This window comes from Camelina sativa, chromosome 8 (genome assembly GCF_030686135.1).
Source record: "Camelina sativa cultivar CO46 ecotype springtype chromosome 8, ASM3068613v1".
NCBI lineage: Eukaryota > Viridiplantae > Streptophyta > Magnoliopsida > Brassicales > Brassicaceae > Camelina > Camelina sativa.
The window spans coordinates 1,745,122-2,265,336 of NC_141887.1; the positions used below are offsets into that span (position 1 = coordinate 1,745,122).

Here is a 520,215-nt window from a genome sequence, read left to right on the forward strand (position 1 = left end):
TAGAGTCGCTGTACTGAAATCGAAGGGTTAGGAGAGTAGATCTGAAAATCGCCGCTCAATCGCCTCTTGTACGGAAACCCTAAAAATCGCCTCCATTCCTTTTCTTCTTTGCACTACGGATTCAAGGAGACCACGCCAGACGACCTCTTCTTAGCTCGTCGTATCTGATCACTCGAGATTACACCACTCGATTTCAGTAACAAAGGCGACCATGAGAGACTTCACTAAACAAATTCTGAGTCTTTTTGTTTTGTTTTGTTTTTTTCCTATTTTAAAAAACCTTGAAGGCTTAGAAATTTTTTGATGAAGAGAAATGAAACGCTCCTAGAGACTGTTAATGGATTTAATCTTAAAAATGTTGTTTATATGGCAATGACTTTAACTTTAGAAAATATAATCTAGTTAAAATTTTTGGCATTACATATATCATAAATATTTAAAAAGCGTGAGAAAAGGACCTTACATTTGCTTTCACCCACTGACCCACACGAGCTTTTTGATACCTACCATTTTCTCAAGTCTGCCAAAAGACAATTGGAGAACTGATATATCCGCTCCATACCTCTAAGAGGCATATCAAGACAAGCTTTGATTATAATCCGTCTTTGATGGTCCCATAGTACAAATTTAGATTCCCATATAGAAGGAAAACGTTAGAACGACATGCAGAAAACAACAAGGAATGGATTCTCTTGAGAGACGATTCATTGAGAGTAAGACATTGCAAATTCCGTAGCGAGGCTAGCAAGGCAGTTCAGGTCCATTTGACATGCCGAGTCAGAAGTTTCAAAAAGGACACAGTTTTAATTACGTTTGGTTTTTTATTTGTTCCATGTAAACATGCAACACAGTCAACAGGCAGTTACCATAAAATTACCATACAGATTAGCGAATGAACTTTGGAGTTACGCGGCAAAAGAAAAAAGGTACGAGAAAAAACATTTCAGTGTATGTGGTGGACATGCGTGTGATGATCATATTATTCGAGTCGCTGGACTACTTACTACTGCAGCTCTTTCTCGAGTTCATCAAATTCCCATCCATCAACCTCATCTGCAGAGTAATCACGTGCCACCTTACCAAATTCAGATTCAAGCTCCGCTAGTTCAGCTTCAGGGTTAAATTCCTGACTGGAACCGGCAGTAGTTTTTGGTGCCTCAGGCGGTTTGCTCAACTCTGACGTTTGGGACAGAGTAGATTCAGTTGGAGCATCCATGCCACTGCTGGGCTTGGGGGATTTGGGTGATGAAGCACTGCTTTTAGGTGATGGAATCTCTATCTCTAACATTGGCCTCGCTATGGATTCAAATTGCTGCCTCATTTTCTCCATGTCATCAAATAGCTCTTTCACACGCCGGTCCTCCTTTCTGGAATCATGTAGGATTTCAAAAGGGTTTCAAAACTTAGGATTGCTAAAAGATCGAAGAGTTATGTTTCCACTCACTTTTCCAGTTTGCTCTGGAGAACCTGGAATTGCTCTTTCATGTTGTCGACAATGCTGAAGGTGGTAATGATCTGATAAAACCAAATCAGTGACAAGGAAGAGCAACCGAACAAAGAGAAAAATATAGCACAACCATGCAGAGTCGAATTTGGTCCCAGTCATTGGGTCTGAATGTAAAACGACCTACTAAGCAGCAATTCTTACCTTGGTCTCATAGTCTATATACTCCTGCTCCAGAATTTTCCTCGGGTTTGAAACCTGATTGTCCCCCTGATCGGCATTTGGCGGTTTCTCCGACCTGTCACCACCACCACATGCGAAACTGTCACCACTACCGCTAGGTACAGTCACACTCCAACTAGTGTTATTAATCAGACATCAAGCAATGTAATGGAGCAATTCAATTCAACAAGAGGAAATTACCCAGGACCCAAATTCTTCAGATTTTCCACATAATTTTCTATACGACTGATTAAAGGTGCCACCTCCTTCTGCACAATATGAATTTTTTTTTGTGTTAGTTCTTTCATATATCAATTAACTAGATCAAAGTACAGAGGTTACCTTGTACACAGAAAGTGTATTAAAGGCAACATCTGAGAAATAATCCTCATGCTTCTCCAATTCGTCCCTAAGACATGCATTCAATAGATTAATTATTGTGGTCGTGCAGCAAAGCAAGATGTATTGAGAGAAGCAGCTGAGAGTAGATAGAATACAAAGTCTGTTTATCCTTCGTTTCGGTATATGAGCATTGAAGAAGCCATGTATCCTCAAGAAAATTAATCCACGTCTTAATAACTTCTGCTTCTTTCTTACAAGCTACAACTGATTTAGACAGGTCATCGTCCTACATGCAGAATCAACATACGCAAATGATTTCACGTTGATATTGTTAAGCATAAGAGCTACTCATCTATAAGAATATGCGACCTTTGTTTTCAGGTGAGCGATTATCTGATTGTTGGCTTCACCAAATTGATCCCTCTCCTCTGTTGCATTACGAAACCGCGCTTGAGCAGCAGCTAATGATATATTTACCTACATGGAGAATATTCATTGATATACCTTCCCTACCACAATAATCATACCTAAATACATAGAATCAAATAAAATATTTATATTTCAATTCAACAGCATGATGAGCTTACATTCATACAATTAAGTCCAGTGGAAAAGAAAAAAACTTCGTCTGTTTTAAGCGTGTGTTTGTAAACCTCCAGAATAAAACAAGAAACCAATTTAATAGAGAAGATTCAGTTACCCTCTTCAGTTCGGCTTCCAGCTCATCTCTTTGTTTCTCAAGTTGTTCAATTTCTGCACCCAATTCCTGTACATAATAAATCATAGCAAAGAACCTTAATACTGGGAGCTGATGAACATGCCAAAGAATGCTGCAACTATTAGTGTTTGTTTTGCAGTCAATAATCAAAAGAAGAAATTAAAAAGCGGGAGACAAAGACCTTTTCCTTTTCACCGGTTTCATTTGCTTTCACCACACGAGCTTTTAGTGCCTCCTCTTTCTGAAGTCTGCGAAAAGAGAAAATGGACAATTGGTATCCATATATGGTATTTTTACTTCCACAGACTAATCATTCGCTCAATAGCACTAAGTGGTAACAAGACAAGCTTTGATGAGGCTCAGCATTGTTGATATATAGTTAATCAGAAAATAAATGAGGAATAAATTGCACTTTGTCTCCGCTGTATTTGCTGAACATGCATATAGTAAACAAAGAGTACGAGACTTAAAACCTATTCTTCTGGTCTGGTGAATTTACCATGTCAGATCAAAATTAAACCACAAAAAAAGTCTTAATGGCAGGAAAAAAAACTAACTGGAGTCGATAAGAAGTCTTACCTGTTCTCTGATATTCGCTTTTCGGCTTTGGAAGTTGAATTTGCTAAAGATTCTAATAACACCTTGAGCTTGTCGACCTGGTTCCAAGAAAAAAATATCTTTATTTTCGATAATAAACATTCTCCTTCAGAAGTCAAGAAATGATATGCTCTCATTGAATACATTTAACATTCCCTATCAGCACAAACAAGTAGAAGAAGATGATAACTACGATACCAATCAACTTATATAATTTGAGACTAATAAAATTTACAGACTTACTTTCTGAGCATGTATATCTAGAGAATCACCGTTGCTTAGTTGTCTCTTTCTAACTAGAAGACCTTCTAGGCTGGAGCAAAGACGAATCTTCGCAAGTGTTTCTTTAAAAGCCTGCAAAATGAGAAGTCTATATAATGGAACTACCTAAATGAGCTAAGGGAGAAAAAAAGGGTTTGGAAATAATGCTGTACTCTCACCTCTATTGTTAAAGGTGCCTCTTTAAGTTCCTTATCTTCATTCTGCTCTGGAATTTGAGAGGCATTTATCTTTTCGAGTTTTTTTCTCAGATCAGAAGCTTCAGCATCAATTCTGAAAACATGAATTCAATTAAAATTGATGCAAGATGAACAAATGCCCTATGAATCATTCATTCATTCATGAAGAGAAACGAGAGCAAAAAAGCACATCAATATCTTCATTTCTCACCTCAGCATTTCAGCATTAATCTTCAAACCTGTGATGGCATTTTGGGCAAACTGAAGCAATTCGTCCTGCTTAACCTGTCCAAGAGCAGCCCAAGCAACATAGAAGAAAACACAAGTTAGGAGGAATCCAAACACCCATAAATTAAATAATGCTTAATGATCAAGCGGTTACCAACACTTCATCCTTGTAACTCGAAAATACTGTAGCAAGATCCTGCATACTGCTAACTATAGCATCATGAACTTCCTTTCCGCCATTCAGACAAAGCCTGAAAACAATGTTAAGATCTATGAATAATCGCATTAGGTATGAAATAGCAATAAACTGTGTCGGTTTTTCCAAGAAAAAGTCTAAGACTCCTTTTGGAAGCCAAATTTTGGCAATGCAATTTGGAATACCAGCCGACTCACCCAAACATATCCAGGAGTAGAGTAATCTCTTCGTCATGTGGTGGTTCAATAATCTGTAATAGAACAGTCAAACCTTTAACCCCCATAGACGGTACATATTTTCACATATACAATAATATAAGTATAGTACTATGTGCAAAACATTCCGAGAAAGAAGATAAATGACAGGTTCTCAGAACATACAAGAGACTACTTAAGCTGGTTTTTGTTCCTTACTTTCTTTTTGCCAAGCTATACACTTTCTTTACATTTCATTATCTCGAATTAAAACTGTGAAATCTAATCAATGATGCTGCATCTCTCAGGTTCCTACAAGTCCACCCTTACGTATATAAACGAATGGAAATTTTAGAGAAAGGGTGGGTACTGATTGTTATTACTTAACAGATAGCCACCAAAAGATAACGTTTAAGCTGCGAAAGATTACCATGGACAGAACGATGCCCTCCAGAGCTTGACTTTGCAGAAAAACATCACGGAAATTTAGTGGCTCACCACCTATATCTGGGTCGTAATACAAAACCTACACATGGAAAGGGATCTTCTGAATTGGCAAAAGGGTGATAAATACAACATATGAAATTAAAAGAAGAATAGTAATTAGTAACTCACTGATAATCAAACCTTTTTAACAGAAAAAGTTACCCTATATTACTAAGGATAGCAAATATATCTACTATTCTACTTAAAGCAATATTCTTGAAATTCTAAAATGCAGGATGATATGATGACATCTTCATAAACGGCATCCTCTTTTCTCTTTTACAAAAAACAGGTCAGGAACATGTAAGATTCTTAACCCAGCACCACTAAAGATCATAACCATCTCTACTTAACTAGTATCCTTAATATTTAGGAAGCGGGAGAACTGTGGACTTCTTTGCAAACATCTTCCTATCGTCTGAAAGGAATACAAAAAAAACTACCCATTCACGTCTCTTTGCTTCATCAGAAGCAAGTGGTTCCTCTGAGCTCATCTGTTTATCCTTTACAGAACTTTGAGTAGCTCTATCAATCTCCTTGAGCACATTTAACCATCTAGTAATCAGCAACGCCCTTTCATGACCTCTATATGAGACTGCAGCTTCTTCCAATCTCTGAATCGTCTGACTAACACTCTTGAAGGCCCCAACACCCTGTAAAAGTTTGCAATCAGAAATATTCATACTAGTCTTTAAGTAATGCAACTGTAACAACTGCACTATAATAAGTTCATAAATAGGGTGAAAATGACAAAATCAAAACTAGAATCTAGAGGTATTAGACCTAAATACCAATTAGAAGGGGGAATAAGCAAAAGGGAATGAGAAATTTACAATGCGATCTTGGAAGAGTTTGGCTCCTTCAGCGACGGCTTGGCCAGCCTGCTGGACGACGGAGTCGGCATAGTTCTTGACGGTTCGGGTGATGTTTTTGCGGTTTCCGACCTCCACCGCCTTATTGACGGCCGTTCGCAGCCACGACATGTTCTATTGTTCGATCTTCTCTGGTGGGTGGGTGTATACTACGGCGAATAAATCCTCCTCCAGGAACGAATAGTACCAACAATTTTTGTGAATTACTGAAAATGAGACAACTCTCTCTCTCTCTCTCGGCCACGGTCAAAGTTTTTACTCGGTGAGAACTTTTGACGTTTTTGCACTTGCAGGCGATTTAAAATATTATTACTTCTCTGGAAAATGTGAATTAATTGGGGAAATTAGATGATTGGAAATTTATGTATTTTATTAAAATTAAATGCGAAATTTTATCTAAGTAAATAACTTCTTACAAATAATTAGTTCAATTTCTAAGCAACTAAGTAATTGTTAGAAATAATTTGTTCAACTTCAAAGCAAATAAGTTTACCTAGATAAAATTTCGCAAAAAAAAAAAAAAAAAATCATAATATATAGTTGTTAAAATTGAACATAGATGATTGAATTTTTTATATTTTGTTAAAATTAAATGTGAAATTTCATCAAGATAGGAATAAAAAAAAGGTTAATACAATTAATTTCCTTGCATTTACAAGAACACTGAACTTTTCGATTTCTTTGAAGACAAATGAATTTTTAAGGAAAAAATTAGATAATTAGAAATATATGTATTTTATTAAAATTAAATGTGAAATTTTATTTTGGTATATTTTGGTAAAAAGTAAAAAAAAAAATAGTTTGTTCAATTTCAAAGCAAATACGTAATTGTTTTCTTTGGCAAAAAATCAAATTAAAAAAAATTGAACATAGATGATTGAATTTATGTATTTATGATTTTTTTAAGAAAAAAATGACAATAAAAATAATAAAAATGCGACCCAATTGGAAACATGGGTCGGATCTCGGATATATTTTGATCCACCACCCTTGTTAGAGTAATAGACACACGGCAGCAGCGCACTTTACTTCCATCAGCTATAATAAAGGGCCGAAGAGGGGCCCACCTTTTCAAGATACACACAATCATCAATCGTCGCTCTCTCAGATTCTCTTCTCCGGAGCGATCAGATTCACCGACGAGACCATCCACCACCTCCTCCGATTCAAACCAAAAGCTTATATACCTACCTACCCCCTACAGTATATATATATATAGATATAGAGAGAGATAGAGATAGAGAGAGCTCCTCCTCTCATCCAGTATTAGGGTTTTAATAAAGGCACGAAGAATTCACTCACCACTAGAAGACGGAAAAAAAAAAAAAAAAATGTCGGGTCTCCATCGATCATCAAGTTCATCGAAGAACATCGGTAATTGCCTCCCTTCCAAGGAACTTCTCGATGATCTTTGCAGGTAATCTTATCAAATCAATCTAGTGTTTCTTTTTTTTCCTTCTCTTTTCAATTGTTTGGGCTCGGAATTGAATTGGGTAACTGTGATGCTTTGTGAATGAAATTTTTTTTGGTTTTCAGTCGATTCGTTTTGAACGTCCCTGAAGAAGATCAACAGTCTTTCGAGAGGATTTTGTTTCTGGTGGAGTATGCTTATTGGTACTATGAAGATAATGCTGTAGAGAATGATCCTAAGCTCAAGTCCTTGTCTTTGAAAGAGTTTACTTCTCTCTGTATCCTTTCTGGAAATTTCGTTTGCCTTTCTCCTCTCACTGTTACATTTCTTATCCTCTCACTGTTAGTACAATGCTCGTTTATGATCTCATTTGCCTAATCAGATGCTGCCACATAGCCTTGACTTCTTTCTGTATTATCTATTGTTCTCTTCTGGATCTTTTTTTTTCCCTTGACTTGGCTTAGTATTCAACAGCTGTGATGTGTTGAGACCTTATGTTACTCATATTGATGACATTTTCAAAGACTTTACTTCTTACAAGTGTCGAGTTCCCGTCACTGGAGCTATTATCCTCGATGAGACATATGAACGGGTTAGACCCCTTTGGGGTGATACTTATGTTTCCAGATACTTTTTTCTAATTACATTTTTTTTGGTATGCTTACCTTTTTCTTTTCTTTTCTTTTTGGTATCTTTTTTTACCTGCAGTGCTTGTTGGTTAAAGGATGGAAAGGATCGAGCTGGAGCTTTCCCCGCGGGAAGAAGAGCAAGGATGAAGAAGACCATGCTTGTGCCATTCGTGAGGTTAGTATCCATTCTGTTGTATTCCTGTCTCTTGTTTGGTTCATTTATTCTGCACTTTTGTAGCAATACTGATAGCTCCAACAACCGCCACTCATTGATCATAAGTGTATATTAATAAAAAAAGAAAATACTACTATGTAATTTAAGGAAGACCGCTTATGGGGTAAGATTGACCTCTTTTAGTGGATGCATTGGTTATATTTTATTGGTTGTTGACATATGAGATGTGTCAACGTAGTGTGTCAGAGTGCATGAATTTTTTAATTGTAGATGACAGAGGTGAAATAATAGCAAAGATAACCTCTCTTATATCTTCTGCTCTGGACAACTGGGTATCTTATTCTCATGCTAGTTTAAAAGTTTCGTTATAGCACATACTCCCTAGGTACTGGAAATAGATTTTCCTACGTGAGCTATAATTGAGGAAAGAATTATTCTTAGTTCACCAGTAGACAGGATATATTGCAAACGAGAATAGTGCTGCAGTCAATGTCAACTATATAGGCTTTGTGTATCTTTTTACTATCTCATTGGTATAGAAATGATCAAAGCTCAAATGGTTTACTTGTATTTCTATAGTGCTATCCTCCCGGTGCAGTTAGCATTTCACATGCTGTATGTTTGCTGCTGATTCTTTGTATAGACCTGGATCATGGGTTAATAGTGAATAATTGAATATTTTGTCAAACTTGTTTTGGCTGTCTGTCTTATGTACTGTTCTTCCATATCACAGGTCTTAGAGGAAACTGGATTTGATGTCTCAAAGCTACTCAAGAAAGAAGAATATATAGAGTTTGTATTCAGGCAGCAAAGAGTACGACTATACATAGTTGCTGGGGTGACAGAGGATACACTTTTTGCACCACAAACAAAGAAGGAAATCAGTGTGTGTATCTAACAATTGACCTTGTGAGTGTGATCTTGTCTGCGTCTGTATGAGTCTCTGATGTTTATTTGTTGTGGAATTCTTGTAGGAAATTGCATGGCACCGGCTTGATCATCTACAGCCAGCAAGTAATGAGGTGATAACTCATGGAGTTTCTGGTCTCAAACTGTACATGGTGGCACCTTTTCTTTCGTGAGTAGTGGCTCTCTATTTATCCACATAGATTTCTGGGTGGTCTTCGTTATTGGTGCATAACAATAGATACAAACTTGTGCAGGTCGTTGAAGTCGTGGATAATAAAACATCCGTCACCTGTAGCACGAAGACCTAACAAGCCCCTTAAAGGTTTGATGTCTTTTTCACCAAGCATTCATTAAAAGAGAGGAATTTTTGGCAGAGATCTGACTTCATATGCTTTTACAGCACTCTGCGTGTGGAATGCAAGGACTAGTGTTGGAGGGAACGGGACAGCAACAGTGGAAAGCCACAATAGGAAACCTGAAGTCAAGACAACAACAATAGAAAGCCACAGTAGAAAAGCTGAACTCAAGACAACAACAACAATGGAAAGCCACAATACAAAGCCTGAATTCAGGACAGCCTCAATGGAAAGCCACAATACAAAGCCTGAAGTCGACCATCCTCAGGACATAGTACCTGAAAGCAGTTTCAGAAGCTTCAAGTTCGACATGTCAGCTATCAGACAGGCGATGGAATCTGATTTTTCAGCTTGACTGGTCAGTCAGTCTCATATATGGGTTGGATTGGTATTGGGAGTTATGATGCGGTTGGACTGGTATTGTGGTTTATGATGCGGTTGGATTGGTGGGTTTGTCTATAGCAAAACCGTTGGATATGTTCATACGCTTGTGCCTTTTTCTATTTCTTCGGTATTTGGTTTTATGTCATTTGTTTCTTCTAGAATGAAAGGGTTGTTGTAAATGATGGATAGTTGGAGAGTTGTTAATCCTCTGGATCATGGCTTTAGATGACTATGGTTGCGACCAGCTATAAATGTTAAAGAAGTTTCTTACCCGAGTAATTGATGATCTTCTTAATAGTGACAATAACTGTTTCATCGAAGCAGCAAGTGTTCTAGTCTTGGACAAAGCTAAGAAAGATGGCGTTATTGTTTTTTTTGGCTTACCTATAAAACTAAAAAAAGTCACACCTAATTAGTAAGTTTATATATAAGATTATCTTACGAGATATGTCTTGAAACTGTTTCAACTTTTACACATTGTAACTTGATTTTGTTGAGTATAAAGGTGGGTGGGGGAACGGTGGCCTAAATTTGGCAAGCGTGGCCTAAAAAAATATATTTGAAGGCTATACGAAAACATTTTAAAGAAACAGAAACGGACATGTGGCCTTTTTTTTGGTATGTTTTACACTTTTTACTTGCTTGTGTTTAGGTTTGGAGGTTCATCTACATTAAGCATCAGCATTTGTGACTTTGACTCTTCTCATACTTTTTGTTTTTTTCATCAAATTAGTCCTAAAAAAATAAGCAAAGACATGTTAACACAGCCCAACCACGTTGAGAAATTTATCTATAAATAGAAATAGAAATTAAAACGTTGGTTATAACTCATGTTTCCTCTTCCCTTCTCCTTCTAAGCTAACAACGGTAGTTTTAACGCCGTTAGATATTTTCCCGCTTCATCACAATCACAAGAAACCCAAAAAGAATGTCTCGTGTGGTCGCAGCATACGACAACATGACGTCACCGTTCTTCTCGCCGGAGTATAACGGTGTCTCAGGCGGCGCGTCGTCTTCTCCAACGTTCGCACAGCTCTTGCAAAACGTCGGCGACACGACTCGTCGTGGTGGTCATCATGACCAGCACCACGTCGATGTGGATCTCACCTCGCCGGACCAATCCGTACCGTTCGTTCTCTCGTTCACCGATCTCACTTACAGCGTCAAAGTTCGCCGGAAGTTAACGTGGAGACGCACTTCCGATCCCGGAGCTCCTTCGTCGGAGGGTCTCTTCTCTTCCAAGACGAAGACGCTCCTCAACGGAATCTCCGGTGAAGCTAGAGACGGAGAGATAGTAGCTGTGATGGGAGCAAGTGGCTCAGGCAAATCAACACTGATCGATGCGTTAGCTAACCGTATCGCTAAAGGAAGCTTAAAAGGAAACGTTACTCTAAACGGAGAAGTCCTCAACTCGAAAATGCAAAAAGCTATCTCTGCTTACGTGATGCAAGACGATCTTCTCTTCCCCATGCTTACAGTTGAAGAAACCTTAATGTTCGCAGCCGAGTTTCGTCTCCCTCGAAGCCTTTCGAAATCCAAGAAGAGTCTCCGCGTTCAAGCTTTGATCGATCAGTTAGGACTCAGGAACGCTGCTAATACAGTGATCGGAGATGAAGGTCACCGTGGGATCTCTGGTGGAGAGAGACGGAGAGTTTCAATCGGGATTGATATCATCCATGATCCGATTCTGCTTTTTCTAGATGAACCGACCTCTGGTTTGGACTCTACAAGTGCTCTTAGTGTGATCAAGGTTCTCAAAAGAATCGCTCAGAGTGGAAGCATGGTGATCATGACTCTTCATCAACCTAGTTACCGTCTTCTTCGATTGCTTGATCGTCTTCTTTTCTTGTCCCGTGGTCAAACCGTGTTCAGCGGTTCGCCTGCGATGCTACCTCGGTTTTTCGCTGAGTTTGGCCACCCAATTCCCGAACATGAGAACCGCACTGAGTTCGCTTTGGATTTGATCCGTGAGCTGGAAGGATCAGCTGGTGGAACAAGAAGTTTAGTTGAGTTCAACAAAGTTTTTAGACAGAGGAAAGCAGAGCCACGAACTCAGACTGGCCTGTCCTTGAAAGAAGCCATCAGTGCAAGCATCTCCAAAGGGAAGCTCGTCTCTGGAGCGAACACAACCACCCCTGGCTCTGGCTCTAACCCTGTTTCCACCATTCCAACATTCGCAAACCCGTTTTGGGTCGAACTCGTGGTTCTAGCAAAACGTTCCATGACTAACTCTCGGAGACAGCCTGAACTATTCGGGATACGCCTAGGAGCTGTTCTAGTCACTGGTTTCATCTTAGCTACCATGTTTTGGCAGCTTGATAGCTCTCCTAAAGGAGTCCAAGAACGTCTTGGATGCTTTGCCTTTGCAATGTCCACAACATTCTACACCTGCGCGGATGCTCTTCCAGTTTTCCTTCAAGAACGTTTCATTTTCATGAGAGAAACCGCTTACAACGCTTACCGAAGATCCTCCTATGTGCTTTCTCACTCTCTTGTTGCCCTCCCTTCCTTGATCATCCTTTCGCTTGCTTTCGCAGCAATCACTTTCTGGGGCGTGGGGCTAGATGGAGGTCTCATGGGTTTCCTCTTCTACTTCCTTGTCATCTTAGCCTCTTTCTGGGCAGGAAGCTCATTCGTCACCTTCTTGTCAGGCGTTGTTCCACATGTAATGCTCGGTTACACTATTGTGGTAGCTATCTTGGCCTATTTCTTGCTATTCAGTGGGTTCTTCATCAACCGAGATAGAATCCCTGACTACTGGATCTGGTTCCATTACATCTCATTAGTCAAGTACCCTTATGAAGCTGTGCTCCTAAACGAATTTGGTGACCCTACAAAGTGTTTCGTTAGAGGAGTTCAGATATTCGACAACACACCTCTCGTCGCTGTGCCTCGGGGGATGAAAGTTAGGCTTCTAGCAACAATGAGCAAATCACTTGGGATGAGGATCACAAGCTCCACTTGCTTGACCACAGGATATGACATTTTGCAGCAGCAAGGCGTTACCGATCTCACCAAATGGAATTGCTTGTGGGTTACGGTCGCTTGGGGCTTCTTCTTTCGAATCTTGTTTTACTTTTCTCTGCTTTTGGGAAGCAAGAACAAGAGGAGGTAAGAACAAAACTCAGTTTGATCTCTGGTTATAAAGTTTGGTTAACCTTTGTTTGTATTCTGTATCTTTCTTTTAATTCTTTGTTGTATACTTATATTTATGTGGTTGATAAATTGTTGAATGAGCTCAACTACTTATATTTGTTTGAATTAGTAATTGGAAATTTCTAAAAAGACTATGATTGATTGATAATCTGCAAAATAACATACATGTAGCTGCAAATTGCATTTTTTTGTTGCTACCATGTATTGAGTACACTTGAAATTTATTACCTTGCGGATGAGGCGTGTACAGAATATTTGGCATGTTTGGTTTGATGAGCACAAAAATTTCACAACTAAATAAATGCAGCTCTTTTGTATTCACAACTAGGTGGTAGCCCAGACGTTGCGTGGGTTATTACATAATCATTATCCTATTTTGAAAAATAACATAAACTAACATATTACTATTATTTTGGGTTTTTTGTGTACATCAAAATATTTTACTTATGTTTTACACAGATTTTGCTTATTTTTTTGTTAATTTAATTTTTCATATTAAAAATATATGTAAGAATGTGAACTTGTAATATTGGGCCATGAGCGTATGTATTTGTCAAACCGTCTTAGATTTGTTACTATTTTAGCAATAAATTTAATATATTGCATTGGTAATGATATTGTGCATTTTAAATGTTTGACTTTTCTGATTCTTATTATGGTTTAAAATATAAGTAAAACAATATATGGATTTAAATTACAACGTTTTACAATATATGAATTTTAAATTATTTTAGTTTGATCTTTAAAATAAACTGCTGGAATAATATCACTCATATATATTTTTAATATAAATCTATAAAAGATGAGTAATAGTGTATCTGATGTTAAAATGAGGAGTCTCTATGTGTCAACTTTTTAGAGCATGAGTTTAGAGAAAACCTTACTTTATCAATAAATCTAATATATTGCATTGATAATGATATCGTGCATTTTAAATGTTTGACTTTTCAGGTTTTTATTATGTTTTAAAATATAAGTAGAACAATATATGGATTTAAATTACAATGTTTTACAATATATGATCTTGAAAATAAAATACTATAAAAGATGAGTAATAGTGTATATGAGTTTGATTTTTTATTATAGTTAAAATTAAAAATAAATAATTATAAAATTTAATATTAAAAATAACAAATGTTAAAAGGAAGAGTGTCTATGTGTCAACATGTGAAATGTGGAATGAATCCCCAGGATCTGTTAAGAGTGTCTCTTTGAACAATATATAGATTTAAATTACAATGTTTTACAATATATGAACTTTAAATTATTTTAGTTTGATCTTGAAAATAAAATACTATAAAAGATGAGTAATAGTGTATATGAGTTTGATTTTTTTATTATAGTTAAAATTAACAAAAATAAATAATTATAAAATTTAATATTAAAAATAATAAATGTTAAAAGGAAGAGTGTCTATGTGTCAAAAGAAAACCTACTTTATTATATAAGATACTCAGCACAAAGGCACCTTTTACACTTTCTGTAAAACATCATATGACTTGTATGTTGATGGTCTGATTACGGAATATAGCCTCATCACTCTTACAACATCAGTCCCTATAAAACTTAGATTCATGAACTAAAGTTAACACCCACACACATTCCCCAATCAAAAATTATGGATTCCTCTTTCCAGTTCCAAACACCTCAACCCCTCATTAGCAACATCTACTGATTAAACCTGGTGAAACTCCGTGCCATGAATCTTTCACATGCCTATACTGGAAAAGCAACAAGATCAATCACAGGCTCCCTTCCCTGGATTTATCCAAATGGATGTTGAGATGCAACTTCGAAATCCAAACTCACTTGGAATGAGGAAAAAGATAAAGGAACCATCAAACAGACCATTGGGTCCTTTTTTTTTTTTACAGACCATTGGGTTCAAATAGGTTGTTTACCTTTGGCCGGTTCCAGTTTGCTCTTTTCCATGGCTAGTAATCCAGTTCTACCAACTGTACATGCTTCAACTTGATAGGTGAGAAATATCATTATTGCGTGAAACAATATTATTGAACTTACTAGCCCATATATCTCACATTCCTTTTGTCTATATCAAAAGATAAGTGGCTGTTCAGCACTTCAAGCAAGCTTGGTGTATTCTTAATCATCTTGGGCAATAAAGGCAGATTGATGACATCATGTTGTAGGAATCCATCATCTGGTTCTTCGCATATGAAAGTGAATGTTCTAAACCAATAACAGTTAAAGCTCAACCATATACAGTATTGGGGTTGTTATGGTTCTAGCAAGTCCAACTTCGAGTAGAAACACTCTACTGCTACGGCGAAGAGTCTGCAGGTCTCTCCTGCCTGAATATTTGTACGGGTGAAAAGTCTGGAGTCCTGTATAACAAAGGGAAAGTGTCTCTTCTAACATCCTAGTCATTCCTCCGCTCATATGTGTTGGACCAGTACGTTCTACCTAAGTCGGCTAAGGACTACTGAGTGTGGAGAAGCCTGAAAAATTCCCATGTGTATTTACACCATCTTGCTTAGGCTGTATACCCATTCCAACTTCAACATGGACAGTAATAAAGTGCAGAAGAGAGGCCGAAATCTGAATCACAGGAAGAAAGGCAACGAAATCTAAGATCATACCACAACAGAAGTACTATATATACACAGCCAAGCAATGGCCAATTTCGAAACTTGTAAGGACGATAGAGCAGAGTGGCCGTTATTGGAATCTCAACAATAATCAGCCACTAACTGGTCACGGCAGTGGCAACATCACAAAACTTCCGTTTGATACCTGAGTCACTATCACTTATATCTTCCTGGTCTTAGAAGGTTCAAGTAAACTGAATACTAACCTTTATTCTAAAAACCATCACTACCGAGCTCATCCCGTTGCCAAATTTTACTCTGCTTTGTAGTTTCCTCCTCTTCTATATTCTTAATTCTTTCAGATGCATTCTCAGCTGAGTTCTTATTTTCACCATCAGTTTCCATCAAACTCCCTTGTTCTTCACTTTTAATACGAGGGTCCTGTCCGAACCTCACAGCATCAAGGTCATTCTCTACATTACTAGGTGCACAACCATCATTGTTAAAAGATGGTCTAAAAGAGCTGGTACTATCATGTCTATAACCAAATCGTCTTCTCTCAGCATTAACATCAACACCAAATCGTTCAGAATGAATCTGACCTTCAAAGAAATCATCACTGTAGTCGACCCTTTCTCGAGGATCCAAGTTATTCAAGTTTCCATGGTTTCTATATGCAACACGATCAGATGGTTTCCTAAATGAGTTGCCATCTCTTCCATAACCTCGACCCCTTACATAACCTCGGCCCCTTGCATAACCCCGGCCCCTTCCAGCATTTGATGGTCTATGTGAGAAAGGTGGAGAATTGTGTCTTCTGACAACCCTATCCCTTGAATAACCAGAATGGTCAGGCGAGCTCATCCTCTCCATTTTATAACCTGAGGGTGATCTCCTATGAGAAAAGTCTGTATTATGCCCACTGAACTCTTCCTGTGACCTGTTTCTGAAAGACGAGGATGGACCATCTGATCGTTCTCTTGATCTAACTGGAGACCGTGAGCGAAAGCCAGGAAAATCTCGTTTGGGGTTATGTGAAAAATTTGTTTGTCCTCGAGGAAAACAACCATTCCGACCTTGATACGGACGTAAGGGATTCATAAACATTGGTTCTGTGTTGTTGTTGCATTGTAATCCCCTTGTAAATTTTTCACCATCTCTACTAAATCCGTGAAATGCAGATGCATCCTCTTTATTTGTTGGTCCTCTATTATATGAAAAGTTAGGGGTTCTTCTAGGAAAGGAGTGAGAATAAGGTCCTACTTCATCATTCGCAGACCGTCTTCCTCTCTGAAAACTACCCCTAAAGCCACCACCCTGACGAGTGTTTCCATGATTATCAAACTCAAAATCTGCATTCACAAGATGAGAGTCATATTTATTTCTAGAAACAATAAGCTTTGTTCTTCTATAGAAAAACTTAGACATGACTTTTACTTTTTGTGTCCTGGTCATGCAGATTGCTTTCTGTGTTATCAGGTAATCTCCTTCTGTCAGGTATGAAATTTAACCTTGGGCTTCTCATAAATTTGCCATGGTACCTCTCACGCGAGAATTTGTAGGATTCATCACTAGCAAAGTAAACAATAATGGTAAATTTTAGTACACAAAGATCTCAATAGGGAATGAGACAAAAGAAAGGATGTAGATTAAAAAAAGGTCTCAGAAATATCACCTTCCTCTCATAAGATATTTCCGCGGTTCATGTGGGAAATTAGGAAATCTGTCTCTTTCCATTCGGAGTGGCACAAAGCTGTCTGAAGCATCTAGTGCCTTATTTGGAGATTTATTAGAAACTTGAGCTAAGTTTATAATCCGACTCTGGCTACCATCACTGCACTCTGCAGGAGGATCATTGTCAACAGTAGATATTTCTGCCTTGTATGAAACTGGACTGCTGTTATCTACTATTTCAGGGTTGTCAATCCCGCCTGACACTGTAGAGACACCGGACATTCCTTCACCATCCTGAACTACACGACCTTCGTTTTCACCTGATCCATCAAATACTCTACTTTGAAGTTCTGGAATATGTCTCTTAGTATGAACTTCAGTGCTTGCCATTTCAACTAATTTCAAACATGACTCATCAACAGCATATTTCTTAAATTTATTTATAGATGATGAGGTAGAGCATTCTTTAATATGTTTGTTACCTGTATTACCAAGAACTGCAGATTGACTCCCTTTTTCTTCCACATGGCTAGAATTTTGAAAGTCGCCATGGTATGGAACATTAATATTCCTTTGTTCAGTTTCAGAACCACCACACTCGGCATGTGCAACCTCATTACCTTCCCTGAAAAAGGCAGCTGGTCCTTGGACCTCCCTGTCATCGTACAAATTCCTTTTCCCAGCTTGCTTCTCTACTACTCTAGATAGATCATGACCACAATCTGATTCAAACCCATAACTGTATAACTGTTTCTCTAGCTTTTTACCAGATGAAATAATCTTTTCTTCATCACTTATAGAAAGCTCATCAGTTCCACGAGAATTACGAGGGAGTTCTTTCGATATACAGGTCTTGCAATCATCTAGAAATTTCTCTTCAGTCAAGGATGTAACATTTACACCTGAAGCATTGAGGTTATCATCTCCATGACCAGAACTTGAACTGGTCGTGTGAACTACACCATGTCTCAGCACTTCGCATAACTTACCACTAGCTGCACTGCTGTTCTGGCCTGAATTTTCTTTTAATGTACAGACAGGATAACTCTGAACGCATGGAATTATTGCCATTCCATTCAAGGACATTGGTGCATTGTTGATACCATTAGAACAAGGTATATATTTATCCTTCTGATATGGCGTAGAACTTGTAGGTAAATCAGGGACCTCACATGATTGCATTATTGGTATATAGGGATAATTTAACGTTCCATCTTTCCTATTGAAAACTTCCGATTGGGTGAAGGTTTTTGGCTCAGCCTTTACTGATATAGGAACCACTGGCTTCAAAATGACAGATGAGGGACTATTTCCTTTACCGAGTCTACCAACAATCTCCTGTTTCACTCCTTTATTAGATAACCCGATTGGGCAAACTTGAGCGCTCTTAGTGTCCTGCCTAAATTCTGACTTCACGGTCCTAAGGTTTACCGAGTTCACATTTCCAGCAGTCATTGTTGGTCTGACTAAACTTGTACAAGCAGCCCTTGCCTCTGATGTGGTAGCTAATACAGAAGGTAATTTTTCAAGAGGAGGGTATGAACTGAGGCCTAGACTAAGTGAACATGTGGGATTAACCTGATGATCAAACTTCATTAAAGTCTTCACAGGAGTTCTAAACCCTACAATTTCCTTCTGTTTATCAGAAACCGGCTTTGCAATAACAGTCGTATCACGACAACTTGATGTCTCTATGTCATGAAGGCTTCTGTTACTGTTTAAGAATGCAGCAGTTGTCTTAACCCTATTCGAGCGATCTAGAGGATCTTCCCAAGCATCCATGGTAGTGTTCAAATCCCAGTTTGATCTGCTCACACCACTTTGATTGCCAGACTTGGTGGTACAAATAGAAATAGAATCTGTGTTATGAGGAGGGGCACAAACTCCCTTGCTTAACGACAAATTCAGTGCTGTAGGCTCTTCATTCTCACAATACGGAGAAGTGTTTCTAGTATTACAACCTAGCCGTAAGGAAACAGTATTAGCACCAGAAGATGATTCTGTTTGACACTCTCCTCTGAGAGTTTCCTTGTCACCTGTCTCTCTGACAATGTCATGAGTCTTAAGAAGAGTTTTTCCTACTTTAATCCCAGTTTGATCTGAGGTAACAACAACAGCACCAACAGGAAGCGTTCCCAGAGAACAATGGAGCGAACTGCCAAGTATGTTAGAACTTTTGGAAGGGATATCAAAGCCTGCCAAAGGACTGGAACGAATTGGAGAATTTGACTTCTCAACTTTCACTCTACTTTGGTCAAAAATTATGTTGCCAATGCTCTTCTCTTTACCAGTAGTAATTCCAACAGAAACAGATTGTTGTAACGAAGGTGCTGGTTCTCCAATATTTGTCTTGGATGAACCACCAATCATTATCTGATTTTGATCAGCAAGAGATGAATCCAAAGCACCACTAGTAGTAGTGGTATCAGCAGCTTCTTCCATTGCCGGCTGCACTAAGTACTTCCTCTTCTTGATTGGAATATCACTGCAACTCCAGGTAGGTGGTCTGATCCGAGGCTGGAATGAAACAGAGGAAAAAACATCAATCAATATAAGAGTTTCTGATAATGTCGGAGAAAGCATTAGTAGTACTAGTATTGAAGTTGGAATAAAAACCTACCTCTCGGTTTCCAGACATAGCTCGGGGTAATAAATATCCAAAACTTCTTCACTTGTACTACCTTCTTCAAGCTAACTTCACCTAACACACCAACAAAGATCAAATGTCAACATTAAGGTTCATTCATCTAAAAAAAAAAAAAAAAGTAGAACTCAGATCAAAAATCTCACAAAATATCTCTAAATAAACCCTAAATAAACGCAACAAAGAAAGTGAATCCAGACGCAACTCAAGTCCCTCCCTAGAATGGACAATACAACAACCAACAAAACTGTATGAGAAAGAAAAAAATGAAGTCAACGGTTAGAACTATAAAACTAAATCATTTAGTGGAGACAAATCTTTGATAAAAAAAACCATCCAAAAAAAATATTGAATCCAAGTACGCAAAAACAAAAATCGATGCAATAATATTCCGATGGAAACAATGACCTAAAAAAATCAAACTGACCAGAGGAAAAGAGTAAATCAAGTAAGCAAATCCACCGACAGTTTATATAAATTGCAAGTTTAAAGACAGAAGAATTACACAGATTTAAGGAAGAGAGAGAAGAGTTTCGATGGGGGAGGAGACGGAGAGAGAGAAGAATCTATCAAAAGACGGAAGAGTGATGAAGTGAGAGAAGTCTGATGACGATGATGCAAGTTTCCAGTCAAGAAAAAGATAAAATGTACAGTTACTAGCTACGAAAAATACAAGGATGAGAGAAGCAATAAGAGAGAGAGAGAGAGAGAGATGCGAAACTTGACAAGGGCCACGCAAAGACACAACCCTCTCTGCAGCAGCTACTTTGCCTTTATATAATAAGATACACTTTGACTCATCCGCGTTTTGCACTCAACCCTTTTTTTTTACTACACACAAATATGAATGTTGATTTTATACAAAAAAAAACAAAAAAACATTTAAAAACGCTTAAAATATGTATAATATAAGTGTATTTTTATATAAAAATAGATTTTCATGTTAATTACCATAGGTCAATGATAATTGTATTCGTTTTGCTTGCGATGGGTCTCTATTATATAATGGGCCTTACGAGTTATTTACTTATTTTACGTAATGGGCAGCTTTTGACTAGCTTACACACACACATTCAAAGAGAGCAACTATATTGACCAGACCAGTCAAATATCTTCTGCATTTATTACTGTGGAATATTGAAACATTGATGAATTTACCAAACGGAGCCCAGATTTTTTACCAGAAATATTTAAGTTACAGAGAGGAATGAATGAATGAGAGAGTCAGAAGAGGAGGGCGTTACAGAACTTATAGGGAAAACAAAAGCTGCAACATTTTAGTGTAAAGTTGTAACAGCCTAACAACAACTGGTTACAAGCTTCGTCTGTATCTATCTCTCCTTCAGACTCGGTCCCTTCCTCGTTCCTCCTACTTCTCCGAGATATTACAAAAAAAACCAAATTAATTAAAAAAAAAGTTTCCATCATCAAATATGTTATTGAGGTTTCCATGATTTATATAACCAACCATTCTGCAACACTGCGGAAATACCAAAGACTGAACTGAAGAAAGAAGATGGCTTCCTTGAAACTGGGTTCTAAATCTGAAGTCTTTCATCTAAGTGGCCACACATGGTTAGTCCTCTTCTTCTTCGATGGTTTTAAATTCTCATTCAGTACCAAATACTAAATGTCTCATTTCTGTTTTATTTTGTAATCTGATCAGGCTTTGCTCGACTGGTCTTAAACCCGATGTAATGATCCAAGTCGAGGAACAAAGCTTCCATCTCCATAAGGTATCTTAAATATGTGAACACTGTATATTTTCTTTAGAATTTCTCATTCATATGATCACACTTGCCATGTGTTTTTTTATCATCAGTTTCCGTTGTTGTCAAGAAGTGGATATCTAGAAGCTCTGTTCGGCAAAGCATCTGAGACAACCTCTGTTGCTCAGCTTCATGACATTCCCGGTGGACCAGATACGTTCTTGCTTGTGGCCAAGTTCTGTTACGGTGTCAGAATTGAGGTCACACCTGAAAACGTTGTCAGCCTCAGATGTGCAGCAGAGTATCTCCAAATGAGTGAAAACTATGGAGATGCTAATCTCATCTATCTCACCGAGAGTTTCCTCAACGATCACGTTTTCGTAAACTGGGAAGATTCTATCAAAGCCTTGGAGAAATCATGTGAACAACCTAAAGTGTTACCTCTTGCTGAAGAACTTCACATTGTCTCTAGGTGCATTGGTTCTTTAGCCATGAAGGCTTGTGCAGAGGACAACACTAGTTTTTTCAACTGGCCAATCTCGCTACCAGAAGGAACCACTAGTACTACTACTACTACCTTCTGGAACGGAATACAAACAAAGGCCACGAGCGAGAACTGGTGGATCAACGATGTTTCATCATTCCTCGATCTCCCAATGTACAAGAGGTTCATCAAAACAGTTGAGTCCAGAGGCGTAAAAGCTGATACTATAGCAGCATCTGTCACGCATTACGCCAAACGGAATCTCCCTTTACTTGGTTGTTCTAGGAAGTCTGGTTCTTCTTCAGAGGAAGGTACTAATTATGGAGATGACATGTACTACTCACATGAAGATCAAAGAAGTCTCCTTGAGGAAATCGTGGAACTACTCCCTAACGAGAAATGCGTTACATCCACCAAATTCTTGCTCAGGCTTCTTAGGACATCCATGGTTCTGCACGCGAGTCAGGTCACTCAGGAAATTCTGGAGAAGAAAATTGGGGAGCAGTTAGACAAAGCTGCTCTAGAGGATCTGCTAATACCAAACATGGGATACTCTGCTGAAACACTCTATGATATCGACTCTGTCCAGCGGATTCTTGATCACTTTATGTTGATGTTGGATTCGAGTATCGTCGAGGAGAAGCAGGTTATGGGAGAATCTTATCCTCTTAAGTCCATCACAAAGGTTGCAAGTCTGATAGACGGCTACTTAGCAGAGGTCGCGTCAGATGAGAACTTGAAGCTATCCAAATTTCAAGCACTTGGTGCTTTAGTCCCGGAAGATGTGAGGCCAATGGATGACGGTATCTACCGCGCAATCGATATATACATTAAGGTAACATAAACAACCTATAGTTTTGTTATGTTTTGAGTTCCAAAGTTATTAACTATGAGTTGCTTCCCAATTGTATTAAAGTAATCTTTAAAATTATGCATGTATCTAACTACGGAGCTATACAGGCTCATCCATGGCTGACAGAGTCAGAGAGAGAGCAACTATGTCTGCTGATGAACTGCCAGAAACTGTCACTGGAGGCATGCACACACGCAACACAAAACGAGCGTCTACCATTGCGTGTCATAGTACAAGTATTGTTCTTTGAACAGATGCGGCTTCGGACATCTATAGCAGGATGGCTCTTCGGCTCCGAAGACAACAATGACTCATCAAGCGGGGCGTTAGAAGGAAACAAGAACGAGAACACAAATATGGTGATCCACGGGATGAGAGAGCGCGTTTACAAGCTTGAAAAAGAGTGCATGAACATGAAGCAAGATCTTGACAAGCTCAACAAGACAAAAGAAGGACGCAACTTCTTCTCAAAGATATTCGGATTGAGGTCTAAGACTAAGACTTCACCATGCGACAAAGGAGGTGACGATCTAATGGTTCCTGAAACCAAGAACTGATTAGAGAAGTAAGAGCAATAACTAATAACAATATTACATGATCTTTACTCTTTAGGCATTTTGGTTATTTTTGTTCTTAAATTTACATGTTTGGACTCTTTCAAAGTCGTAGGACTATTTGGAGACACTCTTAAACCATGGGATCTTTATCAGAATCACTTATTTAATTAAGGGTTTGAATAATTGCATATTAGAATCACTTACTAGGGTTTGAATATTTGAATAATGCATATTAATTCCATTGAAAATTGAAAACATTATTAGAGTGGGTATTCAACTTAGATTTAAAAAGATTTGGTAGGATTTTAATATTTTAGGATTTTGGAAGATTTAGTTAAGATTTCAGGGGATTTCATTGTGTTTTAGAGTTTTTATATTTCTTAAAAGGAAATGAAATGTTATTCTATGAGATTTGATTGTAAAACTTTAGGTGATTTTAACATATTTTACATCTCAAATATATTTTTTGTGGTCTTAAAAATATAAGAACATTTGCATCTTTTAAGAACGTAACAACATATATATATATATATATATATATATATATATATATTCATATGTAGTCATCTGTACTGATTCCCTGATAGAGAAAATTTGATTCGGTTAAATCGCATAACTAATGGAAGAAAGTTTTGGCATGTCTTTGAGCATTGAACTGGTTTCTTCGGAGTCAACATAGTACCAGCACAAAAATCCCAGTTGACCATTGCATAATTAGCTGCAATTTACACCAAACTTGTTAAGAACTCACTCTTTGTTTCATTAACCAAAGGAAGAATTATTCACAATATTTCACGACATAGATTTTTTCAGGAAGTCGTGAAAGATCAACGCAGTCTTACCAAAAAGAGAGCACCATAAGGCTAAAGAATTTTTGGTGATTCCGCTAGCAAATACAAATTTTTAGCTACTACAAAAGTCCATAAGCAAACAAAGATAAGGAGGCAGAGTCCGATGGAGATTCAAATTAAGAGGGAGAAGAGAGAGAGCTTACCTAACAGAAATGGTGGTGATCTGATTCACAGGAAGACACAAAGCTTTAGGTTCATTGGTTGAGAAGGAGGCTGGTGATCCTCTGAGAATTTTTGGCTTTAGAGGTGTCGTAAACTTTCATAATTTTTTTTTAAGTCTTTTAAAATTCTACTTCAAAAGGTATGATTTTGAGATCGTATTTTTTAACTAGAAACAAAGAAAAGTCTTATACAATCATTCAAAATCTCAATTTTTTAAAAGCTGTGATATTTTGAATTAACAATATATTTCAACTAAGTTTTTTAAATAACTGATTGAATAACAAGAGATTTTAGATTATTTTAAATGATTTAACATAAATCCAAGTTGAATAACAAAAGATTCTAATAATTTTTTTAAAATCATCAATTGAATAACAAATGATTTTAAGAATACTCTAGAATCTTCTAAAATATCAGTTGAATACCACTTCTAAATTTTCTTAGTACAAGTGCACACCTAAAAAAATGATTTTGCTCCAATACATGTGCCAAATATACTATAGACTTAAAGGCCCAAAACTAGGTTACCAGAAAATTCTCAATTGCCGTTTTTCTTTTAAGCTTGCTGTTGTTTGCCTCTATAACACAACACGTTATAAGTGCATAAAATAAGAAAACCCATGCATTTACCCCAATACTCAAAACAAGTACAAATTCTACAATTCTTTTCCAGTCGACGCCGGCTTGTTCATCTACTTCGCCGTCTTACACGGTGTAAAGCAAAATGATGCGTTCAATTGACGTCTACGTCAAAACCATAGCCTTAAATTATAAAGGTCGGTTATTTATGGCTGCCCACATATTCCAGCCAGTAAAGTCTGCTTCTTGAAAAGCAACCTGAAATTTTTCGGATTCCATGTCACTCTGATTCAGTTTCTAAAGCATGAATGTGATAGAATTGTGGATTGTTTCTAGTTTTTTTCTTTTTCTCTCACCTGAGCTGTTGTAGGAAGAAGCTTTCCATTCGAGTCTCTAATCACCTAATGCAAAGATCCGTGGATGTCCTTTAACACGGAGTGTCTCCGCTTGTTCTCTAGCATTCAGAGGAAGGACATGAAAGTGCAACAGAGCTCTGAAGGTAACAGGAAGCTGTTAAGTATTTTAGAGGTCTGATATGCTGATGTGACATGACGTGTTGATGTGGAGAAAGAGTGTAGAACGCGGTGTCAAGATGCGTGAGAAGGGAGGAAGAAGAGATCAAGATATACTCGAAGATATTGAGAGTATATTTGATAAGAAGAGATAAGGAGGGATATTTTCTTTGAGATAAGGAATATTTCCTTTTAGTTAGGATACACAAAGATCTAGGTTAGAGATCATTTGTGGGGTTATAAGTAGACTAGGGCTAGCCGCAAAAAGAGCCAGCACTCGTGGGATAAAAGTTGTGAGATTTGTATACCTTCAAGCAAACACATAAAGCTTTGAAGGTGAGTGTGTTTTAACTCTTTTAGATCTACACAGGGTGTTGTATTAGATAGATAGGAGAGTGAGCTTAGTTTCAAGTCTTGTAAGAAACAGAAGTTTTTATAAGATTGATTAAAGCGTTTGCTTGATGCGTTTCAAGTGTTTTATTTTGTGTGTTGTGTTCTTTATACCTTAACAATTGGTATCAGAGCAAACACCTGATAAGAAGTTCTGGTATCTTTTTCAACAGGTGAGATCTTTCGACTAGGGTATGGAGAAATCACTGGAGGTTGTTGCGTTACAAGGACCATTGAAACTGGATCCGGAATGCTTTGGTTACTGAAAATTCTCAATCAAGCAAGTCATCTCAAGCATTGACATGGAAGCTTGGTTTGCAGTGGAGGATGGTTGGTCTCATCCAACTGAGAAGAATGAAAAAGGCGAACTAGTGCAGAAACATAGAAAGAAATGGACAGCTGAAGAAAAGGCTGAGTCCAAACACAACTCGCAGGCGCTGTCGTAAGACATCTCTTCAAATCTCTGCCAAAAGACATCTTTAACCAAGTTCAAGGTTGTGAGTCAGCTAAGGAGGTTGGGCTTGGTCCAATGGCACATGGCAAATAGATTTGGCACATGGCAAATAGATTTGGGTCCAGTTGGGCTTGGTCGTTATCATTTTGGCCGGATCCTAACGTTGTACCCTCCTCGACTAAAAGGAGGGAAAAAAAATAATAATAATAATAATTAGCACAACGGGCAACGGCTATATTACTGCCACGCGTACGGCCGTAGTTAAAAGGGACGAGTGGAAAGAGATATTTTCAAATTTTGGTTTTACGCTCCGATTCTCTCAGTTTTCTCAAAAAAAAAAAGGAAAAAGAAAATAATAAAATCTCTCGCCCGTTGCAGAAGAAAAAAAAAAAAAATGCTTTTATTTTTAATTATCGCAACGGCTATGTTGCTGCCACGCGTACGGCCAAAAGGGACGAATACAAAAACAAAATGTTTTTGATAAGCGATGTATAGGTAACTAAATCCGGCACAACACGACGCCGATACATAATCTTGTACAAATAAAACGCTTCTTTCAACACCTTCCTCTTCTACAGTAACTACTCACTAACGTGATATAAGTAAACAAATCAGGCTCAAAACCTTCTCTTTTTTTTTCTTTTTCTTTTTTTTTCATCATCTTCCTTAGATGTCAAATCAATCATATTCACAGAGAGACTGCATAGCTAAAGGAAACTTCTTAGAGGAAGCAAGAATTTGAAGCAACAAACAGTAGTTACCAACAAAAAACACACACACACACACAAAAATTGCCTCTCTAATATCAAATGCAGCAATTGTCAAACCTCTTCCATAAGAAAACATTCCCACACTTGTAATGAAAATTGTGGACTAACCTGTTCTAGGGCCACGACCAGCGAAAACGATTGGCTCCATCAAGCTCAGGGAGGGCTACCTGCAGTGCCACCTGGACGGGATGCAGACCAAGTGTGCTGTTTAGCCCCATTCCTCCGTCGTCTGAAACACCAGTGGCACTGGCACAAGGTAAGGAACATCGAGCTTCTTCAGGGCTTCGAAAGAGACAATACCCGAGACACAAGCAACCAGCGAGAAACTAAAAGCCAGTTTCAATCAGCCTAAGATTCTCTCAGTTCTTTCATTATATAGCAAAGCTTAGTGTTTCTCTGATCCACCTACAGTACTATTATCCTGGTAGTTATATCGATTAAGCTCTGTAGTCTACTCAGTGTTGATTCATCGGAAACTGCTGCTACTAGTGTTTATGTAACGATGCATGCTACCTCTTCTCTTGGTGGGTGGGAACTCTTTATACCACGGATAAGTGGAGAAAGAAAAAGACTATGGTAGTTAACTACAAGAGTAAAACAAAAATATTAAAAAGCTTTCTGACTGAATTGCTGCTATAAATTATATAAATCACTAAACAAAAAAAAATATATTAAATAGTTAAGGATTGAGAAAACATTCAGACATAATGAGAAACAGCATATAACAAGTTAAGGGGGACAGTAGATGATGGTGAGTCTGAGGAGAGGACAGCACCGGACCACTTAATGTTGGCGAAAAGCTCCCATAAATTATTCTCCTTATTCTTTGATTTCGTAATGAAAAACTCGGCATACCAAAGCTCCAAATTCTGATCAGGACATTGAGGCCGGGCTTCCCAGAAGATGGCCATCCTCTCATGATCGTAGAAGCAGAATTTGATGATATCAAAACCAGAGTGTCGCTGCTGCAGCTCTTCCAAACCCTTGACTTCCTGCCAATCCGACTGAAATGGAAAACGCCACAGTATTCTCCCGCCGGTACCACGGCAGAACAATGCTTGATGATCAGCTTTAAGCCAATCGTTTCTGTTTTCTGGGTTAGACTCCGTTCTTCCGTCCTCTGCCTCAAACTTGCATTCAGTGCTTGAGAAATTAAAGATTTGACCATCCTCATCCACCGCGTAAACATGCTTCATGTCGTCCATCACCACACTTTGTTGGATTTTGAGGGGCATCTTGGGCGTAACCACAGACACGAACTCCCAAGTTTCGGTTTCGAGATCATACACCTCTGCCCACTTGGAGGAATCAGCAGCGTCCAAGCACCCTCCAAACACGTATATCTTCTTCTTGTCTATCAAGCTTGCCGATGCTCCGCTTCGAGCCATCTTCATGGGCTTTGCTCGGCACACTGTGTGATCGGTACAATCAAAAAACGTGACTTCCGATGTGGGTTTGCCGTCGATGAGTCCACCGATTATATAGATCCCCCATTCATCCTGCACGAAACAGGACCCTGCTACCGGGGCCGGATACGAGTAGTCCACATTGAGCCGTTTCAGCCGACGTTGCACGGGGTGGAGGACGAACCACCGTGGGCTTGGATCTGGATACATGTGCATATATACGTACATATTTGGGTGAATGCAACCCCTCCTAGACCTCAAGATCCTGAGACCATGCGACTTTGCGGCACCCCGGTACCTCTTGGAGACCATCGCTAAGGCCACGAGGTCCAATCTCGACAACTGAGACAGGCAGTCCACAAACACATCATGTGGCACCGACCATAACCCACACACCTCCGTCTCATTCTTCCTCTTCGTCTTCAATTCCAATTGACTGCATCCCCGAATCGCACTTCTTCCCTTCATTGATTGATTACGTTACCGGATGGATCTAATCCGCCGTTAGGGCTTTCTGCGAGAGAGAGAGAGAGAGAGAGAGAGAGAGAGAGAGAGAGAGAGAGAGAGAGAGAGAGAGGATAAAAGAAAAAAAAAAAAAAAAAAAATTTGGTCTCAGACACAACCTAATTAAGATCGTGTCTTAATTCTTCAATATATACAGAGTTGTCGTCTAGTACTCTAGTTAAAAGGACAGACATCGAATCATTCGACGAACCAAGCGGTTTAGGACGGTTCAATTACAAATCCTAATTTCAATACCAAAATTCTAATGGTTCCTGAAACCAAAAACAATTACAATCGCACAATTACAAACTTACAATTCACTATAAAATAGATAATTAAAATTACTTTATCTAACCATATCACACAAACTTAAATCCTAAAATTAAAAAAATGATAATAGTTTTTAATGTTACTAATTAGCTAGTTTTACCATCAATTTTTCAGTTAAGATATATGTATATTATACAAAAAAAATTTCAATTTACTTTAAAAAAAAAAATTAAACTGGAAATAGTAACATTAAATAAAACTAAAAACATTTGATTTTGTTAAAGAAAATATAATTAAATAGAATCAAGAAAATGTAACTTTTTGAGAAGAGGTTAGGACTCAACCGGAGTATACCGAGATTTGAAGATAATGTTTGTTGGTCTGTATAGGGGTCTTGACCAGCTCGGTTATGCAAAAATTTCGGTTTTGTTTGGCCACTCTCTTATTATTAGAAAGTTAACTTATTTCATCATATCAATAATGATATTAATTAATAAATGATACGTTATATTGAGTTCAACATACTAGTTGTTGTTTTAACTTCTCTTCAGCATATTAAAACACTTTCTAAAAAAAAAAAACTAAAAGAGTGAAATAATTTTGAAAAACAGTAAAAATTAAGTTATAAAAAAATATATATATAATACAGAAGACTAATAACTAAGAATATAGTTACTACTTTTATTTAGTATAACCAAGCGGTTTAGGACGGTTCAATTACAAATTCTAATTTCAAAACCAAAATTCTTCAAATCGATGTTGGCACGTTACATCATAAGCAAATAATACGGCTCTGTACTCGGATGAGCAGATTAAAATTCACAAGACGGCGATCACTAAAAGCACCGTGCCGGTGATAACAATGGCCTGGAGTCGAAGAAAAAAGAGATCTTTCCAACCTATTCGCCCTAATGCCTCCGTCGGATTGTCTCACCACGCTTTAGATCTCGCCGGATCTGTTAATTCCACGGCCGCTAGGGTTTGGGATGCTTCTGATCCTAAACCGGTTTCAACTTCTGCCGCAAGAGTAAATATTTTCTGAAACTCTCTCATATCTCCCCCCCTGTCTTTTATGATTAGCGATCCGTCTCCTTTGTTCGTGTCTCTGTTAGTTTTTATCACGATTACGGTATCTTGCTTATTAGAACCGGTTCTAAGGTTTAGAAGAATCATTTGACTGTGTTGTGTTAATGGGATATATATGCTAGTTCTCTGGTTCCCAAACTCCGCTCTGTGTTTTCTTCACTGTGCTTAAACTTTGCCTGACTTGATCTGTTCTTAGTTCATCGTGCCGAGACTAGTTGTGTAAGCGTCATTTACATTTTACATATGTGTCGTTTGATTCACTATAAGGTTTTGTAGAAGACAACCTGATTTTTTTTAGGTACTATATATGGTCTACAGCTATTGATTACTTTTATGTATCATTATTTGGTCAGGTGCTTAAATCTTGCTTGTTTACTTTTGTGTACTCTTATTGCCTGCTTGCATGGTTAGGATAATGATAATTATCACACTTTAGCCTTACTTGCTGCATCTGGTTCGTTTTTGCAAAGTTATGGTTCTATGGCACGCCCACTACCACAAGTATTACCAATGGCTTCAGCCATCAGTAGCGGTGGAAGTGGCGGTCGATGATGTAAACGACAAAGTGCTTAGCATGGGGTTCCCAAGGGACCAAGTGAGATATCTTTCAATGTATGATAATCGGATCCTTGGCTACTTTAAAGGGCATAAAGACAGGTCTGATATCACCTCTGCAATTGGGAATTGGATATATGTTTGTTTACCTACCTACTTACACTAGTAATGTGAACATCGATCGAAATTGTTCTTCTGTTTCAGGGTTGTATGTCTCCTCATGTCTGCTTCTCTCGACCGAAGTGTCATACTCTGGGATCTTCGTGTTAGTGCCTGCCAGGTTAGTTTTCCAGTTTTACATAGTCTGAGAAAGTCATATGGGATACGTCTCAATATTGCTAGATTTTTTTGCAGAAAACTGCCTTTGGGTTTTTTTTTTTTTTTTTGCCCTCGGAATTTCTCCGTGAAAATTAGAACAAGGTTTCTCGATTTAGCCTCTCTTCCTTAATTGTCTCTCTGTGAATGTATATGGTTTCATGATTTAGGCTTACCCTTTTAGTCAATAGGAAATTCTACATCTTCGTGGTAGGCCTGCAGTTGCGTATGACCACCAACAAGGCCTGGTGTTTGCTATCGCAATGGAATTTCTCCGTGAAAATTAGAACAAGGTTTCTCGATTTAGCCTCTCTTCCTTAATTGTCTCTCTGTGAATGTATATGGTTTCATGATTTAGGCTTACCCTTTTAGTCAATAGGGAATTCTACATCTTCGTGGTAGGCCTGCAGTTGCGTATGACCTCCTAATCCCTGTTCGTTCCTTTTCATCAGTTTAGTATGAATAAATTAATTTGAGTTTCCTAACCTAAACTGATGTTTGGACGTATGATGACTAATACTGTGTTTACCTAATGATGCAGACTCGCTTTACCATTCTCTGAATGTGAAATATCCGCCAATCCTTGATTCTCGGTCGGAGGCTTTGGCTGCGGGTAAGCTGTCCTCCTCCAAGTAGCGATGATATTCCTTAAATGATATCTTTCATATGCGAGTTCATATGTAACTATTAGAATGGGGCACCTGTTACTCTGACTAATATTTGTGCATGTCTTCAGTGTTGCAGATCTCTATGCACTGTCAAGATACATGGCATAGCGGTGGAACCTAAAGTTGATCCTTCATCTAGCTCACAGTCAAATGACCGTGAAGAATCTGAAGTGAGACTTGCAATATTTTTGTTTTCTCTTCTTGTATTAAAAGTAGGCTTTTTCTTGTTGTTTTCACACACATTATCTCGGATTTGAGTTTGGTTTCATGCCCCGGTTATATATATAGAAATAAGGATTTGTTGTCATTGTTGATTGAGAACTAGAGACCGGTTTATGCGTGGAATTGTTGGTTTTAATCATCAGTCATTGGTGTTTGTATCTTTTTCGAGGGCCGGTTTGTGAAAAGAGACAGATTTTTAAAACCACTAAAACACTTGGTGGTTGTGGACATACACTAGTCTACTGAGATAACCCAATTTTGCAACTTTTTGAGAAGAGGTTAGGGTTCAACCAGAGTGTACTGAGATTTGAAGATAATGTTGGTCTGTATAGGGGTCTTGACCAGCTCGATTCTGCAAAAATTTCGGTTTTGTTTGGCCACTTTATTAGGTCTCTTATTATGATTAGAAAGTTAACTAAATTTCATCAGAAGAATCATGATAATAAAGTAATATTGAGTTCAACATCACTAGTTTTTCCATAACTATCGGATCAAAACCACGTCAGATAGTCATACCATGAACCTGAAGCCCCGTCTCACGCATCCCTATTAACCCCGTGTACGCCTGAACCAAGAAGTTGACAGTGTAATTATCTGGCTTACTATCGTTTCCCGAATGAAGTATCCTCCTATAGTAATCAAAGCTTTTATCTGGAACAGGGCTTTTGCAATGCAATGTGCTCTAATCATAGAATTGAGGGCAAACAATGTAAGGTTATCGGACCTGTCAAGAATCCGATTCGCATAATCTAAGTACTTTTGGTCACTCAAAGCCACCGCCTTGCCTTTACAAACTGACCCACGAGATGGTTATCGTTGAGTGTCCCATCAACTAAGAGCTTGGGCATGGATTTGCCGGAACTTCCTTAAACGTAGTGCCGGAATCCAAAAGAGCAATAACTGGATGTTTCAGAATTCTACTCATGACTATAACATCCTAAAAGAGCTCAGTTGGACATTTTAGCAAGCACATGGTGTGCAACCTTAAATGTGTTAGAGATACGATACGATACACTGTTCAATAGCTCAATATTCTCGTATCATATCATTTATGGAACATTCGGTTTATAGTTGTAACCTAGGGTATTCGTTGTACAAGTATATATAGCTGTGTAAGATCTTTGTATAATAATAAGAACCATCTTCTACATGGTATCAGAGCAGTAAAGATCTAAAAATTTTCTTTACGCCGCCTCTCTTTCTATCTCTTTCCCTTTCTCTGCATTTTTCTTTCCCCTCTGTTTCTTCTCTTCCTCAGCCATGGCTAATCCTGCTGAAGTTATCGACACCGCCCAGCAGTTTCTCAACATCAATATGAGCAACGTTATTAAGCTCACCTCTCTCAACTACATCACCTGGAGTCTTCAAGTCCACTCTCTTCTTGATGGTTATGATTTAGCCGGTTATATTGATGGCTCCATCCCTCCTCCGGCTACGACGGTGGTCTCTGCCGGCGTCACCTCTCCCAATCCTGATTACGCCAAATGGCGCCATCATGATAAGCTGATCTACAGCGGTCTTCTCGGCACCCTCTCTCCCTCTGTTCAGCCTCTGGTCACTACCACCAAATCTGCTGCGGAGATGTGGCGTACTGTTGCGGACATCTTCGCCAAACCAAGCAAAGGCCAAATCATACTGGTTCACTATCCCTACCCTCTCCTTCTCGTCACCTTAACCTTAATCATGTTCTATGTGTTCCTAATATTCACAAAAACCTAATATCTGTTTATCGGCTTTGCAATGATAACAAGGTGTCTGTTGAATTTGCTCCTGTTGTCTTTCAGGTGAAGGAACTAAGCTCGGGTGTCCAGTTACTCCAAAGCCGACCTAGAGACGAGGTATATGAGTGGCCGACATCAACTGTATCTGCCTTCTTTGCTTCATCCTCATCTCCACCAACCTTCGTGAACTGGCATCATCGCTTAGGCCACCCTACCTCTACTATTATTAAAACTATACTTTCAAAATTTTCTCTTCCCTATTCTCAAACTTTATTTTGTTCCTATTGCTCTATTAATAAAAGCCATAAACTTTCTTTTTCACAAACATCCATTACTTCCAACCGACCTCTTGAATATATTTTTACCGATGTTTGGACATCACCACTTCTATCTGTTGACAACTACAAATACTACTTGGTTTTAGTTGATCACTACTCTCGTTACACTTGGTTATATCCACTAAAAGCTAAATCTCACGTTCGTGCCACCTTTGTTGCCTTCAAAAACCTTGTGGAAAACAAGTTCAACACTCGCATTGGCACCTTGTACTCGGATAATGGAGGAGAATTCATTGCTCTTAGGTCCTATCTCTCCACGGCTGGTATCTCTCCTCTCACATCACCGCCACACACGCCGGAGCATAACGGTATCTCCCAAAGAAAACACAGACACATTGTTGAAACCGGCTTGTCGCTTCTCACCAAAGGCGGTCTTCCTACAACATACTGGACATATGCCTTTGCAACCGAGGTCTATCTCATCAATCAGTTACCAACACCGGTCATTGCCATGGAGTCTCCCTTCGTGAAGCTCTTTGGTACTCACCCCAACTACTCTAAACTTCGGGTCTTTGGTTGTCTTTGCTTCCACTGGCTACGTCCTTATGCGGCTCACAAGCTTGAACAACAATCGACTCATTGTGTCTTCTTAGGCTACTCCCTCACTAAAAGTGCATACCTCTGCCTTCAGCCAAGTATAGTCCGCATCTACATATCCCGACATGTTAAGTTTGAAGAAACCACGTTCCCTTTTTCCTCTCTTCGTTCTGTCTCCTCCGACCCTCCTTTGTCATCCTCGTCGTCTTCCTCTACGCCAGTTACCGTTATTCCCCTACCACCACTCGTCTCGCCGTCGCCTTTATCACCGGATCACCCGCGCTCAGATTCTCACCCGACTGCGTCGCTGGAGACTCATTCGCAACCACCGGTACGTGATTCTTCTCCGAATCGTAACATTGCCGAGTTAACCTCAGATACGTCTTCTATCTCTTCTCCTCGATCTACCAGCCCAATTGCACCAAACCCACCTTCACCATCATAAGCCCAAACAACTCTCCGGCCCATAATGATCAAAGCCCATTACTTAACCTGTCTCCATCGGCCCAAACACCTTCGCCACACACTTCTCCCTCATCCTCCGATAATTCTTCTTCCACCTCCTCTCCTTCACACGACTCTGCTCCAACTCCACCTATGCCTCCACCTCCAATTGCAAATGTCCACCCCATGCAAACTCGTCGCAAGAACAATATTATAAAACCCAACCGCAAACTAAACCTATCCGCTACCTTATCTACGACCATCCCAACCGAACCCTTAACCGTGAACCAGGCTATGAAGGATATAGTTTGGAGAGCTGCGATGTCCGGTGAAATTGACGCATTTGCCCGCAACCAAACAATGGACCTTGTGCCTCGTCCACCAAATCACAATATTGTTGGCTGTAAGTGGGTATACAAAAACAAATTTTTACCAAATGGAACTCTTGGCAGGTGCAAGGCGAGACTTGTTGCCAAAGGTTACAATCAGGAGTATGGACGTGACTACACAGAGACTTTTAGTCCGGTGATCAAAGTAACCACACTTCGCTTGGTTCTTGATGTCGCGGTGAGTCGCTCTTGGCCGATTCTACAATTGGATGTTAATAATGCGTTCCTTCAAGGAACACTCAATGAGGAGGTGTATATGGAGCAACCACCAGGATTTGTTGATTCTGATCACCCGTCGTATGTCTGCCGTCTCCGCAAAGCCATCTACGGTTTGAAACAGGCTCCCCGTGCCTGGTACACTGAATTAAAAACATATCTCATTAGTATTGGGTTTACCAACTCTCTCGCGGATACCTCTTTGTTCTTCTTGCGCAATGGTAGCACTTACATTTATCTACTAGTGTATGTTGATGATATCCTTGTTACAGAAAACGATGAGTCCAACATTAGTCACATTCTTCAGCTTCTTGCTGACCGTATCTCCGTCAAGGATCCGGAAGTCCTTAATTACTTCTTGGGGATCGAAGCTCATCGCACGGCCTCAGGTCTTCATCTCTCGCAACGCAAATACATCCTTGACATCCTCCATCGTCACAACATGCTTCACGCCAAACCAGTTGCTACGCCTATGGCCTCCTCTCCTAAGCTCACTCTTCAATCCGGCACTGCTCTACCTGATGGAAAGGAGTATCGCCAACTTGTCGGCAGTCTCCAATACCTTAGTTTCACTCGCCCTAATATCAGCTTTGCGGTGAACCGTCTGTCTCAGTTCATGCATCGGCCTACACAGGAACATTGGAAAGCTGCCAAACGAGTCTTGCGTTACCTCGCCGGGACAACCACTCATGGCATATTCTTCTCTACCAAAAACGCATTGACTCTATAAGCCTATTCTGATGCTGATTGGGCAGGTGATATTCATGACTTCATCTCCACAAATGCGTACATTGTTTATATGGTTGCACACCCAGTTTCATGGAATGCAAAGAAGCAAAAAAGTGTTGCTCGCTCTTCCACAGAAGCTGAATATCGTACTGTCGCCAACACCTCTCATGAACTTCGCTGGATTTGTTACTTATTAACGGAGCTCGGGATCCCTCTTCGGGTTGTGCCAGTCATTACTGCGATAATGTTGGCGCCACGTTCCTTTGTGCGAACCCAATTTTTCACTCCAGAATGAAGCACATTGCTCTTGACTATCACTTTGTAAGGGGACAGATTCAGAAAGGTCTTCTTCGTGTTTCTCATGTGCATACTAAAGATCACCTAGCTGATGCACTGACAAAACCGCTCGCTCGAACACACTTTCTTCATCTGCGCAACAAGATTGGAGTGTCTGCAGCCCCTCCATCTTGAGGGGGTGTGTTAGAGATACGATATGATACGATACACTATTCAATAGCTCAATATTCATTGTATCATATCATTTATGGAACATTCTTTTTATAGTTGTAACCTAGGGTATTCGTTGTACAAGTATATATAGCTGTGTAAGATCTTTGTATAATAATAAGAACCATCTTCTACAAAATGATCGCTATAAGTGAGATTTTTGTAACCTGATTTGTGTTTATAAATGAGAATTAGAGTTTAGATTTTGTAATTAAAACAAAATTATATGTCTGTTTGAGTTTACAAATGAAGTGGTTAGGGTTTAGATTTTACAATTATAACAAAATTATATGTCGGTTTGGGTTTACAAATAAGATGGTGAGGGTTTAGATTTTACAATAAGAACAAAATTATATGTCGATTTGGATTTACAAATGAGGTGGTTAGGGTTTAGATTTTACAATTAGAACGAAATTATATATCGGTTTGGGTTTACAAATTAGGTGGTTAGGGTTTAGATTTTTCAATTAGAAAAAAAATATATGTCGGTTTAGGTTTACAAATTAGGTGGTTAGGGTTTAGATTTTTCAATTAGAATGAAACTATATATCGGTTTAGTTTATTAAAGAGCGGTTTGTACTCTTTTTTATTTTACAATGATGCATACAAATTTTGTTTTTTTTTAAGGGAGTGGATAAAGAGGTTCACCCCTTAATTTATTTGTCAATGTAACATTTTTTGTTTGGAGCTATGTAAATATAGTTTTGGTTAAATACCGATCCTACCCTCTTTTGGTAAGTTGCCTTGACTAAATCTCATGGATGGAGTCAAACTCAAATATAACATTTGAAACTTAAATGTATCAAAAGACTAATTACCAAAAATTCCAACACAAGTAAACAACTAACGCATTTTCAATTATTAATGCATTATCCATTGCAATTATTCAAATTTCAAAACTTAAATGATTCTGATAAAGAGTCTATTGTTTATGAGTGTTTCCCAATTGTCCTACAACATAAAAATTCAAGAACAAAAAGGAACCAAACTGCCTAAAGAGTAAAGATCATGTAATATCGTTCTTAGTTATTGCTCTTTCTTCTCTAATCATCAGTTCTTGGGATCAGAAACCATTAGATCGTCACCTCCTTTGCCGCATGGTAATGAAGAAATTTAAGGTTTTCACTTTATCCATTGCAATTATTCAAACATCCTATGGTTTAAGAGTGTCTCCGAATAGTCCTACGACTTTGAAAGAGTCTAAGATAAAATTCAAGAACAAAAGGAACCAAAGTGCCTAAAGATTAAAGATCATGTAATATCTTTATAAGTTATTGCTCTTTCTTTTCTAATCAGTTATTGGTTTCAGGAACCATTAGATCGTCACCTCCTTTGCCGCATGGTGAAGTCTTAGTTTTAGATCTCAATCCAAATATCTTTGAGAAGAAGTTGCGTCCTTCTTTTGTCTTACCGAGCTTGTCAAGATCCTTCTTCATGCACTCATTTTCAAGCTCGTAAACGCGCTCTCTCATCCCATGGATCACCATATTTGTGTTCCCGTTCTTGAGTCATTGTTGTCTTCCGAGCCGAAGAGTCATCATGCTATAGATGTCCGAAGCCGCATCTGTTCAAAGAACAATACATGTACTATGACACGCAATGGTAGACGCTCGTTTTGTGCTGCGTGTGTGGATGCCTCCAATGACAGTTTCTGGCAATTCATCAGTAGACATAGGCCTGTAGCTCCAATTTTAAAGATTTGTTTGATACTTTATATTATACTTGTGAAGTAACTCATAGTTAATAACTCTGGAACTCAAAACATAATAAAACTATAGGTTGTTTACTTTACCTTTGATGTATATATTGATTGCGCGTTAGATACCGTCATCCATTGGCCTCACATCTTCCGGGACTAGAGCGCCAAGTGCTTGAAATTCCGGGGCTGAGTATTATATGTATTCTGATTGTCTGTTTTACTCTATTATCTAATGTTGGTCTATTAGCTTGAGCTTTGAAACTGCGTTTAGAACGATGTCGTGGTTTACCTTTATTAGTTTGGGCTGTTATTGGAGATTTGATTTCTAAATCCATATTGAATTGTAAATAATGGAAATCAAAACATATGGATTTTGAAATAATATCTTTTATCATTGGATTTGAATCCTTCTATTTTTTACACTTTCAAATCCATTTAAAACATAATGTGAATTGAAATCCAAAATAAATCATTAAATGAATAATATGAGATTTTAACAAGTATTTATAAATCATATAACCAATAACACATAAGTTTGATAAGTATTTTAAAATTATTGATTGAATAACATATAATTTTTATTTGGATTTCCAAATCCATTAAAATCATAAAACTAATAATCTCTGCTTAATTTCTTCAGTACAACAAGTGCACAACTAAAAGATGATTTTCTCCGGTATGGGCCAACCTAAGGCCCAAAACCGGAAAACTGCTTGCCGTTTTTCTCAAGCTTGCTGTCGTTTGTGTTTCATTTGTTAGTACATAAAATACGCAAACGGCACCCATTTACCTCTGTACTAAAAAAAAAAAAAAAAAAAAGGTACAAATTCTGCATTTCCAGTCGACGCCGGCTTGTTCATCAATCAATTCATCTACTTCGCCGTCTTACACGGTGTAAATCAAAAATGATGCGTTCCATTGACGTCTACGTCAAAACCATAGCCCCTCCCATCCGTTCAATTCTCTTCTCGATCTTTACCTCTAAGCAGAAACCGCCGTCGCTTTCGCTTCCGTTACACTTCGCTTTGCGGTCGTTTTCCGATACTCCCTCTCGAAGTTTCTCCAATGTCCTACCGATCTCTAATTCTCCGGTTTACGGGATTGGAGCAAATCGAAACCTCGGTTATCACTTCACTGCGAGGGCTATCTCTTCGTCTTCGTCGACGACTGCCTCCGTCGCTTTGGTTCAGCCGCAGCAGCAGACTGAGAATCCAACGGTGGTTGATGATGAGAATCGTGGAGGCTTAGAGGTGCAACATTCTATTCCTGTACGAGCTTATTTCTTCTCCACTAGGTATTACTTTTTCCCCCAAAATGTTGTTTCATGTGTGAAGGTGATGCGTTTATGTCATAGCGGGAATCATGATCGGATTAGGAATGTGATTATCTAATCCTCCATTGATTAGTGATGGGTGGATTTCATAGTTGAACCCTTTGTATATGTTGGTTCACGATCGAAGCTTAGAGAAGTGGATGTATTTGCCAATGCGTGTGTTTATAAATGTTATGAAGTGATGATTGGAACAAGCCTCTTTATATCTTCGTGGATGTAATTTTTTGCAGCGTTGATTTGAGAAGCTTAATTGAGCATAACAAACAGAACTTCATCCCACCTACCTCGCGTATGACTAACTATGCTGTTCTTAAGTTCTGCAATCATTCTGATCCCACTGTAAGTTGGAGCTTTAACTCTTTATTCAGTTTTATTGTGAAATGTTGATTGTTCTATGGATTGATATCTGATTTTTCAGGGCACTAATGCTGGATGTATAAGTGGGAGTGAGTGTATTTACATGGTAGTGTATCAGTATGGATCGATTGTGTTATTTAATGTACGGGAACACGAGGTTGATGAGTATCTTAAAGTGGTGGAGAGGCATGCTTATGGTTTGCTTCCTGAAATGAGAAAAGATGGTCAGTTTGCGCTTTTTTTTTTTTTTTTTGCTGTGTGCTGTTGGAAACTTCCGCTGTGGTGCTTAATTTCATATATTTGGTTCTGTAAAACTGCAGAGTATGAAGTAAGAGAGGATCCAAATCTGAACAAATGGATGGAGGGAGGACTGGATGTTATCATGTTGCAGTTCTTGAATATTGATGGGATCAGAACCATAGGCAGTGTTCTGGGGCTTAGTATTGCTCTCGATTACTACGAAGGGCAGGTAACCATGTCAAATCCATACAGATATTTTGGATTGTGAAGAATTAAAAAGAAATAACCGTGGGTGAGCGCAATCTGTTTTTGTTAGGTTGATGGTATAGTAGCAGAATTCACTGACATAAACCGTCGGTTGGAGAAAACAGGAACGTTTACAATGACTAGGAAAAAGCTGTTCCAGTTAGTTGGAAGGGCTAATTCTAATCTGGCTGATGTGATTCTGAAGCTTGGTCTGTTTGAGAGGTAAAGAAGTCGAGAATGGATGCCTGTCTTGACTAGTTTTGTGGATAGTTGTGACTCACTTTAGTTTTGGGAAAATTTCAGGTCAGATATAGCTTGGAAGGATGCGAAATATGGTCAGATATGGGAGTATCTCAGAGATGAATTTGAACTGACACAGAGATTTGGAAACCTTGATTATAAGCTGAAGTTTGTAGAGGTATTATTATCATCTTACACTATCTCTTTCTCATGATCGATCTTAGTCATTTTGTGTCGAAAATAGTACTTATTGGTGATTTGGTTTATGCGAAATTTGCAGCACAACATTCGTTTCCTTCAAGAAATACTTCAGAACAGGAAATCAACTTTCCTGGAGTGGCTAATCATTATACTGATTAGTGCAGAGATCGCGATTTCTATGTATAACTTGGCTCACACATCCTTGTGATTGTCTTCTGCCATGTCTTAAGCATATTCATATTCTTTATTATGGTTAGAAGTTACAACTCTTCTTCACGATGTAAAGTGATAACATATCTCATAAACAATAAATGAGTTTAGGAGTTAGGATTAAGTTTGTTACAGACTCCACCGATCTCCCTCTGCGTTTATGCGCCTGCTTCTTTATTGCTTCTCGCCAGTCCAACCAGACTTTTTTTTTTCTTGTCTCCAGTCCAACCAGACTGACTTCTTTATGCATAGAAAATCATTTTTGTCACAGTTGCAAGTCTTCTCTCACTTTAGTTTCAGTTTTGTTGTTATATCAATTAAAGTATTAATCTAAAAACTACTAGTAAGTAAAGTGTCTGTGCATAAGACAAAGTTAACAAAAAATTTATCTTCATTTGTTCTGAACATATTAAAAAAAAAATCTTTGAAATAAAAACAAAAGATATAGAGAAATGTTTTTTTAAAGTAAAATAACGAGTTATTGCAAAAACAAAAAGAAGAAAAATGTAGAGAAAATGAAAGATATAATCAAAGGTGACGACGAAATAAAGAGACCATGCAAAATAGTTTCGACTTGTGAGAAGTCACCGATACAACATAAATATCGAATACGAAATAAAGTTCCAAGGAAATGATAAAGGTACACACACGACTGGTCCTCAAGATCAAACAAGAAGCATGCATTATGATATAAGAAAAAACTAGAGAGACACGCCATTGGATGGGGCACCATTATTAATGGTCATCATGGAGGATCTAGGGATGTATTTTCGAGCCCAAACATGTTTTCCATTAATGATGTATTTGGTCCTGGTTACCTCATCGCTTACAATCTCCGGTATCATGGCGGCAGAATGTAACACCATCTTTGCATACAGCGCCTGCTCATTCCCTTCTCCTGGTGGCATGATTATCGCTTCTATTATCTCCCCAAATCTCCTTCAACACACCAAACACATACACACTATACCATTTAAGCACTATCAACTATATATCTATATAAATGCATAGCTCAAATAAATGGATTCAGTATACCTGGTGAAGTAGGCATGCACTTCTGCTTCAGTGATTGGGTATCCTCTAGAAAATGTGAGGAAGACAGTCCTTTCGTCTTCCCTTGATTGCTCATCCTCAGAGAATATTGCACCAACATTTCTTGTTCTTGTTGTTTCTTGTTGTTCACTGAAGAACTGGCTGCTTGATTCAGGCCTACGAACAGCTCTGTTAATACTCAACAGCTTCATCATCTCTATCGCCTTCTCTGCAATCTCCTTGTTATTCATCTCAGCGCGCACGCATATATCCTCAAAAGCTGGGTAACAGATGCTGTTTAAATGCTTCTTCATAGCAAGGAGAATGTTTTCGCGGTTCTGGTGGATGACTTCGAGAGTAAAGTACCCTCCAGACATTCGCGTGATCAAAGGTATGGTAGAGGAGTTGATGTTCATCCCGGTGCTGGCGACAAACGATGAGAAAGTGTTGTAGGGCAAGCAACTCAGACACATCATGACTTCGTCAGCCACGGAGTTGGTGAAATAGTCCGGTAAAGAGACAAGATTCACGATTAGGTGCATGAGGATCCGGAGACCACTTTTCTCGAGATAGAGGAGAAAGCTCATGACCTGAAGAGACTGGCTAATGTCTCGCCTTAGATGGACGACGAGACGGGTGAAAAGTGCTCTGTCAGACTTGTGGAAAGCATTGAACTCCTCTCGCGTCACGGACACTGAGGGTGAGGATGAGGATGAGGAAGCCATTGATAGTATTCTTGGCTATGCTGAAATGAGTTTATTGGGTTGATAAGTGTGATGACTGATGAATTGATATATAGAGGAGATTAAAAGAGAGTGTTTGATAAAAGGAATCTACTGAAATATGGAGAAATATATTTCTGGTCACACATTTTATTCTTTATAATTTTATTGAGACATGAACCAACTGTATATTCCCTAATTTTTCTTTATATGTAATCTTTATACCTTTTTTACTATTGTTGGGATAAACACCAACGTCACACATCGCAAGATTAGAAAAGAAGTTTCTAATATATAAGTCAAGTACGACTCTAATTAGTACGAGGCCTAGGACGGAACCCAATACAAATATTCGTGCAGGCTTGACCACTTGGACCCAAAACAGACAATATCATAATAATAAGAGAGTTGGTTTGGACTTAAAAAATTCAACAATTGGTATCAGAGCCTAAGTTGAAATAAGTGTACTTAGAAAGTGGGTATGAGCTAATGGTAGGTGTGAGAGAAGCCCTTCAATGTGGCACAATAAGAATGATACCTCAAGAATATCTCGCGAATAAGGGATACCGAGTCAATGGTGACAAGATTTCGCTGAGGGGGAGACATAATGTTCGTGGTGCTTGGTTTGAGGGGGAGTATTGTTGGTTTATATCCCAAATATCCCAACGTCGTACATTGGAAGTTTAGAAAAAAAGTTTCTAATATATAAGTCAAGTTCAACCTTACTACTAGTATGATGCATTTTGGGAAAGAACTTAATAACAAATAAGTGTGGGCTTTACCACATCTTCGTCCCAAAATGGACAATATCAGACTAATAAACCTAACATTTACTGCATGTCAGGTTTAGTAATTTCATTTTTCCATCTTATTTTGTTTTCTGTCTACTCGTTAATCTTGTATTATTGTTTTCAATTCATTAATAGTTTATATATATGGTTTACATACATGGCCCTCCTATCAAACAATTTCTTTTCTCATGTCATTGTGACTGTACATGTGTGATCTCCATCCCCATACTCATGGCTACTATTAATTTCTTGCGAGTAAAGCAAGGACTAGGAACTTATTATTGTCTCTTGTTACTAATTTGGTACCACTGTCGATGCAGTCAGTGACCTCCTCCCCTTCTTCTTTGATTAGTAAAATCCATTGCGCATAATTTTTTTTAACCTTCCAATTTAATTAAGGAAGATCGAGAGTAATGTTCACAAAATGTAATGAGCCTATATGATACTCAAGAAGATTTTCATATAAGGGGAAATATATGAAGAAAAGTGCGATTTGTTCCATATAATATGAGAAAGGAGATGAAAGAAGGAACTCCACAACATTCATATATAGTCAGAAAATGTCAGCCAAAACAAAACATTCTCTTATTCACAGAGAGATGATGTCGTTGGTGTAGAAAATAATACACAGAAAAAAAAGATATAAAAGTTTTGAGTTCATTTACAAGAAGATGGGCTTCCCATTATTTTATCTATCGATCCCTTCAATCTTGTCTTCCACCTGCGAGTACAAGTCCTTGAGCTTCTCAATGTTTTCTTCTGAAGTATCCCAGTAGCCACGACCATTGGCCTCCAAGAAAGTCTGAAGCATTTTCCTAAAGGAATTGGGATTAGTGTTCATGAGACGGTTAAGCATCTCCTCGTCTTTGATGAAAGTTGTGTTGGCCTCCTCGTAGACCCAGTTGTCTACTTGACCGGACGTTGCACTCCATCCGACGGTGTTGGTCAGTCTCTTCTCTATCTCCCGAACTCCTTCGTATCCACTTGACATCATTCCTTCGTACCACTTTGGATTCAGCAGCTTTGTTCTTGCGTCCAGCCTCACTGTCTCAGACAGTGTCCTCACCTGCCATATTCAAAATGTACGTAAGGAATGTGTTCAATATCCAACCAAACTATAGTCCATAGACAGTAAATGTATGAAGACTACAGAGAAAACTTCACTCACCTGTGCGTTTGCAGTTGTAGTGTCAGCAATGTAGGCGCTTGGTTTCTTCTTATCCTTCCGCAAACTCTGAACCAGGTTTGTTGGGTCAGAGTCGAAGTAGTGGCTCACATCAGTCAAGGAAATCTCGGAAGAATCCAGGTTCTGGAACGTGACTTCTGCGGTACTAAGAGCCATCTCAAAGACCTGTTTCTTCTCAGCCATTCCTGCTCCAGGAGCATCACTATCAAACGCAAACGATTTACGGCTCAGATACATGTCCTGAAGCTGTTTCTCATCGTTCCATGAAGAGTTCTCAACAGCAAGATTGATGTTGGATGAGTAAGACCCTGAAGCGTTTGAGAAAACTCGTGTAGCTGCCTCTCTAATATCAATGCCAAGCGTCTCTGCTTGTTCCAACGCGTGCTTCCTCACAAAGTTTTGTTCTACTGGCTCATCTAGCTCAGCCACCATCTTGATAGCACGGTCAAGAAGGTTCATCTGTTGAAACCATTCAAGAAAGAAGCACCATGAGAGACTAACCAACAAGAAGCTAAATGAAAGAAGAGTGAATGCTTTGATCTATTTTACCTGGTTGATAAAGAGATCACGGAAGACACCAGAGCAGTTAACAACAACATCGATCCTAGGCCTTCCTAGCTCTTCTAAGCTCACAGGCTCGACACGGTTGACCCTGCCGAAGGTATCAGCAATTGGTCTCACACCAACCATCCAGAGAACCTGCCCGAGAGACTCCCCATATGTCTTGATGTTGTCAGTTCCCCAGAGAACAAGCGCGATTGTCTCGGGATACTTCCCGTCGTTTTCGAGCTTCTGTCTCTCTACCAACCTGTCTACCACAATCTTGGCACTTGCCATTGCTGCAGTTGTAGGAATAGCCTGAGGATCTAAGGCATGGATGTTTTTACCGGTTGGTAAGACCTTAGGGTTTCTAATAGGATCACCTCCAGGGCCTGGCTCGACGTACTTCCCTTCCAAAGCTTGCATTAGACTCCCGAGTTCGTTGTCCATGACCACCAACTTCAGGCACTCTCCAAGGAAAGCAAACACTCCTCTGAGCTTGTCTCTATTCGCCCGGTAAAACTTTGTGTTGGACAAATACTCAACCCATGGTTCATTGATTCCAAACCCAAGAATAGAGGTTAGCTTGTCAGACACATCCACCACCTGTCCTTTGCTGTTTGTCGTTTTTTCCACAAAGGCTGAAACTGCACCACGCGAGGCATCAGTGATCTGCTTGAGAAGCTCTACATCGCTCAAGATACCCTTGTCACTTCCTCTGTAAACATCCTCTATTTCCCTTCCAACACACTCAGCTAATATAGAAGGAAGAGATGAAATATCATCTTCCGGGCGATCTAGAGCAGCAATGTTGACCAATGTGGCCACAGCTTCCATGGCAGATGGAGGCTCTCCAATGACGTGAAGCCCGCAAGGCAAAAGCCTTGATTCAATCTCCATAATCTTGGAATACACTTTCCCAACCACAGAGTCTCTCTCTTTAGTTGACAACTCCGCCATTTCATCTGGAAGATCCACATCCTTGTCAAGATTGCATTGCTTAGCAGTGCTGATGATGGAACTGACAATCTGTGGACCTCTCCCTGTGTCCTTCAGAGACTGGTAAGATGATATCAGCTCGCTCAACTGCTTCAGCCCTTTGTATAGACCAGCATTCTCAGCTGGAGGAGTCAAATAACTGATGGTGTTGGCGTAACTTCTCCTCTTTGCGATGGTAGCTTCAGAGGGATTGTTGGCTGCATAGTAGTACACATTGGGAATGTTACCGATAAGACTGTCTGGAAAACAAGCATCGCTCATTCCCACTTGCTTCCCGGGCATAAACTCAAGTGATCCATGTGTTCCAAAATGAAGTACTGCATCAGCTTTGAAGATCTTCTCTACATAAGAGTAGTAAGCAGCAAAACCATGATGAGGACTGGCTGATTTGGAGAAAAGCAGCCTCATGGGATCACCTTCATATCCAAACGTCGGTTGGACGCCAATGAAAACGTTACCGTACTCTTTGCCAAACACCAGAAGATTCTCTCCGTCTGAGTTCAGGTTCCCTGGAGGTTTCCCCCAGTTTTCTTCCAAGGCATTGGCATAAGGAGTGAGCTCTTGGTACTCGCGGACTCCCATTTTGTAAGCTACATTCAGATTAGGACTGCTAAATTGAGCCTCCTTGTCATGAATGATGTCTTCGATAAGGGTTTCTGCATTCTCAGGAAGTCCCTCAACATTGTAGCCATCTCTCTTGAGGTCTTTCAAGACTGAGTAGATGGAAGCAAAGACGTTGAGGTAAGCTGCAGTCCCTACATTTCCTTTATCAGGTGGGAAACTGAAAACAGTGATTGCCAGCTTCTTCTCAGTCTGCAATGAAGCCAGAGTTGATTCATGAGAACATACATTACAACATTGTTGAGAAAGTCATCAAGTAGTGTGATTAGGGCGAGTAGTAATACAATACCTTAGTTTTTCTTTTGAGCTCACCCCATCGAATCGCCCTGATGCAGAGCTGCTCCACTCTTTTGTGGAGAGCATGTGATTTCCCTGTAGCAATTGTAAAACCTCTTCCATAAGAAAACATTCCCACAATAGTAATGTAATGACAATTCTGAAATATGCAATATGTTCATAAGTGGGACTAACCTGTTCTAGGGTCACGACCAGCGAAAACGATTGGCTCCATGGCTCCATCAAGCTCAGGGAGGGCAACCTGCAGTGCCACCTGGATAGGATGCAGACCAAGTGTGCTGTTTAGCCATTCCTCAGTTGTCTGAAACACCAGTGGTACTGCCACAAGGTAAGGAACATCAAGCTTCTTTAGGGCTTCGATAGCCCTGGGATGATCCTGCCTTGCAGGTCCACCAACTAGAGCAAAGCCGGTCAACGAGACAGCAGAGTTTATAATGGGCAGTTTTGTCACCGGATCTACGAAATATTTCTCAACGGGGCCAGAGAAATCCAACCCTCCTGCGAAAATAGGAACAACCTTAGCACCTCTGGCCTCAAGCTCCATGATAACAGCCACATAGTGACTATCATCACCGGTCACAATGTGACTTCTCTGCAAGACCAAACCCACAACTGTTGCATCTTTCTTCTTGAGTGAGTCGTTGGTGTCCCTTCGAGTGTCATACCAGTTCCAGTATTCCTTCACATCGTCGTACATGGTTGGTGCAAGAGGATGCCAGATTCCAGTGCCCAAGAACAAAACTGGATCAGAATACTCGATCTTGACACCTTTCAAAGCCGGGACATAAGATCCAGAAATCATCTTAACAAAATTCTGAAGATTATCAGGAGACCCTCCAAGCCAGAACTGTAAACTCAAGATGTAGAGACGAGCATCTTGAGCCTTGTCACTAGGCAAGTACTTCAAAACCTTAGGCAATGTCCTAACAAGCTTCAACATACTATCGGCAAAACCAGCAGAGCCTTGTTTCTTTCTCTTGAAGAGTTGGAAAAAGGGAGACTTTGACTGACCTAATTGAGACATACTGAAAGATCCGAGTTTGTTCAGTCTCATTACCTCAGGCATGGAAGGGAAGACAAGAACTGCGTCCATCCTGTCTCTCTCCTTCTCGACAGCATCTTTAACCTTAAGCGCCAATTCCTCGACGAAGATCAGAGAACCGATGAAGATGTTGGCGTCTTTAAGATCTTCGCAGAAGCTGTTGTAAGTGTTCTTGTCTCGAAGCTCCTCAACCAAGTACCCAACGACTTCGTAGGATGCGAATCTCGAAGTCTTGTTGAGGGTTTGGACTGCCTCAGTGAGAGATGACTGGTACTGAGCCTCGAGGACTACGTAGACGATTTTCACCGTAGGAACGTTGTCTCTCTTGATCGGAACAATACGGCGGACCTCTTGGTTCGTCTGTGTGAAGAGGCCGTTTCCAGAAACCGCGGATTTCACCTTGAAGAAGGACTTGGCTGGTTTGGTTGATCTGTTTTTCTTGCGGAGGAAAGAATGTTTGGTACTGTTGGAGAGCGAAGAGAGATGCTCTGCTTTAGAAGTGGATAGAGTGAATGGAGAATACACAAGCGAAGCCATTTTGTTATGGCTGCCGGATTCTCCAACAGTTGTAATCAAAGAGACGAGGATAAGAGAGGAGATTGAGAATTGAGGGAAGAGATCTCTCTATCTCTTCTGGTTTAGTCTGGTTTGTGTCTTACACACTTGAGTTCTTCTGCTACAAAAGCAACGCTTCGGAAGAAGGAACTAAAAAAGCAGCGATGGTTTTGAAGGTAAGTGGTGGGAGGGAAGGACACGTGGACACACGAGGGGGACTCTACTTGTGAGGTCGAGTTTGGTTGGATGTATATCCGCTTAGGACACAATGAGATGGACTTTGCTGCCTTCTGATTGGCTCATTGAGATTTCTATTCATATTTCATGGTTTTTAGGAGTGTAGTAGAGATATTGGAGTGATTTATTATCTTTGTTTTTTAGTGGATAAGTTTATGTTGCTGTCTCGAGATGATCGTGCTTGCGGTTTCAGCCATGTAAAAGATTTTTTTCCTATGACGACACTATTTTGGGGTAGCCGGTCCAATCCGGCCCGCACAAAATATGTATAGTTTTTTGGTTTAGTTTGGTCCAGTCTAATATTTGTCCACTAGTAATTTTTTTTTGGTTGTATTCACGAAAAACACATATCAAGACCAAATAATAAATGCAGAAAAACAAATAATAACTATAAGACTCATAAGAAATAAATCTTAAAAATCAAAATTTTAGTTGTAAACGTCTAGAAATGCATTGATGCAATTAAATTTCATCATCATCATCCAAGTTTGTTTATAAAAGATGGAAGTGAAATCTTATCAATTTCACCATATAGTATTTTTTAAGATTATAAGTAAATGTAGATGGGCATGTAGTATTGCAGTTTGTACTACATAGTCGTCACATCACATTTGAACATCCTTCTGTTACTTACAACTTGTAATGAAACTTAAGTCTAAGGTTTCAATCTCACATTATAATATATTTAAGTTGACTAGTAGCTACGGTTAGGATTAAACGAATGACAAATCTCTTTGATTCACGATTTCATATGATGATAATGAAATATGATTTTTTCCCTCCAAGGTCGAGTTTCTCCTTTAAGGTTTCAATTTTTCTCCCTGCCTTTCTTTTCCTTCTAATATTATAAAGGGTAGAAAGGTTTAGTTGATTTAGGCTCTTGTAGTAGGCTCATCAACCTAATTTAACCCAAGGTAGGATAGCAAAAATGCTTCTTGCAAGTTGCAATTCGAACCAACACCAATTTGGTGATAAATGATGTTTGGCTGCAATAGGCTTTTGGTGCAGTCTGTAGTATTTAACTATTTAGTGTGTCCAACCTAGTCTGGTTCGAATAAGCCACCCATCGTACATCCCACAGGTGACGTTAGCACACACAAAAAAAGGGTCAACCTTGGGAGTGTGGGCTAACGTCATGGGCGTGTGGACTTGTGTCATGTGTTCTAAACATAATTAAGGTCCAAATACTTAAAACTGATTATTATAGTTGTAAAAAATACAAGCGGCGTGTTAAACTAGGTGATTAAAAAATTGTTACGGACTAAAAAACTAAACAATGAAATCAACGAAACGGATCGGTCGGGTCTAAGGTTGACCCTTGAACCGCAACCAGAACCAAGTGGTCACGTTTTTGCCCATACGGATACGGTCCGAGTCCCTTGGAAATTGGAATTATCAGAACGAAAAAAAAAAAAAAAACAGAAAAGTCGAACAAAAAAACAAATAGAAACAAAATTTGATTTTTGATTGGTATCAGAAATTCGCAGCGAAGCAGAGCTCTCTTTGTCTCTCTCGATTGATCTAAACAAAATATCCCCTAATCTTGGGTTCTTCCAAGAGATTGACAAAGTCCATAGCTTCGTCTAAGTGGACAAGGGGATGCCTCTTATTCATCGTCTGATGAGGATTCCCAGAAGAAACCACCTCATGAATCTTCTTCTTCTTCTTCGAAAACCCATAAGAAATCGAACGGAGGAGGCAAGTGGTCGTGTGTCGATTCATGTTGTTGGTTCATTGGCTGTGTGTGTGTCACATGGTGGTTTCTCCTCTTTCTTTACAACGCAATGCCCGCCAGCTTTCCTCAGTATGTAACGGAGCGAATCACGGGTCCTTTACCCGACCCGCCTGGTGTGAAGCTTAAGAAAGAAGGTCTTAAGGCCCAGCATCCCGTTGTGTTCATCCCTGGGATTGTTACTGGTGGGCTTGAGCTTTGGGAAGGTAAACAGTGTGCTGATGGTTTGTTTAGAAAACGTTTGTGGGGAGGTACTTTTGGTGAAGTCTATAAAAGGTGAGCTCAAATTCTCACTCTTTTATCTTATATATATTGGGATTTGGGTTGGATCTGATGAGCTCACGCATTTGCTGCTTGCTTCTTACTCTTTATAAGACGCTTTTTAGATGTGAAAGGCTATCTTCTTTTAAGAATGGTGTTTTTGTTGTATTTTGTGTTTGCGTGTATGGGAACGTAATTACCAAATTTGGGTTTGAAGCTAAGTCACCAAGGGAATGAATACATTTACTTTTGTTAAATTTTAGATCTTAATATTGCACCTGCCTTGTGAATTTCAAGTCATTTTATTACCAAATCGGTTGCTAGACAAGCTGTAGATTCCGTTGATAACAAGTTGTTCCCTTACTGTCAAGTTGAGTGTTGCGTATAGGGAAGTAGTGTTTTATGTTTCTGTTAGGAATAGAGAAGTTCCGAATACATCTGTGAAAAGTGTGCTTAATTTAAGCTGTGATAGAGGACTGTTGCTTTATTAGTCAACTACGCACATGTACAATTAAAGCTAGTTTCTTTTGTGTCTTTCATTAGCTCAACGTGCTTTTCTCAAATTATTTCTGATAACTGAATATGTGATTTTCAAAGTTTTCAACATCTGAGTCTAGTTATATATGTCTCGAATTTCTTTCATCTTTTTTCTGTTATCAATCTATGAACTCCTCTCTAACCTGCTATAGATTACTTTTTATAAACTATCTTGTGGGCTACATCTGTTTTATTTGTTACGATCTGCATCTTTCTTCTTTTTTCTTTGCTATGTTAGAGATGGGACAGTGTTAGTATCTTAACTAACTGATGATCTCTTTGATTTAGGCCTCTATGTTGGGTGGAACACATGTCACTTGACAATGAAACTGGGTTGGATCCTGATGGTATTAGAGTGAGAGCTGTATCAGGACTCGTTGCTGCTGACTACTTTGCTCCTGGCTACTTTGTATGGGCTGTGCTGATTGCTAACCTTGCACATATTGGATATGAAGAAAAAAACATGTATATGGCTGCATATGACTGGAGGCTTTCGTTTCAGAACACTGAGGTTCTTTTCTCATAATTCTTTCTATTGTTCTGGTTGATGCCACGTTTCTTTCTTCATCACTTACGGTTTAAATTTGTTTCTTGTTGAACTAATAGGTGCGTGACCAGACTCTCAGCCGTATGAAAAGTAATATAGAGTTGATGGTTTCTACCAATGGTGGAAAAAAAGCAGTTATTGTTCCGCATTCCATGGGGGTCCTGTATTTTCTACATTTTATGAAATGGGTTGAGGAGCCAGCTCCAATGGGTGGTGGGGGTGGGCCAAATTGGTGTGCCAAATATATAAAGGCTGTAATGAATATTGGTGGACCGTTTCTTGGTGTTCCAAAAGCTGTTTCTGGGCTTTTCTCTGCTGAAGCAAAGGATGTCGCAGTTGCCAGGTATTGAATATCTGCTTGTGCTTAAGATGATAAGAACCTCTCGAACTCAAATTTATGCTACTACTAGTACTAGATATCAATTCTAAGAACAGTGCTTTATTATAGCTGCTATAATATTGACGTTGGTTGATTATTTTTGCTGCCTGTGAAGTTGGAACTCTCTTGAGAATTTGATAGTGATAGTTAAGAATTAAGATAGTCGAGTGATAGAGTGAACTAGGATACTTTCAGTTTCATGTAAATAAATGTCGAGTTGGTATGTATGTACTATATTATTTATATGATTTTACTGTTTTCAATGCTGTACTCATCTTCTTTTTGAGCAATAATTGCCTAACTTAATACTAATAACTTTCTTTGCAAGTGCGACAAAGAAATGCCTGATTATTTTTAGGCAAATTAAGTATAGAACTACTTGAAGAAATATTGAAAGTCAGCGTCTTATCAGTTTCTTAGCGTTGACGAAAACACTCATCATACTGTCATGGAGGGCACTGAATTTTGCTCTGGAAAGTGCTTGAGCTTCCATGCTTACATTCTTTACCAATTAATGTTACTTTATGTGTCTTTAAATCTTCCTGTATGTTCAGCTATGGTCTTTAATTTCTGCTTAACTACAGAATCGTTGGATTAGTTAGACTTTTAGTCGCTTGGTTGCTTAATAGAACTTTACTGTCTTTGAAATTGCAGAGCGATTGCTCCAGGGTTCTTAGACACCGATATTTTTAGACTTCAGACCTTGCAGCATATAATGAGAATGACACGCACATGGGACTCAACAATGTCTATGTTACCGAAGGGAGGTGACACAATATGGGGCGGTCTTGATTGGTCGCCTGAGAAAGGCCACACCTGCTGTGGGAATAAGCAAAAGAGAAACGAGACTTGTGGTGAAGCAGGTGAAAATGGAGTTTCCAAGATAAAGCCTGTGAACTATGGAAGGATGATATCTTTCGGGAAAGAAATAGCAGAGGCTGCATCCTCTGAGATTAATAATATTGATTTTCGAGTAAGCACATTTAAATTGTATAAACCATGTACCGTTTGTGATGAGGTGATGAATAATCTATACATTTTACTTGGTGAAGGGTGCGGTCAAAGGTCAGAGTTTCCCAAATCACACCTGTCGTGACGTGTGGACAGAGTACCATGATATGGGAATTGCAGGGATCAAAGCTATTGCTGAGTATAAGGTCTACACTGCTGATGCAGTTATAGATCTACTACATTATGTTGCTCCTAAGATGATGGCGCGTGGTTCCGCTCATTTCTCTTATGGAATTGCTGATGATTTGGATGACCCCAAGTATAAAGATCCCAAATATTGGTCAAATCCGTTGGAGACAAAGTAAGTGGTTATTTTGATATAACTCTATGCTTGACGCATTATGAGTCATTTATTTTCCGTCAACTTAGATATGGTTTTAGGCTCCAAATCTAATAAAGCTATCTGAGTCTTAACTTGAAAAGGCTTGGTCAGTTATATTGAGGTTCCAAAGTTGATAAAGGTGACACTTGCTTATAGAAGCAGCTGAAAGGTGGCTTTGACATGGCAAATATATTAATTGGCTGAAAACCCCAGCCTTATTACCACCTTCTAGTTTAAAAGGAGTGTAGTAGACTCTCTTTCACTTTCTGGGTTTTACCAGCAATAACCTGGAACTAGCCGGAGCATCTTATATGTATTTGTTGCTCAGTTAATCATCCTGAGACCTGAAATATAATTGTTCTCTATCCCATTAGGATCATCATTTATCCTCTGGCTAATTTATTAAAATAAATACTCAGTTTGGTTTGTTCTCCTGTTTCAGATTACCCAATGCTCCTGAAATGGAAATCTTCTCATTGTACGGAGTTGGGATACCAACAGAACGAGCATACGTATACAAGCTTAACCAGTCTCCTGACAGTTGCATCCCGTTTCAGATCTTCACTTCTGCTCACGAGGAGGACGAAGATAGCTGTCTGAAAGCAGGGGTTTACAATGTGGATGGGGATGAAACAGTACCGGTCCTAAGTGCCGGGTACATGTGTGCCAAAGCATGGCGTGGCAAGACAAGATTCAACCCTTCAGGAATCAAGACTTACATTAGAGAATACAATCACTCTCCGCCTGCGAACCTGCTGGAAGGGCGAGGGACCCAGAGTGGAGCTCATGTCGATATAATGGGAAACTTTGCGTTGATAGAGGATATCATGAGGGTCGCCGCAGGAGGTAACGGGTCTGATATAGGACATGACCAGGTCTACTCTGGCATATATGAATGGTCCGACCGAATAGACCTGAAGCTGTGAATATCCTGATATCTTAAAAAGCAGTCAGCATTTGTGAATCCAATACTTGCAAGAGAGATCATCATCATCAACAACACCATGATGCTCAAGTCAGAAGAAGACTGAGAATGATAATTTGGTGATGAAGTATCCTCAATACCCCTTCATTATATTCTTATTGATGTAAATTATACAATCCTCCTATTTGATGTTTGGTCCCTCAGAAAACGATAATACGAAACTTGCTTCGCCATGTTATTTTATCATGTCGAAAGCATCACTTTATGGGTTACACACGAAGTGTAGAGAATGTGATTCAAACTAGTAGAAGTGTAGAATTTGTTTGGAATTTGATGATTAAAGTTAATTCTGAAATGCAACCAGCCAATGAACCATTCAACTACGTCACTTAAGGAAAAAGCTCGTTACCACTTACTTACCCATGCCCGGAGTAGTCAAGTTGGGGAATGCGATAAGTTGAAGAGTGGAGACGTGGCTTAACCTGGTCCCTCTACTGCGCAGTCTTCTTCTTAATTCAATCCTCGGAATAAAACAATCAGCTATTCATTCAGCTTCTCCTCTCCAACCAAATATATCCTCTAAGCTCTCTCTCTCTCTCTCTCTCTCTCTCTCTCTATCTCTATTCTCCCAATCTCCTCAAAATTCGCGGCGGAGAGAATTATAATGGAGCTTAGCTTGAGCACTTCCTCCGCTTCTCCAGCGGTTTTGAGGAGACAAGCTTCTCCTCTGCTTCACAAGCAACAAGTGCTCGGCGTTAGCTTCGCTTCCGCGCTTAAACCTGGGGGACGAGCTCTCCGATTCCCTTCCCGCCGTCCGCTTCCTCGTCCCATCACTTGCTCCGCCTCAACCGCCGAACCAGCCTCCGGTCATTTTTTCTTCTTTTTCTCTTCAGATAGTTTTACTGCTGAAAATTGATTTCGGTTTGGGTTCAAGCAAACGAACGAGTTTTTGAAATAAAAATAAGAAACCTGTCAATCAAAGTTCTGAGAATTACACTTAGGTTAAGTTCACTCTGTATCTTTTTTTGGTTGATTTGGTTCTCTAAACAAAATCGCTTTGCTATGTTTATGCCAATAGAGGTGAAGAAGAAGCAGTTGGATAGGAGGAATGACGTGAGGAATATAGCAATCGTAGCTCATGTTGATCATGGCAAAACTACTTTGGTTGATTCTATGCTTAGGCAAGCTAAGGTAACAGTTGCAAAAATGCAAATAATGGCATTGGGTTTGTTCTTTATCCAACATGAGAAACTTTAATTTTCGTTTTCTTATAAACCCTTAACATTATTTTTGCAGGTTTTCCGAGATAACCAAGTCATGCAAGAGAGGATCATGGACTCAAATGACCTTGAGCGTGAAAGAGGAATCACTATTCTTAGCAAAAATACCTCCATCACTTACAAAAATACTAAAGTAAATATTATAGATACTCCTGGCCATTCTGACTTTGGGGGTGAAGTGGAGCGTGTTCTGAACATGGTTGATGGAGTTCTTCTTGTGGTAAAATATGTTGCTTCTCTCAATGCTTTATAAGAAACTTTTTTTTGTTCTGTATTTCTCATTTTCCTCTCCTCAATTTCTTAGGTTGACTCTGTTGAGGGACCTATGCCCCAGACAAGGTTTGTTTTAAAGAAGGCTCTTGAGTTTGGACATGCTGTTGTCGTGGTCGTTAACAAGATTGACAGGCCTTCTGCTCGTCCTGAATTTGTTGTCAATTCCACATTTGAACTTTTTATTGAACTGAATGCTACAGATGAACAGGTATTGTTGATTTGGGTTTGTCTATTCCTTGTGTAGTATATTTTCGTGAGACTAATCTTAATGATATTTTTGTGTGGAGTGTAGTGTGATTTCCAAGCGATATATGCTAGTGGGATTAAAGGAAAGGCGGGACTTTCTCCAGATGACCTTGCAGAGGACCTGGGACCCCTGTTCGAAGCTATAATCAGATGTGTACCTGGGCCAAATATTGAAAAAGATGGTGCACTGCAGATGCTTGTGAGTTATTGTGATTATCTTACCTTCGTTTCATGTTTTATGTGTTTTCCAGTTAGTGCCAAAAAGCTATCTTGCATATATAGTCTCTCACCAACTAAAAGCAGTCACTTGCTACAAGCTTTTAAATCCAAGAAACTAATGGCACTCTGAAATAACGAAAACAATTTGTGGCTTGAGTCTGGGTTCATACCCGGTCAAATTGATGAACTTATCATATTATAAGTAATAAGCCTTCTGGTTTACTGCACTGGGATATTCCTCAAACCAAAATGTTAAAGAAATTTCAGTGAACCAAACAATCTAGTTGAATAGATTATTCACTTGTATGCAACTAACATGTTTTTTTTTGTTCAGGCCACAAATATTGAGTATGATGAGCATAAAGGACGCATTGCCATTGGAAGACTACACGCAGGGGTACTCCGCAAAGGAATGGATGTCAGGGTAACACTTTTATCAATCTTGAACTTATTCCTATGTTATGGGACATAAATGATGTGGGCTCAAATAAAAACTATCCCCTTAAGTTTCTAAATTCGTTAGATCTTGTGATGAAATACGTTGAAGACGTAACTGATTGGGGGATGACCGCAAAACCTTACGAATCAGCAAGAATCCAATACGAACTCACCAACTTCTTGCAGAATTGATATGGTTTATAGTAGACTTATTGCGATATAACTTTACAGGTGTGCACTTCTGAAGATTCCTGTAGATTTGCAAAAGTTAGTGAGCTTTTTGTATATGAGAAATTCTACAGAGTACCTACTGATTCAGTGGCAGCTGGAGATATTTGCGCTGTATGTGGCATAGACAACATTCAGGTACACGTATAAGCATGGATAGTTTCAGCCACTTGTCATTTTTCCTTTTTATTGCTAATTGAGTTGTAACGTATTGGTTTCCTTGCATACCCTTAATTTACAGATAGGGGAGACTATTGCTGATAAAGTACATGGGAAGCCTCTACCTACAATCAAAGTAGAAGAGCCAACTGTGAAAATGTCCTTCTCTGTAAACACCTCTCCATTTTCTGGTCGTGAGGTATGTCGAGTCATGGCTGATGATACTGTCATGAGTCTATCTCCATCTTACTCTATTTTCCATGAACGCATAGCTACAAAATATTAAGAGGGAAGTCATAAACATGGATGAATTATCTTTCCTTTTGTGTAGGGGAAGTATGTAACGAGCAGGAACTTACGAGATCGTTTAAACCGTGAACTTGAAAGAAATCTAGCTATGAAAGTGGACGATGGTGAGACAGCAGACACATTCATTGTAAGTGGACGTGGTACACTACACATTACCATCCTGATAGAAAACATGTAAGTACTTCACTGGCCATCATTCCTTTCATATTTCGAATTGATAGTAGCTGAACGGTAATATGTTCCAGGCGAAGAGAGGGATATGAATTTATGGTAGGGCCCCCGAAAGTTATCAACAAAAAGGTTAATGATAAAGTGCTGGAGCCATATGAGGTAAGTTTTGGACTGACCTACTAGTTTTCTAGCAAAGATATTAGCAGCAACTTATAAGACCATGATTTCAATTTGATTTGAATATCCTTGCTTTCATTGTCTGCTCACTGAAAAGAACTTTTGCTTCGTGAATTGTTTCCCAAACGCCCTATCTAACTTCAAAATCCACTAATTCAGATAGCAACTGTTGAAGTACCAGAGGCTCACATGGGGCCTGTTGTTGAACTTCTTGGCAAAAGGCGTGGACAGATGTTTGATATGCAGGGTGTAGGGTATGTATTGTTTCTCTTGCCATCTCTTTATTTTATATGCAAGTTTCTGAGTGCGCATAGTTTCTCCTGCCTCTTGATAATGATTTTGTGTCAAGACTGCTCGTTTTAATGGTAAGGAACATTTTAATCGTGGTGGGAACAAACTGATTAAGACATGTTTTGGTAATGTCCTTTGGTTGCTTATAACAGCAGTTTGGTCATATTAGCTGACTGTAATCACCATATGAACATGAGCAAGACTTGTTACTGCTTTTAAAACCTTTTGGTCAAACAGCGTCATGAAAATGCTTTCCTACAGCTGAACTGCATTTATACGAGAACAAAACTACCTGATGTCATGTTAATTTCTCATTCAGTAGTGATTTTTGTGTGTATGTTTTTGAGGCGCTTGAGTGTTGTTTTTCCAAGTAAGCTGCTTGGTATATCTACACTTTGCAGCTTTTAAGATTAATCTAACTATGCATGTGAATCCTGAATGACAGATCCGAAGGAACAACCTTTCTGCGGTACAAAATCCCAACACGTGGACTTCTTGGATTGAGGAACGCAATCTTAACAGCTTCTCGAGGGACAGCTATCCTTAACACTATATTTGACAGTTATGGACCTTGGGCTGGTGATATTAGCACCCGTGATCTGGGTTCGCTGGTAAGTTGGAAAGTTGAGTTAGGTTTCAGGAATTAGCAAAATCCTTATAATTAGATTGTTCGAAAATGGCCACAAAATATGAGAAGTAAACTTTTGATGAAGCATATACCATTTTGGTAGTTTATTTGTGGTTTCTGAATAGGAAAGTGGGTCTTTCAGGTTGCCTTTGAAGATGGAACATCAACATCGTATGCTCTGGCGAGTGCGCAAGAGAGAGGGCAAATGTTTGTAAGTGCAGGAGTGGATGTATACAAAGGTCAGATAGTTGGTATCCATCAGAGACCTGGTGACTTGGGCCTAAATATCTGCAAGAAGAAGGCAGCAACAAACATACGGTCCAACAAAGATGTAACAGGTATTTCATATATATTTATATATCTTATTAACTTGTGAAAGTTTCAGTTTCATATGCTCACAAATCTCCCTTTCTCAATTACAGTGGTACTTGACACTCCCTTAACTTATAGTCTGGACGACTGCATCGAATACATTGAAGAGGATGAACTGGTGGAGGTAACACCTCAGAGTATTAGGATGTGCAAGAATCCTAAAATGGCAAAGAAAGGCAGGCAGTAAAAAACCCATTTTTGCAGCTGGGTTTGATAGAAAATTGAAACGTTTTCTGGAAGAAAAAGTGAAAGCTAGTTTCTAGTGTTATTTATAGGCTTTGTTTTGATGATTATACTACATAGTCTTATTCTTTATAGCAAAGGGTGAGTCCTCGTGTAATCCAATTAATGTTTTTTTTGGAAAAACACCATGCCCTTTGATCATTGGAAACATAAGTTGTAAAACCTCTAAACTTACCCGTCGCAAATATGGTTGCGTAAAATGGGTGAAGCCTTAGTTGAGATGCATTCAAGCATGCCTTTGTCTAACTAACTGGTATCGTGTTAAAGTAAGTGTAGGCTAGCTTTGCAATAAAATAGGGCCACATTACAAGGGTCAAGAGGCAACATACTCACACAAATCGTATAATACAAGAAAAAATCAGGAAAAATTCAAACGATAAACTATGAGGTGCTTGACCCTTTTTTTTTTTTAATTTTTAATTTAATAAATTATTTCTTTTGTATGGGAATTGTTTACTATACTTATTTTTTTAATCGTCTATGTTATTTAATTATTTTAAGTCGTTGCACCAAATGATTTTTTATGAATCAGTTAATCCGCCGGATTCTTAAAAAATAAAAAATCAGCCAAAATTCAACTGTTATTACACCACCAAACCGAGGGCCTGAACTGAAATCTGATTACTTTAATTGTAAGTATTTTTGTTGTATCAGTCACCCACAATTTTTTTTTAATTTGATCTTCAAAAACTTTTTGCAGTTACTCTTTTTAAAGTTACGAGTCTTCTTGATGATCTCTTCCTTCATCACTCTGCTCTCAACCTCAAACTCTCTCTTCTCTCGAATTGTGTGACTTAAATTCTTCATTTTTAACCCTAAAAATCTCAATCTCCTAACTTGGATTCTTGCTTTTCACTTCGCGAACAGCTCTGCCATCTCAGTCCCAAGGGATGCAATTTGCAAGGTAAGAAACCCAGGATTCGTGATTTTTAGGGTTCCACTGTTCCCCATTCTTCCTTTACCTAATTTTGTAAGAACACAAAGTTTTTTTTTTTTTTTTTATCATCCTTTAAGAATGTTTTGGTTTTTTTGTAATCTGCACTAAGTCTTCTTCATCTTCTCACAGTTTTGGGAGTGTAGTTGTTTAAACAATATCTCTGGGCTGGTTGTGACAGAAGATGACAAAGGATTTTGGCAGAGAGGAGATTCCATATTCTGGGTCTTCGAGAGTGGAACTAAAGCGGAGTCATCAGTGGTTGACAGAACCGTCTGGCTCACAACGACTCGGTAATAAGAGACAATTTGTAGAGATTGGTGCAGCACATATGAATCTTTCTGCATGGGACAGTTCTCTTGTCCCCTCCCAGTTAACTAATTGCTTATTCGATCCTGCCATTGCGCATACATCACATCTCCTTGGTCAACAACATATTGAGGCCGAGCAATGCAGTGATGTTGTTTCGTCAATTGGTTTGCCATCGGTCCATGGTAGCACATTGAATCTTGACACCATCAGAAAAGTTAAAGTCAATCAAGTCTCTGAAACTGGCAACATTCCCGAATTCATGGTTCAGCTTTACGGGGGATCATCTGAAACAGGTCCTTCGTATCATAGCAGTCAAGATAGCACTCTATCCTTTGGCCAAACCTTCAGTCATATTGACAAGAGCTTCATCTTGCCAGGGCAATTCGCTAGTAACTTCAGCAACAAAGGTGTTGGTGTCACACCAATGGGTGACAACTTTGTATTGATGGGCCAGTCTCTTCAAAAGGCTGATTGTAATATCTTCTCAATGAGTTCCTCCTACACCAAAGGACAAGAGAACTTTATGTCTCTACTCTCTCGTGACAGAGTACCTGAAAATGTTTTCATGACGAGACCAAACTGTTTCAAAGAAAATACCAATGTGTTGTCAGGAGGGCAGTCCTTATATACGCAAGGTGGTGACATGGCATCTATGGATTCTTGCCAAGGAAGAGCAGACGAAACCAATGATCAAATTTGTCACGAAGAGAGAAGCCAGACCATATCTTTTGGAGATTATTATCAGAAAGAAACCACATTGGGTTCATCAGTTCGTGTTATTAACAGTTTTGAGAACATCAGCCATGACCCTGCAACTGCAAAAGTTCCTCTTCATGTGGAAGCAGAGGAAAACATGTCTTATGAATTTGGGAATCCCTTGTATGCTAGTCCTAGAGTTGATACCTTACTCGTGCCCAAAAGTAATGTTTCAAAGACAGCTAAGAAGGGTTCTACAAACACATTTCCTTCAAATGTGAAGTCCTTGTTGTCAACAGGAATGTTTGATGGGGTTACTGTGAAGTACTATTCGTGGTCACGTGAGGTCAGTTTCTTCTTTTATCTGTGTTGTGAAGGAACCTTTCCCATTTTTATCTTCTATGTTCTGAAACATGATTTGGCAGCAAAATCTCAAAGGAATCATAAAGGGGACTGGGTATCTATGTGGTTGCAGCAATTGTAACTTTAATAAAGTAAGAACCGTGGTTCAAATGGTTTCAGTAATATTCACTGGTAGGTCTGTTTGATACAAATCTATGTCATCTGCTTATTTTACAACTGAACTTTGCAACAGGTTCTTAATGCTTATGAGTTCGAGCAGCATGCTAATTGCAAGACAAAGCACCCAAATAACCACATATACTTTGAGAATGGAAAGACCATTTATGGCGTTGTTCAAGAGCTGAAGAATTCACCTCAGGAGAAGTTGTTCGATGCTATACAAAATGTCACAGGATCTGATATCAACCATAAGAATTTCAACATCTGGAAAGGTAGTAATGCAACATAGACATTTTAATAGGATATTGCTGCTTAGAGCATGACAACAAGATACAAAAGCCAATCATTGTTCTACTTATGTCTCTTTTCAGCTTCATATCAAGTTGCCAGCCTTGAGCTTAAGCGTATCTATGGGAAGGATGCAGTTACTTTGGCCTCTTGAGAAGAGAAGTTATCAACTGGAAGGTTTTTGTCAAGGGAAATCCATTCTTAATCTCTCTGTAACTATAGCTTCTGATATAATAAATCAGAACCGTGTACTGCTATGATGAAGTCTAGTTCTTTTACTGAAGTACATAAACTACTGCAAGGACAGCCAAATTCTAAGCTTTTATGAGACTTCTGTAGCCCAATGCTTGCTATTATTTTGGCAAACCGTCATATCAATACTATCAAAAATGTTATGCGGTATATATAGAGAGATCATGGAACAAAATCGGCATCTCAGACTGACTCGTGAGATCGAGCTGCTGCCTTTGTTGGGATCATTATCTGGTCACTGGTGGGTACAACTCGGTTATTATCAGGCGTTGGAATCTTCTGTTCGTCAATCTTTACCACAGTCTCTGCACACCCAGCGTTTGGTTGAAGCTTCCCTCCTTTGTCCTTGCTTTTACCCCACAGTACCAAATATATCCCAATGACAATGACAACTGACCCAACAACCCTACAAATTTAGAAGCCATAATCAATACTCTCAGCTGCTTTTAGATCTATCACAATAGTAGTCTTAGATCAAGGCTATTGTTACCTTCCTAGGTACATATTTTCCAAGAAAATAAAGGTGCTCAGAATAGCAACTAGAACCATACTTAGCGGGTTGAATGCGCTCACAAAAACAGGCCCTCTCTCCTTTGACGCCCATCCAATAACATAGTATGCTAACCCTGAGACAAGTCCCTGTGAGACAATCAACAATACTTCTTTCTTCAGCAAACATACACACACACAAAAGGGTTTTACAGATATAAGAATTGCTGTACCCCATATATTGAAGCTAAAAGCGTCACGTCTGGTTGGATTTTCCAGACTGACATGTTTTTCCTTTCCCATATCAATCCCAGAACAGTAGCCTCCAACATCCCCATAATGCACATTAGAGCAGTTAGCGAGAGCTCAGCTTGATATTGAGCCAGAATCTTTGCCTGAAAAAAACATAAATTCCTCTGTAACTCTCTGTGATTTCACTGTTTGTTCACTAAAGGTATTATCAGTGCCGGCTTAACTACAAGGGCAAGCAAGGGGGCGGTAGCCCCATATTAAGGGAAAAAACAAAATTGTATGTATAAAAGGGATGAAATTTTTATTTATATGAACAAAACGGGTCCAAAGAGAATATTTTTATATATAAAAGGGGTCCAAATCTTTTATTTATGTACAAAAGGAATCCAAAAAAATATATATAAAAGGGGTCCAATTTTTTTATGAATAAAAGGGTCAAAATCAAAATTTATATGAATATAAGGATCTATTTTAAAAATTTGCCCAGGGGCCAAACAAATGTTTGAGTTTGTTAAAGTTAAAGTTTGTTTTTTAAGGTAAGATACCAAGATTCAGAGGAACGGATGTGGTTCCTACCTGTAAAATAATGTAACATGACCAACTGAAGCAGCTTGCTACAAGCATAATTGATCCTCTTGCTATATCGTCCTGTTTTGGAATCCTCATAGCATGTGAATGTACATTAAGACCCTTTGAGTTCTTTGTCCAAGGCAGCTCAATGACATTCCCTTTCACGAATGTCATGAGCATTGCACCTCCAACAGCCACCATGGTTCCCACCAGCTTTGCCTGGCTGTGACGCTTTTTGATTGTTACCTTCTCAAGCCTTACAAGAAAACAGAAACCAAGTAAAATCATTTCAGTGATGTTTGCATGGGAAATAATATTGGTTTAGAGTGAGATAGAGAGATAGAGTTAATTACTTGAAAAGGCAGGCCATTATGAATGTCATTGCAGGAAGTGCATTGCACAAAGCCGATGTGAAAGTGGCAGTGGTAAGTTTCATCCCTGAGTAGTACAGGTTTTGTTCCACCACAGGCCTACATTTGTTCATTAAAAACAGAGTTACTTACATTTACATACACGGATACATAGCACAAGTCAATACCCTATCATTATGAATCAGAAATGGTGTAAACGACAAAGTCTTCTTCTTACTCAAATAAACTAAGGATAGCTATTTGAAGCAAGATTTTGAAGGTCATCCGTGGTCTTGTGTTCCTGCGTTTCCATAACAAGAAACCATTATTTTTTTTAAGTTCGTAGTGTAGGTTTGAACCGGAAGAAGAAGAAAAACAAACCTTTCAAGGACGAGGGCGAAAGGAGTAATGAGAACTGACGCAACTGCCATCCGGTAAGCAACTAAAACGTGAGGGCTCATTCCAGCGTTCAAAGCTAATTTTGCTACTATAGACATCAATGCGTACAAACACTGTATGAAGACAATAGCTATGAATGGCCTTGCTCTCTTAAGCTTCATTATGCTGCATAAAACTTTGTTCATGTGAATGGTTAGAAAAGAGTTGTTTTGGTTTTGTTACATGGAAAAGAAAGAAAACAAAAGTTATATCTATAAAAATCGTATGCGTGTGTATTTATACATAAAATTCTGTTTGAAGCCTCACCATAACGTTTTCATGTGAGCATTTTTTTTTTTTTAAAAAAAACATAATTAGTGAAGTGCAAGGAAATTAATACATTTGCCTAAAAAAGAGGAAATATTGTGAGCACTAAACTCGTGTTTTAAGGGGTAAAAATTGCTTGATTGGTTTGGTGCTGATTCTCATGGACCACTTAAAATTTTTGTCAACATACCCACCTTTAATTAATTTGGCAGTTTCAAGTACTAATCTCAGTCGCTTTCGCTGATTATTTTATATGACCATTGTTTTCGTTTTTTAATTTTATTCGTCACATAATTTTGTAACCGTCTAAACCGATCTATATGAGTCCAATCACATTATCAACGGCTTCTGATGGATTTTTCTCTATAATAATAACATTACTATTCTGGTGGGATATGGGGACCTAACATGCATGCATGTAGAGAAACTAGAGTCCTATATTGTGTCATTATGAGACCGTTTTATACGCCACAAAGCAAAACAAGAAAGTGACACAAACTCATATGAAGTGGATTTACCAATATGATTTTGCAACACACAACATAACTCGTCAAACAAAAAGTATGGTTTACTTGAAAATGCATATGGTTCTCTTCTTCTCTCCTCGAGTTCATAGGAACATCATTAAGTGGACAGGAAACACTCTAAGTGCACTATAAAGTCATAATTAGTTATTTAGTTATAGAATTGCTCTAAGAAAATAATGTTTATTTATTTATTTGAAGTATTATGTATTTTAGTTAGTTTTTTTTTTCGATTTTTATTATACGGATAACAATATGATATATATGATGAGACGAGGAGCTATTTATAGAGTTAACGTATGACGTACGTAGGTTTTCTTCAGGAAAAAAAACAAAACAGGAAGAAGAAGAAGAAGAAATTAATGTGATGCTAAAAAAGAAAGTTACATCTATAGAATTTGAAAATAGAAAATTATGAGAGAAAACAACGCCTCTTAACACATCACGTGACGTACGTTGTTGGACAGCAAATAAGAACACACACATACACACATCATTTTGCGTGCGTATTAGCAATGACATCATGTATCCAAAACTACGAATTGGTTATATGTCTTTTATTATGTTCAATGGAACGCGGTTCTGTGAGAAAGTCATTTTAGTCCGCCCAGCCCCTCACTCACGCGGCGGACCTTAAGATGTGTTACGATGTGACTTCAAAAAAAGTTTTTGTGAATCATGGAGTCAAAGTCAACCATATATGGTCCATGTGCGGAGACTGATGTATTTGAGAAAAGATGTGGCGACAAGTAAAAGAAAAGACAAAGACATCAACTTTTTTTTCTGTCGATTTCATTATAGATTGCTGTTTCAGTTCGTTCAGGCTGGTGGTGGTGGGCATGATGATGAATTGTCTATGGCGTAAATAGCCAAACCTTTCACTAGCTAGTGTTTGCTCAGTTTTAATTTTAAAGCACTAAAGCTAGTGAAACTTAATATTATTATATCATTCATTTTAGTAAAGTAAACGAACAGTTTGGATTTTCATTTTATAATCTCAGATGGAGCATTGTTCAATTTCCAACAAGCCTATCTTGTTCAAACTCACGAACCTAAGCCGCGAACAAAAATGGAGCCGATGCACCTTAATCTCTTAAGTGTGTGTCAAACAGTAAATAGGAAAGAACCAAAAAGGTAGATGATGTTTGAAAAGCACAAGGTTGTTGTTGATATAGCTTATTAAGTCATAAACCCGATCTAGAGAACTTCATGGGCTAACGAAGACCTTAAGCATCCAGCTAAAAGTATCAGAATCTCGTGCTGTGGATCTCGTCTTCTGAGCGTAACGTTCAAAGCTATAAACTTCTTCATCTACGCTCTCGCTGGACATTGTATCGTTTGCTAGCTCTACAGCTGCTACTTGCGAGACCTGAAAATTCTCTGCAGTCTGTTGCAACTTCTGTGCAGACTCCGTTTCACCAAGTGTTACCAGACATATCAACAACGACTTCAGCTCTCTCTTTCCTCCATCGGTCATCCGCATACCCTTCAAATGATCAACAAGAGCCATCTCCTCACCCGCACTGCATTTTTACCCCAAATTTATTCATTTACATTTTTGCTCATCATTGCTACCGATTAATACTTTACATAAGAGATGTATATATATATACCTGCCAGCCCGAATTTTCCCACTCTTTCTCTGGCGCCTCAAATCTCTTGCTCTGCTAGTAGCCGTGCTTGAGCTGACCGAAGCAGCAGAACCTCTCCTTGTCCTGGACCAATAGCATTGATAACAAGAACTTTTAGGTTAGATCCAAACTAGTTAACTGTTTCCCTATCTAATCCACAAAACAACTACATTACAGAGACTTTGATTCCCCAGCAAAATGTTAATTCTCTACCCAATGCCCGAGAACTTTTAACCTGTCAACAAATGCTTAACCAAAACCTAGAATATGCCCAACCTCCTTTTCAATTGTCAGCTCTCAGCTAGTAGGCTCAACAATCATGCACTAAACCCCCCACCCGAAAGTTTACCACTTTACCAATACAAAAAAATATATATGTTGGAATCTTTAGGCATATAATTAGATGCTGGTTAATCGAGTACACAACCAGAAAACATGATGAAGTCATCAGAAAAACCAAATCTGAGCTCCTGTTTCTAAAAACGATCAATACCTAATTCAGAGAATAAGACAAATGCAAGGATGTACCCCAAAGTATAGGCGCTCATTCCACTCAGGTTGCTACTTGCTTCTGAAGCTGTGTCCTCGTCAAGATCAACTACAGACCGCTCCTCGGATTTGAGCTTTGCTGCAAGCAATAATCGTCTCTGCCGAACAGCTAAATAGCGAGTCAAATATTTTCCTACCTTTTCTATTGATTCTCTGAATTCACTTAGTAAACCACTAGCACACTCCAGAGCAGAACTCTTCACTGAGGTTATACCATCTGCTGTATGCAAAAATGCAACCCTTAATGCCTCTTCCCATTCCCTCGCATTAATAAGCAAACTAATTCCACCACTTATGTCTTTGCAATATTCAAGAGCTATTTTTGCTGCTTCCGCTGGTTTCCCAAGAGCGTTGACCTCTTCACAGAGTTCGTATGCCAATTTCAAGATCTCATCTTTACTTAATTTCATCAGCGCCCCAACTCTGAGTACCCCACTCCAATCACCACATTCACGATATGCCTTAGAAGCCTTTTCCAGTTTACTGCAACATAGGTACGTAGTGGCAGCATCTTCAAAACGTTTTTCATCAATGAGATGATCTGCCCAAGCCTCTAGAACAGCTTGTTTCTTTTCAGGATCAGTAATTAGCTGGAGGCCCAGAGGGAAAAGTTGAGGGTTTTTCTTTATTAAGTTCATGCAATCAGAAAAGTAGCCATCCCCTGCTGATACAATGCTCCTAAGAGCACTATCAAAACGTTTCAATTTAATGTCAATGTTGAAATGCATCAGGGATTCGGGCATTTTTTCCAGCTCCTGAAGATAAGGTAGAAATTCTTTTGGATCACGCTGGGAATTGAGTGCCACAATAGCTGCAAGGTTCAGATCATAGAGACCTAAGGCAGCTTCAAAGACAGCCTCAGAATCTAATAACCACAGAAGATGTTTCAAGGCTTCTTCTGCAGATGGACAAGACTTTTTCCTTATAGCATCAGAAGAGTTTAGCAACTCCATTTCACGAACAGATTTGATCCTCAAAAGAGATTCTTCAATAGCTGGTGGATCACTTCGGGCAAGAGTAGTCAAAATACAGAGTTCTCTTGATGGACTCTCTGGTATACGTTCTTCAAGAGCCTTCCTAATTGCTTGTAGAACTGATGATACTTTGTTACTGGAACCATCTTTCACTTGAAAAATCTTGTCTCCCTTTTTGGAAAAGGAAAAGTTTTTGTACAGTGTTTCTGTAACATTTCGTTCTTCATCGCACAAACAAATTCTGTAACATGGCTCAAATTGTTTACTTGTTCAACAAATTCTACAGCTGACTGTAGAAATGCCTGCCACCCATATAGATCCACGATAACATTAAAATCGATTCTGTGACGCCTTACCAAGTTTAATGCATCTTTGAACCGTTGTTGAGCTAACACATTCGTAATGGATGAGAGGACCAGCTTTCTGGGATATATGCATTCGAGATTTCCCCGCATAGTCTGTAGCACTACAGCAGCTTCATCTCCATTGAGGACTCCTACTACTTTTGCACCTCTTTCCCAAATATTAACATAGCTCATATTTTCCTCGTCTCGCCTTCTACCATCAATAACAAAGTACACGTTTCCAAGTGCCAGATCTCCCTGCAGTACATCCTTGGTATCGACAATAAAGAGAAAATCCTGTTTGGTCAAAATGATCAAATGGGTAACCACTTCATTGGCCAACTCTGAATAAAGTGAAAAACTGCTACAGTTATTACATAGGCTCTTCCCGTTGATGTACAGTCTACCCATATCATCAAGCCCACATATCAAGGGTTTATGCACTCCACCAGCATCAACCTGCGCCACCCTCACCCAAGGACATGTCGATGAAAAACATACACTATCATCACTAGTACGAGTTTCCATAATTCCTGACCTTGACGCATATCCAAGCACTTTCCCACCCTCAAACTCCAAAAAGGCTGAATCACGCTTACTAGGATTCCAGGCAAGAGCCATGACTGGTGATTCGAGAAGTGTCTGGAAAGTAACGCGAGCCTTGAAGCCAGAGCAAGTCACTTGATCAGGAACATGGTCCTCATAACAGACTACTTCAAGTTCTTGTAAGTAGAAACCATGAAGCTCTGTCTCAAATGCTCCCGAAGAGAGACACTTGTTGTGGCTAGAACCATAAGCAGAGACACACAGAAGTGAGTGGACATCCAACCATAGAAGATGTACAAAAGAGCCCAGTGCTGTTTTACAGTCTGAAATTTCCACATTGAAGACTTTGCCTTCGAGATCTTCCCAAGTATTAGGTGCAGGAAACTCAACAAAAGACAGGTTTCCATCTGACAAGAACACAGCCAAACAATTCTTAGAATTCCTTGAGTAATATGCCATATCTCTGACAGCAGAAGAAAAACTAAGGCTGAACAAATACATAGGAGGTGGCATCAAGGACAAAGATAGTGGTGTCACCAGTATCTTAGAGTTATCTATGACAAAGGCTGTTGAGTCTTCCATAACCGCTGTTAGCCACATAAAGTTGCGAACAGTCACCTGCCCTGATAGAGTCCAACATATTAACTGCAGTGGCTTTGTTGGATCCCAAATGAACGTTACCCCATCTTCCCTTGGATACCTAATCTCCTGTTTCAGGTACCAGTGGTTGTTGCTAAAGAACCACACCCTAATGGCATCATATGTTTCGCAACTAACAACCCCTGCAAGAAGATCTGATGCAGAATTCCATTTCAGAGTTTTACATGATACCATAGCATCTCCTGCTGGTTCACCAATTTTAAACGAGCTCCTCTCAAGTCCATTCCTCTCGAAGAAAGCAATTGATGGACTGCCATCATCTGATTTCCTCTTATAAACAGCTGCGATTTTTGCCCCACTCGGCATCCATTCAAGAATCCCCTGCGTGAAATCTTTTGTTTCTGAAGAAGACTGCAAAGCACCGGAATCACTTTCCCATATCTTAATCTTCTTGGACATACAACCGGATTCATAAACCTCACCCATAGTCGCAAAATATTTTCCATCACCTCTCCAGGAAATGGAAATACCCCCACAATTTACAGACAAATCATCTGCTTCACCTAAAACAGTATTTAATTCACATGGTTAGCAGATGGACAGAAGATGCTCAAGATAATATACAAATAAAACCATAACTTTAACTATAATGCAGTCAATTTGACAAGAAGGTATGGGGGTCCTTACGTACGTAACCACCTTCAGGAACCTCTCCAAGGGTCCTCTCGTACATCAAAACCCAATCATAAGTCATTACAAGCAACTGTCCAAGACCAGTAATCAATCCAAGTAGATCTCCAGTAGGACTAGGCGAGATACACTTGACACCTCCTTCAATATTTCCAACTAGCTCAGTCACATCGCTCTCCACATTATGAACCAGAAGAAGCCCATGAGAAGTCCCAATTAACAGAGACTCCTTCTCAGCGAGATAATCAAAGGCCGTGATGAAATCCTCAGGCTCTATATCGCTACTGCAGACCTCCACAGGTAAAGCGGTTTTTGCTCCAGCTCTCCCATTCTGCCACATTATGATGGACTAAAGAAATCAATACAAGAGAACGAAACACCATAACATAGGAAAAAAACTTTCGATTCCAACAGACCCTACTCCCTAAGTTCACTAGCAAGTTCATCAACAAGAGACTTAAAAATCAAAGGGAAATTAAAAAACCAATCTTTAAACCAAAAGAGGAAACGAATTCACAGGCTTACTTGAAAGGAAGAGAGCTGAAGGGTGTAAACTAAATTAGCAGAAGATGCGAAAAATAAGCGACTTTGGTCGATGTCATAGGCTGCGAACTGTACAACTTCTTCGGTTGAATGGAATTGGATGTTCTGAGGAACCTCAGAGAAAAGCTTCAAATTTTTCATAACGGAGAAAAGTACGAATCGCTACAAACTTTGGAGCTACAGATCCAGGAAGCAGATTTAAAACCCCAGAAGAAGAAACTCAAGTAGCACTCATATTATTAGGGTTTAACTCAGCACAAGATACAACACACAGTCACAGGCTATAAAGCGTCCTCTTCTCTGTTTCCTTTAATTTCCAATAAAATTGAAAACAGATCCGGTTAGCTTGGTTTATTTTGGTTTACTCCGGTTTATTGTGTATGAGAAAAAGACAGAAACAAAAAAAAAAACTGATGAAATATGAAATAAAAAATAATAATCCGGCCATTGTTACTTGAGAGATCACTTGCTGGTGCTATCATAAGCCTTTTTCCTGGCTAGTGACGAAGAGTATCAACATGCGTTCCATGATCAAATTGGTGTTGTTTGTGTTGTTGGTTCTTGCTCGTCACTCTCAATCTTTGTCAAAGCAACATCCTACTATCGATAGTCTGCTTGACCGTTTAGATTCTCTACGACCAATTCGGTCTGTACAAGAATCAGCAGCTAAGGGTCTATTGCAAAGACTGCTTTCCAACCATTTTCATAGCTTTGATTTCAGAATTATCTCAAAGGTTCTTCCTTTTTTGCCTTTAACCCTGTTATGTTAGAGTTAGATTTTACAGTTACTGATTGTTTTTTTGGTTTCAATAGGATGTTTGTGGTGGCAGTAGCTGCTTTCTAATTGAGAACTATGATGGCCCGGGACGAATTGGACCTGATATTGTGTAAGTATATTTCTTGATGAGGGTTTACCTGATATTATTCTCTTCCAAGTTTTGTTCATTTCTAACTTGTATTTCAGGATTAAAGGCACAACTGGAGTTGAGATTGCTTCTGGGCTCCATTGGTATTTGAAGTATAAATGTAATGCTCATGTTTCTTGGGACAAGACTGGTGGCATTCAGATTGCCTCTGTTCCACAGCCTGGACATCTACCTCGTCTAGATTCTAAGGGCATCTTGATTAGGCGTCCTGTCCCTTGGAACTATTACCAAAATGTTGTTACATCTAGCTGTAAGACATATACACGTCTTGGAATCAAAATTTTCTCTTTTGTCAATGGTCATGTAATGATACACTCACATCACATTTTCTGCTCCTGGTTCTGCTTTCTTGTTTACTTCTAGATTCATATGTTTGGTGGGAATGGGAGAGATGGGAGAGAGAGATTGACTGGATGGCATTGCAAGGAATTAACTTGCCTCTAGCATTCACTGGTCAAGAAGCTATTTGGCAAAAGGTTTTCAAGGTAACTCTTGGATTCCTATTCTCGGCAGATTGCAATCAGGGAATGAAATACTTTTAAACAGTCCGTGATAGTAATTGTTCGCTTTGAAGTTATCGGCTATTGCATTCTTTATATTGGATATAAGTTTAGATATACTAACCAAGTTCTATATCATTCTTTTTTAGAGGTTCAATATCAGCAAAGTAGACCTTGATGACTATTTTGGTGGACCAGCGTTTCTAGCTTGGGCTCGTATGGGAAATCTGCACGCGTAAGTTACCTGATCTCTGATAATTTCAGGCTCCTATAGCCAATGCTCCCTCTGAGCTAGATATATCGTTCGTTTTTGGAACTCACATAATCTATATCTTTCTACTTCACAGGTGGGGTGGTCCATTATCGAAAAACTGGTTAGGTGACCAGTTGCTTTTGCAGAAACGGATACTTTCTCGAATGATGGAGCTTGGCATGACTCCAGGTCCAATGAACAATCACTTTATTCTGTTTGAAAATACTTTATAGATTGTTCTCATAGCATCTTATATTCGGTGCTTCCTCCTTTCGTAGTACTTCCATCATTCTCTGGCAACGTTCCATCAGCTTTGAAAAAGATATATCCCGGGGCAAATATAACTCGACTTGATAATTGGTAGGTTTTCCCATCGTAAATCATGCCCTCAAAAGTTTTGAACACCATGGATCAAACTTTTTTAGCTGTGTGATGAGAAAGCATATATATACTAGCATTTTACTGTTTTACCTTGTGTTTCCTTTCTTCTCAGGAACACGGTGGATGGTGATCCTCGCTGGTGCTGCACATACCTTCTGAATCCTTCTGATCCTCTCTTCATCGACATTTGAGAGGCTTTTATCAAGCAACAAATTGAAGGTACCCTGAAGCTATTTATGTTTTCACAATCTTGGAAATTATCTAATCCATTGAAAGCCATTTTCTCAAATTAAACACATAGTAATAAAGATCCCACCTGATCACAGTCTGTTTTATATAATTAGACGTATATATATGTCTTTAATTTTACCTTGTTAATGTCTCAGAATATGGAGAGATTACAAACATTTATAACTGGTAATTATCTTCAGTTTGGACCTAGAGGTAAATTATTTGTTGCAACTTTTTCTAGTTATTTTGGACCCAGGTGAGTATTGGTCAATATGCATGACTCAAAAACCCAACTCTCTTCGTATGGGATAATGATGATACTAATCTCACTTGTGTTAATGCAGTGATACATTCAATGAGAATACTCCTCCCACAAGTGAACCTGAATATATATCTTCACTAGGAGCTGCAGTGTACAAAGCAATGTCAAAAGGAAACAAGAACGCTGTATGGTTAATGCAAGTATGTATTCTTTTCCGTTTTGTTCTCAGTGGCATACGTTTTTTAGGATGCTATATTAAAAATTGTAAACACACAGTTTTAATATTGAAGTAACAGCAATCTAGAATGATGGGGCAGGGAAATCTACATTTCTGAATGCCTTCTTACTTGAGACCCACCTTTGTGCAGGGTTGGCTTTTTAGTTCTGACTCAAAATTCTGGAAGCCGCCTCAGATGAAAGTAAACATCCAATCTAGTATATATGACTATTGCTGATAGATTCAATATCACAGCCTCGCTTGCTTTCTGCAGGCGCTCTTACATTCAGTTCCCTTTGGCAAAATGATAGTTCTTGATCTGTATGCTGAAGTTAAACCGATATGGAACACGTCCTCCCAATTTTATGGAACTCCTTATATATGGTATATTGTTGTGTCGGTTTCCTTCTTATACCTGAGTCAGAGTTATATTTTACGTGTTATTGTTAATACCAGCTGAATTCCAGGTGCATGCTTCACAATTTTGGAGGCAACATTGAAATGTATGGTGCTCTTGATTCAATTTCTTCAGGACCAGTTGATGCTCGTGTGAGCAAAAATTCAACCATGGTATTTTGATGACTACATTCTCAATATATTTCACATTTTTAGTCGAACGTATACTTTGGTGAGGCCATTTTCACCGCTTAGAAACGGTATCTTTTTATTTGTGTTTCACATAGGTCGGTGTAGGAATGTGTATGGAAGGAATAGAGCAGAACCCTGTGGTTTACGAGCTAACTTCCGAAATGGCATTTCGGGATGAGAAAGTTGATGTACAGGTAATGCATACATAGTGTAAACGCTTCATGACACTTGAAAGTGTTTGCACTTTGCACAATCAGTTTCATACATTTAAAATATTTGTGCTTATAGAAATGGTTGAAGAGCTATGCACGCAGAAGATACATGAAAGAAAATCATCAAATCGAGGCCGCTTGGGATATTCTGTATCACACTGTCTACAATTGCACTGATGGAATTGCGGTACGTTTGTTTCGGTCACTACTGCATCAACTCTCCGGAGATCTGCTCTATAAATTCTAAGAAGCTTGCTTATATAATCGTTTGCTTTAGGATCATAACACAGATTTCATAGTCAAGCTTCCGGACTGGGATCCATCTAGTTCTATACAAGACAAATCGAAACAAACAGATTCATATATGATCTCCACTGGCTCATATGAAACAAAAAGAAGATTCTTGTTTCAAGATAAGAGCTCTGGTTTGCCTAAGGCTCATTTATGGTATTCTACAAAGGAGGTGATCAAAGCTCTCAAGCTTTTCCTGGAAGCTGGGGATGATCTGTCCAGGAGCTTCACATATAGGTAGATGCAAGCAGAAAGATAGAGTATCGAGTTTCTATCATATTAATGGTTACAGATTCCATGGGTTTTGCTTTCAGGTATGACATGGTTGATTTGACGCGTCAAGTTTTATCAAAGCTAGCAAACCAGGTGTATATAGAAGCAGTGACCGCTTTTGTAAAGCAAGATGTCGGAAGCTTAAGACGATTGAGTGAGAAGTTTCTTGAGATTATAAAGGACATGGACGTTTTGCTTGCTTCGGATGATAATTTCCTTCTGGGAACATGGCTTGAGAGTGCAAAGAAGCTGGCCAGAAACAATGATGAAAGGAAACAGGTGTAACATCAATTTTGTTTTACCTGCAGGTAGAAGATTACTTTCTTATAGCTGAGTTTTTGTGTGAACAGTATGAGTGGAATGCGAGAACGCAAGTGACGATGTGGTATGACTCCAAAGATGTGAACCAGAGCAAGCTTCATGATTATGGTAAGAATTTAAAGTTACAAAGATTTTCAGTAGATAAGGCTTTATAGAAAACCGTTGTAATTTGTGCATCATCATCAGCAAACAAGTTCTGGAGTGGGTTACTTCAAGACTACTACCTACCCCGAGCGACGTTGTATTTCAATGAAATGCTGAAAAGCTTACAAGATAAGAAGAAATTTAAGGTAGAAAAATGGCGAAGAGAGTGGATAATGATGTCACACAAATGGCAACAAAGTTCATCAGAGATTTATCCGGTAAAGGCAAAAGGAGATGCCTTAGCTATCTCAAGGCATCTATTGTGTAAATACTTCCCATGAGTTGTTTGCTCAGGAGTTAGCTTAAAAGAATGAAATAAAATGAATAAGGGGCTGGGTTTCTAACTTCTGCCTGAGATAAAATTGACATTTGGGTATATTTGAGAGTTAGGAGTCTGTTGTGTTAGCGTTAGAGACTCGGTGAAGGCCAGTAAAGGTTGTAACAACAAACTCTGCTTCATCTCTTCCAACAAAGATTTACTTGTCTCCATACCTGCAAGGTATCCTCCATGTACATACCCACTGAACTTTTCACTTGTGCGTTCTCCTGTGAAAAATATTCGTCCAACTGGGGCCTGCAACACCAAAACTTAGTCTTAAATGCAGTAGCGTGTGTCTATGTGTGTGTGTGAGTCTTAATAGAAACAAAAAGTGTGTTGTTACCTTGATATTTTGCAGGAGCTTGTTATCAGATATCATAGGGTAATTACTGTAGCTACCGCGTTGAAACCGGTTGTTCCACCACCTGGGGACAAGAATATCGGTTGCGTAAGGAATGGTAGACCCAAACATGTCCCTGAGAACACTCATTGCCTCTTTCAGTGTCTCCTGGTCTGATTGAGCTTCTACGCGCTTAGACTGTTCATTAGTCAACGTCACCACCAGAATATTAGAACCCGGGTACGCATTTTCCATGTGCTGACAACAAATAACAAAGTAGCTATTAGATAAAGTCATAAAACATATAAGCAAGCTGGAGAGGAGAGAGAGCAAAGCAAGTTGTATGTATTAAGTAATACAAATGAAAAGCTAGAAGGTATGCAACTATGCATACACATTATAATATTTGTTTGTGTACTCTTGATCTCATGGACCATGCAGCTGGTTAGAGACAGTACTCAAGATAACTAAAAGCAATGATAGTTTAAATCAAAGGGACCCCAGGTGTTGTTTAATTTTAAGATTGGAGAGTGCATGTGCCACGTTTCGCCCGTAAGTGGAACGACCAAAAAGATGCATCGAGATCGACAAACAAAACTATTTCACAATTATTAAGGAAATCAACCTGCCAAAAGGTGAAGTAGCCGCGTAGTTCGTGCGCATAGATGAAAAACTCTTGACCAGGACCACAAGGCCAGAAACAATGAGGGAATTTGAGGAAGATCTTCGTGTACACCATCACGTCACATTTTTGTATAGCTTCTGTTTTCCATCTCTGATAACAACAACAACAACAACAACAACAAAAAAAAAACAGAACAATTTTGGATAGTAAGATCACACGTATATAAATTGAATTCAGACTGTTACTCTTGAGTTATGTGGGTCAGGTCAACCATGCATAGCTAACCCACTGTATTGTGCATGGTTTTGATTAAAAATATAGAACACCTATTGGTTTATAATTCCTAGATTCATGCACATTGAATGATTAAAAATCTCCACCTTGTATCTTTTAAAATGTTAAAGTAAGCATAAAAGATAAGACCAATGAGTAGTTAATCACATAAACTATGAAAGTAATAAAGAGAAGGAGAAAGTAAACTAACGGGTAAAGGAGGCTGGAAGGAGAGAAGATTGGATTGAAGAACACCTATACTCGCAGACACGATCACATAATTAGCTTCATATACGGAACCATCCTCTGTCTTCACCACTACCCCATTCCTAGACTGTTGCACCTCCCTAACCACCTGCATGCCATTAATTCCAACAGCTTCATTCATCACACTATAAAATATATATAGCTCCGATATAGACTACTATACTAAATAATATAACACACAGCTTTCAAAGTTAAGCCAGCTGGTTTACGAGAGGCAATAAATAAAACACGCTCATTCATGCACACAAACAGACCCCACGATAATGCTTTCCTAAAAAAATATCAACTGAAGACCACCAATACAAAAAGAAAATATAGCTACAAGGACCTGAGGTGTAATCAATTCCACTAGAAACCAAAGGCTGAGAGAACCTTAGCAGCAAAAAGAAAAAGAAAGATAATGCAAATCAAATCAACCGAATAGAGTACGTAATAACAACAACTAAAAAGCAAAAGTAGCTTTCATAGAGAAAACGTCAAAACATACTCTTTTAACTCAACCTGATGACCAATGATTTTCACAGTGAAAGCTTAATTAACAAGAAGAAGAAGAAGAAGAAGAAGAAGAAGAAGAAGAAGAAGAAGAAGAAGAAGAAAGAGCTATATAATTATGAACCTGGTTTAATTTGAGGCGGTTGTCCAAGATGTTTCCATGCGAGGTAAAGAGAAACTCCTCGGCCATCTTATAGAGTAAACATTCATAGCCTCTTTCATCAGCAACCAAGAACTCTCTTTCACCAAAGTCTACATAAGTTGATATTGGCTCAACCTCTGAAACATACAAGAGTTCAATATCAATCAGAAATAATAGTAAATTATATATATATGGTGTGAAGTAATCATGTATTGTTATAGCTAGGCTCACCTGCCATCTCGAAGTCATGCAGGATAAAGTCAATGGCGAGTTCTATTGGCGTCTTCGGTGGCCTAAACACCAAATTAACAACACATTACTAGAACCGAAAAAGAAAAGAAAAAAAGTAAGGTAAAAACAGAGAGGTTAATTAAATTAAGACGCACGAAGGAACTTCTTCAGCTAATTGACCAGCACATTCATGAGCTTCAAGACTCTTTAGCTTGGAAATGGCAGAGTCAACAGCTTTCTTATACGAATCAGCTGCGATACCAGTCGGGAAGATTTCACCACTGCAAAATTAATTTAAAGAAACATATAAAACATCTTTGCTTTGATTCCTGAGGTGAGTGATGATCAGTAAATAGTATTAAAGAATCGTAGTAGAGGAGAGGACCTTCGATCGTAAATGTTAAAACGAGCATTGGTGTAATCGGAAAAGCAAGTACGGAGGTTAGAACGCGAGGCGAGCTCCCAAACAGGGTTGGACTCTTTACCACCGACACCTGCTATCCAACCGGCGCCTAGCTCAACCGGCACGTCACCGAAGTTTTGCTTCTGTATTCTTCCACCGATCCGATCCGTAGCCTCTAGTATCAACACGTCTTCTACTCCGTTCTCGACGAGCACCTTCGCCGCAGATATACCTGATTTTACATATAATCAGATTAAAAAAAAAAAAAAATCCCCGTTAGTTATTATTTATATATCATAAAGGCACGACGATATATATATAGTTACAACGAGACAAGTATGAGAATGGGATGGTTGATATATACGAACCGGAGATTCCGGCGCCGATGATGATGACGGAGGCGGTCGTCGACATATAAATGGTTTTGATTGTTTGTTGGGCGAGAGTCGAGAGTCGAGAGAGTCGAGAGAGGAGAGGTTGTTACGATTTTGTTTCACTTGGTTTTATATATAGAGAGGGAGGGATAAGAATTAAAGAGAGGAGGATTGTAATACTTTACTACTATGGAACGCGTGTGGTAGACGCGCTTACGTACACGGCTTTCTCTCTGCTGTCAGTATTAGTTACCAATTATTATTCTATGGCATGGCCATGATTTGCCAAATTAAAAGGTTTTTTTTTCTTTTACAAGTGTATCAACGCAACTGCTAGGCCAGGCCTGAATAATCTTAAGCCCTAACCATATAAACATTGCTTAAGCCCAATAATGAGGGGTGGAAAAATGTGATTTTTATATGGTTGAAACTTGAAAGTTGTTGAAACGCGAATTTGAGAAAGTTTTGTGATTTTTAGGGATTGGTCCAAGTCTTTTTTTTCTTTCTGCTCTTGGTTCAAAAAGAAAGGATACCAAACAATGTTAAAGTCCATAACCGGCCCATAGATGTCTAAGTCCATAAAGCCCATCAACTACTTTACTTATTTCTAGTCGGTTTTGTACTAAGGGTTTATCTATCCCTATATATATGTACTTTCTAATGAATGATTAATAAGAATAACAAAAGAGAATACATCCTTCGAGTATCTCTACTTTCACAACACGTTATCAGCACGACTTGTTCTAAATCTCCAACTGAAAAAATCCCTAAAACCCTAAACCGCCACCACACATCATCTCCTGTTCGTTCGAAGCTCGACGATTGTTCAAATACGTGACCAGTTCGTGATCGTTGCTTGTTTGTGACCAGTCCGAGGTTCGCTGCTAGTTTGTGATCAAGCTCGAAGTTACATCCGAGGTCTTTAGCTCCCGGATCAATTCCAGTCAACCCCAAAAGGTGTTAAGGTAAACAATCAAACCTTATAAGAACATATGAATCGAATCTGGTCCTTAAATCCTATAAGAACCCTAAAATCTACAATTAAACAATCAACAAACAATACCCTAAGCTTTGAAATCCTAAAACCCTAAAACCCTAAAACTTTAAAATCTGATTGCTTGAGGTTTAGGATTGCTTAGATTGTTTGCAATTAAACTGATTATGATATGTTTAAAATCTGGTTGATAGTGATTGCTTGCTTGTTTAAATCGATTGATGAAAACCTTAGAACTTAAAAACCTAAAATCGAAAAGAGAAAAATATTAAGCTGCTTGTTCTAAGTTTTAAATCTGATTGTTCTTGGTTGTTTGTCTAAAATCAAAATCCTAAAATTAAATCTTCAAATCGGAATTCTAGAGAATTTTTATCTCCCTAAAACTTTGTCATTATCCTATTTAAAGAAAAAAGGAAAATTTCTAAAAACTTGAAATTATGTGAATATTTTCCTGTTCATACTAGAATTTATCTAGGATTGTTTTTCATGCATATCAACCACGAAAATTATTGATAAAAACATGACATGTTTCGGTCTCAAATATCGCATGACCTAGTTTAAATTGATGGCATGTTTCGGTCTCAAATACCGCATGACCTAGTTTAAATTGATGGCATGGTTCGGTCTCAAATACCGCATGGCCTAAGACTAAAATAAAGGCATGGTTTGGTCTCAAATACCGCATGGCCTAAGACTAAAAATAAATGCATGGTTCGGTCTTAAATACTGCATGTTAATGATCAGATGCATGCTTTGTATTGTGTAGATGGCAAAGCTCAACAATCTCCAATATGTTGCCCTTAATGTCTCTGGAGACAACTACTTACAATGGGTATTGGACACTAAGATCAACCTGAAATCAAAAGACCTATGCGAATGCATTGAGGATGACAATGATTGCACTGAAAAGAATAACTACAAGGCGATCTTACATATACGCCATCATCTTGCTGAGAGTCTCAAGAACCAGTACCTTACCATAGAGGATCCTCTTGACCTTTGGACAGAGTTGAAAAACAGATATGGACACCAAAAGACGGTGCTCCTACCAAAGGCTCAATTCGATTGGAAAAACCTAAGGATCCACGATTTTAAATCCGTGGATGAGTGTAATTCAGAGCTATTTAAGATAGTCTCGATATTGAAATTATGTGGTAAGGAGGTTACTGAGGAGGACGTGCTAGAGAAGACATTCTCAACCTTTCACAATAATAACATACTGCTTCAGCAACAGTATCGTGAAAAGGGTTTTAAGACATATGCAAGCCTCATTTATTGTTTGCTACTTGCTGAGCAAAACAATGAGCTATTGTTGATGAACAGTGCAGTGAGGCCTTTTGGATCTACCCCCTTACCAGAAGCTCACAAGGTTGACATTACCAAGAAAGAGCCTAAAGAGCCTAAGGAAACTAAAGAGTCCAACTACGTCCATAGAGACAAGTATCACGGCCGTGGCCGTGGTGGTTGTGGCCATTACCAAGGAAACCAATATGATGGTTATAGTCGTGGGACCCGATCCGACTTCGGTCGTGGTCGTGGTAGAGGCCGCACAATTTTCAAACCGCAACACAAGACTAAATCGGTTTGTCATCGATGTGGTATGGCAAATCATTGGGCTAAGACATGCAGGACATCTAAGCATCTTATTGATCTCTATCAAGAGAGTTTGAAAAAGAATCCAGAAGCTAACCTGGTTCATCTCGATGGTGAGGGAGATTTCGACCATGAGAATGATGACCAATTGGATTATGAAACTTCTGATTGGCTAAGAGAGGATAATTAAATTTTACATTGGTTGTATTGATTTATTTTAATTATCTATGTGTTTATGACTTTGAATTTTATTGGATTATGATTTTGGTTTAAATTCAATTATTTTATTTCCTTCAATATATATTTGTTTGTTTTATTCTTTTATGTCTAAAACATAATTCTTGTCCATATTGAGAAATGGATGAGGACAAGAATATAATTGTGGTGGATAGTGGATTAAGCCACACAATTTTAAATGATAAGAGATATTTTGCAAAATCTCATTTTGAAAAATACCAATATTAGTACAATAGCGGGTATAGCAAGTTTATTTGAAGGCTACGGCCAGGCCCATATACTTTTACCTAATGGCACACATCTTGAAATAAGTGATGCCTTATATTCATCCAGCTCAAAGAGGAGCTTATTAAGTTTTAAAGACATTCGTTTGAATGGTTTCCATGTTGAAACTAAGGGTGAAGGAAACCAAGAGTTCCTATATATTACTGAAATCACCCAAGACCATAAGAAAGTCCTAGAGACTATACCCGCATTATCCACTGGTCTTTACCATGCTAAGATTAATATAATAGAGGCTAATATGGCAATGAACAAGATGTTCAATGAACAAATCACTTTATGGCATGACCGGCTTGGCCATCCGGGTTCGAACATGATGCGTAAGCTAATTATGAATTCAAATGGGCACACTCTAAAAGAGAGAAGAGTTATCCCTAAAAATCTCACATGTGTAGCATGTACACAAGGGAAACTCATTATAAGGCCATCACTAGTCAAAGTAACTAAAGAGATTTTCCACTTAAGACTATACGTCTAGATAATGTTGGTGAATTTACATCCCAAGCGTTTAATGATTATTGTATGTCCATGGGGGTAAGTGTGGAACATCCCGTGGCACATGTACATACACAAAATGGATAAGCTGAATCATTTATTAAACGTATTCAATTAATTGCTCGACCATTACTCATGAGGTCGAAGCTTCCTGTGTTGGCTTGGGGACACGCAGACATGCAGCAGAGCTTATACGCATCAGGCCATCTAGTGAGCATAAATATTCGTCATCCCAATTACTAACAGGTCATGAGCCACATATATCCCATCTAAAGACATTCGGGTATGCCGTTTATATACCGATTGCACCATCACAGAGAACAAAGATGGGACCTCAAAGGAGGATGGGAATATATGTTGGATATGATTCTCCCACCATTATTAAGTATCTATAGCCAACTACGAGTGATTTATTTAAGGTCAGATACGCGGATTGTCAGTTTGCTAAATCCGAATTTCCTATGTTGGGTGGAGAGACAAACAAGCTGGTCAAAGAATTATCATGGAATCAAACATCCTTGAATTGGCAAGATCCTCGGACTCTAGCATATGAGGCAGAGGTCCAAAAGATTATACATTTACAAAAGCTAGCTAATCAATTGCCAGATTCCTTTGCTGACCCAAAGAGAGTTATGAAATCGTACATATCAGCTTGTAATGCACCAGTACGTATTGATGTTCAAAAGGAACACAATCAAGTTGCTACAGAGTCTAAGGCACATTTGAAACGTGGTAGACCAATAGGTTCCAAAGATAAGAACCTTCGGAAATCTAAGAAAGGTGCAAATCAAACCGAGGTTAAGGAAAATATAGACATGGCCGCGGCAAATCCTAAGGTACCAAATGAGGTTTGGGACGCTGAACCTCAAGGTCCTGAAGGTATTGATAATAATGAGATCTCAATAAATTATATCATGTCTAGAATTAAATGGAACCAAAAAGATGTCGATATTGATGAAATATTTGCATACAAGGTAGCACTTGAAATAAATGAGGATCATGAACCCACATCTATATTAGAGTGCACTCAAAGTTCAGAATGGTTAAAATGGAAAGAAGCCATTGACGTGGAGTTGAATTCATTAAAGAAAAGGAATGTGTTTGGTCCGATCTCAAGGACACCATTCGATATAAAGCCAGTTGGACACAAATGGGTCTTTGTAAGAAAGAGAAATGAGAATAATGAAATCGTGAGATATAAGACACAGCTTGTAGCACAAGGATTCTCTCAAAGACCAGGAATAGATTATGAGGAGACATACTCCCATGTGATGGATGCAACGACTTTTAGATTTTTAATAAGTCTGGCTATAAGAGAAAAACTTGATTTGCGGCTAATGGATGTAGTGACTTCATATTTATATGGTCCACTGGATAATGAAATTTATATGAGATTACCAGAGGGTATTGAGCTCAAAGATAAGAATGGTTCTCGAGAACAATACTGCATAAAGCTAAACAAATCCCTTTATGGACTGAAACAAAGTGGGCGTATGTGGTATAATAGATTGAGTGAGTACCTAGCCAAAGAGGGCTATAAGAATGATCCCATCAGTCCATGTATTTTTATAAAGAAGTTTGCAAACAAAGGGTTTGTAATCATAGCAGTATATGTGGATGATTTGAATATCATAGGAACCTCTGGAAAAATCGCCTAAACAGTTGAATATCTCAAGAAAGAGTTTGAAATGAAAGACCTAGGTAATACTAAGTTTTGTTTGGGATTGCAACTTGAGAACATAAATGATGGAATCCTTGTGCATCAAATGGCATATACTAAAAAGGTACTCAAGAGATTTAATATGGACCAGGCTCACCCATTGCCTAGCCCAATGGTTGTGAGAAGCCTAAATTTAGACAGTGATCCATTCGGTCCAAAGAAGGACTGACGTTACTATATTTTACCATATTTAAGGCCTTTTTTAGTTTATGTTTTGCATCATATAAAAATAATTCCTTAGCTTTTATAGCCATTTATGTCCAAATATGCACTTAGGATGTTTAGAAACATGCATTGCATACATTTGAACATTTGGAGTATTATTAGGTGTTATGGAGCTCTAAAAGGGTAAGGAAGGACTTGGTGTTATTTCTGGAGCTAAACAAGAGGACTGAAAGTATCAGGAAGTGGATTCGCAAGGCAACTCGACCACAACACTCGAGCAGGCACACGGTCGAGTACTCGGTCGGATTCATAACGAGCTCCTCAAAGATCGATCCAAATGAAGGTCTTCCGTTGCGATTCAGCTTCCGCATCCTTCATGAGAGTTGTAGGAAATTGAGTTAAATTTCTAATGCCGGTGGTTTCAAGGCAATCAGAGGTGTAGTACAAGAGTTATCCCGATTTTACTTAACGGATATCATCCTAGATCGAAGACTCGAGTTACGTGACAGACCAACCACTCGACTGAGCACATAGTCGAGCACTTCCAGCCGAATCTCTGTTTTGTCCTCTAGCTAACTAGGGCTTCTCTCTCTTTACTATATATATGTGCTGGCACTTGTGGCTGAAAGTGGAGACCCTGGAGACCATGTAGACACCTCATAACCTAGTTTTTGCCATTTTTAGCTTCTTTTATTTTTTTGCATCATCTCTTATCTTTTCTCTAGATTTTCATAGATTTGTAACCTTCATAACTTTGAATCTATTGAGTATTTGCTTTCACTTCTTTGTATTAAATTGTTCATCTCATCATTATCTATCCATCCATATCCATATCATCATTTTCTAGGTTTGTGTTCTTCATGATGGTTTTTAGATCTTATTAGTGGCTTAGGATCTTGAGGATGGATTAGGTTGGATAAGGGTTATGGTTGTTTAGATTGATCAAGCTTTATTGTTATTCATCTCTTCTAGATTAGATATGCTCTATGCTATTTTTATACTGAGAGGGTAAGGATAGATCTTAAGCTTCTTAGCATCACACCAATGTCTAAGTTGTTAGATAAGGCTAATGCTAGAGATTATCATGAAGCATGCTAAGAGATTAGATGCTTAAAGTGATTTTTGACATTGATGATCTGGTTGTTTAATGCCTACTTTTATATGTAATAACTAGTGAGAACTAGGTCTAAGAGTACCTAAGCTTGATTGTTATTGCCATGAGAATGGATTAACAAGTATTAGAAGATCATTGTCTAGAGATAGCTCATTGTTGATTGAGGTTTGTTGATCAATTTAGATAACCATAGCTTAAGTCCAGCCCATGAATCCATCCTTAGGATCTTTCTTTGTTTATTGATTTCCCTGTTTAAGTATTGTTAATTGCTTGCTGTTTGCTATGTTTTCATTATTTGCTCTCTTTCTGTTCATTCGCTTGTCAACTCGACCGCCCACTCGACCGAGTGCTAGGTCGGGCTCCATTTTACTTTCTTGCTTATGCATTGTTCTGTTCCTGTTTTCTTCTGCTTATTAATTAATTCTGCTTAGTCTTGTTTATTGCACTCTTTCTACAGTTTAATTCAGCATTAGTATTGTCTTAAGTTGCCTTAGTTCAATGCATTTCATTATTGTCATTAGGTTGTTAGAAACAAATCATAATTATATTTGGCTTAACTTGAATGCATTGATCACATCTTGACTGCTTACATATCACACTCTTTATGGATTGACATCCTTTATGTTACAACATCATAAGGGTATTGAAACACCTTGCATTACATTCTGATCATCCATACTTATGTTTGTTTGTTTGTTTGATTGCATCATTCATTCATGCATAAGTAGAAACCTTGATAAAAGTCCAAGTTTCAAGGACGATGAAGAGATTCTCGGTCCGGAAGTGCCATACCTCAGTGCTATAGGAGCTTTAATGTTCTTGGCTAGCCACACTAGACCAGACATTTGTTTTGCCGTGAACCTCCTAGCAAGATTTAGTTATTGTCCGACACAAAGGCACTGGAACGGTATCAAATACATATTGCGTTACCTACAAGGAACGTTGGATTTGGGTTTATTTTATACTAACTATAACAAAGAAGGTTTAGTTGGTTTTGCTGATGCAGGTTATCTATCGGATCCACATAATGCAAGGTCTCAAACCGGCTATGTGTTTACGCACGGTGGTACATCAATTTCATGGCGTTCAATGAAGCAAACCATTGTGGCCACTTCATCTAATCATGCAGAGATTTTGGCTATGCATGAAGCCAGTCGTGAGTGTGTTTGGTTGAGGTCGATGACTCAACATATCCGATCAGATTGTGGCATGGCCGATGACAAAGAAGTGACTATCATATATGAGGACAATACCGCTTGCATCGCATAGCTCAAGGAAAGGTACATTAAGGGAGATCGGACGAAGCACATTTTACCTAAGTTCTTCTTCACACATGAACTACAAAAGGCCGGAGAAGTTCAAGTGGTGCAAGCTCCATCATGCGATAATTCAGCCGATCTCTTCACCAAATCATTACCGACATCGACATTCAAGAAGCTCACGCACCAGATTGGGATGCGGAGACTTAAGGACTTCTAGTGATGCTTGGAACAGGGGGAGTAATACGTGTTGTACTCTTTTTCCTTCACCATGGTTTTGTCTCAATGGATTTTCCTGGTAAGGTTTTTAATAAAGCAGTGTTCCCAAGCGTATTACGGTGATCTCTTAGCATTTGCACGGTTATGTCATCCAAGAGGGAGTGTTGTAAATCACTTAGGATGAATTTTCATAACCGGCCCATACATGTTCTGAGTCCATAAAGCCCATCGACCACTTTATTTATTTCTAGTCGGTTTTGTACTAAAGATTTATCTATCCCAATATATATATTTACTTTCTATTGAATGATTTAATAAGAATAACAAGAGAAAATACATCCTTCCACTATCTCTACTTTCACATATCTCTACTTTCACAACAATTAGATCAATAGAGGCAGAGGGTGGTTTAACGATGCTCAGGAATCAGGATTTATAGAAAAAGAAAAAGATTCCTATGTCCTAATCCGATTTCGTGACCCCTCCTTTGAATCATGACAGAATACGACAAAAACACAAAAAACAAAAAAAAAAAGGAAGAGAAAGATAAAAATTCCAAGATATATCTTGCGCATGTGCACATGAACGAGAGAACACGTGAGAGTGCAAGACATGTTTACCAACATCCAAAGTACCAACTGTGAAATTATCAAAGGAGATGCAACAAAGTTTTCTTTTATAATCTAAAGAGACACAAAAACACTGCAACAAATTGAGAAGTACGGAGAACCATAACAAAGCAAATTCAGAAAAATTTGTCTCTTCACTCCACCTACGATGAGACCATTCCTCTCTTACTCTGGCTTCCGGGCCAAGAAGAAATACATTGGCGTGAATATCTCTCTCCTGTGATAACACATTAATATATCCAAGAACAAGTTTAGAATTTAACCCCCAAGAATAATTTGAATCTTGACATAACTATATATAAGTTGGGATCCTCTCTCACCTTCCACCGTCTACTAATCCTTCTGCGGCCTGCTCCAGGAAATTTGAGACCCTCTGGCTTCCTTGAGGTGCTAGTCTCATGTATTCAAGGACCTTCACCTACACCCACAGATAACAATGACAAGTTCGAATTTATGACAACCAATAGTTGATGAGATTTGGAAGATGAGTCAGAGCAAGTGTTTTACCATGTTTTTGGTAATGAATCGTCCAACAGCTGTTAGGCGGAAGCTACTGAGCGAGAAATGATTTTTGTCCAGAGGTAGGTACCATGGGACAGGCGAGTCCTTGGCTAGATCCTTTTCCCATATTACCTATATCCAACGCAGACACGAAGATCGTACTTAGATGTTGATGTGTTTGTAAGGATACCGTATGTAATCAGACACTTACATCAAAACCGGCCTGCTTCAGAGCTTCGAGGCATTTTGTAGTCAGTCTAATGTCAGGCAGACCATCTCCAATCTCTATCTCTCCCTGCAAAGTGGTGCCTTTGTTTTATATTCATGTTGCTAATAGAAGCAGAGATAAATAATAAGTACAGATGCAAGGAACAAAGTAAACCTTTATTTTCTGATGTTCCGCGTTATCAGGGTCAAATGCATCAGTCATGCACCACTCATAGGCAGCAAAACATTGACCGGGCTTCAGCACTCTGTAGATCTCTTTGTAGCACCCATACTGTAGTTGAGATCATAGTGATGAATCATAACGCACATTAAACGTAGGTAAAAAACACAAATAGCTATTTAGAATTTCACTTACCGCATCAGGAGCGTGGCAGGTTGCTTCAATCGCATAAACTGCATCAAAACTGTTTTCAGGGAATGGCATCTTCATGAAGTCAGCCTGCAAGATTAACAAATGACAACCTTCATCAAGTTTCCCCATGCAAAGTGTTTCCTCATCAACACCATGATTTGCAACTTATGTAGTAAATACAAGAAATTATAAATTCAACTAACCTTGACAAAGTTACATGTCTTGTCGACACCTGCAAGTCGGTTTAGTTCCTGTAAAGAAAAGAAAAGGATGCCAATATGAATCGTAAAAGACATCAAGGAAGAAGACAAGAAACCATGACAGGAAATGCATCATCTTTCACAATTATAGATACGTTACCTTGCCTCTGGTGATCTGGTACTCGTTATTGTTGATCCCGGTAACAGATGAATTGCTGCAGCAGAGCAAACACAAACACACTTCATAATTGAAACAACTTCCTAAATCCTAACCAGAAAATCTATTTCAAAACTGACGTATGGTAGTGTGTAAAGAGTGTGGTTTTGGTATATGAAGTCATTTTACCTGAATCGTGCAATTTCCCTCAGCGGTCCACCAATTCCACATCCTACATCCAGTACCTACTCAAAAACATAAAGAAATGAGCATACGATGGAGAAGGGTTCAGTTTTTGGACCACAATTAAAGTTATCAGAGACCTTATGTCCTGGTTTTATGCCAAGCTGAAGAGCAAGAAAGTGCTCATGACGTTTAATACTCTCTCGGAGTGATTCCCCGTTCCATCTACAAACCCAATAAAAGTCATGCTAATCAATATATACAACAAGCATATCAGCAGCATCTAATGGCTGCAAGAAAGAAACAGAGTACTTGTAGTTGTAGAGAAGTGGAAAGTAAAGAATTATACCTGTGAGCAAAATGGAAGGATTCTCCCCATCCATACTCATAAAAGCTAGTAGCAAGGTCATAGTACTTATTGACCTGAAAAAACATATATATTAGGAATATTCGTTCCAACATGCAATGAGATATTATAATTACTTGAACACTAATGATGAGCACATTCAAAGGTGAGAAACGCATATATGCTTTGAATTGTATTCATCTCACATGTTATCAAAGCCAAGAGAGATATAACTATTAAAAGGTGGTGAAAATTTGACAAAAATGTAAAAAAAAAAAAAACGTATATGATGAATTTAACCATGTCAGTGTAATTAGCTTTCCGCTCTTCCTCGTTTCCTCCATGGAAGACATGGTATTGCTCATACCTGAATCACCGAATCACTAAGAAATTAATACAAACACCAAATAGGCTAGACAGGAAACTTTCAGATGATGCATCTTAGATAGAGTGGTGATCATAAAAGGAGTAAATAATTAAAAAAAAAAAAAAAAAAAGGTAAGTCAATGACAAAAAGATAGGTCAGGGCCCTCGAGAACGTGACAGACATATAAGTGAAATTACACGTCAAAAAGAGCTTTTAAAGAGCCAAAAAAAAAAAAAAACTAGGGACCATATCTCTCTCATCAGTCATATATTGGACTTCTGTATTGAAAACTCAGTTCCGTGACAAAAAAAAAAATTAAACAGAGGCGAAATCCAATGCCATCACGGATTCGTGGAATTGGTCCCAAAAGAAACGTATGGAAAACAGCTAAACGTTGTTTCCAAAAAAATGGAGAAAAAAAAAACAACGAAATATGCCAATCGAATAAGAGATCATATTATTATGCATGAGAAAGAAAAAAAAAACGACAATTGTAAAGTGAATCGGATAACGAAATTAACGAGAGAAACCAAAAAACAAATGGGGGAAGGGAAGGGGAGGATAATATACTTTTCGACGGCGGTGAGAACATCGGATTTATCGATCTTGCCACCAAGATTCGACGCGAGATCCATATCAACAGCCTTGGGGATTTTATGCAACTGGCAACAACGGACGAGATCTGCAAAAAGAAAAAGCGAGATGGAATCAGAATACGGATCAAGTAGAAAAGAAGAATTTGAATCGCAAAAAAAAAAAAAAAAAAAAACATTGTTACTTACGAGGAGAGCGAGAGAGAGATGATGATGATGAATGAATGAATTAGAGAAGGCACCTGACTGTGCTGGCTGGCTGGCTTAAGTTTATATTAGTAGTAGAGGAGGAGAGAGTGGTGGGAGAGAGGTCACACAAGTCACAAAACACAAGCCGTCAATCAATACCAGCGTGGCACAGTGTGTACAGCTTAATTTACCATAATGTCCTCTCCAGTTGCCTAATTAAAAATAGTCAATAGATCCATTTAGTCTAAACTCTATACTGTATAACAGGCTAAAGCAGTATATCCATCACAAGTGTTATTATGTTCCACTAACTCAAATCTTAATCATCCGAACTTCAGTATTAATTTATTCTATAAAACCTTAGACTATTTAAATCTCACCAACCACGAACCGGCGTGACAATCGGAGTGGTTTTAATATTTTTAAACGGATCTAGATCAACGATTGAATCTACCTACTACTAATACAATTTTTCACTGATACTTAGTTTTATTTTTGCCACCGTAAATTTCTAACTTGTTCACTCCTAAATATTTTAAGTTCAGATGATAACACATCAATGATTCTAGAATCTAGATTCATCTTAAATGTAAACATAGGAGAAAAACAGTTAAAAAAAATAAGGTAGGTTTTATAGGAACGTGTAATTAAAAACGAAGTACTACTAGTCCGACGTTATATAATACATGAATTGACCGTTTTGGTTTTTAATTAATAAAGGCAAGAAGAAGAAGAAAAAAAACAACTTCATCCACACACCACATATTTCTCTCCCGCCTAATCCTCCGCGTTCCTCACCCGCCGACGCACCGATCTTTTCTTCTACAGTTCTACTTGTGCCTCCGCCGCCTTGTTTAGACCAATTACTTTCTCTAATGGCTCTCTCCTCGTTGATCTACGCCACTCCGCTCTCTGTTTCCGTCCCAAGATATCTAGTAGTGAAATTACCTACGCGCCGCCGTTTCCACTTGCCGTTAGCAACTCTTGGCTCATCATCGTCTCCGGAGTCATCGGCATCGACCCCTACCTCGATCCCCGTCAACGGTACCACGTTGACCAGTTCTTACGGAACAAAAACTCCCAAGGACAACAGCCCATTTGCTCAGTTCTTTCGTTCCACCGAAGCCAACGTTGAGAGGGTAAACTCATTGATTCAAACCCTTCTATATTTAGAGACTTTGGAGTGTTTCGTTTTTTTATGTATCTGTGTGGATGGAGCAGATTATATTTGATTTCCGGTTCTTGGCGCTTTTGGCAGTAGGAGGTTCGTTGGCTGGTTCGCTACTCTGCTTCCTCAATGTAAACATCTTCGTGGTTTAGTTTTAGTCTGTAATGTTTTTGCTACACATAGACACCATTATAGTACTAATATGTAATGACTCCTCATATGTAGGGGTGTGTCTACATCGTGGAGGCATATAAAGTCTACTGGACTAACTGTGCCAAAGGCATCCACACAGGCCAAATGGTTTTACGCCTGGTCGAAGCTATTGGTAAAACTGATTGCTAATATATGATATAAGCCCGGTTTGTTTTGCTATAACACTCATATATATATATATATATACCTTTTGTGAAATTTGATTGCAGATGTTTATCTTGCTGGAACAGTTATGCTGATATTTAGTATGGGTTTGTATGGACTCTTCATCAGTCACTCGCCTCATGATGTCGCTCCGGAATCCGATCGTGCACTTCAAAACTCTTCTCTCTTTGGAATGTTTGCCATGAAGGAGAGACCGAAGTGGATGAAGATCAGCTCATTGGATGAGCTGAAAACCAAAGTTGGACACGTTATCGTTATGATTCTTCTAGTGAAGATGTTCGAGAGAAGCAAGATGGTTACCATCGCCACCGGTCTCGATTTGCTCAGTTATTCCGTTTGCATCTTCTTGTCCTCTGCTTCACTTTATATTCTCCATAATCTCCATAAAGGAGAGCAGTAATAAAACCTTTTGTAATACGTTTTCTCCATTTGTACAGTAAATATGTCCCAAATCCAATATGTGTTTTTAGTTGTAATCGCTATATATATATATTAATATTTTTGAACAACCAAGTATTTGCTTCATTCACTAGAGGAATAGTATATTTTCAAATCATTCACATTATGTACATTTCGTAGCTTCTTCAAAGCAATGCCATTGATTTGCCTCACCCTCTCTCTTGAAAGCTTCAACGACTTACCAATCTCTTCAAAGGACATTGGAGTCTCTCCGTTGAGGCCAAAGTAGAGTCCCAATACTCGAGATTCTCTTGCGGTAAGACTTTCCAAAAGCTGCTCAATCTCATGCTTGATGTGTTCTCTTTTCACCATCTCCTGTGGCCTTGTTTCATCCGGTCCACGTACAATCTCCTGAACATGAGAAATAATAAGTCCACAGTCTCTCTCTCTCTCTCTCTACTTTGCATTTTTCATGGAAATTTTTGAAGTACCTGCAATGTCATGCGGCCATTTTGAGACGCGACTCTGTCCAAAGAAACAGGGGATCTGCTCCGCTCCACGGCAAGTCTAACCGCGGATACATGGATGTTGAGGTGCTCAGAAATCTCATCACAGCTAGGTTGCCGCCTTAGTTTTCTGGTCAAAACATTACTAGCTTCTGCAACTTTTGCTGTTATCTCCCACATGCTTCCCTACACACAACAAACTAAAACGATGTATTCACTAATTACTTCACTTTCCAGAACAAAGAGCATCCTATTGGAGTTTACTTTTCTCTGTCTAGAAATAGTACTATAATTGATGCATATATCTAACAACATATTCATCTCTTAATCCAATCAAAATGTGAGAGATTTGGGGACTCACCGGCAATTTAACAAGTCTAGACTTGTGTGCAATAGCCCTTAGGATGGCTTGTTTGATCCACCAGTAGACATAAGTTGATAGTTTGTAGCCACGGTCAGGATCAAATCTCTCAGCTCCTCGAAGCAGCCCTATGCTTCCTTCTTGGATCAGGTCTTGCAGATTCAACCCTTTCCCTTGGTACCCTGTTGCAATAGAGACTACAAGCCTACGGTAACACCGTGTAATCTTTTCTCTAGCTTCTTTTCTTCTGCATAATATTTCATTTGCACTACGCTTCTTCTTCCCTTTGCCACTTGACAACAAAACTGATACCATTTGGTTCTCTTCAATACTTGTTCCCAAATTTTCAAGTTTTGCTCCTTCCTGCAGAAAATGTACAGTTACCAAAACGGCTAAAGAAAGTTTAAAATCTTTCCATTTGGTAATAAAAGATATACTACCTTGAGGTACAAGCAAAGCTGAACCTCCTCTGAACGACTCAAAAAACCAGATCGTGAAGCTCCAACGAGAGGAACACTCATTGTCTCTGTTTCAGCTTCTTCGGTGCCAGCATTTTCCTCTTCTTCCATCTCCAAACGCTCGAAACCTCCTCTTCTTCTCCTCCTTCTCTTCCTCCTTTTCTCTGATTGGATACTCCATTTCTCAGGTTTGACCATCACGGAGCTATCAGCCGTCGCTCTATCTAGCGTGGCCTCACCGCAAAACAGAGGAGTAGTAAGCTTTATGGAAAAAGGAGATGATGATAAAGAAGGTGATGGTTGGCATTGGTGAGTAGTTCTGAGTAAGGGAGAAATAGTAGGGAGAGGAGGAGAGGGACACATAGTAGCGGTGGCAGTGGTGGGTATCGTCGCCATGGATGAGCTGAAGAGCTTCACACACCTTAGATTTTTTCTATTTTTATCTATCTTCTTTTTGGTCCAATGGATGTAAGCAGAGGATAATTCTTTCTTGGGTTACTACTTATCATCATAGAGCCTCTGTATGTCATATCAGTTATCCGCAATTAAAATTTGGGTGGAGTTGGTTTCTTTTTTCTTTTTTCCTCTTTTATTTTTTTTTTTCCTTTTGACAAAATTTGGAATACAACTATTAATTTTGAAGAGAACAAAAAATGAAAATCATATGTACTATTTCCTGAAGTCTACGATGATGTTTTATATTCAAACCCAAAATGCTATTGTTTACGGACCCATAAGAAAAGGCCCAATATAATTGGGATCATAGTTAGTTGTGTCTTGCGAATGGGTGATGATGTCACATGTACCAAGCAAGTGTCACTGTCTGTGATGACCCCACGTGCAGGAGGGTGGGAGCAGCGCGCTGTAGTGAAGCTTGTCTGTGGTGAAGTGTGTGGGCAACACGCGTTCCTCTCTCAGTCCTCGTGATTTTTTATGGTGGGTTCCTCCTAATACCGCTGACGTGGAACTGTCCACACGCACAGTCACATAGTACTTTGGCCTCTTTCTGCGGCAGCACAAAGTACACAAACACAAAGGGAGTCAATTATGACCACCACTAAAACTATAAAAATTAGCGATTAACAAAACAAAAATATAATAAAAATTAGATATGGAATTGGTAGTATTAAGAAAAGCAGCATATTCGTATGAGTCTCAAAGCACTCAGGACATCACACATTGGACGTCATATTCTGCATTTATTAAAAAATCAGTAATACTTTTTTTCAAAACAGTCTTGTCTGTACGGCCATTTCAATGGCATTTAGACGTCAACTTCGACATTTATACTTAATCATAAAGAATATCATGGTTGGGTTATCCATTCACCAAAACAAATGTGTTACAATTTTGATTCCAAATCTTTGGAATCAATACAACCGACGAAGTTATTCTTTATCTACCTTTTGCTTAAATGATTTACACTTTTTAATACTACTATTGTTTATGATTCTCAACAATAAAGTTGTTTTTCCCCCGAGTATAAAGTAGTACTAAAGAATCTGGTGCTTTAATTTTGATGATGTCTTTTTTTTCCCTAACAAGACAAGTTAAAAAAAATTATCGAAATAACATTATAGTATAATATACACACGTGAAGGAATTGGATTTGGTAAAAATGAGATAAAACCATACCAAAGCCGGAAAAGATAGATCGGTCGACAACATTGTTTAGTCTTATTTGATTTGCGTCGCTCCACTTTCAATTTGTCTGTTTCTTCCTGTCGGCATTATCACATGTGACCTCAAAAAAAACATTCCTCCTACCCGATTTAAATCAGACTATAAATAAAATATCTACAATTAAAATTCTTAAATACACAAAGATTACTTTTAAATAAAATAACTTTTTCAAAATTTGAAATTAAATTAAATTGAGATGAGAGAAAGAAACTGATGATGGGGTGAAAAAACAAAAATGTTGGTTAGGTCTCCCGTGAACATGTGACGATGGGATTAGGATGACACTTGTGACCACCTTTTTTTTTTTTTTTTTTTGGCCCTTTACCTCCTCCACTCCAATTTATATATAAACATCGCTTTGTAGAGAGACGTACACTGTATAATAATACTAGTATTACGTGACTCTTGGTCTCTTTTGATTTAACTCCCACACGTCCTGCTCCAGCAATTGCAATTGATAGAGAGGACGAGACGATTCTGTGTTTGTGTGTGTGTGTGTGGTACTCAATTGTTCTTCCTTTCCTATTTTGATTTATATGTTCCGTTACGATTTTTATTAACTGATTCTAATAACCCTTTTTTTTTTTTTTCTTTTCTAGGTTCTGAATTATTCGGACGTGATTGATTGATTCGAAGTTGAATCGGGAAAAAGGGGGAAATGGCGGAGGAGTACAAGGAGGCGTTGTTGGAGAATCACAAATATCACGACGGATGCCCCGGGTGTAAAGTGGAGCAGATGAAACAGCTCCGGCGTGGTTATCCATACCTGGAGCTTTCTTTCGTTTGGATCATCGTCCTCTCCACTTGTAACCACCTTTTTCCTTCGCCTTTCTCTAATTCTCTTATTTATTAAAATGGATTATTTTGGTTTATGAAATGGTATATTGAACTAGTTTAGAGAGGATTACAGAATATGATTTTGCTGCTAATGTTTTTTGTTTTAAGTCAAAAAAATTGGTTAATTAGTGTGAGAAACCTTTTTCTTGTGTTGAAAGTAATGATTTGTTTACGCCTTCTCTCATTTGTTTGCAGCTCTGCCTATTTCTTCACTCTATCCTTTCCTCTATTATATGGTGAGTATTTGATTACAGAGTTTTAAGATGAGGCTATCATCATCATATATCATTGATTCCCGTTCATTAATTTAATAGTATGTCTCCTTCATTTGTTTTCATAGATTGATGATTTTGGTGTTGCAAAGACTGAGAAAGATATCGGGTTTTATGCTGGATTTGTCGGTGAGAGAAGACACCTTTTTTTATAGTTCTGCACTGAATCTTCATATGTGTGTATCTACCTGTTTGTTCTAATTGATTTCTTACTACTACTTTGAAGGGTGCTCATTTATGCTTGGAAGAGCATTGACGTCGGTGTTCTGGGGCATTGTGGCTGATCGTTATGGAAGAAAACCGATTATACTCTTGGGAACTATCTCAATGTTTGTCTCCTTAAAAACACACATAATATTTTGATTAATGTCTCCCCCTCTGTTAGTCTTTAGATGACTGATTTGGTTGTTTGTTTGCAGTGCCATTTTCAACGCTCTTTTTGGCTTGAGTGTTAACTTTTGGATGGCTATTGGCACTAGGTTTCTTCTTGGCAGTTTTAACTGTTTGCTTGGAACCATGAAGGTGACGTCTTTGTTCCCCCACTATTTTTGGTCTGTGCACCAGATTATCAGGTTGCATTTTCTCATTTACAATTGTCAATTTCAAAATGTTTCAGGCATATGCGTCAGAGATATTTCGTGATGAATATCAAGCTACAGCAATGTCAGCTGTAAGCTTCTCTCCATCACATGTTTTTTATATGTTTTTAACTGTTGGTGTCATGACGTTTGTAACTTTACTTATTTCAGGTTAGTACTGCTTGGGGAATTGGACTGATCATTGGCCCTGCTCTAGGCGGGTTTTTGGCACAGGTAAAGTGATCACATCCAAGTTTTTATTTTTCCGTAGCTTTCCAAACCTTTCCATTTGTTTTGTTCTAAATGCTTGAAGCTTATCTTGTGTCCATCTCTTTCGCCTACGTATTGATTCATATTTAGTCTTTCTAACATTCTAATTATTATTTTTCAATCTTCTCCAAAATTAGCCGGCAGACAAATATCCAAATGTGTTCTCCCAAGAATCCATTTTTGGCAGGTGTACCTTCTTTCTTACTCCTCTGTTAAGAGTTCAAGTAGAATTGATATAATGGAATCTCATGAAATAAATATGCGAATTGCAAATTGCAGATTCCGGTATGCGTTGCCTTGCTTTACAATATCAGCTTTTGCATTGCTTGTGACAGTATTGTGCTGCTTCATTCCGGTATTCTATTTTCTTCAAACTCCTACTTAGAACCTTGTATTTATTGGTGACTCTTCTTTATTAATATAGTTCGCACAGAGTTCAACCACTATAACCTCCTTCTCTTTCTCTGGTAGGAAACATTGCACAATCATAAGCAGGACAGCACATCACATGATGAATCCTACGAAATACTTGAAGCTGGATCTCATGAATCCACTGCTTCTACCGGGAAGGCAGGCAAAAACGATAGAAAAGCTTCTCAGTCTCTTTTGAAGAATTGGCCTCTAATGTCATCTATCTTTGTGTATTGTGTTCTGTGTCTGCATGATACTGCATACTCTGAGGTAAGTAGTTGAGCTAGAGTTGTCATCTGGCTCAGGCAAGAATTAGTTTTCTACTGCTGAACATTCAAATTCTGTCATTTACTTTCTTGATGATATTGAAGATCTAGATTTTGGTGTTAGACGCTATACATGTGTTTATCTGGAAGAATAAAAGTGAAGTGGACTACCTGTTTTTATTTTGTTTTTCTCTAGTGCGGTCTGTTGTATCTAGCCTTTGCTTAGCAAACTGTAGCTGTTTGGCAATTATGGTCCCAGCTGAGAGCAGTGGATTGAATAGGGACTGATCAGAATGTGGGGTGCATTTTGGAAATTTCTAGGTTTAAGCTGGGTCCTTATCCCTTGGTTCTAGATTTTGTACGTTGATTCCATTAAAGAATCAGACAAGTTTCTTACCAGATTAAAATTGATGGAACAGTATTAAGACTCCATGTTTGTGAAATTAGAGCCTTTGCCACTTCACTGGACTGTTCTCTTTATCTGAACAAAGAAACTCATAACTTGTAATCTGACTATGCAGATATTTGCACTATGGGCTAACAGTCCAAGGAAATATGGAGGTCTGAGCTACTCAACCAATGATGTCGGTACAGTTCTTGCTATCTCAGGTATGCATAACATCCTTGCTCTTGATGTCTTGCGTTTTAGTGATACAGAACTTGTGAAAATGATCATTAAAGTCTGGTTATATATAAATCAGCATGAGAGTTAAGCAATCATATATAAGCAGAATTCTTACTAATGAAAGTGAGACTAATTATTACTCCTCAAAATTTCTGCTTTAGGTCTCGGCCTATTCTTTTTTCAGGTTTTTGTTTATCCTTTCGCTGAGAAACTGCTAGGACCAGTACTGGTCACCCGATTTGCTGGGGTCAGTTGATATTCCCTTTATTGTTTCTCTGCATATTATAGTGAACTTGAATACAACAAGATAGAGATCGTTGTTCTGACAAGTTCTTTCGTTTCAGGCACTGATGATACCAATACAAATGAGTTATCCATTTATAGCAGATATGTCAGGTCTCAGTCTAAGCCTGATGTTAAATTGTGCATCAATCCTTATTAATGTGCTAAGTGTAAGTTCAAAAGCAAATTCTAGTTCTGTTCTTTCTTTGTGTGTGTATTTAGGCTAAATATACAGAAAACGAGGTCATGTTAATATACTTCTCGTATATATCTACAGCTGAAATGATTTGTCTTTGTATATATATAGGTGTCTGCGATAACCGGGTTGTTGATCCTGCAAAATAGAGCTGTGGTAAACAGATGTTCTTTCATCTTTTGTAAACTGTGGACAAGTTTTAGTTGCGCTCTTCTAACTTTATATTTGTATGAACCAACAAAAACAACAGGATCAGAGCCAAAGAGGGGCGGCTAATGGAATTGCTATGACTGCGATGTCTCTTTTTAAGACCGTTGGACCAGCTGGTGCTGGCATCTTGTAAGTGACACTTTTGGAATTTAACGAGAAAGTGTATTCAAAGAAGCAGTAATGACTAAACAAACAAATCTCTATTGCTGGCAGGTTTTCTTGGAGCGAGAGGCGACTAAACGCCGCATTTCTACCAGGTATCTCATTACTTCCCAATTTAGCCTCTCTTTAGGATGTTCATAATACTTATGCTTAACACTAATAGTTTGAAAACGTATGCAGGATCGCATATGGTGTTCTTTGTCCTGAATGTGATAGTTGTGGTCGGTGTAGCACTCACCTTCAAGCCATTTCTAACAACAACGGCTCGAAGATGAAAATTCATTTTGAATTGGTAAAGATAGGGAATGTATTGGACTCGTTGATTCTTTTAAATTCAGACTCGAAAGAAACCGTAATAAAATTTCACTAACCTTAGGATTTATCAGCTTCTTTTTTTTTTTTTTTTCGGTCCTTTTGTTTTGCTTTGTCTTCTGATATTTCTACCAAGATACATACACCAAAAACATCACCGCTTTCAGATTCATGTATGTCATCCTGAAGTGATATATTAATCGGTTAACAAACCAATCTGTCCAAAAAGTATTTTCATAGACGGCTGTAAGGTGAGACTGAGCCGTTAATTTACTTATTTTAATACAAAACACACGTCGCAAGCTGAATAAAGTATTACTTGATGAATAATATTTATCCCAGTAAACAATTTTTTTTGGTTAATTTTACAAAAAAAAAGTATCTCAAACTTGTAGTGCCGACCTCTCTTCTTAGCCTATCAGCAATGGGACCCTTACTTTGCAAAAACAATATATTGTACGATTTGACTGATTAATCTTTCTCTGGTCCGCTTTGGCTATGATTATAGTGTTCGGGCTTCGCAGCCTCTCCTAGTCAAACTTACTGTTTCGGCGCTGCCGGATGGTCAAAATAGTTCAACCTTTATGCTTTTTTTAGGCATGATTAATTTCCATATTTTTTAATGACAAGATTCAATTTTTTAAGATTTTGGAGATGTTCTTTATATAATTTGACAATATTGTTTTGAGGATTTTAATTAGTAAATAACTCATTAATGTACTATTGGATTGAGATGATTTTAGCATCAAATTGTTTACTTTTTTTACTAGTAAAAAACTAAAAACTAAAAACAATTGAATAGTAAATTAACAACTCAACAACGTGGTCATGATAATAAAACTTTACATTAAGAAACAAAAAAAGTATAACTTTAACAAGGTAAAGTACAGAAATTAAAATTATTGAAAATTTTGAATGGTCCACCACAAAAAGACCACCGAAATTAAAAAGCTAAAGTTTTTTATTTTAATGAAATCGATTTCTGAACATGGGCGTCGAACCAAACTCTTTAAAAGTCAGGTAACACAGATGTAACCACTCACTACTCCAACCTAATAAATGTCAGCTAACTTCTAGTACTATGCGAAAGACATATCCCATGGACGTTGTTGTTTTTTGTGCAAACCATTGTATACCTTCCCCAGAACTGTGCACGAGGCTTTACTACAAACTACCAACGAAAAAGTTGAAAACAAGTTTGGGAATTTTGTCCTATTATTAGGTCACCCATTACATCATAATATTGGACACATTCGAAATTTACAACAATCTTATCATATAAATATAAATATAAATATAGTAGTGGTCTATATTGTCTACGATGACTCAATCAAATCAACAAGCACAACGTAATCGGGTTTGTACAGATGAAAATTTTCACGTAACTCAAAAAGATTTTTTACGACAGACGAGTATGTATATATAATAGATAAACAAGATTCACGAGTTAAGACCTCGCAACCAAGATCTCAATAATTTTCGACAGATTTTGCATATCAACTCTGCCCGAAAAATGACATTTCAATTTTAACATCATTTTATTCCGTAGGACTGAATAGTATAAAAATGACAAGTGACAACTGAAGAGGCCTGAATTTATTATTATTTTTACATATATATATATATAAAAAGACAACAGTAAAATGAAAATATTTATGATTAAGAGAGTTGACATGTCATAGCGATTGGTAAAGGCAAAGGACAAAGTTGTTTTCTCCTTCTCTCTCTTTCTTTTTTTCTCTATGTTATATAATTAATTTGTTTTCCCGTCATATGTGTAAGAAGAGAGACTAGTACGTGAAAAAAAACATATTTGCATCAAGACCATATCGCCACCTTCCTCCTCCTCCTCCTCGTTAAAAAAAAAAAACCACATCTCCCCAAGTTATTAGGATTATTAGGATTGATTGGTGTGAGAATGGCGGAACAAGAGTATACGGAGTGTTTGCTAGGGAATAAGTACCATGACGGTTGTCCTGGATGCAAAGTTGACCAGATGAAGAGGCTTCGCCGTGGCTTTCCTTTCTGGGAACTTTTCTCCGTTTGGATCATCGTCCTCTGCACTGGTAACCTAAAACCTCTCTCTCTCTCTCTGCTCTTCTTATGTTTCATTCGAGAGAAGATGATGGTGATGTTTTCTTATCTCAACAATAATGATTTTTTTTTGCATCGTTTCAGCTCTACCAATATCTTCTCTATTCCCTTTCCTTTACTTTCTGGTGAGTGAGTAGTGACCACATAATGCTTTACAGTAGAGATTACTTTACTCACCCGAATATATGTTTGTTTTTGTTACGTAGTGTTTTGGGTTTTAGTGACTATTTAAAACGTGTGACATATTTGGTGTAGATCGATGATTTTGGCATAGCAAATAAGGAAGAAGACATTGGTTTCTACGCTGGGTTTGTTGGTGCGTTTGTACTTACCTTCTCTTGGACCATCATTTCAGCTTATAATATAATTAATCTGTTTCAAACTCACATTGTGTGTGTGTGTTACCTTTTTGGAGGTTGCTCGTTTATGCTGGGACGAGCGTTGACATCTGTGATCTGGGGACTTGTTGCTGATCGTTATGGTAGAAAACCTGTAATCCTTATTGGAACTGCTTCAGTGTTAGTAATTTTTTTGCATTTCTTTCTTCAAGCTCTCATAAGAAGCCTTTCGTTATATTTCTCAAAAAAAAAGACTAATGCTTTGGATCTGTTACAGGGTCGTTTTCAATACTCTGTTTGGTCTAAGTTTGAATTTCTGGATGGCCATTATTACAAGGTTTTGCCTCGGTAGTTTCAACGGTTTACTTGGTCCTATAAAGGTCTCTTCTCCTCTCCTCTTCTTAAACATTATTCAATACTTGTTCCATTGAATATTCTTGAATCTCATTTATATGAATCCAGGCATACGCAATGGAAATTTTCCGTGATGAGTATCAAGGTTTAGCACTCTCTGCAGTAAGCTCCTTGTTCCAAAGTTTACCTCTTTTGTTTTTTTCAAGTTCAATAGAGCAATTTAGAATCTTAACATATCTCTGTAGGTTAGTACAGCATGGGGAATTGGACTCATCATTGGCCCTGCTATAGGAGGTTTTCTTGCTCAGGTCTTCTTCATTTAACATAATCATTTCAATCTTGGTTTTTTCTCCACTCTAGCTTTCTTACCCTTCTTGATTCTTGTTTAAACTCCCTATCTTGTAGCCTGCAAAGCAATATCCAAGTTTATTCTCACAGGACTCGATTTTTGGCAAGTAAGTGTTATTTTCTTATCTTATCTCCTCTTCACTTTCATTCAACTCATAGATATATAGTCTCATTGGTCTATACATTATAATGCAGATTCCCCTACTTTTTGCCATGCTTTGCAATATCCATTTTTGCGTTCTTGGTGACCATAATTTCGTTATGGATTCCGGTATGCTCTTTACTTTTTCCTGCTTCATGAAGTCCTTAGTTACTGTGTTCATTTAGCTTAAGCCTAGAGATGGTTGCTTCTCCTCTCCAGGAAACATTGCACAATCACAAGTTTGATGATGATCAGCCTTTTGATGCTGTCAAAGATGATCCTGAATCTAATAAAGTGGCAGAGAAAAATGAAAAAAGTTCTCTCTTGAACAACTGGCCACTAGTTTCATCTATTATCGTCTACTGCATCCTTTCACTTCATGATATGGCTTACTCAGAGGTGAGAGACTCTTCTTCCTCTTCCACATTCATCTTTTGTTTATTTTGGCCCATTGATGAGAAATCTTCAGCTTTCTTTCTTCGATAGATCTTTTCATTGTGGGCAAACAGTCCGAGGAAATATGGAGGTTTGGGATATACCACTGCAGATGTTGGTTCTGTTCTTGCAATTTCAGGTGTGTTCATACGTCTCAATGCTAACATTTGTCAATAAGAATGTTATGTTCTGACCTAGACACTACTTCTTTCTAGGATTTGGTCTCCTTATCTTTCAGCTTTCCCTCTACTCTTACGCGGAGAGGAATTTAGGCCCTATCATAGTTACACGTATATCTGGGGTAACCACTATACTCATGTTGTTCTTATTGTTAAATCTTATGTTCTTGAGTTTGAACGTTCTAATCTTGTGCTTGTTTTGGATACTCTACAGAGTCTGGCTTTAGTTGTGTTATCAACTTACCCACTAATAGCAAAGTTATCTGGTGTCGCCCTTACCCTGACAGTAAATTCTGCATCCGTAGCAAAGAATGTTTTAAGCGTAAGTCTCTGATAACCTTAAAGTAGAAGACTGTGTTAATTTGGAATTTGGTCTATATCCTCGACAGTTTTGTGTGTTTATGTGTGTAGACTTCTGCCATAACTGGATTGTTCATCCTTCAAAACAAGGCTGTAGTAAGTATTTTTACAGGATTGATTCATTTTACTATTTAGTTAGGTAAGAAACCAGCAATGATTAGAACCTCATTACAAAAATTATTTACAATAATAGAGACAAGACCAAAGAGGAGCAGCTAATGGGATTGCCATGACAGCGATGTCTTTTTTTAAAGCAGTAGGTCCAGCCGCAGCAGGAATCATGTGTGTGCAACTTCTTCTACCTCATTTTTTACCTAATTATGTTTGTTTATTCGCAATTGTCTTATTTTCGTTTCGCTTACAACTTTGTTTATGCGCAGTTTTTCTTGGAGCGAGAAACGTCAGAATGCTTATTTTCTCCCTGGTAATGTCTCAATCTTCATGTTCATATCCACATTATGTATCAACTAGCTATATAAGTTGAGAATGTAAACACTTGAACCAAGTGAGACTATATATATTAAAGATGGTGATCATAATGTGATGCAGGCACCCAAATGGTATTCTTTATACTGAATGTGGTATTGGCACTCGGAGTACTTATGACGTTCAAACCGTTTCTAGCTGAAACACAACATTAAGAAGAAGCTAAGAAGATTTCGATGGTATATTCAAATTACATGGGATTGTATTTTGAATTAATTGTAGATTTGTACTGTATTTGTCTGATTCCAAAGTTAGATCAGAGATGTATGTTTAATACTACTATATGGCACGGGGAGTTTAGAAGAAAAAAAAAACTTGTTAGGATCTTGTCATCATCCCCTATATATATATTATTGGACAAGTTGTTCACAAAATTTTGAATCTCATGTGTCAGAAGTCAGAACAATTGTAACAAGTTATTTGAAATATCTCTTTTGTAGCATATATGTATATATGTCATTGTTTCAATATATACGCGATCAGAATTTGTTCCCGGGTTAAGTTTCTAGATACTGAAAGATAACATTCGTGAATGATCCGGAATATGAAATTGCAATTGCTTTTCGTAAGTGATGATTCAACCACTAGAGATCAAAACAATAATTGATGATTGAAACTATTTGACCTTTGATTTTTTTTTTTAATCAAAGATCTAAAGAAATATTTTATTTTAGGACAACAAAATTTTATGACAAATGAAATCTGGTAAATTATGTAACAGAATCTCCATGAAACAACAAAAAAATCGCAACCGTCTATATATCTCTTATTAGTCAAAACCGTAGACGTGTCGCTTCTTTTAGTTGTTGTAGCTTACATACACATTATACGTCTATGCATCCACTAACCTATATCTAAACAAGGTTATCCTCAAGAATAAGTAGGCACCAGTTTTTGGTACCGGCATGCAAAGGTTCGAATCCTTTCACTCGAGATTATGAATGAACACCCGCTGGGATCTGTACCGAGTCCAAAACCTAGCAACTCAAGGAACTTTGTTTCTTATGCAATAATAGATTTGGAACCCTCATCTAAACCAATAAATATATGGATTTGTTGGCAAAATAGTATATTTTCAAAACTTAATTGGAATTGTAGTACATTTACTATTTATAATTGGATAAATAGATGAGTTTTACTATTTGTGTAATAGAAAATTGTGAGATAGATAAGAAAGTGGGGTATAGTATAGTAGTGTAAAATTACAAAAGGGTAGCTGCATAAAAGACATCCGTACAACATATTTAGTGTACACATTTATTACACAAATATAAATATTTTTATATCATTCATATTGAATATATTATATATCAGTTGTACGGATAAAAACATGTATATTAACATATATATAAGTACACTAAATGAACTGTACGGATTAAACTTGTGTATTATTATTCATTTGTATACTTGATATTTGTACACATTATAATGTGTACAGACACATGTACAGACACATGTACACATACATGTACACTTAATAATGTGTACGGATACAAAACTTATAAAAAATATTTAACATTATCAAATATAATCATTACACAAAATGCATATCAAATTATAAAAAAAAACATATATTTTTTTGTATTTGTAAGTATTGAATAATGTTTAAGAAGAGGAGAGGAGGAGAGGAGAAGAGACCTTTATAGTATTTTAGTTACCCCTTGAATCTAATAACTAAACATTATATATATATATTGAATAGTATTTTAGTTATTAGATTCAAGGGGTAATTTAATAAAAAAAAATATATATTTAATTTCAATGGCACATTTGTAAATAAAATGATTAGTAGAAGATTAAAAAGTAATTCAAATAGTTGTAAATAGTGAAAGTGTATGTTTTGCCAATTTTAAATAGTGAATGTACTAATTCTCCAATTAAGTTTTAAAAATGTACTAAAACTCCAATTTTCTCTAAATATATCTATTATTAATAAATAAACCGGACAAACCGAGAAATCAGTCAATAGCTAAAACCGACAACATCTTTCGTATCGATAGAGAAAGTACACCTCACTGAAAAAGGGAATCAACAAACATTTACATGATGTGAAGTAGTTTGATATGTACGTCTACGCATCAGCCACATACAGTATAAATAATATCTCAATTCGCCATTTCATCGTTAACCTCGAACTCTATTGAAATCCTATATGTATATATCCCATAAAGGACCACCGAAAAAAGTCAAATTTCATCTTCGTACGATTATAAAACCAATTTTTCTGAAAGTGAGCGTCGAACAAAAACTCTTCAAAAGTCCATAACTCAGATGTTACCACTTACCAACTTACCATTCAGTAATTTATTTTACTCAACCATTGTCAACTAATCTTTTATTATTCACAAGGAAATATCACATGGACGTAAAAGTAAGAAAAAAAAACAAAAAAGAGTCGCATGGACGATCTTATGTTTCTTTGGAGAAACAATTTTACTTTTCCTATATATTTCACAAATTTATTGAAAGGCTATGGAATTATTGAGTGTTATTAATTAAAGAGATAAAAAGTAGAATATATTGTAACCAGACAAAAATGTAAATAGTGCAAAGAGTAGTGTGAGGACTGACGACCGAGATGGCAGAATTTTCTTTTTGAAAAAATGTTAAGGAAAAAAACAAGAAATGCGAATGTGACTTGTGAGAGATTAAGAGGTGACATGTATGTACTATGTACGACCTCGATCGTTAAAACCATTCCAAATTGGTAGGATAGATAGATATTCCAAATTGGTAGGATAGATAGATATTCCAAATTGGTATAGGATAGAAAAATTGGAATAAGAGGTGTGTGAAAATGCGAACGTGATTAATATATATAAAAAAGAGACTAATTGAGAGGAGACGTGTTCCAAATCGCCAATCTTCTTCCCTCTCATTTTTAAACCACATCGCCATCTTCTTCCCTCTCATTTTAAACCACGCATCTTCCATTCCAAATTGTTAGCTAGAGAGAGGTGTGTGAAAAATGGTGGAACAAGAGTATACGGAGTGTTTGCTAGGGAATAAGTACCATGAGGTTTGTCCTGGATGCGAGGTTGATCAGATGAAGAGGCTTCGCGCGTGGCTATCCTTTCTGGGAGCTTTTCTCCGTTTGGATCATCGTCCTCTGCAGTAGTAATACTAATCTCTCTCTCTCTCTCCTTATTTCATTCTTGAGAAGATGATCATGTTTTCTTATCTCTATATATAATCTCAAATAACGATTTTGCATATTTTGTAACGTTTCAGCTCTACCAATTTCTTCTCTTTTCCCTTTCGTTTACTTTATGGTGAGTGATGAGTAGTGTGAGTTACCATGCCACACGCATAATGCTTAGATTTAAAAGTACTCAACTTTACTCACGGAAATATATTAGTTTTTGTTACGTTGTGGTTTGGATATTTTGGTAAAACGTGTGATATATACTTGGTGTAGATTGATGATTTTGACATAGCAAAGAAGGAAGAAGACATTGGTTTCTACGCTGGATTTGTTGGTGCGTTTGTACTTACCTTCTCTTGGACCATTTCAGCTTATGTTATAATTGTCAAAGTACTAGTGGATCATAAACTTGCATCAATATATAAAGTGGGCTTTAAATTTATATTGACATAACCTAGACCTCATCTCAATTATAATCTGTTTCAAACTCACATTGTGTGTGTGTGTGTTGCCTTTTGGAGGTTGCTCTTTCATGGTGGGGAGAGCGTTGACATCTGTGATATGGGGACTTGTTGCTGATCGTTATGGTAGAAAACCTGTAATCCTTATTGGAACTGCTTCAGTGTTAGTAATTTTTTTGCATATATTTCTTTCTTCAATCTCTCATAAGAAGCCTTTTGTTATATTTCTCAAAAAAGACTAATGCTTTTGATTCCGTTACAGGGTCGTTTTCAATACTCTGTTTGGCCTAAGTTTAAATTTCTGGATGGCCGTTATCACTAGGTTTTGTCTCGGTAGTTTCAACGGTTTAGTCGGTCCTATCAAGGTCTCTTCTCCTCTCCTCCTGCTTAAACATTATTCAATACTTGTTCCACTGAATCTCATTTTGATGAATCCAGGCATACGCAGTAGAAACGCTCCGTGATGAGTATCAAGGTTTAGCACTCTCTGCAGTAAGCTCCTTGTTCCGAAGTTTTCCTCTTTGTTTTTTTTTTTCAATTCAATAGAGCAATTTAGGAATCGTAACACATATCCCTGACCCTGTAGGTTAGTACAGCATGGGGAATTGGACTCATCATTGGCCCTGCTATAGGAGGTTTTCTTGCTCAGGTATTCTTCATTTAACATAACGATTTCTATATATCTTGTCCTTTCACTCTACCTTTCTTGCACTTCTTGATTCTTGTCTAATCTTCTGAACTATGTAGCCTGCAATGCAATATCCAAGTTTATTCTCACAGGATACGATTTTTGGCAAGTAAGTGTTACTTTCTTATCTCCTCTCCACTTTATTTTAGCTACTATATATATATATATACAGTCTCATTGGTCTATGAATCATAACGCAGATTCCCCTACTTTTTGCCATGCTTCGTAATATCCTTTTTTTTGCGTTCTTGGTGACCATATTTTCGTTATGGATTCCGGTAAGCTCTTTACTTTTCCTGCTGCATGAAGTCTGTAGTTACTGTGTTTCATTAGCTTTAAGCCTAGAGATGGTTGTTTCCCCTCTCCACTCCAGGAAACATTGCACAATCACAAGTTTGATGATGATCAGTCTTTTGGTGCTGTCAAAGGTGATCCTGACTCTAATAAAGTGGCAGAGAAAAATGAAAAAAGTTCTCTTTTGAAAAACTGGCCACTAATGTCATCTATCATCGTCTACTGCATCTTTTCACTTCATAATATGGCTTACTCAGAAGTGAGACTCTTCTTCTTCTTCCATATTCATCTTTTGTTTTATTTTGGCCCATGTATGAGAGAAATCTTTAGCTTTCTTTCTTGGATAGATCTTTTCGTTGTGGGCAAACAGCCCGAGGAAATTTGGAGGTTTGGCATATACCACTGCAGATGTTGGTTCTGTTCTTGCAATTTCAGGTGTGTCCATACGTCTCAATGCTAACATTTTTCAATAGAAATATAATGTTCTGACCTAGACACTATTTCTTTCTAGGCTTTGGTCTCTGTTGATGTATGAAATCGACAATATAAATAATATGTATATAAGTAGGAATATATCGGAGCAGGTCCTCTTATTAACGAAGAATTCGAGGAATGGTTTTCGGAAAATGACAATTAAAGAGTAAAGCGCAGTTAATACGAAAAATACAGCTCTTCTCTCTAATTGCCCAAAAAGTGAATCCCCTGACATGACAATGACCTCAAGTATTTATAGTGGGACCTTGACCTAGGGTTTACTCGGTCACCTGGTAAAATGACGATTTTGCCCCTGCGGCCTGTTGGGCCTGCTCCAAGACTTTTGGCCCAAAATCTTCTGAGAATCTCCTGTTTGGGCCTTATAAATGTTGGGGGGGCAAAGCCCATATCCAACAGTCTCCTTGTCTTTCAGCTTGCCATCTACTCTTACGCGGAGAGGAATTTAGGCCCGATCATAGTTACACGTATATGTGGGGTAATCACTCTGCATGCTCATGTTGTTCTTACTGTTAAACCTTATGTTTTTGAGGATGCACGTTCTAATCTTGTGCTTGTTCTCAATACTCACAGATTCTGGCTTTGGTTGTCTTATCAACTTACCCACTAATAGCAAAGCTATCTGGTGTCGCCCTTACCGTGGCAGTAAATTCTGCATCCGTAGCAAAGAATGTTTTCAGCGTAAGTCATTGATTGCATTAAAGTAGAAGAATGTGTAATGTGGAATTTAGTTTATATTCTCAAAAGTTGTGTGTGTGTTAAATGTTTATGTGTGTAGAGTTCTACTATAACTGGAACGTTCATCCTCCAAAACAGGGCTGTGGTAAGTTATTTCACAACATTGATTCATTTTACTTTTTAGCTAGGTGAGAAATCAGCAATTATTAGAACCTCACTAATTCTTTTTATATATATACAATAATAGAGACAAGACCAAAGAGGAACAGCTAATGGGATTGCCATGACAGCGATGTCTATTTGTAAAGCAATAGGTCCAGCAGCAGCAGGAATCATGTACGCAACTTATTCTACCTCATTTTGTTTTACATTATTCTGGTTCAAATTTTGTTATATATAAAACAAATAAACAATATAAATTTTCTAATTTTCGTTTCGCTTACAACTTTGTTTATCCGCAGTTTTTCTTGGAGCGAGAAACGTCAGGATGCTTCTTTTCTCCCTGGTAATGCGAAATCTTCATGTTCATAATCCACATTATTAATCTACTAATGTAGCTACATAAGTTGAGAAGTTAAACACACTTAACCAAATGAGACTATACATATTAAAGATGGTGATCATAATGTGCTGCAGGCACCCAGATGGTATTCTTTATACTGAATGTGGTATTGGCACTCGGAGTTCTTTGGACGTTCAAACCGTTTCTAGCTGAAACACAACATTGATAATGGGCAAAATGAACAGTTTGATGGTATACAAATTACGTCGGATTGTATTTTGATTGTAGAATATTGTATTTGTCTGATGCCAAAGTTGTACCAGAGATGTGTGTTTAATAGTATGGCTGGGCACGGCCGGGGAAAAAAACTTGTTAGACTACGTACGTACTGTCAAGTGTCATCATCCTCTGGGACAAGTTTTTTACAAAATCTTATCTCTGTGTAGAACAGTTGTAAGAATTAGTACAACATATGTCATTAATTTATTTTTGTTTCAAAACATGCCATTTTTTCATTATACGTGTTCGATCAGATCACACTGTGCCCGGATGTAAGTTTCTAGAGGTTGGATTTGGACGTCCAAATTCGTGGGTTCCGAAAGAACAAAAAAAAAAAAAAAATTTGGACAACCAAACATTATGACAAATCTGTTGGAAGTTGATTATTGGTTTAAATACTCAACTTAATAAGTAATCGAGAAACATGAAGTTTTGTGTTCAATGGTAATGGGTAACTACGTTCGGACCCGCACGTACGTGGAGGTTAATTTCAAAAATCAAGTTTGTTATTAGGTTTATGATATATTACGTATTGGAAAAGTATTTTTTAAGAATGTTAATAGTGATAATCCAAGACAACTGTATTAAAAGAATAATAAGAGAAATATGGTATATCTACTTCGAGACAAAAAATAGTAAGAGAAAGGTGGTATGTGGTATGTGGTATCATATTTTATTATATTCCCTCCGTTTCAAAATATAATATGTTTTAGAGAAGTTTTTTGTTTCATAATATAATATGTTTTCAAGTTTCCATGCAACTTTTAGATTAGTTTAATATTTTATATTATCCAGTATTGTTTCTGATTGGTTGAACTTGTTAAAATTAAAGACTTTTTAATATGCATGCTTTAGTTAAAACATCATATATTTTGAAACGGAGGAAGTAATAGTTTAAATAATATTATATCATTTTCTGAATTACCCGTTTTCGTATCCATTTATTTATCCTGATATTTGACATAAATAGGTCAATGAAATTTTTTGAATATATAACCAACCCGTCCTATCTTATATATATATATATATATATATATATGAAATGCTGAAATTTAGGATTTTACAAATATTTTCTTTTTAAAATAAAATTATGATAATTCCATATCTATTATTCAAATTTAATTAAATTTAGTGAAAGATATTGAAATTGAATTTAGCATGTGGCATAGGAGATGTTAAATTTTTGTAGGATAATCGATAAATTAATAAATTGTTACTTATGCATTGACTTTGCTGAATTCGATTCTAAAGACTGCATGGTGAGAGATATCAAATTGCGAGTGCCATCTTCAACTAAATTATCTGATCAAGAAAAACTTCTGAAATATAATACTATGATTGGTTTTCTTTATAATACTTTGATCGATCAGTGATAACCTAAACTTTGGTGTCTCGCATGTTTTCCTAGAAGCTTCAGTTTGTGATATGTGGACTATGTGTTGAACATGATCGACTCTTCATCCATGCGGTTGTTCTTTGGGTTATTGGGCTTGTTCTTGTATGGGCTTTGTGTCCTTTTTTTTTTTTTTGGTCCATAATTTTCATTTTGTTATCTGTGTTTCCCTTTCTTTTTTAATAAAACGAGATGAAAAAAAAAAAAGAAAAAAACTAAAACCCCTAAAATAAAGAAATTGTAAACGACATCTTCACTGTAAATAAATCTCTTGTCGGCAACATAACCTGTGTTTTGAATCTATTTTTTTGATTTGCAAAATTCAAGCGCACTTGACTCATTTTCACGGGAAGACCCACCAAACAAAGTTACAATCGAAGTTCTTTGGCGATTTTGAAATCAAAATCTCCAAATTCAGTAACGATTACAATAAACTCTCTTTTGAATTCAGTAACGAGGTAATCCTATTATGCATGTTTTAGTTCTATGTCTGAATTGTTATTTTGATTTTCGTTTATTTTCATATCTTCTGGGTTTTCAATCCTCTATGTAAATTTTGAAAGAGATGTGAATTTGGATTTTTGATTTGAGAGATAGATGATTACTCAAATTGTTTTTTGGGCATCGAATTTAACTCCGGTTTGGTTACTATGATTACATTAATTTTCATCTCTGATTACCATTTGGTATTTGATTTGGATTCTGTTTTTTTTTATTCATCTGAATTTGCAGATATCTAACCAAGGAACTATTTATAACCACTTTCGATTACGGGGGTAAGAAATATAGATCTATTTAACTTTTTGAATAAATTTTAACTTTTTAGAATTCAGGACAACGATAAAAATAATTCAGAACCCAGAAAAGATTTTATTTTTTAAAATTTTCAACTAAAAATTGTACAATATTAAGAAAATTTTCTTTTTCTTTAAGGTGGATTCTTCATGAAACTGGATGGATTGATATGAAGCAGATGGTATGTTTTATATATTCATCAAATGCCGTTTGGACCAAGAACAATAAGGTTAGTTCTCATCAAAGCTATATTTTAATACAATGACTATTCTCATGTTTCACTTAAATTGTTTAAGTAATAAGTCTTGAACTTTATGAAGACTAACCAAAAAAAGTTTATTGATTGATAATTTTCTAACATAATTAAGAAAATACAAACAATTAAAGAATGGAAAACTAAGATAAGATTTTAGATTTTCTTTTTAAAGAAGTACCATATCATTTGTCTACTTCTAAACATGCTTCCTTGTATGTCTTGTAGACAAATCTTTGTAAGTCCTTAAATCTTCACCCCATGTTGAACCTTTCGGAAAAGGAATAAGAGTTTCAAATGTGATTCTTGTTCTTTACCTTCTTTGATTGTTGTGTTGCCCTCTTTGAGTGCGTTTTTTTCTTTGATTCCATGTAAATCTGTTTTCGTTTTATTATAAAGGTTAGTAATAAGTTGTTGTAACATGCTTAATGAAATACAGATTAATACATATTCAGCTAGCAATGAGATAGTTAGATACATTGAAATAGTCCAATAAACAGGAAATACATTAGAAAAATTAAGTTGATGTTTGATTTAATATTATCATCATGGTTTTAAGAATAACTTTACCTCAATCATCTCAACGACTCTTTTGATTTTCTTTGTGGGGAACTGGAGATAGAAATCCTGCTTCTGTTTGCTTTCAAGTATTGATGAGTAATTAGAAAGCTTTACACATAATAATATTTAACCCGCGAGACATGCTCTATGATTGTACATGTAATAAGATTTGTGAGTATTTGAATATGATGTTTTATAGAGAATAATCACTCTATAGACTCACCTCACCGATGCTTGTTGGGTATGATTTTCAGGTATGCACTACAACTCACCATGTTGGATATCACACTTATGAAGGATGCATCATTGCTAGATATTGAGTGATACTATCAATGGCGGCCATCAATACTATTAAGGTGACTTTCTGGTTTGTTACTTTAGGTTTGATGTGTTTGGTTGTGTATGCCGTCTTCTTTGGTTATTATAGTAGTAATAGAGCTGATTGCGATGATAGGACTAAAATAGATCACCATTTGTGTTAGGATTAATTAGTCGAATATTCTATGTAATCAACTAAAGATTTTCAGTTAATGTTTTGTTATTTGTTTCCGTTTGATATGTTATTATAGAGGATGTTTAAGGATTTCATTAATCTATTTTTAAAAAGTTTTGAATGTTGATTATGGAGATGATAGAGTCCGATTTTGTTACTTTGGGAAAGGAGTAAGTTTCAGATTTTAATATTTTTGGTTTGGGATTTGGAGTTTAAATGTCAAAAAGATTTGATATGGTAAGTATTTAATGTCGGTAATACACAATTGTTTTATGATCAATTTGAATATTCTTTCTCCTAATTGTATTATGATTGGAAACTCTGATAATCCATCCACGATCCGAATAATGTTAGTTCGGGTCATGTAAGGTCCGCGTCTTTTTATTTGATCAGATTACCAGTTTGTCCCTAAAACTTTTTTTTCCTTGTTCTTCTGATTTTTGGACGTGGGGGCATTGTATGTTATAGATTAACTAAATATATATGTTTTTAATCTTTTGAGGCCGAGGATCTTAGAGGACTGATTAACTAATAACTATCATTGGTCGAAGATGTTTTGTCTCTGATATGGACAGCCTAATAAGTGATTGTTACGCCGAGTTCATCTTTGTTTTGGATCTTAAACTTTTAATGAATTTTTGTGGTCTACCATAAGAAAGGACCAGTGGACCACCGAAATAGTTAAATTTCATCAATTTCTCTGAGCGTGAGTGTCAAAAGTCATAACTCAGATGTAACCTCTTACCAACTTACATTCATTCACTCAACCATTGCCAACTCGCTTGGGTGATCGCCATTATGACATGGGGTTTCAGGTTTGGTTTGCCACGAGATGCTAGAAGGATTCACCCACATATTTTTTCATTTTTTATCAATTTTTAGTAAAACTAAGGATTCTTTTGATTCTTTCTCCAGATTTTTATATAAAATGCAGTTGTAAAATGTTATTTTTCTTTGAAATATAATTTAACATTTTATATAAGAAAAAAAAAACTAAAATAACATGTATGAATTATGTACCACTTCGACCGTTAAAACTAGGGCTAGGCACGTATCCTTGAATTTTTTGATACTCTTTACCCGACCTGATCTTTACAGATATTAGAAGAAAAAAATTCGTATTTGATCCGTAAATAACTGGTATTTGTAAATACGAATACCCGATAAAAAATAGTTGACTTTGCAGATACCTGATTTTTTACTTTTATCCAGAAAAATGAGTACCAAGTAAAAAAAATTCCATAACCACAATATAATTTCATATTCCAAAAATAATAAAAACGTAATTATGTTCAACATATAGTTCCAAAAATTATTAAATTTAAAATAAAAGCTTGTAATTTCATGTAGCAAAACCATTTTTACGTAAAGTAAGACGTAAGACGTGTAATTTCCTAGCTATTTACATTCTCTTTACATACATGAACATGGACCACATCACATTTTCATATTAGCATAATACAAAAGAACAATATTATAAGCAAATCACGGTCATTTCAATTAAGAATAAAGCTAAATTTAACTTGGGCTTTAATTTTCATTCTAATATATATATATATATATATATATATATATATAATAAAACTACAAAATATTAACGGGTATTTATAGATCGGATAATGGGATAAGTAATAGGACGAGTATTAAAAATTAAATTAATATTTTTATTTACGGGTAATATAATTATAATACTTTTCACTCAACTTTAAATTTGAGGATATCCTTTTTTCAAGATGAGTACAAGCCGAGTAACAAATCAAATATGGGTAATGAGTATTATTGCCCAGGTCTAGTTAAAACCATTCAAAATTTGGTAGGATATATATATATTGGAATAAGAGGTGTGTGAAAATGCGAACGTGATTAAGAGTTGTGGACTTGTTGAGAGTAAGCTTGCATGCCGCAAAGAAATATCCAAGTTAAAGAAATATAATCTTGTTAATGATCAGTATTTTACTGTCTTAGAGCCTGTAAAGAAATATCCAATTTAAACTTAATGAATTTTCATGGTCCACCATAAAGGACCACCAGAAAAGCTAAATTTCTTCTTTGTTTTAAACCCAGTTTCTCTGAACGTGAGCGTTGAATAAAACTCTTTAAAAGTCATATATAATTCAGATGTTACCACTTACGAACTTAGACCATCAACATCGTACATCTCCTAAAATGGAGGTCTTATTTAAACAAACATTCATATTTTAATATAATTACTTTATTTTAAAATGGACAAATAAAAGCTAAACACTTGTTGACAAAAAAAAAAAAAAAAAAAAAAAAAAAAAGATAAACATTTGTTGACAAGAAAGTGTCCTAACATATTTTAGAGTGTCTCTCCTAATTTTCTTATTATTATTTTTAATTAATAAGACACTCATTAACATCTCTGATGGAGATACTCTTACCGTTCATCATTGTCCACTAATGTTTTATTATTTAGAAGGAATATCACAAATCTCTATTAACTTTTTCCCTCTAAAAAAAGCTCCCAAACACGTAAATCCAGACTTGTTTACCCATTATGCCTTTCGGCGTCGGTGAGACCTCTAATGGTCAGCGTAAGAGGTGGTGATAAACCCTTTTAACCATTCTATAATCTACCTAAGCTTGGTTCTTCTCTTTTGTTCTAGCTCTAATTCCTTGCCCTCTAAAAATCCAAATGAAAATCCCCAAGAAGTCTTCTTCTCGAAAGGTTCCTTAACGACGAAAGAGTAAATCGTTGCTCTACAAGCTCTAATCTGAACCAGATCTCGGGTGAGGTCCCGCTCGTGAACCCGGCAACAAAAGCTTCACAACAGTCCAGCTGCTCTTCATCTCATACATTTGAGCAAAACTCCATCGATGTAACGCCTCGACCACCACCTTTTAGTGGGTCCCATGTCCAATCCTAGTCCATAGACCCATCTTCCATAATTGGTCTTACGTCCTCTCGCTAGGTTTGTTAGCCCATCAATATCCGACAGCCGCTACGTCCATGAGGCTTTAAAGACTTGTTTACCGTCCCTACAAATTATCACATGATCTTTCCCTATATTGTGTCCTCACTCGCACAGTTCTGACAATCACTTTCTCGAAGGTCACCCATCATGAGACTACTCCAACATAAATACGCTTAACTGTGGAGTTCTCTCAGGACCTTTGACCGAAAAGATAAATGTACTTTGGTGACATAGGTGGCCAAATCAATTCTTTTAAACCTCTCCGCAAACCGGGATTTCACAATTCAACCCCCATTAACAGATCGCAACGTCCTTGTTGCGCACCAAGACTGTCACCCCTGACGGTGTGAGCCCACTTGACTCAACACTCATCTAGATTTGGTTCGAATACCACTTGTAACACCCCAACTACCATCTCTTAGTGGATCCCATGTCCAATCCCAATCCATTGGCACACTTTCCTTAATGGGCCTCACGTCCTCTCACTACAATCACCATATGATATTTCTCTGTGTTTTGTCCTTCCTTGCACAGTCCCGACAATCACTTCTCGGTAGGTCACCCATCTTGAGACTACTCCAACATAAGCACACTTAACTGTTGAGTTCTCTCAGGACCTTTGATCGAAAAGATAAGTGCACTTTGGTGACATAGGTGGCAAAATTTATTATATTAAACCTCTACGCAAATCGGGGTGTCAAAATACATCACTTCCCACTGGATTTTGTTGATGGCAGGAGCTTCTCTTGGACCATCAGATGTGCATTTTCCAGTGGAACGTCAACGACTCACAATGAACTCAAAATCTGGCGGATGGTTTTCTAAAGTGCCTCACCATCGAATGCCATTCCGATTCTACAAAACGGCAGCGAATTCTTCTCCCATCACCCATCAGCAACAATCCAAGTGTTTGCTAGGGTGGGACTCAATTACTTCTTCGGCCCATTAATCCCATTGTGGCACATATCCAGGTCTGAACTCTGAGTTGCCCTACTTAGCTTTTCTCATAAACTTGTTTGGTTGATAATGGAGAGAAAGGTCTCCCATGTGGTCATAGGAACATTGCTTTTAGAGAAGACAAGCTTATTCAACTCTCGAAATTGTATGGATATTGCATTTTACTTGTCACCGGATGTAAGCTTAATGATGAAGTTTTGTGGAGTTGAATCTTTCTCGAACCTTATGTGTTGTGATCAGTGGCGGATCCAACCAAAATTTTGATAGGGTGCAAAAAAAACAAAAGCTTGTTATAGAGGGGAATTGAACTGTTTACCTCTTGATCTAGGTGGTGCACCCATTACCACTAGACCACTATAGTTAACAATTTTAATGCAAAATCAAACATTTTTTATATTTCATGTGGTGCAACTGCACCCTTCTCAACCAACCTAGATCCGCCCCTGGTTGTGATGCGTATCAAGCCACTGCCCTACTCTCTGATCTTGTACCGAGTATGAACCTTCCCATATCCGTTGTTGATAAGTTTCTATCAAGCTTAACCTCTTTAGTACCTATTACCTCTGCTTGGTAGAGTCGAGCATTCTTCGGTAGCAGAACATTGGTGTATTTAGAATGGCTTGATAGTTATGCTTGTCGAGGCCAGTATATTAGCTTTGGTCGGATGTTTGCAATGTGTAGTTATAAGTATGAACCTGATCCGACTATGTGCTTGAATCTGTTGCTTATACCCATTGCTCCCTTGTGAACCCCGATTGTAACTTCATCTAGAATCATGAGGTCTGTTCCTAAAAGAATGAAGAACTTTGCTCACATGCTCTTGAACCTTTTCATGTTGGCGAAAAGCACCTCAAATGTTTCCTCTGTGGAGCACTCTTTTACTAGCTCGATTGCGTTATCCGCTAGAACCGCTTATGACTAACAATTGGTTGAGGATTTTGTGAAGCCCAGCTTCAAAGAAAAATCTGCGTTGGTTCCAATAGACTTTTCAAATATTGTAAAAAAATTTCAAATTAAAAAATCCTTTGTAAAATTCATAGAACCCTTATCCTTTTGTTGTTTTGGTTATTTTAAATCATGTTATAAGAGCTTACCTTTATTGAAATTTTAGCTTAAACGAAAACTTTGGTTTGACAGAGGGAAAAAAAATATATATCACGTGGACGTACATAATAAAAAGAAAAGAAAAAAAAACGTCATATGGACCTGATCTTATGTTTTTTTTGGAGAAACCATTTTACTTTCCCATATCAGTGTCGGCTCAACTAAAATGGCTGGTAGTGCGACCTTCTGTAGCAAAGATCTGAATTAAAAAATTACATGTATAAAAGGGATCCAAATTTTTTTTTGTATGAACAAAAGAGGTAAATATATATATATATATATATGTCTAAAAGGGGTCCACATTTTTTTTTTAAAAAACAAAGAGAGTCAAAATAAAAATTAATATGAATATAAGGGTTTGTATAGAACTATTTTTTTTTTTTATCAAAATAAATAAAAATTTGTTAAAAAGTCTATTTAAAAAATTTGCCCAGGGGCTTAGAAAATGTTTGAGCCGGCATTGGCCCTAATTTCACAAATTTATTGAAAGGGAAATGGAATTATTAAGTGTTAAAAAGGAGAATGTTGTAACAAAAATGTAAAATAGTGCCAAGAGTAGTGAGGACTGGCGACCGACAAGGCAGTTTTTTTTCATTTTAAAAATGTTGAGAAAAAAAAACAATAAATGCGAATGTAATTAACATTTACACCAAAAAAAAAAATGCGAATGTGATTTGTGAGAGACTCTTTAAAAGAGCCTTAATTAAGAGGTGACAATGTTGATATAGGATAAGAGGTGTGTGAAAATTTGACGCGGTTAACTGAGAGGTGACATGTTCCCCCTCATTTAAACCACATGGCCATCTTCTTCCCTCTCATTTTAATACCACATTTTCCATTTCAAATTGTTAGGAGATAGATATTGGAATTAGCTAGAGAGTTGGGTGAAAATGGCGGAAAAAGAATATACGGAGTGTTTGCTGGAGAGTAAGTACCATGAAGGTTGTCCTGGATGCAAGGTTGATCAGATGAAGAGGCTTCGCCATGGCTTTCCTTTCTCGGAGCTTTTCTCCGTTTGGATCATCGTCCTCTGCACTAGTAATACTAACTCTCTCTCTCTCTCTCTCTCTCCTTATTTCATTCCTGAGAAGATGATCATGTTTTCTTTTATAATCTCAATAACGATTTTGCATATTTTGTATCGTTTCAGCTCTACCAATTTCTTCTCTTTTCCCTTTCCTTTACTTTATGGTGAGTGAGTAGTGTGAGTACTGGTACCCACACACATAATGCTTTAAAAGTAATCTACTTTACTCACCGGAATATCCGTGCTAGTCCAGTATTATTAGGTGCCCTACGCACAATCCCGTTTAGAAGCTTTAAAATAATTTTTTGTTTATACCCCTTATATTAAAAGAAAATTTTTTTGGACATTCTTTTTAATAGATTCACACTATAAGTTGAAATTTTTTACACAAATTCATGCTAAATCCTAATTTTTTCAAGCAAAAATCTATGTATTTCTATAAAATTGAACATTTTTCTACAGACTTACTTAAATAAAACTTCGAAAAAGGCCTTAATGACTAAAAAAAAATAAAAAAAAATTTTGGGACCCTAAGCACTGGCTTGAGTTGCTTTCCCTCTGGGCCGGCCCTGCGGAATATATTAGTTTTTGTTACATTGTGGTTTGGATTTTGGTGATTATTTAAAACGTGTGATATATTTGGTGCAGATTGATGATTTTGACATAGCAAAGAAGGAAGAAGACATTGGTTTTTACGCTGGATTTGTTGGTGAGTTTGTTTTCCCTCTGCACAAATTTTCAGCTTATGACAATTTATTACAAACGAACATGACGTAAAAATTCCACTCCATTAGCATCCTCCAACATGATAGAGTAAACTACATTCGGACAAACATCGTATGAATGAAAATCAAACTGCAACGTGGATGCATAGTTAGCTAACTGTCAACAAGACTGGTTAACCTCCCAAGATACATGAGTAACCTGAACAAACCAGTTTCTTGTAAAAGAGCCATGACACATACGTATAGGTCATCCATCGCTTATCCCTATTTTAAAAAACCCACAACCAACTCCTTAACCACCTTTTTAACCAAAAAAAAAAAAAAAAACCCTTATCCACCTCCAACTCCACCCATTCGAACCCCTTTCCCATGCAATCAAAAGACCGTAATATACCAATGTTCAGCGCAAAACCTTCCAACCAGCAACCATCTCCGTCCCGAATAACTCCTTCCATTGTAGCTGGACCCAGGTTCCCACGCGACACTCCATCTGTTGAGAGCTCAACCCACCCAACGCTCGATGGCCCGTAGCCGCCAAGAGATCATCCTCTCCACACTGCGTCCCACACATTGACCCGCTCCCACCAACGCATGACTATGCAAAACCTCCACTTCCATATCTTTAAGGAGACGAACTCTATCTCGATACTTTCCATTCTCACCAAACATATTCCCACATCTCCACTAAACTGCCATACTAAACAACGTTGGCCACTCCCCGCCCGTGAACCCGAAATCACCCCCATATTCTCAAATAGTATCACAATAAATATTATCACCCCCATATTCAAGCCGAAATTAAAATTTATCGCGGAGCAGTTGACATTTCTCTCTTCGTTGACTTTTCTCTCTCAAAACGCGATCTTCTTCCTTCACCAACCACCTTCGCCAATCTCGGCGTCGGTCGCCGTCGCCCCTCATGGGCAAGTCCAGACCTAAGAAAAAGCCCCCCCCGCGGTAACCCCTCTGGTGCCGAAACCTCTGCTTCCTCCCCGGCGAGGCAATCCCTACCTGATTCTCCAAAATCGGCTAGGGATGTCTCTGTCTCGTCCCCTGTAAAGTTGTTGCCTGAGTTAGAAGTGAGCTCAGCCAATAATGAAGTCAATCTGGCCATCCTTTGCGGTCAAGCCTCGAAGACTGGCGATTCTGAAATTGCAATCCCTAGATCCCCAAAAGTTATGGCTGCAACCGTTGTGGCGGGCACATCAAAATCAGTACCTGATAAAGAGCCGGGCGAGATTACTCCCCTACCTGCTCCAGCTACGCTAAAAAACCCCATCATCCTTCCTCCGGTGGCACCTGCTAGTAATCCCCCAGTTGAAGCCCAACCCTGAAAAGCGATGGTCAAAGACAGCTCCACGCATTTAGAGAGGAAAAAATCTCTTTTTACGTTTGAATCTGGAGAGGTATGCATAACTATCCCCAACTAAGTCATTGAGAAGAACAAAAAGGCTTGGGATAGCTTTATCCTGGGTCAGTTTTATGAGGAGCCGCCTGCTAGAGGTGTTGTCCATGCCATTGTCAATGTTATCTGGAGCCGTCAGCGAAGGGACATTACTGTCTCCAAAATGGAAGGTCACTCGTTTCTGTTTAAAGTTCCTTGCCCGAATGCTCTTAGACGTATCTTGAGTCAGCCGTTATGGCAAATTGACGGTCAGACGATGTTTGTTGCTAAGTGGTCTCCGGACGTTACCCCAAAAAAGCATGAGCTAACTATGGTCCCGGTATGGTTGGATTTCCATGGCGTGTCACTGGAGTTCTTTAATCGTGAGGGCTTGGAACACATTGCAGGCTTGGTCGGACATCCTCTATGTCTCCACCCTCACACAGAAAAGCTTCTGAACATTGAAGTCACCAGGGTCTACACAGTTATTGACCCGCGTAAGCCACTATCGGATGCTGTTAATGCAAGATTTGAATCAGGAATCATCAAGAGGATTCGAGTCTCTAGCCCCTGGCTCCCTTCATTGTGTAGTCACTGTAAACAGGTTGGGCACACTGTAACTCATTGCACTCTAGCCCCTCCTAAATGCACCTCATGTGTCTCAGTAAAGCATCCCACAGTATCATGCCCTCGAGCAAAGAAAGATAAGGCAGCAGGTAAGGCTCCCATTCAAAGTCAACTACCGATTGTTGAAGTAAAGGAGCCTTCTGGCCCCATCATTCAAAGCATGGCGCTTCTTCCTACTTCAACGCTCGCCAAGCAGACAGCTACAAGTTCAACAGCTGACCTGATTGCCCCACCAACAACAGTGGAGTTGCCAAAGCGGAACGCACCCAAACCTTATGAGAAACATTTTGATGCGGATAAGTTGTGTATTGACCTATCTACAAACATGTTCGCTCACATCTCACCAAATGGTGGTCATGATAATGCCAAGGAGTTGGATACGGATGCTAGTCTCTCGGGTGATGAGGACAACCCTGAAGCAGAGTCTGACAGGTTTCTCCAGGTCATATCTAAACGGTTACTAAAGAAGAAAGATTCTAGAGCCCAGGGTAGAGGCCCTTTATCTCTCTAACTCAATATCCTCCATATGGATATTTTTTGTCGTAATGTAAGAGGGTTTAATGACCCCATTAAACGTAGAAGTTTTCGGAAATGGCTAAAGGTATATAAACCTCTTTTTGGCGGAATTATAGAAACTCGGGTGAGCCCCTTGAAGGCTCAAAATTTTGTTTCCAGTGTAGTCCCGGGCTGGTGCTTCTCAGATAATTTTGATTTCTCTGACCTAGGTAAGATATGGGTTGTATGGCACCCTTCTGTCAAGGTCACCATTTTGTCAAAGTCTCTGCAAATGATAGTTTGCCTTGTCCAGTTGCCTTTTGTATCTGTGGAACTGGTGGTCTCCTTAGTCTATGCATCGTCCACCTCTAATATGGAAAGGAAACTACTTTGGGATGAGCTCCATCTCCTTGCTGCTTCATCTACTGTGTCGAACAAGCCTTGGGCAGTCATTGGAGATTTAATCAAATCCTCTTCCCTCACGAGCACTCCAACCCAAGCATTGTTTCTTTATCTGGTGGCTTGAGGAATTTTCAAGATTGTGTGAGCAAGTCTTATCTCACAGACCTCCCCTACTGCGGTAACACATTTACTTGGACAAACAATCATGATGTTGGTCTAATAGCAGAGAAGTTAGATCATATCCTTGTGAACAATGTCTGGTTGTCCCTTTTCCCCAACTCGATTGGTGTCTTTGGTGAACCGGGTTTCTCAGATCATAGTCTATGCTGTATTTTCTTGGATTCTGGTATGCAGAAGAGGAAATCGCCTTTCATGTTTCTTTCACACCTCAATCAACACCCGGACTTCGCTCCCCTGATTAGATTGTGGTGGAATGCCCTGTCATTTGACTGCTCGAAGATGTTGAAACTGTCCAAAAAGCTAAAGGAATTAAAGAGTGTCATTCGAACCTTTGCCAAGGACAATTACTCCAAACTTGAGAAAAGAACGAGTGAAGCGTATGAGGATTTAATGGTTTGTCAACAACAGCTGCTTCAGTCCCCATCAGATCACGAGCACCAGAAGGAAAAACAAGCCCATTTGAAATGGTCGGCATTGGCTAAAGCTGAAGAGACATATCTGAGACAAAAGTCCAGAATATATTGGTTAAGGGATGGAGACAGCAGTACACGATTCTTCCACAAGGTAATATTGTCTCGTATTGCTCAGAACCAAATCTTGTATCTGCTGGACGACTCTAATCGCATGGTAGATACGAGGCAATGGATTCAGCAAGTTGTTGTAACGTACTTTATGAACTTCCTGGGATCAGCATCCAATGCGTCACCGCCTAGTGTGGAGGAACTGGCTACCTTGCTCCCGCAGCACTGCTCTGCATCAGCAAGTCAGATGTTATCAAAGCCATTTACCTCTGAAGAGATCAAGCAGGCAGTCTTCTCCCTACCTCGTAACAAGGCCCCAGGTCCAGATGGCTACAGTGTTGAGTTTTTTACTGCTCACTAGAGTACAGTGTGACCAGATGTGATCGCTGCAGTCCTGGAATTCTACTCCTCTGGGCAAATGCTTAAACAATGGAACTCCACTTTGCTCTCTCTCATTCCGAAAAAACCAAATGCATCCAGAATGACTGAGTTTCGACCCATCGCCTGCTGTAACACCATATACAAAGTCGTGACCAAACTGCTAGCAAGTAGGCTCAAGGCTGTTCTGCCAGATCTCATCACCAATACCCAATCGGCCTTCATCCCAGGACATCTTCTAGTTGAAAATATCTTACTTGAAACGGAGTTAGTCCAAGGGTACAATCAGAAGAACATCTCTACTTGAGGTTTGCTAAAGGTTGACCTGCGCAAAGCGTTTGACTCAATTCATTGGGACTTCCTCGTCAACACAATGCGAGCCATGGACTTCCCTCCGCATTTTGTCACTCTCATCAGCCAATGCATCACCACGCCAATGTTCTCCCTCGCGATTAATGGTTAAACTTGTGGTTATTTTAAAGGCGCTAAAGGACTTAGACAAGGTGACTCCATTTCACCGTATCTGTTCACCATAGCGATGGAGGTCTTCTCTCAGTTATTGAACAGACGCTACAATAATGGTTCCATTGGGCACCATCCTTCAGCCTCCATCCTTCATGTATCCCATCTTGCTTTTGCTGACGATGTAATGCTTTTCTTTGTTGGCACAAAGGAATCTTTGCGCAACATCACCACAGTACTTGACACATTCGCTGGCATGTCTCGTCTAACCATGAACAAGGACAAGACTGAGCTGTATATTGCAGGAGTGAACCAAGCTGAAACCGTAACGATATCCTCTCTTGGTTTCAGGATTGGTTTATTCCCATTCCGATATCTTGGTCTTCCTTTGATGCACCGTAAACTCAGAATCGCTGATTACAGACCCCTTCTGGACAAAATAGCTTTGTGGTTCTCACCCTGGTCAGCTCGCGCTCTGTCATACGCTGGTAGAATGGCTCTAATCACTTCAGTCATCTACGGTACAGTAAATTTCTGGGCATCGGCATTCATCTTGCCGAAAGGTTGCATCAAGCACATAGAGTCGCTTTGCTCAAGATTTTTGTGGACAGGCGACATAAACAAAAAACCAAATGCTAAGGTTGCTTGGAGTACACTATGCCTACCGAAGAAGGAAGGGGGACTTGGATTTAGGTGTATCTCTACTTGGAACAAAGTCTTATGCCTAAAGTTAATCTGGAGGCTGTTTGTGGGTGACTCACTTTGGGCTCAATGGCTTAAGAACAATAAAATCAAAGATGGAAATTTCTGGATGCTTGATGAGAAAAAGGCAACTTCGTGGACATGGAAAGCGCTTCTCCACCTTAGACAGTATGCTCTCCGCTTCCTCTGCTGTGTTGTAGGTAACGACGAGCAAGTCAGTTTTTGGTATGATCGGTGGACCCCTTTTGGTCAACTTATCCACTTTATAGGTCCGGCGGGCCCTCTGCAAACGGGTATACCTCTGAATGCTATGGTTGCAAGAGCATGCTCTCAGTCGGGATGGCTGCTAAGGCCGTCACGATCTCCGCAAGTGGAGCAACTGCACATGCATCTGTCAACCATTCAACCACCTGATTTTTGCCCTGAACCTGACATTTTTCTCTGGAACATTGATGGGGAGGAACAAGACTACTTTAGCGCAAAGCACACATGGGAGAGTTTGAGGCAGCGTCGAGAACCGCTATCATGGACAGCACAAGTCTGGTTTAAAAGGGCCACACCCAGGCATGCATTCCTTTTTTGGCTCACTCATCTTGACCGATTACCTACTCGTTCAAGACTAGCAAGCTGGGGAATGCAAATAGATATTTCTTGCTGCATGTGTGGACGTGGTCCTGAGACTCGTGATCACCTATTACTACATTGTGTACTCACTGAGGAGATATGGTTGCAAGCAACAAAAAGACTGGGCTACCGCCCTTTCGTTTTTCACACGTGGGAGGCTCTCTCTGCTTGGTTAAACTCCTCTGATGATATCTCTCCCATCACTCTCAAGAGACTGGTGGCACAGGTAGTCATATACACCGTTTGGAGGGAAAGGAATGAACGATTGCACAACAGCACCAACACTTCCTTGCTTGCTCTGTTCAGGACTATGGATAGAGGAACCAGGGATGCTATTCTAGCAAGGAGTCACATAAAGCTCTTCAAAAACCTCCTCGGCGACTGGTTAAAGTTTTTGTAGGAGAAGTATTTCTTTGATAGCCCTTGAGTTTTTTTTTTTTGGCAAGGCCTATCTTTTGTATCAACTTATTGTAGTTACTACAATACATTTTCTTCAATGAAAATTCACAAATTTTCAAAAAAAAATAAAAAATAAATAATCAACTTAGACTAAGTATAACATAAGAAGATAACTAAAATAAATATTATCAACTTAGACTAAGTATAACCATAGTTACATATACTTCATAATACAACTATATTTTAATTCTGGATCTTTAGAAAATATTATTTTGTATAATTTGTTAATTTTCTTTGTTCTTCTTTTGTACAATAAGTATAGATTTATAGGTATCTAGCTAATTTCCTAACGTGATATGTTTATTATTCAACATATTTTAATAATTATGAGACAAAAGCTGGTTAACAAACATTTTGGTAATAGATAAGATTTAGTGTCACGTGTTGAGCAAATAATTATGTGTTGAGCAAATTTAGAAAGTAAAAACTTACAATTTTCTTACCTAAAATTAGATTTTCAAAGTAAGTTGTCAATAAAATCGTGAAATATGTAAAGTTAGTAATTTAAGATGTTGACAAATGTCAATTTATCGATTTGAGATTACAGAACATGTAAAAAAAAAATAGTTTTTTTTATTTGTATATTATATATCCATAAATGTTATACATAAAATATTGTGACATGTTTCATGATTTAATTTAAAATATTATATTAAATTATTTTATTTTTATTTTTAATTATAAATATACAATGATTTAAATTAAAAAGTGATGTTTTTAATTTGAAATTTATTTTTTAAAGAATAATATAAACAATAAATATTTGTTTATTCCTTTTTCAATATTTTTAATTTTCTTATGTTGTAATATTTTTAAAATCATATTATTTACTTCAATTTGATTTCAAATTGATAATCCATGATGATTCAAGAGAAAGTTTATTATTATTTTTTTCAGATTTTTTTTTTAATTTTATTATGTTATAGTATTTTATTTTCTATTTTGTATCTCTTAATTATCTAAGAGTCATATATCATCTTGCTTATGATTTTTTTTTTTGATTTGTCAATTTTTTTTAATTTCTCAAATTTTATTGGGTTGGTAATTAACCCATTGCAATCATGCAATTTTCTTTTCCTCAGTTTTTCTTTCAAAATATTTTGAGTAAAACAATTTAGTGGTTAAAGAAACTATGTTACAAAAAAAAATAGTAGTTAAAAGAATTATGTCAAAATGAAAGTAAAACACATAAAATTGGTTTAATTTGTACATAAAGACATTTTTAGGTGGTTTATAAATAGCATACTTTAACAAACAAAAAAAAATCTTGTGTAAAAACACATTTTGGTGGTAAAACATAGAGTAAAATGTATGTGGACGCTAATAAGATGGCGCTTTGACGTTTGCATATAAAATATTTTGTGAATAAGTTGTCGAATATTTTTAAAATTTGGTAATAATAATATTTGTATTGATAAATATTTGACAAAAGTTTTAGTAGCTGGTAATTTAGTTTAAGATTTTTGTAATAATTTTTATGATTTTAAATATAAATTAGTGTATTAAAGTATAAACAAATTTGATTTTTTCTCTTACTAAAAGTATTTATATATTTACTTCTAAAAAGTAGTTGTTACTTACACTAAAATGTTAATTTATTTTTAAAAATTTAATTTTATTAGACAACTTCCTAATCAAAGTACATAAGCAGAATAAACTTGTGTATGAACATCAATGATTTACATCTGTAGGTAACTGACGTAGGCTTTATCTTGACATAACCTAGCCCTTATCTTAATTATAATGTTACAAACTGATATATTCTTTTTTGTTTCAATTACTTATTAATCTAAATGCCTCAGTGATCTTATCGCGGAAGTATTTTAGATGTCGATCCCAAGAGGAATAAAGATTACCACACGAGAGATGCGAGAATTTAAACTAATTCAGAACAAATGATTTTTAGGATTTTGTTTTGATTAAAATGAAAGAAATGCAAGAAGTAAAATAAAGACAAAGTAGTGAACCATGAGTTTAACTATCATGGGAATGGATTAACAATCATGCAATGATGCAAAGGTTGAATAAAGCACAATCCTAGAACATGGAACTCAAAGATATGACAATCCACTTTCGTGGCAATATCATCTAATTATTAACAACTTCCGTTCGCAATTAAATGATCAATGAGCATTACAAACAACTGAACAAGTCCAACTAGTTCACTAAACACCCTAATCATCCGTTCGCTAGGTCTGTAAAGCTCATAAATGTTCGGTTCAAGCATTTCATCAAAAAAATATAGGGCGAGAAATGCTTAGACTCTAAACTCTAGATCAACCTAAATGACTAAACTAATAATAACCAACCTAAATCAATCATCACCTAACCATGAAATCATCATAATCTAGCATTACCAATGATCTAACAAAAAGACTAATTAACAACTAACCATGGTAAAAGATAAAGAAAAATTCATAAACATAAAGATATATAAGATAGAGATGAAGAATCCTTCACTAAAGTGGCATGGATCTTTGAAGATCAATCCAAAATATTTTGGATCTAAATCCAATTCTAGAGAAGAAGTTTAGAAATGTCTCACAAAAGTGATTAAATACAAAATGGGTTCGGACCGGGTCGAAGTTTTTGATCCAACTCGCGATTGAATCCTTCGGTGTACCTTTGGACGAAGAGGTTGGCCGCAGGCTGCCATCGTTCACCATCTGCCCGAAGGTGCTTCAGAAGTCTCACTCCTTGTTCACTTTTTGCTCATTCCCGCGCCAGAATGATATATGTCCATTAAAACCGTCATAACCCTTGCATCGTAGCTTGAACTCACCTCCGTTAGAAAGCTAACTTAATTAGCTATAACTTTTATGAAGCGCTCCGAAGCTAAATATCAATGCATCCGAGTCTGATCTTTGAGACGCTTTTGACTGGTTTCTGAACCTTTCTTTTCTCTTCTTTCCACTTAAATGTGTGTCATCCACAATCATCTTAACCTGAAATGGGTCAAAAGACACACAAAACACGTAAAAAATACACACAAAGACACTCGAGGACTTCTAAATGCAGAAAAGACAATGAAAATACTAATGGAACACAATGAAACAACCATGAAAGAGCAGTAAATATAGAGTATATATATCACAAACTCACAGTGTGTGTGTTGCCTTTTTGGAGGTTGCTCTTTTATGCTGGGACGAGCGTTGACATCTGTGATCTGCGGAATTCTTGCTGATCGTTATGGTAGAAAACCTGTAATCCTTATTGGAACCACTTCAGTGTAAGTAATGTTTTATTTGCATTTCTTGATTCTTCAATCTCCCTTTCATAAACCCTTTTTTGTATTTTAAAAAAATAAACCAATGCTTTTTGATTTTCTGTTACAGGGTCGTTTTCAATACTCTGTTTGGCCTAAGTTTAAATTTCTGGATGGCCATTATCACAAGGTTTTGTCTCGGTTGTTTCAACGGTTTACTCGGCGGTCCTATCAAGGTCTCTTCTCCTCTCCTCCTCTTAAACAATATAATTCATACTTGCTTGTTCCATGAATCTCATTGAGTCATTGTGATGAATCCAGGCATACGCAGTAGAAACGTTCCGTGATGAGTATCAAAGTTTAGCATTATCAGCAGTAAGCTCCTTGTTCCAAAGTTTACCTCTTGTGTTTTCCTTCCAATTCAATATTAGAGAATCTTAACATGATATCCCTGACCCTGTAGGTTAGTACCGCATGGGGAATTGGACTCATCATTGGCCCTGCAATAGGAGGTTTTCTTGCTCAGGTCTTCTTCTTTAACATTAAGCATTTCTATCTAATTCTTTCACTCTTACCTCCCTTGCCCTTAGTGATTCTTGTTTAACTTTGTAGCCTGCAAAGCAATATCCAAGTTTATTCTCACAGGATTCGATTTTTGGCAAGTAAGCGTTATCTCCTCTTCACTTTTCATTCAACTATTTAATAGATATACAGTCGTCTCATGGGTCTATAAATCATAATGCAGATTCCCCTACTGTTTGCCGTGCTTTGCAATATCCATTTTTGCATTCTTAGTGACCATAATCTCGTTATGGATTCCGGTAAGCTCTTTACTTTTCCTGCTCCATGTAGACTCTAGTTACTGTGTTTAAATTAGCTTTAAGCCTAGTGATGGCTGTTTCTCCTCTCCAGGAAACATTGCACAATCACAAGTTTGATGATCATGATCAGTCTTTTGATGCTGTCAAAGATGATCCTGAATCTAATAAAGTGGCAAAGAAAAATGAGAAAAAATCTCTCTTGAAAAACTGGCCACTAATGTCATCTATGATCGTCTACTGCATCTTTTCACTTCATAATATGGCTTACACAGAAGTGCGACTCTTCTTCTTCTTCCACTTTCATCTTTTGTTTTATTTTGGCCCATGTATGAGAAATCTTCAGCTTTCTTTCTTGGATAGATCTTTTCGTTGTGGGCAAACAGCCCGAGGAAATTTGGAGGTTTGGCATACACCACTGCAGAAGTTGGTTCTGTTCTTGCAGTTTCAGGTGTGTCCATATATATGTCTCAAAGCTAACATTTACAATAGAATTTGTAATGTTCTGACCTAGACACTACTTCTTTCTAGGCGTTGGTCTCCTTATCTTTCAGCTTTCCCTCTACTCTTATGCGGAGAGGAACTTAGGCCCAATCATAGTTACACGTATATGTGGGGTAGTCACTCTGCATGCTCATGTTGTTCTTACTGTTAAACCATATGTTTTTGAGGATGCACGTTCTAATCTTGTGCTTGTTTTCAATACTCACAGATTCTGTCTGTGGTTGTCTTATCAACTTACCCACTAATAGCAAAACTATCTGGTGTCGCCCTTACCATGGCACTATATTCTGCATCCGTAGCAAAGAACGTCTTAAGCGTAAGTTTCTGATAACCTTAAAGTAGAAGAATGTGTTGATTTGGAATTTAATTAGTCTATGTCCTCCACAGTTGTGTGTGTGTGTTAACTAAAATGTTAATGTGTGTAGACTTCTACTATAACTGGAACGTTCATCCTTCAAAACAGGGCTGTGGTAAGTAATTTCACAACATTGATTAATTTTACTATTTAGTTAGGTGAGAAACCATGCAATAATTAGAACCTCATTAATTCTTTTATATACAACAATAGGGACAAGACCAAAGAGGAGCAGCTAATGGGATTTCCATGACAGCGATGTCTATTTGTAAAGCAATAGGTCCAGGAGCAGCAGGAGTCATGTGCGCAACTTATTCTACCTCATTTTTTACATTATTATGCTTCAAATTTTGTTATATGTAACAAACAAACAATCGCAAGTCTCTTATCTTCGTTTCGCTTACAACTTTGTCTATCCGCAGTTTTTCTTGGAGCGAGAAACGCCAGGATGCTTCTTTTCTCCCTGGTAATGTGAAATCTTCATGTTCGCATATAATCCACATTATTAATCAACTATGCAGCTATACAAGTTTAGAATATAAACACTTAACCAATGTCAGAGTATATATTAAAGATGGTGAGAATGTGGTGCAGGCACCCAGATGGTATTCTTTATACTGAATGTGGTATTGGCAGTCGGGGTTCTTTGGACGTTCAAACCGTTTCTAGGTGAAAGACAACATTAAGAAGCCACATCGGATTGTATTTTGATTGTAGAATATTGTATTTGTCTGATGCCAGAGTTATACCAGAGATCATGTGTGTTTAATAATATGGCACGGGGGGAAAAAAACTTATTAGACTACGTACTGTCATCATCCTCTGTATGTTTTTTCTTTCGGTGTCAATGTGAAGTCATCCTCTGTATGTTTATTGGACAAGTTGTTCACAAAATCTTGTCTCTGTGAGAACAGTTGTAAGAAGATATTTTAAAAATAAAATTGTTTTGTAAATTAGTACAACGTATGTCATTTTTTTTTCACAACATGCCATTTTTCATTGTATCAGATACACTGTGCCCGGATTAAGTTTCTACAGGTTGGATTTAATTTGGACGTCCAAATTCGTGGGTTCCGAAAGGAAAAAAAAAATAGTAATTTTTCGGACAACAAAATTTTATGACAAATCTCGTAACTTAGGAGGGATCGAATATATCTGCATCCGTATAAGTTGCGTTTTAGACTCTAGTATTGGTCGTTATCAAATCAAATCTTGGAATAGTTAGTATTATAACAACGAGTAGATTTAATAAAGGTTTCTACGTACATGATGTTTTCGCGATAATGGCTACAAAAAACACCTCTTCAAATTGTTCAAACTCTTCTGAACGTAGACGGAACTCAATCTCTATGAACACAACAAGTACACAACAAAAAATCGCAACCGTTTATCTCTAAGTCCAAACCGCAGACGTGTCGCTTCAAATTTACTTGTTGTAGCTTACACGTCAATACACAAGATAATGATCTCTCTTTCTAAAACAATCTTCAGTTCTTCACGTGTGTGTGTGTGTGTTTTTTTTTTTTTTTAAATTCAAACATGCAGACGAAGTGGAACATATCAAAACGCAGACTTGTTGTCGATGGCGAGAGTGTGCCTCACCTCACGCGCTTGCAAGGTGAGAGATGTATGTGCACATGTCATATTCCTTTGGTGGAGTCATACTTTTGTACCATCAAACTAGTCATAGTCATACATAATAAAACGTTACTAAATGGTGTCAACAACCAAAATCAAAAAAAGTAAATCAAAAAGGTTATTGACAAAAAAGAAAACAAAAACAAAACAAAACAGTAACATCATCATCCTCACACACCAATCACACAAATAACGTAATCAAAAAATTGTTATTATCCCACTTTTAAAAGAAGAAACTTTTTGTTTTCTGCCAAACACTTCAATACAAAGAGACGACCGCCGTCGCCGGGAAGTGACGTCACCAAAAATGGGTGCCACAGAGCCCGTACGATAACATCTCAGTCCGAGTCCTGCATTTTTCCTAGCAATCACTCTCTTCTTTTGCTAAAATAGTCTTCTTTTGTTAATGATCAGTTTTTATTTTTCCTTTTGAAGGAGGTGGAGAGAGAAAGCAAAGGAGAGACGTTAAAGATAGACAAGGAAGAAACAGAGAAGAAGCAAAGAAGAGGAGGAGTAAAGGATATGGAAGAGGAGGAAGGAGAAGAGTCAAAGGATAAAGATGAAATTAGTCACCATAGATTTTTAGCGAGCTTGAACAGATTAAACCCAACTAACCCTCTTAGGATCATTGTTAATGGCGGTGGTGGTTCTAGATTCACTACGCCTACGCCTCCTCCGCCTACCAATCTCGCACAACCACTCCGATCTTCCTTAAGACAGCCACATCCGCCGCCGCCACCACGGCCTCTGACGCCTCCTACCTTCGTGCCAGAAGAGCCTCAACCTCAGACTCCTCCGCCTCCTTCTCAAAATCAAACTCGTTCCATCTTCACACCAACCCCTCAAGTAATTCCCTTTCCTTTTTGCATTTCAGTCTCAAAGTTTTCATTTTTTCAGGGAATTAAGTAGGTAATTTGGTTGGTTCTGTAGATTTGGAGGAAACTGATAAAAATTTGAACTTTATTGAGAATTTTGGTGGGTGTTGTTTGAAATTAGTTAGGATTTCTAAGTTGGGTGAGTTTAAAGTTTCCTAATTTATTTGGTTTGCAGCCAACGTTGGCATCACTGAATTCAACCAAGTACACAAACAAGTTCTTTCTGCTGCTCTTCATATTTCACAAGGTTGTTGCTATTGGGTTTGTGTGCTTCCTTGTCTTCAGAGGCGTCCAAGGTCTTATTGGATCCAATGGTCGTGTCAAAAGGAAAGAGCAAAAGATCCTCAGATTCCTACTTCCACAAGTCGAAGCTGCGTCACTCTTGAGCATCGTTCTCGCATTCCTCTGGCAAATGGCATTCCGGATTTGGCCTGAGTTCATGATTCACTTCATACTTTGGAGTACCTTTTTGATGTCTTTATCCTCAGGGATTCTCTTACTGTGTTTTCAGATGCCAGCCACTGATGCTGTTGGGGTTTGCCTCATTGCATTCTCAATTGGCAATGGTTTATATGCTTGTTGGGTCACTCGCAGAATCAAATTCTGTTCCAAGATTTTGGTCAAGTCGTTAGAACCTGTTTCCAAGTTCTCGGATTTGAATTTACCCACCTACTACATGTTAGCTGCTGGTTTCATCTGGATGTCTCTTTGGATTTTTGGTGTCATTGGTGCCTTGAACTTCTATTTCCCACCACTTGTGATTATTGGCTTGGTGTTAAGCCTGGCTTGGACGACGGAAGTGATGAGGAATGTTGTTAATCTAACTGTGAGTAGGGTCATTGCTTTGTACTATCTAAGGGGAATGCAGTCTAGTACCCGGTTTAGTTTCCAAAGGGCCTTGTCTCGTAACCTCGGGAGCGCGTGTTTAGGATCTTTGTTTGTTCCAACAATAGAAGCCTTAAGAATCTTGGCAAGAGGATTGAATTTGCTCAAGGGTGAAGATGAGTTCATGTTTTGTTGCGCTAACTGCTGTCTCAGACTCATGGACTTCATATTCGAGCATGGAAATGGCTGGGCCTTTGTACAGGTACTATCAACTTATTCTTTAAACCATGCCACTCTCATTTTTCGTATATTCGAATCATTTTTATCATTTTCAAGGGAGTAGAGTAGGTAACAACTAGTTTGTCATGATCTCTCCTAATTATTATATTGTATATATCTGCAGCAGTCATTTTGGTTTCTTTATATAAATATCTTCTTGCAAAGATTCAGTCTAGTAACAGTATTATAATCAAGTTGGTTGTGGTGAGTCTTTGTTTTTTACTCTTTTTTCGGATATGAGAATCTTGCATCATCTTGAGAAGTCGAGGCACAACCACATGCATTTCTGCATTTTTAACAATTATTTTGAATCACATAAATAGTACACTTAAGTTTTGGAATCAATAGTATTGGGTCATTTGTGCCTTAATAGTAAGTTTATTGTACAAATAATCTAACTTTTAAGTGGGTAACAGCAGACGGGGCAAAACTAGACTAGATCACTATCCATTCACCACTCACTAAGTAGTCTTGTTGTTACAGATAGCTGCTTATGGGAAGGGATTTGTGAGGGCGTCGCAAGACACGTGGAAACTGTTTGAGGATGTAGATATGGTTGAGATCATAGATGCAGACATAACAAGCTCCATCTGCTTCCTCACGGGAATCTGCAGCGGATGCGTCTGTGTGATTGTCGTGGCTGCTTGGACTCATACAGTTTACAAACCTTTTACAGCCACCATCTCCTTACTTGCCTTCTTCATTGGATACCTCATGGTAAATAACACTTATACTATTGAACTCTAAAAGGTTTTTGATTCAACTGTATTCTCATCATATATAATCATTTTGTTTTTGGTGGGAATGTGTTAACAGACAAGGATCTCAATGGCATTGCCACACGCCTGCGTAGGTTGCTACTACACTTGCTACGCGGAGAATCCAGAAAACAGATTCTTCGACAATAAACCAATAAAAGATAGGCAAGCTTTGATAAAAAATGGACGTGTTGCTGTCACCACCCCTAGAGTTCGCCGTGCTCTAGCCTAGCTTAATCATCATTTTTTTATTTCCTGCATGATTGATTGATATGGCTCTAGGTGTTAAATTTTTCAGAAATCAATAAATTTAGTTACAAATTTGTATTTAAATATGAAAAATTAATTTAATAACAGAAAGAGTGAAGAAGAGTCCAACAATATCATCAGTGGGGTAAGGAAGAATTTGTGGATAGACATAAGCTCGTGACATCAACACAATCCAACTAATGTGCCAAAAGCCAAGTTGGCTGAGCTTTTTTTTACTCTTCTTTTTTTTGCTTCTTTGTTGTTGGTGAGACCCTCCTCTCAATTACTTTCTTCTGTACATATTTTATTCTTTTGTTCCTTTCTGTAAATGAGTATATTCCATTCTCAAAATTTTAAAAGTAGCTTGTTTTTTAAACTTTTTGTAGTCCATCTTTTTAAAGCATTTTAGGGCTTTAGCTTTCTGTATATGCCTATATGGGTATATTCCTTTCTCTACTTTGCTTCACTGAGTTCAGCAACAAAAAGAAACAGTGATTTATTGCTGCCTATATAAACTTTTTAGCAGACGTCCTCTGTGTAAATCACACATTGATTCACACATGACAACCTATACCAAAAGTGTAAAGAAGTAACTTTGTTGGTGACTTGGGGGCTGTACCTTGTTGTGTATAATAAATAAAGGTCAGCCAAAAAATCAAACTGGAAAAAAGGTAAAAAATACATCATCTATTTTTAATTTGGATGTTTAATATCTGGTCTTTTTTGGTTAGAAAAATAATATCCAGATTAATAAAAACGTGTAATTTAATACCTCAAGAATTAAATATTGTCATTTTCCTACTTACGATTTCTTAACAAAAAATAAATTCTAGTTTTACTTCTATTCATTTCTATTATTTATTAATTTATAAATAACACTAAATTAATTTTATGTTTTTAAATAAACAAATATAATTGTTATAAATATTTCATTATATCACTATTTTATTTATTTTAATTCAAAAAATATTTATATTTTATTTTCTCCAAAATTTTTTAAAAAAAGTTTTAAGATTTCTCAATGTTTCGTGAATAAGAAAAACAAATCCAATAATTATCAAACCAAACCAAATCCCGATCTGATTAATGTCCAAATTCCCAAATATACATAAACCCTAAAACTGAAATTGTGTGGGAAAAGAAAAACGACGAGAGGCTATCAATCCCTTTATCTCGACCAATCTGTTTCTTTCTTTCATGTCTCTTCCCTCACTCATCTCTCTTTTTATTTTGTTGGATCCGACCAACGAGCCTTTGATTTTGCCGTTGGTCCAGCCAAAATCGCCCAAATCTGATCGAAGCAACAGTGCGGCGACGATGGGGTTATCTCCATCACCAATGCTTCACAAATCAATTCAAAAATTCATAGATTTTCCACTGGTACAGCTGCATTACAGCTTCCACCTCACGTGGCAGAGAACGCAAAACAACTTACTTTTGTTTGTATATCTCAATTCAAAATTTCTGATTTGGGTTTAAAAAAATTCAGAATTTTGCAGCTGGTTAATGCTTGGGAATTACAGTGAGATTTCGTTGAATGGACAAAACAAAGTCAATAAAAGAAGAACAAAGTCGATAACGGTTTTGAACAAACATAGTTATTCTTCTGATTAATTTATTTGAGTTTCTCTATTTAAAATGGTAATAAAATGTAATATTAAAAATAATTAAAGAAATAAAATAGAAATCTGTTTTTAATTAAAAAAAATAGTGGTAAAATGAAATATTAACAATTAAATTTTTATGCAAAAATTAAAAATTAATTTAATGTTATTTATAAATTAATAAATAATAGAAATGAATAGGAGTAAAACTGGAATTTATTTTTGTTAAGAAATCGTAAGTAGGAAAATGACAACATTTAATTCTTGAGATATTATTTGACATGTTTTTATTAATCTGGATATTATTTTTCCAATCAAAAAAGATCACGTATTAAACTATTAAACGTCTAAATAAAAAATAGATGAAGTATTTTTTAGATTTTTTTCCAAAATGAAACTGATAAAATTCAGTTCAGTTTCTATAAGTTGTTATAAACCGGGAGGCCCATCAAAGCCCAGTTACAAGAATCCTGATAAACCGATCTCTAAAGAACAATCTTATCATCACATGAAATCTAAAATACGCCACGTGATTCGTTGATGACACACGAACCCCGAATACTCAAAAAAAAATAAAAAAATTCAAACCTGTGGTCGAATTTTATCCTCGCGCTGAACTAGCATCCACAGGTGAAAGACGAAGAATAGAGAAGAGAGCTCTCTCTCTCTCTCCTCCTCAGACGCACACACACACACACACAAATGGCCATCGCGAGTGGGTCGTGGGTAGCCACCGTGAACCACCATACAAATCCCCACAGCTTCACCTCTCCGACGAAACACATTTTCTTTCTTTCACAAAAGCCTCACCATTCCCATGTCTGCTGCTCTCTCGTTCTCGAGGAAGATGAAAAGAAGTCGCCTGGTCCGAAAGAAGACAAGTGGCCACTTTTCGGACCGGGCACAGATGGTCTTAACCGGGTCTTATCCAGGTTTCTCCGAGACCCGGAAACCCGAAAACTTTCTTCTGAATTCTTCGAGAAAGCTAAGGAGAACTCAGAGTTGAGGACGACCAAGCATCTGATCAATTACTTGGTGAGTTCCAAGAACTGGGACCTGCTCCTCTCGCTCTGTGAGGATCTCAGGGAACATAAAGCATTGCCCGATGCTCATACCTGTTCCAATCTGATCCGGAGTTGCATCAGCGATAGAAGATTCCGAATTACGCATTGCTTACTTAGCCTGTTTAGATCAGACAAATCATTGGCCGCCTCTGCATCTGATGCAGCGATGAAAGGCTTTAACAAACTCCAGATGTATAGTAGCACGATCCAAGTTTTTGATAGGATGAAACAATCTGGGGCAGTTGAGCCAAGCCCGGGCTGTTATTGCAGGATCATGGAGGCTCATGAGAAGATTGGTGACAATCAAAAGGTGGTTGAGTTGTTTCAAGAGTTCAAGAACCAGAGGTTAAGTTTCTTGGCCAAGGAATCAGGCAGTATCTACACGATTTTATGTTCTTCCCTTGCAAGATCAGGACGGGCAATCGAAGCTCTAGAGGTTTTAGAGGAGATGAAAGATAAAGGAATTCCGGAAAGTAGTGAGTTGTACTCTACGCTGATCCGTGCCTTTGCAGAAGCGCTAAAGGTTGAAATAGCCGAGAAGCTGTTCAAAGAAGCCGGACAGAAGAAACTGCTGAAGGATCCAGAGATGTGTTTGAAGGTTGTATTGATGTATGTCCGAGAAGGACAAATGGAGAGAACTCTAGAGGTTGTGGCTGCGATGAGAAAGGCTGAACTAAAGGTCACTGACTGCATACTCTGCGCGATTGTGAATGGATTCTGTAAGCAAAGAGGTTTTGCGGAAGCAATAAGGGTTTATGAATGGGCCATGAAGCAAGAATGCGAGGCTGGGCAAGTGACTTACGCAATAGCCATCAATGCATACTGTCGGCTAGAGAAGTACGACAAGGCTGAAATGTTGTTTGATGAGATGGTGAAGAAGGGATTTGACAAATGTGTTGTTGCATACTCAAACATAATGGATATGTACGGAAAAACAAGGAGGCTAAGTGATGCGGTGAAACTAATGGCGAAGATGAAACAACGAGGGTGCAAACCAAACATTTGGATTTACAATTCCTTGATTGATATGCATGGAAGAGCAATGGACATAAGGCGGGTTGAAAAGATATGGAAAGAGATGAAGAGAGCAAAGGTGTTGCCAGATAAGGTGAGTTACACAAGCATGATCAGTGCATATAATAGAGCAAAAGAGTTGGAGAGGTGTATGGAGCTTTACCAGGAGTTTAGGATGAGCAGAGGAGAGATCGATAGGGCCATGGCAGGAATCATGGTTGGTGTATTCTCAAAAACCAGCAGGATCGATGAGCTAATGAGGCTGTTGCAGGACATGAAAGTTGAAGGAACCAGGCTTGATGCGAGGCTCTACACGTCAGCTTTGAATGCTCTGCGTGATGCTGGTCTCAATTCCCAGATCAGGTGGCTGCAGGAAAGCTTCGACGCTGCACAAACTAGTGCTTCAAGATATTCTAATATGAAGAACATAAAAAATTTGCAGGGTTCTGGAGTTGAAAGTAAACTGTAGAAGTCAAGATTCTTTTGTAATTAAATATACAACATTGCCACAGAGATCTTGTATCTTGCAAATAGAAGATTTCCATCTCAAGTTGTAAAGCCTTAATGAAAGCTAGGGATTTCCAAAACATGATACATAAAAAAAGAACGGCTAAGTTTCAAGTACAACAAAAGAAAGACAAAAGAGTATCACAGAGTGATTAACCAAATGTATTTTTTTTCACTCGAAATCATATGGATGGAAAATAGCGAGCAATACTAGAGCGAGCCAGCGAACCCACCTCAATATACTCATAATTATCTTGTAGCCCTGCCTTCTGAGTCTCACTTCGAAACTGCTTTAGCATCTGCGGGTTGAGTTGTCTCAACAGCTTTTGCATCACCTGAACAACATCCACCTCCATGGTGATGATGACTGTGGCCGTTGTGATGGTTTTGCTTCCCCTTAAGATGTTTCCGCATGTCATAAGCGTCCTCCCCATCCGCGTAATACTTTGCTTCTACATCATTAATCTTGTAGCCTAATGTCTCTGTGTACAGGTTGAATGCTGCTCGGTTACTTCTCCTCACATGCAGAGAAACATACTCTGCCTCATAAACCTGCCAGAAAACCACAAGAAGTTTAATAGGAAAGAAAACAACAATCAACATTGGTTCTCCTGTTTTTCATTCACAGATAATCACAAACTAATCTTCTCCGTCAGTCAGTCATCCAAAGCAATAGCACAATGAGAGACAAAACTTGAATTCTTGTACATTCTACAACAGAGCTTGAGTTGCTTCAAATTCCAATCAAGAGAAGAAGAAGAAAACACAATTCAAGATGTGAAAAAGTAGCTACCAACAAGAGTTCAGTAACAGAGATAAGATTCCAAAAATTTGATATAAAAAGCTATTTACTTATCATCATTATATCAATCTTCAACATAAACTCAAATCACACTAAGTAAGAACATGTTATCCAAATAACACAATACGAATCTATATACTGCTTCGATGATTCTGCTTGATAAATGCAAAAAATATAAAGGAGGAATAAAAAGATTTAAGTAACCTGTTCCATGGCAGCCTGAGCGGCGGTCATGAGCTTAGTGGCGAGACCGAGCTTCCTATGAGTACGAAGAACAGCGAGAGAAGTGATATGGCCGTGACACTCGTTGCTCTCTTCCTCCATCTTGGCCAACACATAGCCAACGATGCGGCCATTGTAGTCCTCGGCGACGTAGAGAAGCTGAGGCCATGAGAGGATATGGTAGAGGTAATACTTCATCTGGTAGTTCTCAGGAAGACACATGAGATTGCAGGCTTGCATCGCCAGCAAATCATCCACCGTCGCTCGCCTGATGCAAACCATGGCTGCTCAATGCTCTGCTTGATTTCTTCTCTCTCTCGCGGGGATAAAGAGGGGTTAGGGTTTTCTCGGTCTAATTAATAATCCCTTCTCGAGCTTTTATTAATCTGGGGACGAATTGTAATTAACTGAAAAATACGGGGTCCTTATTGAAACTTTCGCTGATAGTTTCGGGGAATATTGATAAAAATTCTTATAAACTTTTTAGTTGGACATTCTGGTCTAATTGGGCCTTTTTAATGAATTTTGATTGTAATGAAGTAGAAAAATTCCGACAACATTCACTTTAGGGGTGTGTTCTGGATTGCCCCAAGTTTATTTTTACAAGATCTTCTTATTTGGTAACTTGGTTAATTTGTTACTTTGATGGAAGTAAAAAAGAAACAGAGAGCTTTGTATACCAAAAATATCTTGTTTCCCAGTGTGTCTTAGAATCACAGATAATACTATAAGCTACTTCTTTGTCACTTCTTCCAATTGTATTTTGTTTACTACTTACTCGAGATAATTAATTAACCTTTGTGTCATATTAACAAATTTGAGACGAGACAGAAAAATAATCAATAGAAAAAGTACAGAGAGTTAGATTAGGAGAAAAGGCAGATGAGATCAAGTTAATCTTCTCTTGTTTTTTGCAAGTTATCTCTTCTAAACTTACTTTAAATAATGTGATACTTGCTAAAGAGGAAACATTCTCTACCTCACTAAACAGAGAGAACCTTTGGCTTTTGTTTTCAGGTGGAAATTTTTGCTAAACTAGACTGATCCTGTCTGCAGTTGCTGTGGTCGTGTTTGTTGTCACCGAATCGCTTGATGGGCTCTCTCTGTCTCCTTCATTCTTCCTTCTATCATGTGCATGTGCATCTCCCGGCAACCTTGGAGATATGACATAGTAGTAAAGAATTTATAATTCCATTAGTGTTAAGACATATGCATACTAGAGTAAGACAACTATATATCTAAAATGAGTTTCCTATATTGGAACCAATGAACAGAAAATTATAAGAGCAATACCCTAATTGCAAAGTTGTGTCTGAATTGGTTTTCTGGAGGCTGCAGTTACTGTCGTCCAAGCATCCATGGTTTAGGACAGCGTTCCTGGGATCTATGGCGAAGCATTTGATGTAGGATGGAACATAGTGAGTGAACGACGGGAGAAAGCTTCTGAGTTCCTGAACCTGTTTCAAGAGAGAAGTCAGAGAATGAACCATTCACGACTGGAGGTGACTCAACGAAAACTATAATTAAGGACCTGTCTACGTAAGGTCTCGTTTTCCAACTCTGCTCGTTGTTCCTGCAAAGTAAATTATTATATGGCTGGTCAAGAAAAGAATTATACTTTTGTACTCTGTACCTAGTTAGGAGTCTTAAGTCAAACATAATGCACACACTAGCTAGCTAGTTAGAGCATAAGCTTGTCAAAGAATATCGTAACCACTATAGAGGGAACATTGGTTTTAACAAAGGTTCAGAATCATGTGATCACATAAGCTTACTGCATTTGGTTATACACAGTTGGAAGCTAAAGAGGAAAAGCGAGTGTTGTTGTTTACCTTGAGGCGAGATTCTTCAAGTTGGATAGCCAACAACCGTTCCTGAAATCACATAACCTTTTATTAGGAAAATGCAAAGAGAACTGAATTATGAGACACAGAGTGATATTACTAGTTAACTGTCAACTACTAACCTTTCGCTCTCTCACAGATAACAAGGCATGATGTAGTTGCTGCTCAAGGTTTTGCAGCTCTTTGAAGTTCAGAATATTCAAGCCCTTACCCTGAAGTTGTCTACAAAAACACACAAAGCCAAACAACATTTTTAAGATAAAGTAGAGAAGAATAGAAAAGTAAAAGTGGGATTAAGATTCCATACAAATGTTTCTTTTGAAGCTTTGAAATTTCATCCTTTAAAAGGTCCACCTCTGCACAATCCTCCTCCTGGAGATTCTAAACGGGCAACAATCAGATTAAGATACAGAAAAGAAAACAGAACAATTTTTCAACAGATGAACACAAAAATTATCACCTCAACTTTAGAATCTGAAGAACTCTGGTAGTTGCCGTATCTCGAAAGTGTTTTCTTCATCCAAAAAAATCAAATTTAGCTCAATCAGAAAACAACTTTTAACACTCAAAATGATCAAAACAAACATGCAAAGATTCAATTTTTTTGACTAAGGGAAAGACTAAACCCCATCCCCAAATCGATTTTACATCAAATCAAGACATGCAAATACAAAATCGAATCAAAAAAAAAAAAAAAAGAGTGTGAAAAGTAGATACCCAGAACTGGAGAACTCAAAGAGCTTGCCAGACTTGGAGAAGACGATGACAGCAACCTCAGCATCACAAAGAACAGAGAGCTCATGAGCTTTCTTAAGCAAACCAGCACGCCTCTTGGAGAAAGTAACTTGCCTGCTGTTGGCATTCTCGATCCTCTTTATCTCGATTTTACCACGACCCATCTCTTCTCTTTTCTTTTTCCCCCAATTTTTTTGAATCAATATCGCACCTTAAATTAATACACAGAAGAAGAAGAAGAAAGGTTCAATCTTTCTACCTTCCTCGTCTCCAAAATGGGGGTTTTGGGGGAATCTATTAATGGGAACACCGAGTTTACTAAATTTGGATGGAATATAATTTTTTTAGAAAGAAAAAAAGAAAAAAACCACAAATGAATGTTGTGTGTTGCATGGACTCTGTTTTGCGTGCTCTCTCTCTCTCTCTCTCTTTCTTTTATTTTTGCTTTCTTTCAATTTTTGAGGGGTACAGTATTTGCATGACACCTTTTTGCCACATTTGGAGGATTTTGCCAGTTCTTCTGGGTCCTACTTTCCCTTTTCTTACTAAAATAAAGTTGTTTTTTTCCCTCTTTTTCTTCTTCTTCTTCTTCTTCTTCTTCTCTCTTTTAAATTTATACTGTATATTGTTTACTTAAAATGTATATTTCTCTTTCTTTAATGTGAGCAACAATGTACAAACAGTTTCTACTTATAAATTCCTAAGTTAAATACTATAGTATATATCATTGTTTTGGTGATTAACATAAATGGTATCAACTGTTAATAGTTGGTTTGAAACACCAAATTTTTTTAAATCTCATGTTCATGTTGGATAGCCTTGTTATAGATTTTGATTAGCAGACCAAGATTATATTCAAGATACCGACTTACTCTTGGTCTTCTTGCCTCGAAAAAGTAACCTGTGATATGTCTTTTCAAACACCCGTAACAAGTTCAAATACTAATCTTCACCTTTGGGAACCAAGAAAGTACATAACATGCATGTTCAAATACACTCACATGCCTTAGGCTTATATGAGTTCCAACTTTCTTCTTTAGGAGGAATCAGAGTGTTTTTTGAGCTCTACAACATGTCCTTTAACTTTCCATTTCCAATACCAAATTTGAAAACAACTCATTTGGCCTGCAGCTTTCAGTGTTTTTTTTTGTTTGTTAATTTGAGGGTCTATTTCCCTCCGGGGTTGGTTGTTTGTAGTTTTCGAATACCTCTTTCGAAAACCTGTCCCATCTTGAAGAATCAAAGACCATAAGGAAATATTTTTGTGTATTGCTTAGAATGACTTACAAGTATTTTATAGACTACAGAAGAGATCTTAGAGAATCTAATTACAATCACAAAGATATAAACTATCTTTGACCAAATCACATCTTGTTACGTGATCGCAGGAGCAATAACTAGGTGCGTAGATGAGGGAGCTGATTCCGTTAATACAAGTGAATAAATGGGACTCTTTCCTGCTATGGAAGTTGCCAACAACACAAATGGTTACTATCTAAACACAGTTACTGATAAGAGAAGCATTAGGAAATATATATATATATGAAATTCACCGTCTCCAGAAAATAACACAAACCAGCACGACGTCAATAAGACAATAACATTTGCAACAGAAAGAGTTCACTTGGAAGCATTTCTGAGATTTGGCACTGGCAGTCTCTATTTTACTGCACAAAGCTAGTCAATGTAAGGTTCCAGCTCTGCCTTCCTTTATTGATCTGAACCTGTGGATTGTATACAACACTCTGCGAGACAAGATTTTCTAACTACCTATCAAGTAGACATTTTCTCAACTTTTTCCCTTTTTGAACATTTATAAATTTGAATTCTACATACAATTATAGCTAGCATCTAATCATCGATTACAACTAATTTACACTAGATGATGACGGAAAACAAAAAACAAACAAATTTACACTAGACAACGACTGTTCCATGCTTCTTTTCTATGCAGACTTCCCTCCAAACACCCTTGTGAAACTGGATTTGAAAGATTCTCTAACTCCACCCCAGAACGAGTAGTTTGACCCATACATCAACAGATTCACTGCTTTCTTCCAACCATCTCTCGGGAACTCAATTTCTCTACCAATGCTGGACTCCTCCCAATTTTCTTCTGTGTCATCCAAAAGCGGGAGCGCTTCAAAACCACCAGACTCCAGGTGCTTGATCCACCCCCGCATGAGATAGTTCACCACCTACTCGTTTTCATATGTAAACCGGTTCATTACTCATATCCAAAGCCAACTGCAGAGTTTGAGGAAATTTTTCAGTTGTTCATTGTACCTCAGGGACTTCATCGTGTGGGCAGTGACCTGCTGGGCTGATCTCGTAGTATGGAGCGTTGGGGATTTCCTTCTTTATCTTCTTTCCCCACATCGGACTCACCCATGGATCTTCTCTTCCATACATGAGACATATCTGAACATTGTTTTCCTTACACCTATAGCATAGACCATCAAATAGCATTCCTCTATAAGCGATAAGACCAATCAGGCAGAGGGAGAAAACATATAAAACAAGAGAACCACACTGTGTTATACCTAGATAAAGCTTCAGAGAAAGATAGTTGTCCACCAGGAGCAAGCATGATCGAAGCAAACGACGCTGCAGCAGCCGGATGCTGCGTAATCTCCACAATACGTGAGAATACTTTATCCACATTGGTAGAATGGTCTGTGTAGACCTGTTTAAGTATCTCAGCTATGCTTTCAGGATCACTTATCTTCTGCCATCTACAATTCCATGGGGAGTATAACAAAAGTAAACATATTAGACTGATGGTAGAGCTAGAAAATGATACTTTGCAGGTCAGAAGATCTGTTCGTAAAGTCTCACTTACACCAATTCTGTGATTTTTTTCACTCTTGCCGGCAGAGGGAATGCTCCGGGCCATGGAAAGAGACGTGCTAGCTTCGGGGATCTTACTGGATTAGGGAAGAAACCCCAGAAAGGTGTTGCATTAAGCAAGGTAACACCCTTTACCAGGTGAGGATGGGTTGCTGCAAAGTAGAGAGCTACATACCCTCCAAGTGAGTTCCCTGCAATGTATACAGGCTCACCGATAACCTGTACAACAAATACAATATACTCATAAACTTATTTCAGGTGAAATCGTAATAAGTGTTCATTCCTTTATTTCTTACTGAAACTAGAACACAAGCAGAATCAAGAATGTGGATGAATTCTAATCTTCTAGTGCATCCTATACCCTCCCATGCCCAAACCAATCCCAAAAGACTCCATACACACACTACTCAGGTGTTGATCTGGTAACTAATGAAATCCATGAGTATAGGACTCATAGCGACAATATTCAATGAAAGAGCTAAAACAAAGCACCATCCTCTTCTCCTAAACTTTCCAAGACTTGAGACAGATTGAAGTTTTGAATATAAGTTGATCAAGAGCTTAATGAGTAACATAACAAATGAAGAGCATAGTTAAAGTTTCACTGATATGGTTTACCTCTTCTACAAAATACTGAACTTGATCCCTCCAGAGATCCAGCGAGAACACGAGTTGGTCAGCCCATGGTTCAGTTTTATCACCAAATCCCCAAAATGGTTTCTCATCATCTTCAGAGGCACCAGTTTCTTCAGCCACGGTAGTAGTAGGATCTTCAGTCGGGAGAGATAAACCCTGGCCGAGAAAATCAATAGCCCACACTCTATAATCCCTTCCCAAATCAGTAAGCTGCTTCTCATAATGAAAAGAACCAACACCAAAGCCAGGAAGAAACAACACCGGAGGAGCCTCGACGTTACCACAACCTGATTTCTCATAATGCACTCTGAGCTTGGGTCTCCACTCACAGTGAGAATGACTGATTCGAGCAGCAGCCTCGCCATTTGATTCATCAGGCAAACCAGGTATCAAAACCTTAGAAGTAGATGATTCTCTTCGTCTTGTGGATATAGTACCCAATTCCTCATTCTCACCAACCACATAACCATCAGAATTCCCATTCCTAATCACAAACCTGGATTTCCTGACCCCAGATAAGAAGAGACTTGATCGATTTGGGACCAATCTTTTCGTGGCTAATTCACCACTCCAAGTCACAACGGAACACTGAGGCACGAAGTTCAGTGAGATAATCTCCATAACAAAAATCCTGTAAAACGAACAAATCAAAAGACAAATCCTTTAAATAAAATCGGCCACTCAGAAGGACAAAAACACGAAAAAGTTGGAATTTTTTTTGTTTAGCTGAAACGGTTCATGAACTCGAGGTAATCTTCTGTGGAATTGAAATCAAACAACAACACCAGAATCGTCGACAGAGAAGTAATTTTAACCCAGAAGAAAAGAAAAGAGTTTGAAAGTTTATTTTTTTTTACCTTAGAGATTGCGGATGAGAGAAGCTTTCATCAAATGGGATTCTCTTCTCTTCTTAGACGGTTCGGTCCGTTAGTTATACAGAAACGAAACGTCTCTTAATTTTGACAGAGAAAGATTTTTTTTTTTAATTATAAGAGGTGAAGAAAGAATTGGCTTTGCGTGCTGGCTTTTCGGTTTAACTTCTTTAGAATCGTTCGGTTCGGTGCATAACGACAGCTAAACGTTTTTGTTGCGTGTGTTTTATTGTATTTTCAAGTTCAACTAATTGGAGTGGGGGTTTTATTTTCCTCACTATATGACACATTTCAGTAGGGTTTTTTTTCTCTCACAATATGACATTTTTCTTTTTTGGATCACATTGCTGATTTGATACCGCAGAAAAATATATATATTTTGGTTACAAGAAAAATATCAACCAATGATAATAGAACACTCTTTCTTTGACATTATCATCATCTTACCCCAAAAGGATCTCAGACTTTGAATTGTGTGACTATCAAATTTCATAGATATCCTTTTATTTCATTTAATTTTTCTAGCAGTCACTTCGAATTATTTTTCATTATTTAGAAACTCTTTTGTTAAAAAAGTCATATATAAGCTCACTCCTCTTTATGTAAAAGTAAAACGGCATGTCAATTATCTTAAACGATAAAATAATGAAAGAATTACTAGACTAGTACATAAATAAATCATGGTTTATTATTAGAGTAGGTCTTTAATCGTTTCACTTACTAGAGTAATACATATTTGTTGGAAAAAGACATATAACCACCTTTATAATCTTATTATTACATAAGTGCTATTATGAATTAATTTTTAGTTTAAAAAAAACTTAAATATATATAAAAAAAACAAATATAAACCATGATAAAAAAAAAAAAAGATTAGACCTAATTCTCTTTTCTCTCTCGAGCTCCAGCCCCCGGGGAAAAATGTAGATCCGAGGCCGGATCGCGATGGTGTGTGGTGGAAGCGCCCTCTTCTTTCTCTCCGCACAATCCCCATATGTCCTCCGACAGGTACACCCCAAACTTCTCGATTCATCCTAACTCTACCTCTTCAATTTTGTGTTTTTTCTTTTGTATTGGTGTAAAGGTCGATGCTTTTTGAAGTTGGTTTGGTTTCTGTGGAGGGTTCAATTCATTTCTTTATCCATTTTCGTTTGTGAAGTTCTTCGTCCATGGCTCGTGCTTGAAAGGGGAAAATTGTGAATTTTATCATGACTCTAAGGATCCGCCGAATAATGTAATGTAATCTCTTCTCAAGATTGTTTGTTTCTTTCTTCTTTAATGCGGGTTTTGAATTTTGAGTCTCAAAATTTTTGTTAACTTGTTTTGTTATGTAAAATTAGGTTTGCACATTCTACCAAAAAGGGATATGCTTTTACGGGAGTAGATGTAGATATGATCATGTCAGAGCTTCTTCCAATGCTCATAGACCACCTCTTACCTCTGATTCTGAGTCTCTTGATCGCTCTTTGTGTTGTGAATCTTTCCACCCAGTTCCATAATTTTGCTTATGTATTGGGAATTTGGTCATAACTTTAAAACCGTATACCTAAATCAAGATCTGTTTTTTTATGTGGCTTTATATGTCTGTTGTGAATCTTTCCACTAAGTTCCATAATTTTCTGGTTGTTTTGGTACTCTTTTTGTACTCGCCATCAAGACAGATGAATTTAGTAGCTTTATGGCTTCATTGCCTCTGTTTTAAGTAATTGGAAAGTGAAAAAGCTTCTAGTTTTGAATCCATATATGTGAATGAAGTCATAGAGACTATATGATACACTATACGGGTATCAAATTGATGATTACTTGGTTTAATGATTTTGCCTTTCCATTGGGAGTTTATTGTATACAGTTTGTCCCTTCTTGGTTCTTGTATATAGTGATAATTTAAAAGATTTCTCACTTGTTTGTTTGGCTTTTGATGATTTCTCAGGTTACAGTGCAAGTGTTTTATGTAGGTAAGTAATAAGTTACCAAAGAAGGACCCTCACAGACTAAAATATGGATTGGGATATTTAGGGTTTAATAACAACAATCACATGTTATGTTAGCTCTAGTGAATTATAGTCTTGTTGTATACCTCTATTTGTATTGTTGGATAATTAGAATATCCTCCGTTGCTATATTGTTGTTTTGAAATTTATAAAATTATTATTTTGCTCTTCATCTACCTTTTGAGTAGCTTCATACCACCATTAGAGTTATTGTGCATATATCCAATTGTCTTGATGACGTTTATAAACCGACAAGTCAATTGCCTCAAACTCCATTAGAACATGTACATACAAACCATGCAAATGACAATAACATGGTTTGTTTTTAGATCATGAAGATAAGTATTAGCTAATCCTTAGGCCATACAAAAAAATTGCAATCATAGTGATCTCCATCAACACTTTACCAACACATACATATCCAACTTAGTACAAATTCATGTATCTCTTAGCTTAGGGCAATTTTGTCTTTTCACCATTTAGGTAATCTCATTTAATCTAAAACATATTTTTCTAATGATGACTTAAATTTCTTAAATCTTTACCAATTACAAACTCTATTACCACACTAAACGCTAAGTCTATGAATTTTAACCTATTTTAGTAAGCCTTAACTCTACCACAACACAATTCAAAAATTCTATTCTCAACAATAACTCTATCATCAACAATAACTCTGCTGTCACTATTTATTAGTCTGCCATATAACTCAATTCTACCTTCTTACTCTACCACCACTACAATTAAGTCTATCGCCTATCTCTATTTCGCCCATAACTCTAAGAATCTTTTTCTTGCTTACTCTACCACCACTAAAGTTAAGTCTACGGCTGATACTTACTCTACCTCAAAACTCTACGGGTTTTACTAACTCTACCATAACTATTTATATCTTTGCCACATAACTCTACTAGTGTTTTAACTCTCTCATATAACTATATCTCTACCGCCACTCTACTTCAATCTACCACATAAATCTAAGTAAAACCATAAATTTATTCTCTAACTCTACCAATTTCTACTAACTCTACCGTCACTACAATGGTAGACTTATGGTTTGGCGGAACATTTTCTCTCCAAAAACAGCTCTCTTTTAACATTCTCTTTCCTATGTGGCTTTTAATTACGATGGTATGTAACGTAATTTTCTTTTTCCTAACACAGGCGATTTTGCCATTTAGAAGCAAACCTACTTGCTCCCCATTCTAGTAATAAACCACTATTTATGACCTAGTATAGTAATCCTCCCTAAAATAGTTAGTGCATTACATAGGTTAAGAGCTTTGGAACGGCCAGGTTAATTCTAGTTGTGTTGTGGTGTTAATCTTGGCTCATTGTTCGATTCATCAAAGTTCGTAAATTGTGTATAGGATTGTAATATGAGTTTTACATCACATTCACAAGTCATTAATTTACTTCTTCATCTCAAAACTTAAGGCAAAGAAGAAGAAGAAAGAAACACCTTATATATAAAATGGTTTCAGAATGAAAAACCAACAAATATATCTTCGGTAATTGTAAACCGGACGTGTAATCTGGTTTCTCTCCCCAAACCGCTGGAACCATTTGAATAACTTTTTTTTTCTCTTTATTAATACGACAACCAAACCAACCGCGTTTTACCAATAAAAACGACTTTTCCTCGCAATTTAACACCATTTTTAATTATTTTTGTAATTCGTTTTCCTCGAAGGAGCATATCAAATTAAAAAAATATTTCATAAAGAACCTTTAAATAAGAGTCATAATAATTAAAAAAAACGTTGAAAAAATAAGAAAAGAAAACAGAAAAATTCTTTGCTTTGCAACAAAAAAAAAAAAAAAAAAAAACAAAAAACAAACAAACAAAGGGGCTAATTCGGAGCTCTCCTCCACATCTTTCTTCTTCTTCTTCTCCGCAACCATCAACAAACCAACAAAAACAACCAAAAAATTCCCCAGAAAATCACATAATTCTTTGAGATCATCGGTGAAATAACTCATTCATCAGCTCAAAAAAAAACCGCACTACTAGTTCCGATCGTTTTACACCTCGAAAAAGCTGATTCTTTTTCCGATAAGGATCATTCCAATTCCAATTTCTTCCTTTGGGAGGTGATCGATCGGTAAGCCAATTTGTTATTTTTTTTTTTCTTTCGATTTCGATTTGTTTGAATCTGATCATCATCATCATCATCTCATCATCATAGGTTTTTTTTTTTTTTTTAATTTCTTAAATTAGGTTTTTGCCACAAAATTAGCCGTCGGAAAGGGTTTTGTTTCTTTGCGATCTGAGGGGTTCCGATGGCGGGATTGGAGAAAAACTCGGATTTCTCAGGGAAGACCAAATCGTCTCCCACGTCGACGTTCTTCAACAGGTCCCTTACAATTCACGGGAGAACAGCGGCGGATTCAAACCCTAAACCCCACAATCTCAACCCTTCCCTGAACCGTACAACCTCCATCACCAAATTCTACACCCCCGTAGAATCAGTAAGCACTTCTCTCAAAGGAAAAGTCAAAAACCTCTGTAAATTGTTCGAAAGTTCGAAACCTTCGAAGCCAGCTCCACCTGAGATTCCTCAGAAACAGAAATCAGGGAAATCGCTTTTATCCGAGTCTCGGATATCGCCTTTTTCGACGATAAACAACTCTGTGATACGTCTCCCAGGTACAGAGGATAGGATTGTGGTGTATTTCACTAGCTTGAGAGGGATTAGGAGGACTTTTGAGGATTGTTATGCTGTGAGGATGATCTTTAGAGGTTTTCGTGTTTGGATCGATGAGCGTGATGTCTCCATGGATATAGCTTACAGGAAAGAGTTGCAGATTGCAATGGGTGAAAAGAGTGTTGTGTCTTTGCCTCAGGTGTTCATCATGGGGAAGTACGTTGGTGGTGCTGATGTGGTCAAGAGTTTGTTTGAGATTGGCGAGCTTGCCAAGATTCTTAAAGAGTTTCCTATGAGACAACCGGGTTTTGTTTGCCATTGTTGCGGTGACATTAGATTTGTTCCGTGTTCCAATTGTAGTGGTAGCAAGAAACTGTTTGATGAGGATGAAGATAGACTCAAGAGATGTCCCGACTGCAATGAGAATGGTTTGATACGTTGTCCCCATTGTTCTTCTTGAGATGATCTCATCATCATCATCAACCTTTCTAAAAAAAAAAAGAAAAAAGAGGTATTTATTATTCTCTTTTGATATGTCCATTGTTGTTGTTAGTAAAACAGTGAATGATGATGCTACGAGTATCCGAAATTCTCTTTTGGATCAGCAGCATTTCACTTTTGGGGTTTTTTAAGGCTCTTGCGATCAACGGTTATTGGGAATGCTGTTTGATCGTGGATTTTAGTTTTATGTATGCTTGCTACTAAGGACTAATGTAATTTGTGTAGTCAAAATGTCTGAAACGGGTAGTAAGCATTTTGACGTTCGTGTGTCAATGTTGTGAAAGACAACTTTGTTCGTATGCTATTATATTTTGATTGTAAATACTTATTAGCGTGTTTATGGGTACTATGCTGAGTACGACTTGCTTGATCTGTCTTTTTATGACAACTCTGTGAGAAGGATTCTACCAACATAATCATCTCTTGATCGTCTCAAACCCAAATCATTGATCGAGCGTAACTATTGACAATATGCAAAACTTGCTCCCGCAGCCACCCACTATAGGATTCTATCAGTGACATATCTATAAGGGAAGCCGGCCATAATTCATTTTTACATCGATAAACCTTTCTTAGAAAGATGGTACTGGGCAACTCCGATGCAAAATTACGGTTTTAAGTGAATGAACATAAATATAACCTCTATTGTCAGCTAAACCAAAAGAAACTAACTAGTAACTACTCATTCAAATGGTCCATTAGCTTTTTGGCGGATACAACAAGGAAGGAATCAATCCAAAATACATCAGTACTTCGGTGAAATGACAGAGTCAGACGTGGTAAATGAGAGCACTTGATTAGTTGATTATAACGAGGTCGAACTCTTTTAAAAATGTCAGGGAGTCTTCTTAAGAGTATATTTTCCTATGAGGCCCACTGTCCAAAACTAATCTTTTGCAATCTGAAGCAAATTCCACTCTTGAAAAGCCCAAGTGTATTGATGATGAGGCAGCTCATCTGACAACTCAACTTTTAGAAAGCCCAATGTTCTTTTGTCATCATCATCCACATCACCACCACCATCATCATCATCACATCACCACCATCATTATGAATGTTTATGATTGTGATGGTGATAATGATGATAATATGATGATGTTGATGTGATGATGATGATGATGCTGATATGATGATGTTGGTATAAAGATGGTATGATGATGTACTGATGTACACACAAAAAAAGAAGCCAAGTGATTGTGAAAGTGCAGTTCTGCAAAAACAATTGTCAACTGATTAGTTTTATAGTTGGCCATTTTTAGACAATTCTCCCAATGTATAAATATTATAGTTGCATCCAATTAGATCTAAAGAAATATACATGAGTAAATTAATTAATAATCATTCATCGGTTTCTTTCTTTACCAACTTGATTTTAAATTTGTCTCTTTCGGCACGAGGAAGTCCTTTTTACGTTTGAGTTTGCATCTTTCCTTCTTTTATAGTTTTAGTCACAGTTGACGGTTCATAGATAGATTGTTTTTTCACGCAACGTTTTCACTTTCAATTAAAAAAAGGTGTGTGGGTTACTTGAACAGTTGAACTACTTACGGGTATCTTCTTCGCTCACGCATCCACCTCCCACCATTTAATACACACCTTATTTGATTATTTTCATTACTGGATAAATAACCGTACTAAAGCTATTTTCGTATTTTTTTATATTCTAACTTTAAGAAAAAGTTCTGCCCGATATGAAAAATTTCCATTACCATTGGACATATATTTCCACATAAAAGTATGAAATTAAGAACGGGACGGCTGTTCCCTCCTAGATCTGTTGACTGGTTTCCTGAGTTGTAAAATTAGGTTGTTCTAGTTGGTAGATGAACAAGTGGTCGACTCTAGCGTATTTTGTGTTTTCTATCGGTGGACATGGCATAGTGTTGATAGTTTTGTCATGACCACATACATAGCTTCTGCATCGTACATGTTTCATTTATCACTAGAGAGTATGCCAGGCTCGATCGATTGAACGTCGAATGTGTATTTCGGTGCGACGGTGCTAGTGATCAATTCTGCGTAATATATTTTATATATATGCTATTGACCGACGGGAGAAAGATATGATGGATTTGAAAAAAGGAAATGCACATGCATGTTTCATATATACTTTCATGGATGCGACATATGTGCTCTAGAACCATTTATATACGTCGGTTTGGTGCAAAAGCATGTCCTTTTTCTAGCTAGCTAGCGTTTTGAAAACTCGGCTATATATATGGTCCTAATTAATCGGTAAGCCAAAAACTATCTCGCTCCAACCTTCATATAAATGTATGTGTAGTTTAAACCTAATATATATTTGCACAAAAGACCTAATATTTAATTCTCGTAAGATCATATTTATAGATGATTTAAATAAAATCACAATTTAAAGAAGTATATAAAGTTCTTAATATTTTACAAGTGTTATAATGTACACTAATATTAATGAACGGTTTTCTTGTAATCAATATCTTTAAATCTACAAAGTGACTCTCTAGATTTCATATTTAATGGAAACAAAAGAATTATTATTATTTTAGATAATTGCAATGATAAACAAGCTAAATAATCAAATTCTTCATAGAAATTATTTGCTATTTTTGCAAATGCATGCAAGAATTAAGTCCAAGTTGACATGTCGAGTAAGTTTTATTTCAACCACCTCAACGAATATATACGGCCTTCAAGCATACGTAACCGTCTCAAAAAGTCAGTTTCCAAATAAAAAAGAAAACGTAAAATGTTAGGGTATTGTGTAAGTTATTGAGATTCTTCTTGTGGGCTAGCTAGCTAACGGAATATTAAATCAATTTCGAAATGTTGCCAGGATATGATGAGAACCATGTGATGATACGTGATTGCTTTTCTTCAACTTGGTGACGAGAGAAAAAACAATTAAAGGAGAAATATAAGAACAAAAGCTGTACCACCCAGACGAACTCGCAAAAATGAGAGTAAAAGATCAGATCTTATATTAGCCTCTTCCGCTGAAGCATAAATTATGCTGCATAACACATGTAATGCTAGAGTCCAACCGCATTTGCTACGCCATTTTTTTGTTTTTGGAATATTTCCGCCTCCTATACACCCGTTCTCGATACTACAAAACATTGGGATCAGACATATACATCTTCGATGAATAATATTTCGTGTTTGAATTGTTTATTTCTTTCACGTACTTCTCATGTTTTGAATACATAGACGTATTTATACTGCATAGTGCATTAGTGCGTATACACGAGCTATAACATGTTAACTCTTGTTATACATAATTGTTATTTTCACATACTAGATATAAATAACAAATAAATATATATGTTATAATGTCGTCACATAAATAAATAAATTAATCATTTGTTTGTCAACAATGTATATGATACCCATAACATTATTAAACTTAGAAGTTGATTGATACAGGAGATCTGGTATTATAAAGTTTTGAAAATGTTAAGTTGGCAATATGTGTGTGAATATATAGACTATAAACACATGCATCTACTACATGAAACACAAACACATGGTTTTCTTAATACACAACGACATGGATATAAGTCCAATATTATCGGCGTATTAAAAAATAATATGAGGGGGCCGGGGGTCATGAGTGTGACAATCAACCATGTGAAATCTTGTCTTTCTATATATATCCTTTGATTTGTTATATATATATATATATATCTTGCGATAAGCTTATGCCAACTGACTTTCAAATTAAATGGAATATTCTCGATTTGCTAGGTGGTTGGATCTCGTAAAAACAAATAATATATGCAACACAAACTTATTCTATTGCTATTCTCCTATATCCGATTTTACCGAATAATTAAACATTTCTTACAACTAGGAATATGCTCTTTTTCCGGGCAATTAAGAATATGCTTAACACTATTACAAAAAAGTAAAAAACAACCATGGTTGTTTATCCTAAAATGTACATACATACAGTATTCAGTAGTAGCTAGATCTATCATTTATATCATGCATATATATATATTTAAAGACGTGGAGATGTTTTAACTTTTAAGATTCTCTATATTTTAACGACGAGACGCCGACGTGGAGTAACTAATCTCTTCCTCATGTATATTATCATATACATTGTTGATTGTTGTAGTATTGTTCCAAGGAGGGAACTTGAATAAATAGAATTGGGTGAAATCCATTAGTTGTATTTGGCCTCTGGTCAATAACAAAACATTAAATGAATTCATAGCAAAATTAATAACTCCATTTATAAATAACGAATGAACAAACTTACCAACGTTGATATTTTGACCCACCAAAAAAAAAAAAAAAAAACAGAGAGAGAATCATAAATAGAGCTATGAACAATATATTATTTATGGGGAAGGATTCAATAGTTACGAATGATATAAATGATAAACCTTACTATAGTAGTAGTAGTAGTACCTTAAAAGAAGCCATTGGCCTGGGGGACAATGAATTAAGTTTTTTTTTTTTTTTTTTTTTGTTCAGAAAGCGAAAACAATTCCAGGTGTACAACCACGTAAGCAAGAGAAATACACGTGGACCAATGATGTAAAAACGTGGACGGAACAGTAAAAGGAAAGTATCCACGCGGTATCACAATCACATCCTCATCATAATTAATAATATTCCCCTCATTTTGGGAATAATTTTTTTTAAATCCAATCCCGAAATTAAAACTCTCTTCTTTTTTATTTATTTTAATTCTGACAATGACAAAGAAAAAATAGGTTTCGTGTAGTGAGAGGATCCTCCACGTGTCGTCTTGATAAAAAAAAAGAGAGAGTGAGATTAGAAGAAGCGTGACTGGCTAAAGCCGGTAAAACCAATATCCATTCAACTGCCTCATCCGGTTGTGTGGTTAATTTCTGCTTTGTGACATTTTTATTTTATTTTATTTTATTTTATTTATTTTCTGAAAAAGGAATAAAAATGGGGGTTTAAGGCTTTGTGAGGGGGTGGTGCTTTTTGTGTGTTTTTCAAAGGGAGGGGTTTTATGTCGTTCTTCTTCCTTATTTCTAGTTCTAGAGAATAGAGAAAGAGATTGAGAGAGAGAGAAAGTGAAGGACGATCGCATAATCTTCGATTTTTTTTCACAAACAAAGCTTCTTTTATTACAAAAAAAAAAAAAATTTGTATAGCATTTTATCGATTGCTTTCCTTTTTTTTTTTTTTTTTTTTCCTTTTTTTGAATAATCAGAGATTCGGCACTGGGTAAAGTAGCCTACATTTCTTTTTTTTTTTTCCCGGTTTCGATGATCTATAAATAATTCCGGTGATCTTAGTGCTCGTCGTTGTTTTTGTGATTCGGTGAGTTTTTTTTTTTGTTGTTGTTGTTGTTGGTCATCACAATTTCATCATCTGTTGAAATTATTGAAATCTGTTGTTTGTCTGAAGTTTGCTATGGAGATCTGATGATGATGAAGATCGTTGTGTTTGATTGATTGAGTTACTCTTGTTCTGTTTTCATCAATTTTTTTTTTTTTTTTTTTGTTATTTCCATTGATACGCTTTCATTTTTGCATGTTTATTTTTAAAAAATATATATAAATACATTTTAAATTTGATGAAGGGGTTTGGTGTTGTTCTTTGTTGATCTGATCTGTATATGGGTTTCCTCTTCTTTTTTTTTTTTTTTTTTGCATCTGATCGATCTCTGATCTGTGTTGATCATTGAGAGCTTAATTTTGTTGCTGTAGATGATGATCATGACAATTAATAATGTTTGTTTTGTTTATTGCAGGGTTTGTTTTTTGTTACGCGTAATTGAGAGATGGTGGTTAAAAGGAAGTTATGTTGTGGCTCTAATGTCTTTGATTTCCCTAGTATTCCCAAGGCTCCTCGTTCTAGCAGGGTAAAGATTCTTGTACCCTTCATTTGATTTATTTACCTTTTCTGTCTCTGTTATTTTTTATTTTTACTAAAAATTCGTCTCATGATGAAACTTGTGTGTTTTTCCTGTTTTAGAGAAAGGTATCATCAAGTAAGTTAGCTGATAATGATGATGGTGACAGTCAGATCTGTGCGATTGATTTGCTTGCTTCTCTTGCTGGGAAGTTGCTTGAAGAAAGCGAGAGTTCTTCAACCTCTACCTATGCATTTGAAGGGAAGAATCATGATGATCATCATCATTTGGGTGGTGGAGTGGTTAAGCAGGAGGAACTTGAACATGTCTATATTAATAATACGCCTTGTAAATCTGATCATGAAGCAAACGCTGATTTGCAAGTTTCGTCTGTTGAAAGTGACTGCGTTTTGGAGCAAACACCGTTTTTTTCTGATTGTAAGAAGGAGGAGGAGTGTGGTTTGAAGTCCCTCCTTGGCACTACTGAGGAGGAGACATGTGTTGTTAATGAGGAACAAGGAGAAGCAACTGGTGTTTTCGTTGCTGATGGTTTTAGCTTAAAGGATCCGACTCAGTTACGTTTGCAGTCTCCAGAATCAGTCCATCTGGATGGGGATGTTAAATTGGCACCATGCACAGTTCGTGTCTCCGATGACTCTTTTGAAGGATATGTGAATCATTCTAAGTTAGTTTGCAGAGATGATGACGAAAACTATTGTAAGTATTACAAATTTGGTGACAATTGTAACAAGTCGTATAGGCCTCCCTCTCGGGTTGGAAATCGAAGAATCAAGAAGTCGGTGATGACAAATTACGGGAGAGGAGTCTCCATGTTGAAGTGTTTTGAAGACACTAGAACAGGTTTGTATCATATTTTTCTGCTGTCTTACTTCTTTGGCGCATCCATTTTTTTGTTTGCTGCTCTGCCCTTACTTTTGCTTGCGGATATCTGTCTGTAGATGGTCATCTAAAGGCTCTGTACCGCAAGAGAAAATTTTCTTATGGTTATGGTTACAACCCATGGAAGCGTGAGACCGTTCATAGGAAGAGAAGACTGTCTGACAAAGGGTTGGTCGTAAATTATGATGGAGGACTCAGTAGTGAAAGTGTCTCTAATTCACCTCTGAAGCGAGAATCAGGTACTTATCAGTCTATATTCAGATGCTTCATTATCAGGCTGATATGGTTTTTATTTCATGATCATCTTTTTGGCTTCTTTGTTATATGCAGAAGACGGTGTTCTCTCTAGCGAAATAGGTCTTCATTTAAAGGACTCCCCTGGTACTTGGATCAGTTAATAATTCATAGAATTTGACTGAGACGTGATATGTGGATCTCATGTTATATCATTGTTTGCAGTAAAGTTCAGCATCAAGTCCCTTAGGATTCCGGAGCTTGTTATTGAAGTTCCAGAGACAGCAACTGTAGGCTTACTGAAGGTGCGTGATTAATTTGGTTCTGCTGTGTGCAATGATGAATGTTATTCCATAAAATCAGTCATGACACTTAACACTTTCGGTTGCAGAGGACGGTGAAAGAGGCTGTTACTGCTTTACTCGGTGGTGGAATACGTATTGGGGTGTTAGTCCAAGGGAAGAAGGTTAGAGATGACAGCAGCACTCTATCACAGACTGGTCTTTCGTGTAGAGAAAACAACCTTGGCTTCACCTTGGAGCCTGGTCCCGAAACACTTCCTGTACCTCTTTGCTCTGAAACTCCTGTTGTTTCTATGCCAACCGATTCCACCAATTTGTCAGAAAGGTACAAACAAACCTGTTCTTATATACATATTTGGCTTGCTGCAAAAATTTGCTTTTGTGTACGGATAAAATTTGAAGCTCTAGAGATCCTAAGGAAAACCATTCGCTCATCCCAGGTCCGCAGCTTCTCCCGCGTTAGATATTGTAACCCCTCTCCCTCCCCAAGATGAAGATCTCCTGATTAATTCAGGAAAAAGTGTGGAGAATAACCATGAGTTAGTCCCATATCAGAGTGACATACCAGCTGATGAACAACCTTCATCAGATTCAAGAGCGTTGGTTCCAGTTTCGGCCTTGGAATCCGGGGCTCTAGCAATTGTTCCACTTAATGAGAAACCTAAGCGTACAGAGCTTTCACAGCGAAGAACCAGGAGACCATTCTCTGTTACAGAGGTAGAAGCTCTAGTACAAGCAGTTGAAGAAGTTGGGACTGGAAGGTAAAAAGTCTGATTCAATTGATGATGGTTAATATAATAACGTGGTTGTGGGGGTCAGACTAATGATCAAACATTATTTTGCAGATGGCGTGATGTGAAATTGCGTTCTTTTGAGAATGCAAGTCATCGAACCTACGTGGACTTGAAGGTAAGATACATAGCAAAAACTGCTCGAGCACACTTTGAACCTTATCCACTAGGAATTGAAAGCTTAATATTTCCAATATAACCGTGTGATGGCAGGACAAATGGAAAACGTTGGTTCACACAGCAAGTATTTCACCACAGCAACGAAGAGGAGAACCAGTGCCTCAAGAACTGCTAGACAGAGTCTTAGCAGCACATAGGCATTGGTCAGAGCACCAAATGAAACAGAACGGGAAACTTCAGGTGGCTACAACAATGGTGGTGGTTCAATCAGGTTCGTCCATGTAAAGAAGGAGAAAGATAACAACAATAACTTTCACTTGACGACTAAGGAAACATCGTGGGCAACTGTACAAAAGCAAACCAACAAAAGTACAGAAGCATGCTTAATCTCTGAAAATAAGACTATATATATATTTTTTTATTTTTGTTATCGAAGCTGCCAGAAACAAGACGTTCCTTTGACTCTTTTGGTTACTTTTATGGTACATTTGTTCATTCCAAATTTCTAATTGATTTGATTTTGTAATATGATAGTTATTATTGGTTGGTAGGTCCGGGACATGTAATTTTAGACAATTCTTTTATTTTTTTGTTCATCATTCAATCTATGGCAGTTTAACTTTTGAGTATACTCTTGTTTGAGTTGGATATTTTTTTCTTTCCATAGTCGATTATATTCGATGGTCTTCATCAATGAGGTCCATGATATCTAGTTACAAACTAACGAAAACTCTTTATGAAACTAAGTTCTTGTTTACTTTTTGGGGTTAGGTTTTTTGGAAGAATCACTCATATAAAGAAAATAATGAAGTGGATTGCTGTAAAAAAAATTAAACAATTTGGTTACCTAATTTTGTTGACGATTTCTGTCGTCCATATTCTTGCCGAGTTATATCGATTCTCTTGGAACTCAAACCATTTGCATAATTATTTATTTCTGTTACGTGCACGTCAGCCTTTAATGTAGTCCTCCTATAACTAAGTTACCATTCAAGAATTTTTTTATTTTTAAAAGTTACTGCAGATGAACTGTGTGCAGTTCATACTTTTTTGTCTTTTTGTGATAATTGCAGGAGAAATACATGCAGATCTAGTCTACAACTTTTTTAATGTTGTTCACCCTTTATCTACACTTGAACAGCCAAATATTTAATTTACTTTTATTCTGCTTGATCTGTTTGAACCACTTGATCTGCTCTGCCTGATATGTTTTCTCCATTCAAGACCATAAAAGCGACTATGTATGTCGATCTCGGGTCCGTGAGACCAATAATTTGAGTGGATGTGACATTTAGATAAGAAATATAGCCAAATTTAGTCTTCTACTGCATTGATGAGAGCATCAAGTTCTAAACTCAAATATGCAGGTTTTGTTTGTATAATCCACCAAATAATAGATAGCTTTCCCAAAAATTTATATCTTCAACTCATCACGTTTTTACGAACCACACTACAAATAATGGACATTAATACACTATCGAGGGGACGAAGTCATTTTCATGTATTTTCAAAATTGAATGGATCAATGTCGTCATGGAGGCAAAGTGACCTTAGCTAATATCCTCGAGGTGCATAATTGCTAATTTAGAGTTGAGATTGAATTAAAAACACATTTACCATTATACTTAACCATGCAATAATGCAATCTAATTCGTTCGTCATTTGGTGAAAGCTTATCATGTATATAATGACCTTACAATGTGGATAAGCGAGAGCTATATATAAACTACTTGTACAAGGACAAGATTTACGAAACAGATGGTGTCTTCGAATAATATTTCCTTATGTATATGATTTTCCAGTAACATATAATTTTGTCTACTGTACTCAAAACTTCTCTCTAAAGAAAGAAAATTAATTTCTACAAAACTTGAAGAAGATAATGTTGATCATTCTGGAAAGAACGTATGCAACTCGTACGTGTCTCGTCTCCACCAACACCATAAAGAGAGAGTATGCATCTCTCTCGTCTCAACCACAACTATGTTACACAAGCACAAAAGTTACAGTTTTATTCCTCATAAGTAACCAAGGTGTCATATATAATGATCTTCAATCGAACTCGTTTCTCTCTCTGGTTCAAACATTTTGATTCCTCATAATCGGAGATGTAAGTGTTTTAAATTTATCTAATTCCTTATCTTTCTTTCTCCCAACATAGCCCAAAAAAACCCAAATTTTACAACAATATTAGCTCAACTTTTGTAAACACACCACCCAAACAAGTTGTTGAACGATGATCCTCATATTAAAATTAACAATCCAAGAAAGATAATTTCATTTCATTTATATAGTTAACAAGAAAATATATATAAAAGATAGATAGATAATTAATTTAGTCTAGGATAATTTGAATTGCTTGGCCATTTATGACCATCAATTCATCATTGCACAACTTATTAGATGGACGAAGAAGATTATTTGTCGTAGATGACAAGTGCGCGAGTCTTCTCAGTATCTGCCAACATTTGAGTCACTTGTCCCCGAGAATTGTACAATTGCCCCAGTGGGTCGTAATAGTACTGCACAGTGAAATTAGATGAATATGAAAATGTGCTTAATTATATATGGCGATAACAACTAGGTAGGACTTGATTCTTCGTCACAAAACAAGAAGAGAAGAGCACTTATATACCCGGTAGAGCCGATCGTGAGACATGATACGTTCCTCAACTATCCAACCAGGGTGAAGCCACCTGTATCGAGGACACGTATGATCGAACACAGAACATGAAGTACCTGGGATTGTGTTCAATCTTTTTCTATGATTCACAACCGTCAAAGTCTCTCTGCCTTCTCTCGACAAATTCGCAACGCTACTCTCGTAATCGATCCCCTTCGTCGCCCTCCTCTGTCGTGACCGCTTCTCTTGTTGTGGTCCAGAAGCACTTGATGATGACCCAGCATCCATATCTTATCCTACCTCTTGTTCTTTTGACGAGTTTCACGTTTTTGGTTTATAAACGAAAGTTTTATCACCATATATAAAGACTACATTAACATATAAGGTTATATCTATAATACGTTACTTTGCACCCTATATAGAAAGATATCTATTTGCCCTAAAAGATATATAGAAACATATCTTTAAGAGATTACATCGTTGTCAAAAGAATAAAGGAGACTACATATATGACCACAATTCATCAATGTATTTATTATTTTATTTTCGATATTTTTGCATTTTATATGGAAACATATCCTAAGAAATTTATACATGGTCCACAACACATTAAATGTAGTTTTTACATTTAACACTAAATATAAAATAAATATCAATTTAAAACTTTTAACTAACTTTTTTTTATTTTATGAATTTTGTTATTTTGGAAAAATTTTACCTTTACAGTACAACTTTCGAATTGGAAAGATGATTACATTGCTGTAAAATAATATTTATTTAGAAGACAAACCAACTCAATAGTTAACTGTTTAAGTTCCAACCAATTTCACCGATATAACATTAATCTATTATATGGGTTAGATGAATATCCAAATGGACCAAATATGTTACTTGTTTCTTGATGATCACTTTCATATAAGAATCTCTCTAATTATAAATTAGATTAGCTTATCCTAGTCTTGTATTTCATTGAATTTCTCTTGGCATAGAGGTTCAATGGTTATTTTAACTATGTAGAATTAAACTGCTATTTGTTTAGCTGGGTTTCGTATACATATATCTTGATGTAAATGTAACTTATTTTTTCTTTCTTTCTTGGATGTGTTAACTAGATTGAAGTATCATCGTTAATATCATCTTTTGAATATCTTTTCACATGGAGGTAATTTTATTCGAATTTTATTATTTAGGGTAAAATTGAATTATTTTCAGTATCTATTTTGTAGGTTTATGAGACATTTTCCATTCAGTGTAGAACTTTTATCAACGCGATTTCATAAATATAAATATAATCATTTGAATATTTATAAACATAAAACTTATTTTACTAAACAATATACGACACATATATTGTCGACGATAATATTTATGCAGTAAAACATTGATTTAATATATATATATATATATATATATATATAATATCACGTGATAACTAAGGTAATTTGAAACTTTTTCATAAAATTTCTGATGATATTAATCTTAGACTATCGGGTAGATAGAGAGTTTAATAAATGTTAATAACAACATCGAATCCGGAGAGAATAATTCCGGTAGTAAAACCATATGATAACATAAGAAAAAGAAAAAAAAGGAGAATTTGATATCTTATTCATACCTCATGAGCACATATCCTTAAAAAGTTTGACGTTAACAATTAATCTTTATTGTGTATATTATTGATCATTAGATTTTGATGTAAACATCACACCATTTTATATTAACTACGAGTAAATCAAGGCTTTGAATAGTTGTATGGTATGATGTAGATCGGACTATGCGTACCAATATTTTGATATGCAAAACATTGGATTGTAGTATGGACTAGTATGGAGTTTATAATGGTACGGAGCTTTTGAGTAGTGGAATGAAAAATGCAGACTAACTGTGAATTTACAATGATATTGAATTGTTTGCGTAGATACATATTAGTATGGAGATTTTTAGTATGCAATAATGCATACTAATAGGTAATGGTGAATGGTAAATTAAATGTGGAGGACTAGTCCAATTTCAGTGTTGTCGGGAGCAGAGTATACAACTATTCAAAGCCCAAGTCTTATGAACATATTCAATGTGAATCTACGTGTATCTATGTCGCTAGAACCGCTTCGACGAGCTTACTTTATCCACTGAAGCAAGTGTAACATGACATAAGAGAATTCTAGACCAAGTCATGAATGTCTCTATAATACCTCACTTACCATGATTAATATAGCCGACCCTTGAATCTAATAATATGTTCACTAATCATGTTTTTTTTTTCTTTCTAAAAATTCATTTTTTTCACTTTTGAGATCTCAAAGATTTTACTTGAGTGATGTGTATTATCTTTCCAATTTAGTAACTATTACGCCATCTTTTACGATGTACTTGTCCCCTCCTAACATCTACTATTTTTCACTTTTTATTGACTCACATTCAATATACGAGACTGTGAATTAATTTTCAAGGTATATCATAACGATTTTTTTTCCTTGTTATCATTAAGAACTTAATTACTTTTTAGTTTAGGTTAAAACTTTTTAAATTTGTATTTATTGTTCAAAGGAAAACCTATAAATTTATTTATCCTACCAAATAAACCTTTAAATGTTTTTAAAACATGATAATTGTTTATTTTTTATAATTGATTCTATAAAAATATTAGTTATAAAGATTAAATTTTATTTGTAAATATTTTTTGAAAAAATTACTAAATTAGAAAAGTCTCTTTATAAATTAACCGATAAATTAAAATCTTTATAAATTAATAAATTTTCTCAAATTATTAATTTATAGAAATTTACTGTAGGATAAAAGTTACTTTTTAAAAGATATATTTTTCCTCTTATAGCTCGAGTTTTTTTTTTTCCTTTCTATGGGATTTATTTTGACTTGTTTTAATTATTTAAAAAAAGTGGGCATTTTAGGGTTTAAATAAGGTTTCGGCCTTTCGGGCCCAAAAAAAAAAGAAAGAAAAAAGGGGAACGGAAGAAGAATACGGTTGTATTGTCGGCGCCGGAGGAGATGAGTGGGGCAGGAGCACCGGACTTTTTCTACAGGGAAGCTCAACGTCTGGGCTATGTTGCTCGCTCTGCTTTCAAGGTGAAAATTACATTCATTACCCTCCTCTGCTTCTTTATCTTCTTCTTCTTACATCGAGTCTCTTCTTCTCTCTCTCCGCAACTACAGCTTCTACAGATTCAAAAACAATACAAGCTCATCAAACCAGGCTCCTCTGTTCTTGACCTAGGCTGCGCACCTGGTGCTTGGCTTCAGGTCTTTTTTTTATATATATATATTACATCATCAATGTCAAGTTTTGAATTATGGGGAAAAAAGTTTAAACTTGAATTTGTTGCTAATGACCCGGTGTAGGTTGCCTGCCAAAGCTTAGGTCCACTTAAAAGTGGTGGAAATGTCGTTGGTATGGATATTAAGGTCAGAGGAAGCTTTCACTTAATTCTCCAAAAAAAATGTAATCTTTAACTGTACTGTGTGAATCAATGCACTTTTGTTCTTCTCAGAGCAGAAGGTGAAGGTTCCTCCACAGTGTGATTCGCGAGTCCAAACCATTTCCGCCGATGTTTTAAACTTTCCCAGACAAAAGATTAGGGAGTTGTCTCCTCAGGTGATTTTTACAAGAATTTAACCGCCCTTTCATGATTGGAACTGTCTTGGATAACATTTGCACTGAGCCATCTACTGTTTATGATTAGAGCAATGGCCGTGAATATGCCAAGTTAGGCTCTTTCCTAGTCACTCGTTTTCTTGAAATGTTTTTTTTTTTTTTGGGTTTGAGGGACTTGGTTCTTAAGCTGTTTCCTGACCTTGGTTCTAACAAGCTATGGATTGCTCTGTGGTGCAGCAAATGGGATTTTCAGTCATTCTTTCAGATATGTGTCCCTCAGTGTCTGGAATCACCACTAGAGATTCAGCTCTGTCGGCTGAATTGGGAATGCGAGCACTTGATTTGGCTGTTGGTCAAGCTGCCCTCTCTCAGTCACCTGATATTGATGATGAAAATGCGGTTTCAAGCAGTGAATTCCGTCTTGGTGTACTTAGGCGTGGGGGTCATCTTGTGATCAAGCTTCTAGAAAGCGAGGATGCTCCAGGTACGGTAAAGAACTGTAAAATAGAGTCCAACTGTATACAATTGGAATAGATGCCTCTTCTTTTTACAATAACACTGTTTCTTTTTGGTTAGATTTTGCTCGAATTTGCAAGCCCATCTTTAACAAGGCATCTTGGTTGAGGCCAAAAGCTACAAGATCATCATCTCGAGAAATTTACTTGATTTGCCAGGGATTTAGATAATGTAAAGCCTTCATATACAATGGCCAATCCAACGGTAACTCTTTTCATATAGAAGTACTTGGTATTTTCTCGGATCATGTAGTTTATTACAATGGAAAAGAACAAATTAAATAATATTGAATGCAGATTTTGCGTGTTACATTGCAACTTCTCTATCTGTCTCTGTGCAGCAGTACATTTTCTCATACACAATGAAATAACAAATTAAAGGTTGACACTGTTATTATCGGATCTGTGTTCTCCCTAATGACCAGAGTCCTGTGTCTTTCACTGGTGTCTGTAAACAGAAAAATGGCCATCAATCAACTGAACAGACAGAACTAGAAGATCTAATTCTGGTTCTGAAGGAATTTCAAATCTCGAAAAAAAGAATACAAACCTGCATTTTCACTGAAGGGAAGACGTTCCAAAACCGCAGGGTCTCATCTCCTGCTCCGGTCACTATAGTCTGACCATCAGGTGACGTAGCTAAGTAAAGTACTCTCATACTGTGCCCAGTAAGGGTTGCAACCTACACAAAACAATCATTGGTTGATGCATCAGCTATATAGTAAACGATAGAAAGATCAAGAAATGAGATCTTCAGCGTGAAAACAAAACTACCTTTGCCATGGATGGGTACTTCCAGAGCATGATTTGATTTTGAGAGTACCCGTGAGTGCTCACTATCTCGTTGACATTCTTGCTCCATGCCAGATTGCAGACTTGGCTCCCAGTGTCGATGCTGTTTAACTGATGTCCGTTTGTGGTGTTCCAGAATCTAATGCATCTGTCTGCGGTTCCACCTCCTGAAGCAAGGAGGCCGCTCTGATGAGGAGACCATGTAATTGCCTTAACCGCCGCTGTATGCTCAGTCAGCTTCAGAATAGGGTTCTGTGAATGATTGTTCCATACCAATAACTGTTTCAAAAAAGAACCCACCAATGTTTCTTAATATGATAAGAACGGCTCAACTCTAAGCTATTGGTCTATTGTATCTAGCCAAGGACTGGATTGGTCAGAAAGCAATTAGAGTCTCTCACCATTAACCAAGTCTATAGGGTCTAGCGAATTGAAACAAGAAAAGCAGTTCATAGTTTTGCTCATATCATATGGAACACATAGTAGTGGATAGCTAAAAAAAACCTGATTATCATTGCCTCCAGACGCAAGCTCTCTATCATCGTGAGACCATTTCAACCCGCAGACCTCAGATTTGTGTCCCACGAGTTTGCTGACATAATCACTCTGGACACGGAGATCATGCTGAAGGATGTTTCTGTCTCTGCTCCCTGATGATAAGATCCTAGAGTTCCATGCCAAGACACCAGTTCTCGTTTGATGACCACCCATGGTTCGGACTCTCTTGCACTGTGTTGCGTCCCAGACCTGCCAGCAAAACATTAAACCTTTTAGTAAACTTCAATTCCATCCTAACAAAAACTTCCCACAACCACAGATTGGAAAAGGTAAACAACAACAACAACACACCTGAACCTGACCATGACTTGTACCAATAGATATATACGAACCCTCCCGAGTCCACTGGACCGAGCACACACTGTCATTAGGCCCCAGGTCGCATAACTTCTTCACCTTGCTATTGGAAGCAGTCCAAAGATAGACACATGTACCAAGCCCAACCGCAAGAACATTCTGTGAGCTCCAGTCCACAACGTTCAAGTAGAAGTCATCTTGTAAAGAAGGAGCATCCAAGACCTTAAAACCCCACATCAAAAAACAAAACTAATCTTATCATTTCTGAATCACATTAAACAGATCTGATGGTAACACAACGATAATACCTTACGAGGTGTTTTAGGAACCTTGCGAGGAGGTTTAGGAGGAGGAGACGAGTCACTGGAGAAGCCATTATCATTTCCGAGAATGGAAGGAGAGAAAGGCGAATTAGGGCTTGAATTAGAACGATCCGTTTTGAACCTCAACATATTGGTACATGGACTCATCGGAGAAGAAGAAGAAGAAGCAGATCCGTGACCACCACCACCACCTGCAGGAGAAGACAAACAAGGAGAAGCAAAATCAGATCCGAAAAGCTCAGATTTCAAAAGTCTAGAGTAGGCTTCGTTCCCTCCCTCTTTAACCGGAGTAGTCGGTTCCTTGTGATCCTGCAGATCGAAAGCGTGGAGTCTCGAAGAAGATCTACACGGTATGAATCTGTCGCTGCAGGTCGATTTAGAAGGAGAGGATAGACTTGAGATCCCGCGAAATGAGCTCGAAAACGTCTCCAGGCGCAACGAATTCTGGTTCATCCCGGCCGGTAGATTCAGACCGGTTTTGGTGTTCTGTGGGGATGCCATTTCTGGTTTGGTTAGGGGGAGATTGAAGGGAGAAGAGATTGCAAAAGAAGAAGAATCAAAAGAGAGGGAGATCTTTATTATCTTCTTCTCCTTTTGCAAAAAAAAAGAGTCACAACGGTCAAATTTGGGTGGTGGGAGAGATTGTATAATACTCCCTCTGTATCAAAATACTTGATGTTTTAGTATTTTCACCAGGATTAAGAAAACAATTAATGATGAATTGTTGTTAACTCATCCTAATAAATGATGTACTCCTAGTGTGTGTTTTATTTTATTTATGCCACTTGATTTTATCCTAATTAATAGATTATGTATTGTCAAAGCAAAATCATTAAATAGTTATTTGATTTTCAAAATAAAAATGCATTAAATTCTCTCAGAAAATCATCCTTTCTGATACAAAATAAAATCTTAAAACATCAAGTATTTTGATACAGAGGGAGTATATAGGCGGAGCGGGATCTGATTAAATTACGCACATCTATGAATCATCATCGATTTGAGGGTTCATGTCCCAACGGTCAAATATGAAACACAAATGTCGTCGATATTATGACGAGGAAGCATCAAAGCCTTCTTAGCTCAGTGGTAGAGCGCGTGGCTTTTAACCACGTGGTCGTGGGTTCGATCCCCACAGACGGCGATATTTTTTGGACTTTTTTTATCTTGACCGTTCCGGTTTGTTTTGGTTCCCCAAAACTATGAGTCAATTTTTGGTTTAAGCCGGGTATAAAAAAACCAAACCCGTTTCGGTGCACTTACTTCGATACGAGTTCATCTTTCTTAAAGGGGTTTTTAGGGTTTCGTCGCTCACCGATACTTCTCTCTCTCTCTCTCTCGCTTGTAAACATGACTGCCGAACAGAAGGAGGAGCTCGCCGCCAAATTGGAAGAGCAAAAGATCGATGTAATAATAAATAATGATCTCTCTTTCTCTACCTTTTTTGTTTTGTTTTGGTTAGTTTGTTGTTATCTTAGTATTAGTCTGAAAATGAATGATTGACAGATTGAGCTTGGATTCGGATTAATTGATTTCTTTCTTACCTTAGATCTCATTGACAGATATTTTAATACTGTGACTACAGTTTCTTAGATCTGAATCTTCTTTTTGTCGAACTCCATGAAACATATTTATCGATTTTCGCATTGCTTAAGCTGATGAATTATCTTATTATTTTTCTCTTTAGTTTGTATTTCTACTCACTGTTTCTTCTGATTTCGATTTGTAGCTTGATAAGCCTGAAGTTGAAGATGATGATGACGAGGATGATTCCGATGACGATGACGAGGCCGAGGGTAACTTATCTTCTTCTTCTTCTTCTTCTTCTTTTTTTTTGCCTCTTTCAATGGTTATTCAAGAGTCCATGATGCATTCCAAGTTTCGATGTGCTTAGCTCCATTAATATTAATATATCTTAGGCAGCTTAGCTGAACTTACTTGCGAGTAGATATCTGTTTGGTTGAAATTTGAAACCTTGTTTGTAATGAGCCTATCTATGTCGAACCCATTTTATTGTAAGAATGATCACCATGGAATTGTGTGAGAAATGATTAGCTGGAGGCCTCTGTTGGATGCTGACTTTGTTTTTGTTTTATATAGAATGAGGAACATCATCTTTTGTTATAAGCTTGAGTCATTAATGAGCTATATATGATTTGTTTGTTAACACAGAACATGATGGAGAGGCAGGCTCCCGGTCAAAGCAAAGCAGAAGTGAGAAAAAGAGTCGTAAAGCGATGCTGAAGCTTGGGATGAAACCCATCACTGGTGTTAGCCGTGTCACCGTCAAAAAGAGCAAGAATGTTTGTGTGCCTTCTTAAATTTTCCAATCTTTGCTGAGTTAATCCTTACGGTTTCCTTTTGTTGACAAAATACGGATTTGAAAATGCAGATTATGTTTGTGATATCAAAGCCTGATGTGTTCAAGAGCCCAGCATCAGATACATATGTGATCTTTGGTGAGGCGAAGATTGAGGATTTAAGCTCCCAGCTTCAGAGTCAGGCCGCAGAGCAGTTCAAGACTACCAACCTCAGCAGCGTGGTTTCGCAGGGGGAAACATCTGGTGAGGCAGCAGCTGTTGCTCAGGATGATGATGATGATGAAGAAGTGGACGATGCGGGTGTGGAGCCAAAGGACATCGAGCTGGTGATGACCCAAGCAGGAGTGTCTAAGGCTAGGGCAGTAAAAGCTCTCAAGCTCGCTAATGGAGATATTGTCTCTGCCATCATGGAGCTTACCACCTAAATCCGAAACCTTTTCTAGTTTGATCTTGTTTTCCCCTTTCTTTTAAAGTGATTTTGCTTGTTGTATCATTATTATACACCAGGAGTTTGGACTCATTTTCATATTTTAGAGTTTGAGTGGGATTTTAAAGAGTGTGTACTGTTATTCGCCATATCAAGAGAAATGCAAGTGTTCCTGCTTTGTGGCATTTGTCAAGCTTTCAGGGATTGGAACTTTTGTAAAACCGTGCAGGAATAGTTTGAGTGGTTATGAGCTAAACAACTCCAAGCATTTTCTAATACATGAGGGTTTGAATGTTGGGAATTGCAGACGAGACAAACATAATTCCAAAACATGGCAAAGAGAAGGTAAGCCAAAACATGATCAGTTAAAATTCGTGTATAGAGTATTGTGTAAATGCCTATAGACTATGACACTAAGAATCGAATGTAACTAAAATTCAGTAAAAAAAAAAAAATTGTAGCTACATATGAAAGGTCTTGCCAGTGGTTTCACTTCACGAGTGCAACCTAGCTGCAATCGAAGCAACCTGAGCATCCATCTGTAACTCCCTAACTTTCTCAGCAGTGGCTCGGTGAAAGAACTGCTCCCTCGACAACAATCTCACATTCCTCAAATACTGATCAAAAGGTAACGAACCATCTTGAAACGATTTATCCATGGAATAAACAACATCTTCAATGGCTAAATCCAATGAAGTGCACTCTAACATCTGTTTAGACAATGTCCCAATGCAATCAAAGGCATCATCCACATCCTCCAAATCAACTAGCAAATTCTTAGGTTTCCCTTGATTCTCCCTAATCCAAGTATCAAGAAACTCAGTGTTCATAGCAATAACCTGTAATTGCTGCTCCAAGGTTTCTTTCTCGTTCACCATCTCATTCAAACCATTGTTGATCTCCTCTTCTCTTCTCTCAAGTCCGGATTGTAAACTTAGTAACCCTTCAGCTTCCACTTCTCTAGCACTCCTCATCAATACAAGATCACAATGAACCCTGTCCACCAGCTTGTTAATCGCGTTCTTCTTATAAACCTCCGCCGCATCATCCGTCTGATGAGGAGGAGTAAAAAGCCGTGAAGACCGTGAGTATCCAGATCCGATCGAAGGAGACGGTTGCGGTTGCGGAGGAGGAGGACGGCGCTGAGAGTAAAGCGGCGGATCACGAGAGAAGGCGGCGCTGAGATGAGCGGCGAGATCAACGAGATTGGAGCTAGGGTAAACCCAATTTTGGAGATAAGGAAGAGAGACGAGTCCAGAAGGAGAGACATTGGAGTGAGGTCGTTTGATGATCATATCACGCGTAGGGTTCACATAGACGCAAGGTGGATAGTGAGGGTACGAATCGAGGAGCCAGATGACGACGGGGATGTTGTAGCTTACGCCTTGGAAAGGCATCGGCACTGTTCCGTCGGCTTGGAGGAGGATCACGGATCGGCCATCGTTGTGTGTAAACGTCGCCGTTTTGGGATCGAGGGAAGTGTGGGAAGAGACTAGGTTAAGGAGGTGTTGTCGGATTAGCGACTTGGTGGGCTCGGCGTATGGGAGAGCGGTAGGGCCACGCTGTGTGAGTGCGGAGGAGAGGAATTGGTGGATCTCTTGCATCTTCGCCGGCGGAGGAGCCATAGCTAGTCAAGTTCCGATTACTTGAAGACGATCAGGAAGGAAGTTTAAATCTGAATAGGCGAATAGATTTGCACCAGATCACATATAGTTTAGGCAATAGTGAAATCGCAACTAGTCAAACTCTTTGAAAAAAATAATAATACTAAAATTTGTGTAATAGAATAGTCCAAGAATCTAAATTTCAAATTCCAATATTTTTACCAAAACTTTGACCAATTGTGAATTTTGTGATGAGTTTAGTGATATTATATGTGGTAAAATGCCAATTTAAGAAAACAGGTCAGACAACTACAATGGACCGGTACTGTTGTGGCCTGATCATGAGTAAATGAGTTTGAGGTTGTAAAACAAGTTGGGGGAGCTCATGAATCCATATTCTCGGTTTGACTTTAAATCACGTCAAATGCACGGTTGTAATATTTCAAGCTATTCTAGAAGATGTTTTCCTTAACTTGCAAAGAAGAATTAACATTCAAAAGTGGGAAATTTTTGCCATACATTGTAAATAATCTAAGATAAAATCTGAAGAAAAGAAGCACTAAATGTCACGGTCTCTGCGGCACTCAGGAGGAGGCACGGGAAATCGGACGCGGTCAGTACAATAGTTGTAGATGGTGTATCTCTTACGAACCCATTTGAGACGCTTGTACTGGTTAGCATCCAAGTCCTGGAACTCTTTCTGATCCCACCAACGTTTTCCCTGAGTCTCGCAGAACTTAGCATTCACTGAAGCCTCACACCCATCAACGTGGAAGCCTCTGTAGGATGCAACAAAAGGTGCTTTTGCCCAGTTGGTCTTCTCTAACCCTCCCCTTGTGGCCCAGTCGTCTGCGTTCCATAGACTCGAATATATCTTCATTGGCTGGTTAAATGGAAACTTCACCCCAATGTCTTTGCTATTCTTGAACACTCGTATCGGCACGTCATCCACAAAGAACCTGTTTTATTTGTATTACATAATACATCAATACATTTAGCTTTGAAATTTGAGTACACATAACACTTGAGGAAAGCTAACTTACACAATCTGATACATGTTCCAGAGAACTGAATACGAATGGTAGTCTTTGGAAGGGTCAAACCAGAGGTTGATCCGCTGCTCACGGTTTCCTATGCCTCCAGTGAACACGTTTGTCTGCAAAATGTAAGGCTGGCCAGTTCTGTTTCCTAGAAACTCAAAGTCTATCTCATCATGTTCTGAGTTCTGTGATGACAACTGCAGGAAAAGAAAAAGAAAAAAGCAAGATACAACTTTCAGATGACACTCAAGAATATGTTCCAAGTGATTTAGAAAATGAATTCACTTACATAGAAGGCGGTTACAGTTCCAGCAGAGTCCCCAGCAACCATCTTTATGTGCATACTGAAGTGGCCAAACAAGTATGAACCTTTGGACTGAAAGCCAGTGCCTTTGCGCAATGTACAAGAACAATCAGAAGAACGGTTTAGATAAAACTTATGCCAGAGAGAAATATACACAGCAAGACAGAGAAACTCACCAGTGTACTTGTCGAGAACGAGATGCACTTCAGAACCACCATTGAGATACTTAATGTGATCAAAAGCCCAAGTGGGGAAATAGTTCCTTCCAAAAGGAACATTAATGGACTTTTTAGGAGGTACACCAAATGCTACTGTGGCCATAACCAGGAAGGTGAAGCAAAGAGTAAATGGAAGACGACCCATCTCTCTCACTTTCATCACACAAAACAAGGACCATACTATTTATAGCCATAACAGTACTGAATATTACATTACTAATACTGAAAAATAATATTTATAATTACAATGACTGCAGATTGGGTTACTTTCAATGTTGCAGCAGCAGCAGTAACTTAGGGAAGCAACAGAATGTGATTAGCCCAAGAGGTGTTGCAGCAGAGGCACATGGACCTCATCCCCATGTTATCGTTAATTAATGCATCTTTGGATGCTTTACGTTTAAGATCCGTGTGGCAGAACCATAATAATAAAGAAACACTATTTTTTACTCTCAGATGCCATCAGATTTGCAGGGAAGCTTTTACAGTAGTGTGTCCCTGTAGAATCCAAACCGACCTGATTGATTGGATAAATCAGTTGAAGATAACTATGAGAAAGAGATTTTGGGAAACAAAAAACAAACCAAAAAAAAAAAAAAAAGTTCAAGTTTCAAGAGGGTAATACAACAGAGACATCGTCACATGACCTGAAGCATGTGCGAATTCACCATATGGACAATGTAACACAGAGAGCAATACTGTTCAAGCACATTATTGAGAACGAAAATATCAAGAAAGAGGCAAACTAACCCACTGAGCTGAGGCAAACTAACGGCGTTGTTTGAAGTATTAGTTATTATATCGGTAGATGGGCCTTAACAGGCTTTGAGATAAACTTAAAATACAAAGGCTGCAATTTGTATAGATACAAGTTGTATCATACAACCCGTGTTTAATTTAATTAACTACGAAACAATGAATATGGTCGCTGACTCGCCAAGTGCTCGGAGAGTGTGGTGCTCAAATAAATTACAGAAACAACAATAACAAGAAGAAGAAAAGTTAACTGTATTTTATTTATGAAATGAGCATGAACGATGAAGGGACTTTGTTAGATACAGGTTGATGACAAAAATAAATGAACATGTCCCCGTTTCCACATTTCACTACGTAAACAAAATCTATAAGGATCATTGCGTCCTCATTCGCCCCAAAAAAAAACAATGAGGGGCGTGCATATAATCATATGTATGTATATTATTAAGTCTGAATCGGGGAGGAAGTATCTGGAATACTTTCGAGAGACAGTTGCTTCTGCAACCACATCTGTCTGTGGAATCGGCTAATGAAAAGGTCAGCCACTTTGTCGATCTCATCTTCCAGCTTAAACTCTTCTCCCTTGTCCTCCTTGGAATGCTTCACCATCTCTATTACCGAACCCTCTGCCTCAAACAACGAGTGTCTCAAGTCTGGATACTTTCCTTCCTCCTCCTCGTCGTCTTCTTCTTCTTCATCCTCTACCTCCTCCGCGTATTGATATTCTACATGAGGAGAGACAGGAGTGCTAGACATGGCGTTAACGATATGGCTATACACCACCACCATGTTTTGATCATGATGATCCTTGTGATTATCGTGATTAATCTTTTTCGATGTTGGGTTGGTCTTGAGCTTGTTAGACAAAGAGCTCATCACCATGTGTCTGTTATGGAGCAGCGAGAATATTACTAGACGTGTCTTGAAAGCTCTTGTTTTCCTCTTTAGCTCCTTCGTCTTGTCCTTTGCTAGACCAGTCAACATGTTTATTATCTGCTTCACGAATTCTGCCGCCTTCTTCATTCTTTTCTTTATATATGTTTCTTGGCTTCTTGGCTATTGAATCCTGTGTTTTTGTATTGTTTGTGGATTGTAAACGGAGACTATATGGAGAATGGAAAATGAAAGAGATGAAGGACGCCTTACTTATATACTACACAATCACACAATGATGGTCTTGGCTAAGGAAATTCATAAAGCTGAGGAAGACATGTGGCTACGTCTGGTTGGTTAAGATGATCACAATTTCACAATCACTACGGGACCACTCCTCTTTGGCCTAAATATATATATATATATTTTATTTTTACACTATCCAAACCTTGGTCGCAAAGTTTGTTTTTTCAAAGTCTTTATTTAAAATCATTGAAATGAGTTTTTGTTGTTTAACAGTGATGATGATTACAACTTTTGAATTTGAACATAGGTAGATTAAACGTTAAGGAAACAATGTGAAGATGTAAGATGTAACAAATATTCCTCCGTTGTTATTATTTTGGTTTCGATATATTATGTTAGTCAACCAATGCAGCTCGCAAACTCTCGTCTCAAAAGTATAAAGAAGAAGAACCTCTTAAATTAAGATACGTTCCCGTTGATTGAGGCCAAATCGCTTTACGTTTCTCTTTTAATTTCTCCTTTTGTGGCCTTTTTGCTATTATGATATTCGCGTGTCTCCTTTTGTTTTCCCCATTGTATAATGTTTGAAGAAATATCTTAAATCAAGACTCTGACGTTCTTCAGACATGTCTCGATATCTTTTGGCCAAACACGAACAAAAAACAATTTGCGTTAACGTTATTATACTAAATCGTCATCATCTCTCTCTCGGTGCTTCTACTTCTAGACGTTATAAAAAGTAGATTACGTGACTTAGGGAAACATTATATTAAAGATTAGATACAAGTGTTGTACCTTTCAGCAATAAAGCGTGAAAAAATAAACATAAAAATATTCCCACCACCATAAGCTACTTTTTCTGGGGCGTTTCAAGCTCTCATTTGATTGTTTTATCCTTTTATCTCTTTTCGCAATAACTTAACCACTAAGGTTTCACTTTCACCCATTCCCCTTCCCACGCGCAGACCTCCAGATTTTCAAGCTATCAACGCATACGAACGAATCAGTGTACATGACGAATCTGGGCCTGTGCTTAGGCCCATAATAACAAGAGCCGATGATCAAGACAGCTTAATGTCATTTTGCTTCCAAATGCTCACTGTTCTGTATGTTTAGTTGAGTTAACAATGGATAACCATCTACCCAGGCAACTGAAATCATACCTCCTGTTGGCCTTTTCTGCTCTTATTCTAGACTTGTAAGGGTACCAAAGTGTCTATTCCAAGTTCTAACATATTAAACTGCAATCACAATCTGTCAACTATTTCAACATCTACATAGTTTTTTTCGTTAAACCAAACTCAAGAATGCGGTGAAAGACAAAGAAGACGATTTGAAAGAGGATGTGACAACAACACAAAGCCTTAGCTTTAAGCAATCCCATCTCAATGAAGGCAGATGGGAAACATACCTTTGGTTCCTCTCCTTTGACACGGGATTGCCAAGCTATAATGCTCATGTTGTTGTCACACAGTGCAAATCTATGAGTATCATCTTCTTCTTTCACCACAGGACGACAGGCTGAGTTTGCTTTAAACCAAAAACCAAATAAATGTCACATAATGGAAACAAAAAATTCCAAAAACCAAATGGAACATACCATCAACAACATCAGCTAAAGTGACCAACTCACAAGCAGCAAGGAATATACCATAATCATCATTTTTTACGCTATACGAGGATTGAACATTAATATTGAACAAAGACAATAGGATAAAGACTTGTCAAAGCAGCAACAAGTTCCAAAAAGAGTGTGAGCTTACAAAAAAAAACAGGCAAAGCAAGAGGATTGATAAGGTTTCAAGCCTGAGTGCCAGTCAAAGACTTCATCTGAATGTGATTAGTATCAGTAGAATTAGTGGGCAAAGCTTCATAAGAACCAGTTCTTCTAACTCCAGCAGCCATCACCACCATCGTGTAAGTAACAAAGATAAGGATAACCACCAGCACAACGTGTACAGTGAACATAAGATCCAAAACAGATACAGCCCTTAGCTTAGAGTCCTGAACATCACACTGAGTCGATCCTTCAACACCGCTTTGAACATCAAGAAGACGGTGACACCCCTCAGGGATAAACCCATCAACATGGAGAGAGAGTCCAGTCTGAAGCTGCCATAGACCTTGGAGACAGATTGCAGCAGCGAGGGCAGCGTCAGCGATGAAGAGTCTTGAACGGCAAGCGAGAAGCAAGCAGAGGAGAGAGCACAAGGCGGAGATACGAGCTGAGAGTGAGTCACAGTGAGCTTCAAGATCCGATGTTTGGATCGAAGCAGATGAAGATGCGGCGGAGTAGTGAAGGAAGAAACCTACGGAAGCGAGCGCGAAGAGGAGATCGGAAGGGAGAGGGGTTAAAGAGGTTGAATCGGAGAGGAGATAGTAAACGGCGATGATGAGGAAGAGGAAGAACACGGCGGCGGAGTTAAGAGACGAGAATCGATGAACTGGGGTGCTTCCTTTGACGAGAGGATCGGAGTAGAACGAAATTAGGGTTTCGTGAAGGAACGCTACGAAAAGGGAGAGTATGAGGATGAACAATGGTAGATTCTGGAGACGGTGGTTGTTTCCGGTGACGGAGGAGAGACGAGGGAAAGGGTAGAAGGGCTTCGCGGCGTAGGATTGAGGAGATTTGAGGAGATGGAAGAAAGTGCAGATGAGATGATACAATCCTAGGGTTAGTAACGATGCTGAAGCGAAGAGCTTGTACATCATCTCTCCCATTTTTGATTCTGATGCTTCAATTTGGCCGGGATTTGTTAAGACTCAGAAACCCTTTCTCCGATCTGATTAAAGGAGATGGATTTTAGAAGATGAACTGCTCCTTTGAGTTGACCGGTTTTAATTGCTTAAACCAGCTGAATTTTTCGGTTATCGGCGATTATAGCACCATTTAAACCGGTTTAATTATGGACTTTCCCGGTATTTTTGAACACTATGATGTTGCACGCTCTAATTAGAAATGGAATTATACTATTTAATGTGTTGATGACGGACCAATAGTCATAATTTAACTCATAGAGCATACAAACAAAGAATGAGCAGCTTTAATTAACAAGCAAACAAAACTGCTATAGTATAGAGTATAGACAATGAGAGGGAGATTCAGCTTGTTGTTTAAAGAAAATATGACAAAACGGTGGCTGCAATAGCTAATGTTGTCATCAAGTAGGACTGAGAAAATGTGTTGCCAATATTTGAGGAGCTTCGGTTTGAGTTTGTAGATCCTCGAGATCCTGCAAGAACACACAAGATTCATAAGAAAACATCTTTTGATTGAAATAAAAATAGAGAGTTTGAGTGTGTACGATTTAAGCAGGCAATAGGATTGACGTGTTCTCCACATCGAGCAGGCAACATTTGAGCATCATTGACATCGATGCCAGCTCGCTCGGCTTGAGAACTCCCTCGGTTACTAATCATCCGGCACAAGCACTCTGGATTGTTCCTTATCACTGATTTGAGAGGGTTACAACAAACTTGAGGGACTTCCTTAGTCCCATTCAGGTAATTGAGGCATGGAGCAAGCTGGTTTAGGCATGAAGCGCTTTGCCCACTTGTCTGCACCCCCAAGTTGGCTACAACTAGAACAAGTGCAGCTGCAATGACATAGAACAACTTCATCTCCATTATCACCTTAATTTAATTTACTCTTTTTGGTGTTGTTCCTGAACCACTTATGTACTTGTTCATTTTTTATATGTTTGGTGACCAGCTTTTGAGATAGGTAGACATGGCTCACCAGTCAAAACCTACTACAGTATCATCTTTTGACCATCCTAACTTGGTAAGTTACCAGAAGGCAGAAGCCATCATCAAATTATTTAAATATGGAACATTCACATTACATAAGCAAACACCAAAAAATCACAGATGCAGATCATTCCAACCTACATAATTCTAGTTCTACCAAGGAAACGTACACAGATTTTTGAAATTTAGGCTAAACAATAAATTTAGGTACATGAGTCATCCGAAACCATAGCCCATCAGACATCTTCATGAATGGGCCTCTGAGGTATAAGGCCCATTATATGTGAAGGTAACACAAGAGTAATTTTCTTGTTTACATTAATAAGGTACAAAGGGGTAATAAACTTGTTATTGAAAAACTAATGACAAACAGTCACTTTGATCATAAACAGAGAGATCAAGGACGGCTAAACATAAATATAAACCCAAAAGAAAGAAAAAGGTACAAATGAGGAAGGTATTAAATATGGGATGTGAAAGAATATTTAGGAGCCGAAGTGGTTGAAACCTTGAGGCAAAGAGTCAGAAACCGGAGGCATTCTGCTGAACATTGGACTGTGGACGTACTCAGCCGAGTAGTCATCGCCGCTCCAGGTCCACTGTGGTTGGCTGTAACAAGAGTTCGACAAGTCGCTAGGCAAAGGAGGCAGCTCGTTACTACTGTCGTTAGAATAACAATAGGAAGTAGAAGAGTGAGAACCGCCAAACATGTAACTGTCAACTTGATCACAATGAGGCTGCAGCATTGGCGAGTCCGTGGATGAATATTGGTTAAACATCATCATGTAATCGACAGGGTCGTCACTAGGAGGAGCAGGAGGCGGAGGAGGAGGAGGAGGAGGATCGTCAGGAGAAACAATGGAAGTGACGGAGGAGGAAGGAGGCATGTCTGAGTAGACGAAGTTGGTTCTGGCACGAGTGCCACGCATGGACCGAGCGGCTCTATCGTAGGCCAAAGCAGCTTCTTCGGCCGTATCGAAAGTGCCAAGCCAGTGACGTTCTTTCGTAGTTGGGTCTCTAATCTCAGCCGCGTATCTTCCCCAAGGCCTTCTTCTCACCCCAAGAAACCTTGTACCTGCCTCTTCTTGCTTCTTCTTGCTCTTTGACGATGTTGTGTTCATCCTTCTGAATGATACTATACCTTGCTTCTTCTTGCTCGTTGACGACTTTGTCTTCGAAATATATATCTTTCTTTTAGTTGAAGGAGAAAAAAAAGAATGTGTGTTGGTCTTGGAAAAGTATCCCTTCCATAACCCTTTTATATAAGAGTTTCGCCATTCCTTTTTTCATTTTCTTTTATTCTTTTATACATCTTTCTTTATTCCAATTGAGACATCATTTTAAATTTGGCACAGCGTTGAGTTAATTGTGGCCCATGATATATCAATTATCAATCAATCAAAAATATATAATTATCAAATTAATGATTAATTTACCACTTGGTAGCATGTTTCATGCATTTCTCAAGGTTGTTCTACACTAGTGGTTTCATTTTCTTACGTGCTTCTGCTGAAATAGAATGCTAATATCGGACTGGCTTTGATCATACAGCTGCTAGTATATATATCCATCATCGACTCAATCAATCTAAACAAGCTAAGAGCCTTTATATTTTTGTTAAGTGCTGATAAAAAGAAATTTAGATTACTTACTTCAACAATCTGCTAGCATAATATTATATACAAATACAATATATATATGGTATATGGTATATATAGATAGATACACATAATCATCATTACTCAACAATAATAAGCTGAAAGATAAAGGATTAGGAATGATAAGAGCCATGATAAGCATGTTACCTTAGATACCAATGTCCCGTGTCTAATAATAACATGCACCAATTGTTAAAACAAATTAAAGAGAAATAAACGTAATAGATAAACTATTCAATTGGGAGAATATATTTGGTATAACGCGTCCAAATACTGTTGCATGTGATGGTCCAAATGATATGATGGAATGTGCATGAACTGCGAATTTAACATGAAAAGAGAAGCAAACCTTGATCATATCTTATATGAAACGTAATCAATTTCCTTATCAATCATACAACACATAACAACAATGAGTTTTGTGTTTGGTTAAAGTTAATAATTGGGAAAAGAAAGGCGCAATGATGGCCGCATGATGGAAGTTAGTCCGACTTAATTATGATTTATGAAGTCATTACTTAAGCAGCTATTATACTCCATGTGTATTAATCTTTGTATAACTAATAAGTCAGAGCAGGGTCGGGTTTTGACTTTTGACCATCATAAAAATTTAAAGAGTTGAAATCTCATTAGAGAGAGATTATGATATTTGATATGAGTGAGTATCTAAGGAAGCAAGTGGTAGCCTTTCTAAGACGATCTTATTTTGTGTCAGAGGAAGACCAAAGACCATTTATGTTTGGCTAATGGCTACACGACCAACGTTAGGGACGGTGATAGTGGATCGTATATTTGTTAATTTTTTATACTACATACGCCCCATTAGTCTTCATGTACAATAATCACAATGTGTGTAGTTGTTATTATATTAATTAAGAGAATGATATAAGGGGTAGTGCATGTGCTCCCAATTGTATAGGCTGCAACTTCAATGAATAGTGCCACACCCTTTTTTCACCTCCCATTTTCTAATCCCAAGGCATCTAACTATTTCCTTATTTTTAGTCATATATGTTTTTGTCCGCTTTGCTATATTATATAGTCACTTCCAAAATTCAATTTCTCGGAATATATATTCTGACCAAAATACTCCATTCAATCTGGTTTGATCTAATAACTATTTTTTTTAAAAACAACATGCATTATTGAGAACAAAGGAATTTGGGTTGCATGTGAGCAATCTTTATATGCTTTTGAAATTTTTATCTTTAATCTTAATTTCATTGGAGTAAACAAACCCTATAATTTATGTTCCCTCTCTTTTGACCAACTCTCATTTTTCTCGTTTAGTATTATATTCTCAACTCTAATCTTTGATGCATTGAATCTTGATTACATTTACGTTACGCTTCCATACTCTATATCGCCTTCTTGATTTTATTCTCTGATGATATCCATCCTTAGGTTTCTTTACAAAAATTAATACTGCGTTCTCATGGTCTACGGTGGAATCAAGAGTACATGTAAAGATTATATAAAATGTAATCAATGGACAAAAAAATTATACGAATCCTACTTAACTAGGGGCTTAGGTCAAGAGCCCTAATCAATCCCTTTTGGTCTATATCACTCACCGCCTTTTTCACAATCGTCACTACTCCAAAGTGGCTTCGGCATTTGATAAATCATTCTCGAACGTTGATGTAGTTTCACAAAATAATGGAGATATACATAAATGAACATTTTTGGGAACTGGAAGGGTGTTGTTTATGTTATGATTCTAGACTTCTAGTCTTAAACTTCTCTTAAGTATGGACCCATTGGCGTTGCTCTTACAGACTCATATCGAAGTCTAACTATTTTTTTTATATGAGTAATTAATTTGATGATCAATTATATGTTGGTTTAGGCCTCTAATTGTGTTTATTTCGAAAGTAGAAGAAACAAAAAACAAACATGAAGAAAGAAGAGAAGGCATGTGCGCCCAACGTGGAAAGGCATTCTCTTGGACGCTTAACATAATTAAAGTTAATCCTTTTACTAATTATTGCCTACACGAATACCTTTTGTCTTATTCAACTCTAATTACTCTCTTTATCAAACGACCATGTGATGAGCGCACTATGTAGTAGATTCATAATTCTCAACCACATTAAAATTTTGCAAAACAAAGCAAGTCTACTTTTGCACATCTAAAGCTGATAGAAATATGAGGCAAGTTTTGGGCCACGAGCTTCTTTCCAGTCACGATCAAATTTTAGGCCATCTAGTCTATTATCTATACAAGTTATCCGATACCGTAGTGTAAAGTGGTGGAATTAAGGAGTTAAAATTAATGTAACAAGTGGTAGTTACCTTCCAACATTTACAATGACACCCACAAGCAATCAAGCTCAGGCTCGTCTTCTCTTGAGAGGAACAAACTCCTGTTGCTTAAAAACTTCTACTTCCTTCCCTAGTTGCTCTGCTGTCTCCTGCATCCTCTTCTGAGACTCAGCCATTTCACCAGCCACTTCCCTGCAACTTGCTCCAAACTCTAATGTCTCAGCCTCACAACAAACAATCTCCTTCTCTGTTTCAAGTAAACTTTTCCTGAGATGACTAGTTTTCTCATGAAGTAACCTCAGTCTCCTGTACGAAGCCATAAATTCACTCAACAGTTGTACATGTTTCCCAGACACACACTCCAACTGAAGCTTCTCTGAGTTGTATTGATCAATTAGGTCCTGCAAGTAAGGGAATGACCCCTCAGCTTCACCGATCCCAGGTTGCTCACGGTTTCCCCTCTCATTAATCACAGCAGAACCACTAGAGACCGTATCTTTCATCAAATCACTCATTACTTCATCCACACTTAACTTGGAAATAGTAGAATTTGTTAGCTGATCACCAAGTAGAGTCTTGTTCCATGGCTCCTCTTCAGGTTCAATCAAAACAGGATCAAACAGACGGATACCTAAGTAAATAGCATTAGTAGTGTTGGAAGAACAACCAAGAATATTTCCAGCATTATACTTTTTAAAGAATCTTGAAGTACCTTGGTCCACAGCAGCAGTGGAATGTGTATCAGAAACAGCAGCAGAATCATCCTCTACGCCATTAACAAGAGAAGCTTGACATTGGTTCACGGTTACACCAACACTAGAAGCCTTGAAGCTACTCTCAACACCACTCAAAATCTGATCAGCTTCTATCCAAAAATCAATCTCATCTACTGAACCACAACTCTGAATCATCTCAACATCTTCCCACTTAAAGAATCCACATGATCCAAAACCCTAAAACGATTCCTTAAAAACATATTTAACCCAAGAGAATTTTTCATAACTCAAAAAAAGTTAAAAACGAATTGAATCGAACCTTTTTGATGCAGCATGTAAGGTAAGCTCTACCAGAAACGTCTTTAACTCTTCGACAAGGTCCAGCACCACAGGGACAGATAGGGATGGTGAAGGCAGGACGGAATCTGATATCTTCGTCGGTTACTTTGTCACACCATTTGAAGAAATCGCAACTCTGGGTCTGCGAATTTCCAAGTTTTTTTTTTTCAGTTAGATAAAATTTCAAATTCGCTTCGAGGAATCGCAAAACAAAATCAGTGTAAAGAGAGTGAAGTAGGAGGAACCAACCGCAGGGCACTTGTGGAACTTCCTTCCGGGGTTATCTCGTGTGTTTAAGACTTTGATCTCACAGAAACCGCCGCCGCAAGGGCAGTGGATCGCCGGAGGAGTATCATCGGCTTTGGATTTGAGAGGACAAGCGCTGATCCAGTGACCAGCTTGACCGCATCGGAAGCAATTCCCGGTCTGCATTGCGTCGTCCAACATTCTCCCTTCTCAGGGATGTTAATAAACGGGCCTTGGTTTAATTTAATTTTACGCTATGGTTTTTTTTTCAAAACAAAACGAGCTGGACATCGGCTGGGCTTAATGGGCCTTTCAGGTTTTATTTTTTAAAATAACATTACTGTTCCCCGTATCATTATTTAACTATTTTTTTTGATAAAAACGAAACAGAAAATTATCTGTGTCATGTTCATGTATTATGAAAAAAAAGAAAAATTGAATAATTATACAACAAAGTGACAAAAAATAATGCAAGTAAAATAAATGTTTATAAAAATAAGATATAAATGTACTTTTCTACTATAATAACGTTAAATAGTTTGAAAATATAAGTTTACAATTTCGATCAAAAAAAAAACATCAACTTGTGCTACAACATGGGTCATATTGTCATAACATGGATATATAGAGGCATAGAGCTATGTGGAAAGGGAGGGGTCAACTGACCCTATAGATTTTTTTAAGTTCTTACATTTTATATATATATTGTAAGTGTGAAAGCAGGTGAAATGGTTATGTACTGTTGTTTATCATGACTCCTATAAAGTGTGTTCTAACTAAATACTCTATTGATCCACTTAGTTTAGTTATTTTATAACATTCACTTATGTTTATGTGATTTTGTATTTATATTTATAATCATTTAATTTTATATGCATCTTATTAAATATGAAATGTACCAAATTTAATAAGGCACTTGAAGTTTGATAACAATCATTTGGAAACTCGTCTAAATATTTATTAAGTTTTATAAAGTTCAATAATGTATTTATAAGATATTTGTAAGAATTTACACACGTATAAAAATAATTTATATGTGCTTTTATAAAATTACACACATATTTAGGTAAATCTCATTTTTGATAAGCTACGTTCTTAGGGAAAGAACATTTTTTCAAAGTAGTATCTTTAAAATCCCCCTTGGTAATTATATTAGAAAAGGATGTTAGGACTTAGGAGCACCTCAGTTCAAGTTATTCTGATAGTTAATAAAAAAGGAAAAGTATACATAAAATAAAGGGTAATATTAGCAAATACCACAATTATGGAGAGAAATGAACAAAATACCACAAAAATATATTTTTATAAGAAAATACCAATAAGTCCACGTTTATTGTGGAGTGAAAAGACAGAATTACCCACTTTTGATTTAATGTTAGATTAGAAAAAATGAATGATTCATAAGATTTTTTAAAATAACATGTAACATTTGCATATGTTATATTGAACTAAATAACGTTCAATATATAAAAATAGTGTGTAATATAAAACAATAACATGTTAAAAAGAGAAATTAACTAATATTAAATGTAATTCGAAGAAATTACACGTTTCAAAAGATAATAACATAAGTTCCAAGGTGAGTGGACATAAGAGAAGAGAGAGAGTGAGAGAGAAAGAAAGATAGGAAAAAAATAACAGATGTTTCAACGTGAGTGAGCATGAGAGAAGAGAAAAGAGAGAACGAGTAATAGAGAGAAAATTTGTTAATTATGTGAAAAAAAGAATGACATAATATTTTTAAAAATAACATGTGATATATGAAATGGGTATAAATGTAATTGTTTTTGAGGAGAGAGAATACCATCTAACAATAATAGTAGTTACTTAATTATTTTTGGTTTATGTGGTACCTAATGCATATTCTCTAAAATAAATAGGTTTTTAACTTGCATTGGAAAGGTGAAAATAAAGCATGATCAGATATCATTCACTTGGATAGGGTGGGAGACAGAAAACGAGGTGTATCTTTTTCTTAATAAAAATGAAGAATGAAAATTAGGGAATTCTCAATAATTCAAAAATAATAATAAAAAGTTTGTAACTACAAATTCTTAAGAATAATAGAGAACCCCGTAATATATCTCTCTCTCTATCTCTCTCTTAAATTATCACTATTTTTCATCAATACTAGGTATTATCCCGCGCATATGCGCGGGTTGTTGTATTAGTTATGTTAATTCATTTTTGTTTATGTAATAATCATAAAATTATAAGAATTTTGTAAGGAAGTTTTTTTTAATAAAGTTTTTTAAAATGGTATTTCTGAAACAATAAGAAGACAAAGAAGAAAGGAAGAAATACATAAAAACAAATTAAAAATTGAAAAAAATATAAGATAAATCTAACAAAATATATAATCACATTCTTACCATAAGTTTTGAACTCATGCAAGAACATAAACAAATCAAAGAAAATATTTAGAATTTGGGATATGGTGGATGATGATGTGAAAATGGTTATTTATAGGATTTCAAGTGATGAAAGTTACTTTTCTAAAATAAATTAATTAGAGGAGTTACAACTATATAATTTATAGTGTGTTTGAATGAAAATGAATGGAAAAATAGTCAATTCAGAATTTACGTAATTTCAGTTACAATTTAGTAGTAAAGTGTTGATTTAAATTATAGATTAATTTACATTATTGCATTTTTATTCAATTAAATATAAATATTAATTTTTTAGAAATTAAATGCTAAATAGACTAATAAGGAGAGGGTGAAACCTTATAAAATCATATGAAATACAATTAAAAATTCCAAATATTAATTTGATTTTTAATCTCTTTTATATTCACCTTAATTTAAGCTATATTGCTAGGTTAAATTCTAATGATGTCCTCTTTGAAGTAAAATTTTGTGAAATGGAATATCAAATTGTTTTTTTATATAGAAAATCATTAAATTATAAAATTTTGAATTAAATAGACATTATAATGATCTTTATATAATTATATTTTGGATCACAAGAACTAAATATAATGATGAGTATACAAAAAAATGTATTACAAATTTTTTGGAGGTAAAAGAGAGATAAAAAAATTTGATTGAATAATTCTATTATAATAGTTTATTTTGTTAAAACATTCCATAATTTTAAAATAAAACAAATATATATGAATGATGATGATTTATTTAGTTTGATTCCCTCATTGGGCTTTAATCGAAATTAATATTGTTGAATCTGCATCGATAATTGTTTTTTACAGTCACCAAACTTTTATTATACATATTTAATTGAATATTAAACATAAGAAGAAGACAAATAAGGAAGGAAGAAATACTTAAAAAAAAAGAAAAAAAAAATTGAACAAAATATAAGATAAATCTATCAAAATATATAATCACATGGTTATTTATAGGATTTGAAGAGATGGAAGCTACATTTATAAAATATTTTATTATACATATATAATTGAAAATTAAAATTAATAAGAAGACAAAGGAAGAAAGAAATACATAAAAACAAAGAAATAAAATTGAACAAAATATAAGATTAATCATAAAAACAAAGAAATAAAATTGAACAAAATATAAGATTAATTTAACAAAATATATAATCACACTCTTACCATGAGTTTTGATCTCATACAAGAACATAAACAAAACAAAGAAAATATTTAGAATTTGAGATATAGTGGATGATGATGCGAGAATGTTTATTTATAGGATTTCAAGGGATAGAAGTTACATTTCTAAAATAAATAAATTAAAAGAGTTACAATTATAATATATAGAAATTGCAGTTACAATTTAGTAGTAAAGTGTGGATTTAAAGTATAGATTAATATACATTATTATATTTTTATTTAATTAAAATAAATACTATTTAAAAAAAATGCTAAATGGACCAATAAGGAGAGAGTGGAACCTTACTTTTATGTATATGATTTTTAGATCGTATCAAATAAATTTAATTTCTTGATCAGTTATGCTAGTTATATATATAACAATAATAAAATCATAATCTTAATAGGAATACTTAAATAATTTAAGAGAGACAATTTATTTTTGTAATAAACCAAATTACTCATAGTTTTAAATATTAATTCAGTAGTATATATATATATATGGGTTATTATTTTTTTTAATAGAAATAGTAAAATAAATTTATCCATATATTAAGGTCCATTATGCATTAAATGAATACTACTTTTAATTGATATTACATAAGATTAATAAATAATATCTATAATTAAAAGCTTATTTGGTGGAGCATATATATATAGCAAAATTTTGGCACTTTATCAAGTGAAGACTAGAGCCAACTTAATTTAGGGATCTTTGATCATTGTTTTAGATTTTATTTTTTAACATTTTAAGTTGTATTTTATAAGTCTACACTAAGTTTTTTGATTAATGATGTTACTTAAGAAAATATATATTATTTATGATTGACTTAAATTTAAATTATTCCTATTAAGATTATGATTTTATTATTGTTATATATATAACTAGTATAACTGATCAATAAATAGAGTCTAAGACGGCGACATAAAAGGTGTAAAGATAGGTAATGGAGTACCGGCGATCACACACCTTCAATTTGCAGATGACTCACTCTTTTTTTGTCAAGCCAATGCTCAAAATTGTAAGGCAATAAAAGATGCCTTTGAGGTCTATGAATATTATTCGGGGAAAAAAATAAATACAGCCAAATCGTTAATAACTTTTGGTTCAAGAATACATGGCACAACTCAAAACCGCCTGAAACACATCTTAAATATTCCAAATCAGGGTGGAGGAGGTAAATACCTAGGTCTCCCTGAACAGTATGGTAGGAAAAAAGCAGAGATGTTTAAGTATATTGTAGACATAGTTCAACAACGAACATCAAGTTGGAGTACTAAACGATTGACATCAGCTAGAAAAGAAATAATGTTAAAGTCTGTCGCTTTAGCAATGCCAATCTACTTTATGTCCTGCTTTAAACTGCCATTGGGTGTTGTTAAGGAGATTGATTCAGTTTTGCAAAAAATTTGGTGGGAAAAAAGTAATGGGGAAACAGGAATTCCATGGATAGCCTAGCAAAGACTTCAATATTCAAAAAAGGAAGGAGGTCTTGGTTTCAAAAACCTGTCCAAATTCAATGATGCACTACTTGTTAAACAAGCATGGAGATTAATATCCAGACTCTTTGTTTGCGCGCATAATGAAAACAAGATATTATAGAGATAAAACTATTTTTGAAGCACAGGCTCGTTGCAATCAATCATATGGATGGGCTTCTATACTAGAAGGTTTAAAACTTATTAAACAAGGCACAACGACAATTATTGGAGATGGAGCTACTACACGGCTTGATTTAGATAATATCACGTTATCAAATCCACCTAGACCTATACGAAGTGCCAATTCTAATCCCTGTCTAGTTAAAGATCTCATAAACAAAGTTGGTCATCTACGTGTTTGGAATGAAGAAGAAATATCAGCACAAGTACATCCTCAAGATCAGAGCATAATACAAAACATCTACTTACCCATCCAAGAAAAACCAGATAAAGTTATATGGTACTATAACAAATCGGGTGAATATACTGTACGCTCGGGATACTGGTTAAGCATGCACAACCAAGACATGGCAATCGAACAAGGACCATTACCACACGGTTCGGTTTCTCTCAAAAACAGAATATGGAAACTGAAGATCCTTCCTAACATTAAACATTTTCTTTGGCGAATATTAGCGAAAGCTTTACCAACCATCACCCGCCTTAATACTCGAGGAAAGAATCTAGATCCCGTATGCCCCAGATGCTTTCAGAAAGATGAAACAATATAACACATTTTGTTCTATTGTAATTATGCAAGAGAAGTATGGGACCTGTCCAACATCCCTATAAATATATTTTTATCAATGCACTATGACAATGAGCAAATCCTCACAACATTTTTAGATATGGAACATATGGATGGAATGACATATTTATCTCCCTTACAACCTCTATGGACAATGTGGTATCTATGGAAATCCAGAAACAAATTTATTTTTGAAAACCATACAATTACACCTAGGAGCATTGCTTTCCGAATTAAAAGTGAGGTAAAAGAATGGTACTACAACAATCCTCAACACAATGCAGCAAACTCGACTCAAGGACAAGATTCAGCAGTGTGGATCAGACCAACACAATCAACAATAAAATATAACTATGATGCAGGTTTTGATAAATACACTAATCAAACAACAGGATGATGGATTGTTAGAGATTCAAATGGTGTTTCAAAGGGTTGGGGATCACAAAAACTAGGTTCAGCAACTTCTCCTCTCCAAGCAGAGGCAAAAGCATTATTAGCGACAATACAACAAGTTTGGATACAAGGACACACATCTATATGTTTTGAAGGAGATTGTCAATTACTTACAAAAATCCTCCATAACACACATTATGATATCTTCATTGATAGTATCATCTAAGACATAAGATGGTGGCAGTCCCGATTCCATTCTGTTCAATTTGTTTTTCCGATTCCATTCTGTTCAATTTGTTTTTACTAAGCGATGTTGTAATATAGTAGCACACATGTTAGCAAAATTTGGATGTCTTAATTGTACTTTTTATTTTGAATGTTTTAGACCACCTGTTTGGCTAATTCAACAAATGTATGTAGACTTTATTAATTCATCAATATAAATCACTTTTTGACGAAGAAAAAAAACTGATCAATAAATTAAATTTATTTGATATGATCTAAAAATATTGATGAAAAATTAACTTAGATGTATTTAAAATTAATTACCATCTTTAACAAAAAAAAAAAAGAAGAAAAATATCATTAATGAGATTTTTAATTAAAATTATATTAAATCTACTGTAATTTTGTTGGAAAGATATATGGAGGTGCTCTTAGATTAGTAGCCAGTAGGAGGTAATGATGGAGTTAAGTATGCACGTGTGGGAAGTAAAATTTTCATCTTATATCGTTGTGGAGAAACTATACAACTACCCCCTTGTAGCTACGTGTTTTTTTTTTTTGTTAAAACGTAGCTCTACGTATTAGTTTATTCTTTTCACGTATCTTAAGATATTAATATACACACATGACACATCATACGTATTGTATAGAGTATGCTCATAATAATTGTATAAATATCTTGAGATATGTTATAATACACCATATGAAATATGCACGTCGAAATTAAAAAGACTTGTTGGTGCAAATATATATAAATCAATAAAAACCCACCATTCAATCTTTGGTAAGTAACGAAAAAACAGGACGCAAGAAGAACCACAGAAAAGGGGGATAACAACTAGACACGTAGGTCTTCATCTGCCCGTCCATCAAACCTACCACACTCTCGTCTCTTTTTTCCCGTGTCAGTTTGTTATATAATCTCTTGCACTTGCTAGCTTTCTGAATACACCTACCTTGTTTAGTACACAACGACATCAAACATTAATAACTCAATTCAAATTTCGAGTTATAATGGTGATGGCTGGTGCGTCTTCGTTGAATGAGATCAGACAGGCTCAGAGAGCGGATGGACCCGCAGGCATCTTGGCGATAGGCACTGCTAACCCTGAGAACCATGTGCTTCAGGCGGAGTATCCAGACTACTACTTCCGCATCACCAACAGTGAACACATGACCGACCTCAAGGAGAAGTTCAAGCGCATGTGTACGTGTTCATAATTTCTACTTTCATTTCTTTTAGCAGATATATTCATTCACATAGTTAGTTAACAAGTACTTTATTAACAGGCGACAAATCAACGATAAGGAAACGCCACATGTATCTGACGGAGGAGTTCCTCAAGGAAAACCCTCACATGTGCGCTTACATGGCTCCTTCCCTTGACACCCGACAGGACATCGTGGTGGTGGAAGTCCCTAAGCTAGGCAAAGAAGCTGCAGTGAAAGCCATCAAAGAATGGGGTCAGCCTAAGTCCAAGATCACTCACGTCGTCTTTTGCACTACCTCCGGTGTTGACATGCCTGGTGCTGACTACCAGCTCACCAAGCTCCTTGGTCTTCGTCCTTCCGTCAAGCGTCTTATGATGTACCAGCAAGGTTGCTTCGCCGGCGGAACTGTCCTCCGTATCGCTAAGGATCTCGCCGAGAACAACCGCGGTGCTCGTGTCCTTGTTGTCTGCTCTGAGATCACTGCCGTCACTTTCCGTGGCCCCTCTGACACCCACCTCGACTCTCTCGTCGGTCAGGCTCTTTTCAGCGACGGCGCCGCCGCACTCATCGTGGGTTCGGACCCCGACACCTCTGCTGGAGAGAAACCCATCTTTGAGATGGTGTCTGCTGCACAGACCATCCTCCCAGACTCTGACGGAGCCATTGATGGACACTTGAGGGAAGTGGGTCTCACCTTCCATCTCCTCAAGGACGTTCCCGGCCTCATCTCAAAGAACATAGTGAAGAGTCTAGACGAAGCATTTAAACCGCTGGGGATAAGTGACTGGAACTCTCTCTTCTGGATAGCTCACCCTGGGGGTCCAGCGATCTTGGACCAGGTGGAGCTAAAGCTTGGTCTCAAGGAAGAGAAGATGAGGGCCACGCGCCACGTGTTGAGCGAATTTGGAAACATGTCAAGCGCATGCGTTCTCTTTATTCTAGATGAGATGAGGAGGAAGTCAGCCAAGGATGGTGTGGCCACGACAGGGGAAGGGTTGGAGTGGGGTGTCCTGTTTGGTTTCGGACCAGGTCTCACTGTTGAGACAGTCGTCTTGCACAGCGTTCCTCTCTAAAGAGAACGCTTTCCTCCTATCTACCTACCTGCTACCTCTACATAATTAAACTTTAATCCTGTCTTTTGTTATATTATATATGTTAATGCAATAATTAAGGAAGAATTTATTTGATGTGATATGTGAAATGTGATATGTGCTAGACAAGTCTATTCGAATTCGACTATTTTTGTATCTTTCTTTTTGGTGTCTTTTTACAATATATCAGATCTATATGGGTCTTAAAATTAAAGTACACTTTTCCGTGTCTTTTAAGATAGAACTTATCTGTTACATTTCATAAGTTCATATTTACATCCACAATCTATCTGTTACATCCACAAATTCTCAAACTGCTCATAATTAGATTGAAAACGTTCTTCCTTTGCGTTAAGTTCATCTTCAGGAGTCATTTGAGGCTCAGTCTCTGTTATTTCCTCGTCTTCATATTCCCCACCACTTCTTGCCTTGAGTACCATTTCTTCGGTCGTTGTCCCCATTATCTCGTTTGCTTCCTTCAAATTCACGCATCTATACTTGTCTTCTGAATCCTGACCAACCCTTTGCATTTCAAAATATTTTTACTTAAAAATGTAATATACATTCTGATAACAAGAGAGATAAATTGACTCACACGAGAGACGAGTCCAAGCTTCTCCAGCTTCGTGACAGCATCATCTACATCAAAATTGCAACTTTCATCGAATTCCTCTTTGATGAATACTTCACTTTGCATGTCAAGCTCCTCCTGTTATTGTATCTTGAGCTCAGCCTCTACATGTGTGTTGTTTTAGTATATTCATATAAGAAAAAGTTTCGGAGTACATATACCTTGCTTGTGGGACGCCCTTGCTTTATCAGCATGAAGAACGAAATTATGACCTCTTTAACCTGCAATTTATCATTGATGTAAGCAAAAGACACACAAGAATACAACATAAATACGAAAAGGGGATATACTATAGCACCTCTTGTTGAATGACTTCATCGCACAAGTGAAGCAGAGTTCCTCTTCCACTGTCTAGCTGCTTATCATACACAGATCTTGTGATAAGGCTCTGATAATCTACCAAGTTCCTCTGAAACCTACATTTGATTTAGGGGAAGAGACGGAGATATCAAGGATTTGTCAATAAAAGTGGAGGTTGGTGTCTCATTAATGAGTGAAGAATATTACGTGAAATATGTTTTAACACAGTAGGCCACAACCGTGCCAAGTATGGCTGCAATTACTCTGATGTCAGTGTTTTTGAGGCTTACTGAGCTAACCACTGTGACCTGTAAAAGCAGAGTTGATAAAGCACGTTTTTTATTGTCATAATTCTTGATTATAATGTGACAAAACTGACCAGTCCAATGGCAGCAGAGACAAGAAACTTGACCCAGTCAAGTGGTGTAAGACCTGGATTTTGCTTCTCTGGCTGTGTAAATTATGAGCGATCAGTCAACTTCTAATTAGTAAGATACATTTTAGCACAAAGTGTTTGTTTAATGGATGCTCACAAGCACAATTTCCATATCAGCCATTGGAATGGTCTTGAAGTGTTTCACATATATGTTTCTTTCTGATTCTCTCTTCCCTGAAACTCTCCTGTGTGTGTGTGAATTCAAAACCAAGATAAGAAATCAAAAACTTACAACCATCTAACTATCCCACTATTTCTCTGCTTTCGTACCTGTATACTACAATGATTCTCTCAAAGGTAGGCTCTTGGATGGTTATCTTTTTCATCAAGTTTGAGAGACTGTGACAGTGATAGAAAACACAGATGCAAACAAGTCAATGATATAATTGTAGCAGATAAGCCTAAATAAGGATTAGTTGACAAACCTGAGCCTCAGCTTCTCTATTCGGATTCTTTCTATGTATAAACTATCCTTCTCATTGTCAATGCTAATATCAATCTGCTCTGACAGCCCTATATCCTTCTTTTTCCCATATATAAGTCCTTTTAAACTGAAACAGAGAAATTCTGAGTATTAGTTTTTTTTTTTATTGCATCATACAAGAGGTATATATATATATAACACAACAAAAGAGTGCAGGTGATAGCTCACCATGTGATGGTGAGTAGAAATTTCCAAATACGGACAAGGATTGTATCTATTTTGGCTAGGAAGAAGTAAGCTTCCATATGATCTATCCCAAACCCACGTCTGAATATGACATACTTCAACGGACAAGACATACATATCAGATCATTATATATATTAGTTAGATGTAACCAATTTGTTATTATAATTAGAAAGAAGTTACTTACCTTATCAGCGAAACGAGGAAGGTCATCTCGGGGAAACTTGGAGAAGAATCTTGTTAACAACTTTGTATCAAGCTACATCAAGGATCCATACATAAACTATGAAGTTGTCATTACCAAATATCTTACTGAAGAGTGTTATTATATTATATGTACCTTAGCTTCATTAACAACAATAGGAAGATTGAGACGGTATTGAGCAGAGAGAGCTACTTGTATTTCTTCATTAGTTATCACTTTGAAGTTGCTCTTCTCCATGACCTAGGGAGATTTGTTGTTTCGCTTCATCAATTAAACATTGTATTTAGTGAAAAAAATCTGAGGTGGAAACAAAGAAAGAACCTGGAATAAATGATGAAGAAATTGATCTTCAAGAGTATCGATTTCACGAGGAGATAAATTCTGTTGATGAAGCCTGTGCGCGCCACGGATTGGCTCGAAAAGTGAATACAGTTGCTACAAATACAATTTACTTTACTAATATATTCAAAGAAAGAATTGAAGATGATCATAGATTGGTGAGATAAACATACCATAAGATCCTCAAAATGAAGGTGGTACCAAGCTCTAATGGTACATTCCACTCTCTGGCAGAATCTTAGGAACTCCTCCCTCTCAGATTTATCTTCTGGAGAATGATCAAAATGTAGAATTCGTATAAAGAGGAGAAACAGAGGAATGTAGAAACAGAGTTATAATGAAAATGTATAATTTTATAAAGAGGAGAAACAGAGGAACATGCAGAAACAGAGAAACAATGAAATGTAGAAAAAAAGAGACCAAAGTGAAGGGACAAGGCAGTAATGAGCTTGTGCTTTAGAATTGGGATCACAGCTTCTCTCTCTAATCTGATCACCTCTTTTTTCTTCTCCCCCATCTCTTAATCTTGTGTTTGAAATGGTACTTTTTTTTAGGTTACAGAAAAGTGAAAATAAATTCAAACAAAACAAGAAGAAGCTTCATTGATTTTTTTTCTGCAAAAAGCTAGCTGAATCATTCTGTAGGTTCACCACTCTTCTCGGAGGGGAGGTTGTTGCCTCTCCTCCTTTACATTATAGAGAGATCTAGAAGATCACAAGATTGATAACAATATATTCTATATTTATTATTTAGATACTTATATATTTGCAATCATCATAGTTTAGGAAACTCTTGTACTATATAATTCTATGTAACCTAAAACTTATGATTATGATTATGAGAATCAATATATTATTTCCTAAACACTAATTATGATTATAAGAGTCAATATACTATTTCCTAAACACTAAGGTGTTTTTCTCTCATCAACCTTGAAACACACATCTACTACTTAATATTTCCTCTTTATTTTATTGTTGCTTAGTTATTTCCGTTTTTTTTCTCAAAATTCGAATTTCACCTAATTTATTTTTAATTTGAGAAAATAAAAATAAGGATAAATTAGGCGTTGGTCTATCTACTGTAAGTCTATAACCTTAAGCTCTATGAAAACGTTTTTTTCTAAGCGACAATTTAAAATATAAAACGAGAAAACAGTCATGGAGTCTTACATTCAACAAGAAAAAAAAAAAAAAAAAAGAAGCATCATTAGCGTTCAATTTGAATGGTGACGTGACTGATGTTGTATTGCCTCTTGATGTAGTCGATAACCTTTTCAAGAACCATATCTGGATCATCCTCTGGCCTGATCTTCACATGACATGCCAAAAGAATTTTGCCAAGGGTGATTGCCCAAATGTGAACCTCATGAACGGCCACCACCTCTTCCATGTCGCACATTCCCTTCTCCAGACCGGTTGCGTCTATCTCTCGTGGGGTTGACTCCATTAAAACCTCTATAATGTTCCTCAACATGCCTATTGTCGCCCACAAGACAATCACTGAAAAAACAAGGGTGCATATGAGATCAATGATCTTCCACTCGGGTTTGTACCATATGATTGCGCCTCCTATCATCACCCCCACGCTCTGGATTAAATCTCCCAGCACATGCAGATAAGCCCCTTGAATGTTTAGGTTACGCTGCTTCTTCTCACTCTTACAACCTCCAGTGCCATTCTCAAGCAAGGCTTCAGATAGATGTGGATCATCATGGTGATGATCGTGTTGATGCTCATGGTGATGGCTATGGTCGTGGCCGTGACCGTGACTGTGACCAGGGTGGCCGTGGTCGTGTCCCAACAAAAAAGCCATAGCAATATTCACCAGCAGACCAACTGTAGAGACAAGGAACATGAGAGATCCCAGAACTTCGCCATTGAAGTCTAGCAATTGATTCGTAGACTAAGACGCCAGCAAGAAGCCAAATCATCTGGATGGATACAAGGGCACCAAGGATCTCGATCCTAAAGAAGCCATAGGACTGGCGTGGGTTTGCCTCCCAACCTGAAGCCCAAAGAGAGAACAAGGATATGGCAAAGGCTGCAACATCGGACAAAAGATGAGCCGCATCAGTGAGGATGGCAAGACTGTTGGCCTTGATCCCTCCAACCACTTCGACAATGATGAAGACGCCACAGAGCACAACAGCCACCAAAAGCTTCCTCATAGATGCTTCTCGTTCTGCAGCGTCTCTTGAAGTCGTCTTGGCATCAGAGAACCCACAAGAAGCTTCTCCACATGACTTCTTGGCTGCCCGCACCGAGCTTGCCTCTGCTACTGAAATCACCACATCGTGATGATGGTTAACTTCATAGTCACATTGCACCAAGCTTGCCTCTGCTATTGAACTCTGTTCTTGCTGCTCTTGACCTTCCATCTAACAAAAAAAAAAAGTGTACTGTTATACGTTGTGAAAAAACACAAGATATTTCGTAGCAACTAGTTGAATCAGACAAATCTTGTCTGTGAAATCGAAAACGCATACACAACCAGAGCGAGAGAGAGAGAGAGGCTTAATAATATCTGCAAGAAGAGGAAACGGTAGAGAGATACCTTTTATCTGAAGAGAGAAATCTTAAGTTCTTGGACCCTCGTTTCTCCTCCCTTCGTATATAAACAAAGAAGGAAATCGTAAAAAGAGTAAATTACGAACTCGTGACTCGTAAATTAAGAAAAAAGTAATATATCGGGTGAAAAAAAAGTAAATAATCCAATAGTTTTGAAAACCAAATTAAGTAAAACAGTCTTTACTTATTGTCGAAGTGGTTGGAGGGATCAAGGCCAACAGTCTTGCCATTCTCACTGATGCGGCTCATCTTTTGTCCGATGTTGCAGCCTTTGCCATATCCTTGTTCTCTCTTTGGGCTACAGGTTGGGAGGCAAACCCACGCCAGTCCTATGGCTTCTTCAGGATCGAGATTCTTGGTTCCCTTGTATCCATCCAGATGATTTGGCTTCTTGCTGGCGTCTTAGTCTACGAATCAATTGCTAGACTTAACAACGGCAGTGGTGAAGTTCAGGGATCTCTCATGTTACTCGTCTCTGCAGTTGGTCTGCTGGTGAACATTGCTATGGCTATTCTGTTGGGACACGACCACGGTTCTCACAGTCACTGTCACAGCCATGGCCGCGACCATAGCCATCACCATGAACATGAACACGACATCATCACCATGGTGATCCACATCTCTATGAAGCCTTGATTGAGAATGGCACTGGAGGTGGTAAGGGTGAGAAGAAGCAGCGTAAACTAACATTCAAGGGGCTTATCTGCATGTGCTGGGAGATTTAATCCAGAGCGTGGGGGTGATGATAGGAGGGTCTCTTCTTTTTATTATCGGATTACGTTTTCAGTTTTTTAAAAGGGAAAACAAATAAGAGTTAGCGTAGAATTAGAAAAACATAAAAAAGTTGAAGGTCTTCTTTATAAATTTTCCTCTCTTCTCTTCTCTCGAGAAAGTCGAATAATGCAGCTACGTGGCCTCAAGCCCAATATTCACTAACACGAGAACTGAAGGGCCTATGTCCTTTTCGTTTTCTATGTAACAAATGTGGCAACTCCATTATCGTGTTCTCGCAAAATAATGTTAACTTTGAATGAGAAAAGCTGAAAGGCATGTGCACACTATGTGAATTGTTTGTCTTCTACTCATTGTCTTTTTGCATACTACTTTTTTTTTGGATACTACTTGTAATACTTTTAAAATAAACCGATTAGTTAGTTAACCCTAAAAAGGTATGCGTTAACGTTAATTTGATGTGCATGTGCCAGCCTTATCTTCGTTACTTATGCTATTTGAATTTGGAATCCGCTTTAAACATGTTTTGTTTTTCTTGACCCAACATTTTGTAGATGGTGGTTGAGAAACCATTATTATTGTCTATTCCTGTGTTTTTTTTTCCCCTCTAGATAAGAAGATTCAATCCAAGATTTTTAATAAAGTTGAGAATGAAAAGCAGATAACAAACGACCGTCTCTTTGACCAAATCACTCGTTTCTTCATCCACACTCAACTCCATATTGTGGATAAGGCAAATGTGTCAATATATATGAAAGCAGAATAAGATAACTTGTAAAGTATAAAACTTGGAACTTTTGTATTACAAGCTCAAAGGTTTACAATGTTGCTAACGGCTTATTAATACAAGTTTCATAAACTCTAGTGTGTCTTAACAGATGTCAAAATCCAATTACACAATTTGCATCTAAGGCTATGAATTGGTTAGACATCTCTATCATCCGTTTGCAACTTGATCTCTTTATAGTTGTTTTTGCCGTACTGTCGAGGCATGCGGCTAAGGCCTTTACTTCTTCCGTTTTGTCCGCTGCTATTTCCTCTGCTGCTCCAATTTTGTCTTGAATACAAACTTGTCTTTTGTCTGGGAACGATGACATAACTGTTGCATAGAGTTTAGGAGTTGACCGTTGAATCGATTGAATCGAATTGAGCTTAACGGGCTTTTGCGTTTGGCCCATTTGGTTGCTCTGCAGAACGACATCGTTCTGTGCTATTGCAGATGGTGAAGAAAGCAAATACTCTGCTTTGGCTGGAGGCTTTAATCTGATGTTGCTATCAGCCCCCCTCAAACTTGGTGTGGGGGGAAGACCGACACCGAGTTTGCTTGTGAGGAAGTTAAAGGTGGCAATGGGAAGAGACTTAGTAAAGATGTCGGCAATCATCTGGTCGCCAGTGATGTGTGTAACCACCAAAGCTTTTAAAGCAACACTTTCTCGGACATAATGATAGTCCACATCAAAGTGCTTCGTACGAGCATGATATGCAGGATTGGCAGTGAGATAGACTGCAGAAAGATTGTCACAGTAGAGCTCCGGTGTCTGTGGGAGTGGAATGTTAAGCTCTCGGAGAACCGAACTGATCCATTTGATCTCTGAGGTTGTTTCAGACAAGGATCGATACTCTGCTTCAGTGGAACTTTTGGGACACGGTGGGTTGCTTTTTAGACGACCAAGAGATAAGGTTGCGTCCTAAGTAGGTACAATACCCGCCAGCAAAACGTCTTCCTTCCTTGCAATTCGCATAATCGCTGTCACTATATGCCTTGAGATCAAATGAGTTGGTTCTGCTGTAGGTGATACCCATAGTGATAGTGCCTTTGAATACCGGAGAATCCGTTTGAGCAGTTGGAAATCAGACACCGATGGCTTGTGCATCTTTTGACAGACATAATACACAGAGAACTGAATATCTGGTCTTGTTAGAGTCAGATACTGTAGCTTACCTGCTAGACTGCGAAAGTAAGTAGGATCGAATAATTCTTCTTGTTGAGCTTGCACTCAATCTAGTTGCAGGGGCAAAGGTGTTGGCATTGGGGAGCAGTGTGCCATGGCTGCAGTAACCAGAAGATCTTCAGCATAATTCTGTTGTGACATGAACAAGCCGTTGGTCAAAGTTTGGATCTGAATGCCTAAAAAATAATGAGCTTGACCAAGATCTGTCATTCTGAAGTGATTATTGAGTTCCTCCAAGAGATGTGTAAGAGTGCGAGAGGAGTTGTCAGTGATAACCATGTCATCGACATAGAGGAGTAGAAGGATGTTATCACCATTACGATCATAAACAAAGAGAGGGATCCAGTAGGCTGCAGGTGAAACCAAAATTCCAACAAGAAATTGCTGAATTTGTCAAACCAAGCTCTGGGAGACTGTTTTAAGCCATATATCGACTTGTGGAGATGGTAGACATAATCATGCTTGTCAGGATCAATGAAGCATGCAGGTTGTCGCATGTATACAGTTTCTTGGAGATCACCATGCAAAAAGGCGTTCTTTACATCCATCTGTTTGAGCTCCCAGTTGTGTGTTACATCAGCGTGAAGGACCAATCGAACAGTAGTATTTGCTTACAGCAACGTGATAGCAACATCAGATTAAAACCTCCAGCCAAAGCAGAGTATTTGCTTTCTTCACCCTCTGCAACAGCACATAACGATGTCGTTCTGCAGAGCAACCAAATGGGCCAAACGCAAAAGCCCGTTAAGCTCAATTCGATTCAATCAATTCAACGGTCAACTCCTAAACTCTCTGCAACAGTTACGTTATCGTTCCCAGACAAAAGACAAGTTTGTATTCAAGACAAAATTGGAGCAGCAGAGGAAATAGCAGCGGACAAAACGGAAGAAGTAAAGGCCTTAGCCGCATGCCTTGACAGTACGGCAAAAGCAACTATAAAGAGATCAAGTTGCAAACCGATGATAGAGATGTCTAACCAATTCACAGCCTTAGATGCAAATTGTGTAATTGGATTTTGACATATGTTAAGACACATTAGGGTTTATGAAACTTGTATAAATAAGCCGTTAGCAACATTGTAAACCTTTGAGCTTATAATACAAAAGTTCCAAGTTTCATACTTTACAAGTTATCTTATTCTGCTTTCATGGTATCAGAGCTCAGTCGGTCTGAGCCTATGGCAAATAGTCAGGTTGGAACCTACACGGTTCCCACTCTGAACATCTCCAACTGCGTTACTGTTACTCTTACTGGTCAAAACTACGTTCTATGGAAGAACCAGTTTGAGACTTTCCTCGCTGGTCAAGGTTTGCTCGGATTCGTCGATGGATCCATCTCTGTTCCTCAAGCTACTGTCATGTCACTGGAACTGACGGCACTCCATCGCAGAGGCCAAATCCAAACTACCAGAGCGAGTATCAGAACTGGATCCGAACTGATTTTGTTGTCAAGTCTTGGCTGCTAGGCTCTTTTGCTGAAGATATACTCAATATTGTTCTCAACTGTTCGACGTCTTATCAGGTATGGAATACTCTGGCAAATCACTTTAATAGAGTCTCCTCCTCTAGGCTGTTTGAGCTTCAACGAAAGTTGCAGACCATAGAGAAGAAAGATAGGACTATGGTAGTGTATCTTAGAGAACTTAAAAGCATATGAGATCAACTAGCTTCAATCGGTAGTCCTGTCACTGAGAAAATGAAGATATTCGCTGCACTACACAGGTTAGGACGTGAGTATGACCCGATCTAAACCACTATAGAGAATGCTGTCGACTCTGTTCCTGGTCCAACTCTGGACGATGTGATCCCGAAGCTTACAGGCTATGATGACAGACTTCAGTCCTATTTGGTCGAGAACTCAGTGACTCCACATCTTGCTTTCAATGTCTCTCAGCAGAATATTTCGGGATACTACCAGCCTAACAACAACATAAGAGGCAGAGGAACTGGTAGGTTTGGTCGTGGTGGAAGAAACTCATTCTCAACAAGAGGAAGAGGCTTTCACCAACAGCTCACCAGCACGTCCAACTCTCAGAGCATCACTTGTCAGATTTGCGGAAAGAATGGACATCCTGCACTGCGCTGTTGGCACAGGTTCAACAACAGCTATCAAGCCGACGACATTCCAGCAGCTTTGACTACAATGCGCATCACCGATGTCACAGACCAACATGGTCACGAATGGCTGCCAGACTCAGGGTCCTCTGTACACGTCACACCCTCTACTCAAGTTCTGCATCAATCTCAACCATACACTGGGTCAGATTCAGTGATGGTAAGTGATGGTACGTTTCTTCCCATTACCCATACAGGCTCCGCCAGTATAGCTTCTACATCAGGTAATCTACCCTTGAAGGATGTGCTTGTTTGTTCTAATATTGCTCGATCATTATTGTCTGTTTCTAAGTTAACAAAGGATTATCTATGTGCTTTTGAATTTGATGACGATGGTGTTCGTATTAATGAAAAGGCAACCAAGAAGCTACTGGTACCGGGAAGAACGCATAATGGTCTATATTCTTTGGGGGAACCGAGACATCAAGTTTTCTACTATACTAATCAACACCTTGCCAGTGATGAAGTGTGGCATAGAAGGCTTGGTCACCCTCACCTGCAAGTCCTCCAGAAGCTAGCTACAAATCAGTCTATCTCCTTCAATAAGATCACCAAGTCGGTGTGTGAAGCGTGTCAGCTCGGGAAAAGCTCACGACTTCCATTCTCTTCTTCTAGTTTTCTTGCTTCTAGACCTCTTGAGAGGGTTCACTGTGACTTATGGGCTCCCTCTCCAATAAATTCTGTTCAAGGATTCAGATTCTATGTAGTCTTTGTAGACAATTATTCCATATACAGTTGGTTTTATCCACTGAAATTAAAGTCAGATTTCTTTTCAATCTTCACAATGTTCCAGAAATTGGTTGAAAATCAATTTGATTGTAAGATCAAATCGTTTCAGTGTGATGGTGGAGGGGAGTTCATTAACACTCCTTTCTTACAACATCTGCAAAACTGTGGCATTCTACAACACCTCTCATGTCCACACATTCCACAACAAAATGGATTGGCAGAGAGGAAGCACAAACACATCACTGAATTAGGACTAGCAATATTGTTTCAAAGCAAATACTCTGCTTTGGCTGGAGGCTTTAATCTGATGTTGCTATCAATATAAACTAGAAGTGAGTTATGACAATTCGACCCATTAGATAAACGATCAATACATTAATTCAGGATGAAATTCACTTCCAAAGATTTAATGCATGGACAGCCCTAAAGCTATTTCTAACCAATAAACAGAAGCTAAATTAAATCCTAAGCCTAAGGTCAGAACTGTTTCTTTCTAATCTGAAATTAATTAATATGTACAGCGAGTTACGTTCATACATTCACTGTTCAAATGAATAATTCATCTTGGAGCCGTGGTTAGAAATGGTTTGAACGTGAGAGCTACTCCGACCACGACTATCACATTCAGCACGAAGAACACCATATGCGACCCTGCATACATTTTCAATAATTTGTGTTAGGATTAAGTATTATGAACATCTTTAAGATTAATGGTCAAAGGGAAGTAATGAGATTACCTGGTAGAAATGCAGCGTCAAGTCGCCTTTCGCTCCAAGAAAATCTGTCAGCAATAGAGATTTGTGTTTAGAAGTCATTAATTACTGCTTCTTTGAATGTACTTACGTGGTCATTCAAAAAATGTCACTTACAATATGCCAGCGCCAGCTGGTCCAACGGTCTTAAAGAGAGACATTGCAGTCATAGCAATTCCATTAGCCGCTCCTCTTTGGCTCTGATCCTGTTGTTTTTGTTGTTTCATACAATTAAAAAAAAGAAGAAGATGAAGTTAAATTGTCAAATATTGGACCGGTTTACAAAAGATTAAAGAATGTTCGTTTACCACAGCTTTATTTTGCAGAATCAACAAACCGGTTATCGCAGACACCTATATTCACAAAAACTATAACGTATAAGCAGAGCTGAGAAATACATTGATAACGTGAAATTGTTTTCTTTATATGTAAAGAAAAGGATTAGCTTTTGCTTTTGAACTTACACTAAGCAAATTGAGTAGGATTGATGCACAATTCAACATTATGCTTTGACTGAGACCTGATAGATTAGCTATGAATGGATAACTAATCTGCATTGGTATCATCACGGCCTGAAATGAAATAAATTGTTAGAAGATCTTGTTTCATTCAAGTGAGCTACATATTCAAGGGAGCATCAAAGGAAATATCAACTGACCCCAGCAAAACGGGTGACCAGTACAGGTCCTAGCAGTCTCTCGGCGAAAGGATAAACAAAAACCTGAAAGGAGAATAGGCCGATTCCTAAAAAAGAAGTGTTGATGAGTGTATTAATAAAAGTCTCAATTTCATAAGTAATAATTCTGCTTCCTCATGATTACTTAACTCGCATACAGATTCAGATCGAAGCAGTCTTTCTAATCATCATTTTCACAAAGTTCTCATCATTAAAACACAAGACATGAGGATGTTCCGCATACCTGAGATAGCAAGAACCGTACCAACATCATTGGTTGAATAGTTCAGACCTCCATACTTCCTTGGACTGTTAGCCCATAGTGCAAATATCTGCATAGCCAGATTCCAAAGTGATTAAGATTTTTTTGTTCAGATAAGAGGAGCTCAAAGATTTTTGTAGAGTTTTAACTACACTTACCTCGGAGTATGCAGTATCATGAAGACACAGAATACAATACACAATGATAGAAGACATGAGGGGCCAATTCTTCAAGAGAGACACTTGCGAAGCCTTTCTTTCGTTTCTCCCTGCATTCGTGGTAGAAGCAGAGGATTCTTCAAGTGTCTCCAATGAATCATCATGTGCTGTGCTGTCCAACTTATGATTGTGCAGCGTTTCCTACACGGAGAAAGACATAGGAGACTTGTGGGTGAACTCTGTGAGAAATATATTAAGAAAGAAGAGTCGTTTACGAAGTAAAAGGTAAAGGCATACCGGAATGAAGCAGCATCGTACTGTCACAACCAATGCAAAAGCCGATATGGTAAAGCACGGCAAGGCATAACGGAATCTGCATTCCAATTCGCATAATTATTTTATGAGATACCATTATTTCCACTAAACTATTAAACAGAGGAGTACCCAAGAATATATACACACCTGCCAAAAATGGAATTTTTGGAGAACACGTTTGGATATTTGTCTGCCGGCTAATATTGGAGAAGATTGAAAAGCATTAATGAATTAGACCGGAAGAAACTTAAAAACTAAAGTAAGGAGAGATGCACTCAGACATTTAGAACATAAAAGTAATTGCAAGGTTTGGAAAACTAAGAAAATATATGAAACTTGGATATGTGATCAACTAACCTGAGCCAAGAAACCGCCTAGAGCAGGGCCAACGATCAGTCCAATGCCCCAAGAAGTACTAACCTGAAACGAGTCGAAGTTACAAACGTCATGACACAAAGAAACAAATTAAACATACACAAAAAAATACGTCATGGAGAAGCTTACAGCTGACATTGCTGTAGCTTGGTATTCCTCACGAAATATCTCGGATGCATACGCCTGAAAGTAATCATATATGAGAAACTGCGACTGCCAGTCTGGTGTGCGGAACAAAAAAAGACAAGATAAAGGAGGTTACCTTCATTGTACCAAGCAGGCAGTTGAAACTCCCAAGCAGAAACCTCGTGCCAATTGCCATCCAAAAGTTCACGCTCAAGCCAAAAAGAGCGTTGAGAATGGCACTGCAATAACCACACGCTTAAATCAATCATCTAACAAATTAACACGGTTACAATAGTGATCAAAGGATACGAACATGGAGATAGTTCCCACGAGTATGATGGGTTTTCTTCCGTATCGATCAGCAAGCATCCCCCAGGACAATGACGTCAGTGCTCTGCCAAACATGAAAGAGCAGCCTTCGAAATAACAAGAGAATAGTTAGAACAAACGGTAGATATATAGATTCAATGTAGGTGACTGAGGCAATTTCTTCTCACCCACAAACCCAGCATAAAATCCGATATCTTTCTCGCTCTCTGCGACATCAAAATCCTCTATCTATGAAAACAAAGAAAACATATATTAGACGTACAATTCAGAGCGTTTGATAAAAAGACCGGTATTAGTATGAGATGTGGTTTACATATTCATCTGTTTTAAAACCCTAACTGTCTTACATGTCTCTCATTTTTTAACCCAAAAAAAAAAAAAAAAATCATACCATGGAGTAGAGGAATGGGTATAGCGATGATATAGGCAGAGCTGCAAACACATGAATCGTAATGAGAAGGCATGATAAATTGCATAAGAGTCAAATAGCAACAAAGACCAATCAGCCAATCATTTTCCGGAATCTGTTCAACGTATGTGTAGTTGAAAGTACCGAATAGTCAAATAAACAAAACTAGCCTTAAGATAAGAAAAACTGTTTTGAGAAGGAGGGAAAGAAGGTGGTTACAAGTGGCGAGCACGATAATCCACACGAAAGACAGCTCCAGGTACGGATATCCTCGCCGGAGCTGCTTCATCTGCTCCACTCTACACCCAGGGCATCCCTCGTGAAAATTCCTTTTCTCTAAAAGGGCTGCATTGTACTCCTCACCCATTTTTCTTGTAGCAACTTAACAAAGAACCTAAAATTCCCACAAAAAAAAAAAAAATGGTTTAACAACTGAACAAATTCGCTCGACGCTATCCGGAACTAAAGGAAAGAATAATATAGTGGAAAATTTGAATACCGTAAGGGAATATATTTCAATGTACCGTAAAGGAAAAATCAATCAGTAGCACACACCACCAGTGTCTCTCTCTCGTCTTTTCTCTTCATGGGCTTTTTGTTTTTTACTAATCACTGCTCCCAAATAAATATACAAATTTATTTTAAAATAAAATTGTATCTAGCTAGTCTGAGATAGGATGAATTAATATCACATGGGATAAGGCAGACAAACCAATTCGATCGTTGTCAAAGTGGTAGTGACTATGCATGAAGAGTTGATCCCACCAGGTTTCAAAACAAAGATATTGGTTGCCGTTATGATAGGGAAAAGGAGACCAATTTTAAAGTGGAGAGACATAAAATAGGACTAAACAATATTGGCAAGTGATCTATCTTTTGGACTTGGAATTGTTATCTTATTTAGCAAAGGCCATTCCTTCACGTGAGTAATTTATTTTTCTTTCTCTGTTGTGTTGTCATCCTTCACGTGAGTTTATTCTATTGTTTATTTTTTATTATAACAAAAAAGGTAATTCCAAACCCACATAAGCCCAGACTAATCTCTTAGGAAAGGGCAATCCATGAGTAAGCCCCCTTCCAGATATTCAAATGGGTGGAAAGCAAGGATTTATATCCATGTGGGTGTCCAAAAATTTGTGAGATAGTTCCCTCCAGCAGAGTTTGAACTCGGATTGTGTTTGCTACCAGAGCCCATTCTTACCATTAGGCCACGAAGCCCGTCCTTAAATTGTTTTTTTCCCCAAGTGAAGGAGGCATCACCGTACTTTTTAAAAGCAGTGCGTTCTTTAAGATTTGCTATATATATGTATACTCAAAATTTTCAACATTCAAAAATGTACATATCTTTCGATATATATATGTGTACCTTTACGGCTTCACGTGAATATATTATGGTATTTTTTGTTTCAGTAATTTTTCATCTGTCTAGTTGAGTAAAGAAGGACACTCAGTAAAAAGGCCTCACCAGAACCAGAAGAACTTATTATTCAAAAAAAAGAACCAGAAGAACTTAAAGCAGCACGTTCATTCAGAGATTATTATGACGTTTCCGAATGCTTGAATTAGTGACTGCCTCGAAACACCTAAACGTCACAGTCCTTTGCAGTTTGCATGACTGTTTCTTTTCCAATTAATTCCTGAGTGTTTTGAAACTGAAACTCATCGAATATACTGCTTTTCCAATTAAATATTTTTTAAAATGAATTTTAGTTAAATTCTCTGTTATAACGTTTGAATACAGTACGTGGTGCATAATTAGATGACATTTGAGAACGGATTGGGATCAACTTATTCAGCTTTTCATCACTTCCACGAAAAATAAAACTCTGTTTTTGTTCGTTCTTTTTTTTTTTGCTGCGCTTTGCCTTCCAAAGTATGGCTGAGAGTGGAACTGTAGGTGGCCTTCTACTCATCAGTAAATCACGGATGATGGATCTTCATTTTGTACTCGAGAGACCAGTGTTAATTACAATAGCCTACGTGACTACGTCTAGCTCATGGTTTGGTACAATAATTTAACATATTCTCTGTTCTGGCATGGCTCACCATCAGCCTCTCCCTCTATAGTTTGCACTGCTTAACGTCAAAAACGTTGGATTTGGTATTAAAACACATTAAAAACGTTGCATTTAATTGTAAATAAGATATTTTCTGACTCCTTGTCTTGTCTGTTGTTTGTTCAGAGCCGAGAGTAACAAGCGCGTGGACAACTCAACGTCAATGGTACTTACTAGTGGAGGCAACCAATAAATCACGAGGATTCACAGAGATTCCCTCCACATGTTGCTTTGCAGCCAGCTGGTTCTCACAAAGGGGATCTTATTAGGCACTGAAACATCTTCCTTCATATCTATCTCTTCTACATTACTTGCGTTAGAAATAAACGAGGATCCTATTTTATTGGGCCTTTTATTTGGACCCGAATACATTGAAATTTTGTGTTTCTAGTAGAAACTGCAGTTTGCTAATTTATTTATGAGTTTTTTTTATTGATTTTTTTTTTATATATTTTTTAGTAGTGACTACTTTCCAATAAAAATATGGAACATATATGCTTAGGGCTTTTAGAGAGTGTTATATGACTATTTTGAGTATTTTCCAATTATTGATAATCCGGATTTAGTATATAAGAATGGTTGGAAATTAAAGCGCATTGACTATTGAGTTTCCTAATCTACTTTAGAAAAGTTTCCTTTCATATAAACAAAACTTTCCAGTTTCACATATTTTTCCATATCGTTTTAAATGAATAGATCGATTTGTTAACAAATATAAGTAGTTGAGAAGTATAACGTACAGAAAATTGATAGGTTTGGTAATATAATTATCTTCCATTTAACTGGTAATAGACATTCATGTAGGTGTTAAAGATATAGAAATTACAAAAATGGAAATTAATCTATGCTATTAACGGAAATTCTAAGAGTATGATTTTATACGTTTATGAATAAGAAAACAAATCACCAGAAGTAATCTCAATTCTTGTCATACCATTAGTCTCAGTTCTCCTCATACGTATAATCTCGCTCTCTTTTCCTCCACACACAGACTCTAATGGACTTAGAACGGAAGAGAAGAGGACTTGGCAAGTCATGTGCCCTTCTCATAGGTAAACGAATTTTTCTCTCCTTTGTTTTGTTTCTTACAAATTAAGATTCATACTTACTTAAATTATAGACTATTTTTTTTGTGTGTGTGTGTTTATAGTGATTGTGGGGATGGAGAGATATGCATTCAAAGGAGTTGCATCAAACTTAGTGACATATCTAACAGATGTAGTGAAGATGAGTAATTCAAGAGCAGCCAAAACAGTCAATACTTGGGCTGGTTTCACTTCTATGTTGCCTCTCTTCGCTGCTCCTTTGGCTGATGCTTATTGGGATAGATTCTTCACAATCCTCGCTTCTTCTTCTGTCTACTTTGTGGTAAGAATCTCTTGGATTTCACAATATTTTATATACATATTTATTTAAGTATATATTGGAACATAATGATTTAGACGGTCTAAACTAAAACTTAGTTTTCCGGTTTAATGAAGTGATTATGTATATGCACTTAGTAGTGTTTGAAAAAAAACGGTTTATAGACTTTTAGACTATCTTAAATAGTCAAAGAAAACATATAGGGTCGCCCTTTTATAATTAGGTTGATATGGACTTTTGATTATAATGTTAATAATACATAATGCTCTTAACAAGTCTAATCGGATCTTATTGGCAAAAAGCTGGCCAAGTAGAAAATTCGATTTTTTCTTGTTATATATTAAAATTTTTTGTCTATTTTTTTTCGTAAAGGCGCTAGTGGGATTGACATGGACGGCATTTTCTGGGTCACGCTCAGCTACAAAGACAGTCTCAACATGTTTTCTGTACTCCTCACTAGGTCTTATCTCACTAGGTTTAGGCGGCTTAAACCCTTCTCTTCAAGCCTTTGGTGCAGACCAGCTAGACCGCGACCTCGAGAAGGATTCCGAGCTTCCCTCGGGTGATCAAGAGGAGTCTAAAGCTACCCTAAAGACTAAGTTTTTCCAATTGTGGTACTTTGGCGTCTGCACCGGAAGCCTGATGGGTGTCACAGTCATGGCATATATCCAAGATACTTTTGGTTGGGTCCTTGGTTTCGCTTTACCCGGAATCGCCATGTTCCTGTTGATCTTGTTGTTCTTGTCGGGTAGCGGGATCTATGTATACGGTCCTGGTGCCGGTTTGAAGACGAAAACAAATACTTCATCTTTTGCGAAGGTCCTTAACTTCATCAAAGAGAGAATAGTGAAGAAGAGAAGCAAATATACACTTGCTGATGAGGAAGATTTGGATGCTATGGAGCTAGAGTAAGTCCAAAGAACCTACCAATTTCATGCGAACTATCCTTTTTAAAATATTTTAGTGACTTAGTTACAATGACCTGATTTTGCTCTGTTTCTTTTCTTACGTAGGCTACAAGAAAGGCCTCTCTGTAAATGTGATAACACTGAGGTGGAAGACATTGAGACTGCTTCAACAACCACTAAGATATTGGATGATGAAAGCTCGAAAGCGGTTTTCTCTGGACTAGATAATGTCAAGTTAGTGCTTCGTCTTTTGCCCATATGGACGATGCTTCTCATGTTTGCTGTTATCTTCCAGCTACCAGCAACCTTTTTCACCAAACAAGGTATGACTATGCAGCGAAACATTGGTTCCAGCTTCAAAATCCCACCCGCGACCCTGCAAAGCACGATCACGTTATCGATAATCCTTCTTATGCCGTTGTACGAAAAGATCTTGATCCCTGTCACCAAAAGAATCAAGAAGAATGGTAAAGGTATCTCTGTTATGGAGAGAATGGGAGTTGGAATGTTTCTATCAATCATTGCCATTGTTATTGCTGCACTAGTGGAAAGAAAAAGGCTAGACATAAGCCAAAAGATGAAGACTTTACCTGATTATGATCCAGAAACCGTTCCGCTGAGCATCTTCTGTCTACTTCCTCAGTATATCCTCTTGGGAATCTCAGATATTTTCACAGTCGTTGGGATGCAAGAGTTCTTCTATAGCGAAGTTCCGGTTAGAATGAGAACAATGGGATTTGCTCTCTACACAAGTGTCTTTGGCGTTGGAAGCTTTGTGAGTGCTGCACTGATCACAATCGTCGAGGCCTACTCGAGCTCAACAGGTGAACGCCAAAACTGGTTCGCAGATGACATGTCGAAAGCCCGCCTTGACAAATACTACTGGCTCCTTGCTCTTACAAGTACAGTATGCTTTATGTTCTACATAGTTCTATGCAAGTATTTCAATAGTAGCAGCGATCAAGGTGGTGAAGAGAAAGAAGCCCCTAAATGAGATGACAATTTCAATTCCTTCAACGCAGTCGACTTAAACTAACCGTTTGCCACAAGACTCCACGAATGTTCTAAGTGTATTAGTAGCTTAGCTTAAGAACTAGCTAGCAGGTCATAAAAAAGAGCCAGAAAAATGTTCTCTACAAGATTTTTATCCATAAGTATTTTTCTGTAACAAATGCAAAAGATTCACCATTATTATTATTATTTTGTGCATTCGATACATATCTTCAGTCACCCCATCGACCAACAACACTTGTAAAATCGACAGAAACGAAACCAAAATAGAAAATGTCTGAAACGTTAAATTATTAGTCCTGTGAGCTGATGATTCCATTTAGACCAGCTTCCTTAACAGATAGGTGTCGAGAATCAAGAAAAAAAAAAAAAAAAAAAAAAGACAACATTGGTATTGTCCAACTTTTTTTTATGGCAAAAGGAATTAAAAATACTTGAGAGAGAGATGGTGAGAACTGAGAAGGCAAAATGTATAAGTCAAAAGGTAGCTGGAGTATCCTCATTTTCTTCCTAATCCATATCTCAAAATCTAAATATGTACAAAACCAAAGTTCCTCTGTATCTTTGTATGTACAGGCACAGAAAAGAAAACTAAGAACCCAAGTTGGGTTTTGTATATTCCAGGTGCTTCTTCTGCAACGCAAAACTTCAGAAGCATATATATAACTTACGGATTCCATGACCTTGGATACAGCTTGCCTAGTGGGTCATGGAGACCAGAGTTCTGGCGGCTCTGGTTCATCCACGCTACATCATCTGGCATCAAAGATGTTACCGGGTTGCTACCGCTCAAGTAATCAAGCGGGTTCGCAGGCTGAACCAAATTGCTGCCTACCTGAGTTGTACCTCCCCCCATCAGCATTCCGTAGTTACCAGGAGCAACCACTTGATCACTCGAACTTTCTGGCTCGAAAGCAGATCTGGAATGGCGCAATTGACTGCATTGAGAGAGAACAGAAAATAAGCTTTGATCTGAAGTACTCCCCCTATGAACTATCTGCTCCGCATTATTAACAACTCGAAGAAGGCTCGGATCTCTTTCGGTCCCGGTTTGACTGCCTTGACTTGTACATCCGACACCATTTGTGTTTGCCCACATACTCCTAAATTGCCAGTTCTGATTTAACAAAGGGCCAGTGCTCAACCGGGGCTGTGGGGTAACTCCTATCTGAGCACAATTGGGGTTCCAGTCCGGCCGCTGCATCAAGAATCCACGTCCATTGGAGTAAATGTTGTCTGACATGCTTCCTTGGCCATAGACGTCAATTTGTCTCTGCTGGTCGTGGGAAAGTGCATGTGGTGCAGGTATCTGATCATGAAACTGACCAGAAAACTGACTGCTCTCCATCAGATTGTTGCTTCCTTCCTGATGAAAACCAATTCCCATAATTTGTTTATGCTCCTCATTATGTGGGACTTTGAGAAGAGAGTGGAGCTGCTCCGTAGTGCGAGATACCACACCTTGGTCATTAAACAAAGACTGGAGTAGTTCATTTTGATCATTGCTAGGGAAGGAACCAAAACTGTTGTTTGCTTTTCGCTGCAACATCTTCCTCCTATCAACTTCTTCAGGCATATTCGATTCTAGGTCTATGAAACAGTTTTTAGCTGCTTCATCACCTTCAGGATGGTGTATGATTGACAATCCACCACTAGGGGTGTAAGCTTGGCGGCTAATGTAGGACTGTCTTATTCCTCCCACTGGCTCCCACACATCTCCACCAGAACAAAACTGCGAACCTTCTCCATGGCTTGAAGTAATACAAGGAATCCTCTGGTCTGACGAAGCATTCTCTAGGTCTGATACACAGTGCTTGCCTACAGGATTTGCATCATCGAGAATTGTCGCATGGGGCTCACTAGGAAATGAAGCCTGTGGGAGAGACTGACCTTGTATAGAGCTGGAATAATCATTTGCTTCAACCTCCGTTTGGGTAAGGCCATGACACCTGCTGGGAGAACAAGGAGAAGGAGAAGAATATTGTTTCTCTTCTCTATCCTCCAGATTGATGTTATTGCCACTATCTGGTGACAAAACCTGCGATGGGTATGTGCCAACTTGCAAGCAGCGACCTGAATCTGTGATTTGGTCACCATAAGACAAAGAATCCTTTAAAGGGGAGTGATTCTTGCCAGAAACTTGACTGAAAATGACAGAATCTTCAACGCCTGGCGTCAAATCATCACTCTGATTAGTGTTCAAACTTTCTTGATCATCGTATTGAACATCATGCTTCTGCAGAGGGTTTTCTGCAGCGTACAGTTGTTGTTTATCCTGCACCCATGAAAGCAGTTAACCAAATGGGAATGCAGATACAATCTATTATGCATGTTTACGAAGAAAACAAACCTCCATCCATGGATTGAGTTTGTCCTTCAGTTCTCTTCCCACAGAGCTGATTATATCTCGTTTCTGTAACTGTAGCTTTTGCCATATTGCATATGCTGCAGGAAGATCTTTAACCAGTTGTAGCCTGCATGAAACAACCAATTCTTTAAGAAATCAAAATTAGAGGCCTGATGAAGGAAGCCACTTGTTTGACAATAACACTGACCAGTGAGCGTTTAGTTTCTTCTCTTCTTCTTCCACAAACACTCCGTATGGTTGAACATCCAAATTATTGATGCTACCCAAGATTCGATTAAGTGCTCTTGATTGAATGCTTTTACCAGACTGCTTCATGCTTGTGACAATCTGATGCTGCTTCTTGCTTATCTAAATAAATAAATTGCAGTTAAATGCTTGATTAATAAGCACATTTGCTACATGAACAGCAACTGCAGAATCAACCCAAAAAAGCGACACAAATAACAATCGTTTGTTTTACAAACAGCTCCAAATACCATATGCATGCAGCTGTATAATGGAGAGATCAGGATATTTAATAATTTTCAAGCTGATAAACTTTGGACAGCCAGTTTTCTGCTGCTTGATGATTAACAGCATTCACTAAATATATTTAGAAATGCTGAAGAATAACTAACCTTAAGGTAGGACATGTATTTAGCCCCATCAGTTTGCTGAATGCTATGTTTCGGTAGCGTGTCCTTCTTTCTAGCTTTGACGCCTGCGTTTACAACATTATCTCGAGCAATCAAGGGACTCTGAGATTTTTCTTTCTCTACAGCAGAAATCTTGGGCCTAAAATGGATAGGACGAATTAGTATGCAGGTTTGGGATAAGGAAAAAAAAAATACTAACAGCAATTGCATATGAATGTGAAAAAGTATATGTTGCACCTTCTCTGAACCTCTCCAGTCCTGACAACCGAAGAAATCTTATTATCACTACTGTATGGTTTCTCATCTGCAGTCCCGGAACTCGACTCTGAGGTAGCAGTTAGATCCTGGCAGCTACCATTAACATGTGCACTGGCCCCTCTTGATCTCCTGAGAAATAAATGTTAGCAATGATTACGTTACACTTGAACAGTTCTTTTAGATAGAAAATTGACTGACCCGCACATCATGTTGACAACATCCTTCTCTGGATCTTTGCTGGTTTCCCACTTCTCCTTCAACGTCTGCAAATAATCTATAATTCTACCAGAAACAATGGAAAGAGGAGTTACAATCATGTAGACAAAAATTCCAAGTGCTCCTATAATCTGAATAGAAAAAACTGCACATACTCATGATGGTATTTCTCTAAATCCGAATAGTATCTCCTTTTATCAGCCCTCAGGCCTTCCTCTCTAGAAACAATTTGATCTGGATGAGCTTTGCTGGAGCAGACATCACTTCCCCTGAAACCACAACATACATTCAGATGGAGTCGTAATATCTAAGCATAAACTAGACCATCACCAAGTATACGGTTTATCAAGCTCTTATTTGGTGTAGCAAGCAATCACAGAGTTCAGTCTAGGAATCCAAAAGTTCAGGGCAACTAACCAATCAAGAAAAGGATTTCCAAAATGAAAATTGTCCCCATCGAGTAATGATTGTACAACTTGCTCCACATCAACTCCATCAGGGAGAAATTGCCGCAGATAATTTCTTTCACCATCAGATAGACTAGAGCGCCAAACCTGAGAAAAAACAAGTGGAGATTAAAATGATGAAAACTTTGATCGTTTCAAAAGGTGTAGGCAGATGCTCCATACCTCATTAGAAAGCACCTCTGACAAATTTTCCAACTGGAAAGTCTCATGGGGAACGGGGCATACTTGTGCCAAGATATTCCGACTAGGAGGAACAACATCAACAAATTCTCGAAGATGCCTAAAACTCAAGCCAACTTGTTCCTTCTTAGAGACTACTTTACTTCTGTTACGGTCCCATTCAAGACTGATGTGATCACCGGAACGCAAAGCACCATCGGGTGATGAACCAATCTTTTTCCTTTTAGCTCTATAATGCTCCCGTGAACTGAAACCAATAACATTGGCACTGTTCATCCGCTTTCTCCTCTGATCAGCTGCCATTCTAAGGAGTCCATAGAGAAGAAACCCAATGTGACATATTGTAACAAGAATTGAAATTTATGCGAAAAGGGACCAAATTTAAAATCAATGAAGTAAACAACAACATCTGATTCAGGAACCAAAGTACTTACTTTTACGGCTGATTGAGAAGATAGCGGCGAATGGTTTATTCGATGATCGATTGTGTCGGAATACCCAATTTTTTTTTTTTTTTTTTTTGTTATATCTGACACAAAACCCACGAAAGAGAGATCGAGGAAGAAAGAGGTACAATCAGGGGGGGTGAAAGCAAGAAAACACAAGTCCGAATTCAACTGAAGAAGAGATGGGTGATGATGAAATTGAGGGGTGATTGGAGAAAACCCTAAGAGCACTGAGGGTGAGTACACCTAGACAGAGAGACGACTCAACGGCCGCAGAGAAGAGAAGAGAATGGGAGATTTGTTTTGGGAGGAAGAAGGAGGAAGATAAGGGAAAAGAGGATTTTTATTTTTTTAGGGGCTCCGTTAAGTAGCCGTCAAACACCCTGCTGCTGCAGTGCTGGCTGCTTCGCTCCCCATGGACCACTGCTTCGGTTTCGTTTCTTCCTACCCTTATAACCGGGTTTGTTTTTTTCCTACCAAACCGAACCAAATCAAACCGAACCGATTATGTTATTTTAGATTTCATACTTGTGTATCCAAAAAAATAAAGAGGAGAAAAAGATAAAAGGCCGGGCCTTTGTGAAGATGGGGTTTTTGCAAATCTGTCAAACCACCTTCTCTAAATTCGTGTATGATTTGAGAAAAAGATCATGGATTAGGGCAAATTTTGTAAGTAAAAAAAAAAAAAAAAAAACAGTTTTCCTTATGAATCTCTCCGTCAATACAGCCGATCTTTCACAAAAAAGTGATACGATTTTCACAGGAAAAATCTCTGACTTGATTCCGACATGGTTCATAGTTTCTTTAAATAAATAAATTGGGCCTTAAGAAGCCCACCAAGTTAGATGCTATTCCGACGAAATTCGTTTCGGAGGGAAAACGAAAAGTTGAAAGAACCGGGAAAGAGAGAGCAGCACACTCTTAACATTTATTATTATTTCGTGTATCTACTACTTTCTTCTCCTTGGAAAGATAAATAAAAAATAAATAAAAAACAAAGAGGAACATTTTTTTTTTTTTTCTTCTGCTCTTCTTCGTCATCTTCACAGTATCATCAATCTCGCGCTGCTTAGTCTTCCCATCTCTTCTTCTCCGTTCGATTCTCCAGGTTCGTTTCTTTCCTATTTAGATTTTGTCCATCTCCTCGTTTGATTGTTCCGTTTCCGTAACTCGATTTTGAAAACCCCTTTTTTAGGATTTTTGTGATTTTGAGGGTTTTGGTTTCGCAGGTGAGTGATTCGATGGCTGGAAAAAGGAAACGAGCTAATAATTTACAAGACAAAAAGGAGCGAAGATGGAGTGCTAGGGTTCAAGAGTTGAGACAAAAAGCTTTTGATGAGAAGGAGCGCTTAATGCGCGAGAGGGTTAAACTCCTCAATGACAAAAAGAGTGAACACGAGTTACATGAGAAAGAAGAGGAAACTGTCGACGGGAGCCCCAAACAAAGCACCTCTCCGAAGACTGTCGACGGGAGCCCCAAACAAAGCAGCTCTCCGAAGAAGCTAACTGAGTTGCAGAAAGGAAAGCGGAAGAAGTTGATTGCTTCTTCTCCAAATGGCAAGGACGTGGACGAGGACACGGACGCTCACCTCAAAGTCACCAAGTGTCTTAGGTTTTTTAACAAGCATTATCTTCTTAGTGTCCAGGTTTGTAAGATTCCTGTTTCGTCTCTCTAGCTTCAATAGCAATGCCTGATATTTTCTTGTTTTTGTTGACTTGTTTTGAACCAATTTCTTTTGTAGGCTAAGTTGACCAGACCTGATTTGAAGGGAATTACTGAGGCAAGTCATGATTGTTTAACCTCTGGCCTTTAGTTTGTTTTTACTATGCAAACATTGTGTTAGTAATGTGGCTCAGTTTCATTTGCGATGTTAGCAATGTACTGTTAACTTGGCTTGGTACAAATACACATTGTTAAGCATCATGTCTCGTTATATTTTAATTTCTTGCAACTATGATGGTTTGTCTATTTGTGATCTTCAATTTATGTTGAGAATATTTTTCCAGATGATACAATCTAAGGCGATATTGTACCCAAGAAAAAGGTTTGGTCACCTTCCAGGTTAGTTGCTAGTTGTGCTTTTACAACTTTGTTTCTTTTACTAAATGTTTTGGTCTTAAAATTCTTTTACACAAATGGTATGATCACACTGGCTTGTAGGTATTGCTGTTGGACATCGGTTTTTTTCAAGAGCTGAAATGTGTGCTGTTGGCTTCCATAACCATTGGCTAAATGGCATCGATTACATGGGAGTTGAATACAAAAAAGTAATACAGCTTGTCTTTCTTTTTTGTTGTATTTTGAAATTTAGGATATTTTGTTTCATATATCTTTACTTTTTTCTTACATTTCAGGAGTATCGTGAATATGAACTTCCGCTTGCTGTTTCTATCATTATGTCGGGCCAGTACGAGGATGATCTAGACAATGCAGATACGGTGACTTACACTGGCCAGGGAGGCAATAATTTAACTGGTAATAAACGCCAGGTTAAGGATCAGCTGCTAGAACGAGGGAATTTGGCTCTAAAGGTCTGTTGTATTTCTATATGCTTATTATCGTTTAAGATTTTCTTCTAGCTCTCCCTATTTTTCTTCTTTGTGCTCGTTAAGCTAGTCTTCTAGTTCATGCGCCTCATGGTCTCTCACATGGAATTATGTATTACTTGCTTCTGTTTCAGAACTGCTGCGAATACCACGTGCCTGTCAGAGTAACTCGTGGTCACGCTTGCACAACTAGCTATTCCAAAAGAGTATACACTTATGATGGATTGTATGAGGTACTGTTTCATATATTCCTTTATTATTGGTTTTGAATGACTTTTCTCTAATATTACCTCTGATTTCCTAACGGCGAGATTCACAAGGAAAGATTGTTCCTCAGGACTACATCTAAGGCCTTTAGTCTTATCGTTCTTCCTTATTAATTGGTGTAACTCTGGTCCACTTCCATACTTTCATCGTACAGGTTGTGAAGTACTGGGCACAAAAGGGCGTTTCAGGATTTACGGTGTATAAGTACCAACTGAAACGATTGAAGGGGCAACCAGAACTAACTACTGATCAGGTCTGTATGCTCTTGTTTTATGGTTCACGAGAGCTGATATTATTAATTTATATTCCGTGTTCTAATCTTCTAATGTGGATATCTGGTGCGACATTGTTTAGATATGGTATTTCAAGAGCATATAGTTCCTCAATGATCTGAACATATAACGTAGTTCATCAAAAACGCCTTATAAATTAATTAAATTCTTCAAAACCAAGATTTTACATTTTATTTTTTTATCACATATCGTGGTAAAATATCTAAAATGTCTAAAAGCTGAAGGATAAGTAAAATTATTCCAAAGAAATCTCTGATCTATCCCATAAGATTTTTTTTTTTTTTTTTGATGCACTTCCAACATCTGCAGAATTTGTTTGGTTACCTCAAGAAACAAGGTTTCCTGCATTTCCTTTTTTCCTAGTGTAGCTGTATTCTTAGTTTGTGTACTAAACTTCTGTTATGTTTATAAAGCTTCTGTCGTTTTTAATGCTTGGTTGTTGAATTGCTTCTGTTCCTTTGCCAATATCTATTATGTTCTCTAACTTCTTACCTGGTTAAGCAAAAGCAGATGTTTTGATTACTATGGATAACTCTATTTTTATGCATAGTTTTTTGACGTTTATTTTTTGTCATTGCAGGTTAACTTCGTTTGTGGACGCATACCAAAGTCTACTTCAGAAATTGAGGGGTATCTAGTCAATTGATTTCCATGTAGTATTATACAATCAGTTGCATTTTAACATCTATTAATGCCATGTCTTTATGAAGCTTGGCATGCGAGGACATCTCTAAAGGGCTAGAATTTAAGCCCATTCCAGCCACTAATCGTGTTGATGATCAACCAGTTGCACCATCAGGTAAGTTGGAGCAGAACTAGATAGTAATTTTAGCATTATTAGTATCCACTTAATGATATTATACAAGCTGAATTATCATCTTTTTAATTATCAGGTTTCACATACATCAAATCTTTGATGATTGAACCCAATGTTAAAATTCCGAAGAGTTCAACTGGGTGTAACTGCCAAGGTAGCTGCACTGACTCAAAGAAATGTGCATGTGCTAAGCTTAATGGAGGAAACTTTCCATATGTTGCCCTTAATGATGGCAGGTATATTCCTTGTGGAGTCATTTACTCATTCATTTGCATAACCTTTGCGTATTATTTTGAACGGAAGTTTGCATCGAGAGTACACAATTAATCTACTTTACCGCAGTTGCTATTTCTTTCTTATCCTTCATTTTCCACTAAATATTTTCCACTAAATTTACTTGGTGTAATGTTGCAGTAACGGTTACAGTTGAATACTGATTGGATTGATTTTCTGTTTTTGACTTTTCAGATTAATTGAGCCTCGAGATGTTGTATTCGAATGTGGTCCACACTGTGGGTGTGGACCCGAATGTGTCAACCGAACCTCTCAAAAGCGACTAAGATTTCATCTTGAGGTAAGTAAGTTAAGACTAACAAACCAGTTGCTAAAAAAGTTGAAACTATATCGGATTATTAATAAGCAATGCAATTTTATCCTACGCAACCTTCTCATAATGACATTTGGATTTCATTGTATAGTCCCCAATCCTTTTTCTATTAATAAGTAAAATGCATAATCCAATGGATGTCAGTCTGATGTCCTTGTGTTTTGGTCTGTGGCCTCAAATAGGTTTTCTGCTCGGCAAAGAAGGGTTGGGCAGTTAGATCATGGGATTACATACCCGCTGGGTCACCTGTATGTGAGTACATAGGAGTTCTCAGGAGAACTGCTGATGTGGATACTATTTCTGACAACGACTACATATTTGAGATTGACTGCCAACAGACTATGCAAGGTCTTGATGGAAGACAGGTACCATAGAGAAGCTTAATATGCTATGTGATTGTTATTAAATCAAGCATACGGGTTTCTGAGGTGATGTATGTTGTTTGTTTTTCTCCACCAACAGAGAAGACTAAGGGATGTTGCTGTGCCAACGAATGATAAAGTCAGCCAGAGCAGTGAAGATGAGAATGTGCCAGAGTTCTGCATTGATGCTGGTTCAAAAGGGAACGTTGCTAGGTTTATAAATCACAGTTGTGAACCAAACCTATTTGTTCAGTGCGTCCTGAGTTCTCACCAGGATCTTAGTCTTGCCCGAGTGGTTCTTTTTGCAGCTGACAATATTCCCCCACTGCAGGTACTGAGAGAAAATTATCTGTGAAAGAAACCTTTATAAAAGAAATCTCACTACATTCTCTTGTCTCAATTGTAGGAGCTGACTTACGACTATGGATATACTCTTGATAGCGTTCATGGGCCGGATGGGAATGTGAAAAAGCTCACTTGCTACTGTGGAGCGCTAAATTGTAGAAAACGCCTTTACTAAGAAGGCTATTGATGATAACCTAATTTTTTGGTCACTCTATTTTGGGGAGTAGATAGATAGCAACTATCTCCCAAGTGGAAGAACCCTTATCATCTTATTTGAGGGTCTTTAGCAGCGTACAATTAGTGCTGCTTTTTGGGCATTGTTAGTGTCCTGAACCCTTTTAATGCCAGTGGCATCTTATTTATCGGGTCAACAATATTATATATCTAACTAGTTGAGTTTTACTTCATTTTCTTATATCCTTGATACCTAAAGATGTGCTGCGACTTTGGGTCAAGATAGATACAGGCGATATAATTGGTATTATTCCATAACATGTCATTATCCAAGCAAATTTGATTTCTTTATCATCCAATACCTATTAAAATGCCACATTCAAGAAATATGAAGAAAACGTAACAAATCTCAGCAAGGTAAATGTGATGACCTTCAAACCTCTGGATCTTCCTTGGCTCTGGCTCGATACTGTCGGCCAGGTCTTCTGGTGACATGTGGAGCTGTTTCTGGTTCATCTTCTTCCATAGCAGAAATGGTACAGTCTTCTATGGTATCAACAGCTATTGCTACTCTTTTCCCCTCACAATCCTTGTCTATATTTTCTACTTTATTTTCAGCCAGTGGTTTCTTCTTTGGAACAAAAGCCACTGATCTTGGAAGCTCTAACATATGTTCTACCAGAGGCTCATCTCTGCTCCTAATCATGTTGAGAAAGTCCATGTATGCCTTCCGGTTAGATTCTTCATCAACCTCCCCTGAATCAAATGTATATCGAGTGTACTTAGATGGGTTCCGCATATAATCTGGGATCCCAGTCGGGTAATCAGCCTCTACTATAGGCTCGTTAGGGGAACTTGTCTCCATCACAGAGTCTTTATCACCTTCAGTCGAGTTATCATCTTTGATATCAGAACTAAACCTAACACGCTTCTGCAACTTAGAATCAATAGCCTGGTTTTCTTTCCTCTTCAATATCGGTTTCAGCCCACTATCATCTGAAAAGCCACCATTTGTTGTCTCTACGTTATCTTCAGACACCACCAGAGCTTTCTCGTTCTCCGTCGACATGGTCTGATTATCCTGAAGTTCCTGCAAAAGAGTTCATCTTCTCTTAGCAAACACTTTTGGTTTCAAAAAACAAGCCTCTAGTAGTCTAGTGATTATAATCAAGGGGGAAAGAGTAAAAAGAAAGTACCTCAGAGACATGTAAAGAATTCAACTTGTTAACAGCTTCAGCGTCTTCTTTAAGCCTAAGCTTAGCTGCCATAAGATTTGCACGAGGGTCCTTCTCTCTTTCTTTGAAAGAAGCTGGAAGCTCCACCCACTCGTCTGCTTCAGTCTCATAGTCATTCACATCCTTCATGAAACCGTACTCTTTCTCCCCTAACGCAACTTTGTCATTGTCATCTTCCTCTTCCTGAAATTTATAAAACAATCCTAAGCTTAGCCTCAGAGATACTGAAAAAAAACAACTACTAACGCAGTTCAATCTAAAGAGATAAAATACAAAAATACATACCTCCATATCAAGAGTAGAGTCCATCCCGATAGAGTTTTTGATCTCCCACTCCTCGTCGTTGAAATCGTTCGGCTTCTGCAATCCACTAGACTGTCCTTCTTCCCCATCGATTGACAAATCCGTTGGTTCATTCTCCTGCTTCCTTCGTATATCCGGTGAGCTGCTCGAGGGTTCAGAAACTACTTCCTTTTCTCCGCTCCGTTCGTTGCTATCGATCTCGTCTTCCGCTAGACACCAGAGAGAACTCACAGGTGCTGAAGACGCGGATGATGATGATGCAAGAGATCCAAAAACCTTGTCGATCCTCACTCTGAAACTTTCATCCATTGCACGAACGAAGTTGGGGACGACGATGGCAAAAAAAAAAAAAACTTGGGGATTTTATTCGGTGGCGGGATATATATATGCTCCTTAATAAAACAGGGGGTTAAGCCCCTTTTTCCGACCAAAAAAGGATATATATGCTCCTGTAACCAAACACAACCGACCCTTTTTTAAGCATCGCCGTGTTGTGTTAATTAATGGGCTGGATTGAAGTCCAGTTAACAATATTGGGCTTATTAAAAGGTATGGCCCATTTAACTTAAAACTCACCGTACCCTCGAGCTCTTCGCTCATTATCTCCAATAAAGTTACACGCGTCAGCGTGCTTGATGATGCAATAATCAATCATAAGCAGCTGTAGCAGGAGGCTGCAGAATAATTTCGATTTTATTCATCACTTATTTTTTTGTCTGATTGTATGATTCGTATGTTGTTGGAGCGTAACGTCAGTTCTAAGGTTTGTGTGTGGATAAGGGTCACTTACTAAAGTATGCAATGGGATGAATTATTAAAGAAGGAAAGGAAGAAAAAAAAAAAAGGACAACGTTTTCGGGGATAAAGTTGAGAGTTTTGAGAGTTGAAAAAGGGCAAATCTTTCTTCTTCTTCCTCGTCACTCCCAATTGAGTTGACTAAAACACAGTTCGAGTTCGAGACAATGGATCTTTCCAAGTTTCTGTGTTGGGTTGTTTTGCTTCTTGGAATCTCACTTGTAGAATCCAAGTACATGGTCTACAATACTTCACATACCATTGTTCCTGGAAAACTTAATGTCCATGTGGTTCCTCATTCCCACGACGATGTTGGCTGGCTCAAGACTGTTGATCAGTACTATGTTGGCTCTAACAACTCTATTCAGGTCTTGCCCTTTTATTGATTTTCTTGTAGCTGTTTATTATGGATCGGATTTTTGGTTTACTTACTTAGTTTTTGTTTCTTTTTTTGTCTCCTAGGTGGCTTGTGTTCAAAATGTGCTGGATTCACTTGTTCCTGCGCTGCTCGCTGATAAGAATCGCAAATTCATTTACGTTGAACAGGTAAATTTGGTTTCTTTTTCCTAATTGGTTTGTGGAAGTTGGTAAGCTTTTTGTTGACTAGGCCTGTAAATGAAAGATTTAGTTAATAGTGCCCTCGTTGTTAGTTAGGTGTGACCAATCTTTCGAGTTGAATGACGGTTAGTTTTCTGATGAATGCAGGCGTTTTTTCAGCGATGGTGGAATGAACAAAGTGAGACAATTAAACGTATTGTGAAGGATCTAATACACTCAGGCCAACTAGAGCTCATGTATTGGTTTCTTTTTTAGTGTGTTTTATTGATATCACACTTGTCCTTGTTTCATTTTGTTAAGAAGTCATTAACCTTTTCTGCAGAAATGGTGGTATGTGCATGCATGATGAAGCAGCACCACACTATATAGACATGATTGATCAAACAACCCTCGGGCATCGTTTCATTATCAGAGAGTTCAATGTGACTCCAAGAATCGGTTGGCAGATTGATCCTTTTGGACATTCTGCAGTGCAGGCTTACTTGCTAGGCGCAGAAGTAAGCTCCTCTCTGGGGATTCATTTTTAGTTTTATGCATATTTTTTGATACAGAGGTGTGAAGATATTGATTTATGCAGGTTGGCTTCGACTCAGTCTTTTTTGGCCGGATAGATTACCAAGATAGGGAGAAGCGTAAAAAGGAGAAGAGTCTTGAAGTTATATGGCGAGGCTCTAAGAGTCTCGGTTCCTCTTCACAGGTAAAACACATAGAAAAAAAGTTTCATGGTAGTTCATATTATAATATGGATTTTCATTTTCTTTTGCTAACATTGATCTGACTTTTGATACAGATTTTTGCTGGTGCTTTCCCTAAGAACTACGAACCTCCACCTGGTGGTTTCTACTATGAAATCAACGATGATTCCCCCGTTGTTCAAGTATTTTCCTTGGCAGTTGATTACACTTTTCTGCTGTGTTTATTTTATTCCTATGTCAGTTGTGTGCCTCTTGATCCGTGAAGGATGATCCTGACCTGTTTGATTACAATGTTCAAGAACGAGTGAATGCCTTTGTATCTGCAGCTTTGGATCAGGTAAATTTGTAGAATGTTCCCTTTTTGGTGTAATTTTCTGTTACATTTTTGTGACATATTTCTTGGTATCCGCAGGCCAACATTACTCGAACAGATCACATTATGTTTACCATGGGAACAGATTTCAGGTACCAGTATGCACACACTTGGTTTCGACAAATGGACAAACTTATCCATTATGTTAACCTCGTAAGTCATCAAAGATCTGTATTAATTATTATGTTCCTCTTTAAGTCTCCAGCTATATGTCTGTGTAGATTTATAGTAAGCTAGATGATTAGAACCAAAGTATATATCTCTAATTTGTGGACTCTGAATTATTTTAGGATGGGCGTGTCAATGCTTTCTACTCTACCCCTTCCATATATACAGATGCAAAACACGCGGCAAATGAGGCCTGGCCCCTGAAAACAGAGGACTATTTCCCGTGAGTTGGGTCTTTAATTTTTTTGACTCCATCCAGTTCTTGCTTAAATATTAAACGAATCTTTACTTCAGTTATGCAGATCGTATAAATGCTTATTGGACTGGATATTTTACAAGTAGGCCAGCACTTAAGCGTTACGTCAGAGTGATGAGTGCCTACTACTTGGTATTTTCTTCTTCCGAGATTAAAATGAAACACTTGAAGTTTTGTTTTTTATTTATGTGTATAACTTGAGAGTTTAGGCAGCAAGGCAACTTGAGTTTTTCAAAGGGAGAAGTGAGAAGGGTCCGACGACAGATTCATTAGCAGATGCACTAGCAATTGCTCAACATCACGACGCTGTTTCTGGTACATCGAAACAGCATGTGGCTGATGATTATGCAAAAAGACTAGCAATAGGCTATGTGGAGGTAGAGTGCCAACTTCCCCAATATTGCTAGAGTGCCAACTAGCAATAGGCCTGTTTGCTCTATCTGAACGTCAGTAAGATCTGTTGACCTTGCAGGCTGAGAGTGTGGTTGCTACTTCTCTTGCTCATCTGACTAAAGCAGATCCCGCCCTGAATCCAACCTTCCAACAGGCAAATAATTCCTAGCTTATATGTATTTTCTCATAAGAATTGAATCAATATTGTGAAGGCTTACATGACATCCGTTTGATAAAAGTAACCCACCCTTTTCTCTTAGTAACAGTTTGACCTTCCTTTTCAGTGTTTGTTACTGAACATAAGTTACTGTCCCTCAAGCGAAATCAACTTATCTGATGGGAAAAGTTTGGTAAGCAGATATTATTATCCCTCGGGATTTTCAACCGATCTATAATAGCTGTCTGTGCTTCCTTCCTATAACTTACAGTTCTCTTTCCTCTCTGTAGATCATATTGGCTTATAACCCACTTGGATGGAAGCGAGTGGACATTGTCCGGCTTCCTGTGAGTCAATCAAGTTCTTTTTTTTTAAATCACTATTATGTATTAACAAGTACATGACGGATCTTTTATAGGTTGTGGGCGGAGACGTTGCGGTACATGACTCTGAGGGACACGAAATAGAGTCTCAACTCGTTCCATTTACTGATGAATATATGGCATTAAGGAACTATCATGTAGAGGCATACTTAGGTCAAAGCCCTACACAAGTGCCAAAGTATTGGCTTGTGTTTTCAGTTACTGTGCCTCCTCTTGGCTTCACTACTTACACTATCTCCACTGCTAAGAAAACAGGTACAATATAAACATATCTATTTGGTCTAGTGGAACAAACTTTTAAACTTGATCACTGATACTATCACTTTTTCTTTCCAAATTTAGGTGGATATGCTAGCAAATCATATGTCTCCAGATTGCAGAAAGGCGAGCAATCAAAATTTGATGTTGGTCATGGGCATCTGAAGCTTAGTTTTTCCACTGATCAAGGGACAGAAATCAATTATGTTAACAGCAGAACCTCGGTATGCCATTATTTTTTTAACACTACCTCGCAGTGATCCTTAAAAATGCTGATAAATCTTCTGGTTTCTTTTTGTGTGGTAAAGATGACAGAACCAGTCAAACAGACATATAGCTACTACTCTGCATACAATGCAACAAATGACAAAGAACCTCCTACACCTCAGGTAAAGAGGAGATGTTTTTTTCTCTTGTTTCGACACTTACCTTACAATGGCTAAGGTTCAGTACACTTATTCTAAGTTCCCCTGGTCGTCTTGTCTGGTTTGCAACCTCTAGAACTCGGGTGCGTATGTTTTCCGTCCAAATGGCACATTCCCCATCAAACCGGAAGGACAGGTTTGTACTCCCTTGTGAAAGTATTGATCTTCCATACGAATCATAGAAAAGAAATTCAATCTTAACCACTGGCTCAACTTTCAGGTTCCTGTGACTGTTATACGTGGGCCGCTGGTGGACGAGGTACATCAACAAATAAATCCATGGATATCTCAGGTACCTACGCTTTCAGTTTGTTCTCCTTGCCCACTTGATTGTTTGCATCTATAGACTCTTGGAATCTGCCTAAGTTTAAACAGTCCTGTGGCTTCTTAAACTCTATTTGAACCTGTAGAAGTGCAGATTGTAGATTCTTATACTATCTGACCTTGTAATTGTCTGCAGATCAATAGAGTTTACAAGGGCAAGGAGCACGTGGAAGTTGAATTTATTGTGAGGCTGATACCATAACTATTCCAATACCGGTTTTCATGTCTTAGATTCCATTATAAAGGCGTTAGGATTATTTGGTTATTTAGGTTGGTAATATACCGATTGACGATGGGATTGGCAAAGAAGTCGTAACTCAGATCTCAAGTTCCCTGAAAAGCAATAAAACTTTCTACACAGATTCAAGTGGACGTGATTATATCAAAAGGGTATGATGTCCATTTTATTTCTTTCATGCATGTGTTCTTAATTGTTCTTTTCTAATTGCTGTTCAATGATAAACTGAATTACTTGTTTTGCAGATCCGTGATTATAGATCAGACTGGAAACTAGAAGTCAACCAACCTGTTGCAGGAAATTATTACCCGGTATGTGAGTAATTACTGACAATGGTCGAATAGGGAAATTGGTTGGTAGTTTACAGTTCCCTGCAAATGATCGTAGATTGAGCTTGACCAAATCAGTTGGATAATAATTCCATATATATCTTGCTCAGATAAACCATGGAATTTACTTGCAAGACAGTAAGAAGGAATTCTCAGTGATGGTTGACAGAGCCTTCGGAGGGTCGAGCATAGTGGACGGACAAGTTGAGCTTATGCTTCATAGGTATTAACATTTTCAATATCATAATCTCCATGCCCCGTCTCTCTCTGCGTCTAACCTAACAATAACCTTAACTACTACAGGAGACTGCTCCTCGATGACTCTAGAGGTGTAGCAGAAAATCTAAACGAGACAGTGTGTGTTCAAGACAAGTGTACTGGACTAACTGTAAGCACGGATGATATAAACTAAGTTCAAGGGCAGATTATGCACTTCAGTAATACTCTGTTTCTACTAATCTTAGGTACTCTTAACAATTATTACAGATCCAAGGAAAATATTACTATAGAATCGATCCATATGGAGAAGGTGCAAAATGGCGACGAACATTTGGACAAGAGATCTACTCGCCACTCCTCTTGGCCTTTGCTGAACAGGTGAAAGCAAGAGCATAATGGAAAATCAGGACGCTACTCTCTAGCTGTCCCAAATTATTTATACAACGAATGTTAAAATGTTTCAGGATGATGGAAAGCCGATGAGTTTTGGTGCAGCATCATTCTCTGGAATTGATCCATCCTATAGTTTGCCTGAAAATGTGGCACTTCTGACTCTGCAGGTGCCTCTTTTGCAGACTCAAAAGTTATAGATAGTTTACATGAGCTGAGTTGATAACTTGTTGTTCACCATTGGTTTGGTTGAGATGATTTCAGGAACTGGATGATGGGAATGTGCTTCTGCGTCTAGCTCATCTTTATGAGGTATTATTATATATAACCATTCTTTGTGTGGGTTTGTTAGTAGAATGAAGCATATGAGATTGTGTAATTAGGTGGGGGAGGACAAGGAACTTTCAGGAGTGACAAGCGTGGAACTGAAGAAGCTTTTTCCTAGAAAAAAGGTAGAAGCTTTTTTAGAAAGATAGCGGTTTTGAGATGGAACATGATATAAAAATGTGTGTTGCAGATAGGGAAAGTGACAGAGATGAGCCTATCAGCAAACCAAGAAAGAAGCGCCATGGAGAAGAAGAGATTGGTGTGGAAAGTAGAAGGTGAAGGATCTTATGGAGAAGAGAAGAAGGCGAAGAGAGGGAGGGAAATCGATCCAAGAAAGCTGGAGATGGAGCTTTACCCGATGGAGATTAGGACAGTGTTGATACACTTGGAACTTCCATCTTCTCATTCTCGCATAAACAGATTCGATGCCTAAATAAGGTATAAGGAAGTTTTGAGGATAGATTCTCTTATCTCCTTCCTCTTGTGTTTTCTTTCCAGACGCTGATTAACTCAATAAAAATAAAAGGTGAGTGAGTCTTGCATCGAATTCACATAACTTACCATTATGCTATCAACAAAGATAAACTGATCTTTTATTGATAAATGCTGGAACTGATTATAATTAACATTTACACATGGCACGGAGCCACGATCCTTTGTTTGAATTCGTAGAAATATGGGTCATCCAAGTTGTGGCAATCAGACAAAAACAGTTGAAGAAGACATGGAAAAATTTGGGAATTAAGAAAAAGTGTTGTTGCAAAAGAAAGAAGAAAAAAAGAAAGAAGCTACGTTCTTCGCTTGGCGGTGGCAGTGGAAGAAGAGGAGGTGTTGCCTTCAAAGAGCTGGTCGATGAGATCCTCGATGTCCTCAGACTGATACTTGATATACTTCTCGGTCTGGCGACCAGGATCCAAGTACTGTCCAAACCTAGCCATGAAGGCTCTGTAGGCAGGTATCATGACTGCAGTTATGGAGACCCTCAGCTCGCTCTGCAGCTGCTCGTCGTTAACTACCCAAGTGGTCTGCGTCTTGTGTATCTCGTCAAAGGTTGCGTTGAAGCTCTTGAATCTCTCCTTGAGGTTGGGCTTGACTATCTTGCCGTTGTGCATGAGCCCCTCATGCCCTAAGAACCCTAGCAGCTTCCCCCACGTCTCCCTCTGGTAGTTTTTGTGATAGTTCCTTAGCTCTGACGACCTCCTCCTGCACCATGTGTCACCCATCACCTCGTGTATCTCTGCTGCTCCTTTGATCTTCTGCACTATGTATCTCCCGTTGTTCATCATGAAGATGCAGCTCAGTGGTATGTCTTTGTACTGTTTTGACTTTGTCTCCAGGTTCCCGTCTAGTAGCTCCATTATCCTCATCAGCTGGCTCGCGAAGGCCGAGTTCCCGCTCTTTACAGGTTCCTCCTCCTCTTGCTCCATCTTTGAGTGACTCTTGAAAACTTGTTCCAACGTGTCTTTGTATTCGCACGAGTACTTGAGGTAGTTCATGGTGTACCTCGTCAGTGGATGTACTGCGCCTCCTGGCACTGGGGTCTTACTTGAATCTGATTTGATGGAGTGCTCCAGATCCGAAAATATATGAATCGCAGTCTCTCCAAGGCGGGAACGAGCACTGGTCACCTCGTTCCTCAGCTCGCCCCGCAGCTCCTCTGGAAACAGCTGCTCCATGGATGGAAAACTGTCCCGCAGAGTCTCGTAGATGTCGAGGATCTTGAAAAGCTTTTCAGTGGAGCGCCTTGTCATGGCCACGGCCTCTGCGAAACCCAAGAACTGGATGGCCAAACCGTGTGTGACGATACAGAATAAGCTCCCCTCATCCCCTGAGAAGATCCTCTCTGCAAGTTTGAGCTCTCCAGGGAAGAAGAGAGAAGAGCAGTCCTTGATTGTTTTGTTCCATATAGGGATCTCTCTCTCAAGCGTGTCCCAGCTCATCTTCTGCACCTCGTCAATGCTAACTTTCTCAAACTCACAATCTTGTTTCAACGTTCGCATCAAAATGTTTCTTCTTCCAACCAAGTAAACCTCTCTGCATTCCCATCCATACCCTCCTCCTTTCATCTTCTCCGCTATTTTTCTAAGCACCACAACCACATCATCCGGGTAACCAGGGTATTCGATTTCCTGATCACCGGATTCCGGAACCAGCATTTGGTCGTTATCTTGTGAGACCACCGCATCATTTTGGTGGTCTTGCTGATCCGCAGTGCTCTTCCTCTGGCTGTTGCTGTCATCGGCAACAACCACAGACTCTTTGATTACTGATTCTTCTAAAATGATGCGGAACTCGTCTTCCAAGAAAGCCATTGCACGTTGCTGAATGGATCCCGCATGGTTGATCAAGGGCTCATGATGTTCCAGACAGGACTTGGTGTTGAGCAAAAGCCCCATTAGCTTTGAGACACGATCCACTGCCTCCAAAAGCGAAGAAACCTCTTCGGGATCTTGGTACCAGACCGTCTTAGGGTCACCAGTGTCATATTTGGAGAGTTTCTCCTCAAAAAGATCTAAGAACTTGCCAACAAACTGTGGGATCTGAAAATAACCTTCCTCTCCTTTCTCCTCGGTGCTGTCTTTATGCTCCTCCTTGTGAAGGGAAAGAGTCTGGAGAAACTGATCGAGTTCTTCAGACAAAGACTCCAAAGTTTGAAGAACCTCTGGTGGTTCTTCTCCTTGTGAAACCTTGTCGACATTGTTGTCTCCTTGATCGTGATGATCTGTCTCGGCATTACCAACATCTACATTCTCTTTACTGCTACCATCCTGATGCGTATCATCTGAGCGATGATGATCATCCGAAACACCGTCTCCTTTCTCATCTCCCTTAGATTTGTCATCATGATCAGGGTCCTTCTCGTTCTTCTCCATCGCTTCTTATTATTTAACGTAAAAGCTTTAAGAATGGTGAAGTGGGAATGAGATGCAGAGGAAGGAGAGATTCATGTGTTCTGTGTTTTTTTTTTTTCTGTGTAGACTTTAGGATTTGTGGTTTGTGTGGTTAGAGAGAGGCGATTGAGAGAGAGAGATGGTCGCAATGGCTGAATCGAAGAAGTAGGGGAGCCTTGTTTTTTTGGTGGCTGACCGTTGACTTTTTCTTTCATCCCAACACCAATACCGTGTAGTAGTAATCTATTTTTAACCTACAAAAAATAAAAAAAAGGGATAAACCTCGTAATTATTAAACTCTTTTTAATTTGTTTGTTAAAAAAACAAAGGGAAGATGAAGAATGATTTGAATAACGTGTGGGAGTATGGTGCGCACGCATATTCCTCACATAACTCTATCTTCTTATACGTGCATCAGTGCATGCATAAACCATCCTACATTTCTTCATGTTAATCATTTAAAAAACTTCTTCTGATTCTCAATCAATAATTATATGTATCTTAGCTGTTTTTGATATAAATATAAATCATTGCTATGAATTGATATGAGTCATCTAAGTCAATATTAATATTGATATGGCTGGGAATGGAATATAGAGAGAGAGACATATAAAGTAGCTAATACGCAAACAAGAGATAGGTTTTGGAGGAGAAAAGCCCGACGAATAGTTGTTGGGCCCAAATAAGCTGCAATTATGAAGTTTCCATAATCAGGTCCTGCCTATTCTTTACTTACTACTCCTAGTTTCAGTAGGAGAAAAGAGGAACAAGGAACACAAGTAGGCAGTGTTGTGTCTCCTCTCGTCACATGCACAAATAAATGCAGTACTGCGTAGAGCCGTTTACAGAAAGTAATAAATTAAAGATCAGAAAGATGAGGCTATAATAGTTAGGCGGACGTGTGCTGGCTCGCCCAATTGTCAAAGGAGGCTTTCCAACTTTTTTTTACTGTGTTTGGTTTTAAATTTTAATGGTAAGTAGTACCCCAAATTGGAATCTATCAAGTGGGAGAATGATGAAATGGTAATAAGTAAAAGGATCCAAAAGAGGACCCTTTTTGCAAATGGAGAAACCCCAAACTTGCACGTTTCTCTCTTCCTCTCATCTCTCTCTCGCTCTCTTTCATTGTTCTTAAGGGAATAATATGACATTTTCTTCTCATAATTTTTTTTTTTAATTTACTTTATAAGTCAAATGAACATCTCACAAAAGCACCTTCCTTTTTTTTCCTATTCTTTCTCATCATCTTTCTTATTATGAACTAAAATAAATCTTCAGAACAAAAGAGCCATTTCTACCATTTATAATTTTCTTTATTACACAACTACATGTTTGTGTGAGTGTGTGTGTACCCGTGGGGATATATTATATATATACATATAACATATATATTAAGAGAACCTCTACTACTGTCATTTAGCCTGCAAAACCCACAAACAAAAGGCTACACAAGTCTTCCTTCTCTCTCTCTCTCTCTCTCTCTCTCCCTATCTCCATCTGCTCTTCCTTTCTTTAGATGGAATGATGTATCAATGCTTATAAAGGTGTGAAATTTGATCCACTATTCAAGAACCAGTTTGAAGAAGAAATAAAAGAGAAAGAGAGGATATGGAGGTGGAGAAGAGGATAGTAGTGAATGGAGGCATGAGATTACCAATAGGATATAGATTCCACCCAACGGAGCAAGAGCTTATCCTTCATTACTTACTCCCAAAGGCCTTTGCTTCTCCTTTGCCTTCCTCCATCATTCCTGTCTTTGACCTCTTTTACTCTCATCCTCTTACTTTCCCAGGTCCCTCTCTCTCTCTTCCTTCTGTCAAAACCTCTGTATATATGTTTATGTCTCCTTCTTTTGCCTAACTGTTTTATTCAAATGGGTGTATCAAGGTTTACAATTGTTTTTGCTGATGTTTGGGGCTAGATCCGTGGGTGCCTTAATGCTAAAACTGAAGGGTTTTTGCTTGCTTTCAGGGGATCAAAAGGAGAAGCAGAGGTACTTCTTTTGCAAGAAGAAAGAAGTGTCAAGTAATGAGCGTAGAATCAAGATTTTATCTGGTGATGGTTACTGGAAACCTATTGGGAAAGAGAGACCAATATTTGCCTGTGGTGGAACAGTTGGGATTAGAAGAACACTTGCTTTCTATGAAATAAACAAGTCTTCTTCTGATTATAACAAAACTAAATGGAACATGACCGAGTATTGCCTTGCGGGATTTGCATCGGCTAAGGTACACAAATCAACTACTCTATTGACTATTATGAGAAAGACTTTGGAATGTGTGATAATAATGGGGTTTGATTTGGCATTAAACACAGGTGTTTGGAGAATGGGCAGTGTATAATGTGTATGAAAGGAAAGGATCAAAAGCAAGAAAACAGAGGAAATCAAGAGATATAGGTGATGAAGATTTGAGTTGCAGCATCAACTTTACGGTTGGATCCGATCATGAAACTGGTCCGCCACCACCTTCTCCTCCTACCTCAGCTGATGAGTGATTAATATCTAAGAGAACACGTTGAGATGTGACAAAGCTCCTAAACCCTAACCTACTAGGCCACTTACGTTTTTGTCAAGCTATTTAAAAAAAAAAAAATCCACGTCTCTTGATTCATTTGTTTGAGAAATAAGTAACATGGGGCTAGAGAGCTTATTTTGATCTGAAAACTGTTGTATTGTATGAGTTGAGATTGCCATGCTTTCGTTGAGCAAAACCAAATATATGTCAAACTTGTTTGTTGATTATTTTTACTTGAAGATCTTTTAGTTAACATTATCTCTGCAAGTAAAGTTATACATTTAGCTTGGCAAGACGAAGTAAAGTTGAATTAAAAAGGAGGTATCTTTCTTCCTCTAGGATGAGAACTTGATTCCCTTTCTTTTCAAACCAAATAAGAATCCATAGCCTATATGTCTATATAAGTACCATATTACAAAAACAATTATTAGTCTTGTTTTATTATATCAATGAGAATGGAAAATTAATTTCTAATATGAGATGGAGATGCATTTTGCTTTAATTAAGGTATAGCAAGTTGATATAGTTATACATTAAATATATATAAGGTAGATGGATGAGTTATACTAAAAAAATATGAATTAGTGTGTTAGAATGAACAATGAGACGAATACAAAGAGTTGAAACTGAAATTAAAATATATGGGAAAATGAAGAAGCCATCGCATGGGGTGTCGAGAAGCTAAAGTTCTTCGTGTCTAACCAATTTATTTAATCAAAACATATAGGTACATTTTGTCATTGACACGTATTCTCAATGTTAATCAGAATCCAACATCTTGAATATGATTGTTGAGATATTCTGAAAGCTGTATGTTTAAACGAAATTCATGAATAAATTAAGGGAATATGTGCCCAAAACTTTAACAACCATAACAAAAGATATATATGTATATCGACCAACTATATAGTGTAATGGTGTATATGCTAACATCGTTATCGTGTCAACATATTGCAGTTTGAATTCGATACAATTCATATCTTTGAAAAAGAAAAAAGAAAAAAAAAGTCATGTATCATGTGTGCCAACAAAATGGCTCAATGTAAGAAAGACAAAATATTGAACATAGTTTATGTAACAAGGACAGATTGGGGACATAACATGGGTGTATTTGTGATTTGCGAACAATATAATGATTGAAGATACAAAGCTTACAAAAAAAAAGAAAAAAAAAAGATACAAAGCTTACGTTAAACTTATTGTATTACATCTTATCAATTGTAAAATAAAGTAATAGAGAAAATGGTGGCGAAGGTCAAAGACAAGTCACATGTGCAATCTAAGTTTCCAATGTATAATCCACAAAAAGACAACATCGATTAAGGCAATCTAAGTTTCTCCTCTTTCCCACACAAATACACATATTACCATAAACATGTCCTTCTTTGCTTTTAATCGAAGCATTCTTTGGTTTTCAAATGTAATCAAATAAAAAAAAAAGGATGTATATAACAAAGTTACCTGGATTAAATAAAAACAAATAAGTAATGAAATGATGAAGAGTCATTAAGTGAAAAGTGAATGTGAACAAGTCTGTGTAATTGTGTGTGACAAGAGGTTTACTTGCTGCCAGTGGGCTTTTGGAATATGCTTAACAGAGAAAGCAAAATTACTTTTTCAGCACAATAAAGGTTAATTAAATGTGGTGTTGCTTCAATTTCAAGCAAGCATTTCTAATTTTGACTAACACCACTTATATATAATATCCATGCTAATTAACTATGAACTTTTGTTTTTTTTATTAGATAAACCTGCAAAAAAACAAAAAAAAATTACGACGTGCTATTTAATTAGACTGCAAACAAAATAAACAGTTCATAGTATTTTTTTAAGCGAAGAAAAGACAATATATATGATTTTTTAGGTGTTTTGTTTCAGAAAAAAATTTAAATACTATCATTGCCATAAAAGAATGAAAATAAATAAAACACCATTGATTCCAGGCATCATCATCTTATCTTCTTTTGATTATTCTGTAAAGAGATTTGTTCTAATGTCATTGTTGCAATGCAGCAGAAATCCAAATCTAATACTAGTTTACAAATTACAATGTGTGAAATGTAGACAACTCTTTTTTTAAAACGCCGCTCTACTCAATCGGTTAACAACTATTTCTAATATAAAGTAATTGTTGTACTTGTAGTAGTATACATTGACTTTAAAGTGCAAGAGCAGTATGAGAGACATGATGTGAGTATAAAAGGAAGTGAAAATTGTTAATCAAAAAAAGTGGGCCTCTTAACATAGTAGTTTGGATGCTTATTATGTTATGAATAGGTACTTGAAGTCAATATGCCTTTGTGTTTATTCCTTGTATATGGGCCTTAAAAAGACAACAAATGTTACATAGTTGGGCTACTATAGTGAAGTGAAGACATGTGTATGTATGTGTGAAGGATTTAAATACAAGAAGTAGTCATGAGCAAAAAAAAGAAGTAGGTAATAAATGAAAGGCAATGATGAGAAACAAAGAAGAAGAAGGGAGAAGAGATGGTGACAAGAAGTAAGTAAATGAGAAAAAAGGAAAGAATAAAAAGGGTTAGAGAAACATAGAAGCCTTCCTTGTTTGGCAATTTCCATCTTGGAACTTGATTCACTCTCTTGTCTTCATTGACATCACAACAACAACAAGGTACCATCCATCATCAATCAAGAAAAAGGCTTAAACTTGAATAATAGCAAAAAGAAAAGTGTTGGTTTGATCATAGGAAGATCTTCAAAAAAAATATTAATGAGTTGAAGTGTGAGAGAGATATACTCTGACTGAGATAGAGATAGTAGTAGTGTTCGTTCGTTTCGTTCACTCTCGTCTTATGTAAGTTGTACTGCACACAACTGTCTAGTCAGCACGTGTCGTTACCAGCTTCTCTCTCTCTCACCCGTCGCTGCAGGATGTGTAACAGTCCCAACACCAAAAAGCAACCAATCTCTCTTTTTCTCATGTTTTTTTTTTTTTTTTTTTTTTTTTAATTTAAAAGAGCTAATTAATAAATGTGAGAGATAGAGAGAGAGAGAAGTCATGATCCCATCAACAACAATATAAAACTCAGTTTCTCTTTCCACTCCATTCTCTGTTTTTCTCAACATTGCAAGATTTTGATCTGGGAACCGATCTTTACTTTTACTCTTTATTAATTACCTCAATCTACTCGATGACTAAACGATTTAAAAAAGGATAAAAACACATTAGCAAAGGTGCTTACGGTTAACTTATCCACTAATCCAAATGTTTATTTTTTTTTTTATTTTTTTTTGGTTAATATGTTTATTTTTTCTTTCTTTTGAGTCATAACCAAAATGATTTTTTCTGCTCCTCATCTCGATAGTATATATACTAATAAACATGTGGGATCAAAGGAAAAAAAAGTTTAATGTGCATTAGGGATTTGTATAATTAAATAGGAGCTCGTGTTGGTGAAGAGATACGAATATATAATTATCCCATGCAAATAAGAAGGATGGAGCAAAAAAAGGATTTAATTGGGATCTGTGAAATTAGTTATTAGAGCAGAGAGAGAGAGAAAGAAGACGAAGCTAATGAGGGCAAAAGAGTAATTTTAAAATAAGATATTCTCTGCAGCAGCTGCAACAAACGACGCAAACAAACAAAAAAGCAACCACACACACACACCTTAAACCCTCTCCCATAAAACCCACACACACATTCGTCTCTCTCCTTATTTTGCTTTTTACTCATCATCATCATCATCATCATCTCTCTCTCTCTCTCTTCTTTGTAAGCTTAAAAGCTCTCGAAAATGGCGGAGCCACCACCGTCTTACCATCACTTCGTGGGTCCTTCGAAACCTCGATCATCGGGCAAACGACACTCTTTCTCCTCTTCTTCTGGTACGACTTGCCACCGTCTCTTCCCTTGCCAGTACTGTCCTCGCAAGTTCTACACCTCTCAAGCTCTCGGCGGTCACCAGAACGCTCACAAACGCGAACGCGCCGCTGCTCGTCGTAACCTCGGCGTCCTTTCTCACTCTCCACCCATCCTCGACGACACCACCACCTTTCTTCGTCATCCTTTCCCTTGTTTTTACCCTAACCCGATGAACCAAGGACCTTCTTCTCCTTCTGGACTCGGACCCGGTCATGAACAGACGGCGATGATGATGACCATGGGTGGCGGTGGCGCTGGTGGTGGTGACTACGATCCGTTTCCGTATCCTTACGTGTACCCTTTTGGATTGTCTGGTAGTAACGACGGTAACGGTGTCATGATGGAAGAAGACGAGCCTCTCGATCTCGATCTCGACCTCTCTCTTCGTTTATGAGCTGTTTCTGCCTTTTTTGCTTTGGTGGGTTTTGTTTTGTTTTGTTCAGATGACTCATTTTAAGTACAAGTTTGGAGCTATCTATGTAGTCGAGTTTCTTATCTCTCTCTCTCTCTCTTTCTGTGTTCATCTCCTTACTTTTGAGAAGATGATAAACTAATTAATCAAGCTGCTTTTGCTTTTTGGGATATCTATATTTTGATGATGATCCATCGTTTAGATCTTAAATTTTTTGATCCAACAGTGTCTCATGTTGTGAAACTCGGATACTTTTATCGTTTATGGATGATGCATTTGAAATTTAACTAATTTGTACCCACAAACACAGTCACGGTTGATTTCGCTTTTTTAGCCTAAAAAATGTATCGGAATGGGTACTAAAGAGGGTCAAGTGATGAGTGAGAATCGCGTTCATGTCTTGATCGGAGAGCACCAACGCCACCGTTGGGGAACAACAAAACCCGGTCATGTCTTGATCGGAGAGCACAAGCGCCACCGTCGAAATCATCACTAACCTCCTCCACAATGTTGGTACGTGCGGAATCCAACATTTCATCACCACACATACACGTGACGTGACGTCATTATGAGTTGCTTTTTCCAAATTTAGGACGGCTAAACAAACTGCGTGCCGTTTCTAAGCGCTTGACACAACAACCACTCCATGTTGGTACGTGCGGAATCCAACATCTCATCATCACCCACACGTGACTCGCTCACGTGACGCTAAACGGTTATCCTTGTTATTTCCAAATTAGACTGCGTGCCGTTTTCTTAGTGCCTTGCACATTTGTTCTCCAAAGATAAGGCTAAAACGTCTTCTTTTACCAGCATCCTTTTCTTATTCCTTCCAAATAAATTAGTTGCTTAGATATTAAATTACTATACTCAAAGTAAAACAAGTATCAGATTTTTTTTTTTTTTTTTTGGCCTGACAAGAACTAGTGTAAAAGATGTAACTCTAAAATACAAATATAAGTCGTAAAGTACCCAAAAAGAATATATGTAGACGGTAGTAGAGATCAGTGCTTCTTGCTCAACGATCAAGGTCATAACCATCATCATCATAATCATCATCATCATGAATCTCAGAGGAGTTGTCAAGATGCTCTTTTAGCAAATGGGTTTGGTTTCCTGCTGAAGAAACATCCTCCATCTCAGGCAGTTCAAACTCGTCTGGTCTCAATGACAACTGAAAGTCTGGAAGCTCTGGCAAACATTGCATTGCCCTGTGTGGTTTACCATATAGATCATATCAGATATTTTGGTTTGGTTCTAATTAGTTTTGTTTAAAAAAGCTAACAAGACAAAAACTCTATCGCTTACTTCTCTTCTTCTTCAAGCAAAAATCCATACGTCTGAGATTTCCTAAAAGCAACTTCTGGAATCTTCTGGCTTAAATGCTTCATCACTCCCCACATAGGAGGAGGCCTGATTAAAACAATAAAAATCTCAATCCATCACAACTTATAGGTTCAATGAATGGTGGCTATATTATAAATACACAACAACACAAACCTGGTGACAGGAGGAGCCAAGGAGAAACTAAAACAGGCCTTCTTGCTTTCTCCTAGGATCTCTGCAGCTGCAAGGAAACAACACACCGCAATCACGTGGCAAGATGGCTCAGTTCCCTTGTCTGTTACCAGTCCATGGTAGTAGTATGCCGCAGCCTTTTAATGAAAAACAGAACATAACAGAGAGATTAATCAATGAGCTGTTTAATCACTTACAAGTTACAACGGTGACTTCAATAATGTTCATAAATTATACACACCTTTGCTTCCAAAAATTTCCAGTAGATAAACCGGAGTAGCTTCTTGGCACATCCGTGACTGACTGATTCACAATCAGACAAGCAGTGATATGCCTGAAATGATAATGAGATCATTTACAGCAAATTAAAAGAGAGATTACAGCAGATAAACTATGATTTTCCCAAAAAGTATGGCTCAAGTAAGAAATTGAAAATTTTTAAACTATGAGGAGGACCTGAGTGAAATAGATGACTTGCTCACATGCAAGTCTCCTCTTCACAGACAACGTTGCTTTCTGGCTATCAACTGCTAATCCAAGTTGAATCTCAGTTCCCTGCAGTAAATTTCAGCCAAACTTACAAATTAAAACCCATATACAAGATTCTGGTTAAAGAGTCACAATTTCAAAGTGTATAAACCTGGCCAAGTGCTTGGATAGATAGACTTTGCATTACACTCTCCTGCATATCATCTGGCAACTTAGTCCTGCAAATTTGCAGCTATGTAAGTAAGTATCTATGTGAAGCTTATTCAAGATTTTCTGTTTTTGGTTGTTTCATACTTTATTTCAGGAGGAAAGCGAGCGAGAATCTCTCGGACGCAGAACTCCAAGTATCCAGATGCCTTGAGAAGCAAGTCAACCGCATCTCTCCTGCAATCTGTGTGAAAGTGGCTAAGAAAACAGGTTCCTTTATAAAAACAGCAAATAGAAGTAAAAGATAAGTGTGAAGAGAGAAGAGACCAGACCAGTTGAGACCACACGGACGCCATTGCCAGATGCAGAGCAATCCTTTGGAATCATAAGAGAGTTAGCTTCAGTTAATGCCAAAGCAGCCATCATGTGGATCACTGTTAACATCTCCATCCAAAGGTTTGTGAGACATATCTCTGCCTGTATAGAGCATACACCTTCACGTTGTTAAGACTTAAAGGGTAACAGAACAAACAAAATCCAAATCCTCAGGATCGGCTTAGTATGATTGAGCAAAAACTGAACTTACTCGTCGACCATCTCCAAGGGTTTTCCATTTGAACTCCACGCAGCCCTCCATTCCATCATTCTCTGTATCGTTAAATATTCTGATATCACCATTTGCTTTTATACACAATAAACTATAAAGTTATATCAAAATATGCAAACCCGAACTTTTCTTGACAAGACCGGTTAGAAGAGACAAGTACTCCTCCAAAGCTGAACGCAGCTCAGGGATGGCAGAACCCCCTGCAAAAATTCCAACCAGAAACATTGAACATGTTTTCAAAAATACAAAACCTCTTTTCCTTAAAACGCAAGAAAAATGGAAGAAGATAGCCTCGTTTCTCTATACCTGTGTCCTCAGCTACTAGCTGAATCTGATTCCTTAGACATGTCAATCGATCGACGGTAGCCTTAGGAGCAACGCCCTTGAGTTGGCGCTGAAGATCAGACTGAACAGGAACGCGGAACTGAAGAACAAACACAACGGATTCTTGAATGATCCTCTTCTTGTTCTTCCTTCCGACAACAGCATAAGCAGATGTAGCACACCCCATACTCTCTCTCTCTCTCTGCTATGCTTTTTTTTTTCCCTCACAAAATCATCCTACATATGCGGATAGCCGGATACATTACATACACAACATTGACAGATATATCCTAAAACCAACATAGAGGTTCTGGAACAACCTGAAGCGGATATATAGATCCGGATTTTGGAAGCTTAAGAGTAATATAATAAGGAAGAGAATCTCAGAGAGAGCTGGTGGAACAGAGGAAGATAGGAGCATGTGAGGGAAGGTTAGTTTGAAGGTTCCAAAGAATGATGGGGAGAGAAGAAGATTCACTTAGGTTTCGGAGTTCGATGCAATCCACCCACATGCTCTCTAGTATTCAATGAGCAAATGGGTAGTAGATACGTGATTTAAATCAACAAAGAAAAAAAAAAGAGAAAAGATATGGCACATGCCTTCCGGTTTAATCCAAGTTTTAATTATGTTTCTTATGGAAAGCTGTGAATTCGTATCCCACTTGCCTTATTTCTATTGGCTCTCCTGTTTTAGATTAGTACTTTTTCGTTGACTTCTTTCCTTAACCTTCCCGCCCACCCTCGATTAACTGAATCAAATCAACCCCACTTCTCTCTTTTTTACCCTGTTTTGTCACTCCAACCAAATATTAATTAGAAATGAAAATGAGATTATTTATGGTAACAAAAAAATGAATGGATCGTTGGCTTGTATAACCATTATTACGTTTCAAGATTTGAAAGCTGCGTAGACTTTATTATAAAACAATGTTAAAGAAGAAACATGTTAGAATGTGGCAGGAGACAGGCTGTGTGTTACACAAGTTGAATTATCTTCGTTCTTGTACTGCAAACATACTTATCTTCCTTTATAAGCAGATCAACAGATATATATATATATATATATATATGTAGATATTTTAATTAGACACTTCTTTATTACTTGTATGGGCCTGTATTAAGTGGGCCTATTTTCAGGTAATTAGGCCCATCATTGACTTTTTTTGGTTGTTTCTGTGGGTGGTGGTGTGGTAGTGTTATACTTGTTATATCAGTCATCGGAGGTTTTTATAAGCGGAGGATAACATTCGTAGATCTGTTTTCGCATCTGCTCAACAACTGCATCGTCGAAGATCAAAAACACCATGGCCATCGCCCTAGCTAAGCTTCTGATCTCCGCCATGGCGGTGTTCATGCTTGTTTCTGCCTCGTTTGCGACATCGGAAGTCCCGTTCATGGTGGTCCACAAGAAAGCCACTCTTAACAGGCTCAAATCCGGCGCCGAACGTGTCACCGTCTCTTTCGACATCTACAACCAAGGATCCTCGTTAGTTTCTCTCTTCTCATCTAGTTTTATTAATCCGATTTCATTTTCCGATCCGTGTTGGTTTCTGGATTGTATATAAATTGCATGTATAGATTGGTTAACTGTAGAATTAGGAGATTAATACTCGAGCTATGCTTAGATCTATTTCGAATGATGTGTATCGGTGTTTAGGATTCGAAATGTCATTTGATCTGATCCCATTGTTCCTCATGGTTTTGGTGTTTGCTCTCAGGTCGGCGTATGATGTGACTCTGACAGACAATAGCTGGGTTAAAGCAAAATTTGATGTTGTTAATGGAAACACTTCTAAGTCATGGGAAAGACTTGATGCGTGAGTTTCTTCTTCTTCTTCAATCATAAAATGTTTTAGTGTCTGCTTTCAGCTTTTTCCTTTTCGTCACTAATCTGGTTCTTGGTGTGCAGAGGAGGTATCTTGTCTCACTCTTTCGAACTGGAGGCTAAGGTTAAAGGAGTCTTCTACGGTGCTCCTGCTGTTGTTACTTTCCGCATTCCCACCAAGCCAGCTCTACAGGTTTGCCATTTTTATGCCCCCCTTTTTCGTTCTAGTTCCTGGAATTGGTAGAAGCAACTAAGCTTTATAAGTTTATAATTCTCCCCAATCAAAATTACCTTATAGTGACTATTGTTTTACTAAAAATCTGGTTTTCTTGTCTGTAGGAAGCGTACTCAACGCCACTACTACCTCTAGACATCCTTGCTGACAAACCTCCAACGAACATGCTTGACGTGGTAATTTTTATTTTTAAAGTCTCCTCATTGTTTTTTTTTCGTCTTCTCATTACTGACTTTCATTGTTATGTTGTGGTGTGTCTTGGACGTTTCTCTTGATGCTGTTAAAATAATCTCAGGGCAAGGTAACTTGATTTGTAACTCTCACGCCTCTGTGAAAATCATCAAATATAACAGTACTCATCTTACCATGTTTCACTTGTTGCAGAGGATACTCGCGAAATATGGATCACTCGTCTCCGTCATCTCCATGGTTGTGTTGTTCATATACTTGGTGGCAACACCTAAGTCCAACGTATCAAAATCAAGCAGCAAGAAGAAGCGTTAAGTTAGTGAAATGAAGGTGAGAAAAGCTGCCATGGTGCTGTTTTGTGTTTAGCAGTTAAACACAGTTTCAAAGTTTGTAAGAATTAGAGAACACACTTTAATTTTGGTGTTGCAGAGGACACACACTTCAAAGAGTTATTTTGGTTTTGCGTAATGTCTTTCTGAAAGCATAGTTATGGAGGTCTCTTTTATTTTGTTTCTGCCTTCTGCTTTTCATGGTTTTATCTGCATTCGCTATTACATATTTTGGTATTATTAGCTACGTTTGCTTCTGTTTAGTTTGATTGCCTGTTTGCTTTGCTTGTTGTTGAAGTGTCGTAGTCTAGTTATTGGCTAAGTATATGATTTTGCTTATCAGTTTCGTTTGTTAAAAAATTTCATGGCTTTTAGTTGAATAGGCGGTTCTCTGTGTAAAATGGAAAGAGCTGAGTTGATGCCATTGAGATTGCATAAATTGTTATATGCTTTATTCGCGTGATTATAAATGGGTGAGCAAAGAACTATGTTTGTTATCATGGAGTAATGTGTTTAAATGGATTTTAAGTTTTTCTCTGTTAATCCATCAACGTTTACAAACAACCTATAGAGTGGAGTAGAGTAGAGCATTAGGAAACTTGTAAATAGCTTTTGTGGGAGCAATTCTTAAACACCATTAAAGTTTTTTTTTGGCTTCAGAAAGAGAGAAATAATCTTATAAATTTAATTCAAATTGTAATCTGTAAATTTGACAAATTATCTACATATCAGTGTCCAGTTGCTATTGAAAACCACTTAAATTTGTCTTGTATTACAAACAGATAAAGTGTGTCAAGGCACTCACAAAGGAACTCTGTCTGTTGGAGCTTTGCAGCTCGACTATGTTTTATCAAAGTTTCGTAGATAACTAACCTTAGTCGTTTGCTCAAAATGTCATTTTACTAAGCTTAACCATATATAACTAACCTAAAATAATCAATGGAAGTGCTGGTGCTACTGCTTCCTTTGTGAGTACCTTGGATACTTGGCATGGCAGATTAGGACACTTAAATGTGACTATGTACAATTAGGTGCTTCTTCGTCAAGATAACGGCGTTAATCAATCTAGTTGGCTCTATAGAAGCATCTAAGCCCGTCTAGCTCAGTTGGTAGAGCGCAAGGCTCTTAACCTTGTGGTCGTGGGTTCGAGCCCCACGGTGGGCGCGACATTGAAGTTTTAATTTATATTTTTGTTTTTAATCATTTGGCATCAAATAGAACGTATGACTGATTTATAAAGTATTCAGTTTCCATATTTGTGAGGCTTATATGATACTCGAAAAAGAGTAAAATGAAACACAAACCAGTAACCAAAATGAAAATTTTAACTGAAACCGGAAAAAAAAGAAAGTAGTAAGTGGGTGTGCCCACTCTCTCTATCTTCGAGTGTGTACCTCTCATCTTTTAAGATTACATAACACAAAACATAAAAGGACAAGAAACAATAGGTAGAGAGTATGCGAGCACTATCCTGAATTCAGGAACACAAATTTCAAAAAACAAAAATGATAAAAGTTCGAGTCAGGAAGAGATCGAGCTTACTCAAATCTTCCTCATTACCCGTATGGTTTCTCTTATTTTTCCAAACAAAAATCCTACCCCATCAAACTCCTAACCCTTTTTCGTCATTGTTTAGGCTTTGGCATCAGTAACTGCTGCGATGGCAGGAGCTGGAGCAACACCACCAGTGGTTGGCCTGAACCAAATTAAAAGAATTGAGAGTTTTGCGTTTTGATGGTATCAAGTTCAGGAAGTAAGTGAAGAGAGAGAGGTACTTACAGGCCAACAAAAACTTTGAAGGCATCGTATAATCCCCACTGTGCTCCAGTCAATGTCCCGATCATAACAATTCTGAGAGGAAGCCCCCTTGTGAATAGTCCCACCATACCTATCTTCTTCACCGCCTGCAACAATTCATTTACAAAAATTAAATAACATTCCTACTGCAACGGAAATATATGCTCTGGGCTATTGTATCTAGACATAGTGACTTACATCTCCAACGGTTGCTCCCTTAGCATTGTTGAGGAATGACACAAGATTGTCTGCTGGATGAGAAACGATTGCACAGAACACTCCAGCAACGTAACCTCCTGCAAAACTCACTCCGAGTTGCAGACCTTTGCTGCATTCACTCTTTGGGTTGGGGATTGCGTACTTGTAGATCATTTCAACAATGGTCTCAAAAGAAGCAAACTTCATCATAGTGTCTGTAACATTTGCAAATATTATCATTACACTTTGCTTTAAAAGAATGCTTCATGACCACAAGAAACAAAAAGAAAACGAAATTTGCAAGATAGAGGCTTACAAGGAATCTGACGTCCCCATAGTGGACCAAGACCCTTGTACAAGCTGCAAAAAATAAAATAAAATAAGAATTCAGACACGAAAGGCTAGCTGTTACAAGGAAGCGAATGTAAATGGCATTGAAAAACTCACCCTGCGAAACCTTCGGACTTGACAAACTTGGGAAATCCATCAGACATTCCCCTGGCAAATCCAGGCTGTGTCTGAACACGGACCTTGACAGCTTCAAATGGGCAAAGAGCAACATCGGCAATGACCTCAGCAGAAGCAGAACCAGCAAGGTAGATGAGGGTCTTGTACTTGGCAGTGTACTCAGGTCCAGCAAGATCAGAGTAAGTCTTCTTAAAGTACTCGTAGAATCCAAACTTGCAGGCACCCTGAGCACTGTAACCCAAAAGAGTAGGAACCCATCCACGGAAAAATCCCTTGACTCCTTGCTCTTTCAGCAAAATTCCGAAACCAGACGAGATGCTCTTGTACTTGGCTGGATCAATCTGAAACGCAAAGAAGATCATATCAGTGTTGCACCACCAACACATACCACCACGTCAAGTAAGTAAATTTCGTAAGAAGAACCACAACTCAGAACAGATCAACGTATTTTGAAATAGAAATCATTGATACATAACATGGAAATGGATGTAAGAAGATTATAAACGTATAACAGAGATCGAACAATCCATCAAATAATGGAATCCAACACAAAACCAAAGCAACACAGATAACAAAACGATAAAGCAAATGAAATGACGGATCTATCCAACAAAGACTAAAAACGCAGATCTAGCAACACAAGAACACAGATCCACGAACATGAGCTCAAAAGACATAAGAAAGATTAACGGATCTAAAGTTTCCATACCTGCATATTGCACTTGACGAGATCGAGAGGAGTCACGGTCATGTGAGTGAGACCACAGCTGAGGATTCCACCAAAGGTACAAGCGGCGTAGAAAGCAGGTGAGTACATCTCGATCCCTTTCCCTGGCTCGGTGGGAGACGCAATAAGGAAATTCTTCCGGGACAGCATCGTCGTCGGAGACGCACGCGCGGCCGCCGGAGCAGGAGATTTCTCAGCGAATGCAGCGTTGGAGTTGGAATTCAGCACCTGGTCGAGGAGGAAAGATCTCGGCGACGAGGGAGATGATGAATAGAGGAAGCTAGGGATCAGAGAATTCTTGGGAGATTCCATCGCGGCGGCGTTTGAAATGAGCAACGGTGGCGATGTCTGATAGCCCGATCTCACGCTTGCCCTCAAACCAAAAAAGGACAAATGACTATGAGAAAGAGGAGATATTAACCTCTGGGAGTCTCAGACTTTTTATTGGGCAAATGGGAATCTCATGAAACAAGGCATATACTTTTTGCGATAATTACGAAAATGACATTGTTAGATGTTTTTATTCTCTTTATTAAGTCTCTTACCAAGTCTCGTGGCCCATGGGCTTTTCCAAGAGACATATAACCGTTGACCCATTAAAGGCTGTCTTAACGATCATTTTTTATATTTTTTTTTGGTTTGGGAAAATAAACTTTGTAAAACCCTAAATCTCTCTCAAACCAGAAGAGACAGCTCTCTCGCCGACAAATTAACCGGCTACTGCTCTGCTCGTCAACGTTGTAAGTTGTTTCCTTCCTTCTTCTTCTTCGTTGTAATCAAATTTGTGCATGAATTAGGTCAAACTAGTAGCTTCGGTTGTAATCCTTCCCGAAATTAGGGCTTAATTTGCGATTGATAACGAGCTTAGGGTGCGAATCTTATAGTTGTTGGTTTATGCAGCTGTGGATATTGTGGTATTGAGAGAGATGAGCTTCTTATCTCAGAATGCTCCGGAAAGTAAGAGTAATAAAAGAGAGGAGGTGAAGAAACAGTACAGAGATGTAGAAGATGGGGAAGAGACTGGGTCCGATGATGACACTAGGGGAAAGAGAAGGAAGACGGAGAAGGAGACAGAGAAGGAGAAGGAGAAGCTACAAGAATCGGAACTGGTTCAAATGAAAAATCTTGAGAATTCGTTATTCGGGTCACTCTACTCCCCTCTTACTTTTGGTAAGGTAGAAGAAGAAGATGGTTCTGCTTTGTTTCATGTAGACCGTTCTGCTGTGAGTCAGACTCTGGATCACGAGGATGATGATGATGATGATGATGAACAGCTTTCTGATGAAGAGAGTGGTCAAGTTGTTGGAGTTAGGAAGGGAGAAGCTGCTTGGGAGGATGAAGAAGAGAAACAGATCAACATTAATATAGCTAGTGTCAACCGTTTGAGGAAGCTAAGGAAAGAGGAGAATGAGGGTTTGATCTCTGGGTCTGAGTATATTGCAAGGCTGAGGGCTCATCATGCTAATCTAAACCCTGGGACTGATTGGGCTCGGCCAGATTCCCAAATCATTGATGGTGAGTCTTCAGATGATGATACCCTGGATGGAGGAGTTGATGATATCCTCCGAACGAATGAAGATCTTGTGATGAAGACTGGTAACAAGCTTTGTGCTGGTCGTCTTGAATACTCAAAGCTCGTGGATGCCAATGCAGCAGATCCTTCAAGTGGCCCAATAAACTCTGTCCACTTCCATCAAAACGCTCAGCTGCTGCTCACTGCTGGATTGGATCGACGGTTAAGGTTTTTCCAGATTGATGGAAAGAGGAACACTAAGATCCAGAGCATTTTTCTTGAGGATTGTCCTATTCGTAAAGCAGCTTTCTTGCCCAATGGCTCTCAGGTTATTGTATCCGGAAGAAGAAAGTTCTTTTACAGCTTTGATTTGGAGAAGGCAAAGTTCGACAAGATTGGCCCTTTGGTTGGTAGAGAGGAGAAAAGCTTGGAACAGTTCGAGGTGTCACAAGACTCTAACACCATAGCTTTTGTGGGTAACGAAGGTTACATCTTACTTGTGTCAACAAAAACAAAAGAGCTGACGGGAACACTAAAGATGAATGGTTCAGTCAGGTCCTTAGCATTCAGTGATGATGGGAAGCAGTTACTGAGCTCAGGAGGCGACGGGCAAGTATACGTGTGGGATCTGAGAACAATGAAGTGCTTATACAAGGGCGTGGATGAAGGCAGCACATGTGGCACTTCTCTTTGCAGTTCGCTAAACGGAGCATTGTTTGCCTCTGGAACCGACAGAGGGATCGTAAACATTTACAAGAAATCTGAGTTTATGGGAGGCAAGAGAAAGCCGATAAAGACAGTGGACAATCTCACTTCCAACATAGATTTCATGAAGTTCAACCATGATGCTCAGATTCTAGCTATAGTCTCAACGATGAACAAAAACAGCATAAAGCTGGTCCATGTTCCGTCCCTAACCGTCTTCTCAAACTGGCCACCACCAAACAGCACAATGCATTACCCTCGCTGCCTAGACTTCAGCCCCGGAAGTGGTTTCATGGCTATGGGAAACGCTGCCGGAAAAGTTTTGCTGTACAAACTGCATCATTACCAGAATGCTTGAAGTTTTGGTCTTACCAAGGACAGTTTTGGAATTTGTTGTGTCTTTACTTTTGTCGCAGTGCTACTCTTTTTATGTTATCAATTTTCCTATCCAATTTACGATCAATGAAGATTTTGTCTTTCTGATTCTTGGAATCGAGTGGGCCAAAGTCTTTCTTTTCTCACGTTTTTGTCAACATCAAAAAACACTTGTGGTTTGTTACCATCTCAAATAAAAATGCAGGAGAAAAAGAAAGATGTCGACATTGTTTCACTTCTAGTGGCTTACCCAAAGCTGAAAGGGTATCTCGATTAAGAGATTGAATCTGGACCGTATATTATATTCTGTGACAAGGGCAAACAAAGCAGTTTCTCACGTCCTCTAAAGTCTAATTATGTCTTAAGCCGCAGTTTCACTTCTTAAACCCACCCCAAAAAAAAGCACAACATTTATTTCCTTCGGAGCCTGGCCGGCGAATCGGACCGGTCGATTCAGCTGTGTCCGAAGGAATCTCGAGGAAAGCTCGAAACTTTTTTACACGCTGATCCATTTTAGGTACTAATCTCTATAATTCGACGACTTCTTTCGGTTGCTCTGGGTTTTGTTCTTGATTACGATCGTCTTTTTTTTTTTGCTATTTTCTTTTACAATTTCTCAAATGATTCATCATTTCCGTTTGAGTGATGAAAGAAGCACCGAATTACACATTTTCTGGTTTATATCCTACACATTCTTCTTTGTTAAACTGAAATTTATAACAGATCCATTTGAATTTGATGACTCCTTCAAAAGAACTGTACAAGTGTTCCTCTTTTAGTGTTTGTTTATATGGTATGGTTGTTTGATTTTTAATTGGAAAGTAGCCATCTTTTCTCTTCCCTAGTCAACATGCATTGTATTTATTTGTTGAATAAAGTTTTTTCATAATCATTCCTCTTGAGAAAGACCTGATCCTTTTTTTTTTTTTATTTGGTGAATTTGAAAGCTGCAGGTTCCCACAGTGAACAATCACAGCTGTACCATTTGTCGAGATCACAACACTCAAGTCTCTTAGAATCAGCAAAGCTTCACTACTGAGTAATGACGGCTTCATTGCAGTTGTACGGAGTTAAAGCTCCAGGGCTTGCTTTAAGTTCAAAGAGGCTTGAGTTTGGCTCAAAGGGGATTAGTAATTCAGTTACCTTGGCCTCTAGTTGTGCAATCTTTAGAACCGTAGAGCATTCTTGTAGGAATATAGCTTTGAGAGTTAGTTGTGAAGCTGTAAGAGTTGATTTGCTTGAAAGAAAAGAGCCCGAGACATGTAATTCAACCGGAACTGGCAAAGATTTGACATGTGTAATGAAATTTGGCGGCTCATCAGTGGCGTCAGCAGAGAGGATGAAAGAAGTGGCCAATCTTATACTCAGCTTTCCAGATGAGAGGCCCGTTATTGTGCTATCAGCAATGGGAAAGACGACTAATACGCTTCTGAAGGTAATACAACAGTATTACTCTTTCCTACTTCTTTCATATGATGTTTCTTTTAGTGGTAGAGTTAATTAGTTTCTTGGCTTCTCGCTTTTATTAGGCTGGAGAGAAGGCTGTTACCTGCGGTGTCACTAACGTAGAAAGTATTGAAGAATTGAACTTTATAAAAGAACTCCATTTAAGGTTAAAGAAAATACTGTTTTCTCATGTGTATATGATTGTTTATTTAGTTTTCACAGTCCAAATTTAACCTCATTCTCATGGGAAATAAAATTCTCTATGTCCAGAACTGCTCATGAGCTTGGAGTGGAAACAGCGGTTATTGAAAGTAAGTGCCTTGGTTCTCTTTCTGGATGCTTGATTTATCAACCATTTCGCCTATTTGTAGTTTAAGAATTTTTCTTTGCTCATTCAGTTGGTTTTTTTTCGTCTCTGAATCCATTTTCTGGTTAATCCATTTGTAGAGCACTTAGAGGGACTTCACCAGCTTCTCAAAGGCATATCAATGATGAAAGAGTTAACCTTACGTACAAGGGACTACCTGGTTTCATTTGGAGAGTGCATGTCCACAAGGCTATTCTCTGCGTATCTCAATAAAATTGGCCACAAAGCACGTCAAGTATGTTGCTTTATAACACCCTGGTCCTAGCATAACCTTGACACTATATAATTGCAGTTCTCGTCAGAAAGATTATAGAAACTTGAGAATGCCAATGCTCACAGTTATGTACTCAACATAAGTTTGATTCATGACTTGATGAGTTGTTCGCTTGTTGTTGGCAGTATGATGCATTTGAGATCGGGGTTATTACAACAGACGATTTTACAAATGCTGATATACTTGAAGCAACATACCCTGCCGTGTCAAAAACACTAGTTGGCGACTGGAGCAAGGAAAATGCAGTCCCTGTTGTTACTGGCTTCCTCGGAAAGGTTTACATTTTTCTGACTGTTTTTGTTATTCCCGTGGATCGAAAAATATGTAGTACAGAACTCTGATATTCATGTATTCTATATATTGGAATGGCTTTTGCACAAAGCTGTTTTGCTTAATGTGTCCTTGAATCTCGCCTATGTATGTGTTTCTGCAGGGATGGAGGTCTTGTGCTATAACTACGTTGGGTAGGGGTGGTAGCGATTTGACGGCTACAACTATTGGGAAAGCGTTAGGACTGCGGGAAATTCAGGTAATTGATGGGTTTAGCCAATATTTCATCATGAAGATGGAAGTTTGTTAAGCAAAAATTTCTTACTTTAAGAAAATCTGGTGCAGGTTTGGAAAGATGTAGATGGAGTTTTGACTTGTGATCCGAACATATATTCTGGAGCTCAGTCTGTTCCATACTTGACGTTCGATGAGGCAGCTGAGCTTGCTTACTTTGGCGCCCAGGTAATCTCGTAGATTATCTATGCTGATGAGTTTCTCCTCCTTCTGATGGCTGAGCATATTCCTCTTCCATTGCAGGTGTTGCATCCACTGTCTATGAGGCCAGCAAGAGACGGTGACATTCCTGTGAGGGTTAAGAACTCATACAACCCCACCGCTCCAGGAACTGTCATCACCAGATCAAGAGACATGAGTAAGGTTCGTGAAACAAATGTGTTTATAAACTCGTTGAATTTAAACTTCAATGACCCCTTCTTCCTCCTTTAATTGCTTGTAGGCCGTGCTGACAAGCATTGTTCTGAAACGTAATGTGACCATGTTGGACATAGCAAGCACCCGTATGCTTGGCCAATATGGTTTCCTTGCCAGGGTAAATATAATTGGATAATGATGTCTTTGTTCGACTGTGTTTAATATCTCACTGCAAAGCATGCACACTGTCTCGTGTGCAGGTGTTTACCACATTTGAAGATTTAGGCATATCGGTCGATGTTGTAGCAACAAGTGAAGTTAGTATATCATTGACATTGGATCCTGCAAAGCTCTGGGGTAGAGAGTTAATCCAGAGGACAAATGTAAGACTCTTTTTACTTTGATACATTGTTTCTTTTGTGAGAGTCATTCGTAGTATTGGTAAAATGATTGGGTGTGAACAGGAACTGGATAATTTGGTAGAAGAGCTAGAGAAGATTGCTGTTGTGAAATTGCTTCAGCGCAGATCAATCATCTCTTTGATAGGAAATGTTCAGAAATCCTCACTCATATTAGAGAAGGTTAGTGAGAGTAACCTGTCTTGTGTTCTCTTTTGAACTCGAGGTTTTGACTTTTTGCGTTAATGGGAATGGAATGAACAACAAAACAGGTGTTCCAAGTACTTAGAAGCAATGGAGTGAATGTGCAGATGATCTCGCAGGGTGCATCTAAGGTCAAAGTCTGCTGCTACATGTGAATACATATAGTGATGAATATAAATATGGTATTGTTATATGATGAATGGAGATGTTTTGTGTGTCAGGTAAACATCTCATTGATAGTGAATGATGAAGAGGCAGAGCAATGTGTGAGGGCTCTCCACTCCGCCTTCTTTGAGACCGCTTCGTAGTGCAACACAGAAGAACAGCACCATGCCACTCCTACAACTCTACTTATGTACGTGTAGTTCAATGTTAAGAATGTGACAAGACTTGAAACAACTTTTTTCACATTCTTGTTCTCATTATTGTTGTTTGTAGTTCTTGACTTGGTTGTAATACAATAACATAATTTGAGCAAAAGCCAATAATCATAAATGGGTTAAAATCTTTTGCAATTAATGAAATAAACCTCTCAGTTTTGCAGGGTTTAAGATTTTATGGGTATAGGGTGTAGTTTTCTTAATTTTGACACACACAAAAAAAGAATCTAACTTTCATAAACTATGTTCCTCCAGTAATATTTTTTTACCTTCAAAGTACAGTACAATGATTAAAGTGTAAGTATAGCAACATACAATTAATTCAGTGTAGAGAAAAAAAAAATCAAGAAATAGGGAATGTGAAAGAGTGGGGAATTCAAAGTGCAGGCTTTGAAAGTAGTATGCAAACAATTTTTGATGATACCGAAAAGACCCTTCCTGAAAAGCATATGATCAGTTACTTGACCAGGGTTACATCCGACCGACCAGTCCCAGTCAACGACAAATACACATCTGATGATATCTGTTACGTAAGAAGGCCTTTCTTCTGTGACTGTAACGGCCTTCCAATTCTTCTTTTTTTTTCTTTTTCTTTTAAAAATAAATATAAAGTGGTCCGACAAACGCAATCCCTCGAAGATTGTTTTAGTTTATGTTTTTATTTTATTATCTTGAAGGGCAAAGGATTTAGATTTAGTTTAGACTAAATCAGCTTTAGTTTATACACCAAATCTAGAACCAAATGAAAGGACATATAACTCTTCGGACTCACTTCAATCTTAAGCCATCCTCCTTTGTTTTTTTAATACATTACTATATGAAAGACATGAAGAGTTCTATGCGCCTCTTATCTTTTATTTTTAATTCAAAAAATAAATTCAGAGAAATGTTATCAAATATATGTAAAACATAAATAATTTAGGGGATTTTCTTCATATATAATCTATGAAAAGATGAGGTGAGGTGACCTATAAATTTCATAACAAAGTTGTTTGTGCTGACAACGATAATATTTTGTTTTACCTTGTTTTTTTTTTTGGTTTTTTTTTGGGGAGGGGTTGGTCAAACATGAGAAACAAGAAGGCAAGTTTGCAGATAAGAAGAAACAAAAGGCAGAAGCATGCATGAAAGCCTAAAAAGCATGTGACCAACTTTGTGAAAATTCAACTTCTTCCTTTTTCAGCCTTTTGCTTAACTTATCTACAAACAACCCGCACTATATATGGATTTTAACAGTTTTACCTAACAGGGACTTGTAACGTTTTAATAATCCTATATAATGAAAAAAAAAGATGCTATGGCATTGGCAAGAACACATGCCAACTTGTAAAAATTTTCCTTGCATCAAGAACACTGACATATTTCTGATGGTAGCATTAACAAGTAAACGATGGTGGCAACTCTATCTCTTTTAAAAGTTCATTCCAAGAATATTTATGACTACTTTATTTTATTTTTATAAAACACTAATTAGCCAGTTTTTCTATAAATATCCATTATGGGCTAAGAATAATATGTTTACGAAAAATTCGATCTTGATTACCAACAAAAATATTCCAACTTGTATATCTACTACGCATATATATGTTTATAGATGTGAGATGCTAATTGGATTACAATCCCAAAAATATATATATATTCCACTCCTTTTATGATCATATTGATAATGATTTTATAAGTAGCTTGTTTATAGAGATCGATTAGAGGATTTTTAGCATAAAGTGAATTATGGAATATAATGGCAAACCACCGGCCATATCCAAACATTCGACCTCATCTCTGCGTTACGACTTGCTCACATAATGTTGGCAGCATCAAATTTATTATTCGGCGCGTCTCCATAGAATATACATATATATTGGACCATTTATACATTTTTTATATATGCATATTGGACCATTTATATTTTGCTTATATTGGACCAATTTTGCAGACAAACCTAGCTATAGCTAGTGTAACTGTGTAAGATATTACTACAGAAAAAAGCCGACAAGAAGGATAGATATCCATTACCAACAATTCCCTTAATATTCTACTTACCTATATATAACTGAAATTTAATTATTCTAACTTCTATATTGTTGTAAAATTTTCTAAGAATATTAAATATCTCTTTAAAAATATCATCCTATCATAATTAACAAAAGCTACAAACCATGTCTATCACATCAATACCTTTGCTATCATCATTTAAAAATATATAAAAATTACCAATTAATTTAGAACTTCACCTTGTATAAATAGTATGCATGCCTCTCACTCTCCCCCTCAACCAACTCATAAACACATTCTCTCTCTCAGTCTCACTCTCTCCTCTTCGTATTGTCCTAAGAATACAAAAAAATGCAATACAAAACAGAAACTCGAGGGGCGGTGTCCTACAACAACGGTAAGGTGAACAACATGATGAATGTGTTTCCGTCAGAGACACTGGCGAAGATAGAGTCGATGGCGGCAGAGAATGCGGTGGTTATATTCAGCATGAGCACGTGCTGCATGTGCCACGCTATCAAGCGTCTCTTCCGTGGGATGGGAGTCAGCCCCGCCGTCCACGAGCTTGACCTTCACCCTTCCGGCGCTGAGATCCACCGTGCTCTCCTTCGCCTCCTAGGCTGCTCTAGCGGTGGCGCTGCTACTCCGGGGGCACTACCGGTTGTGTTCATCGGAGGGAAGATGGTAGGATCAATGGAGAGAGTGATGGCTTCACATATCAATGGCTCACTCGTCCCTCTTCTCAAAAATGCTGGCGCTCTCTGGCTCTGACGCCATCCCATCATCCTCCGATCCAACCTTTCCTTTTTTTTTTCTTTACTTTCTTTTGGTTTTTAAACAAAAAAAAAACCCCGTAGGTTAATTCTAGTGATGAATTAGTAGTGACAGTGAGAGAGAAGAGTGGTGCGTTTGTTTTAAGCTTAAGCTCTTTGTCTATCTTAAATCACACTAATATATAAAGAGTATTGTGTTTAATTACTAAATTCTCTAATTAGCTTTGTTTCTCATCTCTAATTTCGCCAGCTGATTTGTGAAAATTAAATGGCCAAATTTTCAACAAAATATAAATTAATTTGTCAAAAATTAAGACAAGAATGAGGATCTTTTTATTTCATGACCTAAAAATCTTAACCGTTATAACTGTTAACTGTGGGGGAAAATAATCGCCTCCGGGGGGTCCCCCACTTCAGATTACGTGGACATCCACAAACAATAATCCGTGATTTTGACCCGACCGTTGCGTCAAGACGAGCCCGTACATCGCTCATCCTATAACGTCACTCACTGATGATTTTACAGCTACGATATGTATAATTTTGTTTGCTAATTTAACTTTAGCAAGTAAAAAAATAGAATATACAAAAACACAAAGTCACATACAGTTTTCTGAGACTAGAAAGGTTTAATTTAACAGTTTAATACCTCAATAGCTCGTGAAAAGAAAAGAAAAAAAGGAAGCTAAAATGGCATATACCGTTAAGAAAAATTATTCATTAGAATAAATTCTTACGTAGACAATAAACGACTTGTAACGTATAAAGAGATCTCTCGGTCACAGCCTACATGTTTTCATAGGACCTACACAGAATAAAGGGAAAATACAATTTGGTTTGGGGAATCTAATTGCTAAAAAGCCTATATAGCCTACTACTGATTGACATAATTATGTGTGTTCAATTGCTCGAATAAACGGAAGAATGGAATCAGGATCAGTTGATGAACAGAAAGACGCCAACAGGTCAGAACAAATGGTGCTAACGAGAGATGGTGACACCTCTTTGATCCATTTCATATGTCTGATTCCGATCTCAACCTCTTTCGCATCCGCCACACATTTCAGCAACACGACATGTGCTGTTGTGTGTTCCAAGTGTTCTCGAGCGCATAGCAGCTGTGATGCCTCACCAAATTGCCCTACACAAACACACACACAGAGAGACCAAAAGAATCAGCCAGAAACTTGACTTAATGTAGTAAAACAACTAGAATACATATTTGTTCTATCACCGTTGCTGCATAGTATTAAGACAAATGCGCTTAACACTCTTGTTGCAACTGTTTTATCCCTCTCCATACACTTTCTATAGACTTGCAAAGCAGCTTCAAGTTTTGTCTCTTTGCATAGGCCTTCAATGAGAGACGTATATATTGTTTCATCTGGTTCAATCCCTTTCTCAAGCATCTTCTGAAACAGCCTCAAAGACTCCTCTGCCTCGCCTTCCTCTGACAATTTCCTAATAAGTACATTATACGTCGTCAGATTCATTCTGCATCCCTCCACAAACATCTCATCCCACAGTTTCTTCGCTGGACGGATCATTTCCGCTCTACAACAAGCTTCGATGAGAGCGTTATAGAGTGACACGTCTGGTTCAAGCCCTTTCTTTTTCATTTCATGCAGAGCATTGTAACCTTCCCTGACTCTCCCAGCCTTGCACAAGAACGATATCATCAGACTGTAACTCTCAACCTCTGAGAAATAACCTTTGCTTGACAAAACCTCATAAACCTTTACAAGATGGTCGCTCTTGTCGTGCCTGCAAAGATTCTTACTCAACTTGCTCAGAGTCCGAATAGCAGGCAATTTCCCTGTACTCACCATGTAATTCAAGAAGTCAACAGCAGAATCTTGATCCACTGCAGAGACTGATCCGATCAAAGAGTCTAAGACATCATTATCAATTGGGAAACTCCCACTCACAATCACGTCAGCCACTTCCTTAGCCTCTGTTAATCGTTTAGCTGAAATCAAATCCAATATGAAAGCTCTGTAATCGCTGCTCCTAGGTGCAACTCCAAGCTTTCTCTTCTTCTTTAGCACGACCTGTCTCTCATAAAGATTCCCAGTAACTACAAATGCTTCAGCTATGATTCTATAAGCCATAAAATCAGGTTTGCAATCTCTATTCCTCAGCTCTTCCAATATATAGAAAGCATCCATCTCTCGTGACGATTTACAAAGACCATTGAGAATCAACAAAGCAACGATCGAGCCATTTATGTTCGAGTTATCAGCCTTTTTAACCTCATCAACCAATCTCAAGATCTGATCCGTTTCACAACTTCTACAAAACTTTCCTATATACACACCGAAACCAACAGTGTTCAAAGAGATACCTCTTTGACGCATTTTAACAAACAGTTTCTGAGCATAATCATAACACTCATCAGAAGTTAAAGCAGCTAAAAGACGATTACATACATCGGGATGAATCTCACGACCCGTCGAAAGAGCTTCTTCTAGAACCCAGAACGCGTTCTGAGATTTCTTACCCAACACAAGCGCATCGATGAGGGAGCGATACACGGAAGAATCGAGAACGATTTTGTGCGATTTGACTTGTTTGAAGAGAGCGTCCATGGCGGAGAACTGACGAGAAAGCGAAAGAGACTTGAAGATAGAGTGGTAAGAGAGGGAATCGTGAGCGTAACCTGGTTGCTGAGCAGCCCAATTGAAGAAACCGAGAGCGAGGGAATGGTGGTTTAGGAGAAAAGGGTCAATGACTCGAGCCACAAGCGAAGGGCTTATTGAGTTGCGAAAGCCGAGACCGTGAAGACTCTGTTCAACCGATGGACTCCATACCCGAGCTGATCGATAGCTTCCTGAAACCTTTAGAAGCTCACGGCCTATCCTCACCGCAAGCTCCGCCGCAGGTCTCATCGTCGGAGGTCTTAAAAAATAAAAACGGTTAATTAAAGTCCCGCCGAGAAGCTGACGTCATCATTTGTTAGGGTGAAGAAGAATGAGAGAACCAGTTTCATTGGTTTAGCCGAACGGGCCATTACAACTTTGCATCCGTAATTTACTATCCATTTTTGGCCCATCAAAGTATCTGCTAATATCTGACAAAACACTCACAATGTTTCTCAATTGATTAAATTATTCACATGTGATTTTCTAGAAGAAAAATTATTAGTTTTTTGTAGAAAATGACATGGGCATGGCAACCACCGCAAATATAAAAATATTATTAACCTGATTGGAACAACTTTTAAATTAGGTTTGATACAATTTTGGTTTTATTTTAAGAACCAAAAGAAAAAAATTGAGGATAAAAAAACAGATTCATATTAGTTATTTTGGCATGGTCGGTTAAGATCAGGTAAATCAGATTAATAATTGGCGACCAGAAAAGAAAATCGGATTCATAATCTCTTTCCCTAAAGTGACTAAGGGGACCATTAGATTAAGCCTGAAAGAGAAAGAAAAAATAAATAAATAATTACTTTTGATGGTTTAAGAAAAATAAAACTATTGTGTCTACTTGGGAATAATATCGACTTCAGATACAATAAGGAAAGTGAAAAAGTTGGATATGATACCTAAAGAAGAAGATATGATTGAGGAACAAGAAAGGAAGATATGTCATCGACTTATCAAGTCTCCACGTGAATTTGACATAACTCGATCACATTCTAAGAAATAGAAGATAATGGAGTGGGAACAATGGAAGTGACTCCAAATTGCAAAATTTAGCATTTGTAAGCTTGTTTAAATCAGGCACAAAAGTGTGTGTACTGGTCCCATACCCTTATTACCTACTTCTGTTTGTTCCTTTGTTTCATCCCAAGATGCTTCCCTGTAAATTGTAAATCCCATATCATCAACCCATTTGCTTTATCATCATCTTTTCATATTTGTTCAAACCATTCTAATCTGCATTGTCTATGTTGTTTCTCACAGATGACTAGGTTCATCGAATCCTTATTACCGCTAACAAGTTCCTATACTTGATTTACCAAAACAAAACTATATGTGCTTCTACTGCTATGGAAAAGGCCGGTTTAGGATAATTAATAATAGAGGTGAACAAATCCATAGCATTACGAGTTGTAATATTAAAAAAAACACTGAAGCAAACAACAGTACCTGATGTCGTGGACAGCTTCACTTGTCTGAATCAACTAGCCCCAAAGTCTTCCTTGTTTTGTCACGGAGCTCCCATATGCTTCCTGGAAAAAGTACTCTTTCTTTACTTTTCTGCAGGATGGTCATCAATCCAAATGCATTTTCTTCTTGTCGGAGACAGCAAGATCAACAATGCAGTACTCTCTATATTTGAAAATTATTACAACATAATGCCTCCTCAATCACTCCAAGTGAGCAAGAGCCAGCATACATGTTGTTTCAAATAAAATAAAATTAATCTTTATGCAAAGCAGCAACAAAGTTAACACAAGTTTTCTAACCAAATACAGAATGAGTTTGTACCAACCAGTCACGCTGGCTATGCATCCAGATTTCGACCATTTCACTGCAATTTGCAGGAAGGGATGTCTAAAAATCAAGGTCTACACAAAATAGCAATAGCAAAAGTTGATTTTGCAGCCACTATTTATGTATACTTTATTTGCAAATGACTTGTAAATTTAGTATTAATGGCTCATGAACGCCACATAAAACCACAAAACTTTCCAATATTGAAACTCAAATCACGATAAAATAGTAATACCTGAGGTGATTGATGATTGTAATTAAGGATAGCTACTCCACCAATGAATTTGCGCGTCATGTAACCACAACAGTAGGGGCTCATCTGTAATGGCCCTCCAACTTGATCTTGATGTGATCTTGATAGAGAACGGCCAACCAAAATTTTGTAGCTTTCTTGGTGTTGGTCACCACTGTCATCAAGCTAAAAGGCGTGAGATACTGTTGCAACCAATTCACTGCTACATCAAGAGCTTTCAAGCAATCATGGTTCTCTATAAAAGTCATTTTCTTCTCTAGTATTGTGTGGCAACGCAAGCACAAAAATGAAGGTACGGTCTATATCTACAAAAAAAAAAGTTAACTAACTTGTAGCTAACACTTACCAAAGCTTATTTTCTGGCAGTTTTGGGGCTGGATGCATCATAAGTTCCGGGAGAATAGCAAAGAGCCATTGAAAGATGCTACAACTGGTAATATTACTGTACTTCTCGGATGCTTCTTTTCTTGTCAAATATGTACAAATAGGAAGCGTATTTGAATCCTAGAAGAATAGCAATAGGACTTAAGCAAGCATTTCAGGACTGTACTTCTCACTACTATAACATCCATTTCTAGAAAAATAAACTGCTGACCTGATTAAAGACTAGGATCATGCACTCGTGTGCAAAGCATTGTGATTGGAGTCAGCTAGCTGAATAGAAATCCCACCTACTTAGTTTGCCTGACACCAAATTCGTATTACACGTTGATTTTGCGAGTGTTAGCAGCTAAAGTAGATCTCTCCCAAGCAATTATCATCCAGTAAATGTCATGCACCCACGTGCCTGTTGCAACAACAACACAGTTTCCCTATTTCCTGAGCAAAGCATATTTTCCATGTTCATACTTTTCTAAAAAACAAAGAATTCCATTTCAGGTAACAGCTATTCCATCCTTTCATCTCATCCATCCCTTGATAGCCAAGATATTTACCCCGCAGCATGTGCTGGCTCCAGATACAATACTGGATTCAGAAAACAAGTTAATCTGTTCCAGGAAAGCTCCTTCGCAGGACCCACGGAAAATATAGAAGAACACCTCAAGGATGAGAGAAACAGTGACTTCTTTGATGGATTTCTCGCCATTGGAACCCTTGGTGGAGAAACACTTCATGATGAACCAACAACACCGACATTTGGCATGTCATTTGAGGACCCAGCATTAGACAATGCGGATGTGACTGAGAATGATTTGAAGCTCATTAGCAATGAATTGGAGAAGTTCCTTGAGGCTGAAGCTAAAGAAGGACACCACCAACCATCAGGAAGAAACAGCGACACTAACACTATTGCATCCACCATTGAGGCCATTGAGGGGCTAGATGCTGAAGAAGATATTCAGCCAATGAAGTTTCCACTCCAAGAATATCTTTTTGGTTCTCTAAACGAATTCCCAGAAACAAAGAATGCAGGGAAGAAGGAAAGGGCATCACTTGGTGAACTGTTTCAAATAACAGAAGGGCAAGATAAACACTCAGAAAACATATATGGGAAGAAAAAGAAGCAAACCAGTTCAGCTCACAAGTCCGCAAAGCATCTTGTCAAGAAGGTACTGAAAAAGATACACCCATCCTCAAGGAGCTCTGTCAGTGGTAAAACTGAAGTGGATTCCCCAAAGAAAAAGTTCCAAAAGGTTGGCTTTTTCTGCTCTGGATTTTCAATACTTATAATCTAAAACGCCTACATGATACATCTACATCTTGAATTATACACCAAACGTTAGATGATTTATCCTTACTTTGATAGCATCTATACATGTGCAGAATTAGCTATAAATGCACCAATGAAAAGCTTAATCCTAACAAACTTGATTTCCATGTGAGGAGTGCAGATAGTACAAGTTTTCCATAAAAAAGTACATCCAGAAGACTCCATAATGGAAAGCGAAACATACAGCAGCATGGAAAATCCAAAAAACCGCAAATCAAATTCTATTGACTTAACGTCCGAGAAGGTGAACCCCTGTCATGAGGCAAGTAAAAGATGTATCCAGTATGAGCTGAGAAGTTCTCGCTCAGCTAAAAACGGAGAACACTGGATCAAAACAGACGAAGACTGTAAGTGCACCATCACATGTAGAATTGTTTGCATTATCTCATCTAACTGAAAGGAAGAATATGATTCTATGTTTCCACACACATGTAGGATAGCTATTCGAAAAACAATTTTTTGATACATTAACATTTAGGCATGCACAAGTGTTCTGGTTGTAGCCGAAGCAGCTAATATAATCCATAATTGCTTTGCAGACTTTGTGTTGGAGCTGTAGAAAAGAGATCAGAAGAAATACATAAATTAAGAAGTGTGAGTGTATTATGTCACTTCATGCATGTGTGAATTGTGTGGTATGATTAAGGAAAATGTGTTCAAACTTACTGGGAACGTTAACTACGCCCCTCTATGTAATAATAAATGTTACAGGGTGTTATAATAGTAGCACGATATCTCATATACATTGTTTGGAGTACTCAAACTAAGAGAATGCACGCATAGATTCAAATCCAATTATGTTTTAATTTCAGAAGAGAGACACGCTATCTGTCTCTCAACTGATAAGCCACAAAAGAACTTACAATCCACCATAAAGGACAAGCGGCTATCTTAAATTTTAATGCATTAATAAACCTATGCCGGGGTAAAAGCCTATATCATTTTTTTGCAACAATAACTAAAAAAAGTAGCCTTCGAGCCAAACCTGGTATAGAGCTTCCACAATAGTGACCATTGAACTAAAGTGGTGGAAGTTCTGCAAGAAGAACACCACCTGTTTCCATTCTCCATGACTGGTCGACCAAGGCTGCTAACTCTCTGCAGCAAGGTTCATACAAAAAGCGAGAGAGGAACACTAGTAGTCAATGTTAAAGGGTAACATAGGATTCATGACTGCTATGAGAGCTCAAAATGAGTTAAATTAGGACAGGCCATGATGAATACATGAAAAATGATTTTTCCGGAAAAAAAATTATACAATAAAAATTTTCATGAACAGCTATTTGCGCAGAAGAGGCACTGATTCAATTTCCATAACTTTTCATGAAGGTAAAGAAACAGTAGAAAATCACAAACGTAGAAGCGCTAAGATACAAAAAAATGAGCATACCTTAGGTCATGACTTACAACAAGTAAAGTCAGTTCCTTCTTAAGGTGCTTCAAGAGCTTTGCAACATCTGCACGTGCTTTCCAATCTGTTTGCAGACCAAAATCAATGATGAAATAGTATGAGAAACCGTCATGATTTTCATGCAAAAGAAAAGAAAATGCAGAGCATTTGCAGAGAGAACGACAAAGCAAAAAAAATCTTCTGAAAATAACGAGATGCAGAAAACCCAGAGAGACAAGGACATCAAGCACCTGCCGCTACAAGTACAACAGGATAGGAAAAAATAAATTTACACAAACCCAAGAATTAGAAGCAAGATACAAAATTATACCAAGACCAGCGAGGGGCTCATCTAGTATCAATAAATCTGGAGTTTGGACCTACAAAAGGCAAGACTATTTAGAACAGGTCACAGTTTGGAACACGTCAAAAATTCTTAGTTCTCACCAACTGAATAGCTAGTGCAAGCCGACGCTTGTAGCCTCCACTTAGTAACTGGGGATCTTTATCAAGTGGGATGCTGTCTAATCCAACCTAACGATTTTCAATAAGAAAGCAACTATGAGACGAGATCGCTGGACCACAATATAATAACCATTGTCCGAACAAGGAGTGAGATACCCAATTAAATGCTCTCTGGAGATTCGAAGTCAGATGTTCCTTCAACTGCAAACTACCTTTTTGCCTTGGCCAACCAAAAGTAATTTCATCAAGCACATTATCTGCTACAAAGAATCTGACCACAACAAACAAAAATAAACCACATCAATATTTTCTTGCCAAGTAAAACAAGCAGCATCAAACCTGATATAGTCTGATACGGTAGAACAGAAGATAATAATAATGACTAAATACCTCTCAGGAAACTGGAAAACAATGCCCACCTTTTCAGTGGGCAGCAACTCGGAATCCGCCTTTGGCTGGCCATCATCCCCATATCTTTGGATACAAATGGAGCCTGATGTTGGTTTGTTTAGTCCAGCAAGAAGCTGCAGAAGAGAAGACGATATAAACTCAGAAGTTGCTAAGACTACAACTCAAAGAACAAGCGTGAAGTCAATAACTACGTATGAGAAACCTGCAAAAGGGTAGTTTTACCGCTCCCACTCTTCCCAAAAATCAAGCCAAAGCTGCAAAAAGATAAAAAAGAATTGAAACAGCAAAATTGTTTTACTAGGCATATATAAAGTATAGACGATATCTCAAGTAAATTGTTTATACAGCGGAACTACCTTTTCTCGCGCAGAGAAAAATTAACTCCGTTCAAAATATTCAACTCTGTTCCAGGAGGACGGTAGCAGACATCCCTAACCTTAATACAAGGTAAGACATTATCACCAACCAATCAATCAATTTTATTTTTAGCATGAGTGAGTGACGAATTTTGAAAACCCACCTCGATGCAAGAATAATCGCAAGAGATTAACCGAGGCTTCTTCGTCCTCCGAATTTTCAATCTGTTGCAGAAACAAACAAAAACAACGATGTGAGGAATCAAGTAGCAGCGATGAAGAGTAGAAAGAAGAATTGAAATGATTATGGAGGTCGTGAAGAAGTGACGTACGGTTGCTTCCAGCCAATTGCGACGGAGAAGAATGATGCTGGTGGTTCAGCGATGCCGGAGATATATGCTGGGCTCGAAAACGTCGACACTGCCATTGTCAGCTCTCAGCTGTATGATCCTTCTTCGCCAATTTCTCGAATTAAGGAAGTTGAAATCTACGATTAACCAAAAAATTCGAAATCCCCGGATGATTTCTAAAAACCAAAATTGGGCCTTTAATGGGCTTTTTGAAGCTATTTTGTTTTCTTTTTCAATGATCTCTCTATTGTTTGGCCACCCGGTTCAAGAGCTGAATGTTAGTCTACAGCAGGAGAAGTAGCAGTGTGCAATATACAATTGCAAAAGAACAGTGAAAAGACAGAGATGGAGTATAATTATTGTGTTTAGCTTTCAAGAATGCTTTAAACGTTAAGAGTTGAGATCGATACAAAAACCCTTTAAAACATAAAACCCTCACCTAAAAATAGTTAAGTAGACAACAGTGTTGAAACCGAAGTCGCAAATCCGACTCTTAACAAAAGACTCTTGGTAGTAGTATTATATATAGTGGCACACTTAATCCTTCTCTTTTGGAATGTCCTTCTTCGGAATCTTTGTCCCTATTTCCTTTGGTTTTATGGCCTCAGCTGCCCTGAAATCCGCATCAAACTCATTAGTACACACACACAGAGAACTTGCTTAGTGAAGCTACAGATCTATCACTAATACCAACATTGCTCAATCACACAGCTATGCCTACCCAAACCACTGCCATCATAATCAATCTTTTTATGTTTTACTCAAGTTACAAAATCTCAGATTATCTTAGAATTTTAAACAATTGATGATCATAACAAGTATCTTTACAATATCCACAAGATCTCATTTTGTATAAAGGATTATACATGTATACAAATTCAATCAAAGAGAACCAATTTGCTTCTATTGACATCTAACGGACTAGCTCGTTACTAGTTACTAGCAGCTGCAAATGAGATCCACTAAGCTCACGGCTTAAAATCGAAAATGAGAGAGTGAACCGGTTTACGAAATTCACAAACCCCAAACCAACATAACACACCTTCGCAAAACAGAAATCATAAGGAATCAAGAGAGAGAGAGAGATAGAGAGCGAGAGGGAGGACTTACGACTTGGAGGCGGCGGAGGATTCTTCTTCGAGCCAGTGGCGGATGTGCTTGACGTTACGCCTTACGACGGTGGCAGTTTGCTTGACGTCGCCCTTCAATAACAACACCACGGCGCCTACTCCAACCACCGTCGCTATGAAATTCGTCAAACCCATTCTTCCGATTAAAGATCCGTAAACTCAGATTGCTCTGCTTCTTGTTGGAACGCTAGGGATTTTTTTTAAAGAGGGCTTTAAGGTTTTTTTACTTGGTGAAGCAAGGCTGATGATTCGTTCGTCGTGCGTGAGTTCACTGTAAACAGTTTTTTATGGGCCTTTTGTTATGCATATATGGACTCTTTTTAGGTAAATTAAAAGCCCATTTAGCTCCACAACATTTTCTTTCTTTAAACCGATCTCCATCGAGTTTCAGACATCACGATCGGTGAAAATAGTCTGTCTTAGTTAAAAGAAACTACGTATTAAACAAGATGAAGCTGTGTACTTCATTTGACGTGATGATAGCTTCGCTTGTTATGATTGAGTGCAAGTTTGAGTCGAGAGATATTAATTAATTGATTATCTTATCTCATACTAGAAGATATATATGTCAACATATATGTACATGTTGTTTTCATTAGCAACTCTATCATCAATAGTAAAGTCAATACAGAATCTCTAATTATCAATATATACTTTATCTTATGTGAATATGTGTCTTGTTAACATTGTTTGAGGGATTGTTTCACGTTTGGTGAAACTCATTTCTTCTTATTAATATATATGGGATTCATCTAAAGAGCGATTCTATATATATATAACCACAACTAGCTAATTAGTTTATGTTTTGTATGCATCCGTCAAAGTTTTAAGACCATAAAATACATACATGTGTCAATAATTGATATTCTTACATTACAGTTTTAGAAATAGGAATATCCCAATATCGTCTACGGATGCATGCTTCTTTAACAATGACGGTTCATATATAATAAATGATATAATTAATTATTAAAAAAAAAAAAAAGTAAAACCACAATCAATAAAAAGGATTCATTGTAATTCCAGTACAATTACTTAAAATGAAAATCATAAATCAAAGCTTATCAAAAACACAGTAACAAAAAGACAAGGAAAAGATTAATGACGATGCAGCTGGCGAGAGGGACAAGACGATGCCTTAATGTTATGTCAAATTAATTAGGCAGCGTAGATGTGGATATGAAGAGCGATAAGGGAGACAGTGATGCAGGCAAAGAAGATGAGAGTGTGAATGACAATGGCTCCACCGCTTGTCTGAAAACCGCCAAACTCAACCACTTTGGTCTTCCCCGGAAATTGAAACAATACTCCGGGCGTCAATACGATGAACAGAATCACCGACATTAAGACTGGTCCCCAATTCAACGCCATATCAATGTAAAGAATCAATCAGCTAGTTGATATAAGTATACAATCTACGAGTTTAGTATAGGATCTAGGTATAGTTGTACGTTTTGATGCACAGATGTATGTATCTTAATTTATAGAATGCTTGGATTAACATGGAAGATCTTAATGAAACAGTGGCTTGAAACGGAGGAAACTACGAAGTTTGCATGGTGAAGGAAAGAACTATTCTCTGCAGCTACTCGATTGTGTCATAATTATTTATTATAATAACGACATACTATGTATTGATTGTTGGGTATGCTAAGAATCTGATTCTTGTCTCACAAACATGTGGTCTGTCTCTTGTTTTTTTTGTTATTAGAGACACTTGCCTTTTATTTTATTTTTCATTTGGCTAGAAGAGACAATGGCCTTTGCGAGTATGTCTTTATTTTGAGTGCATAGTAGTAAGTAATTCAATAAATGCCGCCTAGTAACTTTATATTTGTAAGAAACACTTACTCCTGACTTATTTGAAGACAACATCAAATGGATAAGTTTATATTAGCTGATCGAATAATTAGGAGGCGACGTTATGTGCCAAAAACAAAGGTGATAAAATCAATTGTTGTCCATATGATTCTTAGAACTTATCCATATCCGAGTCAAGCCGCTCACATCTTCATTATTTATTTTATTTTAAATAAAGATCACATCTTTATTTATTATATAATTAAAACGCATGAGTTATATTTCTTTTTATTTATTGAGGCGATTTTTTTCTTTTGGTAAGAAGGCGATTTTTTTTTTTAAATAGCATGTTGGTCTACTATAAAATCTTTCTATGTATTTTTCCTCATATAAAAACACAAGGGAAAACGACTCTTCACCCTATTGTTGATATCCAAACGCGATCCTTGATAAGAAAACGTATAACCGAAAATAATAGATAAAGAAAAAACATATAACTAAACAAACCAACCATATTCATCATTGGATTGAATGCCAAAAAGTAAAACAGTGTCTTATGCTCTGTTGCAAAGAATACATCAGACATGCATGCAAGTTGTGTAACTTGCGTTCATCTAATTAGAGCTACTGGCCAAAAAAAAGACATGTTTGCAAGTTGTGTGTTATTAAAAATTATAGTATTATTATTACAAACCAAGATTAAACCTATCTAATGACAGCCTGACAGGTCACGGTGCACCCATCACACATCGATTATAAAGTGCTCTGAGCCTCTGAATTAATGATAACGGAAAATAAACTTAGAACGGGTAGTTGATACTTCATGATCTTTATATTGATAATGACACCACTCACACTACCATAAAACATAGCAAATGAAAACAGTTGTATTCTTTTAATTGGATTCTCTTCTTTTAGTGGGTATATGTGTCCCTTTACAAATACAGCTAATTGTATCTTATGAAATAGTAGAAGTGACAATATATCCAGACCAGAAAATATATAGTTATATTGCTTCTAATATGAAGATAATTATTTTCATATTTTCTCACATGTATCTCGTTTCCTAACGTTCTCGAAATTCCGTCCGAAGAAATAATTAGTTGTGGTAAGATTTCATTCAATCGGTACGAACAATAACAAGATCAAGTGACGTTATTACTTTAGTTTGGGAGGCAGTCACGCATGTTAGACATTTTTGTATAATTTCGTTAGCCAACTCAACGTACGTGCATGTATATTATAGTTGGTAAAAACTAGACTATTCCACATCTACTAATAAGATTAACGTGTGTTTTAGTCGGGCTATATATATTATTCTAGTTTTCGTAATTATGCTAATCACACTTGCATTTATATATTTATATATATATTTTTTGGCGGCATATTTATATCTTCTTTAGAGAAAATAATGAAGAAAATGTATTACATTATTTGTTAACGATAATGTTGAATAGCTATGGCGGCACGGGATAATAAACCTTAATTAGAAGACTGAAGCGTGCCGGCACACGATTAAAGAGAAAAAAAATGGACGGCACGCACATAAACAGAAGTACACAGAACATTGAAGAAGAAGAGTGACCGACCAGTAGTGTGACAACAATCCTACATTTAACCACTCATTAATATTATCGATCCTTTCCTTTTTTTTTTCCACAATATTATTATTATCGATCCTTTTGTTCTTCAATTTGTACACGTCTTCCTTAATGAAATCCACTAGTAAGTTATAAGAATCGTAATTTAAACAGATTATTAAACAGTAATCACGCCTTTGTAATAATAACTTTTTACCGATTTTAGCTTCCAAAGGCCAATTTTGTCTTTTTCAATTAAAAGACCATAAAAAGGATAAAATCGTGTCAAAGACAGACAGACAGACAGACAGACGAATATTCAAAAAGAAGAAAAGAAAAAAAAAAGTTGTTTTTTTCTTTCTCTCTTTCCCAAAGACGACATATTTCGCCGATCGCCGTCGTCCTCTGATCCGAATCTTTCCCGGATTCTCCCGGTGGTGGAGATAAGAAACAAAGGAAACCCAGAAAAGCTATATTTCTCAATGGCGTCGACCACGCGAGAAAAGTTTGTGTCTTTCATAAACAACAGATGGCTCGTGTTCGTGGCTGCCATGTGGATACAGTCTTGTGCTGGCATGGGTTATTTGTTCGGAAGCATTTCTCCGGTCATCAAAAGCTCCTTAAACTATAATCAGAAGGAGCTTTCCAGACTTGGAGTCGCTAAGGATCTCGGTGATAGTGTCGGCTTCATCGCCGGTACTCTCTCTGAGATCTTGCCTCTCTGGGCCGCTCTTCTTGTTGGAGCTGTTCAGAACCTTTTCGGTTACGGTTGGGTTTGGCTTATCGTCACCGGTCGTGCCCCGGTTCTTCCTCTATGGGCTGTGAGTTATTTGATTATTTCTTCCATTCTTTGATATCTCCGTTGGTTAAAGAAACTTCATGTGGCCCCTTCAGATTCATCTGTGGGCGAAAGTTTTTGGGTACGGAGCTAAAAAAAATTGGAGACTTTCTATTTCGAATCTCTGAAACTGTTTTGCTTTTAAGGTTGTTTGGTTTACTAAACGTCGCTGTCAATTTTATTACAGATTCCTCTTCTTTTTTTTTTCTCTTCATCTCTTGTTCTGTTTTTGTTGAAAAGGTTCTGCTTCTGGGGAGTTTGTTAGCATTTCTGTTGATGATGTAGTCTATTGGCTGGTTCAACTTGATCATAGTCTTAGTATGTTCAGTTCTATGCTGATACAACCCTTTTTTGAATGATTTGATTCTCTTTGTTTTCAGATGTGTATTCTCATATTCATTGGGAACAATGGTGAAACCTACTTCAATACTGGAACATTAGTCTCTGGTGTTCAGAACTTCCCTAAGAGCCGAGGTCCAGTGGTTGGTATTCTCAAGGGGTTTGCTGGGCTAGGTGGTGCGATCATGTCTCAGATATATACAGTGATCCACTCATCTAACCCAGCTAATCTCATTCTCATGGTCGCTGTTACGCCTGCGGTTGTTGGTGTTTCCCTCATGTTCTTAATTAGATCCGTTGGTGGTCACAAGCAGATCCGTCCCACCGATGGAGCTAGCTTTACTTTCATCTACGGTGTCTGCCTTCTGCTCGCTGTCTATCTCATGGCAGTTATGCTTATTCAAGATGTGGTCGTCGTTAGTCACAACATCATCACTGTGTTCACCATTGTGTTGTTTGTCATTCTTCTTGTTCCAATCTTGGTTCCAATCATGACAAGTTTCTTCACAGAGACGAATGAGCCTAATGACACAATCGAAGAACCTCTTGTCCCAAAACGGGATGACCAAGAACCGGGACTGCAGACACCTGATCTAATCTTGAGTGAAGTGGAAGATGAGAAGCCAAAGGATGTAGATTTGCTTCCTGCCTCAGAGAGACATAAGAGAATTGCGCATTTGCAAGCACAGCTAATGCAGGCAGCTGCAGAGGGGGCAGTTAGGGTGAAGAGACGTAGAGGGCCTCACAGAGGAGAAGATTTTACTCTAACGCAGGCACTGGTGAAGGCCGACTTCTGGCTCATATTCGTCTCCCTGCTGCTCGGTTCTGGTTCGGGTTTGACAGTAATTGACAATCTTGGTCAGATGAGTCAGTCTCTTGGTTATGATAACACTCACGTGCTTGTCTCTATGATTAGCATTTGGAACTTCCTTGGACGCGTCGGCGGTGGTTACTTCTCCGAGCTTGTTGTCAGGTTTGATATCTCAGAAAGCCTATGATCTGTGGATTACATCTCTTCTTTTTGTGCTCCTGTTTTGATCTTGATTTGAATGATGTGCAGGGACTACGCGTATCCAAGGCCAGTAGCAATGGCTTTGGCCCAGCTAGTAATGTCAGTAGGACACATCTTCTTTGCGTACGGATGGCCCGGAGCCATGTACATTGGCACGTTGTTGATTGGACTCGGATACGGTGCCCACTGGGCTATTGTCCCAGCTACTGCCTCTGAGCTGTTTGGTCTGAAGAAGTTTGGAGCTTTATACAATTTCCTGACACTGGCAAACCCGGCTGGATCCCTGGTGTTCTCGGGTATGATTGCGAGTAGCATCTATGACCGGGAAGCAGAACGGCAAGCACAAGGATCCGTGTTTGATCCAAATGACGCCCTTAGATGCAATGGTTCTATCTGTTTCTACTTGACGTCACTCATAATGTCTGGATTCTGCATCATCGCTTGCATCTTGAGTATGATTCTTGTGCGTCGTACCAAGTCCGTTTACACTCACCTCTATGGCAAGACCCGCACCTAAGATCTGTTCCTTAACATATGTGATCGTGCTCAGCTTCTTATTCTTTGGTTTTTGTTTTCGATTCTCCGATGATACAGAAGTTTTCGTCACTGTGTCGATTTTTTTTGTTTGTTTTCTGTATCAATTTTGTTGTCGTTATTGTCAATTTTGTATTTGATTTGTACGTTTTTTTTTGTATTCATATCCGCGGCAACATCTACGCAAAGATCTTCCCATGTATAAAATAAAATTTCAGTTTCAAATAAATGTTTGGGATCTGATTAATCTTGAGAAATAGCTCAACCAATACAATTTAAGAAGTTCCATTGTGGATTATGGTGACATTTTAATATAGCATAAGCTTCAGAATTTATATGTTTTATGTTTTATGTTTTGAACATCGTTCAATAAAAGCTAGTTAAAAGCAGAGCAGTCCCTTCGAATCTCTCCTTGGTTTCCAACCTTAACCCCAACGCGGCCAAGGTTCCTCATAGCAGAAGTAAAAGCGGCGTAGAATTCTCCGGCGTTGTTAGCAAACCTCATCACTGTAGACTGAGACGAAAGATCGTTGAACAGAACTTGATCGGAGGTGAAAAGGCCTTTCCGAGCCACGAGATTCTGGTAGTATTGATTGTCGAAGACACGTCCGGTGGTTAGGTCAATGTCTGCGACTTGGTCTGGGTCCCAGCCAGCACGACGGCAAGTTTGCATCAGCTGTTGTGCGTAGGCCGGGTCGAGCGTAGGGTCCAGGGGCATGAAGGTAGAGAAGTTGTAGAGACGGTTGGCGAAACGGTTGCAGTGAGAGAATCCAATGGTGTGTGCCCCTGAGAGAGCAATCATGTCGGTAAGTGAAAGCCCGTTACTAGCGAAGTTCTCGACTAAACCTCTCACGTCAAGCCCTGGTTCAGGTATCTTCCCAGTCACTCTAGACGCCTTGGAGACGAGCCCGTCTCGTCTTCCTAGCTCCACATTAAACCCTGGCCCTCCAGCCTGCCAATGTAGCATAGTTTATAATGTTGACACATGGCTAATCAAATGAAAAGTCATGGCGGAGCGTGGACTTACGAGGACGACGACGTCTCTAGCAGCAAGAGCCAAAATATCGGCACATGACACAACACCTGGACATAAAGCTTCTACAGCGGTTTTCGCCTTGATCACAGTGTCGAAACCGTCTCCGGCGAGAGATTTATTGTCCGGCGCGTCCTTCTCTGCGTCTTCATTCTCAGATGCTATCAACACAGACGCATCACATCCCTACAAAAAAAACAAACCAAATTATTCACAACTTAGGGGAACCCCCCCCCCCCCCCCCCCCCCCCCCCCCCCCCCCGAACAACATAATACAACTTTGTAGATCTATTAACAAGCCTCGACGTTTTGTACATACTTCGACAAAACAGTCGTGGAAGAACATCCGTAATGTTGCCGGAGCCGTCGTGAAAGTTTGTTGGAATTTTGTAGTAACCGCCTGCTGAACGATGCGCTCCACGTTGGGGCATGTGGAGGAGTAATAATTCTCCGACAGTTGAGCACCCGACTCGGCCACCATGTAAAAGAGCAACATCCCCAAGAACCACATCATCATCACGTTTCTTTTTGCATCGTCACTGCGACTACGAGTATCCATATTGATAGGTTTTGTCCTTTGTTTCTATTAACCTCTTCTCTTGATACAGTCGTCTCTTGAATATATAGGACCTCACCAATCTTTTTCGACCCTCTGATATGCCACCGCATTTATCTATGGCCGCTGGATATAGTCTTATAGTATAAATGTGTTTTTAGTTTTTTGTCAATGAATAAACGTAACAGAAATAAAAAATAAATGTTTATTGAGTTTTTGATGATTAAAATCTCTAGTCACATTCACAGGTGAATGCCAGAAGTTTTGCAACTAGGATCTTCTCACCTTTTACTTAAGCGAGAAGGTGAATGCCAGAATTAAAATTTCTTGAGTTAGAGGGTTTTACTGACAGTGACATTCTAACAAATCTCATTAGGTCAGGTCATCTGCATGGAAACGTTTCTGATGAGAGATTTTAAAACCAAATTGTCTTGATGAAACGTATAAAGAATAGCTAACTAATACATTGTCGTTAAACAAAAAATGGATAAATTAAATTCAAAATATGAGTTTGAAAAAAAGTCTTTGTCCACCCCTAATATGACAATGATTTTGACTGATCCTTGAATTCAGCGGATCGGAATACCTGTTCTAATTTAGTTCATCAACTTTAGCTCAACGGTTCTAAACATTGAAGCCGATATTCAAAGTAAACATTTAATATATCCAAATTTGGTTTCTTCCAACACAGCTTTCTTTTGGTATATGAATATGATAATTCAATTTTTAATCTACCATATCACCGCACTAGTTCTCTTTCTTATTATAACAGAAACTTTAACAATGATTCAAATTGCTGTTTAGGTTAAAGTGTTATTTTCTACCAAAAAAAAAGAATAATGATAGCGTGGTGTAAGTCAAGATGATCTCTCTGTTATGCTCATTTCAATTTCAACCACAAATATAATAAAACTATTTTATAAGCTCATTGTAGGTGAACAATATACTGTATAAATATTATGAGCACACGTCCCCAAACTACAAGAGCATAACCAATTTTTTTTTCCCCTTTTTTGACAGCTTAACTTTGATCTATAGAATTAATGTTTTTAATTATCACTACCAGAAACTCGTTGCATTAATCTAAATTGACCTTTAGTAAAAAAATTGATTCGTAGTATATGATGAAGAATCCGTGTTTGTTTCAAGAGTCAATGAGTCATCATGACTCGTGTCGTGAGTGACATTGAGATTTTTCTTTTTTCTTTTTCCAACTCTTATTTATTTAAGAAACAAATGAATTCATGTTTCCGTACATGGGCCTAAGTTGGGCCTAATCAAAAGTGGACATGATAATATAGTCCAGGAAGGATCCAGTTAGTAAACCGGAGCGGATAAAATTATTCAGTTAGATGCTTGTTTTTATTTCATGTTTGTGAGACCAAGAAAACGAATTTTATTTGAATTTTGTTGTTCTGCTTTGTTTCATAGTTGTGGAGAGGCGATGGCTATGGGTATGACGGTAGACACGGTGGGGGAGTTAGCATTTCCGGTCTGGAATCCAATCCGACGAAGATTTCCTCCGGATTCGCCCTTCTTTGCATCTGGAAACGTCGAGCGTGAACTACTAGCTAAACAGGTACTTACTTCTTCTGGAATCTGAATCGGTCGAAATCTTTATGTAATGCTCTTCTTTTGGAATTACTCTTCACAGTTCAATTTCGATTTTATTTTCTTTTTTTTTTTTGTCCTTGCGAGCTAATTAAGATAGTGATGATATTCGTATTAGCTTTGCCCAAATCGAAGGAGGTTCTTAAGGTCGAATTGTTTCTTTCGTTGTCTCTCTAAAGGTTTTTTTTTTTTTTTTTTTTTTTGTGGAATTCATCTCCGTAGTGATGATACTTGATCCGGTTTCGATCTGTTTGGTTGTTCTGTATCAGCGGACTTCACTTGGAAGTTATGGTGTTCTAATTAGGTCTAGATTGTCAATTTGTATAAAACGATTGATTCATTCTTGTTCTGGTTTGAGATATCCATGGAATTGTATGATGTTTGTATGAGTTTAGAGTCCTAAGGAGGATTTGATTGACAGGTGGCATTGGACTTAACAGAAGATGAAATCAACCATCTGCAGATAATTGTGGAAACTGAAAGCAGGTATATGTTTTATCCTTCTTCACGGATGGGATTTTTGTTTGTTTTTCTGTTAGTAAATGTACAAGATTCAATCAACTATGGCAAATTGGCAATGGTTATAATTTGCAGATTTAGATTATTGCTTGCGAGAGTTGAATGTTTGTTTTTACATTGGTTCTTGATGTGTATACTGCAGCTAATAATCTGAACAGACTTCTTCTTTTCTTTTCTTGGTGATTCTGGTTTGGTGTCAGTTATCCTACATCTGATTGTTGGTAGTGCGTGTGACAGAATTCTAGAATATATTGTAACCAAATGGCCATGAATTGTTATGTAAGTAGTTCTCTTTCGATATCAACATTTTTATGTAGCGACCAGTAACATAGCAATGATTATATTGTGTCACTGATCAAGTTTCAATTCCAACTTTTGTCCACACTCCACAAGTCTCCGTTGATGGTCATGAGCTTCACTTTTTATGCGCAGAAGAATCTCGTGTCCCATTGCTGGCTGCCCTGAGCGCCTGAAATCTTTGGACCATTTTGAAGATCACTATAATGCACGACACACGGCGTCTTGTTCAGTATGCTCAAGGGTCTACCCTACTTCTCGCTTGCTAAGTATCCACATATCCGAAGCACACGACTCTTTTTTTCAAGCTAAAGTTGCTCGGGGTTATGACATGGTATGCACTATATACTCTTTATCTCTTTGTGCAACTATTAAGTGCCATTTTGAGGCAAAGCTCTAACTGTGATACCGCTCCTGTCATTGTTTTACATGGATATCTTTAAACTTCACCTGTGATCATACTGAATCGTCCTTATTTCTTCTCTCATGAACATATTTACGCAGTACGAGTGCCTTGTGGAAGGGTGTGGATTGAAGTTCAAGACCTACAAAGCCCGGCATCGACACTTAGTTGACAAACACAAGTTCCCAACAACATTCGAGTTCTTCAAGAGGACCCAACTCTCAAAGAAGCGAAGAGAGAAACTTCAGAGGCAACATGTATCAAAGCTGAAACACAAAGAAGACAAAGAAGAAGCTTCTTCAGATGCTATGGAAGTAGAAGACAAAGCCAGCGTTGACGGTCTTGTCTCAGCACTGTCCACGCTAACCACCGCAGACACAACTCCTTCGAATGTCAGCTTCGGTCGACGCCATGGTCGTGGGCTGACCTTTGTTCCACGGTCTGTTCATAGGGAGAAACGGACCGAATCTTCGTCTGCACCAGGGCCTACGAATTAGTCATGGTCTTATAGTTCCTAGTCTGCGTGCCACCAGGGCCAATGAATTAGTCATGATCTTATAGTCTGCGGTAAGATGTTGAAGAAAAATTTATCACATTGTTAGCTGCTGTGTGTTTTGAGAATCACTCGAGTAACACACGATCTAAAGTCTAAACCGGTCCTTTTAAGTAATTTACATAGAGCAGGACTTTGATTTGGTGCCGAATTATTCATTAAAAACATTAAAAAAAAAAAAAAAAAACTCACGTGATGTGATGTGATTAATTAGGACTGCGTCCCGTTTCCAGTTTCGTAGCTAAACGTTGCACCGTTCTAGTAACGTTAGACGGCAAGCTTTTCTGCTGGACCAAGCTTGCTGCCTCAGGCATTAAGGACACTGCCAGGGGCCCAGGATTTATAACCTTGTCGGGGAAAAAGAAAGAAGCTCCAAAAATTGAAACACACAAATTAAAAATCCAACAGCTTCTCTCATTCAGGGATTCTGCAATCTAGGGTTTCGTCTGTCTGGTAAAATTTTTAGCTTTACTAATTTTGTTAAACCCTAGTTTTCAATTCTAATTTTTTTACCTTCCTTATACAGTCTTCTTGTTTGGACTCTGTTTTTTTCATTTGGTTTTTAGATCTCAGTGCTGTGGTTTGAACTGTAGTGTTCGTTCACTTTGGTAATCTCTGAAATTTTTGGTATCATGAAATGTGTGTTTAAAGTTTCATACTTTTGGAGAAATTTTGATTTAAGAAATCGAAATGGAACTCGTGGAAGTTGTTATTATTAAAAAATCCAAATTTCTTTAGGATTGGTTGGTGAAATACTATATAGTTTATTTTATTTTTTGGTATGATAGGTGTCTCTATCAAACCAAAGCTTTTGGAGATGGAGAGCATGCGCAGCTTTTGGCAGCTAGGAGATGAGCTCCGAGGACAATCGAAAGCTTCAGAGGATCAGAAGTGGTTCATGGCTGCATCAAAACTAGCTGACCAAACTAGATCTAAGGGAGAACGTTCGAACAATCTTGATCTATCAAAGGGTCCAGTTGAGATAAGGCCAAGGGAGAAATTTGGGTTTCAAGAGGAGAACAAGTTTGAGACTTTTAACTTCAACATGATGAACTCGGAGCTCAAGTTCAATGCTGGCTATGATTTTAATGTTTTTGGCCATAAACACCTAAGTGGAGGCAAATTTAGCTACAATCAGCTCTCTAACAGAGAAGGTAACAACTTTAGCAGCACTCACGACTCCATGAATGCTGCTACAGAAAAAAGGTTCAAGACCTTACCTGCCTCGGAGTGTCTCCCAAAGAGTGAAGTGCTTGGTGGTTATATCTTTGTCTGTAACAACGACACAATGCTGGAAGATCTGAAGCGCCAGCTCTTTGGTATTCATCTCATCTTGGAGTTTGTCCATTTAAGGGTTACATCTCCTTTTTCATATGTACTTATGTCTTCTTCTGTGTCTGTCAGGTCTGCCACCGAGATACAGGGACTCTGTTAGGACGATAACACCAGGCCTGCCTCTGTTTCTCTACAACTACACAACTCATCAGCTGCATGGAATTTTCGAGGTTTGTTCTATAGCACTTTGATTTGTCAATGGTGTTCATGTCTTGCTCGATGACTCCAAGTCTCCAAGAATTGTTGCTTCTCTTTGCTTTGTACAGGCAACAACCTTTGGAGGTTCAAACATTGACCCTACTGCTTGGGAGGACAAGAAATGCAAGGGAGAATCCAGATTTCCTGCACAGGTTTCATTTTTCTTCTCTGATGTGGATTCTGTCTTTCATCTTTTTTCAATGGTTGATTTGATTCACACAACCCCAAATGGTGATTGACAACATGATAGGTGAGAATTCGTGTAAGGAAACTGTACAAAGCTTTGGAAGAGGATGCTTTCAGGCCTGTTTTGCACCACTATGATGGTCCCAAGTTTCGACTCGAGCTCACCATTCCTGAGGTATGCAAATCATTTCATACATGCTATTCTTGTTCCACTAATTTTAATTTTAGCGTTTCCTAATCAAATTGTTGATGACACAGACACTTGCCCTGCTGGATCTCTGTGAACAAGCTGGTTCTCCCTAAGCTCAAAGCCCTTGCAGATCCTATTTACATCTGGGAATTAGTGTCTGCTTATTCCAAGGCTTCAAGTGTGTATTTGTATGTGTGCTTTCTACATAAAAGTAGAAACTAAGAATGTCTCACTGGAAAATAAACCATGATTGTGAAAGATTCATGTGCCACAAATGTGTTCATATATAATCATAAAACTAGAATGATCATCACATCTCCTTGCAAAAATATATTGTTTATGAGTCTATGACCCTCTCCCAAACAGAATTCAATCAGAGAACTGCAACATACAACAAAGCAATAATAAGTAGCAGCCATGTGGGTTTTACTGAGGCTGTTCCACCAAGAGGATGTACGATCACTTCATCAATCACAGGACCACAAAGAACATCCTCTTTTGTCATTGTAACTGAGTAGCTGGTAAAACTTATCTGTGCTGCATCTTTGTCTGCTTCAAACACTAACCCAAACTTCTCACCAGAGCCAGTCCCATTGCTCCCCAGTGTGAAGTTTTGAGCTGCAGATCCAGCTTGAACACCCACCACGAAATGTCCTTTGCACGCATCGTTAGCATCTCCTAAAGTAAATGTTAGGTTGTATCGCGAACCTTCACTTGTGTCTTTTGTTGCTGTCTGTATGCCTGATGGAGCTGTGTGAGACAAAATTTCTATTGCAGCTTTGCCTTCTGGGACATGGAAGTGCTCCGAGTCTATGTATCTGACTGTTCCTATAACAGACCACTGCCTTAATGCTGACTGGATCAGGCTTGGCACCGCGTCAATCAGAACTCCGTCGGTTGAGTTGGGCAAGAAACCCGGTCCAGATTCAAATCCACCATTGACTAAGAGGTTACCTACACCAACAAAATAAGAATGTGAGTCTATGCAGCTAGATTTACAAGATATGAACTTGTATAAATCAGATCTGCTTTCATCATGTTCTGTGTTAAGCTATGAGTTACAGCCTTTGCATTCTCAGAGTTGATGACTTAACAAAGCAGAAAAAACAGAAGGGACAAGGAGAAGTAACTTACCACTGTCTTGGACCAATGTTACACCAACAGTCTTGATAAGCAATGTGTCAATGATAGGCCAACATGTGGAGTTTGTATCAGAATCAGAATCTATTGTCTGACTTTCAAGAACTAAGTTAATAGGCTCACCATTCCCCCAACTACCCAAGTTATGACTGTAGCTCTGCCATAAAACCTTACTGTAGTTTTGTTGGTAAGAAAAAACAGCATTACTGTCTGGCCCCGAGACACTGAGACCAGCAGAGGTTGAACAGTTCTGGTCTGTGCGGATCAGCGCAAATGTGAGGATGTAGTTCACATCATCACCTCTGGCAATGAATGTTTGATTGATCTTGCCATCTTCACCAAGCTGAATAGCATGTCCGGCATCAGGCAGTTCAAGTGAAGTAACATATTGCACTGTCCCTTGTAATGTCCACCCAGGGAGTGTAGTGTTCTGATCCAGCAACACAAACTGGCTAGTGCTTGCATTTGAGTTTTTTGGTGGAGATTCGAAGTCTGGATTTTCCAGAAAATCTGCATATGTAAAATGCACATTAATGTAATGACACAAATTGTTGATCTGAAGATGAATGAACAAAGTATAAATAAAGGCATACTGCTTAAGCAATTGAGATTCCAATATAACGTACCTGAAGAGGCAAGCCAAGAAACGAGGAGCAACAGGAAAATTCTTTGAAACCACATCATCGTCATTTGCTTCAGAGAAAACTTTGAATGTCAACGCTTCTTGGATCCAGTGATTATGTATGTCTTTATAAATTATTTTATTTGAAGAGAAAATGATGTTGTAACATGTTGTTAGCATACAGTTGACCATATTTTTTTAAAAGAAAGTCAAAAACCAATATGTTTTAACTTTTAAAGCAAAGCAAAAAAATTGAATGCATGTAATTTTGGATCTTTTGCATTACTAAAATATATCTTTGGCCAAAACAAAATCTTTTCATTTTTTACTAAACAATATTTTATATATTAAAAATTAAACTAGTTTAAGTGCTCAAATTTTGTTTCGCATATATTGAACGAACATGTTTATTCGTCTAGTTGGTCCTAACGTTTACAACACTCTAAAGGGAAAAATGATATTCACTCTTGTTCTTTTTAGTTATCATTCTAAGTTGTTTCACACATATTAAAAAATATATAAATAGTTAATTATACCTTTATTTGATTATTAAAATTCTAAAATATTAATATTTTATTTATTTAGTAAGGAGTAAATGAGATAATTTTCTAGTAAAAAATACTAGAAATCGAGAATGACAAGAAATCTGAAACAAAAAAAAATTATGTCTAGAATGATAAGTAAAAAAGACGGAGGAAGTATTTAACTATAATATTAAATTAAAAAGAACAAGAATGAATATCATAATAATAAGATGCTAAAACTATAATATTAAATTAATATAGTTTTAAGTTTTTTTTAATATACTCACTTTATAAACCTACAAGGTATTGCAAGTCCATGTGATTTCACAAAATAATACATGTTAAAAAAACTTAAAATATATATAGACAGTACGCACAGTAGAGAACAATTTGCATTATGGTATTAATAAATTATGAAATAGTGTAGAAAATGTACACACCAAACTACCAATATTTTAAATTTTAGTTTTCAATTTACAAAAGGGTCCTTAGAGTGAGAAATGCATCCAATTGTCGATTCCACCATAGATTTCAACCGGATTGTTTGCTGACAACGTGAGAGTGTTGATTTTAGTTTTTTTTTGTTTGAGAAAAAAGTTGATTTTGTTGGCGAACGACGGCAACAGGTTCAATGTTTATCATTTCAATGTCAACAGGTTCAAATGCATAACAAGGATATCATTTCACTTACGTTATCGGCATCTAAAATTCCAAAATCACTCTTGTGGCTCTTGAGGTTTGAATTTGAGAAAAAAATAAAGTCTAAATCAAATATGGTGAGAAATTTGATGATGTTGCCATCGGTTTTAATTTTGAGTGTGTTAGAATGATTACCATACATGTGGACTGAAGAGGTGGCCGTGTGTGGGTGTAAGATTCTCGGAAATAGAATCAACTTTGATGTAAGACTAGGTGGTTCATACAGGCATAGCCTTGTCTTTAGGTATGGAATAATCTTTGTAAATGTACACATATTTCTCATGGGTTTTACTTACTCTGGTTTTGCTCTTTTGATGTGTTTAATGCATCTCGTATTTGTAATTGATGGTCAAAAGAAAACAAGAATCATAATATATCACAAAAGATTGCATTTAATGTTGTGTAATACTTGACATTCATGATCCGAGAACTAAGAAGATGAGAGAAAGTGTTTTGATGATATCATTTGTACAAACAAAATGACTATTAGGAATCTCTTTGTAGATTAACATACGAATAACATAAGATCTCTCATGGCATGTCATAACACACCTTTTCATTCAATGTTATTTTCCTTTTTCTATACGGCAATACTTTTTTCTTTTCTTTTTTTGTCAAACTGGCAAAGACTTAATAACCATTAAAGCAAAGGCTACAAAACAAAGCTAATTATAAGTAATAATATTTCATCATACACAGGATTACAGATACACTAGTTCCCTTTCAAAGCAGACTATCTCAACAATATCTTCTTCTAAAAAATGCTCAAACTCAAACAGATGAACAGACTTGTATCGTCAAGAAACTCACCAACTCCCTGGCCCCTCGTTCCCAGCAGCTGGCCTCCGGTTCAAGTACCTAATAACTGCATCTTCGACCCTGCAAACATTTTACCCAAATTATGATTCAGACACGTATCATCAACCGATCAATCAGTGGACTTGTTTGAAGTCGCCACTTTTACAACTCTAATACATATAATCTGAGTAAATAAAGGTCAGAGTAGCGGAGACTAGATGATGAGCTTACCAAGGTTGGTTGAAGAAGTCCGATCGACGTTCTCTCTCTGCATTTCGACTGGCTTCTCCCGCTACAACCTTGAGATCCTTGCTCTGAGATTCGATCAGGGCGTTAATGAATTCAACTGGCGATTGGCTGAACCCCAAGAAAAATGCCCGCCTCCTCCTATGCTCATGAATTTTCCTAATGGCTGCACATATTGCTTCATCACAAGCCTCAATCTCTTTGTTCTTCTCTGCATTGGCTAACAAATTGTTCAGATCCCTTTGGATCGGGAAGGGTACATCCACTAACACATCGTAGCATGCTGATATGGCCGGATTATTTCCTGAAAGCTTGATTTTGTGTTCTAAGTGAATCGGTGGTGGAGGCGACAAATGATGAGATATCTTCTGAGAGACCATAGTGAATTTCAACTTTTCTTCCCCAAAAACTTTCTGAAGTGCAGGGTCACAGTTGAAGAAAGAGGGGTCATTTGGGTTCTGCAGTTTCCTCGCCTTAACGTAATGCCAAATTGCAGCGATGATTCTTGGGCGGGTTTCAACCTCAATCCCGAGAACATCCATCAATGCAGTAGAAAGCTTGAACTTTTCCGGGACGTAATTCATCTCCAACCGTATACTAGCTGCAAACTCCTGATTCCCTTTCCTCTTAATCTCAAACCCTTCCTGAGGAGCAGGTGATCGAGCATTCTCCCATATGATCAATGGGTTCTCAGGATACAGCCTCTGATCCAGGGAAACTGTAACCCTTTTGAAGAAAGACGAGAATTTGGGATGCAATGGGTTTGATTTCTGAACAAATCCTGGCTGGTCGGGATCCACCCCATCTTCCAGGATCCTACCAATGATTTTAAGAGTCCATGTTGGCGGGTCAGCGTTAGGATTCCCAGGGATTGTGTTGTTTTGGTTAGCAAAGGAGTTGAAAACGTAGATCCTAAGAGTCTTCTGTATGCAGGGAGGGTTTTTAAGGGCTTCCTGGATATCAACTTTCTTTCTCGTTAATGCAGCATCAACCCGAGACTCAAACTCCAGAAGTTGTGTGTATAAGGCAGACTCGGGCAAGATTGCTGCAACCCGTTCCTGCAATGACTTTTCTGGAAGCTTCTGTTTCTTTTTCCGAGCAGCAGGAGTTAGCTCCATTGTTCTCATGGGGGAGATAGTGTTGTTACCCGCAGAAGCACCAGGAGGACGCATGGGCGGTTTCTGCTGGAACCTTTTCATGTTTAAACTGCCAGGAGTCGTCAAAGAAGGAGAAGAAGGACCCAACCCACCACCGATCCCGGGAGAACCTCCTTGTGCTGGGTTCATCGTCATGCCTTGAGCTTGAAACTGAGCTTGGATTTGTGCTTGAACTTTAGACTGTGCTTGAGCATGAGCTAGGGCTTGAGCTTGTGAGAACTGAAACTGAGCTGGAAAGTTAGCAGTCATATGAGAAGGAGCAAAGCCTTGGTTTCCAGGAACTGATGCAGAGGGCATCCCAGGATTCCCAAAAGGCGATGGCGCAGAGCCTTGTGGCTTCTGTGGATTGTTGTTGTTACCAGACATCGCTATATATATTAACCTCCCAGCCTGAAAAATCAGACGAAATTAGAACCACTCTTTAGAACTAAACTAAACTTCCATTACACACCACCTAAGGTATCATAAGATTATCAGAAATCTAAAAAAATACGAGGCAAATTCTCACAGAAGCGATAGATCGGGTTTACCCTAGAGAAATCGAAGCCTCAAAACCCTAATTTTCTAAGATCGCTGCACAGCTCAATCCATTAGGAGTAATCCCCAGAGAAAGAACAAAAAAGACGGCGAATGCGAATGCAAACGTTATAGAACTCGATTTGAGATTTCTGAAAAACAAATACTTAATTAATGGCCATGAAAAGATCTACAATTCATAAAATCCTAAGAGATAGAAGAACCCAGAGACTATCTAAATACCAAAAATATCGAGAGGGAACTAGAGAGCTCCTTACAAAGAGGCGAAGATTAGCAGCTCCGTTATCTTCTTACTGGAATCCACCGGTGTTCCGCTACTTCTCCTCAGTTGTCGAGAGACTCGAGAGAGAGAGAGAGACAAAACAAATCCCCACCGGAGCTATCTATTTTTATTGACCGGGTTAAGACCCGACCCGTTATTTTCAAAGCCCACACTGGCCCACAAACGTTTTTTTTATATATCAATGCTACGAATTTGTAGTTCTTCAATTTCATTTATATTTTTAAAATATGTTTCCTATATCAATGCTACGAATTTATAGTTCAACAATTTCATTTATATTTTTAAAATATGTTTCCTATTTTTTGGAATAGTTATTATTTAAATAAAAACATAAACATATGCTTGTGGTATAGCCCTTTTTCCTTAAAATATTACTCTTAGATTTGTTTATAACTCAAACGGGGATAAACTAGATAATGGTTGCTTGCTACATATATTGTTTTTAGATTTCAAAAAGAAACCAAATAAATTTAGTAGTCGATTGAGTAGATATAATAATTTGCTTTATTTATGCCCATTTGTTTGGGGAAAACAAAACAATTGAAGAATTATGGGCTATATGGATACGCACATGCAAAATCACTACATAAATTAATGATATATGGTAATAAAATTAAACTTGTTGTTTGAAAAAGGTAGCAACTTGGTTGTAAACAACGTCTTTGGCAGTAACACCCATGATGAAATCGGCATGAGCATAGTCTTTCACAAACTGCACATTCATCTTGTTGATGTCGTGAAACTTAAACTGGTCAAGGAGAAACTCCACGTCTTTCACATCGGCCAGGCAGTCCAAACCGCCGTAGCTGAAGAAAAGCGGGAGATCGTGTGGGATCGCCGATATGTTGTAAGCCGGTGGTGTCGCTTGACCGTAATGTTTTATGTTACGATCACTGCTTCCGTAGTTGTACTTTCTCAACTGTTTGTCTCTTACCGCTACCATATATAAAAAGGTTTATTGAACAATTAACATAAGGTTTGTAAATATATAAAAATAACATGGGAATTTTTGTTTCGCTTACTTTGAGAAAGGTGGATCATGTTCTTGGTGGAAGTAGATTGTGGTTCGTTCGCAAGGAATAGGTCAATGGTCGATGAGTTAAGACAACAATTCTTTCCTACAATTTTTTGGGGTAAAATTACGTAAATAAGATGTATAATTAAATTATCAAATGGTAGATTAGCGAATTTTGAGTTGTAGTATTACCGGTGATAACAGAGAGTAAATCATAACAGTCGACCCCCGCTTTAAGGCATATAGCCTTTATTAAACCCCCTACTAATCCACTGCCAATGTTGTTTAAATTATTTAACATAATCAAATCAACTAAGCCAATAACAAGCATATTTTTAAGAAAATAAAAAAGGGTGAAATTTTTTACCTTTTGGGGTTAAACTCTGCCAATCCAAGAATGGCGGTGGCCTATATTTTTGAAAGACGATAAACAAGTTATTTTTTGATAAATATAGGCACACATTTTATTAGATAAAAAAATATATATGAAACTAATTAAAAGGGAGGAGCTAGGGGACCTCGGCGATGAAAGATTTGGCGGCGATGTCGCCAATGACGGTGGTCATGTGGCTGAGATAAGCAATGGGACTCAACATCGCCGCCGATCTCACTTTATCCACCAATCCTTTTTCCGAGAACGATGCAAATCCTATTAACGTCCCCTGACATATTCCAAAACATTATCATTCTTTTATTTCTGATTACTAAAGAAAAAAAGAAACAGAGAAAAATGTAAATATGTTGATAACGTTGGACCCACCAGAGAGTGTCCGAGGTAATGAATCTTTTGGCCTGTTAGGCCGTGGATATGATCAAACATAGCTGGCAGATCGTAACTCACGAGCTCGTCCCACGTCCAGTTCCAGAAAGCCTACGTCCAAAGTTCCACCGATGTTAATAATTCAGTTTATTTAGTAATGAGTACGTAATCTACTAATTACAAAAATTGGTTAAGTGAAGTGTGAACCAGACCTTTTGAGAAGGGTTAAGGTACTTGTGTCTTCTGCTGAATCTAGTCCCTCTTGTGTTCCCCATCCACACATCGAATCCTTGGTCAGCCAAAATCAACGGCAGATTTTGATCTGCCGGATTCAACAGCCATGACATCCCATCCTGCACATTTAACTCATGATTTGATTATCTAAACTTTACAATTTCTTCGATTGTACTTATACAATATTATATCGTAGGCAGAGTGAGTATGCATATATAATTTAAGCTATGTTTGAGTAATGTGAACAATATAGAAATAAAGGACAATTTTGTCAAAATCATCAGAAGAGACAGTGTAAGATATCTGCATGCGTCATTAGGTAATTTCATTTTTGTAGACTGATAAAAATCGTACTCATCTGGTGACCTCATCAAGTATGATATGCACAATTCATCAATAATTTTTTTGTAGAATTCGATGATTACTAGAATGAATCGACACGGTTATTTATATAATATCACACTTACGTACGGTACAACCATTCTCTCATACCTTTCTAGTAACGCTCAATTTATCACTTTATCTGTTGGACACACATGTTAAACACTCATGCTGTCTCTTTATAATTTATTGTTAATTTTACTCACCACTAGGATACGCACTTAAAAATCTAATCTTACTTTATATATATATATATATATATGTTCAAACTCGCAAATATAGAGACTAGCAGTACCACGATACAAATATAGAGTTAATTAACTAGACCACGATACAAATATACCGTATATACGTGTACATATGTACTTGTTGATGAGGCATATATGCACTAGAAGTATACACGTTTGGTTTTGGTCCACAGATATAAATGTTGATCATATTGAGAATAAACGTATGCACAATTGCACAACTTGTGGAAAACGGGGATAAAGTCTTCCACCTAATAATGTAATTCTCACTTTCCCTTGACGTAATGACGTTTCTTTCCACTTTTTTTTTTTGTTTTTCTTACTTTCAAAAAAATCTATATAATGGAAAACAGCATATAAAGTTTCATGATACCACAATAATTAACTGCAGATGGAAGTAGCATGCGTGTATGTACACATATTAATGGACGGCTAATGCGATGCAAAAGGGTGAAGAGAAGAGTAAAACTTACGACAAGTATTCCATGTTGTATTAGGACAGGTTGTCTATTCCCCCCAGTTCCGGTACCTGCGCCGGCGCCGGCTCGTCCTTCCGGTATCCTTTGCATATTCAATATGTACCCATCTTGGGTCACCACCTTCGTTATTTATCGATTCATATCACACCTCCATCAGTTAATGTATTTATGAATAATCATCATTACTAACTTTTTAATAAGAAAAAAAGAAAAGAGAATGTCATACATCATGTTCTTCGCATTTGTAACCATATACGTGGACAGAAGAAGCGCATATGCCATCGGAAGCAGTCCTCTGCGGTGGCTTTCCGGGAAGCCTGCCGAAGTTTCCACGAGCTTCGAGGGGTTTTATTAGGAAAGGAGCGACGAAGATTAAGACACATAAGGCTAAAAAGATCGAAACGGACGGAACCATAACCGAACCGGCCATCGAGATAGGGGGTTGACACGTTTTAGGAATTAAAGTGAAAAGGCTTTTATATAGAGAAGGGATGGCTGATAAGATAATAGAAATGGAGTTGAGTTAGCTATTTATAATAATAATAAAAACTTATGTTAATTATGGATATAAACAAAATGGTATGTTGGAATCGATTGCCTTTTATAATATTATTTTTACACCCAAACAAACTTAAAATTTTGACAAAAAAGATTTTTTTTTTTTTTGAAACAATTTATGGTGTTTTTTTTTTTTTTTTGAAACAATTTATGGTGTAAACATAAAAATCAAGATTTGAATCATGCACCAAAGAAAATAATGAATAGTTTCTAGAAGTAGTGAATCATGCACTGATCGTTGGGACTACATTTATTATAGTTGCTACAAGTGGTGAATCAGTGATCATGCCATCATTTCTATGTTATTCGAGAGAGCAAGAGGTTATGATAAAAACATTTAGAATATAACGTGTAACTGAGATAAATGAAAAAAGTAATATTAGAGAAATAAGAATTTTTCAGAAAATCTCATGCTACCAAAAGTAACTAGTATTTATAATAAAAAAACAATATATATCATATGATTGTATTGATTACAACCTAACCAAAATATATAAAATGCAAAAATTTGATAGAAAGAATTTCATATCCTACATACAGTTACTAATTTAATGAGTTGACTACGAAAAAAAGAAATGTTTAGCAATCTAATAGTTGACTACGAAATAAGCAATCTAAACAAAATAAACGAAAAGATAATAGTTGACTACGAAAAAAATGAAAAGATAATAGTAAGTAAATGTTAAAACTCTGAGATCTCTAATTAATATCATATAAATGTTTTAAATATATTTAAAAAATAAAAAATAAAAAAAAAGAGATAAGACGAAAGAAGAAACTATTAAAAGCGACTGGAGATGCTGTAGGGAGGGGTAAGTGGGACGGGACTCTATGACACCAGCTTCCGTTACTTGTTTTCTTCTGAAACTCTTATCAATTTTTTTTAATTAAAACTATACATTCTACATCGGTTTGCTTTCGTTTCACACTCTGCACTGTCACATAGTGTACGTACGTAGGGTAGTAAAAATATACAAACAAAAAAAATACCTCGAGACATGATACGTTTAGATAATATAAATTATTTGGGGGTACACAATGTTCCAAATAATTTGTAGACCAAGTCTTGCTTTTATATTTTGTGTTCACATTTCAACACTATCATCCCCTAGCTATCCCCTACGAACACAGATACGTATCACACATTTAGAAACTATCAAAATAATCGACCATAACTCTCGCGTGGTGGTGCACTGGCCCCGCCTTAAGAACATAAGGACATAAGACCAGATGTAAACTCATTATTTCTCCAGATTCGAACATAGACTATTTTGGTTAGTTAGTTAGAATTCAGTTTAGGTACTTTGATAATAAATTTTTGTGTCACTTTTTATGTTAGAAAACTGTGTTCATCCCTGTTTTGACGAAATCCAAATACATCCCGATAGTATTAATAAATCAGCCGTTCTAGTTATACCACTTTTTTTTAATAAAAACGAATCCTTCTACTTGATATATATGGGCTATATAAATAAGCGGCCCAATGTTATAACTTTAAATGGGTCAACCCAATTGTAATATGGCTCTACTTCTTCTAAAAACGCCATGGCAAGTATTAATTTAATAATCGTTAAAGAGAAAGGACCTTCTTATAAAATATTTAATATCTCAACAACTAGAGCTGGTGAGCCAGTTTATAGGTAAAAAGGATTAGTTTAAGACATTTTAATCAGCAAGAGACATTTAAATCGTTGAAGCTTAATTAATGCGAATTCAAAAACGTTTTATGCAAATTCAAAAAACGTGCACACCTATCTAAGTGCCATAAACTTTTTATGTTATAAGTAGTGTGAGATTCACTCGTCACAATTTCAAAAATTCCGAGTCTCCTCCATAAGAAAATGGCGGCGTTTTTGCAAACGAACATCCGACTAAGTTCCAACAAGATCGTCCCCGGAAAATACACTTCTCTCAATAATCAGTACCATGCACCGTCTCTAATTAGGTGCGCCGCAGCTTCACCGGGGAAAAAACGGTTTAACATCGCTCTCCTTCCCGGTGACGGCATCGGTCCAGAAGTTATATCTGTTGCTAAGAATGTGCTTCAGAAAGCTGGATCTCTTGAAGGTTCTTGTCTCTTTCTCAATGTTTTCTTGTTCTCTTCTTCGATTCTGTTTACAAAAGTTTTGTGAAAAGTCGTAATCAACGAGTGTATATTTGCTTTTGTATGACAGGACTGGAGTTTGATTTCCAAGAGATGCCTGTCGGAGGAGCAGCCTTGGATTTGGTTGGAGTTCCCATGCCAGAGGAATCTTTCACAGCTGCTAAAAATTCTGATGCTATACTTCTTGGAGCTATTGGAGGGTATGTGTGTCTTATTTCTTTCAAAGTCTGCTTCCAAGTATATTCTCTTGTTGATCAGTTTTAAATGAATCTTGATCAGGTATAAATGGGACAAGAATGAGAAACATCTGAGACCTGAGATGGCTTTGTTTTACCTACGAAGAGATCTCAAAGTCTTTGCAAATTTAAGACCTGCTACAGTTTTGCCACAGGTATATCTTCGGTTTTACATCTGCTAAGCATTTGGACTTTTGCTAGCAGTTGTAAATTAAAAAAAAAACTTTTTGCCTTTACAGTTAGCTGATGCTTCCACATTGAAGAAAGAAGTAGCAGAAGGTGTTGATATGATGATTGTAAGAGAGCTCACTGGAGGTATTTACTTTGGAGAGCCAAGAGGCATATCGATCAATGAAAATGGCGAAGAAGTCGGCATTAGTACAGAGATCTACGCTGCTCACGAGGTGCTTAATAACTCTTCACAATTTGCTCTACATGTGTATATATGTATATTAATGCATTGCTTATGTTTTTCAGATCGACAGAATTGCTCGTGTTGCGTTTGAGACTGCTAGGAAAAGGCGTGGCAAGCTTTGTTCTGTCGACAAAGCTAATGTGTTGGATGTACGTTTGATCAATTCTTGAATTGTTTCTCCACTTTTTGTGTGTTTCTTTAGTAATGCAAATTTGATGATTTTTCATATAGGCGTCAGTATTGTGGAGGAAAAGAGTAACAGCGTTAGCCTCTGAATATCCAGATGTTGAACTATCACATATGTATGTTGATAATGCTGCAATGCAGCTTATCCGTGACCCCAAACAGGTGCTCGTCGCTCATATATCAAAACTTAGCTGTTGATTAAGCTACTAACATAAAAGTGGAATTATTAGTTCTCACACGGCGTTTTATTGATCTTTTGTATAAAACATTGCAGTTTGACACAATCGTCACCAATAACATTTTTGGTGATATATTATCTGATGAAGCTTCAATGATCACTGGAAGCATTGGAATGCTTCCATCTGCTAGTCTCAGTGAATCGGTAAGCAAATTTATACAAAAATATTTCAAGGTTCCTGAGGTTTATAACCATATGAGAGAATGTTAAACTTGTGATGTAATCAGGGACCTGGACTCTTTGAACCTATACACGGTTCTGCACCAGATATAGCTGGACAAGACAAGGCAAACCCATTGGCTACTATTCTCAGCGCCGCGATGCTTCTGAAATATGGACTTGGAGAAGAAAAAGCTGCAAAGAGGATTGAAGACGCGGTCATGGATGCTCTGAGCAGAGGTTTCAGAACTGGAGACATCTACTCCCCCGGAAATGTATGTGTATGCTGATTTCTATCATTTATTGTTATAAGTTAGTAACACAGTATAACTTAAAGGTCTTGTGTTTTGAAAATGCAGAAACTGGTGGGATGCAAAGAAATGGGAGAGGAGGTGCTCAAATCAGTGGAAGCCAAAGTTCCAGCTACTGTTTAAGTGTATTCATCATTTGCCAAAAGTGTGTAGGCCTTGGTTTTACGGTTACTTATATGCTAATCCATGTATTAGAAACCGTAATATTCTATATCTTTTCAACAGTTTAATAAAGAATTATGATTGATTCTGCAATTCAAAGACAAGATTCTCCAAAAGCTTTTAGCATCCTGCCTTACTTACTTACCTTGTTCTTGGAAATGACTCCAACTACAGAACCCAATATCTTCAATCAATATTTACATAGTAATCAAATTCAAGAGAAGGAAAGAAACTATGAATTTTTTACTCTCAGGAGTCTTACATTTTTATACTGAAAAACCAAACTTGTAAGACTTTACATTTAAAAAACCGAAAAAACTATATCAATCATTAGATTAAGCTAGCCTTGTGTGATTCATGATGAAGTATCAGATTTGCGTTCAGCATCTGCGGCAGACTGCATTTGAGCTGCGTACTGTAAGTTCCATAGAACGTCTTCAAAGGAAGGTCTTGCCGACGGTTCAAGCAAAACGCATTTGTTGGCGATTGAGATGGCAATCGATAAAGACTCTTGTGAGCTTGTTGTTAGGACGGTTGGACTTACTATCTTCTGCCGACCATCTTGGCTCCCAAATGATGTCTGCATACACAAAAGTTGCAACAACATCTATTCACTAACTTTGTCTCAAGCAAATAACAATGATAAAGATTGCTTTTTTCTCTCTTTGTTACCATTTCGTTGAGAAGAAAGGCCTCTCCTTTTGTAGTGGGAACTGGTCCTATCAAAGATTCCAGAAGTATGAATCCGAAGTTGTACACATCGTCCTCTCTTTTAGCCATTTTTCTGCATAATCCCCAAGTTTGAATTAATTTCTCCTAAATGCCATGGAGTTTTGAAATAGAAGGGCAAAAGATACATACTTTGATTTGTTGGTTTCTGACTTTGTCTGCAAAATGTAGAAGCAGAGAGGAAGGCAGAGTTGAGTTAGTATCAAAGAAGAGAGTAGAAAACGGAGATAAACAAAGTCAAAGAAAGCAAACCTCGAGCTTTTCATTCTCTTCAATGATGGCAGAGACTCCATAGTCACTGAGCTTTGCAATCTTGTGTTCATCAAGCAAAATATTGTTCGTCTTCAGATGATTTTTGAATGAACCAGGCATTACACCGGTGTGAAGAAAATGAACTGCCTTTGCTATCTCAATGAGAATTGCTAGCCGATTTGGCCACGTCAAGATCTTCTCCGAGAAAGAATCTACAAAATAAACAATATTCTAACAACATTGAGTTTCCAAGTACAGAGAGTTTAATTTAACATTATGTTTACTACACATGTCAACCTGACCTGATAGATGTGTGCGGTAGCTCCCGTTGGGCATATACTCGTAGACAAGGTAGAGTATGGTCACTGCAGGATCGTGTTCTCCGCTGGTTTGAGTGCAATGACCCAAGAAGCTAAGGAGATGAGGATGGTTGAGCTTAGACATCCAATCTAAGTGACCTCTGATACTCTGGCTGGAGAATTTCCTTGATAAAACCAGACATCTGATAGCTATGGAGCTTCCGTTTTCAAGTGTTCCTCTGTATAGCTGCAAAGAAACAAAACAAGCAGAGTAAAGCAAATGACTGATGGTGAGATGATCACAAGTATTAATTTTGCGTTAGACAAACCATACCTTTCCAAGGGAGCCTTCACCTAAGAAACGTGATGAATCGAAATCATCTGTGGCTTCCTTTAACTCTTCAAAAGAAAACGACCGGCATGAGGGCACACCTTGTGCACCTAGCTTTGCTGTTTGAGAGATTAACCCTGCGAGAAGAAATCACACAAGGATATTAAATTCCTGAAAGACAATTGCTAGCAGGCAGAAAGCTACATTCTGAGTCAACATTACTCACTTGCACTAGCAAGAACTTCAGAGGAGAGACTGGTGTGTGAGTTATCTGTCACAACCTTAAGCCGAGTTTGCGGCACTGACTTTTCTCTTGAGCAACAGCAAGAGCAGCGGTTTGTGCATAAGAGAAGAAGTCCTAATACAAAAAACACAAGAACAAGAACAGCTCCACCAATTACGGCAACCAAAATCCCAATCTTTCTTCCTTGGAACTGTTTTCCCTCAGTTTCAGCTTCTTCACATAAAAATTCTTGATGCTGATCACGGTTACCAATTATGGACAAGCAGTTTCCACCGAGTTTAACAACTCTCTCGCCGGAAGCTCCTGCCAAGCAACGAGGAGGAGTCCCTATTAATCTGTTATTTGACAAATCCACAAATCCGAGTTTGCCTCCACAGGTCAGGTTAAGCGGTAGCTTCCCACTGAGCTTGTTAGATGCTAAGTCCAAGTAACTAATGTTTGGCAAAGAGAACAAGAACCGAGATGGAGTTCCAGTTAGATGGTTGAACGACAAGTCAAGATGCTGAAGCTGAGACAAACTGCCAAAACGTCTTGGAATTTCGCCAGAGAAGGAGTTCTTGCTCAGTAGAACAGTAACTAATCTCTCAGGCATCACAGGTAGTTCAGAGTCCAAATGGTTCTCTCTCAGATCCAGCATATGCAGATGACTTAACTTGCTGAGATCAGGCAACTTACCAGAAATCTCATTGTGTGATAGAGCAAGATTTGTTAGTCTTCCAATACTGCAAATTGAAGATGGGAACGGACCTTTGAACCGGTTGTTCTTTAAACTAAGAACAGTAAGATTAGTCAAGGAATCCAACGTGTCTGGAACACTTCCGTTGAAGTAATTCCCATCAAGCATCAGACTTTGAAGCAACACCAATCTTGATAAATCAGGAGGGACAGAACCAAAGAGATAATTCGAACTCAAATCCAAGTACTCTAGAGAATTCAACCGATGGATCTTCCCTGGTAACTCACCGTAGATACCTAGAGACACTAAGCTAAGAACCCTCAAGCTTGTAAGCCTTGTCAACGTGGTAACAAAAGAATCAATTAAGAAAGCTTGAGACAGAGTGTGATTTGGAAGTGAAGAAGACCCATCAAACATACCAAACGGTTTAAAAAGCTTGTCCCCCATGACTTTAAGCTCCGTGACGGAATTGCCTTGACAGGTGATGCTCATGTGAGCAGTTGCAGGGATTACACACAAGTCTCCATAGTAACTTCCCCAAGATTCAAGAGCTTTAGGGAATTCCAGATGCTTCCTGAGCTGATACAGGACTTGGGTCTGTGAGTTCTGGAGTTGATGTGTGCTTTGTAAGAACATAACCCATGAAAGAAAGAGCAAAGGTAAGAACTTTGAATGTTCCATCATTCCAGGGAGAAAAAAAAAGAAGATGAAGTAGCAGAATTGAAACAGAACCCAACAATTAGAAGTAGCAGAGTTGGATTCTGAGACCCATCTAGTCAACTCAAGTCAAAACTAAGCTCGTGATCCCAGACGCTCCCAAAAGGAAATAATGAGTGTACAATCAAATCCGTGAAAAGAGAGGTCAGGAGAAGAAGAGTGACGAGTGTGTGAGGACAAATGCAGAAATCAAGGGTTTAGGGAATGTCGGTAATTGTGTTTGTCGGATTCAATACATAGGCGAGAAAGAATCTGGGGAAGCTATAGAGAGTAGAGAAGAAGGTGATAAGAGCATTAATGACGAAAGGGTTGAGCTGAGCAGCATTAATGGCGGCTTTCTGTATTTTACCCTGAGAGGACTTGACAGAATTAGAGATTTCAAAGCATTTTTTTTTTTGCTTCTTCTTCTTCTTCTTTACGAAAAGAAACAGTAAATTCAGTAATGTGGGTCACCAGAGACAATCACAAAGCAAAAAAAGTTGCACTCAATTTGATGAAAGTTTGTTCCTTTTTATGAGCAATTGTCTTTGTAAAATACTAATAAAATTTTGAATTTAAATTTTGGTATTAGAGATAAAGTATGATTATTGATTATTTAATGTAATGCAAAATGCAATTTGTGACCTGTAGTTGACTCCATAGAAGATGCCGTTAACACATGTCTCTTCTTCTTCTTCCTCATCTTCCCCACTTTGTTTATAGTAAAAAATTTAAACATTGATTTATGTGTGTGATTAGATTCCATTTCTTTGTTAATTCACCAAACTGCCCTTCTACTGTACCAAATAGTAATATGCTAATGCTATACAAAGCGAAGCTTTTGGTCTACGAAATATTGTCCGGTAGAAGTAGCTTTCGTTGAAGGACAAATATGCCAACAAATAGTGATATCATTCACAACCATATAATAGCATATCTAGTTAGGTAACTTTATCAACCATCTAAAACACAAATCCACATGTTTTGAGACCAAAATGTCTATCAGACTGGTCTACATTGTGCTTTGTTATATGTCTATAAGGGCAAGTAGGTATTTTCGTCGCAGGCAAAGGTAGTGATTATGCTTTGTTAAAGTTTCAAGGCCCACATTGTAGGTGTCCCACAGGTCTCAGAGACCGGACCATCATCTTAATTACCTTCTTTTTTTGGTCTCACATGCGTCAATATTCTTAAAATATCAACACTGAGATGTTTCTTCACTCTTGTTTAAGAGCAACTGTTAACAACAATTTGGTATTCATAAACTGATGACTGTGACTGTATAATGTCAAACTTTGGCTTATAATACCTATACTTTCGTTAACATTTACATAGTATTTACTATTTACTGTATAATATTCGACGACCTAGTAATTTCATAAGCCGAACCTAGTCATGATGTTTTAATACAATCATAAGTACCGACAAAACTAATGTAAACATAGAAATACCCCATCATTGTGAACTTAATTTTGCTCCTATTTACTTATTCAATTAAGCACACCACAAAAAGAACAAAAGGAATAGAACAATGCAAGCTCTAATATTGATGCTGCTTTAGTATCAACAAGAGACTTACCAAGACAAAATGGGTTAAGACAGACAAGGCTTTATAGAAGAAAGATGAGACAAAACATAAGACTCCATGAAATGGGAACGGTAGAGCATGTGGGACGAACAGACATGGACATTCAGATACTAACACCTGACATTCTGATACCCTTTTCGGGACCATCTCTTGGTTGTGGCTTTGGAGAAAAAACACGCAAAACATCAACATCCCCTTCACCAGAAACCAAAACAAGTTTCTCTACAACTTGTCTAGAGAGCAGAAATGAGATCTCCAAGATAAGAAAATATCAGCAATTTTTTTTATAAGGATTCTTCAATCCTGAAATCTACACTATCATGTTTTTTTACCGAGACAGACCAGATCAGTGATTCAACAAGACTACAGACTAAACATTAGCATGGAATGTGAATCTGGGTTTTGCTGAGTTTGTTGGCTAATCCCACGGCTTGTTTCCTTTTACAAGTTTACAAATTAAGCCGTAAAAAAGGACGAACCTTGACACTGTTCATAAGCTGTCATCTGGTTTCTTATCATTTGAGCAAGACTCCAGGTATGAGATCACAAGATCAGCTGCTTTGCAACCTGATGCAATTGATTTCCCAACAGATAGCCCTCCTCGATGATTACCTGTTCATTTTGGTCCGTGCACAATAGATAAATAACTGCAATGAATCATCTCAAGACCATAGACTGACATTTATCATCATGGATCATATATTTAATGCTTTCTATCTACAAGACTGAAACTTTGATCGAAGTAACCTGCGTAGAAGAACCCGGGTAGATCTTTCTCCATCTTGTCAATTGCTTTCATGACTGAGTCATAGCTGCTGTCATACAATGGGAATGCTTTCCTCCAGTAGTAATGGCTGCAATTAACATATATTGTTGATATATAAGGGTAATCTCCTCTTTCATACACTAAACAATAAAATGAAAAAAAACTCCAAACTCCACATACTTGACAAACTCAGGTTCACCTTCAACCCCCAAAAGTCGCTGAAGGTCAGAAGTCACAACTTGTTTTAATTCATCTCTACAAAGATAGAACCGGAAAAGAGACTTAGTAAGAATCAGGTAATGTAAGGATCAGAAAAATGGTATAAATGCCTTAATAATTAGTAGCTTCCAAACGATCGTGTATCACAACTTTTTAGTGACTTGACATGGTTGAGTTTGTGTTGAAATGCTCTGAAAAATTTAAAGCAGTCAGGTTTCTTACGTGGAAGCTTTGGCTAGTTCCTGGTTCCTACTCCCACCAATAAAAGTTGTATATAGATGAATGTCATTAGGGCACCGATCTGGAAACATCATTGAGGAAAAGAGTGTACCTACATATAGAATATAAAGTGTTGATAATTATAAAAGGAGAAATATATGACTATTTGTTTTAATCATGGCCTAGGACATCAACAACTTACCAAGAGTTTTGAAACCATGTTTTTGCTCCTTAGATGGAATGAGTACCCCAAAGCCTTCGAGAGGTCTCTTTACTTTCTCCTTTGTGAATGTGGTGATTATAACCGAGAGGGGCATGTACTTGATCTGAACAATTAACAAGATCAACATCAAGATGCAATTAAGTTGGGATAAAGAGTACATATAAGAGATAACTAATCATGTGATGAAGTTCTTTGATGTCTCACATTAATATTTTCATTATCAGTTATGGAGTAGAAAAATATAAGACAGCACGAAAGGATGGACTAAATCTAGATGTAGGCCTAATACTCTCAAGCAAAAACTTCTGAAAATTAGACAAGACACAATTACCTCGGGGAGAAAGTTGAGCTGAAAGGGCTGTCCTCCTTTCATAACCTCCATCTCCTTCACATTACACAGAGGAGCCTATAATACATGAAATTTTTTCTGTTGAGAGTTTCTGCAAGTTTCATCTCACGTCCGAAAAAACACTACTAACCGTCATAATTACAGCATCATAATGGCGGTTTTGTCTCTGCGTCTCATTATGAGCAACACACCCTAGTGACCAGCCCTCCTGTCTTGATCCAGAATCGTAAGACAAAGAGAGAACCTTAGAGTCTAAATTGAGCTCATCATGTGAGAGTCCTTTGCACAACATATCAGGAAGAATCTGCAATATCCAAAGCGGAAACATACCAACAACAAAGTGGTTCAGAGCAAGAAGAACATGAGTCGTACAGCAAAAAAATTGTATGGCTAAATTTTTTGGCATACAGTATATTGAGAATGCATCACCTGCATTCCACCCTTAAAAGAGAATGACCCGCGCGAACCCTTTTCTGTGCCAGGAGAACTCCTTGATTCTCCACTTTTACCCCCTTTAGCGGCAAATTTTGTTTTGACTGCGCCTACTATAATAGAGCCAAAACTGAAAAGAAAATACAATATATTTAGCAACTAACCAGAGAACAGTTAAAGAGCTCATCGCCACAGAATCAGCATAGAGAACTAAGAGAAGTCAGAACCAGGTAGCCAAACCCAAAATACGAAATGCTATTTGCAATGCTATCTTTTTCCGTAAAACTTTTCTGCCCACCATATTACACATCACGGAACCAAAATATTTTTTTGATATTACCACGCATAAAATGACACTAGTAAAGGAATGACAAACTCAAAACATGATTGCATAAACCTATCAAAAGAGAAAAGGAATCTTGGAATATATTCAAGCAAAAATCGTTAAATACAGTATAGTTACATGAGAGATTACCTTTTCTCTACATTCCAGAGATCTGGAAAAGAATACTTCATCTGATCATAAATCGTAGGGAGGGATATAAAAATGAGTAATACTAAGCAATAAACGAAGACAATATGTTAAATGCAAAGTTGCTCACTGAAAGGGAATCAGGATCCGCAGCACTTGTTCCACCTACGAAAGGGTCGATGAGATAGTCCACAACCTTACAAATGAAAAACATCAAAACGAGACACATGAAAGTAAGTTGACAATTTTTGACATTGATAAAGATAGTCCACAATTGGTGTTGACACATGCGAAGAAAGTTGAAACAAAACAAATGAGATTCTAATGTTTTAATCCAAATTTAGGATTAGGTAGCAACAAACCTCTTGTCCAAAATGGCGTTGAAAGAACCCGCTTACACTACATCAGAGAAAATGGGAAGTGAAACGGAAGTTCCAATCTTCTGTGATATTGAGATTGCTGACGACTGATTTAAAGAAAAAAGAAGTTATACTCACCTTTCCAGTGCAGATGCGTCTGACACTTTTGAGGATAATTCATTTTTCTTCCATAAAAATGGTTCCAACAAGATTTCAAACTGCAAGTAAAGGCCTAGTAATTTTAGTGATATTTGAGGTTCTGATAAGATAAAAATACCTTGGTAGAAAAGAGCGTCTAGTTTCCGGTAGTAGTAGTCCATATAAAGTTAAACACCGTAGAAATAGTATATGTCTCAAATGACCATCAAAATAACCAGTGTACTTATATCTCGAGAAATCTACCTTAGATTGGGTAGAGAGCACACTACTTGTGACCAGTGCTATGGGATTTGTGGGTATCTAGCATGAAAACAGAGACAATAAGAGCATCATAAATCAGATAGGAGAACAACTCATGACATGAAGAATAAACAACCCATAAGAACAAAGGAAACCAAGTAAGGATTACCATCACAGGTACACCGTTCCGCACAATATACCGTTTTTTCTGTGAAATTGGCTGAAACAATAGAGAACGATCAAACAACTTGCAAAAATCAACAACAAAAATAACACAGAAAGCACTCACAAATTGCTGTTTCTCACGAAGGCCAAGATCATCGAGCAAACTCCCAACTTCTGGCTCAGCCTCAGTCTGCATATGATGCAACAAAAAAACCGGAATCAAGAACTATAATCTAAACCAACTGAAAACAGATGTGTATGATAAAAAAGAAAACTACCATAGTGTTAGCTCCTTGGTCCCAAATCAGCCCATTATGCATAACACTCCTCAATTTACCACCTGCTCTTCCATCAGCTTCAAACACAGTCACATTCAAACCCTTCGATTTCAATTTGTAAGCCGCCGCAAGACCACTTCAAAACCATTAAAAAAAAAAAAACATATCTGTGAGCTAATTGGTTGCAATTAATCGAAATTGGTAACAAATAAAACTCAGATCAAAGAGCCCAGAACCGACCCAAAGCTGGAGCAAAATTCAAGAGAATCACACAGCACAATATAGAGACTTAGAGAGAGGAAGAAGGAAGAACACAATGCAGGAGATGAATTTGCTAATGAGAAATTACCTTACACCTGCACCTACGACTGCAACTCTTTTTCCAGAAACCGCTTCGAATTCTATAACCAAAAGCAATCAGCAAAAAACAATTCAGTGCAAAGAGACAGACAGTTCAGCGATTCTGGAATGCCGAAGCTGAATATGATAACTAGACATAAAACCCAAATTTTTTACTTACTTGTATCATCATGATCAGCTACTGCAGCAGACGCCATTGTTTGTTTTATCAGCAAAAGCCAAGACAATTCAATCTCTGACCAGACGAAAGCACGACGGAAATAAAGTAGAAAATAAATACAGCGGCAAAAATTCCAGCTTATCCAAAAACGACAACAAAATGTGCCGTTTTATTTCATCAGGCCCATTATCATCACTTATTTCTCTAACGGGCCCTTGTTCATGTCTTCGTATCCAAACAAGATTTTTAGTTACATATTTTTTTTAATGTCGTCACATCCAAACCATTCATAATCATAATAAGTACCGACGGATCATGCATGAAGTGATGTCAAAAGAAACTCGAATACATAAAAAAAGATGGGTTTGTGTTGAAACGTATAGGAGAAAGATCTAGTATTCGTTTTGTATTTCAAACGGATCGTCCAAACCTCAACATCTCAAAGTTTCTTAACTAGTGGGTGAACTTTTCTACCAATTTTTTTGAATTCATGTGGAACCTAAGATTTTTTTTTTTTTCCTTTGTTGGTTTAGCGGGTTTACATCAATTTGCACCAACAAAAGTAGGAAACAAAACTATAGTATATATCTACTTGGTGATGTAAACATAGACTTGGTCAATCAACTCCCGTCTCTCGTCAAATAATCCACAGAGATTTTAGCAAAAAAAAAAAAGAAAGAAAAAAAAAACATTAACAATCACGATCTTATCTAAAATGCTGTATTCCCGACCAAAAAGCATTCGTTATTCATAAGGCAGTTTTTAATTTTATTTTAATGTGGATTTGGGAAACTAAAGGAATGCAAAAGTTTGTTGGTAGTTATCGTGGTAGTTAGTTTAATCGATGAAATTGAAAAGTATAGTACTTTTTTTCTTTCTATAAGATCATAATTACTATTACATTATGAGAAAAGCACTACTAATAATTGCTTTTTTGAGCATACCATCTTTGAATATTAACTTAACTAATAAACTCAACAGGAAAATCAAATTATAAACAAATAAATTGTGCTGAGTTTACGAGAACATTATATGGCCCATTTATACAATATACAAAATTCGGATCTACAGTTTAATAGATTTGAGCATTATCGCATGGGATGAATGAGATTGAAAAGGAAAAGTCATTTTGCTTTAAGGTAGACTAAATTTTAAGATTAATTTATATCAGAGACATGATATTTGCTTGCGCCATGGAACTTTAAGATCGAAGCAAACTAATTAAATAATTAAACTCTGCCGCCTAATATGAATTCGAAATCATTTAGTATTTGATTCACACGTATAATCATGTATGACTGTCTTTTATTATCCTTTTCAAAATTCAAAACCGATAAAGTAACAAATTGTTTTGCTTTTGCCATTTTGATTATATTCCATCGGCATTGTTTGCTTACACTTTCTTCATCACATCCTAGTTAATTAATTAACTAAGAAGAACAAGTTAAGCAAATTTTAAAAAATGGTCGAGGATTTGAATTTTGAATATTCTATATTTTCCGACTTTGAGTTTGAGTGTTTATACTTTATAGTTTTCGCTTTTGTCAATTTAAATTTAATTTAGTCTGGTAGAGTTGGAGTTTCATTTTACATTCAAAGAAAATAGCGATCCATTTGGTTGTTGGATTGGTTTTGAGTAAGAAAAAATGGTGTAAGGTAAATTGACGACAAAAAGAAAGACTAAACACGTTTACCTTTAAGTAGTTAGTAAGATTTGTTGTTCATAAAATCATTCAGACTTATAAATGTTCTTAAGTATGATTATTAACAGATTAAGGTAGGGGATTATGAGATGTGGTCCATGGTTTGTCCTCATCAGTAATTTACTAGGAAATTGATTCCATACTCGCGGTTTCTGTAAAACCAGTGAATATTTGTACCTCTTATTTTTATTTATAACAATTTTTTGATATTTATTTCATTTTCCCAAATTAATCTACTTATGTTAGTTTGTTTGTGCAAGTCTTTCGCCATTTCCTTCTAAAATCTCTTATTTTATAGATAAAGTCTCTTCAAAGTTGAGCCAAATTAACCCCTTTTTTTTTGTTAACACTTAACACTACTGTTTTGTTTTGTGACAATAACTAAAATCAATATATAATATGCATTCTAACGGGTTCAAATTCACATTGTGACATAAGAACGACAATTGTACTGTAAACTGTGTAACCACTAAGCTATATGCTTAAAACCCTTTATGAAAATAAAATCTTTATCTATGTTTTATCAAAAAAGAGTCAAATATTTTCACTCGTCACTAGACGTTATATATATGACCGACGACATGTTTCGTCAACAAAAGAAGTTCGATATATTGAATTAAATACTTTATAAGGCACGTATTAAATGGAATCAAACATGTAATTTTCATGTCGCAATCTGGATCACGAGATCTTTCCGTAACATGAATGTCCAAACTAGTTAGGATTCGATGAATCACGTTCTTTGCAGGTCAATTTATTTTCATTTAATTAAACAATAATAACCTAAAATACCAAATCATATTTTTGGGTTCATACTCATGAAGTTAGAATTCATTCGAGCAAACACGTACTAACTCTATACTGTATTCTTGATTTTGATGTTAAATTTTGGTTTCTTCCTCACATTAATTAAATCAGTGTGAGCAGAGGAAAACATAAATTTTATATATTTTTTCTTCGCAAACACTCGAGCAACACAAAGTTTTATACTATAAGCCATTCTACCATCTTTCGTCAACAAAAAAATAAATAGAAAAAATAGGAAAACATGAGGTACAAATTTGTTATACTAGATTGTTGATTGTTATAATTGTTTAATGAGTCTTTTTTTTTTTTTTGAACAAAGGTTTAATGAGTCTAAGATCGACTTTTTAATGCATTATTTTACTACTTGTATTATCAGTATCAACTCCCCCATTCCAGCTATATGCTTTAAAATCCTGTTTTAATATCTTGGCTAAATCTTTTTTATTTTATTTTAAATATTGAATTATTTCCGGAGTTAATCGATTTACACGTCAATTCAGAAATAATTAGATGGGACTATATGTTGAATTAACCAAAATAGTCATATCTACAGAGACGTATTCCACGAATGTGAGTTGTTAATGGTTGATGAAGAGTCAACCTCATGACGAGTCTCGTGTTTCCCGTACGTACGATTACGAAGTTATGGTCCTATCCTATTTATATCTGTAATTATTCTCCCTCCCATATATATTTCCACCGACTTCTCCAAATACTCTCTCTACCACACTTTGATCTTTCTTGTATCATTCAAAGATCTCACTTACATCACTTCTAGCTCGTTCTCTTCCTCCATTTAATCGCCCACCGTTTTTAACTTTTTTTGATAATGATCTGTATTCCTACTCGAGTTACATCGTCCACGACAAAAAAATACAGAGAGTTATAATTGTGAAGATCTGTGCATGCATGTTTTTAAAACCTTCACTATTGGTTATTTTGGTATGTCGCATATAATAAACTCTCACTGCGATGCATTCATCACATAAGGCCAAAAACAATATGGCCAAAAACAATATGGCCAAATTAAATATCTCCATTCACAATTTCCCAACAATATAAAAATAGTAGATAGATGTCCAAGAAAATAAAATAATAAACCAAAGAACGTAGTCTGAGAGACATAGCTGGATCAATTGGCAGGGGAGAGTTGTAGGATTGTAGCAATAGGAGTGAGCAAAAGAGTATGGGACAGTGAACAAGATAAATAATCTTCATACTGAGTGATAAGTTTCTGTATTAGCAAAACGAACAATCTTTCAACAATCTTATCTACCTTTCCATTTACTTCCAATATTTTAATTCTACTTCTGTCTTCTTTCCCAACTAATATATACCTAAATTTGACATGAACTTTGTTTAGAAGAACTCCCTATCTTCTTTTATAATTATGATTGTTATTATAATAACTAATATGGTAGTGATTTCGGTCGGGTCATCAACCAAAACACCAATTATACACGAAGAGGCCAACAAATTATTCTTTTACATATCAGCACCAAAAAATCAGTTACGATTAAACAGTATGCATTGGCGATCTTTTACATCATGATGGTATACCATGTGTGATTTTGAGCTTTTATTAAATTACTAAAAAAACTACATAATGTTTCCCGTTTATGTTCAACTAATACGCAAACAAAATGGTAAAGTATTTATTACCAAATTAATGTTTTTGTCATTTATTAACAATTCAGATTATTTTCTATTTATTATATGCCATTGCACACAGACCAGTCAGCACAACGCGCACTATGTATGGTAAAAAAGTTTATTACTAGTAAAACCACGGTTACAAAACGAGACCCACACATATTCTCATTAATAAATTTACCTATTTTAACCATTCTTCATTTTTTATAACCGTGGTTGAAACTGTAAAATTGCGTTTTCAATAAATTCTCACACTCTTCTCTTCTTCCCATCCCTGGCGCTCACTTCTTTTCAAGTTCTCTCTCTCTCTATCCTCTATCTCTCTCTCTCTTCTCGAGCGTCGCGTCTGCAAAGAGACAAAAACCCAAATCCTGGGACTTCGGTTAACGACTTACTACGGCGGCGTAAGGATCATATAGTTAAACTCCGACGATGACGGTTTTCTCCGGCAAACAAGTCGTTCCTGTGGATTACGAAGCCGAGGTATCGCAGCGGCTTTTAGACGCTATCCTCGACGGAGATTTCAAAACGGCGTCGGATTGCGTCTCTCATCCACTCCTCGACGTTAATTTTGTCGGCGTCGTCAGCTTAAAAACGAGGAGGAGCGAGGTCGTGCTTTGTGATGAGTCGCCCAGTGAAGTCCGAGTCGAGTACGAAGAGTTCAAAACTGATGTAACGGCGTTGTTCCTCGCCGTTAATTTCGGAAACGTAGCTCTCGTCAAGAAGTTACTGGTAATTTTTTTTTTTTTTTTTTTTTTGAAACTGATAAATTTCCTAACGCGGATTTATCTGTCATTAATTATATTAATTTCGTTGTTATTTGATTAAGCAATCGGTTTAAATCATGCTTGTTTTGATTTGAAATAATCTTTTTCATTTATCTGTTTTGATTTACTTACCTTTTGTGAGTTTGAAACTATTGTTACGTTTCATTGACGCAATCGTTGGATAATTGATTTCCTCGTGATTTCCTTTTTTTTTATTAGTGGTGTGATTCGTTCGTGGTACTTTTTATGTCTCTTGAATTAAAAGACCCAAAATTATATGTTCTGTCTGAAGCTTACTTTACTTTTTTCCTCCTTTTTCGAAATTCAAATTTCGGACACTGATTTATTTAGTTTATTCTCTCTGTTTTTGACCTTAAAACTGGTTCCATTAATCTCATTTTGTGTTCATGATAGTTTGATCTTTCTCATCAATTAAACTTTGTTAAATCTCCCAAAACAGAACTCAAGTACTTTATTTCCAACAGGTTAAAGCAGAACACAAGTATGACTCTTACTTGTCTATACTTAGCTAAGCTTTACTAAATTTTTTTTAATTTTTTTTAAAAATGTGGATCGGATTCCGTGCGAGTTTTTTAAATTCATAACCTGTTGACTAGCTTCAATCTCACTGGCTGAGGTGTTAGGAATCTTCCAAGATGCCAAAAACGTGATTATAAAAAATTAATTTTATCTTGAAGTCACAGATTTATTTTTACTCTGTTACTGAAATATGCTAGTATAATTTTTGGATCTGAATTGGCTCTTCAATGATGGATATTTTGAGACACAAGAGTTTCCAAAAGTTCACTATTTAGTTTGCAGTGATAATTGAGTGATTTTTGATTTGATTCTCTTGTTTTCCTGAAAGTAACTTATGACTTTTTAGTACGACAAGAAAGTGTTGACATATAATCACATCCATGTAGCTTGTTTGTGAAACAGAACCTGAGGCCCCTCCATTAGGTGTTGTCATTTGTCATTGGCTGCATCTAGTGTAGACGGATACTATATTCGTATACTTCTTTCTTTTTAAGTCATCATCAGATGTCTGAGATGAAGCCATGCTCCTGTGTGTCAGGGTTGTTCCCTCATGTTCATGTAGATCCATGTCAATTATTTAGTTCCCATTATTGTAGAACTTACTATTATACACAGCCTTTTTTATTTGTCTTCTTCTGGTTTCTCTGTATTCACCCCACGTGGAGTCATTAGCAACTTGCAGTATATTTAATAATCTTAACAGTGATCTGACCTTTTACCGTAATATCATCTCACAGAACATTGGAGCTGATGTGAACCAGAAGCTCTTCAGGGGATTTGCTACAACTGTAGCTGTAAGGGAAGGTCATTTCGATGTATTTGAGATTCTACTCAAAGCCGGTGCTTCTCAGCCTGCTTGTGAGGAAGCTCTACTAGGTGCTAGCTGTCACGGACGCTCGAGGTTCGCTGAGCTGCTCATGGGAACTGATCTTATTCGTCCTCAAGTCGCTGTGCACGCTCTAACTACTGCTTGTTGCAGAGGTTTTGTGGACGTCGTAGGGACCTTGCTCAAAGTAAGTTTTTCATCTTATGGTTTAAACATGTGACCACTTAAAGAGTTGTTCAATGGCATCTAACAGAACATCTCTATGTTATTGCTTCATTACAGTGCGGAGTAGATGCTAATTCAACGGATAGGCTTCTTCTTCAATCTTCAAAACCTTCTCTTTATACAAATGTCGACTGTACAGCCCTTGTTGCTGCCATTGTCAATAGGCAAGTCTCTGCCGTCCGCGTTTTACTACAGGTAAGTTTTGGCTCTGCAAAATTTAAAATTTGTTCCCTGCAAGGCTGCAAGGAGAGAATAAGTTTCTAAGACATCCAAGCTTTTCTTGTAATGATATGCACAGACTGGTCTCAAGACAGATACTATGGTGAGGCTTGGAGCATGGTCATGGGACACTAACACTGGAGAAGAGCTCAGGATTGGAGCTGGAGTGGCTGAGCCTTACCCTTTGACCTGGTGTGCTGTAGAATATTTTGAAACCAGTGGCGAAATTTTGCGTTTGTTGCTCAAAGTTCAATCTCCGGACGCTCCTCACAACGGTAGGACACTTCTCCATCATGCTGTCCTCTGCGGCAACCACGGAGCAGTAAGAGTCCTCCTAAACTGCGGAGCCGATCCAGAAATTCCTATCAAAACTTCCCGAGGCATTGAACTCCGACCGATTCATATTGCTGCACGTGATGGATCAGTGGAGATCGTACAACAACTAGTTAGCTTTGGCTGCGATATAAACTCGAAGAATGATGCTGGGAACACAGCCCTGCTGATCTCTACAAAACACAAACATTCAGAGTGCGTAAAGGTGCTCGCCCTTACTGGTGCTGATTTCGGTTTAGTGAACAAGATTGGTCATTCTGTTGTTTCGGTCGCTGAGTCAAACAAGTGGTCTCTAGGATTAGAACGAGTACTTCTTGAACTGATCCGGTTCGGTGTGGTTCCATATTCAAGCAACGCTTCAGTATTCTCGCCTTTGCTATACGTGGCTAAAGCAGGAGATGCCGAGGCGCTTAAATCTCTTGTAAAAGCAAAAGACATCTTCTTGGACTATCAAGAGGAGGAAGGTTTTTCGGCTGCAATGCTAGCGGCCATGAATGGTCACGTTGAAGCATTCAGAGTCCTAGTCTACGCAGGCGCAGACATGAAGCTATACAACAACTCTGGCGACACAGTAGTCTCTCTGTCTGAGAAGAACGGTAACCGTGACGTGATAGAGAAGGTGATGCTCGAGTTTGCTCTTGAGAAGGATAACAGGAACATGGCAGGCGGGTTCTATGCTCTACACTGTGCTGCAAGGCGTGGAGACGTCAAAGCGGTGGAGCTTTTGAGTGGAAAGGGATACGATCTGGACATCCCGGATGGAGACGGCTACACTCCACTCATGCTTGCGGCCATAGAAGGCCATGGACATATGTGTGAATTCCTAATGGCCCGTGGTGCAAACTGCAATGCTAGGAACAGGAGAGGGGAAATGCTAATGGACCTCGCGACTGGTGATGCGGAGAAGGTGATCCGTAACGAGTTGTCTCGAAGGTTTGTGATAGAAGGAAGCAGTGTGATGAAACACACCAAGGGAGGGAAAGGGAAGAAGCATGGAAAGGAATTGAGAATGTTGGAATCAAGTGGAATACTAAGTTGGGGAAAGTCACGAAAGAGGAACGTGGTGTGCAAGGAGGTAGAGATTGGGATGAGCCAGCGGTTCAGGAAGAACCGTAAGGGGAAAAGCGATGCAGGGGAGGAAGAAGAAGGGATGTTCCGAATAGTGACTACGGAAAACAAGGAGGTTCATTTTGTGTGTGAAGGTGGGTTGGTGTGTGCACAGATGTGGGTGAGGGGAATAAGACTTGTGACCAGAGAGACTATTTGTGTGATAAGTCAGATTCAGAATTAGAGTGTTGTTTTGTATATAAAGAAGTTTTGAGAAAGGGAGCTTCAATTTGAAGGTAGTGTGCTTCTTCTGTTTTGTTGGGGCCTGGGGGATGTTTATAGTTGTTTGGTTGGCTTAAGAAGATTGGTCCAAATTCTAGGTATGATATCTGCAGTATATTTGTGTAGTAGCTCGAGTTGCATATGAATGGAACCTAGTTGATATGAAATTCTCCAAATTGGTTATTACTTTGGCCAGAGCTCACATGTTGGCTTTTACATGAATTCACAGTCTTAGATCCAGCACTAAAATTCGATATGTAATCAGGACATAGGTATGAAAAAAAACATGAGGTACCTGTCTCTTTCAAACGAACAAGATGTTTAATAAAGCATTACAACACACATGAAGTCAGCACTTTTTTGTTTATCAGTCACCAACTCAGCTTTGATGTTCTAATCGCTACTGTAACCAGAGCCGTGCCAACGATAATGAAGGCCGGAGGCGAGCTTATAAATAATGTATTAGATCATTTTATTTTAATTCATATAAAATAAATTTATAATACAACAGATGAATTGTAAAAATCAAATTAAAATCTAATATATGCTATATGCATGTTTTCTCAAAAGTGGATAAAAATATAGAATTTAGGATGACCGTGAATATCATTTTAGCAAGTATACAACATCTAAAACAATTCAATGAACAATAAAATGAGAAGTCCATAATACTTAACCTCATTTTTAATTTCAAATCTTAAGTTTAGTTTGTGTGAGTAGTTTTATTTATTTAAAAGTAAATTAGAATTGTACTTGATTATATATGTAAAATCACGTTTACATACATAGTATGGGGTAAACTTACAATAGTATTATTTTTAAATTGGCACTTTTGTTTCTAGGAAAAGAGAGGCCGTAGGCGAATGTTTCAAAACTTATAACTAAGGCACGGCTATGACTGTAACCATCATCATCGTTATCCTTATTCTCATGGTCTCTCAGTCTTAGGTTTTGACGCCATAAGCAGAAAAAAAAAAGTTTAGTTTAATTTTAATCATTTTGTAATCAGGATATTTACACAAATTCAATAAAAGTTTATTTGAAAACATGTCGACAATATTATGAAAATGATAAAAATTATTTTGTGATTAATTATGATATGTTGTCTAATTATTTTGTGATTAACCATGTTGGTTGGTTAATACTTTGTCGCTTCGATATGTTGGTTGATACTTTGATATATACTATTTATAAATATGTTATATATTATTAGTTTATTTAGAGTCATTACTTAGTTGATAACTAGACTTTGTATTATAAAGATTTCATATAATTAACATTTCTTAACATTCATACGTAATTACTTCAAGATAAAATTATAAATCTAGACATATATGGCTTTCTATATTTAATACACAATTAAAAAAAAAAGGTTATAATTGCGATGTTAAAATTGAATTAACACTTTATTCAGATTTTATGGAAGATCATCATTAAGCGCAAGAATGAGATCCTGCTGCGGTATGTTCTAATTGCCTTGAAAAGCTCAGATTTTTTGCATTAATTGAAAATCTTAATCAACTTTGTTTGTTGAGGTTCAGAAGTTGATGCCTAAGATTTATGTGTCTGCTTTAGTGGACTATGCCTCTGACACTAACGATTCATTGTTCACTTGTAAAATTTCTACATTTTATTTTTTTTACCTAAATTTAAAAATTCATGTATTCATCTAAAATTAGATAATTTAATAATTTTTTTTGTGTTCAGTAGGAATAAAAGACTCTAAATTTAATTATACGTATGTAAAAACAAAATGCATTTTGATTTTTTTTTGTTCACGTTACTTGATACTCTTTGCTTTATACCTCTATAATGTAAAATCAAGCTTAAGTTCATTATTATACAGTTTAATGTCATTTGTACATGTGCAGCAAATATCCTTTGAAATAATATTTTCAGTTAGAATTGAAAAATAATATGAACAAAATTTCAATTTTGTTTTTTAAGGTTATATTTGAGTTCATAAAGAACTGAATTAACAGATGCCATGGGAAATCGTCATTACACCCAAGAAGAATGAGGATCCTGTATTAGTAGACTATGCATCATCTGATAGTGATGAAGATGCTTCTTCTGCGGTATGTTCTTTATTGCTCAGACTTTTTTTTTGCCTTTAATTGAGATGATTAATCAACTTATTGTTTTTTCAGGGTCAGATGTTGATGTCCTTAGTGGATTATGATAGTGAGGATTCTCCCAAACACTCCATTGTTTTTTTGTTCACATTACTTAACACTCTTTACTTTATACCTCTATAATGTAAAATCAAGCTTAAGTTGACTATTATACGGTTTAATGTCATTTGTGCATGTGCACCAAATATCATTTGCAATAATATTTTCGGTTATAATTGAAAAATAATATTACATGTTTACATCAATTGAGTTGGAGATTTTTTAAACTTCAGAAAATTTCATGAATATAATTCATGATGTGAAAATTATTTTACAGAAAATATATAATCTATTATTTCTATAATTAAAAATAAATTCCTATATCTTCTCTATTATTTGAGAGGTGATTTATTAAGTTTGTTGATGTATTAATCTTTTATATTTTTCGAAGACAAAAAATAATTAAAAATAATATTTAATTTTGTAAAATACATTTTTATTGACATATACCCAATTCAATAATTTGTTTATGCGAATTTATCTTTAAACATAATATTTGCTATATTTTTAATTTAACTTTTTGAAGAGTATAGGATGACTTTGATTTTGGATATTTAAATAATTTATTCAACAATTAGTCATTATTAGTTGAATAATAAAAAATTAGACTACTCAAGTTAAATAATATGCAATTAAATACATCAACTTTTAAATTTAGGCAAAAAAATCATCATCTTTGTGGAAAGTCATTCAATTTAATTTTACTGCCACGTCAAATTTTAATTTTATTATACTATAGTCTTATGTGAACTCGAATAGGTTCCGTAATCCCTTGCGATTGAACACCCAGCCCTTTACCCCCTCATACTTCATATTGTCCATCATTCCTAAGACTTGCTTTATTGATGACCGTACGCGTGGCAGCCAATGAAGGAGGAATATGGCCGTTGTGATAATTAAAACACACAAAGACGCATTTTATTTTTATATTTACTAGGTATTAGCGTGGTTGGATAATGATTTTTATTATTTTAAAATTTTTGTTTAAATAATATTGTTGTTTTTTTTATTAACAATAACTTAATCAAAGAAAGATTTTGTTTTCTACTAAAATATGAATCTTAAAATTTCTTATAACATTATTTAAACCCTACACTTTTGTTAACGTTTTTTGGTATGATTATTTATTATACAAAATGACCTATATAACCAAAATTAACAAATACTAAAAATAATTATTACAAAATTGATAAGCTATATTAATATAAATAATAATATAGAAATTTAAATATTTTTCTAATATGAGTGAATCTATCTTTATCATGTTTTATAGAGGTTAAGAATTGATTTAAAGAGTTTTTTTTTAATTTCATTGCAAACATAAGACTGTGGTACAGTAAAATTAAATCAAATAAAATAATCAAAAAATTTAAGTAACTACATATAAAAATATTGTTTATAAAATAACCTTCATTTCAAAATTTAAAGCTATATGTATTAAAATTTAACCAAAAATATTTTCTCTTCAAAGATAAATAAATTAGTGAGAGGAATGTATGTTGAATTATTGGGTAGAAGTTACATTTAAGTTAAACGTAGAATTATAGAAGAATTTTAATGTGATTTAATTAGAAGTAAATACTTTAATTTGTTTTGACTTATAAGAAGAAGAATACAAATTGGCCAATCAAAATTTGAACTTACATATAATTTAGTTGTTTGTTGATATAAACTCAAGTAACAAACTAAATTAATTTTCTTATAATAATATTATATGAACTTCAATATTTTTCAAAACCCCAAGAATACCTAAATACTATTTTTTTGTTATTTTTTTTTTTGCTTTTCGCTCATCAATTTAACTTTAGTCTACCGGCGAGACCCAAAGCGCTGTAACTCGCTCCACTCGCCTTATCTACGAGAACCCGACCCGCGTAACCCGGAAGAACTTCGTTTCTGGCTGCTGCTTGAAGCCTTTTAATGGTTTCCGCATAATCAGGAACATATCCTTCTGCTTCATTGTCCACAAACGGTGACACGTGTGGCGGTGGAATGCTGCATGTAAGAAAACACACAACAAATATGTAAACAGCTGGGAAAACTAAACAAAATAATGGTAGTAAAAGAAGATATAGGCAAGGGCTATGAATGTATTACGTTCCGACCAAGTACTTTTCAGTTGGCAAGATTATGCGAGCATTCACGCAGTCATAGACCCACTGTGGTTCACATGTTCCCTTGAAAGGTACTGATGGCCCGCACTAGGCTTATCGATGATCTACAGAGGTAGAATGCATGTTATTGAAAACTATCTATATATCTACACTTTAGGATACAACGGCAATATTAAACATCCAGCAAATTGGCTTACATGATGTGTAATATTCTCATCATCTTCCTGGAACGGAGGAGCACCTTCTCCTTCCAAGACACCATCCCACCAAAAGAAGGGACTCTCTTGGAACCTACGCAAAAAAATAACAAATAAGAGGAGCAACTCAAACATATAAGTGGATAGTTCACATTCAGAGAATGGTAAAGCTTGAAATTAATAACGGTAAGAAGAGTCTGCATCAAAAGGTAAATGGAAATAAGTCATCATACGACCAAACATCAGTTTAGGTTAGAAAACTCAAATTAATTTATTCGTACTAAACTGATGAATTAAGCTAACAAGGGAAAACGAATGAATAGGGATTAGGAGTTCTCACCTCACAAAAGCAGGACACCAAAGTCAAACATCATTTGTAAAAACTTGTTGTATTGCATGAGGGGTTAACCAAGTGATCTTTTAACCTTCTAATTCAGCCTATTAAGATAATTACCAAAGTTTCATTATTCGAGGATGTAATCTACTAATTCCATTATAAACTTTCAAGATAGAGTAACACAATACCTGATAGTAAATACCCTTGACAGATACAAACACTTTACGTAATGCATGACAACGTGAAATGTAAGCTTGCCATTCATGGGTCAATCTGGTTCACAAGAGAAGCTGCCAATATGTAAAGACACAAGGTTCCAAAAGAAGAGATAAGATTCTGACCTTCTACAGTTGTGGACTCGCTTAACTTCGAGATTTTCTCTGTCTGATGCAGGTAACACCGCAAAAAGATGAACCATGGTAAGACAGTCATCCAAGTCTCGTAGTGCATCAATACATGTTGGATACCTAAATATTAAGAGCACAAGCAGAAATGGGTGTTGACAGTCTAAACTCATGGATGTTCAGGCACAGGAAAAACAAAATCAAGCAGTGTGTCAGAAGCAAACCTTTCACGGATCAATCTATCTAGCTTGTAAGTGGGTTGGCGAGTATGCAAAAGGCGTGCGAGCTCCTCGTTTTTCTTGGCCTTGGTTTTTTTCATTTTCATCTTGTAGGTTTTGATTTCCCTGAACTTCTCAAGAAGTGGCTCGTGCATAAGGAAAGCAATGTCGTAAGTGTGGTGGTTTCCCTTCACCTTCTATTTTGGTTCTCTGGGGAATATACCTTTGACAATACATACATAGTCTCTTGCGGCTCACCATCGTTGGGTGTCCAGAATGTGAGAACCGTAGAAGCAGCAACGAACATGGCACTACGAGGTGCCCATTTCAGACACGAGACTACTCCTATATTGTTCTCCCACCTCGCCACATTTTTAGAAAAAGCAAAACCCGGGAAAAATTTAGATACGGTGAGAAGCACAAGGCAAAAATAGTAGCTATAAATATTCTGAATAATTCATTCAACATCTTTTTAAGTGGATATGTACAATCCTGGTGGTGTTGATTATTCTGCATTTACCTCAGGTGGGTTCTAGATGTTCCAAGCATGTAAAGGATCCATCTCCTGAACCTGTATAGGAAAAAAGAAAACTTACTGTGAGGTCTAGATTTTTATCTGATTTGGTTGACTAGTTTCATAAAAATGGAGTTAAAGTTGGTTAAACTCGGATGTTGGGTAGAGTTTCAAACAAATGTATTTACCTGACAGAACATACTTGCCATCTGGTGTGGCTTCTATGGATGTACCCTGGGAAGGCTCCAAACTAAAACCGCATTTCTGCGAAGCTTTACCAATTTGAACCTCTAAACTTATGTCTTCTCCAAGCGAAAGATACAGAATGTGATTACCTTCTCTCAACGATATGCATCAAGAACGTAGATATTGTTATTCGTAGTTGTTAGGAGCATGGATTTTCCATCGTTGCTGAAATTTATATCGTTAACCTCAGCAGTATCCCCACAGCCACCAGAAATGTGTCAAAGGGACCCTACAGAAGAGATTGAAATTGGTAGCTGAGTAGTCATAACTTAGAATTACAAGAGCAGTCATGTGTAAGGCTGTGTGAATCATAATACTAAGTAGGTAACCTTGTCATAACACCGGGAATCAAATAACTTAACAGCACCTCCTTCCATTGCAATAGCAAACACCAGGCCTTGTTGGCCATACGCAACTGCAGGCCTACCACGTAGATGTAGAATCCCCTATTGACTAAAAGGGTAAAGACTAAATCATGAAAACTTGTTCACAGAGGGGCAATTAAAGAAGAGAGCCTAATCGAGAAAACTTGTTCTAGATGTCAAATGCTTCCAACAGCTACATTAATCATTATGGTTTGGAGGTTTGGATAACAAAGGGAAAAAAAAGGCACTATTCTGCTAAAAACTCTAGCGATATTCAGACGTGATCCCATATGAAATTTTCTCAGCAAATTGGACAATGCCTTTCACATACTTTGTAAACTAACCTGGCAGGGATTAACACGAAGATCCAGACATGAAGCTGTCATTGATAGGAGACATACAAAGCGATACAACCCTGAAACAGAAGAACATTTTATTAATCAGTGTTCATATTACTAGTGTAAGTAAGTAGGTGAACAAACATATATCCAATTCCAAATTTGCAGAGGTGATATCAGACCTGTCTTTATGGCCTTTAAAGTAGCGAAGGATCCGATTATCATACATTGAAAGATATCTCAAGGATTCTAGCACCAAGAAGAAGAAAATAAGTATCCAAGTAAGTACAATATCCACCCATTTTTAATTGATTAACCAATCTGAAGCCAAAGAATATAAAGAAGACGTAACATTCTGAAAAGAGCAAGTTCAAAAAGAGCAAGTATAGCACAAAATCCATCTGACAAAACGTTATTAATTGAGAGAAAATGGCAAGACGAACATACCTGGTTCAAGGCATTTGCGTTGCTCCATCTATGGGCTTGGACTCTGTACAAGATCACTTTCTTCCGGAGTACAATATCGAAGAAAAGGAAGCAAAATTCCAGAAAACAAACTTGGGTTCTTCCTCCATATATATAGACAAGGAAAGCCGAAATCGAATTTCATTTTTTCCATCATACCCAGCACTTGTTTTGGGCAGTTCCACGGAACCCTTTTTTCCCCTGAAAAAAAAAAAAACCTTTTAGAAATCGAATTAAAATCAACTTCTATTTCAACTAATCATCAAACAGTCGAAAACAAAATTACCTGAATCATCATCTTTCTTGTTTCCCTTCACCATTGTTGTTGTTTTTTTTCTTTCTTAATCTCGATAGACGAAGCACGAAGAACAAGAGAGAGAAAAAAATTAGATCGAGAGAAGAAGATGATGAAAGAGTGAGGAGTGAGAGAGAGAGAGAATGGAGTCGTCACAATATTAATAAATCCCAAGGAATATGGCCGTTGGATTCGTTCGGCTCGTTTACTGACGACCGTACGCGTGACACGATGATTATGGCCGTTGTAATAATTTAATGACGCATTTTTTATCGGACGGTTGGTAATAATTTAATGACGCATTTTTTATCGTACGCGTGGCAGTAATCCGTTGTGATAATTAAAATTTAAAACACACATAAAGACGCCTTTTTTTTTTTTTCAAAAACTAATCACGTGTGCAACTTTAAAAGAGGTGGGCTTTGGTTAAATACTTCTTAAATTTAAAGGCCTCGATACCTTTTATAAAACCTTTATTATATCTACAACTTTGTTTTGTTGCCTAGAACAAGCTATTTCTTAAGAAAACTCGAAATTAACAAGCTTTTCTTATTCAAGACCATCTCATAATCAAACCAAAAGTCTTATTACTACATGTCGAAGTATGCGGGTGGGACCCTCATCGCCGCCGAAATATATTTCCTATCGGCGAGACCGTTATAACTCGCTCCACTCGTCTCGTCTTATCTACGAGAACCGACCCGCGTAACCCGGGTAAGCACACGAACCGAACACGCCGGTACAATCCCTTCTTGAGACGGACGGGATAGAGATATCATATTTTTTTTTCTCTAATTTTAATATTTCTTTAGTTAAAAGTAAAAAACAATTAATTTACGAACCAATCCATCTAAAAGTACTCAAAACATAAAAAAATTACAAAAGTCAACCCGAGGCAAAGACTAAATCATTAACGCCTGAAGAAGAAATATTCTCCTGCATCGCCGCGGATTGGTTGTGACGGTGCTCTCCTTCGTACGTAACAATAAGCATCGCTGGATCATCTAATGCTCGTCCCACGTGTTTCCTAGCGGGACATCCTCTAAACGTATTGCACTTGTAGTAACCACGTGGGTGTGGTGAGCCTTTGATCGGCTTTTGTCCGTACTTCCTCCACGAGTACTCGTCCGGTGGTATATCGGCGATCTTTGCACTTATCGCCAGTACCCTCACGGTTCTCTTCATCTTGTTTTTTCTGCTTCATTAAAATAATAATATAACAAACTATTAATTAAAGAACAAATAAAATTAAAAGTCAACGGTCAAACAAAAAACAAAAAACAAAAACAAAAAAAAAGAAATATATCATGTATTCATAATTTTCATGTGGATGTGTTTGGTAATATATATATCTCCAGTGCCTCCTAAAACACCAGAAAGCTAACTTGAGACAATCAAACAACACCACCAAAAACTATGCTAAAGTGTCCATTACACTTGAGTTATTTTGCTTTTACTTCAAAGTTTTCAATGAAAAAAAAGGAAAAATAGATTATGTTGAGTAGTTTAACATCAAAGTTCTCAACGTTAATACTAGTAGAATATGGTTACAATATACCGAATAAGGTGTACCTACAACTTTGAAATACATGCATTAGCGAAGAATCAAAGACAGCCAATACGTCCTACTAAATAATGAATACTTGAGAACTCTATTGATTAACTTGAACTCTACTGATTCACTCTTGTCGATTAGAAAATCGGATTTTTTTCTGAAAAAGAATTGAAAGGTTACTTGAATATGGTTTTGGAGAATACTTATCCAATGAGTGAACTTGAAGAAGTCTTCTTTGTATTTTTGAGGTCTTTTGGTTGCAGGTGAAATTGCCAATTTGATGTTGTTAAAGAAATAGACATAAAACCAGTGTTAGAGAGAGTCACACTTTATATGTACCTTACAGTCCTTAAATCAATTAGGATGATTAGACTGTGCAACAAATATTCTCTCACAGCATAAGTTATAAATGTGTACGTTTACATAACATATACAAATAATGAAAATACACACGGAAAATCTTAGTTCAATTTTAAGTAAGATTACGACATTACCAAAGTGTGATTGTTGAAATGTGTGGTGGTGCAAAAAAAATTATATGGGAATCTAAGCATCAAATATAAGATTTGGCTTCTGACCCCTAGCCGATCATTTTTTTTGGGAACTTTAAACATCACATCAGTCTCTTCAAAGACTTGAATCTTGATCCTGCCATATGAAGATCATGGTGTCACTTAAATTCATATGTTATAAGTAAAAATCATCAAAGAAAGTAGGTTTTTATTTTTACTAATAGATAGTTTATGTGACTATGATTGTTTAGATTATGGATACTCCCGTTTGAAAACCATAATTTGTCCTGTGACCGTTGTTAGCATGTGTATAATGTAAAGTGTCGTTCATGTAAACAACCAAAAAAAGATGGTTACTACAGCAGAAGAAGATGACGACACTAAAGGAGAGGCCAGAAGGAGATAAAATTATTGTATTTACGAATCAGATTGTATTTGAATCTCCTGGGCGTTGAATTTTGTTTTCCAGGCCATGTTTTAAAAATCCCCACCTACCATCGATTACGCCCCATAAAATCGCTAAGTCCACCCTCTCTGCCTCGATTAATGACTAATCCCCGTTTAACATCGATTATCTGATTATACTGTCTAATCTGATTAATTCCCGCTTAATTTTGTATATACCGATTAAACGTGATCCGGCCCGGGTAGCAGGATCCTGTTTCGTGAAGGATTATTGGGGGGTCTATGTTATCGGTGGACTCGTGAACGGCAAACCCACATCGGAAGTCACGTTTTTTAATTGTACCGATCACACAGTGTGCCGCCTTACGCCCATGAAGATGGCTCGAAGCGGAGCATCCGCAAGCTTGATAGACAACAAGAAGATATACGTGTTTGGAGGGTGCTGGGACGCTTGCTGATTCCTCCAACTGGGCAGAGGTGTATGATGTCGAAACCGGAACTTGGGAGTTCCTGTCTGTGGTTACGCCCAAGATGCCCCTCAAAATCCAACAAAGTTTGGTGATGGACGACGAGAAGCATGTTCACGCGGTGGATGAGGATGGTCAAATCTTTAATTTCTCAAGCACTGAATGTAAGTTTGAGGCAGCAGAGGACGGAAGAACGGAGTCTAACCCAAGCAATTGGCTTTTCGCTGATCAAGCATTGTTCTGCCCTGCTACCGGCGGGAGAATACTGTGGCGTTTTCCATTTGAGTCGGATTGGAAGGACGTCAAGGGTTTGGAACAGCTGCAGCAGCAACACTCTGGTTTTCATATCATCAAACTCTCCATCTCTGGTGTCAGGCTGGCCATCTTCTGGGAAGCCCGGCCTCAAGGTCCCAATGGTCAGATTTTGGAGCTTTGGTATGCCGAGCTTTCCATTGCCACACGATGCATAGAAGGTGTATTCGAGCTTTCCGTGGCCAACATTGAGTGGTCCGGTGCTGTCCTCTCCTTAGACTCATCATCTACTGGCCCCCTTAACTTGTTATTTGCTGATTCTTTCTATCTCTGAATATTATTTTTCTCATTCCTTGTTTCTTTTTTTGTTTGTAATTTATTTAGTTTATAGCAGCAATTCAGTCAGAAAGCTTGTGCTCTCTCAGGGAATCAAGTGTAATTTTCGCTAGCTTTGAAGATAAACATAGAACAAAAGAAACCTCGCATCTCTATATATAACTACAATAGTCTTTTTCTTTCTTTCTTTCTTTCTTTCTCCACTTACCCACCAAGAGAAGAGGTAGATGAAAACAATTGTAGTAGTAGCAGCATGCATCGTTACAAAAACACTAGTAGCAGCAGTTTACACAGAGCTTAATCGATATAACTACCACGATTATATTAAGTCGATCAAAGAAAACAGTTAAGAAGTGAGAGAATCTTAGGCTGATTGAAACTGGCTTTTTTGTAAGCCAGACCTACAAGCCTGGTAGTTTTCAGGCTTGTGTTATTCATATATCAAGCACAAAGCCAGACCTTCTTCGTTTCTGGCTGCTGCTTGAAGCCTTTTGATGGTTTCCGCATAATCAGGAACATATCCTTCTGCTTCATTGTCCACAAACGGTGACACGTGTGGCGGTGGGATGCTGCTTCTAAGAAAACACACAACAAATATGTGATTAGCTGAGAAAACTAAACAAAAAAAAAATGGTAGTAAAAGAAGATATATAGGCAAGGGCTATGAATGTGTTACCTTCCGACCGAGTACTTTTCAGTTGGCAAGATCATGCGAGCATTCACGCAGTCATAGATCCACTGTGGGTTGCACATATTCCCTTGAAAGATACTGATGGCCCGCACTTGGCTTATCGATGATCTACAGAGGTAGAATGCATGTTACTTTAGGATACAACGGCAATATTAAACATCCAGCAAAATGGCTTACATGATGTGTAATATTCTCATCATCTTCCTTGATCGGAGGAGCACCTTGTCCTTCCCAAGACACCATCCCACCAAAAGCAGGAAGCACAAAAAGCAGGAAGCACAAAAAGCAGGGACTCTCTTGGAACCTACGCAAAAAACAACATATAAGAGGAGCAACTCAAGCACACAGATCTTCCAAATATATCTTACACACTAGTTTTAGGTCCCCTCAACACTAAGCACTTATACGAACCACTTCTTTTTTTTAAGTGCCTTTACTTTATGATTTGTAGTCAAGTAATCGTCTTTGAACATTATCGAGATGTTAGAGATTCATGTTATAGAAAGACTACTATTATACTTGGTCAATTACTGATAAAATTTAGTAGCAAATGAGTATGTTTTGTCCCTTCCCGTTTTAAATTTGCCAATGATTTACTATTTTACAAGAAAATTCAGAGATAAAAACTGGCTCAGAAGGAGTGAATCAGAAAGATACCTCACGGCTCAAGAAAAACTTCAGATCCTTGAACAGTGACTTGCACACTCTTGTTTCTTCATCCTCTTCAACCTCTTTATTGTTATCTGACAACTAGATGCATCAGTGCTCCAGGCTCACTCGAAGGCAGCTGGTGCTGAAGTTGTGCAAGTCTCAGTTCAGATTCTTCACGGTTGTTTGACTGGGAGCTAGATGAGGCATCAACTTTAGGTTCCACCGCTATGCCCTTGGAGCTGGCATCTATGTATCTGCAACATTGAAGACATGCACAAATATTAATCAGAGTAACAGGTCCTCCATTCTAATAGTTACATATGAACTCCCATATGAAAGATATCATTTAAGGAATATCATCGCTACTTGGAGGAGGACAGCTCACCCGCAGCCAAAGCCTCCAACCGAGAATCAAGGATTGGCGGATATTTCACATTCAGAGAATGGTAAAGCTTGAAATTAATAACGGCAAGAAGAGTCTGCATCAAAAGGTGAATGAAAATAAGTCATCATACGACCAAACATCAGTTTAGGTTAGAAAACTCAAATTAATTTATTCGTACTAAACTGATGAATTAAGTTAACACGGGAAAAGGAATGAATAGGGATTAGGAGTTCTCACCTCATAAAAGCAGGACACCAAAGTCAAACATCATATGTAAAAACTTGTTGTATTGCATGAGGGGTTAACCAAGTGATCTTTTGACCTTCTAATTCAGCCTATTAAGATAATTACCAAAGTTTCATTATTCGAGGATGTAATCTACTAATTCCATTATAAACTTTCAAGATAGAGTAACACAATACCTGATAGTAAATACCCTTGACAGATACAAACACTTTACGCAATGCATGACAACGTGAAATGTAAGCTTGCCATTCATGGGTAAGCTTGCCATTCATGGGTCAATCTGGTTCACAAGAGAAGCGCAAAGTAAGATTAAATGGATATGAGACTAAGAGAAGCTGCCAATATGTAAAGACACAAGGTTCCAAAAGAAGAGATAAGATTCTGACCTTCTACAGTTGTGGACTCACTTAACTTCGAGATTTTCCTTGTCTGATGCACGTAACACCGCAAAAAGATGAACCATGGTAAGACAGTCATCCAAGTCTCGTAGTGCATCAATACATGTTGGATACCTAAATATTAAGAGCACACGCAGAAATGGGTGTTAACAGTCTAAACTCATGGATGTTCACGCACAGGAAAAACAAAATCAAGCAGTGTGTCACTTGGTGTGAACTCCAGCAAACTTGGGCAGTACTCCAAGAATATTCAGTGAATAATTTTTTGAGATCTCCCTCCTTCCACTATATATAGAGACATAGCCTCTCATTATTTCTCACACTCAAAAAGATAAAGCCTCCTTCCTCTGAAGATCTCTCTCTCCCTATCCATTGCTTAGTCCAAGTAAGTTCTTAGTTTGTAGTCTCGAGAGTATAACGTAGATCTGTTCGCTTGAGTTCTATTACTGGTGTGCTACTGTAATAGTTCATGATCGGTTGTATCCTGGGATTCATAAATCTTGATTGTAGGAAAGCATTTACGGCCGATTTATTGATGTCACAGTGTTTGGCATGCCACTTTTGCGTTTGGCTTCTTATTGATGTCACCACTCCAAAGGAAGCGAGTGCACATACTCTCAATGATCTTCACACAACCTTTGGGCAAGATGAAAGCAGATGCCCAAAAATTAAATGTGCCATATACAATAGAGGCAATCAATTCCCTTCTACCTGCATACGAGAGAGCTCGAGCAGACCAAGATACAAATTTGGAGGAAAGGTTGTCTATAAGAGGTCGATAATCGCAGATCCTTAACTTCCTGTGCATCAAAGGTAGACCAAGGTAGTGTATGGGAAGTGAACCTAATCTGAAACCAAGGTTGTTAATATCTGAGGTTTCATCCTGGTTCACTCCTGCCACAAAAAGGTCGGTTTTGTCCTTGTTCATTTGTAGACCCGATAGCAATGCAAAATCCTGTAGGACTGTGGTGATGGTTTGCAGAGATTCCTTGCTACCATCAAAGAAAATCATTATATCATCTGCAAAAGCAAGATGAGTGACCTGAGGAGACATTGCTGTGGGGTGCTGTGATACACAGAGTTTTAAACCCTATTTTCCTACTGCAAGTGCACAACAAAGAAGTAGTACTTAGGGGTCGAATCCCACGAAGACCAAGTTTTACTCTATGGTTCTATTGGTTCAATTTCAAGCTAAGACAATTCAAAGTTGGGTTTGTTTGGTAACAGTAACGCGATTAAAACGGTATAAAAAGGCAATAAGCAAAACACTAGATCATGGGTAATTCTCAGGAATTTCAGAGATAGCAACTAAACAACTATTCAGGGCATAGATTAAGTAACAGTCTAGAACTCAAACATAAATATAAACTGATCCACTGTCGTGGTATCAATAACTCTATCTGATCGATTCTGTGCGGAAACGCGGAGCACGTGCTCAGACATTCGGAGCACATGCTCGGCGGTCCATAAACCCTAAACTGTCGTTTGAGCCCAGAATCGCAGACAAGCATTAAAGAACATGAATGATATGTTCACAAATCACCTACACATCAACTTTCGCAGGTCTAGGATAATTTGCCCACTAATGTCTTTTCTAGCAACCTATTACACTTTTGATGAATAGATAAACCTAGAATCATAGATTGGGTGATCAAATCAACCTAAGCATTAAGTCTAACAATAGTAAAGACAATCGATTATATAAAGCCCTATTTGTGTTCTGTTGCTAACCCATGAAACCCCTTTTGAAACCCCTAATCTAGCAAAGAAAACTACTCAGACATAGAGAAATGAATCATAGCAAAAGATGAGAAATTCAATGACATAAAAATAAAAAGGGTTCAGAGAATGCTTCACAAGGTAGCCGCTCTTCTCCCTCTCACCAAAAACGTCGCCCCAAAAACAAAAGAAAAAAAGTATATTTTCTCTCCTAAAAACCCTAGGTTAAATAGCATACAAGTAGAGAAAAATAAGGAAAGAATCCAAATTCAAATCTCCCTATTAAAAACGATCTCCTCCCTCTTTCTCTCACAAAGGATCGCCTAAAATAAGGGGAATTAGGCAGGGAATCGGCACCTAGATGCTTGCCATGTGTCGTCATGAAACTGTAGAGTTGGGAGCATGTGCTCGGAAATCGGGAGCATGTGCTCCTGGGTCTAAAATCAGCTTTTCTGCTCCCATTGCTCTTGCTGTTCCAATCCTTGCTTTTAGCTTCCTAGCCTCTTATTATAACCTGAAAAGGACTCAAACAACTACAAAACTATCAAATAAACGGGGTCAAAGTGAGTCAAAACCGTAACATATCAACTCCCCTGGACTTAGATCTTTGTTTGTCCTCAAACAAACTCAAACCAAGCGCCAAGAGAGCCAAGGTGGGAACTCGCAAAAATCTCAGAAACCGTGAGTAGACCATGACCTACAGACCACATGTGTTAGAACAAACTATACCAAAAACTTCTCCAGGAAACATCTCCAAAACCAGAACCATAATTGGCAATCAAACCCAGAAAAAGATCACTTTCCAGACAAAGACTCTTTACATTCAATTAAAATTGGCGTGAGCTTCTCATTAAGGGCATTAAGCTAGTGAGATCGAGGCTTGGTAGATAAAAGGCTGTTTTAATGGTGGAGCTATAGAGTGTTTAGGGGTTACCATTACTTCGAAAGAGATGCAGGATATCGCACAAAATGGTAAGGGAGAGTGGACTCATTGATGTCCACAACCTCTAATCACTCTCCTCTTCTTATCTTCTCAAACTCAGCCTCTCTTTTCTCCTCAGGGTACAACGCATGCTCGGGGGTGTGTAACACTAGCTCTGGTCCCTTTCCATCATCCTTAAACGTTTTTTTTTTTTTTTTTTTTTTTTTTTTTTTTTTTTTTTAGACATATGAAGGATGATGGGGGATCTTCTTCTGATATTGCCCCTAGAGCATGCGGACCGTATCCTAGGCTCTCTCTGCTCAAAACAACTCGCGGACTCGAATGTATATAATTTCGGAGCACGTGCTCGCTGGGTTGGAGCACGTGCTCTGTCCGTCCGGCTCTTTCCTCTTTGGTTCTCCAGCAAGAGCGAGTTAGAGATTGTGTCAGTCCTGCTCTCCCCGACCGTTTTGCACATAGCTGCACAGAATGAGAAAACAAAAATACAAGTGCAAGTGGTTTGAAAGGAGGTTAGGCTCGGGGTGGATACTAACTTAAAATGAGCTAGCTATTCAGGATCAACAAGATTGGCAAAATGAATAAAAAGTCCTGAATATGTGACACGTTCCCTATCCTAATGCCCAAAACGAGAAGAATTTAAATCCGGTTAGGTTCCAATAAAGTAGGGTCTAAGTCTTTCCGGTGAAACCTTAATGGGATGAAGCTTTTCTGGCCAGGAGAAGGGTCCGAATGTGAAGAGGTATTAGCTCGTCTCTATACTCTTAGTTCTGCAACAATGGTCACTAGGAAAAACGGTCAAACTCACAAATGGTTAAAAACATCACAGATTTCGGTCCTAATTCCCACAAGTTTTGGTTCGACTCACATGACAAACTGACTCAATAAAAAGAAAGATAAAGAAAACAAATGTCATAGGTGACCCTCCCCCGGACTTACTTCACACCGTCTCCGGTGTGAAAATAAGCCAAAGAGAGACTTAGACAAGAAGAAGAAGGAGAAGAAGAAGAAGGAGAAGAAGAAGAGAGGAGGGTTTTGCGAGTTGGTAGGCTAGTGGGCCTTGTGGGCCTGGACCTGAAATTCATTAAACTTACCTGGCCCAATCACTCTTCTCTTTTTCTTCTTTTGTTCTCTGTTCGCCGAGCATGTGCATCGGGTTGCTCGCGTCCTGCGAGCATGTGCTCCGCATCTTTTTTCTTTTTTTCTCAGTTCGCCGAGCATGTGCATCGGATTGCTCGCGTCCTGCGAGCATGTGCTCCGCTTCTTCTTCCAACATTCCTGAAACCGAAAAGAGAAGAAACAAATCCTAAAAAGAAAAAGAAAAACTCAGCAATATATACCTGGTGGGTTGCCTCCCACCCATCGCTTGTTTTAAGTCATTAGCTTGACTCGAAAGCTCCTTAGGCAATAGGAGGGTCGCCTAGGACGAAGGTTTCACCCCTTGCGTGCTCAGAGGCGGCAAGATATGGTTTCAGCCTCTGTCCATTCACCACAAATTCTCCTCCGTTTGTGTCCAGCAACACAACAGCCCCATATGGTCTAATCTCCTTGATGGTGAAGGGTCCGGACCATCGTGATCTTAGCTTTCCGGGAAACAGTTTCAGCCTAGAGTTGAACAACAAGACTTGATCATTAGGAGCAAAGGTCCTAGTGAGGATCCGCTTGTCATGGTAGGCTTTGGTACGCTCCTTGTAGAGTTTTGAGTTTTCATAGGCGAGGTGCCTAATCTCCTCTAGCTCATGCAGTTGCATCTTCCTCCTTTCATGGGCGCTCTTAGTGTCAAAGTTCAGAATTTTCACTGCCCAAGCAGCCTTGTACTCTAGCTCAACAGGAAGGTGACACGCCTTACCATACACCAAGTGAAACGGTGTAGTCCCCAGGGGTGTTTTGTAGGCGGTTCTATAAGCCCATAGAGCCTCATCTAGCTTCAGAGACCAATCCTTCCTTGTTGTGTTCACTGTTTTTTGCAAAATGCTCTTGATCTCCCGGTTAGAGATCTCAACTTGGCCGCTTGTTTGTGGGTGGTAGGGGGTGGCGACCTTGTGCCTCACTCCATTCTTCTTGAGAAGACTCTCAAAGACCTTGTTAATGAAATGCGATCCACCATCGCTAATGACTACCCGTGGGACACCAAACCGTGGGAAAATAACCGACTTGAACATCTTGAGCACGGTCTTTGCATCATTATTGGGGCTGGCCAAAGCTTCTACCCACTTGGACACGTAATCGACAGCCACCAATATGTACTCATTGCCGAATGAGTTCGGGAAAGGTCCCATGAAGTCAATTCCCCAAACATCAAATACCTCAACCTCCAAGATGAAATTCTGAGGCATTTCATTCCTCCTGCTGATGTTCCCTTGTCTCTGACATGTGTTGCAAGTAGACACGAACCGCTGCGCATCTCTGAACATGGTAGGCCACCAATAACCCGCTTGAAGAGCTTTGGACACGGTTTTGAAAGTAGCAAAGTGTCCAGTATAGGGTGAGCTATGGCAATGAAACAAGACTCCAGGAACCTCCTCCTCAGTCACACACCTCCTGAAAACACCATCCGAGCAATGCCTATAGAGGTAAGGCTCATCCCAAAAATACCGCCTTATGTCTTTTAGGAACCTCTTCTTCTTGTTCCCCACAAACTCAGCAGGTTCTTTCTCTGCTGCTAGGTAGTTTGCATACTCTCCAAACCAAGGAAAACTCGGCTGTTTGTTGGTATCGATTGCCTTGCACGGGGTTTTCGGAGCATGTGCTCCCAGGCGGAGCATGTGCTCGGCGGGATCAAAGATGCCGATCGAGTAAACATGTTCTTCAGGAAGGCTATCATCCAAGGGTAGCTCTTCTTCTATCCTCATTCTTGATAAGTGATCTGCAACTCCGTTCTCAATACCCTTCTTGTCTTTAATCTCCAAGTCAAACTCTTGAAGCAACAAAATCCAACGGAGTAGCCTTGGTTTTGCATCCTTCTTGGTCAGTAGATACCTCAATGCTGCATGATCAGTGTGAACAACCACTTTGGAACCAACAAGGTATGATCGGAACTTCTCAAAAGCAAACACAACCGCTAAAAGTTCTTTCTCGGTTGTAGCGTACTTGCACTGAGCCTCATCCAAGGTGCGGCTGGCATAGTATATCACGTGCAGCTTCTTGTCTTTTCTCTGTCCCAGAACTGCTCCCACGACATAGTCACTCGCATCAGTCATGAACTCAAAGGGAAGGTCCCAATCTGGTGGTTGTACAATCGGAGCGCTAACCAAGGCTTCCTTGATCATGTGAAACGCTTCCAAGCAAGCAGAATCGAAATCAAACTTCACTTCCTTACACAACAGTTGGGTAAGTGGTCTTGCTATCTTGGAGAAATCCTTAATGAACCGTCTGTAGAAACCGGCGTGGCCAAGGAAACTGCGGATCCCTTTTACCGAATTAGGCGGTTGTAAACTCATCATCACCTCAACCTTGGCTTTGTCAACCTCAATCCCCTTTTCAGAAATCTTGTGTCCCAGTACTATCCCATCTCTGACCATGAAGTGGCATTTCTCCCAATTCAGCACCAGATGTTTGTCTTCACACCGCTGCAACACCCTGCAGAAATTAGACAAACAAACGGAAAAGGAACTCCCATAGACGGAGAAATCGTCCATGAAAACTTCCATTATATCCTCAATCAGGTCAGTGAAAATGGACATCATGCACGTTGGAAGGTTGCTGGTGCATTGCACAAGCCAAACAGCATTCTGCGGTAAGCAAAGGTGCCGTAAGGACATGTGAATGTGGTCTTCTCTTGATCGTCGGGATGGATTGGGATCTGAAAGAAACCTGAATAGCCATCTAAGAAACAATAGTAAGGATGGTTAGCCAATCTCTCAAGCATTTGATCAATAAACGGCAAAGGAAAATGATCCTTACGGGTCGCAGCATTAAGTTTTCTATAGTCTATGCACATGCGATGTCCCGTAACTGTCCTAGTAGGAATCAACTCATTCTTAACCACTGTAATTCCACCTTTCTTAGGGACTACATGAACTGGACTAATCCAGGAACTATCAGAAATAGCATAAATTACACCCGCATCTAGAAGTTTCATTATCTCTTTCTTAACAACATCCTTTAGATTCGGGTTCAACCTCCTCTGATGTTCTACCGAAGTCATTGATTCATCTTCTAGATGTATCCTATGCATGCAAAGATCTGGTGAGATTCCTGGGATGTCATCTAGCGAATACCCTAGAGCATTTCTATACTTCCTAAGTTCACAAAGGAGCAAAGCGGTCTCTACATTGTTTAGTTCAGAGTTCACTATCACGGGGTATGTAGAGTTAGGACCTAGGAACGCGTACCTTAGCCCGGCTGGAAATGGTTTTAGCTCTACCTTTGGAGCTCTTAACTCGCTCCAAGGACCGTCCACTGACTTTACCGGAGCATGTGCTCCGGAATCCGGAGCAGGTGCTCCCTCGGCGGATTCCTCCCCTGATTGGTTCTCATCGTCTAGGCTGGCGTAAGCTACCAGTTGCTGGAACCGTGTGCCTGCATCCAAAATGCGTGTAAAACCGTCAGCTTCCTCATTCAAGAATCCATACTTACCCTCTGTCTTTGTCAAGGCAACCTCCAATGGGTCGAGAGTGAGAACTTCATCGGTAACCTCATGTGCAACCTCCGAACCATCATTAACCACAAAAGTCTGACCATCTATCATAGGTTTCTTGAGCAGCTTGTTCATCTCAAACCTTGCAATCATATCCCCCAGCTGGAGATCGATCGCACCAGCTGTGCATAAGAATGTTCTACCTAAGATCAGGGGGTCACATGGTTCTTCTTCAAGTTCCAGAACCACAAAGTCTGCTGGTATAAGCGTGTCCCCTATCTGGACATGTAAATCCTCCAACACTCCTATGGGGCGCTTGGTGGATCTATCCGCGAATACTAACGAAATCCGTGTAGACTTGAACTTTGTGTATCCCAGCCTTTTAGCCACTGAATATGGCATAAGGTTCACACTGGAACCTAGATCACAGAGGGAGTTTGCAAAAATCATTTTACCGATTCTCACGGATAAGACAAATCGCTCTGGATCATCTCTCTTCTTTAGCACTTTGTTTTGCAGCACAGCACTGCACTCTCTTGAAACCATCATCACGTTCTCTTCCTCTAACACTCGCCCAGAAACTAACCCTTTCACATATCTCTTCAAAGCAGGTATCATCTGAACAGCATCAGCTAGGGGTAGTTTTACCGTCAATTCTCTCAACATCTCCTTGCACTTTGCATCCTCCAAATCCTTGCGAGATTTCATAGGAGGAACAGGGTAAGGAACCCTAGGGGTGTACACGCGTGCAGGAGGTACCTCAGTAGGAACGGTCTGATCGGGAGTCGGGAGCACGTGCTCGCTGGGTGGGAGCACATGCTCGCCGGATGCTTCGGCTTCTTTTTGACTCAACGGTGGAGTCTCAGCAGCATGTTGAGGAAGGTATTCTTCAGCAATACCCTTGCCCTTGTCAAGCCTAGCGGATGGTGCTTCTCTAGGGGGTAACTTCTTTCCTCCCCTTAGCTCAATCGCATTGACATACTTGTTCCGCGGGTTTGCTTCCCCTTTTCCGGGCAGAGTCCCAGGAGTTCTTTTCACGGCTTCAGCAGTCTGTGCAACCTGAACATCAAGCTTCTTCACATGTGACATTACTGCCTCATACTTCCCATTAAGGTCATTGTACATGGTATCGACCTTAGCGTTGATTTCCACTGAAGCTTTTTGTTGATTCACCAAGAGTTGTTGCATCATGTTTTTCATCTCATCCTAAGAGCTGCTAGCAGATGAAGGTGCCAACTGCTGGTTGGTGAAAGGCAGTGCTTGCTGAGCGCGTGTATATGCCTGCTGGTTCCCCCCTTGGAAACGGTTTTGAGTGGGCACAAACTGTTTGCCTTGGAAGTTGTTTGAGAAGGTTTTCTGATAACCCATCTGATTCTGAGCTCCTTGCTGCGGATACACCTGATCTTGAGGATTCTCCACGTTGGTGCTTCTATAGGACAAATTCGGATGGCTTCTGTAGTTCGGGTTGAAACCCCTGTTCTGCACAAAACCTTGCCCACTCACATAATTAACCTCCATCGATTCATCCTCTCCATCACAAATCTCCTGAGCTAGCGGCATGTCTCCGGTCTCATCGACAAAATGGACAGTTTTCTGGCTCCCCTTCAGAAGAAGGTTCACCTTGGCTGTCAACTCGTCAATCTTTTACGTATCGACAATGTTGACCTTCACGGACCTGTCATACTCAGGAGCCTTGTTGCTGGAGCTTGCAGCCAGGTTCTCAATCAACTGATATGCTCCTTCCTTAGACTTTGTCATAAAATCCCCATTGCTGGCCGAGTTGAGAGCGTTTCTGTAGTCCCAGTTAACTCCATCATAGAAAATGCCCAGAATCTGTTCATCACTGAATCCATGGTGCGGACACTCTCTACGGTACTCTTTGTACCTCTCCCAAGCCTCGCAGAAGGCTTCTCCAGTGTGTTGTTGGAACGATGAAATCTTGTTCTTCAGGGCAGCGGTCTTAGCCTTGGTGTAGAAATGGTCCAGAAACGCAGATCTACACTGTTCCCATGATGTCAGAGACCCAGGTGGCAATGACTTCAACCAACGTGAAGCTCTATCCGCAAGAGAGAAGGGAAAGAGCTTGCACTTCAGAAAGTCTGGCGGTATCCCATTTGAACCAGTGGTGCTACATATCTCCTCAAAATTCTCGATGTGGTCCATCGAAATCTCAGCTGGGAGATCGTGAAATAGGTGCTGCTTCACTAGAGAGATCATCTGTGGCTTGATCTCAAAATCTTGTCTCGGGATGGAGGGAGGAATAATCGCCGCTCGGTTGGTGTAGAACACATGCGGGTTGTCCTTGTCCCCAATGGACAGTTGTGGCTGCGCGGCTCTTTCGTGTTGAGCACGGAGCAACTGCCCCAACTGTTGTCGAAGTTGCTGCAACTCGGCAGCCATATCCTTATTGTTTCTGTTGTCACCCATGTGGACGGATTGAAACTTTCTGTTCTTGCGGTTTGTTCTTTCTGCCAAAGAGAGCTCTGCGGCTGACAAAGCAACTAGTTCTTCGGTGTTATTTCTTTTTGTAGATCTTCTTGACATGCACCTGAAACACACGCAAAGAAGAAGCAGAAAGACAAATCAGTAAGGTCTTAGTCTAGTAATTTCGCCGAAAACCAAAGGTAAAAATTTGGTCCCCGGCAACGGCGCCAAAAACTTGATACACAGAGTTTTAAACCCTATTTTCCTACTGCAAGTGCACAGCAAAGAAGTAGTACTTAGGGGTCGAATCCCACGAAGACCAAGTTTTACTCTATGGTTCTATTGGTTCAATTTCAAGCTAAGACAATTCAAAGTTGGGTTTGTTTGGTAACAGTAACGCGATTAAAACGGTATAAAAAGGCAATAAGCAAAACACTAGATCAGGGGTAATTCTCAGGAATTTCAGAGATAGCAACTAAACAACTATTCAGGGCATAGATTAAGTACCAGTCTAGAACTCAAACATAAATGTAAACTGATCCACTGTCGTGGTATCAATAACTCTATCTGATCGATTCTGTGCGGAAACGCGGAGCACGTGCTCAGACATCCAGAGCACATGCTCGGCGGTCCATAAACCCTAAACTGTCGTTTGAGCCCAGAATCGCAGACAAGCAGTAAAGAACAGGAATGATATGTTCACAAATCACCTACACCTCAACTTTCGCAGGTCTAGGATAATTTGCCCACTAATGTCTTTTCTAGCAACCTATTACACTTTTGATGAGTAGATAAACCTAGAATCATAGATTGGGTGATCAAATCAACCTAAGCATTAAGTCTAACAATAGTGAAGACAATCGATTATATAAAGCCCTATTTGTGTTCTGTTGCTAACCCATGAAACCCCTAATCTAGCAAAGAAAACTACTCAGACATAGAGAAATGAATCATAGCAAAAGATGAGAAATTCAATGACATAAAAATAAAAAGGGTTCAGAGAATGCTTCACAAGGTAGCCGCTCTTCTCCCTCTCACCAAAAACGTCGCTCCAAAAACAAAAGAATAAAAGTATATTTTCTCTCCTAAAAACCCTAGGTTAAATAGCATACAAGTAGAGAAAAATAAGGAAAGAATCCAAATTCAAATCTCCCTATTAAAAACGATCTCCTCCCTCTTTCTCTCACAAAGGATCGCCTAAAATAAGGGGAATTAGGCAGGGAATCGGCGCCTAGATGCTTGCCACGTGTCGTCATGAAACCGTAGAATTGGGAGCATGTGCTCGGAAATCGGGAGCATGTGCTCCTGGGTCTAAAATCAGCTTTTCTGCTCCAATTCAACTCCTTTCTGCTCCCATTGCTCCTGCTGTTCCAATCCTTGCTTTTAGCTTCCTAGCCTCTTATTATAACCTGAAAAGGACTCAAACAACTACAAAACTATCAAATAAACGGGGTCAAAGTGAGTCAAAACCGTAACATATCATGCTGTCCAATGAGACTGGTGTTATAACTGTTGTTAAGCATTTGAGTGAACACTTCCATCGCTAGAGTGAACAGATAGGGGGATATAGCATCCCCTTGTCGTAGTCCCTTTGCTCCCCTAAAGTATCCACAAGATTCACCGTTGATTGAAATAGAAAAGCTTGGGGTAGTGATGCACTCTTTGATGAGATTGATGAAGTGAGCTGGGAAGCGGAGAGCTTTTAGTGTGTTGATGATGAAACCCAATGCACTGAGTCAAATGCCTTTTTGAGATCAACCTTTAACATGCCTCTTGCAGTGATACCCTTACGGTTGTATCCTTGAACAGATAGGGGGTACATTTATAGATTGGTGAAACGATATTCACCCAAGCATAAAACGAAAGAGATTATGCAGCGTCATAAGTTCGTATTAAGTCAGACCTTGACTAGCAATGTGTCTTCGGTTTCAAACTTTGTTTCTTCATCACCCTCCTGTAGTAATGCAATGCAAGCAGGAACATAGTGCAAAGAACAAGATGTCATGTCTCTTTTAAAAGAAAAGAGATTTTTCCAAAAAGAACACACATGAAGCTTTGATGTTCTAATGATCCTTAAGATCCTCAAGCTCATTCTCCGTCTTCTTATCAAGAACCAATCCACGGGTCTGAACCTGTTCAACCTTAGCCATCGTAACTGTTCCTATTTTCAGTTTTATGTTGCTACCAGTGAGTAAATTCTCTGATTGATCAACTCCCTCTGCCCCACTACCAGAAAAATGATTCATCCCAGTTCCTTTTGTGCTACCAATCGTTTCAGACTTGCTCTCTGATTGATCCTCCTTTGGAGCTGAATTCTAATGCAGATTAAGATCATAAACAATGGAGTGTTTAGGAGAATCCTCACTGTCATAATCCACCAAGGGCATCAACATCTGACCCTGAACAAAGAATAAGTTGATTAATCATCTCACTTTAAGTCAAGAAAAATGTCTGAGCAATAAAGAACATACCGCAGAAGAAGCGTCTTCATCACTATCAGATGCTGCATAATCGACTAATACAAGATCCTCATTCTTCTTGGGCGTAATGATCATCTTCCATGGCAGCTGTTAATTAAGTTCTTTATGAACTCAAATATAACCTAAAGAAAAACAAAAATGAAATTTTAGGAAACTCGAGTTTAAGACATACCCTGTCAAAGACATGTTTTGGCTTCTTCGCTCTAAGCTTTTTAGTGGCAGGGGAGGAAGAGCGTGGTTCTTGCTTTTGTCGTTCGAACTGATCCACGTCTTCTTTGAATTTACGAACCAACGCTTCTTTTTCTTCTGAAGCTTCTTCTTTAAGAAAACCATGGGCCTCATCACTGTCATAATCCACCAAAGGCATCAACATCTGACCCTGAACAAAGAATAAGTTGATTAATCATCTCACTTTAAGGCAAGAAAAAAGTCTGAGCAATAAAGAACATACCGCAGAAGAAGAAGCGTCTTTATCACTATCAGATGCTGCATAGTCGACTAATACAAGATCCTCATTCTTCTTGGGCGTAATGATCATCTTCCATGGCATCTGTTAATTAAGTTCTTGTTTTTGTCGTTCGAACTGATCCACGTCTTCTTTGAATTTACGAACCAGCGCTTCTTCTTCTTCTGAAGCTTCTTCTTTAAGAAAACCATGGGCATCATCACTGTCATAATCCACCAAGGGCATCAACATATGACCCTGAACAAAGAATAAGTTGATTAATCATCTCATTTTAAGGCAAAAAAAAAAGTCTGAGCAATAAAGAACATACCGCAGAAGAAGAAGCGTCTTCATCACTATCATATGATGCATAGTCGACTAATACAGGATCCTCATTCTTCTTGGGCGTAATGATCATCTTCCATGTCATATGTTAATTAAGTTCTTTATGAACTCAAATATACCCTAAAGAAAAACAAAAATGAAATTTTAGGAGACTCGAGTTTAAGACAGACCCTGTCAAAGAGATGTTTCGGCTTCTTCGCTCTAAGCTTTTTAGTGGCAGGGGAGGAAGAGCGTGGTTCTTGTTTTTGTCTTTCGAACCGATCGACTTCTTCTTAGAATTTACGAACCATCGCTTCTTCTTCTTCTTCTACCGAAGTTTCTTCTTTAAGAAAACCATGGGCATCATGACTGTCATAATCCACCAAGGGCATCAACATCTGACCCTGAAAAAACAATAAGTTGATTAATCATCTCACTTAAAGGCAAGAAAAAAGTCTGAGCAATAAAAAACATACCGCAAAATAAGCGTCTTCATCACTATCAGATGCTGCATTGTCGACTAATACAAGATCCTTCTTCGGCATAATGACCATGTGTCATGGCATCTGTTAATTCAGTTCTTTATGAACTCAAATATAACCTAAAAAAAAGCAAAATTGAAATTTTAGGAAACTCGAGTTTAAGACATACCCCATGAAATAGATGTTTCGGCTTCTTCGCTCTAAGCTTTTTAGTGGCAGGGGAGGAAGAGCGTGGTTCTTGTTGTTTCTGTCTTTCGAACTGATCCACTTCTTCTAAGAATTTACGAACCAGCGCTTCATCTTCTTCATCTTCTTAATGGTGTTTGTGGAACCGATGTGTGATGGTATGGTTTAGTGTAATGGTCTTTAAAAGATTTAAATTCATTTGAACAACCAAAAAAAAACTAAAGATTATAAAATTAATTATGTGGTGAATTCACGATATCCAATATCCGAGCAAAACTCTCGTATGATCGTTCCACATGATCACTTAGGTTGGAAAACCTTCTAAAGAGGAGGTAGAAGTTTATCTTCTAGTCTTTCTATTTGTCAACCAAAACCATCACATAGATTCCTCGTTCACTTGTAAAATTTGTACATTTTATTTTTTTTTATTTAAATTTGAAAATTCATGTATCAAACCAAAATTAGATAATTTAATAATTTTTTATGTTCACAAAGATGAAAAGACTCTTAATCTAATTATACGTACGTAAAAACAAAATGCATTTTGAATTTTTTTTTGTTTTCACATTACTTAACACTTTATACCTCTATAATGTAAAATCAACCTTAAGTTGACTATTATACAGTTTAATGTCATTTGTACATGTGCATCAGATATCCTTTGCAATAATATTTTTGGTTAGAATTAAAAAATAATATTACTTATTTACATTAGTTGAGTTGGAGATATTTTAAACTTCCGATTTTTTCATGAATATAATTCATGATGTGGATATTATATTACAGAAAATGTATAATCTACTATTTATGTAATTAAAAATACATTCCTATATTTTCTCTATTATTTGAGAGGTGATTTGTTAAATTTGTTGATGTATTACTCTTTTGTGTTTTTCGAAGACAAAAATAATTAAAAGTATTATTTACTTTTGTAAAATACTATGAGAACCATTTGTGCTAAATTTTATTTGTCTATTAACAAACAAAATTAATATACATGTTATCAGAATTCCATAATTACATTTTTATTGACATATACCCAATTCAATAATGTGTTTATGTGAATTTATCTTTAAAACATAATATTTGAAGAGTATAGAATGAATTCAATTTTGAATATTTAATAATTCATTCAACAATTATTAGTTGAATAATAAAAAAAATTAGACTACTAAAGTTAAATAATATGCAATTTATTACATCAACTTCTAATTTTAGGCAAAAAAAAAATCATGATTTTTGTTGACTAGCCGTTAAAAACACCAAATATCATATATGAAGCTAAAAACAACATGCCATTAAACGGCAAAGTAATGATCTTTACTTGCTCAATTATCTCATAAACGATATGTATATTCTGGTTTGGTCAATGATATTTGGTGTTTTAAACGATAGTCAATAGAACTTGATGTATTAAATGACATTCGACGAAATTCATGATTTTTTTGGCTTAAATTTGAAAGTTCATTATTTAACGACATTTTTTCAGTTTATTATTATAGTTCCAAATTTTTTTAAAGAGTTTTTTTTCCACAGCGCCGGCGAAATATTTTTCCTACCAGCGAAACCCAAAACGTTGTAACTCGCTCCACTCGTCTACGAGAACCCGACCCGCGTAACCCGAGTAAGCACCCGAACCGAATATGCCGATACAAACCGTGACACCTTCTTGAAACGGATTTGTGACGGACCGGACGGGATAGAAATATCATGTATTTGTTGACAAAAAAGAAAAAAAGAAAATCATGTATTCATAATGTTCATGTGGATGTGTTTGGTATATATATCTCCAGTGCCTCCTAAAACACCAAAAAGCTAACTTGAGACAATCAAACAACACCACCAAAAACTATGCTAAAGTGTCCATTACACTTGAGTTATTTTGCTTTTACTTCAAAGTTCAATGGAATTATGGAAGAAGGAAAAACAGATTTTTTTTTTTTTTTTTTGACGATCAAAGAAGGAAAAACAGATTAAGTTGAACAGTTTAACATCAAAGTTCTCAACGTACGTTAATACCAGTAGAAGGTTGGTCACAATACCAAAAAAAAAGGTGTACCTACAACTTTGAAATACATAAGCGAAGAACCAAAGACAGCCAATAAGTCCTACTAAAGAATGAGTACTTGAGAACTCTATTGATTAACTTGAATTCTACTGATTCACTCTTGTCGATTAGAAAATCAGAATTTTCTGAAAAAGAAAGGTTACTTGAATATGGTTTTGGAGAATACTTATCCAATGAGTGAACTTGAAGAAGTTTTCTTTGTATTTTTAAGGTCTTTTGGTTGCAGATGAAATTGCCAATTTGATGTTGTTAGGCTCTAAAGAAATTTTATGAAGCATAAAACCGAATTTTTCTATAGCATCTAACAGAAGACATCTCTATGTTATTGCTTCATTACAGTGCGCAGTAGATGCTAATTCAATGGATAGACTATTTCAAATGTTGGCTTTTACATGGATTCAGAGTCTTACATCCAGTACTTGAATTCGAGAAGTGATCAGGACATGGATATTAAGAAAAAGCATGAGGTACCTGTCTCTTTTAAAAGAACAAGACGTTTTAAAAAAGCATTACAACACAGATGAAGTCAACACATTTTGTTTATTAGTCACCAACTCAACAAGCAATAACAACAGACGTAAATAGGGAAGCTTTGATGTTCTAATCGCTACTGTAACCACCATCATCGTTATCCTTATTCTCATGGTCTCTCACCACTCGTTCTATGAACTGTTTTCGAACTCCAGCCATCACAGCTTCCCTCGAGGAGTCGTCGTCTCCTCCTTTGCCATCATTAAGAACCGGCTCTGATTGACACAGAAGTAAGGCTACACCTGAAAAACCAAATCAGTTGCAAGTATGTTCAGACATGAGAGTACAACCATTCTGCCCAAAGTATGATGCAATCGCAAATGTGGTCACCTCAGGTCTTAGATCAAAAAGAGGCTACAGATGAAAAAGGAAATAATTATGAAAAACAAAATGGGCACAGACTATATCAGAAAAAGAAGGCTTCAAACTTACTCTCTGGGGTGCACCTACGGCCAAAGCTCTTCAAGCCTACATGAGTTCCTTTAACGGCACCATGGTGGTACACAAGCAAGGTAGGAAGATTACAATCAGGGTAGTTCGGAATACAATCAGTAGATATAATCTTAACGAACTTTGTTGCTGGGTATCTGCTAGCCAATTCTTCTAGACAACCCAATAGCAAACCACACTCGGCAACACTATCAAAGAACAACAAGAAACAAACATGACTTAAATTGTGTCTCAAACATGTAATTAGACTGGTTCGTCAAAAGTAAACAGCATTCACAAATACATCAAAAGCATACCTATCTTTGTATAGACATACAACAACCCAATCTTCAGCAGAGGCTTGTGTAACCTCGCGTACAAAATCAGATCCAGAGATGGGAGTCACAGTTCCATATCTTCTAACTTTAGCAGCTTCTCTTAGCTCAGACAACCTCTTCTTCCTATCAAAGCATCAAAACACATTAGCGCCTGTGATACACAATAAGTTTAGCCTATCCATCAACATCTGACATTAGTCACTACTCTTAATTGCATTCATATCCAAAACAGAAAGGAATCGAGAAAAATCAGAGCTTGATAATATATAGTACACCAAGTGCTATCTAGCTAGCTACATGACAACAGATCCCACAAAATCGAATTCACAATCCAGAATCTTATATGGTAAACTAAGATGGTAAATACAAAAAAAATCAGAATGTTCGATTCGATCTACGAACCTGTATTGTTCGAGGAAGCGATCATCGTCGAGATCTTTGTCGTCTTCAAGATCCTCAAGCTCATCCTCCGTCTTCTTATCAAACCAAGCCTGGTCCTTAGGAGCTGAAGACTCGTCTTGTTCCGGAGTATAAGCCGGAGGTTTGAACGCCGGAGCTTTCTCAGGTAGATTCCCCAATTTCCTCTGGATATCGTCCCATTGAGTCGACGCTCCATCAACGTCCTTGTACACGAAATGATAATCCGCCATAGCTTACAAACAACCTACAAAGCTTCAAATCTTCTCCTTTAGATTACACAGAGAACCTTCGAATCTGAGATGAGAATGCTTTGACACTCTTGTGATCTCAATCTCGTTCCTTTTCTGGAAGACCATCCCCGAAATTGGTCAGATTGAACCGAACAATACCGAGGCTAATTAATTCATACCGAACCGAGATTATATGGTTTAAAAGACGGTTAGTAGTCGGTTTATTCGTCTAGAGTTAATAATGTAAGGAATCTCTGAGTCGCTCAGAGGGTTCGTATATATATATTGGGAGGGGGCATGTATTTTTTAGGGAGAAAGATCCAGAGATAATTAAACAAAAACACTTAGCATAAAAAGATTTTGAGAGGGAGAAGAAAGGGCGATCGATTAGGGTTTTTGTAATTTTCGTCTGAAGATTCTATATGAACGGAGTGATGAACTCGTTGGAAGCTGTGATAGCGTCAATCCAAGGCTTATCGGGGAGTGCTGGGGATTTATCTGCACTTCACGATCTTTTGAGAGGAGCTGAGAACTCGCTCCGAGCCGAACCCGATGTTAATTTCTCTACTCTTACCCAGCTCGACGCGTCGAAGCATTCTCTCGGTTACCTCTATTTCCTGTGAGTTGATTTTTTTTTGTGGTCATGGTTTGGATTTCTCATATCTCTGACTAGATTAGGTATTTGTTGATGTTTTGTGTAATATACTGTGACGATGATTTTGGTTGATGGAACTTGAGGTATATAATTAGGGTTGTCAGTTTACAAGGAGGATTTGGAATTCTGATTTTGATTTTCTTGGGGTATTGTTTGATTGTTCCAGTGAGATACTTACCGCTGGTCCAGTATCGGACGAGAAAGCTTTTGCCGAGGTTCCGATAATTGCACGGTTCATCAACTCTTGCGATGCTGAGCAGATTCGTTTGGCGAGTGATAAATGTAATCACTGACCCTTTATGGGATCTTCTCTCGTCTTTCTGTTTTTTTTTTTTGTTTATCTTTAAGGTGATGGTTCTGTTGTTATTGTTTTCTTAATCTTGCAGTTGTATCCCTTTGTAAGAGATTGAAAGACCATGTTGTGAAGATTAAAGATCCCCTGCGAGGGGTAGCCCCACTGTTGACCGCTGTTCAGAAGCTTCAGGCCTCCCCAAAATGTTTGACTGCGTTGCATCCAGATGTTCTTCAACTCTGTTTGCAGACGAAGTTGTACAAGACTGGTTCCTCAATTATTAGTGATGATATCTTAGAGGTTGACCTGCCAAAAGACTTTTTTCTCTATTGCTACTATGGGTAAGCAAGTTTTCCTCACTACTGTCGTTGATTTTATTTTTATCTTTTTCTTTGATCAATGGTTGTATCAATACATTAAATCCATCCAGTTGAGGTTGTTTTATGGTTTTTTCAATTCTCATCCTTGATCCCTGAACTTTTGACAGGGGAATGATATGTATCGGACTGAAGAGATTTCAGAAAGCAATAGAGCTTCTTTACAATGTAAGCGATTCTATATGCTTTTATTCATTAATGACTTTCGTTTTAGTTTAACTCAATCCACGTACTTATATCAGGTTGTGACTGCTCCTATGAATCCTGCGAGTGCCATAGCCGTTGAGGCATACAAAAAGTACATATTGGTGTCTCTCATTCACAATGGGCATGTAAGGCTGTGTTCTTTATATATTACTTTATTTTTTTATCTAGTTTTCTGTCGTGGGAGCGATCATATTGCATGAGCCTGAATCCATTGGATGTTTTGAGTAATATTGGTTTCATAATTACATTCTGTGTCTGATTTTCTCTTCAAGGATTGGTTAATCTTATGATGTTATTCTTATAACCTAGTATATCTTTTACATGTGCAGTGTGCTAACAGTCTCCCCAAATGCGCTTCTACTATAGCTCAGAGGACCTTCAAGAACTATTCTGGAGTAAGTTTGAACCCTATCCATGAGTTGTATCTTTCATTTTGATTGGAGGCTTCTCTTTCGTTTTTACTTCAGTCCAAAAAAAAAAAAAATCTTACAGCCTTATAATGATATCGTTCACCCTTTTCTCAGCCTTACATTGATCTGGTTAGTTGTTACAACGACGGGAAAATTGGTCAACTAGAGGCGTTGGTTGTGGCCAAGAGTGCTGATTTTGAGAAGGTAAATTTCCTCTAAACACTCACCATAGTTTTTGTACCGATGTTATTAGTCGTCATTCTCCTATATGATGTGGACGAAATGTTATTTTTCAGGATAAGAATCTTGGATTGGTTAAGCAAGCAGTGTCATCCCTTTACAAGCGTAACATTCTGAGGTTGACCCAGAAGTACTTGACCCTGTCGCTTCAAGATATAGCCAACATGGTCCAACTTGCTAATGCTAAGGAGGCGGAAATGCATGTGCTTCAGATGGTATTGTCTCTAACACGTGATTTTTAGAAGCTTTGCTTTATTACTTTGACTGTTAGATTTGAGAATATCATGTTTTCTTTCCAAACATGCAGATCCAGGATGGTCAGATACATGCACTTATCAACCAGAAAGATGGAATGGTCAGATTCTTGGAGGACCCTGAGCAGTACAAAACTAGTGAAATGATTGAGACCATGGATTCTGTTATACAAAGGTATGTTTACTAACCAAGTGTTCTGATATTTTTTTTGGGGAAAATGGCCAAGAGTTGCAACTCCTGATAAAACGGCCATGCTTTCTCTGGGGAAAATGAAAAAAGAAAAAACTTTGGTCCTCCTTTAAGAATGCATAAATTAGCTCTTGGAATCAAGTTGATAAATGAAAGGTTTTCCAGAGTAAAAGTAGTAGCATCAAATAGACTTTGTGTTTTCATATGACTTTCAGGACTGTTAGGCTGTCGAAGAATCTCTTAGCCATGGATGAGAGCTTATCATGTGACCCTTTATACCTGGGAAAGGTAACTTAATGCAATGTTCCATAAGACTCTTCTGTCCTCGAACCTATGATTCTCAGACTAAGCCGTTTGACTACTTTTTGTTAGGTTGGAAGGGAAAGACAAAGGTATGACTTTGGAGACGATTTTGATACTGTCCCTCAGAGGTTCTCCATGTAAACAGCAAAAGACCAAAAGCACCAGAACCTGGCTCAAAGGCAACCGTAGTTGTGAATCTTGAGAATGTTACTCTTTATTTCTTCGTTCATTTTGGTTGGTTTTAAATGTTTCATATTTTTGTCACATTGGCCAACAAGTAGAGAAGATCATTATGGACCCGCAAATCTTTATCGTACTTGAAAAATTACCCTTTGCCGTTTCTCTCGTGTGCTAATTTAACCGACCTTTTCATGAAAATAGTAGCCAAAACGCCATCGTATCCAATTTGCTTTTACGTTTAAAACTGTGTGTCGGTCGTTTTAAAGTTTCAAACTGTGTCGTTTTCTTGTGAATCTGATAGGCCGCCGTCTCGTTATGGTTTGGGCTTATTTCAGATCCATTTCGATCTCGCTAAGCGCCACGTATGTGTTTTTTTACTTATTTTTCATCTTCTCCATTTCGTTTTCAACCTGATTTCTCATTTCCCTCTCTTATCCTCAATGGGAAAAAAAATCTGAGAAAACGCAAAAAAAAAAAAAGAACGGAGCTAAATCCTCAGAATCGCCGCCGGAGAATCTTTTACGTCTCGACATAATCGGAATTCTGGAATTGATAATTCCGATGGAAGGGGTTATCACATGTTTCCATACTAAATGCGTCTCTCTTCCAATTCGCTCTTTACCACTTTCTAGGGTTTCTTCACTTCCTCGGTGGAGGAACAGTAATTTCGTCTCTTCATCGCGATCGTTTCCTCAGAGGAGCTTGTGCGTTTCGGCTTCGAGCTCAGATACTTTAGTCGCTGGCGGCTCACCAAAGGAAGACGAGAGACAGAGCAAAGTATCGAGCAAGAAGGAAGGAGATGATGATACCACGGATTTGAAGGTTTGGATGGATAAGAACGGTTTGCCACCTTGCAAGGTTGTGCTCAACGAGAGACCAGCTCATGATCAGAAGCATAAACCCATACATTATGTTGCTGCTAGTGAGGATCTTCAGGTGGTTGACTTAGCATTTAAGCAGCTTTATTTGCTTTTATACTGTTCCATCGGATTTAATTGGACAAGTGTGCTAATATACCTGTCTTTTACAGAAGGGTGATGTCGCGTTTTCAGTTCCCGATTCTTTGGTGGTCACACTGGAAAGAGTTTTGGGAAACGAGACCATTGGTATAAGCCATTCCCTATTAGTATTACTTCCCACATTCCAAGAAACCACTGTTTCTCTTAGATTAGACTTTGTGATTTCTCTTACCTGGTTGCAAACTGAGGGTAGGGATACTGGAATTTTTAAGCTTATCTGAAGCCATAACCTCCTTTTTCTTTATGCAGCCGAACTGTTGACGACGAACAAATTGTCAGAACTGGCTTGCCTAGCTTTGTATTTGATGTATGAAAAGAAGCAAGGGAAGAAATCAGTTTGGTATCCCTATATAAGGGAACTTGATCGCCAAAGAGGAAGAGGTCAGTTAGATGCCGAATCTCCTTTGCTGTGGTCAGAGGCTGAGTTAGATTACCTAACTGGTAGTCCGACCAAGGTATTGCGTTATTGTATGCATGACATGTTATGAAATAGTCTGGTGGGTTCTCAGGGTTGATCTTCTTTAACATCATGGTTCAGGCCGAAGTTCTTGAAAGAGCTGAGGGGATCAAAAGAGAATACAATGAGCTTGACACTGTCTGGTTTATGGCTGGATCTTTGTTTCAGGTGTTTGACCACTATATTTGCTACCTAAGACTTCGGATTCTACTTCTCATTTTGATATATGAACAGGGGCAGCAGACTTACATCATGTGATTTGTATTTTGCAGCAATACCCATTTGACATACCAACTGAAGCTTTTTCATTTGAGATTTTCAAACAGGCATTTGTTGCCATTCAGTCCTGTGTGGTGCATTTACAAGTAATTTTCAGTCTTCTTTTTGTATTTTCTCTTCACAACTTGTATGTCTTGCCCTGTCTGAAAGGTTACCTAGAGTTAATTATAATTATATGGTATTCCCTCTATTAGTCTATAACTGAATCTTAAGTTTAGCTTGCAGCTCATCATATAAGCAACTAGTCAGGCGTTGCTTGTTGCGTCTTCTAATTGAGATTGCCTTCTTTGTACTCAGAATGTTGGTTTGGCTCGTCGGTTTGCTTTGGTTCCTCTTGGTCCTCCCTTGTTGGCCTATTGTTCCAACTGCAAGGCAATGCTGACTGCTGTTGATGGTGCTGTTGAACTCGTGGTAGATAGGCCATATAAGGCTGGGGATCCTATAGTTGTCTGGTGCGTCTGTGAGCTACTTTGCCTCTCACATCTTGCTTTTAATTCTGATCTTTCTTACATACTTTTGCATTTCTCCTTTATTTGAAGGTGTGGGCCACAACCTAATGCGAAATTGCTTCTGAACTATGGATTCGTTGATGAAGATAACCCTTATGATAGAATAATAGTCGAGGTAATGATGAAGCTTTGTTGCGTTACTGTGAACACTAGTGTAGTGTTCATGTGATTTTCTCACTGTTTGCATGTTTTATGCGTCATATGCATTCCAGGCAGCGTTGAACACCGAGGATCCTCAATATCAGGACAAGCGTATGGTTGCTCAAAGGAATGGAAAGTTATCCCAACAAATTTTTCAGGTATGAACATGACTTTCCTGATTCGACAAATGTACTTTGCAATTTTTTTGTGATTTGGGTTTTGCATCCACCTCAGGTTCGTGTGGGAAAAGAAAGAGAAGCTGTCCAAGACATGCTTCCCTACCTACGTTTGGGTTACATGTCTGATCCTTCTGAAATGCAATCAGTAATTTCGTCCCAAGGTCCAGTTTGTCCGGTAAGTAGAGTATGAGTGACCTGGCAAACCTTTCTCTAAGTAATCTTTTGACATTTCCTTGATTGCATCAAATGCTCAGTCCCTACATGTGAGGACTCGATGTTAATTATTCATATAAAGTTATTTACACTCTTGTAAAGGTTTAACTCTCAGTCTCTTTTGTAGATGAGCCCTTGCATGGAAAGAGCAGTACTAGATCAGCTTGCTAATTACTTCATGAGACGATTAGCTGGCTACCCTACTACTCCGAAAGAAGATGATGCATTGGTATGTCGTTAGACTTTGTGATTGCTACAAATCAAATCCCTTTTTTTTGGTTTTCCTGCATGATATTTAATAGAAATCTCAATCAATAGTTGGCAGATCCTGGTTTGAGTCCTAGGAAACGAGTGGCAACCCGGCTTGTCCAGTTGGAGAAGAAAATACTAGTTGCATGCCTTACGACAACAGTCGATTTGTTAAATCAGTTGCCTGATTCAAGCATCTCTCCATGCCCAGCACCATATGCTCCATCCTTGAAATAAAAAGGCACTTATCTCCGCACCCTCCCTCACTTGCTAATTAATACCTTCTCACCTTTTAAAACGATGTTGGTTCAGGTCTGTGCTGTAGCTGCAATTTGTGAACATGGCAGAAGAGTAATTCTTTGGTCGTGTCTTTGATCATTACAATCTGAGGTCGCTTAACGACGATGGTCAGTTGTTGTGTGTACAAGTCTAGATCTGATCCTAGTGTATGCTGCTCCAAAACATGACTAGGAAGTTTCCCAATTAATTTTGATTTTGTAAGATTTCGTGATAGCTGCAATCCGAAATCTACCTTCTTGTATATGGTTGTTGTTACTGAATTCAGAAGTTGATTTGGAAATTTTAATACATCGCAAATTGCACTTGCAGGTAAGTAAGGTACTAGGAGCGTTAATCTATCGCTTGACACGCAAATGTTTCAGCCTATGAATATGATTGTCCTTTTTCTTTCAACAATGAAGCTTAATTCGCATTGTAAAAATCAGTCCCGCGAAATGTAATTACAGACATGTTTGATGAACCTTATAAACTTGATTTTGTTATTTCCATCTCCCTCTGTAATAATTCTTCTATCTGTGTTTTAGAAATTGAGAATGACACTGAGCTTTTTTTTATCTTGTTGAGAGGTTCAGTTTTAGCTTCAAAAGCGTTATTTAAATACAAAAACGTCAGGACGAGCAGATAAAACTAATAAAAACGGCACGCGGTTCTTTGATTTCGGTTGACTAATAAAAATCTCCGCATCGAAAATATCTAATGAGCGTCTATCTAGCTAGATAAATGGCTTAAGCTGAAGTACCCTAGTCCGTTCGATTCAAATCCGACGGTGTAAATTGATCGTTCTTTGTGTATCCCGTACCGAATCTCGCTAACCGCTTGCACCGTTATGGTGGGAAACTGGGAATCAGACAGTAGTGAGACGAGAAGAGAGAAAGAGAGATAATTATATCAGATAGTAATATTTCTCTCTCTCTCTACTTCTCTCGGTCGTCTTCGTCATCTTTCTTTTTTTCCTAATTTATCAAACTTTAGGGTTTTGTCTAATCGTGCTCCCTTCGCTCTTAAGGTTTCACTTCTTCTCTTAGCTTTCTCTGCCTTCCGCTTCAGTTGGATTGGATCATCGATTTCCACAATTACTCTCAAGTTCAGTCGGTGAGTTCCTTCGTCTTTGCGTATTCGGTGTTTTAATGCCCACGGGCAATTCGAAGTGATTATCTCAGTACGAGCTCAGATATGAATTGCTCAAACTAGGGTTTTGTTTCTATCGAATTCGAGATTTCTGGTCTATTTATTGGCTGCGGTTAATAAGAGTCTTCGGAGATTTTAGCTTTCTCAAGCAAATCCGTCAGCCATACTAGACTGATCCTGGGATCGACTCGAGAATAAGGGAATCTAAATCAGAATTTCGTCGATATGACTGTGAGAAACGGTGGTTTCCCTGGAGATTATTGTTTTGAGACACCCGGACCCGGTGGAGATTATGATGAAGGGTCTGATAACCCTAGTAGTGCCTCTGAGGGTTCTAATTGTCCCAAAAGAAAACTCGGCTGGTCAAAGTATACTGACCTTGAAACGTTTGGTGTCTCGAAATTGGTATTACCCTTGTCTGGCATGTCATCATCAGACAGGAAAGAGTTGATCCGTAGGTTTAGACGAGAGTTAGAACAGATACGGTATTTTCAGAAGAATTACGAGCTCTCTAGATCAGTGGCTGTTACTAGTTCCTCTGCAAGTGGTTTGAGTCAAGCCAAGAGTTTTGGAAAGTCTCGATGCTCTACTGGGCCAGGAAAGACAGTGAACCCTATAAGTGCTGCTGCTAAACCGACTCCTGTTAGTACCGCGGTGATGCTTCTGATGAAGCAATGTGAGGCGCTTCTAAAACGATTGATGTCACATCAGTATGGTTGGGTGTTCAATACTCCCGTGGATGTTGTCAAGCTGAATATAATGGATTATTTTAATGTTATTAAGCATCCGATGGATTTAGGAACTGTCAAGAATAAGTTAACTTCGGGGACATATTCCTGTCCGTCTGAGTTTGCTGCTGATGTCCGGCTTACCTTTAGCAATGCAATGACGTATAATCCACCTGGTAATGATGTTTACGTCATGGCTGATACACTTCGCAAGTTTTTCGAAGTGAGGTGGAAGACTCTCGAGAAGAAACTGTCCGCAACTAAAACTCATACTGAACCGAGTAACTCTGATGCCCACGAGGAAAGAGGGATTGTAATACCTGTACCTATGCCTAAAAAGAGGAAGACGAGTGCAGTGGAGTGTGAGAACGTCGTTGACCCAGTTAAGCGGGTTATGAATGGTGAGGACAGACTCAAGCTCGGCAGGGATTTGGAGTCCTTTACTGAGTTCCCACCACAGTTAATAAATTTCTTGAGAGACCACAACTCAAATGAAGGGGTGATTGGAGATGATGAGATTGAGATTGACATTAATGATCTCAGTGACCATGCTTTGTTTCAATTGCGAGATCTCTTAGATAAGCATTTGCGAGAGAGCGAAAACAAAAAATCAAGTGCTGAACCCTGTGAGATAGAGGTATTTCTCCTTCTATGTCTCATGTTTGAATCATTTAATAGCACCATGCTGATAGGGAAGATTTATTTACTGCAGCTTTTGCATGGATCAGTGCCAGGGACTTCATCAATGCAACATTGTGATGGTTAGCTTACAGCCTAGTTGTTGTTTGATAAAATTCTCTGCTTGGATCTTTGATCAGACTGACATTTTTCTTACTGTATCTTCATTGTAGGGAGGGAAATGGATGATGAGGTTGTTGACATTGGTGGAAATGAACACCCAAAATCAAGCAATTCTCCTGTCACGATAGAGAAGGATCTAGTGTTTGGAAACTCTAATGGTATCTTTTCTTTAGCTTGTTTATTTTCTCATTATTGTTTACTATGGAAATTTGGGGTTTGGTTGTTGCATCTATCATTTCAAAAACCTCGGGACCTCAAATTATGTCAGATGGCTATGGAGCTATATTGTTGTTGATTTGCTGTGACCATTGCTAGCACACTTTCTTTTAATCTTCTGCAGTTTTTTGCTTGGAGACTTATGATTCTTGCTGTGAAATGAAAGCAACTGATATTCGTGTAGTAGTTTGAAAGTAGGAGGCCTTTTACGTTCACTTGTTAACTAACTATATATGAAGTACTTTTTGTTTTCCCTTGTTTTGTTATGATTTCAGATTGTCCCCTGGATCGTACTAACTTCTGATTGCTCCTCTTTTGATGCATATATCTGATCTAGGTAATAGCTTGGAAAACGTCTTCGGTGATCCTAAAATCTCAAGTTTACCAAGGACATCAAAGGTACATAAGGGTCTGGAATAACATGCAAACATGGATAACTGAGCGTTGGTGTGAAACATTGTATATGTCTATGTGGATCTCTTTGTTACCTTGTCACAAAGTTGATATAATTTGATATGGAGGATACTCTTCAACCACAATTTTGCTGCTGTTGAACCTTAATAATATGAATTGGATGGCATAGTCTATTTGAATTCTGATATACCTAGAAAACAACTTGCTTGTAACCTAATTGTTTTTTCGTACTCCTGTACTGATACAGGGGATTGAAAACATGGATCCTGAACCTACGTTGGATGGAGCTACAAGCGCTTCCCCAACACGAGAATGTAAGTATTTCTTTGTTAGTGCTTAAAAGTTTGTTTTTTCTTGGTGGAACTTATGATTTGTTATTTCCTTTCTACAAGTAGCATCGGCTGGTGGGTTGGATCAGCTGGAAAGTGCATCTCAGGAGAAAATAAGTTCTGTTGAAGAGGCCGATTGTCAGCAAGATGGTAAGAAAAGAAGTGTGGCAGAAAAATGTTTCTGCTCTTGTGTCTGAGGTGGCATCTCACTCTTGATCCTTTAATACACTAGGAAATAGTGCTCAGAATGAGAAGCAACTACCTCCTGAAAAAGTCTACAGGGCTGCTTTATTGAAGAATCGATTTGCAGACTTGATTTTGAAATCCCGCGAGAAACCTCTTAACCAGGTTTGTTGTGGGATCCGACCCACTAGTCTTAAGTCCTTTATTACCTTTGAAATAGTTTTTTTTAATTATTTGTTTTCCTGAGACCAGAATGTCACGAGAGACCCAGAGAAGTTGCAGCGTGAGAGAGAAGAACTCGAGCTTCAAAAGAAGAAAGGTTTGCTGCTTCCTTGATTTGCTAATTTAAGTTTAATGGGTGAAATTTATCACCTCTACGTGAGAAAATCATACTGCAAGCTGGATTGATTGTGTGTGCTCTTTCTTAACAGAGAAAGCGCGATTACAAGCAGAAGCTAAGGCAGCTGAAGAAGCTCGTAGGAAAGCTGAGGCACAAGCTGCAGGAGAAGCTGCAGCTGAGGCTAAGAGAAAGCTGGAGCTTGAAAGAGAAGCAGCGCGCCAGGCATTGATGGAGGTAAAGATGTTGATTACTGCGTTGGATGCGAAAGACATTTCTTGATTTCATATTATTTCATAGTAGCTGAATGGATTAGTCATTACTGTATATTTTAATTGATGAACTCTATGGTTAAGAACAAAAAAATGGAATATGTAGTCCCACTGTTTCACTGAGACATCAGTTTTTATGGTAACGATGCAGATGGAGCAGTCGGTTGAACTCAATGAAAACGCAAAGTTTCTCAAGGATCTGGAGCTGCTCAAAACAGACCAACTGACAAATGAAATAGAGGAGGATGGGCCAGATGTGTCTCACGATGGGTTGCTGCGTAGTTTCAGTTTTGGGGGTAGTAATCCTCTGGAGCAGCTTGGGCTGTTTATGAAACAGGATGAGGATGAGGAGGAAGCTGACCCGCTCACATCACCAGCTCCCGGACTTGATATAGAAGAGGGAGAGATTGATTGAGCTTGTGTGAAAATCGGTCAAACAATAGAAATATCTGGATTCAAGAAAACATATACTAGTGTGACTGTCTGATACAGTAGACTCAAGCAGAGAGAGAGAGAGGCGTCCAATGAAACATGGTCATTCATGATGACTTAAAGTTTTGCTTCGAATGTTCCTGAGATATGTATTCTATAGTCTAGTCTAAATTTTTTGCTTTTTTTTCTTCTTTTCTTTGCGTTGTTGCTGTGTGATTTTGTGTGTTCTCTTCGTGCATAAAAGGGTCTTATGATCCGTCTGTAACAGTAAAATAAAGACTTCATTTAGCGTTTTTGATTCCAAAGAGTAAAATAAAGACTTCATTTAGCGTTTTGATTCCGAAGAGCCTTGTGGTCTCTGCAAAAGAGCCTATATTATAGCAGAGATATTGAAAATAAATAAATAAACTCGACACCTTTCACTCGACTCTACAACTTGAACTTCCTGATTAGGTTTTCTCTGCATGCTAGAATTGTGTGTGAGGTAATAATAAGTAAGCAATTTACAAATGGCGACTCCGACGCAGCTCGATTCCTCTTCCCCTGGTGTTGATGGTGGTTACGAAGACGACGGCGATACCTCTCCGCTATCCCGACGAAAACCTCAACGGAAGCGTTCCTCGAAACGTGCTGCTGCTTCCGAAACACTAACAGTAGAAGAAGAGACGAAGAAGAAGAAAAGGAAGAAGGTTAAGACTAGCAACAACAGCAAAGTGATTTCTCCGATGAACAGCAACCGGATCTGGAACGGAGAAGATGAGCTCGCTATCTTAAAGGTCTTTGTTTCATCTTCTATACTCGATTGCGTTGTGAATTTTTTTTGTGATTCCTTAAGCCTAACACATGGTTATTCTCAGGGACTAGTTGATTACCGAGCTAAGACAGGGTTCCAGACCAAAATCGATTGGGATGCTTTTTGTCCTTTCATCGGAGGTTCAATTCATGTCAAAGTCACTAAGGATCAGCTCTCGAGTAAGATCAGGAAGTTGAAAAAGAAGTTTCTCGATCACATGCTAAACATCAATGAAGGAATTGATCCGCATTTTACTAGGTCTAGTGACTCTGAAGCTTTTGGGTTTTCCATGATGATTTGGGGTGAAAATAATGCTCAACTTGCTAATGGTGGTGGTACGGATAAACCACACCAGAGCGAAAATGAAGTAAGTGAGACATCTGTGATAAATGATTTGCTTTGATGAATTGAAGTTATGAGTTTCCTTGTTTGCCTCTAATGGTTATAGAAAGAATGATTAATTTGGATATTGTTGAATCAGGAGGAGGAGGAAGTGGCCTTAATTGACAATGGGGCAGCTAAAAGTGACTTTGTTAGCAAATCACATCATGAAGCCATTGCTGTTGACAAAACAACTACTGCTGAGAACGGGACTGCTGGAAAAGAGAATGATGATGATGATGATGATGAGTTGTGCGCAGTGCAGGATGCATTTGAGACCATGATCTCTCAAGGTTTAAGTGATTATCAGAAGAAGCTGCGTGTTAAGAAGCTGATGAGCCTTGAAACTGAGAAAAGAAGAGAGTTGAGCAATGAATGGAAAGCTTTATGTCTTGAAGAAAGTAAATTGAGTATCAAGAAGCTTAGATTTACAGCAAAGCTTGCAGAGGCAGCAAACTAATGACGACAGATGAAAAATCAAGAAAGCCATTGCTGCATCTGGTGTTGCTGATTCCGAACTGGCTTTGGATTGGATATATAGTTAGTTCTTTACCTCTCTAGTGACTGTCATAACTCATAGTTATACATACTACTTGGGAAATTGTTTCTTTTGTGGCATGTCATTTACTAGTAAGAAAACTACAATAATAGTATAATTCTATGAATGGCTGCCGTGTGACTTGTGAGAAAGATTCATAAAAAAAAAAATGAAAAAAGGGTTTTTGATATATACATACTATAAAGTATTTTTTGGTCAATTTTATGGTTTACATGATTAAATATTGTCATCATATACATGTGTCAATCAGTCTATTGCTTTAGCTATAACTCAAAACGAAACGACATAAAAAGCGATTAAGTTTCTTCGTTCTTCTTCTTCCTCTTCATCCATTGTGGATTAGGGTTGAGATTCCGAATCTCAATGTCGATCAACATCGGAGAAATCTCGGTTCCAGACCTACCAGTCTTCTTCTCCATGTTCTTAACCATCTACCTAATCGCTTACTTCATCGTCTTCCGCAATTGGAAACCACAAATCCGTCCCGAAGCTTCTAGCTGCCTGATCTCAATCTTCCACGGAACTCCGGCCGTTTTCCTCGCCACACGCGCCGTCTTCTCCTCCTCCTCACGCACCTTCGCCTCCGCCAACACCGCCGCCCAAAACACCGTCCTCGATTTCAGCGTCGCTTACTTTTTCACCGATCTCCTCCACTACATCGTCTTCAACCCAAGCGACGTACTCTTCATCGGCCACCACTTGGCCACTCTCTTCGTCTTCCTCACGTGCCGGTTCCTCGTCTTCCACGGCGCTTGCGCAATCTTAGGCCTATTGATCCTAGCCGAAGTCACGAGCGCCTGTCAGAACGCGTGGACGCTCGCCGGAGCTAGGAAAAGCGATCCGGATTCACGGTTAGCCGTAAAAGTGTACCATCTCTTGTCCCCTCCGTTTTACGCCTTCTACAGTATCGTTAGGGGTGTGTTGGGACCTTTGTTTTTCGTGAAAATGGTATCGTTTTACGCGAGAGGCGGTGCTCATGGTGTGATACCTAATTGGTTGTGGATTTCTTGGGCTATTGTTGTTGGAACTGCTATTACTGTTAGTATACTTTGGATTTGGAACCTCTGGATTGATTTGTTTAGAGAAAGGAAAGCTAATCAACTAGGACAGGACAAGAAAATTAGATAGCTCTCTTTCTTTCTTCTCTCTCTCACTCTCAACATCACTGTTTGAGCTTCATTTCCCATATATGTACTATATATTATATATACCATTATTGTTTTCACTTTTTAGAATTCTCTTTAAACTATGTATGTTTTGCTTCTGGTGTGCAAATGCACTGTTTAATTCATCTCTGTATTGTTCACTTGTTTATCTACGAGTTGCTACCCATTGACTCTCTTTGTTTACAGACTAATGTAATATTGTTTATAACACCTTGTAAACGACTCTGATTGCCTTAGCTGCTACAACAGATCTTAGAATTCGTGTTGGATTGAAGTGCCATTTCCTTATTATTACAGTTTCGGACATGTCAAACACTTACATTGCATTGCATCGCATCAACTCAGATAGGCGACAGTAGGAGTATATGTGGATTTGTGTTTCATTCAATATATCATTTTCAAAATGACTCCGGAGGTTCAAGGTTATGATATATCTGGTAGCTTCCCAAGAGCTGCATAGCATGTTAGCCACAATAATAAGTCACTCTGAGGTTTTGTTGTGTGCTATGAGGATGCCTTGTGTAACCCTACGAGCGGAAAGGGAAAGTAGAAGAAAGATACAAGCCTACAACCATATAAGCTACATGCACGCCTTTCCAAAACCATGTTATGGCTTTGCATAAGCAAAAGCCATCTCGCGCAACGCACTGAAATAGCTTAAAAACTTCCTTCACAGGTTTGCTTCTCGCTCGCAGCTTTCTTTGTATCATTTTTGTCCATTGCTGAAGCTAACCCAAGCAATCTTGGAGTAACCCTGTTTGTAATATAGAAAGTGGCTCTCTTAGCATCTATCTTTACGTTTGCAGAAGATATGACGCACAAACAAGGCAGAGAAGGTTGGATTACATTACAGACATGACAGAAGCGGACTGAAGAGACACCTGAGATGGAATTCAAGTTGTTGAGCTGGGAAAACCAAAGTGGGAGGAGGCAAAGATGAAAATGAAATCTCATGTGGCCTTTATGAGAAGCAAGGTCACAGTCTCACAGATCTTCTTCAGGTATTGTCCTCCTGCGAGTGTGTGACCATACACACGGATTTCAACAAGAAGTTGCTGCAACGCAATTATGTAATTTGAACCAGCTCATGGAACCAGTCGAACCACCACCCTACAAACATTTGTCCTTCCGACTTAGTTGCCAACTTTTCATAACGTTTATATATGTTCTAACCCATGACAGGACCAACACTAAATCCCCTGAAACCAGTAACTGGTAAATCATATGTTCATGTACTTGGCAGCATCAAAAGTTAGTTAGGGAAGTGTAAAGAGAGCACAAAACCCAGATGTCCATATCCTGCTATGGTCATTGGATTGTGAACTTTTCATGTATTGGAGAGGATAGGAAGAGAATTGAGGACTTAACATACCATCCAAGCTGAGACATCGTGCAAGGCAATTTACTGAATAGTAGAAAGTACACAAATTGAACCAATTTACTGAGATTAATCATAAAAGTAAGCAATGAGCTGACATCCTATAGCTTAAAGGAGCATAAACTCTATTAAGACCAAATATTCCCAAAGATAACAAAGGAAAAGATAGCTCGAACAAGGAGAAATATCGGATCTCAGTTCTTGGCCGTGGTAGAATTGTTATCCTTGATTCTCGCTCGGGTATCCAGCTTAACAAAACGTTTGATACGATTTTTTTCTTAGTGTTACCTGCTTTCGATCTTACTTCTTCTTTCTTCCTCACTAGAAAGATTTTGGGTGAAGGTTTATCGCGCAGGATCGAGATGGCGAGTTCATCGCGGGAACCGAAAAAAAAATCTTAACAAATCATGTTTGGGCTCTAAACGGGCCTTAAAGTTAAACATAGCCCAGTAATATTAAAGCTGGTAAGAACCCACAACATAATCACGTAAAGCCGACACGGTGATTGAGAACCGGAATAAGCTTTCTCCTTAACTTCTGCCTCACGCAAAAAAAAACACCCCTTGAAAAAGCTCATCTCCTGCGTCTCTACCTACTTGTCACCTATCTGAGAAAACAGAACCCCTAAAAAAACACATAAAAAACCTAAAATCCATACAAAAGCAGAAACTTAAAGCCAATCATGCCGTGGAACAATATCAGAAACAGAAAGGTGGCTCTAGGACTAGGAGCTGCCTTTATGGCGGTGACGGTGAGATCGTCTATGTTCACAGTTGAAGGTGGCCAGAGAGCTGTTCTTTTCGACAGATTTAACGGGGTTCTCGAAGAACCTATCGGAGAAGGGACATATCGTAAGATTCCGTGGGTGCAAAAGCCCTATATCTTCAACATTCGGTCCATAGCCTGGAGACTCGGGTCCAACTGTGGAACTAAAGATCTTCAGATGGTCAACCTCTCACTTCGTGTTATGTGTCGCCCTGTCGTAAGTAGAATCCGTTAATACTATTTTGGGATATATGTAGGATAACATACTAATACATAAGTCAACCTATAACTTTTTTTTTTCCGTGGATTCGCGTTAGGTTTCGCGCCTCCCGTACATATATCAAAACTTAGGCCACAACTACGCCGAGAAGGTCCTACCAGCGATCGGGCCCGATGTGTTGAAAGCAGTGGTGGCTCAGTTCAACGCAGACGAGCTCTTAACAAAACTTCCACAAGTCTCGGCTCTTATACGCGAAACGCTAATCAAGCGAACTGGGGTATTTAACATTATTATCGATGACGTGTCGATCACGGATCTCTCGTACAGTAAAGAGTTCTTGAGTGCGGTGGAGTGGAAGCAGGTGGCGCAGCAAGAAGCTGAGCTGTCCAAGTTCCTAGTGGCGAAGGCTGATCAGGAGAGACGAGCGGCTGTGATTAGAGCCGAGGGAGAGAGCGAGTCGGCTCGGGTTTTTATCGAAAGCTATCGCAGATGCGGGAATGGGGTTGATCGAGCTTAGAAGGATCGAGGCGGCTAGAGAGATTGCGGTTACGCTCTCTACGTCCCCCAATGTTGTCTATTTGCCAAGTGGTGGGAATATGTTGTTTGCCATGAACGGTCCGAGTTCGAATCCGAGCCCTTGACTACTTAAATTAATAGCAAAATCAGGGTGTTTAATTGTGTAGGTTTGGACTTTGGATTTTGTGTTTTCCGGATTAATTATTGATTTTGTGTTTTATTTCTAAAATAATTTAATCAAAATTAAATTTAATATACTAAAAAATACCAGTTTTACTCAGTTTGTATTAAGTAGTATTTGGGGTCAATATCTTTCTCCAATTTAAAGTAAGATAAAATAAAGTAATATATGTAATCCTATTTTTTCAGCGATATATGTAATCATCTACAGATATGGTTCGGCTAGTGATACGGTTATCTGAGTTTAGTATATAATCAACAACACCCCTAGGGCGAGATACGAGAATCAACAAGACTGCCATCAAAAGAAAGAAACAGAAACTAATTATAAACCTAATTAACTCAACTCTATTTAGAAGTTGAGCTTATATTATATATATATTGATGTTCCTGAGGAGTAGTCTCAAGAATAGGGAGTTTAGTATAGGTTTGGATTTTCATTTTTTTTTGTTTCAAACCTTTGGATCTCATCTAACAGAACTCGCACATTTCCTTACATATTCTTTCCACACCCGCCTTTCCAGCAACAATGTTCAGAAGTTACAAGTGTCACGTCGAAAGAAACTTTCGTTTATCTATCAGGGATCAGAGTTGAGATCATTTGAGCCGATTTAATATTATTAAGGGCCTAATCGACCGATTCAAATATTGCAAATTAGTGTCAGCACTTTTTTTATATATATTTAAATACGGCAATTACTGGCGTTAGTGACAGTTTAATATATCTAAAAGTTCGACCAGTGTCTTATACATTTCTCTGTAGAGTCTTCGATTATTATTTTATGGTCAAGTTCACCATGAGCGACCAAAGTTATTGAAATTTTCAAGGTTTTTGTTTCTCATTTTTTTCGTTGATTGAGGAAACTTTTTTTTTAATGTTTTCTTTGAACATTGAAAATTATTCTTGAAACATTATTATCATTCAAGGTAGGATGGTCAAACAATAATTTTACCATTCCTTGCAAAATTCCCAAATTCAAACTACCTTAATATTGTGACAAAAGGGAATATTACAATGAGTGTTATCTTTAATAACCAAGATATAAGTTATGAGTTGATGATCATGAATTATGGATTTTTGTAAGTAAATAAATCAAATTTTGGTGCTGTCATTATGCCACACTTCTATGATTAAAAAAACAACATAATGAAGTGGCAATCTCTATGATTAATAGTTTTGGAATCTCATTCTCATTCATTAGTTCCAAATTTATAAATTCAGTAAACAACAATTACAAAAAAAATATTATATGCAAAGGAAAAAAAAAACTTTCAACATTGTACGTTTTCTAGAAAAAAAATTACAAATCGAAATAAAGCAAAAAAAAAAAAAAAAAAACAGAACTTTCGAGTTACGACAACCGCGTTTCAGAGGATAATTTTTTCTCGTATCAAAAGCATCAAACCAAATTCAGCCGATGACACTTTCTCCACAACCTCTCTCTCTCTCTTTCTCTTTCTCTTCTCCGTCGTCATCATTTTATCATTCTCTGTAAATTACTCTGAAATCATATAGAAATCCGAAACTGGGTTTGATCAAAATTGACTCTTTTGCATCCAATTTCAATTGTAATTGTTCTCTGTTAACCCTTCAGAATCAGAGGTGAGTCGATTCCAAGTTGGGAAACAAACCCTAGCGAACCCTCCTCCATTGATGCGATCTCTCTCACAGAGACACAAGTTTCGTGAAAAAAAATCTGGTCTTTTCTAAAAAAGGAAATGCCAGGGGTAGCTGTGAAGCTCTATAGCGTCTTCTTTAAGTTACTTTTGAAACATCGTCTTCAGAATCTTATTTCAATCTCTTCTTCTTCTTCTGATAAAGATGGGTTACCTGATTCGTTTGGTGTTTCCACCCGATCCGACGAATCCGTCGCCGCCGCGAATCCGTCTTTCACCGACGGTGTTGCCACCAAAGACATACACATTGATCCAATGACGTCACTCACCGTAAGGATCTTTCTCCCCGAATCTGCCCTTTCTCCACCTGAACCCGATTCGTTATCCCGCCACAAGGATACTTATCACAACAACAACAACCAACAACCCAGATCTGATCGGAGACACAGCTACGGACCTAACCAGAACTCTCCTGCGCCGGCTGAGAGGAATGAGTCGCGGAGGAACAGCTACGGATGCAACAACGAGAATCTAGAAACCTATGGAGGATACGCGCCATCTGCGAAGAGGAACTCACGGAAACTGCCAGTGATGTTGCAGTTTCACGGTGGTGGTTGGGTTAGTGGAAGTTCTGATTCGGCGGCTAATGACTTCTTTTGCCGGCGGATTGCTAAAGTATGTGATGTCATTGTATTGGCCGTTGGGTATAGGCTTGCACCTGAGAATAGGTACCCTGCGGCGTTTGAGGATGGAGTCAAAGTGTTGCATTGGCTTGGGAAACAGGCGAATTTAGCTGATTGTTGCAAGTCTTTGGGTAATCGACGTGTTAATGGTGTTGAGGTGAAGAAGCTGAGTGTTCAAGGACAGATAGTGGATGCTTTTGGAGCTTCCATGGTTGAGCCTTGGCTGGCAGCTCACGCTGATCCTTCCAGGTTTGTATATTGTAACCCTTGTCGATTTTACCAGATGTATCAGCTGTGATGCTTGAAGACAGACAAAGTATGAACTTTATTCGGTTAAATTATGAGCTAGAGAGAGATGCCTAGAGTTAGATGTAACGGAACCATAGTATGGATTGCTCTCAAGAGTTTAGATAATGTTTAAAATACTTTGATTTTGATGTGATCGATGAAATGCCTTTAGGTTTACTGAAGCTAGAATACGCTTTGATTCAGATTGTTACAGCGATGTTAATACTTGTTTGCAGAGATTGCTTCCTGGAATTTAAACCCATTTTGGAACAGTTTCAGGTTGATCTAGGACTAACTAGGTACAAAGTCAGGATTCTTTGGAGTACTAGTTAGATGCATTTAGATAGCTTATCTTCCGTTGTTTGCAATTTCACGTCATATTCTGTTTCTCAACTTGTTTCTCTTGTGACTTTAAAACAGATGTGTTCTTCTCGGGGTGAGCTGTGGTGGGAACATAGCAGACTATGTAGCTCGGAAAGCAGTGGAAGCTGGGAAACTTCTAGAACCGGTGAAAGTTGTTGCACAGGTTTTAATGTACCCCTTTTTCATTGGAAACAACCCAACACAGTCTGAAATAAAGCTGGCAAACTCTTACTTCTACGATAAACCCGTCTCTGTTCTCGCCTGGAAACTCTTCTTACCAGAGAAAGAGTTCGACTTTGACCACCCGGCAGCAAACCCACTTGCTCATAACCGCAGTGGACCGCCTCTGAAGCTAATGCCTCCAACGCTTACAGTAGTAGCTGAGCATGACTGGATGAGAGACCGAGCCATTGCTTATTCAGAAGAGCTTAGAAAGGTAAACGTAGATTCTCCAGTTTTAGAATACAAAGACGCAGTTCATGAATTTGCAACACTTGATATGCTTCTCAAGACTCCTCAGGCACAGGCCTGCGCCGAAGATATTGCCATTTGGGTCAAAAAATACATTTCGATCCGCGGCCATGAGTTCTCTTACTGAAATTTTACCTTTTGTTATTATCATTCATTTCATCCTATTTTTGTGTGATAGCAAGATTTTCTGGGTAGGATTAGAGACCATCCAAGAGCAAGTCTTTTTGCAAAGTTGTCAAATTTATTTTTTGGGGTTAATTATGTATTCATATGTACGTATTCTGAATAAACCATCTTGGTTCAATACCAAATTTTAAAGTTTGTTCTTGGTTTGACATCAGCATCTTTTGGAGTTGGGATGAAACTGAAAGTTTCATATACTTCATATTATCTCCATCACTAAATCCAATGACACGATTCTTGAATGTTGAATTCTTCAACTTATTCAGTAACTTGATAATGAATGACGAAGATACGGAATACGAATAACCAAAAAGCCGAAGATAATCTTGAAAGGGCTCAAATTCGAACCAAGTTTTTTGGGATTACAAATCACATTTTTAAAAAAAGAGACTACACAAACTAAAAAGAGTATCAATACAGCAGAACAAGACGGAAATCAAGAAGATGATTACTTTGAAACTTTCTTCTTCCCTGCAATGGCAATTTTCTTGCCTTTAAGAGTCCTGCAATTGTTCTTGGTTCTCTGTCCCCGACATGGCAACCCTTGGATGTGCCTTACACCACGGTAACACTGGATCTCCTTCAACCTCTTGATTGCAAGAGCATTGAACCTCCTCTGCAACACCCACAACAAAAAAATCACAATCCATTCTCACATATCAGAAACACCAAACCACATGAAACCAAAGTAAAATTTTAACAGCAAGTCTAAGGTCTTAAATCCTAGTTCAACCAAGTCATACAGATACCTATTCTACAAGTAAATTGGCTGAGAAGGCTTTTTAAGATACATTACTCTAGTGTCCTACTAAGAGAGTGGGGGAAAGCTGAATGGTATACCAGGTCACCCTCGATCATATACTTGGAGACTTCATCACGAAGAATGATGAGTTCTTCCTCAGGCATGTCTTTGGTGATCTTGTTCTCCATCTGAAGGTCAACAAGAATCTGACGAGCCCTAGTTCGACCAATCCCATGAATGTACTGAAGAGAGTACTCAATCCTCTTGTTACCAGGAATCTCCACACCACCAACACGAGCACATCTGATGCTTAGACTCTGCTTCTGCATTTCAACAACACCAAACAAAACAAACCTTTAAAACCAGAGACAAAAAAAAATCCCAAATTGATAAAGAGTCTTATTAGGGTTCAAAACCCACTTCATAATTTCTTGAATCGAACAGAAATAACATCAATTAATTCGGATTACAACATCAAACGCAAGAGAGAGAGAGAGAGAGAGAAATCATTACACTGGGAACGTTGGAAGCTGGGAGGGCAAGAGAGTTGCGAGAGAGAGGGTTGGATTTGGTCCAACTGCATATGAGGGAGAGCGAGTGCGCTACCGGCATTGCAACCATCTGCGCCATTGTTCTGTGTTCTCTTCCTAAAACCCAAATTTTCAGATTCTAAAACTAATTCAGAGGTGACGAAAGAAGAAGCTGAGCCGAACGGATAAGGCAAAACGTCGAATCCAAACGTGTTTTAGCAAAATTGCAAAAAAAAAAAAAACAAAAAAAAATTACTTATTGGGCTTTAGTGTTTTTGTTGAGAGGCTCGTTACTGTATCCGCAAGGCCCTGGATTCACAGTCACACTATAATTATTTTAATTTGGAATTTAATTTTTTTATTATTATTTCTATGAGAAAATTGATTTACAGATATTTTTTCTATTAAAACAAAAAAAATGAATTATGAATTTATGATCAATTGACACACAATTAATCAGAAAGACGAACCAAAAGGCATGAGCCTTTGGGACCATGTGAGGACAGTGCAATTGATGGACCATTATATATTGAGTTTCTTCTTCTTCTTGTGTAAGATGGCAATAAAAGAGTCATGCGTGATAGAGATTAGAGAGATTGTATAGAAATGGCTAGTGCATAGATGCAAAAGTCAACGTTCGAGAATGATTCTTGTTTATTATTGAGATGTTCGTTGACTTCGCTATCGTTACATATATATATATATATATATACAGTAAAACCTCAATAAATTAATATTCTATAAATTAATAAACACTATAAATTAATAAATTTTGCTGGTCCCAAGTCGGGCCAGTGTAAAAATTAACAATATTCGATAAGATAATAAGATAATAATTTTTTCGAAATCTCCTTATAAAATATGGTCCCAATAATATCATAAATTAATAATTATGTAAATTTATATATATATATATACTGATATAATAGTGTATGTTTCTCCTAAAGCTCAATTGTATAGAACAATTGTAATGTTGTATTTTCAACCTATAATAATATCTCTAAAATATTTTATAACATGTCATACAAATAATTAAAATTTAAAGTTTTAATTTTTAGATATGCATCATTTACAATTTGATAATTTGACAGATTATTAAAATAGGAGAATTGATATTATTATTCATAGATTTGAATTTATGTGTCTCATGTGTATAAGTCAATTTGTCTATAATATTTGTAATTTATTGTAAATAGTGCTTTCTAAATATTACAAGTTCAATTCCTAAACCATAAAATTTATAACATCCGAAAGTTTAATCTTATTTTGCTATAGTTGTTCCAATTCATAATTTTTTTAAAAAATAAACAATTAAAAATATATCTATAAATTAATAATTATTAATTTACACTATAAAATAATAATTATTAATTTATAGATAAATTAATATCACTATAAATTAATAAAATGTCTTAGTCCCAACATTATTAATTTATAGAGGTTTTACTGTATATGTTGTTCTATATTCTTCTGTATTTTTAATTAGGTTGTTTGGCTTTTATTCAATTTTCATAATTTTGGAGTTTTTTTCAATATGGAGTAGTTTTGTTCTTCATTTTGCATAGATGATTCATTGGAGTTATTATACTCATGGGTTTGATTGCAAGTTAAAGTACTTATATATTTTATTCTATGAATAATTAATGTATATTTCTTTTGGATGTTTTTATATTGTTTCGTGAGGCTTTAGGGATAAGAATCCATGAAACTAACTAAAGCGTGTTGTTGATCTAGTATCTATCTAAATAGGAGGATGTACACATTGCTTACGAAACCAACGTGTGAATGCACCATTATATTTGTTGAGGCATGCCCATTTTTTTTGTAAACGTTAATATCTTAGATTTACTTTGGATCTCTATCTATTCGATATTTCTATAAATCTTTAAATGAGTAAAAGGCTAATTTAATCAATATGCTTAAAACGAATCATTATAAAGCCTTGGTTAGAAGATTAAGATTTAGTTCAAAGGACGAAAATACATTTCAAACATCAAAAGATAAATGTTTTATTATGATAGGAACATAACATCATATCACAATCTTTGAAGAAACAAAAGAAGAAGAAGGAAGACACGAGAGGAAGTAAAAAATAAAACTCAGAGAGAAAACAATCTCAAAGATAAATGGAAACACATCTCAGAAGAGGAAAGACAAAGCACCGACCAATGCGGTGGCCATGAGCTGAGGGTAGGCAGAGAAAGTGGCAGCACTTGGAGACGGAGCATGAGCTTTGGGTGGCGATGCAGCTGGACCATGTCCATGTGCCGATGGAGCCTTAGCAGGACCATGGTTGACTCCGTTGTGCGACTCGGCAGTCATGACCAACACGGCCAAGACAATGCAGACGAAGGCGAAACGGATCAAAGAACTTCTTGGTGCCATTTGAATATTCTTCTTCTCCTTCTTCTCCTTCTTTGGTTTTTCTTTTTGTTGTATGCTTTGTAGGATCTATCAACAGAGGGGGTAGAATTTATATATAGAGAGAGGGGTCCTATAGAAAAATGTTTAGTTGGTTATAAGTCAACGCATGAGAATGAGTCTTGATATTGAGATGGCCTATAAGTCGTAATCGTTTACATGTTGTTCACTTAGAAAATGGAAAAAAGGACAGAGTGATCATGGTGATGTAATGTCTGAATATGTTAGTGGACACCCATTTATATGTTCGTGTATGTTCTGCCGTTCTGGAACAGCTGTAATTACTTCGTCACATAAAGAGGGATGTTTCTTGACTAAACTATGATTGATCCGGTTTGATTAGGAACTGATTCCAGCTCAATCCGGTTCTGTTTCCGGAGACCAAAAAAATGGTGTATGTATGTATATGTACACTTTGTGTGGCCGGTCAGTTTTTTGTGGCTCTAGTTGTGGTATTAAAATAATAGAATTTTATCATTAGTTTAGTTTCGTGGCCTTTGATTGTTTGATTTCGAGAATAGAGCATTCCAACAATACCAACAAATTTAAGATCAAACATCCGAAAGGGAAATACTTGTATATCAGTCGTGAAACTTGAAAGCAAACGAGTTAAGTGTGTAACACCATGACTCTTTTAATTAGATTTATAGCATTCATATTTCTCTGGTTCTTAAAACAAAATTCTAAAACACAAATACCAAAAGAATAATTTGATAAGAGAAATTAATTAACGAGTGGAGAAGAGAAAACTCATTAGAGAGACACTAATTAATACTAAGAAGGGGTTATTGGTTCTATGATTTTAATGGATTTGGAAGTCCAAACAAAAATCATGTGTTATTCAATCATTGATTTTAAAATACTTATCATATGTGTTATTGGTTCTATGATTTACAAATATTTGTTAAAATCCCATGTTATTCATTTAATGATTTGTTTTTAGATTTCAAAATCCACAATATGTTTTAAATGGATTTGAAAGTGTAAAATAGAAGGATTCAAATCCAAGCATAAAACATATTATTTCAAAATCCATGTGTTTTGATTTTTAGAATTTACAATTCCATATGAATTTAAATTTCACCAAGCTTTAGGCCCAATTAGTGATTAGAAGAATTTAGCTGGAACTAATAATTAATAGGCTGAAAGCATAAGGCGATACGATTAGTGGGCCTAAATTTGTTGTAATTTGATTTTGGCCCGCTGTATTAATAGTCTACACATGGTGATGGTCACCTCATTAGTCACTCTCTCATACTCTTTATCCCCTAACTAGATATTCACCCGCGGTGTACCGCGGGGCTATTTTTTATTTTAAAATAAAATAAAAAATGTTTTATTTTAAGTAATGTTTTATAAATTTTAAGTGAACAATATGTTAAATCAATACATTATGTAATGCATAAGTAGTATGTTTGTGGTGGATTGTGTTATAGTGAAGTTAGGATATCATATTGTTAATTAAATTTTATGTAGTATAAAATGTACATACTTTTTTATGTGTCTATTTGGTTTGCAATGTATAGATAATAGTATTTGAAATTATTTTGAATTTTTAAAATTATATGCGTATACTATATTGTGACATTGTAATTTAGTTTGTTTCATCTATTTATAATTAGACATGGAATATATAGTTTTTTTTGTGCATATAATCCTTTTAATTTTCCACATTTTAAACTTTCAGTTGATCCATACTAATTTTTTTGTTTGTTATTAGTAATACGTATGTATATATGGATATGTTAGTAATGATAAAAAAAACATATTTTGTTATAAAGAGATATATGAGTGTAGATTCTCAAATATGGAAAGAATTTAATTGATGATTGCTTTTCTGATCAAGTCACTAATGGGCTTGAGCTTTAGTAAGTGAGAGAACTTTGGACAAACCCAAATTTTACAATTTTTTATTAATTAAATATTTAATGTTAATGGCATTCCCTGTAAATAAGTAGCAATTTCAGGATTTATTTTGTCTCAAAAAATGTATATATAGATGGTCTCTCAGTGTCAAATGTATTATTGTTTTTGTCGAGGTCCCTCTCATATGCAATACTCTATATTACATTTTTCTTTCCAAAAATTAGTTTAGTTTAGTGAATCAAAACAAAATCGAATATTTGGTTAGCTGAAATCTTTTTATTTTCTTGATGATGTCCTACACAAAAGTTAGAAATATAGTTAGTTTGTTGACCAAGTCCGTAAGAAACACATACAATAAAAACGACAATGTAAGATTTACGGAATGGAAACATAAATTATATTTACGTCGATGATAAATTAATCAATTAAATCTCTAGTTTCTGTTACGTCTAATAACTCGCTTGGTTACCTAGTTTACTACAGTACTGTAATGCAATAATATTCACGACATTTTTTTAGAGGCATGAAGGATTAAATATTCAATAACAAAAAACTAATACAATTTGGATATATGTAATTTGATTTATAAGTTTAGGTAGGTAATTAAAGATTATAATTGACTAGGACATATAGCCTAATGTGCGTAATGAAATATTTCAGAATTTGATCTATAATTAGAAAAAATTATACACATTTGATCCTTATTTGGATATATATATGCATATACCTTCGAGTACATGGAGAATATTCCTTCATGCATGAATGCGAAACCCTTCCGCATTTTGGAGTATTTTAGTGCAAATTGTTCCTCGTTTCTTATGAGCAAGAGCAACTTAATCAAATATGATTAAACCATGAAATAAGCGATATTTTTTGTTATTTAACTAGATTATGTTGGACAAAAAAGTTGTTCGTTCCAACCAAGTTCCAACCAGTGTAGTTTTCCAATGATATCTAATATCCAGGGCTCTCTATATATTTAATATATGTTTCCTTATTACAAACTTTATAACCCAATGAAAATGGGATTCATCTGATAATACGTATATAAAATTATTAACAATACACAAATTTTTAACTATTATTAATATATAAAATAACTAAATTTTAAACCCTAAATTCTAAATATTAAATCTTAATCTCTAAAAGCTATATCCTAAATGTAAAATAGAGAACCCAAATTTAAAAAAAATATATATATAAATTAATTTAACATATTGTAATTCTGTAAAAAATGTCAAAAATGAAAATGTTCAAAAAAAATACCTCGGAAAAAGACATTTGTAACAAATTCTCTATAATTAACGGTAACAATTCTTGTAAATATGTTCGATACAGTCTAAAGAAATCTAAGAAATAGTACACTCGTCGAGTCGTCGTCGTTGAAGAACATATTTATGTTAGTTCAGTTCTTTTGACATTCAACTTACTAGCTAGATGAGTTATGTTTATTTAAATGAAGAATTAAATATAAAAGTCTGACTAGATAAATTAAAACGTGACTTTCTTTATTAAGCAAGTTGTCTAAATCATGACGGTGTAGTGCAAACTAACAAATTATGACGTTAAAAGTCGACTCCTCAAATTTATTTTAACAAGTACAAAATATTTACAAATAGAATATAATAATGATCAAAAGAGAAGATGCCTTGATGACAGAATAAGCACAAGGTTTGAAGATGGGGACCGATAGATCCAAACAAATCTCAAATCGTTTTCTTTTAACCAAACTTTTAACAAAACATTCAATCAATGAAATTCCTTCGGTTACCAATTAAAGTAATCATATACTAATAGTTATAGTCATAAAACTCCCTAAACCTTATATATGAAGATTATTTGTTGTTAGTTAGATCATCGTCGTATTATAGAATTTTATACATTTGTAATTTATTTTGTTAATTATGTTTAAAAGCAGTGTTTCTTGAATTAAAATATGCATTTTTAGAGTTTTTTTACAAATCTTTAAAATGATGTAAATATGCATTGTTAGAGATTTTGTAGAGAAAAAAAAACTGAAATCAGCAAGTTTCTTGTTAGCTTAATGTATATATACAATGCGACTCATTTGTCGGCAATTACCATGGTAGTTATGAATTTAGTTAGAACACCACTGATGATTATATTTTTCATTTGTATATTCACATGATTTGAACAAAGGTTATGGTATGATTTGATGACAACACTAATACAAATTAGTAGGCTATATACCACGGTGATCACTAATAAATAACTCAATTCGGCCACCACACGTATTAAAATTATGTAATGTTGTATATAGTTGATCGCATTTAATTTATCTATACCTATTAAATTAAGAGTGGCTTTAGACTTTGGTGCAAACTTTGATAATTAATGAATCATAAGCTCAAAAGAAGTTTGTCGACAAGTTCATAGTATTATTGTAAACAACATCACACACTTCTCAATAAATAAATCTTAATTTAGATGTCTCAGCAATCATTATTTACTGCTTCACTTATTAGTGTTCTGCTTTACAATTTGGACTCATTTGTCTTTTAGCCTGTAAGTGACCTGTCAAAAGAGAGAATCTTTGCCCTTCCCAACTCACATCTTATTATTTATAAGTAATGCCCATTAGTTGATCCAACGATCTCTTCTTTACAATTTTTTACTAACTCAAGCTCTCTCTGTTTGCCTCAAATTAGCATTAGCTATATGTAGAATACTTGGTCAATGTCATATATATTAGCTTTCTTTTAAAAAAAATCATATGGGGAGAAAACCTTGCTGTGAAAAAATTGGACTGAAGAGAGGTCCATGGACTATAGAAGAAGATCATAGACTCATGAACTTCATTCTTAACAATGGCATCCACTGCTGGAGAATTGTCCCCAAACTCGCAGGTACTTTTTTGTTTTTTACATACATATACCTATATTTATACATGCATGCATTGATGCATAGGTAGGTTTTATTTTGTTGACTTTTTTATTTGTTGGGAAGTTTAATTAACGTTTACGTACGTGTACATGAAGGTTTGTTGAGATGTGGGAAGAGCTGTAGATTAAGATGGATTAATTATTTGAGACCCGATCTCAAGAGAGGTGGTTTCACTGATGCTGAAGAAGATCGAATTATGGAACTTCACTCTCAACTTGGCAACCGGTACGATAATATGAATATATTTTTTTTAATATCATATATTTTCATTAGCCGGCGTCAAACTAGATTTCTGCAAATGAAATATCTCTCGAATGTAACACCATGCTTGGATTTGGATCCGATATGTTTGAGTCAGCTTCCTTTAATTCTTTTTTTCTTATAACCAGCTTCCTTTAATTCATTTTATATCTTTTCTTGCTAAAACTTATGAGAATGGTATGAAAAATTGAATTATTTAGTTTTATAGTAGTGACGAAACTATGCATATTTAAACCAAAACATAGATAATTGCGAGAATGCGTCATGAAAAGAAAACTGAATTTGACGTATATACTTGTGCATGGAAGTGGGTTAATTAGAAAAAAAAAAAGCAAAAGAGTTTGACGAATGTATATAGTACTAGTGCAATGAAGTGTTTTTTTTTCAGTAATTAATTAGCTATGGAAAAAACAAATCACATTTGGGGTTTTTCTACTTACGATATAACCTTTTTGTAGAGATATCCTTCATGTCGATCTGAGTCTCTTAGACTATATATATACTGTATATATTTTTGTTTACTTCATGAGACTTGTAATAATATAAAATGTGATCTACTCATGTTATATGCTAAATGCATTTTTTTGGTCGTCAATATGTTAAATGCTTTATCTATGCTAATTGCATTTTATGGATTCCTTGGACGTCGTAGGTGGTCTAAAATTGCCTCTCATTTCTCTGGTCGAACGGATAACGAGATAAAGAACCATTGGAATACGAAGATTAAGAAGAAGATGAAACATCTTGGGTTGGATCCGGCTACGCACAAACCGATAAATAATACCACTCATCATACCGATCCTAATCAGGATACAAAACCAAAAACGTGTTCTAGCACCAATGAAGGAGAAGAGATCAATGATCAAACTCCAAAAGATGATGTCATCACAGAAACAACAAAAGCATTAACAATATCCGGTAGTGATGAGGAACTACTGGCGAAAAACTGCAAAACTCTAGGTGTAGAAGAAGTAGACTTGGAATCTCTATTCGAACCGCAAAGCAACGAGATAACCTCTTCGTCTCTCTCTTCGTTATATAGTAATATTTCAAGAAGTGAATCTTCATCATATTTTGCAGAAGATTCTATCTCTCTAGACCAATGGGACTTGGATATGACGGATCCTTTTGTACCATGGGACCTCTTCGCAAACTTTGATGATAATCTTTTCTTTTTATAAAAAAAATGTAATGTATTATAACATTGTAAAATATATCTATATATATATATATATATATATAATTATAGCTGTCATAAAAATAAAAATATATCCAATTATCACAAGTAAATCGGTTTCTTGTATATAACTTGGCTCTGATACTATCTTAAGTTGTGAAAATAAATTTCTCATTAACCGTAAAACCAATGCACAAAGAGCTTTTATATACAGTTTAGTATTTAGAGTTAAGCAATAAAAGAAACTTAAGTCTATATATAGCTTAATATGTATCTTATGCATGGCGTACGATGGTGTATTATAATTTGCTCATACAACATGTATGCATATATATGATGACTAATTTACCAGAATAAATATAAGACGGCAATATTTTACTTATCTGAATAAACTTATCATTTGTTTTGAAAAGTTGTATTGTCAATTTTAGTTTAATTGGTCAAAGTCAGGATCACCATCATCGTTATAGTTCAAATATAATTTCCTACTGTCATCTTTGAAGTTTCACACGAGAACTATATATAATTGTAGCACTTTTAAACAAATACATATCCCACATGTGCGACACAATAAGTTTTTTATTAGGTGAATTAGGTCGATGCGTCCTTTCATGGATTAGAAAAACGTAGAATAAACAAAACTTGTGAAATCAATAAAAACTTGATCAGAAGAACAAAAAAAAATGAAACTGATGAATTGACCCGTTTCAAAATTAACTATGAGATCCAAAATAAATGGTACCTACCTACTTTTGCGAGAAAATAAAATAACAATTGTACCTACTTTCATTCGAAAACATGCATTTGATTATCATTAGTTTGTGTTAAAAAAATAATGAACTAATCACTTCTACTAAAATATCGATTAATGAAGATTTGATTCCCTCAGCCCAAAATCAATTAAGGTTAATTAAACATCTTTCAAAAACAGTATTTAGATCATGGTGATCGTAGTTGTTGGGATAAAAGACAATGGCGACGATTTTGATTGCGTCAAGTGTTTGGATTTTTGCAATCATTGAATTAACTTCTATACTTTTCATAATTATATTTATTAGTTCTATTAAATATATACCCAAAAAAACCTCTATTTGGCTAGTAAAATGGTGGTGTCATACTATCTAAAGTCTAAACCCATTTTAAAATATCCAGTGATCGAGTGGACTATTTAATTTTACAGCTAAAAGTTTTGATCACCCAAAACTTTGAGTGAGAACCGGAAATCTATACTAATAAAATGTAGAAACTATAAGCTCTTAAATGCATCCACATAGGATTTAAAATCTCCAATTGTGATTAGACATGTCACTAATTAATATTTTTTAAAATCTCCAGAATTTTCTATATTAAGAATTATTTAAACATCATATCAGAATTTGATATGTCATTCATTAACATTTTTTAAATTTCCAGAAATTTTTAGAAAAAGGAAAATTTTAAATTTATGGAAATAAAAGAACTATGTACAATATCCACATCGGCTAGAAAATTTTTAGACAATGATTCAGAACCATTATAAATAAGATTAAAATTCTTTCAACAACGAATGAGCAGGAAAGCTTGATTTATCAGGCATCCCAGTTTAATAGTTTTATTCGGTTTGATCCAGTTTTTTATTTGATCAAACTAAACTTTAAAAAGTTTCAAAAAATATATTAGAATATTTCAAATTTTTAAAAGTTTAAATTTTATAAATATTGAAACTTTTAAAAGTTCTTAGCTTTTAAAAAGTTTTTAAATTTTTAAATTTTAGAAGTTTAAAATATTATAAATATTGAAACTTTTTAAAAGGTTCAAATTTTATATTTTGAAACCTTTTAAAATTTTAAAATATTATAAATATTGATGTAATACATATATTATATTATTTATCTACGTTTGTGTTTTTTATTTCTTATGAGTTATAAAATATATTTTTGTGTATGATTTTATAGATAAGTTGATATTCTTTCATTCATTTTTTATTTTTATCTTATTTTTTATTTTTATGAGAAAAGAAATGATTTTGTTCTTGGAGTTTGATGGGTTAACAAGTTGTGTGGTAATCTAAAAAAAATGTTTTTCAGTGGAAGAATGTGAAGAAGTTGACGAAGAAGAAGAATAAAAAGAGTATAACGAAGAACCAGATGGTAAAAGTAACGATGACAATTACCACAAAATTTGATAATGAAAATGACAAGAAAAAATATGAAGAATAAGAAAACATGGAATAAAAAACACGAAAACATAGGTCATAGCGATTAATTAAATATGCAAACGAGTTAAATTCATGATGATAAAATTGTTCCGTTTTTCTGTTGGTCAAAAAAATTGTTTAGGATATGTAAGGTCATCAGTTTGATTCGTCTCGACTCGACGTCGAGTTAAATTCATAATTTTTTTTATCAGATTTGATTTTACAACACAACTGATTTTTATATTTTTAAAAAATGTGTATATGAAATTTATTTTTTTTCTTTAATACTAATTAAAATTTTTTTATAAAATAATATTTTATTACCATTATCTATTATATATAATTTTCATCAAAATATATCAAATAAACTCATGCGTAGCGTGGGTTCAAAACCTAGTATAACTAAAAAGTAAAAACTTTAACGTGTAAGCCTACAAAATAACTTTCTTAAAATGTCTATCTTATAAGTTATAACAACTTTTACTTGTTAAGAATAAAAATTGTAAATTTTTTTAAACTCTCTTCGTTTATGAATTTTACATGCACATAGTCTCAAACTAAGCTATATATATCGAATTCAAATTTGGAAAGCTAGACGAAACTATAAGGCCATGGGCCGTGATAGATGAACTGTTGGAGAACGCGTCTTTTAAGTGATTAACGCTGATGAATCAGATGTAAAAACAGAGTACAGCCAGCAATGAACAAAACTTGTTCTAATATTAAGAATCACTTAAACCACCTTACAAGATGTGTTTAATCAGTTTTACACACAGCCAATCAAAACATCACTGACCAATTCTTAATCATTCTCAAAATCTCAAAGCTAACTCTCTTGACCGCCCAACCACACGTTTGCCCTTACAAACCAATATATAGTAATCCTCCTATGATCTACTTTCCTAAACAAGGATAAGTACAAATCTTCTAGTTGATACGATAATATCTCGTCCTCCAATTAACATGTCTTCAAAAGTATTTCCACATCATCGAATATTCACGACTCTCCAAGATGCATAATCATCTTCCAGAATCCTACAACATCCTTCAGCACATCCTTGTAGCATCAGATAGTCTTCATGCTTTCATTCTCCCCCTTTTTATCTGAATGCGACACCTCAAGCAAAAAGACGATGACTAACCTGATAGCTGTTAGTACAAGATTAGCCCTGAGCCTATCATAGTTAAAGTATTAGTACTCAGACGAGCATAATTAATCATTCAAACACAAGGTTCAGAATCATAACCGAAGTTCAGAATCCTAAACAATGTCATTAGACAACTTAGAAAACACAGCAAACATCATGATCAATGCAAAGATCCAAAAGAAGAGATAAGAGAAGAATAATAAAAACAACTTTCATAACGCCTAGTTAGTACTAATCCTCCCCCTCACTTGCACCACCAGCAGAAGCACCACTGTCACCGCCGGTTGCATCTTCCCCACCAGAATCACTATCAGCACCGTTGGTTGCATCCTCCTCATCAGCAGCACCAGTGTCTGCATTAGGATCATCATACTCTCCCCCTGCTTGAGTGCACCATTCATATAAAAAACAGCAATGAAGACGAACAACAACTCCAAGAAGAAAAGAATGAAACACTTACCTGCAAGTCGACTCTGCAACTTTAGAAGCAGCTCAACAACATCCGAAAAATCATCAGCAAGTGCCATGCGAGGTGTAATGACAAGCGGAATATTAAGCTGCCTACAGTTCTTAGCATCAAGAGCGAACTGCTCTGGATCACTAGAAAACGTGTCACTAGAGTACAGCGGAAGCACACGTTGAAAACAAAGAAGTTGATAAATCAAGTTTGGATAAGGCAGACGAGCGTTGCCACGGCCCTTAAGTGCAGCAATGGAGCGGATATGATCAAAGACAAACTGACCAAAGTTAAAAGGACGCCTGTTGGCAATCATGTATAAGAGCTGAGAACGTTCCAGATTCAGGGTGTTCAAGTTGGTTGTAGGAAACCAATTAAAACAGCTGATCTTATGCAGCATGATCATGTTTTTACCAAACCGAGCAGTGGTCAAATACTTCCAGCGTGAAATATTCCCTTCGGACAAGAACTCAACAAGGGCATGCTTAGAAACTTTGACAGAGATCAAAGGCTTGTTGGGATCCACACCAGAAACATCAATGAAAAACAAGCGGTTGATAAGTGAAGGCGAGAATTCAAACATCTGACCTCGGATGTAGACTTGCATCAGACCAGAAGGTCGAACCTCCAAGTCAGCCAAATTAGCATAAAATTCATAGATCACTTGATTGTTGAACGATTCCACATTTCGCACCGTAGAAAGCAAGCCAGCATACTCAATCAACTGTTGAGCTCCATACATCGAAGAGACACCAAGAGGAAGTACCTTTTGAGCAGTAAACTCCCTTCCTTCAAGATTACGATGGCGACGAGAAGCTAGCTACGAAGCAAATCGGAAATTAAGAGGTCGGGTCTTTGGTGTTGCCAAAAGTGGATAACGACAATCATGGGCTGCAACAAGAAGATGATTGGAAAGATACCGAGCCTGAAACGAGAGAGAGGCATCATCGGCCGCACCTGCCAAGGGAACACCATTAGATCCAGCGGGAGTGTCATCTGCAGATCCTGTGGCTTCACTGTCACCAAAATCCATCGGATCCGAAGGAGGAGGAAGACGAGAGGACGAATCCGGAGGAGGAGGAGATGCATCGCGGAGTTGGGGAGTGGAGGTACGGCAACGAGTCGAGGTGCGGCGAGGAGCAGCAGCACAAGATGGCAGAACACGACGAGTTGACGACGAAGAGGCCATACTGTGGACCAGACAAGCTCACCCGTTCATCATGATCAAGACACAAGAGGATCATTGGTTGATCTGTGCACAGGCAACATAATAACAAATGAGGTAGATGAGCTCACCCGTTCATCATTATCAAGACACATGAGGATCATTGATCAATCTACAACATTCCCTTTTTTGAGTATTTCTGACTGACACAAGAGACGCGAGCGGTCCATGAGTAACCAACGGTGACAAGAAGAGAGGATCATCACCAAATTCATCTGCAAGATCAACCTTGAACAATAACATAAAGAACAGGTAAGAGCGATTCTAAACACTTTGGAACAACGATCCCTTGACGAGCTCGATGGTCAGCATTCACCAATACTGAGAGAATTTTTTTAGTGTTGTGAAAGTGGTAGCATCAAGCGTTTTAGTGAATATATCCGCTAGCTGTTTCTCAGAGTCAACATGAAGTAATTCCACAAGCTTTCCTTCAACTAATTCTCGTATGAAGTGGTGTCAAATATCAATGTGCTTTGTGCGAGTGTGTTGGACTGGATTCTTAGCAATATTAATAGCACTAGTGTTGTCACAATGAATCAAAAGGGTTTTAGTAGTGATACCGTAATCGGCCAACATTTGTTTCATCCAAAGAAGTTGAGTGCAACAACTGCCCATAGCTATGTACTCAGATTCAGCTGTTGACATGGATACACAAGTTTGCTTCTTGCTATGCCACGCAATAAGATTGTTGCCCAAGAAGAAACACCCACCAGTAGTGCTTCTGCGATCATCTGTAGAACCTGCCCAATCTGCATCACAAAAACCCACAATACTCGAGTTAGTTTGTTTTGTGTAATACAAACCATAGTCCAAAGTACCTTTGACGAACTTAATAATTCGTTTGACAGCAGTCAGGTGTAACACACGTGGGCTGGATTGGTAACGAGCATAGACACCTACACTATAACATAAATCAGGCCGACTAGCTGTAAGATACAATAGACTTCCTATCATCCCACGATAGAGTCTCTCATCCACTTTGAGACCATTTTCATCTCTGGTGAGAATACACGAAGTGCTCATAGGAATAGTTTTGGGCTTGCTTGTTTGCATTTCAAATATTTTCACAAGCTGTTTGGCATAAGTGCTTTGAGAGATAAAGATGCCTTCATCTGTCTGAGTGATCTGTAAACCAAGAAAATAACTGAGCTCACCACACATACTCATTTCAAACTCCTTTGTCATGGTTCTGACAAACATATCAACCAATTCCTTTCTGGTGCTTCCAAAGACTATATCATCGACATAGATTTGAACAATCAAAATTCCAGACGAAGTTTGATGTATAAAAAGTGTTTTATCAACACTTCCTCTTACAAAACCTTCTTGTAGCAGAAACTGTGTCAATCTCTCATACCAAGCTCGAGGGGCTTTCTTAAGACCATAAAGTGCCTTTTTCAGTTTTTACACATGATCAGGGTGACGTGGATCCTCAAACCCTTTTGGTTGAGTCACATAAACTTCTTCTTGCAGCAACCCATTTAAGAATGCACTCTTGACGTCTATTTGATAGAGACGAATGTTGAGCAAGCATGTTATGCCAAGTAGAAGACGGATGGACTCCAAATGTGCCACTGGTGCAAAACTCTCATCAAAATCAACACCCTCAACTTGCGAGTATCCCTGAGCGACCAATCTTGCTTTATTGCGAACAATATTTCCTTCATTGTCAATTTTATTCTTAAAGATCCATTTTGTGCCAACAACATTCACATGAGCAGGTTTTGGAACAAGATCCCACACATCAAGTCTTGTGAACTGCTCTAATTCTTCATGAAAAGCACCGTACCAAAATTCATTAGTAAGAGCAGCTTGAATATTCTTTGGTTCTAGTTGTGACACGAAGCAGAAATGTTGCAGCAGTTCGACCTGTGCTACAAAGTATGATTGTTGCAGCATTTCCTGAAAATTTAACTTGACATGTCGAGTAGTTCGCTCATCCATATTCCTCTATTATATCTGCAGAAGAGTGATTTTTGTGAACTTGCAGTTGATTTGGTACATCCAAGCTTGTTGATGACTGGTCCTTATTGTCTTTTTCACACGACGTGGACTCCTCTGTTTTCTTCTAAACGTGTGGTTCTTCAGTTGGTAACTGTTGTACCTCTAATTCATCCTCTTCAAGTCGAATCAATACAAGTCGACTTCTATCATCAAATACGACATTAACTGAGTCAACCACCATTCTTGTTCTTTTGTTATAAACTCTGTAGGCAGTACTGTTAGTTGCATAACCCAAGAATAATCCTTCATCACTTCTAGAATCAAACTTGCCTAGATGATACTTATCATTCAGTATATAGTACACACATCCAAAAATATGAAAATAGGATAAATTAGGAGCTTTGCCTTTCCAGATTTCATAGGGTGTGGTCTTAGTTCCTGGTTTGACATATACTCTATTGATAACATAGCATGATGTGCTTACAGCCTCTGCCCAGAACTTCTGAGGAACATTATTTCCGTGAAGCATAGCTCGAGCCATTTCTTGTAAAGTTCTGTTTTTCCGTTCTACAACCCCATTTTGTTGTGGTATTCTTGGTGCTGCATACTGATGGTGAATACCTTGTCTATGACAGAATTTCTCAAACTCCTCATTCTGAAATTCACCTCCATGATCGCTCCTGATCTGAATGATACTTCCTTTCTCAGTTTGAAGTTGTAGTGCAAGAATCTTGAAACTCTCTACTGCTTCTGATTTCTCTCGTAGGAACCTTACCCAAGTATACCTTGAGAAGTCATCAACCAAGACAAAAATGTATTTCTTTCCGTTTATGCTCTCGATCTGGACTGGACCCATGAGATCCATATGAATCAATTCAAGGACCCTTTTCGAAATAATGTCATGAACTTTTCTGTGATTCACCTTGATTTGTTTTCCTTTATTGCATGCTTCACACACAGAATCGAGTTTATCAGCAAGTTTAGGTACCCCCCAAACCAAACATCCATTCACTATTTTAACTAGACTTTGCACATTCATGTGTCCCAATCACTTGTGCCAAAGTTCAACCTCAGAAACAGTTGCGGCTAAGCATGTTGATGAAGGTTTCCACATATAGCAGTTATTCACTGATCTAACACCAAACAAGACAGTATTGTTGTTTTTATCTACTGCTTGACAATCAATCTTAGTGAAAATTACTCTTAGACCTTCATCACACAATTGGTTGATGCTAATCAGGTTTGCTTTTAACCCTTCAACATAGTATACATTGATTAATGATGGCTGATTATCATCCTCAAGCTGTCCTTTACCTCTAATAGACCCTTTTCCACCATCACCAAATGTTACCTTTCCACCTGTGATTTCTTCATATGCCGATAGGAAGTTTGGATTCCCTGTCATGTGACGTGAACAACCACTATAAAAGTACCAAGGATTACCACATTCACTGCTTGCAGAAGTAAAAGCTACTTGTGCTTTAAACACTTCCTCCTCACTGATTATCGAAGAAAAATTACAGCAAAGATTGATTTCCTCAGACTCTTGAATTGCTTGATCATATTTTAGCTCATTGTTCTCTGACTCCTTACTGTAGAGATCTCTTTTAGCTACCCAGACTTGACAAAAGTGAAATGGATCGATGAAGCATTTTCTGGCCATCCAAAGCTCTTTGATCTTGTTTTTAAATTTGTAGCAAAATCTTCGAACGTGACCTGTATTACAACAGTGAAAGCAAGTGTACTTCCTTCTTCCTCTTTTGGAATCTGACCAGACTTTCTGAGAATTATCAGATTTGTTCTGAAGTTGTCTGTTTCGTATTGGTACTACAACCTCCTTCTGTAGTTCAACTCTGCCCAGTATGGTCGACTCAACTTCATGATTTACATTGCTTTTCACAAAGCTCACAACCTTATCACGTGACAAAAGTTCAACATCCTACCTCTTGTCATACCCCAGACCTTGATGTCGAGATCCCATAATTCCAATTGAAAGAATCTCATCCAGTTTTTGTCCACCATTGTTCAACATCCTGATTTTTTTATGATTCTCATTCAGTTCTCTTTCAAGATTTGTTGACCTTTCCTTCTCCAAAACATACTGTTCTTGAAGGTTTCGTAGCTTCTTCTCAAACACCTCCTTTTCAGCATGAGGTAGTTCCTTGCAGTTTGAAACTTCAGACTTACTTTCTTCTAGCATACTGACTTTGGCTTCCAATTGTAACTTCTCTTTGATAAGTAGTAATTTTTCATTACACATCTGAACCCAATTGTCATACAGTACACAGTAGCTCTCTTTAGTAATTGACTCTTCCTCATCATCATTTGAGCTTTCAGCAGGAGCATCGTCACTCTTGACACTAAAGGTAAACAGATTTAACATCCCTTTTTCTTCATCACTTTCAGAGTCTGAATCACTGAAACTAATAAATGACTTATTCTTTGCCTTTTGTAGATTTGGGCATTCAGTCTTTAGGTGTCCAAAGCCTTTACACTCAAAGCATTTCATCTCTTTTCTTTTTAACAAAGGACATTCAGGTTTGTAGTGTCCATACCCACTGCACTCATGACATTGCACTTCTTTTCTATGATCAGCCTTCTCCTTCTCGGTTCTGTTAAAGCGAGATCCTGATCTCTCTCCTTCGTTTCTATTAGAATTTCAAATTTACGAAGTAGACTTTGAAAGAACTAGGAAACAGAGTAGAGACTTGATAGAAAACTGAAACTTTACTTAATTGATTAATTAGGGTTTTTACATCTTAAGGTATATATACAAAACATACAAACCAAACTAGGGTATTCAAAAAGCAAGTCTTATCCTCTTAGTCGACAGCTGTATTGGCTAAGTCACTCGAAGAGCATTCCAGAACCTTGAATCTGTTAGGCCATCATTATACGGAGAACATGTTTAAGATCATAAGATTTAATAATATAATATTCTTAAACATATTATAATTATAAAAACTTATAAATTAATATTTAAATTGCATACTTATATAAAAGCAATGTATACTTATAAATTAATATAATATTCTTAAACATATTACAATTATAAAAACTTATAAATTAATATTTAAATTGCATACTTATATAAAAGCAATTGTATACTTATAAATTAATATAATATTCTTAAATATATTACAATTATAAAAACTTATAAATTAATATTTAAATTGCATACTTATATAAAAGCAACTGTATACTTATAAATTAATATAATATTCTTAAACATATGACAATTATAAAAACTTATAAATTAATATTTAAATTGCATACTTATATAAAAGCAATTGTATACTTATAAATTAATATAATATTCTTAAACATATTACAATTATAAAAACTTATACTATAATATTCTTAAACACTCTTAACAAAAGATCTAAACTAATGATCTTACATTATTTTCATAATATTTTTACTCTTATCAACACTCAAAACTGTTCCCCTATAATGATGTCGTTAGGGTGAGAGAAGCTTGTCGTCTTCTCCGTACTGCTCTGTTTCGACCGTTGTGATTTTGATTCTGCGAAAGACAAACACTGTTGATGGGCCTGGGCTTTGCTTTTGTGTGAGTCCAGTGGGTTATCTTCTACAGACTTCTCATTTTTTTTTCCATTGTACATTCGTAAGGAATTTGTTTTCTCAACCTTAGGGAATTATCTTTCCTCCAACAATGTTCATATATATCATCCAAAAAGAAAAAAAAAAATCACACTAAAATCATGCACTAACCAAAAAATGTGAAACAAATAACTATCAAACTGTGTTTCTTTCGGGATTTTAGATATTCATATTTGTCGGAGTCTTTCCGACTTAAAATAGAATGGATATTAATATTCTAGTGTTTTTTTTTTGTTGGTTAATGTAATATATTCTAGTGTTAGTGTAATACAATTATACAAGTAAGAAAAAAGAAAAAGAAAAAAAAAAGAAGAACTAAAACTAAAAGAAAAGGGAAGATATCTAGGTATATACATGTATTAAAAAGTTCAGTTGGTGACCAAAGAAACAATCTACCAACTACCATAATCGTATTTACTTACTATATAGAAACCAGACGACAAAGTATATAATTATGACTCTTTTTATTTTATTTTCGAGTTATAAAATATAAATTATAACAAATTGAACTGATTTAATTTTCTATTCCCTCTATTCTGTATTTCTGTTTGTATATATTTTTAGATAAATGCACAATGAAAAATACTATATTATTTAATGCAGTTCAACCAGTAACAAACATTACAGAAAACAAACGGTCATCAAAACACTATATTAACAACAACAAAAAGTGTATAGATTCTTGAAAATTTTAATAAAACTAAACAAATAAAAATATGTAAACATCTATATAAAGGGAACAAATGTAATATTTAAATTTATTATTATAACTTTGTTATTGTTCGCTACATTATCATCATAGATATTTGAAGGAAATAATTTTGAATTGGAATTGAAGATTATTGATTGAGTGGTAGAGCACATGAATCGAATCGAGACTAATTAATGGTTATGATTTGTAGCACTAACGATTATATAATCTTTGTTCTTTTCTTTTCTACCTTTTATATTTAAAGAAAAATATATCTAAATTTTTTTTTGTGTGACTCTAATAATAAATTCGTAGCCTACGTACATAAAAGTATCCGCATTCCGCACAGTTGGTTTCATGCGCAAATATCTTTTTTTTGAAAAAAGGCTTTCTATTAAATTGCAAGGAAGAAAATAAAATATACAAAAGCCCAGCTTTAGAGTTTGGAGAATAAGGGCTTAGCCTAAGTAAATACAACAACACATATCAAAGTCTTAAATATGATCCCGAAGTCGAGCAATGGAATAGTGAACCGTCGTCAGGTAGTGAGTTGGATGGATCCGAACCATTGTTGGAACATCGCTGTGGCTGTAGTGGGATTCGAGGCAGAGCAAGCCGAGATTTTGTGCCGGATAGTGGTATCGATGAGCTGCAGTAGAGTGTCTGGTGGGCTATAAATCTGGCGGTGGAGTCTGTTGTTCCGTTCATTCCAAAGTGTGTATAGAGAGCATTGCCAAGCAAGTAGAGCGAGTCTTAGCTGAGGTTTAGGCTTGTGGAGCGATTGCATGTAGGAGATAGTGGAGTCCCATGAGGTGAAAGCTTGGATTCCACATCGGCGAGCCGTAGTTGACCAGATCGACCACGCAAAGGGGCAGTTGAAGAAGATATGGTCTCGACTTTCAGAACTGGAATTGCATAAGAGGCAATTAGGGCTTGTTTGAAGTCCCCAGTTTAGTAGACGATCTCGTGTCGGACAACGGTTGAGGACGAGTAGCCAGGTCAGGAAATTGTGCTTTGGAACACCCCCGGAGGTCCACACAACTCGTCTCCAAGGAAACACAGGAGAATCCTCCCGTAAAAGGCGATAGATCATTCCCGTAGAATAGCGAGTAAGGACCTTACCCTCCGGTTCCCACTCATAGTAGTCATCCACATCTCCAAGAGTTAGAGTGGTAAGATGGGTTGAGAGGGCTACCTGTTCCTCTGTTCTCGCATGCGGGATCCTCCAATGACCACAACGGTAGAGTTGATGGAGCATTGCATTTAAGGGGATTCCCATTCTTGCGTTCCCTGGAGTGGACAGAAAATCAGACAGTTTTCCAAAAGGTGACCAGTTGTCAGACCAAAATCGACAAGTAAGCCCAGTCCATACTCTCATTTTTATGCACCTATAAGCCACATCTCTGATTTTTACCAATTTGTTAGCAAGCCACGAGTAACTTGGACGATGTTTCATTGTCCAAAAATTACTTAGGGATCCCCGGAGGAAATGGAGCTTGAACCAAGCTACCCATACAGACCCCGACCGAAAGAATAGGAGCCAAATGAGTCTTATGGTACAAGCTCTATTCCAGGAGGTAATATCCCTTAACCCCAAACCCCCTTTGTCCTTAGGTTTTGTTACTGAATCCCAAGCCACTCTAGCCGAGTGGTGGCCTTCTAAGCTACCTTTCTAGAGATAGGCGCTACAAAGTGAGTTAATCTTCGATATACATTGTTTGGGGAGGACAAAGGTAGAACACCAGAAGTTGGAGATTCCCGCTATGACAGTTTTAATGAGTAAGAGACGACCCGCGAAAGATAAGTATTTAGCAGACCAGTTGCTCAGTTTGCCCTTCACTTGCTGTAACAGTGGCTCACAATCCTGCATTGTTAACTTTTTGGTACACAGGGGGACACCAATATACCGAACCGAAAGGATCCCATGCGAGAGACCAGTGGTGTTTTTAATGAGATCAATTTCCCCTTCACTTAGTCCTCCTGCAAAGAAAGACGACTTCTGGAGGCTTATGGCGAGACCAGAACGTTGTTCAAACTCCTTGAGTACCAGCAGCACGTTTTGAATAGAGGGAAGCGAGCCATCCAAGAATATTAAGAGATCATCCGCAAAGCATAGGTGTGTAAGTTTTGCCTTGTCACATCGGTAGTGATACTTAAATTTACCTTCCTCTGCCGCCTTGTTAAGCATCAATGATAAATTGTTCATTGCTATTACAAATAGGTAAGGGGAAAGAGGATCACCTTGTCGGAGTCCTCGTTTACCTTTGAAATAGCCATGAACAAGCCCATTGTAACCGACCATGAAGCTAGGAGTACAGACACATGCTTGCAGCCATCGCAGATACTGATCAGGTATCTCTAACCCCCTCAAGCAGTTAAATAGAAAATCCCATGATAGAGTATCAAAGGCTTTAGCAATGTCTACCTTGAGTACTAATCGTTTGGGTCCTGTAGGTTTGTGATAGCCATTGACAATTTCAGAAGCAAGTACGGTATTCTCCCGAAGCAATCTATCTTTCACAAACGCTGTTTGGTTTGGGACTATGAACAGTGGTAGCAAAGGCTTAATCCGGGAGACTAGCAATTTGGAGACTACTTTGTAGAGTGTGTTCAAGCAAGAGATCGGACGATAGTCAGCAATATTTGAGGCCCCAGGACGCTTTAGAACAAGTGTTAGGATTGTTGCATTTGCTGATGCTGGCATGAAATACGATTGGAAGAAGTGACTCACAGCAGCAATGAACTCGTCTCCCACAATTCCCCAGGCTGCCTTATAAAACCCTGAAGTTAGGCCATCTGGTCCAGGCGCTTTATTAGGATTCAGCTTCATCAGTACTTTGACTATCTCTGAAGAAGTAGGATTGCTTAGCAATGATTGAACTTGAGTGTGAGAACAACGAAAAGGGTTCAATGATTGGAACCAAGCGTGTGGAGACCATACTGGAGGACACAAGAGAGTATCTGGAGCGAACATAGTCTTGAAATGTGCAACCGCATGGTCACTCATAGCCACTGGGTCCGATAGAAGTTCTCCAGAATCCAGCATAAAAGACCTAATGGTATTATAGCTTGCTCTGGCTTGGCAGATCTTGTGGAAGTAAGATGTATTTGAATCACCTTCTTTCAGCCAATTTATTCGAGACTTCTGTTTAAAGTAACTCTCCTCAATGTCTCGCAGGAAGGACCACTTAATATGAAGATCACGCTCAAGTTGGAAGGTGGCTGAAGAAGGGTTTTGAAGAGCTTGTACCTGCACATCCAATAACAAACGGTTAGTTTCTCTCACTCTCCTTTGAATTTGTGAATAGTTATCTCTGTTTAAGTTTCTAAGCTCGTTCTTGATGGTCTTTTGCTTCCAACATAGGTCAGTAAGAGTGGAAGTAACGCTTCCGGCTTGAGTCCAAGCTTCTTCTACCAGCTGGAGAAAGTTTGGGTGCTTGGTAAGGTAGTTGAAGAATTTAAATGGTCTGGTTCCCGCTTTGGGAAGTTGGTAGGCAAGGTCAACGAGGCTCGGGGAATGGTCTGAGGGAAAAGGGGGAAGAAAAGTGGTGAGACTGTCAGGGAAGAGGCCAAGCTATTGGTTATTGACTAGTATGCGATCAAGTTTTTTGGCGATCGGTCCTGAGGGTTGGTTATTACTCCAGGTGTATATAGGGCCCTGAAACCGCAGGTCAAACAGGTCCATTTGGGATAGACAGTCCCGAAGTTCACTCATTGGGGGTGTCAAGCAGTTTACCGACACTGCAGAATGCTCCATGGGGTGAATAATCTGATTGAAGTCGCCCCCACTAGCCAAGGACAAGTATTCATGCGCAAATATCTAATATAAATATATTTTTTAAAGATCAGTTCAAAAGTTCCTAGGCTTTTTCTTTCGTCTTTGTTGTCAAGACGTGCTTATTATTAGTAGTGCATGAGATAAAGCTTCATAAGGAATACAAGAGAGAGCTGAGAGCTTTTCAATAAGCAAAAGAATCGAACAATCTAATTAATTTTCTCTTCGGTTTGATTTTTGTTTCTTGGAACATCTTGTTTCCTATATAAGATTAGGAACAGAAAGCTCTCTTTCACCAAATATGTTCGTAATAGGATCAAAATATTACTTCTCTCAAATGTCTATAATATGGTTTTTCTATACACATAACATATTAATCCCAGTCAAAATGGTAGAAACTAATTAATATCTCAAATAAATAAATAAACAAAAATAGAGCTAATGTCTTTTTACATGGACACAGGCTCCAGCTTCTACTCTCTTTTGACAGTTAACGTTCCCGGCAAAGCTTTTTTGAACAAGAAGCCGATTACTGAGCTTCAGCCTCTTTCTTAGTCACTTGTGAGGTCGTAGCTCAAGCTTGTAAGCTCGTATCTCCATGGACCATGGGAGAGATCAAGATACGTCCTTCCTGCGGCGATGAAAGAGATTCAGTGAAGTTGGTTTTACCTTTGTAGCTGCAAGATCTTTGAACATCTCGGAAAAGTTCACTGGTTCATTAGCCAGGCTTGTGCAGTTTGCTCTTTATCCTTTATGGCATTAAGCTGCGTCCCAAGCTCGTCTGTTGACGATGGCTTGACTTCTTCCAATTGCTGAGGGTATTTGGATGGACACGGAACCTTAAAATTGACTATGCGGAGGTCACACGGTAATGGTTTGGCTTAAGGAGTGAATGAACCGTATTGCGGACAACACACAGATATGTCTTGCGGCTTTTTGGCTGTGAATGTGTTACGAGATAGAGCACCAATGAGGTGAGGAGAAGCGAAGGGTTCCTCGGGTTAGGGTTGGAAGAATGGTCTGACTGAGAAATGGTGCTCATTTGTAAACCAATGAGATCTAAATAGAAGATTTTCTTACCGGACAATCAATTCCTTGTCATCGAAATCCTTACATAGAAGCTCAACATGATATTCTATCTCGACCACTAGATCTTGAAGCATATTACCTCCAGTATAAAGACAAGTCTTATACGAGAGGGGTAATTTCTCCCATCTGGTTTTAGGGTAAAAGATGACTTCTTGGACAAGCAGACCCTCAGAGGTGACTATATATTCACCGGGTTTAACAATTGGCTGAGCTTTGTTGAAGCATAATCAAATCTCGCATCACAACACATTTACATAACATAACACATTTAATAACACAACACATTTACATAACACAACACATGTACATAACACAACACATTTATATAAGTTAGTTATTTGATTAAGCGACACAAGTTGTTTTGTTCTGTTTTACAGTTGTGTCTTTTGATCAAATAATTGTGTCTGGTCTGTTATCACACAACACAATGGTTCGATTCATATAAGTATAGATCGAGTCTTTGTAACAAAATACAATCGAGTCTGTAATACATTCAAATTTCAGATCAATAAAAGTATTACTTTCTTACTCTGTTTTTTCACTATCGTAAACACAAAACACAAAACATCAACATGGTTCACTATTTGGTTTGAACAAGTAAACTTCAATTCTGGACTCGACTACATACCTATCTCTTCTCCCACAACACTCTCTGATCAACACTCTCTGATCCGTTTCTATTGACTATATATCTTCCGCAGTAAACAGTTCTTCACAACGAATACAAGAATCTGATGTTCATTTCGGATCTCAGTAACATCGCTGTCCAGTTTGGAGAAGGAATATGGAGGAGGACAAGGAAATGGGTCAAACTCATAAGCGTATTTAAGTTTAGACTGTGTAGTTTTCTCACTTCGACATTCCCATTAGCTCACATTCGACTTTCCCATTAGCAATGTAATATGTTCTAAGACCAAGAGTTGGGATGGAAGCTTTCCAGAAAGAAATTTGGCTAGGGACACAAGTCCAGTTTTGAGTCCAGTGCCGAGATTTCAGCGCGATTAACAACGACCGTCACTACCTCCTCTCTCGTCTGTTCAGATGGATTGAAGAGTAAAACTGTGTGTGAATTTCCTTCCTGCGCAGCAATCGGCTTGTGAACCGGCTGAGCATCATACTTCGATCTCACTTGCTCTGCCTCGAAAAATGATTGGGATTGATCAGATTTTCTTTCTCATGACGGATCCCAATTCCCAAGAAGAACTTCTATTGCCTTAAGACATAATGATCTGAAGGTCTTGCAATGAATTATGCATCCGGGTGCCATAATCTTGTACCGTTACCCCATCATGGTACTGGAAAAGAGCTAGATTACTTCTTGCAACAATTTAATTATACAAAAAAACTAGTTGGAAATTTCTCACACTGTATTCGAAGGCAATAACCTATAAGAAATGACATCATGATCTCAGCTCCACGAAGAGTATTTTCCCGAGCACACGATCAACAGCTTTGAAGAAAGGCCATGAAACATAATAACCACTCCAATAGTCTTGTTGCCTATCTGCATATGTAAAGAAGTCACCCGACAGAGAAGGGAAACCAACAACCTGACCAGAGCCAACCTCACCAGGTAGAGAACAATTTACTCTGTTAGCCTCTTCTCGGAGTGTTCTGAAATAATCCTCTAAAGTGCCAAACTTTGCCTCTGAATTTAGACTAGGATTAAAGTTGACGTGATCAAACAACAGCTGGTAGTTACGAAACTGAGCTTCGGCTTCATCAATACTGATGTACCTAAAATCATCTTCAAGAGGTATTAGAAGGGTATTTGTTCGATAAAGGGATGATTTTTTCCTGTATTGACCCAGAAGCTTTAATGCCCTCTCCTGCACATTTTCTTGTGTAGTCTCCACTGGGTGCTTTCCCCATGGACAAAGTTCATACTTGAATCCCCGCATCCTAGCAAAATCAAACTGACAGCAAACCGTAGGCTTTACCCAAAAAATATGGTTTAAACTTAGAAAACCTGGAATCCTAACTCCTGCAAGAAGCTTTACCCAAAAAGGAAAACACACAAGATAGGAATGCAAGTAAAACAGAGATATCGAAACTTTGTATTATTATTCTTTCTTAATGTTTACAATGGTGGTTCTGCCTTATTTATACAATCAGCATAAACCCTAGTTGTTGCAGACAGATGTCATCATCCTTTTACACAAATTGAATCAAGGGCTTGAAACCTATTTGACAGCTTGATATTATCCTCATCATTTGGCCGCTTGTTGACTGCTTTAGTCGTACAACCTTCATCCGCAACTTCCTTCTGCTTTCCTTTTGAATTAGTCGTTGGAGTGTTGCAGTGTTGGACCTTGTTGGGCTTCGCTCTTTCTTCCGCAAGGCCCAACTTGCTTTTGTTCCCAACGATGTCGTTTGGTGTGGAAAGCAAATGTTCTGCTTTTAGGCTTGTATGGCTAACATCCCCCTCAAACTTGGTGTGGAAGGAAGTCTTACACCGAGTTTGCTCCTGAGAAAGTTGAAGACGTTAAACGGAAGGGACTTAGTGAAGATATCGGCGATCTGCTGCTCTCCGGGAATGTGTGTAACTACTAGTGTTTTCAGAGCAACTCCCTCCCAAACATAATGATAGTCAATGTCGAAATGTTTGGTTCTGTTGTGGAACGTTGTGTTTGCAGTGAGGTAAACTGCAGAGAGATTGTCGCAATACAGCTCATGAGTATCTGGAAGACCAATGTTTAGTTCCCGTAGTACAGAGCTTACCCATTTTACCTCAGCAGCTGTTTCCGACAAGGATCTATACTTTGCTTCTGTTGAGCTTCTTGATACTGTCGGCTGCTTTTTGGAGGACCATGTGATGAGATTCCGGCCTAGATACGTGCAGTAAGCACCAACCGACCTCCTGCCAGTCTTACAGTTTGCCCAATCGCTATCACTGTAAGCTTTTAAAGCAAACTAAGAGTTGCTGCTGTAGGTGATTCCCATCGTGATTGTGCCTTTAATGTATCTGAGAATACGTTTAAGTAGTTGAAAATCTGATACTGAAGGCTTGTCCATCTTCTGACAGACATAATTGACAGCAAACTGAAAATCTGGCCTCGTCAGTGTCAAGTACTGCAACTTCCCTGCTAAGCTCCTGAAGTAGGTGGGATCAGAGAAATCTTCATTTTGACGTTTGATTTTGTCTAGTTCAAGAAGGAGCGGTGTAGGCATTGGTGCACAATGCTCCATGGATGCAACAATGAGAAGATCATCATCATATCTCTGTTGAGACATGAATAAGCCATTAGTGAACGTTTGAATTTGAATACCAAGAAAGTAACGAGCCTGACCCAAGTCTTTCATGCGAAACTGTTGAGCAAGTGCTTCTAGTAGACGAGTGAGTGTCTGTGAGTTGTTTCGAGTGAGTGTCTGTGAGTTGTTGCCAAACCAAGCCCGTGGTGACTGCTTCAAGCTGTATAAGGCCTTGTGGAGAAGACAAACGTGATCAGGTTTATCTGGATCGACGAATCCTGCGGGTTGTTTCATGTAAACCGTCTCTTTGAGATCTCCATGTAGAAAGGCGTTTTTAACGTCCATTTGTTTTAGCTCCCATTTATTAATTGTTGAGGTATGAAGTACCATTCGCACTGTTGGAGTTCTGACTACGGGACTGTATGTCTCCAGAGAGTCTATGCCTTCCTCTTGATCATAACCTTTGGCCACCAAGCGAGCTCAAAGTTTATCCAAGGTGCCATCAGCATTGTACTTTGGTCGAAAAACCCACTTATTTCCCAGAACATGCATATAAGGTTCTGGAGGAACTAAGGACCATGTATTGGCCTCTTTGCAATTTCCTACTTCCTCTCCCATGGCATTATTCCAGTCTGGATGCTTTAAAGTTGTTGTGACTGTTTTCGGTTATGGATGAGGGGCTTTGTGAGTAAGCAAAGCATATCTCGGATTTGGTTTTCGAATGCCATCCTTTCCTCTAGTCACCATAGGATGCTCATTATTGGTAGCAACCTCTGTCGTTTGGCCTGATGTTACTGATGTTGTGATTTGTGTCTCTTGTGTTGACTGCATAGTACATGTCTCTTGTAGAAAGGGAGCGTTGTCGCCAATAGAAGCAGGGTCTGAGCCTGTCCTACGCTCAGGACACTCCTCTCGTATTGAGACAGTGTTTTCTGCAGTGATAGGAGGCGAAGATGGTGTGACTTGTTGTGGTGATGATGGCGTATGGAGAACTGGAACCTGATCACTTGATGAAGAGGATGGCCCAGATGTGTGATTTTGTGAGGCAAATCCCTTGTACCAAGCTGATGATAATGGTGTGCTATCTTGTGGGTGCAGATGGTTGTATGTTGTTGAGAAAGGGAAGACAGCTTCATCAAACACTACATGACGACTAATGTAAACTCTACCTGTAGGTGGATAGAGGCAACGGTATCTTTTATACTTTTCATTATATACAAGAAACACGCATTTTAATGACTTCAGATCCAGTTTGTTATGCGCATAGTCTCTCAGGGTTGGAAAGCAAGCACACCCAAACGATCGTAAAGCAGAGTAAGTAGGAGAATGACCAAATGCTTTTGAAAATGGAGTTTCTGTATCCTCAAGGTGAGCTGCAGGAAGTATGTTGATCAAGAAATTTGCTGTAAGGAATGCCTCAACCCAATATTTAGATGGGACTTTACTCTGAAACAACATTGCTAGACCCAATTATGTTATGTGTCTGTGTATCCTTTCTGCCAAACCGTTTTGTTGAGGTGTATGCGGACAAGAGAGAAGTTGTTGTATGCCACTCCCTTGTAAATGTTGCAGAAATTGATTACTGATGAATTCTCCTCCACCATCGCACTGAAATGACTTTATCTTGCAATTAAACTGATTTTCAACCAACTTTTGAAACATAACGAAGATGTTAAAGAAGTATGATTTTATTTTAAGCGGATAGAACCAGCTGAACCGAGAGTAATTGTCTACAAAGACTACATAGAAACGAAAACATTGCACAGAACTTATTGGAGAGGGACCCCAGAGGTCACAATGAATTCTCTCAAGGACTCTAGAAGCAGAAAACGTAGAAGGGACAAACGGAAGTCTTGAGATTTTTCCTAGCTGACAAGCTTCACACACCGTCTTGGTGACTTTATTGAAAGCGATGGACTTATTCTTGGCTAATTGTTGGAGGACTTGACTGTGAGGGTGCCCGAGTCTTCTGTGCCACACTTCATCACTAGCAAGGTGTTGTTGTGCAGAGTAGAAGGCTTGCATCTTCGGTTCCCCCAAGCTATAGACATCATTGTGCACATTTCCCATTACCATGAGCTTCCGTGTTGCCTTATCATTTATACGAACACCATCATCATCAAATTCAAAAGAGCATGGATAATCCTTAGTGAGCTTAGACACAGACAATAATGATTTAGCAATGTCAGGGCAAACCAGGACATCTTTTAATGATAGATTACCTGAAGTGGAGGCAATGGATGCAGAACATGTGTGAGTAATGGGAAGGAACGAACCGTCACCAACCATCACAGAGTCAGAACCAATGTATGGCTGGGAACGAGTAAGAACTTGAGTGTTGTTGGTGACATGTGCCGTAGAACCAGAATCAGGAAGCCACTCGTGACCATGTTGATCTGTAACATCAGTGATCCGCATTGCAGCCATAGCAACAGGAACATCATCGCATTGGTAGCTGTTATTGAACCTGTGCCAACAACGAAGAGCTGGATGACCACTCTTCCCGCAGATTTGACAATCACGTTCTGAGTACTGGATGGATGAGAGACTTGTTGATGGAAGCCCCGTCCTTTGGTTGAGTATGAGTTGCGACCACCACGCCTGTTGTTTCCTCTGCCCCTACCACCGTACTGTTGCTGTGGGTGATAGGATTCATTGGTCTAAGTCGGTGCAAAGGCTAAGTGTGGAGATATCGTGTTCTCAGCCAAGTAAGCCTGAAGCCTCTCATCGTATCCAGTAAGCTTCGGTATCACATCATCTAGAGTAGGACTAGGAGCAGAATCTAGAGCATTCTCAATCGTTGTTTTAATGGGTTCATACTCTCGTCCTAGACCGTTCATTGCAGCAAAGATCTTCATTTGTTCTTGAACAGGACTACCAACAGCAGCTAATTGGTCACAAACACTCTTAAGTTCCCTAAGGTAAACCGACATATTCTTATCCTTCTTTTGAAAAGTTTGTAACTTTCTCTGAAGCTCAAACAACCTAGAGGATGAGACCCTATTAAAGTGGTTTGCTAGAGTATGCCATACCTCATAGGACGTAGAGCAGTGTTGGACCACACTGAGTATGTCTTCAGCAAAGGAACCAAGGAGCCATGACTTGACAACCGAGTTAGTTCTGAGCCAGTTTTGCTGTTCTTGCTGAAACTCTGGATTTGGCCTCTCTGTTGTAGTGCCGTTAATTCCAGGAACGCTGACAGTGGGTAAAGACGCACGAACGGAGCCGTTGACGAAGCCTAATAGACCTTGACCCGCCAAAAACGTCTCAAACTGAGTCTTCCACAAAGAGTAGTTCTGTCCATTGAGAGTGATAGTGACACAGTTGGAAATGCTCAGTGACGGCATCGTGTAGGACACCGTGGGTAACGTAATAAGTAACGTAATAAATACACACTAAGTGGCTAGCGGAAACAGAAACATTAAATGAAAACGCAGTAATCATCTTTGTTTCAGTCATCATATCTGTTTCAGTAAGAGTTATATTTCTAAAAACAAACAGGAGCAGAGAACTGGAAAGTCACATGTTGCTGTAACATACCTGTTCAATTATGACAAAATAATGTGAATTAGCCTGCAGGAAACGTCACGAAGAAACTTAGTACATACGTCTCAATCAAAACAATCAGGCATAGGAATGGCATGGAACTAAACAACCGTTTCTTCTTCTTTTTTTAAAACCAAACAAGTCAGAAACATACCTCATCATTCATTACCCAGCCACCTCCAACGATCTCTAACTGCCCATTCTTGACCAAGTTAGTCAAAGCTTCCGGTTTATTGGGCGAAGCATCTCTCTAGATATGACATCTCCTCCAATGGAATCCTATTAAACAGATTCAAAACAATCCCCACACAAATCAGATTTTAGCTAAATGGTTTACAAAGTGTATATGCAAGAGTGAAAAACGAGCCGCCGCGAGAGAGAAAGAGAGAGAGAGTTCCGTCGAGCCTTAAACCGAGTGAAACCAAGAACAAGATCAATATAAAACACTCACATCCTACTACTGCCTAAACTATGAATATCTATCCGACTGTAATACTTAAAAGTTATCCTTTCAATTTCAAAACGCAACAGCTAAAAATTCAAGCTTTAGCTCCAAAAACTATAACTTTTTTAGAACAAAAAAAAACCTATAACTCTGTTTACCATCTAAAAATCCAGGCTTCTACAACTCTGTTTACCTTCTGAAAATTCAAGCTTTAGCTCCAAAAACACCGAGCTTTAAAACTCTGTTTCAGCACGAAATTTAAAAAAAAAAAAAAAAAAAAAAAAAAAAAAAAAAAAAAAAACAGAATCCAGCAGAGAAGTTGGTTAAGAGTTTAAGATGACGTCATGAAAAATTTCAGGCATTAAAAGATTGTTCACGGGGATTATCGTGGTGTTAAAAGGTTAGGCACTAAAAAGGCATAAAACTTTGCCTTAGCTAAAGTCTCAAAAATGGTGTCAAGAACATGCCTGAATTGTCTCTGATAATACTCCTCCACGGTCAATTTCCAACCAGGATCGTTATGAGAGTGAGGCACAACGAATATCTTAAGATCGTAATTCTCCGACCTTGCTTCCACGGACCACCATCAAGGAACGTAATCCTGTCTTCTAGATCTTTAGTAGTGACATCAACGACGGCGCCGGAACTGGAATCGTTTAAGCTTCGTTTTCCCAAACGGTTGGTTCTTTTCCGTAAGTATGTGACTCGAATTCCGTCAATATAATCTGCGATAATGAAACACAAACAACTCTGAAGAAAAAAAAATCACATAGTCAAAATCATTAACAATTCATATGAGAGTGCAAGTAGATCTAAATGCAACAATGGAATGAAATAGTAACAGAATTTGAATAAAAAAGGACAAAGAAACTATCACAGATGACAGATCAATTCACCAACGGAGAAACAGTGAAACAGATATAAAATTTACTAATTTTAAACCAATCCTTCTGTCGTTTTATTATGGAGACGCTAATCTATTTCAGAGTAAAGTGAAATGTAGAGTAGCAGAAAACATACCAATGAATACGTCATCCACATTTGGTTGACTTAAAATCTCTCAAAAAGGACAGAAGTTGAAGCGAGATATACTTGGTATCTGATGCTATAATGTAATGTAATACGAAGATTATAAATACAAACACAATACAGTTCATATACCTTTGCCTCCACAAGAAGGATCCCCACAAGAATTGCTTCAATACCGAGAATAGCTCCAGGTTTATCTTTTAGATAAAAATTCCATGCCATTGATATTAGAGCTCTGATCTTCCATTCTTTTTTCAAAGAATTTAGATTTGAGAGAGGAGTATAATCCAGAGCCATCTTCAAAACCTGAAACTATATATAAAAAATAAAAAAAAACAGAATTAATATGAATTCAAGAGAAAAGTAATGGATATAAACAAAAGCTAAAGGATTTACCTCCGTGAGAATTGTAGTTTCTAATTTATATAGAAGATGGAATTTGTTGTAAACCACTATGAACGTGGAGCTGTTAGTGGGAATTTAATTAGGAATGATTTTCTTAAGCAGTTGTGTTTTGTGTTTGTCGTGTAACAGAGGAAGAAAAGCTTGAAACGTGTTTTGATGCTTTTGCCTTTAGGGTTATGTTGGTTAAATGGGCTTTTTGTGGGCTAGACCCAAATATATCCTTTACCTTTTTATCCAAAAAAAAACCCATTTATTCCATTGTAAGTTTTTTTTTAGTAGAGGATTTTTGTCTTTGTCTTGATCCAACAAATACACTCTTTTTTTCATACCACCTATGAACCACTATCCCTTGCTAGATACACTAGTGCAGAATGATTTTACATTTCTATGATGTGTTTAGAACGAAGGTAAAGAGATGCACAAACTGGTAGGATGAATTCTCACCTCGGACACCCACAATACCAACTTCTCTGAATCACCCAAAAGTATGGTGTCTATCATCACAACACATTTGAACATGCATGTTATATATCTTTCTACATCAGAGTTGCTACTTCGACCTGCGAATGGAAACCATGATGAGCCATAAGGAACTCAATTTGAGCTCCCTCAATGACTTCACAACATTCAAAGCGCCTAGGGAAACGACCAGATATATATATATTGGAGGCTTGTTATAGAAAATAACTTGCCTTCCTATATACTGTACATATATACCGAGAGCTTATTGGCTTACTATTTATTCTCAGTAGTAGCCATTTGTAATAGAGATAAGTTGAACCTTATCAAACTTATAGAGAAAGATTGAAGGCCATCGTAACACAATTCATTGAACTTGAATTCCCATCAAATTGCCAGGAAATACGTGCATTGCCACCACTTTCCAAGAGCTAAAAATTCGTAAACTGAAATGTTACATATTAAAACTTTCAGCCATGACTTATACTATGTAGTAATATATATATATATATATATATAAAACTAACCTGCCCAGAAAGGTGGGACACCACAGAGCAGTATGTAAAGAATTACACCTGCACTCCAAATGTCATTTGAAGACTTTGTGATTCTTGAATTTCATCTTTGTTTAATGGACAATTAGGGTTTTCACGGAGGTTCCCGGATCTTTGTAATCGACTTTGTTCACAGAGTCACCTCAGTTTAGGTGTGTTTATTTGATAAAATCTGGTATGTGTGTGTGTGTTTGTGTTTGTGTTTGAACATGTGATTTTTGTTTACTATATTATTTTGTTGCTTGTGGTCCATAGACTGGATTTGGGATCAGGGAAACTTTTGGAGAAGTTGAAGAACATGTCATGAAGCTTGAAGAAGCAGTTGGCATGTTTAAAGTGGAGAGCTAGAAGAAGATAGGTAAAAGTCTTATGTTTATTTCAGTTTGTGTTGTTATTTTGAATAGATTAGACTGAGATAATTTTTTTTTTGTTTTTGGTGATTTCAGTCTCTAAAAATGAAATTTTCTGATCATGTCCTGTTGTTCTTAGGTCGAAGATGATGTTTGGCTTACTGAGAAAGCCACAGCAAAGCACACTCTTAGACAGAGCTCATGATGTACAACTTTATTTCAGAGCGGAAGGTAAACTTTCATTTGGTACAATATATTTACTTTGCTACTTATTGCTGTGAGACTTTTATTAATTCTGTCAGAGAGTCATTTGTTTAGCAGCCTTTGTTGTAATTTTTGTGAGGCTTTTTGTTGAATTTGTCAAGAGTTATTTGGTAAACCCGATCTATAGACACTTGTTTTGTCTGCACTATTTAACTAGAGTCACCCTTGTCGATCTTCTTACTCACACTCCCCTTATTAAGCTAGAGTACATGCTAGTTATAGTGAATTGCTTGTCCCGATGGTTTCTCATTTCTAGTCTCGATTTTGAAATTCTGTTATATTGATACTAGGAAATGTGTCCTCATGATACCTTTTTTGTTTGTTTGTTCTGAAGGTACTTGAAGAAATGAGTTGCTCTGGGAACATTAGTGGGAACTACTTAGGCTTCAATGATGGAATACAAAGCAATTGAGAATGTGCTACAAACTGTAGCTGTTCATCTTTTTTTTTTTTTTTTTTTTTTTTTTCTAATTATGTTTTTTTGAGGAGGATGAAGTATCTTATTTTTAATTATGATTTTTAATTTTATTTTGTAATACTGTTTTTTTTATAATCATGGTTTACAATAATAAATATAGTATTCAAAATAACATTATTCATAATTTAAATATATTTAAAACAATTAATAATATATATTTATAATTTGTATAAATATTGTATAAATACAATAACGTATAAATACAATAATGTATAATACTTGACTACAACTATAGTCGGTAATTAGTCACTAAATTTGGCGACTATGTTACGACTAATATTTGTAATCGTAAAATTAGTCGTAACGTAGTCGCCAAATTTAGTGACTACATTACGACTACGTTTATGACTGCGAACATTAGTTGTAACGTAGTCGCTATTTAGCGACTAATTTACAACTAATTTTTCTTACAGACTAACGATTTACGACAACAGGTTTTAGTCGCTATTTGGTCGTAAAACACCATTTAGCGACTAAATAGTGACTAATAGTGCAGTCGTTAATTTCATGTTTTCTTGTAGTGTTATCTTATTTTGGCTTTTGAGTGGTTTCGGGACTTGATTATATACTCTTTGGGGATAAAACTGTTTTGTGTAGCATTGATAAATTTTGGTATATAGTTGTATATATATTATAAATAAACAAATTGAGTTTAACTTGGCAATGCCATTAGCTTTTGAAAATTTTCTATGCATTTAGTTTTAGTTTGATATACTATCGTTGACAAAAAGAAGTATGAAAATAAATGAAATAATTATTCAGATGTTATCCAAAAGTTGGTTTATTTCTGATATGAATATATTTTCTAAAAATTGTTCAGATATTTAGTGACTTGGGTGTAATTACAATTTATCCCTTGAACTTATCTTTTCGATTTTGATTAAAAAAATAATTAAAAAATACACATCAGCAAATTAAAATACACTTCATCTTCCATAATCCACGTCACAACCCCAAAAAAAAAACTTAGCGGCTGAGTTATAGTATTTACGGGAAAACGAAAGGTCTCATCGATTCATATGACGGCTGAGTTATCACAGGAAATAATCTGAAAGCAAACAGTTGATTTATATTACTTGTCGACTAAGTTATAGTATTTACGGAAAAACGAAAGATCTCGTCGATTCATATGACGGCTGAGTTATTGAACAAAATAAAACAAATGTATTACAATAATACTACATCGGACAAGTTTTCGCATTGTGCCCAACTTTTTACATCGAGAACATGTGTTTAGCTCATGGCTTAACGCGTTCAATCCGTAGTCATCAAAAATAAGCTTCACAAGCTTGTCGTGTGTTGTTTTTGCATCTATATGCACAATTCTACACCCTCTATCGTCGGTGTTAAATACATATGTGTGTTTTTTTACCCAATTACCGGAACTAAATCCATGAAAGAAAATGAAGAAGAATGAGAAAATTAATAAGAATGAGTGTAATTAAGAAGTGAAGAACAAGGAGAAAAAGAAGGGGAAGAACAAGGTGAAGAAAATTTTTTAACCAGTTGAAGAACAAGAGTCGAAGGAACGATGTTTCGTATTTCCGGAGAAGATGATGACATGGAATGCTGACATGGATGATGCGTCTGAAGTGGCAAGTCAACCACCAAACGAACATGTAAATCAGTCTAATTAAATCAGCCATCAAACAAAATTGTAACTGAGTCGCAACATGAACAATATTACAGTAATTAAAAACCAAAAAAAATGACTGCCAAATTCAGCCGCTTAATGTCATAACTCAACTGAAAATTTATAACTCAGTCGTATCGTTAAATAAGTCGGCCGTAACTGAATGATATTCTAGTACTTAATATTTTGCTACTAAGTCAGCCGTAAAATGGCTGAGTTTTACGATAAGTCAACTCATGGCGGCTGAGTTATAAAACTTAACCATAACTCAGCCATAACCACATCTCATCAGTTAGTGTTGTTCATAACTCAACCAGATTCAGAATGATAATTCAGTCGTGTTGTAGTGATAACTCAGCCAAAAATTTTACAACTCAGCCATCAGATTATAACTCAGCCGTAAGGGCGACTGAGTTATGGCATAATTCAACCATATTTCATTAAGTCAGTCGTAACGCTTGGCTGATTTATGCTCTAAGTCAGTCGTCCGTTCTTACTCAAATGATTTTTCCATAAATCAGTCGCAACATACCATAACTCAGCCGTCATTATCTCTGTAACGCGTTACGGCTGAGTTATTTAATTCACGTCAGCGTTTTCTGATGTGGTGTCTGACGTGGCAATGATATTTCTGTAATCAAATTTTTTTCTGTAACATAAAACAAGAGTATGCTGGGTATTTTAAAAATACCCAAAATATTTTAATAAAAAAGGTTTGTTGATTCTGATAATATTTAGATTATCTAATTTGGAGTATAAATTTCCCAAAATAAATTTCCAAACTGAGATAAGCTTTAATACAACAAGGTCGGCACGCTGAAATTTTCCTAGACAAAACAAAGCCTACCCATAATGACTTTTAATTAATTTACACAATACCATATACATATACAGTAGAACTTCCATAAATTAATACTCTTTAAATTAATATTCGCTATAAATTAATAAATTATTTTAGTCCCAAGTTGGGTCAGTGTTAAAAATGATACATTTAGATAAAATAATAAGATAGTAACTTTTTAGAAATCCTATGTAAAAATATGGTCCCATCAATATCATAAATTAATAATCATATAAACTAATATATATACATATATATCTAATAAAATCTAGTGAAATATGATTCTATTGTTGTTTTCCTATTCTTGAATTTGCATTATTGTTGGAGCTCATCTCTAATTTTTTCATTGTTGGATTTTGAAATCACATCCATAAATTGTGAAGAGTCATAGATGCGATCATTGCTTCTTTAGTAATTAGTTTTAAAGATACCGCAATATCTTTTGCGACTACATTATTACCCTGAAGAATAGTAATAACAATTTTTTCTAAACTCTAAACTTCTAACATTTCTCATTTTTACCTAGATAATCTATTAAACAATTGGCATTCATCCTATTACAATAACCAAGATTATAAATTAAGAAATTTTTTAAAAAATGTGAATGATAACAAAAGTATCTTATTTTGTAATAGAAAATTTTCAATACGAAAATGAAAAATCTGTTCGTAAATTAATAAAATATTAGTTAAATTATTAATTTATCGATAAATTAAAATTTTAATAAATTAATAAAATTTCATGGTTCCGGCCTTATTAATTTATAGAGTTTTGACTGTAGTTTGATTGTTCTTTTCATTTACATTTTGTCGTATTCAGTGGTCCTCCAATCAAGGAAACATTGTTTATCAGCAGTCGAACCAGCGCCCATGTGCTGGAACTCTTCTCTTAACAGTCTCGATCAATCCTCTTTAAATCTGATTTATCCTTTGTCGGCACATAATAATATCTTATACTATAATAATTGACTCCGTATAGTTAATTTCATAACATAAACAAAAATGTGTATATTTTAAAAGATAGGACTTGTACCTTATAAAAAGCAACTTGCACATGCAAGTATGTATGTGGTTTGTCCTTATCTTAACCTCTGATCTCTTATATAAACCACCTAAATGTTTCCATGTTCAAAGTATCCCCTAAGCTTGAGAGAAAACAGAAAAGATAAAACTCCACAGAAATCAAAGTCGAAAAAGAAATGATGAAGTTTAAGTCCAAGAGGTTTGGGATTAGATTTGGATTTGGTAAAAGAATCAATAACAAAGGAACACAACAAGAGCAACAACAGAAGGGAGGTTGTACCAACAACAATAACAGCAATAGTAGCTGCAGCAACTATGAGATCAAATGGGAACTTAGGCCAGGAGGCATGCTTGTTCAAAAAAGGCAAGAGAGTATTGGTGAAGACTTGATCTCCATTAGAGTCTCTACTTTTGCTCACTTCCATGATCTCTCCATTGAAGCCACCTCTACTTTTGGTAAATTTCTCATCTCTCAACGTTTCTCAACCTTCATGTTTCATCTTTTATGAGACTTATTTAAGAGGTTATATGTAAACTACAATTTGATCACCAAAATATAATCTTAATCTGTAACTATGAAATCATCTCAAAAAAAACGTAGTCAAATATATAATCTTAATGGAAACTTATAAGTTACTACTCTTTATCAGATTTAGTAACATAAGATTTCTATTTATGGGTTTTACAGGAGAACTTAAGATGGTATTATCATTGCTTACCGGTTTAGAGCTAAAACAACAAAGGCTATTATTCAAAGGGAAAGAAAGAGAGGATCATGAGTATCTACACATGGTTGGTGTTGGGGACAAAGACAAAGTGTTATTATTAGAAGATCCTGCTTTCAAAGAGAAAAAGCTTCTTGATCTTAACAACATTACCACTTCTTGTCCCACTATAATCGTATAAACAACAAAACGTCAAATTAGTTGTTTTGTCAATTTCTTTGTGATATAATTTCACCCAAGAAAATTTAACTATTGCTAGGATTGTCATGAATTAAACTAGAGATTTCCATATAGTCCTTCGACTATTTCTATATTAGTTTACATGTTGTAATATATTTGGCAAAGATTTTAAAGCTCATGTCTTTATTTTAATTAGAGCTCATGTTGTATAATATGCTGAAGAAAACAACAACTATGATGCACTCAATGTAACTTATCATTATTATTTATTAATATCCATTTTTTTATTGTCATTATTGTTCTGATGAAATTAGTTAACTTTCTAATAAGAGACCTAAAGCGGTCAAACAAAACCGAAATTTTTGCATAACCGAGCTGGTCAAGACCACTATACAGACCAACAGTATCTTCAAATCTCGGTATACTCCGGTTGAGCCCTAATCTCTCCTCAAAAAGTTGCAAAACAAGAATATTACAATACCAAACATCCGTAACTTGGTTATTTCAGTAGACTAATATGTCCACAGCCACCAGTGTTTTAGTGGTCTACAAATCGTCTCTCTTCACAAACCGGCCCTGAAAAAGGATACGAAAACCAATGATTAACTAAAACCAACAATTCCACCCATTAACCGATGCTAGGTTCTCATTCTCAATTGGTTTCAGTGAACTAATCCTTATTTCTATATATAACCGGGGTATATGAAACCAATCTCAAATCCGACAATGTGTGTGTAAATTGTTGAGAAAAAAAAAACAAGAAGAAAAAGCTTACTTTAATACGAGGACGTTTCTCAGCGTTGAGTTTACGAACTTGATATCGAATCCGCTTAGAGAAAAGACGGTTTTGTCGTTTCTCTTTATAACGGAGCAAGCTAGCCTCTCTATGCCCTCTCCATAACCTCTCCGTCGTCGTTTCCATCTCTGGCACTGCCCATAAACTCCCCGCCTCTCCGCCGTCAGTATACCCCTGAAACCACCATCACACGCACACACAATTGCCTAGTCCCTCAATATCATTGTACTTCATTATTATATTAGCAACGTTTGCTTTATTAATTACCATCTGATAGAAGAACACTTTCTTCCTTTTTTTTTTATATATGCACATTTGCCAACATTATAACCATACGATTCCTTAACATCTGTTTCACAATTTCACAAGTGTTCCTTTTATATATCTATCGTGCACACATGTAAAACTAAAAACTCGACATGTATTATTAAGCTATTTCGCAATTTAGATAGTAAAAGTATAACACACTTTCAAAAGCTCAAATATTCGAATAAATAATATAGTAAGACTATCATCATTACAGTTACAAAAGAACCCGTGATCCCATTAAAATTTTCAACTGTTTTTTCATAAGTCAAATTAATTAGTGATTACAATATATAATAACCCAAAAAAAGAAAAAAAAGAAAAAGATGGGTTTACTTACATCAGCGGAAGCATGCAAGTCCGGCACAGTCTGCGGCGGTTCTCCGTCAACATAAAGCGTACCTTTATCCGACCAAGCTTCCATGATCTGCTCATAATCAAGCTTCAGAGCCAACGAAGGCCGTCCATCGTTCCCATCGCCTCCGCCGCAACACCGTGGGGTTCCGCTCCGACTCATCACTTCCTCAACCACCTCTGAATAACTAACCCACCGCTCCTCCGTCGTCTCCTCCTCCTCCTCACTCTTTCCTTTCCTCATAGCCGTACGTAGAAGCGAAGAAGACGACGATCCGTGCTCCTGACGATCGTAGGGAGACAGGTTATTCCTTTCTCCCCCGCAATCTACATCGGCGGCGGCTGAGGAAGGGAGTAGATCGTGGATCGAAGAGATTGTACTATCGGTGGAGGAATTGAAAAGGTAAGCCGCGACGGTGTCGTACTGGTCCTCTTCTTTCTCTCCTCCTCCTCCTCCGAGAGTAGTAGTCTCACCTCTCTTCTTCTCCTTAAACGGCGTCGTGAAAGGGTCTTTTTTCTTGTCGCTCTGTTTTTTGTTCTGTTTCTTCTTTTTCTTATTGTCGCTCTTCTTGGTTCTGTGATCCTCGTCGATCTCGTGGGAAGAAGTACTGTTGAGTTCGAGCTTGAGACTGAGAAATTTGGGTTTTTTCGTTTTCGTTCTGATCTTACGAGACGCTTCAAGATTCGAAGGAGACGACTTGTCCATGGTTGTAGCTTCTCTGTTTTTCCTCTTCTTGATCCTCTTTGATGTCCTCGTACTCTGTTTCTCTTCTCCGACCGGACTGCTTTTACTACACATCTCTCCGATCTCTCTTCTTCTCTTCTCTCTCTCCTGAACTCTTTAAAAACTTTTCTCCGATTTGTAATAATAATGTTTGTATCTCTTTATCTCTCTCTCTCTCTCTAAAGTCTAAAACTCACTCAGAAGAAGTATGTAGGTGGAGCGAGAGGGAAAGCTGACAGTGATGGTACCTTTTGACGCGTGTCGATCAGTCATTGGATAAAGCTATTGTAATCTTGGATTCTGTTTGGATGTGCAGAGGGAGATATAGTTTATAAGGTTTGATAGATTGATTACATTTGTATCTTGATTAATTTAATGGGTAACTCCATTCAACTTTTCTCTTACTTTTTGGATGCACAACATTTATAGAAGTTCACGTTTTTTTATTAGATGTTCTGGGACATGAGCATTCGGTCACCAACATTTATATAAAGTTTACATTTTGCATCTAGTATTTTAATTGAAATTAACAATTGAGGTTGACACCAAAACAAGTGTGATTAACATGATATTTTTCTTTAGGGCAACAAACTAAGATGAGGTTTTTCGAGACAATAATATTGATGGGAAATATATACAACTTTTTTTTCTTTTTGGGCAAACGAGAAATATATATATATATTTTATATATATATTAAAGTGATAGAAATATCTTTCCACTTTTATCCGTCAGTGAAAAGAAGAAAGCATATTGCATTATTATTAATTTATTCCACAGTGTAATCGAGAGCGCAAGAGGATTATGAAACTGAAGTACTTTTCAAAACTCGAATCCAGTTCATAAATTGACAAAACAAATTATAAATATAATTAAGAATCCACTTCTCTTTTTTTCTTTTCTTTTTGTGCAACAACAATGAGAACCCACATTCATTTATTAGGTTTGTGAAGGGGAGCTATATAATTTGAAGATGGGTTTATCGTAAATTTGCTAGAGCACCGACAGCAATGACAAATGAAGTGGTGGTATATAGTACAGTAGCATCCTGAACTATTGCTGTCTTTTGATGACACCTTTCGATGAAATTAGATCTTCTTTCTTTGATAATATTCACGTGAAACCAAAAAAAGGTTCTATACATTTTCTTTCTTTTAAGGCTTTGGCTGCAACGTCATTTATTTTCATAAATTTAGATGGGTTCAGCTTTGAATTTAAACCCTACTGTAGAATATTTTTAAATGCATTAGGGGACACTTTCTTTTTCTTTTTTGTTTTGTCCTTCAAAAAGTGGATTCTGTAGTTAAGTAGAATAATGTTGATATAATGCCACTGAAATGTGGATCGATTAGAATATTCTTCGCATATTTAAAGTTTCACTATAGGCTGACAAGAAAAATTATCATATATTGCTATTCACAATTTTGTAGGAAAAAACAACAACAAGAAATGGACATGACAAATTGTGTATGATTTTTTTTGTTTTGAGAAAATATAAGTCTAGAAAAGTTTGAAAAAACTAAAATAAGTCTAGGATAAAAAGAGAAGATATAATAATAGCCTTTTGAACAATCTTGTTAATAATTGCAAGACTAGGTACGAATCCGCACGTACGTGCGTGATTGATTTCAAAAACTATGTTTTGTACGTGCGTAATTGATTTCAAAAACTATGTTTACTATAAGGTTTGTAATATATTATGTACATATAGAGTTACATTTATAGATATAATTATTTGTTAAATTATTTACAGTTCAAATTTATATTAGTTTGATTTCATTCAGTTTGTGATTTTTGAAATAATAAAGGTTTCAGCATAAAATTAAGATTCACAAAACAACATACACGAATCTAACGTTTATCGAATTAGTGATTAATCAGAATTGTATAAAACTTGTAAATTATAAAACGGATAAAAACCATCAAAAATATTAAAACTTCTCGAAACGAATGATCTAAATTCTTAAGCAGGTCAAACCCGTCCCGGTAGCCATACTCCATAAGAGGTATAATATTTTCTTATTTATAAAAACTCGTCCCTCGAAATCTTTTTAAAATAATATTTAAATATATATAAGATTTTATATTTTTAATATGTTAATTTTAAAATTCAGGAATCTTTAATATACGTTAGTTTTATATATCAGAAATTTTCTATATGGAAAACATAAAATTAGGATTTGCATAAGTTTAAATATTTTATAGTTTAAAATAAATTTAAGATGTCGTCAATTTTTTTTAAAGATTTTCCAATATCTATTATTCAAAATTAATTTCAATTTTTTTTTGGTCAAAAAATTTTAAACAATAAGAAATAATATTATTTATATTTTTGAAAATATGATTTAAATATATATTTTTTACATCTCATGTTATAATTTTTTATTATATTATAATACATAGGTTTTGAAAAGAATTTTGAAAACATGTAGGAGATAATATTTATTAATATTTAAATAATATTTACCAATTTTAGAATTTATAAGAACAAAATATTATGTATATAAATAAATTGAATAACAATGGCAGTTTTATGTAATATTATACTCTCTCTGTCCCACAAAGATTGATGTTTTGGGGTATTTTTTTGTCCCATAAAGATTGATGTTTTGTAAACTTTAAGAAGTAATCATTGAAAATATTTAAAATTTTGAATTGTTATTGGTTTAAAATTAAATAAAATCTTTTTAGTCAAAGAAAAAAATATTTAAACTCAGTAATCATTATTTTCTTAAAATGTGTAAAAGATTCTAAACATCAATCTTTGTAGAACAAAGAGAGTAGAATATTAAAGGCAAATAATAAAGTGGACATCGAGCTTTTTGGCGATGACACGTCAGCTTTTTTAAAAAAATGCTTCTCTTTTTTAATATATAAGAGATTTGACTAATAATTTACAGGGAATAGAAAAAAACTACGCTAATTTTGGAGTTACAAGATAAATAAGATTATCCATTTAATAAGAAACTGACGTTAGCAAGAAGAAAAAAAAAAAGTGGTGTGAGAGAGAAAGAACCAATTAGAGCGAATCATAGACGGGAAACAGAGCAATTCTTATGGGTCTTACGCCTCCATTGACTAAATTATTTCTATTTAACATCTTTTGTTGTTTTTATTACTCCCTATTTTAAATTGAAAATTTTATTTCAAAATAGAGCAATATTGAGTTCACCTTTAGGGGTGAATCTCTTCATTCACCTCTTTATAAAATAAAGAAATAAAATCTGTATATATTATTATGGAATTAAAACTTAAACCGTTTTTTAATAAATCCAAACCGATATATAATTTCATTATAATTGTAAAATCTAAACCTAACCATCTCATTTATAAACCCAAACCGACATATAATTTTATTCTAATTGTAAAATCTAAATCCTAACCATCTTATTTGTAAACCCAAACCGATATATAATTTCGTTCTAATTGTAAAATCTAAACCCTAAACATCTCATTTGTAAATCCAAACCGACATATAATTTCGTTCTAATTGTAAAATCTAAACTCTAACCATCTCATTTGTAAACCGAAACCGACATATAATTTCGTTCTAATCGTAAAATCTAAACCCTAACCACTTCATTTGTAAACCCAAACCGACATATAATTTCGTTTTCATTGTAAAATCTAAAATCTAATCACCTTATTTGTAAACCCAAACTAACACGTAATTTTGTTCTAATTTTAATAATCTAAACCCCTGTTTTAGAAATCGCTAGGCACTAATCGGACGGTCAGAGTGGGCCTATCGCCTAGCGAGAAAATCGGAGATTAAACGGGGATTAATCGGGGACTAGTTTTAGGGTTATTTTATTAAATTAGTAATAAAATTAAAATATATTGTACTAAATATATGTATAATTCTGTTTATGTTAAAAGAAAAATCTAAAACTATAGTATTGTCTTTAAAATTATGATTTTTATTAAACGTTTATACATTAGTCATTGTAAAATATCATAAACTCTTAATTTAAATGTCGAAATAACAAAAATATACATGTCTTATTTAAATTTAGTTCCAAAAATAATCGGTATTCACAAAATTAAGCGGAAAATAATCAGGTTAGATAGACATAATCGGACAATTGATGCTAGGCAGGGATTAGTCATTAATCAAGGCGGAAAGGGTGGGCCTAGCGATTTTACGGGGCGTAATCGGTGCTAGGCGTGGATTTTTAAAACAGGGATCTAAACTAAGCCAATATTTAATTTCTTTAATTAAAAGTATACATAATTTGTTTCCTTTGTTTGTTTTGCTTTTTAATTTAATTTTGATTTTTAAAAAAAGAAAATATTAGATAGAAGATTCTGATTGGTTGAGAGGAGAGGAGGTGAACCTAAGTATTTTTCTTCAAAATAAGTGTCATTTTGTATTTTCAACGTAGATGTTTGGTAAATTTTCCAATTTTAATTTTAGTAATCTAGTGTATTGACCAATAGAAAAAATTATATAATACTCCATTTGTATCATAAAGGATGATGTTCTATAATTTTTTCCTTGTATCACAAAAGATGATTTCTTTAGTGTATTTAATGTATTTTTGTTTTTAAAATCAAATCAGTAATTGATGTTTTTACTTCTATAATGAATAACTAGTGACGGACCCGCACATACGTGCGGAATTTTTTCTTAACTTTTTTGTTATCTTTACAGTATTTCATACTTGAGTATTAAAAAAAAATATAAAACAAAAGTACTTAAGAATAATACAACATTTATTATTTCTCTTAATCTTGTTGAAAATCCTAAAAAACCATCTATTATGATAAGAGGAAGTATATTAATAAGGGGTAAAATAGAAAATTTAATAATTTTCTTAATATGTGTGAGAAATCCTAAAATGACACTTAAAATGAAACAGAGGGAGAATAATATTTTAATGGGTTTGCACATAAAATAGCATATTGCCTGATCATAAAATATACTAATTTTTTATAGAAACTTCTAAATCACTCCCTAAATAGGACAATAATACTTGATTTTTTTTTCTTCAAATTTCTGTGAAACATTTTAATCTTATTTGATTTTTTTTATGGATTGGATCAATCTAATTGTAACACCAGAACTATCATTACACTAAATTATCCCATATTTATTAATTTGATTATCTCAATTTAAATAGATTAGTTTTAGTAAAAGAAAAATTCAACTAAAATGAAGAAAAGAACCGGTAATACCATTTATAGTATCTACATATTCGTTCAAAACATCTTATGAAATGAAATAGATATTTTCTTGAAGACAAAATATATACTTAGTCTACATTAAAAGAAAATAGACAACAAAAGTAGTTCCACAAAAATTAATTTTGTTAAACAAAATATGAAAAATTTGTTCTAACAAAATTTCATTATGAAATTAGGTTTTATATCAACTCCAATTAATCTCGATTTATAAGCGTATATATAAAATTATTTTTCAACCACAATTCAAAACTTTTATCCAAGCAAAAACGTAGATGATTTAACTTAGAAAGAAAAGAAAAAGAAACCAACAACGGCCATTATACCAACAACGGAAAATTTGACGGTTGCCACAACACCGTTTGAAGGTGACTCTGCACTAGGTCCGTCGCTTGGTCCATCAGCAGCACTGCTATCAGGGGTGGGTGACGGTGGGGAGGAGACGGTAGGTGCCTCAGAGTCACTAGGACTGGAGGCACTATAGTCATCGTCGGAAACGGGTCCTTCGGCAGCAGGGGAAGATGCTTTGGGAGAAGAGGCCGAAGATGACTTAGGTGCGGCTGCTGGAGCCTTGGTTGGTGATGCAGGAGCCTTGGTTGGGGCTGCAGGGGCCTTGGTTGGGGCTGCAGGAGCTTTCGTTGATGTAGCAGTGGGTGATGGAGATTTTTTGGGGGAGGCAGAAGGAGCGTCAGCTGCAAAAGCAGTGGCGATGGTTAAAGCCAATAGGGTCAAAACAACAAATTGGCGTGCCATTTTTTTTTGTTCTTATAAAGTTTTTATTGAGATTAAAAGGAGAATATTCTAAAAACTAAGCAGTATTTTTTATTATTTATTTTTTTTTTGCTTTTTTTAGTTATACGGAAAAATACTGCAAAAGCTTTAAAATGTAGTAAAAATACGACATTATGGAGTGAATTTATATGTTTTTGAAGATGAGAAAAATTAGGAAAATTGATGGATATGAGAGAAAATATGATTTTATAATCTACTTTTAGAAAGTATTTTTTAAAATTAGGCTAAAATAGACCATTTTAAGAAAACATAAAAAGATGACTTGAAAATAGAAACCAGTTCTTCTATTTTAAACTAGCTTTCTCACACAATTAAAAAAAAACTAATATTAGTAGTAGCTGAGAATCTGAGATTGAGATTACCACTTTTGTTTGATTTTATTGCAGAATATTAGAGTCTCCATAAAACATTTTGGGCAATCTTAAAGAGTTTACTACTTTCGAACAAAACCCAAATTAAAACCCCAATATTTGGCTGCACAGAACACAGACAACTGACACAAGTCATAACCAAAGGCCCAAAACATAGAAATTCCTGCATGGTCAAGTTTTATGGGGAAGTGGGTTTCGAAGACATTTGTTAATGTTGTTAATGTTCTGACAGAGTTAGAAAACAAACAACATCTCTTTAATAATTCGATCTTTTTGTTTATGTTATGAATAGCATATAATCTATTATATATTAATAGAAAAGCATTTGAAAAAAAATACTGATATATTGTTGCTAGAGAGCTTGAAACATATTTTAGTAAATAAACTTTATTAATTAATCATAATTACATCTATGCCATTATAGACTTAAATACAAATTTATTAAATAAATTAAATTATTTGTAGTCATTTAATTTAAAACTATATTATACTTCTTTAAAAAACAACAAATTACTTTCTTCAAAAATTTAATAATTATTCATGTTTTATTAAAATAAATTTCATACAAATTTTTTCACCGTGCTAAAATTATTATTTACTTTCAAATATTTCATGTGTGAAACATATTTTTATATAAAAATAAACGTAAATTTCCCTATATATTAATAGAAAAGCACTCTTGAAAAAATGCTGATGTGTTGTCGCCAGAGAGCTCGAAACACATTTTAGCAAATAAACCCTATTAATTAATCATAATTACATCTATGCCATTACAGACTTAAATACAAATCTATTAAATACATTAAACTATTTGTAGTCATTTAATTTGAAACTATATTATACTTCTTTACAAACAACAAATTAATTTATTTTAAAATTTTAATAATCATGTTTTATTAAAATAAATTTCAGACAAATTTTTTCATCGCGCTAAAATTATTATTTACTTTCAAATATTTCACGGGTGAAACATATTTTTATATAAAAATAAACGTAAATTCGCAGTAAACCGTAAGAATCACGACATTCAAATTACTTTAAACCAATCATGATATTATGAGTAATAAAAGTTGTGTCAAATAAATGAAGTAGCAGAGGTTATTGTAGAGGCCTAATTTCTCTCAATTGTTGCTTAAGATTGAAGCTTTCACCATTAAGAACAATTCACACCAAAATAAACTACAAAATATAACTCACAATCAAAACAAAAATAACATAAAACATTAGAATCGAAATCAAGATCAAGATCAAAATGTTCTTGTTCTGTAACAAACTTATGTACGTGTGGCGTAGATTTCACCGGTTCACTCGGACCGTACTCTATCCAATCTATCAACACTCTTCCTTCCTCTCTCAATCTGATGATGATTCTGATGATGATGGTGGTCAACGCTCTTCCTTGCCTTTTCATGGTAGTCAACGCTCCTCCTAGTCCGATCCAAGTGCTGCTCGAAAGTGATTCTCAGCTTACTCTTCTTCGACGGACCTTTTGGAGGTTTCTCTTTCTCCCTTCTATCGACGCTTTGCCTCGGCTTCTCTCTTCTATCTACGCTCTGCCTCGGCATTTCCAAATCGCTGCTGTTGTTTTCTGATTGCCCCGTGCTTGCCCTTGAGGAGAGAGATCTCTCTACGGTTGTGATGAACTTCTTGAGGTGTTTAATGTATTGAGGATAGTGTTCAAGATCACAGTGGTTACCGCCTTCGAGCCAAAGCGGCTCATATTTCTCTTTAGAGAGTTCCCATAGTTGTTTTCCATGGGAACAGTCAACAACTTCATCACAAGTTCCCTGCAACAACAAGAAGAACAACCAGAGAGTTATAGTTATAGACCACTCGGTTCCGGAAATGGCAAAAATAAAAAACAGAGAGACATGAATGAGGAACTCACATGAACGACGAGAATAGGGCAATTCACAAATGGGATTTTGTCTATATTCTGCAAAAGTACATAAAATTTACAACTGTTAAAAAAGATAGAGAGAGATGCTTAAAAATGGAAACAATCCATAAAAGAATGAGATACATGTCTATTACCTTGTAGATGTCAAACCAGTATGTCTTCTTCACTGGATACATAACTCTTAGACCCGAAAGAATGGGGCTATGGAGAACCACAGCTCTTAACTGAGGCAATCGAGCCGCGAGGTCTAACGTAGGTCCACTTCCCACGGATTGGCCATAAAGGATAATGTCTTCTTGTTTTGCTCCGTATGTTTCTTCAAGACATTTATAAGCAGCTTCAATATCAGCATATGTATGGTGCTCACTCGGCTGCAGTCAGTCACACGAAAACAAGGTTCAGTTTTTTTTTATATAAATTTTATTGATATATTTCCTCGTTGATTCCAAAAGACAAACCTTTCCAGTAGATTGTCCATACCCGGAGTAATCATACCTGCAAAATACCAAAGCAGAGAAGCACCATTAATCAAGCGATGAAAGGATCTCAAGTTCTTTTGGTTTTTAATGTATTATCTAGGATTTTGCGTTACTACTCCATCAAGAATATTGTGAACTAAAAAACACAATCTGAAGCATACAAAGAGTTAAAAATAAACAACAGCCTCAGAGCTTAACCAAGTTGTTTCCAAACATACAAATGAACAACAAAATTTTAGACCTCCATGAAAATGTAATTGCCACAAACAACTTATCTGAATTTATATATATATATATATTTCAACCGGAGCAAAATCATAAGCCTTCAAAATGTCTTGTAACTCAAACGAACAATGAAACAGTGAATCAGAAGAAACAAAGAAAGGATTTATAAATCTCCAAATTAAAACATCCGTTATCAAATCTATCCGTTTTCACTTATCAACCATTAATACCAAATTCCACAACATGGGATCAGATGAAAATTTCCTAATAGCTATTAAAAAAGAAAAAGAAAAAAAAAAGTCTTTTAAGTATTTGGATCATATCAACCAGATACAAAAAACATCACAAAAACAGAGCACAATATAGCTATCTACCTGAGAGAGAAAGAATGAAACTTTGAACACATACCCCATGAGATTAACCTTAAGATGGATGCTCAATTCGATGAAGAGCTCATACATCTGGCCCAGATCGGCGGCGTTGCCATGGGAATAAAGCAGAGTAGAGGTAGCCATGGGATGTCTGACGTACATAGCCACGATCTCTGTTCCTCTACGTGTCGGTAGCTTAAGGATTTCTACGTTTTCACGGTGAGGAAATGGGTTCATCAGAACAAGTCCGGTCAGTTCATCGTACACCAGCTTGTAAGACGACGGGCTCGGCGGGAAAAACGCGAACTTGGCCGCTACTGATGACGTCACCCCTCCCATCTCTCTCACACACTCTCTCTCTCAGAAGAAGAAGAGCATCCCTTTTTTTTGTAGCTGCTGAAAGATTTGAGATTGAAGCTTTTTTTTTTCTTGCTTTTCTCGGGAACGGAGAGAGAGAGAGAGAGAGGATTTAGGAAGAAAAAGTGGCACTTGAAAGGGTAAATGAATAGAGAGAAGTAGAACGAACCAAAAACTGTTTATTAAAGTTTCCAACTTTAAGCTTATTTAATTAATATTAAAAAAAAAACTCAATACAAAAGATTAAAACTATATAGTCATTTGCAGACAAGATGTGTTAGCTTAGCTAAGTGTCGATGGAATTTTATCTTTTAAAGTCAAATAGAGAGAGAGAGATATATTTTTAAAAAAGGAAAAAAAATGTTACTTTTGCAGATAAAAAGGGTTTTTAGACTAATAATTTTAGCGTTGGTGGTGGAGTGATAAATCATAGGGTATGATTAAACATGCGTTATTTTATATACACTAGTTTGGAATGGCCAAATATAAGAGTTAACAACATGAAAGGCACCACAATGGAATGTTTTATGATTCAATTTGACAAGGAATAAATATCAACAACTAACGATACAAAAATTAAATATAAGATGACAAAACAATGTATATTATTAGTAAGCAAAAAATATTATATATTTTTCTCTTAATAAAATGGAAAGAATAAAAGAAGGGGGTATGTTTGGTTTAGCTTCATGTTCATGGGGGTCCATGAAAAAATTATAAGCGGAAAGCAAAGTTTGGAGTGGTGGGTCTTCACTCACGCCCTTGTTTTGACAGCTTTGAAACTTCTTTTATCCTTCTTCTTCTTCTTTTTTTTTTTTTAATGTTAAACGAATTTCTAAACTTGTACTATAGTTTATTGTTTTCTCATAGAATCTTTGTTACCTAAATTATTACTGTTGGCGTTGGAGTAATGAAAAAAAAAAAAAAGTAACTAGAACGAACGTTTTATAGTCGAAAGAGACGACTGAGCATGTCCTTCACAAAGGCGTACACGCATGACCAAGTCTCATCCAACGACGAGGTTTTAATAAGCCTCGAGAAAGCATATTAATGTTTAAAAATATGTGTAATAGTTAATTAAAACTTTAAACCCACGTATATAAATTGGGCCTTAAAAAGTGTTCTTATGGGCTTTGTTGAGGGACCTTACCAACGTAGCAAACTAGCAACAAGTGAAACATCTTAAAGAAAAACAAAAACAAGGTAAAACTTACTTTCCATGTACTTTGTTTAACCTGTTAAAAGATGTATATACTTTTTGTGTAACTAAGATAATCTAAGTTCAAAGATAGTGTTGCCTCAAGTTAGAATATACCTTAAGTAATACTATATAAAATGCATTATCGAACAAAAATCAATCCGTAAAACAGATTGTTCAGCTCAACTTCAACTGATTGCAATTGTGAGAGTTCATCCCATCATTTGAGCCAAATCAGTCAAAAAGATGATCAACCAACCACCTTATGCATGTATCTGAATTTTTTTCTTTCGGCCAATTCGAAAGTAAAAGAAACTGATATACCAACAAACTTATTGCATGAGGGTCCCAAGTTGCATGCACGTGCGTCAATTGATCATCATTTAGTTTCTTACATTCCTCTTATTCACTTTTTTTTTTGTCTTACTCCATTCTCAATTATTTTGTCTGATGGACTTATTGTACAGACGATACATTTACTGATTTTTTTTAATTTATAGACAGTGACAAAGTGTAGTTTAGATTTTGTTTTATCAGTGTTAATTACTAGGTAACCATGGTAACATCTGAAAAAAGTAAGGTTTATTATAATGTCTAAAATTAACATTTTATGATTTATGTGGTTTTTAACCATATATAACACATATTTTAAGTAGTAAATAACTAAATATTATTAGCGACACATGTCAAAAAATGTTATTATTATTTAATTCCATTGCTATCATTGGATTCCAGTTGCTGTATAAATGTTTCCTTGATCCTGCAATATATTTTCTTTCTATCCACAACAATAAATATTTTTATCACAACGATTGTTAAGTTCTTTAAAAAAAAAAGAGAATAAAATGTTGATTTCTCTATACTGTATGCCTCAACAGTCAACACAAAAGGAACTTAATTATTTTTTTAAGATCACAAGATTAATAACAATGTATTTTATATTTATTATTTCGATATTTGCATTCATTATAGTTTATGAAACATTAAAGCTTATAATCATTAGAGTTAATATAATATTACATAAACTAATGTGTTCTTCTCTCATCAACATTTAACACCTACAGTAAAACCTCTATAAATTAATAATGTTGGGACCAAGACATTTTATTAATTTATAGTGATATTAATTTATAGATATATTTTTAATTGTTTATTTTTTAAAATTATGAATTGGAACAATTATAGCAAAATAAGATTAAACTTTCGGACGTTATAAATTTTATGGTTTAGGAATTGAACTTGTAATATTTATAAAGCATTATTGACAATAAATTACAAATACTATAAACAAATTGACTTATACACATGACATACATAAATTCAAATTTATGAATAATAATAATATTAATTCTCATATTTTAATAATCTGTCTAGTTATCAAATTGTAAATGATGCATATCTAAAAATTAAAACTTTAAAATTTAATTATTTGTATGACATGTTATAAAATATTTTAGAAATATTATTATAGTTTGAAAATACAACATTACAAATGTTCTATAGAAATGAGTTTTAGGAGAAACATACACTATTATATCAGTATATATATATATATAAATTTACATGATTATTAATTTATGATATTATTGGGACCATATTTTACATTGAGATTTCAAAAAAATTATTATCTTATTATCTTATCGAATATTGTTAATTTTTACACTGGCCCGACTTGGGACCAGCAAAATTTATTAATTTATAGTGATTATTAATTTATAGAGTATTAATTTATAGAGGTTTTACTGTACTATACATTAATCTATTCTTTCCTTGTGTGTGTATATAAATATTGAGGTATATATATATAGACCAAGAAGAAACATTAAAAGAGATACGCAGTTACATCCAAATAGGGTCTTAGTCGAATTCGAAAGACGATGCTGGTCTTATCTATCTTCTTGTCGCTAGGATTACTCCTTGTCTCTATATTGATTCATTATATGTCAATATCTAAGAAAAACGAAACAAAAGATCACGATTTTTCGCTAAATGGTAGCATGGGATGGCCTTTCATTGGGGAAACTCTTTCTTTCTTCAAACCTCATAGATCAGACTCCATTGGGACGTTCTTGCAACAGCGTGTTTCACGGTAATAGTAATTAGTAATATATCTACCTAAAGTGAAGATAACCTTCTTCTTTTTTTGGGATAAAATATACAACAGAAGATCATTTTATAATTGTGAATGTATGTTTTTAGATATGGAAAAGTGTTCAAGTCAAATATATGTGGTGGAAAAGCCATAGTGTCATGTGACCAAGAACTCAACATGTTCATACTTCAAAACGAAGGGAAGTTATTTACATCGGATTATCCAAAAGCGATGCATGACATTCTCGGCCAATATTCCCTCATATTAGCCACCGGAGATATTCACAAGAAGCTTAGAAATGTGATTATTACCTTCATCAATCTCACAAAGTCGAAACCCGAATTTCTTCACTGCGCAGAGAACCTCTCTATCTCGATGCTAGAGTCGTGGAAAAATTGCCAAGAACCTCTCTATCTCGATGCTAGAGTCGTGGAAAAATTGCCAAGAAGTCGAATTCCATAAAGAAGTAAAAATGGTACGTACTTAATTTATCAATGAAGTGAAGACTGAAGATATAATTGATCTTGTTCTAATTTTGATAGATTTGCTGTGGTTGAAATTGATTAATCATACAGTTTACTCTCAGTGTTATGGTTAACCAACTCTTGAGCATCAAGCCAGAAGACCCAGCAAGACTTTATGTATTGCAAGATTACTTATCTTATATGAAAGGATTTATCTCGTTACCAATACCGCTTCCAGGAACGGCTTATACAAACGCTATTAAGGTTGTATACATCCAATACTGATACTCAAACACAACTACAGTAAAACCTCTATAAATTAATAATGTTGGGACTAAGACATTTTATTAATTTATATTGATATTAATTTATAGATATATTTTTAATTGTTTATTTTTTTAAATTATGAATTGGAACAATTATAGCAAAATAAGATTAAACTTTCGGACGTTATAAATTTTATGGTTTAGGAATTGAACTTGTAATATTTATAAAGCATTATTGACAATAAATTACAAATACTATAAACAAATTGACTTATACACATGACATACATAAATTCAAATTTATGAATAATAATAATATTAATTCTCATATTTTAATAATCTGTCTAATTATCAAATTGTAAATGATGCATATCTAAAACTTAAAACTTTAAAATTTAATTATTTGTATGACATGTTATAAAATATTTTAGAAATATTCTTATAGTTTGAAAATACAACATTACAAATGTTCTATAGAAATGAGTTTTAGGAGAAACATACACTATTATATCAGTATATATATATATATATAAATTTACATGATTATTAATTTATGATATTATTGGGACCATATTTTACATTGAGATTTCAAAAAAATTATTATCTTATTATCTTATCGAATATTGTTAATTTTTACACTGGCCCGACTTGGGACCAGCAAAATTTATTAATTTATAGTGATTATTAATTTATAGAGTATTAATTTATAGAGGTTTTACTGTATTTAGTTTCTCTCCCGTAACATTATATTTCAAAAATTGGCCATTTTATAAGAAAAGAAACACTTTGATTATAGGATTTTGCAGTAATATATATAACTTGGGCCGGGGTTTACATCATTACATGTAGACACTTTAAGAAATGCATAGCATATATATACTATACAGTTATAATCTTTTTTTGCCAGGCTAGGAAGAGATTGTCGGCGAGGGTTATGGGGATAATAAAACAAAGAGAGCATGAAGAAGAAGAGATGAAGAAGGCAATAAGGGAAGAAGATTTTCTAGATGTGATCATTTCAAATGAAGATCTAGATTATGAAGAGAAGGTCAGCATTGTGTTGGACATTTTGTTTGGAGGCTTTGAAACAAGCGCTACTCTTCTTTCCTTAGTCGTTTATTTTCTTGCAAAATCCCCAAATCTACTTAACGAACTCAAGATATCCCCACGATCTCCTCCTTTTTTTTTATATGTATGTGCACGTAGTGCGTATATATATAATTAATTATGTAAGTGAATGTGTACAGGAAGAACATGAATCCATTAGAGCCAAGAAAGGAGAGGGAGAACTTTTGAATTGGAAAGATTATCAGAAGATGGAACTCACTCAATGTGTATGGTTCATAAAACGGTCCCATATAATTTTTTTTTTGCTATTTTTCATAAACTATTTTGGTGAAAAAAAAAATCATTTGATGACAATTACACTAGCTAGATCTTTAGTTTTCGATTTATTCTGTTACATTAACATTATGAAATTCAATGGGTCGAATTTATAGGTGATGTTTGAGGCGCTACGATGTGGAAATATTGTCAAGATGGTACATAGAAAATCCACTCGCAGTATTAATTTCAAAGGTTAATTTATTAGTTTTAATCATCTTTTTTTTTTGAATATTTTAAATATTTAACTCAAACTAAGTCTAATATGCTTGATTTTGCAGAGTATGTGATTCCAAAGGGATGCAAGGTGTTTCCTATCTTCACCGCAGTACATCTTGATCCATCTCTTCATGAAAATACTTTTGAATTTAATCCCATGAGATGGACCGTAAGTAAAATCTTGATACATTTAAATGGTAAGCAAATAAAAGAAAAAAAAAATTGAAATGTGAATTTTTTTTTTTTTTAATTACAATAAAAAGGATAAGGCGAAGATGAACAAGAAAACGATGGCGTTTGGAGGAGGAGTAAGAATATGTCCTGGTGGTGAAATTGGCAAACTCCAAACTGCTTTCTTCCTTCATCATCTTGTCATCTCTTATAGGTTTGTCTCCGTTTTAATCACTCTCTTTTGTTGACTAATTAGTTGGTGGACACTGCCTTACCCGACATATATAATCATCTAATAAACTTTGGGTTAAACTTTTGTTAGTTAGATTTTCATTTAAAAACGTTTTAATTTAATTTTTCAGTTAATTAACTATTTTACGTACTTGAAAACCTGCTTGAAAAGATATGTGTTTTATCGTGGAGTTAGAGTTGATGGATGTTAATGATCGATACGAATTGGTTTGACCAGTTTGATACCTTTACTTTACTTACTCATTTATATACATTACCTAAGAAATTTATTTATAATGGTAGGTGGAAAATAAAGGCTGATGAAATGCCAATAGCGCATCCTTACGTGGAGTTTAAGAGAGGCATGCTTTTGGAGATCGAGCCAATTACAATAAGTTAAATCCTTAATCCTTATATAGATTAGCTGTTTTAATAAGTAATCCATCTTAGATGGAAATTTATTTAACTTTTAGTAACAAAATTCAATGTCCATCGATCTCTAGTCATAGCGTTGTGTGGATCGATCAGTTTTGTGTTGGGATTTTAAGATGAAATGACTATTTGCCTTTCGATATGATATAGTATCTTCTATTATTGTTGGCACGTTAATCGTTTTTACTCAACATTTATTTAAATGGTTAATATTTCGATTGTCAATTATTTCCCATTTCAAATATGTGGGGTTAGTGTGTTACGGACACGCATACTAGGTAATCTAACACGATATGATGATATATAACTCAGTCCTGTCAATTGAAAATATAACCAAGACTGTAAGTTAAAACAAGTGTTATGTTAATTACAACTTACAAGTATGATCAAGACTATATCATATAAATTATTATTTTATTTTCTTCGTGATTCAGTTACAAACCAGACACATAAAACCACGTGTAACTAGAAAATACAGAATCATAACTTTTTTTTTTTTTTGGTCAAACTAAACTTAATGTTTGTATAGATCCGTCTTTACATAAGAACTCACTCTAGGGGAAGATAATTTAGAGGGGAAGTTACCATTTTGGCCTTGAAAAGATTTGTCAAAGACATACTTAGTGTTAAGAGAAGAAGGATTAACTTGCATGAAAAGGTAATTACCAGCAAAGAGATCACCAAAGTGTGATTGACTCTCCTTCAATCTCTTCAGTAATTTTGAGATTCCAAGTTTAACCCTACTCGCTTTCTTCCTCACAAATCCCCTTAGTCTCCGGATCTTTATCTAACCCTAATCCTCCTTCTTCCTCCCAATGACACCACTCTCCTGAACCTGTACATATATATAACAAAGTCTCATTAAAAATAGGCTTCGATGATATCAAAACAGTTAATAGTGTAGGTGGATTGTGTAGATCGATAGAATCAAAACCTGTTAGAATATAATGATGATCTTCTTGTTGTTTGGCCGAAGACGTCATCTTCCAAAGAAAGCCTCTTGTAAGGGATATTGGTGATTTTGAGAGAGGAAGCCATTGGAAAAAATGGATTAGAATATTTTGAGTATATTTTTTTTTCCAAGAGATATCTTTGAGAAATGTATATCATCAATGAATTATATGAGTTGTCATTATTGTTGTTGATGTTTCAATGTGTATAGTTGGTGGGTCGATTTATTTGAAGTAGTTAGGTGCGTGTACGTGAATTTAATGCGATGCCTTAAATTTAATTTTGCAAAGATTTATTATACTCTAATTCAATTTATCCCCTGCAATAAATGGTTTTATACTGTTAGAAAGTAAATAATGTGCGAGTGAGAGAGAGAGAATATGTCATTGAAATACATTTGCACTAGACGAATTTGGTACTGTCATCCTAAAAATTAGAGATCTACATACTATAACGTAACGCCACTAAATTTGTAACAAATCTGAAATTTCAGTTACATTGAATACAGCGTAAGTTGGATTTGAATGGAAGTTCCACATGTTATTGAAGTTAAGACAAGCGTACGGGGGCTGGTTGGTTTGATTATATAAGCACATCATGTGATTTGTATACTATATACTATATAGCTAACACGGAGGCTCATTATATGCAAGAAAAAAGTAGGTGTTAGTGTACACACATGACACAACTCTTATAATTTCCTGAATTTTCAAATAACCAATTAAAGAATCAAAAGAAAGAACAAAAAAAAAAGACATGGACACATGGACACCAACATTTTTACTCCAACCAAAGAAGAAAGAAGTCAAAGATTTTGAGACCAGATCAAGTTAGGGAAGTGAATCAACGAACAAGCAATTTTTTTTTACACAAAGATAACGATCTTTCTCGGAGAAATTTCAGTGATTAGATCAACCTAAATTCCCAAAAAGAAGTTGTAATAAAGATGAACAAGAAGAGAAGGGTTCGTCGATCTGGTCTACTTGTTAGTAGAGCTTTATTCTTGTCTGGATCGGTGCACGGCAAATCGGACACATTTGAAGATCTGGTCCACACTCGCAACAAGTCTTGTATCAAAAACAAAAGCGAAAAATTAGTTTTGACGTTTTTTTTTTATCGTTTAAGTAGAAGAAGATGGAGATTGTGTTTGTTGGATTTACCTGATGGCCACAACCAAAGGCCATGTCTTTCGGGTTGCTCAGACAAATCGGACATAGCTGTTCAAAAATATTCAATAACATGAAGTTTCAAACTTTTTCCAAATAACATTTTCAGACTGTATCTTTCAGATTTTAAAGTACCTGGTTATCGGAAGCAGAACTTGTAGCGGTTGGGGCGGGATTAGACCTTACTTGATAGCTTTCAGTTGGATGAGGAGGAACACTCGGTTTGAAACTTGGAGGACGATAAGCCTTTGGACTATTGTATCCACCATGCATTGGAGGCGGAAGAGGATATCTTTCCGGGATACTCCCATTTCTTCTTCTGCAGAAAAGAAGAAAAAGTTGAGATCTTTGGGGTGAAAATTGAAGCCAAATTGATAAAGTTTATGTTTAGGGCATTTACCCTAAAAGGCTAAGCTCTAGTGTCGCCTTGTATTGTTGAGGAATCTCCATGAGAGCAGAAAGGGCAAACTCTGTTTCCTTCAAGGACTGAGCTTTGTTCTTTGACATGATCTCTGTGAAGTTCACGAACTATAAACAGAACGTCAGATACTCAAATCAAAACACCAAACTTCGTATGTCATATTCTAAAAAGTAAACTTACTTGGAAGTTATCAAAGGCTCGGGCCGGGATATTATCGTCAAATTCCCTCATCATATCCCAAGGTCCATCCCCAACCCCGACTAAGACGATTGATAGAGGAAGCTTACTGTCAAAACGAAAAAAAACAATATCATAAAAACCAGCCACATAGAGATATAATTTCAATGGAGAAAACAGCATCAAAAGATTGGACAATATTCCAACCTTGCTTGCACGATTGCATCTACTGTCTTCTGTTCTTGCGGACTTAACTGTCCATTTTCAGTGTCAACACTTCTTGTAACCTGAAACAGTCAGTTGAGGTTTCTTCTCTTGATACAAAAACAAAGGTTCATACTGGAATGATTAGTACCTGCCCATCTGCTATTATCACTAGGACGTGATATTGCCCACCACTCTGCTCAACAATGGTCATGGCCATATCGATGATTGGAGCAAACGAGGTTGGCCCTGAAAAGTATTCAACAATTCACATTTAATACCTTAGCTAGCTAGCTTATTCATGAGAAATGTGGTCAAATAAGGGAAAGCAATAAACCTGCGAGTTTAAGTTGAGGCACGATCTCCTTATACCGAGCAAGGACTTCCTCAAATCCATTACAGAATCTATCCTCTGAATTGAAACTGAACACATCTTGATCATGTGTTGATGCATCTCCAAAACCATAACATGGAATCAAATTGTCCTCGTCAAAGGCGGCTAAGGTTCTCCCTATGATAGTAATGGCTTGTTCGTAAGGATTGGGACTACTGCCTATGAAGTGTAAGCTTTTCCTGTTGAAAGACCTCGCCCCTGTTATCAAAAACAAGAAGAAAATGCTTTTTGAGTGTGAAACCATTCGATGCAATACAGTAAAGACAGGATCTTGAATCTCACCAACCTGTCCATTCGTTGCTCTTAGTGAAATCTATACCAACGATGAGATTCGAAGATTCTAGACCCGCACGTGCAAGAGCCTCTGTGACCTAGATGAAACAGAACATAATGTGAATCTTTTCTGTCAAACCCATAAGACTCCACAGCTATCATGTTTTGACATCTAACAAAAACATACTAGACTCAGCTCACCTGTTCCAAAGAAGAGTAATTATCAGAAATTCTAGAATACTTCCGCTCCAACCTCTTCTTATTATCACTACCATAACTTTGAGAAGGCGGTGCAGAATAAGGCTGAGTAGTATACAAAGGTGGAGGAGGTTGCGTATACTCAGGAGGTTGAGGAGCATATGAAGGTGGAGGAGGATAGTTATAGCTATCAGCACCATATTGAGGATAGCTTTGTTGAGAAGCCCATGAAGATGAAGAAGGTGATGCTGACGATGCTGATGAAGCTGAAGCTGACCTAAACGATGTCTGTCTCCAGTTTTCTTTAGAACTCCCTGTCCCCATCAAACTTATAAAAAAAAAAGACTAAACCTTTCTGGTTCAAATTAAAAACCCCTCTCAAGGTCAATTCCAAGTACACCTGCATAAAAAAAAAAAAAAAAAGATTTGACATTTAAGATATAACTCAAGAAACCCAGAAAAGAAAAATGCAGAAACTTTGGTTATAATCATGACATTAACTAAGTAGAAGAATGCAATTAACACAATTCACCTAATCCGTCAAAAGGGTGAAAGCTTGATCTTTGACAGATGTTGAATTATTCACCGCTTACGAAATTGCTCTAGGTTGGTAGTGGTCTTTTATATAAAAAAAAAGAAAAAAAAAAAAAAAGAAAGCAGATTCAATCACGTCACGTAATTCTCCTAAAAAAAAACGAACGCGATTTAGTGACTTCTAGATTAAGATAAAAAAAAAGTCCAATTAAGATTAACCTACTGCAACACTCAATACCCAGAATTAGTATTAAAAAAAAAAAGGACTAGTTCTGTGACAAATCTATGAGCTTTTCAAATTCGGGATTGAACCGAAACATTCTCTGATTCATTTTAAATGAAAAACAAACCCAAAAATCGAAAGAAAAAAAACAACATTGAATCTCCCGACATTCACCAGAAACAAAAAAAGTTTCGGATAATGAATGACCCAATTCGATTGAGAGACAAATGAACTTACTTTAAACGAAGAAGAAGAAGAAGAGGCAAAGGGGATGACGAAGAATCACAGAAGTGGATTGAGAGAGTGAAGGCAGGGAGGGAGGCTTCTTCAATGGCGGATCGAAGGAATCCCACAACAGAGAGTTAGCCTTTTAAAGTTGTTTCCCCTTTTTTTGTTCGAAAGCAATTTCACTTTTTCTTCTGTTGTTGTTGTTGTTGTTGTTGTTGTATTGGGTATTTGGTTTGTTTCTATCATCAAATCATTAGGAGACTTAATTAATAATCACTTTCAATTAAACAAAAAAAAAAGTGTGTAGCAAGCACGCTAATGGTGGAAACTTCTTCTAATTTTACCCCACTAATTATTCTCTGTTTCAACAATTGGCCATATACAAATATTATCGATATTCAAAAAGTCCTAATACGGTATCAATTGACAGTTTCTTTGAAATTCTTCAATTGACATTTTCTTTAAATTTCAATTAGTCAATACATTAAACGAAATTATAATATTTTTAGTTTTTTTTTTTCTTTCGGAGTTATAGATCATGTACTTTTCTTTATTCCAAATATATTTAATCTAGAGCATCGTATTTTGCACAACTTAATTTCAATCTTGTATAAAATCTATGATAATATATTTGTTTTTGTTGAATAACAAATCTATGATAATATATGCAATAAATATCTTAGGTGAAAAAATGGATGGTTATCAGAAGTTTCCCCATCCACGTGCCAAATCCTATCTTCAATATGTTTCCTTCGTCCTGCAGTTAAAAATTGTCATACTTAAATGCTTTTCCTTTTTTGCCCAAAAAAAAAAAAAATGCTTTTCCTTTTTTCATTACTTGATAGGTACTGTTGAATATTCCTTGTCGAATAAAATATAGAAATTTTGACTTTTTTAATTAACCTCCATTAGTCCTCTTTGTTTTTGTTCTTTTGGTCGACTCTAGAGTTGTTAATCATGCTTATAAATTGATTAAGCAAAAGTTATCTTAATTTCAGTATAGCAGCTATTTTTTTTTTTTTTTTTTGCATCCTTCGGTGAGCAGACACAACACGTGAAACTTAGATGGACTTACATTAAAGTATAGAACTTGTACCCGTGATTTATGCAACTCTCTTTTTTTGTTTTCCTTGGACCGTTCCTTCAAGGAGCAAACAAGAAGTGCGTGGGACTGCACTTTCAAACTAGATGATTAGAGCATAAAATCCAACAAGTTACTCTATAGTTCATAAACGCCTTTCGAATCTAATTGGAATAACAAATGTTTTTTTAAATTTTATGCATTATATAAGTGTAAAGATCGGCATATGCGTCAGGGGGTGATTAGTGGTGGCTTGGTGCCATGACACTAAAGCAAACCACTACATGGTTGAATAACAAATGTGTTTAATATACTTTTTTATCCAAAGAAGATTCACTAACCTAGTTATTAATACGGAGTATACTTTTTTTACTTTTATCATTGAAAATAGTGCAATCAATTGGTGAACATCTTCTGGAATTCAATGTTTTCGGCCGTTTCGTGAAAATATAAATGTGAAAACAAATTACAAAGTCCAAGATACAGTAGAGAGAAAGAAGTAGTATGTATATAATTATATATACATACAAAAGCCCAGCAATATACGACAAAAGATATAAAGCCTGCCTTTAAAGCACATGGACGCTCAATACAAGCCCATTAAGTTTTTTTAACCGTGTCTTATAGTGAAAAGAGCATAGAAACATTCGTAGTCTTCGCCACAGAGGATCGTAACAACCCAAAAAGGCAAAAATATTCCCTAGCAAATAAAATCCGACACTGGTCCTTTTCGTCGTCTTCGACCTCGCGGGAATCTACTGTCGCTCTCACACTATCCATCCACTCTTCTTCAGTCCACCGGCAGCTAGATTTTTCCGGGTCTTCAGTCTCGGGTCAGATCTAGATCCGGATCCGGATACGCTTGAGTAATGAAGCACTTCAGAACCGAGCGAGTCCGTGCGACTCCGAAGCTCTTCACCTATGTTCTCGTCGGGTTCATCGCTCTGCTCGGCTTGACTTGCCTCTACTACGGCTCTTCCTTCGCTCCCGGATCCAGAAAGTCCGACGAGTTCGATGGATCTGATAACCGCGCTCGCACCGGATCCGTGACGATGACGAATCGAGCTGCTGTGCTTGCAGTGAGCCGTTTCGAAGTTCCTAAAAGCGTTCCGGTTCGTGATTCCAGCATTCATCGTGTTCTTTTGATACGAAATTGAGTGGAGATTTCTAGATTTGTAGTTTTTTTTAATTTGTGTTGGTTTACGTAGTGGAGGAGTGATCTTTATTGATTTAGTAGTTGTGCTCGTTTTGATCCTATCCGCAGATATGTGATTCGAGACACTCGGAGCTTATACCGTGTTTGGATAGAAATCTTCACTACCAGTTGAAATTGAAACTCAATTTAACGTTGATGGAGCACTATGAGCATCATTGCCCTCCACCAGAACGGCGTTTCAATTGCCTTGTTCCGCCTCCTACTGGATATAAGGTCTGTCCGACTTGTGTCTCTTTCTCTTGTACTACAGAATTTCAGCATTCTTGTATATGTTATGGCTCTTGTTTTGGTGGTTGATGATAAATGGTTTTCTTGGAGTTTTCAGATCCCGTTAAGGTGGCCTGTCAGTAGAGACGAGGTGTGGAAGGCGAATATCCCGCACACACACCTTGCGCAAGAGAAGTCTGATCAGAATTGGATGGTTGTAAATGGTGATAAGATCAATTTTCCTGGGGGAGGAACACATTTCCACTATGGAGCTGACAAATACATAGTTTCCCTTGCTCAGGTACAGTTATCATCATTTATGTACTTGTTTGCTTTGTTGAATCTCAAGCGTAGGGCCTATCCTTTTAAACCACTGCGCCTTTTTCGCTTAAATTTTTAGTTACCAATGTTACTTTAGCCAGTGAACGTTTATGGTAGAAGGTTATATCAGTATGCAGTTGAAACCATTTGACTAGATAGATGATGTATAGGATTGTCTAATTTTACCAAATCATATGTGGGATATTCTGTTGCTCCTATACCAGGGAGCATCATTCTGCAATTCTCAGGATGTTTTTTGGCTCTGTTTTTATCTTTTTTTCTTTTCAAGTTCTTCTTTCAGATGACAAAAAAAAACTGATTATTGCTTTAGATGCTGAAATTCCCTGGCGACAAACTCAACAATGGGGGAAGCATTCGGAATGTTCTTGATGTTGGTTGTGGGGTAGCTAGCTTCGGAGCTTATCTGCTGTCACATGACATCATTGCTATGTCCCTTGCTCCTAATGATGTTCACCAGAACCAGATCCAATTTGCTTTAGAACGAGGAATTCCATCAACACTTGGTGTTCTTGGGACTAAGCGGCTTCCATACCCAAGCAGATCCTTTGAACTTGCTCACTGTTCTAGATGTCGGATAGACTGGCTTCAAAGAGATGGGATCTTGTTGCTGGAGCTTGATAGGTTGCTCAGACCTGGTGGCTACTTTGTATACTCGTCGCCTGAAGCTTATGCACACGACACAGAAAACAGAAAGATTGGGAATGCGATGCATGATCTCTTCAAGAGAATGTGTTGGAGGGTCGTCGCTAAACGAGACCAATCTGTTATATGGGGAAAACCGATATCCAACAGCTGTTACTTGAAAAGGGAAGCAGGTGTTCAGCCTCCCCTTTGTCCTTCTGGTGATGACCCAGATGCAACTTGGAACGTCTCAATGAAGGCTTGTATATCACCTTACTCAGTGAGTAAGTATATGCCTCTTATCACTAACTTATATAGTATTAAGGATCATTAAGGTTGTTATCCATTTCATGTTTGTTAATATACCCAGGGATGCATAAAGAAAGATGGAGTGGACTCGTTCCCTGGCCACGGAGGCTGACAGCTCCTCCACCACGTCTTGAAGAAGTTGGTGTCACTCCCGAGCAATTCCGTGAAGATACGGTAATTCTTCTCTTTCAACATCGGATACTCTATTTCTGTAATCCAGACCCTGAGAACTTCGGTTGCCATGCCTCTCTATGTCCAAACACTTTTTGATTGCTGACTAAAGTGGGGTGCGAGTGCAGGAAACATGGCGTCTTAGAGTGATAGAATACTCGAAACTGTTGAAACCAATGGTGCAAAAGAACTCCATAAGAAACGTGATGGACATGAGCTCAAACCTTGGCGGTTTCGCAGCTGCACTAAACGATAAAGATGTATGGGTAATGAATGTCATGCCTGTTCAATCCTCCCCAAGAATGAAGATCATCTATGACCGTGGCCTGATCGGAGCCACTCATGATTGGTATGTAAATGACTTCATCTTGAAACATTGTGCATAATCCTATCATGCTAAATGAGTTTTCTTTGCAGGTGTGAAGCCTTTGACACATACCCAAGAACGTATGATCTTATCCATGCATGGAACACAGTTACAGAAACCCGAACACGTGGATGCAGCATTGAAGATCTGCTCATCGAGATGGATCGGATACTACGCCCAGAAGGATTTGTCATAATTCGTGACACATCAGACAATATCAGCTACATCAAGAAGTATCTGACATTATTGAAATGGGATAAGTGGTTCACAGAGACGACTCCAAAAGGTGATTCTCTATCTACCAAAGATGAGAGAGTTTTGATCGCCAGAAAGAAACTGTGGAGCGTGCCCGCCATTTCAGTGTCGTGAGTTTTACAGCATCAGAGGCATAGCTGAGGAAAATTCTCAGTGTTTAGGGTTATTTACCGGTATTAAAAGGAGAAGTGTAAATTACACGACAGTCATACATAGTGATGATGCATTTGTTGTAGGAGACCCGCAAAAGCTTCTTATTTGCGATTTTCATATTCAAATTATAAATTTATATCTGTCTTCGCGGAAATATATAAGTTTGCTTCGTGAATGTAAACGAATTGACAAGTAAACTACGATTATATAGAAAAGAATCATTAACCCGTTTCCTATCACACCATTAACAATATCAAAACTGAGCCCATAAATTGAAGTAGAGCAAGTACAGATTGAAATACAAAACAGGATGAACAAAAAGAGAGAGATTATGACGATGTTGTTTCCACGACATTCTTCTTCTTTTTCTTCTTGTTCTTCTTCTTCGAAGGAAGGTCACTGGAACTAAGTTCTTCAGGTTTCCTCTTGTTGCTGCTAAGAACACAGTTAAAGTCTTTCATTAGACTCCTCAGTAATACCAATAACTAACTCTCCCCTAATCTAATAGTAAGAAGAACACACACTTAACTTTGCTCCAACACAGTTCTAAGTTCATTTTTATCTTTCAGTATATTATCAAACTGAGTTTAAAATCCGACAACAAACTTCTTCTTTGTTTTAAACAAAAGTAAGATACTCTCTTGTCTACCTTCAACATGCACATAAATGTCATAAAACCAATACAGATATGAAGATTCATGGTACCTTGCAGGCGTCTCATCCAAAACAATCTTGCTATCTTCATCAACTTCACCTATCAATACGCACTCCTCCACACTAAACTCTCCATCTTCATCAAATTCACCTATTTTGCAAGTAATTAACAAAGTAAGACTTCAACTTGAGATTCAAAGCATGAATTTATGATACCAAAAGCTGTAGTAACAAACCTATTGGATCTTCTACCCCATTCTTATCCTCTTCCGAGTCTGAATCTGAGCCCCATCGGTCTCCTCCATCATCAAAGTCCCACCTCTCACCATCTGGAGGCATCCAAAACTCAAGCCCCTCCTCAACATCTTCACCATTTTCATGTTCGACTTCATCATCAACATCTTCTACATTCTTTTCCTTTTCAAGTAACTTCTTGTTTTTCTTCTTCTCCTTCTTAGTCTTCTTCTTCTTCTTCTTCTTTTTCTTCTCTTCTTCCTTTACGCCATTTTCTTTCGCTGGCGTTTCTCCACCTTCCCCTGGAATAGATCCAGACTCTATTTCTCGTTCCTTCTCCTCTGTCATGTAGTAACAATCGAACCATTAAAACTTACAAGAACAAAAAAAAATGAACATCTTGCACGAATGAGTTTTGCAACCTAATGAACTCTAATCAAGCTTCAAATTACAGACCTAATTTGTTAAGGAAGCGCCGTCCATTGATATGCTTCCAAATATGTTCCTCAGTCTTGTTTACTGTATCGCCAGTTAGCTTACATTTCAATTTTGAGCTGACAAACAAAACATGGCAAAAAACCAAATTCAGCATATACATGAAAACAGCATTTTCTCAACGAATGAACTCAAAGAATCTTGTAAGCATACATTCACGTTTTAATTTAAAGTTTTTAAAAATTTCAACTTAAAAAACCACAAAAGCTCACAAAACCCTAAACCCTAAAAATTTGAGGACACGAAACCATCCATAGTCTCCAACAGCTGCAGAACAATAAAAATTCAAAAAGAGAAGCCAAAACTTCTCCAGTATCTATTATAACCCTAATTCAATACATAATCAATCAGAACTGAAATCGAAACATCATCTGGGAGAGATAAAGATTATACCTAGCGTTAGGATCTTGCTCAAACAAGTTAAGAGGAGGCTTGCTGTGAGACAAGGCATAATCTATAAGCCCTAAACGGCAACGTTTACTCTGTGAATAGATCTTCTTATCTTTCTCAAGTAGCTCGTGACCCGTCTGCACGCATTTAAATCTCCCGTTCTCCAGTTTCTTATATTTTGGCTTCCCCAATAGGTCAGCTCCTTCCTTCGTCGTCGTCGCTTCCTCTGTCGCCGCCATTGATGTCAAGTTTTCCTTAGCGATTTGTGTCTTTTCATTCACTGAAGGAGGGGGAGGACAGCAAGTACTGTTGTAATGAAACGACTGCGACTTGCCGTTTTACTGTAAATGAAATCAACTGCACGTCGTTTATTATTTCTGGGCTTATTAACATTAAATGGGCCTGGTGGTCATTATAGAAGCACGCGCGGTCCATTCTGCTACATTTGGCAACTGATAAAACTAACTTTTTTTTTCTCGTTTGTTCCATTCCAATGATTCCATGATCTCATGTTATTTGATTTTTTTTTAACACATCAGAGAACAATTGGAAAAAAAAATTATAAAATTGTTTACAGCAAAAAAATATTTTTTTTTTTCGTTTTTTGTAAGTTTGGAAACATTGACCACTTTATTTTGTAATATTTGGTTAAATTATCAGAATTATCTCTAGTCGTAGAAATATATTTATGCTTTTTAGGTGAATGAAAGGTACCGACAATGATAACCGTTAGCGCCTTTTCTGGGTTCCAACTAGAACACAGCTCAGGACTGTTGAACTGTGGTCCGGTCCAAATCTCAAGACACACAATAATATCTTTTTCTCTCTTTTTTTTTTTTTTAATTCTGTAATTTTTCAGAAGAAGGAAAAACACATTTTTCTAAAAATTAAAAGTCTTATACTCCTCTTATATTAAGGCAGAGTGTGAACTGCGAAGTACCAATACCATCACTCTCTCTCTCTATATATATCACTCTCGTATTTCGTTACTCGCAATGAAGAGTGATCTCGAAAGGGCAAAACTTATGGTTTCTTCTTCGTGGCTTCTTCTGTGCCTCTTAACAGCAACAACAACAACAGCTGTAACAGCAGTTCAGCCCAAGTGTAGTTTTCCGGCGATTTACAACTTTGGAGATTCTAATTCCGACACTGGAGGAATCTCCGCTGCTTTTGAGCCTGTTAGGGATCCTTATGGTCAAGGTTTCTTCCACAGACCTGCCGGACGAGACTCTGATGGCCGTCTCACCATTGATTTCATAGGTAAAGGAGCTTGCAGAAAAAAACAACAGTTCTTCAAAAACTCAACTTTGATTCAATGATCTTCTCAGAAATTTTTGATTCTTGAATTGTTGTTGGCAGCTGAGCGTCTGGAGTTGCCTTATTTGAGCGCATATCTAAACTCGTTGGGATCAAACTTCAGACATGGTGCAAACTTTGCAACTGGTGGTTCAACCATAAGAAGACAGAACGAAACTATCTTTCAATATGGCATTAGTCCATTCTCTCTCGATATGCAGATTGCTCAGTTCGATCAGTTCAAAGCGAGATCGGCACAACTATTCACACAAAGTTAGTTACTTTTTTCTTTCTTCTCTCTGTTAATCTTTAGCTTGGCTGATTTTTACATGTCTGTTGGTTGTTCTGCATTCGATAAAACAGTTAAGAGTAGATATGATAGAGAGAAGCTTCCAAGACAGGAAGAGTTTGCAAAGGCTTTGTATACTTTTGATATTGGACAGAATGATCTCTCTGTTGGGTTTAGGACAATGAGCGTTGATCAACTTAAGGCGACGATACCCGACATTGTCAGCCATTTAGCTTCCGCAGTTCGGGTGAGATTTAGTCCATGAAAGAGATAGGCAATGTTCTCTTCACATTTGATTCGATTCTCAATAACGGGGTTTGCTATGCGATATGTTTATTCGCAGAACATATATCAGCAAGGAGGAAGAACATTTTGGGTACACAACACGGGTCCTCTCGGTTGTTTACCCGTTAACATGTTTTACATGGGGACTCCTGCACCGGGCTACTTGGACAAATCTGGCTGCGTGAAGGCTCAAAACGAAATGGCAATGGAGTTCAACAGAAAGCTCAAGGAAACAGTCATCAATCTCAGAAAAGAACTCACCCAGGCAGCCATCACTTATGTTGATGTCTACGCTGCGAAATACGAAATGATGAGCAACCCCAAGAAACTAGGTTACAACAATACGGTCACATCACAATTCCATTTGTTGTAAAGTACCTAAGATTGTAGAAAATTTTAACGTACCTATTTCATGTTTTTGCAGGATTTGCAAACCCATTGAAGGTATGTTGTGGCTATCATCAGAAGTATGATCACATTTGGTGCGGGAACAAAGGGAAAGTGAACAATACTGAAATCTACGGTGGCTCATGTCCTAACCCAGCAATGGCTGTGAGCTGGGATGGAGTTCACTATACCGAAGCTGCAAACAAGCACGTGGCTGACCGTACTCTCAGCGGTTTGCTCACTGACCCTCCAGTTCCAGTAATCCGAGCTTGTTATAGACAGTGAGATTTAGTAGAAGAGCTTAATGAACCAAATAAATATTTGTCTCTTACGGCAATAATACGTTTTAAGGAACAATCAATGATCTGTGTAAGCCTGTGTAACCTTAGAGTTCTTTGTAGCAAAAAAAATCCACATCTTCTATTATCATCTCTGGAAGCGTTTAGCAAAGGGGAGGTATTTTCTTCTAGAAGTAGTTTTTGGTGATTGCTGCTTCTAATTCATTGAATTCCCAAGCATCATTCGCAGAATATTCGCCTGAAAACAGAGAGGAAAGTGTTAAAGAGTGAATGAAGTTTGGATGATTTTAAAAGAAAAAACCAAATTGATAAGCTGACTTGTGAACAAACTTACCGATTGAATCTCGCCGAAGAGCAGTGAGGTGAGAACAACTGCAGCAAAAAAAGGAATATTATTTTACTAGCAATTCCAGTCTTTTTGAATCTCTTAGTAATCAAAGATGAAAATTGTATTCACCTTCCAAGAGCTTTAGCAAGATCTGCACAGAGGGATCTAATGTATGTACCCTTAGAGCAAATAACCCGAAAAATAAGATTTTGTCTGCATAAGAGAAACGATAGATGTTAAGAGAGACTCAAGAATGAACATTTGTTTTCAAACAGTTGGTTAATCCACTGTTCCGAAAAAGGAATAAAACCTGTCATTTAAACTGCGTTCGATTTCAAACTGGAATATTGAGATTCGTCTTGGAGACAGCTCTACCGTTTCTCCTCTTCTTGCCTTCTCGTACATCTTCTCACCTCCAACCTAAACATGAAATACAGTTAAAAAAAGGTAGAAAGAATGCAGCCCACAAGATAAAGCACGGTTCAAGATTGATCAGTGCTCACTTTTATCGCAGAGAACATTGGTGGAACTTGCCATATTTCTCCAAGAAATGATGTTAAAGCTTTCTTAATGTCATCATCTTTAATATGCTCCCAAGGTTCTCGTTGAATCACCTGAAGCAATAGTACAGTTGAGAAAACTCTAACGAGTCATGGTATAGATCTAATGTAGAAATAAACCATGAAAGCAAAGGAAAGGGGTCGTTAGAGTACTGGAGAGTCGGCGTCTAAAGTTGAAGTGGCTTCACCAAGACGAAAAACTCCGCTATAACCTTTGATCATACCTTGATATCTGCAGATACAGAGGGCTTCTTATGTTGTCTTTCTGTAAACTCATCATAAGCATAAACCTTGGATTAAGAAATTACAAACCTGTCAACAACCTTAGTGGCTTTACCAATGCAGACAATTAATAGACCAGTAGCCATGGGATCAAGTGTTCCAGCATGACCCACCTGAGAAATACTAACCAGGTAGCTGCTAAAAATGCATGACAAATTCAAATCTTGGACTAGACAAGGATATAAGCACGAACCTTTTTCACTTTGACTAATCGTCGTAGCTTACCACAGACAGTGAAGGAAGTCCATCCTAAGAACAATACCATAACCAAATCACATAACATTTCAAACATCAAAAGAAAGAGAGAGGGAGAGAGGTTACACAAATTGCGTCTCACCTTTAGGTTTGTTCACCAAAAGCACAGTACCATTAGGACCATCCCATCTAGGAGGAAGTTCACCGTTTCTCGTAACAAGGAAAGGTTCTCCATCACCACTAGCTACACCTTTCTCATTGGAGGGTTTCGTCAAACCCTTAAAGAACTGTTCCACTTTCTTCTCAGTAACAACAACCTCCTCCTCTGGCTTCTTCTTCTCCTCATTGGCTTCATCAAAAAACACCAACTTGTCATCACCATGATCATCATCCTCATCACATTTCTTCTCCATACCAATTCGTTTAACCTCATTTCTCTTCCCACCAAGTGCTACTACTTTCTTCTTCCCTCTACCTTTCCCAGAATCATCATCCCCCTTCTTCAAAGCACTCTCTCCAGGTTGCAAAAATGCCTTATCTAAACACTGATCAGGAAAATACTTCTTCTCTAACTGATACACCATCTTATAATGCTTATCTTTCTCCCATGGATACGCAAAAGTATCATAAAAATATAACTCCTCTTCTCTCTGATGTAACCTATCAAATTCCACAACTTCAGGTTTCAATTCCACGAACCCTTCATCTGATCTCCGGCTGCTCTCATCTTCAGAATCAGACCCGTATAGTCTCTTCCTCCTCTTGCTATAATACTTCCTCTTCGCCTTGTCCATCTCCGGATCCCCTGAACCGGGTCGACCCTGTTCACGCTCTAAAGCCAGTTTATTGTCGACCCAGGAATCGAACTCTGGCTCCGCTGAGTCAGGGGGGGAGCCGGATTCGAGAGCTTTAACGGGTCGACGACGGTTTTGGGAGAGAGAAGACTGTGTGGGACGGTTGATGATCATGTCGTATTGAAGTGGGTATGGTGTAGATGTTGTGGAGAGGAAGAGAGATGTGGTGAGGTAGGGTTTATGGATGTTTCTCCTCGGTTTGACTGAGAAGAAGATGGGAGAAGAAGTCATAGCCATTCTTGCTGAAGATGACATTAGTCTTGTCAAGTGTAGAGATTTCGCCATTGATGAGACCTGGAGGAGAGCTAAAAGATGAAAGACACACACCTCCGGCGATTATTTCGCAGTGGTAGTAACACCAACGGAGAAAAGATGATGATGTTTGAGTGATGAATAAAAACGACACGATTTTTTCTCATAAACCTTTGAGACGGCACGTTGTCGGTGTGTCCTTTAGAAGTTTCACTTTAGCCCATAAACTACTACTACTCAAAAGTTTTGGCTTCAAATCATTTACTTGCAGCATATTTGTTTTGTACTAAGGATTACACTGGTCACCATCCAAATTTCAATTCTGATAATGTATGTTGTGGCTCACAAAGATTTTTTAAGACCAATTTACTAGTAGAAAAGATTATAATAAAGAAAAAATCGGAAAGACGTCCTATTTCCCCTTCGGAACTACCATATCGTACCGAATATCCCTGAAACTTTGACCTCCTACTAGAACTCCTTCCAACTTATATCCTCCTTCTAATTCCCCCCGAATAAATACTTTTATGTCTATTTCCCCAATTAAATTAACCTTCTCATCTATTTCCCCATCAACCTCAATTAACACGGTTTACCGTTTTAGTTAACCGACAGACAATTCTTATTAACCAAAATAACCAAATTAAACCATTTTTAACCAATTGACGACCCGATTACAACCCGATTAGATCACTTAGCCTAAACAAACCTAAAAATCAAAAAATCAAAAAATCCCCAAATCATTTTTTCCCTTTCCATCGACAAACCCTAGATCCCTAAATTGATTCTTCTTTCTTCGAATCGTTTTGTTCTCTCTTGCTCTTGGCTCTTGGGATGGCATTAGTCCCCGTTGTTAATCCACCTATTGGAGTGGAGTTCGACGAGGAAGGCGAGGATCAAGATGAATTTCACATCGATAAGCTTGCGACAGATTTTACAGAAACGGAGGAATCGATTCGTCATAACGTGTATCCAGAGAGTGACGACGAGGCTGAGGGTAATGGTCGTGGTGGTGCTACGCGTGGGGGGACACCGATCGTTCGTGGCGATGGTATAATGTATAAAGGGCAGAGTTTCTACAATGGAATCGCGTTTAAGGAGTGTGTGACTGACTATGCACTGGCAATAGGTTGTAATCTGAAGCAATACAGGTACGATAGAGATAGAATCGGGTTTAGGTGTGTTGGTGCTAAGGGAAAATGTCAATGGAAAGTTTATGTTGCGTCTCTTCATAATGAGTCGATGTGGAGGATTACGAAGTACACGAACACCCATGTTTGTGTGCCTAATGGAGATTGTGAGATGTTTAAGGTCCCAGTCATAGCTAGGTTATTTCTTGATAAGATTAGAGAAGAACCGGATTATTACATGCCTTTAAAGATGGAACAGACCATAATGGAGAAGTGGAAGATATTAGCTACGAGAGGTCAATGTCAAGCTGCTAGGAGAAAGGCATTGGCATGGATAGCGAGTGAATATGACACTCAATTTGAACGTCTTCGAGACTATGTAGCTGAGATATTGGAAGCAAATCAAGGGTTTGTGGTAGAGATTGATACGGTGAAGAATGACGCTGGTCATGATGTGTTTAAGCGATTCTATGTATGCTTTGATGTTCTTAGGAAAACATGAAAAAAATCCTTCATGCCACTAATTGGGGTTGATGGTTGCTTCTTAAAGGAAAATATCAAGGGTCAGTTGTTGGTGGCTTTAGGAAGAGATGCAGACAATGCTATCTACCCAATAGCATGGAGTGTTGTTCAGGTTGAGAACACAGATAATTGGAGCTGGTTTGTGAATAGGCTGAAGATAGACTTGGAGTTAGGTGATGGAGATGGTTACATTATGGTTTCTGATCGCCAAAAGGTATTTTTTTTTTGTTATGTTTTATGCTTTGTGTGATTTGTGAATATACAGTTGGATCAGTTTCTAATGAATTTAACTTTGTTTCAGGGATTGATTTAGGCTGTTGAGTTAGAATTACCTAAGATTGAGCATCATAAATGTGATAGGCACATTTATGGTAACCTAAAGAAGACTCATCCAAACAAGAAGCAATTGAAGAAACTGCTTTGGGATCTAGCTTGGAGCTACAACACTAGAGATTACGAAGAGAGATTGGAGAGGATTCACACATATGATAGCAAGGTCTATGAAGATGTCATGAAGACTAAACCAAAGACATAGTGTAGGGCATTCCACAAGATTGGCAGCTATTGTGAGGATGTTGAAAACAATTCAGTGGAGTCCTTCAACAATACAATCAACAAGGCGAGAGAGAAACCATTTGTGGCTATGTTGGAGACTGTTAGAAGGCTTGCCATGGTTCGAATTGCTAAACGGTCTGCTATTTCTTATTCACATGAAGGTTAGTAAGACTACACTCTTATTCTTATTCATTTACATGTTTTATTCTTATTCATTTATATGTACTCTATATAGTCGGATGTGGCAGGATTATGCACTCCATATGTGACTCGTTTCCTTGCTGATGAGCATAAGGCAGCTTCTACATGCTTTGTATATCCCAGCACAAATGGAGCGTATGAAGTTTACTTGGGATACGACAAACACCGAGTTTGTTTAAATGCCAGAACTTGTACCTGCATGAAATTTCAGATTTGTGGAATCCCATGCGAACATGCTTACGGACTGATAATCAAGAAGACATTGGTAGCTGAAGACTATGTGTGTGAATGGTTCAGAACTGCTAAGTGGAGACAGAACTACACAGACGGGCTTGTTCCACAAAGAGGTCCACGCTTTTGGTCTTCCACTAGGGGTGAAAATGTGTATCCACCTCTAAAGCCGGACGATGAGAAGATCGACAAGAAGAGGAAGAAAGGTGTTAATGAGTCACCTACCACGAAGCAACCAAAGCAAAAGAAAAGAATCATGCATTGTGGGATTTGTGATGCAGCTGATCATAACTGTAGGTACCACCAGAAGAAGAAGAATAAGAAGAATACAACACATGTTAGTTTTCTTTCTAAATTGATTCATTTGTGATACAACAATGGTTCTTTGTTTTATTAAATTAATTCTAATATTTGATTAAATTTGTAGGGTGGAACTCAAGTGGAATCTTCTCAAGGTTGTTTTACTCAAGAGAAGTAATATGGGATGGAGGATTAGCATAAGTAGGACTGTTTTTTTTTTTGGTTTTATGACCTGTTTCAGAACATATGTTGTTCTGTCTTAGTATGGTCTGTCTCTCTTTTGAACCTTATTATTAACTATGGTCGGATGTACTCTTTTGAACATGAATGTATTTTCAAACAAGATAACATCATCTCTTAAAAACATTTTGTCTCATACAAAACCAACATAGAAAACAACATACAATTTCATCATATTAGCTTAACTAGACCAAAGATGATCATACAACCTAATACTGAAACAATTATCATCCTATTCATCCTGGATTTAAATTCAGCTTTTACATCTTCAATCCTCTCAAATATCTCTTTCTCAAGCTCCATTTCCATATTCTTCTCAAGCTCCATTTGCATCTTCTTCTCAACCTTCATTGTCTCTGATATGAACTCTTTCATTGTCTCCACCTCATCCAACAAAGCCTCATCGATCCACTTGAAAACGTGATTGTCATTCATAAGCTACACCATGGACAATTCATTTGGTTATCGTTTAGAACCTTATCAATATTCATAAGCCAAATAATAAGTTCTACTTTGTATTACCTTATTTCCAGCTGCATACACACAACGAAAGTATCGTCGATTTGGGTTATGGTCGGATTTTGAATTTTTGGCCACAATTGCTTCTCCACACCAACATCTCTTAGGTACACCAACAACTCTTCCTCTTTCGTGGACATTTGTCGAACTGCTCGAAGATCCAGAAATATTACTCATGATTTTGAGAGAAAGAGAGACAAATTTAGATTTTCTTCAATTTCGATTTTTAGGGTTCTTAGTAAGAATTTGGGGTTATCGTTTTAAAATAGAAGAAGAAGTAGTCGGATCGGGTTCTAAATGTTACCGGGTTATAAATTGCTTTCATACCGGTTTAACATGGGTTTCTATCGGGTTTAGTAACAAAACCGTGTAAACCGAGGCGGATGGGGAAATAGACATAAAAGTATTAATTTGGGGGAAATTAGAAGGAGAATATAAGTTGGAAGGGGTTCTAGTAGAAGGTCAAAGTTCCAGAGATATTCGGTATGTTATGGTAATTCCAATGGCGAAATAGGAAGTCTTTCCGAAAAAATCAAATAAATAAAATGAAAGTACATGGAATAAGCTCAACGAACATTGATCTCAAGAACTTAGTTCTTGTTCTTAGCCTAATTAGAGCTTCAGTGTTCTGTAACAAAGAAAAACTCAGGGCTTTGAATCTGACAAAGTTTTAAGATCAGAGCTACTGAGACGCGTAGGCACAAGCTGTACAGGCACAACTATAAATCCAGATTTCAGACATTCTTCTTCAAGAAGTTTAACTTGAGATGGTCCGTCAGGGCAGAAAGCAACCACAGCTCCTCCGCTTCCAGTGAACTTTGCAGCTGCGCCAATCTTACGTGCCACTTCCACCATTTCTATGTTCATAGCTCCCAAACATTCATCTCCAAACATACTCCTAAAGAAGAAACAAAGATTAATGTTGATTATTATTATATTTGTGTTACGCGTTTTGCTTTGTTCAGTTTTGAATTGTGTATAAAATCTGATAGATAACCTTCGAAGATCGAAGTTACGGTTCATGAGTTCCTTGAGTTTGGAGTAATCTTTTTTAAGTAATGCAGTTCGACCTTCTTCTGCTAATTTTGCAACTTCTGCCATCGATGATATTATAAACTCATCACCATCTAACCACCTTTTACGAACCGTGCTATGTACCTGCATTTTAACATAATCAATGCTAACACAGAAAGTAATAAAATCAGAAGTAGGGTAGTGAACAGCTAGCTGCGCTCTTACCTTCCCAGAGTCACTAGGATTCTCAGCATAGATGAGATGCAGAGGAGGAAGAAGATTGATATCCATTATAGTGTAAATCCCATATCCAAGTTTATCCATATGCTCTTTACTAAAATCCTGCAAGAGCAAAGAAGATCAAACCACTAGCGATATTTATATCAATGTCAAAGGCGTTTAATATTTATAGTTGCAAATAGATCATCCTAACCATGTAAACAAGACCACCACCATAGACTTGCGCAACACGGTCTTGAAGACCTGCAATAATACCAAGCTCTTTCTCGGCGTTAAGGATAATGTTAGGTCGGACTTCGATTCTGATTAATTGCCTGACATTGTAGAAGTCGAGAAGGCAGCTAAGAGCAGCAGATACAATGGCACTGGAACCCGAAAGCCCTGTCTGATAAATGAAAAACATCAGTTACACTAATAATGGCTTTAGTTACACATATGAAAGAAACTGAATTCAAAATTAACCACAAACAGAAAGATACAGATAAAGTTTAGAAATAAACCTGTCTTGGGATGTTGGTATCATAAGATAGAGTGAAGTTTCTATCATGAAGTTGGATGCCATTATCTTTGCAGTAGTTGCGGAATACTTTACAAATCGCCATTATTAACCTTACACCTCCGTAGTATCCGTCATTTTCCAATCGATAAACCTTGAAGAGAAGACACACAAACTAATCTTAGAATTACTAAAACCATAAGAGGTAAGTTTAATAATAATTTTAGTTAAAGAGAAACAAATCAATGTCGAGCTATAAACAAAAATAATCAGTTGGAAACAGAGAGAACGAACATACGAGGTTGTCGAGAGAGTGAAACTGGACAAGATCATGAAATGGATGAGGTTTGATCAAGAGATGATCAGATGGCTCGAGCTTAGCCCACGCCCAGAAATTACCAATGGTAAATGAAATCGTACGACCGAAGTAAACATCGCTAGGGTTTCCCAGAAACCCGATTCTAGCGAACGAGCGATGCTCGAACACACCCTTTTCCTGAACCTTGCCAGACTCCGCAGGTTTCGCATTGGGATCCATCGTCTGATTTCAAATGTGATGCGGTTTTTAGCTATAAGACTCTGCCCATTTTATAGCTGATTTTAGAAAAATATCTTCAAATCCGTGTCATCGGATAACCTTAACACGTCAGGTCGCGATGTATGGTGTTCTGTAACAGCTAAGTTTGTTGTTCAGTAACAGCTAGAAACAAAGTTTGTTGTTCAGTAACAGCTAGATGAACCTCCTCGACCAAAAACAGAAAGAGCTAAATGGGCCTTATCTTTCTTTTTTGAACAGAAAATGGGCCTTATCTTAAAACATATATGGGTTTAATGACAAAATCTGAGTGCTGTTTTCTCATAGAACTTAAACAATCCAAACGAACTAATATTGTCTATTACCTTAATTTTGCCGGTAACTGGACCAAACGTGTATTCAAATTAGGTCAAAATAGGCCTTTAACCAAAATATTTAATCAAAACCAATTAGCTGAATGTACTTAAACACCCAACCCCATGATAGATTGGAGATGTGAACACATAAATAATATACATATTTCTGACATCTACAGTATATCTAATCTAATGATACAAAACATGTTAGAAAAGAAAAACAAAGGTTGGATGATTTCTCAACCAATAATGAGAGTTATATAATAGGCAAGCACAATAGACAAACGAATTGAGAAACCTTAAATGGGACAAAACAGGTTAATACAAATTTGGTGGGTGTGATCGTTAACTAAATGAACCAGGTTTTACTCCTTGAGTACGCGTGTATATATGTAGATGTATGTAGATGCGTATAATTAACTATGAAGAGCGTTGGAGATCTAATCTACCTTGTTGGGTCAACAAACACTCTATTCGATTTCACGGTCCAGGGTTGTTGGATCCACAGTTCTTTTTGTTTTAAAGTTTTAACCCTAACAGTGTTTTGGATAATTCATTTTTCTCCATAGCAATATGCCAATATCTATTGCTAATTAATACTAATAAGTTCGGTATATAATTTGCTTCCTTTTCATTTTTGTTCCTCGGTATTTATGTCAGACAATTCATTTATTTGTGTTGAAAGAAGCAGGAAACAAACAATGACACGTTGTATTTAGAATTTAGTACAGTCAAGATTTCGGAAAGAAAAAATCAGATTTCAATGCACAATCAACTAATTTCCAATAGTTTTTTTTTTTTTACCAAAGAAAATACAAATTCCAATAGTTAGACCATAACTTGTATTATAGTGGTTTGTACTTCGTATCAGTGTTGTTTTTGTATCACAATCCGCAAAGAAAATAACAAAAGTCTAAATAGTTGAGAAATTCGCATAAGTAATTTTATATTTTTAGATAGTGAAAATTAGGTGTCGGCATAAAAACCGTATCCGAATATCCAATCCGGAACCCGATCCGAAAAACCGGATTCGGGTTGGGTACGGATTTGCCTATAAAACCTTATTTGGTTCTATTTTCTAATACCCGTGGGTTCGGGTTAGGATCGGATAATATCCGGTACCCGTTTGGGTATCCATTAAACCCGAACATATAAACATATTTATAATATTTATCATTACTATAATGCAATTACCCCAAAATTATGATTATAATTTTGAATATTTCATTTAGTTTTATACCTAAATATCAAAAATAATCAAAATATCTAAAATATTTTGTCACATAAGTCAAAATTTAACTAAATTTATTTAAATTTCATTAATTTTAATTATATTTTTAAGGGTACCCGGTAGTTCAGGTACCAATCGTGTTCTAAAATTTGTAACCCTAGCCGACCCGAACCCGATAGTACCCAAACCGAACGGAACCCATATATCTAAAAATATCTAATGGATTCTATTTTTCTAAACCCGTTTACCCGAATCCGAATGGGTAATATCCGAACCCGAACTGGTTACCCGAATGCCCAGGCCTAGTGAAAAGGATAAGAAAATGTAAAAGCGATATATAGGAGACAAAAAGTACATGTATATATATATGTACGTGTAGATGCAAAAAGTGAACAATGGTGCTCCTTATCATTCAAGCTTCATTTAAAAAATGAACTTATTTATGTATCGAATTACCTGGAAATTCAGCTAAGCATATAATGTGTCTCTGAAACTAAAAAAACACTAACGAATAGGTCAAAGAAGTTCGCGGGAACATGTCGTTTAGTATGGTGGACACTGGACATGGACAAGACATGTCGTTAAGACCGGTTCCGGAGGTTCCAAGTTGAGATGCCTATTCTTTATCCAAAAAGATTGAGAGTAACTTCAAAGAAAATTGGTGGAATAAGCATGTGTATAACCTTGATCATATATTGTTTCTGCTTTCTAGTGGTAAGACACATGTTATAGTTCTGAAAAAGGTATAATAAGAATTAGCGAACATGCATTTAGTCAAATGTTTAACATCCATATTAATTGTTTTCTCAAGCGAAATTTGATTATATTAAGTCGTGTTATTTTATATAGTAGAAATTGAGTTATGGGACAATTCTGTCTATCCAAATAATGTTAAATTAATATGTTGATGCAAACCTATATTTTTCGGATAAAAAATCATATAAATTCAATCATAGCAACTTCAATGATGAGATCATATTGATTTCTTTTTAACCATTGAGTGATGACGTTTATTTATGTTTTTTTTTTCTTTTCAAAATTGTTATATTGGTAAAATTAAACAACAAAACATTATGTGATTAAACAGTTTTCAAAAATTTTAGCAACCAAGAGTTCTTTTATGCCAGCACCTATGTAGTTTTAAAGGAAACTTACTATATAATAGTTAAACCTTAATTTAGACGATCAAGTTATCAAAATCATTTGAATAGCTTTCACTTGTCAGTAAAAAGTGTTTTATAGATTTGAGTTTTAATTATAAAAGAAAAGGAGTCAAGTTTATTCCGTCTTCGTCATGTCCCATACGCATCAAGAGAATACTACTCGGTCACTTGGAACACGTAATATATTGACTAAATAGAGAAGAGGGAAGACGAAGACCCAGTTCAAATTACTATTTATAATAGGTTGACATTGCAAGTAATGAAGTAAATCATATAAAATAAAGTATATTCCTAACATGATTGGAAATCAAATTGCTTACTAATCTAATAATTTAGGAAAGAGCTTTTATTTATCTAATATTAAGATGATTGTAGATTCTATTTTAACGGGAGCATGTAATATTGACTTGCTAGAATAGGTAGGATGCGAAGACCAAAATCAAACAAATATTTTTAGTTTCGATAATCTCAATACTACTCTTAATCATCACCAGAAAAAAAGAAAAAAAAAAAACATATTATATCCCAACTCCCAAGTATGAAATGTTAATGATATAATAGGAAGTCAAATGTTAGTTTTGTAAAGTTATTTAAAAAAACGCGTGATAATTTTACATATAAACTTTATAAAATGTCCAAACTTATCACCTCAATAAATTATAGATTCGTATTGGATATATATTGACAATATACATTTTGTGTCTGCATAAATTTATTTAATTTCTTTGACTACAAAGAAAAAAATCATTTAATTAAATTAAGACCACAAATGTAGAAGATGTTTTTTAAAAAAGTTAAAAACAAATGATAGGATTGAAAAAAAATATTTATCTCGTATGGCATGCAATTACCAGAAATGGCAGTAACAAATGTGTAAATTTGAAGATTCTTTATTACTGCTTATAGAATTAAATCTAAAAAATAATTTAGTAAAATCAAAAGAATATGTGTTGGGAAATAGCTACATTGACAGATCAGCCAGGTGAAAGAAAACATTATGACCGTAGGATCAAATATCCCCAGACCCACTTATAGTAACATCGCAGGGTTGGGATTTTTTTTCCCTTTGTTTTTTTTTTTGTTTTGGATTAAACTTTAAAGCTAAATAATATTTTCTACTTTTCCTTAATTAACTGTAAAATAAAAATAAAATTAATTCAAGCAGTTTTGGGAATATAGATAAACAGAAAAAAAGAATCAAACGGCTATAATTGGCGTTACAGTTTTCCTAAAGAAGAGAGGAGAGATTTAGATTTAAGTGAGATTTTTTCGGATATTTATTCTCTCCCCTGACTTCTCTGTTTTTTTTTTCTTTTCCTTAGTTTTTGATAAAAAGTTTTGATTTTTTTTGTTTGTTCTCTTTTGTTTTGTCGGGCTTCGATTTCGAGGTCCGAGTCTCTTCTTCGCGAAAATTTTCCCAGAGATTAAAAAGAAAAGAGTTTTTTTGTTAATACCTTCTGTGTATAATCAATCATGTCTGATGGATACTATAGTTCTAAGAAGACGGACGATATCTGTGATGATGTTTGTGGACAGGTGAGTCTGTATTCATACGTATTTTGGTTTCCGCTAAGCGATTTTGTAATGGAATCGGTTTTTGGGGGGTTTTTTTTTTGTTCGCATTAAATAAAAAAAATTGGAGATTCTGATATCAATTTGTTGGCTTTTAAAATTGGATGAGAATTGGTTGTAATGTGGTTCTTTTTCTTTTCTTTTTTTTTTTTTTTTTTTTGATTTTTCGATTTCTGATAGTTTGTTTGGTACTTGTTTGTGTTACATAGGGTTTGTGTTCTTAATCTCATGCTATTGTCTGAATTTAAGAATTGATTTGAACGATTTGTCGATTGTGTTTTGTCTGAAATTTATGGTGCTTTTTTTTCTTTTTTTTTTTCCTCCTTAATTGTTATGAACAATTTAGGTTTTTGTTTCATGATTATTATCCCCAGTTAAACATATTGTTTTGGGATTGTCGATGAAATTTGTCTTAGGGTTTGATTCTTTGTATCCACCACTATACAAATCTCTCTATAGCTGTTGTGTGATTGTGCTATTCTTATCTCGAATCTGTTGTGGATATTATATTTTATGATTCTCTGATTTTTGTTTGTGAATGTTTCTGAGTTTTGTTCTGGGGGTTGTTTTTTGTTTTTTTGGTTTAGCAGGATGGTTCAAGAACAGCCAAGGCTTTCTCAAGGGTAAGATGTGTTCTACGTGGACTCGATTTCAAGACATACATATTCTTCTTCACCATTGTGCCCATTTTCCTCATCGGAGTCTATCTGCACGGTCAGAAGCTTACGTATTTCTTGAGACCGCTTTGGGAATCTCCACCCAAGCCGTTTCAAATACTTCCTCATTACTACCATGAGAACGCTACCATGGAAACGCTCTGTAGTCTACATGGCTGGAAACACCGTGAATCTCCGAGAAGGGTCTTTGACGCTGTCTTGTTCAGCAATGAAGTTGATATGCTCACTATCCGGTGGAAAGAGCTGTATCCTTACATTACACAGTTTGTGATTCTTGAATCAAACTCTACTTTCACCGGTTTGCCTAAACCGTTGGTTTTTGCTGGGAACCGAGGGAAGTTCAGTTTTGTTGAGCCGAGGCTGACTTATGGGAACATTGGAGGAAGATTCAAGAAAGGAGAAAACCCGTTTGTTGAAGAAGCTTACCAGAGGATTGCATTGGATCAGCTCATTAGACTCGCTGGTATTGAAGAAGATGATCTTTTGATAATGTCTGATGTTGATGAGATCCCTAGCGCTCATACCATCAACCTGCTTAGATGGTGTGACGGGTACCCACCCATTCTTCACCTTCAGTTGAAAAACTACTTGTACTCGTTCGAGTACTTCGTTGACAACAAAAGCTGGAGAGCTTCGATTCATCAGTACAAGCCGGGGAAGACTCGATATGCTCATTTCCGCCAAGGAAACACTCTTTTAGCAGATTCTGGTTGGCATTGCAGTTTCTGTTTCAGGCACATCAGCGAGTTTATATTCAAGATGAAAGCGTACAGCCACAACGACCGGGTCAGATTCTCTCATTATCTAAACCCCAAAAGAATCCAAGATGTGATTTGTAAAGGAACTGATCTGTTCGATATGCTTCCGGAAGAGTATACATTCAGGGAAATCATTGGGAAGCTAGGTCCAATACCGAGGTCTTATTCAGCTGTTCATCTCCCAGCTCATCTGATTGAAAAAGCTGAGAGTTACAAATACTTGTTACCTGGGAACTGTGTAAGGGAAAGTGGCTGATAAGGGTTTTGTACTTATCAGTCTTTGTAGTTGTTAGGGGGTGGGGGAAACGGCTTATCATCAGTAGGAGGGAGTGTGAAACAGAGAATGGTACAGAGTTTCTTGAGACTCTCGAGAAGAGTGATTTGATAAGTGGAGTCTCTGGTTTCAGTATATAACCTTGTCTGCTTATAAATTCTCATACTGACCATATGTTCTAATGTGTTCCCATCTTTGTTTTGGGAAGTTTTGCTGGAATAGTACTCTTTCTCTCTTATCTGTCTCTCTCTCTCTCTTTCTCTTTTCATACTCTCCCTTTTAGTCTGTACAATTTTAGTTGATTTCTTTTACATTATCCTGAGATTCTTTGTAATCTTTATTTTTATATTTTCGTTTCAATTCTGAATTTGTCTTGATTCTATCTCTGGTATTCATTATTATTATTATCGTATGATTTGATTGTAGTTGTTTTTGTTTGCTTAGATAAATGTTCACTAGCAAAAATTTTATAAAAGAATTCCCAGGCTATGCAAGAGCTCGAGTTGATCTCTTGATCGGGCGTTGTTTGTTGGTTTAATATAAGACTGAACGATTTGCTTCCATGTTAGTTATGTCGTTGTGCCTGCTTTAAGATTCTCAAAATCAGAAACAGATGCTGAAATCATAAACAAAGCTTGCTCGAAATGAATCATTGTTCCTGCCTTTATCCTCCACTAAGGATGCTCGAAATGTATCCCTTTGAGCGGCCATTTAGTTGAATGTGAATCATCAATCATCACTTTCATTGAAGCCTAATGCCTCCACCAGATGATCCCCCATTAATTGCAGCTTTCTCCAACCTCATCGGTTGACTCATTTCACTATATCCAATAACAACATTACAAGGTTCCATAACGGTATCATCAGAATATGGAGGCGCGTGAAAATGTAAACTTTACAAACTGAAAAAAAAAACAACCCTTTGGAGGACTGAAACTGAATTGTCTACGTAAGCAACATAACGACTACAGCAAACCACAACAACAATAAAGAAAGTTTGGAAATGGAATGAGTTGCGAGGAAGATCAAATGGTTTGTAAGAACTAAGAATTAGAAAGGAGTGAGGAAAACAAATTAGTTGGCGTCTCCGATGATAGAAACAGAAGCCAATGCCGATAGAACTTACTTTACTGGCTACTTTTATATATTTACATTCATTCCTGCTTCTGCCTTTCTTCTTGTGTTTTCTTGTCGTTAATCAGGGAAAATGCAAGAAAACGCGATTTCTTTGTCTTTAGCTTCAAAACCGTTCCAACCAATTCAACAAGCTGTCCTCAGAAGCTAACTGGAGAATCAACAAAAGAACTTAGTAGTCTTTCAATGATTTTCTAAATTTTAAGTGTGTGTTTTTAGGTTCTCACCGAAAGCAAATCAGGGAGAGTCCCAAATTCTGCATTCTCCAATTCTGAAACTGAAAAGTTTCCAGATCCAGTGTCAACATTCCCATGATAATTAGGGTTCTTCTCCACAAGAGACGACGACACTTCAATTTTCTTGTACACCAAGTTATCTTCAATAACACTCACATTATTCCCTGACACTTGAGCTCTTTTGTCTGATGTCGAACCAAAAGAAGCTTCTTGAATGTTCTCCAATCCCTAATTTTATACCAGACAACATAAGCTATAAGTTTACTAACGCAAGAAGAACGTAATGATACTGGCTAGCTGCAGAGAACGGAACTAACCTCGGCAAATGATTCATAAGTGATTTCATCCTCATCAACAGAAATCACAGGGCTAGCTTGTGTAGGAGTAGTAGTTTTTGGTGTGCTTGGGCAACCTCGAACCCCATTACCCTCAATCTCTTCGATAATTTTCTCCGTTTGCTTTTGTTGCTGATATATGATCTTAGAGACAACAAATTCCCCAATCTCGCCTTCTTCTGTTCCCAAGTGGTACTGGTGCAAAACCCAATTAGACTTCACAGGTTTTAATCCCTTTCTCGCGCTCTTGTAAAGCACCATGATCTTCTTGCATCCTTTCTGGACTCCATTGATTATCACCGGTTTGGTTTGACCAGTCTTGTGCCAGCGGACCGATTCATCCGTCGAACTAGTTGGTGTAACCCTTCTCCTCTTTCTCTGCCCATTTTGATATGCATGTGCCGTCTTGTTAAAGAAGAAGACACTAGTTCCATCCTTATTAACACCTACAAACATTTTGATGAGTGGTGATTGGTTACTCAAAGTTAACATCTAGAAACATCAAACCAACGGAAGATCGATGATCTTATTTATTACCTGGAAGGTTTTGAGGGTGAGTGTAGTTGATACCAACATCTTCAGTGACTGAACATATAAAGTCTTGGATAAGAAGATGTGGTTTTAAGCCATCAATCCCACACTTAGCTTCCAAATGCTCAATCACTTCCTCATCGGTTGGCTCAAATTTCACACCTTTAGGAAGGCCTGGCCAAGGAGCCAGTACCTGACAAAGCAAAAATAAGAAAAAAAAAACATCTCAGTATTCAGATAAAACAACATGGCCATAATTAAGCTTTATTCAGTTACAGGTGTTGTAAATTGTTCTTTACATTGCTGTTGTCTACGCGGTAAGAGCAGTTAGGGCAGTTGATAGAAGCTCCACACTCTTTAATATGCAAAGCTGGAGACACAGGCGCATTCTTTACATTCCTTGCGATCCATGGACCATCCACAATCCAAGCCCTGCATGTGTAAAGGTTTTCATAGTTTTAGTGACAAGAGCAAAACCACATATAGAAGGTTCCAGAAAAGAGAAACATGTTTATGATATTAGATTCAAGCGTTTCTTGTCGAAAACAGAGAGAGACTGAGAGATTTCAAGTAGATTACTTCAAGTTTCTTCTCTAGATTCTTAGGCTATGAATAACAATAGTTATATAAATGTGTTTAATCTTGGCTTGCTATAGATTCTTGTTTTTTTTGTATATAAAAAAGATGTAAATTGTTTAGATTTTGTGAATTTTAAAGAAATTAAAGAAAAAATTCTTTTTCTGGGGGTAAATGTTGATAATAGTTTTTTTATCTATTAAAAAAAACTAGATAAGAAAAAAAAAATGAGAATAAAAACCATAGTACAGTTAAAATGCTAAAAATATAAAGTTATAATATTTGATATTAAAAAGAAAAAGTTTAAAACGAGGAAAAAAGACAGGCAATTCCCAAAAGAGAAGAAAAAGAGCTGAAACTTTGCATTCTTATTCAAGAGTCAAGACCATAAACAAAACAAACCTTCCAAAGTCGAGACTTTGGAACAAAGATGAGACCTTTGGGGTTTAGCAATCAATAAAAAACGACGGGTATATCAGAAACATATGGAAATATCGGAATGGGGCAAAGGGTTTTACTGAAATAAAATCAATCGAATCGAATCAGGAGTCTAACCAGATCTTAACGTATTGGTTTCTAAGCTTACCTCTCCATTAACTAAGCTACACAACAAGACAAAAGAAAGAACACGGCCGAAGAAAGAAGAGAGAGAGAGAGAGAGAGAGAGAGAAAACGTTTCTCCACTAGGCTAAGTAAAAAAGTAGACCGAAGTGAGCAGAGACACAAATAAGGACCCTAGAGAGAGAAGTATATACGTGTGCTCCATGAGCGGGAAATAGAAGTCCCGAACCTAAGCTTCGATGAAAGCTTCTCAAGAACACAACTAGCTAAGGTCAGACTCGGAGAATGTATCTTACTGTTGACTTAGCTTGACTAGAGTTTGGTTCGGTTACGAACGTGAGGATTTGTAAGGTTGTGTTTAACTCCGAAGCAATGGATAGCTTCGGAAGTCGAGCCCAATGGGAATTCGTAAATAATGTGGGTTTTTTAGTAGTAGGGCCATACTACCTTGATCACCAAGCCAGATAATAACATAAATTATTTTTTTTTTCAAATCTTTTAGTTTCTACCCTTTTTGTTTTGTTGTTTCACTGGTTTGAAAAAAAAAAATTGTAGTAGTTATTTCAGGAAGTGACCGTGACTGACTATTAATGACTTGCATTAATATAGCCAAAAGTATATTTCCATAGCCAAAAGTATATTTCCAGACGATTCCAACCTGTGGCCAGGTAAATTTATCTATCCGTATCCTACTATAGATTCATTTTAATCATTACATTGGAAAGTACAAACATAAAATTAGTCTTATAAAGTGTAAAAAGTTACATTATCATGCCATTAGTTTTAAATGTAAATATTTAATATTTTAATAAGGATAAAAATTTAATTTCAATACAAAACTAACAAAATATTTTAAATAATTATTAGTTTTCAAAAAAAAATTCTCTAATTAATTATGGACAAAAATTATTAATTAATTTTTAAAAATTGTAAAAGTAAGATTTTATATCTAACTATTCCAATTATTATTTTAATAACTATATTTGAATTTTTTTGAAAGATATTAAATTCTTCTATAATCTTTCTTTTATTTCTTTAATTTTTTTTCGTATATATTGTGATTTGAATTTTTAAAAACGAAGACATATTACTCAATTTATGATGAAAAATGTGTGTTTTAATGTTCTACATTGACAGATTAGTAAAACTAAATTATGTGGTTAATAAAATAATAATTTTTATTTGCTCATAATTAGAATATAATAATTAATACTTTAAAATAATTCACAAAATAATAATGCAAATACAACAGTGAAGAGAAAAATAATATAAAATAGTAATATACATTAAACAAATTAAAATACTATAATATTCTAAAATAATTAATATTTAAAAAGATATATTAAATATTGTCTCAATTAAAATAATTTTTTAGAACAACTATAACAATAACTTTTATTATTATATTATAATATTTGGTGAAAATGTTTATTAATGCTTTATCGCAAGGGATATCTTCTAGCTACAAATTGTTCTTAAGGAAAAATACTAACAAATTAGGAGAATGAATTATGAAAATAATATCACACTTTTTAGGATCAGCCGATTTTTTTTTTTTTGTACAAATTGTTTTTGTATCAATCAGTTCACTTTATTCATCATAATAAATTAATTCTCCAGTGCTATATATTTTAAAAACATTGTTGGAATTATTTATAGGGTTATTTATATGTATAGGTAAAAAAATTTATAATACGTGATAATCTTTTTTTGTTTTTTGTCGTAAAATTTTTTGTAATATTTAGATGATATAAAAATGAGAAATTGACAATGAGGATGAATTGATTATGGCGTGTATTATTGTTATATACCTGTGTATGTAATGATCTATCAAAAATGTCGTTGTAGTATAGTGGTAAGTATTCCCGCCTGTCACCCGGGTGACCCGGGTTCGATCCCCGGCAACGGCGATAATCTTTTTTTTCACCTAATCAATGTTTTACGTGGGCTTTGTTGGGAAATTAAGAATCTGCAAGCGTTCTTTTTCTATTATAGGCCCATACTGTTTTGAGGAATCCTTGTTTTTCTTTCAATTTTTCAAAGTCTGATAGGAAAATTACCCAAATCAAGAACAATTTGAATATTAAATCGGGACAAATGTCATTAAAATCACTAACTTTCAAATTTTGGTCATTTTAATCACCAACTTTATGTAAGACATTATAAACATGAACTTCTGTTGATTTACTGTTTAAAACACCAGATTTTGTTGACCACGACGGAAAGAACATGTTGTTAAATTCCTAAACGTAGCAACTAGCTGGCGTTAAGAGGTCGTTAATCTTCTCCCGTTAGTGTCAAAACGACACCGTTTTAAATCAATCAAACAAAAGGATCCGGTATTTTGTCGTCGTCCCATATATCATCACCACTGTTAGAATCAGAACCAGCTTCCTCTGTTCTAACCATCTCAGGGAAATCATCTACAATGTTTAAGTTAGCTTCTTCAAGAGCAGCTTCTTCGACATCAGCTTCTTCATCTCCACCACCTACTGCATCATCAACATCATTGCAATCTTCATCTCCATAAACCGTGCAGTCATCGTCATTGTCATGCTCCATTGGAGGCTCCACTTCGTCATCTTCATCACTTTTTTTTTCCCATTTTCGACGCTGACGTGAAGCTCCACCTCTATCTCTCTTTCCTTTATCTCCAACAACAGATTCAGATACGCATACAACCGGTTCATCTCTGGCATTAGAAACTGCAACGTCTTGCTGTGGAGCTCGAACTCCATCATCAACTCGAGGAGCTTCCTCTAAAGGGTTTCAATCAAACACAATTAAACTTAGTGATTCATCTTCTGGTGGAGCTGCAACAAACGATATCACACCTTTATTTCTCACTTTCGGCATTTGGGACTGAGAAATCGATTGGGGAAAATCAAAAATTAGGGTTAGGAGAAATTTTTAATTGGAGATTTTTGTTCCCAATTTTGTTCTGTTTGATCAATTTAAAACGGTGTCGTTTTGACACTAACGGGAAAGGATTAACGACCTCTTAACGCAGGCTAATTGCTCCGTTTAAGAAACGATATTCATCATGGTCAACAAAATTTGGTGTTTTAAACGGTAAGTCAACAGAAATTCATGTTTATAATGGCCTTACATAAAGTTGGTGATTAAAATGGCCACAATTTGAAATTTCGTGATTTTGGTGACATTTTCCCCATATTAAATGAGTCACAAATGAGAAGAAATGTGATTGAGTGAGTGGCGAGAGCAAAGGTTTCATCGGCTTATATAGTTTTAATCGCTTATTCAAAAATGCGGAAGAAGAGCTGTTGACTGTTACACACAAGTCGGTCAGAAGACAAAATGTTCATAAAGGAGACGATTCAATATTATAAGACTGATGTTTCCGGGTGAACCATACACAGAAGGCAACGTTACAAATTACTACATTTGCCTATCTTTCTGTGTGTCACAGCCAGAAACTCAGAAAAAGCAATAGCTCCAAACGAATCATATCATATATCAGATTGGTTTGGGCACCATCGCTTTATCCATGACAACAATTACAATATAAGACAGTAAGACTAATGAAGTTTCCCAAGTATGCTTTCATGCATATTATATATGTAATTATGATATCAGTGATCCCCATAAAGAACCTTGCGTGGATCGAGCTGACCGCTGCAGTAGCTTGAGGAGACGATAGAGAGTTCTTGTCTCCCTTTCCACTCTTCATGTGGCTTCAACACAATTGGGGTTTCCATAGCACCAGAATCTACACACAGCATCGTTGTGTAATCCTCATCTCCCATATCTACAATACTCTTGGCCTTCTTATCCCAAGGGTTCCACACTACTGCTCATACCCAAAAAAGAAACAAACTTCACATTTTTGTTCGCTTATTGATTGATTCAAGGGCAGAAACAAATTCTTACGCACCTGCATTTGGCATGCCTTCCTTTCGCAACTCGATAGTTCTCTTTCTCTCATGATCTATGATGGCAATCTTTGTCGGTGTGTTCAAATACACTCTATCAACCTACAGGGTTTACTGATGATACATTAAGTTCTGTTCGTAGAGAGAAGTTTAAGCCGAAAAAGGCACTCGTGTGCGTCAGATTACCTCGCCGTCAAAGGTAATTGCATCTGCCTGCTCCGTGAATCTTTCTCTACGCATCAAGTTGTCCAGATAATCAAGTGTCTCCAGACCCTCAATCCGAACTTCACTGCAAATTGTATGCCATGTGATGTTTACATAGCAAAAAGGTGTTTTCAAGAAATTCTGTAAAGCAGCTTCCCAACAATAGATTTGTAAACTCGAGACAAGTACAATAGCTTTGATCATGATGATGACTGAAATGACAACACAAAGAAACAGAGGAATGGGGACAGAAGTGCCGAAACAACCACACGACATACATACCTTATGTCGGATACATATAAGTAGTTGCGAAGTGCAAACGTAAAGGAGAATGATTTTGGGTCAGTGTTCCTCACACGCGGGATGATAGTAAGTTTTCCAGGACTGATAGATATGCGAACACGAAGTTCAAAGCTGAAACAAAGTAGTCAGAGAAAAAAATGAGTCAAGAGATGATGACATTGGAAATGAAGGAAGAGAGATATCAACTGTACAAACCTATGAGGCCATATCTTCAAATCATCTTCAGTAGACTTCAATACTAAATCAACAGTTGATTGCTGGTTAGCAGGAGGCAGAGGTGACGGATCATTATCAAAAGACCAGAATCTGTTACGTGCAAATCCATGTCGCTCAAGTGGACCAAGATTTCCAAACTTCAAAAAAGACAAAACATGGTTGAAGATGGCGGCACAATAAGAATACGCAACACATATTAACCAGTGTAACTTAAAATGATCTGAGAGATTTCTAACCTGTGGAAAACAGAGAGGTAAACCTCCCCTGATGGCCTTGGGTGGTCTCCATTGCGCCTATATGAACACAAAACATTGTTAATGGAAGTTGAAACTTCTTAAACTGGGGCAGCATTTCCGTACTCAAAACTCATGTTTCTACTCTAAAAGCACAATTTACAAATGATCTGATACATGTTGGAAAAATGGAGCAGGCTAAGAAGAAAAATGGAGTCATCATCAATCACTTTATTCATACCTTGGTGCTCATATAAAGCAACTGCTCCCTCCTTTCATTTCTCCAAGAAACAACTTGTCCTCCATAGAGAAGCACCTGAAACCATTTTCCAGCCCCAAACCAACCTCTTAGAAAGTTTACAACAAACCCAAGTAAAATTAGCAGATTCGTTTGTTTTTTTTACTGAGAGTCCATCAAGCTAAACCCATTTCTACTCTAATAAGTGAAAAAACATCAACATGTAAGCTCAAATTACTAATCACTTAGAGATTTATCTCATCATATAATCCATCAATCTTAGTCAAGTTACCACCTTTCCTTAAGGGTTTGATCAATTTTTTCTTACGGTACGGAGACCAAAAAGAAAAAAAAAAAAAAAACCTCAGCAGTAGATCCGGCAGGGTCGGTCAAAAGAATACGGGAAGAGCCATCACGATCGTTGACTGCATTCATCGGTTTTGGCCTTAACCTCGATTTTATTACCCTCACGAATGGGTTCACTTTCCCTTTCTTCCACTCCAGCTACATATACATACACACCCAACCAAACAAATTAAAAACACAGATGCATGCATTATCATATTTTATAATCAAACACGAACGAACTACATAATAAATTTTTAAAAAAAAAAAAAAAAAAAAATCGAAATAAAATCCGCAAGATAAGTTGGGGAAATCGAGACTATATAGAAAGAAAAAGGAAAACTCTACGAATTAGCAACGGAGCAAAAGCTCGTTGATCGGCAGAAATTTCAACAACCAACCACCACTGGACTAGAACGCGACTGGGGAGAGAGAGAAGAGAGAAGAGAAGATGGAGCCAGAGAGAGAGAGAGAGAGTTAGGGACAGTTGATGTATATAGAAAATGCTGACCTTGATTGATCGGGGAAAAATGTCTTTTGATTCTCAGATATTTGGGTTTTTTTTTTTTTTTTTAGTCGGAGGGGAGCTTTGAAGAAGAAGAAAGAAGAAAGAGCCTGTGCGCTTTTTTTAGTTGCTGTTCTCTTCATCAGCATTTAGCGTTGATACTGCCACGTGTACATTTTTTTATTTTTGTAGATTTGTTTTTTTTTTCAACTATTTTATTTAACTTCATGTATTTTTATCTTAAACTTTGTATTTTAGTAAAATACCCCTTTATATAAATAAGATGTTTAAGAGACCTTTTTGAATTTATTTTATATGATTTTTAGAAAAAAATCTGCAATTTTATTTATTCTGCTATTATTTTCTATTTTTTTGCCACTTTTTATTATTATTTGAGCATTTTCATTCAATAATAAATTATGTTTATCCTAGATCAATATACGTATATATAAACATATATCAATATTTTCAATTTTAACTAAGATATTTTGGAAAATAAAGGTAGTCATTTTGGAGACATGTTTTGGAAAATGTAATGATAGGCTTTTTTATATAAAACATTAAAGAAAGTAGGAAATATTTTCCAATAATATAATTTGGTATATTTTTTATAGGTTACATAATTTAGTATTACTGACAATGAATACTCACTTTATTTTCTTTCAATGTAGGCAAACACACATTTAGTTTGCATTTGATGGACTACAAAATTGTTTTCTTCCTAATAAAACGGTCATAACATATAATTTTCATGCCGCATTTTCGGCCTGAATGACACGAATATATCAATTTTTTGTTTTTTTCTAATATTTTTTTTAAGAAAAAAAAAAAGAAAAAAAGAAGAAGAAATATGCATGTAAGATGCATCATAAAGAGTTTACCACCTAAAATCCAAGATTTATGCATTGCTTTGGTCACATAGCTAAGAATTGCTCCGGCTAAACCTACAAACATGGGAAGGATGTTAAAGATGATTTCCACGAGGTAGAGGACATGTTGGACTTGGATAGAATACATAGACTCGTTACCATGAAGGTTATTTAGCTAACCTAAAAGAGGAAACCACGCGTCAAACTCTAAAACCGATTCGTATGTTTCTAGTATGTTTTCTTGCAGTGCAAATAACATCAAGTCAATTAGTCATTTACTATTGTCACTACCACTGTAAGAGCTAGCGATGTATGATCAGTCTAAACGTCAGACCAATATGCGAAACCGAGAGTTCAAGCTACAAAATGTCTTGAGCCTTACTTATGATATTCCAAAACATATAACTTCATTATAAATGTGACGATGGATGATATCTTAATTACTTTTACCAATCATTTTATCTTCATGACCTCTAACAAAAACAATATTCCTTTTCTTTTTGTGACGTTATATTCCATTCCAACAGTAAAGAAAAAGTAATTAGTAAACTATACATATACATATTTTTATTTTATTTTATAAAAGGAGAGAACTATTTTACATTCATACGCATCAAAGATCACAATTCCAAATTTAAATAGAGATATGAACAGAACAGCATGAGATGGATATAAAAGTTTGTTTCGGAACCAAATGTATGGTAAGGTAACTGGTACGTAAGGAAGGATTGGCTTTTGATTTACGCCACATTACGTAAAGGAGAGAATCGAAATCGAATAAACATTAACCTCTATATATTACTGTAGAAATAGTCGACGGATTCACATTACATTAGAAACATCATTGGCACATTCAATATATGCAAGGGAATGGTGTGGGGGTTGGAAAATGCTTAGATGCAAAAAAATAAAGCGAATTCTTATCACAAACTGATAAAAAATACTTTAAAAAAAAAAAAAAAAAGGCAAACCGAAAGAGTAGATGCCACTCGAGACTCGTGACTCACGTGACCTTTTTTGAAGAGATATTAATTAATGGGCAAACCAACAATAAGATAGTTTTAACTTTTAATTTTTAACTAATTTGCATCCTGACTGAAGATCTGAATGATAACTACAGTCAGGGCGGACAAATCTATCTGCCGACTAGACCGCTCTGTTTTAAGTGTGAACAATGGACCGCTGCGGTCCAATTCTATTTGTAAGGAAAAACAGTCCGCGGTTGGACCGCTGCGATTTTGTTTCTGTTTTCTGTAGACCGCACCATTGTGGACTACGCATAATGAATGGTAAATAAAAAGCGGTTTAATTCGCAGATGGATTTGTCCACCTCAACCACTGCAACCATTCACACCCTGAATATCCTGACTAATTTTTAACTTTTAACTAATTTGCATCGTGACTTACGAAGTCTCTCATTCGGTTCCTTGCAATGTTTAATGGACAGATTAATGTGAAACGGCGTCGGTTCTGTGGAATTCTGTTGTACTGTATACTATTTGTTTTTGTTTTTTTTCAACGGTTACTAGAAGCGAATTTAAATTTTAAAGGTTGGAAAAAAACAAATGACCAAATAATAATTTTCTCTTCTTCAAAGCTTCTTTCATTAAAATTAGTGATTGAAAATCTAGTTTAAAAGTTATACAAAATGTTTTGAGGATTTGAATTTTGATTATTTTTAACGATTATGGAGGATTTTATAGGATTTTTTTGAGTTAAAAATACACATCCAAATCTCAATTTTAGGTGGTATTTGAAAATTTTATACAACAAATCATACAAACTTCTTTAAAATCACCAAAAATCCATCAAAATCATATAAAAACTCAATTAAACCCAAATAACTCAAAATACAAGATTGAATATACCCCCTTATTTTCTCTCCTTTATTTTCTTCTTCCTTTGAAAATCTTCTTTAAAAAATCTTCTTCCTTTGAAAATTTTCTAATTTAAATAAAAAAGTTCTCAAATTTATCTACACTAAACATAATTATCTATAAGAGAGTATATTGTGAATAGAAATGGTTAATTTTGTTATTGAAATTAGAGTTTGTAATTGAACTCACTTAAACCGCTTGGTTCGTCTTCGTCCAATGATTCCCTTTTTTTTTTGCATTGACTGTTTAGTGTTTCCCTTTTTTTTTTCTTTTTTTTTTTCCTTTTTCCAGCAGTTTTGTTTCCTTTTTTACACGACCACTGATTCTATATATATTGGGGGAATTATGATGACACACAATCTGTAGTTACGTTGTGTGTCATAATACCACTGTCACAAAAAACCCCTAGGGCAAGAAAGGAAATTGATCCCTCCGGTAACGTAATCAAATCAATGAAGGGAAGAAGTGGGATTCGGGGATTGGAATTGAAGAAGAGGAGAAAGAATGAGACGGAGGTGTGTGGGTTATGGTCGGTGCCAGATGATGTGGTTGTGGACTGCCTGACTCTGTTGTCGAGATTAGACCTCGTGGCCTTATCGATGGTCTCCAAGAGGTACCGGGGTGTCGCAAAGTACCATTATCTCAGGAAGTTGAGGTCTCGGAGGGGTTGCCTTCACCCATATCTGTACGTATATATGCACATGTATCCAGATACAAGCCCACGGTGGTTCGTCCTCCACCCCGTGCAACGTCGGCTAAAACGGCTCAATATGGACCACTCGTATCCGGCCCCGGTAGCAGGATCCTGTTTCGTGAAGGATTATTGGGGGGTCTATGTTATCGGTGGACTCGTGAACGGCAAACCCACATCGGAAGTCACGTTTTTTAATTGTGCCGATCACACAGTGTGCCGCCTTACGCCCATGAAGATGGCTCGAAGTGGAGCATCGGCAAGCTTGATAGACAACAAAAAGATATACGTGTTTGGAGGGTGATGGGATGAGGCTGCTGCTGATTCCTCCAAGTGGGCAGAGGTGTATGATCTCGAAACCGGAATTTGGGAGTTCCTGCCTGTGTCTACGCCCAAGATGCCCCTCAAAATCCAACAAAGTGTGGTGACGGACGACAGCAAGCATGTTTACGCGGTGGATGAGGATGGTCAAATCTTTAATTTCTCAACAAGTGAATGTAAGTTTGAGGCAGAGACAGAGGCAGAGGCAGACGCAGACGCAGACGCAGACGACGGAAGAAGAGAGTCTAACCCCCCAGAAAACAGAAGCGATTGGCTTTTAGCTGGTCCAGCATTGTTCTGCCGTGGTACCGGCGGGAGAATACTGTGGCGTATTCCATTTGAGTCGGATTGGCAGGAAGTCAAGGGTTTGGAAGAGCTGCAGCAGCAACACTCTGGTTTTGATATCATCAAACTCTGCTTCTCTCGTGGCAGGATGGCCATCTTCTGGGAAACCCGGCCTCAAGGTCCTGATGATCAGTTTTTGGAGCTTTGGTATGCCGAGTTTTCCATTGCGCCACGCTTGGAAGGCCAGGTATTGGAGGTTGTGGCGAACATTGAGTGGTCCGGTACTGTTCTCTCCTCGGACTCATCATCTACTGGCCCCCTGAACTTGTTATATGCTGCTTCTCTTTTTGTCTGAATATATTCTCAATCCTTGTTATAAAAACTATTTTATATCACATATTCAGATATATGTAACTTTCATTTTTGTTTTGTTTTGTTTTGTTTTGTGATTTATATAATTTATAGCAATTCAATCAGAAAGCTTTTTACCCTTGTGCTCTCTCAGGGAATCAAGTGTAATTTTCGCTAGCTTTGAAAAGAAACCTCGCATCTCTATATATAACTACAAAAGTCTTTTTTTTTTTTTCTCCACTTCTCCACCCAGCAAGAGAAGAGGTAGATGAAACTAATTGTAGTAGCATGCATCGTTACAAAAACACTAGTAGCAGCAGTTTCCGATGAATCATCAACACTGAATAGACACAGAGCTTAATCGATATAACTACCACGATTATATTACTGTAGGTCGATCAAAGAAACAGTTAGGTTTGTTATATAATGAAAGAACTGAGAGACTCTTAGGCTGATTGAAACTGGCTTTTAGTTTCTTGTAAAATGCATTTGAGTTTTCTTCTACTACTTTGACAGTCCACCCTGGTAGATTTTGGTTGGAAAATGAAGAGGAGTTAAAATTAGCTATAGGGACCAAAATCAAATAGCAAGGTGATAATTATTCCCTAAGTAAAAGAAGACTCTCCTTCTGCGGAAACAGTACATTGATTCAATATATACAAAAGACATGGAATTCAACAAGGGCTATGTGCTGAGTTTTGAGATCATCTCTTCCACCAACTTCAACATGGTTCCAGGTATTCTTTCCCCTTCTTGATCAATCTCCCTCATTATCTGCTCAACGATCTCAATCTTTGACTGCTTGTTTTTTATGACGTAGCCAGAGCAGTCCCTTAACAGAAGCAATAGCTCTCTAGCCATTTCTTTAGCCCTCCTTGTCCCATCTACGCTCACTTGAAGCAATCCGGGCATCACTCCTTCTCTCAGTATCATTCCTCTGTTCGTCTCTCTGTCGTAGCTGCATATACAGAGTAATATCCCTACCGCATGCTCTTTACACTGAGCTGACCCTTCTTCAATGGCTTCCACCAGAACCCCAATTGCCCCACTAATGCTGGAAATAGATTCTGGTGAATGAGAGATTATGTTTTCGAGCAAAGCTGCTGCCTTATCAGCCAATTCAGATGCTTTGTCACAAACGTTGATGACTTGAAGCAAAGCATACGGTGCTCCAGAGGCTATAACCAGGGGAACAATCTGATGGAGAGTCGATAGATTTTGTAGCGTTGCAATGCCATCAACCTTGGCTCGAATGGTAAGTCTATCGAGCCCAATAAGTCCAACTAAAAGCTGAACCAACATGGTTGATGCCATCTTGACCTTGTTTTTGTTACATGAAGAGAGAATCAGAAGAAATGCCATGGCCAGTTCAAGTATTACCATCTTCGTTTCTGACTGGAGGATCTCTAGCAACATTGGTACTGCCCCAGATTTCACTATTCTGACTTTGTTCCTGTAAAGATCAGCAACAAACTCAGTTATTAATATTTTTCTGTTACTACCGGCGTAACACAAGCCATATAGAAGAAGAGAGACATACCTTTCACTGCCAAAGGCAAGGCTGAGTAATGCAGATAGAGCAACTTCTGTTGTGATACAGTCTTGAGATTGTAACATTGAGAGTAAAGGAGGAATGATTTCTTTTTCTGACATTTTTTGTCTTTGCTTCCTGGTTAGATTACTAAGCTCTATAGCTGCTTCTATCTGAGCTTCTCTGTTACCGCTAAGAAGACTCTCCACCACAATATCCTCCATTGCAGCACTCTTCTTCCTCTCTGTAATTTTGGTTAATAACTTCACTTGGAAGAAGAGTGAGGGAAGGTGTGGTGGTGATTGGTGAAGTAAATATAATAGAGAAATTAACAAACATAGAAAATATGGTTGCTTTAACAAGCAATGTTAGGCTTTTTTTTTGGGCATCCATTGTTTCATGTTGAAGCAAACTCACCTAAAGCTTTTCTTTTTTTTTCTCTCAGCTTCTTCTTTTTATCCTATATATATTTTTTCCTGTTCATTTTTCTTTATATCCTGTAGATATTATTATAAGTTTAATTTTAGAGGATCTTAAAACCCATATGGGAAAGTAAGTATCTGTTTGGATATTTTGTTCTTATTTGCATGATCTATCCAATGTTGATTCCTATAGATTGAATCTTTATCTTTCCTCATGTAGAAGCAATTGGTAAAGCTGATCTGCATTATCCAATATCTTTAGTGCCATTGATCCCAAGAGATTATATTGTTTTAGCAATGGACAAGTTTAGTTTGTTGCAAAAATTGTGTGTTTTTAAACTCTAGTTGACCTTATTATAGTGTTATTTTTTCCACGTTATTATAATTCGATTAACTCTCTAGACTAGGTGTCTCTTTCTTGATTTAAACGCACAGATTATATGATTTCTGGTCAACTTTTTAAAAATAAACTTCTAACGAATGCCAATCAATTGTCTTTAATATATTAGTACTAAACTGACAACGATACGCACTTTGGAATTTAAAAATATTGCACTCAACCTGAATTAATATGAATGATTCAGACCACCACGTGACAAATGTTTTTTTGGATGTGTTTATAATATTTTAGAAGAGCAAAATTTACGTATATTTTAATTCAATGTTTTACATCCTTCATCTCCTTTCGTTAGGGACAGAGAATAATATGATCAAGTTTCTTTCCCCATTGGTCCCTAAGCCCGAATATGTGTAAAAGAAAAATGCTTCAAATTTTCTTCGGCTAGAAGTATGGAATTCAAAATACACATCATTCTTTTAGAATATATGTATTTTCAACAAATACTTTAAAAACAATATAGTGAATAACTTGTTATCAAAATAGTCTTGCTAAATGCTAACTAAGAAAACATTTAGAAATTATACCACATTTTTGACTTGTAAAGTACCTCTCCAACTAGAAGCTTCCGGTCACGTTTATTATTATACTACTTTTGTAGAAATTATTAGGTAGATATAGATTATTTCTTTAGGCGTACTCATGCATCAGAAAAAAAAATAGAGATCTAATATGATAAAAATTGGAATATGTTCATTTGATTTTCTATGTTTTACGGCGCCTTTGTCTTTACGGAAATTCTTGTCTCTTACTCTTATTATTACTAATCCTTAAAGAAAATTAAACATGAAAAATTGCCAATCAAACTTGAACAACTATGTAACTTAACTTTTAACCATATACATACTGATGCTGTTGTGTTCATTGCCAATCAAACTTGAACAGCTATGTAACTTTTAACCATACTTATACGTACTGATGCACGTGATTTATACATCATAAATAATGTAAAAAGGTTCTAGACGTACGTAGTTTCAAATACTGCTTGTTTTGTGGATTTCTTATAACAAGTATAACAATAATCAAAATCAAAACTTTTTTCCAATTTGGGAGTACATGTTGCGAAGAAACACTAATGATAGATAACTCAAGCCTGAGAGAACAGAAATGCAAACAAAAAATAAACAAGTTATGATGATTGAGCATCCTTCAACTTTTTCTTGCGCTGCTCGATTAGTTCAACACTTGCTTTCTTCTTTTTCTGCCCAATCTGCAGATAGCATTTCACAAAAGAAAACACAACATCAAGTTACAAAACACTAAAGAGTCTTTCATTGATATGATTTAGCAGAGCTTTTAAAACCAGGAATCATCACACAGCTAAATCTAGTACTGATTGTATGTAATTAGCGAGATTCTACATGTAACAGACTTATAGAAACTATGGACCAAAAAAAAAAGAATGAAAGGTAGATTGTGAATGGTACGTACCTTCATGGCTTCATAGAGCTTCCTCTTCTTACGCGACATCAGCAGTGTGGGCATATCAGCGTCCTCTTGAGCTATTTGCATAGCATCGGGACCTGATTCTTCATCTTCAGCCACCTCAGGTGCTACGACAGCCTTACTTCCAGTTAGTTCAATCTTCAGTTCCTCATGGTATTGCTTCTCCTTTGCCGCCATCTACATAAAATATCCCACACAACACAAAGTTAAAACCTTGATCAACACATAAAAAACTTCACAGGTTTGTGCTAATTCATATATCAAGCACAAAACCAGACCTTCTTCTTGCTCGCAGCAGCTTCAGCTTCCTCGGCACGGCTCATAACACCAGCGTATAGTAAGTTTTGAGGATCTTCAAGATCCTCTTTTCCAACACCTGGCAACGGAAGAACTTCGTTTCTCGCTGCTGCTTGAAGCCTTTTGATGGTTTCCGCATAATCAGGAACATATCCTTCTGCTTCATTGTCCACAAACGGTGACAAGTGTGGCGGTGGAATGCTGCTTGTAAGAAAGCACACAACAAATATGTAAACAGCTGAGAAAACGAAACAAAAAAATGGTAGTAAAAGAAGAAATGAGCAAGGGCTATGAATGTGTTACCTTCCGACCAAGTACTTTTCAGTTGGCAAGATTATGCGAGCATTCACACAGTCATAGATCCACTGTGGTTGCACATATTCCCTTGAAAGATACTGATGGCCCGCACTTGGTTTATCGATGATCTACAGAAGTAGAAAGCATGCTATTGAAAACTTTCTATATATCTACACTTTAGGATACAAAGGCAATATTAAACATCAAGCTAAATGGCTTACATGATGTGTAATACTCTCATCATCCTCCTTGAACGGAGCACCTTCTCCTTCCCAAGACACCATCCCACCAAAAGCAGGAAGCACAAAAAGCAGGGACTCTCTTGGAACCTACAAAAGTATACAAAATTATCATATAAAAGACAAGCCGCAGTTATGAAAAAAATTAATGATCTTCTAGGTCACTAGTCGAGGATAAACTCAAGCACACAGATCTTCCAAAATATAAAAAACATGGAGATGTTAGAGATTCATGTTATAGAAAGACTACTATTATATTTGGTCAATTACTGATAAAATCTAGTAGCAAATGAGTATGTTTTGTACCTACCAGTTTAAGTTTGCCAATGATTAACTATTTTACAAGAAAATTCAGTGATATAAAGAGGCTCAGGAGTGAATTAGAGAGATACCTCACGGCTCAAGAAAAACTTCAGATCCTTGAACAGTGACTTGCACACCCTTGTTTCTTCATCCTCTTCAACCTCTTTATTGTTATCTGCAACAATATGCATCAATGCTCCAGGCTCACTCGAAGGCAGCTGGTGCTGAAGTTGTGCAAGTCTCAGTTCAGATTCTTCACGGTCATTTGACTGTGAGCTAGATGAAGCATCAACTTTAGGTTCCACCGTCATGCCTCTGGAGCTGGCATCTATGTATCTTGACAGTGCATAGAGATCTGCAACATTGAAGACAAGCATAAATATTAATCAGAGTAAAAGGTCCTATATTCTGATAGTTACATATGAAAGATATCATTTAAGGAATATCTTCGCTACTTGGAGGAGGATAGCTTACCCGCAGCCAAAGCCTCCAACCGAGAATCAAGGATTGGCGGATATTTCACATTCAGAGAATGGTAAAGCTTGAAGTTAATAAAGGCAAGAAGCGTCTGCATCAAAAGGTGAATGAAAATTTGTCATCATACGTCCAAGCATTAGTATAGGTTAGGCAACTCAAATTAATTCATTCCTACTATGAATTAAGTTAACAAGGGAAAATGAACGAATAGGGATTAGGAGTTCTCACCTCATAAAATTCCAAGAAGGTTAGCATGACACCAAAGTCAACATCATTTGTAAAAACTTGTTGTATTGCATGAGGGGTCAACCAAGTGATCTTCTGACCTTCTAATTCAGCCTATTAAGATAATTACCAAAGTTCCATTATTATAGGTTGTAATCTACTAATTCCATTATAAACTTTCAAGATAAAGTAACACAATACCTGATAGTAAATACCCTTGACAGATACAAACACTTTACGCAATGCATGACAACGTGAAATGTAAGCTTGCCATTCATGGGTCAATCTGGTTCACAAAAGAAGCGCAAATTAAGATTAACGGATATGAGACTAAGATAAGCTGCCGATATGTAAAGAAACAAAGTTCCAAAAGAAGAGATAAGATTCTGACCTTCTACAGTTGTGAACTCGCTTAACTTCGAGATTTTCCCTGTCTGATGCAGGCAACACGGCAAAAAGATGAACCATGGTAAGACAGTCATCCAAGTCTCGTAGTGCATCAATAAATGTTGGATACCTATAAATTCGGAACACAAGAGTGTTAACAGTCTAAACTCATGGATGTTCAGACACAAGAAAAAAACAAAATCAAGTAGTGTGTCAGAAGCAAACCTCTCACGGATCAATCTATCAAGCTTGTAAGTGGGTTGGCGAGTAAGCAAAAGGCGTGCAAGCTCCTCGTTCTTCTTGGCCTTGGCTTTTTTCACCTTCTTTTGGTAGGTTTTGATTTCCCTGAACTTCTCAAGAAGTGGCTCGTGCATAAGGAAAGCAATGTCCTTGACATGGTAGTAAGTGTGGTGGTTTCCCTTCACCTTCTTCTTCGGTTCTCTGGGGAATATACCTTTCACAATACATAGTCTCCTGAAAATACCCAAATCAGCAGGTACAATAACAGATTAGTCACCTATATATATGAAACAAAGTATACTAAATGCTTCTTTTTTTAACCAATACTGAGGATTGAGGATAAATTAAAGAACCATTGTAACCTAAGAGCCACCAATTCCGAAAATATAAGCATAAATATTATAAAATAGCGACGAACCTGAAAAGATTCAAGTTAACTTGAAGATGTTTGAGAGCTTGCGACCTGGTCATATACCGAGCCGCATTTCCTTCCTTCTTTTTCCCCTGCAAATGACACAAACACAACCACAAAACATCAGCTCAAAAAGTTTCTCGAGCAAAGGGGAAAAACGAATATGGATTACAACAGTTGGTTAATCAACCGATATTGGAAACAAATTAAAGGTTCAATCCAACGAAGACACTTACCGCTGGCCTGTAATGCTTCGGCATGGTGATGATTCTGATACGCCTACCAGAGAGGGGACGAGAGATGTAAAGGAGAGAAAGAGAATTAGGGTTTTAGCCAAAACTGAGAATTCATAGTGGGGTAGAAGAGGACGTTATAATGGGCTTCTTTATTACGATTATGGGTTTAAAGGCCCAATAAGGTCATTTACTGTCAGAGGAAAGAAAACCGAACCAAACCGAATTAACCCAGTTTATCAACAAATCTTGCTTGGATCAAATTCTAATGTAGATACAGTACGGTGCAATTTCATAAAGAAACAAACATTGATGTGTTAGTATGGAATAAACTGATGTATCCCTATCCTTTTAGATTAAAACAAAATTGGTTATTTCCAAGGAAAATATTGTAACCACTAACCAGTACCCAAAACCAAAGTGAATCAATTAAGAGGTCTTTGTATTTTGTGATTCAAATACTTGTGTGCTTACATTTGTTCTAACTGGCAAAATTAAAAACCACAATACACAAGTGCATAATGGAAACATATGTCGTCACTGAGGAGGAGGTTGTTGGTCAGCAGCACTACGATCGGCGGGAACTGGCGGCTCGCCATCGTTGGGTATCCAGAATGTGAGAACAGTCGAAGCAGCAACAAACATGGCTCTACGAGGTGCCCATTTCAAACACGACACTACTCCTATATTGTTCTCCCACCTCGCCACCTTATTTTTTGACAAAACCATGGACAAAAATTTAGATACTGTGACAAGCACAAGGCAAAGATATAGTTGCTTTAAATTTCTGAATAATTCATCATCTTTTAAGTGGATATGTACAATCCTGGTGATGTTGATTATTCTGCATTTACCTCAGATGGGTTCTCGATGTTCCAAGCATGTAAGGTTCCATCTCCTGAACCTGTATCGGAAAAAGAAAACTTACTGTGAGGTCTAGATTTTTATCTGGTTTGGTTGAGTAGTTTCATAATTTGGAGTTAAGTTGGTTAAGCTTGGATGTTGTGTAGAGTTTCTAACAAATGCATTACCTGACAGAACATACTTGCCATCTGGTGTGAAGGTGGCTTCTATGGATGTACCCTGTGAAGGCTCCAAACTAAAACCACATTTCTGCAAAACAACATACCGGTTTTACCAACTTGAACCTAATCTTTTGTCTTTTCCAAGTGAAAGAAACAGAATGTGATTACCTTCTCTCCACGATATGCATCAAGAACGTAGATATTGTTGTTTGTAGTTGTTAGGAGCATGGATTTCCCATCGTTGCTGAATTTTATATCGTTAACCTCAGCGGTATCCCCACCTACCAGAAATGTGTCAAAGGGACCCTACATAAGAGATTGAAATTGGGTTGAGTAGCCATAACTTAGAAATACAAGAGAAGTAATGTGTATGGCTGTGTGAATCAAAACTTAGTAGCTAACCTTGTCATAACACCGGGAATCAAACAACTTAACAGCACCTCCTTCCATTGCAATAGCAAACACCAGGCCTTGTTGGTCATACGCAACTGCAGGCCTACCACGAAGATGTAGAATTCCCTATTGACTAAAAGGGTAAGCCTAAATCATGAAACCATATACATTCACAGAGAGACAATAAAAGAAGGGAGCCTAAATCGAGAAAACTTGTTCTACATGTTAAATGCTTCCAACATCCACATTACGTTAATTTTCAGGTTCAAATTATGAGGGTTTGGAGGTTTAGATAACAAAAGGAAAACGACACTTTTCTGGTAAAAACTCTAGGAATATTCAGACGTGATCCCATATGACTTTCTCAAAACTAATTGGACAATGACTTTCACGGACTTTGTAAAACTGGAAAACTAACCTGGCAGGCATTAACACGAAGATCCCAGAGTCTGACACTCTTGTCGAGAGAACCAGACATGAAGCTATCATTTATTGGAGACATACAAAGCGATACAACCCTGAAACATAAGAACAATTTCATACTACTAGTGTAAGTAGGTAAACAAAAAGATATATCCAATTCCCAATTGCAGAGGTGATATCAGACCTGTCTTTATGCCCTTTAAAGTAGCGAAGGATCCGATTATCATACATTGAAAGATATCTCAAGGATTCTAGCACCAAGAAGGAAAAGATTATTCAAGTAAGTACAATATCCACCCATTTTTAATTGATTAACCAATCTGAAGCAAAAGAATAAAAAGAAGGAACTCACCTCCAGTAGACTCCAAATTGTATCGAGAAGAGCAAATAAGAGAGCTGGGATGATGAGTAAAGCATACACGATCGGTACCATGTTTCTTATGGTATGTAATCTTGAGCTGTCTACGTTTTTTAAACAAACATCGAATACAAACTTTCAGATAAAAAAAAATAATTCCAGTCTTGTGCAACAGAAAATTTCATACTCCATAGAAATCCAAACTAATCGTTTTTATCCGATATATTTCTTCGATATTACTTGAGAGTAAAACTGGTAGAACTTAATCGAAAACCTAAATAAGGGAGGAAGAACTGACTTAGCGTTGGCGATATCGAAGAGGCGAAGTGAATCATCTTCCCTGGATGTAACCAGTAGGTCATCGGTCCTATGGAAACCCACTGAATGTATCTTCCCTCCCTGTAACATCCATCCAGCAACCAGAATTGAATGGATTAGACTCGAAATCTGGATTCTACCAAATTTAATTTGAAATCAAATGAGGGAATGACAAAAGAGATAAATCCGTCCATACGAAATCAGAGAAGACTGCGCCGATGGCCATCCTGCGGACAATTCCGTCGTCTAGCTCCGTCAACGACATCGTCAAGATGAAACCACCGGTGAAGCACGAGAAACCCCGAGAGAGAGAGATAGGCAGGGGAGCGAGAGAGACAATCAATAAGAGTTTTAGTGGGTTTAGCGGGTGACATGACGACGCCGTTTTAAGTAAAGAAGAAACATCTTGTCGTTCAGTTCCAGTCGGTCAAAATGTATGTCGTCTTTTGGCTAAGGAAAGATAATAACAAATTAACAACAGAGCGAAGCCTACACGCAGGGACGTTTCTTTATGTAGGTGGTCTGTGATTTTCAAAGAGCCAAAGTACGCAAATGAATGAAACACAAGAGAAAATAAATGACCGAAGCTTCAAGTTTCAGTTTCAAATACATAGAGAAAGCGGTGAAAAAATAATGAAGTCGTCAGACCAAACAAGAAGGTAATCCAAAGATATGTTCGAGGAAATCTGACATGAGATAAAATACGACTATACAAATGTCAGCGAAACCGCAATTAAGAGATATTAACACAGCTAACGACCACCAAACCAACCTCTTGGCGGTTGCTGCTGCTGCATCATACCTCCTCTATCTCCATTCATCAGCTTATCCAAAACAACATTGAGGTCAACCGCTTGACCATTCTCAGTCAATGTTCTCACTGTTCCTCTCACTTGGTCCCTTGGGAACCCCATGCTTACCACTTTGTCGATTACATCATCCACTGGGGCTCTGCTTCCTGATCTTGGGGAACCCGAGCCGCCACTTCCACCGCTACTTATGGCTGAAGCCATTGGTAATCCTTGTGGTAGTGGGCGTGCCATTGGGAGCTGTGGGTAAGCACCAGATCCGCTTCCACTCTGATGTGGCGGTTTCACAGACGGGGTGTTTCCATACTGTGAGGATGGTGGACCGGTGTACTGGTAAGGCTCAGGAGAGTACCCGGAAGCGAAACCTGAACTGGATCTCCCACCTGATCCATCATACATTGATGGTGGCGTTGGAGGACCGTTGTAGTACTGTTGAGATGGGGCTGAAACTGAAGGTGGATGAGAAGGTGGTTGACGAGGAGGGTTTGGTGGGTAAGATTGCTGAGGGTAAGGTGGTTCCTCCGGGTTGTAGCCAGACGGGTGTTGGAGCTGTTGAGGTGGCTGCTGTGGGTATTGTGGCTGTTGAGGAGGTGACTGGTAAGGTGGTTGATGCAGTGACTGGGTTGGAGGAGGAGGTTGATATGGAGGCTGGTTTGTTGGAGGTGGCTGGGACTGACCAGGCGGAGGGAAATAAGGCTCTTGTTGGGGAGAGAACTGGTTAGGAAGCTGAGGCAGTTGTGATGAAGGAGGCGGGAGACTGTGCTGTGAGGCAGGCGGTTGGATAAATTGTTGTGGCGGGAGGCCCTGCTGAGTAAGAGACGGGGGAGCTGCAGCAGAAGCTGGTGGCTGAGGCAGTGATGCGGGTGGCTGAGGAGTGGGTTCAACATGTGTAGAGTGTTTCTCGGGCTGCTGGTTTACCTTTGATAATTGGAGCTTTGAAAGCTGAAGCTGCGCTTCAACTATGTCTTGTTTGTCCTTCAACATCTGTACACCGCTTTGCACCTGATAGCAATCATACAAAGAAGGTACTGAGAAATCTAGAAGCTTGATAGATGGTATATCGAATGAAAGCTCAAATGCATTAAAGAAATTGAAAAATAAAAAACATGAAACCAGAAACTTCTTTGAAGTTAAATGATCAATAACTCCCAGGCCAGGCTAGAATAGTGGAATTGGCATCCAAAAGGCAGAGAATAACCCTTAGTCTAATATCTCAGATTCATTTAGTTGTTTCTATAAATTCAGTCTAATTTACTTAAGGTTTCCGAGAAGAGATAAGTTACCTCTAACATGATGTTTTCAAGCTGTCTCAATTTCCCATCAGTGATTCCATGGCTGTTCCCAACAGAAACTTTCACATCATCCACCAGATTCTCGAGATTTCGAGTTCTGGTCTCCAGCTGAGTTAGACGTGCACTGACACCTTCTATGACATGTATCAGGTTATCAGCATGTGCCTTCATTGTGAGATCAATCGCAGATAAAATAGCTGACTCTGAGGCATTTCGATTCTTCTCAGCAAACAACTTTGAAGGTTCAAGAGAGTCCATAGAACCATAACTCTGCAAGAACGAACCAGATGCAACATGTTTAAAAGTGTGATAACTGCCATTATCCTAACCAAGCAATGCAAGCATCAAAGCAAGATTAAAGCAAACTGGTAATGAAACATAAAAGTAATAATATACACAATAGCTGTAGATCATATATAATACCTAAAAAATCAGGTGTTTTCTACAAAACTTATACTGAATGAAACATTAAAGACAGATATGTAAAATGATGCTTACACAACTAGTCTCTGAACGATGAACTAAGAACAGATCAAGTCAGGCAAAATGTAAGCACAGAACAGTGAAGAAAACACAGAGCGGAGCTTGAGAACCAGAACTAGTATATATATATATATCCATTAACACAGTCAAAACAACTGTTTATGATTCTTCTAAACCTTAATACCGATTCTAATAAGCAAAATACCGTAACCGTGGTAAAAACTAACAGAGACACAAACAAAGGAGATTGATCGCAAATCATAAACGAAAGGGGGAGGGGGGGGGGGGAGAGATATGAGAGAATTTTTTGAAAATATTACTCTTGCGGAAGAAGTTGAAACCGGTTTTGGATCAGATGCATCCCAAACCCTAGCGGCTGTGGAATTAACAGATCCGGCGAGATCTAAAGCGTGGTGAGACAATCCGACAGAGGCATTAGGGCGAATAGGCTGGAAATCATAGCTTGGAAAGATCGCTTCCTTCTTCGACTCCAAGCCATTATTATTATCACCGGCGCGGTGCTTCTGGTGATCGCCGCCGTCTTGTGAATTATTATTATTAGTATTGTCTTCGTTCATCAGATCCATTATCTGCTTATCCGAGTACATAGACGTATTCATCGATCGAAGTTATAATAATCTCTCCCCTTAGATTTTATATGATTTCCTTAACTTCCTGGAGAAAAATTACAATTAATTGTCATCGGCCAAATCGTATAGGTCAGCATCTCTTTCTAATGTAACGCGTCATCAACATCAATTCGAAGACTTGCTGTATAGCCCATTGGGCTTGGAGACTTAATTAGCCCATGACTACTAACTTTCTCCAACTCGACGTGGGGACAAAGGAGGAAACAACCAGAATTGACTGCAATTACGAGTAAGAGTGGTTATTTTTTAGACAGAGAAGATTATATATTTTGACATGAGAAATCTAACTAATGTGCCATATACAGTGAAAAAACTTACGAAATGTGTCATAACTGCTTCATCCTTTCGAAATCTGCCATACCGATGGCATTATATCCCCATAAAATTACCCTATTGTCCTTTTTATCAATTGTTGTAAATATTTGAAAAAAAAAAAAACAATTGTACCTTTTACCCTAACCCCGAAACTGAATCGTCTTCCACTTCTTCTTCTTCCCTGTTTTCTCTTTTTCGCGGCTCTCTGTATTTTTCTCGAATCATTCGTACACAAAAGAGAATGTGCCTCGAACTGTAATTTCGCTATAGGCCAGTCCACCTCCTTCATTCCCGCTAAACGCCGATGAATTTCTCCACACTGTTGGTCGTCGTCGGAGGATAAATTTCCTGATTTATCTCCTGCTAATTCCGTATTTCTTTCTTTAAATTAACTTACGTCTCTCATTAAATTCTCTGTTAGTGTTCCTGAAACTGGCCCCACAAATCGCTCTGATCCCGTCAAGGAGAAAACCCAAGGGGCTCACCCGACTGCCGGAACGTTGTCAGGGTTAGTTTGCCTTAAACTTATTTGATTTTTTTGTGGACGACATCACTGTTGCTTCCCTTGTGGACCAGATCTCTAAACTTCGATATTGTCTCCTTGTGGACCGGATCCCAAATTTGTTGATGTTTCTCGTCTACAGAATTTTTGTCTGCCATAAACCTTAGTAGACCATTTGTGTCTACCATTTATGTCTACCATAAACCTAGTGGACAATATTTTTGTGTTCTTCGGATTCGTCCACAGTTTCCTTGTCTACAGAATTAGTTTTTTAAAAAATTGTCCATCCATTCAGATTATAATCTTGTCTACCGATCCAGATAATTTGTCCACTCGGTTCTGTTTTAAAAAATGTCCACTGTTTAAATGTCTGCAACCGACACTTGTTAGCACTTCGTCTATTCAGATAATATTGTTGTCTACCGTCCGATATAATAATGTCTACCGTCAAATCTTGTTATCTTACAGGAACCTCAGCCCCGAACCAACAGTCTTAGGGGCTAATGCGCAACTGCTGCCTCCTAGGCTATTCACAATCGATTGTTATCCTCAGAAAGGACGTATCAACTCTTACTCGAAACCCGAGTATCTCCTCGACATTGTTGAAGTCATGGATGGGACGAAAGAGTTTGAGTGGCTTAAGTCTTCACCAATCGGCTGCATGTTCCGCCTACCAGTAAAAAAGAGCTCGTTGTCAGGGAAAATGGTCCATCAAATCCTCTGTAGATCACTTGTTACTATGAAGAAACATGAGATGTGGTTTGTTTATGGCGGTCATCCAATACGCTTTTCCCTCAGAGAGTTTGCTATTGTGACTGGCCTGAACTACGGCCAATTGCCAAGTCAAAACGCCATTGCCAAAATGCAGAATCCGGCCGAAGGTGATGATCCTTATTGAGGGAGTTTGTTAGGACCAAAGAACTCAAACACTATACAAGAAATTGTCAATATGTTGAAGCTAGACAAGAGGATGCCAAAGTCCAAAAAAAATGGATGGAGCTCGGAGGTTACAATTGGCCCTTATTGTAATAGTTGAGGGTATATTGCTTTGTGACTTATCAACTGTTAGAGCGTCCAAAAAAATTGTGGAGATGGTAAGAGATGTTGATGCTTTTGCTGAATATCCGTGGGGGCGTCTAGCATTTGAAAAGACCATAGAGATGGTTAAAGTTGGAGATAAAGTGGATACATTTCAAAAACTAGTAGACAAATTGAACCAGTCGCACACAACAACTCACGGGTTTACTCTTTCATTCCAACTGATGTGTCTTGATCTAAGCCAAAAGGCCGAGAAAGATATGCTTTGTCTCAAAGTTTGCAAGTTCTCTTATAGCAAAACTTTGGCTTTGTTTTGCTAATACTCATCCGATGTGGGACTAGTGTAAGCTCTTCAACAGTAATCATCTTCAACTGTAATCATCTCAATAGCTTACTGTGTCGTTAAGAAGTTTTAAATTCATATACTGCTCGTTAAGGAAGTTATATTTAATTAAAAAAAATTCAATGTTAATGATTGTTAGGGGTTGATCTCAACAAGAGACAACCCTCCAAAAATAGGCGTATGCCGCTTAGTACGACAAGCACACGGTATTCTTTAGTAAAAGGCGAAAGAATAGTTCGCTATGTGCTTATCGCACGGCTCCGTGATTTTTAACTGAAGGCTCTCTCCATCTTTTATATGGCATGAGTTTGTTGTCTTTCTCCGTGTGTTTACGATGTGGGACTTAAATAAAAGTTAATACTTAATACCAATGTATGCAAAATCACGCGCACTCTTTTTTGTATTCCACTATTCTTTCGTCACATAATGGGCTTTTTTATTACTTTTGTTTACCTCCGCTCTCATTATGAAAGTCATTAAACCAAATTCAATAGTATGGGTCTTTAGTACTTTTCCCCACTTTTGTAATTGTGAGGTCATTTTGATCTAAATTTAGAATAAGGGAGAAGGACCATAAAGAAATTATAATAACTTCCGAAAACAATCGCTAGTAGTACAAGACTCGCCGTTGTACTTTCAGAGAAGTACAATGTTGATTTTCCTCATTCTTCTTCTAATGAATTTTGCAGTACACAAGTCTGAAGTTTTTTTTTGTACTATACAAAACATAAACGAATGCTACAAAACTTGGTCCCGTGTACTACCATTTGTGTGGTTATATTGTGTACTACTCAATCCTTCATTATGTGTGTCTGTATATAAATAGTTCCCAGTCTAGGCAGATTAAAACACAAGTTGTAATAAACCGAAGATATTTCGAAGGTAGTGGATCTCGACAGGGTCGATATGAGAACACATGTGCAACCAAGGGATGTAATGACGCCATGTAATGATTAATATCTCTCGTTTTCATGTGTTCTCAGGTCACCCCTGCTGAGCTCTTCTCTACCGTCCAAACTTATCTAAACGCCGAGGATTTATTCATATACCAAATGGTAAGTTTCTATGTAATTTCGATCTGTAGTATTACAAATGAAATAACAAATACAAACATTGTTGTAAATCTTAGTAATCTTACGTACCTATGTGTAATATATGCTATGAATGGTGAATGATCTACTTAATTGTCTTGCTCTTAGTCCTTTAACAAGATAGACTGCCAAAGAAACAGAGGAAGCAAGGAACCGACAATGAGCTCATCAGTAATATGTTTGTGATGTAAATTTTCTTAGTTTAAGCGATGATTTTGAAAGAAATGTTTACTTCGCGGAGGAGGCGGAGAGCAGCAGGACGAGTGAACTTCCTGGCGAAGAGGAAGCACGGCGACGGTTTCCCTTTACTACTACACCATTCTCGCCGATATTCCGTCTCGTAGTTGATATTGTCTATTCCCTGTGAATCAATGTGTTTGGTTAGTGATTCAACTTCTGTTTTAAGCTTGTAAAGAGGGTTAAAGCCATAGCAAGAAAAAACAAGATACATAATAGAGATTTTTAGTTCTACCAGATAAAAATGTTGGTCTTAAGAATGCATTACCATAAAAAAACAAACTAACCCAATTCTGATTTCGATTTGGTAACCCCAACTGAACCAAAAATTTAAGACCCTAACCGAACCAGTTTACTTTTAGCTTGGAGTTGGTGGTGTTACCTCTTCACAAAACCTAAATACTCGAAATCCAAGATATCTAAACTAAACCGTAAGACCAAATGCCCGGACCTTACCAAAAATCTGAACCCACAATTTCTCTTTTGGTCCAAGAAGTGATAACACATGTGTACCTTAATGGAGTGTATTAAATCAGGAGTCGCATCAGAAAATTTGTACGTCATAGGATGCCATCCACGACGTTCGTTTCTTTTAGAGGAAGAAAGGTCCCAAGCTGAGTGTGTCAGTGATCTTCGTGTGAGTTCGCTATCTACACCCTTTTGCTGAAAATTTAAGAAGGATTACCAGATTTGATTAATTGTACCATTCATTTCTAAATGACAATGCATACGGTTGGATCAAACATTAATCTTACAGATAGCAATGTCTGAACGTAGTGCTCATCAGGTATACAGTTGTGTTCCTTCCAACCTTCAGCTGGCTACACAATAAGACTACATTAGTACAATACATCGTGTCCTGGTCATCAAGCTAGAAATGCCTTCCAGATTCTACAGACTAAAACGTGCAGGAATCAAATGGACATGAGCTTATGGGGTGACGAGGAACTGTTAATATGGTGCGGTAATTAAATCTGTGACCAGAGAAAAAGCAACTTACCACAGGACGATCTCGCCAAAACTCTGGAAGTGATTTTCTCTGCAAGATCATATGCAAAAAAAAGTTAATGAGTGAGCCAAGGCAACAGTGAACTGTCCACTAACAAAGTAACTCTCACAATAAATGAATGAAAACAAAGAGAGTATATCCCTCTTTACAGTATCATACTAGAGGACAGCTCATAAATATCAAATACAGTATTCCCAAGCTTGCTAATGAAGTGAAGGTTTCTACAACTTACTCTGCAATGCTGCTGAAACATCGGAAAGACGGAGGTATCATTCACCACAATTTCTGCGTGTTTTCGATTCAGAACCACCCACTTCGAGAAGACAATAGAATAAAGTAAACATAGCAGAGATAATATCAGCTAAAGTTCACACATTCAGAATGACAGAATTCGTGGTCATTTAGAAATACATTTTACACAACAAGGGATCAAAACTTCACCTGTGATCCTTTTCTCCAGTTATGAACAGGAATAATGGGATTCATTCTAGGATTATAACGGCTATCTTTTGTATCTGCAAAGCTGCAATAAAGAAAAATATTTAGTGATTCCAACATAAACATTCCTTTCTGTTGGCATCAAAGTTACAGTATGGAGTTATGTATTTAAGCAGCACGGACCTATCAACGAAACTAGTTGGTGTTGACATGATATAGTTATAAGTGTAGCTGAAACTGTACAGAGGTATGCAGCTGAGAAGAAACCAAACAAACTGAAAAATTTAGTTAGGCAAGTTCATCAATTGCAATCCCAGACATGTAAAGATACCTACAAAATCAATCTCACCTATCAGAAAGAAAAACAAAGCGGTGATTAAATGGATCAGTAAGTGCATGTCTGAGCAATACACGTTCTGCTTCAATCATGGTTGATTCACCCCAGTCTACCTGTAATTAAACAAATGAATCAGACGACCTTAAAAAAAAAAAAAAATGCTGCTAATGAAAAAATCATGATTTAATAAACTGATACATAATTCTCATAGCAGCAACCTGTATGCTGTCATTAACTTGCCGATCCAAGAAGAACTTTGATCGAGTTGTAGCCTCGCTGAGTACGAATCCAGGTCTAGAATGAACATATATTGAGAACTTTCCATCCTCACCCTGCAAAAAGAACATAATTATCATGGACCAAGCTGAATTACTTCAACATGGCTTTGACAATTTCTTTTAAAGCTATAAAACATGATTTATAACTAAATTATCCACATTCCAAGAGTGAAAACATCCAAAAGATCCCAAGTACCAGAATCTAACCTAATAGTGTTTCAGAACCCAATTAGAGAAAGGAGGAGAAGTGTATGTGTACCTGAAAGAAAGCATCCCAGACAAACTCGAGAGGGAGTCGATTACGGGCAATGAAGAGGAAAGCAATCTGAGGTTTCTGATCGAGGCGAGGCTTGAGAGACGAAGTGATTCCATGGAAACGAGCTTGGATAAATACGAAAGTCCCCAAGCAGAAAGCGAACATCAATGTACCGTATACCTTCCTCTTCCATCTGTACAGTAACTTCTGCTGCGACGCCTTCTTCTTCATTTTTGGATTGGATCGACCCACCCAGTAAAAAAAAAACGCGGCTCAAGTCAATTTTCCCGCCATTCGTCTCCGTAGATCAGAACTTTACATAGTCAATCAGACGTTGAAAATGAAAACAGCTTCGTATCTCTCTCTCTCTCTCTCTCTATATATATATATATATCTTGCTCTAAGTCGTATTCGTCTCTGGTTTAAAATTCAAGATGTTTGGAGGCAATCAACTCTCGATCTCTGAAGCCGGATCAGATCGAACATGGAAGAATCTTCTTCAAAATCAGTGGAAGATTTACCGGTTGCTTGAACCGAACTCCAAGGACGATGTCGTCGACCTGAAAGCTTAGTGATCCGGGGGAGACAAATCACGTGGAAGGAGAAGATGAGCTTTCAGCTTTCACGGGAAGGAGGAGACTTGGAGAGTGAGAAAGTGTGAGAGAGAGAGATGCTGCTGGTGGTGAGGTGGGCCTTTCTCTTGTTTTTTCGTAAAGCGAACACTTCAACTGGCAAAATTGAAGCCCGGTCCAATTCATACCCAGCTAATTAATGTATTTTTAACACCGATTAAACGCTAACCGACCCGGTTTTATTATTTTGGTCTTGGTCCAGTTGGTTTTATTATTTTAGGTCCTGCTTCAATTTTATTTATTACGGCATAACCCCCCCCCCCCACCCAAGGCCCCAACTATCAAAATTTAATGATATACGGCCGCAATGAGCTTGTTGCATTAATTTTTTTTGTCTATGCATTATTTGTTTTTTGTTTTTTTTTCTTTGAGTTAGAATGACATTTTGATAATTCATTGTGTGGCTATGTAATTACAACATGTATGAAAATATATAGATACGATATTGTTTGGATAATACTTAAAACATAACCATGTACGAAAAATGTGACTACAGTATACAAATTCAACTATAACGTGTAGCATCTCTATAAAACTAGTGCGAAAAAAATTACTTCAGACCACACTGGTTCGCAAAGAAATATCTATCGTGAATAGTAAACGAACACGTGGAGCATATTTGGAACGTTTCCTAGTACTCATTCTTTTGGCGTTCCTACCAGCTAGGCAGCTAGTACAAAACTCGCCGTTGTACTTTCAAAGAAGTACAAAGTTGTTTTGTTTTAATCAATTTTGCAGGTACGCAAGTCTGTCTGAACTTTTTGTTTTTATTTGTACTACAAGAAAACGTAAATGAATGCAATAATATTTAAGCTAGTGTACTACAATTTTTGGGGTGAGATTGTGTACTACCACCCATTATTGCCCAATCCCTTCATAACTTTGTGTGTATATATATTAGTTCCGCATCAGTTTTCAGGGGAATCGGTACTCGAATTGTAACTATCCTATAATTTAATACTGGTTCAAAAGAGAGAAAAAATATCGTCAAGGTAGTGGATCTCGACAGGGTCGACATGAGAACACATGTGCAATCAACGACTGTAATGACGCCACGTCATTATTACATTACATCTCTCGTTTTACATGTGTTCTCAGGTCACCCCTGCTGAGCTCTTTCTCTACCGTCCAAACTTATCAACGTGACAACGTCGGTGACTTCCTTCATTCACCAAAATTAATGGTTAGTTTTTACAAGAATTTATAATGTTACATATCGGAATAAATGCTTTGAATGGCGACTGATAACTAGTATAATTTAATTTTCTTGCTCTTTGTCTTTTACAAGATGTGCCAAAGAAACAGAGGCAAAAAGAACCAAAACAATGAGTTTTTTTTTTTTTTTTAAAACCAAAACAATGAGTTGATCAAAATGTTTGTATGTTACCTTTTTTTCTTTTTTTTTTCTTCTTCTTTGACGTCAACTTCCTTCCTTTTCCACTAATATAAACATGCAACACTATAGGAGTTGATTTGTTACAGTCACTTAGTCTAATTAGTACTATTCCAAGATATATATACAAAGAGGATGCAAACTAATTAGCTGGTTTGTTTTGCAATGGCGTCAGCTCAATTGTTGTTGTTTTTTAAAAAAATATGTGAATTTTCATTCAAGAAAATAAATTGTAGTGTCTACAATAGCTTGATACAAAAGATAGTCCTTGCCCAAAAAGATAAAAAAACAAGAAGATATCTGTGGAACATAAGAGTTGGTAGAAGCACACCTAAATAGATCTAAGCCACACTTGCATTGACCTTTTGAAGTTTTTACGATGGCTCTTCGCAAGGATGGCATCACGAACCTGCCTATCCAGAACCTTGAATAGAACATGAGCTGGTGTTGCGGTGTTGTTATGAAACCTTGAATAGATAGCTGAATTGTTGTTGTGGAGTGACAATTTCAACACGAACAAGAACATATATAAAATTTTAAAGACTGTTTGACATGACAAACAGCCAATTCTTCCTTAAGTCTTCCCTTAACATTTTAATCCACAAATCCCCTTATAATAAAGATTAATCTGCCTAGTGTATTAATTACTTTGGCCATTACCCATTACTTCTGATATGGCCAAATGCTTAGCAGCTCAAATACGCAATCAACAAACGGGACGAAGTATACCACTTCTCACTTTACCATCTTCCTCTTCATCGTCGTCCAGAAGTCGCCGGGAAACATCTTCACTTCCAGAAGACGACGACGAAGGGCCACAACACATTCCACCCCAACGTGGAAAGTAAATAGATGTAACAGAAAGTGAAAACACAAACATCATCAAACCCATAAGTGAAATACTTCTCTGTTTCCTAACACCATCGCCTGAAAACAACAGATACTGCGTCACCACCGCACCCACAGTGCCGCCACTTCCCGTAATCCCCGCCACCATTCCTAAAGATCTGTGTCAATTTCATAAAAACAAAAGTTAACCGAATAAATCAAACCAAACCAAACCAAATCAAAATCAAACCGACGCTTAACCAAAACCTGGAGGAGACGAAAGGGACGACGCCAAAGACAAGGCCAGAAGCAGCTTGAACAAAAACAGAGAAGACCCACATGACGGCGATGGATCCCCAGAGCGAGTTAACTCGTCCGAGTAACACACACAACAACCCAGCCACCGATTGCACCACCCAGAGTCCCCAGAGCCTCCCTCTCATCCCGAATCTCTTCCCCAGCGCGTCCGATATCATTCCTCCCGCCGGTCGCGACGCTATGTTCGATATCCCGAAACTCGCCGCGATCGTCCCCGCCGCCTCCAGATTCACCCCGAATCGCTCGTAAAAATATCCGGCGATCATGTTATCCGTCGTGAGCTCGACGCCGTACGAGTATCCGTAGAGCAGAGCTAAGACCCACGCTCTGTAATTCCCAAGTCCGCCGATAAGAATCTCAACGAAATTGGAATGTTCTCCTTCTCCTTTATCTCCTTCCGGAGTTCTGATTTTGTTCTGTTTCGATGTTTCTCTGTTGCCGCTGGGAGTATCTTGGCCGTAGAGAAGAACGAGTACGGCGGTTGTAACCTGAAAAACGGCGGGAAACACGAAAGACACGCGCCAAGCAAAGGCGCGTGGAAAGAACTCGGCGACGGTGGAGTAGATGAGAGGCATAAGGAGCTGAGAGATACCGGCGCCGACGTTAGCCCAACCTGCTGAGACGCCGTTAGCGAGGCCAATGACGTTACCGGAGAACATGGATGACATCCAGTACTGATTGGCTACGAAATTAGCGAGGGAGAAGCCGACGAAGAAACGAAGGAGGATGAACGACGTCGGAGAGGATATGAAGGCGGCGGAGAGAATAGCTGGAGCGGTGAGGAAAGAGAGGATCGCCGAGGAAGTTCTTGGTCCAATGAGATCACAGAGTGGTCCCATAGCGAGACGAGAGAAGATAGAGCCAACGAAGGAGGCGATCCCGGCGGCGGATACGGTGGATTCAGAGAGGTTGAGGTCGGAGGAGATGACGGGGACGAGAGGAGGGATTGAGAAAGTGGAGAAGAAGCAGGAGAAGAGTGAGAGCCATGCTAGGTGAAAGGCTCGTGAGTGAGGTGAGGAGAGAGAGAATGGCCGGAACACGGTGGCTCGGCCGTCGGAATCCACCGGGACAGTTGTATGTGAAAGCGACGGTTGAGATGGCTCCATTACTCTGGGAGTAGAAAAACTCGCTGACGACGACTCTTACTTACACGACCACCCAATGAAAACGTTATCTTTGAATTTAAATTTTCCTTTTTTGGTAGGTCAACTGAGTTTAATCTTTAAATGAACATTTCAATGGTAGACATAAAAACTAAAAAAAAAAAAACATTTAAAATGTGTGAGAGGCAAACTTTTGGCAATTTTCGAGTGTAATTTACAAAAATATCTAAAATACATATTTAACCGAACAAGAACCAAATAAAAGACGTACAAAATTCTTCTTTTGTTCTTAATAAAAATAGTAAGATATTTGGACAACTCATATCTGTCAAGAAAATGCTATTGGGATGCGTAAGTTTTTTTTAGCTGCCGACTAAGTTTTTGTATTTTTGCAGAAACGGGATAAAAGCGATGAAACTTACGTTACGCACCTTTCGAAAATCTTAATACGATCAGTTACTAAGAGTATTACACTAAACAGACCCGCCACATCGGTTCCATAAAACACCCCCCAATAAAAGAGAAACAAAACAACACGCCAAATTCACCGGTCGGGTTGAATTTCTCTTTGGTCTACCCGGTTATCGCTACTGATTGCATTAGTTTTCCCTCGAGGAAAACTCCTTTGTGACGCCAATGAATCTATCTACCTTGCTCACCAAAATCAGCTAAAGATCATCTCTTGATTCAATCCCTGTGATTAAAAAAAAAACATTTGAAGGAAAAACTCTCGTATGATATTGATTCCACATGATCCCTTGGGTTGAAAGCCTTCTAGAGAGGAAAGAGAGTTTACCACTAGTCTTCCTCTTCATCAACCAAAACCATCTCAGGGATTCCTTTTGTTGTAAAACTTGTACATTTTACTTGCAATGTGTCTCCCTCTTCAAACTCTGTTTCTTCATTATCCTGTACTCATACATAGTAAGCAAGCAAGAATTAAGTATCGCTTCAACTTAACTAAGAACATGGGAGAACAAGTAAAAGGGTAACTTTCTGAAACATACCTCGAATTTGTACATACCGCGGATTCCACCACCTAAATCAAGAACCAATCCAAGGGGTCGAACCTGTTGCACCTTGGCCATCATCTCTGTTCCTATTTTCAGTTCTCGGGTACTAACCGTTGCACTCTCTTCCGCCTTGTTCTCATATTGATCCTCCTTCCTAGTTGATTTCTTAGCTTTTGAAGATGATACTAGATTAGAATCAGAAACTATTGAAGCTGTGCTATTGTTTTTCGGAGAAGCGGGTTTTAGTTTCCTGTCTTGCTTCAGAGTCTCACCACATTCAGCTATAATTTCTTCTGGAGCACAAAGTTCAAGTGCCTCTTTTTCCTTTTGTGACGCAGTCAGTTTAGAGGCAGTGGATTTGGGTTTCCGGTCTGGTTTCGGTGTTGCGGCGCGTTTAGGTTTGTTGTTCTTGTCCACAGGGGAAGATTTCTCTGCCTCATCACACTCTACAGCAGTACGGATGACAACTGCAGGAACTGCTAACTTAGATTTCTGAGGTGGCGTAACGATACTGGGCATGCTTGCAACTGTCTCTCCAACACTAGACGTTTCTATGGAGACTGTTGACGACTCTTTCATCACCGGGTATTTCTCAGGATCAGATTCTGGTTTGCGTTTGGGTTTGGGCGACAATGCTTTGAGAGATAATTTAATGTTACCGCGGACATCGGTATCGATGCACTTCACCGTGATGTAGTTGCCAATAGATAATACATCTGAAACCTTGGAGACCTGGAGGGTTGCATAAACACATGGTAAGTTTAAACCAAATCTCAACTAGAGTAATGGCAAACAAACAAGAAAACTCCGAGATCGTCGCTCTAAGCATTGGCAGGGAGAAACATCTAGGTTTACTTGAGAAAACCATAGGGAGAAACATTTAGGTTTACTTGAGAAGCGGACACAGTTTTTCATTAAGAAAGCTTACTGGTTCATGAGATAGCTCAGACATATGTAGTAGACCTTGCTGACCACCACTGAACTCAACAAATGCACCGTACTCTTTTATAGTTACCACTGTGCCTTTGTACACCTCACCAGCAACTATTTCACGACCAATGATGAGGTCAACCTGAGGACATGCATATAATCAGAATTCATGGAGAATCACTGATCAATTAAAAGCTGAGCTGGCGGAAAGATACCTTTTCTTGAGCCTTTTCCATCACAGCCTGATTCTTGGCAACAATAGTTAATGTTCCATCGTTAATAGACAATCTTGCACCTAAACAAAGAAACTTCTTTTATCAGAAAAAATCTTCCAGCGAAACTATAAGAAACCATGTGAATATTATTCATAAGTTTATGAATTCCATTTTGAAACTACAATCTTAAAAGCACTTGACTTCTTCAATCCAACACGATCTTTTTAGTCTTTAAAGGTCACCCTTGAGTTTTCTTCTCAACTCTTTCTATCCAAATAAAGAAGCTTTTAACAATTAAAGTTGAAGTCAATAAATAACCTGTTTCCTCTTCAATTTTTCTCTTGAGTACACCCATAGGTCCGATCAAGCTACGAAGTGAGTCATTGCTGTACTTCAACGTTGCTGCAAGACAGACATAAGTTCTGGAGTTTGAGCAGGGGAAATCCTATTAGTTAAGGTTACCGAAGATACAAGTGGGAGAGAGACCTAGCCGAGGAGAAGAAGCCCCATCCTGGCTTCGTGGGGAATTTATGTTTCTCTCCATGTGGTCAAGAATCTGAAGACGGGCTTCACGTGCATTTTCTAAGGATTCACAAACTATGTCCAACGGTATTCCAGCTGGCTTTATATCCAGCTGAATCGCTGTCACACCATTTCGTGTGCCAGCAATCTTGAAATCCATATCTCCCAGATGATCTTCCAAACCCTGAGAAACCAATGTATGTATTGCTATAAAATCTATTTTTATTAACTTAATACTACTCATGGTTAAATAGACAAAGGTTATATTAACTACTGCACTGCCGCACATTTCAGTTTCATGATTAATCTGATCACATAACAAGAAAAGACAACAAATTAAAAGAAGAGAACTCACCAGAATATCAGTTACTATACGGTAGTCCTTTATTTCACCACTTGATGGATCTACATCGGTGACAAGACCAACGGAGACACCCGCAACATGAGCTCGCAGAGGGATTCCGGCATCCATTAATGCCATACTACCTGAGAAGCGAAACGCCTTTCATTATGAAGTAAAATAGAAACACATGATAGTTTGCACCGGCTTGCAAAAACAAAATACAAACTGGCCTGTGAGTGAGAATGAATACCTCCGCAAACGCTTGCCATTGACGTGGATCCATCTGAGGACATTACTTCTGAATTTATACGAACTGTATAAGGAAAAGCCTCTTCAGGGGGCAAGACAGCAAGCAATGCTTTCTCAGCAAGCGTTCCTACAGAAATGGTAAAACGCAGTCAAGCATAAAGCACAGAAAAAATTTCCTTAGATGACAAAAACACTAGTATGTCAAAGAAAAATAAGACAAAAAGATCTATGTTCTATTATAAGCTAGAGTTTGATATACTTGAGGACATTAAACGCAAATAGAAAAAAAGGAATCAAAGACCTTACCATGACCAACTTCACGCCTGTTAAGGCCACCTCGTTTTCCGACTTCATTTGTACAATATGGAGGAAAGCTGTAGTGAAGCATAAATCTCTTTCTTGGGGGGCCAACAAGGGAATCCAAGCTTTGTGCATCTCCCGGGGCTCCAAGTGTGACAGTACAGAGCACCTTTTAACACACATACAAAACATCTTTAAGCAAGATTCTCATTAAATGCAGTTGACTGATTAAGCTTGTCTCCAACAACTTCAGGCTACATTTTTTGAACCGGCAATAGAATGAAACTAAGCTAGGAAAGCAACCCATATAAATGATACAAAGCACAGAGTAATGTCATTGCTTACAATGTAAAAATTCAGGGATTTTTTTAACCATCTGCTACCTAATACCACGAGATTCTCTTTTTTTTTGGTTTGGTGCAAAAGGTTTACATTAATAGGCTTTTTTGGGAAGTAGAGGTTTCTACCATAATTTTATACACTCTGCAACTAAAGTTTCAGGACGAACCTGCGTATCTCCACGTGAGAAAAGTGCTGATCCATGCAGCGCAGGTAAATAACTGGATTCGCAATAGATGGGCCTAACTTCATCAAGATTTCTCCCGTCAACTCGAAATCCATCTGATATCATCCTTGAACGGACTACCTGATATTTTAGTCAAAGTGAAATAGTAGTAAGACAGTGAACAAAGGAGAAAAATGCAAAAGCCTATAACACATTACTAGTGACTGTCTTTGCAATCTCTTGAGATGTGTCTGAAAGTAAAATGAAATTCATAAACTTATGAATAATAATTGATTAGACAAAAGATAATTGATATTGCTATTTCTTATTTAATTATCTGATTCAAGTGCTCGTTTTTATGTCAAGTTTATCAGGACGGGTTCGCCCAAAATAAGAGCAAAGAGGAACCAAATATAATTCCAAATTTACAAAGCCTACCTTCTTTCTCACTGTATCAACAGCCTTTGGAAGAATGCTCAAGCTTTCTTGATCACCTTCTTCTTCAAATACTTGTCTTACATCTTTTCCAATGTTATCTAGAGCCTCTCCACGTTCAAACTGGATATATAAAATTATGAGGCTAGGAGCTTAACATCAAATTTTGAGATGGAAACAAAGCGAGCACACACCTTTCCATAAGAAGGGTCAGTAAAGACGGATTCAATACGCGTTGCAGCCAAGTCAGTCACTTTTTCTAAAGTTTTCTCAGAAAGCATGGACAATTTGTACTCCTTCTTTTGTTTCCCAGCTTTTTCTGCCAATCTTATTTGGGGATCAAGGTACTTAACAGCCTGTGTAAAAAAAACGATTCAAGACTAGGAACTCCAAGAAAGGTTACATTGTACTAGGAACTCCAAGGTTCTTGAACCTACCTCTGGATGAGCTAGCCTCAGGGCAGCTGCTAAATCTTTCTCTGAGATTTCACGGGCTTGAACATCAATCATCATAGTCTTCTCTCTTGTGCAAGCGTATATCAAATTAAGATCACTTGAGCTAAGCTATACACCGATTTTGACCAAAACAAAAAAAGTCGAAAAAAAAATGAAACAGAGCCGACAATTTGTAAAAATTTAGACAATATACCAATAAATAAACTGCTGTTACCTCATCCATTGTTGGATTGACAACAAACTGCCCATATATCCTTCCTATTCGGATGACTCCAATGGGTCCTCTCCATGGAACATCCGATAGCATTAAGGCAGCTGATGATGCATTAGCTGCTAGTATATCTGGATCCTGCTTCCCATCCGACGATAGAACACTAGCCATTATCTGCATGTGACCAAATTTAACAAATGAAGATAAACCCAAATTTACAAATGAACACTTCCACATAGGTCTATTTCCTACGAAATTAGAGAAAAGAAATCATACCTGAACTTCATGGTAAAACCCTGAAGGAAACAAGGGTCTGATTGGTCTATCAATGAGCCGGCCACATAACAGCTCCCGCTCCTTTGGTGCACCCTCTCTTCGCATATATGTATTTGGAATCAAACCTTGAGCGTATTGCTTCTCTTGATAGTCAACCTGACAGTAGTTCACAAGAAGTATGATAAACATCAGTTTAAAACAAAACACCATGAACCCATCAATTTAAATGACAAACTTCTCTTGCGGGAAAAATTCACAGATTCCTGGAGAATTCTACAAATACATACAACCTAAAAGGTACCAAGCATACACAGACCATTTCTTAATTCCTCACAGATCATAGAGTCCGTAAGACAAATTCAACCATAATAGCTTCAAAATCGGGAAACTATAATGATGAAAAGATATGCAACATACAGTGAGAGGCAAGAAATCTCGGGGCGAGTCGGTCTTAGCACAGGTAACGGTAGAGAGAACTTTGGTCTGGTCCATGCCGAGAACAACTGAACCATTAGCGAAGCGAGCGATTTTGCCAGTCTCGAACGAGACAACGCGGGATCCGACTTCGAACTCCTCCTTAAAAGATTCCAATATTTTGGTTCCTGCGGAGGCCGGCGAGTCCGGATCAGAGGGAGCGAAACCAAGGCGGCCAGAGCAGATGGTACGAAAACCTAAAGCACGCCATGCGAGAAGATTTGGAAGAGAAGATGACCTAGCTCGATTCACAATCGATGACATTACACATACACTGAGAGAGAGAGAGAGAGAGAGAGAGAGAGGCGGAGACGAGAGGGAGAACGGTAAAGGGTTTAACGCACCGGTGAAGTTGAGACTGAGCCGACAACATATAACTAAAAGAAAGGGTTTTAGCGGTCCCGGTCCGGTACGGTTCTGCTACAACCGAATTTTCTTAACATTTAATTAAACCGACCCCCATGATCTCCTGTTTTAGTTAATTTTGAGCATTGGATACATACAACTAGAGCCTGCGTGTGTTTTAAACGTGAAGTTTATTAACTTATTAACTTGGGATACTCATAATGTAGATCGCCATTGAAGGCAAGAAAACTCATGTTTGATACGAAATGTAAAATAGATACTGTCACTAGTAATTCTTAAATTAAAACAACTTGGAACTATGAAACAAAAACGTTTTTTTATTTCCAACAAAAAATCATTCAACCGCCAACATCATTTAGTTTTATGCTACGTTATGAAATTATTATGGCGAGCATTATTTTTGTATTGTTCTCAGAAATGTTCAGACAAGAGGGATTTCGTGGAGCTGTGTTTTGAGCTTGGAGGCCACTGCATCAATGAACTCTTCCGTGTTCAAATACGAATCCCTACTCGCCCTGCATCAAAAGTTTCATGAAACCCATCAAGAGCAATAATACAACAGTAACAGGCTAACAGCATTAAAACTGAATGCAATACGAATTGGTTTGGCTTTGGCTAAATGGTTTCCTATCAATATACACAACTTAATTTGAAGACTTGCCAGCACATTCTTCAGTTTCTTCGGATCAGTTTCAGATTCAATTTCGGGTTTACTTGGTTATAAGTTTTAATCATTTAGACGGTTTGAGCTCTTTTTTTGTTACATGCAAATGACCAGTAATGGAAAAGTTGCTGCTAATGAGGAAAGGAAGGGCTACTTACTTGGGACCATGAATTAAAAGGGCTAGATCCTTGGTCATTTTCCCTGTCTCAACAGTGTTTACACACGATGACTCAAGCTTCTTGACGAAATCCATTAGTTTTTCGTTCTTATCCAGTTTTGCCCTTAAGCAGTAAAAAGGGCAGAAGACTCCATCAGATGATGATCAAGAGGAAGCACAAGAACGTTGCAAGTGGAATAGATAGATACATGAATAAACGCAGAACTCAGTTAGCTAATCTAGCTAGAATAGCAAAACATAGGATGATAAAGTTGTGTGTGAAAGTCTGAAAGAGGCTTAGATACCTGTGTTCCAAGCCTCGTGTCCATGCAAATATGGAGGCGATGCTGTTAGTACTGGTTTCTTGTCCCTTTTGGTGCAGTCGAAAGTGTCGAGTTACAGTTCCATGAGCCGCCTCTGACTCGAGTGTTTTCCCATCAGCAGACAACTGCAACAAATTCTATCATGTACAGACTTTTTTTTGCAAAGAGAATTGATACTTGACTGTAGGTTTATGATACAAACCAAAACGGAGGTCATGAGACCTAATGAGCCAAACCCTACATTTAAAGAAGGAAAAACAGTAAGAAGTGTTAAGTATGTTACTTGCTTTACACAAATAAACATTCAAGGATTGTAGGTTTAAATTATACCTTGGGCAAGAAGATCACTTTGAACATCACCATCGTAATTTTTGCACGCCCAGACATAGCCACCTTCGCTTTTTACTGCGTAAGCCACCATGTCATCGATCAAGCGGTGCTCATACCTAAAACAACAATACCATTTACATATTACCTTTACTAACGAAAAGGGAAGCAAGATGCAAACTTTAAGTAAGAGCATAAAGATATTAACCAGATTGAGTGCTCTTCAAACTTTTGCTTCCAATTCGCCTCATAAACTTCTTGAAATATGTCCTTGAACCTGTATTGTTCAACCAGATTATAGAGCAGCTCGCTTATGCAAACCCGAGACTTAGAGATCATCAAGAAGGCGGGAACATAGAAAACAAACCTGCCATCATATTTCTTGAGAATTGTGTTCTTGGTGCTCAAGTATAGTGGCCATTTCTTATTAAATGCGATCGCCATAGATGATTCAGCAAAACCTCGAATTGACTGGCATATCACAAAACACAGTATGGTGGTTAATAAAATCTTGACAACCAGAGTGAATAAAACTAAAGCCAATTAATAAAAGAGACATACCTCATCTACATTGTACATAGCTAGTGCGACTCCTGGGCCTTTGAAATCATATACACCTAGCTCCACAGGTGCGTTCCCATCTTGTGGGACTAATAAGACAATGAGACTTATTCACTTCAATCTGAACTAAATAATTGAAGAATCATCATGGTCTAATGAATATAGTTTGGTATGGTCTTACCAAAAACCATTTTCAACTTTCCTGGCCCATTAATAACTGTATCAGTGGCACGATACTGGTCACCAAAGGCATGCCTACCAATGCATATTGGTTTTTTCCAACCTGTAAAGACAAAAAGAATTGAGTTCTCACGTGGTATCTATATACATATCCTAACATAGATTCATAGCAAGGCAACAAAAGTTACCAGGAACAAGCCGGGGGATATTGCTGCACATGATAGGTTCACGGAATACAGTTCCTGGAAAACATTGAAAACTTTATGTAAAAACAATGAAGATTGAAAAAGAACCTGCTAACTGGATGAAATAAAAAGTTGCAAAGCAATTTAACCAAGATATCCCTATTCTGAAAACATGCATTGTTCTTTAATAATAGAGAGACAAACCATCTAAAATGTTTCTGATTGTCCCATTAGGACTCCTCCACATTGATTTCAGTCCAAACTCCTTTACTCTACCCTCATCTGCCAAAAAATAACAAAGGGAAGATATAAAAATGCTTCCTATGATGCAAACAAGCAGCATATGTGTTGCGAACGACATAAAATACCAGGAGTTATAGTGGCACATTTGATAGCAACGTTGTACCTGCAAACGTAAACAGTTTAAAGCGCAAAATCAATTTAATTTCACATAGAGAAAGAGTAATATCGAATTTAAGCCACAAAAAAAAAAAGGCAATCATTTGTTGAAAAAAGAGTCTGCAAAGGCGAAATAAGAGGCCAAAACTACAAACTACAATTCAGGCTTCAAAATGTTTTCTAATACAAACGAGAATCTAAACCAAAGAAAACGCAAAGAATCAGTAACACTTACTTAAGAGCTGCTTCTGCACTTTCAACTGTAACCTTGTCATCAGTAGCATCACGATTCAGAATCCCCAAGTCGAAGTACTTAATGTCCAAATCCAGATAAGGAAGAATAAGCTACAAACATAAGAAAACAACATGTGAGCTCAGTCCAAAAATATATAATCAAAAGGTGCAAACTTGGTGATAAATTACATCCTTACTTTCTCCTTTATCATAGTCCATATCACCCTCGTCATCTCATCGCCTGAACATTTCCAAAGTATATATAAAAAAATTAAAAAAAAAAAAAAAAACATTCTCTGGGATACCAAACTTAGCAAGGAACACAAGCAAATCACTTTTTAAGATATCATCCAAAACCAATTATCTAGAAATTAACATTTTCTATGATTCTAAGTACCAATCATAGAGCCTCACCATCCATTTCAACTATAGGGTTCTGAACCTGAATTTTATCAGAACCGCCTGAAGAGGCAAAACATCGAACAGATGATGCGCGTAGAAACTGAACGGGAAAAGCGACGCGATTCCTCGAAACGCCACCCGAGAATATACCGGAATTGAGAAATCCCGGAGACTTCCATGAATTCCGAGTGGAAACGAACGAAGACGATAAACCAGCAGCGGTTGATGAAGATAACATGGCGGCGAGGCTAGCACTGTACGTGAAAGCGCCGTGCGTGAGCTTATTCAGCATCCGAGACTCCGCACTCAAAACTCTTTTCGTTCGACGTCGACCACTGACTGAATCTGACTGACGCGTCGGCAAGTTTATTGTTAAAAGTGTGCTCTGAGCTATATTACGATGACGGTTCCGGCGAAAAAGGAAAGAGAAGAAACAAAAAAAAAAAAGGAGAACCGAATTTTAAGTAGGCCCAACGAAAGGCCCAGTCAAATTAATCTCTGTGCTATAAACCAATCCGGATTAGCCGGTTCGAATTGACCAAATCTGTAATATGGTCCGGTTAGTCTCAATTTCCGATTTTGATTTGTAAACAAAAAGAAAAAAGGAAAGCGAAAACCCTACTGAGAGGTTTTATTTCTTTGTCTGGTCAGATTTGTTTCTCACAAACATCATTACCCAAACTCCATTGTTAGCTCAGCTCAAGTTCTTACCTTCTCTTCTTAATCTTCCTCTGTGAGTATCTTCGATTTTTACTATTGCTTTCTGTTTATTTTCTTATAGAAGCCGTCGCTTTGTCTAGTCGTTGTGTTTCCTAAGGTTTCTGGATCCTTAATCAAACTTAATTATCAATGTGTTTGAACTGTTTAATGTTGCTTAGCTTTGTATTGATAATTAGTTTGCGATTATATATCTGTGATTTGTGAGAATCAATTGTTTGTTAAGTAATTAACACGAGACTTTGACTTTTCAGGACAGAACTGGTTGTACCTTAATCTACAAGTGATTCCGTAATCTCAAGATGTTACCAACTGAGTCAAAGAAATCCTTGTCATTCAAAAGGTGTATTGAAGTTGGAGACTTGGTTATTGTTTACGAGAGACATGATGTGATGAAACCTGTGAAAGTAAGCAAAGACGGTGTGCTTCAGAACCGTTTTGGTTTCTATAAACACTCTGATTGGATCGGGAAGCCATTAGGGACGAAAGTATTCAGCAACAAGGGTAAATTTGTGTACTTGTTGGCTCCAACTCCTGAGCTATGGACATTGGTTTTAAGCCACAGGACTCAGATTCTTTACATTGCGGATATTAGCTTCGTTGTTATGTATCTAGAAGTTGTGCCTGGCTGTGTTGTTCTTGAGTCAGGCACAGGAAGTGGTTCGCTTTCTACTTCACTTGCTCGAGCTGTGGCTCCAACTGGACATGTGTATTCGTTTGATTTTCACGAGCAACGAGCTGTCTCTGCAAGGTATAAACTTCTTCGATGTTTTAGCTCTCTGGTTGTGCTTTTGTCTTAAAGGTCTAGTCCTTACGTATCTTTTCTTTTACTTTTACTTTGCAACAGGGAAGATTTTGAGAAGACGGGAATTAGTAATTTAGTAACCGTAGAGGTTAGAGACATTCAAGGAGAAGGTTTTCCTGAGAAATTGTCAGGTTTGGCTGATTCGGTTTTCCTAGACCTTCCACAGCCTTGGCTCGCTGTTCCTTCTGCAGCAAAGATGTTAAAGCAGGATGGAGTTCTCTGCTCTTTCTCACCTTGCATCGAGCAAGTACAACGCACTTGTGAAGTCCTCAGATCAAATTTCATAGGTAAGCTTATCCTCATTTACAATATCTCCTTTACTTTCTTTTCCAATACAAACTGAAAGAGCTGTAGAAGTAAGATCTGACCCATTATCTGAATAATTCTACCTTGGAAGCATCCTAACATCAAAGTTCTAAAGTAGTGACTTTGGGAGTGAAACCTCTTCTCAAATATTCAAATCCTAGGACTAAAAATAAGTTGTGTAGACTTAAGTTATGTTCTTTAGTCTACCCTTTTTTCCAGTATGTATCATCGACTTTCTATTGTTAGTCACACATCTTTGAATTAATAAGTCGAAAGGATCTCTTTAAGTAGATGAACTTCTTTAGAGAAATAGTTTTGGCATTCTTTTTGGCTTGGAAATCAGGGGAAGCAAAGCCAACTGTCATTAAGTAGGAGCGTATTAATTTTCTTGTTCCCTTGTGAGTTTTGTTTGATCTTATGACTGATGTGTTTTGAATTTTGCAGAGATAAGAACTTTCGAGGTGCTTCTCAGAACATATGAAGTGAAGGAAGTGAAAATGGATACTAGTAGTATGGTTGATGAGAGCCACGAGGAGGACAATGGGGGAACGAGACCTTGCAAGAGAAAACACCGTTCAAATGAAGACGACAACGTTTCACGTGACAACTCTTCTTCTAATGCTACTTCAGTCGTCATGGCTCGACCTTGTAGTGAGGCAAGAGGTCACACCGGTTACTTAACGTTTGCAAGGCTCCAGTGTCTAGCTTAGTCCAAATTCTCTAATCAGTGGATTAATCTCAAAGTTACCATGTATTAGATATTACATGATTTTATGTCATTACGCTTTTCTGTGTTGCGAGTTTGTTTGTTTTAATACAAAGATTAAAATTTGGTGATGACAAAACAAAACAAAAAAATCAAAACTTGGAATACAAGTGTAAATAGGAAAAATAGTTTCGACAGGTATATAAATAAATAGATTGTTATACAAGTAATGATATATTTATATTTAGAAACGCGTTTCCTTTTCTCGATGGGAGAAGGAGACATGTAATGGCACTCTATAAATATCAAAATATCAATTCACAATCCATTCTTCGAAAGCCTGAGATCAAATTTGTTTCTTATTCTCCTAATCCCTTTTTACCATCAAGAATTATGTGTCCGTTGAGGTTCATATTAGTGTTCTTCTCGGCAGTACTCGCAGGATATATGGCGTGGAGGACGGTGAATGCTTCCGCGGAACTTTTCTCAGACGAGCCATCACCAGTCGAAGCGAATGATAAACAAGGACGATCTAATTCGAAAAGAAAGGTGGAGAATGGTTTATGGATGTTCGTTGATATGGCTAGCGGAAGGTACCTTTGGAGAAATCTCAAGGAGATGCATCAGAAGACTCAATGACGAAAGATATAAAAAATTTCGCCTGTGTCTGGCCTATAATGTGTAGAAAGTTTAGAAAAAGAAGAGAGATTCATTGTTCCTTCGTTTTCGTACTTCTTCTTGAATTTTGTAATCTCATTGATTTTTTTTTTTTTTTTAAGGTGAACATATATACTTTCAATGCTCGTATATCTTAGAAGTTACAAATAAACCTTATTCTCATCGCTAACATTATATCTTAGAAGTTAACAAACGAACTAAAGATACACCATTACCAAGTAGCAACACCCAAAAATAACATTAAAATTGTTTGAAAAGGTTAAAAGGTTATAGATGTACTAGCTAGAGAAACAAATCTTGTGAAACGAGATGATACAAAGCCCACAGAACGTAAGAGTATAGCATGGCGTATAATTTGTTTTCAGATACTTCATATAAGTGTGTTGGCGGCGATGCATTTAGATGGAATACAGTACTTAATCCTTCTTATAAGGTTTTCATAAAAAACAAGTTTGTCTTCATCAAAATCATATGTCGATGTAATTGTGTATAGTCTGGTGATTATCTTAATTAAAATGCGCTCTTAAGAAGCGAACACGATGTCGCCGTCAAACGAACAAAAGTTGTGATTGACTTGAAAAGATTAAAAAGTTAATTGTAGTATATTAATATGGGTCAAATCAAAGTTTATAGTTGCGAGAAGAGGGGATTAAGCCCAATGAGGTATAGAGAGGGCCCTCTAAGAACAGATATTTTTTTCCTTTTTTTAAAGACAGTTGTCGTTGTTGGAACCTAACCGGCACGCATTTCACTCCTTACTTTTCTCCACTCCAGTCTCTCTCTCTCTCTCTCTCTCTCTCTCTATATATATATATATATATATATATTCAGCGTTTCTTCTTCTCTGTGGCGTAGCTTTCTAGAGAGGAGGAATCTAGGTCGTGCTCTGTGATTTTTTCTCATACTCTCTCTCTCTCTCTCGACAGTGAAAGCTCGGTTCGTGTTTCCAAAACCACATTTTTTAGATTTTGTCTTTTCTTCGTTTACGAAAAATTTCAATAGTCTCTCTTGCCGTACGGTTTTCTGTATTTGGGGATTTTAGCTGCATTGTTTACTTTTCGTAGTTCCTGGTGCAGATTTCTCTGTTTGATCTTGTTTTGTCTTGTTGTCTGGAGAGTAACTAGGTCGAATCTGTTCTTCTGCATGTTAGGGTTTTTGTTGGCCTTGTGTCTGAACCTGTGGTGTTATGACATAAACAGAGACCCATTTTGACATAGTTTCGCTTTAGACCTAAAAAAAATCTATGCTTTTTGGGAAAGTGATGGACTTTGTCATATGGCTGCTTTTTTTCGCTTCTGTTGATAGTTTCTTGTAGTGAACTGTTTTGTTTTTCTTTTCTGGGAAAGTTGTTTTTTTTTTTTTTTTGGTTTCCTATTGATCATTTAACTGAAGCTGTTATTCGCTTTGACTTGTTCTTCTTCTTTCAGGTATTTGGTATGGCTGCTGCTTCTACAATCCGTTACGCCCCTGAGGATCCAAATCTTCCTAAGCCATGGAAAGGTCTTGTGGATAGTAGAACTGGGTATTTGTACTTTTGGAATCCGGAGACCAATGTTACTCAGTACGAGAGACCAGCTTCTTCCGCTCCTCCCAAGCTTGCTGCTACTCCTGTAAGCTCTTCACTTCAGACTCAACAATCTTCTTCTGGCAAGGAAGAGGATAAGTATAATCGGGGCAGTGATGGGCCTAAGTCTGATTCTGGATCAAGGTTCACTGAGGTACTAACCTATGTCTGTTGCTTTGTGGCTAATTTCTACTGTTTAAACTCTCCAAAGTTTCATAATTACTATTTCAACTTGCTTGCCACTCTGGAGTCATCATCTTTCTTGGTGATAATGTATCTTCAAATTTGCTTTCATTTGGAACAGGCTGCAAGAACTGGACCAATATCTTCTAATGATGCTGCGAGTGGACCAGGGAATGCTGCATCTGGTGGATCATCTGTCAAAGGGCCTCCTTCTTCGGCCACAGGAAATGAATTGTCCCCAGAGGCCTATTGCCGCCGCCATGAAATTACTGTCAGTGTAAGTATTAGTGAGATATGAGTTTCTTTCTGAGTCTCATCTGTTCATTCTCCTCCGAGGTAGTACGCACAAACAGTTGCCTGCCTATTTTGTATCCAGCTTCTGTTCATGTACTCAGATAGTTGTCATTATTGGCACTACCTATGTATTGACAGGCTAATATTGTTAACTTTTATTGAAGCTTTGCTTCTTTTAGTTCCTATCCATTGACTATATAAGTTTCTATATCCTGCTGACTCTGAGATTCACTTTTCATTTGGGTAGGGAGGCCAAGTGCCACCACCTCTGATGTCTTTCGAAGCCACCGGTCTTCCCCCAGCGCTTCTGCGGGAGGTATGGAATCATCTTTCTTCTAATATCACATCAGTTTCAATTATCCTTACTCTGTTTTTGGTTGGGGAGTAAGCATGACTATCCTTACTCTAGTTAAGCTAGATGATTGTCGCGTTTTTTCCCCAACCTGTTGCATTCAGTGATTTATGAGGGAGGTATTTAGTCTGCGAGCTTTAACTGTTTTTGTTGTGGGGGAGAGGGGCAAGTGGGCTATATATATACACACATATAACTGCATAGTGTGATGGACTATTTTGAGTTTCTTTTGGCTGGCTGTAGTAATTTAAAGAGGGAGCTATTTTGCTGAATATTGCAGATTTATATTATCTGCCAGCAATACTTGTCTGTCTTTTGAGTGTTCTATTCATTTAGTATTTACTGGAGGGTCTGTATTGAGTAGAGTCACAATTTTATGCCACATGCGCTCTCTTTTGTCCCAGGTGCGATATTTGCTCTTGGAGGAGCTAATGTCGTACGCTGTGCCACTTCTTTGGGGTCCTTGCAAATTATTTGGAGTGCCCTTTTTGGTGGACCAAATTTTTTGGTAAGGGGATTGCAACTTCACCCAAAGCTTGTGGCATAGCCTGTTTGATGTTGATATATCGTTTATCCATCGGGTCCTGACAGAAGTAGAGGTGTCCTCCTGCTGCAGGTTTCAACATCTATTGTTGCCTGCAAATGGGAGGATCATGCTTCATCTGTCTCCGTAAACTCAGAATACTCTTGGTGTTTCTCTGCTGAAAAGAACATCCTGGTTTTTTGTTTTGCCAGGTATACAGTGCAGGATTCTCTGCTCCTTCTCCAATTCAAGCTCAGTCGTGGCCAATTGCTATGCAGAACAGAGACATAGTTGCCATTGCTAAAACAGGCTCTGGAAAAACTCTGGGTTACTTGATTCCTGGTTTCATGCATCTCCAACGGATCCACAATGATTCACAAATGGGCCCAACGATCTTGGTATTGTCACCTACTAGGGAGTTAGCCACACAAATCCAAGTTGAGGCTCTGAAATTTGGCAAGTCGTCCAAAATTTCGTGTGCGGTAAGTCAAAATCCTTGAATATACATAAGTACTGAACATGATATTTGATAAGCGTCTTATTGAGTGATTTCTTGATGATTATTTGTATTGTAGTGCTTGTATGGTGGAGCACCCAAGGGTCCTCAGCTGAAGGAAATAGAAAGAGGTGTTGATATTGTTGTTGCAACTCCCGGGCGGCTGAATGATATCCTTGAAATGAGGAGAATCAGTCTGCATCAAGTGTCTTATCTTGTGCTGGACGAGGCTGATAGAATGTTGGACATGGGGTTCGAGCCTCAGATCAGGAAAATTGTGAAAGAGGTTCCCACTAAGCGTCAAACCCTCATGTACACAGCAACGTGGCCAAAGGAGGTCAGAAAAATTGCATCTGATCTTCTTGTTAACCCTGCCCAAGTCAACATTGGTAATGTTGATGAGCTTGTTGCGAACAAGTCCATTACTCAGGTGTGGGTTTGATTTCATTTCATCTTCATTTTGGTTTCGATTCTGTTAGAGATAATGACATAAGGGATCTGATAGTTTATGTATTTATCGAATAATACAGACTGTTGAAGTCTTAGCACCAATGGAGAAACATACAAGGTTAGAGCAGATACTGCGGTCTCAGCAACCGGGCTCCAAGATTATTATTTTCTGTTCAACAAAAAGGATGTGTGATCAACTAGCACGGAACCTGACCCGCACGTTTGGAGCCGCTGCTATACATGGAGACAAGTCTCAGGCTGAGAGAGATGACGTGCTGAACCAATTTAGAAGTGGTAGGACTCCTGTTCTTGTTGCAACCGATGTAGCTGCTCGTGGGCTTGACGTTAAGGACATAAGGTATGATGAATATGATAGAAAGTTTCAAAATTCAACCGAAAGTTGGAAAACCAATGATCCTAATGGATAACTGTGATTCACAGGGTGGTGGTCAACTATGATTTTCCAAATGGAGTGGAGGATTATGTTCATAGAATCGGAAGAACTGGAAGAGCTGGAGCAACCGGTTTAGCTTACACCTTCTTTGGGGACCAAGATGCAAAACATGCTTCAGATCTTATCAAGATCTTGGAAGGAGCAAATCAGAAAGTTCCTCCACAGGTCCGTGAAATGGCTACACGTGGTGGTGGGATGAACAAATTCCGCCGCTGGGGTCCACCTTCCGGTGGTTCTGGTGGCCGTGGCTATGGTGATTCTGGTTATGGTGGTCGTGGGGATTCTGGTTATGGTGGCCGTGGTGATTCTGGTGGTAGAGGAAGCTGGGGTTCACGTGACAGGTAAATAACAAGACAAACTACTCATTCGATCTCTCAATGATTCTTATTTTCAGTATAAACTTAAAGATCAGTTTTGGTGGTTGTAGCAGTAGCAGCTCGGGATGGGGAAGAGAGAGAAGCCGTAGTCCTGAGAGGTTCAACGCAGGTCCACCGTCGACTTCTGACCCACCTCGCAGCTTTCACGAGATGATGATGATGAAACAGAGATAACTCATCGTTCGTTTTAACCAAATGGGGGCAATATACATAGTAGAGACCCTTTCTGTTCGGTTAATTATTCATTTTGTCTGCTGTGTGTTTGTGTGTGGAACGAAGTCACCAGTACTTCTAACATCAAACACACCCGAAGTACTTCTAATGTTTTGTTCGACGAGAAACCCTTTTTTGTTTATATAGTGAAAACAAAGACTCGTTATGGGTTGGTTCTCTCTTTGGTGGTGTTTAAGTGGAAGATGTTTAAGCTTAATGTATATCAGACCCTCTTATTTAGAATGAAGTTACAAGTTTGTTTCGTTTAATTTGGCATTGATCTATCTGCTAAAAGTCTACAGAGCAATAATAAATTAATGATGTAATTATAGAGGAACCAATGCAGATTAGTGCTATATCATTGTTAACAAATCGATATAAAAACCAGTCACGACTACTCTTAATTGCTTCCTTGACCAACGTGTCTCTGCAAGTATTACACACTCTGGATGGCTGAACCGAAGTTTTCGTCTTTTTAAACATTGCTCCCCAGTACCTAATTACTTGGATATAGTGCTGAAAACTTCAGAATTCTCAAGTTTCCATTTAACAAGTTGCTGAGTTTCTAGCTATTCCTTACAAACTCAACTTTTCAGTATCAACACCATACAGTCAGATGATCAGATCTGCTACTGTAATCCAACACAACTAAGCAGATGAGAAGAAACATATATCACACTAATTTTGTCTGTAAAGCACTGTATGATCTCTATCAGGAACGTCTAAAGAAGCTAATTTCAAGAGGGATGACATTGATAAATTAATGCCAAAGGTGTTGTTTGGAATCTGACAATATCAATCATGTTTTTTTATCTTGTTAGTATAACAAGATTGATGCTTTGAGATGTGATGAAAGCAATGCAAAATGTGGAAGAATGGGTCCAGAGTAAGAATTTATTATTGGGAGATTTACTCAAATGTACTCTAAATTAGGTAATATTACCAGAATAACAAATCTTTTTTTTATTACTAGGATATTTCGTGTATTTTCAAAATACCCTAATGTGTCTTTGTTTTATGTTACAGAAAAAAACGTAATTACAAAAATGTCATTGGCACGTCAGAAATCGCTGATGTGTATTAAATAACTCAGCTGTAACGCATTACAGAGATAATGAGGGCTGAGTTATGGTATGGTGCGGCTGATTTATGGAAAAAAAAACATTTGAGTAAGAGCGGACGGCTGACTTAGAGCATAACTTAGCCAAGCGTTACGGCTGACTTAATGAAATCTGGTTGAGTTATGCCCTAACTCAGCCGCTCTTACGACTGAGTTATAATCTAATGGTTGAGTTGTAAAATTTTTGGTTGAGTTATCACTACGACACGGCTGAATTATCATTCTGAATCTGGCTGAGTTATGAACAACGACTGACTTATGAGATGTGGTTATGACTGAGTTATGGTTAAGTTTTATAACTCAGCCGCCATGAGCTGACTTATCGTAAAACTCGGCCATTTTACAGCTGAATTAGTAGCAAAAAATTAATTACTAGAATATCATTCAGTTACGGCTGACTTATTTAACGATACGGCTGAGTTACAAATTTTCAGTTGAGTTATGACATTAAGCGGCTGAATTTGACAGCCATTTTTTTGCTTTTTAATTACTGTAATATTATTCATGTTGCGGCTGAGTTATAATTTTGTTTGATGGCTGATTTACATGTTCATTTGGTGGATGACTTGCCACTTCAGACGCATCATCCATGTCAGCATTCCATGTCATCATCTTCTCCGAAAATATGAAATGTCGTTCCTTCGACTCTTGTTCTTCAACTGGTTAAAAAGTGTTCTTCCCCTTCTTTTTCTCCTTGTTCTTCACTTCTTAATCACACTCATTCTTATTAATTTTCCTCATTCTTCTTCATTTTCTTTCATGGATCCAGTTACTGTAATTGTTGTTTCCAGTAATTGGGTAAAGAAACACAAATATGTATTTAACATCGACAATAGAGGGTGTAGAGTTGTGGAGATAGATGCAGAAACAACACACAACAAGCTTGTGAAGCTTGTTTTTGATGACTACGGATTGAACGCGTTAAGCCATGAGCTAAACGCATGTTCTCGATTTAAACAAGTTGGACACAATGCAAAAACTTGTCTAATGTAGTATTATTGTAATACATTTGTTTTATTTTGTGCAATAACACAGACGTCAAACATTATAACTCAGTCGTCATATTAATCGACGAGACCTTTCGTTTTCCGCTTTCAGATTATTCCTTGTGATAACTCAGCCACAGAGCATTATAACTCAACCGTCATATGAATCGATGAGACCTTTCGTTTTTCCGTAAATGCTACTCCCTCTGTATCATAATAGATGATTTTCTAGAAAAAAAAATTTGTATCATAAAAATTGATTTTCTATAAAATTTTACTAATTAATGTTAAGAAATTATAATTTTCAAGAATCATTAATTGAGAATTTAAATTTTGATAACTTACTATTGGTTGATAGTTATGAAATATATTTTTATAAATTAAAAGTATATTTATAGCTACACATTTAATGTTTTTCTTAATTTGTGTGAAACTCATAGAAAATCATCTATTGTGATACAGAGAGAATATAACTCAACCGTTAAGTAATATAAATCAACTGTTTGCTTTCAAATTATTTCTTTTGATAACTCAGCCACAAAACATTATAACTCAACCATCATATGAATCGACGAGACCTTTCGTTTTCACGTAAATACTATAACTCAGCCGTTAAATTTTTTTTTCCGGGTTGTGACATGGATTATGGAAGAGCAAAAGAGAGTTAGGTTGGCTTTATGTCATTCAATGATGTACCTTCATGGCCAAATTACATAACAGATATGATGCTATAGATAAAGTTCAACTAGATTTTAATCCCAAAATATCTGACAGACTCTAAGAAGACAAGTCATAGCAACTTTAATCTACTTCAATTCAGGGAATGATCAAGATCTTCTCATCCTCGCACGTACAACTTCCAGAATTCTGCAGTACTCAAAGAACAAAGAAGATTGGTCACCTCCAAGACCAACTCGGCTTACTCTGTTACCGCCTGCCAGATTGTTGCAAGGACTTCCTCCAATAACTAAATCAAACCCACCATATTTTTCCATCAATTTTTCAATTGTGTCATTAGTCAAATCTTGCACGTCTGCATACTCAATCAAAATTCCAGTCTGGTTAGTTTGCTCCCAGAAGTCCTTCAATATATTTCTGTTGACTTTTGAGATCTCCACAGACACAACAAGCTTCATTCGGATTTGCAGACGATGAAGTGCCACTTCCCCACCTCCAATACCCGTGAACAGAGATAGAACCTTGATTCCATCTGGGAAAATGGGTTTCAGGACAGACAGATGATATGCCACAGTATCAACCTAAAACAAGTTTAACCAACCAACGAATGAATACACAAAAAATATGTACCGAGTATTTCACTATTCCAAACAGCTAATGATGCAGAATATTATTATGCAGATGGGGTGTGAAGTTACCTGAAAAGAATTTCCCAAAGACTTGTACCGCTCAGTTCTGCTCATTCCACCACCTCGTGTATGATTTTTTGGAAATCCCAGAAGATTCTCCATCTCATCTGGCTCGAGTGGGGCAGCTTTATTCTTCCCCACCCAGACGAGGTTCCATCTTCTACACTGGTCAATCACATATCTTTGTACATGCTTAGGCGGTTCTGGTTCTCCAATGTAAGGCTCAAGGGCTGTACGGATCCTGTTAGTTAACTGGGCACTGCCTGTAACAGTCAAAATGCAGTTCAGCTTGGTCCTTTTATCCCACTCTGGCCACCATTTTTTTGTCAAAGGAAATGCTTCATTAACAGTGTATTTTGGTGGAGGCTGAATCTGGAATCTGTTGTCGATAGGCAGGTTGTGGATGTAGCCCCTCTTCCTCGCAGCAGCACAAAAGTACTTCGAGTCCACAAACTCCGGTAGAATCTCATATAGATGTCGAGATATAGTCTCCCAGACACCTTTAGGTGCGAGGGCGACATTTTCGTAGTAGAAAAAAGGTGGACCTCGTGCTAACTCTGGAAGTTTTCGATGTGTGATGAGTCCTGGCTCGTTTGGAAGCCCAAATCCTATCATTGGATTTGGTAGGCGAACCGGCTCCTCATCAACAGATGACCTTGACTCTCTATTCGACTCTAACCGCCTTTTCTTAACATCATGTCTAGGCTGCACATACCAAATTTTCAACAAAATCAGTGCCCAAACGAATTAACTTATAGAAGACATATTTTCAACAAGTTTTAGCCATACCTTTTGTTCTTCAGGATCAGTGTGAACCTCACTAAATTCTCGAGCCATCTGAGCAGCACAAAGGAAGTCCGTGAGCTCTGCAATGTCCACATTTCCTCCTGAAATTTAAATCGTATAAGTGTGGATAAGTTCGAAAAAGGTAGCAAAATATATAGGGTACGTGAGATATATATCAACGTTTGGCAACCATGTCAATTAGTGAAATACGATGACAATGTTCAACAAAGACATCTAAGGCCTACATCACAGAACCAGAGGCTAACACAGAACTAATGACAACTGTATCAGTTAGCGAAAATACAGTCACAATGCTCAGCAAACACATCTCAGGCCTACGTCACAAGACCAGAAGTTACTAACATTAACACAGGCAATTTCGTTTATGACTCTTTCTCTAGAAGGAAACTGAATAAAAAAGAACTAAAATTTAGTGCTAATGGTAATAGTTTAAGGTAAGGTTACCACATCTCTCCACAGCGAGAGAAGCTTCTACCTCTGAAAAACCCATTCTCACCAAAGAACGTATTTGGTTGCCATTTTCATTGGAGGAGTTTGGATCCTTCTGTCATGGTTTAACAGATTAAAAATGCATATAAATAGCAGTGGTATACATTTACAATTAAAACGTATGATGCTAAACATATGTTTATCACCACCATGAATGACATATACCTCATCATCAGAGATTAATAAATCATCATAGTTGATCTCATCATCAGACCAATCAATGTCATCTTCTTCTTTTACTTCTGCTAATTTCTCTGTCTCCTACAAACCATCAACAAAATTTAAGATCTATCTTGGAATGTTAAGAGACACTATATATTTGCAACATCACTTACTGCACAAGAGAGGAGTGCATTAGCTATTTGCTCCATATTTTCTTCTCCTGAGAGTTATAAAAGCAAATGTCAAAAAGTCATAAAGTTTTAGTTCTTACTTTAAAGGACAACAAAAAAAAATCAGTAAATACCATGTTCATGAATAGCTTTGGTAACTTTTTCTTCATCAAATCCCATCGCAAGGAAATGATCTATAGTCTTGGACTTGGAAGAACCAGCTTCACAATCACTCTTCACAAAGATATATAAGAGGAATGAGAGATTCATTGGATATAAAAAAAGGCCACTGAGAGGAAAAAACAATTAAGATCCAAAAATTAGAAAACTCACCGAGTACTTGGAGATAGTATCAATTATAACCGAAGTTTCTGCATTTGGTCCTGTAAAATAATTGTATAAAAAAATATTGATAAACCAAAGAAACATATATCTAGAAAGAAAAGAAAAAGAAGGGGGAAAAAGCCTCACCAGCTTCCTTGATTGCTCTAGCAATCATCTCAACAGGAAATCCCATGTCAAACAATGTAGCAAAAATCTCGTCAGAGAAGCCCATCTGAACTAAGTCAGTTGTCTCAGTAGTAGGAGAGCTCAAGGAACCAGTTGTCTGACATTATTAAAAAAAAAAAAAAAAATCGTGTTGTTCACATAAGGGACGATTCTGTTCAGGCATAATAAACTGATAAAATTGTTAGATACGTGTTTTAGAACAAGGAAGGCTTACCACGGCTACACCAACTAAAGTCTCGGCCCTGGAATGTACTGGAGATGGAGATGACTGAAAGTTATCAATCTCCAAATCATCATCGGTATTCCAATCCACATAATCGTCATCACCAGCAGAATCCTGCGCCTTCATAACCATGTAACATATATAGTAAGATATACAAAGTAGTTCGATTCATAATTTGAGCAAGTGATCGTAATGTACCATTTTTGTAGTAATCTGATGGGATCAAGGAAGTAACACCAATGTAGTACACCTGCCAAAATTCATCAACTCAAAAAGTATCAAAGGTTTTGTAGATCCGTCAGTAAGAATAACCCAAATGAAAACAATTTGTGCCTTTAAGAAATTCAAATGCCAAGCATGGCCTCAAATTTTCTTTAACTTCTTAAAGAATCTCACATGATCAAACGCAGACAAAAGGAGCAAAAAAAAGTGTGTTTGTAAGAATCAAATTTTGAGAATTATAGCAGATTCTACTAATTTGTATTCTATTTACAATCAGAACAAGTTTTGAATAATGATACAAAACGGAGCCAGCGAAATTGGCCTGACCGAGAACTCTCACTGAGTCGAACAGCCACCGTGAACAAGCTGAATTGAATAAAACCAATAATAATCTAGTACGAGAATAAGATTCATACCCAGAATTTTTGATTTTGAGCTACAGATTAGCAGAAGCACTCCCGCCTCCGGCAATGTTACTGTCGCCGTCGGTGAGAGAGAGAGAGCTCTGTTCCGTCGTTCCGTTTACTCAAGAAACAGTGAAACAAAAAAAAAAGTCTGATTTCTATAAAAAAAATATATTCGATTTTTCAGACTTTTGCGTTTTAGGCCCTATACTTTGTACTACTTCAACAATTAAACCCGAGATGTTTTTTGTTAACTAAATAAACCAAATTTGATAATGACACGTTAACACTTAACACGACACATGTTGTGCTTAGGAGTTTAGAGGCATTTTCCAAAACACTAATTTTTTGTTCCTATAAATAATCATACATTATTGCTTTGAGGAAGTGAAATTGGTTAAACTTAAACTCGAATTTCTCATAAATAAATTTTTATATCTAAGTCTACTACATAAAAGTACATTTAAGGCTCTTTTTGAAATAATTCTGGCGAAGCATTGAAGAATGAGGTTTGATGCATGGCGTACCAAAGATATGACACGTGACGAGCGAGAAGGATAATTAATAATTTAGTATCCAACATGACTGCATCGAGTCAAAAGACAGTTACATACATTACATTAATCATCGTATACATAACAATAAGGTACAAAGCCTTCTGATTTAAAAAAGAATGTCCATCATCCAAGAGACCGAGACAATAAACAGCACCAGACACATGAAAGATGAAAGCTAATAATAATAATCCTGAGAAGCTAACTCCATTACTTAGCGATAAGCGCATTGTGTGCCTACATACACACACATACATAGGGAGAGAGAGATTTAGAGAGCCAGGAAGGAACATTGTTTTCTGGCATGGTCAGGTATAAGCTTGGACAACAACTCTACGCTTGCTCCTCTTAGCTCTACAAATTTCACAAACACACACTTTAGCCTTTTCTATGGTAGAAATGGAAAACAAACAGAAGCATATGCTATGTATTTGGAAGAGACATACCTTGAGGTTTAAAGTTGAAGAGAGGAGGCAAGGGACGACCGTTGGGAAGACGTGTGTTGGGATCACGTAGCTCATCGAAGAACGGGTGGACTATCGCCTCCATCTACAATTACAATTAGTTTGAATCAACCAAACGTATATCAAATATGATGCTATTATATGATGTGAAACAGTAATCATTTCCTGGACATACAGCTGTTGATCTGAGGTTTGGAGAATACTGGAGAAGCCTTGAGACGAGGTCTACAGCTTCTGGAGGTGTACGCTTATGGAAAATCTTAGGGATCAACAACAAGTTTTCCAATCAGCAAAGGAGAAAAATATATGGAGTGATGTTGAGAGAGTAATTAATGATGTGAGTGCTTACTTTGTGCCAAGGATGAGCCTTTATTTGAGGGAATTTGAATTCAGTGTAGTTTGGATTCATACATTTGATTTCCTCCCGAGTTGGTGTTCCAAGAACCTGTAACCACACAATACAGAATAAGTAATGGTTATCAATAGCAGAAAATGGAGCCTCTTCAGATCCATGTCCAATACACAATTGCTAAGATTATGGGTTTAACTAAATTGAAGTACCTTAATTATCTCGACTAGCTGGTCGACTCCACTTTCACCTGGAAAAAGAGGCTACCCAAAAGTTGGACCAGCCAAAGATTGGTAATACAGAACTTTAGACATCATTCGGCGATTCAAATCAAAAAGTATAAAAGATTATGATGGAAAAGTCAAACTACCTGTCCCAGGAGTAATTCAGCAAGAACACAGCCTGCAGACCATATGTCAATTGCTGTTGTATATTCCGTGGCTCCAAAAATAAGTTCAGGTGCTCGATAGTAACGAGAGC

The 520,215-nt window shown here is 37.4% G+C and overlaps 113 protein-coding genes, 9 long non-coding RNA genes, 5 other non-coding genes and 16 pseudogenes across 241 annotated transcripts in view; 71 read left to right on the forward strand and 72 right to left on the reverse strand.

Annotated features, from left to right (window-relative positions):
- Nucleotides 1-801: 801 nt before the first annotated feature.
- On the reverse strand, nt 802-6,021 carry LOC104705609 (uncharacterized). The gene is made up of 18 exons (XM_010421639.3): nt 5,719-6,021; nt 5,329-5,538; nt 4,830-4,925; nt 4,403-4,455; nt 4,164-4,260; nt 3,993-4,066; nt 3,764-3,875; nt 3,567-3,677; nt 3,306-3,382; nt 2,908-2,974; nt 2,709-2,774; nt 2,378-2,485; nt 2,164-2,294; nt 2,009-2,075; nt 1,868-1,935; nt 1,649-1,742; nt 1,445-1,515; nt 802-1,367 (listed from the first exon to the last, which is right to left on the reverse strand). The coding sequence occupies exons 1-18, from the start codon at nt 5,866-5,868 to the stop codon at nt 1,004-1,006; spliced, it is 2,016 nt and encodes a 671-aa protein (XP_010419941.2). The 5' UTR covers nt 5,869-6,021; the 3' UTR covers nt 802-1,003.
- Nucleotides 6,022-6,830: 809 nt separating this feature from the next.
- On the forward strand, nt 6,831-9,900 carry LOC104705611 (mRNA-decapping enzyme subunit 2). Its single transcript, XM_087461899.1, has 8 exons — nt 6,831-7,174; nt 7,294-7,445; nt 7,633-7,760; nt 7,877-7,972; nt 8,706-8,858; nt 8,947-9,050; nt 9,136-9,203; nt 9,282-9,900. The coding sequence occupies exons 1-8, from the start codon at nt 7,089-7,091 to the stop codon at nt 9,590-9,592; spliced, it is 1,098 nt and encodes a 365-aa protein (XP_087318025.1). The 5' UTR covers nt 6,831-7,088; the 3' UTR covers nt 9,593-9,900.
- Nucleotides 9,901-10,300: 400 nt separating this feature from the next.
- Nucleotides 10,301-12,906, forward strand: LOC104705612 (ABC transporter G family member 6 pseudogene; annotated as a pseudogene). The gene has a single exon (XR_015563926.1). The product of XR_015563926.1 is annotated as an ABC transporter G family member 6 pseudogene (transcript).
- Nucleotides 12,907-14,195: 1,289 nt separating this feature from the next.
- Nucleotides 14,196-20,465, reverse strand: LOC104705613 (uncharacterized). Of its 19 annotated transcripts, none has more exons than XR_015564434.1 (8): nt 20,150-20,395; nt 19,621-19,701; nt 17,483-19,517; nt 17,002-17,320; nt 16,764-16,897; nt 15,593-16,678; nt 14,679-15,336; nt 14,196-14,493 (listed from the first exon to the last, which is right to left on the reverse strand). XR_015564434.1 is itself a non-coding variant. In XM_087462959.1 (7 exons), the coding sequence occupies exons 2-6, from the start codon at nt 19,636-19,638 to the stop codon at nt 15,600-15,602; spliced, it is 3,585 nt and encodes a 1,194-aa protein (XP_087319085.1). In that variant the 5' UTR covers nt 19,639-19,701; nt 20,150-20,395; the 3' UTR covers nt 14,196-15,336; nt 15,593-15,599. The 19 variants fall into 19 exon arrangements, 8 of the variants coding, with proteins under 8 accessions (XP_087319085.1, XP_087319083.1, XP_010419950.2 ...); XR_015564433.1 differs by having other exon boundaries at nt 14,196-14,498; XR_015564430.1 differs by having other exon boundaries at nt 14,196-14,498; nt 17,002-17,395.
- Nucleotides 20,466-20,814: 349 nt separating this feature from the next.
- Nucleotides 20,815-23,430, forward strand: LOC104705614 (putative BTB/POZ domain-containing protein At5g13600). Its single transcript, XM_010421649.3, has 4 exons — nt 20,815-21,219; nt 21,311-21,380; nt 21,467-22,672; nt 22,798-23,430. Exons 1-4 carry the CDS (start codon nt 21,161-21,163, stop codon nt 23,245-23,247), a joined length of 1,785 nt encoding a protein of 594 aa, XP_010419951.2. The 5' UTR covers nt 20,815-21,160; the 3' UTR covers nt 23,248-23,430.
- Nucleotides 23,431-27,580: 4,150 nt separating this feature from the next.
- Nucleotides 27,581-29,022, reverse strand: LOC104709119 (F-box/kelch-repeat protein SKIP6-like). The gene has a single exon (XM_010425781.2). It carries the CDS (start codon nt 28,837-28,839, stop codon nt 27,664-27,666), a length of 1,176 nt encoding a protein of 391 aa, XP_010424083.1. The 5' UTR covers nt 28,840-29,022; the 3' UTR covers nt 27,581-27,663.
- An 833-nt stretch (nt 29,023-29,855) lies between these two features.
- On the forward strand, nt 29,856-32,076 carry LOC104705615 (pescadillo homolog). 27 transcript variants are annotated; one of them, XR_015564668.1, is made up of 8 exons: nt 29,856-30,172; nt 30,702-30,888; nt 30,991-31,066; nt 31,141-31,206; nt 31,286-31,394; nt 31,474-31,552; nt 31,643-31,714; nt 31,838-32,076. XR_015564668.1 is itself a non-coding variant. In XM_087463362.1 (8 exons), the coding sequence occupies exons 5-8, from the start codon at nt 31,330-31,332 to the stop codon at nt 31,888-31,890; spliced, it is 225 nt and encodes a 74-aa protein (XP_087319488.1). In that variant the 5' UTR covers nt 29,856-30,172; nt 30,702-30,888; nt 30,991-31,066; nt 31,141-31,206; nt 31,286-31,329; the 3' UTR covers nt 31,891-32,076. The 27 variants fall into 26 exon arrangements, 6 of the variants coding, with proteins under 6 accessions (XP_087319488.1, XP_087319483.1, XP_087319485.1 ...); XR_015564671.1 differs by having other exon boundaries at nt 31,474-31,534; XR_015564666.1 differs by having other exon boundaries at nt 31,481-31,552.
- Nucleotides 32,077-39,361: 7,285 nt separating this feature from the next.
- Nucleotides 39,362-41,539, forward strand: LOC104705617 (protein RETARDED ROOT GROWTH-LIKE). Its single transcript, XM_087461900.1, has 7 exons — nt 39,362-39,865; nt 40,135-40,243; nt 40,323-40,485; nt 40,582-40,730; nt 40,818-40,969; nt 41,051-41,165; nt 41,268-41,539. Exons 1-7 carry the CDS (start codon nt 39,477-39,479, stop codon nt 41,394-41,396), a joined length of 1,206 nt encoding a protein of 401 aa, XP_087318026.1. The 5' UTR covers nt 39,362-39,476; the 3' UTR covers nt 41,397-41,539.
- A 366-nt stretch (nt 41,540-41,905) lies between these two features.
- On the reverse strand, nt 41,906-43,196 carry LOC104709120 (uncharacterized). The gene is made up of 2 exons (XM_010425782.3): nt 42,434-43,196; nt 41,906-42,337 (listed from the first exon to the last, which is right to left on the reverse strand). The coding sequence occupies exons 1-2, from the start codon at nt 43,153-43,155 to the stop codon at nt 42,100-42,102; spliced, it is 960 nt and encodes a 319-aa protein (XP_010424084.3). The 5' UTR covers nt 43,156-43,196; the 3' UTR covers nt 41,906-42,099.
- A 1,267-nt stretch (nt 43,197-44,463) lies between these two features.
- LOC104709121 (magnesium-chelatase subunit ChlH, chloroplastic) lies at nt 44,464-49,617 on the reverse strand. Its single transcript, XM_087461375.1, has 5 exons — nt 47,761-49,617; nt 47,579-47,661; nt 45,679-47,481; nt 45,112-45,588; nt 44,464-45,009 (listed from the first exon to the last, which is right to left on the reverse strand). Exons 1-5 carry the CDS (start codon nt 49,163-49,165, stop codon nt 44,632-44,634), a joined length of 4,146 nt encoding a protein of 1,381 aa, XP_087317501.1. The 5' UTR covers nt 49,166-49,617; the 3' UTR covers nt 44,464-44,631.
- Nucleotides 49,618-50,712: 1,095 nt separating this feature from the next.
- LOC104705618 (phospholipid:diacylglycerol acyltransferase 1) lies at nt 50,713-55,489 on the forward strand. Its single transcript, XM_010421655.3, has 6 exons — nt 50,713-51,428; nt 52,239-52,461; nt 52,557-52,840; nt 53,531-53,849; nt 53,929-54,188; nt 54,652-55,489. Exons 1-6 carry the CDS (start codon nt 51,205-51,207, stop codon nt 55,133-55,135), a joined length of 1,794 nt encoding a protein of 597 aa, XP_010419957.3. The 5' UTR covers nt 50,713-51,204; the 3' UTR covers nt 55,136-55,489.
- On the forward strand, nt 55,471-60,414 carry LOC104705619 (putative elongation factor TypA-like SVR3, chloroplastic). Its single transcript, XM_010421656.3, has 14 exons — nt 55,471-56,000; nt 56,213-56,325; nt 56,431-56,634; nt 56,719-56,895; nt 56,980-57,132; nt 57,487-57,576; nt 57,822-57,956; nt 58,060-58,176; nt 58,309-58,460; nt 58,532-58,616; nt 58,794-58,888; nt 59,371-59,536; nt 59,696-59,891; nt 59,976-60,414. The coding sequence occupies exons 1-14, from the start codon at nt 55,799-55,801 to the stop codon at nt 60,110-60,112; spliced, it is 2,022 nt and encodes a 673-aa protein (XP_010419958.1). The 5' UTR covers nt 55,471-55,798; the 3' UTR covers nt 60,113-60,414.
- Nucleotides 60,415-60,543: 129 nt separating this feature from the next.
- On the forward strand, nt 60,544-63,322 carry LOC104705621 (uncharacterized). Of its 4 annotated transcripts, none has more exons than XM_010421660.3 (6): nt 60,544-60,800; nt 61,036-61,072; nt 61,235-62,456; nt 62,536-62,604; nt 62,706-62,904; nt 63,004-63,322. In XM_010421660.3, the coding sequence occupies exons 3-6, from the start codon at nt 61,287-61,289 to the stop codon at nt 63,072-63,074; spliced, it is 1,509 nt and encodes a 502-aa protein (XP_010419962.1). In that variant the 5' UTR covers nt 60,544-60,800; nt 61,036-61,072; nt 61,235-61,286; the 3' UTR covers nt 63,075-63,322. The 4 variants fall into 4 exon arrangements, with proteins under 4 accessions (XP_010419962.1, XP_010419965.1, XP_010419961.1 ...); XM_010421663.3 differs by having other exon boundaries at nt 60,684-60,800; nt 61,284-62,456; XM_010421659.3 differs by having other exon boundaries at nt 60,700-60,800; nt 60,869-61,072.
- Nucleotides 63,099-65,516, reverse strand: LOC104705620 (WAT1-related protein At5g13670). 2 transcript variants are annotated; one of them, XM_010421657.2, is made up of 7 exons: nt 65,215-65,516; nt 65,072-65,134; nt 64,837-64,953; nt 64,490-64,739; nt 63,895-64,056; nt 63,663-63,811; nt 63,099-63,578 (listed from the first exon to the last, which is right to left on the reverse strand). In XM_010421657.2, the coding sequence occupies exons 1-7, from the start codon at nt 65,415-65,417 to the stop codon at nt 63,356-63,358; spliced, it is 1,167 nt and encodes a 388-aa protein (XP_010419959.2). In that variant the 5' UTR covers nt 65,418-65,516; the 3' UTR covers nt 63,099-63,355. The 2 variants fall into 2 exon arrangements, with proteins under 2 accessions (XP_010419959.2, XP_087317502.1); XM_087461376.1 differs by having other exon boundaries at nt 63,724-63,811; nt 65,215-65,512.
- A 1,563-nt stretch (nt 65,517-67,079) lies between these two features.
- On the reverse strand, nt 67,080-72,389 carry LOC104735378 (elongator complex protein 1). Of its 3 annotated transcripts, none has more exons than XM_087461377.1 (5): nt 71,922-72,389; nt 71,394-71,727; nt 68,222-71,269; nt 67,676-67,777; nt 67,080-67,585 (listed from the first exon to the last, which is right to left on the reverse strand). In XM_087461377.1, exons 3-5 carry the CDS (start codon nt 69,193-69,195, stop codon nt 67,270-67,272), a joined length of 1,392 nt encoding a protein of 463 aa, XP_087317503.1. In that variant the 5' UTR covers nt 69,196-71,269; nt 71,394-71,727; nt 71,922-72,389; the 3' UTR covers nt 67,080-67,269. The 3 variants fall into 2 exon arrangements, with proteins under 3 accessions (XP_087317503.1, XP_087317504.1, XP_087317505.1); XM_087461379.1 differs by lacking the exon at nt 71,922-72,389 and having other exon boundaries at nt 71,398-71,530.
- Nucleotides 72,390-72,438: 49 nt separating this feature from the next.
- On the forward strand, nt 72,439-76,041 carry LOC104735377 (alpha-N-acetylglucosaminidase). Its single transcript, XM_010455158.3, is given in 16 exon segments — nt 72,439-72,673; nt 72,753-72,826; nt 72,904-73,115; nt 73,229-73,350; nt 73,515-73,600; nt 73,713-73,807; nt 73,897-73,978; nt 74,112-74,218; nt 74,386-74,416; nt 74,575-74,692; nt 74,861-74,911; nt 74,984-75,093; nt 75,177-75,279; nt 75,393-75,491; nt 75,586-75,696; nt 75,787-76,041. Coding segments are annotated over 16 exon segments (1,872 nt in total). The 5' UTR covers nt 72,439-72,457.
- Nucleotides 76,042-76,364: 323 nt separating this feature from the next.
- On the forward strand, nt 76,365-76,678 carry LOC104709123 (uncharacterized). Its single transcript, XR_015563703.1, has 2 exons — nt 76,365-76,502; nt 76,581-76,678. It is a non-coding gene; the product is annotated as an uncharacterized LOC104709123 (long non-coding RNA).
- LOC104705623 (polyamine oxidase 1) lies at nt 76,679-80,155 on the reverse strand. The gene is made up of 9 exons (XM_010421665.3): nt 79,999-80,155; nt 79,613-79,862; nt 79,383-79,508; nt 79,228-79,289; nt 78,979-79,133; nt 78,307-78,450; nt 77,823-77,972; nt 77,201-77,455; nt 76,679-77,112 (listed from the first exon to the last, which is right to left on the reverse strand). Exons 1-9 carry the CDS (start codon nt 80,042-80,044, stop codon nt 76,879-76,881), a joined length of 1,422 nt encoding a protein of 473 aa, XP_010419967.1. The 5' UTR covers nt 80,045-80,155; the 3' UTR covers nt 76,679-76,878.
- A 1,609-nt stretch (nt 80,156-81,764) lies between these two features.
- On the forward strand, nt 81,765-82,781 carry LOC147939586 (uncharacterized). Its single transcript, XM_087463053.1, has one exon. It carries the CDS (start codon nt 81,765-81,767, stop codon nt 82,779-82,781), a length of 1,017 nt encoding a protein of 338 aa, XP_087319179.1.
- A 5,916-nt stretch (nt 82,782-88,697) lies between these two features.
- On the reverse strand, nt 88,698-92,166 carry LOC104705624 (cycloartenol-C-24-methyltransferase). Its single transcript, XM_010421666.3, has 14 exons — nt 91,828-92,166; nt 91,616-91,727; nt 90,979-91,045; nt 90,682-90,755; nt 90,473-90,557; nt 90,339-90,394; nt 90,153-90,207; nt 89,996-90,043; nt 89,796-89,879; nt 89,595-89,711; nt 89,424-89,507; nt 89,219-89,344; nt 89,032-89,129; nt 88,698-88,928 (listed from the first exon to the last, which is right to left on the reverse strand). Exons 2-14 carry the CDS (start codon nt 91,678-91,680, stop codon nt 88,877-88,879), a joined length of 1,011 nt encoding a protein of 336 aa, XP_010419968.1. The 5' UTR covers nt 91,681-91,727; nt 91,828-92,166; the 3' UTR covers nt 88,698-88,876.
- A 223-nt stretch (nt 92,167-92,389) lies between these two features.
- Nucleotides 92,390-93,886, forward strand: LOC104735384 (uncharacterized). 2 transcript variants are annotated; one of them, XM_019234351.2, is made up of 4 exons: nt 92,390-92,966; nt 93,049-93,126; nt 93,221-93,320; nt 93,439-93,886. In XM_019234351.2, the coding sequence occupies exons 1-4, from the start codon at nt 92,703-92,705 to the stop codon at nt 93,771-93,773; spliced, it is 777 nt and encodes a 258-aa protein (XP_019089896.2). In that variant the 5' UTR covers nt 92,390-92,702; the 3' UTR covers nt 93,774-93,886. The 2 variants fall into 2 exon arrangements, with proteins under 2 accessions (XP_019089896.2, XP_010453467.2); XM_010455165.3 differs by having other exon boundaries at nt 92,449-92,966; nt 93,418-93,886.
- LOC104705627 (RNA polymerase sigma factor sigD, chloroplastic) lies at nt 93,837-95,723 on the reverse strand. 2 transcript variants are annotated; one of them, XR_015563704.1, is made up of 4 exons: nt 95,080-95,723; nt 94,640-95,002; nt 94,264-94,478; nt 93,837-94,183 (listed from the first exon to the last, which is right to left on the reverse strand). XR_015563704.1 is itself a non-coding variant. In XM_087461380.1 (4 exons), exons 1-4 carry the CDS (start codon nt 95,491-95,493, stop codon nt 93,896-93,898), a joined length of 1,266 nt encoding a protein of 421 aa, XP_087317506.1. In that variant the 5' UTR covers nt 95,494-95,723; the 3' UTR covers nt 93,837-93,895. The 2 variants fall into 2 exon arrangements, 1 of the variants encoding a protein (XP_087317506.1); XM_087461380.1 differs by having other exon boundaries at nt 94,264-94,464.
- Nucleotides 95,724-96,896: 1,173 nt separating this feature from the next.
- LOC104705630 (protein ZINC INDUCED FACILITATOR 1) lies at nt 96,897-101,269 on the forward strand. The gene is made up of 18 exons (XM_010421674.3): nt 96,897-97,280; nt 97,380-97,586; nt 97,813-97,853; nt 97,958-98,018; nt 98,116-98,218; nt 98,309-98,411; nt 98,506-98,559; nt 98,639-98,701; nt 98,875-98,924; nt 99,017-99,092; nt 99,209-99,418; nt 99,936-100,023; nt 100,201-100,286; nt 100,384-100,491; nt 100,629-100,673; nt 100,768-100,856; nt 100,941-100,984; nt 101,070-101,269. The coding sequence occupies exons 2-18, from the start codon at nt 97,439-97,441 to the stop codon at nt 101,162-101,164; spliced, it is 1,464 nt and encodes a 487-aa protein (XP_010419976.1). The 5' UTR covers nt 96,897-97,280; nt 97,380-97,438; the 3' UTR covers nt 101,165-101,269.
- Nucleotides 101,270-102,856: 1,587 nt separating this feature from the next.
- LOC104705635 (protein ZINC INDUCED FACILITATOR-LIKE 1) lies at nt 102,857-106,311 on the forward strand. 2 transcript variants are annotated; one of them, XM_010421678.3, is made up of 17 exons: nt 102,857-103,267; nt 103,380-103,420; nt 103,551-103,611; nt 103,711-103,813; nt 103,911-104,013; nt 104,096-104,149; nt 104,233-104,295; nt 104,393-104,442; nt 104,531-104,606; nt 104,697-104,876; nt 104,964-105,051; nt 105,128-105,213; nt 105,306-105,413; nt 105,503-105,547; nt 105,645-105,733; nt 105,832-105,875; nt 106,001-106,311. In XM_010421678.3, the coding sequence occupies exons 1-17, from the start codon at nt 103,120-103,122 to the stop codon at nt 106,090-106,092; spliced, it is 1,431 nt and encodes a 476-aa protein (XP_010419980.1). In that variant the 5' UTR covers nt 102,857-103,119; the 3' UTR covers nt 106,093-106,311. The 2 variants fall into 2 exon arrangements, 1 of the variants encoding a protein (XP_010419980.1); XR_015563705.1 differs by having other exon boundaries at nt 102,903-103,267; nt 104,947-105,051.
- Nucleotides 106,312-108,807: 2,496 nt separating this feature from the next.
- On the forward strand, nt 108,808-110,586 carry LOC104705634 (protein ZINC INDUCED FACILITATOR-LIKE 1-like; annotated as a pseudogene). Its single transcript, XR_015563706.1, has 9 exons — nt 108,808-109,054; nt 109,169-109,209; nt 109,356-109,416; nt 109,604-109,706; nt 109,806-109,908; nt 109,982-110,035; nt 110,130-110,192; nt 110,291-110,340; nt 110,432-110,586. The product of XR_015563706.1 is annotated as a protein ZINC INDUCED FACILITATOR-LIKE 1-like (transcript).
- Nucleotides 110,587-110,604: 18 nt separating this feature from the next.
- LOC109125147 (protein ZINC INDUCED FACILITATOR-LIKE 1-like) lies at nt 110,605-112,697 on the forward strand. The gene is made up of 8 exons (XM_019228255.2): nt 110,605-110,784; nt 110,873-110,964; nt 111,417-111,495; nt 111,591-111,698; nt 111,796-111,840; nt 111,943-112,031; nt 112,157-112,200; nt 112,332-112,697. Exons 1-8 carry the CDS (start codon nt 110,728-110,730, stop codon nt 112,421-112,423), a joined length of 606 nt encoding a protein of 201 aa, XP_019083800.2. The 5' UTR covers nt 110,605-110,727; the 3' UTR covers nt 112,424-112,697.
- Nucleotides 112,698-114,050: 1,353 nt separating this feature from the next.
- LOC109125832 (uncharacterized) lies at nt 114,051-117,053 on the forward strand. Of its 3 annotated transcripts, none has more exons than XR_002032936.2 (5): nt 114,067-114,327; nt 114,602-114,645; nt 114,803-114,893; nt 115,733-115,834; nt 116,787-117,053. It is a non-coding gene; the product is annotated as an uncharacterized LOC109125832 (long non-coding RNA). The 3 variants fall into 3 exon arrangements; XR_002032935.2 differs by lacking the exon at nt 116,787-117,053 and adding an exon at nt 116,474-116,579; XR_002032934.2 differs by lacking the exon at nt 116,787-117,053 and having other exon boundaries at nt 114,051-114,327; nt 115,733-116,101.
- On the reverse strand, nt 114,976-115,872 carry LOC104705633 (uncharacterized). Its single transcript, XR_015563707.1, has 3 exons — nt 115,702-115,872; nt 115,488-115,550; nt 114,976-115,294 (listed from the first exon to the last, which is right to left on the reverse strand). It is a non-coding gene; the product is annotated as an uncharacterized LOC104705633 (long non-coding RNA).
- Nucleotides 117,054-118,250: 1,197 nt separating the features above from the next.
- LOC104705632 (uncharacterized) lies at nt 118,251-122,125 on the reverse strand. Of its 2 annotated transcripts, none has more exons than XR_754355.3 (2): nt 121,904-122,037; nt 118,251-120,829 (listed from the first exon to the last, which is right to left on the reverse strand). It is a non-coding gene; the product is annotated as an uncharacterized LOC104705632 (long non-coding RNA). The 2 variants fall into 2 exon arrangements; XR_015563708.1 differs by lacking the exon at nt 118,251-120,829 and adding an exon at nt 120,943-121,167 and having other exon boundaries at nt 121,904-122,125.
- Nucleotides 121,634-134,789, forward strand: LOC104705631 (protein ZINC INDUCED FACILITATOR-LIKE 1-like). Its single transcript, XM_019228254.2, has 17 exons — nt 121,634-122,006; nt 122,119-122,159; nt 122,644-122,704; nt 132,081-132,183; nt 132,290-132,395; nt 132,481-132,534; nt 132,623-132,685; nt 132,772-132,821; nt 132,905-132,980; nt 133,072-133,254; nt 133,341-133,428; nt 133,509-133,594; nt 133,690-133,797; nt 133,907-133,951; nt 134,050-134,138; nt 134,259-134,302; nt 134,431-134,789. The coding sequence occupies exons 1-17, from the start codon at nt 121,859-121,861 to the stop codon at nt 134,520-134,522; spliced, it is 1,437 nt and encodes a 478-aa protein (XP_019083799.1). The 5' UTR covers nt 121,634-121,858; the 3' UTR covers nt 134,523-134,789.
- A 739-nt stretch (nt 134,790-135,528) lies between these two features.
- Nucleotides 135,529-138,592, forward strand: LOC104705636 (protein PNS1). Of its 3 annotated transcripts, none has more exons than XM_087461383.1 (5): nt 135,529-135,799; nt 135,910-136,320; nt 136,525-137,436; nt 137,937-138,170; nt 138,270-138,592. In XM_087461383.1, the coding sequence occupies exons 1-5, from the start codon at nt 135,782-135,784 to the stop codon at nt 138,441-138,443; spliced, it is 1,749 nt and encodes a 582-aa protein (XP_087317509.1). In that variant the 5' UTR covers nt 135,529-135,781; the 3' UTR covers nt 138,444-138,592. The 3 variants fall into 3 exon arrangements, with proteins under 3 accessions (XP_087317509.1, XP_087317510.1, XP_087317511.1); XM_087461384.1 differs by having other exon boundaries at nt 135,562-135,815; XM_087461385.1 differs by having other exon boundaries at nt 135,689-135,821.
- Nucleotides 138,593-140,766: 2,174 nt separating this feature from the next.
- Nucleotides 140,767-142,729, forward strand: LOC104705638 (pentatricopeptide repeat-containing protein At5g13770, chloroplastic). Its single transcript, XM_087461386.1, has one exon. The coding sequence runs from the start codon at nt 140,767-140,769 to the stop codon at nt 142,609-142,611; it is 1,845 nt and encodes a 614-aa protein (XP_087317512.1). The 3' UTR covers nt 142,612-142,729.
- LOC104705637 (N-terminal acetyltransferase A complex catalytic subunit NAA10) lies at nt 142,721-144,062 on the reverse strand. The gene is made up of 2 exons (XM_010421680.3): nt 143,656-144,062; nt 142,721-143,201 (listed from the first exon to the last, which is right to left on the reverse strand). Exons 1-2 carry the CDS (start codon nt 143,953-143,955, stop codon nt 142,926-142,928), a joined length of 576 nt encoding a protein of 191 aa, XP_010419982.2. The 5' UTR covers nt 143,956-144,062; the 3' UTR covers nt 142,721-142,925.
- A 454-nt stretch (nt 144,063-144,516) lies between these two features.
- On the reverse strand, nt 144,517-146,555 carry LOC104705639 (agamous-like MADS-box protein AGL15). 2 transcript variants are annotated; one of them, XM_087461388.1, is made up of 8 exons: nt 146,234-146,555; nt 145,978-146,037; nt 145,825-145,889; nt 145,640-145,739; nt 145,506-145,547; nt 145,205-145,246; nt 144,967-145,130; nt 144,517-144,827 (listed from the first exon to the last, which is right to left on the reverse strand). In XM_087461388.1, the coding sequence occupies exons 1-8, from the start codon at nt 146,414-146,416 to the stop codon at nt 144,704-144,706; spliced, it is 780 nt and encodes a 259-aa protein (XP_087317514.1). In that variant the 5' UTR covers nt 146,417-146,555; the 3' UTR covers nt 144,517-144,703. The 2 variants fall into 2 exon arrangements, with proteins under 2 accessions (XP_087317514.1, XP_087317513.1); XM_087461387.1 differs by having other exon boundaries at nt 145,825-145,898.
- Nucleotides 146,556-148,036: 1,481 nt separating this feature from the next.
- Nucleotides 148,037-150,995, reverse strand: LOC104705640 (pheophytinase, chloroplastic). Its single transcript, XM_010421683.3, has 6 exons — nt 150,596-150,995; nt 149,721-150,369; nt 149,095-149,321; nt 148,796-148,987; nt 148,539-148,695; nt 148,037-148,450 (listed from the first exon to the last, which is right to left on the reverse strand). Exons 2-6 carry the CDS (start codon nt 150,357-150,359, stop codon nt 148,199-148,201), a joined length of 1,467 nt encoding a protein of 488 aa, XP_010419985.1. The 5' UTR covers nt 150,360-150,369; nt 150,596-150,995; the 3' UTR covers nt 148,037-148,198.
- A 150-nt stretch (nt 150,996-151,145) lies between these two features.
- LOC104705641 (E3 ubiquitin-protein ligase makorin) lies at nt 151,146-152,773 on the forward strand. Of its 3 annotated transcripts, none has more exons than XM_010421687.3 (4): nt 151,146-151,618; nt 151,770-151,849; nt 151,951-152,010; nt 152,541-152,773. In XM_010421687.3, the coding sequence occupies exons 1-4, from the start codon at nt 151,556-151,558 to the stop codon at nt 152,563-152,565; spliced, it is 228 nt and encodes a 75-aa protein (XP_010419989.1). In that variant the 5' UTR covers nt 151,146-151,555; the 3' UTR covers nt 152,566-152,773. The 3 variants fall into 3 exon arrangements, with proteins under 3 accessions (XP_010419989.1, XP_010419988.1, XP_010419987.1); XM_010421686.3 differs by having other exon boundaries at nt 151,770-151,844; XM_010421685.3 differs by lacking the exon at nt 152,541-152,773 and having other exon boundaries at nt 151,770-151,844; nt 151,951-152,189.
- Nucleotides 152,774-154,258: 1,485 nt separating this feature from the next.
- LOC104705642 (uncharacterized protein At5g39865) lies at nt 154,259-156,096 on the forward strand. Its single transcript, XM_010421688.2, has 2 exons — nt 154,259-154,706; nt 154,823-156,096. Exon 2 carries the CDS (start codon nt 154,885-154,887, stop codon nt 155,707-155,709), a length of 825 nt encoding a protein of 274 aa, XP_010419990.1. The 5' UTR covers nt 154,259-154,706; nt 154,823-154,884; the 3' UTR covers nt 155,710-156,096.
- Nucleotides 156,097-160,451: 4,355 nt separating this feature from the next.
- Nucleotides 160,452-164,544, forward strand: LOC147939587 (telomere repeat-binding protein 4-like). Its single transcript, XM_087461390.1, has 10 exons — nt 160,452-161,033; nt 161,467-161,577; nt 161,691-162,429; nt 162,528-162,707; nt 162,799-162,849; nt 162,928-163,007; nt 163,094-163,329; nt 163,445-163,765; nt 163,850-163,913; nt 164,009-164,544. The coding sequence occupies exons 2-10, from the start codon at nt 161,497-161,499 to the stop codon at nt 164,198-164,200; spliced, it is 1,944 nt and encodes a 647-aa protein (XP_087317516.1). The 5' UTR covers nt 160,452-161,033; nt 161,467-161,496; the 3' UTR covers nt 164,201-164,544.
- Nucleotides 164,545-166,166: 1,622 nt separating this feature from the next.
- On the reverse strand, nt 166,167-166,924 carry LOC104705644 (uncharacterized). Its single transcript, XM_010421690.3, has 2 exons — nt 166,551-166,924; nt 166,167-166,437 (listed from the first exon to the last, which is right to left on the reverse strand). The coding sequence occupies exons 1-2, from the start codon at nt 166,824-166,826 to the stop codon at nt 166,333-166,335; spliced, it is 381 nt and encodes a 126-aa protein (XP_010419992.1). The 5' UTR covers nt 166,827-166,924; the 3' UTR covers nt 166,167-166,332.
- Nucleotides 166,925-169,395: 2,471 nt separating this feature from the next.
- LOC104705647 (uncharacterized) lies at nt 169,396-170,973 on the forward strand. 2 transcript variants are annotated; one of them, XM_010421692.3, is made up of 6 exons: nt 169,396-169,622; nt 169,710-169,796; nt 169,896-169,958; nt 170,050-170,148; nt 170,386-170,632; nt 170,725-170,973. In XM_010421692.3, exons 1-6 carry the CDS (start codon nt 169,545-169,547, stop codon nt 170,832-170,834), a joined length of 684 nt encoding a protein of 227 aa, XP_010419994.2. In that variant the 5' UTR covers nt 169,396-169,544; the 3' UTR covers nt 170,835-170,973. The 2 variants fall into 2 exon arrangements, with proteins under 2 accessions (XP_010419994.2, XP_087317518.1); XM_087461392.1 differs by having other exon boundaries at nt 169,489-169,622; nt 170,045-170,148.
- On the reverse strand, nt 170,855-173,416 carry LOC104705645 (protein FIZZY-RELATED 3-like). The gene is made up of 6 exons (XM_010421691.3): nt 172,619-173,416; nt 172,305-172,532; nt 171,960-172,202; nt 171,438-171,734; nt 171,214-171,345; nt 170,855-171,111 (listed from the first exon to the last, which is right to left on the reverse strand). The coding sequence occupies exons 1-6, from the start codon at nt 173,132-173,134 to the stop codon at nt 171,058-171,060; spliced, it is 1,470 nt and encodes a 489-aa protein (XP_010419993.2). The 5' UTR covers nt 173,135-173,416; the 3' UTR covers nt 170,855-171,057.
- A 289-nt stretch (nt 173,417-173,705) lies between these two features.
- On the forward strand, nt 173,706-173,777 carry TRNAK-UUU (transfer RNA lysine (anticodon UUU)). Its single transcript has one exon. It is a non-coding gene; the product is annotated as a tRNA-Lys (tRNA).
- An 81-nt stretch (nt 173,778-173,858) lies between these two features.
- On the forward strand, nt 173,859-175,566 carry LOC104705648 (nascent polypeptide-associated complex subunit alpha-like protein 3). Its single transcript, XM_010421693.3, has 4 exons — nt 173,859-174,040; nt 174,363-174,429; nt 174,806-174,936; nt 175,026-175,566. Exons 1-4 carry the CDS (start codon nt 173,984-173,986, stop codon nt 175,377-175,379), a joined length of 609 nt encoding a protein of 202 aa, XP_010419995.1. The 5' UTR covers nt 173,859-173,983; the 3' UTR covers nt 175,380-175,566.
- Nucleotides 175,567-175,727: 161 nt separating this feature from the next.
- On the reverse strand, nt 175,728-177,206 carry LOC104705649 (protein ELC-like). Its single transcript, XM_010421694.3, has one exon. The coding sequence runs from the start codon at nt 177,004-177,006 to the stop codon at nt 175,876-175,878; it is 1,131 nt and encodes a 376-aa protein (XP_010419996.1). The 5' UTR covers nt 177,007-177,206; the 3' UTR covers nt 175,728-175,875.
- A 229-nt stretch (nt 177,207-177,435) lies between these two features.
- On the reverse strand, nt 177,436-179,064 carry LOC104735401 (putative xyloglucan endotransglucosylase/hydrolase protein 5). Its single transcript, XM_010455188.3, has 4 exons — nt 178,506-179,064; nt 178,315-178,415; nt 178,029-178,222; nt 177,436-177,944 (listed from the first exon to the last, which is right to left on the reverse strand). The coding sequence occupies exons 1-4, from the start codon at nt 178,705-178,707 to the stop codon at nt 177,545-177,547; spliced, it is 897 nt and encodes a 298-aa protein (XP_010453490.2). The 5' UTR covers nt 178,708-179,064; the 3' UTR covers nt 177,436-177,544.
- A 474-nt stretch (nt 179,065-179,538) lies between these two features.
- Nucleotides 179,539-180,464, reverse strand: LOC104705651 (uncharacterized). Its single transcript, XM_010421697.3, has one exon. It carries the CDS (start codon nt 180,324-180,326, stop codon nt 179,748-179,750), a length of 579 nt encoding a protein of 192 aa, XP_010419999.1. The 5' UTR covers nt 180,327-180,464; the 3' UTR covers nt 179,539-179,747.
- Nucleotides 180,465-180,698: 234 nt separating this feature from the next.
- LOC104705653 (uncharacterized) lies at nt 180,699-183,244 on the reverse strand. Of its 3 annotated transcripts, none has more exons than XR_754362.3 (3): nt 182,186-183,244; nt 181,834-181,952; nt 180,699-181,060 (listed from the first exon to the last, which is right to left on the reverse strand). XR_754362.3 is itself a non-coding variant. In XM_010421699.3 (2 exons), the coding sequence occupies exon 1, from the start codon at nt 183,141-183,143 to the stop codon at nt 182,223-182,225; it is 921 nt and encodes a 306-aa protein (XP_010420001.1). In that variant the 5' UTR covers nt 183,144-183,244; the 3' UTR covers nt 181,657-181,952; nt 182,186-182,222. The 3 variants fall into 3 exon arrangements, 1 of the variants encoding a protein (XP_010420001.1); XR_754360.3 differs by lacking the exon at nt 180,699-181,060 and adding an exon at nt 181,170-181,676; XM_010421699.3 differs by lacking the exon at nt 180,699-181,060 and having other exon boundaries at nt 181,657-181,952.
- A 131-nt stretch (nt 183,245-183,375) lies between these two features.
- On the reverse strand, nt 183,376-184,066 carry LOC104705652 (non-specific lipid transfer protein GPI-anchored 30-like). The gene is made up of 2 exons (XM_010421698.3): nt 183,728-184,066; nt 183,376-183,655 (listed from the first exon to the last, which is right to left on the reverse strand). Exons 1-2 carry the CDS (start codon nt 184,047-184,049, stop codon nt 183,537-183,539), a joined length of 441 nt encoding a protein of 146 aa, XP_010420000.3. The 5' UTR covers nt 184,050-184,066; the 3' UTR covers nt 183,376-183,536.
- Nucleotides 184,067-184,469: 403 nt separating this feature from the next.
- On the reverse strand, nt 184,470-185,398 carry LOC104705654 (ethylene-responsive transcription factor LEP pseudogene; annotated as a pseudogene). Its single transcript, XR_015564533.1, has one exon. The product of XR_015564533.1 is annotated as an ethylene-responsive transcription factor LEP pseudogene (transcript).
- A 2,591-nt stretch (nt 185,399-187,989) lies between these two features.
- On the reverse strand, nt 187,990-189,636 carry LOC104705655 (uncharacterized). Its single transcript, XM_010421701.3, has 4 exons — nt 189,400-189,636; nt 189,131-189,292; nt 188,808-189,048; nt 187,990-188,726 (listed from the first exon to the last, which is right to left on the reverse strand). The coding sequence occupies exons 1-4, from the start codon at nt 189,595-189,597 to the stop codon at nt 188,164-188,166; spliced, it is 1,164 nt and encodes a 387-aa protein (XP_010420003.1). The 5' UTR covers nt 189,598-189,636; the 3' UTR covers nt 187,990-188,163.
- A 6,650-nt stretch (nt 189,637-196,286) lies between these two features.
- On the forward strand, nt 196,287-198,337 carry LOC104705657 (chalcone synthase). The gene is made up of 2 exons (XM_010421703.3): nt 196,287-197,022; nt 197,106-198,337. The coding sequence occupies exons 1-2, from the start codon at nt 196,830-196,832 to the stop codon at nt 198,098-198,100; spliced, it is 1,188 nt and encodes a 395-aa protein (XP_010420005.1). The 5' UTR covers nt 196,287-196,829; the 3' UTR covers nt 198,101-198,337.
- LOC104705658 (uncharacterized) lies at nt 198,322-201,515 on the reverse strand. Of its 3 annotated transcripts, none has more exons than XM_010421704.3 (15): nt 201,118-201,515; nt 200,871-200,965; nt 200,680-200,793; nt 200,494-200,598; nt 200,341-200,412; nt 200,138-200,250; nt 199,911-200,036; nt 199,756-199,824; nt 199,583-199,670; nt 199,429-199,500; nt 199,257-199,357; nt 199,048-199,165; nt 198,911-198,970; nt 198,714-198,827; nt 198,322-198,630 (listed from the first exon to the last, which is right to left on the reverse strand). In XM_010421704.3, exons 1-15 carry the CDS (start codon nt 201,212-201,214, stop codon nt 198,412-198,414), a joined length of 1,563 nt encoding a protein of 520 aa, XP_010420006.2. In that variant the 5' UTR covers nt 201,215-201,515; the 3' UTR covers nt 198,322-198,411. The 3 variants fall into 3 exon arrangements, with proteins under 3 accessions (XP_010420006.2, XP_010420008.1, XP_087317519.1); XM_010421706.3 differs by having other exon boundaries at nt 198,322-198,623; nt 201,118-201,428; XM_087461393.1 differs by having other exon boundaries at nt 200,680-200,752; nt 201,118-201,393.
- A 271-nt stretch (nt 201,516-201,786) lies between these two features.
- Nucleotides 201,787-203,389, reverse strand: LOC104705659 (metal tolerance protein A2 pseudogene; annotated as a pseudogene). Its single transcript, XR_015563711.1, has 2 exons — nt 203,254-203,389; nt 201,787-203,077 (listed from the first exon to the last, which is right to left on the reverse strand). The product of XR_015563711.1 is annotated as a metal tolerance protein A2 pseudogene (transcript).
- A 64-nt stretch (nt 203,390-203,453) lies between these two features.
- On the forward strand, nt 203,454-204,078 carry LOC104709124 (metal tolerance protein A2 pseudogene; annotated as a pseudogene).
- Nucleotides 204,079-209,149: 5,071 nt separating this feature from the next.
- Nucleotides 209,150-212,991, reverse strand: LOC104705660 (protein ZINC INDUCED FACILITATOR 1-like). Of its 5 annotated transcripts, XM_087461395.1 has the most exons (19): nt 212,910-212,991; nt 212,722-212,809; nt 212,417-212,591; nt 212,180-212,220; nt 211,956-212,016; nt 211,772-211,874; nt 211,595-211,697; nt 211,462-211,515; nt 211,315-211,377; nt 211,105-211,154; nt 210,940-211,015; nt 210,643-210,843; nt 210,467-210,554; nt 210,205-210,290; nt 210,011-210,118; nt 209,855-209,899; nt 209,664-209,752; nt 209,532-209,575; nt 209,150-209,445 (listed from the first exon to the last, which is right to left on the reverse strand). In XM_087461395.1, exons 3-19 carry the CDS (start codon nt 212,562-212,564, stop codon nt 209,354-209,356), a joined length of 1,452 nt encoding a protein of 483 aa, XP_087317521.1. In that variant the 5' UTR covers nt 212,565-212,591; nt 212,722-212,809; nt 212,910-212,991; the 3' UTR covers nt 209,150-209,353. The 5 variants fall into 5 exon arrangements, 3 of the variants coding, with proteins under 3 accessions (XP_087317521.1, XP_087317520.1, XP_019083803.1); XR_015563710.1 differs by lacking the exon at nt 212,910-212,991 and having other exon boundaries at nt 210,205-210,267; nt 212,722-212,857; XR_015563709.1 differs by lacking the exon at nt 212,910-212,991 and having other exon boundaries at nt 210,205-210,267; nt 212,697-212,857.
- Nucleotides 212,992-215,251: 2,260 nt separating this feature from the next.
- Nucleotides 215,252-217,724, forward strand: LOC104705661 (protein NRT1/ PTR FAMILY 5.9-like). Its single transcript, XM_010421711.3, has 4 exons — nt 215,252-215,306; nt 215,405-215,622; nt 215,992-216,527; nt 216,633-217,724. Exons 1-4 carry the CDS (start codon nt 215,252-215,254, stop codon nt 217,519-217,521), a joined length of 1,698 nt encoding a protein of 565 aa, XP_010420013.2. The 3' UTR covers nt 217,522-217,724.
- Nucleotides 217,725-217,984: 260 nt separating this feature from the next.
- On the reverse strand, nt 217,985-222,533 carry LOC104705662 (uncharacterized). 2 transcript variants are annotated; one of them, XM_010421712.3, is made up of 10 exons: nt 222,097-222,533; nt 221,645-221,966; nt 221,433-221,569; nt 221,171-221,284; nt 220,998-221,081; nt 220,779-220,928; nt 220,524-220,680; nt 220,094-220,254; nt 219,889-220,012; nt 217,985-219,813 (listed from the first exon to the last, which is right to left on the reverse strand). In XM_010421712.3, exons 2-10 carry the CDS (start codon nt 221,963-221,965, stop codon nt 218,206-218,208), a joined length of 2,856 nt encoding a protein of 951 aa, XP_010420014.2. In that variant the 5' UTR covers nt 221,966; nt 222,097-222,533; the 3' UTR covers nt 217,985-218,205. The 2 variants fall into 2 exon arrangements, with proteins under 2 accessions (XP_010420014.2, XP_087317522.1); XM_087461396.1 differs by having other exon boundaries at nt 220,998-221,073; nt 222,097-222,524.
- Nucleotides 222,534-222,845: 312 nt separating this feature from the next.
- LOC104705663 (histone-lysine N-methyltransferase, H3 lysine-9 specific SUVH4) lies at nt 222,846-227,753 on the forward strand. The gene is made up of 15 exons (XM_087461397.1): nt 222,846-223,216; nt 223,338-223,754; nt 223,851-223,889; nt 224,116-224,170; nt 224,270-224,376; nt 224,464-224,640; nt 224,790-224,888; nt 225,077-225,175; nt 225,796-225,845; nt 225,926-226,014; nt 226,109-226,268; nt 226,501-226,606; nt 226,822-227,004; nt 227,102-227,332; nt 227,408-227,753. The coding sequence occupies exons 2-15, from the start codon at nt 223,350-223,352 to the stop codon at nt 227,519-227,521; spliced, it is 1,914 nt and encodes a 637-aa protein (XP_087317523.1). The 5' UTR covers nt 222,846-223,216; nt 223,338-223,349; the 3' UTR covers nt 227,522-227,753.
- Nucleotides 227,754-227,807: 54 nt separating this feature from the next.
- Nucleotides 227,808-229,503, reverse strand: LOC104705665 (uncharacterized). The gene is made up of 3 exons (XM_010421715.3): nt 229,041-229,503; nt 228,717-228,938; nt 227,808-228,610 (listed from the first exon to the last, which is right to left on the reverse strand). Exons 1-3 carry the CDS (start codon nt 229,365-229,367, stop codon nt 227,954-227,956), a joined length of 1,206 nt encoding a protein of 401 aa, XP_010420017.2. The 5' UTR covers nt 229,368-229,503; the 3' UTR covers nt 227,808-227,953.
- A 173-nt stretch (nt 229,504-229,676) lies between these two features.
- On the forward strand, nt 229,677-235,893 carry LOC104705666 (putative alpha-mannosidase At5g13980). The gene is made up of 29 exons (XM_087461398.1): nt 229,677-230,221; nt 230,316-230,399; nt 230,559-230,647; nt 230,734-230,908; nt 230,989-231,108; nt 231,202-231,288; nt 231,372-231,443; nt 231,519-231,632; nt 231,770-231,870; nt 231,942-232,035; nt 232,113-232,280; nt 232,376-232,450; nt 232,581-232,646; nt 232,744-232,800; nt 232,872-233,091; nt 233,179-233,318; nt 233,403-233,483; nt 233,596-233,655; nt 233,740-233,811; nt 233,980-234,027; nt 234,114-234,233; nt 234,327-234,392; nt 234,521-234,633; nt 234,714-234,798; nt 234,897-235,007; nt 235,094-235,189; nt 235,284-235,331; nt 235,403-235,471; nt 235,537-235,893. The coding sequence occupies exons 1-29, from the start codon at nt 230,021-230,023 to the stop codon at nt 235,777-235,779; spliced, it is 3,075 nt and encodes a 1,024-aa protein (XP_087317524.1). The 5' UTR covers nt 229,677-230,020; the 3' UTR covers nt 235,780-235,893.
- Nucleotides 235,894-235,925: 32 nt separating this feature from the next.
- LOC109131803 (exocyst complex component EXO70C2 pseudogene) lies at nt 235,926-238,607 on the reverse strand (annotated as a pseudogene). Its single transcript, XR_015563712.1, has one exon. The product of XR_015563712.1 is annotated as an exocyst complex component EXO70C2 pseudogene (transcript).
- A 182-nt stretch (nt 238,608-238,789) lies between these two features.
- Nucleotides 238,790-240,980, forward strand: LOC104705668 (NAC domain-containing protein 83). The gene is made up of 3 exons (XM_010421720.3): nt 238,790-240,029; nt 240,209-240,465; nt 240,554-240,980. Exons 1-3 carry the CDS (start codon nt 239,846-239,848, stop codon nt 240,731-240,733), a joined length of 621 nt encoding a protein of 206 aa, XP_010420022.1. The 5' UTR covers nt 238,790-239,845; the 3' UTR covers nt 240,734-240,980.
- Nucleotides 240,981-244,477: 3,497 nt separating this feature from the next.
- LOC104709125 (zinc finger protein KNUCKLES pseudogene) lies at nt 244,478-245,033 on the forward strand (annotated as a pseudogene).
- Nucleotides 245,034-245,861: 828 nt separating this feature from the next.
- On the reverse strand, nt 245,862-248,665 carry LOC104705669 (uncharacterized). Of its 4 annotated transcripts, none has more exons than XM_087460740.1 (12): nt 248,457-248,665; nt 248,119-248,373; nt 247,938-248,012; nt 247,792-247,853; nt 247,538-247,682; nt 247,353-247,449; nt 247,210-247,276; nt 247,026-247,124; nt 246,811-246,903; nt 246,552-246,706; nt 246,360-246,464; nt 245,862-246,262 (listed from the first exon to the last, which is right to left on the reverse strand). In XM_087460740.1, exons 2-12 carry the CDS (start codon nt 248,321-248,323, stop codon nt 246,070-246,072), a joined length of 1,296 nt encoding a protein of 431 aa, XP_087316866.1. In that variant the 5' UTR covers nt 248,324-248,373; nt 248,457-248,665; the 3' UTR covers nt 245,862-246,069. The 4 variants fall into 4 exon arrangements, with proteins under 4 accessions (XP_087316866.1, XP_087316864.1, XP_087316865.1 ...); XM_087460738.1 differs by having other exon boundaries at nt 247,932-248,012; XM_087460739.1 differs by having other exon boundaries at nt 248,119-248,662.
- A 614-nt stretch (nt 248,666-249,279) lies between these two features.
- LOC104705670 (uncharacterized) lies at nt 249,280-250,853 on the forward strand. Its single transcript, XM_087461400.1, has 5 exons — nt 249,280-249,622; nt 249,855-249,953; nt 250,046-250,154; nt 250,301-250,372; nt 250,581-250,853. The coding sequence occupies exons 1-5, from the start codon at nt 249,441-249,443 to the stop codon at nt 250,698-250,700; spliced, it is 582 nt and encodes a 193-aa protein (XP_087317526.1). The 5' UTR covers nt 249,280-249,440; the 3' UTR covers nt 250,701-250,853.
- Nucleotides 250,854-251,805: 952 nt separating this feature from the next.
- TRNAK-CUU (transfer RNA lysine (anticodon CUU)) lies at nt 251,806-251,878 on the forward strand. Its single transcript has one exon. It is a non-coding gene; the product is annotated as a tRNA-Lys (tRNA).
- Nucleotides 251,879-252,021: 143 nt separating this feature from the next.
- On the reverse strand, nt 252,022-254,530 carry LOC109124421 (mitochondrial phosphate carrier protein 3, mitochondrial). Its single transcript, XM_010421723.2, has 6 exons — nt 253,887-254,530; nt 253,157-253,518; nt 253,026-253,069; nt 252,710-252,924; nt 252,494-252,618; nt 252,022-252,410 (listed from the first exon to the last, which is right to left on the reverse strand). Exons 1-6 carry the CDS (start codon nt 254,214-254,216, stop codon nt 252,347-252,349), a joined length of 1,140 nt encoding a protein of 379 aa, XP_010420025.2. The 5' UTR covers nt 254,217-254,530; the 3' UTR covers nt 252,022-252,346.
- A 300-nt stretch (nt 254,531-254,830) lies between these two features.
- LOC104705672 (U3 small nucleolar RNA-associated protein 18 homolog pseudogene) lies at nt 254,831-256,607 on the forward strand (annotated as a pseudogene). The gene has a single exon (XR_015563713.1). The product of XR_015563713.1 is annotated as a U3 small nucleolar RNA-associated protein 18 homolog pseudogene (transcript).
- A 91-nt stretch (nt 256,608-256,698) lies between these two features.
- LOC104705673 (aspartokinase 2, chloroplastic) lies at nt 256,699-260,614 on the forward strand. 2 transcript variants are annotated; one of them, XM_010421725.3, is made up of 14 exons: nt 256,699-257,014; nt 257,445-257,932; nt 258,027-258,109; nt 258,214-258,254; nt 258,391-258,545; nt 258,710-258,859; nt 259,018-259,113; nt 259,200-259,316; nt 259,392-259,511; nt 259,591-259,683; nt 259,766-259,888; nt 259,970-260,086; nt 260,176-260,238; nt 260,329-260,614. In XM_010421725.3, the coding sequence occupies exons 2-14, from the start codon at nt 257,540-257,542 to the stop codon at nt 260,413-260,415; spliced, it is 1,638 nt and encodes a 545-aa protein (XP_010420027.2). In that variant the 5' UTR covers nt 256,699-257,014; nt 257,445-257,539; the 3' UTR covers nt 260,416-260,614. The 2 variants fall into 2 exon arrangements, with proteins under 2 accessions (XP_010420027.2, XP_010420028.2); XM_010421726.3 differs by having other exon boundaries at nt 256,728-257,014; nt 257,451-257,932.
- Nucleotides 260,615-262,776: 2,162 nt separating this feature from the next.
- On the forward strand, nt 262,777-263,454 carry LOC104705675 (glutaredoxin-C8). Its single transcript, XM_010421727.2, has one exon. It carries the CDS (start codon nt 262,831-262,833, stop codon nt 263,248-263,250), a length of 420 nt encoding a protein of 139 aa, XP_010420029.2. The 5' UTR covers nt 262,777-262,830; the 3' UTR covers nt 263,251-263,454.
- A 496-nt stretch (nt 263,455-263,950) lies between these two features.
- On the reverse strand, nt 263,951-266,352 carry LOC104709126 (pentatricopeptide repeat-containing protein At5g14080). Its single transcript, XM_010425786.3, has 2 exons — nt 264,487-266,352; nt 263,951-264,393 (listed from the first exon to the last, which is right to left on the reverse strand). The coding sequence occupies exons 1-2, from the start codon at nt 266,138-266,140 to the stop codon at nt 264,143-264,145; spliced, it is 1,905 nt and encodes a 634-aa protein (XP_010424088.2). The 5' UTR covers nt 266,141-266,352; the 3' UTR covers nt 263,951-264,142.
- Nucleotides 266,353-266,430: 78 nt separating this feature from the next.
- On the reverse strand, nt 266,431-267,532 carry LOC104705676 (uncharacterized). Its single transcript, XR_754364.2, has 3 exons — nt 267,350-267,532; nt 266,803-267,059; nt 266,431-266,672 (listed from the first exon to the last, which is right to left on the reverse strand). It is a non-coding gene; the product is annotated as an uncharacterized LOC104705676 (long non-coding RNA).
- Nucleotides 267,533-268,117: 585 nt separating this feature from the next.
- On the forward strand, nt 268,118-270,404 carry LOC104705678 (protein LAZY 1). 2 transcript variants are annotated; one of them, XM_010421730.3, is made up of 5 exons: nt 268,118-268,242; nt 268,317-268,383; nt 268,830-269,584; nt 269,783-270,008; nt 270,201-270,404. In XM_010421730.3, the coding sequence occupies exons 1-5, from the start codon at nt 268,237-268,239 to the stop codon at nt 270,218-270,220; spliced, it is 1,074 nt and encodes a 357-aa protein (XP_010420032.1). In that variant the 5' UTR covers nt 268,118-268,236; the 3' UTR covers nt 270,221-270,404. The 2 variants fall into 2 exon arrangements, with proteins under 2 accessions (XP_010420032.1, XP_087317527.1); XM_087461401.1 differs by having other exon boundaries at nt 269,783-270,229.
- Nucleotides 270,026-272,972, reverse strand: LOC104705677 (ABC transporter I family member 11, chloroplastic-like). Of its 2 annotated transcripts, XM_010421729.3 has the most exons (11): nt 272,616-272,972; nt 272,448-272,508; nt 272,284-272,363; nt 272,130-272,181; nt 271,907-272,040; nt 271,673-271,787; nt 271,499-271,585; nt 271,383-271,431; nt 271,052-271,136; nt 270,647-270,759; nt 270,026-270,214 (listed from the first exon to the last, which is right to left on the reverse strand). In XM_010421729.3, the coding sequence occupies exons 1-10, from the start codon at nt 272,708-272,710 to the stop codon at nt 270,681-270,683; spliced, it is 837 nt and encodes a 278-aa protein (XP_010420031.1). In that variant the 5' UTR covers nt 272,711-272,972; the 3' UTR covers nt 270,026-270,214; nt 270,647-270,680. The 2 variants fall into 2 exon arrangements, 1 of the variants encoding a protein (XP_010420031.1); XR_015563714.1 differs by lacking the exon at nt 271,383-271,431 and having other exon boundaries at nt 272,616-272,833.
- Nucleotides 272,973-272,981: 9 nt separating this feature from the next.
- Nucleotides 272,982-274,013, reverse strand: LOC109125833 (uncharacterized). Its single transcript, XM_019228260.2, has 2 exons — nt 273,744-274,013; nt 272,982-273,246 (listed from the first exon to the last, which is right to left on the reverse strand). Exons 1-2 carry the CDS (start codon nt 273,896-273,898, stop codon nt 273,171-273,173), a joined length of 231 nt encoding a protein of 76 aa, XP_019083805.1. The 5' UTR covers nt 273,899-274,013; the 3' UTR covers nt 272,982-273,170.
- A 682-nt stretch (nt 274,014-274,695) lies between these two features.
- On the reverse strand, nt 274,696-275,238 carry LOC104705680 (uncharacterized). The gene has a single exon (XM_010421731.3). It carries the CDS (start codon nt 275,132-275,134, stop codon nt 274,922-274,924), a length of 213 nt encoding a protein of 70 aa, XP_010420033.1. The 5' UTR covers nt 275,135-275,238; the 3' UTR covers nt 274,696-274,921.
- A 1,911-nt stretch (nt 275,239-277,149) lies between these two features.
- Nucleotides 277,150-280,095, forward strand: LOC104705682 (protein NUCLEAR FUSION DEFECTIVE 4). 3 transcript variants are annotated; one of them, XM_087461402.1, is made up of 3 exons: nt 277,150-277,964; nt 278,362-279,293; nt 279,381-280,095. In XM_087461402.1, exons 1-3 carry the CDS (start codon nt 277,626-277,628, stop codon nt 279,847-279,849), a joined length of 1,740 nt encoding a protein of 579 aa, XP_087317528.1. In that variant the 5' UTR covers nt 277,150-277,625; the 3' UTR covers nt 279,850-280,095. The 3 variants fall into 3 exon arrangements, with proteins under 3 accessions (XP_087317528.1, XP_087317529.1, XP_087317530.1); XM_087461403.1 differs by having other exon boundaries at nt 277,431-278,063; XM_087461404.1 differs by having other exon boundaries at nt 277,441-278,127.
- On the reverse strand, nt 280,085-281,761 carry LOC104705681 (peroxidase 55-like). The gene is made up of 3 exons (XM_087461405.1): nt 281,219-281,761; nt 280,894-281,085; nt 280,085-280,818 (listed from the first exon to the last, which is right to left on the reverse strand). The coding sequence occupies exons 1-3, from the start codon at nt 281,456-281,458 to the stop codon at nt 280,243-280,245; spliced, it is 1,008 nt and encodes a 335-aa protein (XP_087317531.1). The 5' UTR covers nt 281,459-281,761; the 3' UTR covers nt 280,085-280,242.
- A 1,069-nt stretch (nt 281,762-282,830) lies between these two features.
- LOC104705684 (uncharacterized) lies at nt 282,831-284,979 on the forward strand. Of its 2 annotated transcripts, none has more exons than XM_087461408.1 (4): nt 282,831-283,034; nt 283,488-283,552; nt 284,021-284,216; nt 284,387-284,979. In XM_087461408.1, exons 1-4 carry the CDS (start codon nt 282,900-282,902, stop codon nt 284,780-284,782), a joined length of 792 nt encoding a protein of 263 aa, XP_087317534.1. In that variant the 5' UTR covers nt 282,831-282,899; the 3' UTR covers nt 284,783-284,979. The 2 variants fall into 2 exon arrangements, with proteins under 2 accessions (XP_087317534.1, XP_087317533.1); XM_087461407.1 differs by having other exon boundaries at nt 284,018-284,216; nt 284,387-284,782.
- A 73-nt stretch (nt 284,980-285,052) lies between these two features.
- On the forward strand, nt 285,053-287,060 carry LOC104735434 (B2 protein). Of its 2 annotated transcripts, XM_087461406.1 has the most exons (7): nt 285,185-285,291; nt 285,405-285,446; nt 285,627-286,157; nt 286,243-286,343; nt 286,440-286,523; nt 286,622-286,732; nt 286,816-287,060. In XM_087461406.1, exons 3-7 carry the CDS (start codon nt 285,656-285,658, stop codon nt 286,858-286,860), a joined length of 843 nt encoding a protein of 280 aa, XP_087317532.1. In that variant the 5' UTR covers nt 285,185-285,291; nt 285,405-285,446; nt 285,627-285,655; the 3' UTR covers nt 286,861-287,060. The 2 variants fall into 2 exon arrangements, with proteins under 2 accessions (XP_010453531.2, XP_087317532.1); XM_010455229.3 differs by lacking the exon at nt 285,405-285,446 and having other exon boundaries at nt 285,053-285,291.
- On the reverse strand, nt 287,014-288,705 carry LOC104705686 (BIIDXI-like protein At5g11420). The gene is made up of 3 exons (XM_010421739.2): nt 288,514-288,705; nt 287,882-288,397; nt 287,014-287,701 (listed from the first exon to the last, which is right to left on the reverse strand). The coding sequence occupies exons 1-3, from the start codon at nt 288,575-288,577 to the stop codon at nt 287,121-287,123; spliced, it is 1,161 nt and encodes a 386-aa protein (XP_010420041.1). The 5' UTR covers nt 288,578-288,705; the 3' UTR covers nt 287,014-287,120.
- A 1,680-nt stretch (nt 288,706-290,385) lies between these two features.
- Nucleotides 290,386-292,917, reverse strand: LOC104705688 (SWI/SNF complex component SNF12 homolog). Of its 3 annotated transcripts, none has more exons than XM_087461409.1 (4): nt 292,728-292,864; nt 292,464-292,601; nt 290,762-292,323; nt 290,386-290,611 (listed from the first exon to the last, which is right to left on the reverse strand). In XM_087461409.1, exons 3-4 carry the CDS (start codon nt 292,297-292,299, stop codon nt 290,539-290,541), a joined length of 1,611 nt encoding a protein of 536 aa, XP_087317535.1. In that variant the 5' UTR covers nt 292,300-292,323; nt 292,464-292,601; nt 292,728-292,864; the 3' UTR covers nt 290,386-290,538. The 3 variants fall into 3 exon arrangements, with proteins under 3 accessions (XP_087317535.1, XP_087317536.1, XP_019083807.1); XM_087461410.1 differs by having other exon boundaries at nt 292,693-292,829; XM_019228262.2 differs by lacking the exon at nt 292,464-292,601 and having other exon boundaries at nt 292,728-292,917.
- Nucleotides 292,918-293,239: 322 nt separating this feature from the next.
- LOC104705689 (triacylglycerol lipase 2) lies at nt 293,240-296,551 on the reverse strand. The gene is made up of 9 exons (XM_010421743.3): nt 296,097-296,551; nt 295,865-295,990; nt 294,741-294,881; nt 294,529-294,639; nt 294,287-294,430; nt 294,136-294,176; nt 293,961-294,040; nt 293,776-293,871; nt 293,240-293,689 (listed from the first exon to the last, which is right to left on the reverse strand). Exons 1-9 carry the CDS (start codon nt 296,298-296,300, stop codon nt 293,367-293,369), a joined length of 1,266 nt encoding a protein of 421 aa, XP_010420045.1. The 5' UTR covers nt 296,301-296,551; the 3' UTR covers nt 293,240-293,366.
- On the forward strand, nt 295,597-296,083 carry LOC147939588 (uncharacterized). The gene is made up of 2 exons (XR_015563152.1): nt 295,597-295,650; nt 295,783-296,083. It is a non-coding gene; the product is annotated as an uncharacterized LOC147939588 (long non-coding RNA).
- Nucleotides 296,552-298,051: 1,500 nt separating the features above from the next.
- LOC104705690 (3-isopropylmalate dehydrogenase 1, chloroplastic) lies at nt 298,052-300,332 on the forward strand. Its single transcript, XM_087461412.1, has 9 exons — nt 298,052-298,495; nt 298,603-298,732; nt 298,812-298,923; nt 299,008-299,172; nt 299,246-299,332; nt 299,415-299,531; nt 299,644-299,751; nt 299,835-300,041; nt 300,126-300,332. The coding sequence occupies exons 1-9, from the start codon at nt 298,270-298,272 to the stop codon at nt 300,198-300,200; spliced, it is 1,227 nt and encodes a 408-aa protein (XP_087317538.1). The 5' UTR covers nt 298,052-298,269; the 3' UTR covers nt 300,201-300,332.
- A 131-nt stretch (nt 300,333-300,463) lies between these two features.
- On the reverse strand, nt 300,464-304,282 carry LOC104705692 (putative inactive leucine-rich repeat receptor-like protein kinase At3g03770). The gene is made up of 7 exons (XM_010421747.3): nt 302,077-304,282; nt 301,854-301,987; nt 301,523-301,766; nt 301,221-301,432; nt 301,101-301,126; nt 300,912-301,023; nt 300,464-300,819 (listed from the first exon to the last, which is right to left on the reverse strand). Exons 1-7 carry the CDS (start codon nt 303,452-303,454, stop codon nt 300,595-300,597), a joined length of 2,331 nt encoding a protein of 776 aa, XP_010420049.1. The 5' UTR covers nt 303,455-304,282; the 3' UTR covers nt 300,464-300,594.
- A 1,033-nt stretch (nt 304,283-305,315) lies between these two features.
- Nucleotides 305,316-309,579, reverse strand: LOC104705693 (protoporphyrinogen oxidase 2, chloroplastic/mitochondrial). 2 transcript variants are annotated; one of them, XM_010421748.3, is made up of 18 exons: nt 309,456-309,579; nt 309,285-309,336; nt 308,936-309,071; nt 308,782-308,847; nt 308,662-308,712; nt 308,496-308,552; nt 308,232-308,311; nt 308,097-308,133; nt 307,865-307,930; nt 307,738-307,778; nt 307,260-307,392; nt 306,961-307,134; nt 306,813-306,887; nt 306,461-306,584; nt 306,262-306,370; nt 306,001-306,075; nt 305,802-305,908; nt 305,316-305,666 (listed from the first exon to the last, which is right to left on the reverse strand). In XM_010421748.3, the coding sequence occupies exons 1-18, from the start codon at nt 309,490-309,492 to the stop codon at nt 305,545-305,547; spliced, it is 1,542 nt and encodes a 513-aa protein (XP_010420050.3). In that variant the 5' UTR covers nt 309,493-309,579; the 3' UTR covers nt 305,316-305,544. The 2 variants fall into 2 exon arrangements, with proteins under 2 accessions (XP_010420050.3, XP_087317537.1); XM_087461411.1 differs by having other exon boundaries at nt 307,239-307,392; nt 309,456-309,555.
- A 4,125-nt stretch (nt 309,580-313,704) lies between these two features.
- On the forward strand, nt 313,705-318,024 carry LOC104705694 (uncharacterized). Its single transcript, XM_010421750.3, has 4 exons — nt 313,705-314,350; nt 315,663-315,938; nt 316,034-316,171; nt 316,275-318,024. The coding sequence occupies exons 1-4, from the start codon at nt 314,051-314,053 to the stop codon at nt 317,817-317,819; spliced, it is 2,259 nt and encodes a 752-aa protein (XP_010420052.2). The 5' UTR covers nt 313,705-314,050; the 3' UTR covers nt 317,820-318,024.
- Nucleotides 318,025-321,610: 3,586 nt separating this feature from the next.
- Nucleotides 321,611-325,598, reverse strand: LOC104705695 (protein ANTHESIS PROMOTING FACTOR 1-like; annotated as a pseudogene). Its single transcript, XR_015564436.1, has 14 exons — nt 325,456-325,598; nt 325,152-325,370; nt 324,887-324,953; nt 324,711-324,781; nt 324,331-324,447; nt 324,091-324,230; nt 323,944-324,019; nt 323,248-323,812; nt 323,021-323,146; nt 322,868-322,952; nt 322,683-322,780; nt 322,343-322,436; nt 322,129-322,249; nt 321,611-322,026 (listed from the first exon to the last, which is right to left on the reverse strand). The product of XR_015564436.1 is annotated as a protein ANTHESIS PROMOTING FACTOR 1-like (transcript).
- Nucleotides 325,599-328,207: 2,609 nt separating this feature from the next.
- On the forward strand, nt 328,208-329,056 carry LOC109125879 (F-box/kelch-repeat protein SKIP6-like; annotated as a pseudogene).
- A 662-nt stretch (nt 329,057-329,718) lies between these two features.
- LOC104709127 (pescadillo homolog) lies at nt 329,719-330,818 on the reverse strand (annotated as a pseudogene). The gene is made up of 4 exons (XR_015564482.1): nt 330,700-330,818; nt 330,340-330,587; nt 329,860-329,986; nt 329,719-329,790 (listed from the first exon to the last, which is right to left on the reverse strand). The product of XR_015564482.1 is annotated as a pescadillo homolog (transcript).
- A 9,628-nt stretch (nt 330,819-340,446) lies between these two features.
- LOC147939589 (small nucleolar RNA R71) lies at nt 340,447-340,553 on the forward strand. The gene has a single exon (XR_015564889.1). It is a non-coding gene; the product is annotated as a small nucleolar RNA R71 (small nucleolar RNA).
- Nucleotides 340,554-347,459: 6,906 nt separating this feature from the next.
- LOC104705697 (uncharacterized) lies at nt 347,460-349,213 on the reverse strand. The gene is made up of 4 exons (XM_010421752.3): nt 348,710-349,213; nt 348,287-348,430; nt 347,973-348,178; nt 347,460-347,782 (listed from the first exon to the last, which is right to left on the reverse strand). The coding sequence occupies exons 1-4, from the start codon at nt 348,955-348,957 to the stop codon at nt 347,610-347,612; spliced, it is 771 nt and encodes a 256-aa protein (XP_010420054.1). The 5' UTR covers nt 348,958-349,213; the 3' UTR covers nt 347,460-347,609.
- Nucleotides 349,214-349,225: 12 nt separating this feature from the next.
- On the forward strand, nt 349,226-352,190 carry LOC104705698 (COP9 signalosome complex subunit 3). Its single transcript, XM_087462404.1, has 11 exons — nt 349,226-349,576; nt 349,779-349,894; nt 349,999-350,245; nt 350,392-350,449; nt 350,524-350,613; nt 350,818-350,883; nt 351,013-351,102; nt 351,195-351,353; nt 351,446-351,567; nt 351,798-351,870; nt 351,955-352,190. Exons 1-11 carry the CDS (start codon nt 349,380-349,382, stop codon nt 352,024-352,026), a joined length of 1,290 nt encoding a protein of 429 aa, XP_087318530.1. The 5' UTR covers nt 349,226-349,379; the 3' UTR covers nt 352,027-352,190.
- A 148-nt stretch (nt 352,191-352,338) lies between these two features.
- On the forward strand, nt 352,339-355,893 carry LOC109124595 (Rubisco methyltransferase family protein). Of its 4 annotated transcripts, none has more exons than XR_754369.3 (13): nt 352,428-353,001; nt 353,096-353,171; nt 353,334-353,539; nt 353,623-353,709; nt 353,814-353,906; nt 354,118-354,272; nt 354,360-354,444; nt 354,542-354,628; nt 354,705-354,824; nt 354,990-355,091; nt 355,181-355,352; nt 355,424-355,608; nt 355,721-355,893. XR_754369.3 is itself a non-coding variant. In XM_010421754.3 (12 exons), the coding sequence occupies exons 1-11, from the start codon at nt 352,627-352,629 to the stop codon at nt 355,346-355,348; spliced, it is 1,554 nt and encodes a 517-aa protein (XP_010420056.1). In that variant the 5' UTR covers nt 352,339-352,626; the 3' UTR covers nt 355,349-355,352; nt 355,424-355,724. The 4 variants fall into 4 exon arrangements, 2 of the variants coding, with proteins under 2 accessions (XP_010420056.1, XP_010420057.1); XR_754370.3 differs by having other exon boundaries at nt 352,435-353,001; nt 355,424-355,518; XM_010421754.3 differs by having other exon boundaries at nt 352,339-353,001; nt 355,424-355,724.
- A 181-nt stretch (nt 355,894-356,074) lies between these two features.
- Nucleotides 356,075-360,588, forward strand: LOC104705701 (transcription factor GTE9). 2 transcript variants are annotated; one of them, XM_010421757.3, is made up of 10 exons: nt 356,075-357,904; nt 357,980-358,028; nt 358,119-358,226; nt 358,622-358,683; nt 358,946-359,012; nt 359,094-359,177; nt 359,260-359,375; nt 359,463-359,529; nt 359,642-359,784; nt 359,971-360,588. In XM_010421757.3, the coding sequence occupies exons 1-10, from the start codon at nt 356,765-356,767 to the stop codon at nt 360,232-360,234; spliced, it is 2,100 nt and encodes a 699-aa protein (XP_010420059.1). In that variant the 5' UTR covers nt 356,075-356,764; the 3' UTR covers nt 360,235-360,588. The 2 variants fall into 2 exon arrangements, with proteins under 2 accessions (XP_010420059.1, XP_010420058.1); XM_010421756.3 differs by having other exon boundaries at nt 356,088-357,904; nt 359,091-359,177.
- A 55-nt stretch (nt 360,589-360,643) lies between these two features.
- Nucleotides 360,644-362,153, forward strand: LOC104705702 (GLABROUS1 enhancer-binding protein-like 2). The gene is made up of 3 exons (XM_019228264.2): nt 360,644-361,027; nt 361,109-361,411; nt 361,526-362,153. Exons 1-3 carry the CDS (start codon nt 360,761-360,763, stop codon nt 361,883-361,885), a joined length of 930 nt encoding a protein of 309 aa, XP_019083809.2. The 5' UTR covers nt 360,644-360,760; the 3' UTR covers nt 361,886-362,153.
- A 5-nt stretch (nt 362,154-362,158) lies between these two features.
- LOC109125834 (TLC domain-containing protein At5g14285) lies at nt 362,159-363,360 on the forward strand. The gene has a single exon (XM_019228265.2). It carries the CDS (start codon nt 362,348-362,350, stop codon nt 363,110-363,112), a length of 765 nt encoding a protein of 254 aa, XP_019083810.2. The 5' UTR covers nt 362,159-362,347; the 3' UTR covers nt 363,113-363,360.
- A 1,766-nt stretch (nt 363,361-365,126) lies between these two features.
- PHB5 (prohibitin 5) lies at nt 365,127-366,289 on the forward strand. The gene is given in 3 exon segments (XM_087462405.1): nt 365,127-365,510; nt 365,611-365,982; nt 365,984-366,289. Coding segments are annotated over 3 exon segments (843 nt in total). The 5' UTR covers nt 365,127-365,210; the 3' UTR covers nt 366,155-366,289.
- A 1,168-nt stretch (nt 366,290-367,457) lies between these two features.
- LOC109131882 (putative carboxylesterase 16) lies at nt 367,458-369,966 on the forward strand. Its single transcript, XM_087462406.1, has 2 exons — nt 367,458-368,758; nt 369,218-369,966. The coding sequence occupies exons 1-2, from the start codon at nt 367,929-367,931 to the stop codon at nt 369,756-369,758; spliced, it is 1,371 nt and encodes a 456-aa protein (XP_087318532.1). The 5' UTR covers nt 367,458-367,928; the 3' UTR covers nt 369,759-369,966.
- A 151-nt stretch (nt 369,967-370,117) lies between these two features.
- Nucleotides 370,118-371,397, reverse strand: LOC104705704 (small ribosomal subunit protein uS13c-like). The gene is made up of 3 exons (XM_010421761.2): nt 371,070-371,397; nt 370,655-370,879; nt 370,118-370,430 (listed from the first exon to the last, which is right to left on the reverse strand). The coding sequence occupies exons 1-3, from the start codon at nt 371,184-371,186 to the stop codon at nt 370,263-370,265; spliced, it is 510 nt and encodes a 169-aa protein (XP_010420063.1). The 5' UTR covers nt 371,187-371,397; the 3' UTR covers nt 370,118-370,262.
- Nucleotides 371,398-373,070: 1,673 nt separating this feature from the next.
- Nucleotides 373,071-376,154, reverse strand: LOC109126040 (uncharacterized). Its single transcript, XM_019229099.2, has 2 exons — nt 376,101-376,154; nt 373,071-373,537 (listed from the first exon to the last, which is right to left on the reverse strand). Exons 1-2 carry the CDS (start codon nt 376,152-376,154, stop codon nt 373,226-373,228), a joined length of 366 nt encoding a protein of 121 aa, XP_019084644.2. The 3' UTR covers nt 373,071-373,225.
- Nucleotides 376,155-377,982: 1,828 nt separating this feature from the next.
- Nucleotides 377,983-379,901, forward strand: LOC104705705 (myb-related protein 308-like). Its single transcript, XM_010421762.2, has 3 exons — nt 377,983-378,240; nt 378,373-378,502; nt 379,191-379,901. Exons 1-3 carry the CDS (start codon nt 378,108-378,110, stop codon nt 379,717-379,719), a joined length of 792 nt encoding a protein of 263 aa, XP_010420064.1. The 5' UTR covers nt 377,983-378,107; the 3' UTR covers nt 379,720-379,901.
- A 5,276-nt stretch (nt 379,902-385,177) lies between these two features.
- Nucleotides 385,178-385,906, reverse strand: LOC109131701 (secreted RxLR effector protein 161 pseudogene; annotated as a pseudogene).
- An 8,030-nt stretch (nt 385,907-393,936) lies between these two features.
- LOC147939590 (uncharacterized) lies at nt 393,937-394,989 on the forward strand. Its single transcript, XR_015564038.1, has 3 exons — nt 393,937-394,077; nt 394,163-394,251; nt 394,345-394,989. It is a non-coding gene; the product is annotated as an uncharacterized LOC147939590 (long non-coding RNA).
- A 1,422-nt stretch (nt 394,990-396,411) lies between these two features.
- Nucleotides 396,412-397,901, reverse strand: LOC147939591 (alpha-mannosidase 2 pseudogene; annotated as a pseudogene).
- Nucleotides 397,902-405,779: 7,878 nt separating this feature from the next.
- Nucleotides 405,780-406,509, forward strand: LOC109126048 (uncharacterized). The gene is made up of 3 exons (XR_002033125.2): nt 405,780-405,832; nt 405,964-406,055; nt 406,423-406,509. It is a non-coding gene; the product is annotated as an uncharacterized LOC109126048 (long non-coding RNA).
- A 3,580-nt stretch (nt 406,510-410,089) lies between these two features.
- LOC104705707 (BAG family molecular chaperone regulator 2-like) lies at nt 410,090-411,263 on the forward strand. The gene is made up of 2 exons (XM_010421768.3): nt 410,090-410,518; nt 410,751-411,263. Exons 1-2 carry the CDS (start codon nt 410,239-410,241, stop codon nt 410,966-410,968), a joined length of 498 nt encoding a protein of 165 aa, XP_010420070.2. The 5' UTR covers nt 410,090-410,238; the 3' UTR covers nt 410,969-411,263.
- On the reverse strand, nt 411,206-413,604 carry LOC104705709 (uncharacterized). Its single transcript, XM_010421769.3, has 3 exons — nt 412,410-413,604; nt 411,743-411,937; nt 411,206-411,543 (listed from the first exon to the last, which is right to left on the reverse strand). Exons 1-3 carry the CDS (start codon nt 413,220-413,222, stop codon nt 411,514-411,516), a joined length of 1,038 nt encoding a protein of 345 aa, XP_010420071.1. The 5' UTR covers nt 413,223-413,604; the 3' UTR covers nt 411,206-411,513.
- Nucleotides 413,605-418,476: 4,872 nt separating this feature from the next.
- Nucleotides 418,477-419,214, reverse strand: LOC104705710 (classical arabinogalactan protein 6 pseudogene; annotated as a pseudogene). The gene has a single exon (XR_015563162.1). The product of XR_015563162.1 is annotated as a classical arabinogalactan protein 6 pseudogene (transcript).
- A 1,393-nt stretch (nt 419,215-420,607) lies between these two features.
- LOC104705711 (uncharacterized) lies at nt 420,608-423,219 on the reverse strand. The gene is made up of 5 exons (XM_010421771.3): nt 422,505-423,219; nt 421,851-421,887; nt 421,527-421,763; nt 421,381-421,428; nt 420,608-421,279 (listed from the first exon to the last, which is right to left on the reverse strand). Exons 1-5 carry the CDS (start codon nt 422,804-422,806, stop codon nt 420,797-420,799), a joined length of 1,107 nt encoding a protein of 368 aa, XP_010420073.1. The 5' UTR covers nt 422,807-423,219; the 3' UTR covers nt 420,608-420,796.
- Nucleotides 423,220-425,976: 2,757 nt separating this feature from the next.
- CYP724A1 (cytochrome P450, family 724, subfamily A, polypeptide 1) lies at nt 425,977-429,422 on the forward strand. Its single transcript, XM_087461771.1, has 10 exons — nt 425,977-426,111; nt 426,222-426,472; nt 426,516-426,589; nt 426,690-426,842; nt 427,752-428,001; nt 428,090-428,178; nt 428,344-428,422; nt 428,509-428,615; nt 428,710-428,831; nt 429,152-429,422. The coding sequence occupies exons 1-10, from the start codon at nt 426,020-426,022 to the stop codon at nt 429,246-429,248; spliced, it is 1,314 nt and encodes a 437-aa protein (XP_087317897.1). The 5' UTR covers nt 425,977-426,019; the 3' UTR covers nt 429,249-429,422.
- A 255-nt stretch (nt 429,423-429,677) lies between these two features.
- LOC104705712 (uncharacterized) lies at nt 429,678-430,448 on the reverse strand (annotated as a pseudogene). The gene is made up of 2 exons (XR_015563880.1): nt 430,215-430,448; nt 429,678-430,115 (listed from the first exon to the last, which is right to left on the reverse strand). The product of XR_015563880.1 is annotated as an uncharacterized LOC104705712 (transcript).
- Nucleotides 430,449-430,996: 548 nt separating this feature from the next.
- Nucleotides 430,997-434,470, reverse strand: LOC104705714 (E3 ubiquitin-protein ligase RGLG2). 2 transcript variants are annotated; one of them, XM_087461770.1, is made up of 12 exons: nt 434,059-434,289; nt 433,597-433,682; nt 433,068-433,464; nt 432,880-432,964; nt 432,537-432,791; nt 432,351-432,448; nt 432,203-432,282; nt 431,999-432,104; nt 431,798-431,925; nt 431,533-431,716; nt 431,392-431,448; nt 430,997-431,298 (listed from the first exon to the last, which is right to left on the reverse strand). In XM_087461770.1, the coding sequence occupies exons 3-12, from the start codon at nt 433,386-433,388 to the stop codon at nt 431,218-431,220; spliced, it is 1,395 nt and encodes a 464-aa protein (XP_087317896.1). In that variant the 5' UTR covers nt 433,389-433,464; nt 433,597-433,682; nt 434,059-434,289; the 3' UTR covers nt 430,997-431,217. The 2 variants fall into 2 exon arrangements, with proteins under 2 accessions (XP_087317896.1, XP_010420077.2); XM_010421775.3 differs by lacking the exon at nt 433,597-433,682 and having other exon boundaries at nt 434,059-434,470.
- A 1,216-nt stretch (nt 434,471-435,686) lies between these two features.
- Nucleotides 435,687-438,925, forward strand: LOC104705716 (putative methyltransferase PMT9). Of its 2 annotated transcripts, none has more exons than XM_010421777.3 (7): nt 435,687-436,242; nt 436,395-436,559; nt 436,672-436,854; nt 437,206-437,800; nt 437,887-437,999; nt 438,125-438,345; nt 438,414-438,925. In XM_010421777.3, the coding sequence occupies exons 1-7, from the start codon at nt 436,000-436,002 to the stop codon at nt 438,730-438,732; spliced, it is 1,839 nt and encodes a 612-aa protein (XP_010420079.2). In that variant the 5' UTR covers nt 435,687-435,999; the 3' UTR covers nt 438,733-438,925. The 2 variants fall into 2 exon arrangements, with proteins under 2 accessions (XP_010420079.2, XP_087318533.1); XM_087462407.1 differs by having other exon boundaries at nt 435,780-436,242; nt 437,176-437,800.
- A 31-nt stretch (nt 438,926-438,956) lies between these two features.
- Nucleotides 438,957-440,899, reverse strand: LOC104705717 (uncharacterized). 2 transcript variants are annotated; one of them, XM_010421780.3, is made up of 5 exons: nt 440,548-440,899; nt 440,116-440,213; nt 439,662-440,000; nt 439,477-439,576; nt 438,957-439,203 (listed from the first exon to the last, which is right to left on the reverse strand). In XM_010421780.3, the coding sequence occupies exons 1-5, from the start codon at nt 440,781-440,783 to the stop codon at nt 439,101-439,103; spliced, it is 876 nt and encodes a 291-aa protein (XP_010420082.2). In that variant the 5' UTR covers nt 440,784-440,899; the 3' UTR covers nt 438,957-439,100. The 2 variants fall into 2 exon arrangements, with proteins under 2 accessions (XP_010420082.2, XP_010420081.2); XM_010421779.3 differs by having other exon boundaries at nt 438,957-439,206; nt 440,548-440,806.
- A 399-nt stretch (nt 440,900-441,298) lies between these two features.
- On the forward strand, nt 441,299-443,232 carry LOC104705720 (GDSL esterase/lipase At5g14450). The gene is made up of 5 exons (XM_010421782.2): nt 441,299-441,804; nt 441,904-442,113; nt 442,204-442,376; nt 442,473-442,746; nt 442,839-443,232. Exons 1-5 carry the CDS (start codon nt 441,540-441,542, stop codon nt 443,084-443,086), a joined length of 1,170 nt encoding a protein of 389 aa, XP_010420084.1. The 5' UTR covers nt 441,299-441,539; the 3' UTR covers nt 443,087-443,232.
- Nucleotides 443,089-445,825, reverse strand: LOC104705719 (uncharacterized). The gene is made up of 9 exons (XM_010421781.3): nt 444,608-445,825; nt 444,464-444,519; nt 444,301-444,383; nt 444,142-444,220; nt 443,932-444,042; nt 443,739-443,848; nt 443,558-443,641; nt 443,435-443,472; nt 443,089-443,338 (listed from the first exon to the last, which is right to left on the reverse strand). The coding sequence occupies exons 1-9, from the start codon at nt 445,602-445,604 to the stop codon at nt 443,268-443,270; spliced, it is 1,629 nt and encodes a 542-aa protein (XP_010420083.2). The 5' UTR covers nt 445,605-445,825; the 3' UTR covers nt 443,089-443,267.
- Nucleotides 445,826-446,405: 580 nt separating this feature from the next.
- Nucleotides 446,406-447,758, forward strand: LOC147939592 (uncharacterized). Its single transcript, XM_087463056.1, has 3 exons — nt 446,406-447,173; nt 447,252-447,437; nt 447,537-447,758. Exons 1-3 carry the CDS (start codon nt 446,406-446,408, stop codon nt 447,756-447,758), a joined length of 1,176 nt encoding a protein of 391 aa, XP_087319182.1.
- Nucleotides 447,759-447,866: 108 nt separating this feature from the next.
- On the forward strand, nt 447,867-448,711 carry LOC147939593 (uncharacterized). Its single transcript, XM_087463058.1, has 3 exons — nt 447,867-447,939; nt 448,027-448,503; nt 448,638-448,711. The coding sequence occupies exons 1-3, from the start codon at nt 447,867-447,869 to the stop codon at nt 448,709-448,711; spliced, it is 624 nt and encodes a 207-aa protein (XP_087319184.1).
- Nucleotides 448,712-448,886: 175 nt separating this feature from the next.
- LOC147939594 (uncharacterized) lies at nt 448,887-449,539 on the reverse strand. Its single transcript, XM_087463250.1, has 2 exons — nt 449,273-449,539; nt 448,887-449,188 (listed from the first exon to the last, which is right to left on the reverse strand). The coding sequence occupies exons 1-2, from the start codon at nt 449,444-449,446 to the stop codon at nt 448,922-448,924; spliced, it is 441 nt and encodes a 146-aa protein (XP_087319376.1). The 5' UTR covers nt 449,447-449,539; the 3' UTR covers nt 448,887-448,921.
- A 248-nt stretch (nt 449,540-449,787) lies between these two features.
- LOC104705721 (putative glucuronokinase 2) lies at nt 449,788-451,741 on the reverse strand. The gene is made up of 6 exons (XM_010421783.3): nt 451,318-451,741; nt 451,024-451,173; nt 450,717-450,908; nt 450,509-450,625; nt 450,267-450,427; nt 449,788-450,167 (listed from the first exon to the last, which is right to left on the reverse strand). Exons 1-6 carry the CDS (start codon nt 451,555-451,557, stop codon nt 449,915-449,917), a joined length of 1,113 nt encoding a protein of 370 aa, XP_010420085.1. The 5' UTR covers nt 451,558-451,741; the 3' UTR covers nt 449,788-449,914.
- Nucleotides 451,742-455,433: 3,692 nt separating this feature from the next.
- LOC104705722 (uncharacterized) lies at nt 455,434-457,967 on the forward strand. Of its 2 annotated transcripts, none has more exons than XM_010421786.3 (2): nt 455,434-455,840; nt 456,467-457,967. In XM_010421786.3, exons 1-2 carry the CDS (start codon nt 455,778-455,780, stop codon nt 457,565-457,567), a joined length of 1,164 nt encoding a protein of 387 aa, XP_010420088.1. In that variant the 5' UTR covers nt 455,434-455,777; the 3' UTR covers nt 457,568-457,967. The 2 variants fall into 2 exon arrangements, with proteins under 2 accessions (XP_010420088.1, XP_010420087.1); XM_010421785.3 differs by having other exon boundaries at nt 455,442-455,840; nt 456,464-457,967.
- Nucleotides 457,968-458,870: 903 nt separating this feature from the next.
- LOC104709130 (SUPPRESSOR OF GAMMA RESPONSE 1-like) lies at nt 458,871-460,293 on the reverse strand (annotated as a pseudogene).
- Nucleotides 460,294-462,796: 2,503 nt separating this feature from the next.
- On the forward strand, nt 462,797-462,868 carry TRNAD-GUC (transfer RNA aspartic acid (anticodon GUC)). The gene has a single exon. It is a non-coding gene; the product is annotated as a tRNA-Asp (tRNA).
- A 1,394-nt stretch (nt 462,869-464,262) lies between these two features.
- Nucleotides 464,263-467,034, reverse strand: LOC104705723 (putative glucose-6-phosphate 1-epimerase). 3 transcript variants are annotated; one of them, XM_010421787.2, is made up of 9 exons: nt 466,902-467,034; nt 466,409-466,549; nt 466,049-466,123; nt 465,811-465,867; nt 465,554-465,711; nt 465,338-465,469; nt 465,038-465,140; nt 464,854-464,953; nt 464,263-464,769 (listed from the first exon to the last, which is right to left on the reverse strand). In XM_010421787.2, exons 2-9 carry the CDS (start codon nt 466,478-466,480, stop codon nt 464,552-464,554), a joined length of 915 nt encoding a protein of 304 aa, XP_010420089.2. In that variant the 5' UTR covers nt 466,481-466,549; nt 466,902-467,034; the 3' UTR covers nt 464,263-464,551. The 3 variants fall into 3 exon arrangements, with proteins under 3 accessions (XP_010420089.2, XP_087319562.1, XP_087319564.1); XM_087463436.1 differs by having other exon boundaries at nt 466,739-467,011; XM_087463438.1 differs by lacking the exon at nt 466,902-467,034 and adding an exon at nt 466,792-466,899.
- Nucleotides 467,035-470,009: 2,975 nt separating this feature from the next.
- On the forward strand, nt 470,010-471,418 carry LOC147939595 (F-box/kelch-repeat protein SKIP6-like). Its single transcript, XM_087460387.1, has one exon. It carries the CDS (start codon nt 470,730-470,732, stop codon nt 471,291-471,293), a length of 564 nt encoding a protein of 187 aa, XP_087316513.1. The 5' UTR covers nt 470,010-470,729; the 3' UTR covers nt 471,294-471,418.
- LOC147939596 (putative F-box/kelch-repeat protein At3g46050) lies at nt 470,094-470,636 on the forward strand. The gene has a single exon (XM_087463059.1). It carries the CDS (start codon nt 470,094-470,096, stop codon nt 470,634-470,636), a length of 543 nt encoding a protein of 180 aa, XP_087319185.1.
- A 453-nt stretch (nt 471,419-471,871) lies between the features above and the next one.
- LOC104705724 (uncharacterized) lies at nt 471,872-473,314 on the reverse strand. Its single transcript, XM_010421789.3, has 2 exons — nt 472,830-473,314; nt 471,872-472,742 (listed from the first exon to the last, which is right to left on the reverse strand). The coding sequence occupies exons 1-2, from the start codon at nt 473,042-473,044 to the stop codon at nt 471,974-471,976; spliced, it is 984 nt and encodes a 327-aa protein (XP_010420091.1). The 5' UTR covers nt 473,045-473,314; the 3' UTR covers nt 471,872-471,973.
- A 1,294-nt stretch (nt 473,315-474,608) lies between these two features.
- On the reverse strand, nt 474,609-478,335 carry LOC104705725 (pescadillo homolog). Its single transcript, XM_010421790.3, has 13 exons — nt 478,199-478,335; nt 477,969-478,054; nt 477,536-477,784; nt 477,315-477,440; nt 477,125-477,209; nt 476,927-477,037; nt 476,696-476,789; nt 476,311-476,576; nt 475,901-476,008; nt 475,686-475,807; nt 475,364-475,583; nt 475,071-475,262; nt 474,609-474,849 (listed from the first exon to the last, which is right to left on the reverse strand). The coding sequence occupies exons 1-13, from the start codon at nt 478,220-478,222 to the stop codon at nt 474,769-474,771; spliced, it is 1,764 nt and encodes a 587-aa protein (XP_010420092.1). The 5' UTR covers nt 478,223-478,335; the 3' UTR covers nt 474,609-474,768.
- Nucleotides 478,336-478,616: 281 nt separating this feature from the next.
- Nucleotides 478,617-481,128, reverse strand: LOC104705726 (protein ANTHESIS PROMOTING FACTOR 1). Its single transcript, XM_010421791.3, has 10 exons — nt 480,909-481,128; nt 480,693-480,793; nt 480,389-480,498; nt 480,221-480,287; nt 480,032-480,131; nt 479,623-479,739; nt 479,389-479,526; nt 479,227-479,308; nt 479,050-479,099; nt 478,617-478,903 (listed from the first exon to the last, which is right to left on the reverse strand). Exons 1-10 carry the CDS (start codon nt 480,975-480,977, stop codon nt 478,733-478,735), a joined length of 1,005 nt encoding a protein of 334 aa, XP_010420093.2. The 5' UTR covers nt 480,978-481,128; the 3' UTR covers nt 478,617-478,732.
- A 141-nt stretch (nt 481,129-481,269) lies between these two features.
- On the reverse strand, nt 481,270-484,041 carry LOC104705728 (uncharacterized). Its single transcript, XM_010421792.3, has 3 exons — nt 483,617-484,041; nt 482,805-483,083; nt 481,270-482,523 (listed from the first exon to the last, which is right to left on the reverse strand). Exons 1-3 carry the CDS (start codon nt 483,914-483,916, stop codon nt 481,465-481,467), a joined length of 1,638 nt encoding a protein of 545 aa, XP_010420094.3. The 5' UTR covers nt 483,917-484,041; the 3' UTR covers nt 481,270-481,464.
- A 2,246-nt stretch (nt 484,042-486,287) lies between these two features.
- On the reverse strand, nt 486,288-486,404 carry LOC147939597 (U5 spliceosomal RNA). Its single transcript, XR_015564909.1, has one exon. It is a non-coding gene; the product is annotated as a U5 spliceosomal RNA (small nuclear RNA).
- Nucleotides 486,405-486,772: 368 nt separating this feature from the next.
- LOC104705729 (glycosyltransferase BC10-like) lies at nt 486,773-490,541 on the reverse strand. Of its 6 annotated transcripts, none has more exons than XR_015564145.1 (12): nt 489,794-490,500; nt 489,475-489,588; nt 489,269-489,369; nt 489,103-489,194; nt 488,923-489,004; nt 488,714-488,794; nt 488,473-488,511; nt 488,228-488,293; nt 487,986-488,135; nt 487,468-487,596; nt 487,287-487,360; nt 486,773-487,166 (listed from the first exon to the last, which is right to left on the reverse strand). XR_015564145.1 is itself a non-coding variant. In XM_010421794.3 (11 exons), the coding sequence occupies exons 1-11, from the start codon at nt 490,019-490,021 to the stop codon at nt 487,340-487,342; spliced, it is 1,083 nt and encodes a 360-aa protein (XP_010420096.2). In that variant the 5' UTR covers nt 490,022-490,541; the 3' UTR covers nt 487,163-487,339. The 6 variants fall into 6 exon arrangements, 4 of the variants coding, with proteins under 4 accessions (XP_010420096.2, XP_087318535.1, XP_087318534.1 ...); XR_754371.3 differs by having other exon boundaries at nt 489,103-489,174; nt 489,794-490,492; XM_010421794.3 differs by having other exon boundaries at nt 487,163-487,360; nt 489,103-489,174; nt 489,794-490,541.
- On the forward strand, nt 486,918-487,717 carry LOC109125835 (uncharacterized). Of its 2 annotated transcripts, XR_002032940.2 has the most exons (3): nt 486,918-487,026; nt 487,128-487,199; nt 487,344-487,717. It is a non-coding gene; the product is annotated as an uncharacterized LOC109125835 (long non-coding RNA). The 2 variants fall into 2 exon arrangements; XR_002032939.2 differs by lacking the exon at nt 486,918-487,026 and having other exon boundaries at nt 487,058-487,199.
- A 1,779-nt stretch (nt 490,542-492,320) lies between the features above and the next one.
- On the reverse strand, nt 492,321-494,417 carry LOC104705730 (high affinity nitrate transporter 2.7). The gene is made up of 2 exons (XM_087462411.1): nt 492,911-494,417; nt 492,321-492,822 (listed from the first exon to the last, which is right to left on the reverse strand). The coding sequence occupies exons 1-2, from the start codon at nt 494,065-494,067 to the stop codon at nt 492,522-492,524; spliced, it is 1,458 nt and encodes a 485-aa protein (XP_087318537.1). The 5' UTR covers nt 494,068-494,417; the 3' UTR covers nt 492,321-492,521.
- Nucleotides 494,418-494,467: 50 nt separating this feature from the next.
- Nucleotides 494,468-500,455, reverse strand: LOC104705731 (polyribonucleotide nucleotidyltransferase 2, mitochondrial-like). The gene is made up of 17 exons (XM_087462410.1): nt 499,936-500,455; nt 499,519-499,674; nt 499,246-499,416; nt 499,014-499,139; nt 498,771-498,932; nt 498,580-498,699; nt 498,145-498,282; nt 497,643-497,805; nt 497,338-497,463; nt 497,100-497,230; nt 496,709-496,928; nt 496,541-496,624; nt 496,223-496,302; nt 496,006-496,149; nt 495,072-495,809; nt 494,861-494,973; nt 494,468-494,758 (listed from the first exon to the last, which is right to left on the reverse strand). The coding sequence occupies exons 1-16, from the start codon at nt 500,254-500,256 to the stop codon at nt 494,863-494,865; spliced, it is 2,991 nt and encodes a 996-aa protein (XP_087318536.1). The 5' UTR covers nt 500,257-500,455; the 3' UTR covers nt 494,468-494,758; nt 494,861-494,862.
- A 202-nt stretch (nt 500,456-500,657) lies between these two features.
- Nucleotides 500,658-504,274, reverse strand: LOC104705732 (isocitrate dehydrogenase [NADP], chloroplastic/mitochondrial). The gene is made up of 15 exons (XM_010421799.3): nt 503,803-504,274; nt 503,586-503,629; nt 503,390-503,499; nt 503,124-503,161; nt 502,960-503,037; nt 502,759-502,812; nt 502,572-502,673; nt 502,391-502,479; nt 502,197-502,300; nt 502,038-502,106; nt 501,833-501,948; nt 501,705-501,739; nt 501,485-501,627; nt 501,181-501,303; nt 500,658-500,873 (listed from the first exon to the last, which is right to left on the reverse strand). The coding sequence occupies exons 1-15, from the start codon at nt 504,080-504,082 to the stop codon at nt 500,780-500,782; spliced, it is 1,479 nt and encodes a 492-aa protein (XP_010420101.1). The 5' UTR covers nt 504,083-504,274; the 3' UTR covers nt 500,658-500,779.
- A 97-nt stretch (nt 504,275-504,371) lies between these two features.
- LOC104705733 (uncharacterized) lies at nt 504,372-506,476 on the forward strand. The gene is made up of 4 exons (XM_087462412.1): nt 504,372-504,523; nt 504,762-505,258; nt 505,355-505,599; nt 506,063-506,476. The coding sequence occupies exons 2-4, from the start codon at nt 504,810-504,812 to the stop codon at nt 506,326-506,328; spliced, it is 960 nt and encodes a 319-aa protein (XP_087318538.1). The 5' UTR covers nt 504,372-504,523; nt 504,762-504,809; the 3' UTR covers nt 506,329-506,476.
- Nucleotides 506,477-506,580: 104 nt separating this feature from the next.
- LOC104705734 (uncharacterized) lies at nt 506,581-507,074 on the forward strand. The gene has a single exon (XM_010421801.2). The coding sequence runs from the start codon at nt 506,613-506,615 to the stop codon at nt 506,961-506,963; it is 351 nt and encodes a 116-aa protein (XP_010420103.2). The 5' UTR covers nt 506,581-506,612; the 3' UTR covers nt 506,964-507,074.
- Nucleotides 507,075-507,637: 563 nt separating this feature from the next.
- LOC104705735 (DEAD-box ATP-dependent RNA helicase 46) lies at nt 507,638-512,177 on the forward strand. Of its 5 annotated transcripts, none has more exons than XM_010421805.3 (10): nt 507,737-507,938; nt 508,430-508,720; nt 508,871-509,026; nt 509,291-509,359; nt 509,760-509,903; nt 510,131-510,400; nt 510,494-510,844; nt 510,945-511,222; nt 511,306-511,659; nt 511,749-512,177. In XM_010421805.3, exons 2-10 carry the CDS (start codon nt 508,439-508,441, stop codon nt 511,867-511,869), a joined length of 2,025 nt encoding a protein of 674 aa, XP_010420107.1. In that variant the 5' UTR covers nt 507,737-507,938; nt 508,430-508,438; the 3' UTR covers nt 511,870-512,177. The 5 variants fall into 5 exon arrangements, with proteins under 5 accessions (XP_010420106.1, XP_010420104.1, XP_010420107.1 ...); XM_087462413.1 differs by having other exon boundaries at nt 509,800-509,903; nt 511,746-512,177; XM_087462414.1 differs by having other exon boundaries at nt 509,800-509,903.
- A 2,488-nt stretch (nt 512,178-514,665) lies between these two features.
- Nucleotides 514,666-518,545, reverse strand: LOC104705737 (DNA (cytosine-5)-methyltransferase DRM2). The gene is made up of 12 exons (XM_010421806.3): nt 518,381-518,545; nt 517,941-517,992; nt 517,734-517,862; nt 517,481-517,616; nt 517,343-517,392; nt 517,144-517,243; nt 517,013-517,059; nt 516,843-516,938; nt 516,633-516,732; nt 516,171-516,268; nt 515,391-516,086; nt 514,666-515,273 (listed from the first exon to the last, which is right to left on the reverse strand). Exons 2-12 carry the CDS (start codon nt 517,941-517,943, stop codon nt 514,842-514,844), a joined length of 1,887 nt encoding a protein of 628 aa, XP_010420108.1. The 5' UTR covers nt 517,944-517,992; nt 518,381-518,545; the 3' UTR covers nt 514,666-514,841.
- Nucleotides 518,546-518,960: 415 nt separating this feature from the next.
- The window catches only part of LOC104705738 (shaggy-related protein kinase epsilon), a 3,289-nt gene continuing 2,034 nt past the window's right edge, over nt 518,961-520,215 (reverse strand). Inside the window, exons 8-13 of the mRNA XM_010421807.3 lie at nt 520,106-520,215; nt 519,948-519,998; nt 519,736-519,831; nt 519,562-519,645; nt 519,369-519,471; nt 518,961-519,276 (exon numbers count right to left, since the gene is read on the reverse strand). The exon at nt 520,106-520,215 is cut by the window's right edge and continues 31 nt beyond it. Coding sequence (XP_010420109.1) covers nt 519,194-519,276; nt 519,369-519,471; nt 519,562-519,645; nt 519,736-519,831; nt 519,948-519,998; nt 520,106-520,215 — 527 coding nt within the window. The 3' untranslated portion in view covers nt 518,961-519,193. The remainder of the gene's footprint in view (nt 519,277-519,368; nt 519,472-519,561; nt 519,646-519,735; nt 519,832-519,947; nt 519,999-520,105) is intronic.

Coding starts and splice junctions, on each gene's coding strand:
- LOC104705609 (XM_010421639.3), bottom strand. CDS start 5,868: ATGTCGTGGCTGCGAACGGCCGTCAATAAGGCGGTGGAGGTCGGAAAC. Junction 1,936..2,008: donor ATACACTTTCTGTGTACAAG/GTAACCTCTGTA, acceptor CATATTGTGCAG/AAGGAGGTGGCACCTTTAAT. Junction 1,743..1,867: donor CTGAAGAATTTGGGTCCTGG/GTAATTTCCTCT, acceptor TGGTGGTGACAG/GTCGGAGAAACCGCCAAATG.
- LOC104705611 (XM_087461899.1), top strand. CDS start 7,089: ATGTCGGGTCTCCATCGATCATCAAGTTCATCGAAGAACATCGGTAAT. Junction 7,761..7,876: donor TCGATGAGACATATGAACGG/GTTAGACCCCTT, acceptor TTTTACCTGCAG/TGCTTGTTGGTTAAAGGATG. Junction 9,051..9,135: donor ATGGTGGCACCTTTTCTTTC/GTGAGTAGTGGC, acceptor AAACTTGTGCAG/GTCGTTGAAGTCGTGGATAA.
- LOC104705613 (XM_010421642.3), bottom strand. Junction 16,898..17,001: donor AAATATCTTATGAGAGGAAG/GTGATATTTCTG, acceptor TTACTTTGCTAG/TGATGAATCCTACAAATTCT. Junction 16,679..16,763: donor GCATGACCAGGACACAAAAA/GTAAAAGTCATG, acceptor TTGTGAATGCAG/ATTTTGAGTTTGATAATCAT.
- LOC104705614 (XM_010421649.3), top strand. CDS start 21,161: ATGGCTTCCTTGAAACTGGGTTCTAAATCTGAAGTCTTTCATCTAAGT. Junction 21,381..21,466: donor AAAGCTTCCATCTCCATAAG/GTATCTTAAATA, acceptor TTTTATCATCAG/TTTCCGTTGTTGTCAAGAAG. Junction 22,673..22,797: donor CAATCGATATATACATTAAG/GTAACATAAACA, acceptor GGAGCTATACAG/GCTCATCCATGGCTGACAGA.
- LOC104709119 (XM_010425781.2), bottom strand. CDS start 28,839: ATGAAGGGAAGAAGTGCGATTCGGGGATGCAGTCAATTGGAATTGAAG.
- LOC104705615 (XM_087463357.1), top strand. CDS start 30,846: ATGATAATCGGATCCTTGGCTACTTTAAAGGGCATAAAGACAG. Junction 31,516..31,642: donor CGTGGTAGGCCTGCAGTTGC/GTATGACCTCCT, acceptor CTAATGATGCAG/ACTCGCTTTACCATTCTCTG. Junction 31,715..31,837: donor GTCGGAGGCTTTGGCTGCGG/GTAAGCTGTCCT, acceptor GCATGTCTTCAG/TGTTGCAGATCTCTATGCAC.
- LOC104705617 (XM_087461900.1), top strand. CDS start 39,477: ATGATGCGTTCCATTGACGTCTACGTCAAAACCATAGCCCCTCCCATC. Junction 40,731..40,817: donor TCGATTACTACGAAGGGCAG/GTAACCATGTCA, acceptor TGTTTTTGTTAG/GTTGATGGTATAGTAGCAGA. Junction 41,166..41,267: donor ATAAGCTGAAGTTTGTAGAG/GTATTATTATCA, acceptor CGAAATTTGCAG/CACAACATTCGTTTCCTTCA.
- LOC104709120 (XM_010425782.3), bottom strand. CDS start 43,155: ATGGCTTCCTCATCCTCATCCTCACCCTCAGTGTCCGTGACGCGAGAG. Junction 42,338..42,433: donor GTGCATGCCTACTTCACCAG/GTATACTGAATC, acceptor GGTGTGTTGAAG/GAGATTTGGGGAGATAATAG.
- LOC104709121 (XM_087461375.1), bottom strand. CDS start 49,165: ATGGCTTCGCTTGTGTATTCTCCATTCACTCTATCCACTTCTAAAGCA. Junction 47,662..47,760: donor TGGTCGTGACCCTAGAACAG/GTTAGTCCCACT, acceptor CAATTGCTACAG/GGAAATCACATGCTCTCCAC. Junction 45,589..45,678: donor GTGATCTCTTTATCAACCAG/GTAAAATAGATC, acceptor TGGTTTCAACAG/ATGAACCTTCTTGACCGTGC.
- LOC104705618 (XM_010421655.3), top strand. CDS start 51,205: ATGCCCGCCAGCTTTCCTCAGTATGTAACGGAGCGAATCACGGGTCCT. Junction 51,429..52,238: donor TTTGGTGAAGTCTATAAAAG/GTGAGCTCAAAT, acceptor TCTTTGATTTAG/GCCTCTATGTTGGGTGGAAC. Junction 53,850..53,928: donor TTAATAATATTGATTTTCGA/GTAAGCACATTT, acceptor TACTTGGTGAAG/GGTGCGGTCAAAGGTCAGAG.
- LOC104705619 (XM_010421656.3), top strand. CDS start 55,799: ATGGAGCTTAGCTTGAGCACTTCCTCCGCTTCTCCAGCGGTTTTGAGG. Junction 56,896..56,979: donor TGAATGCTACAGATGAACAG/GTATTGTTGATT, acceptor TGTGGAGTGTAG/TGTGATTTCCAAGCGATATA. Junction 58,889..59,370: donor TTTGATATGCAGGGTGTAGG/GTATGTATTGTT, acceptor CCTGAATGACAG/ATCCGAAGGAACAACCTTTC.
- LOC104705621 (XM_010421660.3), top strand. CDS start 61,287: ATGACAAAGGATTTTGGCAGAGAGGAGATTCCATATTCTGGGTCTTCG. Junction 62,605..62,705: donor GCAATTGTAACTTTAATAAA/GTAAGAACCGTG, acceptor ACTTTGCAACAG/GTTCTTAATGCTTATGAGTT. Junction 62,905..63,003: donor GAATTTCAACATCTGGAAAG/GTAGTAATGCAA, acceptor GTCTCTTTTCAG/CTTCATATCAAGTTGCCAGC.
- LOC104705620 (XM_010421657.2), bottom strand. CDS start 65,417: ATGAACAAAGTTTTATGCAGCATAATGAAGCTTAAGAGAGCAAGGCCA. Junction 65,135..65,214: donor TTCGCCCTCGTCCTTGAAAG/GTTTGTTTTTCT, acceptor ATGGAAACGCAG/GAACACAAGACCACGGATGA. Junction 63,812..63,894: donor TTTTAGCTTCAATATATGGG/GTACAGCAATTC, acceptor ATTGTCTCACAG/GGACTTGTCTCAGGGTTAGC.
- LOC104735378 (XM_087461378.1), bottom strand. CDS start 72,080: ATGAAAAATTTGAAGCTTTTCTCTGAGGTTCCTCAGAACATCCAATTC. Junction 71,728..71,921: donor TTCAGCTCTCTTCCTTTCAA/GTAAGCCTGTGA, acceptor ATAATGTGGCAG/AATGGGAGAGCTGGAGCAAA. Junction 71,270..71,393: donor TCCTGAAGGTGGTTACGTAC/GTAAGGACCCCC, acceptor ATACTGTTTTAG/GTGAAGCAGATGATTTGTCT.
- LOC104705623 (XM_010421665.3), bottom strand. CDS start 80,044: ATGTCGACGACCGCCTCCGTCATCATCATCGGCGCCGGAATCTCCG. Junction 79,290..79,382: donor TTAGCTGAAGAAGTTCCTTC/GTGCGTCTTAAT, acceptor TTTGGTGTTTAG/GCCACCGAAGACGCCAATAG. Junction 77,113..77,200: donor AGCTCCTGCAAAATATCAAG/GTAACAACACAC, acceptor TTGGTGTTGCAG/GCCCCAGTTGGACGAATATT.
- LOC147939586 (XM_087463053.1), top strand. CDS start 81,765: ATGGCAAAGCTCAACAATCTCCAATATGTTGCCCTTAATGTCTCTGGA.
- LOC104705624 (XM_010421666.3), bottom strand. CDS start 91,680: ATGGATCTCGCGTCGAATCTTGGTGGCAAGATCGATAAATCCGATGTT. Junction 90,044..90,152: donor ACCAGATCACCAGAGGCAAG/GTAACGTATCTA, acceptor TTTTCTTTACAG/GAACTAAACCGACTTGCAGG. Junction 89,880..89,995: donor AGACATGTAACTTTGTCAAG/GTTAGTTGAATT, acceptor TTAATCTTGCAG/GCTGACTTCATGAAGATGCC.
- LOC104735384 (XM_010455165.3), top strand. CDS start 92,703: ATGGCTCTCTCCTCGTTGATCTACGCCACTCCGCTCTCTGTTTCCGTC. Junction 92,967..93,048: donor CCGAAGCCAACGTTGAGAGG/GTAAACTCATTG, acceptor TGGATGGAGCAG/ATTATATTTGATTTCCGGTT. Junction 93,127..93,220: donor CGCTACTCTGCTTCCTCAAT/GTAAACATCTTC, acceptor CCTCATATGTAG/GGGTGTGTCTACATCGTGGA.
- LOC104705627 (XM_087461380.1), bottom strand. CDS start 95,493: ATGGCGACGATACCCACCACTGCCACCGCTACTATGTGTCCCTCTCCT. Junction 95,003..95,079: donor AGCTTTGCTTGTACCTCAAG/GTAGTATATCTT, acceptor CATTTTCTGCAG/GAAGGAGCAAAACTTGAAAA. Junction 94,184..94,263: donor ATGGCCGCATGACATTGCAG/GTACTTCAAAAA, acceptor TCTCATGTTCAG/GAGATTGTACGTGGACCGGA.
- LOC104705630 (XM_010421674.3), top strand. CDS start 97,439: ATGGCGGAGGAGTACAAGGAGGCGTTGTTGGAGAATCACAAATATCAC. Junction 100,287..100,383: donor TGGTCACCCGATTTGCTGGG/GTCAGTTGATAT, acceptor CTTTCGTTTCAG/GCACTGATGATACCAATACA. Junction 100,674..100,767: donor TCCTGCAAAATAGAGCTGTG/GTAAACAGATGT, acceptor CAAAAACAACAG/GATCAGAGCCAAAGAGGGGC.
- LOC104705635 (XM_010421678.3), top strand. CDS start 103,120: ATGGCGGAACAAGAGTATACGGAGTGTTTGCTAGGGAATAAGTACCAT. Junction 103,268..103,379: donor GATCATCGTCCTCTGCACTG/GTAACCTAAAAC, acceptor GCATCGTTTCAG/CTCTACCAATATCTTCTCTA. Junction 104,150..104,232: donor AAGGTTTAGCACTCTCTGCA/GTAAGCTCCTTG, acceptor ATATCTCTGTAG/GTTAGTACAGCATGGGGAAT.
- LOC109125147 (XM_019228255.2), top strand. CDS start 110,728: ATGTCATCTATCATCGTCTACTGCATCTTTTCACTTCATAATATGGCT. Junction 110,965..111,416: donor GTTCTTGCAATTTCAGGTGT/GTCCATACGTCT, acceptor CATATCCAACAG/TCTCCTTGTCTTTCAGCTTG. Junction 112,032..112,156: donor CCAGCAGCAGCAGGAATCAT/GTACGCAACTTA, acceptor GTTTATCCGCAG/TTTTTCTTGGAGCGAGAAAC.
- LOC104705631 (XM_019228254.2), top strand. CDS start 121,859: ATGGCGGAAAAAGAATATACGGAGTGTTTGCTGGAGAGTAAGTACCAT. Junction 133,595..133,689: donor TAGTTACACGTATATGTGGG/GTAGTCACTCTG, acceptor CAATACTCACAG/ATTCTGTCTGTGGTTGTCTT. Junction 133,952..134,049: donor TCCTTCAAAACAGGGCTGTG/GTAAGTAATTTC, acceptor ATACAACAATAG/GGACAAGACCAAAGAGGAGC.
- LOC104705636 (XM_087461383.1), top strand. Junction 136,321..136,524: donor TCTTCACACCAACCCCTCAA/GTAATTCCCTTT, acceptor TTTGGTTTGCAG/CCAACGTTGGCATCACTGAA. Junction 137,437..137,936: donor ATGGCTGGGCCTTTGTACAG/GTACTATCAACT, acceptor TTGTTGTTACAG/ATAGCTGCTTATGGGAAGGG.
- LOC104705638 (XM_087461386.1), top strand. CDS start 140,767: ATGGCCATCGCGAGTGGGTCGTGGGTAGCCACCGTGAACCACCATACA.
- LOC104705637 (XM_010421680.3), bottom strand. CDS start 143,955: ATGGTTTGCATCAGGCGAGCGACGGTGGATGATTTGCTGGCGATGCAA. Junction 143,202..143,655: donor CTCAGGCTGCCATGGAACAG/GTTACTTAAATC, acceptor GTTTTCTGGCAG/GTTTATGAGGCAGAGTATGT.
- LOC104705639 (XM_087461387.1), bottom strand. CDS start 146,416: ATGGGTCGTGGTAAAATCGAGATAAAGAGGATCGAGAATGCCAACAGC. Junction 145,740..145,824: donor AAGCTTCAAAAGAAACATTT/GTATGGAATCTT, acceptor GTGTTTTTGTAG/ACAACTTCAGGGTAAGGGCT. Junction 145,247..145,505: donor TTGAAGAATCTCGCCTCAAG/GTAAACAACAAC, acceptor TTTACTTTGCAG/GAACAACGAGCAGAGTTGGA.
- LOC104705640 (XM_010421683.3), bottom strand. CDS start 150,359: ATGGAGATTATCTCACTGAACTTCGTGCCTCAGTGTTCCGTTGTGACT. Junction 148,696..148,795: donor TTCTCTGAAGCTTTATCTAG/GTATAACACAGT, acceptor TCTATGCTATAG/GTGTAAGGAAAACAATGTTC. Junction 148,451..148,538: donor CACACGATGAAGTCCCTGAG/GTACAATGAACA, acceptor GAAAACGAGTAG/GTGGTGAACTATCTCATGCG.
- LOC104705641 (XM_010421685.3), top strand. CDS start 151,556: ATGGTGTGTGGTGGAAGCGCCCTCTTCTTTCTCTCCGCACAATCCCCA. Junction 151,619..151,769: donor CCCCATATGTCCTCCGACAG/GTACACCCCAAA, acceptor TCGTTTGTGAAG/TTCTTCGTCCATGGCTCGTG. Junction 151,845..151,950: donor CTAAGGATCCGCCGAATAAT/GTAATGTAATCT, acceptor ATGTAAAATTAG/GTTTGCACATTCTACCAAAA.
- LOC104705642 (XM_010421688.2), top strand. CDS start 154,885: ATGGCGGGATTGGAGAAAAACTCGGATTTCTCAGGGAAGACCAAATCG.
- LOC147939587 (XM_087461390.1), top strand. CDS start 161,497: ATGGTGGTTAAAAGGAAGTTATGTTGTGGCTCTAATGTCTTTGATTTC. Junction 163,008..163,093: donor CAACTGTAGGCTTACTGAAG/GTGCGTGATTAA, acceptor TTTCGGTTGCAG/AGGACGGTGAAAGAGGCTGT. Junction 163,330..163,444: donor TCCACCAATTTGTCAGAAAG/GTACAAACAAAC, acceptor CGCTCATCCCAG/GTCCGCAGCTTCTCCCGCGT.
- LOC104705644 (XM_010421690.3), bottom strand. CDS start 166,826: ATGGATGCTGGGTCATCATCAAGTGCTTCTGGACCACAACAAGAGAAG. Junction 166,438..166,550: donor CTCACGATCGGCTCTACCGG/GTATATAAGTGC, acceptor TTCACTGTGCAG/TACTATTACGACCCACTGGG.
- LOC104705647 (XM_010421692.3), top strand. CDS start 169,545: ATGAGTGGGGCAGGAGCACCGGACTTTTTCTACAGGGAAGCTCAACGT. Junction 170,149..170,385: donor TTAGGGAGTTGTCTCCTCAG/GTGATTTTTACA, acceptor TCTGTGGTGCAG/CAAATGGGATTTTCAGTCAT. Junction 170,633..170,724: donor AGAAAGCGAGGATGCTCCAG/GTACGGTAAAGA, acceptor CTTTTTGGTTAG/ATTTTGCTCGAATTTGCAAG.
- LOC104705645 (XM_010421691.3), bottom strand. CDS start 173,134: ATGGCATCCCCACAGAACACCAAAACCGGTCTGAATCTACCGGCCGGG. Junction 172,533..172,618: donor TTCCTAAAACACCTCGTAAG/GTATTATCGTTG, acceptor TGGGGTTTTAAG/GTCTTGGATGCTCCTTCTTT. Junction 171,346..171,437: donor AGTACCCATCCATGGCAAAG/GTAGTTTTGTTT, acceptor TGTTTTGTGTAG/GTTGCAACCCTTACTGGGCA.
- LOC104705648 (XM_010421693.3), top strand. CDS start 173,984: ATGACTGCCGAACAGAAGGAGGAGCTCGCCGCCAAATTGGAAGAGCAA. Junction 174,430..174,805: donor TGACGATGACGAGGCCGAGG/GTAACTTATCTT, acceptor TTGTTAACACAG/AACATGATGGAGAGGCAGGC. Junction 174,937..175,025: donor CCGTCAAAAAGAGCAAGAAT/GTTTGTGTGCCT, acceptor TTGAAAATGCAG/ATTATGTTTGTGATATCAAA.
- LOC104705649 (XM_010421694.3), bottom strand. CDS start 177,006: ATGGCTCCTCCGCCGGCGAAGATGCAAGAGATCCACCAATTCCTCTCC.
- LOC104735401 (XM_010455188.3), bottom strand. CDS start 178,707: ATGAAAGTGAGAGAGATGGGTCGTCTTCCATTTACTCTTTGCTTCACC. Junction 178,416..178,505: donor CGTTCTCGACAAGTACACTG/GTGAGTTTCTCT, acceptor CATTGCGCAAAG/GCACTGGCTTTCAGTCCAAA. Junction 177,945..178,028: donor TGGAACATGTATCAGATTGT/GTAAGTTAGCTT, acceptor CAAATAAAACAG/GTTCTTTGTGGATGACGTGC.
- LOC104705651 (XM_010421697.3), bottom strand. CDS start 180,326: ATGAAGAAGGCGGCAGAATTCGTGAAGCAGATAATAAACATGTTGACT.
- LOC104705653 (XM_010421699.3), bottom strand. CDS start 183,143: ATGGGAGAGATGATGTACAAGCTCTTCGCTTCAGCATCGTTACTAACC.
- LOC104705652 (XM_010421698.3), bottom strand. CDS start 184,049: ATGGAGATGAAGTTGTTCTATGTCATTGCAGCTGCACTTGTTCTAGTT. Junction 183,656..183,727: donor TCCTATTGCCTGCTTAAATC/GTACACACTCAA, acceptor GTGTTCTTGCAG/GATCTCGAGGATCTACAAAC.
- LOC104705655 (XM_010421701.3), bottom strand. CDS start 189,597: ATGTTGGACGACGCAATGCAGACCGGGAATTGCTTCCGATGCGGTCAA. Junction 189,293..189,399: donor AGTTCCACAAGTGCCCTGCG/GTTGGTTCCTCC, acceptor GGAAATTCGCAG/ACCCAGAGTTGCGATTTCTT. Junction 189,049..189,130: donor TTACATGCTGCATCAAAAAG/GTTCGATTCAAT, acceptor GAATCGTTTTAG/GGTTTTGGATCATGTGGATT.
- LOC104705657 (XM_010421703.3), top strand. CDS start 196,830: ATGGTGATGGCTGGTGCGTCTTCGTTGAATGAGATCAGACAGGCTCAG. Junction 197,023..197,105: donor GGAGAAGTTCAAGCGCATGT/GTACGTGTTCAT, acceptor CTTTATTAACAG/GCGACAAATCAACGATAAGG.
- LOC104705658 (XM_010421704.3), bottom strand. CDS start 201,214: ATGGGGGAGAAGAAAAAAGAGGTGATCAGATTAGAGAGAGAAGCTGTG. Junction 200,599..200,679: donor TTCTTCATCATTTATTCCAG/GTTCTTTCTTTG, acceptor AAATCTCCCTAG/GTCATGGAGAAGAGCAACTT. Junction 199,501..199,582: donor CTGATATGGAAATTGTGCTT/GTGAGCATCCAT, acceptor TAATTTACACAG/CCAGAGAAGCAAAATCCAGG.
- LOC104705660 (XM_087461395.1), bottom strand. CDS start 212,564: ATGGGTGAGGAGTACAATGCAGCCCTTTTAGAGAAAAGGAATTTTCAC. Junction 212,017..212,179: donor ACCCATTCCTCTACTCCATG/GTATGATTTTTT, acceptor TTGTTTTCATAG/ATAGAGGATTTTGATGTCGC. Junction 211,516..211,594: donor GCCTGCTTGGTACAATGAAG/GTAACCTCCTTT, acceptor GATTACTTTCAG/GCGTATGCATCCGAGATATT.
- LOC104705661 (XM_010421711.3), top strand. CDS start 215,252: ATGGACTTAGAACGGAAGAGAAGAGGACTTGGCAAGTCATGTGCCCTT. Junction 215,307..215,404: donor GTCATGTGCCCTTCTCATAG/GTAAACGAATTT, acceptor GTGTGTTTATAG/TGATTGTGGGGATGGAGAGA. Junction 216,528..216,632: donor TTGGATGCTATGGAGCTAGA/GTAAGTCCAAAG, acceptor TTTCTTACGTAG/GCTACAAGAAAGGCCTCTCT.
- LOC104705662 (XM_010421712.3), bottom strand. CDS start 221,965: ATGGCAGCTGATCAGAGGAGAAAGCGGATGAACAGTGCCAATGTTATT. Junction 220,929..220,997: donor GTTGTCAACATGATGTGCGG/GTCAGTCAATTT, acceptor TTTATTTCTCAG/GAGATCAAGAGGGGCCAGTG. Junction 219,814..219,888: donor AACTCAATCCATGGATGGAG/GTTTGTTTTCTT, acceptor TCATGGGTGCAG/GATAAACAACAACTGTACGC.
- LOC104705663 (XM_087461397.1), top strand. CDS start 223,350: ATGGCTGGAAAAAGGAAACGAGCTAATAATTTACAAGACAAAAAGGAG. Junction 223,890..224,115: donor ATTTGAAGGGAATTACTGAG/GCAAGTCATGAT, acceptor ATATTTTTCCAG/ATGATACAATCTAAGGCGAT. Junction 226,269..226,500: donor GTTGCCCTTAATGATGGCAG/GTATATTCCTTG, acceptor TTGACTTTTCAG/ATTAATTGAGCCTCGAGATG.
- LOC104705665 (XM_010421715.3), bottom strand. CDS start 229,367: ATGGATGAAAGTTTCAGAGTGAGGATCGACAAGGTTTTTGGATCTCTT. Junction 228,939..229,040: donor ACTCTACTCTTGATATGGAG/GTATGTATTTTT, acceptor TATAAATTTCAG/GAAGAGGAAGATGACAATGA. Junction 228,611..228,716: donor ATTCTTTACATGTCTCTGAG/GTACTTTCTTTT, acceptor ACTCTTTTGCAG/GAACTTCAGGATAATCAGAC.
- LOC104705666 (XM_087461398.1), top strand. CDS start 230,021: ATGGATCTTTCCAAGTTTCTGTGTTGGGTTGTTTTGCTTCTTGGAATC. Junction 234,234..234,326: donor GACGTGATTATATCAAAAGG/GTATGATGTCCA, acceptor CTTGTTTTGCAG/ATCCGTGATTATAGATCAGA. Junction 235,332..235,402: donor GTCTAGCTCATCTTTATGAG/GTATTATTATAT, acceptor TTGTGTAATTAG/GTGGGGGAGGACAAGGAACT.
- LOC104705668 (XM_010421720.3), top strand. CDS start 239,846: ATGGAGGTGGAGAAGAGGATAGTAGTGAATGGAGGCATGAGATTACCA. Junction 240,030..240,208: donor TCATCCTCTTACTTTCCCAG/GTCCCTCTCTCT, acceptor GCTTGCTTTCAG/GGGATCAAAAGGAGAAGCAG. Junction 240,466..240,553: donor CGGGATTTGCATCGGCTAAG/GTACACAAATCA, acceptor CATTAAACACAG/GTGTTTGGAGAATGGGCAGT.
- LOC104705669 (XM_087460738.1), bottom strand. CDS start 248,323: ATGGGGTGTGCTACATCTGCTTATGCTGTTGTCGGAAGGAAGAACAAG. Junction 248,013..248,118: donor GCTAGTAGCTGAGGACACAG/GTATAGAGAAAC, acceptor GAATTTTTGCAG/GGGGTTCTGCCATCCCTGAG. Junction 247,125..247,209: donor CTATCCAAGCACTTGGCCAG/GTTTATACACTT, acceptor AATTTACTGCAG/GGAACTGAGATTCAACTTGG.
- LOC104705670 (XM_087461400.1), top strand. CDS start 249,441: ATGGCCATCGCCCTAGCTAAGCTTCTGATCTCCGCCATGGCGGTGTTC. Junction 249,954..250,045: donor TCATGGGAAAGACTTGATGC/GTGAGTTTCTTC, acceptor CTTGGTGTGCAG/AGGAGGTATCTTGTCTCACT. Junction 250,373..250,580: donor CAACGAACATGCTTGACGTG/GTAATTTTTATT, acceptor CACTTGTTGCAG/AGGATACTCGCGAAATATGG.
- LOC109124421 (XM_010421723.2), bottom strand. CDS start 254,216: ATGGAATCTCCCAAGAATTCTCTGATCCCTAGCTTCCTCTATTCATCA. Junction 252,925..253,025: donor ATGGGGACGTCAGATTCCTT/GTAAGCCTCTAT, acceptor CAAATGTTACAG/ACACTATGATGAAGTTTGCT. Junction 252,619..252,709: donor AGGGAGCAACCGTTGGAGAT/GTAAGTCACTAT, acceptor GAATTGTTGCAG/GCGGTGAAGAAGATAGGTAT.
- LOC104705673 (XM_010421725.3), top strand. CDS start 257,540: ATGACGGCTTCATTGCAGTTGTACGGAGTTAAAGCTCCAGGGCTTGCT. Junction 259,114..259,199: donor TAGGACTGCGGGAAATTCAG/GTAATTGATGGG, acceptor AATCTGGTGCAG/GTTTGGAAAGATGTAGATGG. Junction 259,317..259,391: donor TTGCTTACTTTGGCGCCCAG/GTAATCTCGTAG, acceptor CTTCCATTGCAG/GTGTTGCATCCACTGTCTAT.
- LOC104705675 (XM_010421727.2), top strand. CDS start 262,831: ATGCAATACAAAACAGAAACTCGAGGGGCGGTGTCCTACAACAACGGT.
- LOC104709126 (XM_010425786.3), bottom strand. CDS start 266,140: ATGAGACCTGCGGCGGAGCTTGCGGTGAGGATAGGCCGTGAGCTTCTA. Junction 264,394..264,486: donor CTTAATACTATGCAGCAACG/GTGATAGAACAA, acceptor GTGTTTGTGTAG/GGCAATTTGGTGAGGCATCA.
- LOC104705678 (XM_087461401.1), top strand. Junction 268,384..268,829: donor ATTGAAAGATGCTACAACTG/GTAATATTACTG, acceptor ATTCCATTTCAG/GTAACAGCTATTCCATCCTT. Junction 269,585..269,782: donor CAAAGAAAAAGTTCCAAAAG/GTTGGCTTTTTC, acceptor TGAGGAGTGCAG/ATAGTACAAGTTTTCCATAA.
- LOC104705677 (XM_010421729.3), bottom strand. CDS start 272,710: ATGGCAGTGTCGACGTTTTCGAGCCCAGCATATATCTCCGGCATCGCT. Junction 272,182..272,283: donor TTTTCTCTGCGCGAGAAAAG/GTAGTTCCGCTG, acceptor ATCTTTTTGCAG/CTTTGGCTTGATTTTTGGGA. Junction 272,041..272,129: donor GTAAAACTACCCTTTTGCAG/GTTTCTCATACG, acceptor TCTCTTCTGCAG/CTTCTTGCTGGACTAAACAA.
- LOC109125833 (XM_019228260.2), bottom strand. CDS start 273,898: ATGGGTTTGACGAATTTCATAGCGACGGTGGTTGGAGTAGGCGCCGTG. Junction 273,247..273,743: donor TCCTCCGCCGCCTCCAAGTC/GTAAGTCCTCCC, acceptor TGCGGATTTCAG/GGCAGCTGAGGCCATAAAAC.
- LOC104705680 (XM_010421731.3), bottom strand. CDS start 275,134: ATGGCGTTGAATTGGGGACCAGTCTTAATGTCGGTGATTCTGTTCATC.
- LOC104705682 (XM_087461402.1), top strand. CDS start 277,626: ATGGCGTCGACCACGCGAGAAAAGTTTGTGTCTTTCATAAACAACAGA. Junction 277,965..278,361: donor CGGTTCTTCCTCTATGGGCT/GTGAGTTATTTG, acceptor CTTTGTTTTCAG/ATGTGTATTCTCATATTCAT. Junction 279,294..279,380: donor TTCTCCGAGCTTGTTGTCAG/GTTTGATATCTC, acceptor AATGATGTGCAG/GGACTACGCGTATCCAAGGC.
- LOC104705681 (XM_087461405.1), bottom strand. CDS start 281,458: ATGGATACTCGTAGTCGCAGTGACGATGCAAAAAGAAACGTGATGATG. Junction 281,086..281,218: donor TCCACGACTGTTTTGTCGAA/GTATGTACAAAA, acceptor TTTTTTTTGTAG/GGATGTGATGCGTCTGTGTT. Junction 280,819..280,893: donor CTAGAGACGTCGTCGTCCTC/GTAAGTCCACGC, acceptor CTACATTGGCAG/GCTGGAGGGCCAGGGTTTAA.
- LOC104705684 (XM_087461407.1), top strand. CDS start 282,900: ATGGCTATGGGTATGACGGTAGACACGGTGGGGGAGTTAGCATTTCCG. Junction 283,035..283,487: donor GTGAACTACTAGCTAAACAG/GTACTTACTTCT, acceptor TTTGATTGACAG/GTGGCATTGGACTTAACAGA. Junction 284,217..284,386: donor TTGCTCGGGGTTATGACATG/GTATGCACTATA, acceptor ATATTTACGCAG/TACGAGTGCCTTGTGGAAGG.
- LOC104735434 (XM_010455229.3), top strand. CDS start 285,656: ATGGAGAGCATGCGCAGCTTTTGGCAGCTAGGAGATGAGCTCCGAGGA. Junction 286,158..286,242: donor TCTGAAGCGCCAGCTCTTTG/GTATTCATCTCA, acceptor TGTGTCTGTCAG/GTCTGCCACCGAGATACAGG. Junction 286,524..286,621: donor AATCCAGATTTCCTGCACAG/GTTTCATTTTTC, acceptor ACAACATGATAG/GTGAGAATTCGTGTAAGGAA.
- LOC104705686 (XM_010421739.2), bottom strand. CDS start 288,577: ATGACGATGATGTGGTTTCAAAGAATTTTCCTGTTGCTCCTCGTTTCT. Junction 288,398..288,513: donor TTCTTGGCTTGCCTCTTCAG/GTACGTTATATT, acceptor TTACATATGCAG/ATTTTCTGGAAAATCCAGAC. Junction 287,702..287,881: donor AACATTGGTCCAAGACAGTG/GTAAGTTACTTC, acceptor TTGTTGGTGTAG/GTAACCTCTTAGTCAATGGT.
- LOC104705688 (XM_019228262.2), bottom strand. CDS start 292,299: ATGTCTGGTAACAACAACAATCCACAGAAGCCACAAGGCTCTGCGCCA. Junction 290,612..290,761: donor GACTTCTTCAACCAACCTTG/GTAAGCTCATCA, acceptor AAATGTTTGCAG/GGTCGAAGATGCAGTTATTA.
- LOC104705689 (XM_010421743.3), bottom strand. CDS start 296,300: ATGGCCGGTTCGGTTATGGTTCCGTCCGTTTCGATCTTTTTAGCCTTA. Junction 295,991..296,096: donor ACAAATGCGAAGAACATGAT/GTATGACATTCT, acceptor TAAATAACGAAG/GTGGTGACCCAAGATGGGTA. Junction 293,872..293,960: donor TTTACTCTCTGTTATCACCG/GTAATACTACAA, acceptor AAAAAATTGTAG/GAAAGAATTGTTGTCTTAAC.
- LOC104705690 (XM_087461412.1), top strand. CDS start 298,270: ATGGCGGCGTTTTTGCAAACGAACATCCGACTAAGTTCCAACAAGATC. Junction 299,333..299,414: donor ACAAAGCTAATGTGTTGGAT/GTACGTTTGATC, acceptor TTTTTCATATAG/GCGTCAGTATTGTGGAGGAA. Junction 300,042..300,125: donor ACATCTACTCCCCCGGAAAT/GTATGTGTATGC, acceptor TTGAAAATGCAG/AAACTGGTGGGATGCAAAGA.
- LOC104705692 (XM_010421747.3), bottom strand. CDS start 303,454: ATGATGGAACATTCAAAGTTCTTACCTTTGCTCTTTCTTTCATGGGTT. Junction 301,127..301,220: donor AAGAGAATGAAAAGCTCGAG/GTTTGCTTTCTT, acceptor TACATTTTGCAG/ACAAAGTCAGAAACCAACAA. Junction 301,024..301,100: donor TCAGAAACCAACAAATCAAA/GTATGTATCTTT, acceptor GGGATTATGCAG/AAAAATGGCTAAAAGAGAGG.
- LOC104705693 (XM_087461411.1), bottom strand. CDS start 309,492: ATGGCGTCTGCTGCAGTAGCTGATCATGATGATACAA. Junction 308,553..308,661: donor GGAACGGTGTACCTGTGATG/GTAATCCTTACT, acceptor TTTTCATGCTAG/ATACCCACAAATCCCATAGC. Junction 308,134..308,231: donor GACGCATCTGCACTGGAAAG/GTGAGTATAACT, acceptor TCTCTGATGTAG/TGTAAGCGGGTTCTTTCAAC.
- LOC104705694 (XM_010421750.3), top strand. CDS start 314,051: ATGACGGTTTTCTCCGGCAAACAAGTCGTTCCTGTGGATTACGAAGCC. Junction 314,351..315,662: donor CTCTCGTCAAGAAGTTACTG/GTAATTTTTTTT, acceptor ATCATCTCACAG/AACATTGGAGCTGATGTGAA. Junction 315,939..316,033: donor TCGTAGGGACCTTGCTCAAA/GTAAGTTTTTCA, acceptor GCTTCATTACAG/TGCGGAGTAGATGCTAATTC.
- LOC104705697 (XM_010421752.3), bottom strand. CDS start 348,957: ATGGCGGATTATCATTTCGTGTACAAGGACGTTGATGGAGCGTCGACT. Junction 348,431..348,709: donor CGCTTCCTCGAACAATACAG/GTTCGTAGATCG, acceptor ATGCTTTGATAG/GAAGAAGAGGTTGTCTGAGC. Junction 348,179..348,286: donor GTATGTCTATACAAAGATAG/GTATGCTTTTGA, acceptor GTTCTTTGATAG/TGTTGCCGAGTGTGGTTTGC.
- LOC104705698 (XM_087462404.1), top strand. CDS start 349,380: ATGAACGGAGTGATGAACTCGTTGGAAGCTGTGATAGCGTCAATCCAA. Junction 351,103..351,194: donor AGAGTGCTGATTTTGAGAAG/GTAAATTTCCTC, acceptor GTTATTTTTCAG/GATAAGAATCTTGGATTGGT. Junction 351,871..351,954: donor ACCCTTTATACCTGGGAAAG/GTAACTTAATGC, acceptor ACTTTTTGTTAG/GTTGGAAGGGAAAGACAAAG.
- LOC109124595 (XM_010421754.3), top strand. CDS start 352,627: ATGGAAGGGGTTATCACATGTTTCCATACTAAATGCGTCTCTCTTCCA. Junction 353,540..353,622: donor TAACTGGTAGTCCGACCAAG/GTATTGCGTTAT, acceptor ATCATGGTTCAG/GCCGAAGTTCTTGAAAGAGC. Junction 354,825..354,989: donor CCCAAGGTCCAGTTTGTCCG/GTAAGTAGAGTA, acceptor TCTCTTTTGTAG/ATGAGCCCTTGCATGGAAAG.
- LOC104705701 (XM_010421756.3), top strand. CDS start 356,765: ATGACTGTGAGAAACGGTGGTTTCCCTGGAGATTATTGTTTTGAGACA. Junction 359,178..359,259: donor GGCCGATTGTCAGCAAGATG/GTAAGAAAAGAA, acceptor TTAATACACTAG/GAAATAGTGCTCAGAATGAG. Junction 359,376..359,462: donor GCGAGAAACCTCTTAACCAG/GTTTGTTGTGGG, acceptor TCCTGAGACCAG/AATGTCACGAGAGACCCAGA.
- LOC104705702 (XM_019228264.2), top strand. CDS start 360,761: ATGGCGACTCCGACGCAGCTCGATTCCTCTTCCCCTGGTGTTGATGGT. Junction 361,028..361,108: donor ATGAGCTCGCTATCTTAAAG/GTCTTTGTTTCA, acceptor GGTTATTCTCAG/GGACTAGTTGATTACCGAGC. Junction 361,412..361,525: donor CACACCAGAGCGAAAATGAA/GTAAGTGAGACA, acceptor TTGTTGAATCAG/GAGGAGGAGGAAGTGGCCTT.
- LOC109125834 (XM_019228265.2), top strand. CDS start 362,348: ATGTCGATCAACATCGGAGAAATCTCGGTTCCAGACCTACCAGTCTTC.
- LOC109131882 (XM_087462406.1), top strand. CDS start 367,929: ATGCCAGGGGTAGCTGTGAAGCTCTATAGCGTCTTCTTTAAGTTACTT. Junction 368,759..369,217: donor GCTCACGCTGATCCTTCCAG/GTTTGTATATTG, acceptor ACTTTAAAACAG/ATGTGTTCTTCTCGGGGTGA.
- LOC104705704 (XM_010421761.2), bottom strand. CDS start 371,186: ATGGCGCAGATGGTTGCAATGCCGGTAGCGCACTCGCTCTCCCTCATA. Junction 370,880..371,069: donor CAGCTTCCAACGTTCCCAGT/GTAATGATTTCT, acceptor GTTGAAATGCAG/AAGCAGAGTCTAAGCATCAG. Junction 370,431..370,654: donor ATATGATCGAGGGTGACCTG/GTATACCATTCA, acceptor TGGGTGTTGCAG/AGGAGGTTCAATGCTCTTGC.
- LOC109126040 (XM_019229099.2), bottom strand. CDS start 376,154: ATGCGGAAGGGTTTCGCATTCATGCATGAAGGAATATTCTCCATGTAC. Junction 373,538..376,100: donor TATTCTCCATGTACTCGAAG/GTATATGCATAT, acceptor CTCTGTTGATAG/ATCCTACAAAGCATACAACA.
- LOC104705705 (XM_010421762.2), top strand. CDS start 378,108: ATGGGGAGAAAACCTTGCTGTGAAAAAATTGGACTGAAGAGAGGTCCA. Junction 378,241..378,372: donor AATTGTCCCCAAACTCGCAG/GTACTTTTTTGT, acceptor GTGTACATGAAG/GTTTGTTGAGATGTGGGAAG. Junction 378,503..379,190: donor CACTCTCAACTTGGCAACCG/GTACGATAATAT, acceptor TGGACGTCGTAG/GTGGTCTAAAATTGCCTCTC.
- LOC104705707 (XM_010421768.3), top strand. CDS start 410,239: ATGATGAAGTTTAAGTCCAAGAGGTTTGGGATTAGATTTGGATTTGGT. Junction 410,519..410,750: donor TGAAGCCACCTCTACTTTTG/GTAAATTTCTCA, acceptor TGGGTTTTACAG/GAGAACTTAAGATGGTATTA.
- LOC104705709 (XM_010421769.3), bottom strand. CDS start 413,222: ATGTGTAGTAAAAGCAGTCCGGTCGGAGAAGAGAAACAGAGTACGAGG. Junction 411,938..412,409: donor ACTTGCATGCTTCCGCTGAT/GTAAGTAAACCC, acceptor TGGTGGTTTCAG/GGGTATACTGACGGCGGAGA. Junction 411,544..411,742: donor AGAAACGTCCTCGTATTAAA/GTAAGCTTTTTC, acceptor ATCCTTTTTCAG/GGCCGGTTTGTGAAGAGAGA.
- LOC104705711 (XM_010421771.3), bottom strand. CDS start 422,806: ATGGGAGGGGTGACGTCATCAGTAGCGGCCAAGTTCGCGTTTTTCCCG. Junction 421,888..422,504: donor CTTAAGGTTAATCTCATGGG/GTATGTGTTCAA, acceptor GGTATTTTGCAG/GTATGATTACTCCGGGTATG. Junction 421,280..421,380: donor GCCCTATTCTCGTCGTTCAT/GTGAGTTCCTCA, acceptor TTGTTGTTGCAG/GGAACTTGTGATGAAGTTGT.
- CYP724A1 (XM_087461771.1), top strand. CDS start 426,020: ATGGGATGGCCTTTCATTGGGGAAACTCTTTCTTTCTTCAAACCTCAT. Junction 426,843..427,751: donor CTTATACAAACGCTATTAAG/GTTGTATACATC, acceptor TTTTTTTGCCAG/GCTAGGAAGAGATTGTCGGC. Junction 428,002..428,089: donor AAATCTACTTAACGAACTCA/AGATATCCCCAC, acceptor GTGAATGTGTAC/AGGAAGAACATGAATCCATT.
- LOC104705714 (XM_010421775.3), bottom strand. CDS start 433,388: ATGGGGACAGGGAGTTCTAAAGAAAACTGGAGACAGACATCGTTTAGG. Junction 432,105..432,202: donor GATGCAATCGTGCAAGCAAG/GTTGGAATATTG, acceptor TCGTTTTGACAG/TAAGCTTCCTCTATCAATCG. Junction 431,926..431,998: donor GAGCCTTTGATAACTTCCAA/GTAAGTTTACTT, acceptor TTCTGTTTATAG/TTCGTGAACTTCACAGAGAT.
- LOC104705716 (XM_010421777.3), top strand. CDS start 436,000: ATGAAGCACTTCAGAACCGAGCGAGTCCGTGCGACTCCGAAGCTCTTC. Junction 437,801..437,886: donor TATATCACCTTACTCAGTGA/GTAAGTATATGC, acceptor TAATATACCCAG/GGATGCATAAAGAAAGATGG. Junction 438,346..438,413: donor ATCGGAGCCACTCATGATTG/GTATGTAAATGA, acceptor TTTTCTTTGCAG/GTGTGAAGCCTTTGACACAT.
- LOC104705717 (XM_010421779.3), bottom strand. CDS start 440,783: ATGGCGGCGACAGAGGAAGCGACGACGACGAAGGAAGGAGCTGACCTA. Junction 440,214..440,547: donor GAGCAAGATCCTAACGCTAG/GTATAATCTTTA, acceptor TTTGTTTGTCAG/CTCAAAATTGAAATGTAAGC. Junction 440,001..440,115: donor GCGCTTCCTTAACAAATTAG/GTCTGTAATTTG, acceptor ACTACATGACAG/AGGAGAAGGAACGAGAAATA.
- LOC104705720 (XM_010421782.2), top strand. CDS start 441,540: ATGAAGAGTGATCTCGAAAGGGCAAAACTTATGGTTTCTTCTTCGTGG. Junction 442,114..442,203: donor GGCACAACTATTCACACAAA/GTTAGTTACTTT, acceptor TCGATAAAACAG/TTAAGAGTAGATATGATAGA. Junction 442,377..442,472: donor ATTTAGCTTCCGCAGTTCGG/GTGAGATTTAGT, acceptor GTTTATTCGCAG/AACATATATCAGCAAGGAGG.
- LOC104705719 (XM_010421781.3), bottom strand. CDS start 445,604: ATGGCGAAATCTCTACACTTGACAAGACTAATGTCATCTTCAGCAAGA. Junction 444,384..444,463: donor GATTAGTCAAAGTGAAAAAG/GTTCGTGCTTAT, acceptor AGTATTTCTCAG/GTGGGTCATGCTGGAACACT. Junction 444,043..444,141: donor CTTTAGACGCCGACTCTCCA/GTACTCTAACGA, acceptor CTATTGCTTCAG/GTGATTCAACGAGAACCTTG.
- LOC147939592 (XM_087463056.1), top strand. CDS start 446,406: ATGGCATTAGTCCCCGTTGTTAATCCACCTATTGGAGTGGAGTTCGAC. Junction 447,174..447,251: donor ATGTGTTTAAGCGATTCTAT/GTATGCTTTGAT, acceptor TGCTTCTTAAAG/GAAAATATCAAGGGTCAGTT. Junction 447,438..447,536: donor TGGTTTCTGATCGCCAAAAG/GTATTTTTTTTT, acceptor GGATTGATTTAG/GCTGTTGAGTTAGAATTACC.
- LOC147939593 (XM_087463058.1), top strand. CDS start 447,867: ATGTTGGAGACTGTTAGAAGGCTTGCCATGGTTCGAATTGCTAAACGG. Junction 447,940..448,026: donor TATTTCTTATTCACATGAAG/GTTAGTAAGACT, acceptor CGGATGTGGCAG/GATTATGCACTCCATATGTG. Junction 448,504..448,637: donor TGATGCAGCTGATCATAACT/GTAGGTACCACC, acceptor TTAAATTTGTAG/GGTGGAACTCAAGTGGAATC.
- LOC147939594 (XM_087463250.1), bottom strand. CDS start 449,446: ATGAGTAATATTTCTGGATCTTCGAGCAGTTCGACAAATGTCCACGAA. Junction 449,189..449,272: donor TGTATGCAGCTGGAAATAAG/GTAATACAAAGT, acceptor TCCATGGTGTAG/CTTATGAATGACAATCACGT.
- LOC104705721 (XM_010421783.3), bottom strand. CDS start 451,557: ATGGATCCCAATGCGAAACCTGCGGAGTCTGGCAAGGTTCAGGAAAAG. Junction 450,626..450,716: donor GTGGTGGTCTTGTTTACATG/GTTAGGATGATC, acceptor TTGCTCTTGCAG/GATTTTAGTAAAGAGCATAT. Junction 450,168..450,266: donor CGTAACTTCGATCTTCGAAG/GTTATCTATCAG, acceptor TTTCTTCTTTAG/GAGTATGTTTGGAGATGAAT.
- LOC104705722 (XM_010421785.3), top strand. CDS start 455,778: ATGTCTGATGGATACTATAGTTCTAAGAAGACGGACGATATCTGTGAT. Junction 455,841..456,463: donor GTGATGATGTTTGTGGACAG/GTGAGTCTGTAT, acceptor TTTTTGGTTTAG/CAGGATGGTTCAAGAACAGC.
- LOC104705723 (XM_010421787.2), bottom strand. CDS start 466,480: ATGAATGCAGTCAACGATCGTGATGGCTCTTCCCGTATTCTTTTGACC. Junction 466,124..466,408: donor CTGCCGGATCTACTGCTGAG/GTTTTTTTTTTT, acceptor AAATGGTTTCAG/GTGCTTCTCTATGGAGGACA. Junction 465,141..465,337: donor TTATATGTATCCGACATAAG/GTATGTATGTCG, acceptor TACAATTTGCAG/TGAAGTTCGGATTGAGGGTC.
- LOC147939596 (XM_087463059.1), top strand. CDS start 470,094: ATGAAGGGAAGAAGTGGGATTCGGGGATTGGAATTGAAGAAGAGGAGA.
- LOC147939595 (XM_087460387.1), top strand. CDS start 470,730: ATGCCCCTCAAAATCCAACAAAGTGTGGTGACGGACGACAGCAAGCAT.
- LOC104705724 (XM_010421789.3), bottom strand. CDS start 473,044: ATGGAGGATATTGTGGTGGAGAGTCTTCTTAGCGGTAACAGAGAAGCT. Junction 472,743..472,829: donor CTTGCCTTTGGCAGTGAAAG/GTATGTCTCTCT, acceptor TGATCTTTACAG/GAACAAAGTCAGAATAGTGA.
- LOC104705725 (XM_010421790.3), bottom strand. CDS start 478,222: ATGCCGAAGCATTACAGGCCAGCG. Junction 477,038..477,124: donor TCAAGGGTATTTACTATCAG/GTATTGTGTTAC, acceptor TTATCTTAATAG/GCTGAATTAGAAGGTCAGAA. Junction 475,584..475,685: donor GAAAAGTACTTGGTCGGAAG/GTAACACATTCA, acceptor TCTTACAAGCAG/CATTCCACCGCCACACTTGT.
- LOC104705726 (XM_010421791.3), bottom strand. CDS start 480,977: ATGTCGTTGACGGAGCTAGACGACGGAATTGTCCGCAGGATGGCCATC. Junction 479,527..479,622: donor ATTCCCGGTGTTATGACAAG/GTTAGCTACTAA, acceptor TCTCTTATGTAG/GGTCCCTTTGACACATTTCT. Junction 479,100..479,226: donor TGGCAAGTATGTTCTGTCAG/GTAATGCATTTG, acceptor TTTCCGATACAG/GTTCAGGAGATGGAACCTTA.
- LOC104705728 (XM_010421792.3), bottom strand. CDS start 483,916: ATGAATACGTCTATGTACTCGGATAAGCAGATAATGGATCTGATGAAC. Junction 483,084..483,616: donor TTTCAACTTCTTCCGCAAGA/GTAATATTTTCA, acceptor TCGTTCTTGCAG/AGTTATGGTTCTATGGACTC. Junction 482,524..482,804: donor TTGAAAACATCATGTTAGAG/GTAACTTATCTC, acceptor GATTGCTATCAG/GTGCAAAGCGGTGTACAGAT.
- LOC104705729 (XM_010421793.3), bottom strand. CDS start 490,021: ATGAAGAAGAAGGCGTCGCAGCAGAAGTTACTGTACAGATGGAAGAGG. Junction 489,589..489,793: donor TCTGGGATGCTTTCTTTCAG/GTACACATACAC, acceptor TTCTTTTTGCAG/GGTGAGGATGGAAAGTTCTC. Junction 489,370..489,474: donor AAGTTAATGACAGCATACAG/GTTGCTGCTATG, acceptor GTTTAATTACAG/GTAGACTGGGGTGAATCAAC.
- LOC104705730 (XM_087462411.1), bottom strand. CDS start 494,067: ATGGAGCCATCTCAACCGTCGCTTTCACATACAACTGTCCCGGTGGAT. Junction 492,823..492,910: donor GTCCCTTTCGTCTCCTCCAG/GTTTTGGTTAAG, acceptor AAATTGACACAG/ATCTTTAGGAATGGTGGCGG.
- LOC104705731 (XM_087462410.1), bottom strand. CDS start 500,256: ATGTCATCGATTGTGAATCGAGCTAGGTCATCTTCTCTTCCAAATCTT. Junction 497,806..498,144: donor TCTCACGTGGAGATACGCAG/GTTCGTCCTGAA, acceptor GTGTGTTAAAAG/GTGCTCTGTACTGTCACACT. Junction 496,303..496,540: donor AAAAATTGAAGAGGAAACAG/GTTATTTATTGA, acceptor TTCTTTGTTTAG/GTGCAAGATTGTCTATTAAC.
- LOC104705732 (XM_010421799.3), bottom strand. CDS start 504,082: ATGCTGAATAAGCTCACGCACGGCGCTTTCACGTACAGTGCTAGCCTC. Junction 503,500..503,585: donor GGACTATGATAAAGGAGAAA/GTAAGGATGTAA, acceptor TTATGTTTGTAG/CTTATTCTTCCTTATCTGGA. Junction 501,304..501,484: donor ACACGAGGCTTGGAACACAG/GTATCTAAGCCT, acceptor TTACTGCTTAAG/GGCAAAACTGGATAAGAACG.
- LOC104705733 (XM_087462412.1), top strand. CDS start 504,810: ATGTTACCAACTGAGTCAAAGAAATCCTTGTCATTCAAAAGGTGTATT. Junction 505,259..505,354: donor CAACGAGCTGTCTCTGCAAG/GTATAAACTTCT, acceptor ACTTTGCAACAG/GGAAGATTTTGAGAAGACGG. Junction 505,600..506,062: donor CCTCAGATCAAATTTCATAG/GTAAGCTTATCC, acceptor TGAATTTTGCAG/AGATAAGAACTTTCGAGGTG.
- LOC104705734 (XM_010421801.2), top strand. CDS start 506,613: ATGGCACTCTATAAATATCAAAATATCAATTCACAATCCATTCTTCGA.
- LOC104705735 (XM_010421805.3), top strand. CDS start 508,439: ATGGCTGCTGCTTCTACAATCCGTTACGCCCCTGAGGATCCAAATCTT. Junction 508,721..508,870: donor CTGGATCAAGGTTCACTGAG/GTACTAACCTAT, acceptor CATTTGGAACAG/GCTGCAAGAACTGGACCAAT. Junction 509,904..510,130: donor TTGGTGGACCAAATTTTTTG/GTAAGGGGATTG, acceptor TTGTTTTGCCAG/GTATACAGTGCAGGATTCTC.
- LOC104705737 (XM_010421806.3), bottom strand. Junction 516,269..516,632: donor TCTCGCTGTGGAGAGATGTG/GTAACCTTACCT, acceptor TTTAAATTTCAG/GAGGAAATGTGGACATTGCA. Junction 516,087..516,170: donor CTGATCCTGAAGAACAAAAG/GTATGGCTAAAA, acceptor TGGTATGTGCAG/CCTAGACATGATGTTAAGAA.